At 43.7% G+C, this 558,406-nt stretch overlaps 1 protein-coding gene and 1 pseudogene across 4 annotated transcripts; both read left to right on the top strand.

Moving 5' to 3' along the window:
* Positions 1-144,025: 144,025 nt before the first annotated feature.
* On the top strand, positions 144,026-441,685 carry LOC146009024 (solute carrier family 22 member 15-like). Of its 4 annotated transcripts, none has more exons than XM_083148995.1 (12): positions 144,026-144,126; positions 172,052-172,195; positions 173,202-173,334; positions 176,962-177,126; positions 180,223-180,352; positions 182,625-182,846; positions 192,276-192,416; positions 207,375-207,460; positions 237,731-237,839; positions 294,169-294,241; positions 376,404-376,556; positions 441,606-441,685. In XM_083148995.1, exons 1-12 carry the CDS (start codon positions 144,037-144,039, stop codon positions 441,636-441,638), a joined length of 1,479 nt encoding a protein of 492 aa, XP_083005121.1. In that variant the 5' UTR covers positions 144,026-144,036; the 3' UTR covers positions 441,639-441,685. The 4 variants fall into 4 exon arrangements, with proteins under 4 accessions (XP_083005121.1, XP_083005123.1, XP_083005122.1 ...); XM_083148997.1 differs by lacking the exon at positions 441,606-441,685 and adding an exon at positions 381,382-382,521; XM_083148996.1 differs by lacking the exon at positions 144,026-144,126 and adding an exon at positions 144,160-144,404.
* Positions 414,949-415,068, top strand: LOC146011616 (5S ribosomal RNA; annotated as a pseudogene).
* Positions 441,686-558,406: the final 116,721 nt, after the last annotated feature.

Below are 558,406 nucleotides of genomic sequence, written 5' to 3'. Positions count from 1 at the left end.
TTGAATAGCAGTAACACATCAGTGGTATTTGCCAGGGACACGCTAGGTCAGGCATTCCCAACCACGGTCCTCAAGGCACACCAACAATGCAGGTTTTGTAGATATCCAGGCTTGAGCACAGGTGACTTAATTAGTATCTGAGGGATTCTGATTAAACCATCTGTGCTAAAGCCTGGATATCACTAAAACCTGCAGTGTTGGTGTGCCTTGAGGACCGTGGTTGGGAATGCCGGGTCCAGGGAAATTTGGGATGATACTAGGGTGACCAATTCATCCCTTTAATCCGGGACACATATTAATTACACAGGTTCTGTGGCAGTTTAAAACCAGGTGAAATGGAGTCTTGAGGTGTGGCAGTTTAAAACCAGGTGAAATTAATATGTGTCCTGGATTAAAGGGATGAGTTGGTCACCCTAGATCAGTGGTTCCCAACCCTGGTCCTCAAGTACCCCCAAAAGGTGCACGTTTTCCAGGTCACCCAGCAGGTGCACTCATTATTCAGACACATTTGAAAAGATCCACAGGTGGAGCTAATTATAGCACTTGTGATTCTGTGTGGAGACCTGTAAAACATGCACTGTTGGGGGTACTTGAGGAGCAGGGTTGGGAACCACTGCCCTAGATGATACGTACCCAGTGTGCAGGCAGTGGCGTAGCTATGTTTTGGGCGCCCCCCCGCCGCCGCCCCGCCAAGCACCCCTACCCCCCCTGCCCTGCCGCCCATGCAAACCCCCCCCCCCCCAATCCCCCACAGCCTTACCTATCACGCTGGTCCCGGCGGCTCCATTCTTCTGCTGAGGACCACCACAAAATGGCCACCCCCATACAGCAGACAGTTTCAGGGAACTGTGTGCTATATGGGGCGGCCATTTTGTGGTGGTCCTCAGCAGAAGAACGGAGCCGCCGGGACCAGCGAGATAGGTAAGTCTGCGGGGAATTGGGGGGGGTTTAACTATAGCACCGCAGCCCCCGGCGCCCCCACATGCACATCGCCCCCCCGCAGTGGCGGGGGCTGCGGTGCTATAGTTACGCCGCTGTGTGCAGGTCAATTTCACTTGTGCTGGTTTCTGGCATGGTAATTAACTTGCAGGTCACCTAAATTTATTGTCCAATTTGGCTAGTTACAACTAAAATCTGGTAACATATGGGAGCAAGAGACAATGTACCTTTTGCTACAAAATGCAGGAAACTGCATTTAACTAATTCGGCTGATTGACCACTGTTGTTTGTTTTTCTGTATGTGGGAGCAAATTATCAGGTACTTATGTAGTATCTGGGATTTTAAAATTGGGTCGGAAAAATCGCATCGAATCGCATCCGATATCGCATGCGATCTGATGCGATTTTCCGTAGGATTCAATGTTAACATAGTCCTGTTCATTTCCCTACTATCCAAGTGGGCATAGAGTTGATTTTATAAAGCGCGGCGAGCCACCGAGCCCGAAGTGTGGCGAGCGGCCGCGGATCACGTAAAATGTTTTTCGCGTCCGCTCGCCACGCTTTATAAAATCAACTCTATGCCCACTTGGATAGTGGGGAAATGAACAGGACCTTGTTAACATTGACTCCTATGCAAAATCGCATCGCATGCGATTTTGCCGAAAATCGTGTCGAATCGCATCTGATTGTATGCCTTAAGGTAAGGCATACAATCAGAAAATCGTCAGCCCAGATACTACATAAGTACCAATTATCAATTGTCATTTGCACCTTAATTTTACCAGATTTTTGTTCTAGCCAGCCAGATTGGACAACAAAGCCCGGATTTGGTCTAATCAGGTTAAGAATAAAGCAGCCCATAAGCAGCCCATACACGCTGCTATGAGGGCGTGCTTTCCATGCTGTACTAGCACGGATCACATTGCATTGCATTGCCTGTGCATGCGTTGCATGCATAGCAGCCCATACACGTCCCGATGCGGGCGTTGTGGGCTGCAAAAGCAGGGATCACATTGCATTGCATTGCATGTGCATGCGTTGTGCATGCAATGCGATGCAATTTGATGAAACCTAAGTACAAAAAGTATGTGCAAGCACATACTTTTTGTACTGTGCGATGAGGTTCGCGGGAGCGTGCACCTCAAAGCACACATCGGCTCAGCACGCTTAGCAGTGTGTATGGGCAGCTTATGAGCTGCTTACTACCATAGTACATTAAACCAGGACACATGAATTACAAAGGTTCTGTGGCTGACTGGCTGAATTCAAGCCTGCATTTCATCTAGTTTTAATTAGCCACATATGTTTTACACAGAACCTGTGTAACTCATGTGTATCCTGAGTTAAAGGGGCAGGGTGGTAAGCCTAAAAGTATAAATCACTCAGATTAGGCCAATGGTTGTTGAATTGCAGCACCCTACAGCATACTTGCCAGTTCCTGACTTCCCTGGTAATGTATGATTGCCATCACCTGTGGTGAAACACCTTTGCCTAGCTCCCCACAGGTAATGGCAATCATGGTGGGGGTGTATTCAATTTATGCCAATTTTTCAGAATCGGCATGGTCCAAAAAACATGTGGACTGACGACCTACTTGCTGATCTACGCGTTTTAGTAAAAACGTGGCTGTTTTTACTATTTTTCACAGATGCAGATTCAACTTTAAACAAAGTTGAATCTGTATTTACGGAAAAGACGTCTGAAAACAGCCACATCGAATAATGATGTCCGGATTTTTCAGCAAGTCGAATGACCCCCTAAAGCCCCATATGACCCGATCCCCGCTGATGCTGATATTGGCAACAGTGGGGACCTGGCGTGCATGGGGGGGGGGGGGGGGCAACAGCAAGTGCACACATATTTGGCACAAGGGGGGTGATGAGGGGTGGAGAGACATGCTGTCCTTAAAGAGAAGCCTCCATTGTCTGAACATTTTCAGATGAGGGAGGGGGTCATTAATGACACACTGGAGCATGCATCGTTAACGTCATTAAGTGCACACACAATATCATTTAGTCAGCCCTTTGATTGACATTGTCTAGGTCTGGGGTAGCCAACCCTAGTCCTCGAGAGCTACCAACAGTGCATGTTTTGCAGGTCTCCTCACAGAATCACAAGTGAGCTAATTAGCTCCACCTGTGGATCTTTTAAAATGTGTCAGTGATTAATGAGTGCAGCTGTGCAGCAGCTAGGTTGTCTGGAAAATGTGAACTGTTGGTAGCTCTCGAGGGCTAGGGTTGGCTACCACTGGTCTAGGTTGACAAGCAAAACATGGATCACTATTGGTCAACAGGGAAAAGGTCGACACACGAAAAGGGATGACATGCATTAGGTCAACATGGTCAATAGGTTAAAAAAAGTTGACATTGATATTGTGTTCCATGTCCCCTCGCATGGCTTGCCATGCTTTAGGTATGGTTAGGGCCAGATTAACAATGGGACAAACGGAGCTGTAGCTCCAGGCCACCACATTACAATAGGCCCATGATCATGCCCACATGATGATCACCAGCTGGCCACATGGTTGGCCATAGATATTAAATGTGCTTTTCTATCTTCCACACAAAATGAGGCTTGTTGTACTTTTATATACTGTTTTATATACTTTTATATACTTTATATACTTTTATATGTTTTATATGTTTTTTATATGTTTTATATACTTGTTGTACTTTTATATACTGTATTTAGGGAGATACTGGAGCTTATAATGTATGGGCTCTACTCTATATGCCTACGGGTTGGGATCATTTGGTCTATTGCATTATGGTCGAAAGTCATTAGGTCGAATCCATTAGGTCGACATGCTAAAAGGTCGACATGACTCTAGGTCGACATGGGAAAAGGTCGACATGATTCTAGGTCGAAAGGTCATTAGTTCGACAGGTCATTAGTTCGACAAGGTCATTAGTTCGACATTGTCTATGTCGACATTCACAAGGTCGACATGGGGTTTTTCACTGTTTTTTTACCTGAATGTCAACACAGTCGACATGGACACAGTTTAAAGTGCACTGCATCCCCTCGCATCACTCGCTGCGCTCGCTATGCGTCGGGCACGGTGCCTCGCTACGCTCGGCACACTATTTTATTCTCCCACCACGCCCTAGTGGATGGTAGGGCATGAAATACCGCCTGTCGGCACATGTTGGCTCAAAAAACAGTGAAAAACCCCATGTCGACCCTGTGAATGTCGACATAGACAATGTCGAACTAATGACCTTGTCGAACTAATGACCTGTCGAACTAATGACCTTTCGAACTAGAATCATGTCGACCTTTTCCCATGTCGACCTAGAGTCATGTCGACCTTTTAGCATGTCGACCTAATGGATTCGACCTAATGACTGTCGACCATAATGCAGTAGACCAAATGACCGCATCCCATGCCTACATGGCATCGGCCTCACCTCCTCAACCCCTCATAATGGGCCCTTGAATATTTTCAGCTCCAGGCCAATGGGGCCCTTAGCCCTTTGAGTGCCAATGTTGCTGTGAGCGATCCTCCAGCATCACTCACCGTAGTATAAATCAATATAAATACAGGCAAGTCAATTATTTGAAGTTTAGTGTAATATTGCACCCAACAAATAAACAGTCGCTGTGAGCGGCGCTGGCATTTTCTAACAGATATTTTGAGGATCACTCACAACAACATTGGCACTCGATGGGTTAATCTTGCCTTGGGCACAGTGCCTCACTGCGCAGGGCACTCTATTATATTCTCCCTCTATGCCTACTGGGATGGTAAAGTATGAAAAAGTTGGGTTAAAAAAAAAAACATTAAAAAACGCATGTCGACCTTTTTCACATAAACCCTTTTGCTTGTGTCGACCTTTTGGCCATGTTGAACTAAGGCATGTGGATTTTTTGCATGTGTCGACCTTTTTGCAGTTGACCAGTAATGGTTGTTCTTTTGATTTGCGACCTAGACACTGTCCCTCATACCGTCCTTAGTGCCTCGTGAGGTTCTCTGGTAAACACTTTTGCCACATTAAATTCCACATCTTTGCAGTGGGTAATGCCTGAATCATACTGATATCATAGTATGATAGTCATATTTAGGGTGGCCAACCTGGGATTTTAGGATAAAATCATTTCGGGATTGGCTGGCACATGCGCAGTCTTAATGCCTGCAGTATCGTGCACTTGTCTCAACCTCAGACGCTGCCCGGCTGTGTGGCTGTGCGTGGTGCAGTGTGACGGCAAAGGTCACGCTGCGCCGACTGACAGCGGATGTCATGCATAGTTGCCAGATCATCCCTTTAATAAGCCCAACATATAAATTACGCAGCTTCTTGACTACTTTTCAAACTTTTCAATGATCTGGCAACTGGGATGCCAGATCTGGGATGATCTGGCAACTATGATGTCATGCTGTGCAGCGCATAGCCACATACCACCCTCCCTTCCACCTGCTGAGACAGACCGCCTGCCCTAACTCCCTTCCACCAGCCAGCCACCCCTCTCTTCAGCCTGCTAGCCAGCCCGTCCCCTTCAGCCAGTCAGCAAGCTACCCAGCCCTTCCCCTTCAGCCAGTCAGCAAGCTACCCAGCCCGTCCCCTTCAGCCAGTCAGCATACTAGCCAGCCCGTCCCCTTCAGCCAGTCAGCAAGCTAGCCAGCCCGTCCCCTTCAGCCAGTCAGCAAGCTAGCCAGCCCGTCCCATTCAGCCAGTCAGCAAGCTAGCCAGCCCGTCCCATTCAGCCAGTCAGCAAGCTAGCCAGCCCGCCCCCTTCAGCCTGTCAGCAAGCTAGCCAGCCCGCCCCCTTCAGCCTGTCAGCAAGCTAGCCAGCCTGGCCCCTTCAGCCAGTCAGCATGCTAGCCAGCCAACATGTCAGCCCTTCAGTCATTCAGCATGCTAGCCAGCATGCAGTTATCCAGCCAGCATGCCAGTCCTTTAGCCAGCACACCAGCCCTTCAGTGTTCTATTGAGAAGGGTAAGTGAAAATAAATAAATCTATATCAATATAAAAACACACATTATATAATTTTTTATTTTTTTTATTTTCATTGGTCAACTCAATCCCGGAAAATTCGGGATTGAGAGTTTTCCAAAAATAGGACCCGGGATTGGCATCCCTAGTCATACTATTAACAGTTCTTTTTTTTTATTTAATTTTTTTTTATTTTGCATTAGAAAAGAAACATACATACAGTTAAAAAATTTAAGACCGACATACATACTGTGTACATTACAACATCTCAAAAAGCGGATCTATTATGGCGACCACCACATTGTTCTACAATCTTTGCTACAATGTCCTTGTCCTTTTCGTTGTGGCAGAGGCCCACGGATACTCTAGTTTGTGGCGGCACACTCCTCTGGCTACCAGCCCGATACATACTTATACACATTGCTCAGTTATAACTACCAGCAAATTATAAGGTAATGTGTTATTATGCTCACCATTTTGTCTACCATTTTGTCTAGCATAGTGGGGAACGGGGGAGGAAGGGAAAGAGAGGGGTGTGGATTACAGAACCTACTCTTTTATCTGCCTAAAGAAAAAGTGCAATAGTGTTATGCTGTGTACACACGGGGAAATATGATTGCTGGGGATATATTGCTAGCAATATATCCCCAGCAATCATATTGCTCAGTGTCTCCTTTTCATCAGCGATGAAAAGGTGACACTGCTACGGGGCGGAGGGGGAGCGCAGCAGCAGCAGACGCTGCTGCTGTCACTTTGATGGGAGGAGGGAGGGAGCAGCCGCACGGGGCTGGGGAGATCAATGCTGATCTCCCCGGCGCTGACCTCCAGGCACAGCGATCACGGGGAAAGCCGCTGGTTGCAGGAGCATGCTCCTGCGACCAGCGACCATTAGGCAGTGCACACGGGAGCGCGCAGCTGGCGATTTATCGCCAGCTGCGCTCCAAATCACTGGCAATATGGTCGCTCAGCGACCATATTTCCAGCGATTTCACACAATATTGCTCCCGTGTGTACACACCTTTAGAGGTAGATAGTTCTCCTCAGTGTTTAGTCAAAGGATAAGACTTAGCTATCAACTCATTATCCTCATTTTATAATATTATGTAACCTTAATTATCATTTTATCTTGCATAAAAGGGAAGAGGAAGGAATGGGGTGGGGTGGTGGGGACATAGCTTGCTTTCCTTTTTTTTTTTTTTTTTTGCTACCTATGAAGAAAAAAGTGCAATAGTGATTGAGGTAGATAGTTCTCCTCAGTGTTTGATCAAAAATAAAAAATAAGTGTTATGTTATTATCCTATATACTGGTGTTTACTTATTTTAGACCAGGTGCATGTTCTTTTATCTATGTGTATCGTTTTAGTTATTGTGCATAGGCGTGTCATTTCTCCAGTGTATGGAAGTGATCCAATGATGCCATATTTTTTCATACTTCTCCATAGTGTTACGATTTAGGTGCACTGCTTTCTCACATTTAATTGTGTAATTTACAAGCGCCTTCCAACTCTCAATTTCTGGACCCTTGCTAGACAACCACACTCTGGCCAATATGACCTTTGCTAGTGAGCACATGTTTATTACATACTGTTAACAGTTCTTACTTCCCTTACGGTTTCTATACCGAATTTGCTTTTTATAATTTATGTAGTCTTCTCATCGGTTTTATGTGTTGTTATTCTGTTTTAGTTGTTTTCGTTTTTCACAGGCTTGTGACCTGTGTGGGTTGCATTTTTTCTCTTATAAAAGAAATTGCCGTAACTTTCTTTTAATGACGCATTTGCTGTACATTGCCTCACAGAGCTGCCAAGACCATCTGGTTCCTATGGAGCTCTTATATTTATAGCAAGACTATTAATATACTGATAGTAGTGTCACCGACTTTTATTATTACATTTATTTTCCACTTCACTCAACATTATAGAGGAAATTTACTAACGTGGTTTAACTAAAATCAAAATAGCATATCAAACTGCATTCATCCAAAGAGCCAGTTCTGAAAACGCTACGTATATGAAAAAATAAAATTAAAAAATTGTGCAATGTATCAACAGTTTACAAAATCACATATTATAGAAATACATTTAGAAATTGTAGGTGTGATTTTGATAGGTGAGAGCTCAGTCTGCATATGTATCTGGACTGACTTATTAATGACGTGGACAAAAATAATTAATGAATTAAGGATCAAATAATATATTATTTTATTAAGAAGTATACATTAATATTTAATTTGTTTTGGATGCAATATTAATATATAATTTTTATCAAGCAGACAGTTAAGGAGGCTGCTCCACTAGAGGCTCTGCTCCATTACTGAACCTGTAACAGTGAGTACGGCTATGGACACAGGTTGAACCCTTTTATACCGCCGCTGACCCGGGTCCGTATACGCTCACTTCGGTAAATAAACCACAAAGCCTGGTTAAGCTACCTGACTGGTTATTGCTTACACAATAACTGCTAGTGTGTACAGTAATTTGCTGTCTAATCACACTGCCAGTGCAACAAAGGTATCCAATAGTCATTAATTAAAACAATTAAAATCAAATGTAATATTTATTAGCACCAATTGATAAAAGCAGTTTATAAGTGGTGGTGTTGTTGTTGTTGTTGTTATAATTATGCTGGCCACTATAACTTTACATTCATTTTACATTTAAAATGTATCTATTTTACATTTCCTTATAGTATTAATTTATTAGAAGTGTTAAATAAACACAATATTTTTCTCCACATAAACCTTCTTCCTTTCCTGCGGTCACAAGTGATAAAAATGATCAGCCCTATGAAGCTAAATCTTTTGAGTTATTGATGCCTAGAGAATATGGAAATACGACAAGCCTGTGGCACAAATTTACTAACGTAGAGTAAATATACCCCTGTGTGTTGTGCTGGTGCCCAATCAGACAGTTGTTACACCTGTGGCCTGCCCACAGTCATTATGTCAACATACTGCAAGGTCGACAGCGGTCTAGGTCGACATGGGTCAAGGTCGACAGATCATTAGGTCGATACAAGCATAGGTCGAGAGTCAAAAGGTCGACATGGATTTTTCACAGTTTTTTTTAGCTGACATGTGCCGACAGGCGGTATTTCATGCCCTACCATCCACTAGGCATGGTGGGAGAATAAAATAGTGTGGCGAGCGCAGCGAAGCACCGTGCCCAAAGCATGGCAAGCGCAGCGAGTCATGCTAGGGGACGCGGTGCACTTAATCCTGTGTCAATGTCGACTGTATCAATATTTGTGTCAAAAAAGTGAAAAACCCCATGCAGACCCTTTGACTGTCGACCTAGACCCCTGTCGACCTTGCAGTATGTTGACCTAATGACTGTCGACCATATTTAGGTCGACACAATGATCCATAAATATAAATGTATGTATAGTGTCCGTGTGTAACCGAAACACCGCCATCTGCATCCAGCGAGTGAAACTACATTTCTTTCACACATACAGAAACACAGAGGCAATCACAATATAGCAGACTAGCTTTCGAAGCTTTTGCTTCGAGCGGACTTAGCTAGTTTACTGTAAAAGGCAAGAGTTTTTTTGCTATTCTTTAGTTATTGTAAAATCATAGTTCACCCATCCCGTTTAATAGTACTATGTGGACTAACAATGTAATGAATACTATCTAAATAAGGTCAAATGCTAATACAGTACCATTTTTATTTCTGGCCCTAGAAGAGACTACATAAACCAGAACTGAGCCAGGAGCATATTACTTTTATATATTAATGTATAATTGCAGTCCCCATAAAATTAGCATGACGTACGTGATTCAATTAAATAATAAAAACAAGAATTTAATGTTAAAAAACTTTTGTAAAATATAGTTTGGAAGAAGTAAGTCTATAAAGGTACGAGCAATCTCCCAGTGACTTTGTTCCTCGTAGACTCGGGGAATGTTCCTAAGTTTTTAGAATGTTATTTTTCCACCTCTTGCTGAAAGCTGAAGTAGCAGAACACTCAAGGTGGCTGTTTTACACCCCGATTCAGGCTGTCCAGGAAAATGGAAGCAGTCATGAGAAACAATGAGTCAATTCATAAGTGCAGCTCACAAACTGTGCATTGTGTGTTGCCGCCAGCCATTATCTGCTGGAAGAAAGATCTCTCACTACATGATGTGAGCAACGGAACACTGCAAACCTTCCATATTTTCCATGGAAAATACTCTAATGAAGATTCAGCCTTACATTGCAATACTTTACTCTGATTTTATATCAAATAAAAAGTATGGGAAAATGAGAAAACCAGACCAATAAAATACAACTTCCAGTACACTTAGTCAAATAAATATTTAACGCTTCTCAAAAGTACCAGGAATGATCTGATACAGATGTCATCTTTTTTAATATTCTAACCAAATCCACTATTTGGCTGCTTTATTTATGTTTTTATGTTTAAGATGATATCTACAGTATGTTACCTTTTTTTTTTTTTGTATTCATTTTACGGTAAGGAAACAGTATCAAGGCCAGGGTGTGGGCGGTAATTTTCCACCAGTCACGTTCATGCTATACCCAAAAATCCTATATAATAAATAACTAATGTTGGTCCTCACCCCTATAAAGGGAATTCAAGGGTTGTGCATGCCAACAGCCACTCAATGGCGTCCGACGGGGCAAATCAAGTGTTACTCTGTTCAGGTGTGTACAGCCGCCAAATGCTGACATTATGTTGTTTAGTCATTTTGACAGGCTGGTAATTAGTATAGGTATATAGAAAAAAATATAAAATTAAAATAAACTTACAATTTAGGGATATGACTTTAAGCTTTTTCTACATATCTTGGTCAGTGCAGCAGAAATTCACTGGCAGACACTTTGCATGCTGTGCAGTAGATTGGCAGACACTTTACATGCTGTATGGAAGTCAGAGGAGGATTTTCCACAAGTCAGCCTAAGTGACTGCCTAGGGCCCAGGAGTTTCCAAGGGCACCCAAAAAGATATCCTTGCCATATAAAATATTCCCAGTGGAGCATTGCGCGTCTACCGCATGACATCATGACACAGTCCTGCCCACACTTGATATTCTTTGGTAGGTTTTAATATAATTGGACACAAAAAATGGTCTCATCCACTGTATGTGGGCAGTCAGTTTACTTTAAATGTCAAGGTATTAAGCCTACTTCCAAAAGACCTAGAGCCTGATTCAGATTTGTACCCAATGCCGATGTTAACGCAGCGAAGCATTTATCGGTTGACTGTACACGCACCAAGGTACTCTATCAATGCTGGCTGCAATTAGCAGAAAAAAATATAGTGCTATGGTTAGTTTTAAGCAAGAAGGGCCCCAAACCTGTATCTTGGTTAGGGCCCCCTGAGGTCTAAATCTGCCTCTGATGGAAGTACACTGTCAGACACCTATCATGCTGTACAGAAGTACATTGTTAGACACCTTACATACCTCCCAAATGTTGTGTTCAAGACTGAGGGATAAATGTGATATGAGTTGATTCAGAGGTGAACACTAATTGCACCTAATTGCACCTTTGCATCGGATCAACTGCATGACCATCAGGCATCAGGTTAATGTCCAGTGTAATGATGCTGCAGAGGCCAGTATATCTGTGTGGGAAAACACAGTTAGGTGCGTACACACGTACAGATTTTTCTGTCTGATCTATCTGGTGGGAACAAAAACCTGGAAATGTATGGGAGCATATGACAATCAAAAATTTCCAACTAAATGCAGGAAAACAGAAAAAATATATGCTTTGATAAATTTGTTAGATCAGAACTATTTAAATATTTTGGCCTTTATTCTATTTGACTCGGACGGCTCCGTGTGCGGTCGGACGGCCAATGTTTGGTAATTGCACATGTGCAGAGGCGTATCTGCGCATGTGTGAACGCGTTACACGTCTGAACAGGAAGTGAGTTCAGAAAATGATCGGTCAGACCCGTCCAAGCAGCGGGTGGAAAGGGTCGTGAAGGGCTGATTTTGCACTTTACCATATGCGTACGGCCAGCGTTTCATGGGCGTTCCCATGAAAACGCTGGGTGTACGTATGGTAATCCGGCTGTGACGCACGTGTGTGTGTGTGTGGGGGGGGGGGGGTGGACATATGACATAGCCGGATGCCAGCTGCCTGCCCATATCCCTGCTTTTGCACAGAGAAATGCCCGAGTGGTCTGGAGCACTTGGTGCTGCCTGACCACTCGGTCCAGCATTCGATGGTCGACAACCATGGAATAATGGGGGAGGTTCCCACACATTTCCAGGTGTTTGTTCCCACCAGATAGATCAGACAGAAAAATCTGTACATGTGCACGCACCTTAACTCTCTCTATACATGAGCTTTACCTTTCCTCTCTATACATGTTACTGTACATCTGCCCCACCTGCAGTGCACATGGTTTTGCCCATTTTGAGAACAAATTTGTACTGCAATCAGATCTGAATAAAGGCCATAGTGCACTTGCAGAATGGTTTGCATAAAAGTTCCCGATTGTGTAGTGTAATTTTTCCTTGTTGTGGAGTTTGTAGTGTGCATGTCATTCATGCTACAAAACAATTTGGAAATTCTCCAAATGTACTATGCAAAAGTGTAAACACCAAAGTCCAATCTCCTCCAACTTCACAAGCACCCACACCCATTACACACTTGGATGAACTTTGTAGCCAGTGAAGAAAATGTAATCTGTCTGAACATTCTTTCTGCTGTGCCAATATATATATATATATATATATATATATATATATATATATATATATATATATATATATATATATATACATACAGTTGTGCTCATAAGTTTACATACCCTAGCACAATTTGTGATTTTACTGGCTTTTCTTTCACTCACGGTTAGTGGTTGGGTGAAGCCATTTATTGTCAAACTACTGTGTTTACTCTCTTTTAAATCATAATGACAACAGAAACTACCCAAATGACCCTGGCGATTTAGACCTGATAACATGCACACAAGTTGACACAAACTGGTTTGAAAGGCTACTAAAGGTAACCATCCTCACCTGTGATATGTTTTTTGTAATAAGTGTGTGTGTGTATAAAAGCCCAGTGAGTTTTTGGTCTCCTAAAAGACCCTTGCATCTTTCATCCAGTGCTGCACTGACGTGTTTGGATTCTGAGTCATGGGGAAAGCAAAAGAATTGTCAAAGGATCTGCGGGAAAAGGTAATTGAACTGTATAAAACAGGAAAGGGATATAAAAAGATATCCAAGCAATTGAGAATGCCAATCAGCGGTGTTCAAACTCTAATTAAGAAGTAGAAAATGAGGAATTCTGTGGAAACCAAATCACGTTCAGGTCAACCAACAAAATTTTCAGAAACAACTGCCAGGAAAATTGTTCGAGGTGCAAAGAAAAATCCACAAATAACCAGCTGAAATACAGGACTCTCTGAAAAAAGTGGTGTGGTTGTTTCAAGATGCACAATAAGGAGGCATTTGAAGAAAAATGGTCTGCATGGTCGAGTCACCAGAAGAAAGCCATTGCTATTTAAATGCCACAAAGCATCCCGCTTACAATACTCCAAACAACAAGCCTCAAAACTTCTGGAACAAAGTTGAGTGATGAGACCAAAATTGAACGTTTTATAAATATAAATAGTTCCTGGGGTTTTGTATTACCAAAACTGTAGCTAATGTCCAACTCCGGGAGAAAGGAAAAAATGAGCTGGTGCCCTCCGTGTAAAGACGGCTGACTGTATGTAGCGTGTGGGGGGACGGCGGCACTTAGAAATGATTCACTCAGCAGGCAGTAGTACCAACAGTTCTAGGCCCAGTGGCCTCTTTATCAAGGTGCTTGAGAACAAATACGAGTAAAACACTCACCTAAATACCCGCAGGTCCCGTCATCATCCAGACGTCTTTTCGTGCGGATGCCGGGAGTTACGAACGGGACCTGTTATAACGGCTTCTTCTCTTAAACACTATTGTTTTTAACACTGTATATTTGTGATAATGTTTTGCAGCTGCATTTGCACGTGGTTTTGGTTTTGTTTATCTGTTACCATGGCACCATGGTTACCATGGCTCTGCTGTGAGCGTTACTAGGGAGACGCTCCCAGAGACCTGCTACACCATTTCTGCTGGATGTGGGGGCCCTGATCGGAAGTGTTCTCTCTGGATCCAGGGATGTGTGCATCCATCCACAGGAGGAGGGGACGGCTGATTAGCGTCTGTATTTATTCACCATGTTTGCACACTGTAAGTTATCCTGATAAAGGAGACTAGTTCCCTGAAACATTGATTAAAGATGCATGCTTTGCTATTCCACTATCCAGCCTCTGAGTGCCATATACTGTATATATATATTTTTCATACTTCTCTTTTTTCTGACATTGTTGAAGTGCTAGATATAGTTCTCATTTAACAATCAAAAATTTTTTTGCTCTTCTTATTCATTGCATACATTATGTCCTTATTAGCATAGTGATATAATGGATTTATTGTGATCCTTTTGATGTCATATATATATGTAAATGTCTGCTTTAATTGTCAGTCTTTTTATGTTGCACATAAAGTTATTCACTAAGTTCTTATTTCCATACAGACCCGCGTGCAGTGCAGTGCAGTGCATAATCCACCCCGATGACTACTCTAACTCCGGTGATGGCTATACAGATCTGTTTGCGGAATGAGCGGCTCCAGGTGGAGCGCACACTTCTGCACTCCTGCGTTCCAGTGAGTCACACTGTAGAGACGGCGATGATGTCATCAGGAGGGGACTACACGCTGACGGCGGCGGGCACAATGGAGAGCTTCACTGTCTGTACTTGGTATAAAGGTAAGCACTTTTGTATGTACATGTGTCCCTGACGAAAAATCTTTCAATAAGATTTGGCTAAACCAAAGCCTGGTGTATTTATTACATTTGAAAGTCCTTGTGAGTTCATAGTGGATGAAATGGGCACTCACCAAGGTTTTAATTCAGCAGAAAAGTTTATTGTAGATACAAAGGTACATCCGACGTGACGTAATGTTTTGATCTAGTATAGACCGTCATCAGGAATTTGTACAACAAGTGTAACTGGTATCATGTCCAAACATTCAACCTGGTATCCATCCTCAGAAGAGATACAACTGTATAGCCTCACCGGGCCAGTTTATACACCCATATCCCGGAAGTGATGTCATCACTTCCTGGTTCAACAATATCATCAACCAAATTGAACAGCCAAACTAAAATAAAGTATAACACTCCCCATAAGCTGCCATATGCATCGCAGTCTATATCAGATTAATGAGTTTAACAAATCACAAAGTCGCGCTCTGTAGCGCTGGAAACGTGTGCAGCCTCTGGACTGGAACTTGCATATGCGTTCCACCGGTCAGGTGTATGCGTTCTATTCGCGGCACGGAGTTCACTGGACACGCAAGGAACCTAGGTACAGAGACCAGAAGTTCCACTTGCGTTCCAGCGTCTCCGGCGGCAGGTGGTACATGCGTATCATCTGTTGCTAAGCAGCTGGGGTCATCTGCCCTGAGTATCCGGCTGCAGAGATCGTGCGGCATTCTAGTGTTGTCATAGTAACCCCTAAGTATTGTGGCGATTATACTACAAATCAACTCACATTGGATGCACTAGAAAATGGCATGGGTAAACATAGGTTAGCACTAGTTAGGATAGTGTATGGGTATTATAAACCAGCCCGGGTGGCATCACTAATACTGACAAGCTACATCACATACAATTATATATACATAGTCACATACTATTTACAGACACTATTTACATATAGCGAAGAAAAAGAAAAAAAGGACAAATTTTTTATATATTTTAGGACATTTACACATATATTGGATGAAGCGTTATATCTTCAGGTTGAAAACAATGTGGTGTCTTTAACTGACGACGCCGCCGAAAAAGTATTATTTAATGCTGTGGAGTTTTCCAAACTACCCGAGGACACCCCTAATGATTTATACTTCAGGCTACATATATTAAAAAAAAACGAGAGGTTGAATTAACCCTCCACGGGCAATACTTTAGGAATAAAAAAATACCAAGAGGTTTCAGGGTGGCCAACACCCCCACCATCGGGCATAACAACTTGACGTTTTGCGCTAGATGGTGTGGGGTGCTGAATAAATGTGCCCTGGACCTCATGGTCCTGGTAATTGAAGAAGTCGGAGTGGAATTGAATAAAATAAGGGCAGAGATTGAGGAGTTTAACTCCAAACATCTTGCAGTTCTATTGTCAGATAAAAAAAATAAGTGGACTGATAAGTTAAAGGAACAGATAGGTACTTTTGAGCAGGAATTGGTAGCGTTTAAACGACGCAAATTGGCCACAGTTAATAGTGATTACAGCTCACACCAAGTATAAAGGTGGTTGAAGGGTGAGCCAGGCCCAAATAGAAACCGCTTTAGACAAAACCGTTTTAAACAACAATATTCCTCTTCCTCTGCGTCTAACTCTGAATCTGAGAGAGGAGAGAACTACCAGAGATTTCAGAAACCCCCCCACTGGGTCTTTTTCTCGGGATACCCGGGCAAAAAACAGAGGGAGACCAGGGGACGAACCCGATACCCCTCAAGAAGGGGCGGGCACAACCAGAAGATGGCAAGGCAGGAATCTCAAATGATGGATTCTGTAATCAATCTTTGAAGCCACCATTTAACTACTAGTGAAACCAAAGTTTTGTCCTTTGGTTTTTCTTTTGTACCTACCTGTGACCAACAACCTTTTCACTCCACTGTAGATCATTATAAATTTGGGCGGAAGCTCAGATTAAGAGAATTCTTTAACAATAGTGAGAGTAACACCGAGATACCCTTGTTTAAGCAACCAAGTATGTTTGATCCCCCCCAATGCCAACCCCAATGTGAAAACATTTCTAAGATTAACTGATTGTTCTAAAGATTTGTCATCTTCACATCCGCATTTCCACAATCTACAAATAGCTGAGCATGAAGCCCTTAAGTCTTTGATGGCCAACGACTCCCTGGTCTATAGACAGGCCGACAAAGGGGGTGCGTTGGTCATCCAAGACTGGGCCGATTATGATAGAGAGATCCTACGCCAATTGAATGATGAAATGGTATATCAGTGTCTCCCAGGTGACCCTGGAGTGAAGATCAAAAAAGAGGTTGACAGCACACTGGATTTGGCATTTTCTGCAGGGTGGATAGATGAAAATATTTGTGGCTTTTTGAAAGTGGACTATCCAATTTGTCCAATTATATACACCATGCCGAAAATCCACAAAAGCATGATGGATCCGCCTGGCCGACCGATTATCTTGGCCAGGGGATCCGTCCTGCAACCATTGGCACGGTTTGTGGATCATCATCTACAGCCTTACGTGGTAAAAACATTGAGTTATTTGAAAGATACAGGTGATCTGTTAGAAAGCCTAAAGAAAATTCCGGATATACCCTCTGATGCAATACTAGTGACGATGGACGTCGCATCACTTTATACTGTGATCTCCCATGGGGCTGGCCTTGAAGTGATTAGACACACGCTACAGGATAATATACGCAGTGGTCCATCTACTGAATTTCTGGTGGATCTCGCGACCCTGGTTCTTACCAGGAATTATTTCCTGTATAAAGACAAATACTTTATACAAAAGACTGGCACGGCTATGGGGTCCAATTTGGCCCCTGCCTATGCCAACCTGTATATGGCATGCTATGAGCAACAACATATTTTTCCACGATATGGTGCAAACATATTCGGTACTTATGTAATATCTGGGCTCCCGTTTTTCTTATGAGACCGCGTCCCCTTGCGGGGCTCGCTGCGCTCGCCATGCTTCGGGCACGGTGGCTCGCTGCGCTCGCCACACTATATAAAATCAACTCCATGCGTAGTTGGATAGTAGGGTTATGAAAAAATGGGGTGCATTTAACATGGGAGCCCAGATAATACATAAGTACCACATATTCTACTATCGTCGATATATAGACGATGTCTTTTTGATTTGGCTAGGCAGTGAGCGGGACCTGAGTGACATGCTTTTTTGTTTCAACAGCCTGGAGACACCGATTCGCTTCACTATTTCTTTCAGTTGTTTTGAGATTAATTTTCTTGATGTTACACTCTTTAGAAATGGCCATGGCCTGGGAACAAGACTATACCGTAAGGAAACGGATAGAAATTCGTTATTACATGCAACTAGCCATCATCCGCCACATCTCAAAGAGAATCTTCCAGTGTCTCAATTTTTGAGAGTCCTGAGGAATAATACTGATGTAGCTACAACGGAGGAACAGATTGGAGAAATGTATTCCAGGTTTAAAGAACGTGGGTATTCTGACATCACCCTCTCTCGATGCCTCACCAAAGCAAGGTCTAAGAAATCAGCAGACCAGACGACATCTACTCCTATCTGATAAGAGACCAAGGATGATCTACGTATGATACAGGTGCGCACAGAAGGAAGCAGAAACTGTCAAAATTCTAGCCGATAATTGCTACTGACCCAGCATTCACTGGGGTGAGCCAGGTTCCTCCTATGTGTGCGTACAGACGGGGGCGGAATCTTAAAGACCTCCTTATGAGACCTCTCAGTCAACCGTCCAGAGATACAGGCACCTGGATTCCATGACCTAGGAACGGCTGTTTCAGATGCAGCGACTGCACCACTTGCAGATCACTGATGACAGGTTCTTCGTTTGCCCACCCACATAGTGGGAAGAAGATCCCTATTAAACATCATCTCCACTGTAGGATGGACTATGTAATATACATCCTGATTTGCCCTTGCGGCCTTTTTTATGTGGGCCTTACTAAAAGAGACTTTCGAGAGAGGATGGCGAACCATCGGACCACCATCAGAGCAGCGGTTGAGACAAAGGTGTCTGACAAACCAGTTGCGAAACATTTCGCCAAATTGGGCCACAGTGTGGCTAGTCTCCGCTGTATGCTTATTAACCACATCCCTAGGCCAGTGAGAGGAGGCGATAGGGACACTATGCTCAAAAAAAGAGAGTCCAAGTGGATCTTCGAGCTGGGTACCCTTTCTCCTAAGGGACTTAATGAAGCAAACCCGTTATCTATCTTCTTGAGATGATATCAACCCAATACCTTTTTTTTGTTTTTTCATTTTTATGATTGAGTTGTCCATTTTTCTTAGTTCGGGTTTTTCTTGCGTTTTGAAGCTAGATTTGGTGTCTCCAGGCTGTTCCATCCGTTTATCTATCTGTTTGTTTACGTGTATATGTATGTATATATGTATGTATGTATATATGTGTTTATATATGTACATATATATTTTTTAGTTATTATTTACTTATGTTATTTGTGATAAGCTAAGCCCAATCTAAGTTTAAGTATATTTGTGCCATTTAACAAATTAACAAGTGACTATGCGCTATTACCAATCTTTAAATGTCCTAAAATATATTTAAAAAAAAAATTGTCCTTTTTTTTCTTTTTCTTCGCTATATGTAAATAGTGTCTGTAAATAGCATGTGACTATGTATATATAATTGTATGTGATGTAGCTTGCCAGTATTAGTGAGGCCACCCGGGCTGGTTTATAATACCCATACACTATCCTAACTAGTGCTAACAGATTACCTATGTTTACCCATGCCATTTTCTAGTGCACCCAATGTGAGTTGATTTGTAGTATAATTGCCACAATACTTAGGGGTTACTATGACACCACTAGAATGCCACATGATCTCTGCAGCCGGATACTCAGGGCAAATGACCCCAGCTGCTTAGCAACAGACGATATGCATGTACCACCTGCCGCCGGAGACGCTGGAACGCAAGTGGAACTTCTGGTCTCTGTACCTAGGTTCCTTGCGTGTCCAGTGAACTCCGTGCCGCGAATGGAACGCATACACCTGACCAGTGGAACGCATATGCAAGTTCCGTTCCAGCGGCTGCACACGTTTCCAACGCTACAGAGCGCGACTTTGTATCTACAATAAACTTTTCTGCTGAATTAAGTCCTTGGTGAGTGCCCATTTCATCCACTATATATATATATATATATATATATATATATATACAGCAATCAGACGCGGCACTTGGAGAATTGGTGCATAAAATTGTATTCAAAATACAATAACCCCGTTATCAAGGTGTGATATAGAGAGACCTTTACTAAGATTAAAACCCTTGTAGGTTGCAGCCTGCCCACCGCTGTGTGCCTGGGACTCTGCTAGCCTACATCCCAGTTAAGGGCACCATGCTGAGTGTAGCTGCTCCGGTCCCTGTCCCATACAGAGGATGCGGACCCTGCCCTGCCAGTGGCGCTTTCCTGCTGTGCTCCCCTCTGTCCAACGGAGCTTGCAGGACTGCTCAGCGGTGTGCGGATGGCTGGAGATCCTCATGGTGGCTCTAGGTGGCAGCCATTTTGTTGGAGGTGGGGAGTCTGCTGCTCCTAGCCGCTGGACACTGTGGGATTCTGTCTGCGTGCCTGTTTGATCTTCACCTCCTAGTGAGTACCCTGGCTGCTGGAGGGTGCTGGTCCCCGCTAACTGAGGCCTGCGGTTTTGTCTTGATAGGGGACTCTAACCTCTATTAGGGGAGACACTTGTCAACACCTAGTTTACCTTTTTGCTATGTCACAACTAATATATATTGATCACAACGAGGTCATGCTCAGGGGTTCTATGTCCCATCACTGACCTTTCTCTACCCATATCCATGATTTTGACTTCTCATTTTCTTAACCTTAACCAATTTATTATGCCAAACCATGTAAATCTATACTCCTAGGTAAATCTTTCTACATTTATCTTTAAAATCCACTCCACTTGTCAAAGCTGGGTGGGAGCTGGGTGCAGTGCACCCTGGTGCTGGGTGTGGTGGGTCCTGGTGCTAGGTGCTGTAGATTCTGTAGATCCAGTATCAAACTCGATTAGTAAAGTATTAGTTTGTCGCAGGACCACCATTGCACCATGTGTATGCCCATCTGTGACCCCGTGCATATGCCCCTCTGTCCCTCAATGTGTGTGTGCTATTGTCCCTCTCTGACCATGTGCATGTTCTTCTGTCACTACATCTGTATGTCCCTTTGTCACCCATATATATATATGCACCACTGTACCCTATGTATGCCTCACTACTATCATCTCGTTTATATGTGCAACTGTCACTCTTTGTGACACAAAAGGAGGTGTGGCTCACAGGGACAGCATATCTGTGAGAGCGCATTTTCTTTAAAGGCACTTGCTACTGCTTCTAACCTGACCCCCGATCGAATAAATATTGGGTGCTTTTAAATGAAAGAGGTGTATTTTTTAGGTGTGACAGATGTGTATGTATTTTTTTATGTGACAGATCTGTATTTTTGTGCATTTTAAATGAGAGGAGTTTATTGTCACAAGGCACCAAAATGTCTAAATACAGCTTTGTGAATCAGGACTGCTATAGGTGAGGCATCGGCAGGTTTAGCTAGCTGCTGCTGTGATCTTTACCACTGGATGAAGGATCAAAGGCGGAACTAGCACCTGTGCTAGGGCATATAATTCATTAGGGAAGCCTCTGTAGATGCCCATAGGCTACTCCAACATTTCAGTTTATTAAAGCCTTGACCAGGGTATATACTGTATACAAAAAATGGGGGGGGGGGGGGGGGGGGGGCACCAACATTTTCATGCCTCCGGGCGCCTATGACGAACTTACTCCACTGCTCCAGTGAACAGCCCGTGGTGAGACACTTGGCCATGAAAGTACTGTACATCCTTTGTGTTCAATAAAATATTGAATTATTGACCACATTCCCGAGTCTGTACGGGGTGGTAATAGGGCTTTAAAACTATTAAGTGTGAATCCAGTTGGATTGACTGTCTGGGCACATTAACTCCTAGGACTAAGGACTAAATGAACATATTAAAGGGTGTTGAATCATTGGCCCTTATTCAGATCTGAGCTCAGTACAAATTTGTTCTCAAAATGGGCAAAACCATGTGCACTGCATGTGGGGCAGTTGTAACATGTATAGAGAGAGTTAGATTTGTGTGTGTTATTTTGTTTCTGTGCAGGGTAAATGCTGGCTGCATTATTTTTACATTGCAATTTAGATTTCAGTTTCAACACACCCCACCCAAATTTAACTCTCTCTGCACATGTTACATCTGCCCCACCTGCAGTGCACATGGTTTTGTACTGCGATCAGATCTGAATAAGGGCCATTGTGTATAATGCTGGGATAGTGTAAGTATTTTTGGAGTGCCGCATTCTGAGGAGTTTATATATTGTATGCAGTATATATCAGTTTAAATCTATTAATGGGGCAGATGTATTAAGCTTGAAAAAGAGATAAATGCAAGGGTGATAAAGAGAGATAAATGTCCAGCCAATCGCCTCCTAACTGCTATGTTACAGGCTGTGTTTGAAAAAAGTCAGTAGGGAGCTGATTGGCTGGACATTTATCTCTCTTTATCACCCTTGCATGTATCTCTTGTTAAGGCTTAGTACATCTGCCCCAATGATACAAAAGTAACAGTTAATCAATGTATAGGCATACTAAACATATGTTTTATTCAGTAAGTGTCATATATGTACTGCACCAAGAAAAATTCTAGATTCCAAGCACGTTATTTTTTGCATGAAGATGGCTATTTGCCCTGCGTGTACATAGACGTCTCTTGTCTGTTTTATTTTTACTGCACCTGCCCTATTTGTGACCATATGCAAGATTGCAGGCTGTTAAGAAAACATAAGAATTAAAAGTTATAATTGTATGCGAAATCACTTCTCATTAATATGCCTCTGATAATGTGCTGAAATGGGGTCAATAGGAAACTGGAAGTGTATAATGAAAATGCTTAATACAGAACATAATGTGAATAAAAGCAGTTATGAAGTAAAGTATTAAAATTAAATGCCAATTTGCCATTGCTCTGCAGCAGTACTCTCATGGCTGAGATCATTGTAAAGCTAAGAGTTCTATTGCCTGTTGTATTCACTCCAAGACTGGTCTAGAAGATTTCAGAAGTTTCTATGAAGGCAGATAGAGTGCATTAAATAAGAATTCTTATAGTAGATCTGTTAATGTGTAGTTAGCAAAATATCACCTGTATGTCCCAATTATTGTGCCAAGAGCAGGGTCTTGAGGATGTTGGAAAATATAGTTATCACCTGTGGTTCCCATGCTGTATGCCTAGGCACCATGGTGTACTGTGAAGTTCTTTGTAGGAGAGCTTCGGATTGTTGTTCCAAGACCAAATCAAATTACTGTATTGATGGTGATAGGTGAAACCATAATCATGTGGACAATCGTTAACACAACTGACCACCGCATCATTAATCCTAAAACTGACAAGTAGGCACACTTTACTTTACTACATTTTTTTATAAATAAAAAACTTACCCTAGTGGTGCCATGAAAAAATACTGACACTCTAGGGCACTTCAAAAAAGTCTGGGAGCAACTGGGTTATGACAAATAGCTGTAGTGATATCTTAATGCATACAATCCATAAATGTATTATATTAAATATTTAACACCTAACACTGCTCTTAGGAACTGGCCACTTCACGATATAATTCTTCCCTTATTTGCTCTTGATTTTGTTGCTCCACTAATCACCCTTGAAAACGAACACCTCAACCCTGGCACTAGATATCTGCGAGGTGGGAGCTGGGTGCAGTGCACCCTGGTGCTGGGTGTGGTGGGTCCTGGTGCTAGGTGCTGTAGATTCTGTAGATCCAGTATCAAACTCGATTAGTAAAGTATTAGTTTGTCGCAGGACCACCATTGCACCATGTGTATGCCCACCTTCTCTCCCTCACAATCCCTCCTCCTCCCCCTTACCAACCCTGACATCCTACTCCCATGTATCTTGTGAGGAAGTAATGGCCCTCATCCATTCCTCTCTGCTCCCCATTTGACCCTATCCCCTTCCATCTCCTCCCCTTACTCTATCCCTCTCATCAGGCACTGTCTCCTTTAGATTCAAGCATGCTTATGTCTCTCCTATCCTTAAAAAACCTAACTGTGATCCTAACTCTCTGTCTAACTACTGACCCATTTCTCTCCTCCCCCTTGCCTCTAAACTCCTTGAGTGTATTGTCTATAACCCCCTTACTGCCTTTCTTTCCTCCCACTCCCTGTTTCATCCATTCCAGTCTGGCTTCCAATCAATGGCTGCCTATTCATTTGTATGGCCCCGCCCCCCCCCCGCTCCCTCTGCCCAGCTCTCTGGTAGATAGCATCCCCCGCCCACTGCCATCCCCAGTCCTTCTCAGGGCTGCACATAAGATTTACCAAATCTTATGTGCAGCCCGTCCGACCTCCCGACTCCGATCCAGTGCTGTCCAGTGTGCATCGGGTCGGAGGGGATGTCTACATGTGCAATTTGGGCCATTTTTACAGCCCGGTTCATCCGAATTGGGTGAAATCCTGCCCAAATCGCATAGTTTATGGGGGCCTTAAGGTCCACTGGTACCTGGAAGGAGATGCACAACACGAGCATACTGATCACTGGTAAGGATATCAATATGCATATCCCAAGCATGTTTAAATTGTTCTACTGTATTTACCTCTACCATCTTACCACCTCTGATGGGAGGTTATTCCATTTATCACCTACTCTTTCTGTAAAGTAATTCTTCCTCAAATTTCCCCTGAATCTTCCTCCCTCTAGTTTCAGTGCGTGTCCTAATGTTCCGTTGCTCCTCTTCCTGTGAATAATGTCTACTGGGGGGGAGCGCTGGAAAAAATTTTGGCACGGGGGCGCATAATTAATAGTTACGCCACTGCCTCTCTTCCTCAGTAGTTTCCATTATAGTGTCATTTATACTACAGGTTGAGTATCCCGTTTCCGAACATCCGTTATCCGAATTATTCCGAAAACCATACATTCCAGAAAGTGAAAAACTTTTTTTCGCTAAAAACTTACTGGGGACATCTGTAACATCACTACTGAGGACATGATATGTAACTGGCACTACTGAGGACATGATATGTAACATCACTACTGAGGACATGATATGTAACTGGTACTATATATACAGTATGTGCAAGGACATGATTGCTTGGCATTCAAATTCAGCACCTGAGATTGTACACAAACTTTGGGTGACATTCTATGGGATGAGATCTGGTTTTTTTGGCGTTAATTAGACCACAAAATGGCGATATCGCATTTTTCCCTGAAATCGCCAATTTAATGGGATGCGCTAAGGGGCTGAAATCGCATAATATGTGCGTTAAGGTATGCGGAACAAAAGTGCGAGATTATTTCGCATTTATATCGCATCCAGATGTTTTCGTATAGGAAAGTATACAAATCGCTTATTTAATGCAATGCGTTTTCGCAAATCGCACTTTTTAGGTGTCTAATTATCGCACTTATTTCAGACCAGGTTCTGTTTGGCGAATTTGCACAGAACTCATTTTGGTCAAGTGCACACATGGTTAATTTCAACACAGGTGCTCTCATTTTCACTCACAAACACCCCTACATAAACCCCAACAGCATTTAGGACACCTGTGAGGGTTTGAAACATGGAGATTTTGCAGAGTGGTTTGGAGTTGATGATTTGTGATGTGGCCCATTTGGAGGAGCTGCGCAGGAGGGAGGAAGCTGCGCGCCAGATCCAGGTAGCCCCCCGACTACTGCGTACCCCACGTATGTATCGTGCTCGGCTCTACCTGGACTCCCTCTCGGATCAGCAGGTTGTGGGGATGTTTAGGCTGAACCGCATTAACCTGTTGGACTTATATGAGCAGGTGAGAGAGGATTTGGACCCTTTTGGGGAAGGCAACTATGCAGTGTCTGGGCTGCACAAATTAATGTGTGCCCTCTACTATTTGGCCACAGGCTCCACTCAGTCTGTGACCTCATGGGCCTTGGGGGTATCACAGGCCACTTTCTCTAAGCATTTCACTCAAGTGTTACTTGCTTTAAAGAAGTTGTGGCGGACATACATCAGATTCCCCAGTTCTGAGCAGGAGTGGCAGGACCACAAGTTGGCTTTCTATAGACTCTCAGCATTCCCTCGCGTGCTGGGAGCTATAGACTGCACACACATTGGGATTAGGGCACCGCACGTGCGGGGACACGTCTACGTCAATAGGCGTGGGCGGCACTCCCTGAACGTGCAGGTTGTATCCAATGCAAATTTGAAAATCCTGAGTGTTGTTGCAGGCTTTCCGGGAAACTGCCATGACGCCTATATTCTGAGACACTCAGCCCTCTGGAACAGATTTACCAACCACCAAATGCCAGAGGGCTGGCTACTAGGTAAGTACCTTTTAACATAATACCCTGTCTGTCCCTAATTGTACCTGCTGCAATGTGTGTGTTTCCTCTTTCACAAGCATATTGCTCTTCTACCATTGTGTCCTGTTTGAAATCAACACATACATTACCATATAAGGCAATCACTTCCTATCTGTGTTTTAGGTGACTCAGGATATGGTTGTGTTTCCTGGCTCATGACACCTTTGCGCACCCCAGAGGGCCCTGCACAGCACCGGTATAATGAAGCCCACATTGCAACCCGCAATGTGGTTGAGCGCACATTTGGCGTCTTGAAGAGTCGCTTCCGGTGTTTGGACAGGTCGTCGGGTACACTGCTTTACCACCCTGGCAAAGTAGTCATGATTATCCAGGCTTGCTGCATGCTGCACAACATAGCCCTGTCTCAACCTGCCTATGTGGAGGAGGAGCATGCAGCAGTCGTTGAGGAAGCCCAACCTACCACACCTCCGGTAGTGAGGGGTACGCAGAGGGGGAATCTGGTGCGCACACACATCATCAGCCGATACTTTTCTGGTAAGCACATGTGCCCTGTACTGCAAAATGTACCTGTGCTGTAAGTGTACTCTTTAACTAATGTGTGACCAATACCATCTGCTTCCACCCACATTTAGCCTAATACACAGAGCCCAACGGATGCAGCTGGTGTGGGGTATGATCAAGGTCTTGGCTGTAGGATGGGGATGCCAGCGGATCCTCCACCTCCTCCTGCTGGGGCTGGACGCCCAGGGCCTGGTGTGAGGCTGCCCTTGCTGTGGCCATGCTGCCTGCCACACTGCTGCCTCTCACACTTGTCTGGCTGCTGCCACTGGTCCCTCTGCCACTGGTCCCTCTGCCACTGCTCCCTCTGCCACTGCTCCCTCTGCCACTGCTCCCTCTGCCACTCCTCACTCTGCCACTGCTCCCTCTGCCACTCCTCACTCTGCCACCAACACCTGTTCCTGAACGTACACTGCCACTGCTCCTCTCCATGCTCCTTACTTCCTATCAAAGAGTGAAATGGCGCCAATGACCCTTTATATAGGGGGTGTGATGCATAATGGAGGGGACACAGGTGGGCCAATAGGTTGGGGGGTTCTTACTCATGCGGAGACAGTTTTGTATATCGCACTCCGGTTGGTCCAAAAATCGCACATGACCGGCGGAAGAATTCGCACTATTTTGTTACTTAAAAGCGCACCACTTCGCCGCAAATCGCACCTATTCGCACTTTTCAGCCTCCAAAACGCATCACATTAAATATGCGAATTATGACTGAAAAGTGCGATTTGTAAAAGTGCGATTTGCGGCGATGTGGTGCGCTAAAAAAACATGCGCATTTATGTGCAAGCATAGAATGTCACCCTTTGTTTCATGTTTTGAAACCTTGATTTTTGAACAAATAAAATATATTTGTGTGTATTTCATGTGGTTGATGTGTTTATACAGCATAAATGCAAGATACTTCAAAATACATTATTGAAATATTCAAATATTCCGAAATACGGAATAATCCCTTATCCAAAATTCTCCTGGTCCCAAACATTTTGGATAAGGGATACTCAACCTGTATATAGAAACTTGTTAGCTATCACCTGTTGTGATGTACTGTGTTGGTCAAAGTTCTTAAGGTGACTGCCAGCAGGCTGTCCCAGTATGTGTGGATCATAAGGTCGACATGAGTCTAGGTCGACATGCAGGAAGGTTGACATGAGTCTAGGTTGACATGGGTTAGGTCGACAGGGTCATAAGGTCAAAAGTAAAAGGTTGACATGGGGTTTTTCAAATTTTTGGGTCCCGAATGTCGAAATGGACACTGAAACATAGCACCACGTCCCCTCGCATGGCTTGCTGCACTCGCCATGCTTCGGGCACGGTGCTTCGCTATGCTCGGTACGCTATTTTATTCTCTCACCATGCCCTAGTGGATGGCAGGGCATGAAATACCGCCGGCTCAAGAAAAAAAAAAAACACCCATGTCGACCTTTTGACTGTCGACCTAACCCCCATGTCGTCCTAATGACCATGTTGACCTAGACTTATTTCGACCTAAATGCATGTTGACCAACATGCTGGTGACTCAATGACCGTATCCCGTTCCAGTGTAAGTTACTGATGGAACCATTACTTTATGTACATTGTGCTACAACACCTGCCGGACTGTCTAAAGCCAAAGCCTCGTTCACATACCACAAGCATTAACTCACACATGCCAGTTGTATAACCTTCATTACAAACACATGGGCAGTGTCAATGGCTCATTCCCGAGCACCCATAAGCTTGTGTTTAGTGCATTACAAGAGGAGCTACATTTTTCTTAGCCTAGGGAACCTGGAACCGTTAAGTAAGCCCTGGTTGAGGGTGATCCCATTCTCTCAGCAGGATACTGCTCCTCTCTCAAGGGTGCATAAGTGGTAAGTGGTCCTGATAAATGTATAGAGGTAATTACAAGTGATGTCACATTCTAATGTCAAGTTCAAGTATTAATCCTCAGCTTACAATATTTAAGGGTCATCTGAGAGTTAGGTCATATCAGCCAGCCTACAGCATATTGGGGCAGATGTATTAAGCTTTAACAAGAGATAAATCCAAGGGTGATAAGGAGAGATAAACGCCCAGCCAATCACCTGCTAACTGCCATGTTACAGCCTGTGTTTGAAAAAAAGTCAGTAAGGAGCTGATTGGCTGGACGTTTATCTCTCTTTATCACCCTTGCATTTATCTCTTGTTCAGGCTTAATACATCTGCCCTATTGTTTCTAATTGATTCCTATGTGAATCAGTTCGTTGTCTGTCACCTGGATTTCAATTTTTGTCCACTGTTCTGCACCTCAGCCTTTGTCCTCAATTCCTCCATAGGTGTGAGCACATTTTATTAGGGGGTGCACCAACAAAGAGGTAATGGGCATGTCTAACAGCGCCCATTGGGTGTGTCTAACACCTCCAATCAGGCGTGTCTACCATCATCTTTTGGCACTCGCTACAATACAATATGTCTCTCAGCCACTCTATAATCTCCTGCCTATTTCAGTTTTAATCTTCTAATTATTCTGTGTAACAGTGCATGCAAATACAGTCATAAACATATATGGATGACGCAGTTATGTAGTGATACGACAATGGTCTAATACAGTTACCAATGCAAATAAAGTCAAAATATATGGATGACTCAGGTATATAGTGATATGACAATGCTCTAGTACAATTAACAATGCAAAAATAATATACCATTTGGAAAATTAAGGGACATTAATGTTGGGTGGGATACGGTCACCAACAAGTTGTTAGACAGTCATTAGGTCGACATGCATTTAAGTGGACATGTGTCTAGGTCGACATGCAGGAAGGTCAACATGGGTTAGGTCAACAGGGTCAATAGGTCGACATGGGTTACGTCGACCGTCAAAATGTCGACATGGGGTTTTCCGCTGTTTTTTTCAGCCGACAGGCAGTATTTCATGCCCTACCATCCACCAGGGTGTTGTAATGGAAGAATAAAATACTGTTCCACCGAGCATAGCGAGGCAATGTGCCCAAAGCATGGCAAGTGCAGCCCGCCATGCGAGGGGAAGCGGCGCACTTTAACCTGTGCCCATGTCGACTATGTAGACATTCAGGTAAAAAAGTGAAAAACACCATGTCGACCTTTTGCCTGTCGACCTAACCCATGTCTACCTAGACTCATGTCGACCTAGACGCATGTCGACCTCAATGCTTGTCGACCTTATGACTGTCTTGCTGGTGACCAACTGATCTACACCCCTTTGGGTAAAGACAAATGGGATTATGTTAGGGGGTATGCTGGTATAGGTGAGGTACATCTGTTATATATTGACTGACAAGAGCACTTCTTTCAGCACAGAACAATAACTTACTTCCTTTCCATACTGAATAAGCAGTTCTAGGAAACTTTTAGTCCAAAGAAGTTTCTGCAATTAACACATGCATTTGAAGAGCACATGAAGCGTTGAGTTTCTGTACAGCACCAATATCCCACTGGGGTGAGATTTCTCACCCTTATACAGAGATTGAGCAACTAGCAAATAAAGAAACGTTATATAAATCCTCCAGTCTCTCTTAAACAAGGCCTGATTAAAGGTTGCAGGCACTCTAGGCTATAGCACATGTAGCTCCCTTTGTAATACTGATAAACACACACGTATGGGTGCTCTGGGACTCGTCTTCATATTGCTCATGTGCATGTAACAAAGGTTATACAACTGGTATCTAATGCTTTTGGCATGTGAAGGAGACTTTGTAGGCTTCCCAGCTAGCATTGTACATACAATGTACATAAGTAAAGGTGCCCATACACTGTCTGCGATGTCTCGCAGCAGTGTACGGACACCCGCTGGGACCTTCCTGGCGGCAGGGACGAATGCGATCCGTTGTGATGGATCGCATGCATCCTTGCTTCCCGTCTGCCCCAGAATGGGTGGGTCGGGTCCGATGCACACGGGACTGCGCATTGGAACCGATTGCATGTCAGGGAGAGGCGATTTGGTCCAATTTAATGGACCGATTGGTCACAATCGGACGAAATCGCCTCAGTGTATGGGCACCTTAAGGGTTTCATCAGTAAGTTACATTGGCACAGCCATCTGACAGTCACCTTAAGAACTTCAAACCCCCCCCCCCCACACACACACATACATACACACACACACACACACACAGTATATATCAGGATGGGTGATGGCTAACAAGCATGGCTGTCACCTGCAAGCCCCCCCCCCCACCACCACCGTACTCTACTTGGGGTGCTACTTAATCAGGCACTGCTCTTAAACTATATATTTTCCATGTACTTAAATTTACCATATACTAGATACTTTTTAAGTCAAGTTGATACTTTGGTTGATTCCAACAGGAACTGTCTTTGAAACTGTTGTAAAAATCATCATGCAATTTGCCACAGCTTCTAAGGTGACAACTTGTCTCAAGACGTAACACTTTGGGAATCATTGGAAACACAAACAAGCTAACGCCTTTACTTCTTATAACCTTATTCAGATTATATGGCTAAATTGAGAAATAGCAATTGCTGCAATCACATAGTTGCCCCAGGGCTTAAAGTGGTCATGTAGAGGTGGGGGAACTCCTTTCTCTATGCCACCTAATAACTCCACTCCCCCCATTAGTCAGACACAGGGCCAGTGGTAAGGTTTTTGGACTGCTTTTCAGTGAGAATTACTGTGCAGGGCCAATGTGGAGGTTAAAATGTTCCACCTCACCATTAGAGGTGGTGGATCTCAGTTCCACCCCGTTCCCCCTCACTTTAACCCCTGGTTGCCCCTCAGAAAAAAATAAGATACACCCATTGCAGAAATTGCATTGCAAAAGGAGATGGATATGCAGATCCATTCGCAAATACAGGAACATCGAAGAGTACTCTTCATCTGCTACAGTCAAAGGCTTCCACAATTCTGCTAAGGCAACAGGCCAGAAGTGGTCATCGCTGACCCTAGAGACCCACCAGAAAAACGCCTTGTTACACCTGTATTTTGACAAATGCACCCACAAAAATCTATGGCCAACATCACTGCAATTCCCTGAGTACCGGGGGAGAGTCGTCCGTGAGTATACACACAGCGGCTTCTCCAGTTTGGATTTTTGCATCTTCTTTTAACCCCTTGGGGCCCTACAAGAAAAAAGGACATGCGGGGGAGCGTGTGTGGGGGGTTGAGTATGTATGTTTATGTGAGTGAATGGGTGTGTGCATGTATGATAATAAAGCTCAGTGTGTATTATTGTAACATTTGGTTATGCAGTGGGACTACAAGTTCCTGCTGGCCATTTACTGCACTGAATGCTGGGAATTGTGGTTCTCAAAGTCCATGCATGAAGGGGAGTCTTGTCAGGACTTTTTGTTCCACAGCACAACCCAATGTTAAATGAAAGTTCTATTTTTAACCACAAAATAATCAGTCTGGCATCCACTGCCCTGGATGAGTATCTACACTCTCCTCATCCTTCTACTCTACTACCTCTCTCCTTGATCCCATACCCATTCAATTCATTAGCTCTGTCTCCTGTGCTCATCCTATCCTTAACTTGATTTTTTTTCTACTGGCAGCGTATAAGCATGCAGTGATTATTCACATCCTGAAACAATTCTGACCATAACTCAAATTACCACCCCCCACTAGGCTACTTGAAAGACTTGCGACACACAACTTATTGGACCCACTGCAGTCAGGCTTTCATTCCTAAAACTCCATAGAGACAGCATTGACTAAGGTAGAGAATGATCTGGTCACTGCCATTTCTCACTGTTTTTGATCCCTCTAGTGCTTCTCCTCATTCAAACACTATAATCCCTAAGTCTTCAGGGCACAGCTCATTCTTGGTGCTCATCCTACCTATCACATACCTCCCAACTTCTGACGAGCACGATGCGGGACGCAGCTGCTGCGCCCTGGAGGCGTGCCGGAAATGGGGGGCGTGACCTAATTTCGGAGGCGTGGCCTATACTAGTGGCTCTCCCGCGAGGCCACGCCCCCATTTTGCCGCTATGGGGGCATGACCCAGAGGCTCTGTGAGCCTCTAGCCATGCCCCCAGCCCCCTGGCTGCGGGTATAGACGCTGTGCAAATGCGCACAGCGTTTATTCCCTGCTGTTTAGCAGCCGACAGGGGGGACTCCCAACAGCCCCCCCTCACCGCGGGACACTGCCGCCCGCGGGTGGGACAGCGGGACAGGCCCTGATAATCCCGCTGTACCACATTCTTGGCAAACTAATCAGCTCTTTCCTATTTCAATATCATTTGTACCTGGATGATACTCAAATATAGCAATCCTCTGATGGACTGATCAGCCATCAGTCCATGTCACTGAATACCTTTTGTCATGGATGATGTGGCACTTACCCATCCAGGAGATCTAGCACTGTTTTCCACTCAGTCCTCCATGTGGTGTACATCCGGCGGGTGAAAGCACGTGTCTGTTCCGTGCAAGTTCTGGCATAGTTAGTGTTCGGCGACACCTTCCACCTCTGGTGTGGACAAAGGCATTTGTACTGAGATTATGTGACAGCCCTACTACCAATCAAATTGCACCAAGATTATTCCTGATAACCAATCACATTACACCAAGGGGTTTATAAGGGTTGTACCCAGAAACCCCATTACGGCCAGCCTCCCTCCTACACTGAGGTAGGAGCTACCACTGGTACCTATCCTTTTATATCAAAGCCTGTTTCCCTTCTATGAATGTCTGTTATTACCCAGATCAGTAAGAGTCTGTTAATAAATAAATACATTATAGTAAAGATGATGTAAAACGTGGTGTGTTCCACATTGTGGAAGCTATATTTAATATATCCCGCCCACAGAACTTTGCCAGACCAAGCCTACCTGGATCAAGCAACAGTAACAATAATGCATTTAATAATCAATCCATTAATTCGGAACATTCCCCAAAATGTGGTAGGGCATGATAGTAACTTCATTTAAAAAATGTAAGGGAACATGGAATGGAGTGTAACTTAATTTTCGTAGCATTATTTTAAGGGGTATGGGTCATTAGATTGACAGTGTCTCGGTGGACACTTTTATGTTTTCCCTCCATGTCCATTGGAATGGTGAAGTATGAACAAGTTGGTTTAAAAACGACTAAAGGTAACTATCCTCACCTGTGATCTGTTTGCTTGTAATCAGTGTGTGTGTATAAAAGGTCAGTGAGTTTCTGGTCTCCTGAAAGACCCTTGCATCTTTCATCCAGTGCTGCACTGACGTGTCTGGAATCTGAGTCATGTGGAAAGCAAAATAATTGTCAAAGGATCTGTGGTAAAAGGTAATTGAACCTGTAAAACACAGGAAAGGGATATAAAAAAGATATCTAACCAATTGAAAATGCCAATCAGCAGTGTTCAAACTCTAAATAAAAAGTGGAAAATTAAGGATACTGTGGAAACCAAATCATGGTCAGGTAGACCAACAAAATATTCAGCCACAACTGCCAGGAAAATTGTTTGGGATGCAAGGAAACCTCCAAAAATAACTTCAGCTAAAATACAGGACTCTCTGAAAAAAAGTGGTGTGCTTGTTTCAAGATGCACAATAAGGAGACATTTGAAGAAAAATGGGTGGCATGGTCAATTCGCCAGAAGAAAGCCATTACTACGCAAATGCCTCAAAGCATCTTGCTTACAATACTCCAAATAGCACAGAGACAAGCCTCAAAACTTCTGGAACCAAGTCATTTGGAGTGATGAGACCAAAATTTAACTTTTTAGCCACAATCATAAACGTTACATTTGGAGAGGAGTCAACAAGGCCTATAATGAAAGGTACACCATTCCTACTGTGAAACACGGAGGTGGATCGCTGATGTTTTGGGGATGTGTGAGCTATAAAGGCACTGGAAACTTGGTCAAAATTGATGGCAAGATGAATGCAGCATGTTATCAGAAAATACTGGAAGAAAATTTGCATTTAGCCCGGAAGCTGGACATGGGAGATACTTGGACGTTCCCACATGACAATGTTCCAAAACACAAGGCCAAGTTGACCTGTCATTGGCTACAGCAGAATAAAGTGAAGGTTCTGGAGTGGCCATCTCCGTCTCCTGACCTCAATATCACTGAGCCACTCTGGGGAGATCTCAAATGTGCAGTTCATGCAAGACAGCCCAAGAATTTACAGGAACTGGAGGCTTTTTGCCAAGAAGAATGGGCAGCTTTACCTTCTGAGAAAATAAAGAGCCTCATCCACAACTACCACAAAAGACTTTAAGCTGTCATTGATGGTAAATGGGGCAATACACAATATTAAGAACTGGGGTATGTAAACTTTTGATCAGGCTCATTTGGGTAGTTTCTGTTGTCTTTATGATTTAAAAAGAGTAAACACAGTTGTTTGACAATAAACGGCTTCACCCAACCACTAACCATGAGTGAAAGAAAAGTGTGTGAGTAATCATTCACATTCTCTGACAAATGGCCAGAAAATCACAACTTCTGCTAGGGTATGTAAACTTATGAGCACAACTGTATACCTATGTGCAGATGTAACATGGGCAGATAGATTAGATTTGGATCAGGTTTGTTCAAACCTTAATATAAATAGCAGTAAAAAATACAGTTGCTGTCTAACATTTGTGTAAAAGCAGACAGTATGTATTACTTTCTGACTCTCTTGCAACCCACGAATTTCCAGTTGGGATTCCGAAAGTCATTCCTCCTACGTCGGAATCCCGAATTCTCCCTTGTGGGGGTCCACGACCCCCATAGAGGGAGAATAAAATAGCCCCGCAAGGGGCTTCATTGCACTCCCCCCGCAGTGATTCCGACGGTGGAGAAATGACTGTCGGAATCCCGACTGAGCATTTATACCACACCCTTTCCAGACAGTCCCCACACCCACGGATTAGTGGCTGAATCCCCTGCTTCCCACCAAATTATTAGTGAAGGGGTCAGGATAAGACCCTACTTAGGGTCAGGGCTAAATAATAATAATTTGAGGCATTTAGCACTGCCTGCTTCCAGAGGACCCGTGAATCGCGGTATTTTGCAACAACAGAGTGAAGCTGAACAGAGGCAGTATGGCCCGACCCTCTTTAAATCTCCTGCAGTGTCTTCTCTCCAGGCTTCTCCCAGGTAGCAGAACATAAAGGTACTGAAGGCAAGTATGCAGTATTTACCCTACACAAAGAAAATATAAACACATTTGCTCCCTTTGCATGGCAACATGGTTTCATCCAGACAAAACGTTAGTTATAAACATGAATCAGGCCTGCGTTCCTTATAGGTATGGACTGTGAAAGTGTTATGAGCTTGTAGTTGGATTTGCTACAAGCCATATAAAAATGTTTCCATGAATTCAGTTCAATCCAGATTGTTGGAAGGGTTCTTTATTGATTCTAGTTGCATCTTTTCTGCAAAACCCATTATCTCATTTACTGTACATTGTTTTGAAAGCCTCCCAGAAGCTACTGGGATAATACATGTAGGCCTGGTTCCAAGCCTTATTGTTTTTATGGTGCCCTGAATAGTTGAGTAGGTGCTATTGAACATGGGAACACATCGCCTTGCAGTTATAGTCGGTTTTCCAGGTCTGTTGCCAGTTAATTAAATGGCAAGAAATGTTTCACAAAATCTGCAGTGGATGTCAAAATTCATAGCACTATGGTATTAAACCAATCATCCCAGCTCACAGAGAATCCAATGTAACTGTTTAAAATGACATTACATTTATAAGAACAAGTGTTACTTGGTGTAAAGAACATTTAAAAACAGAAAACACTAAGCTATAAATTTAGCAAAAGTGTATGTATGTATGTATGTATGTATGTATGTATGTATGTATGTATGTATAAATAATAAATTATGGAGGCAGTTAATGTGAATGACCCAAACATTAAATTCACTTTTGAAATTGACAGCATCACCGGACATTTTTTAGATGTATTAATCAAAAAAGCAGACAAAAAATTGCTCACAGCCTTATATACAAACCGACGGATTGCATTATGCTGTTGGCAGCAAATAGTTTCCATCCAGCCCCCCTCAAAAAAGGCTTGCCGTTCTCTCAATTCTTGAGAGTACACAGAATATGTAATGACCCCGCAAATGAATTGGAACAAATGTGCAAAATGAAGCGGAAGTTCCTACAGAGAGGGTACACAAATAAATTACTCACACAAGCCATGGAGAAAGAGCTTTGCTACTCCTAAAATAATACTTGAGGCTGACAAAGTGAAATGTCAACAACCAGTAGTATGGGTTAACTCCTATTCCACGGCGAGTTCTGACCTTAACAGGACAGCCAAAAAATGCTGGCCTATCATTCAAAGAGACCCTGGTCTTTCCCCATTCAAAGACAAACCCTGGCTTTCTTGCCACAAAAGGAAATTGGTGCGGGCCCCACCACCACCACACTAAAAATAGGAGAGTGCGCACCGAAGGCACGCGGCAAAATGTAGGAGAGATACTTCATGGGGAAGAGGCGTACAATAGTAGCGCTGCTTATACGGAACACCCACACCAGTTGCCGACAAAAGTAGTGTTGCCTATACATAACGGATGCCTTCAGAGGGGAACCCCTTTATTTGGGGGGTCCCCACCTCCTCAAGAACTTCAGACCTGTCCCCTGTATTTTGGGAACCAGGGCTAGCTCAAGTGACCGGTGCTGGTTTCTAAAATACGGGGGACCCCTACTCATTTTGTCCCACATTTTAGGAACTATGACCAGCTCAAGAGCCCAAAGCTGGTTCCTAAAATACAGGGGACCCCCCAATCACTTTGTTCCCCATATTTTGGGAACCAAGGCCGGCTCCAAAAGTGTGGGGTGGTGGTGGATGCAGGCTCACCAGCCACTGACCTCACCGCACATCACTGGAGTGTTTGTTAGGTATTTGGTGGATTATACCAATTCCCTTCAATCCAAACCAACACTGGACTTTCACCTACAGCACATCCAGTACAGAGGCTTCCTGGCCTTTTACTGCTGATTGATTTCATTGTTGGTCTATTTTGCACTCCAACACAAAATAGTACTGTATATGTCCATAGTAATTACTACATATAAGGAGCTTACTGATTTTATTTAATTGATTAATTGTATTATCTGTGACATCACAATATATATATTTTCATATGCTCTAATAACCAAATCCAAGTGCTACAAGAGACAAGTAATTTGTTTTTATTCTAATTATTTCACGCTTTGGTGCCATTGGTTATTGCATACAATTTCTTTCCCTATCATTTCCCATTGCCTACCCGACCCTCTCCTTCAGTTAGAAAATGCTCTGTTCCTGGGCTTCCCTGGTAATGTATGATTGCCATCACCTGTGGTGAAATGCCTTTCTTATCCATTACCTAGCTCACCACAGCTAATGGCAAACATACATTACCAGGGAAGGCCAGGAGCAGAGCATTTTCTCCCTGAAGGAGAGGGTCAAGTAGGTTTAAGGTTACTCACACGCATGTATGTGGCTGCCTACCTGGTGGTGCTAAGTGTGTGTGTTCTTGCATTTTACTTTAGGTCTGTCGCTATAGGTCTGATATTGTATATAAGGCTGATTCAAATCATGTCAGCATTTACATTTTATTGTGCTTAAACTACAGATGTGCACCGGCCACTTTTTGCGTATTAGGTTCTGATTACCTTTAGATTTTGGGTTCTAATGGGTTTTGCCAAAACACCCCTTAAACATTTTGGGTTCTGATTTTTTTTTAAAAAGCCTAAAAACTGCTAAAATCAGCACTGCAGCAGTGGCACTGCAGCAGCAGACAGGATGGCAGTTTGAAAAACTAGGCCCCAATAAGACCCCTATCTGGCTTGATCATGTTAACGATGTGCAGCCGAGGAGCAGTGGGCATTTCGTGCAACACTGACTTGGTCTGCAAGTGTGTAACTGTTTTTACCAGTTTAATATCTAATAAGACCCCTATCTGGCTTGATTGTGTTATTATTAATCAATTTATTCTGATTGCTAAACTCTAGGATTATTACCAGTCATCTCTCCAAACATTGCCTAATGGATGGAGGGGAGGGGGGTAATTAATTTTTACCACTGTCAAGAATGCAAACAGTTATATGCGTTGAAAGACAAGTGCAGTTAGTAACAGTTACCCCATGAATGACTCTAGGCAGTGGGATTAATGAATGGTGATGGCTTGATCGTGTTTACCACCAGCCGAGGATCAGTAGGCGATTGGTTCAGCACTGAGTTGGTCTGCGATTGTGCTGTGCTGTGTATCTGTTTTTATCAGTTTAATATCTAATAAGACGGTATCTGGTTTTGTGATGAGGGTGAGAGATGCAGTGGCAGACTCCCAGATTAATGCGGGGTGAGAGCGGGTATCGCCTGCCTAGTGAAGTGGAATCTAGATGTGATTTGGTACCGGGGACACAATACCTCCATCACCCGTCTAAATACCACTCCATTGATTGTGGACACTGGAAACACATCTAACACCAACATAGCTGTCAAGGCCCAAAATAATGCAGGGTGAGAGCTGCAGTGGCAGACTCCCAGATTAATGCAGGGTGAGAGCTGCAGTGGCAGACTCCCAGATTAATGCAGGGTGAGAGCTGCAGTGGTAGACTCCCAGATTAATGCAGGGTTAGAGCGGGTAGAAGTGGAATCTAGCCAAGATTTGGTACTGGGGACACAATACCTCCATCAACGGTCAAAATCCCACTCCACTGATGGCGGACACCGGACGCACGTCTAACACCAACATAGCTGTCAAGGCCGCAGTTATCCGCTTTGCCATAGGATGACTGCTGTCGTACTGTATTTCGTCTTCATAGCAAGCGACTGTTGGACAGTCAATTGCTTAGTGAAAGACGACTTCCCCTCTGGGATGATGACTGACTCCAAGCAGCAGCGGCAGTAGTAGGCGTAGTGCTGCAGGATCCTCTGGAGGAATCTCGGATAGAAGAGGAGTCAGTCATGCTGATGCCATGGCCTGCAGGACTCCCCCCGATCCGGATCAAGGAGGAGTTTGATGAGGAGGGAGTTGGTGGTGTGCTTTTCAGCCGCTTGGCTCCAATAGGAGGACCAAGGGATTTAGGTGTCCCTGCACTGCTAGCCACAGTTCCTGAACTAAACACTGATTTATGAAGGGTCTTCAGGTGATGTATAAGGGAGGATGTCCCTAGTTGGGCAATGTCCTTACCCCTGCTTATTGGAGCTTTACATAAGCTACATATGGCAATACATATGTTGTCCGGATTCGGATAAAAAAAATTCCAGACCATAGAGGTGGATTTATTGGTCCCCTGCCCAGGTATGACGATGGGCTTTTTCATCCCATGGACAACAACTCATTCCCCCCTGGTGCGTCATTTAAGCAACCCACCTCTGCATGCTCCTCATCAACTTACTCCTCAGCGCCAGCTACATCAATATCCTGTAACTAGACTGTGGGTGATCCTTCCAGCATATGCAGAGGGCATACTGCAAAAGGTGGAAGGAGCCACCTCTTCACATACAACCACCGACACCCTTGGACTCTCCTTGGGGATTTGGGATATGTCTTTAGAAGGCAGAGTGGTTTTCTGAGTTTTTTTAGTCAGTGTCAGCCTAACTCTCTTAAATTTACTATAGGGTGGGGGGAGAGGAGGATGACTTTTATCGTCATGTGAAGCTGAACCACTAGTCATGCACTTAGGCCATGGCCTTAGGCGTTCCTTGCCACTCCTTGTCCTAAATGGCATATTGGCAAGTTTACGTTTCTCTTCCAACGATTTACATTTACTATTTCGAATCCTTTTACCGAACTTTGGTTTCGATTTTACATGCCCTCTGCTTTCATACTGGGCATCGGCTTTGGCAGACGATGTTGGTGGCATTTCATCGTCTATTTTATGACAAGTGGCAGCAGCTTCAGAACTATGAGGAAATGGATCTTCATGTTTCCCTATTTTTGGATCTCCATTATTTGTTGTCACACTCCACAAGTATAGGACAGCACCACTGAAGTGCAATTATATATGTCAGTAGGTATGCACCAGCAGGCAGGTATTACAGATACGGCAGTACTAGGCACCAGATAGGTAGATACGGCAGTACTAGGCACTAGACAGGTAGATAATGGCAGTACTAGGCACCAGACTGGTAGATACGGCAGTACTAGGCACCAGACATGTAGATATGGCAGTACTAGGCACCAGACAGGTAGTTACGGCAGTACTAGGCACCAGACAGGTAGATACGGCAGTACTAGGTACCAGACTGTAGTTACGGCAGTACTAGGCACTAGACAGGAAGATATGGCAGTACTAGGCACCAGACAGGTAGATAACGGCAGTACTAGACACCAGTCAGGTAGATAGTAAGATACGGCAGTACTAGGCACCAGACAGGTAGATACGGCAGTACTAGGCACCAGACAGGTATATACGGCAGTACTAGGCCCCAGACAGGTAGATACGGCAGTACTAGGCACCAGACAGGTAGATAGTTAGATATGGCAGTACTAGGCACCAGACAGGTAGATACGGCAGTACTAGGCACCAGACAGGTAGATAGTTAGATACGGCAGTACTAGGCACCAGACAGGTAGATACGGCAGTACTAGGCACCAGACAGGTAGATACGGCAGTACTAGGCACCAGACAGGTAGATACGGCAGTACTAGGCACCAGACAGGTATATACGGCAGTACTAGGCACCAGGCAGGTAGATACGGCAGTACTAGGCACCAGACAGGTAGATAGTTAGATACGGCAGTACTAGGCACTAGACAGGTAGATGCGGCAGTACTAGGCACCAGACAGGTAGATGCGGCAGTACTAGGCACTAGACAGGTAGACACGGCAGTACTAGGCACCAGACAGGTAGATACGGCAGTACTAGGTACCAGACTGTAGTTACGGCAGTACTAGGCACTAGACAGGAAGATATGGCAGTACTAGGCACCAGACAGGTAGATAACGGCAGTACTAGACACCAGTCAGGTAGATAGTAAGATACGGCAGTACTAGGCACCAGACAGGTAGATACGGCAGTACTAGGCACCAGACAGGTAGATAGTTAGATATGGCAGTACTAGGCACCAGACAGGTATATACGGCAGTACTAGGCCCCAGACAGGTAGATACGGCAGTACTAGGCACCAGACAGGTAGATAGTTAGATATGGCAGTACTAGGCACCAGACAGGTAGATACGGCAGTACTAGGCACCAGACAGGTAGATAGTTAGATACGGCAGTACTAGGCACCAGACAGGTAGATACGGCAGTACTAGGCACCAGACAGGTAGATACGGCAGTACTAGGCACCAGACAGGTAGATACGGCAGTACTAGGCACCAGACAGGTATATACGGCAGTACTAGGCACCAGACAGGTAGATACGGCAGTACTAGGCACCAGACAGGTAGATAGTTAGATACGGCAGTACTAGGCACTAGACAGGTAGATGCGGCAGTACTAGGCACCAGACAGGTAGATGCGGCAGTACTAGGCACTAGACAGGTAGACACGGCAGTACTAGGCACCAGACAGATAGATAGTTAGATACAGCAGTACTAGGCACCAGACAGATAGATACGGCAACCAGCAGAATGATATTATAATAATTATATTGCAGTAGGTAGGTACTGGTTGGCAGGGCACCAGCTGCCTGGAATTTATTACAGCACTGCAGGACAGGTATTATGTATTAATTAAATATAAAAGCCTAGGTAGTAGGTACTACTAGGTAGGTAGGCAGTAGCACTGTCATTGGCACCAGTGGACTGAGTAGGTACTGGCAGCCTCTGTTCAGTGCAGGCACTAGCAGCACCAGTGGACTATACTGTATATATAATATTACATTATACACAGCACAGCATCAGATGTAGGCCCCAGCACAGAGGAGACAGTAGTACTACAAGTACACAGTTAGTTACACACAGCAGAATCAGTTCACTAGTTTACTTTACACTGCAGTAGTTACACAGCTGACTGTCCTCCTTGCTAGGGTGATCCCACCCTAAGCAGAGAGGACAGAGTACACAGCAGCAGCACTGAGGGAGCCCCAGCAGACAGCCCCAGCGACAACTCCATTTAAAGTTCAAGCCCCAGCAGCAGTGCCACCAACACACCAGTGACGTGCGATGAGGTTAGTGGTTGGTGAGGCACTAGCTTGGTGGAGCCAGCACCGACGAGCTCTGTGGGGAGCCCTGGGTCCACAATGCTTCTGCACTGACAGGCAAGTGCAAGAGCTGCCGCCTACATAAGCTGCAGAGACCAGCAGAGCAGCTCCTACCCAGACCCAGCGCTCCCTGCAGACCCTGTCGGTGCTGGCTCTACCAAGCCGCCATGGGGTCTGCCCACTGTTCCACCCCCCCTGCTGATGTTTTTGTGAGGGATGTTTAGATGGGTGGCTCTGGGCTGGGGACAGGGATTGCTGGTTAGATAGGGGGGCACTGGGCTAGGGGATGGCTGATAAGATAGGGTGGTACTGGGCTGAGGATAGGGATAGCTGTTAGGTGGGCACTGGTATAGGGGATAGCTGGTTAGATATGGGGGCACTGGTCTAGGAACAGGAATGGCTGGATAGATAGGGGACACTGGGCTAGGGGATGGCTGATTAGATAGGGTGGTACTGGGCTGGGGATAGGGATAGCTGGTTAGATAGGGGGGCACTGGTCTGGGAACAAGAATGGCTGGATAGATATGGGGGCACTGTGCTGGGGACAGTGATGGCTGGATAGATAGGGGGGGGGGGCACTAGGTTGGGGACAAGGATGGTTGGATAGATGTGGGGGCACTAGGCTGGGGACAGGGATGGATGGCTGGATAGATAGGGTGGGCACAGGGCTGGGGATGGCTGGTTAGATAGGGTTGGCTGGTTAGATAGGGCAGGCACTGGGCTAGGGAAGGGCTGGTTAGATATGGCAGGCACTAGGCTGGGGATGGCTGATTTGATAGTGGTGACACTGGGCTAGGGAAGGGGAATGGCTGCTTAGATAGGGGAGGACACTGGGCTAGGGAATGGTGTGGCTGGTTAGACATGAGGGCACTGGGCTAGGGAAGGGGGATGGCTGGTTAGATACAGGGGATCTGTGCTGGGGGTTGGGGGATTGCAGCACTGACCTGAAGGACTGCAGTTCATCAGATCTGGCATCAGGCGTGGGGGGAGCTGTCAAGTCCCGCTGATGAAACTTCCTCGCTGGTCTCACCTGGAGCCACTGGAGCTGGGGCCAGCGCCAGGGGAGAGGGGGAGCCACTGGTGTCTCCTGGAGCCGCTGGAGATGCGGCCAGCGCTGGGGGAGCTGGTCGCTGGGCCGCTGCCCGCTGGTGTCACATTCTAAAATGGAGCATCCGGAGCCGAGGTCAGCGCTGGGGGAGAGGGGGAGCTGCTGTCACTCGGGCTGGCGCTGGGCGGCAGTTAACAATTTATTCCCCTTCTGTTATTACGTTCAGCGCAGTGCAGCGCAGGAGCTGGGTAGAGGGGAATCCACCAAGTCACATACTGGAGCGTCCGGAGCTGGGGTCAGCGCTGGGGGAGAGGGGGAGCTGCTGTCACATTAGACGCTCGGGCTGGCGCCTAATGTGACTAACAATTTATTCCCCCTGCTGTTATGTTCAGCGCTGGAGCTGGGGCCAGCGCTGAGGTAGAGGGGGATCCACCAAGTAATTCCCCCGCTGGATTCTTGATTAGCGCCGGGGCTGGGGCTGGCTTACGGCACCTGTGGAAGCTTCCAGGGACTTGGTCAGGGACGTGCTTTCTGCTTCTGACTATATGAAAGCACGCCCCTGTCACTGAGGCAGCGCCACTGTGCCCAATCACATTTGCCTCAGTGACAGGGGCGTGCTTTCATATAGCCAGAAGCAGATAGCATGTCCCTGACTGTCACTGAGGCACCACTATAAGTGCCGCCTGTAATGCTTTTTGTAATGGGCATTCACTGCCTGCTACTTGGCCCCGCCCCCTACCCACCCCCTATTTCGGAAACGCTAACATTGACACACGGAGGCACCGCTCTTGGTGCCTCCGTAACCAATTATATAAAAAAAATGGGGTAAAAGTGATTATTATAATATAAAGCATATACTTATGACACATATGTGTCATAAGTATTTTCTTTGTATTATTTCATTAATCATAAATGACAGGGGAGGCACTGCCTCCCCTGCCTCCCCTGACTGCACGTCCCTGCAACACACCCTCTCCTCTCCCAACCCTCTCCTAGACTGGTGTGAAGATGGCGGGTGCGGGAGCCGCTATTTAAAGCATCACGAGAATCGCGATGACGTTTTGCCCGTATCCGAGTCAGGCGGGAAGCTCAGAGCGCCGCTCGGATTTGTGACATTCGTGCGGGCTCGGATCTCGGAAATCCGAGCCCGCACATCCCTAGCTTAAACATAAATTCATGGAGAGTTGGCTCCTTTTAAATGAAAAAACAAAATACAAACATTAGATGTGCAGATTCGCATCTCCTAATTAGTAGATGTTTTGTATTTCTGTTTACACAATCTGGTATTTAAGTAATCACAGGCACCAATTAGTCTCTTCTAGCAGTATGATCTATGGAGTGGATTCAATTCATGTTAGCATTTGCCATTATTTGTGTCTAAAACACAAGCTGATGCAGAGTTGGTCCATTTTATATAAAAAAAAAACCAAACACAGATTGAACATATGTCTATAGGAAAACAAACATTTCTGAGCATATGCAGAGCCGGTACTGCGGTAAGTCAGCACACAACATTATCCTTGCTGCCCTTATACATACAGCCTCTAGCAGCTACAGCATTCCCATTGTCTTCTAATATTAGCGAGAGCTACCCCACTCTCTGCCGTGTGTCAGCTCCATCTATGGTCGGGTAGCATGAACACAGCTGGTCGCTACTGTATGCGGCTACTCTCGATCATTTGCCACTAGTGGGAGTGGCCGTACAATGGCTCCGCGCTATTGTGTGACTTATAGTGATGTTAAATGAGTGTACTGCTGGGATACTGTGGTTCTGTGGGGTAAATTTACTAACATAGTTCTACTGATGATGTGATGTATCCCATAGCAACCAATTAGATTCTACTTATTTATTTAGCACCTTCTAGAAGATAATTGATATAATCTGATTGGTTGCTATGGGCAGCATTCCATCCTCAATAGAACTCCTATCTTAGTAAATTTACCTCTGTATGTTTAATGGTATCATACACTTCAGACGTATCATCCTGTGGTAGGAATAGTAGTCATCTTAAATTTAATTATGACAAAATGTTTTAAAGACTAAAAACAAACAATAAAAACAAAAACAGCATCCAACCCAAAATGCTACCAGTGTCAGCACTCAAGCACCTGCAACCATCATGCACCATCATCGATTGGTCTGGCCAATCCAGCTTTCTGCGATTAACATCGGGGTCTGCTTGTTACTGGGGACAGCAATAACATTGGTCACAACCAGGGCCCTGCTAATATACAGTAGTTTATCATTTGATCCATCTTGGTCTTTCCACATTGATTATCTGGGTGAGCCAGTGGAGAGTGCAGGGAACCCGGAAACACGGTGGTTTAGCCGCACCAGAATACCACTTCTCTGTACCACTTCATATTCCTGTTCTCACTGAATTCCAGCTTCCCAGATTTCAGTCACTCCTACTCCTGTGCTAATTCAAGGGACTAGCAGAGGACTGCAGCTGGTTGTCGGGTGTCGCAAAGTCCAAATCCCATTGGGGGCTTCCCTGGTTAGTACCCCTGGTGGTTTAGACTCCGTGCCACTGCTTAAGGTCCAACAACTTCTTGGGTTAGTTTTAGTATCCATCACTCCAACCAATTCCTGCTTTAATGCAGTATTGCTTAGAGGGTTTTCTTCTCCTGCATGGGGAAGAACAACATTAACCTGGCTAGTGGCGCCACACAGCGAGTCTCCATCGCTTATGGCATATTAGATCTACAATGTCAAGGTCTACAGTCATGTGGTCAACCACTAATGGTTGACAGTCAACAGATCGACAGGGTCAAAAGGTCGACAGGGTCCAATGGTCGACATTGAAAAGGTTGACAGGGTCCAAAGGACGACAGTCAAAAGGTCAACATGGTCAAAAGGGCGACAGGGTCAAAAGGTCGACAGTGAGGTTGAAATGTCAAAAGGTGGACATGGAAAAGGTCGACATGAGTTTTTCATGTTTATGTCAACATAGGCCGACATGGACACTCGCCATGCTTCTGGCTCAGCACACTATTATATTCTTCCTCTACGCCGTAGTGGCTGATATGGCATGAAATACCGTCTGTCGGCACATGTCGAGTCAAAATTTTGTTAAAAAATGCATATTGAACATTTTCATGTCAACCGTTTGGCTGTCGACCTATTGACTATGTTGACCTTTGGACCCTGTGGACCTTTTGGTTGTCGACCTTTGGACCCTGTCGACCTTTGGACTGTCGACCAATAGTGGTCGATCTTAAGACTGTCGAGCTAGAGTCAATCTATCATGAGTCCGGATACCGTCTCCAGCACAGAAACATCAAACACTTAGATTCTGTATTTGTTGTTCTGAATCAGTTAGTTATTCAAACCCAGTGGATCTATGGTTTGAACTTAGGGGTTATTCAGATCTAATCAAACAGCTGCAAATTCACCTGCCAGCAATAATCGATAGACTGCGCTCATAGTATGCAAGTCCATCCTGCGATAAAATCCAGCTAGTTTTTTATTGCTGGCAGTACACAATTAGACTGACGGTGGCTGGGAGTGTCAGGGAAAATGCAGGTCTGCCCAGGCATTTTTTAGGGAAAGCGTTGTCTCCGGCCCCGAACAGCCTGTTTCTATCGCAGCCATCGAGTAGGTCCTGGGCTATGCACAGACTGTACACAGTGGAAAAATCAATTGATGGTGAGTGATTGCGAATGGATTTGGAGCTAATCGCAGGGCTGCAAAGTTTTTGGAAGCTTATCCTAGGCTTGCACAGGGTGAGATTTGGATCATCAGACAATAAACATCTAGCGAGGAAGATTAGCCTTGCTGCTGAATTCAGAATGGATTGTAGTGAAGAAATTCTGTTTTTGGTAAGACCAGTAAGAAGATTATTGCAATAATCAATGCAGGAGATGAGAAGAGCATGGATTACGGTCTTTTCAGTGCCTTGTATAAGGTATAGTCATATTTTGGCTATGTATTTAGATGCACGTAACAGGATTTCGACACAGATTGAATGTGGGGAACAAAGGACAACTCAGAGACAAGAATGACACTTAAGGGGTTATTTTGGTTCATTCGAAGCCTTGCGAGTCTACCAGACGCCTCCCGCCGAATGCCGGTATGCTGCCCCCCTCCTCGCACAGGCTGCGAATGGATGTGTAATGTAAACATCCAACACCGACCATCGAATGATGTGGAAGTTCCACGCACATCTAAGGTTACTCTCAGGTAAACTTAGATATGTGTGGACATTCGGCAGGAAGTGGGCTTGGCAGCTGACATCCGGTGATGTCAGATGTCCGCCCCTGGCACCCACGTCACCGAGTGATTTCTATGGGAATGCCTAGTGTTTTCATGAAACGCTGGGTGTTCCCATGGGAACGACTATCTGCTGCCGACCCAGGCCCCCCCATCCACTGTCTTGGGTGCGTGCACGCGCCGAACAGTCTGTTCACTGTGGCCGCATGCACCCCGGCATATGCACAGGTGTAGAAATGCACCTGTGCATACGCCCAACATCGATCTCCCGCCCAAACACACAGGGGATGCGAAGTGATAAGAATAAGGGCCTTCATCCACAAGCTTGTGGGGTAGGATTGTTTGTCGAGCGTTGAATAGTGAGAGACATATCAGGTTGGTAGTAACTATTGGTCAGTGGAAATGTGTTCGCAAAAAGTGGAGTCCTTTACAGGATCAATAGAATAAGTTTATAGGTACGGACAATGTCAAGAACTCCAAGGTCTATTCTTGAACCCAGGGCAACACCGGGTATACCAACTAGCTTAATGAAGATTGAACAGAGCACTTTCCGTAGTCTTTTATAGCTGAAAAAATAACTTTCGTATAACAATACTTTATTTCTTTCCACTGACACTGGAAGGTTATAGGGGACAATACTCATAAACAATATTACAGAAAAGTATAATCATTAATAAAGCCTGCAGAGCGCCCTGGGCTACTTTGCAGAAAACAAAAGAGGAGGCATAAATTACTGATTGTTCCCAGTATAACACGAGCCAGGCTCGCTGAAGGCTGATGTATGTATCAATATGCAGAAATTCTGCGTGTGTTTCCAACTTACTACAACAACAAAACGCTTTTCTGATGTATTTGTAGGTGTTTTTGTACTCTACAGACTGATTCCATGTACTCTTCTTCTGTGTTTCATTATGCTATCCTTGAAGCTCCAAGGTTATTGCACAGTCAAATGATGTTCTGTATGAAAACTGGTATCTGGAGGTTTCCTCCCCTGCATTCTCATAATTCTGTTTTGTTTCTAGTTATATTCTGCCAAATCTCCGAAGGTTTGCTTTCCTGTAACTGTACGTATTCGCTGCATACATGCCACATATTAGATGTGAAAAATGACCCCTAGGTCCTGAAATTCACCTTTAAGGGCAGTATTCAATGAGAAAATTCTCCGTGTTTTATGGAGAATTTTTGCTTTTTTCGCGTTGGACGGAGCATTTTGCTCTCCAAAAGCGAGCAACCCTATTCAATGTGAAATATTCTCCGTCTTTCTAAGTGATTTTCTCCGTGTCTCTCCGTGTAGCAATTCTCCATCTTTTGATGGGGAGCTGGAATGTGAACTTTTAAACTAAAAGTTTTTTTTTTTTAATTTTGGTGTCAAAAAATCTGTTTTTTTTTTTCTGTGAAGGGGCATGTTATTTGTATTCATGTGCTTATAGCACATGAATATATATTTAATTTAAAAAATATATATATTTTAAAATTTTTTTTTTTTTTTTACACAGTGCAGCCAGCAGGGGGCCGGAGCGCTCGAGCCGCTCATTAGATATTCATATATTCACTGCACCCGATCGTTAATACGCACGATCGGGTGCAGTGAATACTGGGTCCCCCGCTGGCTATAGGGGGGGGCAGCCTGTGCTGCCTGGGTCCTGGGGAGCCCCCCTCCCCACCACATTCCTCTGGAGCAGCCAGGGAGACATTAATCTCTCTGGCTGCTTCCGTCCCCCGGCTCCCTGAAAGATCCCTGCCGCGGACGCTCGTCCGCTGCAGGGGTTAAGACTCGCCGCGAGTGGCGGCGAGTATCAGCCACATTGAAAAGTGGGTAAAGTGCCGTGACGGAGAATCTCCAAACATGGAGAATCTCCGCTAAAACACGGAGAGTGCATGGAGAGCGAAATAAACTGCTCTCCATGCACGGAGAACTTTCTCATTGAATACTGCCCAGAGTGCCGAAATGTGCCCACTTGCCCCCGCTTAGTGTATTTGAAAGTGTGTGGTCACTTCTCACAGCCTTCAGCACAGTCAAGAAAAAACGCTCCGTGTCTACTGATGTGTTCTTATAAGCTATTGGTCAGTGGCTTCTTAGGAGAAGTCTTATTCAGATCTGATCGCAGTACAAATTTGTTCTTAAAATGGCCAAAACCATGTGCACTGCAGGTGGGGCAGATGTAACATGTGCAGAGAGATTTAAATTTGGGTGGGGTGTGTTGACACTGAATCTAAATTGCAGTGTAAAAATAATGCAGCCAGTATTTACCCTGCACAGAAACAAAATAACTCACACAAATCTCTCTCTCTATATACATGTTACATCTGCCCCACCTGCAGTGCACATGGTTTTGCCCATTTTGAGAACAAATTTGTACTGCGATCAGATCTGAATAAGGGCCATAATCCAAACAGTAGTAATGCCAATTACACATATCTGTCTCTGTCCCTCCAGCAGCTTCATCTCTTTTCTTCACTTCAGCAGTGGGGATGGCATGACATTACATATGACATGAGAGAAAAGGGAGCCACTGGGATGGGATTTTCTGTTGGAATTATTGTGCATGACTGTGGTGCAGGAAGAACTGAGTTCCCCCTGCCATTAGAGGTGGTGGAACTCAGGTCCACCCCGTTCCCCTCCACTTTAACCTCTGATCTTAGTCACAATGTGATGCAACAAAAACACTTCAGAGATTCAGAAAACTTTAGTGACCACTGTACAGTACAATATTTATTGGGATAATTCCCTGATTCTATGTGTGTTCCTGGTGGCTGCTGATCGAGAATTATGCTTTGCGTTCCTGAGCATAATACCCGCTAATAGTGGGTACCAGGACTAAGGGACGCTGGCATCAGGGCAGAAAGGACAGCCCCCAAGAATTGGTGCAGCATCCAGGTCCGCATTCACTCTTTTACCCCAAAGATAGACCTTCTTTGTGTCTCCAGATCCAGTGGCATATTTTATAATGGGTACTATGTGCACATGGGCCCCTGAGTCCCAGGGGGCCCACACCGCGTACACTGCACCCATTTTTTAATACTTACCCTTGGGAGTCCCGCGATGAAGGTAGCGACGCTTCCGGATTCACTGAAAAAATTCTAGGGTTCTATGCATGCAAAGTACAGTAGAGTCTGAGTCCTCTAGTACTCAGATTCTACTAAGCTGTGCACTAGTGCGGCACTGCGGCAGTGGTCAGGAGATAGGAAGGGGCCCAAATGGAGGAGGCTACACACAGGCCTCCTCCTCTCATAAAGTGCCTCCAGATCACAAGGGAAGGTGCTGTTAAAGGCTAGACTGCCCAATGACCCTTCGAGACGCACTTTAACAAAGGGGCAGGGGCGCCCCGAAACGCTGTCATACTTTTGTAATTGCGTACTCTCAATACTGATGTCTGTACAATTAACTAACTGAGATTTCAAAGTGATGACATGGCAGTGAAGTATGGCTTATAGCAGTCATTACTGGGTTTAGAGAAGTGACAGAGAAAGGGGCATTATTTACTAAGAGCAACAGCTATCTATAAAATTCACACAATGATTAGCTTTGGTTGGTTTGGTGCAAATTAGAAAATAAATGTCCAATTTGTTACTATGGATACAGACACGTTTGCAAGTTTGCTAATAATCTCCAGATGCTAAATATATGTACTGCATGCTCAGATCCTTGTTTGCTATAAGGCGAAGCTCGTGTCTAACCGCTGGTGTTGGAATACATGGAGAGGCAGGTAGGGGAGACAACAGGGCCATCAATGGAAATAGACTGAAAATGTATAAAGACATGTCTTACCTTTAAAAAAAATACATACACATTTTCCATTATTTAAACCTTATCAGAGCAGGTTATTTTAGTCTTTAGTTCCAGCCTGTCTGTCATCATATCTCCCAACATTAGATGAATGGGATGCAGGACATTGCGCAGGCGGAATTTTGGGGGCATGGCATAGCGGCAAGGGGATGTGATCTATACACGCAATGCTCCTGCAAGACCACACCCCCATTTTGCCACTGTGGGGGTATGGCCAGTGGCTCTGTGAGCTACTGGCCATGTCCCCAGCCCCTCTGCCTGTGGTTATAGACGCTATGCGCATGTGCACACAGCATCTATTTATAGGTGACAGGGGGACTCCCAACTGCCACTCCCCGAAACTTCCAGCTTCCACGTTCCAAAAAAAACAAAAATCAGGACAGTCCCACGAAAAGCGGGACAGTTGGGAGGTGTGGGTTATGTCCTGAACTTTAAAGTACTTAACATAGAACAACCTGTTGTAAATTAGACCATCCATATTTGGAGGGAACACAGCATTTCAGGAGAGAAGCGTGCTGGTTCTGTTCTGCTCCCTATGGACCTAAGTAATGCGGTGTGAGTCTGGCGCCTGTGCTGGATTCCAGTTGAATGCAGAGGTTTTTTCAAAAGGACAGTTATTTAAAAGACAGTAAAACAGTAAAGGGCTGTTCCTTTAAAAAAGCCTTAGAGTTTGGCTGGCATCCCACCTGGCCAACGCACTCGCAACACATTATGCACCTGATTCAGACTTGACCACTAATGTGAGTGCACTGCGAGGAGAATGCCACCGCCCAGACTGATAGAGTTACCACCCTTTGCAAAATGAATACGCAATTCAGGGACCATCGAAAGGATTTTACCGTCTGTGCAAATTTGAGTAGGTCTGAGGCTTCCACTAATCTGAGACTGAGACAGATCATTGCTCACGTCACAGACCCTACTCAAAACGCCTGTGCACACCCAGAAAACATGCAGGGGCTGACATGGCAGAGATAGAGAGAAAGGCATGGGTGGAGAGGGCATGGAAATTGAAAGAGAGGGGGAATTGTAAGGGAGAGGCATTGGGGAAGAGATATGCATGGGGAGACACTAATGAGAGAGAGCAGCAGAATGAGACTACCCAGGGCCATCTTAACAGCAGTGTGGGCCCCTTGGCAAAGCAATGCACTGGGGCCCTTACCCATTTTGTAGCTGAGGGTCAGGGCTTTCCAACGAGCCCAGCCCTGCGTCTCTAGCCCCCCGGGAACAGGAGATACTGCCAGGCAAAGCTGGAACGTTTTCCCCATAGGATAACATGAGACCCACAAATTCCGACTCCCACCTGGTTCCAACGGCATCACAGAAGCTCAAGGTTGATCCCAGTCTAACCCAAATTGCTGGGCCTTCAATCTGATACCAGGCTGGTCCATATGGGTTCATTGGTTCTAGAGATATTTCGTGTAAACTGATTTTTTTTTTTTTTCATTTTTGAAATGTAATTTCATGGTTGTTCATGTTGTTTGAGGACAGATTTCTCTGGAACCAAATGGCCCAGTTTCACAGGACCAAATTAATTTGAAAATAATTGGAATCCCTCGTGTAAATGGGTCAGTTGGTTCCAAAGATATAGCTGGTTGTTTAAAGGGGGGAGGGTAGTCCTCACGCCAGAAAATGCAGGAACTAGGCTGGTGTAAAAGGGGCCAATCCGGGAATGTCCCTGCATGATCCTGGGTCAATATTCCTGGGTAAATCCCTGCATTTTCTGGTGTGAAAGGGCAGTGCCAGATTAAATTTCTGTATTTATTCAGTGCCAGATTAAGCCTTCGGGGGGCCCGGGGCACTTTAGACAGGGGGGTCCCCTTGCACTTGTCATTACTGTCCGCAAACTGCATGGGGGAATATTACACTGTCAAAACACAGAGTAAAGGCAGTATAAACTTGGTCAATGGGTAACTTCAGGGGATATTTTTACCCCTGCGCAGTTTTCCATGTTAGCCTTGTTGGTCTCCGGCGACTTCAAATTAGAACTGCGCATGCGCCGGGTAGTGTTCGCAGGGGATGCTGGGATGCTGTGTACCCGGCGCATGTGCAGTTTTAGTTTGAAGCCGCCGGAGACCAACAAGCGGAACCTAACTTACACAGGAGACCCACAGCGCCAGAAAATTCTGGCGATGTGCACAGGACCACAAAGAAGGAGCGCGTGGACAGTGACCAGCTTCATAAATAAGGTATGAGGCCTGGAGCTCTGTAACAAATAACGCATGGACGTTAGCCCTCCACCCCCATACCGCCACACGATAATCACCCGCATCGCGGGTTTCATACATCGGGGGAAGTGCTATCCCCTGCTTTAGCGCAGGTGGATAGCGCATATGCCCCACTTCATCATATGATAACTCTACCCCTGAGTTACTGAGCCTCTGCAACTCCCTGAGTGTGTTGTGAGCCCAGCACTGTCTCCCTGTGCCTGCAATTCCAAATAAGTTGTGAGCCAAGCCACTCTTACTTCCTGTCTGCCCTGCACACTGATTGACTGAGCCTCTGCAACTCCCTGAGTGTGCTGTGAGCCATGCACTGTCTCTCTGTGATTGTAATTCCATATGAGTAGTGACTTGAGAGCCCAGTCACTGATTCAACACACTTCACAGAGCTGAGCCTAGTGTCTCAACTCATTTCAATGAATTGCTTTGTTCATGACTGGTGGGCAAGAGGGGCATTGAAGCACTCTCCCGTCCCCTGCCGGCACCACCCAGCAGGCAGGGACACACTAGCTATCAGTGCTCCATGATTGGAAGAACTGCCTATGAGAGGAGATGCGTGTTGCAGCTCCCCCTACCTTAAGGATGACACAGCCTGCCTGAGCTCTGTTCCTGCTAGCTGCATCAATATATCAATGTGTAGGGGGTGCTCGGAACCACCTGCATGCTTGTGTGTATATGGCACTACCTCCCAGCTCACGTCCGGCTCCTCAGTGAGCTGCGGCTCCTGGCAGGGCAGCAGCTTCTGTGCACTGCCTCTCGGTTTCCCGCTCAGCTGTGTCTCCCGGCAGAGACCTGGCTCCTCGCTCAGATGTGGCTCCCACACAAACTTAAACTGGTTTTGCAGTGTAATTGATTGTATCTTTAAAAAACTGTAGATTTCTTACCAAATCTCTCACTTTCTGTATCGCTCATCCTATTACATTTCATCCATAGTTTTTGATTGGTTAGTGGCTTATCACCAGTGGCGTAACTATAGCTCCGCAGCCCCCGCGGTGGCGGGGAGGCGCAGAGCAAGTTTGGGCGCCGGGGGTCTGCGGGGCTATAGTTACCCGCTGCTGTCTGCGGTACCTGCCTGCCTGCCTGCCGTGCTGTGACTGCTCTGTCACAGTCCCGTCTCTCCTAGCGCTGGCTCCTGCTTCTATAATGAAAACGGACACATAGAAAATGGCTGCCCCCATACTGCAGACAGTTTTCTGTCTGCAGTATGGGGGCAGCCATTTTCTAAGAGTCACGTTTCATTATTAGCAGCAGGAGCCAGCGCTACGGGACCGGACAGGCAGGTACCGCAGACAGCAGCGGGTGGTCAGGTATAGGCATGGGGGGGGGGGGCTGCCGAGGGGAGGGGGAGTGGGGGCGAATTTTTTTTAGCGGCGGGGGGGCGCATAAAAAGTAGCTACGCCACTGCTTATCACTCTCTATTTTATCACTTTTCGTGGCTTATTACATCTCGCCCCATATGTTTATTCCCAATTGCCCAGTGCAACCAGTGTTTAGGGTGTAATTCAGACTTGACAGCTAATTAGAGAACTCTCAAATCAAGCAATTATCGAATTAGCAACAGAAAATGCATCTTAATCCTCTCGCAGTTTGACAGGAGGGCGGAGTTAAGGGGTGGTGACCTGCCATTTTCTGAGTGTGAGAAAAGAAAGCTGGCGTTAAGGGGTGGTAACCTGTCATTTTCTGGGTGTGTCTGAAAAAAATAAAGGCGTACCCAGGTGTTTTTAAGAGGGTCTGTAACGTCCAAGTCTGTGTCAGTTGTGTACCTATATGCAATTTGATCATTCTGTCCCTGTCGGAAACTGTTTGTATGTTATTTTCTTCTGTAAAATGTAAAACTCTTAATAAAAATGACTGAATTAAAAAAAAAAAGTCTGTGTCAGTTGTTGATAAGTGGAAGCCTCAGACCTACTCACATTTGCACATACAGTAAAATCCTTTTGATGGTTAGTGAATTGCGGATGGATTTGCGAGTGGATGCTGATTAGTGGTGCATTTAAAATTCTCTCGCAATTTTGCAAGGGGCAGTTCCGCTTTCTGTCTGGATGGTGGTGGCTTACTCCTTGCAGTCCACTGCAAATATTCACGTTAGTGGTCAAGTCTTAATTAAGCCCTTAGGGGCAGATTTATTAAGCTTGGAGAAGAGATAGACTGGAGATAAAGCGGAGAAAAGGTAAAAGGAGATAAAGCACAGCCAATCAACTCCCAACTGCCTTTTTCAAACACAGCTGATTGGTTGTGCTTTATCTCCTTTTACCTTTTCTCCGCTTTATCTCCAGTTTATCTCTTCTCCAAGCTTAATAAATCTGCCCCTTAGTTCCATAAGCTATCACTTGTAGTTGGGGTAAATGATTCCTCAGCACAATTAACGCAGTGTGCAAAACAGTTAGGTGTCGCCAATAACTTCGGTTAACAATAAAACAAAATGAACCTACTGTCAATGACTTTGCTGAGGGCAGAATGTTGGTCAGAGACATCAACCAGATACAGATATTTGTCTTCTCCTCAACATAGCAATGCTTTTCTGTTTCAATTAACCTGAGCTCATTTAAGTATTTGATATGAAACAAGACAATTAATTAGTTGAGTTTGGGTTATTTCAGTGCTATGTTCTGGTGGAGACAGATATCTCCCGGATGAAATTAATCAGGTTGGCGTCTCTTAGGCACACTTTACAGAGCTGCATAAGTCAGGGTAGATCAGCTTGTTAATGTTCTGAGGAGGTGACGGTACGAGACCTTTCTGAAGATAGTGGGAGGAATCACATCATCCAGGATTGTGATATATATGAATTAATTTACAGTACAGTAAGGCTGATTTCCCCATGAGGTCTTGGGAAAGCACTGTTCTCAGAGTAATACCGGTTTCTCTTTTTATCATTCACTCCACATTTATCAGAAGTGCGGAGGAGTGGGCGGTTTTGGACAAAACAGCGGGAGCATGTGCAGGACATAATCAGCAAGTAATATATAATGTTCATGGTAAAGCAACTATCTTAATAATGCCTTCCATCTACTGTAGATCATTGAAGATCTGCAAACATTATAGAATGAAATACAAAAATACTATTTATATTATATAAATAAAATATAATACCAAAACATAACAGAATGTACAAACTGCACCAAGGTATTTATGTCATTATTTATGTATTTATTTATTTACAGTTTCTGATATAACGCACTTTGCGCTTTACAATAATAGACAGTGATAAAACAAACTGGGTAACAACAGACAGACTTGGAGGTTTGAGGGCCCTGCTGCAAGCTTACAATCTACAGGGATACAGGAGGGAAACACAAGGACTGGCACCAGTAATAGCTTAGCTTGTAGGTCCAGAAGGGAAGCTATATAATACATAAGTGCCTCAGAGGGTTATGCATGTAGAACTTAAATATGATAGGCTTGCCTGAAGAGGTGAGTTTTCAGGGAACGCTTGAAAGTTTGGAGGCTAGTGGAGAGTCTTATTGTGCATGGAAGGACATTCCATAGGGTGGGAGCAGCCCGATGGAAGTCCTGTAATAGTGAATGGGAGCTAGTGATCCGTGCAGATGAGAGACGCAGATCATGTGCAGAGCGGAGTGGTCGAGATGGGAGATATTCTGTGATAATAGATATATGCTGGTGCAGTATGGTTAATAGCTTTATATGCGAGTAGAAGGGTTTTATATGGAATACGGTAAAACACAGGTAACCAATGGAGGGACTTGCAGAGCGGCTTGCAAGGAAGATCAGCCTAGCAGTAGCATTTACAATGGATTGTAGTGGTGAGAGTCTGTTCTTGGGAAGACCAGTTAGGAGACTATTGCAATAATATAATAAGTGCATGGATAAGAGATTTAGTAGTGTCTTGTGTGAGATAGGGTCGTATTACATTTAAGTTGTAGAAACCACCAGCTTCTCATACAGAGGGGGTGATGTAGCGTTGGACACATTTTGTGCGATAAATGCTGGCGCAAAATGTATCAGAATAAAACCACAAATGGCTCCGTTAGAAGAGCTAGATGTATCAAGATGCATCCAACTCTTCAAGGGTGATGCATATGCTCTGGGTGAAGTTGATGTTAGAAGAGAACAGCAGCACAACCACCTGGTTCTGGGCCCAGTCGAAGTTCTATGCTGGCCCCTTCCCTTGTGCCGCCCATGCGCAGGTCTCTGGGACCTGTTCTACTTTAAATGTGCAAGTCTCCAGGTAAATGTACAGTGCGCCATATTCCTTTTCTCTGCTGCAGACCTGACTTGGGACCCCGGAGAGGTGAGTATAATTATATGTGTGCTGGGTGTCCGGTATGGACCACCCTGGACCCACAGGACCAGCGTGTGTACCATATACCCTTCACCCACACCAATGGCATTGATAGTATGGTACTTTCACGGCAGCAGGCTACGCTACATTTTCAGTGTAGGCTAAGCTACATTGTCAGCGTAGCCCAACGGCTGCCTAGCGTAGTCAGCGTAGTGTCCCCGCTGCACCCCTGTGTAGTCAGCGTAGTGTCCCCGTCAGGCAGCGTAGTCACTGTACTGTCCCCGCAAGCTGCAGCTCTGTCCCCGGCATCCCTGGCAAGCCCAATGAGCGCCTCTCACACAGTGCCGGTAACCGCCAGATCCCCTGTGCTGGCAGACACTGGCGGAGAGGCGATCATGCGGGCGCCGGCGAAGAGGTGCTCCATCTGCCGTCTCAGACGCTTGTGCGTCTCAGTAATTCTTGTGGCAGGATATGGCAACTTCAGGGAGACGGACAGGATTAGGGTTCGTAGAACAAATCTTGGGATGAAGGTTAACGTGGCGCTCAGTGATTTGCAGTTCGCCCTTCTGAATTACCCTGGGGTCTTACCCTAAGGCACCCCCAATAAGAACACAATATATACAAATGGGATTCAGATCTTAGGCGCTCTTCATATGGGCATAAATCAGATCTGAAGAAGATGGGAAAAAATTAAATATGTGGAGAAATACTTCCCTTAATAGTAGGGATGATGAACTCTTCTGTTGGTATTTCTCTTTTCCTAGATCTTCCTTGTCCTCTCAGGTATGTTTTGGAATATCCAGCGCCACCAGAATTTGTTTTTCCCAGATCAACGCATCACCACATCAGGGTGTGTGTGTGTGTGTGTGTGTGTGGGGGGGTTACGCAAGTGCGTCTCATGCACAATGCACAATAAAGGACGCATTTGCCAGTGCTCCATGTTACATACTGGCAAATGCCTCCATTTCAAACCCCCACTATCCTCACCAGTGTGGCGAGCGTAGACATGTATTCCGCGTCCCCTTGTGGGACGCCACGCTTCGGACTTTATAAAATCAACTCCACGTCGACGTGGATAGTGGAGGTATGAACAGGTTGGGAGGAGGCGTACCGCGTCCGTTCGCCACGCTTCGGGCAGACATGGATAGTGGGGGTGTTTCAGGAACACATTCACACCTGTCATGTCAGGCAGGTTAAAATGGTCAATGATTCCCACACAATGTAATAAGCGCTGACTGACTACGCTAACTGCGTAACGCTGACTGACTACCATAACTACGTAAGCTCTGGCTAGCCGCAAACGGTCAGGAACATGACTCTAATACTGACAGGGACGCCTGACTGACTACGCTAACTATGTAAACTCCAGCTAGCCGCGAATGGGAGGGTACACTATGCTGATACTGACAGGGACGCTGACTATGCTGGCTGCGGGAACACTACGCTGATTCTGACAGGGACGCTACGCTAACTACGTAACTGCCGACCGTGAAACTACACAAGTACCGATAGTATTAATAGTAGATGATACAGTCCACAATTTTTATACAGTGTAACACTTTATTCAATGTGTCATAGACCTACACAGTCTTTCTGTGTACGGGAAGTGTTATTAATAAATACTATGTTACAGAATTCAGTTAAATCCACAACAGGGTGCACTGCAAGCATAGGTTATGCCCCTGGTCACTAGGCCACACCCCCTAATTTCAGTTGGGAGATATGTGGTTAGCCTACACCCCCATGACGCTGCCATCAGTTCCATGTGATTTCCATCCATTTACCACCCAGAAATGCCCATTTCACAGTAAGGGTAATCCCTTTCAGTCTCTGTTCCTCTGCGTATGTGTGGTTCAGTACTTGCACAGTCTACGCTTGCTTTCTATAGTCAGGTGCAGTTTGCAGATATCCACAAGATCCATCAAAATCCGCCCCATAGTGTATTTTCTACTTTTGTTTTCTTTTATTTTGCTGCTTGATTATTTCCTTCTGTGAAATCCGTGAGCAACGGATTTTACCTAGGGGCTGTAAGCCTGTAGCTTTCCCAGGAAAAATCCATCACTGTGCAGCATCCCCAGTGAGCTCCTGTCTGTCACTCAGTAATTGGCCCTGACACTTGTCTCTGCCCCCATGAGTATGATCAAGCAGAAAGAGATTGTTCTGGAGTAAGTTCTGATTGGAAGGTCTTTCTGCTCATCATCTCACACAGGTCTGACAGTCTCATAAGGAGGAAACTTCTCCCCTTGTGGTACTGCTATTCCAGAATGTGATTAGCAGAGTAAGAGCTTCCAACAGGAACCCGCACTGTGCTATAATGTGCTTCTAGGGGGCGGGTTACTTATAGACCCCTAGTAATAGCATTTCTGTCTAATGGTATAGGATTAAAAATTAGTAAGGAAAATGTTGGTTATGATTGCTAAAGCTGCCCCTTGTATCTCTGAACAGCTTGGGAATAATATCTGTCCTGTTTAGAGTTAAAATTGGTATTCAGGATCGTTGCACTCTGTGGTATAGAGTGACAAGAACTGTATTTACTATACTGCCATCTAGTGTCTAGCTGTGATACAGCATATACTGTTACAGAAGAGTAACTACTCCTCCTCTGTTGAAAGCCTAAAGCTAGGTATACACTGTACCTAAAACACACCTATCAAATCCATGGTTTAATCACCCGATATGTGAATGGGTCGACAATTGTATAGGTGTTTGTGCATGTCCCCTGCAATAAAAATCCTAAAATGCTCCTGCAATGGTCTGTTTAATATCTTGTGTTCTGTTTAATATTTGGGTACTTGTTTCCTAGCACGGCCACCCCGATTTACATCGGGGTGGTTGTGTCGGAAAAATCGGGTCGATCGCATTGCATGCGATTTGGTCGCATGCGATGCGATCGACGCGACCGACCGATTTTGGACCCGATTTTTTTTTTTTAATGAAATGTAAATCGGGTCCCTGGGACCCGATTTTACATTGGATTCAATGTAAAATATTCCCAACCCCCCCAAATGTCACGGCGTACACCCCACCCCACGATAGACGCCAACCCGAAGCGTGGCGAGCGCAGCGAGCCCACGAGGGGCGGCGGTGCGCGTCCTCCGACCTTTTCATTCCCCTACTATCCACGTCGGCGTGGAGTTGAGAATAGAATAGTGTGGCGAGCGCAGCGAGCCACCGAGCCCGAAGCGTGGCGAGCGGACGCGGATACCTTCACAGGTAAACGCGTCCCTTTGCGGACTTCACAGGTGTCCGCGTCGCCACGGACACCTGTGAAGCCCGCGAGGGGACGCGTTTACCTGTGAAGGTATCCGCGTCCCCTCGCGGGGCTCGCTGCGCTCGCCACGCTTCGGGCTTGGTGGCGCGCTGCGCTCGCCACACTATTCTATTCTCAACTCCACGCCGACGTGGATAGTAGGGGAATGAAAAGGTCGGAGGACGCGCACCGCCGCCCCTCGCGGGCTCGCTGCGCTCGCCACGCTTCGGGTTGGCGTCTATCGTGGGGTGACGACGGGGACATCTAAAATGTGAAATGGGTCATATTGGCCCATTTCACATTTTTCACATTTTTTCAGGATTTCAATGTTAAAAAATCTTTTAACATTGAAGCCTATGTAAAAATCGGGGGCATCGCGTCGGGACCTATGTTAATGGTCCCGACCGACGCGATGCCCCCGATATTTTACCTTTCCCGACACGATTTCAATGTTAAAATATTTTTTAACATTGAAGCCTATGGGGAAATCGCGGGCATCGCGTCGGTCGCGTCGGGAACATTGTTAACGGTCCCGACCGACGCGATGCCCCCGATATTTTGTCCTAGCCGGCCAAATGGACCTGATTTCAAAGGAAATCGGGTCCATCGTATGGATCGTGTACCTTAACTAAAGGTACACGATCCATAAGATTTGTGGCCGTGCTAGGAAACAAGTACCAATATTTGTTTGACAGTCATCCTGATTCTATAGTAGTCCGTACGCACACCTGTTGTCAGTGCAGTATGGGCCAAATAGATGTTGCATGCAACTGTATTCCATACCTATCTGTCCCGATTTTCACGGGACAGTCCAGTTTTGTGGGACAGCCCCGCATCCCACCTGGGGCCAGCAGTGTCCCATGATGGGGGCAGTTGGGAGCATACTTGCCTACTTTTGAAACCTAGTTTCAGGGAGATTATAGTTGGCAGCAGAATTTTGAACAGCGCCCATTGAGGGGGTGTGCCATGCTCCAATTGAAGGGCGTGTCTAGTTCCATATATGGAGAGATTATGAAAAGAGTTTGTAGGTGTGTACTACTACATCTGAGAGGAATATTTTAAAATGACTTATATCCAAATTTAGATCAGCCCCAAAGCAGTTGGTAAGAGCTACTATACTTGGTAAAGTGCTGGGAAATGGTGCTGATGATTCAGCGTAAATGTATCTATCTCTCATTCCTTTTTTTCCCCAAAAATGTAACTGTATTATGTGGGTTAGGTGAAATGAGGGAGATTGCTAGACTAATGAGGGAGAGAGGGAGATTGCTGCTATTTCAGGGAGTCTCCTGCAGAATGCAGGAGGGTAGGCAACTATGGTTGGGAGTCCATCCTATCAGTGCATGGAATAGATGTTGTGTGCATATCATCTATTCAGGGAGCTGGAGGGGACAGACGGCATGGTCAGCAGCTCTCACAGTGCTGTCCATGCCCCCACAGCAGTGAAACAATAGCGTGGCCTCGTGATCCCGGGCATCCCTGCAAGGCCATGTCCCTTTTCCCCAAGGCCATGCCCATTTCCGAGAGTGCGCAGCAGTGCACAGTTGTCCCGGCCCTCCGGGATTTGGGAGGTAATGGCATTCACAATTGCGGTTTGTAAGGCTTCGGAACTGCTAATCTTAGCAAGGGAAGCTGCTGCCCAGAAAAAAAACCTGACATGTCTCCCAGAGCTACCACAGTCATTTGCAACCAGGGCCGGCAACAGAAAACTTGGGGCCCATACACTGATATCACGGAGGGCCCCCACCCTCTTAAATGCTACAAACTCCCTCCCATGCCTGAACGTAAACTGGACGCGCTCCTTTACCCCGCGGCCTCTCTCTATCACACGGACGCCCACCCTCACACTTCGAAGTCAACTCTAACACAGGACACGGCATGACCCATTTACACCGCTGCTGACCCGCTGATGACCCGGTTTTTTGTGGCGGTGTAAAAGGAGTATTATTCTCACCCACACAGCACTGCTGACACTTGACAGTGAGTCTCCTCGGGAGCAGCAGCAGCAGGGTATGTCTCTCGACCCAGCCCGCCACAGATGGGGGGCCTGTTCTGGGCCCCTCAGTTCGGCGGGCCCGGGTCAGCTGTACCCCTTGACTCCCCCTGTTGCCGGGCCTGTTTGCAACTATATACATATTCACAGCCTATATGTAATAAAAAGAAACTTTGACTGCTATGCAGACAGGCCACGGCATTAGCGATGCAGGAACCGCGTTTCTCCACATATACGATAACGGCTGACGGCCTGGATATGGTCATGACAAGCGGGTGCTTTTATTGCCAATCATTGTTTACTCCCTAATATGGTCCCTTCCTGTCACTCACTCTGATTTAAAGTTCTCACTTCGAGCAGATTGCAAAGGCACCGCGGTGTGTACACAGTCCGATCGGGATGTGGTCCTTAGGTCAGCAGTGTCTAGGCCGACAGTTAAAAGGTGGACCACTACTAGTTAAAAGGTCGACACATGAAAAAGGTCGACATGCATTAGGTCAACATGGTCAAAAAGTCAACACAAGCAATAGGTCAACAAGGAAAAGGTCAACATGAGTTTTTCATCATTTATTCTAAAAAAAGGACTTTACTGTCCTTTACACTTTACTATCCCAGTGGACATGGAACGAGAATAGAATAGTGTGCCGAAGCATGGTGAGCGCTGCGAGCCATGTGAGGGGACGCAGTGCACTTGTATGGAGTCCATGTCGACATATGTCGACATAGGCACAAAAAGACGTGAAATACTCGTCAACTTTTTACTTGTCAACCTTTTCCATGTTGACCTTTTTGCTTGTGTCAAACAATAGTAGTCGACCTGTTGACTGTCAACCTCAATTGAGTCGACCCTACACCATCTTGGCAAATTTACAGTCTGCCAATGTGATACATAAAAGGACCATCATGTGTGTGTATGCAAAGTGCTGCCCTGGTTTTGTGACGCTTCAGGGACTTCTGGGTTGGGCTGCGGGGGCCTAGTCCCATAATCCCCATTCTCGTAATTCCCATTCTCCCGCCGACACTGAAGAGATGCCGTGTGCTTGCTCACGGCATCTCTTCAGCGATCACCGGCACAGCGATCTTGGGCTCCCCCCAACTGCCCCTGCCCATACGACATTGCCACCCGCAGGAGGGACAGCGGGACAGTCTCCAAATAGCAGGCCTGTCCCACTGTAATTGGGACATTTGGGAGGTATGGAGAAGAGACTGATGCATGCTGAAAGTCACCTTGCTGTGTGGTAAAATAGCAGCAGGTGCAGAGACCCTGTGCAGCCAGCATTATAGACCTGCAGCTCTGAGCAGCACCCAACTGCTTTATACATGGAGGGACCTGAACTTTACTGAGAGAGAGATTGTGCAGAGAATGTTTCTATCCTCAGAGCCTGAGCCCGAGAAGTGGGAGACCACCTGCAACAGGCAAAGACGGTCCCTAGGGAGAGAGACAGCCAGCTCCAGCAAGTATCGGGGCTTGGCAAAGCAGTGACATCCGTGGTGGGTCTTGAACTGTAATACCTCCAACAACTCAGAGACAGACTTCCTATCAAGCTACCACTCTCCTCATCTACCTTCTTAAAGTCCTGCCAATTTAGCACGTGCCATTGATTATACTTTATTTGTGCACAGCGAATACTGGAAACATTACTTATGGAAGCACAAAAAGGGACATTGGGCCTTATTCTGGTTCACTCTTAGAGGCAAATTCCTTCTTAGATGGACAAAACCATGTGCACTGCAGGTGGGGCAGATGTAACTTGTGCAGAGAGAGTTAGATTTGGGTGGGGTTTTACTTCAAAGTGAGATCTATATTGCAGTGAAAAAATAAAGCAGTCAGTATTTTCCCTGCACAGAAACAAAATAACTCACCCAAATCTAATTCTCTCTGCACATTTTACATCTGCCCCCCTGCAGTGCACATGGTTTTGTCCATCTAAGAAGGAATTTGCCAGAAGGAGTGAACTAGAATAACCCCCATTGTGTACCTGATAGTTATTTGAAGTGTTTCACGGAAAGTGATAATTGCTTAGAAATAGTAATATAAAGAACTAATCTGTAATATTGACGTGATATAGTTATCTTGATTGATGGTGACACACAAGGTAGTTAGTACCTGTTTAAATTAATTATTGAGAAACATATATATTGAAGTGTAATTGATACACACTATTGATTCTATGATTTATTGCCCTACATATGTATGTTCTAATTTTGGTTTTATACAGCATTAATGTGACAAGGTAATTTTGCACAATAAGCCTTGACATCACCTACAAATTGCCTGATCACTGTACTGGGTTCTGGGGAGGGAGGGGGGGGGGTTGTCTCCTGTCCCTTTGCCGTGGTACAAAGGGCCTAGAACATGAGCAGCCCAAATCCATCTGATGACACAGCCGCAAGCAGGTTCCAGGCCTAAGCCAAGTACAATCCTCTCACTGACATCCACATCAATAATTGATCCATTGTGTGAAGTTCAGCATTGTGTCCAAACATGAATTAGGCCCTATGTACGGAGATCATATGGGACAAGCAGAGGCATAGAACTCGGTTGATTGGGAGGATTTATACGATTTGCTAAGCAGGGGCATCACCCCGCCCCCTCCAGCATTAGGCTCCGACCCTTTAAAGCCCACAAATTATGGAATGTACAATCATGTGCACTGTCCTTCCATGTAAGTAAAAGCAGTTCCTGCTTTAAATGCTATATGTGTGTGTTTGTGTGTGTCATACCTCCCACCTGTCCCGCTTTTTGCGGGACGTCTCAAGTTTTGGGTTGGTCCCGCATCCCGCCCAGTGTTCCAGGGTGGGGGTGGGGCAGTTGGGAGTTCCCCTAGTCTGAAGGGAATAGACGCCTATTCAGAGACGTAAAGGGGCAAAAAACAGGTCTTTCCACAGTCCACGCCCCTTTTTGGGACTTGGACACTGACAAATGTTGGGAGGTATTGTGTGTGATACACACACACACACACAGCATACATACATACATACATACTTACATATGTATGATTTTCGCAAGTCCAATTTTTGGGGGGACTGTCCTGCTATCCCGACCGCAGCAGTGAATAGTTGCTGTGTGCATGCTCACAGCATCTTCCCACAGCAAGACAGAGGGACAGGGGGCATGCCAGCAGCTCAAAGAGCCAGGGCCGGCGCCACCACTAGGCAGTGTTAGGCATTTGCCTAGGGCGCCGGCCACTGGGGGGGCGGTAGTTGGGAGCAGGGCAGGAGGGAGAGCTGGAGGTCTGGCTTAGCGGGGAGGAGGGAGGGCTCGCTGCGCTGTAGTTCAGTCCCAGTGCATGTTAACTGACATCTTCCTCCACCCGCACCGTGTACAACCGCTCAGCCGAGCAGCATCTGAGGGTTAGCCAAGTGCTCAGCGCTGCCCGGCTGAGCGGCTGTACACGGTGCGGGTGGAGGAAGATGTCAGTCACACTGCGCCGGGACTGAACTGCGAGGCCTCCCTCCTGCCCGCTAAGCCAGACCTCCAGCTCTCTCTCCCTCCCGATGAGCTAGACCCGGGTGAGTCATTATATATGCACTGGAGGGAACAGCACGGCAACCTTATCCCTCCCCCCCAGATCAGTGCGCCTGCCGTATTCCTCCCCACCCCCCCACCCGTGGAGCGGGTGAGCGCCGGGGCGCTTCGGCGCTTTGCACCGGCACTGCAAAGAGCACTTGCCAGAAAGCCAACCCCCCTTTTGCTAAGATCAGCAGCGAGTGACAGGGACTCCCAACTGCCCCTCCCCCCTAACACTGCTGCACGCAGTTGGGACAGTCCTGAAAAAATGGGACTATCCTGTGAAAATTGGAACAGTTGGGAGTTATGAGTACTACAATGAAACATTATGTCACGTTATTAAATCTGCTTCAAATCATTTGTTAAAGAAGGTCAACAGAAGCGAGTTTTATTGCTATGTTTTACCTATGTCTAGAAGCTAGGGATGAAATCGTTGACATTGCCATCGATGGTAATAGTGCATCTGGCCATTGATAGTGGCATACTATGCAATGAATGGCCATCAATGTTTTTACCTTTATTGACTAATTGGCCTTTGGGCCAATAAAAACACTGCGGCGGGGCTTCACGGGTGTCAAAGGGTGGACCTACCCTTTTTATAATTTTATAATATTATTATTATTATTATTTGTATTATAGACAGAACATTGTGCTTATTAGATTAAATTCTGCTTTCAAAAATGAAAATTCCACTTTTGGTCGAGTCCTTGGGGTAAATGTACTAAGATGGGAGTTCTATTGATGATGGGATGTTGCCCAAAGCAACCATTCAGATTCTATCTATGATTTTCTAGAATGTAATAAATAAGAAGTATAATCGGTACTCTTTACCTAGAAGGGCGCCCGCGATTGGAATCGCGGGCGTCGGGGGTAAAAAATCGCGGCCATCGCGGGCATCGCGGGTAAATCGCGGGTACATTAAAAACGGGTGCCCGCGATGACCGCGATTTTCCCATAGGGATCAATGTTAAAAACGGTGATTGACCGCGATTTTAATGTTAAATGCCTCAATGGCCGCGATTTGGCCATAGGAATCAATGTTAAATGGGCCACAGAGCCCTAATAGTCACCGTGAACTCTGAAATGGCCCCCACAATTGTTAAAGCCACCCCACGATCACGGTACGCGTCCTCCGACCTTTTCATGCCCTACTATCCACGTCGGCGTGGAGATGAGAATAGAATAGTGTGGCGAGCGCAGCGAGCCACCGAGCCCGAAGCGTGGCGAGCGCAGCGAGCCCCGCGAGGGGACGCGGATACCTTCACAGGTAAACGCGTCCCCTCGCGGGCTTCACAGGTGTCCGCTTTTCGCCACGGACACCTGTGAAGCCCGCGAGGGGACGCGTATAACTGTGAAGGTATCCGCGTCCCCTCGCGGGGCTCGCTGCGCTCGCCACTATTCTATTCTCAACTCCACGCCGACGTGGATAGTAGGGCATGAAAAGGTCGGAGGACGCGTACCGCCGCCCCTCGCGGGCTCGCTGCGCTCGCCACGCTTCGGGTTCACGTTGATCGTGGGGTGGCGTTAACAATTGTGGCGGCCATTTCAGAGTTCACGGTGACTATTAGGGCTCTGTGGCCCATTTAACATTGTTTCCTATGTAAAAATCGCGGGCATTGAGGCATTGAACACTAAAATCGGGTCCAATCTCATTTTTAACATTGGTCCCTATGGGAAATCGCGGCCATCGCGGGCATCGCGTCGCACCCGATTTTTAGTGCATTCGATGGTCGCGATGGTCGCGATGGGCGCCCTTCTAGGTAAAGAGTACCGTATAATCTGATTGGTTAATATAGGCAACATCCCATCTTCAATAGAACTCCCATCTAAGTAAATGTATCCCTCTGTTAGAGAAACATCCCCCATATCATGTATAGCTAGGGTTGCCACCTCTCCCGGATTTCCGGTTCTCCCGTTTTTGGTGGCAACCCTGCTGGATGCTTTTCCAGTCTCCCGGATTCCAGGATTCTCCCGCAATCCGCGTGTCTTAAAAAGCCTCTGGTGCAGCCCCCCCCATATAATTCCCAGCCGCCGCGGCTGCGAAACTGCCCAAACGTGCTCGCGAGTGTCTGCAGGCCCGCTGCCTGCTGGTGCGTCCGAGGTTACCTGCATCATGATCATCTGGCTCATCTCCTCCTCTCATTCTCCTGCCCAGCCCAGCTAGCCCAGTCCAGCCAGCCAGCCTTTGGTATATTTGTTAAACAGCCAGCGTGTTATATATATATATATATATATATATATATATATATATATGTGTGTGTGTGTATATTTATTTATGTATTTATTTACAGTTTCTTATATAGTTTCTTATATAGCGCAGCATATGCAATTAGATATGACTGCTTCTGGAGGTTGTGTGGGGGGTCCTGATAAGCTTGCCTGAAGAGGTGAGTTTTCAGGGAACGCTTGAAAGTTTGGAGGCTAGAGGAGAGTCTTAATGTGTATGGAAGGGCATTCCATAAGGTGGGTGCTGCCTGACAAAAATCCTGCAAGTGTAAGTGGGAGCGAGTAATGAGTGTGGATGAGAGACCCCGATCTTATGCAGAGCGGAGAGGTCAGGTGGGGATATATTTTGAGTTAAGTTAAGAGATATAAGTCGGTGTAGTCAGAGTGATGGCTTTTTTTGTAAGTAGAAGTATTTTATATTGAATGCAGTAATATGCAGGCAACCAATGGAGGGACTGACAGAGTGGATCAGCAGACGATTCAAAATGGATTGTAGTGGTGAGAGTCTTTTCTTAGGAAGACCGGTAAGGAGGCAATAATCAATGCGTGATATAATGAGTGCAAGGATTAGAGTTTTTGTAGTGTCTTGTGTAAGGTACGGACGAATTTTGGATATGTTTTTCAGATGCATGTAACACGATTTAGAGACATATGGAATGTGAGGAATGAAGGACCGTTCAGAGTCGAGGATGACCCCTAGGCAGCGAGCTTGTGGAGTAGGATTAATTGTTGTGTTCTCAACAGTGATAGAGATATCAGGTTGGTAACTACTCTTGGCTGGTGGGAATATAATTATTTCTGTTTTGGAAATGTTGAGTTTCAGGTGGCGAGATGACATCCAAAATGAAATGGCAGAAAGACATTCAGAGACACGGATCAATACTGATGGTGACAATTCCGGGGAGGATAGATAGATTTGAGTATCATCAGCGTACAGGAGATATAGATTGAGAAAAGCAGGGGACCTAAGACTATGCCTTGTGGTACTCCAACGGACAGAGGTAGTGAGGAGGAGGCAGAATCAGAGAAGCGAACACTGAAAGAGCGATTAGATAAGTAGGAAAACCAAGAAAGGGCTGTGTTCTGAAGACCTAGAGATTGTAGTGTTGTATGAGAAGAGAGTGGTTGACATTATCAAAGGCAGCTGAGAGATCTAGAAGAATAAGAAGTGAGAAATGGCCTTTAGATTTAGCAGTGGCCAGATCATTTACTACTTTAGTCAGTGCTGTCTCTGTGGAGTGTTGAGAGCAAAAGCCTGACTGAAGTGGGTCCAATAAGTTGTAGGAGTTAAGAAAGTGTGTGAGGAGAGTGTAGGCAATTCTCTCAAGTAGCTTGGAGAGGCATGGGAGCTGTGAGATAGGATGGTAGTTAGAGAGACAGTTTGGATCAGAATTGTGTTTTTTTTATAATGGGAGTAATAAATGTCTCCTAACAGAAATGACTGGATGCTTATAATGGGGATTCACTCCAAGAAATATCTGTTAGCAGCACACTTAGGACTTTGTAAAGTTTATATTGGTGACCTAAACCCGCCTTCACTACAATAGGTGCTGTAATTTAGGTTGAGGATACCTGCGATTGAGCGGGGCACCCATTGGACAGTTTTACCGAAAGAAAGACATTACTACTAACATCATGGCTTTATAATGCTTCAATGATCATCCACACCGACTGCCTATTATAAAAATCCTGGACGTAGTCCTTGAATCACTTAGATTTTATACCATTGTGTGACGACACTTATCCGCACTTAATTTTGTTGCGAGGTTAACTACTGTTTTGCCATAGCCCTGACGAAGTCCCTTGTGACCAAAACGCGTTGGGTTTTTATGAATAAAGGACCATTTTGTCTGACTTGGAGTCATCTTCTTGTTTGAAAAAGTGGACGGAAGAGCCATGTGTTTTTAAAATTACTGATAAGCACATCAGTGTAATGGACTAATTGTGAAATCTGGCTAGGTGGTGCCCCAATTAGCGCACTCCGATAACCCCCATTTTTGCTTCTTGTACACCCCTGGCTCTCACTAACAGGAGAACCATATCGGAGGAGCAGCTGTTAAACTAGGATAAGCGCACGTCAGAGGTTAACCTTTGTATTGTCCATATATATATATATATATATATATATATATATATATATATATATAATGTGTGTGTATATATGTGTAGAGAGAGAGGCGGCATGGGGTCCCGGCACTCCCGGAGTGCCAGGTCTCGGCACTCTGGGAACACAATATTGTTCTTAATCAATAAATGCATCAAGTGTTGAAACGTTGAACTATAAAATGTCTCCTGTTTCTCTTACTTGTAGTCCTGAGTGCCGCCGCATCGGCTCTATATACATACTGTGTATGTCTGTGTATGTAAAAGAAGTAATGGACAAAAAAGCTTACTTAGATTTTAGGTATTACAGCGGCCACACCCATTTCTGAATAGGCCACGCCCATTTACAAGACCACGCTCACTTTTCTGGGAGCTCGCATGCCTTCGGTGCTTGCATTAGGGTTGGGGGGGGGGGAGATCTCCAGGAATCGATAATGAGTGAGGTGGCAACCCTATGTATAGCTGAGAGACACCTATTAACTGAAGCTGAGAGACTGCTTGTGCTGCAGCTCTCCGCTGGTCCATCTGTAGCTCTACAGAAGCTCTCTGACAGCTGTTCCATATCGTTCTATTAAAGGTACAGATGGCTTTGCAATATGCTCGTTCTTATATGATGTAAATTACTCTATAAAGCCATTTAACATCAATATACATTTTAAACACCTATGAAGGCATTACTTCCCGAAAGGTGTAAAAACCTTCAAGTTCTACACAGATGGAACAATGTGTAATATACTGTACACAACTACATTAGTACTAAGGTGACCATTAAATGTATAGTAGAATATAAAGGTCTCTGACAACCAAGAAGACAAAGTGAGCACTGCATGCAGGGTTGCCATCAGAAAATGTGGGACTCGGGACTAACAATATATGGAGCAGGTCACCCACCCCACTCAGTCATCAAGGCCGAAGAGACAATGAAAAGGTCTGGAGTGGAGTGGGCCCCAGGTCAGAGAGAGAAAAACAGAGAGACCAGGGGCAGAGTACAGAGAGAGAGAGAGAAACATGGGGCAGAGACAAAGGGTCACATGGGGGACAGAGAGAGGATACAAGTGGGGGGGGGAGGACATGGATGAGGGAGAGAGACATGGGGCAGAGAGAGGAATACATGGGGGGAAGAGTGCACCATGGGGGATAGAGAGAGAGAAGGAGACAAGGCAGAGGGTGTGAGAGATGGAGACATTGTGGATAGAGAATGATATATGGTGAGAGAGGGAGACATGTTCCAAGTGAACTTTTTTTCTTATGGTGGTCATACAACGTGTAGAATACAGTGCCCCTACTGGTCTCCAGCTGTTCAGCAAATTGTGGTGCTATTACAGGTGCCTCACCACTTCCCCACTGCATACCTCATTCAAGTGTCAGGGCCAGATGCACTAAGCTTCAAAAGTGATAAAATGGAGAGTGATAAACAACCAGCCAATCAGCTCCTGTCTGACATTTTTTAAACACAGTCTGTGACATGCAGTAATGATCTGATTGGCTGGCTTTTTATCACTCTTCAAGTTATCACTTTTGAAGCTTAGTGCATCTGGTCCTAATAGTCTGAACACACACTTTCCACACATACAGGCAGTAGGACTCATGGGGGAAGAAAAGCAGTGTGGTGACATAAGAGGAGGAGCCAGAGGGTACATGAAGTGAAGCCTGATAGCTAATTGGTGGCTGGTCCTTGGGATGGGGCCACCTATGGAAACCTGGAAGTTCATGGGAAAAAAGTGAGCAATGTACGGCTGCCTGCAGTGCCGCACTACGAGGAGGCTGTATCGGGTTGGGAGACAGTGCCGGGGAGGAGGGGTTATAAGCATGCTCATAGCCTTTGTTTCAGCAGCAGCAGACCTTTGTTGTGTCCAGGCTCAGGTCTGGAATCCAACTGTCCACCCTTGATGGATGCCCTGCATGCATGTGTGCTTACAGTATGAAGACATACGTCATTCTGTCCTTGTCCAGGAGTATGCTGTATGCTGGTGACCATATCGCTGCCTGATTGACAGGCAGGGGGCACCAGTAGGCATTTCATGGGTGTGCCCATAGAAAAGCTGGGTGGGCCACAGGGAACACAGGTGTTCCCCTGCCTGCTCGGACAGATAAAGTCACATGACAACAGTGCCGGCCCCCAATTCGGACAACAAAGTGCAACAGAAGAGTAAGTGCTGAGCTAAATTTCTGCTGTGAACAGAGGAAAAATAATTTGACAGTGATTTTCTGCGGGTGCACCTACGCTGGCAGAGTAGCAAGGGAATACAGGCAGTGTGTGTGTGTCTGGTGGTGGGGCGTTCATTTGCTGGGGCATTGTTAACCTCCTCGCTAGGCTCCGAATATACACAGCTTAGTGAGCAGGGCTGAATAAACCCCATAGTGCATTCATACCATACAATGTGATTGATTTATTGTTAAGATTCACGTCAAAACGATAAATTGTCCATTAATTGCATCGTGTGTAACCAGTATTAATAAACCAGGAGTAATCCTGCTACAAACCACCATGTAATAAAACATTCCCCAGAAAGGCTGCGAGTCATTTCTGCAGAGAGGAACCGGTTGTCCGTTAGGTGATAGCTCTACATTGTTTCAAACCCACAGCCCTTATTATAATGCATATCTCGAACCTAATGAAGGGGGCTTCCAATCCTGACCAATTTAGGCAAAATTTGTAAATTGAATTTAACAAGAATATGAACATGGGAAGGAAATGTGTTTCATTACATAGAAAAGCAGATGATTTGAAATACACTTCTGTGTCATTCTAACACGGAACATAAATATATACTGCTTCCAACACGAGGATCAACAAAAGATTTATGCTGCTGGTAAATAAAAAATGTGGCCCTCAAGGCAAATGGAATACTGTATGTGAGAGAGCAGGTACCTTAAGTAACCTTCCTCCCCTCTACTGAGTTATGAGGAAAGAATGTGTAATGTAGATATACATGGAGATCAATGATCTGCGGACTTCAAACTCATATCATTGCTCCTGCTCTGTCTATTCTATAAGGAGCTGACAGAACGCAAACTCTATTTAACATTTGACACATAAATATTTATATATTTTGCAGAGCATTATAATCAAGAAATACATTTTACATTACCATTGATTTTTAGCCATGACTTCCTAATCGCTTGCAGTTGATATAAGGAGTTAAGGGAACAAATACTGTACAGCCTGTTGACAGCAAATATATTGACAGACTGTATGTGCACATGACAATGGCGACATCAGTATGCCGACATAACCTGTATATGCCTGTATATGAAAGGGTATCAAATGTAGTTATTCCACTTTGCAAGGCATTGGTTGGAGCTCATCTAGAGCATACTTGCCTATTTTTGAAAACTAATTTCAGGGAGATTATAGTTGGTAGTAGAATTTTGCACAGCACCCCATTGAGGGGGTGTGTCATGCTCCACCCAAAGGGCGTTTCTAGTTCCATATATGGAGATATTGTGAAAAGGGATTGTGAACGTGGCACCTAGAAGCGTGGGTGTGTACTGCTACATCTGAGAGGAATCTTGTAAAATTACTTATATCCAAATGTAGATGAGCCCCAAAGCAGTTAGTAAGACCAACTATACTTGGTAATGTGCTGGGAAATGGTGCTGATGATTTAATGTAAATGTATCTATCTCTCGTTCCTTTTCCCTCCAAACATTTAACAGTGTAATGTGGGTTAGGTGAAATGAGGGAGATTGCTAGAATAATGAGGGAGAGAGGGAGATTGCTGTTATTTCAGGGAGTCTCCTACAGAATGCAGGAGGGTGGGCAGCTATGATCAGGGCAGCCTAGAGGTATGCCAGGCCCCGGTAAAATTTTGGAGGCGTGGCATAATTGCGGGAGGTGACTGCCTCCCACAATTAGGCCACACCCCCAAAAAGGTCTAAGGTGGGTGAAAAAAACGGTACTCTTTACCTAGCACGGCGCCCACGATCTTGATCGTGGGCATCGTGAGGTAAAAAATCGTGTCGGTCGCGTCGTGTGCGGGCTAAAGGTGCCCGGACGCGACGCGATGCTCACGATTTCCCATTGAAAACCATGTTAAACATGGAAATCGTGTCGGTCGCGTCGCGGCCGGCCATAAATGTGCACACGATGGCCACGACGCGATGCCCACGATTTGCCATAGGAATCAATGTTAAAAGGCCCGATGGACACGATTTTCATGTTAAATGGCTCAATGGACCCGATTTTACCATAGGAAACAATGTTAAATGGGCCTTAGAGCCCAAATAGGCACAATTAACCCTTAAATGTCCCCCCAAATTTTTTAACGCCACCCCACGATCCACGCCAACCCGAAGCGTGGTGAGCGCAGCGAGCCCGCGAGGGGCGGCGGTACGCGTCCTCCGACCTTTTCATGCCCTACTATCCACGTCGGCGTGGAGTTGAGAATAGAATAGTGTGGCGAGCGCAGCGAGCCACCGAGCCCGAAGCGTGGCGAGCGCAGCGAGCCCCGCGAGGGGACGCGGATACCTTCACAGGTAAACGCGTCCCCTCGCGGACTTCACAGGTGTCCGCGTCGCCACGGACACCTGTGAAGCCCGCGAGGGGACGCGTATAACTGTGAAGGTATCCGCGTCCCCTCGCGGGGCTCGCTGCGCTCGCCACGCTTCGGGCGCGGTGGCTCGCTGCGCTCGCCACACTATTCTATTCTCAACTCCACGCCGACGTGGATAGTAGGGCATGAAAAGGTCGGAGGACGCGTACCGCCGCCCCTCGCGGGCTCGCTGCGCTCGCCACGCTTTGGGTTGGCGTGGATCGTGGGGTGGCGTTAAAAAATTGGGGGGGACATTTAAGGGTTAATTGTGCCTATTTGGGCTCTAAGGCCCATTTAACATTGATTCCTATGTGGAAATCGCGGGCATTGAGGCATTTGACATAAAAATCGTGTCCATCGGCCCTTTTAACATAGATTCCTATGGCAAATCGGGGGCATCGCGTCGCGGCCATCGTGTGCACATTTATGGCCGGCCGCGACGCGACCGACGCGATTTCCATGTTTAACATGGGTTTCAATGGGAAATCGTGGGCATCGCGTCGGTCGCGTCGCGGCCAGCCATAAATGTACCCGCGATGCCCGCGATGGGCGCCGTGCTAGGTAAAGAGTACCAAAAAAACTTTAAAGTCGAAGGGGGGAGTGTAATTGCCCACCCCATCTCTGCAGCAGCACACACCTACAGCATGTGCTATGCGGACAGCAGGCTCAGCATGAGCTCTCACGCTGTTAGTGAGATGCTCGTGCTGAGCCTGCTGTCAGCACAGCACATGCGGCTGTAGGTGTGTGCTGCTGCTGCCCGTGAGGGACGGACGGGGAAGGTATGGTAGGGTCGGACCAGGGCCCCCACCGGGCCCCTCCAGCAATCCTGGGCCCGGGTAATTAGTACCCTCCAGCCCTCCCTCTAGGCTGCCCTGGCTATGATCTAGAGCAGTGGTTCCCAACCTGGGGTACTAGTAGCCCTGGGGGTACTCTGCAGACCAGCTTGGGGTACTTCAAAATAATATTGGTAATGGCGGACGATGAAAAGGTATTTTGATGGCTGAAGAAGACCCATTGCCATGGAGACAAACCATGTTGTGTCATATGCCTGACCAGCAATTCACTGGGAGCTTCCCGCGCTTCCCTCAGACATCAGCAGTCATCTGCCCAGCACTGACAAAGGTGGAGGAAGCAGCGGCATTAATCCTACCGGTGTTAGCGGGAATCCTGGAGATAATACACAACCAGTGTCTAGACACAGAAGGGCCTGATTCCTTGCTGTATACTACTCCTCCGCTCCTCCTTAATATAAGGACATGCATAAGAATCCGCATACCGCTAAGTACTGTCCATATTTCAAAATGAGAGGAGGGGGTACTTATCAATGAAAAGCCTAATCATGGGGTACGGGAGAGAAAAAAGGTTGGGAACCACTGATCTAGAGTATGGAGTGCAATTTTGGGGATGCACTACTAACAGGACATCATAGAACTGGAAAAAGTCCAAAGAAGAGCAACATAGCCAATAAAACGGTTGGAAAAATTAAGCAATTGTTTACTCTGGAAAAGAGATGTTTAAGGGGAGACATGCTTAACATGTACAAATATATCATGGGCCAATATAAGGAAATGTCAGGCCCCTTTTTGCTTTGAGGAAGGCGTCTAGGACACATGGGCATGGATTTAGACTAGAGCAGCGGTTCTCAAACTGTGGGTCCTGACCACAAAGTGCGTCCCGACCTTCTGTTGGATTGTCTGTTATTTTAGACTCCTCCCTTCATTTTGTGCCTCCACAATGCTGCCATGTATGTGCTGTCTACTGAATACACATGTGATGTGATGACATAGGTGTGCGCACATTGAGTGTTAAGGGTGCACAGGCACCCCCTAATGCTGTGTTCCCACTCCACACTTATTGCTGCTAGTAATACCAGCAATACCTTTTACCAAAGACTTTTGCTTTTTAGACCTGTATTCCATTAAAATAAGCGCCCATCAATCAATTATGTGTGTTTTGCATTATTAATTGTATTACACTATTGTCATATCACTACATACCTGCGTCATCCAGATATGATTTTGACTTTATTTGCACATACTGTTACACAGAGTAATTAGAAGATTAAAACTGAAATAGGCAGAATATAATGGTGTGGCTGAGAGACGTTTTATGGCGTAGTGAGTGCACGCCTGATGGTGTCTGGCGGTGTTAAGGTGCCCATAGACGGTCCGTTCCCGGACTGTTCGTTTTGTACTATGCGATGCGCGCTCCAGCGCATCACATAATACGGTACAAAAAGTATGTGCTGCACATACTTTTTGTACTAGCTAAACTTCGCATCGGATCGCATTGCATGCACACTGCATGCACTAGGCATGCGATCCGATGAGAAGCGTGCTAATTAAGAACCAAACGGATCCGTTTAACGGACCGTGTATGGGCCCCTTTAGACAGACCCAATGGCGGTGCTGGACATGCCCAATAGGTGGTGCTAGGCACACCATTTTGACAGTGCACCCCCTAATAAAATGTGCTGCGCACGCCTATGTGTGATGACCTTCTGCAGTAACTTGCTGGGGTCCCGTAATTATTTTTATTGTCTGATGGGGTCCCAGAGCAAAATAGTTTGAGGACCCCTTGACTAGAAGAAAGAAGATTTGTACCCTTAGAAGGAAAATCTTTTTTCGGGTCAGGGCAGTTGTATTGTGGAACTCTCTTCCTGGTGAGGTGGTGTCGGCAGGCACAATAAATACATTTAAAATAAGGTTGGACAAACATCTTTTTGATAAAAACATCCAGGGTTACAAACAACAATCATAATCTGTATATAATTATATCAGATTACACCATTTATATAGAGAGTTGTAGCATATAGATCATACATTTTATCCAAAGGTTAAACTTGGTGTACACACGTATTTATTCAGCCTTAACTACTATGTTACGACATAACTATGAAATGGTTCTGATTTTTTCTTATTGTTAAATCATTTTAACCGTAATGGCCATACGTATTACTTTAAACATCATCTTTATACGGTATAATGTTTAATGTGATTCTGCCAAAATGGATCAAATGCTTCAACTTACATTAGAACCACGTCGGCATGTCCACATACTGTTTGTCGAGAGCGAGTTTACTGTATTTTGTCAATCATTGCATAACTGACAGAAAAGCTGGGAACGCACTGTGCGATATCATTAGTGAACTATATTGCTAATGATATCGCCTGAACAATCTAGCACCGAAACACTGAATGATATCGTTAATGTTATTGTTCAGTGGATCCACCTGGGCCCCACAGAACATGCAGCCGTTGAAGATGTAGTCAGATTTATTGGGCGCACAGATGACGAGGGGGGGGGGGTCATGGGTGGGTGTCGTTAACCACCTGTGGGAGCGTGCATCATTAATGATATAGTGGGTACACACTAGACAATATGCATGCTAATATCATTAAGGACATTGTTATCATGCATATCATTTGCAAACATTGCATGGTGTGTACCCATGTAAGAGTGAATAGACAATATAAACGTGATGTGCTTTGTACTCATTAGCTTTATTGTAGAAAGGTGCCAGAATTTAACCAGCACACTCTGTGTCAGCTGAATCTAAATGGTTTATGTCTTCACTCAAATTCAGCTGTAATATACAAGCACAACCTGTAGATGTCTACAGTATACTACAGTATTTAACAGAATAGAAAATAGAATGGATAGACATGTATAAAATCAAGGAGAGGAAATGCAGGGTAAATTCTACAAAAACTCAATTTTAGACAGTAATATGGCTAGCAAAAGAAAAACGTTCTCCCCCAACACTTGAAATTTAGTGCGGGAGATATACGGCACTTAGCCTTGGAGACTGAAAAATAGTTGAGAGATATACTGTAGGAATCTATTATCTAAGCCTTGAGCTGCCATGCTACTGGCTGTATTTGAAAAATGACAGGTAGGAGCTGATTGGTAATTTATCTCTTTCACTTTATCACTCTCCAGGGATGATACTTTTTTGTAATGGGTGCTACACACGCAGCGAATCCGATGTTTATTAATCGGTGGGGCGATAGCGTCGCGTGGGACCGCAGATAGTTATCGCTATGCCTCTACAGAAAGGGAGGTAGGGGCATTTTCTGAGCACAGGGTATGGTTGATAACGAGTTATCTACAGATTATGGGAGCGCAGAGAAATACGAGGGGCTTTGTCAAGCTGCAGTGTGAGTAAGGGGTAGTCAGACCCTTATGAAAATACAGAAAGAAAAAGAAGGTACACTGCGCTGTGCTTTTGATAAATAAATGTATGGTAATTAAAATAAATTCTGTGGTGCCAATTAAGTCTGAAATACAATAACATTTATTAAAAACATAAAGACACTAAGACATGACATAACATGATTAAGAAATCCGCAATACGACAGAGGGAACTACTAATTAAACCAGTCAATACGGTACCGTCCTGTATGGGGTAGGTCCGTACATGCAGAAGACAGAGCCACATACCCAGGGCCGGTGCTAGGCACCGGAGCTCCCCAGGCGGGAGGGGTGCCCCGGCGCTCAACTGCTGGGGGGTGCACGCTGTCTCTGCCCGGCCGCGGGGGGGTTGTGGTGTATCTGCCCGGCCGTCGGGGTGGGTTTGCGGTGTCTCTGCCCGGCCGCTGGGGGGGGGGGGGGGTGCGCGGTGTGTCTGCCCGGCTGCGGGTGTGTGTGTGTGGTGCGCGGTGTGTCTTCCCGGCCGCCAGGGAAAAGGGGTGGTGGATGGGTGCTCGCGATATGGCCGCCGTGCTGCTGGGGGGGGGGGGAGTGTTCACTCACCGAACACCTGCTCCTTCCTCCGGCTCTCCTGCTCCGCTGCTTCTGCGGTGGTAGAGCTTTCCAGCTCACTAACGCCCTCCAGTGGTCCAAATGCCTAGACCTGCCTAGTGGTGGCGCCGGCCCTGCACATACCCAGAGCATACAAGAGTCGGAGGGCATGCTACACCTCTGAAAGGAAAGAAGGAGGATGAAATGTACATTTCTGAGTAGTCAATTCCGGCAGTTTATATTATTATTTGACAGAATCTTATATGCCATTTGTTATTACTGTTTTTATAACCATTGTAGATATGTTTCCATATTGAATCACAAAACTTCAATAATGTAAGTTTGGATTTGATGCTCTAACTTATTTTTAGTTTAATTTAATGCAGCATAGCTGTTAGCTGATGAGGGGGGGAATTGTTTGGGCAACATTATCTCTGACTAAAGCAAGGGTATTTTTTTTTTCACATAAAAAACCTTTGAAATTAGAAGGCCACAAAAACGTATCTTCTTTCTACATCAAATTATTTTAATATATTTATGTCAGCTTATGTCCACAGTGCCCCCAGCCGGGATTGGTATGAAATTCTTTCGGTCAAAATCCGATGCCGGAATCCCGACCCCCGAAATCCCCCCAGCTTAGTGCCTTATGCTCTAAAATATCTGATAGCACTACCATGCCTACCGGTCTCGCTCTGGGCCAACTAGAGGTGTGCAACCTGTGGACTCCCAGCAGCTAGGCTCACCCTGCCTTGCAGCAGTTCTTGGCAAAAAAAAACTTTATCCCATTAGCCCCCCATACCTGGCTGGCTTTGGGAAGTTGGCAGCGGTAAATGTTGGAATCTCTTAAGGTGCCCATACAAATTACAATTATTGTATACAATATTGCATACAATATCGCATTTCATTGCATCTCGGTTTTGCAATGCGATGAGATCTAGTACAAAAAGTATGTGCTGCACATACTTTTTGTACAAGATCTCATCTCATCGCAAAACTGAGATGCGATGAGATGTGATATTTTATACAATATTGCATACAATAATTGTAACGTGTATGGGCACCTTTAGAACTGTTAATATATGACAAAAGCTATATGAATAAACCCCTCTATTTGCTTCTTTAAATGTTCTTTTAATATTGAACAATATCTACTTTGTGTAAGTAATTCTATAAGTGCATGAGATATTTATAATGTAAATATATCATTTACATTTTTTAGCATAATTTATGTTTATAACTATAATGTATTCATAATCTACAATCTGTGTTTTACAATACATCGAAACTGCCTGTTTTTATAGTATGAATGAAATGTTCTTCTTTGACCCTTGAAAATATTAGGAAAAATGGTTAATTAAAAAGAACAGATCAACTAAGACACACAAACTGGGAAATTAACATGTCACCCTGAGCAGAACAGTCGGCGTTACCTAGGAAACAAACTGGAGTGACAGCAAGTGAGAGAGGAAAAGGAGACATGTACTGTACGTGTCACAACTCAAAAAACAATTGTCATATATAATGACTTTAGTCGCTAATTAGAATAAGAGGCACTGGAAGAAACCATTAACAAAGCTAAATAGATAAGTAACATTAAGTATATGGCAACTGTCAGTAATAATATGAAAAATAGATTTTGCGTTAACTTTGTAGTAAATTGGCTGTCATTTATTAAAACTGGGGCACATCAGAACTAGGGCTCATAAATATATACTTCTGAAAGTTTTCCCCTCCTCTTTAATTGAGGGGAAAAATGATCATTTAAATTTAAAAATGATAAAAATGTTAAATGGCTTCTATGGTTTTTATTCCTGTTTGAACAACTTATTGGATTTCCTTTGACATTTTTTAGGGTGCAGCAAATGGTGCGATTTAAAAATAAATAAAAAAAACCACCTCTGAACAGGGGCGTAACTAGACATTTGTTGGCCCTATAGCAAAAGTTAGTAAGGGCCCCCTATTTAGCAACTGAAGTAATAAATGTATATAGCACAGGTGCTAAATAAATAAGAAGTAGCTTCTGATTGGTTGCTATTTAGTGCCTGTCACGAAAACCATGTCTGCCACCCATGCCTCCCACACTGAGGCGCCATGATGCTGTGAACTCTGCCTGGCTCTTGCTGGACACACTGCCTGGAGTGTACTGCACACACTTCCTGGTTCTGAAACCTGTCGCCTTCCCTGGCGGCGGCCATCTTGTTGGTTTCTCCAACCAGGCTGCACTTCCAATTACCTTCAGCCAATTACAGTGCAGCTCTCCTTTTAAATACTGACCAGCTGGGCCAAACAGGCAGTCAGTACAATGATGTCCTTTCCCTAGGCATCTGACTCCCACTCCTGCTGAAAGCGCTGCTGCCTGTCAGCTATCTCCAGACTGAATCCACTCCTGCTCGCCTGCTGTGAAGACCATACACATGCAGAACCCTGCTGTCGCCTCTACGATCCGGACAAGGTTAGCCCCCCAAAGGGGATCACCCTTTCCTCTCCTGACGGTTACTTCCACTGCAACTCTCCCTGGTCACAGCTACTCAGGCCTGCTGCAATACTTCCCGGATTCGTCCTATCAACCATCCAATCGTCCAATCATCCAACCATTCAATCATCCAATCTTTCATTCAATCATTCAATCTTCAATTCAATCATCTCTTCAAGTAAATCCTTCAAATCAACTATTCAAGTTTACGTTTATTCTTCAAATCTACACTTCAAGTCATCTTCAGTTTTCAACCTCGTTATCCATCCACTACGAACTTTACAATAAGTTTTATATATCATTGACTCTGGTTATTTCATATCTTCAGTATTACCTTTGTGCCACAGTTAATCTTCTGTATCGCAGTATCTTTATTAAAACTGGTTTTCTTTTATCCAATTTCATCCCTCCCTTCTGTCGTCTATGCAACAACCTTACATCAAGGCACCTAGCCTCCGTTACACTCCAGCTGGTGCTACTGCTAGTGTGACAGTGCCTTCTTGAAGATAAGAGATAGAATGTGATTAGTTGCTATGGGCAACTAAATATCTCTGCATTTGTTACGCCAGCCCTACTTGCAGTGCAACATGGGTTTGCCCTGTTATGTGCTTTGCTAACAAAGCCAAATCAGGCCCTACAGTATATTCTTAATTATACTGAAATTCCTAGGGAAAAAGGTTTGACACATATACCAGTTGGGGGCTGGTTATAATGATGGTAAGCAGTACTACTGTATTTTTCTGGAAAAATAGGTTCAGGAACTGCAGGTCTGGGGGTGAATCAATTAATTAAAAAAAAAACCATATAATAGAGAGAGGGAGGGAGAGATAGATGTATATATTGTATTTAGAAACAAAGGCACTCACAGGTGACTTTAAAATAAAACTTATCTTATGAAAAGTACATTTTCAATTCCTGATGATGTCATATATAATTAGAGGTTCAGGAACTGAGTTCCTGCTGGTTCCTGCTGAAAAATAGCACTGATGGTAAGGGAACCCTGTGATGTGTATGTCTCCATGCCATTGCATTAGCCCCCAGCTGGTTGAGACCAGTGCTAGTTACTGGAATATGGGAAAACCTCCCTGATTTTCCAGTACTTCTATAGGAACAAAGGCCCAGGGCTGTTTACATTCCTCGCTGTTCACAGTGAGTTCATAGTTTGAACACCACGTTCCACTGAGGAGTTAGTTGCTGAAAGTGAGAATAGCCATTTATCTTTTAAGGATAGAAGTCCAAGGGGGGTATACAAATCCGGGTCACGTCTGTCGATCCATCTGACTCAGCCGTAACCCTGGCCCGTTTTTGTTTTGCTCGACCGCATATTGCCAGATGGGATTCAATGTCCTGTCTGCTGATCGGCAAAAAGGGGGCGTGCCCACGTAAACAGCCGTGGATTGTCGAGATTCGGACGTGATCACAACAATTCACGACCATTATCTGCAGCTTTTAAAGTCAGGCCCATTCTGTCAATCTAACTCTTCAGTGCTGTTGGGCAAGACAGCATTGAATAGGCGCCCACCCCTATTTCCCCTGTGGGATAAAGCGGTGAATACCCCCTATGTCTCCCAAATTAATATGATACACTGTTCAACTATTTTAGTCTGTTAAAAAATATTGTTCTTCATCAATAGTAATGAAAGAAATTTGCTAACCGCTTAGGGGTTAGCAAAAGCCATGAAATATTAACTAATTCCTCTGAAGGATTATGAGCTACCCACTTTTATATAGGTCGCCATACTGACCATTAAAACATTGCTCTGTCAGAAGACTGATAGCGGCATCCCAAAAAATTGAATCCCGACAGAGGCTGAGCAAATATACTTACCCTCTCCCCCTACTCTCCTACCCCTGCCTACCTGTCCTGATGCATATCACTAACCTCCGTGCAGCCTATCCCTAACCTTCCCCATTAATGTGAAAAGGGAAAAACAAGGAGCATTTTGGCTTATTATGCGATGCGCTCTCCCGAGGACATTACATCGTAAAGTCCAAAAAGTATGTGCAGCCCATACTTTTTGAAGATCACTTCGTATCTATTTTAAAACATACGCTGATTTAGCATATCGGAGGGGTTTTGAAGTAGATATGATGTGATTAAGTTAAAAACACACGGTGAGCATCTCCCAAAACACTAACCCTCCCTCCCCACAGCCTAACCCTCCTCTAGTGAATACACCTACTCCGCCCCTTCCCTTATGGTCTAACGCTAAGCGACCCCAGAATGCTTACGCTGTGGATGCTGGTTGTTAGGATGCTGATTGTCAGGAATCCTGAGTCGACATCTCCAGTGATGACGGGATTCTGGTGCTGGGATTTTGACCATTGGCAGCCCTTGCGCACATTCCACCTGTACTCCAACATGGCCCCTGATCGGAGTCTTTGCCCCTGGTGACAGAAAGCCCAGTACCACCACTGCATTAATAACTGGTAGCATCTGGGTGAATCAGAATTTAATTGGAAGGGAATTTGTAAACAAGGTATTTAGGGACTGTAAGTAAGGGTTTCATAACCCTACAAAACCTCTATCATGTGACACTTCGGAGGATTATTGCAGCCTTAGGATAGAAAACATTTGATGATCACAACTTTCTCCTTTCTGACAGGCAAAAATGTAGCTTTTTTTATTGACTGATCCTAAACTGTTGTCAGAATTGCAGTTTTCTTCTACTCTTTGCAGCTCAGCAATGTAACCTGCAATGGTTTATCTGGAAATTGGTTCCTTTCTGTTGAAATTGAAGTTCCCTGTAGCTTCTGATGGTCAGGTGTAAAACAAATTTTAATACTGTAATGATTTCATCAATTGAGAGGTCACTTAGTTTAGCAGTCGATACCAGAGCGCAGGTAATATGAACCTATGATAGCACAGCATGTGTCTGGAAAGTATAAAATATTTTATTAGCTTTCAAGAAAAACATGAGTCTTTCAGTAAGTGATTCTCAGGAGAGAGGACTGGCACAGAGATAAGCAATATTTTCAAACATGTTACATTAAATATTTGCTTGAGTCCACCTACAGGTATATTTTCCAAATTTAGCAGCTGATTCACCTTACGGTCAGAGCCGGCTCTACCACTAGGCAGTTTTAGGCAGGTGCCTAGGGCACCAGGATCTTGGGGGGCGCCATCAAGTCTACAAATAAAAAAATCAAGGATGTCTATGAGGATCCTTGTTGTCCTTAATGCAGGTGGTGACTGTGGAACTTCTAAGACCTCTATACTTTCCCTTGAGTCATACTCCCCTACATTGCTGCCCCCCTCCTTGTACTCTGTTGTGGGTAGCAAAGGGGAGGGTGCAGAGGACCTCCAGGGAAAGCAGGGGACTTGGCCACTTTCCCCCCAAAAAATGGGGGGAGGTAGGGGGGAGTAAGTTGAAGTTTTGTCTAGGGTGCTGAGAAGCCTTACACCGGCCCTGTGTATATCATTGGATTCAATTGAGGGTGACACTACACATTTCTAACTACAAAACTGTATACTGCATAGATCTAGGATCTGAGCCTGTAATAACTATGATTACTTACAATATATGCAAACTTTTATATGACAAGTAAATCCAAAAACCAGCCATTCCCTGAATTCCTGGAGGATCTGTGAAATGTCACAGCATCTAATCTTATTCAGAAGGCCCTGCTAGCCAGGCTAATATGAACAAATAGGAAAATATTATTTTGAAAACAACGTTGTAATGTTTGTATTGAAACGAGAGATATGAAAAGTTTGAAATGTCCTTAGGTCAAGTTATTTTGTACGAAAGGGCCTTAAAAAAGCATTTATGTACACAAGTACACCCTTCCAGCTACAAATAAGTCACAATTGGGGAAATCCGAAAGCCCTAAATAGGCATAAATTGCCATGATAAATGTGCATAAGTGTTCCGTTTTGTGGAAGCCAATCTTATACTGGAGAATGCCTGAATTTGTGCGACTCCCAGCAAACACTTATGATCATGTAAATAAAGCATTCTATTAATTAGAAACTATCCTATATAATAAAAGTCTATCACTGCTCCTCACCTCTGTGGGGTGAATTCAAGTGCTCAGCATGCCAGCGGCCACTAGATGGAGCTTGACAGAGCAGTTCAAGCTTTGCTCTGATTGATCGCGTACAGCCACTGGTGCTGTCATTACTGTCATGTTTTTCTATCATTTTGATGGGCTGGTAACTAACAGCTGATAATAACTTTGATTGTTTTTTATTATTATTTCTGATTATCTTTTAAGCAATGTAATTTATTACATTATTACATTGTATTTAATAAGCTTGCGATTCCGGCTAAGCAGCACTACATACTGTATCTGTAGTGCAGATTATTTGGGTAAGAATAACTGGGAAAAGATCTAATTCTGGTATTGTAAGCAAGCTTAATGCTGGGTACACACCAGAACAATTTCGAAGCATCTAACGACCGGTTGTATGTAAAAAATAGCAGAATTGTGCATGTTTTCAATGCGATGCCGATCCGATGCGCGTCCCCGCAGGTCGAAGGGTCGCTCTGGAGATTCCATGTGTTGCCCTAAAGATCCCTCAATATGACTCCGAGTGGGTGTTGATCGGATGTACATCGTGTTTGTTTTTGGATGTACAACCGTTGTGCGACCATCGTACGACCCTGCCTATTTGAGTGTACACTCACCCACTGCCATGTTTTTCAGCATCGTGCACAGTGTTGCCGCAGCAGTGGGACTCTCTTCACTATTTCTGTACCCCATCCCAGTCCAATTGGGACCTGGCATGTTTTATTTGTCCAACAATGCTATTTTTATGGGGCCCTAGGCCCACATAACCCCCCCCCCCCTGCCCGCATCCCCTCGCTAGCATGCAAAGGGATGTGTACAAGAACACATCCCCTTGCATGTGGCTAAAGGGGAGAGTATTCATTCTATGGTCACTGATCATCGAATAATTTCTCTACCCTTCAGTAATAAAAGTCAGCCAAAACTGTTTTCTATTACTTCTGTAGAAAAAGTGGGGTAAAACTTTCCTGTGCAATAAAGCTGCCTGTATTCAAATGAGATGAAGGGCGCCACCTGCACACCCTTAGAGTTAAAGAAATGTGGGAAAAAATGATCTCTGTTTAAGAATATGGACACTTTAAAATAAGATGCTAATACTCCCCTGGTTATATGGTGAGTCCTGATGGGCAAATCCCCTCCTGTAATACTGTTTATATAAACAATCTCAAGGATAATACAACTTATTTTTGAGGATAAAATAATATACATTCTTTGGGGTATAGTCCCCCTTCAAGAAACACTCCCAAGATTTTATATCATAATATTTCAATATGTTGAGTGGGCTATGATCCAATGACAGTTTTCCATTTGGAGTCAGTACTGTACCTTCTTAAACAATCTTAGGGGTACATTTACTAAAGCTTCTAGAAATGAAAAGAGCTGATTCTGTATAGTATTTCTCTATGGCATCCTAGAAAATGGTAGACTATAACTGGTTGCCATGGGCAACATCACCTCTTTTCATTTTTAGAAGCTTTAGTAAAGTTACCATTAATAATTAATAGTGCATGTGACGTAATAGGGTTGGCATATGATATTTTTAGACCATGTTTTTGTGTTTTTCATTATCCTTTGTTACACTGATATCAGACTCAAGTTATTCACAGCAGTGAGAGACCAAAATGTTTTAGAAGTGGGACTTGTGACAGAAGATAACAGGCCTTCTTGAAATACTCCAAAGTTTATAAGGCACTACTGGGGACATGATATATAACTGGCACTATTGGGGACATGATACGTAAATGACACTACTGGGGACATGATATGTAACTGGCACTATTGAGGACATAATACGTAAATGGCACTAAATATGCAAGAAATAGTTTTAAAACCTTGTTTCATGCACAAATAAAATATATTTGTGTGTATTTCATGTGTTTGATGTGTTAATACAACATAAATGCAAGATACCTCATTTATAAAAAAAAAAAAAAAACTATATATATATATAATATATATACTGTATATATACAAATATTCTAAAATACGTAATAATCCATTATCCAAAATGCTTCTGGTCTCAAGCATTTTGCATAAGGGATACTATCTGTACATATCTCCCAACTTTGAAGTGAATGAATGAGGGACGTCCGCATGCTCCTAAAATCAGGGAGCGTGGCCTAGTGGCAATCGGGCATGGCCTACAAATTGCATCATTCCGGCGTCTTTGCCGCTGTGGGGGCATGGCTAGCGGCTCTGTAAGCTGCTGGCCAGAACCTCTGCTTGCGGGAGCATGTCCCCAAAAAAGGGACATTCCTGCTGAAGGCGGGACAGTTGGGAGATGTACCAGTGGGTAACCCTGCACCCTGTTTTTTTAAAATAGTTTGGGAAGGAAGGACAGTGTCAGTGGTGCCGTCCCATGCCCCGCCCCCCCACCAGCAGCAATGTTCACCAATCAGGAAGGCGGTCCAGCTGATCATGCCTCCTTTCCCCACTCACCTATATGATGCTGCCGGGGCTTGACATCACTATCTAGTGACTAGCCCCAGCATGAAAATTGCAATTCCTGTGCTACTGCTGGAGCTGTCACTGTGTGGGAGACCGAGCTGCGTGCAAAAGACCATCTACAGGAGACGGGCTGCCGCTGCAGTGGCTCAGAAGAGCAGTCGGAGAGGAGCCCGTCTCCTGTAGATGGTCTTTTGCACGCAGCTTGGTCTCCCACACAGTGACAGCTCCAGCAGTAGCACAGGAATTGCAATTTTCATGCCGGGGCTAGTCACTAGATAGTGATGTCAAGCCCCGGCAGCATCATATAGGTGAGTGGGGAAAGGAGGCATGATCAGCTGGACCGCCTTCCTGATTGGTGAACATTACTGCAGGTGGGGGGCAGGGCACGGGACGGCACCACTGACATAGACCCTCTCTCATTCCTCCCTCCACCTCCTCTCTTTTACTCCCCCCACCCCACCATGTCTCTTGTTTCTTTCTCTCTCTATCTCTCTCTCTCTCTTGTTCCCTTCCCACCTGCCTTGCCTCCTCCTCCATCTAACCTCTCTCTCACCTCTTTTTCTGTCTCTATCCCTCTTTCTCTCCTGCTCTCTCTCCCCCTCCCCCTCATACACACACACTCACTCTCACCCCCCTCCCCTCCATCTAATAACTGTCTCTCTCCTCTTTGAGGGGCATTGTAGTGGTGATTGAGGGGGGGGGGGGAGAAAATTTTGTTATGAGGCCCAGAAGGTGCTAGTTACGCCCCTGGTCTGTACCACAAAGCAGCATTTCTGAAGCCCCTCCTCTTTTAGCCCCCCAGTCCAAAAGGAAAGTTTCAGGCAAATGTCATCAATCACCCTTCTGTATGTTTGAAGGTGTGTGTGTGTGTGGTTCTAGATTGAGTCAGGGGGGTCACACCGACATCATATCCCAGAGAAGTAAGACAATTTAGTATTCTATATCTTCAGAAGGATATAAATACATTAGAGTATACAAAGAAGGGCAACTAAAATGGTGCATGGCCTACATCACAAAACGTACCAGGAAAGACTAAAAGATCTTAATATGTATACTTTAGAGCAGAGAAGGGAAAGGTGGGACATGATAGAAACTTTCAAATATATCAAGGGTTTTAACATAGTACAGGAGGGAAATTTTCTTCAAAGGAAAAGAAGTAATAGAACATGAGGACATGCACCGAAACTGGAGGGAGGTAGGTTCAGGGGAAATGTTAGAAAGAATTACTTCACAGAAAGGGTAGTGGATAAGTGGAATAGCCTCCCATCAGAGGTGGTAGAGGCTAAGACAGTAGAACAATTTAAACATGCTTGGGATAGGCATATGAATATCCTTACAAATAAATAAGGATCAAAAGGGTTGAGATTACTTGAAGGATAAAAAAGGGGCAGACTAGATGGGACAAATGGTTCTTATCTGCCGTCAAATTCTATGTTTCTATGTTACATATTAAACTCCACTTAAAAGTACACTTTAAACTTTGGAGTTAAGACTTGGCCATTACACACATTCCACTTAAGCGAAAATGAAATAATTGTGTCAGACGCAGACAGCAGTTATCCTTCCCATTTTGACATTAATAATAACTGTGTACTGTATGTACTTAAAGAATTGTATTTCTATGTAACAGGTCCCTTAATTAAGCATCTGTCGCATTACTGAAGTTTTACATAAGTAATGCTACAGTGGCTTCTGGTTACTTTGCTATATAGCGATTACAAGTCCACCTGTTTTTCTATTAGGTTTAATTTTCTTTTTCCCCTATCTTATTCAATGCATTTCTTTTTCCTATTCTAACAGGTTATCCATATTTATTTTTAATTTTTCGACTCATATTTCATGCCTGGGTTCCCAGTATGTCGGCTTTCAACACCAATCCCATTTGCTGCACTGATGACATTTACAGATTGAATAGTTATTTCAGCCGCATTACATTTGTTACATTACAGCATTTAATGTTGCCTTTTTAAACTAGTTTTAATAGGAACTATCATGTTGCTTTACTAATCAATACCGCTTCTACAATCTCGGCACGTTTCAAGAGACATAAATCTCTGGCGGGTTCCTTAACTCATCCTCGCTGCCAGGACAGACACGCAGGTTGACATGCACACATTGCCTCGTCATCTGATCATTTGGGCTGTCAGGGAGGGTAAGCAATAACTCCCAGCAGAATTATTTGCTTTTGCACAAGAAAAGTCATTTTGTATTTTACAAAGCATTCATTGTTCCTTTTTTTATAGCAAACTAATAACACGTAGACCAGGCTTAGGTAACTTGTGTCCGTTGTGGAACTACAAATCTCAGCTTCTCCTGCCCAATGCTTACTGTGACAACGACAACTGAAGAACTACATCTTGTATATTGCTGATACAGGCTGATAGCTGTGAAATTAGAGTCAAGCAGGCATGCAGGACTGTGTTTTCAGTATGTTCTCCCCTAGGCCATGAAGAATTAGCATTCTCTAAATTAGTAATGTGCTCTATCTGTATCTTGGGGTACAGCTAGATTAAAAGGAGCAGCTCCGTTCAGTCATGTGTTGGTTTTTTATCTCCCAGCTCACGGAGTCCTGCCAGATTGCTAGAACAGCATGTCTCACTCATGTTATTGATGTTAGTGGAAACGGCAGGGAGAAATGTGCGAGTCTTCAGGCTATATGTGCCTTCATAGTATATGCATGGGATGCCATGGCTGTGGTAACACATGTATGTGATGTCCTGTTGGTAGAGGAGCTGTACTGAATATTTTCGAACATTACTGCCTATTTAAAAAAGACAAAATGTTTTGAACATTACAAAACACTTCTGGATAATGCACAAGATGCATTATGTCACCATGGCTTCTGTTAGTAGCTTAGAGACATCCATGGACACTAACATGCCCCAACAAGCCCAGTTTTGGGAAGATAGTCATGATCAAAAGGAGTGACTACCAGTGGAAAACACCAGCATCGCTCTCTCTCTCTCTCTCTCTCTCTCAATTATAGTCAACATCAAAAGTTAGACCTGCATTAGTCTACAGCGACAGAAGTAATGACACAAGTAAAATGTTGATATGGAAAATCAATATGTGTACATGGATACCGTATAAGTGTACTTCGCCCCCTAGCATGGCTCGCTGCACTAACCATGGTTCCGGCACGGAGCCTCACTGTGCTTGGCACACTATTCTATTCTCCCTATTCTTCCTATATGCCCACTCCGATGGTAAAGTATGACAAAGTCAGTTTAAAAAAGTCAGTTGTCTGGATTTTGAGTGCTTTGGCATGTCTAACTAATGGGCCCCATACATCAGCAATCACAATTTATGGATTTCCAGATACACAGATTTTTGGGCCAGATAAATGGATTTTACAATCTATCTGACTTTGCCCACACATTACAGATTTATTTCAGTGATCGGCAGATTTTTCCATCTAAAGATTGCATCTTCATATCTGGAAATTGCCTAATCGATTGCTGTTCATAATGTAAATAGATGAGGAAGACGAATTGGTAATGCCCACACATATAAAAAAGATCTGCAGATAATACCAGATTATTAAACATGTTTAAAAACCTGATTAAGCAATAGATTAGCGATTTTGATTGGGATTGCCAAAAGGGGGAGCCCACACATCTAAAATTAATTGTGGCAATCATCTCCATATCTGAAAATTGTCACAATTACTTGCTGATGTATGGGGCCCTTAACTGTTGTCAATGTCTAACTAATGCATGTCTAACTTTTGTTAATGTCTAATTAATGCATGTCTAACTTTTGTTCATTTCTAACTAATGCATGTCTAATTTTTGACAATGTCTTACTACTGTAATGCATGTCTAACTATTTTCACTGTCTAACACGTCTAACTTTTGTTAATGTCTAATGCTTGTCTAACTTTTGTCAATGTCTAATTAATGCATGTCTAACTTTTGACAATGTCTTACTACTGTAATGCAAGTCTAACTTTTGTCAATGTCTAATTAATGCATGTCTAACTTTTGTCAATGTCTAACTAATGCATGTCTAACTTTTGACAATGTCTAACTAAAGAAACTGTTAAATACATAAAACGAATGCATGTCTTATTTTTGGTATCGAACTACTGACATCTGGAACCGCAGCAGGATTCCCTATTAATGACTGTATAATGTTTGGCTTACTAAAAAAAAAAAAGTAAAACAACTAATGTAGCATATTATAGGCTAATAACGTACACATTAAATATTTACTAATTGATCAATAGTACGGGTTGTCAAACACCGCAAACTTCGTTTCTAGTACTAGAAAGCCCACTCTAAGCAAATGCTTTGAAAGCTAGTCTGCTACCTTGTGATTGCCTCTGTGTTTGTGCATGTGTGAGAGAGAAAGAGATGTGGTTTCACTCGCTGCCAACAGATGGCAGTGTTTCGGAGACACACAAATGGACACTAGACATATATATGATATGAGGAATGGATATACAGTACTGTTAACAGAACCCCTTGCGGCTGAGCATATTAATCCTAAAACAACAGGCTAAAGAAAATGAAAGTAAAGGAAAGCATAAAAAGACAAAAACTAATAATATGATGTAATATGGCTGATAATACAACAGCAATGTTTTTGATGCAATCTAGATAATATAGGCCCTTATTCTGGTTGGTGCGGCCGGAGCCGCACACGGTGCTCCGGCCGCACAAACCAATCCCCGCCCACGAGACGGATCGCCACGGCCGTCCGTACACGGACGGCTGGCGATCCGCATAAAAATGGTGGAGGCGTACGCCTCCACCATGGTGGGAGCTGCCCCCTGCATTCGATGGTCGTCGACCATCGAAGGCAGGTCCGCACGCCCCAGCAGCTCCCGCAAGCTGAGACCACACGGACAATCGTCCGTGTGCTAGCTTGTATGGGGGCTGAGAGCTGACATCCGGCGACGTCAGCTTTCCGCCCCCATGAGTTGCGTCATACCCTCATTACCATGCATACGCCCCGCGTTTGCATGGGAACGCCCATGAAACGCGGGGCGTACACATAGGGAAATGAGGGTATGAAGCCCCTCACGCCCCTATACGCCCCCTTTGCGGCGGACGAAATACGTCTGCGGCGAAGAGGGCTGCACATGCGCAGATTGACCTCTGCGCATGTGCAGAATAAAAACATCGGCGGTACGGCCGCACGCGGGCCGTACCGTCCGAACCAGAATAAGGGCCTCAGACGGAAGTTGATCACTGAAGGTGCCCATACACTGAACAATTGTGCTGTGCGATGCAATCTAGTTCAAAATGCACAGGAAAAATTGTACCGTGTATGGGCACCTTAAGACATCTGTCATCTTCTGCCCACCCACACTAATATGCCCCATTGACACAGGAATTGGTGCTGCACCTCATCATAATTTAGGTCCTGATATGTGTGACATTGACCACATTGATTAATAATTCTGCTCAATGGTGAAGTCAGACTTATTTTTTATGTGGGAACATTAGAGTCTTGTGGACCATTTATTAAATTGGAATATGTTGTTTTCTCCGCTACCTGTCAGTCTCGCAAAAACAAAACACAAAACCCGCCCTCGTTCTGGTGATCATCATTTCTTTTGATGACAAGGAAGCATAGGACAGATCTCATTTACATGCAGAAGTATTCACTGTTCACACTTAGTTACATCTCCATCTGGAAGTCTAATGGAAATGTTGCATTGTGCTTTGCCAGGACAGGGTTAAACAGTAACCTCTGTCTCTGCAGTATGCATATCATTAATATATTTTTAAACTTCCAAAATATATATATTTTTAAATGTATTTAGGAACCTATCCTAGGGTAGAGAGGATGAGCATGTTGTGCTCATCTCCAATGCAGCACATGTCCAGCTGCAGTTACATTCACCTCATCGGCAGCTTATGCTTGACTTCTTGGATGATGGCAACTGACGATGCATTTCCATCAATCAGGACAGCAAGAGCTGCACGCTCGCCTCTCACATCCTAGGATGTTGTTTATGCAGGAATCAATTAAAATTAGCAAATAAGCACTGTTTTCTCTGTTACTATTCAAACAGTTTATAAATGCCTGTGCACCAAAAAGCTATATGCAATAAATACAAATAATAAATAAATACAAAATATATATATATATATTGTTTTCTACAATACAAAACTTTTTTTTTATTATCATCAAAAGGAAACTAATTCTGTATGTAAAGATGGCTACACATGGGCGGACTCTCCCGTCTACAAGATCAGTTTGGCCACACGTTCAGCATTTTTATGTTTAGCATTGGACTGGATTTATTCAATGCTGTGCTCATAGGCGTGCGCAGCACATTTTATTAGCTGGTGCACCATCAAAGGGGTGTGTCTAGCAGCACCTATTCAGTGTGTCTAACACCGCACATTGGGTGAGCCTAACATTGCCAATCAGGTGTGTCTACTACCATCATATATTGGCACTCGCTACAAAACAAAATGTATCTCAGCCACACCATAATCTTCTCGGATACGGTCGTATTGTCGACCCGACTCAGTTCGACAGTCATTAGGTCGACACTGTTGGGTCGACAGGCAACTAGGTCGACAGGGTTCTAGGTCGACATGGATGAAGGTCGACAGGTGTCTAGGTCGACATGGGACAAGGTCGACATGGTTTTAGGTCGACAAATGTGTTAGGTCGACATGGGTTAGGTTGACAGGTCACGAGGTCAACATGGGTTTTTTCACTGTCCCATGTTGAACTAAACACCTTTCGACCTAATGACTGTCGACCTAAGTCGACAATACGATCCACACCCAATCTTTTGCCTATTTCACTTTTGATCTTCTAATTACTCTGTGTAACAGTACATGTAAATAAAGCCAAACACATATACGGCTGATGCAGGTACAGATGTAGCGTCTCTCAGCCAGCGCTAGGGAACGCCTCTCAGCCCCCGCTGGTGAGATGGTTCTCCATCTGACTGGGACTTGCGTCCCAGTTTCCAGGCAGCAGAACACGTGAACCCTGCCCGTCTCCACTTCAGGGAGACGGGCAGGGTAAGGGGGAGGGGAGCAGGGTTAGGGGGGAGCGGAGTTAGTGGGGGAGAAAGCAGGTGGGATCGGGTGTCGGGACCGGCGGCGAGGCATCGGGGAGCTCCGTTGCACGTACATCCCCTTCCGGCGGCTGGTGGGGGCTGGCTGGCGATCTAACCGCCAACCCCTGCAAGAATGCCAGGCTTCATCTGTATGTAGTGATCTGACAATGGCCTAGTACAATTAACAATGCAAAGCACACATAATTGATTGATTGGCGATTATTTTAATGGAATACAATTCTAAAAAGCAAAAGTATTGGTAAAAGGTATTGCTGGTATTGCTAGCATGGAGGTGTTCATAAGGGTGTGCACAGCATTAGGAGGTGCCTGTGCACCTCTAACACTCAATTTGTGCATGCCTATGGTTGTGCTTATTTTGGGATGGGAAGGTACAGGTTGAGTCACTTTATATGTTGCCTTCAATAGTTGACAGCTGTTCCTTTAGCATCCTGTTTACAGTCATTTGGTAATCACCCAATTAGAATTTAGATAAGTGGGCAAGGCAAGGACCAACAAGCAGTTTGAGGTTAGGGTGGGCAATGTGCAAGACAAAGCCTAGTAAACAATCTGAGGTACAGGGGCAGAAATGGAAGCAGAATGAAAGACAGTACATGTGAAATAAAGGCAAACTCACAGGAATACAGATAAACTAAAAGCAGAGCACATATACTTGATGTCAGTAACATTTTTTAATTACTTATTTTTCTTAATGGCAGTTATCCGATTCAAGGGAATACTGGGCCCGATTCAACTTTGTTAGGAAAGCAAATAAATGGGAAAAACCATGTTGCACTGCAGGTGGGGCAGATGTAACATGTGCAGGGAGATTTAGTTTCGGCTGGGGTGTAGCGGCAGCTCTTACTGTAATGTAGGAGGAGGGCTGGCAATAGCAGCATTGCCGGTTCCACTCCCTGCCCCTGCCTGCTGCTCCTTAAGGTGCCCATACAATGCCTGCAACGTCTCGCAGCAGTGTACGGACACCGGACGGATTGCGAACCGCCGGCAGGTACACATGCGATCCATTGTGATGGATCGCATGTGTCCCTGCTTCCCGCCCGCCCCAGATCGGCTGGGGTCCGACCACCTCGTCGGGTCCGATGCGCACAGGACCGCGCATCGGACCCGACTGCATGTCAGGGAGAGGCGATTTGGTCCTAGGAGAGGCGTGGTCGCAATCGGATGAAAATCAGACCAAATCGATGTATGGGGGCCTTTACTGCAGTGCAGGGACCTGGCATCTGTAGAATGCAGTGACAGGAGCTGGGCCCGATGCATGCAAGCAGGCAGTATTTACCTTGAAGAAAGACAATAAAAATGTATTTGCTCCCCCTGCATAGCAACATGGTTTGTTCCAGACAAAGGGCCTTATTTTGGTTCATTCTTTCTGACAAAATCCTTCTTAGATGGACAAAACCATGTGCACTGCAGGGGGGGCAGATGTAACATGTGCAGAGAGAATTAGATTTGGGTGAGTAATTTTGTTTCTGTGCAGGGAAAATACTGACTGCTTTATTTTTACACTGCAATATAGATCTCACTTTGAAGTAAAACCCCACCCAAATCTAATTCTCTCTGCACATGTTACATCTGCCCCCCCCTGCAGTGCACATGGTTTTGCCCATCTAAGAAGGATTTTGTCGGAAAGAATGAACCAAAATAAGGCCCAAAGTTACTTGTTTTTTTTTTTTGCTTTCTTAAATCTGGCACCAAAATCTCTAAGAATAGGATCTTGTTTTAAAATTTGTATAGTTTTGTTTGATAATGTCTAAGCTTTCCTGAGTAACTGTTGAAGGTGGAGATGAAAGCTATCTCCCCCATCTCTGGTGCCGTTTTGGGGTGTCTTATCTGCTAAATTAGAGATCTTCAATCTATCAATTTTCTTCCATTGCGGCTCTAGATATCAACAAAACTGTCTTGCATTGGATTCCTTTACTGTTTGCACCATGGGTAATTGGACAACAATTGCATAACTGGGTAATTTTCATTACCTTAATAGCTGGTCTGCATTATCATTACAGGGCTGCTTGCCTACCCTTTAATTGTCCCTTGCCCACAATATGAACTATGACTAATTTATTCAAAGACTAAACCTCTATATCAGCTATTTGTTCATTTATTATGAGACGGATTTGCTGCACACTATTAAGTGACCATAAGTGATTTTATTATTAATTTCTTCATATCTTCTTCAATTCCAGTTTTAAGTGATGTCTTTTGAATATGTTTCTAGCTTATGTGCGCTGTTTTTAGTTTACATGTATTCTTATCTGTGGTGACTGACCTACTCCAGAGCTGCCTTTACAAGCAGTTCTGGTAGCACCTGACTATATACCTGGTATACAAAATTCAGCAAAATCTATTTTTTTTCCAAATGCAAGTTAATCATCTTGGGTAAGACTAAACTATTACCAAAGCAATTTATTTTTATTATCTGTACAAGTGTTCACATTCTGCAGTCTGAATCTATGTAAATTATGTAGATTTCAAGAACTGTTCTATGCTGGCAAGTTAATGAACTATGTTAATTTCATTACCCTCCAGGACATCTTTGTGTATAAGGTGGTCACCTCTACATTAAGGGTTATAAACTGACATGACAGATCACAAATAGAGTGCACATTTTATTCAAATGAGATCTTTGGCAATTCTGTGACTGTAAAGCTGGCCATACATCAGAAAGACCTGCTCACAAACGTGTCTGGATTTCCCTTTAATTCTCCTGCAAAATTGGTGGTTTTTGGACACACAATGTGCACATAATCCATCATAAAATCCAGCTGCTGCATGCAACCATGGGGTCGGTGCTCATTGTCAAGGGTTAGTGCTCATTGCAAGGGGTTAATAGTCACGGATGTGACCAGGGTGAGTTGGATACCAGATTTGACTGAAATGGACTGGATATGACTAAACCGGACTGGATACAGGTTGTGGGTGAATTAGACTGGATATGACTGGACCGGATAGGATACTGGATTTGAGTGGGCCAGACTGGATAATGCTGGATATGACTGGACTGGATACTAGATGTGAGTGGACCAGACTGAATATTGGATATGACTGGAGGCACACTGTGAACTGGGCTGTGTACCGGTATAACTGGAGACACTGTGAACCGGACTGTGTACTGGTATAATTGGAGACACTGTGAACAGGACTGTGTACCGGTATAACTGGAAGCCAGCCGAGTAGCAAGAGCAGATATATACAGGAACCAGGGTAATAAGTATTACAGTACCTCCCACTGTTAGTTTCTGTATATTAGGTCTCTCTACGTATACCTCTTGGTAATTGGTGACTAGAGTCAGATGATTCAGAAAGTCTCAGGAAGCCACAGGATTGGAGATCTCATAGTCAGGTGATCAGACCCTGTCATGTCTGTACTCTAGGTTAGGCTCAGATGTGGTATGAGGCCTAGTAGGCCAAATAAACACTGAAGCCAAAATACCGAAGCATGCACAGCGAATGCTGCACACGGGTTCATGCTAATTACTCACAGAGGATCTCAGCTCATGTGGCTGATGAGAACCAGGCAACACAGATTGCAGTTTGCATGCTGAGCTGAAGCAATGCAGATCACAGGATATGCTGAGGTACTGTAAGCCATAGCACATGAGAAACATAGACAGGACCATGACAGCGGGGAGTGGGGTGCAGGGTGGCACTCATGTAGTTTGTGGCATAGGGGGTGCAGGTTAGCGGCGGTAGTGTAGTGTGTGTGTGAGGAGGAGATGCAGGGTAGCACCAATGTAGTGTGCAGTATTTGTAGGAGGGCGCAAAATGTATTGTTCACAGAAGGGTGCCAAGCACTGGCCCTGTGCAGGAACATGCATTGCATGATTATGTGCACAGGATGTGCGCACAATCTGTATGCAATCAGTCTTTCAACCCCTCTAGATTGTATGCTTGGGTACAATCACGTTCTGGTTTATGGGTACCTTTAGTTTTTCAATTAGAACTTAAATATATATGGGACTATTGTTCCTGTTTGCTGTTTCTTTGGATGTAGTATTAATTGCAATTGTGCACTACATTTATTTTATATTGCTTAAGGAATTCAATGTCACATGAATACAAACCTAATGTGCTAAGATCATTGAAGGAAAGCTTGGTACACACCTACAGATTTGCCTGTCCAATCTGTCAGGGGAAAAAATCTAGTAATGTCTGTCTGGGAGCAAATGACAATCAATAATTTATTCCCAAACACTTGAAAACAGACAAGGGTCATTCAGACATTCAGACAAATTGGTTTGTTTGATTTAATACATTTATCAGAACAATACATTTTTGTTCCCACCAGACAGATTGGACAGATAAAGCTTTAGGTGTGTACCCAGCTTAACCCCTTCCCGACATTTGACGTACATTTACGTCATGGCCGGGATGTACTTCCCGACACATGGCATAAATGTACGTCATGCCATTTAACTGTCACCGCGTCTATAGACGCGGTGACAGTTTGGAGATGTCTGCTGTCCCTGACAGCAGACATGTCCCTGCATGCCCAGGGGGGGCTGCGATGCCGCCCCCCCATCGGCGATCGCTGTGATTGGCTGTTCAAATGTGAACAGCCAATTACAGCGTTTTCTGTGTACCGGCGAATAACGTTCGCCGGTGACACAGGGATCGGTGGTGATTGGTGCTGTAAAGTACAGCACCAATCACCACGGGGTGTAAGGGTGACACTGGTGTCACCCCACCTCACCCCACCCGCCCCCAAAGGCCGTGATTGGTCCGTCGGACCGACGAACCAATCACAGCCATGGAGGGTGATTTAAACTAACGGTGACTGCACTGCAGACGCCATTCCGGTCTGGATTTGCGTGCAGTGCGGTCACCGTGCCTATCTGCCGTGATATACTGACCTGATCCTTGCAAATACTTACCTGATCACTGCTTGTAGCGTGCTGGATGCTTCCTGGATTCTAGTGACTTCTTGTGACTTCCTGTGTTGTGCTCCTGCAGTGTGATAGAGTTATAGATAGAGAGATAGAGAGAGATAGAGAGAGATAGTGACAGAGAGTGCTATATTTTGTGCTGCTGCAGTGTGATAGAGTTATAGATAGAGAGATAGAGAGAGATAGAGAGAGATAGTGACAGATTGTGCTATATATTTTTTATATATATACAGCTGTGCTGCGTGTGCAACTGACTGCTGCCCCCCCTTTTGTGCTGATCAGTATAAATTAACTGATCAGCAACTTTTTGGGGGTGTAGGTTTTTTTTTTATATATATATATACCTGTCAGTGCTGCTGCTGCAGTGTCATAGAGTGATAGATAGTGAGAGATAGAGAGATAGAGAGAGATAGTGACAGAGAGTGATAGAGAGTGCTATATTTTGTGTCTGCTGCCCCCCCTTTTGTGCTGATCAGTATATCTGTGCTGATCAGCAACTTTTTGGGGGTGCAGGTTTTTTTTTTATATATATAACTGTCAGTGCTGCTGCTGCAGTGTCATAGAGTGATAGATAGTGAGAGAAAGAGAGATAGAGAGAGATAGTGACAGAGAGTGATAGAGAATGCTATATTTTGTGTCTGCTGCCCCCCCTTTTGTGCTGATCAGTATATCTGTGCTGATCAGCAACTTTTTGGGGGTGCAGGTTTTTTTTTTTATATATACCTGTCAGTTGCTGCCAGTTGCACTGTCAGTTGCACCAAAGGTTGTGCACCTGCTGCCCCTCACTGGTAATCAGTGTCACATCAGTGATCACCTTTTTTTTTTTTTGAGGGGGCTGTGGGGTCTTTTTTTTTATTTTTTTTTTACACACACTGTGATTTTGTGGGTGTCCTGTGGCCACTGTGCGCTGATCAGTGACGTACATCACTGATCAGCTTTTTCGGCACAGGGTTGATCTTTTTTTTTTTTTTTATCAAATTCCTGTTGCCTTTGAGCGCTGTTCAGTGACGGACGTTACTGACCAACATCTGTGCTCAATTTTTGGCGCAGGACCTTTTTTTTTTTTTTTTTCTGCACTACATACACACTACACACTACATACCCCCCCGGGTTGAAACAAAGTTTGTACCCCCCCTACACTATACACGTGTTGAAACATTTCACTACCAGAAACACAAAAATAAAAATGGCATCCCAAATATCATCCCAGTCATCCAGAAGAATGTATTCAGCGGAGGAGGCATATGCCATGCTTGCCTCTGACTCTGACACAGCCAGTGATGCAAGCGGGGAATTTGAAGGATTCATCTTAAGCTCCTCTTCCTCCTCTAGTGATGAGGGACCCCCTCAAAGACGCCCCCGTAGAGCAGCTGAGACCCCCCCCCCCAATAATTGATCTCGTATGGACCCCACCACCAGACAATTTTGAGCCCCAGGTTCCTGAGTTTTTGGCCATCCCAGGATTCCAATTTGATTCCACAGGTCTCAGAGAAATTGACTTTTTCAAATTATTTTTCTCTGATGATTTTATAAATTTAATGGTGGACCAAACTAATTTATATGCCCAGCAGTTTATTGCTCAAAACCCCACGTCATCATTTGCTAGGTGGACCCCTGTAGATTCAGTAGAGATGATGACGTTTTGGGGTCTGGTGTTTCATATGGGCATAGTAAAAAAGCCAGAAATTAGGCAATATTGGAGTACAGATGTTCTGTACAGCACCCCACTTTACCGTATGGCCATGACCCGGACTCGTTTTGAGTTAATCCTTACATTTTTGCATTACAACGATAATGCACAGTGCCCACCCAGAGATGATCCCACCTTTGACCGGCTATTCAAAGTCAGGCCGGTCATTGATCATTTCAGTGCCAAATTTGCAGAGATGTACATCCCAGATAAATTCATTTGCATAGACGAGTCCCTTATACATTTTAAAGGAAGGGTTAAATTCCGCCAGTACCTTCCCAGTAAGAGGGCAAGGTATGGCATAAAAATGTATAAGCTGTGTGAAAGCACCTCAGGGTACACCCACAGGTTTAGGGTATATGAAGGGAAGGATTCAAGAATTGAACCGCCAGAATGCCCCCCCTCCCTCGTAGGTGTTAGTGGAAAAATTGTCTGGGATTTAGTGCACCCCTTCCTGGATAAAGGTTATCACCTCTATGTGGATAACTTTTACACTAGCATCCCCCTGTTTAAGGCCCTTGGTTCAAGAGGTACAGCAGCTTGCGGTACTGTGCGCAAGAACCAAAGAGGCCTCCCAAAAACGCACATTGCCCAAGTAATGAGAAGGGGTGAAAGCAGGGCACAATCCACCGAAAATATGTTGTTGGTCAAATATAAGGACAAGAGGGATGTCCTTATACTGACAACAATTCACGGAGACAGTACCACCTCCGTCCCTGTACGAGGTACCAGTACCCACACCTCAAAACCTAATTGTATCCTGGATTACAATAAGTACATGGGCGGAGTGGATCTTTCAGATCAGGTACTGAAGCCGTACAGTGCCCTGCGGAAAACAAAAATCTGGTACAAGAAGCTGGCCGTGTATATCATCCAGATGGCACTGTATAACGCTTACGTGCTATTCCGTTCTACCAGCCAGAGGGGGACATTTACTGTATGCACTTTCAAGAGGAAGTCATAAAGGGCCTAATATTTGGGAACCAGCAGGCAGAGGGCCCCAGTACTTCTAGTACTGGCCCCCGTATTGTACCAGGGCAGCATTTTCCTGATGAAATCCCCACCACTGGAAAAAAGGGCAGGACACAAAAAAGGTGCAAAGTTTGCTATAAAAAGGGAATAAGAAAGCAAACTATTTTCCAGTGTGACACTTGCCCCGACAAACCCGGCCTATGTATAAAGGAGTGTTTTAAAATATACCACACATCTATGGATTATTAGGTTCATCATTTCACCGTGCTTCGGGGGTCTTGCTAATGCCACATAGCACCCACCATTCATTCCACCAGAATCTGAGCCGCAAAATCCAAAAATCACTCCTTCCCTTCTGAGTCCTGCCATGCACCCAACTGGTATTTTTTGGTCACATGTGAGGCATTGCCATACTCGGGAGAAATTGGGGCACAGATTTTGGGGTGCTTTTTCTCCTTCATACCTTCTGAAAATAAAAAATTTTGAGCCAGAACTGCATTTTTGTGTAAAAAATGTAATTTTTCATTTGCACAGCCCAGTTGTATAGAAATTGGTGAAACCCCTGGGGGTTTGAAATGTACACTATACCCCTAGATGAATTCCCTGAGGGGTGTAGTTTGCAAAATGGGGTCACTTGTGGGGGGGTTCCACTGTATTGGTGCTTTGGGGGTCTTGCTAATGCGACATAGCACCCACCAACATTCCACCAGAATCTGAGCCGCAAAATCCAAAAATCACTCCTTCCCTTCTGAGTCCTGCCATGCACCCAACTGGTATTTTTTGGTCACATGTGAGGCATTGCCATACTCGGGAGAAATTGGGGCACAGATTTTGGGGTGCTTTTTCTCCTTCATACCTTCTGAAAATGAAAAATTTTGAGCCAGAACTGCATTTTTGTGTAAAAAATGTAATTTTTCATTTGCACAGCCCAGTTGTATAGAAATTGGTGAAACCCCTGGGGGTTTGAAATGTACACTATACCCCTAGATGAATTCCCTGAGGGGTGTAGTTTGCAAAATGGGGTCACTTGTGGGGGGGTTCCACTGTATTGGTGCTTTGGGGGTCTTGCTAATGCGACATAGCACCCACCAACATTCCACCAGAATCTGAGCTGCAAAATCCAAAAATCACTCCTTCCCTTCTGAGTCCTGCCATGCACCCAAATGGTATTTTTTGGTCACATGTGAGGCATTGCCGTACTCGGGAGAAATTGGGGCACAGATTTTAGGGTGCTTTGTCTCCTTCATTCCTTGTGAAAATGAAAAATTTTGAGCCAGAACTGCATTTTTGTGTAAAAAATGTAATTTTTCATTTGCACAGCCCAGTTGTATAGAAATTGATGAAACCCCTGGGGGTTTGAAATGTACACTATACCCCTAGATGAATTCCCTGAGGGGTGTAGTTTGCAAAATGGGGTCACTTGTGGGGGGGTTCCACTGTATTGGTGCTTGGGGGGTCTTGCTAATGCGACATAGCACCCACCAACATTCCACCAGAATCTGAGCTGCAAAATCCAAAAATCACTCCTTCCCTTCTGAGTCCTGCCATGCACCCAAATGGTATTTTTTGGTCACATGTGAGGCATTGCCGTACTCGGGAGAAATTGGGGCACAGATTTTGGGGTGCTTTGTCTCCTTCATTCCTTGTGAAAATGAAAAATTTTGAGCCAGAACTGCATTTTTGTGTAAAAAATGTAATTTTTCATTTGCACAGCCCAGTTGTATCAAAATTGGTGAAACCCCTGGGGGTTTGAAATGTACACTATACCCCTAGATGAATTCCCTGAGGGGTGTAGTTTGCAAAATGGGGTCACCTGTGGGGGGGTTCCACTGTATTGGTGCTTGGGGGGTCTTGCTAATGCGACATAGCACCCACCAACATTCCACCAGAATCTGAGCTGCAAAATCCAAAAATCACTCCTTCCCTTCTGAGTCCTGCCATGCACCCAAATGGTATTTTTTGGTCACATGTGAGGCATTGCCGTACTCGGGAGAAATTGGGGCACAGATTTTGGGGTGCTTTGTCTCCTTCATTCCTTGTGAAAATGAAAAATTTTGAGCCAGAACTGCATTTTTGTGTAAAAAATTTAATTTTTCATTTTCACTGCCCAGTTGTACCACAATTGGTGAAACCCCTGGGGGTTTGAAATGTACACTATACCCCTAGATGAATTCCCTGAGGGGTGTAGTTTGCAAAATGGGGTCACTTGTGGGGGGGTTCCTAAATTTTAGCATCTTATGGTGCCTAGAAACCTACATGGTGCCTAAAAAATAATCTCATAAAAAGGAGGCTCCAAAATCAAGTAGGTGCTCCTTCTATTATGAAGCCTGTGGTTTGGTCAACGTGCACACTAGGGCCACATATAGGATATTTATGAAAACAAAAGAATTGGGGGAATCAATTTTTAGTCACATTTCTCAAGTAAAATCTACTGTGTTCCTTAGAAAAATGTATTAAAATTGCAAATCTGCAAAAAAAATGAAATTTTGAAATTTCACCTACACTTTGTTTTAATTCCTGTGAAACACCTAAAGCGTTAACAAACTTCCAAAATGCTGTTTTGAATACTGTGAGGGGTGCAGTTTTTGAAATGGCATCATTTATGGGGGTGTCTCACATACAAGTCCCTCAAAGTCACATCAGAACTGAACTGGTCCCTAAAAAAATCAGTGTTTGAAATTTTCTTGAAAATTTGAGAATTTGCTATTCATATTGTAAGCCTCCTAGTGTCCAAAAAAATTAAAAGGAAGTTGAAATAATGATGGAAACATAAAGTAGACATATGGTCTATGTTAGTTATTAACTATTTTGAGTGGTATGATTATTTGTCTCACAAGCAGAAAATTTAACATTTTGCAAATTGCTAAATTTTTCATTTTTTTACGACATTTTGGTATTTTTCACAAAAAAACACAGACTGTATCGACCCAAATTTACCACTAATTTGAAGTACAATGTGTCACGAGAAAACAATCTCAAAATCACTGGGATAAGTAAAAGCAAAAAAAAGTTATCCCCACTTAAGTGAGACATGTCAGATTTGAAAAAAAGGGCTCTGTCAGGAAGGCAAAAACTGGCTGTGTCAGGAAGGGGTTAAGGCATGCATGCCCTAAAGTTATTTATTTTATTGTTTATCTGTAACATGCATTATACAAGGATGTATATATTTTTACATATGTAAGATTTAATATTCTGCCATTGTATCTTATAGTTGTAGGGGCCAATCTAATTAAGTGCAAAGGATGCGACGTGCCGCTTTGGAGCAGCAAACACTTTTGCGCAAGTTTGAGCCACTTTAAAGTGCAGAGGATGCGAATTAGGTGCGATGTGCCATTGCTGTGGCATTTTAACACTGGTAATGTCTCCAAAACTCACACCCTTTGCAGGCTGAAATCAGACCAACTTTGCCCATAAGTGTTCAGAGTCTTATGCAATTTTGGGCTGTCATAAAGTGCGCCTGCTTCCTTGATGACTCACACCCTTTAGATCATTGCTTGTAATTGGATATTCCATATGCAGTAGTGTGAGCTTATTTCATATATCTTACATCTTTGGGAGGTGAAAGGCGCAGGGCGCAAGGTCGGGTTGTACGATGGGTGTGGCAGAACCTCCCTGAACAGCAATTGCTGCTTCCCAAAGATAAAAGAGCACCTTAAGGGTCAATACTTCAACTCTGACGACGAGGAGAAAGCTGCTGCTCGGTCCTAGTGTCGACAACAACCACCAGCTTTCTTCTCCATAGGGTTTGCCCGACTTGTCAAGCTTTGGCGCACATGCGTGCAAAGGGATCAGGACAATGTTGAAAAGTGAAAAGTGCATTACATAGAGGTCAAACTGAGTTATCATGTACAATAAAAAAGTGTTCAAATGCGTTCACAAATAAAAAACGTATAGCCACGGCGGCATTACTTTTCAATCTAGCCTTGTGTGTGGTGCATGTGTGTGTATGTGTGTATATATATATATATATATATATATATATATATATATATATATATATATATATATATATATATATATATATATATATATATATATATATATATATATATATATATATATATATATATATATATATATATATATATATATATATATATACAGGTTGAGTATCCCGTATCCGAGTATCCGTTATCCGAATTATTCCGAAAACCATACATTCCAGAAAGTGACATTTTTTTTTTTTTTTGCTAAAAACTCACTGGGGACATTTGTAACATCACTACTGGTGACATGATATGTAACTGGCAATATATATGTGCAAGAAAATGATTGCTTGGCATTCAAATTCAATACCTGAGATAGTACACAAATTTTGTTTCCTGTTTTGAAACCTTGTTTTTTGAACAAATAAAATATATTTGTGTGTATTTTATGTGGTAATAAAATATATTTGTGTGTATTTTATGTGTTTAAATGCAAGATACTTCAAAATACATCATTGAAATATTAAAATATTCCAAAATACGGAATAATCCGTTATCCAAAATTCTCCTGGTCCCGAGCATTTTGGATACGGGATACTCAACCTGTATATATATATATATATATATATATATATATATATATATATATATATATACACACACACACACACACACACACGTGTCTGGTTCTGTTTTGAAGTTTACAAACTCACTCCCCCCAAAAAAGTTTGGTTTTACTAATATTTTTTTTAAAGTAGCTTCTAATTTTACTATTTTTTTAAGTTGATTAGTTTAAATATTTTTTGCATGTGATAAACTGTCACCAATTCAGGAGTCTGGAAGTTTAGCACCTGAATCACAAAGAACTAAAGGAGACAAAAATGGGATGCATTTATATAAAATAATTCATGGGAGCTGGCCATAAATACAATAAATATTTATTATTGGTACGTATGTCACACTACATAAAAACCTTGAAATACAAAAATTATATTTTTTTCAATTGCTTAGTTTCATCACTAAATATTTAGTCAGTTTACAACTAAAAATTATATTTCATATTAAACTTACTTTTTAGTAAATAAAAGTATATTTATTTCCTTTTATTGTAATACATTGCATAGTTGAAGCAAACAAGACCTGATGAAATGGCAACTGTGTGCAGTGAAACACTTAGGGGACTACTACTGCTCCTACGCTGTCATGTTCTGTCACTGTAGAAGGTCATTGTCACACAGCTTTGGTCAACCCAGCTTTGGACCGTGAAGGTGGCTGATCTTAAGTAAGCCTTCCTCAAATGCTGGTGAGGATGCTATCTGACACCAGGTGGTTGGAGAAAATCCCGAACAGAAGTCTAACACCCTAGTGGTCTTTGCCAGGGAACCCCACAGGTCCTTGCTCTCTGCCTGGGTCACCTGATATCCACTAATGTATGGAACTGAGCTGAACTGGATCAGAAAGAACTCAACCAGACAGACTAAACTAGACTGTAGTAAACTGACAGAACTGGACTGCTCACAGAGATAAATCCAAAGCAGATTGCAGGGAGCACAGGCACAAGCATACCTCACAATCTGAGAGCCACGTACCACACTGGCGATTCGAGCAAATCAGGAAGTGGAATTTATAGAGTTGTATATAAGCTGATTGGTTGCTACAGTCAGGTTATCCGGAAAAAGTACTCTGGATTGGTAGAGGGGATTCAGGTGACTGTGTCCAACATGTCTGTGTTTTGGAGGGAAATCTGTCGTACAATCTGCTTAGAATCAGTGGCGGCCCTTACCTTTTTGGGGGAGGGGGGCTGCCTCTGGCCGCAGGCACCCCTGTCGCCGCTGCTGCTGCTCTCCTCCCCTCCAATCCCCGGCACCTGTCCTTTGATTGCAGGCACCGGGACTGGCTCATGCGAAGTACAAACATATGTACTGCACATGCAGCCAGCTTCTATGGGCTGCTTTGGCAACAGCCCATAGAGGAATCTTGGTCCCGATGCCTGTATAATATAAATTACAGGTACTGGGACCAGCGCGTGCGCAGTACCGATATATATACTGCGCATGCGCAATTGACGATTTTGCCCGGCAGCCCGCACAAACGCATCCTGGATGGAGGGATCACCTCCCAATGGGACTGCCTGGGGTGACTGGCAGGTCAGACTTCCAATGAGAAGTCACTGCCAGTCACAGTGAAGCCTTTGCTGTCTCACAGACTGCATCTGGCTTCACTACAGTGGTGGATTTTACCTGGGGGGCTGCAGCCCTGCATAGCCATAGGTAAAATCCGCCATTGCGTAGAATCATCCAAAATATGCTGGAGTCGCTGTGCAGGAACAACATGGAGCGACTTGACATTACGACGAGCAGACCTTTCCAATAGTGAACTCAGCAGACAGGAAAGCATGGTACTGGTGAACTGGGCTATACCCAGCAAAGAGAAAAATCCTGAGTTACAGGACAGATGGCAGTGGTAAGTCTCAAAATAATATGGATGTAGTCATGATCGTGAAAATCGGCATTCTGAGAGCATAGATTCAATGCCTTTTCTCTCTCCCAGTGCTACCCAGAGTGTACTCTGTACTCACCATATTATTGACAAATGTCCTGTTTATACCTATGTATTCTCACCTCCTCAAAAGTATTACCACCGAAGAACAAGCAAATATCAATATCAAGGGTTTTAACAAGGTACAGGTGGGAGACATTCTTCACAGGAAGAGGAGCAGCAGAACACGAGGACATGCACTGAAACTAGAGGTAGGAAGATTCATGGGAAATGTGAGGAAGAATTACTTCACAGAAAGGGTAGTAGATAAGTGGAATAGCCTACCATCAGAGTTGGTAGACGCAAATACAGTAGTACAATTTAAACATGCTTGGGATAGGCACATTGATATCCTTACAAAAAAATAAGATCAAATATGGTTTGAGGTAACATGTTTAAAAAAGGGGCAGACTAGATGGGCCAAGTGGTTCCTATCTGCCGTCAAATTCTATGTTTCTATGACCTGATGCTTGCAACAACGTTTTCCAGAGCCCTAAGCTGTAAGTTTTTTAAAGAGTTTTCAATAGCCAGTGATAAGTTTTGCACACTTTGGATTATACAAGCAGGTGAGATCGATGATATAATGAGACAGACTAAAGTGGTGCTTCAAGCAGTATGATTTGGAAAGAGGTAGCAAATTTTAATAGCTCTTTGGAAATCTGCCGTTACTGCTGAAACTAGTGTTTTCTCTAATAATGCTGAACATAAATTGAAAAGAGTTTGATTAAGCCAGGCAGTTGTGAAACTCAAGTAAATCTTATACAGTAAATGTTCTATTACTTTTAGTACTGAGATGGTAGCCCATTGACTCTACTTTAAGTAGAATGACTGTATACTATTAAAATAAAGTAATAAAAAATATATATACAATCGGGCGCAACAACATCCAAATGACCACTTAATAAGCTAAATTATATAAGGCAGCTCCCACTAAGGATCCGACAGATCCTTCTTAAATCAAAACATAAATATATTTATTCAGAATAATTCTTAGAGCGCACTTTTTAAATTTCAATTTTATTTAAAAAAAAAACAATTAATTGCACATAAAAATATTTATAAAACCAATATAGGTATTAAAGCTCAATTTGATCACACATGATTTTTTATCAAATACTTTATCAAATCATTTATGTTCATTAATAACTGATTATCCGATGGTGCTCTTACCCAATTTCATTGGTTGATGGTAGGTCCATGAAACGAACGGGGAGCTGTTTTATTGTATAATGAAGCAATAAAGGCTTAAATTGATATTGTATGATGAGTGAGTCCAGATGGTATTGGATTCCAGATAAACAGAATAATGATAGGTCCAGATCAAATAATTGCAGTTGTAGTGAAGAATGATGAGGTGGAATGTTGTTATAATTTCATCGGCGTGGAGTAGATGGACAGTCCCACAGCCAGGAGTACAACAAGGAGAGGAGACAAAGAGGCAGATAATATGAGGGACGGTCTCTTCTACCGGCGTAGCGCTGATGTACAAGCGCCGGGAGTGACTTCTACCCAGCTGCAAACTTACTTGTTATTGTCACGTTCTTAGAAGCACCAGCTGTAGTGTAACGGAGGCTGGGTGCTTTAATGTAAGGATGTTGCATCCACGACAGAAGGGAGTGAAACAATAGGATACAATTAAACGGGTTTAATAAAGATACTGTAATACAAGTTGATACTGATGGCACAATTAATATACTGTAGGTTATGCAATAGAGAAAGTCAATAGTCCAATACTTTATTGTAGAATGTGACGATGCGTGGTACTTGAGAAGATTATTGGAATGTTGATTGAAGAATTGAAGGATAACAGAAGAATTGGAGGTTTGATTGGATAGTTGAATAATTGGTTGAAGAATTGAAGATTGGGGTGAAGGTTGAAGGATAACTGGAAGATTGGATGGTTGGTTGGAGGATTGGATGATTGATTGGAAGATTGGATGATTGGTTGGAAGATTGGATGATTGGTTGGATGATTGGAGGATTGGTTGGATGATTGGAGGATTGGTTGATTGATTGGAGGATGGGTTGGAGGATTGGATGAATAAAGAAATGATTTAGAAGTCTGTCCTTGCTGGATTGGATCGTGACTGCAATCAAAGGTGACCGTGGAATAATTACCGTCAGGAAAGAGAAGTAAGATAGTACCCCTTTGGGGGGCTAACCTTACTTGGTCCGCATTGGCGGCATTGGAGTCCGTGGTACACAAAAAGAGCAGTGAGACGATCAGCAGGAGAATACTTTACTTGAAGACACGAGGATTGTAGCAGGAAAACTACAGAGCCAGACCGGAGCAATGATGCTTAGGCAGAGACATCATTGTACTGACTGCCAGTCTAACCCGGTCAGTCAGTACTTAACAGGTGAACTGTGCGGCTATTGGTTTGCCTATTGACAGGGGAGGCGGAGCCGCACAGGACAGGCTGAGGTAACCGAAAAGAGGGGCGACAGGTTTCAGCTGGCAGTGAGTGAGCGCAGCTGCGCAATTGCCGGCATTCAGACAGAGACCTAACCAGGCACAAACACACATGGCGGTTCAGGTCTCATGCCGCTCATGCCCAGCATGGCACCGGAGCAAACATCACCACTCTCACCACGCGGCGACAGACATGTACCCCCCCAGGACCAGGGACACAAGCGGAGGTGAGCGCCATAGCATTAGACATGCGGTTAGACAGCCTAGGGCTGGGCACAGCACAGGGGATTTGGGTGAGAGCCATGGTGGATGTGACAGTACCCCCCCTTTTACGAGTGGCCCCAGGACACTCTTTAGGCTTGTTTGGGAATTTCCTGTGGAAGTTAATTACCATTCAGGGAGCATGTACCTCAGAGGCATTAGTCCAAGACCTCTCCTCCAGCCCGTAGCCTTTCCAGTCGATTAGATACTGTAATCTCTTGTACCAGATGCGAGAGTCCAGGATATGAGCTACTTCATACTCGATGCCCCTATGGGTAAAAACTTTAGGAGATTTAGGCAAAGCAAGATGAAATCTGTTCAATATTAGAGGTTTTAACAATGATACATGAAAGGAATTAGGGATCCTTAAATAATTTGGTAATTTTAATTTGCAGGCAACTGGGTTGATGATTTGTACTATCAGGAATGGTTTGATGAAACGAGGTGCAAACTTCATTGAGGGAACACGAAGACGAAGATTTCGAGTGGACAGCCATACCTTGTCGCCTACTTTCCAAGTAGGAGCAGCTCTTCTTCGGTCTGCAAACCTTTTATACCTTTGTGAGGCTTTGGTTAGAGATTTCCTGACTTTCCTCCAGTGTTGTCGGAGTTGCTGGAGGGACAAAGTTACCGCTGGTACAGATGTTACAGGTACTTGCTGGAAATCAGGAACCCTAGGATGGAAGCCACAGTTAACAAAGAAAGACGTAGAAGAAGAAGACGAATGGTACTGATTATTATGCCCAAATTTGGCCCATGGTAACACCTCAACCCAGTCATCTTGAGAGGAGGAGACATGTAAACGAAGAAAAGTCTCTACATCTTGGTTGACTCTCTCATTCTGAACATTAGATTGCGGATGATATGCTGTACTGAAATTAAACTGAATTTTGAGAACTTTACACAAAGCTCGGCAAAACTTTGCAACAAATTGTACACCTCGATCAGACACATTTTCCTCAGGTAACCCATGGATTCTAAAAATTTCCTTAATGAACAGTTCTGCTAATTTAGGAGCTGAAGGTAGACCTCGTAGAGGTATGAAATGAGCCATCTTAGAGAATCTGTCTATGATGACCCAAATGGTGGTATAACCATCTGATGGTGGAAGGTCAGTGATAAAGTCCATCGATAGATGAGTCCAAGGCCTCTTGGGAATATACAACGGCCTTAATGGACCTACTGGAGCTAGATTGGAGGATTTATGTTGGGCACAATGAGGACAGGAAGCAATATAGTCCTGAACATCCTTTTTCAGAGTAGGCCACCAATACCAACGTGACAGGAATTCATAGGTTTTCTGAACCCCCGGATAACCAGAGAACTTGAAATCATGGGCCCAGCGTAGAATCTGTTTTCTTGAACTAGGCTTGACAAAAGTTTTACCTGGCGGTACTGGAACTTGAACAGTTGTTACGGCAAAAGCAAGTGGGTCGACAATTGGACTTCCTTTGTAAGATCTCGCTTTCCGCCTTCCGATTCTTTGCTCCAGGAGAAAAAGACAATTTAACATTAAATCTTGAAAAGAATAATGCTCATCTGGCTTGACGGGATTAAGACATTGAGCATTTTTTAAATACAGCAAATTCTTATGATCAGTAATGATGCTAATAACATGAACTGCCCCCTCTAATAGATACCGCCACTCCTCCAAAGCCATCTTAATAGCTAATAATTCTTGATCCCCTATAGCAGCGGTGGCCAACCCGCGGCTCCCGAGCCGCATGCGGCTCTCCTCTGCCTCATGTGCGGCTCGGGAGCTATCATCCCTTCAGCGGCTCCCCCCCTTTGATCTGCGGCTCTGCGGCGCCGGGCTTTCAGGCTTGACGACGAGCCGCGGGTGCCGTGAGACAACGCATGCGCAGTCACACTAGGAACAGTGTGCGCGGCGCCATTTCATACTGCGCAGCAGTGAGTCATTTCTCCGTGGAACCTCCGCGCCGTGCTCCAGCTGTTTGCTTCCAGCCTCCTCCCATCCTGAGTCCTTCAGTGTACAGTGGAGTGAGTGTATCTAAAAAATATGCACACAAATATATAAGTTGAGGTGGTCGTGTGTGTGGGGAGGGGGGGGGGGTTATGTATATAAAACACACACATATATATATATATATATATATATATATGCGGGCTAGCCTGTGGTACCCTGTTATTATACAGGCGGAGAGCATTCTGCAGTGTCCTGTTATCATACAGGAGGAGCAGCCTGCGTGTCCTATTATTATACAGGAGGAGCAGCATGTGGTGTCCTGTTAGAATACAAGGGGAGCAGCCAGAGGTGTCTTTTTATTATACAGGGGGAGAAGCCTGTGGTGTCCTGTTATCATACAGGGGGAGCAGTCTGCGGTGTCCTGTTATCATATATGAGGGCAGCCTCCGGTGTCCTGTTATCATACAGGGGGAGCAGTCTGCGGTGTCCTGTTATCATACAGAAGAAGCAGCCTGCGTGTCCTTTTATTATACAGCAGGAGCAGCATGTGGTGTCCTGTTAGTATACAAGGGGAGCAGCCAGCGGTGTCTTTTATTATACAGGGGGAGAAGCCTGTGGTGTCCTGTTATCATACATGGGGGCAGCCTGCGGTGTCCTGTTATCATACAGGGGGAGCAGCCTGCGTGTCCTTTTTTATACAGCAGGAGCAGCATGTGGTGCCCTGTTAGAATACAAGGGGAGCAGCCAGCGGTGTCTTTTTATTATACGGGGGAGAAGCCTGTGGTGTCCTGTTATCATACAGGGGGAGCAGCCTGCGTGTCCTTTTTTATACAGCAGGAGCAGCATGTGGTGTCCTGTTAGTATACAAGGGGAGCAGCCAGTGGTGTCTTTTTATTATACAGGGGGAGAAGCCTGTGGTGTCCTGTTATCATACATGGGGGCAGCCTGCGGTGTCCTGTTATCATACAGGGGGAGCAGTCTGTGGTGTCCTGTTATCATGCAGGAGGAGCAGCCTGTGTGTCCTTTTATTATACAGCAGGAGCAGCATGTGGTGTCCTGTTAGTATACAAGGGGAGCAGCCAGCGGTGTCTTTTTATTATACAGGGGGAGAAGCCTGTGGTGTCCTGTTATCACAGCCACCTACGCCCAGCTGCTGACCACAGCCACCTTCGCCCAGCTGCTGACCACAGCCACCTTCGCCCAGCTGCTGACCACAGCACCTACGCCCAGCCGCTACTGCTGACCACAGCCTCCTGTGAATTGCACCTGAACCCAGCCTAAGGTATGCAAATCTTAACCTGCTGCCTTTCTTTCTCCCACTGTATATCACTGCTGTCCCTCTCCTTATCTCTGCTGTCACTATCTCTCTCCCACAGTGTCTTCTGCACCACCACTACCAGTCACAGACTCCTCCTCCCAGCTGCTGACCACAGCCACCTTCGCCCAGCTGCTGACCACAGCCACCTTCGCCCAGCTGCTGACCACAGCCAACTACGCCCAGCCGCTTCTGCTGACCACAGCCTCCTGTGAATTGCACCTGAACCCAGCCTAAGGTATGTAAATCTTAACCTGCTGCCTTTCTTTCTCCTACTGTATATCACTGCTGTCCCTCTCCTTATCCCTGCTGTCACTATCTCTCTCCCACAGTGTCTTCTGCACCACCACTACCAGTCACAGACTCCTCCTCCCAGCTGCTGACCACAGCCACCTACGCCCAGCTGCTGACCACAGCCACCTTCGCCCAGCTACTGACCACAGCCAACTACGCCCAGCCGCTACTGCTGACCACAGCCTCCTGTGAATTGCACCTGAACCCAGCCTAAGGTATGTAAATCTTAACCTGCTGCCTTTCTTTCTCCCACTGTATATCACTGCTGTCCCTCTCCTTATCCCTGCTGTCACTATCTCTCTCCCACAGTGTCTTCTGCACCACCACTACCAGTCACAGACTCCTCCTCCCAGCTGCTGACCACAGCCACCTACGCCCAGCTGCTGACCACAGCCACCTTCGCCCAGCTGCTGACCACAGCCAACTACGCCCAGCCGCTACTGCTGACCACAGCCTCCTGTGAATTGCACCTGAACCCAGCCTAAGGTATGTAAATCTTAACCTGCTGCCTTTCTTTCTCCCACTGTATATAACTGCTGTCCCTCTCCTTATCCCTGCTGTCACTATCTCTCTCCCACAGTGTCTTCTGCACCACCACTACCAGTCACAGACTCCTCCTCCCAGCTGCTGACCACAGCCACCTACGCCCAGCTGCTGACCACAGCCACCTTCGCCCAGCTGCTGACCACAGCCAACTACGCCCAGCTGCTACTGCTGACCACAGCCTCCTGTGAATTGCACCTGAACCCAGCCTAAGGTATGTAAATCTTAACCTTCTGCCTTTCTTTCTCCCACTGTATATCACTGCTGTCCCTCTCCTTATCCCTGCTGTCACTATCTCTCTCCCACAGTGTCTTCTGCACCACCACTACCAGTCACAGACTCCTCCTCCCAGCTGCTGACCACAGCCACCTACGCCCAGCTGCTGACCACAGTCAACTACGCCCAGCCGCTACTGCTGACCACAGCCTTCTGTGAATTGCACCTGAACCCAGCCTAAGGTATGTAAATCTTAACCTGCTGCCTTTCTTTCTCCCACTGTATATCACTGCTGTCCCTCTCCTTATCCCTGCTGTCACTATCTCTCTCCCACAGTGTCTTCTGCACCACCACTACCAGTCACAGACTCCTCCTCCCAGCTGCTGACCACAGCCACCTACGCCCAGCTGCTGACCACAGCCACCTTCTCCCAGCTGCTGACCACAGCCAACTACGCCCAGCCGCTACTGCTGACCACAGCCTCCTGTGAATTGCACCTGAACCCAGCCTAAGGTATGTAAATCTTAACCTGCTGCCTTTCTATTCTCTCTCTTTCTCTCTCTCTGATTTTTGGCTAATTCCGTGGAAATTTTGGCTATTCTGTGTGGTATAATGTGAATTCATCCCTGGTGTCATAATGTGAATTTTGTCTCATACCTTGTGGCGTAGTGTGATTTTTGTAACATACTGTTTGGTGTAATGTGAATTTTGTCTCATTCTGTGACAATTTTGGTTAATTCTGTGGGAATTTTGGCTTATTCTGTGTGGTATAATGTGAATTTTGTGTCATACCTGGTGTCGTAATGTGAATTTTGTCTCATACCGTGTGGCATAGTGTGAAATTTGTCTCATATCGTGTGGCATAGTGTGAATTTTGTTACTATTTGGCGTAATGTGAACTTTGTCTCTTTCTGTATCAATTTTGGGTAATTCTGTGGTGATTAATTCGAATTCAGGCTCATACTATGTGTAGCATAATGTGAATTTTGTCTCATTCAATGTGGTATGATGATAATTTTGGCTCAATCCATGTGGCATAATTTGTAAGGGGCACTAATGTTAAACAGAATGTAAAACAGATTTCATGTTTGCAGAAAAATCGTCAGCATGTAAAAACTCTCTCTTTCTCTCTCTCTATATATATATATTTATAATAAAATCTGCTCTACATTCAGTTTACCATATACTAATTATTATTTTTGACACAATTAGAAAATATATAAATTAAACTATGTGCCTCACATGTTAAACATAATTTACTAGGTGTTGCATGTATAATTTTGTTTTTAACGGAATATGTAATGTATACGGTTACCATTTCTGACCTACAGCCTATTTTTTATTAATTGCATTTTGAAATTGTAATCATAGTATGCTTATGCATTTTGCACTGTGAAAATGAACTATGTGACAGTATAGCTTGGCAATGTTAACTATAAACAAATTATGAAAAGATCGTGATGTCAGTGGTGGAGCCACCGTTGCTTGTTGTCGCTGTGTAGCCCAAGGCATAAAGGACATTTGCCCAGGTTACTGTAAGGGCCTGCCATTGTGGCACAGTGCCCTTACTGGCATTTGGCCCTTATACCCCACCAGTTTACCTGCCTCTTAAACCTGATGTACAGCTTTATACATGCTAAGATTCTTTGGTAGGCTGCTGTGCTTGTATGTGGATTGTTTTTTGTGTGCAATAGTGAACTTGTGCCATATACATGATAGATTGATAATAGTCTGCAGACCTAATTTAAACATTTTTGATAGCGTATGAATGTATTTTATTTTCTATGTAATTGCAGAATATTCCGAGCCTCTTTAAACATGGCAAAAAACAACCAAAATAAACGTAAATACGAGGATGAACACAGAACATTCTTACCGGAATGGGAAAATTTGTATTTTTTCATAGATCACAAAGGCAAACCCCTCTGTCTTATATGCCAGACTGCACTAACACACTTCAAGTGTTCATATCTTCACCGTCATTTTAGCATACATCATGCTAAAATGGATGAGGAATTCCCTAAAGGTACTGAACTACGATCTCACAAGGTAAAAACTCTGAAGGGTCAAATTGCAAAACAAACACAAGTGTTCCAGAAATTTTCCAAACATTCTCAGATAGTTACACATGCCTCGTATAAAGTTGCTTTGAATATTGCCCGTGCCAAAAAACCTTATAATGAAGGTTAATTTGTTAAAAAATGTCTCACAGATGTAGTGTCCATCCTGTGCCCAGAAAATATATCTCTGAAAAAAATGGTTTCAGACCTTCAACTCTCACGACATACAGTTAAGCATAGAATATGAGACATAAATGTTTCTGTTGAATCTCAATTAACTTCTGATCTTCAAAAATGTGAATACCTCAGCATTGCACTAGACGAGTCTTGTGATGTCCAGGACAAATCTCAATTGGCAATATTTGTACGGACTTTTTCAAAGGATTGTGTAATCAAGGAAGAACTCCTTGATATAATGCCTTTAAAAGACAGAACCCGGGGCATTGATGTGAAAGAAACACTGATGGATGTTATTGCTAAATCAAAGTTGCCTATATCAAAGCTTACAGCAATAGCAACTGATGGGGCACCATCCATGGTTGGATCTGTGAATGGCCTTGTGGGACTGTGCCAGGCTGATGAACAGTTCCCTGACTTCTGGACGTTTCACTGCATCATCCATCGGGAGCAACTGGTATCTAAAAAGTTACGTTTGGATCACGTAATGGATCCTGTCCTAAAAATAGTCAATTTTATTCGCACACATGCTCTCAATCACAGACAATTCAAGAATCTCATTGCTGAGCTTGACCAAGGTCTTCCAGGCGACCTGCCGCTTTACTGTACCGTAAGGTGGCTTTCAAAAGGTAAAGTCTTATCTCGTTTTTTGGAACTTTTGAACCCTGTGAAGATTTTTATGGAAACGAAAGGAAAGGAATACCCTGAGCTGTCAGATCCACAATGGGTTTTAGACCTGGCATTTCTTGTGGACATGCTGCGGCATCTCGACAGACTCAACCTGGGTCTTCAAGGGAAATTCAAGATACTGCCTGACATGGTGCAAAGTATATTTTCTTTTATCAGCACACTCAATTTGTTCAATACTCAACTTCAAAAGGGAGATCTAACACATTTTCCTTTACTGTTAAAGGAAAGTGAACAAGTACCTGATATATTAAAAAGTAGCACAGCACGGTATGCAATATTTACTGAAGAACTTAAAGACAGCTTTCTGGAAAGATTCCATGATCTACAGCTGAAAAGACCTCAGATTAGATTCCTAGTTGACCCTTTCAATACGGATGCCAACACTTTGAAAGCCCCTTTAGTCACAGATGAAGCAAGTACACAGATTGAGATGCTTGAATTTTCTGAGAATGACAGACTTAAATCTGTCCTGAAAGATGGAACAATTGAGTTCTGGAGAACTGTACCAATGGAGAAATACCCCAATGTCAAATGTGCAGCAATCAGAACTTGTGCCATATACATGATAGATTGATAATAGTCTGCAGACCTAATTTAAACATTTTTGATAGCGTATGAATGTATTTTATTTTCTATGTAATTGCAGAATATTCCGAGCCTCTTTTAACATGGCAAAAAACAACCAAAATAAACGAAAATACGAGGATGAACACAGAACATTCTTACCGGAATGGGAAAATTTGTATTTTTTCATAGATCACAAAGGCAAACCCCTCTGTCTTATATGCCAGACTGCACTAACACACTTCAAGTGTTCATATCTTCACCGTCATTTTAGCACACATCATGCTAAAATGGATGAGGAATTCCCTAAAGGTACTGAACTACGATCTCACAAGGTAAAAACTCTGAAGGGTCAAATTGCAAAACAAACACAAGTGTTCCAGAAATTTTCCAAACATTCTCAGACAGTTACACATGCCTCGTATAAAGTTGCTTGGAATATTGCCCGTGCCAAAAAACCTTATAATGAAGGTGAATTTGTTAAAAAATGTCTCACAGATGTAGTGTCCATCCTGTGCCCAGAAAATATATCTCTGAAAAAAATGGTTTCAGACCTTCAACTCTCACGACATACAGTTGAGCATAGAATATGAGACATAAATGTTTCTGTTGAATCTCAATTAACTTCTGATCTTCAAAAATGTGAATACCTCAGCATTGCACTAGACGAGTCTTGTGATGTCCAGGACAAATCTCAATTGGCAATATTTGTACGGACTTTTTCAAAGGATTGTGTAATCAAGGAAGAACTCCTTGATATAATGCCTTTAAAAGACAGAACCCGGGGCATTGATGTGAAAGAAACACTGATGGATGTTATTGCTAAATCAAAGTTGCCTATATCAAAGCTTACAGCAATAGCAACTGATGGGGCACCATCCATGGTTGGATCTGTGAATGGCCTTGTGGGACTGTGCCGGGCTGACGAACAGTTCCCTGACTTCTGGACGTTTCACTGCATCATCCATCGGGAGCAACTGGTATCTAAAAAGTTACGTTTGGATCACGTAATGGATCCTGTCCTAAAAATAGTCAATTTTATTCGCACACATGCTCTCAATCACAGACAATTCAGGAATCTCATTGCTGAGCTTGACCAAGGTCTTCCAGGCGACCTGCCGCTTTACTGTACCGTAAGGTGGCTTTCAAAAGGTAAAGTCTTATCTCGTTTTTTGGAACTTTTGAACCCTGTGAAGATTTTTATGGAAACAAAAGCAAAGGAATACCCTGAGCTGTCAGATCCACAATGGGTTTTAGACCTGGCATTTCTTGTGGACATGCTGCGGCATCTCGACAGACTCAACCTGGATCTTCAAGGGAAATTCAAGATACTGCCTGACATGGTGCAAAGTATATTTTCTTTTATCAGCACACTCAATTTGTTCAATACTCAACTTCAAAAGGGAGATCTAACACATTTTCCTTTACTGTTAAAGGAAAGTGAACAAGTACCTGATATATTAAAAAGTAGCACAGCACGGTATGCAATATTTACTGAAGAACTTAAAGACAGCTTTCTGGAAAGATTCCATGATCTACAGCTGAAAAGACCTCAGATTAGATTCCTAGTTGACCCTTTCAATACGGATGCCAACACTTTGAAAGCCCCTTTAGTCACAGATTGAGATGCTTGAATTTTCTGAGGATGACAGACTTAAATCTGTCCTGAAAGATGGAACAATTGAGTTCTGGAGAACTGTACCAATGGAGAAATACCCCAATGTCAAATGTGCAGCAATCAGACTTTTATCAATGTTTGGTTCTACTTACCTTTGTGACTCTTTTTTTTCTACACTAAAACAAGTTAAATCAAAGCATAGATCTGTTCTAACAGATACACATGTAAGAGAATTACTGCGAGTAGCGACAACCGCATATGACCCAGAATTTAAAAAAATGATTGATAACAAGGACTGTCAGAAGTCTCACTAAGATAAAGGACAGCAGGGGACGTGGCATGACCGAGCTTCTGTGCGGACGCAGGGTAAGTGAGCTTCACCGAAAATTTTAAAAATTATCCTGCCTGGGAGACCATAGGCACCCCACACCTACTCACCGGTGCTCCTAAAGCTCCCCTGCACTTTACAGGTTGTTCACTTGGTAACTGCCTGGCTGTGCCCTCGTTGTCTTTTTGTACTGGCATCCTGTGCGTGCTACTATTTAGCTACTCTGATCCTAATGCACAATAGGCATCTATGCCTTTCTGTGTCTGGTGCTCGTAGCCCTGATTACTGCCTGTTCTTTGTTGGAAATGTTATTGGGACTTTTTGCTCTTTATATAAATCTGGTGGTTGATATTTCACTGGCGGTGTTCTGGCCACCACCCTACTGCTGGACTATTCTGCAATTTACCAACGTTGTCATGGCTGATCTTCTGAACCTGTTGCTCATGTATGTAAAGATTTTTCCTGCTAATTGTGCCACCGTTTTAGCTCCTGCTAAAGAGGATTTAACACAAATCTGTCTCACAGACCCAGGAGGAAAATCGATTGTTGTTCCAAAGTTAAAAGTTAATAAAAATTTTTTTTTTTAAATACACATTTTATGTACTCTTTCCATGTTGTTGTCTTTTCATGTGCTTGTCTGCTTGTTTACACAAAGGCCCTTATTCAGATCTGAGTGCAGCACAAATTTGTTTTCAAAATGGGAAAAACCATGTACACTGCAGATGGGGCAGATGTAACGTGCAGAGAGAGTTAGATTTGGGTGGGGTGTGTTGAAACTGAAATCTAATTTGCAGTGTAAAAATAAAACCGCCAATATTTTCCATGCACAGAAACAAAATAACTCAACCAAATGTAACTCTCCCTGCACATGTTACATTTGCCCCTCCTGCAGTGTACATGGTGTTGCACATTTTGAGAACAAATTTGTACTGCGATCATATCTGAATAAGGGCCAAATTCGTGTTATTCTAAGCCACACCCTATTTAAAATGGGGCGTGGCCTTCTGGGAGCTAGGCCACGCCCATTTTTATGGTTGCGGCTCTTTGTCTTAACAGAATTTTTTTGGGGGCTCTTCAGCTCAGATGGGTTGGCCACCCCTGCCCTATAGCATAGTTCTGTTCTGCCGGGGAGAATTTTTGGGAGAAAAAGCCACATGGATGTACTTGTCCGTCAGCTTTCACTTGGGAAAGGACTGCTTCTATGCCGATGGCAGAGGCATCTACCTCTAGCGTGAAAGGTATACTGACATCTGGTTGAGTCAACACTGGTGCAGAGATTAATTTCTTTTTGAGTAACAAAAAGGCATCAGCAGCTTTGGTATCCCATTTAGAAGGTTTGGCATTTTTGCGAGTAAGAGCAGTTATTGGAGCAACAACGGTAGAAAAGTCTTTAATGAATTTCCTGTAATAATTCGCAAATCCGAGGAATCTTTGGACCCCTCGAAGAGTATGAGGACGAGGCCAAGACTGAATGGCTTCCACCTTTGCTGGATCTATCTCCAGACCGGACCCTGATACAATGTAACCTAGAAAAGGTATGGATGGAACATCAAAAGTACATTTTTCCAATTTACAAAAGAGAAAGTTTTTTCTGAGGGAGAGAGCACCTCCCTGACAATCTCTCGATGTTTTTGGACACTGTTGGCAAATATTAAGATATCGTCAATATAGACCACCACATGTTTGTACAGGAGATCACGAAACAGTTAATTCATATAAGACTGAAAAACTGCTGGAGCATTACTTAGACCAAAGGGCATGACAAGATATCCATAGTGTCCATCTCTTGTGTTAAAAGCGGTTTTCCACTCATCTCCCTCATGAATGCGGATTAGATTATAGGCTCAGCGAAGATCTAATTTAGTAAAGATAGTAGCTCCTTTAATTCTGTTGAAGGGTTCTGTGATGAGTGGCAGTGGATAACGATTTTTTATCGTAATTTCATTTAACCCTCGATAGTCAATACAGGGACGCAATCCTCCATCCTTTTTCTTTAAAAAAAGAAGCCTGCACCTGCAGGTGATGATGAAGGGCATATGAAACCTTTGGCCAAGCTTTCTTCAATATATTCTGACATGGCTTGTGTTTCAGGCAATGACAAAGGGTAAGTACGGCCTCGAGGAGGCTTTTTTCCTGGTATTAGTTCAATAGAACCGTCCCATGGACGATGGGGAGGCAATTTATCAGTGGTTTGTTTTGAAAAGACATCAGAGAAGTCTCGATACTGAGTAGGTAACCCTTCTGGCATCTGAAGGGAAACTTGACGAGTAGGTGCCAAAGAGTTAAAACATGATTTGGTACAATTAGTACTCCAAGTTTGAACCTGGGACGTTACCCAATTGATACTGGGATTATGGGTACATAACCAGGGAAGGCCAGGGAAGGCCCAGGACGATTGGGTAGGAGGATTTTGGGATGACAAAGCACTGTATTTTTTCTGTATGTAGACCAATTTGCAGGGTTAGTGGTTGAGGTTTCAATGTGACAGCCTCTCCCAAAATACGACTCCCATCTACCGCAGTGAGGTATACAGGGCAGTGAAGCGGAATAGTGGGTAGGTTCCAACGATTAACAACATCAGTGGTGATGAAGCTTTCTGCTGCGCCTGAATTGAGAAGAGCTGGCAAGTGTCTTAGCTGATGTTTAACCTGCAGGGAAACTTGAAGAATACAGTCTTTGTTATTTAGAGAGGAATTAACAACCCCTAACCTGCCCTCTCTTATACAGGTTAGGTTCTGGCGTTTCCCGGCTTCTTGGGACAGGAATCAACGGCATGCTGGGGATCAGCACAATAAAGACAAAAGTGTTCATCTAGACGACGTTTACGCTCAGCTGGTGTTAGTTTGGAACGGTTGACCTGCATAGGTTCTTCCGTTGGCAATGAAGAGGGTTTGGAAGCAAAAAAAATGAGTTTAGGGTCAGTTCGATCTCTCTCTTGATTCCTCTCTCTGAGTCTCAGATCAATTTTGGTGCATAATGAGATTAAATCTTCTAGCCTGGGGGGCAGGTCTCTAGCAGCAAGCTCATATTTGATTTTGAGAGTCCATTCATAAATGCTGCTAGAAATGCCTCCTCATTCCACGCCAATTCAGCCGCTAGGATTTTGAATTGGATCAGGTATTGACCTACCGACCTGGATCCTTGGCGCAGCCATAGAATTTCTGTAGCAGCGGAGCTGAGACGCCCTGGTTCGTCAAAGATGATTCTAAAAGTTGAGATGAACCGGGCATAGTCTGCTAGTAGAGGATCTGACTTTTCCCACAAGGGAGATGCCCAATTGAGAGCTGAACCTGTGAGGAGAGATATCACATAAGCCACCTTTCGGTAGGGAAATATGATGATTGAAGCTCAAGATGAATTTCACATTGATTGATGAAGCCCTTACAGTTTTTGGGGTTCCCATCGAATTTAGTTGGAGTAGGAAGTTGAAGATGAGCAGTTACTCCTGTCGCTGTGGACATGGGTCTAGGCGATGGTGCCGATGTAACTACAGACCCCTGGCCTTTTTGCAACGTAGTTTGAAGAGTGTCCAGTCTTTTGTCAGGCTCTGGAGGGCATGAATAACTTGCTCCTGAGCGGCCTCCTGTTGATCCAGGCGAGCCGCAAGTTGTTGTACAGGAACAGTGCCTCTCTCCTGACCTGATGCTGGATCCATGGATTCAGTACAAACTGTCACGTTCTTAGAAGCACCAGCTGTAGTGTAACGGAGGCTGGGTGCTTTAATGTAAGGATGATGCATCCACGACAGAAGGGAGTGAAACAATAGGATAAAATTAAACGGGTTTAATAAAGATACTGTAATACAAGTTGATACTGATGGCACAATTAATATACTGTAGGTTATGCAATAGAGAAAGTCAATAGTCCAATACTTTATTGTAGAATGTGACGATGCGTGGTACTTGAGAAGATTATTGGAATGTTGATTGAAGAATTGAAGGATAACAGAAGAATTGGAGGTTTGATTGGATAATTGAATAATTGGTTGAAGAATTGAAGATTGGGGTGAAGGTTGAAGGATAACTGGAAGATTGGATGGTTGGTTGGAGGATTGGATGATTGGTTGGAAGATTGGTTGGATGATTGGAGGATTGGTTAGATGATTGGAGGATTGGTTGGATGATTGGAGGATGGGTTGGAGGATTGGATGAATAAAGAAATGATGAAGAAGTCTGTCCTTGCTGGATTGGATCGTGGCTGCAATCAAAGGTGACCGTGGAATAATTACCATCGGGAAAGAGAAGTAAGATAGTACCCCTTTGGGGGGCTAACCTTACTCGGTCCGCATTGGCGGCAGTGGAGTCCGTGGTACACAAAAAGAGCAGTGAGACGATCAGCAGGAGAGTACTTCACTTGAAGACATGAGGATTGTAGCAGGAAAACTACAGAGCCAGACCGGAGCAATGATGCTTAGGCAGAGACATCATTGTACTGACTGCCAGTCTAACCCGGTCAGTCAGTACTTAACAGGTGAACTGTGCGGCTATTGGTTAGCCTATTGACAGGGGAGGCGGAGCCGCACAGGACAGGCTGAGGTAACCGAAAAGATGGCAGCCGCCAGAGGGGCGACAGGTTTCAGCCGGCAGTGAGTGCACGCAGCTGCAAATTGCCGGCATTCAGACAGAGGCCTAACCAGGCACAAACACACATGGCGGTTCAGGTCTCATGCCGCTCATGCCCAGCATGGCACCGGTGCACACAGTACCACTGTCACCACGCGGCGACAGCACGGACACATGTACCCCACCAGGACCAGGGACACAAGCGGTGTCTCTCTCTATATATAGATCAAAGTAGTGTCCGTCACTCCTCGCACTCAAGGAGATATTGCCTGGGTGCCTTCCAAGGTAGAAAGACTCCACCAAATACAAGTGAGACAGATGAGGCGTCACTCCAGGGCTTACGTGTATCAAGTTTAATGTGAGGCGGTCAACACTGTTTTGGGTGTTACCCCGTCGTCAGGACCAAAAATCTCAAACAATTTGTATATATATATATATATATATATATATATATATATATATATATATATATATATATATATATATATAGCAAAATGGGGGTACCCTTTCTGCGCTCGAGAAGGTGGGAGCAGCACCTCTGGGGGGTCCTCTGTTAGACAAGACCCAAAATAGAGATGGGAAAAGGGGGGTTTTCCAGAGGGCGCTAGCCAATAACAATCATGTACAGATCGGTTTTTACCGTTTAATATAAAAGTGGAAAAAAAACCTTATTGGGGTATCACAAATACATCTAATATACACATACACATAAAACTGCTTAATACAGGATGAGGCACATATGCTTGTACAGGTTCACATGAATATTGTTCGATTCAGTAGAAAATTTTCTACGGAATCGAACAATATTCATGTGAACCTGTACAAGCATATGTGCCTCATCCTGTATTAAGCAGTTTTATGTGTATATTAGATGTATTTGTGATACCCCAATAAGGGTTTTGTACCTGATTGTTATTGGCTAGCGCCCTCTGGAAAAACCCCCTTTTCCCATACATATATATATATATATATATATATATATATATATATATATAAAATCTTCCCTTGGACAACCACCTTTGATTCGAATAGCCCGGTACTACCAGTGGCCAATAGAGCCCTATGGCCTATAATAGCCACAGATTAAGACCTGAAGTGCTTCCAGGCAACACAAGCAATGGTATGTTACCGTAGAGGAAGGAACCTCCGCGATAAACTGGTCCACACCGACATCACAGGTTTTGACAGGAGTCTCAGTAAGCCCGGTACTACCAGTGGCCAATAGAGCCCTATGGCCTATAATAGCCACAGATCAAGACCTGAAGTGCTTCCAGGCAACACGAGCAATGGTACCGTATGTTACCATAGAGGAAGGAACCTTTGCGATAAACTGGTCCACACCGACATCACAGGGTTTGACAGGAGTCTCAGTATCCATGTCCAAGTAAAACACCCCGGATGTTACAGATGTATAAAATGTGTAACCTGCCAGTATTTGATCATGGGGAACTCTTTTAAAGATCCACACAGCCAGAAGGAATACAAAATTAGACATTCCGTGACCTGCAGCACTAAATACATAGTGTATATCATCATTTGTCCGTGCGGACTTTATTATGTCGGCATGTCGACCAGACAGTTTAAAGAACGCATGGCCATGCACAGATCGGCAATTAAGGCTGCTTTAAGTGATAAACCAATGGATCAACCGGTAGCAGTCCATTTCAAGAACTGTGGACATGCCCTCTCCTCACTGAAATACATGATCATAGATCATGTGCCACCTTTGACCAGAGGAGGAGATCGCCAAAAGATCCTTTTGAAGTTGGAAGCCAACTGGATATTCTGTCTGGGAACAGTCTCACCCAACGGATTGAATGAACGCATCACATGGAATGCGTTGCTATAACCCAGTCTATTGATGCTTTTCCTTGCTCCCCTCCCTAATTTTTCCTACTGCTGTGTGCCTCTTTCTATTTTTCATCAATCTTTTTTCTTATCTTTACCCTCTTGTGATTTGATGTTTAAAGTATTGTATGATTATTATGTATGTTTATGTGAGGAGAAGGCGTTGTGCATTGCGCCCTGTTGATACACAGGTCGTCATCATGCAGCAATGTACCTCACATCATCATGGCTAATAACGTTTAAACGGTGCTTTCACTCACAGTACCCAGCGTAACACATGTATCATTCATGTTTTTATATACAGCTGCATGCATAGCAGCCTAGGCAGAATCGGGCATCAGCGTTGCTTGGTAACACCAAGCCGGAAGCACGGCTGAAGCCGGCGACGCTAGGAGGTAGCCTAGCAACCGTAGAGCGGAAGTGCGTCATCTGACGACTTCCGCCGGGATGCACGGAGGACGCCGCGGGCCCGGGGATGCAGCAGCCACGGTTTTAAAAGGTGAGGTGGTGGGGTTGTATTCTGTTGTTTGTTACCTGAAGATGGGCGCCAGGCACCCCCGAAACGTTGTAAGAAATAAATAACTTGTTGCATAAGACCCACAAATGCCACGCAGTGGTTTCCTTCATCGAAACCACCTGTACCCTGCATGACTTATGTGACGGCACCATGGCACCTGACAACTTTAACTAGAGTGCCAGCTCGCAGCACCCGTATCTACCAGCATCCCAACAAGGATCTCCAGGAGCGGGGCACCTACTCTTTATTGTCCACATTCCTTGTACACCTTTTGACAAGCGAATACCTTTAGCCATGGATCTACAGAACACAGCATCAGCAGCTGTCATTACCCCAGTAGGGGAGCTCCTATATTTCTCTGAGGAGGAAGCATCACATATTCTATTTGCAGAGGAACCAGCTGGTAACCCAGAGAGTGAGGATCTTTATTTCTCTCTGCTTAAACTACAAAAACGTGAAATAGACTATCTGCTGCACGGACAGTCACTGTCTGATTATTGGAGACAACGACTCATCCCTCGGAAGTTTAGAGTCAGAAACGTGCCCACCATAGGCAGATCAAGTCCAGAGTTCTGCAGGCGTTGGATTGCAGTCCTAAACAAATGCAGCATGGACTTGAGGCTGCTTGTGGTGGAAGAGGCTGGCAAAGAGCTCAAGATAACTAGAGCCAAATTGGACACCTTGAAACGTGAATGTGAGCAGACCCTACAGGCACCAGACTTTTCGACATGGTCTGCCAAGCTAAAAACACAATGTGATACGTACCGCCGTGAACTGGTACGCTTTAAAAAGACCAAATTGGCCACAGTGAAGTCAGACTACGAATCAAATCAGGTGTATCGCTGGCTTACTGGGACTGAACCCACGTTCAGGAGCCAGAATTTTCAATCAAGACGAAACTGGCGTGGTCGCCATCAAGGTAAAGAACGCTCACTTCGCTTGTCAGCATCTGATAGTGACTTTGCCCCTGTTGATTCCGGTGACAGTACAGTACAAAAGCCCCCTTTAGGAGTAACAACCCGAAAGGGTCGAGGCACAAAAAAACCCGCAGAGGAGGCCAGAGGGAGAGGATCTTCAAGGCCAACAAAAAAAAAGTAGACAATATTTTCAATCTTTCTGACCGACCGCTTACTGACTGCGAGCACCAGCTTTTACAGAAAGGACTTTCATTCATACCCACCAACCGCCACAATGCGTTTGAGTGGCAAATCGATTTACATCGAATGAATAGGAAACTACGTTTGAAAGAGCACTTTCAGGATTAACCTGAAAATACTGCAGTCAGCCCGGTCTCTAAGTTTTTGCAAACACACAGCAAGTCTACTTTCGACCCACCCTCAAATAACGCCTCAATTAAAACATACACCAGGCTCATGGATAAATCCATGAATAGGTTTCAAGCTGCCACAACTCCATATCATTCCAATCTGTCCACAGCAGAGAATCAAGCTTTGAAAAGCCTCAGCGAGGACAAGAGCATAGTCATCCGCCCCGCCGACAAGGGCGGGGCTATCGTGATTATGATCCTCAGTGACTATAGATCCGAACAACTCAACCAATTATCCAACCCCAATGTGTATAAAAAATTATTTAAGGATCCCACAGATGAATACAGCAAGGAACTGGCTGGGATTCTAAACTCAGCAGTTAAGGAGAAGAAAATTAATGAGAAATTGGCTGTGGCCCTTACTACCAAGTTTCCAGTTACACCAGTATTGTATATCGTTCCTAAATTACACAAAAATGCAAAATCACCTCCAAGATGTCCGATAATATCGGCGAGAAACAGCCTTTATCAACCGGTGTCACAATTACTTGATACATTGATACAACCGTTCGTGGTATCTCAGGATATACACTTGAAAGACACAACAAGCTTTCTCAACAGACTGGAGGCAGTAACTGAAATTACTCCAAATACCATCATGTGTAGCATGGATGTAACTGCGCTTTACACGTCCATCCCGCACCAACAGGGTCTTCTAGCTATGCAGAGGTTGCTGGAGGAGCTGGGGGACTCTTTTACATTCGATAAGAGTTTGTTTTTACACGTACTGGAGCTGGTACTAACCCGAAACTACTTTCTCTTCGATGGCCAACTGTACTTACAGAAGGAGGGGTGTGCCATGGGATCAGCCGTGGCACCCTCCTATGCCAACACATTTATGGTGGCACAAGAAAATTTTTCATTCTCCAACAACATTTTTAGTCGACACATCATTATGCTATGTCGATTTATCGACGACTTATTCATGCTGTGGGAGGGACCGCCCGATCAACTGGAATGCCTTATAAATACCATCAATGACCAACCGGGCCCTATAAAATTGACACACACGTGGAGTTACGATAAAGTCAACTTCTTGGATGTGGAGGTGTCAATAAAGAACTGCAAAATCTCTACAAATATCTACTACAAAAGCACCGACTGTAATACCCTTTTACTGGCAGGTAGTCATCATCCACCAACCCTTTAAAAAAGGACTGGCGTATTCGCAGATGTTGAGAGCAGCACGGATCTGCAGCAATCCAACAGATCTGCCTATCCAACTTGATTACATTATCACCAAGTTCCGTGAACGGGGATACCCTCTGAAACAACTGGAATCGTCCAAAACCAGAGTCCTTAAACTGGACAGACGAAAATTGCTGTCACCTGCAAAACATAAGGATGAAAAAATCTTCCTTCGGACAACCACCTTTGATTCGAATAGCCCGGTACTACCAGTGGCCAATAGAGCCCTATGGCCTATAATAGCCACAGATCAAGACCTGAAGTGCTTCCAGGCAACACGAGCAATGGTACCGTATGTTACCATAGAGGAAGGAACCTCCGCGATAAACTGGTCCACACCGACATCACAGGGTTTGACAGGAGTCTCAGTATCCATGTCCAAGTGAAACGCCACGGATGTTACAGATGTATAAAATGTGTAACCTGCCAGTATTTGATCATGGGGAACTCATTTAAAGATCCACACAGCCAGAAGGAATACAAAATTAGACATTCCGTGACCTGCAGCACTAAATACATAGTGTATATCATCATTTGTCCATGCGGACTTTATTATGTCGGCATGTCGACCAGACAGTTTAAAGAACGCATGGCTGCTTTAAGTGATAAACCAATGGATCACCCGGTAGCGGTCCATTTCAAGAACTGTGGACATGCCCTCTCCTCACTGAAATACATGATCATAGATCATGTGCCACCTTTGACCAGAGGAGGAGATCGCCAAAAGATCCTTTTGAAGTTGGAAGCCAACTGGATATTCCGTCTGGGAACAGTCTCACCCAACGGATTGAATGAACGCATCACATGGAATGCGTTGCTATAACCCAGTCTATTGATGCTTTTCCTTGCTCCCCTCCCTAATTTTTCCTACTGCTGTGTGCCTCTTTCTATTTTTCATCAATCTTTTTTCTTATCTTTAACCTCTTGTGATTTGATGTTTAAAGTCTTGTATGATTATTATGTATGGTTATGTGAGGAGAAGGCGTTGTGCATTGCGCCCTGTTGATACACAGGTCGTCATCATGCAGCAATGTACCTCACATCATCATGGCTAATAACGTTTGAACTGTGCTTTCACTGACAGTACCCAGCGTAACACATGTATCATTCATGTTTTTATATACAGCTGCATGCATAGGAACCTAGGCAGAATCGGGCATCAGCGTTGCTTGGTAACACCAAGCCGGAAGCACGGCTGAAGCCGGCGACGCTAGGAGGTAGCCTAGCAACCGTAGAGCGGAAGTGCGTCATCTGACGACTTCCGCCGGGATGCACCGAGGACGCCGCGGGCCCGGGGACGCAGCAGCCACGGTTTTAAAAGGTGAGGTGGTGGGGTTGTATTCTGTTGTTTGTTACCTGAAGACGGGGGCCAGGCACCCCCGAAACGTTGTAAGAAATAAATAACTTGTTGCATAAGACCCACGAGTGCCACGCAGTGGATTCCTTCATCGAAACCACCTGTACCCCCTATATATATATATATATATATATATATATATATATATAATGGTACGGATTTGCCGGCACTCGACTCCTGGTAATGTCTTAGCTGCCCGGTGCCCTCGTTGCTGGAAACGCCGCAGCGAGTCCAGATTACATAGTGTGTGGGGAGACGCGGCACTCGGGACTAGGAAAAATAACTCCACTTAGCCGAAATCCTCGGTTAACGTTTCAGCCTTTTAGCAGGCTTTTGTCAAAACAGCTTACATAAAAAATATATGAACACTCACCTCTTACTTATAGAGGTGAGTGTTCACTGATTTTTTATGTAAGCTGTTTTGACAAAAGCCTATTAAAAGGCTGAAACGTTAACCGAGGATTTTGGCTACGTGAAGTTATTTATCCTAGTCCCGAGTCTCCCCACACACACTATATATATATATATATATATATATATATATATATATATATATATATCACCACAATAGTGCCAAATAGCGCCCAGTAGTTACACTAGTCTTTCCTGTCTAAACCATCCAAAGACACATTTTTACACATAAAAATACATTTATTATAAAACGCTTTAAAACAATTTGTTCACAGTTGTTTCTCAACAGAGGATTTTCTTTTAAACAATGGATGTATGCAAAAGCCCGACGCGTTTCGTCTCACTACGAGACTTCATCAGGGGTACTTTACATATATCTATAAATAAAACATATTGATCAGACAAGGAAAGACATACAATTTTACTTATTTACATTTTTACAGATTGTCCAATATAGATGAAGAACAGATGGATTTTATACATTTATTTTGATACTAGATGTAGTATTTACTTTCGCTACATATGTATATAAGAGATAGGAGGTTTTTCTATTATTATTAATAATTATTTTCATTTTTAAATATTATTTTTGAACTCTCCATAATTCAATGGAAAGATTTAAAGTCAAACTTCGGAAAAAAGTTCAAGCGGGAGGAAGGAAAAAAGGAAAAAAGAATAAAAGAAAGAAAAAGGCGTGGAAAATTTCAGCCTGATCTTCTTTTGCTAGATTTTTACTATCCCATAATTTTATGAAGTAAAAACATATCATACCTTATTTGATCTGTATAGAGATTTCTCAATAATGAATAAGTTTCAGTATTGGTATTACTGTCAATGGTTCAGAAATGATTCCTCACTGAATGTACTACAACCATTAATAAAAAGATATAGGTTTAAACTGATGGTATCAATTTAATCTTGATTAATTGTATGTATTTATTAAGTTCAGGTTTTACCTTCAATTTATAATCTGTTTAACTGGTCCATAGTCATTCTTCTTTTTTAGAAATGAAGGACATCTAATAAATTTAATAAATATAATAAGTTTGTAGGAAACATGTTCATCCCATTTAAGTTTTTTTACCAAAAAAATGTATATGTAAAAAAATGTATTTATGAGCATATACATACCGATTAAATGTTTGATTTTTGATAAAACAGGTATTTGCGCAATCAATGCGCCTCCACGAATATAAAAGTCCGTGATTTGGACCCCAATTCAGAATTTTTCTATAAAAGGGGGGAGGGTGTATTAGAGTTTATTTTAGGCAAATTATAAATATCCCCTATATAATTCTATACATATAGGATTTTTACATACCTCCTATGGATAGATAATCCTATAGTCCTTTAGAGACAGAATTTTCAAATGGACAAGGAAAATTCCTAATAAACATCACATGAAAATATTGTATTACAATCAAAGTTTAAAGTAGCAAACACTATTTCCAACCACATTCCCTTAGAATCTAATAGCATTTATATACCTGGTATCTCCAGTAGTTGTGTTCTCCTCTGTGTCCAATGTGCAAGTGATCTCTGTGTGTCCAGATCTCCTTTTTATAGGGAGTATCTGTGACCTCACTTCCTGTGTTTCAATTAATTGTGTATTTTAGTGTTTTTTGTATATATATATATGAGATTATTTATATTAGTTTATATAATTAATTGTGCCTTCTTTATTTATTTGTTTTTAAGTGAATAATAATTCTTTTTTACAATAGTGTTGAAGTGAGTTTAATACTCCTATCATTGTGCTCTTAATTATTAAATTTAAAATCCCCTATTAAGGTGATCTAAATGTGCTTCATTACATATTCCCTTTATAATCCTGAAATTTTTAATATAAATAGTGAAAATGCCTTAATAGGCTTGTTTGCGTTCCACCCACGGACTGGTGGAACGCACCGCCATCTTAGTTCTATAACTATGAATCTGTAGTGCATTGCGCTCCGTAATATGCCTTAATAGGCTTGTTTGCGTTCCACCCACGAACTGGTGGAACGCACCGCCATCTTGGTTCTATAACTATGAACCTGTAGTGTATTGTGTTCCACCATGTATCAGGTGGAACACTTTGTCACATTGCCGGAAGTTCTTTCGCCGGCACTTCTTATAGGTATCATGCGTTCCACCCTTTTACCAGGTGGAACGCACCGCCATTATATGTGTTATTTAGCGCCGGAGGTGTTTCTCTCGGCTATTAGCTTAACTGCGCTGGCGTCGTGCGTTCCATTAGATTATTCCTTGGAGCGCAATGTACTGACATCATGCGTTCCATTAGACTACTCTTTGGAGCGCAATTTTACTTGTCTACTTCTATATAGAAGAGAGTTTTATAATTACAACATATAGAAAGGATCTGGAAGTCTTTTGTGTTAATAGTCCATCATAATTATTAAAATACAGATTTGATTAAAGCCTTAAACCTCCGGGATAGTTATTTGGAAAACAGTGTTTGCTTTACAAAAGGATTTTTACGTTTACCCTCTTCAATCCATATAGACCTTGACTCGGTTTTTATTCTGAGTCTTGGTGGAATACTATTTAAGACATAGCACAGAATACAGGATGACAATTGAAGATAATATATTCATACCTTTTGTTATACATATACAGAGTTGTAGACATTTAAAGTGTACTTATTGATATATCGCAAAAAGGGGGAGGAGCTAATAGGTAGCAGATTGTTACAATTTCATATTTGTACATTATATCGTAAAAGTATTACAAAGAAGTAACTGACATAAATACCGACATAAAGTTGTAAGCACATAGCATACAAGTATAATTTACACAATAAATAGCACAAGATGAAATCCACTTTGATCCGGGTAAAGTTTGTACACGAATAACTTTTACAAGAACATTTCCACATACAAGTGAAACATTAATGCGGCTGGAATATACCCATACAAGGTTTAACCTAAAGAAAAGGGGTGATTTCTATGCATTCATTAAGTCCCTTTGGAGTCATAGTATCAATGGAATAAATCCAAAAGGATTCTCTCATAGTTAGTAATTTATCTTTATCTCCTCCTCTTGGATCATCCTTAATTTGTTCTAGGACGGAAAATTTAAAGGAGCTTACTTCAGAGTTGTGCTTACGTTCAAAATGTCTAGGTAAGCTATGTGTCTGCACTTTTCTCTTTATGTTACGTAAATGCTCCTGGATGCGTAATTTCAGATTTCTCTTAGTTTTACCTATATACGATAAATTACAACCGCATTTCACAATATACACCACGTATGTGGAGTTACATGTTACCACATTATGCATCCTGTACTCTCTTTTTAGATTCTCTGGAATACTAGGGCCCTTCCTATCTACATGTTGGCAACAGATACATCTGTTACAAGGATATAATCCCTTCCTATCAAACATACTCCCTATTTGTGATGGGGGATCTGGATTTTTAACTTGTTTAAGTTTACTAGGAGCCAGTATACTTTTAAGATTTTTTGCCTTCCTAAAGACAATATCTGGTCGGTCAGGAAGGTGTGGGCCTAGAACGGGGTCCATTTTTAAAAGGTACCAATGTTTCTGGAGACATTTAGTAATTTGTTTATTTTCTTGGCTAAATTGTGTGATGAATGTTCTCAATTTTTTAGGAATAGGTTTTTCCTTTATCTGAAGGAGATCCTGTCTATTTAATATGGATGCTCTTTCCTGATCTTTTCGGATACTCGAATTTTGATATCCTCTTTCCAGAAAGTTTTTAGCAAGTAAATCAGACTGTTCCCAGTATGTTTCTAAACTGCTACAATTCTTTCGAATTCTGACGAATTGGGCATAGGGAACATTGTTCTTCCACCTATCCAAATGGCAGTTATATCCCGGCTAATAGCTGCCATTTGGATAGGTGGAAGAACTTTCTTGTCTTAAATAGTATTCCACCAAGACTCAGAATAAAAACCGAGTCAAGGTCTATATGGATTGAAGAGGGTAAAGCAAACACTGTTTTCCAAATAACTATCCCGGAGGTTTAAGGCTTTAATCAAATCTGTATTTTAATAATTATGATGGACTATTAACACAAAAGACTTCCAGATCCTTTCTATATGTTGTAATTATAAAACTCTCTTCTATATAGAAGTAGACAAGTAAAATTGCGCTCCAAAGAGTAGTCTAATGGAACGCATGATGTCAATACATTGCGCTCCAAGGAATAATCTAATGGAATGCACGACGCCAGCGCAGTTAAGCTAATAGCCGAGAGAAACACCTCCGGCGCTAAATAACACATATAATGGCGGTGCGTTCCACCTGGTAAAAGGGTGGAACGCAGGATACCTATAAGAAGTGCCGGCGAAAGAACTTCCGGCAATGTGACAAAGTGTTCCACCTGATACATGGTGGAACACAATACACTACAGGTTCATAGTTATAGAACCAAGATGGCGGTGCGTTCCACCAGTTCGTGGGTGGAACGCAAACAAGCCTATTAAGGCATATTACGGAGCGCAATGCACTACAGATTCATAGTTATAGAACTAAGATGGCGGTGCGTTCCACCAGTCCGTGGGTGGAACGCAAACAAGCCTATTAAGGCATTTTCACTATTTATATTAAAAATTTCAGGATTATAAAGGGAATATGTAATGAAGCACATTTAGATCACCTTAATAGGGGATTTTAAATTTAATAATTAAGAGCACAGTGATAGGAGTATTAAACTCACTTTAACACTATTGTAAAAAAGAATTATTATTCACTTAAAAACAAATAAATAAAGAAGGCACAATTAATTATATAAACTAATATAAATAATCTCATATATATATATATATATACAAAAAACACTAAAATACACAATTAATTGAAACACAGGAAGTGAGGTCACAGATACTCCCTATAAAAAGGAGATCTGGACACACAGAGATCACTTGCACATTGGACACAGAGGAGAACACAACTACTGGAGATACCAGGTATATAAATGCTATTAGATTCTAAGGGAATGTGGTTGGAAATAGTGTTTGCTACTTTAAACTTTGATTGTAATACAATATTTTCATGTGATGTTTATTAGGAATTTTCCTTGTCCATTTGAAAATTCTGTCTCTAAAGGACTATAGGATTATCTATCCATAGGAGGTATGTAAAAATCCTATATGTATAGAATTATATAGGGGATATTTATAATTTGCCTAAAATAAACTCTAATACACCCTCCCCCCTTTTATAGAAAAATTCTGAATTGGGGTCCAAATCACGGACTTTTATATTCGTGGAGGCGCATTGATTGCGCAAATACCTGTTTTATCAAAAATCAAACATTTAATCGGTATGTATATGCTCATAAATACATTTTTTTACATATTCATTTTTTTGGTAAAAAAACTTAAATGGGATGAACATGTTTCCTACAAACTTATTATATTTATTAAATTTATTAGATGTCCTTCATTTCTAAAAAAGAAGAATGACTATGGACCAGTTAAACAGATTATAAATTGAAGGTAAAACCTGAACTTAATAAATACATACAATTAATCAAGATTAAATTGATACCATCAGTTTAAACCTATATCTTTTTATTAATGGTTGTAGTACATCCAGTGAGGAATCATTTCTGAACCATTGACAGTAATACCAATACTGAAACTTATTCATTATTGAGAAATCTCTATACAGATCAAATAAGGTATGATATGTTTTTACTTCATGAAATTATGGGATAGTAAAAATCTAGCAAAAGAAGATCAGGCTGAAATTTTCCACGCCTTTTTCTTTCTTTTATTCTTTTTTCCTTCCTCCCGCTTGAACTTTTTTCCGAAGTTTGACTTTAAATCTTTCCATTGAATTATGGAGAGTTCAAAAATAATATTTAAAAATGAAAATAATTATTAATAATAATAGAAAAACCTCCTATCTCTTATATACATATGTAGCGAAAGTAAATACTACATCTAGTATCAAAATAAATGTATAAAATCCATCTGTTCTTCATCTATATTGGACAATCTGTAAAAATGTAAATAAGTAAAATTGTATGTCTTTCCTTGTCTGATCAATATGTTTTATTTATAGATATATGTAAAGTACCCCTGATGAAGTCTCGTAGTGAGACGAAATGCGTCGGGCTTTTAAATACATCCATTGTTTAAAAGAAAATCCTCTGTTGAGAAACAACTGTGAACAAATTGTTTTAAAGCGATTTTATAATAAATGTATTTTTATGTGTAAAAATGTGTCTTTGGATGGTTTAGACAGGAAAGACTAGTGTAACTACTGGGCGCTATTTGGCACTATTGTGGTGGTATTTGTTTGGTGTAGCCTCACTAGTAGGGGGCTAAGTGCCATTAGCGACCTTTTGTTGTATAGGATTAGCGCAAATCTAGGAATTTTGTGTGTTGTATATATATATATATATATTTATATATATATATATATATATAATTATAGATTTGAGAGAGAAAAACCGCACACTGTTCAACTTGACTTATGGGTGCTGATCGCATAAAGAAATTTCATATGCTAACCTTCACTAGGAAGGAGAGAAATCTGCACACCAACATTACAACATGTATTCAAAAACTTTTTATGTAGGAAAAAAAGAAGAATTCAAAAGCACATGGCAGCATATTGGATGCTAGAACATAGTTGGATACAGGTGAACTTATCTGTAAGGCATCCACTCATTCATGGTAGGATCCAGAACCTGTCTTCTGTGAGTGTTCTGTTCATCTGTGCAGTCACCACCACCAGAGAATGAGAGAGCCTCTGCCCCCTGAAGTCCCGTCTTGCAGGGAAATAGTGCAGGGAAATTCGGAGGTGGTGCTTAAATTTGGAGGTGGGGCTTGATCACAGTGCACAGATGTGATGAGTAAAGGTCCCTACACACACAACAATGTGTCACATCGTTAACTACCAGCGTTCGTTATCACCCTTGAAGTGAAAATGAACTACCTCAGCATTGTAGGTATTCGTTGGTGCACGACGGATGACAAATGAACATAAAAGATGCAGGACCTTTTTCTCTTGAAAAAACAAACAATGTTAAGGACCATAGCCAAACTGACCTACATGCATGGACGATGGCTATGGTCTTTAACTACCGGTACGCGCATCGTTGGTAGTCGTCCGTCATTTACAGCATAAACACTAGATGATGTTAAAAGAATCAACTCTTAAATTACCCTGAACGAAGTTGTTCTGGGTTGTTCAGGAGGTGATTTATAATGGGGTCGTTCATCATCATAAAGACATCGTAGTGTGTGTATGGGCCTTTAGGAATCGGCCTGTCCCTCAGTGAACATAGATTAACACAGCCCAGCAGTGAAAGTGGATACATATACTAGAGCGTGGTGCAGGCAAGTGCCTGGTGCTCCCGCTGTCCACAGTCCTCCTGTCCTCCATTCTCCTGTGCATTGTAAAACACAGAGAGATTTCTGCAGAGCAGAAATTTCTGCAGAGACAGAGGCAGCTCAGTCGCCAATAGGGTTGCCACTTCAGTCATTGGTGATTTGTGGAGATACCCCCCCACCCCTGTTAATAATGTGCTCCCGGCATCGGATGCACTATTTCCCTGTCACACCCACATGTGACATCATCATCTCGCGAGTCTCTCTGTCTACAGGCTGTGGGGGAATAGTGCATACAATTCCGGAAGCAGGCAGCCAGCAGCGTCGGCACACGGGCACGGGTAGAGAGAGAGTGGAGGGCTGGACAGGAGGCTTTTTCAGGAATCCGGGAAACTGAAAAAGCCTCCTTGAGGGTTGCCACCGATTTCTCGAGATTCCCGGAAATCCTAGTCGCCGACCATCAAATCATCAGCCGGCATCTGGGGGACTCGCAAGTTGCGAGTCAACCAAAATAAGGTCCTTTAATCAGCCACAGAACCTGTGTAATTCACGAGTGTCTGCCTTGAAAGGGAAAGCATCGTCGCTATTAAAATATCCTAGATGTATTGATTTGCTGCCTCCATACCTCCCAACATGACCCTCAGGCTGTCACTTCACCCCCGGTAAACTGTCATCACCAACAGCGGTGTTCTCAATAACCCAAGCCAGGGCATAGCTCTACTATCCCTATCGCCTCCACCCTGTCCTTTACAACAAATCAGGTGAGGAGAGAACTAAGTAGGTGTAATGTAAGGAAGGCTGAGGGTCCAGATGGTATTAGTTCACGAGCACTTAAGTCCTGTGCTGGGCAGCTGTGTGGGATAGTGGCAACCCTCTTTAATCTAAGTCTGGAGCAAAAGAGGGTACCAAAGCTGTGGAAAACCTCATGTGTGGTACCTGTGCCAAAGTCATCACGTCCCAAGGACTTCAATGACTATAGGCCTGTTCTGCTGACATCTCAGCTGATGAAGTCCCTGGAGAGGTTGGTCCTAGGCTATCTTTGACCCCTGATGAGAACTTCTATGGACCCATTGCAGTTTGCTTATCAGCCGGGAATTGGTGTGGATGACGCTGTCATATATTTAATGCAGAGATCCCTACCTCATCTGGAGAGGGCTGGGGCCACCGTGAGAATAATGTTCTTTGACTTCTCCAGTGCTTTTAACACCATCCAGCCCATGCTTCTGGGGGAAAAACTGGTCAACTCTGGGGTGGATCATCATCTAATCACCTGGATCCTGGATTACCTTACTAACCGCCCACAGTATGTGAGGACCAGTGAGTGCCATTCTGATACTATTATTTGTAGTACAGGGGCACCTCAGGGAACGGTTTTGGCACCATTTCTCTTTACCCTCTATACTGCAGATTTCACATATAATTCATCAACCTGTCATCTACAAAAGTTCTCTGATGACTCTGCTATTGTGGGCCTTATTGTAGATGACGAAGATAGGGAGTGAAGCGTCATATATAGTGCAGCAGATTCCGTTACAGCGTCTTATATAGCGCAGCAGCTTCCGTTACAGGGGCAGATGTATTAAGCCTGGAGAAGAGATAAACTGGAGATAAAGTGGAGATAACTTGGAAGAGTTAACGCACCAGCCAATCAGCTGTGTTTGAAATATGACAGTTGGGATCTGATTGGCTGGTGCGTTATCTCCTTCCACTTTATCTCCAGTTTATCTCTTCACCAGGCTTAATACATCTGCCCCACAGTGTCTTATATAGCGCCGCAGATTCCGTTACAGGGTCTTATATAGCGCAGCAGCTTCCGTTACAGCGTCTTATATAGCGCAGCAGATTCCGTTACAGTGTCTTATATAGCGCAGCAGATTCCGTTACAGGTTGTTATATAGCGCAGCAGAGTCCGGTACAGCGTCTTATATAGCACCGCAGATTCCGTTACAGTGTCTTATATAGCGCCGCAGATTCCGTTACAGGTTGATATATAGCGCAGCAGATTCGGTTACAGTGTCTTATATAGCGCAGAAGATTCCGTTACAGGTTGTTATATAGCGCAGCAGATTCCATTACAGGTTGTTATATAGCGCAGCAGATTCCATTACAGGTTGTTATATAGCGCAGCAGATTCCATTACAGGTTGTTATATAGCGCAGCAGATTCCGTTACAGCGTCTTATATAGCGCAGCAGATTTAGTTACAGTGTCTTATATAGCGCAGCAGATTCCACTACAGGTTCTTATATAGCGCAGCAGATTCCGTTAGCCACGCACCCAATTCATTACCGGGGGGGCGCGAAATATGCCCTTGCTCCGGGCACCATGACACCTAGCTACACCGCTGCTTCTATCTATCTCTCCAGGAGGGACACATTTCTCTGTTTCTGGACTTCTCCCTTAATTAATGATTGCCATCACCTGTGTTGCAGCACCTTTCTTATCCATTTACCTGTGTGAAACAGGTGATGGCAATTGGCAATCATACATTATGAGGGAAGTCCAGGAACATCGCAACGTGTCCCTCCTGGGTCATGTTGGGAGGTATGTGCCTCTGTTTTATCTAAAAAGGGATTTATTGCAACTCATAATAATGGCCAGAAGTGTAGTAGCAACAGCTAGGCCATGGCCTGTAGTGTACCTCTCGCCCACAGCATGTACAGCAACAGCACTGAGCAGAGCACTATGTGTGACAGAGCACACACAGCAGTGAGCAGCACGGCCGCGGCGGCTGACGCAATACAGGTATACGTGACGTCTGCGACACAGCGCGTCCCCGATCCCGAGCGCGCCTGGCTAGAGCGAGGCTGCTTGGGCCGAGCGGCTGTGTGATGTGTACGGAAACTGCCGAGTCCCTCGTCAGCAGCGTGACGTCAGAATGCTCGCTTTCACACGTGTAGCCATGTCAGCAGCTGCAACAGTGCGTTAGGGGACGGCAGATGGACCTAGATGAGGCATTTCTATCGGTCGGGGAGTTCGGCCGGTGTCAGAAGCGGCTGACCGCGTTCCTAGTGCTGCTACAGGTCGGTCCTCTCTCATTGAGGGTATTTGGGCCAATCAGAGTGTGCCCTGTAAACTCTGTGATCACTGGTGTCATCAGTACTCAGGGGGACCGCGCAGTGGTAACTCTTATCCACTGACCCCACTCGTCAGGGTTCTAGAAGGTGTTACTGCTAGGAATGAGTGTCCCATCATCATGGATACACTGAAGCCTCACTTCTAGGTATAGGCAGCCTGACCAGTATCCCTATTAGCCATATGGCAGGCTGTGGAACCCTGCTGCTGCAGAACCTCCTAGGACACAAGGGGATGCGGTCATTCGTCAGACTGCATTTAGGTCTACAGTCATTAGGTTGACCCCACTAGGTCGACTGGCAGGAAGCTCGACCTGACTTAAGGTCGACATGGGCCAAGGTCGACATGACTTAAGGTCTAATTTGCATAAAGGTCGACATGAGAGGTCGACTGGTCATAAGGTCGACATGGGTTTTTCACTGTTTTTTGAGCCGACATGTGCCGACAGGCGGTATTTCATGCCCTACCATCCACTAGGGCGTGGTGGGAGAATAAAATAGTGTGCCAAGCGCAGCGAGGCACCGTGCCCGAAGCATTGCGAGCGAAGCGAGCGATGCGAGGGTCCGATTCTCATTGCCAACTGTGTCCATGTCGACTGTGTCGACATTCGGATAAAAAAACAGTGAAAAACCCATGTCGACCTTATGACCAGTCGACCTTCCTCATGTCGACCTTTATGCAAATTCGACCTTAAGTCATGTCGACCTTGGCCCATGTCGACCTTAAGTCAGGTCGACCTTCCTGCCAGTCGACCTAGTGGGGTCGACCTAATGACTGTAGACCTAAATGCAGTCTGACGAATGATCCCATTCCGACACAAGTCCCATTTATGAGCTCATACAGATTCCAGCTGTAACTGACCTGCAATAACCTTAGCTGCCTGTGCAAAGTTAAGCATCTGCAGGTGTTGTATGTGCTGTACAAGAGGCACTGAGCCATGCATTGTATGTACTGTATGGAATTGCAGGCTGTGAACCATTTATGTAAAAGGCGTCTGCAGCACCAGCAGAAATAATAAATATCTATTGATTGAACTAGTGGGGAATGTAATTTCTGTACTATGACTGAAATGTAAATAATGTTCACAGGCAAAAGAATAAGGCCTAGAAAGGGCGATTTAAAATATTTAAATAGTTTTGTATATAATAAATGTTCCGACCTTGGTTTTGTAGAAGAAAAAAATAGAAAGCTGCAAAAAAAACAAAAACAAACTACGTTTATTAAAATCTGCAGAGCGCAAGTGTTCTGTAGTTTAAGCACTGCTATAAATGCCAAGCTGTAGCTGAAAAGCTCCACCCCTTTCCTGCTAAGCCACACATGGGGCAGGGGTATGATCCTCCAGTATGTGGGAGACATGGGGGTAAATTTCCTAAGATGGGAGTTCTATTTCAGATGGGATGTTGCTATGGGCAACCAATCAGATCTATTATCTTTTAGAAGGTGCTAAATAAGAAGTAGATTCTGATTGGGTGCCCATAGCAACACCTCATCTTAAATAGAACTCCCATCTTAGTAAATAAACCCTGTGTGGTACCAGTACACATAAGTGTGCACTGATGCCGCTTCTCCACCATGTTTGGCTGACAATGGGGTAATGACACCTGCAGTTGTTAATCAGTAGCTGCAGGTATCAGAACAGTCGGTGCCCCTGACTGTTCTTACATTGCCGTACACATTGTCATGTTATCCTAAAGTTGTTATAGGAGCATAGTGCTTCGGTAATGCACCACATGCCGGCAAATGCATACATTGGCGAGAAGCGGTATCAGTGTGGAGAGTCATACTTACATCAACCCCAATGATTCCTGTGCATCCTTCATTATATATGGGCAACTCTGTTGAGCGAAAATTATTGTCAAAAGATATGTTTTACTTTATTTTAATAAATGTAGTATTTACATTGGGCCTGATTCAGACCTACTTGCTGGGCTGCCCCACGGAGCCCCTCCCCAGCCCCTGTACATGTCAATGCACACAGGGGGGAAATCACTACCATCAAATGGCTTTTCCCCTGCATGAAGTGCTGAGTGCTGCAAAGGCCTGGCAACTGCTGTGTTTTCTGGGGAACTCAGAGAAAACTCTGACGTTCTGCCCCCAAATGCCCGGAACCTGTCAATCACCATGCGTGATTAGCAGACACCTGCTGGGGAGCCTCCTGGCTCATCGGTGCCTGGACTGCATACAATACATCGTATTCCCCAGCAAGTGCTGCTAGATCCGATAAATCTTATGTGCAGCACTTGCAATCTCTGAATCCCATTTTCATGGGACTGCTGATTGGAATCGGATGTTAGGCACATACGATGTGGCCACTTTTCACCCGATTTCTCAGCCTTGTCCATCGGAATGTGGTGAAAAGGTCCCAAATTGTATAAGTGTATGGACAGCTTAAGGGTATATTGCAGAAAGCCTATTTTATTACAAAATATCTGTACTGTGTTCTTCTTTAAGATTTGGGTTACTTAAATGTCCCACATATTACAAACAATTAATGGCCTTACTCCACTGAGGAATATTCCAGACCAAGGTCTGTGCATCGATAAGCTCTGAGGAGCAGGGCCCCCCACCATCATGGTTCCCACTCAGTGACTTGCTTCAGTTTGCCATTCCCAGGATTATTTCACATATTTGCGGTTGTATACCTTCTATACTGTATTGTTTGTTTTGCCTATTGTAATTCTTCATGTGTGGTGCTATGGATACTTGGTGGCTCCATATAAATTGGTGATAATTTAAAAAAAAATATGTTTAATTGTATCTGTAGAAGACATTTTCTGCCTCTATTTATCATGAAAAATGTGTCGAGGGCAGTTGAGCGATGCTGGCATGCCATAGTTAAGCATAGACCTTTTTGGCAGCCTTTTGGGGTACTTCTGTGCACTTGTGACCCAGAACACACTGGGATTTCACATAAGCTTCATCTCTTACTTCCAGTGGAAATTCTCCACCCAAAAAAAGAATGGGAGGACAGCTTGCATTATAAGTACCACTTCAGTTGCTTATGGGGAAGTTAATGCGGGATGGACTTGCAAAGGGCTTTCTTGCGCTCCCCCCGCTGCCTGAGTCTCCGCAGTCAGGATTCTGACGTTGGGTAAATGACTGTCAGAATCCCGACTGTGTGTTATACCACACCCTAGAAAACCATAGGGGCGAGCCAGGTTGTTCTGTGTCCGTTTGGCTAGTTAAGGACAGCCTATATATTTTACTGTGTGTGTGTGCATCTATTTGCGCTATATATATATATATATATATATATATATATATATATATATATATATATATATATAATGGTACTTATGTATTATCTGGGCTCTCATGTTAATGCACCCCATTTTTTCATACCCCTACTATCCAACTACGCATGGAGTTGATTTTATATAGTGTGGCGAGCGCAGCGAGCCACCGTGCCCGAAGCGTGGCGAGCACAGCGGTCTCATAAGAAAAACGGGAGCCCAGATATTACATAAGTACCATATATATATATATAATTTTGTTTGTGTTGTGAAATAAGTTGTTTCATCTATTTGTGACTTCTGGTTTAACATTTCTATCACTTTCATATTTAATTACTACATGTTATTGTAACAATGGCAGTGCATAATTTTGATGCAAGTGTTGACACCGTATTCTTCCCTATAGTAAACCTACAAAATGATGCCCATACACTTATGTCCCATCGCATCCAATCGGATCTTATGGTACAAAAAGTGCCCTCTTCCAGCACTCGATATCACATTCCATCTGTGTTGGCACATCGGGAAGAGGGTCGGCTGCGGAGTAGCGTAGCGATGGTGGGGGTCAACACAGCGGTAGAATTTGAATTTTTTTTAAATACTGGGCGGCCTTTTGATTGGCTGAGAGAGCTCAGCCAATCAGAGGGCCGTCCAGCGTTTTTCAAGTTCTGCCGTAGCCGCTGACCTTTCTGCTGCCTTTGACACTGTTGACTGCCCTCTCCTTCTCCAAATCCTTCACTCCCTTGGTCTGCGTGATACTGCTCTCTCATGTCTAAGACTGAGCTGATCATCTTCCTGCCCTCCCACATAACCTCACCTTCCACAATTTCACTATCTATTGATGGATCAACGATCTCCTCTAGCCACCAAGTACTTGGCGTTACTCTTGATTCCTCATTCTCCTTAAAACCACATATTCAGCATCTCTCACTGTCCTGTAGTTTCCACCTCAAAAATATGTAGACCCTATCTCACCCAGGATGCTACAAAGACCCTCATCCACTCACTAGTCATATCCAAATTGGACTACTGCAGGGCTGACCAAAAGGTCGATCATGATCTACTGGTCGATCGTGTAGCTCCTGCGAATAGATCGTGATCAAGTAGTGCCCCATGTAAGCTGAAGCCTCTGAGAGGTTCTCAAAGGCTTCATTGTTCCCAGTGATGCAGTGCGCGGGTGGCGTCATGATGTTACCCGTGCACCGCAAGTGAGGAGCCAGTGCAGCAGGAAGATCAGAGGCGGTGGCGGAGAGATTAGCATCTGCAACAGGGAGGTCATCAGTGGCGGTGGCTGGGAGATCAGCAGCGGTGGGACTCGGGAGCGCTCAGTGACAGTGAGGAGGCTCAGCGGCAGCTAGAGTACAGTAAGATTTTTAAAGTGGGGACATGCACTGCATGTCTGTGGATGGGTTTCTCCTATCCACAGAGTTTTTTTTCTATATACTTCTACATGGTGGGAAGGGGAGGGGGAAGTGGGTATCTTCACAAGTGTAAGGTTGTCCCAGTTGCTGCCTGTGATAAAGTTTTGTGCCCACCTTAAAAGTATATATATATATATATATATATATATACATTTTTAATGGGGCACAAAACTCCCATCACAGGCAGCATCTGGGACAACCTTACACTTGTGTAAAGACCCCCTCCGCCTCTCACTGCATAACAGATGTCAATTTTGGCGCATTCCGTATGACTGATTGTGAGTTTCAGCGCATTCCGTGTGGCAGCATGTGAGTTTCGGCATTTTCCATATGGCAGAATGTGAATTTAGGCACTTTCCGTGTGGAAGAATGTGAATTTTGCCACATTTCGTGTGGTAGAATGTGAATTTTTGCTTATTCTGTCTGGCATAATGTGTAAGGGATGTAATGCACTGGGAGGGGGATATTTTTCATAGGGGGAGATGCCGGTAGATCCCCGGTAAGTGTAAAAAAAAGTAGATCCCAGGTTCCAAACGTCCGACCACCCCTGGACTACTGTTATCTACTACTTTCTGGCCTCCAGCGAAAATGAGCGTCTGAGATGGAGCCCACAGCCGCCGCACTTAACATGCAAAAAAAATGCAAACAGCAGCGGGCGGTATTAACTCTTTGTGCCACAGTTCGGTGCACCAGCTGCTGCACTTTTAGTATTTCCGCCCCCCTTGGTGGAGCCTCTTCCACGGATCATCCTGAGATATGGGGGCAGTAAGGGACTTGGTGATGAGGCTGGAGACTGCCATGTGCTGCTGCCTGCTGCTCTTCTGGCTGTTTGTCGGGAGTCCAGGTGAGCAGGAGCCTGGGGGAAGGGAGGGGGCCACTGGGCGGATAGGTGGCTACAGTCGCTATAGGCCAGAACTGTCAATCTGTATTCCTTGTGTGTATAACAGTTCCTGGCCAGAATGTGCATCTAATGTCTGTTCGCAGTACGACGTCCCACGGATCACTCCATCCATGTGGGAGCCGCATGCGTCTTTTGTTGTCAGATGCATCACTTCCGCTCAGATGATGCCGCTCCAATGGAAACGAACGTCCGGCTGTCTCACTTCTGGCTAGGTGGTGAGCTCTACTCCTATGGAAATGATTGTCCGTCTATTCTACCCGGCTGTGACTTTTTTGTTTGTAGGTTGCCATGGAAACAGCTAAAGTTCAGGAAGGGATTGTCCACTTATTCAATTTTGTTTATAGGTTGCCTTGGAAACAGGATGTATTCACTAAATCCAATCTGTTTGTATGGTTCTATTATTATATTTTATTGTGTCCGCTGAAATAACAAAAATATTCTGTAGTGTCCATTCTTTTAAAAAAGATGGATAGAAAAAATGGTACTTATGTATTATCTGGGCTCCCGATTTTTTCATTGCATGCCACTACTTAAGGCATGCAATGCGATGCGATGCGATGCGATTTTTCATTGTAAAGCATGCAATGCAATGTGATTTTTCATTGTAAAGACCTGATTTTTAATTGTATAGTCAACCATGGGTGATTTCATACCCCCACTATCCAACTACGCATGGAGTTGATTTTATATAGTGTGGCGAGCGCAGCGAGGGGACGTGGATAACTTTACATGTATTCTGCGTCCCCTCTCGGGGCTCGCTGCGCTCGCCACTCTTCGGGCTCGGTGGCTCACTGCGCTCCCCACACTATATAAAATCAACTCCATGCATAGTTGGATAGTGGGGGTATGAAATCACCCATGGTTTACTATACAATTAAAAATTGGGTCTTTACAATGAAAAATCGCATTGCATTGCATTGTATGCCATTATATTGCATGCGATGCAATGAAAAAATCTGACGCCCAGATAATACATAAGTACCGAAAAAATTAGAACCCATTCAATTGATATTGAATACTAGATATATTAATATTTAGATAAAATGAAACAGTATAAACATATATACAATGACTGAAAGTTATATCATTTTTGGGAAAGAAAAATGGAGAAGATATATGATTCAATAAATGGTATGTTTTGAATTGGACTTGGTTCACATTAATCAATGGCTGTTGATTTTTTTTTTTATATATTTCTAAAACCAATGCAGCTACTGCAACGATGGAATCCTTTAGTGTGTATTAATACTCTGTTTATCCTCAGGTAGAGCACTTTGACCAGATAATTCTTCAATTAGAAGATTCCAATATATAAACTTCGGTTTATAATGTATTATATTTTTTATTACTGGATCTTGTTGTACTAAATACCAATGTTTTTTTTTTTTTATTCTTTCTTATTTGCTGTAATTCTGGTCAAATTGAGTAAAGAAAGCAAATTGGAATTTTTAGCTTTCTTCAGTTTTTTTTTGTGAAGTTTTATTCTCAATCAGGGTTCATCTATCTCTTTGATCGATCTCCTCTCTGACGGTATCGATAGCTTCTTCTTACCCTTTACTCAAAAAATCTTTCTTCATTTTATTGGTTTGTGTTTGAAGGATATTATAGTCGCTGCAATTCTTCTTTAAGAGCAAAAACTGGCTTTTTGGGACTCCCTTTAACCAAGGACGATGGTGCTGGCTGTCTATTGAAATATAGGTGTTTTCATCCATAGTATATATGATGTCCCTTTCAATATAAATTGTCATGTCTAAAAAATGTACCTCCTGACGGCTGAAATCGAATGTTAAATGTATGTGGTGATCATTTAAATTTTATGATTCTGCAAATAGTTTTTATTCAGATTCTTCACCCTCCCATATTAAAAGCACGTAATCTATATAACGTTTCCATTTCAGCAATTTTGTACCGCAAGCTATGCTACTGTAGATTGATTCTTCTTCCCACCGGGACATGAAAAGATTAGCATAGCTAGTGGCAAATTAAGTCCCCATTGCTATTCCTCTTAATTGCAGAAAGTACTTCCCCTCAAAATAAAAAAAGTTCTTATGTAAGATAAATGCAATTGATTCCAAAATAAATTCCTTCTTCGATATGGTGTACTCAGATTTCTCTAGATAAAAACTTGTGGCTTGAAAGCCATCTTCATGGGAAATACACGTATAGAGGGAAGATACATTTCCTGTTCCCAATATATTTTGTCCATTCCATGGCTCAACTTGTAGCAGTCTTAAAATGTCCCCTGTGCCTTTTTTGTATAGGAGAGTTTCTCAACGACCAAAGGTTGTAAAAGCTGACAGATTGGAAGTTAAGGAGCTGGTGCCAGGTATGATGCCCAGGGGGATTAACAAAGTTTTAGTGCAACTTGGGTAATTTATAGATAGTGGGAGTAACCTTTTCCTCTACATTAATAAAGTCATACTCCTTTTTATGTATCCCTTGATTTTGTAGAATGCTCACTTAATTCTAGTAGTGGGATCTTGATTTCATTTCCTACATCTCTTTATCCTCCAACTGCCTGTTGATTTCATTAATGTATTGTTCCAGTTATTTCTTCTTTGGTCATACTGTTCATATCTATATCTAGGGTGGTTCCTCCAATTATCGCTTCTCCATCAAGGTTGCTATCTTGGATTCCTATAGGTGTTAGGTTGATCTTCTTGTCTCCCTCTATAATTAGAGTAGTTTCTATTCCATTGATTGACTCTATGGTAATTTTCCCACTGATGTGGTACTTCTCTTGGATGGTAGATCTCATTTGCATATCCTTGAAAAGATAGACATCTTTATGGTTATTAACGTTCCAGTCGCGATGATACATGCTGGTTTCTACTAAATTCTTCAATTTCCTCTCAAGATTTTATTCTTTGTACCTTTTTTGGATTTTTTCTCCATTTTTCTTTTTTAGGAATTTGTATTCTTATTGGATCCAAACTTGTAGTAATTATAATTTCAAAGAAGAAACTTGGTGTTTTTATGGAGTTTTTAAATTATTCTTTGTTCTAGATCTGGGAATTTATCACATGTGAGACTTCAAATATAATCTATCTAGTATAGTGTAGGTGTGGATTATATTATATTGGTAGAACTACACGTCCTTTGAAATAGGAAAATCAGAACGCTTTCAGAATATTAAAGATTTGACAACCCACCATTTATCGAATCCCTTTCAAGAAAAAGATTATTTGATAAATTTGATAAAAATATTTGTAGGGATTCAGAAGATTGTAGAAAGGACAGAAATATAGAAAGAAATTTAGTCAACACAGAGCTGAAACTCATCTACACATTAAAGACCCTGACCCCTTGGGCTTGAACCACGATTTTGATTTAAAATGGTTCCTATGATGGTCTATCCCTGCTCCTTGTCATATCTTTTCCATTTTTATTTTCCCCAAATTATATAACTTTCAATCATTTTATATATTTTTATACTGTTTTTTTATTTTTTCTAAATATTAATTAATGTCTAGTATTCCATTTCATTGAATGGATTCTATTTTTTTCTATCCATCTATTTTAGAAAAATAGACACTACAAAATACTATTTCAGTGGACATAAGGAAATATAATTAGAACCATAAAAAACAGATTGGTTTTAGAGAATACCTCCTGTTTCCTATAAACCTATAAAAAAGAGTGAATAAGCGGACAATTACTACCTGAAAATTAGCTGTTTCCATGGCAACCTACAAACAAAAGTCCCAGTCGGGTAGAATAGACAGACAATCACTTCCGGTTGGAGTGGCGCTCAACGCTGACCGAAAGTGACACGGCCGGACAGTCGTTCACGCTGGAGCGGCATCATCTGACCGGAAGTGCCGCATCTGATGACCAAAGACGTGACCGGAAGTGGACGTGGCCGGCGACCACATCGGTGGAGTAATCCGTGGGACGTCCTATTGAGAACAGACATTAGATAGTGCACATTCTTGCCAGGAACTATCTTATAAGAGCAATATTTGCTCAAGAACTCTGCCGTATATGCTTTATTTAGTAAAAAAGGGTATTTTATACCTGCGCACTAAATCTATCTATTTTGTTTTTCTTAACTAGCAGCTGCACCTAAACGGATCACTGTAGTGTACACATTTATAGACTGTGTATACACATTTATTTTCCTTTAGGAATCTCGGATCCAGTGTGTACACAATCAATCGGTGTACACACCCCACAATTAATTGGACAGACAATTAACGACATATGTATATATTTTTTGTCATTTAAAAAAAAAAATTCTGCCGTGTATTGAATACTTGCATTGGAGCCGTACATATATCTCCTATCACACAAGTGTGACCTTGAAGGAATGCACTATTCCAGCCCACAGTGACAGGACAGTGTATTGAAAAGGCCAACTGATATATATACAAATTATTATTTGCAAATAAAGATCGACATTCTTTTTTAAAAACAAACTGTAGAATTTTCAATAACGGAGCGCCGCACTACTACCTACCCCTATATCATGCTGTATTTGGTGTTCATTCTAGCACCCGCCAACTTTGAAAACACATGCAGTTCCTCTTCCCTGCCTGGGGTGTCGCTGTCTGCTGTAGTGCTTCTAGCACAGTGTGGTCTGTATATCAGCACTGATATGCAAACCAGACTTGTGCTAGAAACACCACAGCAGACAGCGACACCCCAGGCAGGGAAGAGGAACTGCATGGGTTTTCAAAGTTGGCGGGTGCTAGAATGAACACTAGTATTGTTGTTGCATATTTAGGAAATTACCACTTCCTGTTCCCAGAGACAGGAACCGGAAGTAAGGTATGAATAAGGATATGTATAAAAGGCCATCTTAAAAACCACTAGTCTGAGTCCTGAGGAAGAGACAGCACCCGAAAACCTGTTGACTCAAACCTAGGCCCTTATTCTGATCAGTGCGGCCGGATCTGAATATGCGGCCAGCACCGTGCGTGCGAAACCCCGCCTTCCATACGGATCGCCAACTCCGTCCGTACGCGGTAAGAAGCTGGCCGAACGGACCGCACGTGTATTTTTCATGGAATACGCCTTCTCCATCTCAGGGAACCTCCCCCATCATTCGATGGTCGTAGAACATCGAATGCAGGACCGAGTGGTCCACCAGCTCCCGCAACTTCAGACCACACGGACATTTTTCCGTGCAAAAGCAGGGATCTGGGCGGGCAGCTGACATCCGGCGATGTCATATGTCCGCCCCCTACACGTGCGTCACGGCCGCATTACCATACGTACGCCCAGCGTTTGCATCGGAACGCCCATGAAACGCGGGGCGTACGCATATGGTAATGAGCCCAAATAGCCCTTCACGCCCCTCTCCACCCCCTGTTCGGAGTGTTCACATTTCATGCGGGATTTGGCCGTACGCCCCGCTCGCACATGCGCAGAGACGCCTCTGCACATGCGCAGACACAAAACATCGGCGGCACGAACGCACGCGGATATTACCGCACCGATCAGAATAAGGGCCCTAGTGTTCCTCTGCAGGAGAATACTTAAGTGGATAATTGCATCTGCTGTTTGTCTACCTGTGCTTGGATCTAGATCTATGACCACGTGTTTTGACCCCGCATTTAACACCACCCACCCTTGAGGTCCCAGCAGTTTTATTGTTTTATAACTTGAGTTCTGTTCTTAGTGTGTACATTTACCTGTATCATTAAAATACTTTTATGAAGACAAAGATACCTTTTATAGACGTCACACACCATTACACATCGTGATTAAGGGTACTCCACCCAGATGATTTAAAGAAACCGCTATGCATCTGTTGTAGCACCCCTATTGTGAGTTGGGTACGCCATTTATGTACCCACCACGTTTGATGGTTATTATTTGAGGAATTGTACCACACATTGCCCCCGTATTCTGGTTCATTCGCAAAGGCAAATTCCTTCTCAAGTGGACAAAACCATGTGCGCTGCAGGGGGGGGGGCAAATGTAACCAGAGTATAATAAGGGACATAGTTTCTCTTTTTATCCCTACATGTTTATAAATGGAGGATTACATGAAGAACTCTTGGAGAAAAAGAAAAATTTGAAAGATTGAAGCCCAGAAATCAGCACTATTTAAGTACCCCCCCCCCCCCATAGTGTAGCTGAATGCTATAAAAGTTCCAAATGGGAGCTGACTTTTTTTTTTTAAATGTTGTTTACAAAATGTCATGTGACACATGACAGGCAAACGGTAAACTCCTTCCACTGCACAAGCCTTATATATACTTTCTCGCAAAATGTCACTCAGGCATATTTTGGATTTCAGCTGCTTCCAGCTTACTTGAAATGTTGGTGGTAACAGAAATAACTTAAATAAAAAATATATATGGCATGCTGAAGCAAAGCAAAATATTGCATTAAATGGTATTGTCAATCTTTTACCTAATAACTTCTAATCATAGTGATAAATGCGGCAGCAGTGCGGTTACCAGTGCCCAACTGTACTTACTTTTATGTCACAGATTCCCTATTTCTAGTAATGAACGTCGGCTAAGGCCTGATGACTAAAAGCCAGATGCTGCAGTTGTGTTGGCAATCTAGAAGGGTGATTATAGGTGTCCTGGCAGCCTGATCCTGTTACTTGAAGTAAATGAGAGAAAACGACAAAGTGCACAATGGGAACCCAAAGTGGTGACTCCACACCACTGAAAATACACAGAAAAAAACATATAGGTGGGTGTTCCCTCCACTGGCCCAGTGGAGGGAACACCCATCTATCAGTTTTTTTTCAGTGGTCCTGTATCTTGGTCTAAGCAGGAAGTGCCATAATTATGACTCATTTATAACGCTTTCACACCGCAAATGCAGAGTCAGACCGGGACTTTGAAACAGTTCAGTCCCGGTTCTACCCTGCATTTTGGTCAGTTCAGATTGCTTCAGCGAACCGGCAATATTGCCGGTTCCCTGACGTCGTCTGGGGCGCGGCAGAACGGTGGAGCTTAATTGGGGGCAGGGGATGAGGCAGCACTTAGCGCTTCCTCCATTGGTGTGAACGGGAAATGGGTCGCTCGACCCGATTAACACGTTCAAACAGCAAAGCAGCACGGCAAAATCTGGTAAGAACCCTTCGTTTTTACCGGTTCTTATTGCCCCGGTAACCCCTTTCACATCACACCAATTACCGGATTGAACTGGCAAATAGGTGCCATGTGAAAGGGGCATGACGGAATGTTAACAAAAGGTGCAGTATACTGGGGAAATTATTTTTATCAGGGTATCATGTGCTAGACAATGGTTTTAATGGGTATTTGAACCTTTCAGCAATGAAGAAATAAATATCCTTCATCCACATTATCGGGTTAAGCATTCATTTTGTGCAAACCACTCAATGGAAGATAACGGATTTGTACCCTAGGGCTTAATTCTTGAGAACACAGGTTCTCAAAGTCAATCCTCAATAGTACCCCACACAGTGCATGCTTTGCAGGTCTTCTCACAGAATCAGGTGAAATGATTTGCTCCACTTGCGAATCTTTTAACCTGAAAAACGTGAACTGTGTGGGGTCCTGAGGACCGAGTTTGAGAACTACTGCCTTAGAATTATGCTTTTAAAACATCCTTTACCACCCTCTAAAAGCTAATGGAGTACTTTTGGTCTCCCAAATGAGAAGGCCACCTTCCTCATCCCACCAACACTTGTCTGTTGAAGGTGATGGGACTGCTCAGTATCGTGAATCAATGGGTCCCTGCTGACATGAATTGCATCAGCACACACCCTCCTATTCCCAGATTTCTCAAAGAGGAGGTATATAATTGCAGGAGGCATGAAGGGAAAGGACCTAGGTGCTCGCACCCTGGATGAGGACAGCTACTGTGGCATCTTGGTTGAACTCTATGTACCATGATTGAGAGCATACATACAAAATGTATTTTAGATTATATCCCAGACCGACTAGCTAATATATTTGCCTCCGCTTCGCCTATGTGTTGGAGTGAGTGTGGGTCGGTCGGCACATTTGTGCGTACTGTATATGGTGGAAGTCACAAGTTATATTTCTTATGGAATCATGTATTTTCTCAACTTGCATCTCTCCATAGCCATCCTGTGCAGAAAGACCGATGGGCATGGGCATTTCTCCTGTGGTGTCCCATGTTAGTACTTGCCATAGCTAATGCCTGGTACACATCAGGACGATTAGGGCCCGATCCCCTCAATCTAGATCCAATTCCGACCAATTGGATGTAGATTGTGTGGTGATTGGGCCCTTTTCTGTCCTGGTGTGGACCGATACTGATCCGATGCGCGGTCTCGCGGGTCGGTCGTTATTCAGATCCTACCTGCTGCAGGTAGGATCTGAATAACGACCATACTGCCGGGTGCGGGTCGCCATTGGATCGGACCCGCTCACGGTGCACATCGTGAGCGGGACGTGCCCCCCCGCATCATCGTGAGCGGGTCTGAAGAAACACTGACGACCCGCTCACAATGTGCATCGTGAGCGGGTCGTCGTGGTGTGTACCCTACATAAGTCCTGGAGACAACCAAGCACTCCAATCATAGCTATTCCTGGAGGAGAGAACCGAATCCTCTTTCTGTATCTGCACCTTAGTCTCTCACTTCTGTATGTGCCATGATTTGTCGGCAAGTCTGACTGTATTGAGAAATAATATATGAATGGTTTTAAAAGTGAATAGAATATTTTTATGTTCTTTTGGTCATAATCAGAACTTTCCGTATAAGGCTCTTCCTTCATATCTTGGAAGTACACTCTGCTCTCAAAGGCTGGGGGAGAACAAAAGCTGCTGCTGGGTTTGAACAAGGTCCTTTCATAAAATCGTGTCATTTAGCACCATTCACAATGCGTCTCTGGCTTCCAATGTGTTGCATTATGTAAAATGACAAATTGTCATTTTACAAGCTTATTTTGAGTTCCTGATGGGAAAACAAAATGCGTAATTGTATCCATATAATAACTCTGTAATGGTTTCGCAGAAAGAGACATAAGGAATATTGTTGCAGTGTATTAAAAGAACTCACTTTAAAATAACATATTTACTATGATGTACTGGGAATCGCCGGGCCTGTGATATTGAAAAGCTTTGTGTTATGAGTGAGTTATTCTATATAAATCTTGTTACGTAACATTAGCGTTTAGATATAAAATCGCTATAAAGGATAATATGTTGCATTACTGATCCTCCAGGTCTATGGCCACATATCGGGATGATTTTCTGGAAAACATACCGTACAGGATTATAGTTGATCTTTTATTGTGTATTATGTTCTGTCTTCTGCAGCTACAGTGATTGGAATTGTTCTCCTATAAATTTAGGGCTTTATGTGTATCAAATCCTGATGGCCGTGTGTACACCTCACTGACCAATGCAGCCACAGGGATTACTGGCTCCAATTTGACTTTGGTTTTTCATTGTATACATATTGAGCACATATTGATCATTGCTTTCAAGTGGATTAGCAAAGAATACTTCCGTCACACTGCTAGATTGTTGTGGAGCCTGTTGGGGACCAAGCGGGTTATTCTAGTTTACTCGCAAAGGCACAATCACTCTCTAATGGACAAAACCATGTGCACTGCAGGGTATGGGGTGGGGGGTGGGGGGGGGTGGGGTGATGTAACTTGCAGAGAGAGTTAGATTTGGGTGGGGTTTGTACTTCAAACTGATATCTATATTGCAGTGTAAAAAATAAATCAGCCAGTATTTACCCTGCACAAAAACAATAAAAAACCCAAATCTAACTCTCTGCACGTTATTTCAGCTCCACCTGCAGTGCATATGGTTTTGTCCATTAGAGAGAGATTGTGCCTTTGCGAGTGATCCAGAATAACCCCCCAATGTAGATGTTTGAGCAGTAGCAAGGAATATAGCAGGTCTAATGTAGTTCTTATGCATACTCTGGAGGATGTTTAATCCAGGTGGTTGAGGAAGACCCAGAAAATACACCTGTGGTCCCCACAAGGGAGCCCTGTAAGCCCTTTGGCTGGGTCACCTAGAAAGAGTAGAGAAGGACTAAATAATGAAGAATGAACTGGACTGGATACACTTTAATAATAATAATAATAATTATTATTATTATATTTTTATTTATAAGGCGCCATAAGTGGTACGCAGCGCTGTACATATAGAACACATTATAACAGTACAGGGTATACAGAACTAGACATAACAGTGACAGAAAAACAAAAAACAAGCACAATTAACAGCACAAATCTTGGTACACAATACAGCTGAGATATAGGGAAGTGAATGAGAATAGGTGCAGGTATAGATTGTAGGTAAGTAAGAGAGCTGCAATTGAAAGGCAACAAGAGGGAGGAGGGCCCTGCTCTAAGGAGCTTACAATCTAGAGGGAGGGGGAGACAGACAGGTGACACGAGGTGCAGGTAAGGAGACCTGTCCCCCCCTCTACCTGCACCCTTGACCCCTAACAGCTTTGCACAGTGGTCCATGCCACAACACACCCTGCTAGGGGGCAGAAAGCATGCAGAGTGAATAGGTATAGCACAGGATTGTGTAACCATGGCTCTGGTACAACAGTGTAGTTCAGGAAGATAAGTATAGAGTTAGGGTAAGTAGTGTGAGAAGCAGGTCTAGAGGGACATATACAGTGCACAGAGAACTGATGTGGAATCTGGCACACAGAAATGGATACAGAGAAAATATGACCGATCTTAGGGTAAACAGAAAGTACTGGCTATGAGCATAGGTCTTAGAGACCTGCAGACAGGGAGCTTGTTGAGGGCTGTACATTCAGTATGTGTTGTAGGTGGAGAAGTCCTTAGCTCACTGTTGTATGTTGATAGCAGTATGTTTGGGTGATATTAGAAGGTAGATGGGTGTCCTCCTGCCCGCTCCTGTTTATCTCCGGGATATCTCCAATATTCTTATTAATATTTCCTCACACTGTACACTACACACTTAACAGCTGCACACAACACAGCCGCACATGGCAAACAGCTGTCCAGATTCAGATAAAATAGAAATGTCTCAGACCTGTGTCTGGCCCTTAATTGATAGCCCCACCCACAGCAAAAGGTTTGCTTCAAAGTGTGAATAGGTAAGTTCCAATACACCCCCCCACTAATACAATATCCTTTCCTGCCCAAATACAGACTAAACAAATACAAATGTAACTTAGTCACTATGCAGGGATGTTAGGAGTAGGAATCCAATTACCAGCAGGGTTTGTTACAGCAGAAAAACAAACGTCATTATGCAGGCATGTTAGGAGTATGAATCCAATTACCTCTCGGGGATGCTGTTCTTCTTCACCATGGTGACTGGCCAACTGGGGGCTTCCACCTCCCTGTGAACGGATATCAGATGCAAAATTCAGTGACGGGTGTAAAGACCTGGGAAAAATGGCCGGGCCCTGGGGCTGTGGAGAACGGCTACGTAGGTGCTGGATGCCGAAAGAGAAATGGCAGCCTGAGCTTCAAAGGGCAAGTAACAGACTCGGGTGACGGAGAGTGGGCTAAGGGAAACCTGACCGGGACTGCCTAGAGACGACGAACAACCACCGGAGCCGAATACACGAAGACATAAGCTGACTGGATAGACTTGGACTGTGACTTAACCGGACTGGACTTACTGGACTTGTACTAAGACTAAAACTGAAGAGTCTCAAAAGACGAGAGCAACGTTGTGCTGGCCCCCTCCAAGAGTCCCGCTATATACCCTGTAGTTGAATGTGATTGGATCCTAAGGTCACATGAGTGAGGATCTGATTCTGGTTGGATGAAAGATGATCCAACTTCCGGTTTATAAGAGCAGGAGCAAGATAATGCGTTTTTATTACGTTGAGGATGCTAACAGTTGGAATTTCGATGTCGACATTGTTAGCAGTTGGACCTATGGCACAGGTCTTTTGAACAGCATGGAATTCCGGTACTGGATGATTGCACCCATTCATGTCATGCATTAATTCAGTTTAGTGCAGGATCTTTCAGCACAACAATACACAACCGCACTAATCCATAGACACCAGATTATAGTTGGGGGAGCATTCCTCTGTGTGCATCTTAAGTTGTCACCTCATTCACCAAAATTAAATCCAATATAACACATATGGGATCAGTGGAAATTTTAGGTATTTGTGAGCAATTATTCAGTGGACATGCTCTAATCAAATATTCACAGTATTCATGCTGCTGTAAATCATTTAGTAGGAAGACCTATGTCTCATAGTGTTCCTTATATAATTGGATTTGTGCAGGGATTGTGAGGGCATTAATTTGTGGTGCTGGGCAGGGAGGGGGCATGGCTCCACCTACATCACCATTGGGACGGTCTGGCATTCCTCGATGTCCCTGATGGAGTTGTGCCCAAGACGTGTTGTTACTGATGGGGGCACGCCCATCAGTTAATTAAGAGGATTTTATACTGGATCATAGATATACATTATTTATTTATTTATTTACATTTTCTTGTAGATCACAGAATTTTCCATTGCTCTTTACAATTGGAAACAACAGTGATTAAACAAACTGTAGAAACAACCGACATAGAGGTAGAAGGGCTCGGCTTGCAAGCTTACAATCTATAGGGATAATAGGAGGGATAAGTAAGGATAGAATACCATAGCATGATAGTCCTTATGGAATGCAATTAGATATGAATGCTACTGGAGCTAATGTGGGTGTTCCGGAATATGATAAGCTTGCCTATAGAGATCAGTTTTTAAGGAAGGCTTGAAAGTTCGGAGGTTAGAGGAGAGTCTTAATGTGCATGGAAGGGCATTCCATAGGGTGGGTGCTGCCCAACAAAAATCCTGCAAGTGTAAATTGGAGCGAGTAATGAGTGTGGATGAGAGACGCAGATCTTGTGCAGAGCGGAGAGATCGGGTTGGGATATATTTTGAGATATGCGAAGAGATATAAGTCGATTGTAGTCAAAGTAATGGCTATGTATGTAAGTAGAAGTATTTTATATTGAATGCGGTAACAGGCAACCAATGGAGGGACTGACGGAGCGGATCAGCCGATGTTGAAAATCTAGCCAGGAAGATCAGCCTCGCAGCTGCATTCAAAATTGATTGCAGCGGGGAGAGTCTTTTCTTAGGAAAACCGGTAGGGAGGTCTATTTGCCGTATTTATTGCGTGATATAATGAGTGCACAGATATGCTTTTTTGCAATGTCTTGTGTAAGGTATGGACGAATTTTGGTTATGTTTTTTAAGATGCATGTAACACGATTTAGGCCCTTATTCTGATCGGTGCGGCCGGATCCGATTATGCGGCCAGGACCGTGCGTGCGAAACCCCGCCTTCCATACGGATCGCCAACTCCGTCCGTACGTGGTAAGAAGCTGGCCGAACGGACCGCACATGTATTTTTCACGGAATACGCCTCCTCCATCTAAGGGAACCTCCCCCATCATTCGATGGTCGCAGACCATCGAATGCAGGACCGAGTGCTCCACCAGCTCCCACAACCTCAGACCACACGGACATTTTTCCGTGCAAAAGCAGGGATCTGGGCGGGCAGCTGACATCCGGCGATGTCATATGTCCGCCCCCTACACGTGCGTCACGGCCGCATTACCATACGTACGCCCAGCGTTTGCATGGGAACACCCATGAAACGCGGGGCGTATGCATATGGTAATAAGCCCAAATAGACCTTCACGCCCCTCTCCACCCCCTGTTCGGAGTGTTCACATATCATGCAGGATTTGGCCGTACGCCCTGCTCGCACATGTGCAGAGATGCCTCTGCACATGCGCAGACACAAAACATCGGCGGCCCGAACGCACCCGGATATATCCGCACCGACCAGAATAAGGGCCACAGAGACAGATTGAATGTGAGGAATGAAGGACAGCTCAGATTTGAGGATGACCCTTAGGCAACGAGTTTGTGTAGTAGGATTGATTGTTGTGTTCTCAACACTGATAGAGATATCAGGTTGGTAACTACTTTTGGCTGGTGGGAATATAATTAATTCTGTTTTGGAAATGTTGAATTTGAGGTGGCGAGATGACATCCAAGATGAAATGGCAGAAAGGCATTCAGAGATGCGGATCAATACTGATGGTGACAATTCCAGGGAGGATAGATAGATTTGAGTATCATCAGCGTATAGATGATAATGAAATATAAAAGAGTTGATTGGTTTAATGAAATTAAATAATTATGATAAAATTGTAGTTGAGAGGGGGGATATTTAGTAGAACTATCTATTATTATAGAAACCAAGGGATAAGTTCAGTTTTTAAGGAGCATGGAGTAAATAACTAGTAGTATAAGTAAGGGAAGGAAAAGCTCAAGAGGGGAGAGGGCCCTGCTTGTGATTGTGCATTCTTTTGTGGAGCAAAAAAGGGTGGGCAGGAGTTTGAAGGTTAGAGGTGTAAATAGGTAAGAAATGGGCAAGGGCTTTGTAAGGAAGTGCGAGATGCTTGAATTGGGTTTTGAAGGAGGGGGGGGGGGGGGGGTGGGCAGATGGCTGAGCAGGTGCACTGATTACAAATTGGAGTGGAGAGAGTCATGGAGGCCAGATAAAGAGAAGTTACAGTAGTGTTATGTGTCAATGAAGGTCTTCATACCATCCTAAAAAGAAGGATCTGATCCTAGAAATGTTTTTGAGATGGCAGGACTGCGAAAGGTACTGTAGCAGAGGGAGCTGTTGTCACGGTGTCGGATTCAGAATAGTGAATACCAGGCTGGGGATTGACTGGATTGACAGGGGTGCGGAATCTTACCATTCTGATGTTTTTTGCCAGTGACCCCTCCGAGTGGAATATGGGATTTGCAGCACCAGACACGCCAGTCGTGGTCCCCTGATCAGGTTCCCTATTTAGGACTGGTAGACGGGTGGAGTGGAGACAGGATTACTCATGATCTTCAAAGCCAGGTCAGAAACCAGCGGGCAAGGCAGGTACCGAAGGATTAGGCAGGAGAAGTCTGAAATCAGGCCAGGTCATATACTGGGAGTCACAGGCAGCAGTACACAGGGAGTAGGCAGGAGACTGGTCAAGGTGAAGCCGAGTCATAAGGTGCGTACACACATACAGATTTTTCTGTCTGATCTATCTGGTGGGAACAAAAACCTGGAAATGTATGGGAGCATATGACAAATGTCAATCAAAAATTTCCACCCAAATGCAGGAAAACATAAAAAATATGCTTTGATAAATTTGTTATCAGAATGATTTAAACAATTTGTCTGAATGACTGTCTGTTTTCAAGCATTTGGGAACAATTTTTTGATTGTCATTTGCTCCCATACATCTCCAGGTTTTTGTTCCCGCCAGATAGATCAGACAGAAAAATCTGTACATGTGTACGCACCTGTACAATGTTAACACTAGCAATGGTACAGGATGGTAAAGCCAGAGAATAGTCACGAGGAAGCCGAGGTCAATCACTGGTAATCTGGAGAGTAAAAACGCAAGGAACGCAGGAGCAGGTTGTGAGCCTATACTCTGACAGGGAATACCTGCCAGGAAGTGCCTTTTATAAGGAGATAATAAGCTCCGCTGTCAGCACTGAGCTAGAACTTCACAGGTGAACTGTGCATGGACTAACCCAGGTGCTGCAATCAGCCTGCAGTGTTCAAACTAACACTGCGCTGGTCAGCATGAAGCAGAGGAAGACAGAGCAAAACCAGCAGGATTTCACAAAGCTGGTAAAGCCAGCCATACATCTACAGATCGATTGTCAGATGGGGCTGGTTGGAACAAAATCCTGGTAATGGATGAGAGCAAATGACAATTGACCATTTGCTTTGAAATTCTGAAAAACTGCCAAACTGCCCTTCAGATACTACCAGATTTTTGTTCCAACCAGCCCAATATGACAATCGATCTGTAGATATATGGCCAGCTTAACACTAAAATACTGAATATTGTCACAGCTGTCAAGGATAAATCTAAAGGGGTCCATGCACGGTGTGTTTTTTGCCTTTTGCACACATCCCATTTCAAAATACAAAATGTACAGATGGAGCCTTCTTCAACTAGCTTTCTCTGGATAGCCATGGTGACCTATGGTTTACCAAGGCCTATTGTTCTCAGCTGCAAACAATACATAGAACAGTACAGTAGGTGATTTAGCATAGGATTAAGTCAGACCGCTCTGGCTCACTTAATCCTATTAAAGGGCTAGATGAGGATGACTCTATCTGTATGTGCAGCCCTTTCTTTTTGTACTAGATCGCACCTTGTTCAAAACACACTCTGTTGTAGCGTATTGCATGCGATTTGAACTAGATGCAATGTGATCTAGTACAAGCGCACAAAGCACATCGCACCGTGTATTGGCATATTCAGGCTGCATAATTGATTGCTGGATGGTAGAAGAAATGGTTGTGCTGTCCATAGATAATGGTATAGTAGGGAGTGAGCATAGGTGTGCGCACATTGAGTGTTAGGGGTGCACAGGCACCCCCAAATGCTGTGCCCACCCTTATGAACAACTCCCTGCCGCTAGCAATACCTTTTACGAAAGTCTATTACTTTTTAGACCTGTATTCCATTAAATATATTGCCCATCAATTGTGTGTTTTGCATTGTTAATTGTACTAGACCATTGTCATATCACTACATACCTGCATAATCCATATAGTTTTTTACTTTATATGCATGTACTGTTATACAGAATAATAAGAATATTAAAACTAAAATAGGCCGGAGATTATGTTCTGGCTGAGAGACATTTTAATATTTTAGCGAGTACCAATAGATGATGGTAAACATGCATAATTGGCAGTTAGACACACCCAATGGGCAATGCTAGACACGCCCAATAAGTGGTGCTAGACACACCCCCTTGATGGTGCACCCCCTAATAAAATGTGCTGCGCACCCTTATGGGAGTGAGGTTATGCAAGAGGATCGGAACATCAACAACATTGTTGTCAACCTCTTTGAATTTTGTTGCTGTCCATGATGTTGCTTATATATCACTCTGGTATATTCTTTTTTGTTGAGACATCTTAGGCAAAAAACAAGCTTACCTTTTTATTTTTTACAAATTAAAATGCAATGTTAAATGTCTTTAAACCTGTGTATTCATTGGTAGTACATCATGGTGCCTCTTATTTGTTATATACTGTAGCATTGCACAGGCATCAAGCTTTTAGAGATGAGCAGAAGGAATTTTTCTCATTATCTATCTTCTGTCCTTATGTCTTGTATCCCAAATTGCTTTTGTAGAATAACGTGACATATTTTCTTGCTCTGTTGTAGTCCCGTTACATGGTGGTAGTGACATTACAGAGTATAGATATGGAGTATTGCAAAAAAAGATGTGAACTTATCAGCTAGTTGATATGTGCTCACTTCCTCTGCTTTTGTTTTAAGCCCAATGAGAATTTCCAGCTGTGAGCACTGGCAGTGATGCCTTGTGAGACACAAGTTATTGAAACCTCAAGAGTGCTAGAGCCTCAACATGAAGACCTGCTCTGTTATCCTGATACAATGTGGAAAAAATAAAATCCTGCCGAGACTCAAAATGCTTTCTGTTGTTTTAAATCTTTTATGGGAAGTTTTATTGTAAAGTTGCCAATATACAAAAATACGTTTTCTAGCTTATGGGGGGGTATTCAATGTTCCCTTGATATTTTCGACGGGGGAAATAGCGGCGGGTCCCTATTCAATGCTGTCTTTACCGACAGCATTGAAGAGGGATCACGCCAGAACGAGACGACTTCATAAGCTGTCGGGCCCGTTCTCCCGTTAATAGCCGTGGATTGTCACGATCCCGGCTGCAGATCGACAATCCACTGCCGTTTACACGGACACGCACACTTTTCTCTGATCGGCAGGCGGGACATTGAATCCTGCCTGCCGATTTGCGTTTAGACCTATTTTTCTTTTACTATTTTCCCTCTTCTTTTTTTAAAGTTTCTTCTTGCATCTTGAGAAAAGTACACAAGGACAGCATACAGGTTTAATCTAATGCTCAACAGTGAGGAAGATGGCAGATCACAATTATGGGGCAAATAAAAAAGGTAGACCAAGCATAGGGCGTAACATAAATAGTGCGCTATATAAAATATTGGGTTGGACAGCAGCAAAAAGTAAAATGTTTTAAAGGGTATATGTGCTGCTCAAAGAAAGCAGCATGACCAGGAGGAATAGACACAGACATCGACCTCATGCAGAATTGGGAGTAAATGCATAGAGTGCTACTTGGAAGTTTGTGAACCCTCAGAAGTTTTTATATTTCTGGTGAAACTTGGCCTAAAACTACCCCAGTTTCAAACACAAGTCCCAAAATTAGATAAAGAGAACCATATGAGACCAAAAAAAAATAGTACACTCTTTTTTTTTTTTATTGAGGAAAATTATTCAATATGACATGTCTGTAAGTGGCAAAAGTATCTGTTATGACCCCCTTCTGCAGCAATAACTGTACCTAAACAATTCCTGTAATTCTTAAATAGTCTTTCGCATTAGCTTGGAGGAAGTTTACCCCATTCCTCAGTACAAAAACAGGTTCAACTGTTATGTTATGATAGGTTTTCTCCCATGAACTGCTCGCTTGAGGTCCTTCCATAACATTTTGATTGTATTAAGGGCAAGACTTTGTTTTGGCCATTCCAAAACTGTAAATTTATTCTCCTTTAACTATTGTTTGGTTGGATGACTTTTGTGTTTTGGGTTGTTGTTTTGCTACATGACCCACGTTCTCTTCAGTTGCAGCTCATGGACAGACCTTTTCCTTTAGAATATTCTTGTGTAATTGAGAATTGATTGACCCATCAATGATGGCAAGTCGTTCCTGTGCCAGATGCAGCAAAATAGGCCCAAACCATAATAGCACCACCATATTGTTTCACAGATGGTATGAAGTATTTATGCTGGAATGCAGTGTTCTTTCTCCAAGCTTAAACACTTCTTATTTAAAGCAAAAATATGTATTTTGTTCTCATCTGTCCACAAAACACTGTTCCAAAAGCTTTCTGGTTGCACTTGCATAACCAGCAGACAGGCAGCAATGTTCTTTTTTGGAGAGCATACGATTCTCCTTGCAATGCACACAATTGTTGTTCAGTGTCCTCCTGACAGTGGACCCATGAATTGTAACTTTAGCTATTGTGAGAGGCCTTCAGTTGCTAGGTTACCTTGGGTTCATTTTGTGGCCTACCTTTTAGACACCTTGTTTCTGGCTTGATCTTTGTTTGTCGACCACTTCTGGGGAGAGTAATAATGGTCTGGCATTTCCTCTATTTTACACAATTTGTCTGACTGTTGATTGGTGGAGTCCAAATGGTTTAGAGGTAGTTTTGTAACTTTTTCCAGCCTTATGAGCATCAACATCTCTTTTAAGGTCCTCATAAGTCTCCACAAACATGTGTTGTGAACATAAGACTTGATAGGGCTATGTTGTTTTAAAAAGACAGGTTGTCCACTTACTGTACTCCTGATTGTCATCCCATAGATTGAAAATTCCTGACTTTAATTTCATCTTCAGTATATCTGCAAAGCCTAAAGGTTCACATACTTTTGACACTCACAGATATGTGATAGGGGGCGGGATGTACTAAAGAAAAAATGTGGTAAAAACCTAGATGTCTATGGCTGCACCCCGCATCGCTGCTGTGTGATCTTCCAGCATGCACACGGGGCTGCCAGCATCTCTGCGCATGCGCAGATGGACCCCCGGGTCCCAGGCAGCCGCGGGGATTTCAAAGGACAGCTTTTATTGGGAGAGCTTCCCTTTGCATTTTACATATGCAATGAGCATCGGGGCGATGGGTGACAGGATCTACCGCAACTGTTTGGTACAACCAGCCCAGGGTGAGATATGTACCAAATAGCAGAGGAGAATAACTGTTGTGCAAAGCTCTTGTGGGGACATAGCAAAATCACCAAAATGCAATTCTAAAATATCTCAACTTACTGATATATATTGTTATATAAGGTTTTTCAAGACAGGGAGGTGGGAGAGTTGTAATGCATGTATCTCCATAATGACGAGGTTTGAAATAAATGATTCAGAAATATTATTTATGGAGCTTGTGTCCATTTGATCTCTTAGACTGTTACTGTAAACTTAAGGATTTTCTTTAGTTTACACCTCCAACCTTCCTGTGAAATCTCATTATGTAAATTAGTCTACTGTTAATTGATTGTCTAAAGATCAGAGGTGACACATTAATTTCTGCTGTATATTTCCAAAGTCTCGTAAATGTCACACATTAAATTGTTCTGAAAGGGTTATTAATGTTCTTGCTGATGTGGGCCATCCCTCTCCATATAGGTTAAGGTATATATCGCTGCACCACTTATTGCCACATTAATATTTATGTAAAATAACCATCCCATTGTAGCTGCACTGTATTGCATGTCACCATCTATTCTGCAGATTAATGACCCACCATTTCTGTATGTTTGTGGAGTTCTTTTTTTTAACTTCAATAAAAATTCACATTATGCAAAATAAAACAGGGAGGGGGAGGGGCAGGGACAGAAATAAAGAAGGGGGGAGGGGGACGTTCGAACAATCGAACAAACGGTCACCAATACAGGCACATAATTACATTACAACATATATCAGTTTGAAACAATACAAAGGCAAATGGATTATGACAGCGGAAAGACATACAGAGACTATATTATGGGTATCCAAGCTGGGTAGAGAAATCAAAACTAATTTTCTATGGAGCCGGGGGTGTCTGGGGGAGGGGGATCCCGCATACTTTGTTTTATGAGGTCAGCACCTTCTCCCGTAGTAATAAACACTCTCCAGGGATTCCAATGGGCCGAAGAGGCTGGTGAGAGGGGGAGGCCAAGGGGACAATCAGTCTCCATTAGGAAGTGCATATGGGTTTTATGTACAACCCTGAGATGAGAGGGAGGAGCTGCTTGCTTCCAACACTGTGCTAACGCAGCGCGGGCTGCAATGCATATGTGGCCTAATACGTAATGCAGTTGGGGGGGGGGGGGGGGGGCTGATTTAGGGAAATAATTTAGGAGGGATAGGGATAGAACCCTATTTCCCTATTTATTAGGTCGAAATTGCTTTCCAATAGGGGGTAATACTGGGATAAGACCAAAACACATGGAACTGATGGCCCACTTCACCACAAAGACGCCAGCAACATTTTGAGCATGAGGGCCATATTGAGTGTAATCTGTCTGGTGTGAGATATAGTCTATGTAACCGTTTAATATGCATCTCAGAATGGTTTAAACATCTGGACATTGTATAAGAAAAGATAAAAAATTTCTTCCACTGAGGTTTTTTTGTAAGTCCCAACCTTTCTGCTACCATACTTAATGACGGTCAGTGTTCAAAACATTGCGCACTTTGTCCACATTTTGCTCATTTTGGCTTGTTGAAGGTCCTCCAGAGCGTAGTTTGTCCTTAGTCTTCCCTTCCCTTCTTGAAAGTAAACTTGCACCATAGACAAGGATTCCTCCCAGAAGGCCTTTTGAAATGTGGCAAGCATCTCGCTACCAGATTTCCAGAGTTTTACACAAAACCTGATGGCATATCATTGCTCGATGGTACACTCCATCTTCAACTTTATTTACATCTCGATACGTGCACTGTAAAGGCTCACAGGCAATTGATGCCAACAGAAATGTGTAGTTGATACACCCCTCCACCCATCCATTCTGTGCATATTCTGAGTTTTAAAGTTTGCAAACTAACTTAAAGTATGTATTTTTGGGTATATGGTAATTGTTATCATTAATGAAATACAGCAAAGTGTGATCCTGTAGTAAATGCTTATACTATGGTTATTATCTGTAAAATGGGCAGTTACACAAACAAAAGTATGTTGTGATCAATTTGGTGGAAATGCAGTAACGCTGACTTAGATTGAATGTACTCATTACAAGATCAATAAATAATGCAGCATTTGCAGTAAGTGTTCTTTGTGGTATTATTGCTTTGGGACATATCTCTATTACTAGATAAACCGCAATGTCAAAGTGGTTTCTCATCTATTGCAGTCAACCATGTGGTCCTGCATCAAAATAATATATTTTTGGCAGTTTTCTATAAGGAAAAGTTTATGAATGTACTAATACCATGGCATGTTGGGATGACTTATCTACATATTACAATAGATGGCTGTTACAGTGTGAGCGTTTCACCGACTTCTGAGGTCAGGTCTGATCGTTGTTGTTATTGTTGCTTTAAGGTTTATGTGGCATGTCAGTCCATGCTGATTGTCATTGTGGGGGCTGTGCCAGAATACCATATTGATAAGGAAGAAGGACATGATGACAAAGACTTTATTAAACAAGTTCGATTTTCTGACAACTTCACATCCATAGTATCGGAGGCAAGTATATTTTATGTATTACTTGTATTAACATGAGAAAAGCAGATGGTAACATGTCCGTTATATATTGACTGCAATGTTTACTAAATATGTAGTCTGTGGCTTATAAGTGAATAATCACATGTTCCTGCAGAGTAGCTATGTGCCTAATTAAGAGATGACATTTCTAGTGTTTTTAAATCTGCAAATGCACAAAAGCAGCACAGCGCATGCATAGATTTGGGGCCGCAATGTCAATCGCAATGCCCTAAATGCTGCATCATAATTGACATTCTGTTGGCATTTGGGGGCGGCAACATGCAGTATTCCAGACTACTGAAGTGTGTCTGCCCCATTTCATTGATGTGCTGCATCTTTGGACATCAGCATGACTTAATCGGTCAGTAACCTGAGGGCTCCTCAGATATCTGATATTCATGCAGGTGACCCAATGCTGTGACCTATTAAATGAAGACATGTGCTAACGGCATCAGACACTTTATATAAACTATGGTCCATTGTTGGTGTTACATAGGGCCTGTATTCAAGTTGCATGGCAGTGGTTCTAAAACTCTGTCTGCTGGACCCTTCACAATTAATGTTTTTCAGGTCACTTGCCAGGAGCACTGTGTATATCGCCATTTAAAAAAATAACACCGATATCGGGAGGACCGAGTTTGCAAACCTGGTAGTATGGTGTTTCACATCTGCAGATTAGCTGCTGTGCAGTGGCCGCTAGTAAGGAGTCCGGCGTCGTTATTCTGACTGCCATCATCCCGACAGCTGGGATATTAACTGCACCCCGTGTAACCATACCTACAATGAAGCGGTACCATGTAGGGGACTTTACTTCCCTCGTGAAAGCCATTCAACTATTTAATTTGTGTTCAGTTTGCCTATCCTTTCATATGAGGTTCCTGGTGAAACTCATGCAGGATTTATGGCTTTAAAGACATTTACAGTATATACCAAGTTTGTTCTATCTAAATTGCCTACATTAACGTTGTTTTTTTTTTTTAATCCACAGTGGCACTTAATAAAGAATGAAGCTTATAAGGTCAGTCTGGCATCTTCATTATTGTTTGCGGGTCTCCTGATTGGGAACATTTTATTTGGGCCTCTGTCTGATAAACTAGGAAGGAGAAAAGTATATTTAACAGGTAGGTGTCATTGTCCAAATACTGATAGAAATGTTTAATGTTGTAACAGTAAGGGATAAGTGTAAATTTCTCAGAATGTATATGATAACCACCTCCCCAATTTCCAAAATTAGAGACAATTCGTAGATGATCAGTGTCAGATTTTTGTCCAGAGAATTTAAAGAACCACTTGAATCCAACATTGAACTATTTGTAAATTGGTTATTCTGTTAACTGTTCTCTAAATGGTGCGCACTCATTCTGTAGCACCCTACAGAGAATATTTCAGGCATTAGCCTCTTTAAAGGTGGGTTTTATTGGGGCAGGACAAACCTACCAGGGCAGCTTTGTTCTGCCCAGCAAAACCCACCACAGAACATACAGCTACCAGCATAAACATGACTTACGTAGTAGAAAACCTAGAATTAGACCATACATGGCCATGTATATCTGCACGCTAATTAAGTCATATGATAATATGCGTTGAAGATCCCTGAACAATCTTTTGTTTCTATGATGGGGGTGCTACCCTAAACAGATAGAAACCTATCATTTAATAATATCCCTATTTGAAATGAATATCGTATGAAATCTAGGTTTTATGTGGCCCTCACTAAGAGCTTTAAAGCTTTTATTACCATGATATAACCTATAGGTAATAATTAATTAATCATACCGTACCAACCAAACAAAGCAAGCGGACACCCAACCAGCTTTTAATAATTATTTCCTATTTTTTAGCACTATGTACGTGTATTTATTTTCTGCTTTTTTAATTTAAACTCTTATATTTCACTGCTCTTTGAATTAAAATTCCCACATTCTAATTAGGGAATTACTAATTATAGCTATTAAAAGTTAAGTTTTATAATTAATGCACACAGTGCGCCCTTGCGAGATAGTCTTTTTTTCCCTTTTGCTGCATAGTAAAAAAGCTCCAGGATTTTAACATGACATCTTGCTGCAGAGCAGTAAAAGACAACATGGTGGGCATATTTGATGAAATATTAATACTACAGATCTCATTTAGAAGTGAAAGACATCCTAAGATGTTGAATTGTAGCCATCCTTGGATGTAAATGGTTCAAATGAGCTCTATTCAGTCACTGCGTGTTAACCCTAAAAGCTGAAGTGGCATTAATCTAATTGTACACAACCAAATTATGCAGTAAGACACGTTAGTACACTATTAGAGCAGTTACACAAGAGAGAACAATAACTATTATTACTGAAAGTGGAAGTCAATATGCTTGATTCTGCTGTATTCTGCGCCTAGTGTTAGGATATCTGTCAATGGGTTTATCTCCTCATTTGCTCTGTGTAGGGGTTGTAGCTGGTCCTCATCGCTATTCACATTATCTATTGAGCTGCTGGTCTGTCTGCTGCGAGGTCACCCTGGTATTGTGGAACGTCAGTTGAATGGTAGAATTGATAAAGGTAGCATTATATGTTAATCACCTCCTGTACTGTTTGTCTGACTGTTCAGTATCCATAAGTCCATCGGTTGTTGTCTGATTTCAGTACCTTTTCTGGCCTTCCCATCAAGATGGACAAATCTCACATTCTTCCTCTTAGGGTTCCTGTCTGGTCCCTCCGTTGATAGCTCTCCCCCTTCGTTGGGTAGATCAAATCCAATTTGTACGGATTTGGAATTCCCTACCAAACTATGTTATCCTATCAGCAAGTGTGCACATGGAAATAATAATACAAGGTTTTTAAGGACTATATTTATATTGCTGTATATGCCCTTTAGTTGTTTAATATCTACAAATAGCACAAAATATGAAAACACTGTAGCATAAACATATCAATTGTTTCGGGATTACCTTCAAACCAATAAATCTGGATCTAGTTAAAACAACATATGAAAGTGAACTACTTTCATCTCAGTCTTCTTTCTGTGCAATGGACTTTTTTGTAGTTACTATTAGAAAAACCAAATTAACAAAGGAAATAAAAAAACCTCATAGTTGTGGGTGCCAATATATTTATTCTATGACCAGTAAATAAGGACTAAGGGGCAGATGTATTAAGCCTGGAGAAGAGATAAACTGGAGATAAAGTGGAGATAACTTGGAAGAGTTAACGCACCAGCCAATCAGCTGTGTTTGAAATATGACAGTTGGGATCTGATTGGCTGGTGCGTTATCTCCTTCCACTTTATCTCCAGTTTATCTCTTCACCAGGCTTAATACATCTGCCCCTAACTGTGCATTATCTTGGATAGCACAAGTGCTCATCCCAACCCTAACTAAAATCTGAAACCTCTCTTTCTCTACTGGTATCTTTCCTTCATTGTTCAACCATGTATGGAGAAAAAGAAAAAAAGGGGGTGGAGCGCTAAAAAATTGAGTTAAATCAATAGATCAATTGGGTATTACAAAGTTGTATACATTTATTATAGCATATTGTCTCATTTGTATAGATATTCAGTTTCTATTAAAAAGATACAAATCAAATCTAATAAAATACAATATAACAGTGCACTTTATAAAAGCTAGAGAAAAAAAAAATACGGTTGGCCAAAGCAATTCTACTTATGGTGGAGTCCCGCTTGTATTCGATGTACTCTCCTAAAGTGGTAAAGGTGATCCACCTGGTTTGCACAATAGAGATGGAAGTTAAAGTTGGTGGGTATCCATAAACCTGACTGGGTCTTGAAGCAGTGTTTGGAGTGTATCTTCCCAGTTTTTTTCGGACAGTATCACATACCATGTGAAGCAACCTAAGAGTTAAGCAGGTGGTGGTGTCTCAAATACTGTCTACCAAAATAAATTTTTCTCAGGCAAAGTAGGGATCTGCAGAGGTTGTTCAAAACGGGCTTTCCATACGATAATGCTTGAAGTCCAAAATTAGTCCGAAAATTGCATATATAGTCTGTAGTGTTTCGTCATCTGGTGACAACTTTATCAAATAAAGTCACCAGATAACAAAACGTGTCAGTTATGCAATTTTCTTGGGCACCTCCCTGACTAGGGCCCTTCTTCCCAGATTGCGGTTTAGATGTTAGGACAGTTCTAGGAAAAGTCCTGGTGGTTCTAAACTTCTTCCATTAATGGATGATGGAGGCCACTGTGCTCATTGGGACCTTCACAGCAGAAATTTTTCTGTACCCTTCCCTAGATTCGTGCCTTGAGACCATTTTGTCTCTAAGGTTTACAGACAATTCCATTGACTTCACCTTGTAGACAAGTGTGTGCCTTTCCAAATCGTGTCCAATCAACTGAATTTACAACAGGTCGACTCCAATTAAGCTGTAGGAAGGTCTCAAGGATCATCAGTGGAAACAGGATGCATTTGAGCTCAATTTTGAGCTTCATGGCAAAGGCTGTGAATACTCATGTATAGTTTTTTATTTTGAATACATTTGCAAAAATCTCCCAAAAACTTTTTTCACATTGTCATTATTTGGTAATGTGTGTAGAATTTTGAGGGAAAACATTTATTTATTCCACTTTGGAATAAGGATGTAACATAACAAAATGTGGAAAAAGGTGAAGTGCTGTGTATAATTTCTAGATTCACTGTATAATTCACTTATTTATTATCTTTTATTAGGTTCTACAATGTTGTACAGGGGCATGTAATTGAAAAAAAAAACATTTTATATTGTCATGTCTTAACAAGAATTATGTTCTCCTTTCCCAGGTTTATTATTTAATGTCCTTTTTGGTTATGTAACAGCTTTGGCTCCAAGCTATGAAGTTTTTGCCCTTTCACGCCTATTTGTTGGCATAATGAATGGCGGTATGGCGCTTGTGTCTTTTGTATTAACACAAGAATACGTTGGAAAATCATACTGGGCATTGACAGGTAGGTTTGCTCATATTATTATATAGTGTTCTATACTTCGTCGGCATCGTTCGCATTATTTGTGATGATAAAGAAAGTTATTAAATACCATGTAACAAAATGTTTAATCTCTTATTGTCTTCATTTCCATGTGAAAATGAAACTATTTCCTTTTTTAGACACGAGAGAAAATGCATCCTCATACATTGAGCACCAATACACCGTGCACGGTGGAAGCCTGTTGTGAGTGTGCTGCTAGGTTTTGTGCAAGTCTGCTAGCTATGCTGTATGCAACTAAGATGCATTTTCAGCAAAAGCAATGCAGTCACACAGGACCTGACATGTTAAGAGGGGCTATTTGGCACAGTGATCATCCAGTAGGTCAGGATGTTGGCATTCAGTATACCGATGCTGGCATCCCGACCACTGCCCGGAACCTAACTTTAATTACCATGCCAGTGCTGGATTCCCGACTGCCGGGCCACAGCTAGCATGCACCATGAAGAGAGTGTGTGTGTGTGTGGGGGGGGGGTTAGGTTTAGGCACTAATGAGGGGACTACAAGGTTAGGGTTTGGCTACGGGGAGGGAGGGTTAGGCTCTAAGGGGTAAATTTGCTAATGCTTCTAAAAAAAAACAAAAAGTTGCAGTTTTTCATTTTCCAGGATGCAATAGCCAAATTATAGACATAATCTGATTGGTTGTTATGGGCACCAAAACCTCTTTACATTTTTAGAAACTTTAGTGAATTTACCCTTTAGTAGGGAGGGTTAGGCTGCAGAGTGGGTGCGGTGTGTATGGGCTAGGTTTATGCTGCTGGGTACAAGGGTTCTAGGCTACTGAAAGCGAGGGTTCAAGTTCAGTAGAGGGGGCTGGGGAAGGTATAAGTATATTTACCCTGACCATTGTCGGGATTCACTCCTTTAGGATGCGGGCACCTGCATTCTGATAGATCCGTTATCAAATGCCAGGAGCTGCATCACATCATTTATGACCCTGATTCAATTGCCCATGACAGACTGTGTAAGTCAGGCATGTCCAAACTATGGCCCTCCAGCTGTCCCATCATGCCTTGCCACAGTTTTTCTGTTGGGGAATGCTAAAACTATGGCAAGCCATGCTGGGATGCGTAATTTCACAACAGCTGATGGGCCACAGTTTCGACATCCTGGTGTAAGTAAATGTGGCTGCTGATTACGCAGTGGCCCTGACCATACACTAGTGCTGCATTCATTCCCTCGTTCTGTCATTGCAGCTTGAACATATACAGTAAAATGGATCCTCATCTAATTATTAGAGCAGAACATGGAGAAAGTGACAACTCATTTAATACTGTTGGTTAGAGCTTTCTGAATGGGATGTTCCCAGTTTATGCTGAGTGTCTCCTTAGTAACAACTTCCCTCCCTTCATTACTAAAAACACACCAATATTACCTTTGATTCAATGCTTTTCTAACGCTGCACCATTTTTCTTTCCAATACTAAAAAACAGGTGTGTACCCTGCATTTCTACATTTAGCAGCGTCACTACAAAAGATTAAATACAGTATTTAACCAACTATGGGTAGTTTTATACCAACCTTTCTATTGTTTAATACAATTTACGTCAAGGAATAAAATATGTATTGCTTACTTTACTTATAGCATCACCCAGGGCAAAAGCTTGAAGTTGCCATAGACAAAACAGGGGGAGAGGTATGAATCCATTGTTGTAAAATGGCCATTTTGCCCATTCCTGCAAGCAACACGATAAGTTTTCTATCAATCTTGGGAATAGCTGGGTTGGTCGGCTAAGTGTCCAAAGAGAGCCCGGTTGCCGGTCGGGATCCCGACAGTCATTAACCCGACGTCGGGATCCCGACTGTTAAAACACAGACGACCGGGTTCCCGACGGCCGTCTGCTATTCTCCCTCGTGGGGGTCCACGAACCCCATAAAGGGAGAATAGAATAGGTGGCGAGCTCAGCGAGCCACCTTGCCCGCAAGGGGCTTTGTTGCGCCCACCACGCTGTCTTACCCCCTACACACAGTTATTGATAATTTCTTTAAACCAATTCTGGGCCTCCTATGGTTCCGAATGAATTTAAAAAGAAGGGTGTTAGGCAAGGAGAGGTATTTACTAAGAAGAAGGGGTGTCATCTGCATAACACATGGCAGTTTAGGGAAACTTGCCATTTTAAATTGATTACATTGGCGTAACAAAGTTAAGTGGGAGATTCTGCCAAAGGCCAAGCTCGGTTTGTTATTGTTAAACACATAAAAACAGGATCCACCCCACCATGGCGTAAAACATTTGCACTGAGTGTGTTTGCGTGCAGTCTTTTCCATTACAATTCATTTTAAAGGAGTATCAGCATAAGGACACACAACGTAGCATTTTGTATGCAAATACAGTGGCAGTCCGACAGAATATAGACATGATGCATATCACTTTAATCAGCAGAAGCTGCTTGTGTGTCCTATTTGCACTGTTGGGTAGTACGGATGGTGTAATGGTTAGCATTACTGCATCACAGTGTTGAGGTCATGCGTTCGATTCCCACCATGGCTCTAACTCTGCAGAGTTTGTATATTCTCTCCGTATATGCGTGGGTTTCCTCCAGGTACTCCAGTTTCCTCCCACATTCCAAAAATATACTGGTAGGTTATTTGGCTCCTAACTAGAATGTCTGTGTGTGCATGTACATGTGGTAGGGAATATAGATTGTAAGCTCCACTGGGGCAGGGACTGATGTGAATGTTCAATTATACTCTGTAAAGTGCTGCAGAATATGTGTGCGCTATATAAGAAACTGTTAATAAATAATAAATAAGATGCATTATACTTGAAGAAGTCGCATGCAAATATGCTTGGGGCTACTGAGTCAAACACAGAGCTAATGTGTTATGTAGAACACAACTTGTAGTGCACGGAAGATCGATATATCTGTGTTTATATGAAGCAAAAAAAGACACTTTTTTAATTTTAAAAATTCCAGGAAATGCTAGCAAGTTTTTCACCTGTGTGAATGAATTCATGGCACATGAAATCATAAAATTATATTTGTTTTTGTAACACTTTGATGTATACACACGTTTGCAATGTATATGAGTGTTTTATACGTTGTTATTCCTTTTTAGGTTCATTAACTAACCTGACTTTTGCTGTTGGCATAGCAATCTACGCTTTGTTGGGTTATTACATCAGAGACTGGAGGACACTTGCATTCATAGCCAACTCACCAGGAGTTTTCTTTTTGCTCCTTTCTTTGTAAGTCTCTTTATAAAGTGCTGCCATGTTATTGATAATGCCCAATGTGGCTCTAAGCGTGAATATTTTGAGATCCATGGTATTTTTTTTTCTGACAACTGAAATGATCCAAAGAACATGTTGTTTCCTGTCTGCACACTACACAATGATTGTCATATATAAGCAATACATTTCCCTTACAATTGTTGTTGCCTTTACATGCTGTCTTTAGACCATTTGTGTGTACACTGCATTTGCGGCATAATATTTGCTCATCAGGATTGACAAATGTAATGCAGCACTCCTGATGTCGTGAGTCAACCCAATTGGTTTTTAATCGACAGTCTGTTCCTGGGAAGTGTATACTTACTGTGCAATATCAGACAATTAACAAAGAATTTCGCAATGTGTAATTACCTTAACCACTTAACGGCTAATAGTTTTTCCAAAAACCACTCTGAAATTGTACGTTTATTTGTAAATCATTGAATTAGGTTAAAAACCATTTATTTAAAATATATACAAGAGTTCTATTAAAAAAAGAAAAATTTTCTTTAATAAGCATATTTACAATCATCAATTGGCGATTATATAGGACCGTCGATAATTGGACCATCGTGACTTATTCATTGTAAAAAACAAGCTGTAATGTTGCTAATATTCCTTTGCACCCCATAGACTTGCGAGGGAATATAATCGATTGTTACACAGTATTCTACTGGGGATCATTGTGGCAGCACATCACAGAGAACGGATCTCTGTAACAATTTACAATAGCAGAAAGCATTACAGCTATAAACAAAAAAGTGAATGTTTTCCATTCCCATTTCTACCTTGGTAACAGTGGGATCCATGTCGTTTCCCTGATCCTGAAGATACTGAATGATAAGCACACATAAGGCGTGATTAACTATATGATCCCTGTAACTTCCTTCTGCTGTTTTATACCATCGCATTGAACAATAATTGTAGCACATTTGCAGGTTGCCCAATGCCAACAGTCACAAAGCAGAAACTTTCCCAAAGCTTCATAATAGTAAATGGGTACAGCTATAATATTGAGGTGATGGCTTCCCATGGATTGTTGCCATTACATTACACTAGTCATGGCTTGTTATTTTGTTCATTATATGGGTTGCTCCAGACTATATCCAACATGCCTCCAGCTAAATAGAACAGTTATGATTGGGAGATATACACAGTTCTGATTGCCCGGTTCTACGTTATGGGACCAGTGGTTTGAGCACTCATTCAGATAGCATACACATGATACAGATGTAGCCTCTCTCATTGTTCGGAGATCTGGCCACTCAAGCTTGTTTGTTGTACCAAAATATCGCAGCTTAACGCATTTCTGTGAGCTGCTCGAGTGAATTCAATGCACACGGACAGAAACAAGAACACTGCAATTGCCACGGCAGTTTCGGCAACGATGAGCGTGGCTATATCTGTAATATACCGTTTTCTTTGTGGAAAATTAACCATTCATTTTTGTAAATTTTCTTAGAAATCCATGAATATATTCGATCCAGATTTGATCTCGATATGCGGCATCGCTATCAAAAGCAGAAATAGACTGTGCATGCAATTCAATTTCTGCTTCGATCTTCTAGATCAGGCATTCCCAACCACGGTCCTCAAGGCACACCAACAGTGCAGGTTTTGTAGATATCCATGCTTGAGTTTAGGTGAATTAATTAGTATCTGAGGGATTCTGATTAAACCATCTCTGCTGAAGCCTGGATATCACTAAAACCTGCACTGTTGGTGTGCCTTGAGGACCGTGGTTGGGAATGCCTGTTCTAGATCGAAAGATGGGCCTTGCTGCTCAATGCAGCATGGACCCAGCCCCCCCCCCCCCCCCCGTGACCCATGCCGCCACTCTCTCCATGCCGGGTACCGGCAGAAGCCAGTATCGAATCACTATCGATGGCCGTCACATCGCACCATGTGTACACACCTTAAGTTTGACAGGATCCTAACTTAACTGTTAATGTATCTTTTCCTTGAACATAGAGCATTGTGCTTTACCTTCTCCTATGTTAAAAATAAAACTTGTTTGCACTCACTGTATGTATCTCCATTGGGATCATCAATCCATGTGTGTGTGCATTTATCAACTTGTTGTTCCTCCTCCTTCTGGCACTAAAATAACTAAAAGGGTTACCTGAGCGAGTTGTGCACATTTATCCTTATGTTTATGCATGGTAGCGGTTTGATTTAAATGTATTGTTCATCATTGGGTTTTAGCCACCCATTTAACATAATATTGTATACTACTTCTTGTTGTTAGTTTACTCCCCGAATCCCCGAGATGGCTTTACTCCAATGGCTACACAGCACAAGCAGAGGAAGTGCTGCTCCATATAGCTCGAGGCAATGGAAAAGAAAATCCTACGCTAAAATTAAAAGAATGTAATCGAGCATTAGGAGCCAATGACTCTGTACATAGTGTCTTTGATTTGGTGAAGTATGCAGTGCTGTGCAGGAGGACAATCATCTTGATGTATATCTGGTACGTCTACAAAATTTATAAAATGGTTAACTTGTCTCTTGCACATTGCTCGTTAGCCCTGTTTTCTGATTAATGAAGTTCAATAAGTTTTGTCTCATCGTGTGGGATTTACAGTAAGTTCATTTCTGAGCTGGCATGTCTAATGGGCATAAAAGCTTCATGTCCAACAAAAGTGTCGGTACTTGGATTACCGAGTCTTCTGTTCCTTTCCTTCTCTGTAATTTTCTGCCTTCTGATTTAACTCACAAATTACTTTTTTTTCTTTTTCTGTAAAAGCATTTAATTGTGCTGGCAAGAAAAATGAGCTGATTTACTATTACAGGAGGCTGAGACGTGTGTCTTCGGTGATGCACATCATGTTACTTTACAGAAAACCATTTACTGGCTTATGCTATCAAAGTAATTTTATTTTTCTTGTTTAATTTGAAGGCGAAAAAAAATAAAATCTTAATTTGAAGAATTTTTTTGTTCCAGTGCTTTGAAAATAGAAAGAAGCCGCAGAGTCCCATATCTTTTCATTTGTATCCTATTATCCCGGTACATTATGATATTGGCATTGGTCTGTCTGTCCGTGAGATATAGACACCGCGCCAATGATCTATTGAAGCTATTTTGCTTCTTGCTGTTCATTGTGGTTAATTATTACTGTGACAATACTGAATCATTTGGTGGGATAGGTTCAGGTTAATTGGATTTTTAACTCCTTCAATGCAGCAGAATCAGTAGATGGCATATAAGATGTATACCTGCAGGACAATGACTGCATTTAAGGGTCAATAAAATGAAAAGCATGTATTTAATTTTGAGACGGCTATTACCACTGTACTTGTTTTTCTCAGCCTGCATTAAGTAGAGCATTTTATTAATAGCTCTTATCGCTGGTTGTTGACAATATGTAATGAGACCACTAGAAACTCCCTTTTTCTTTTTTATTTCTTAAGCTAGATTAAAGCTGTGAATTATGTTGCGTTGTTTAAGTGATATTGCAGCCTTTTGAGAGAGCGGCTATGAGATCATGTTAAGAAAGGGCCCATAAACTTTAAATGATTACATCTCAGGGAAGATAAAATTCAGTACATAACAGGGTAACAGACTTGTATCTCAGCAGTTCTGTCCATGAGGTCGTAGGAACCAGCCAGTTCTCTAGGTTTATCGCATCTTGAACATATGGCTATGTGACAGGGACACTCCCCGTCTGTCCTCAAGAAGAGGAAATTACAGTTCCATTTAAAATAATAGTTGAATCTAAAAGACGATACAATGGGCCGCATTCAATGTGGCCAGCGAGGGGGTTTAACGGTGGGGATCAACGAAAACAAGTGACCCTTGCCGTTTAACCCCCGCACCGGCTGCTCACTCTATTCTACGTTCCGGGGGAATCCTCACTGTCAGTGGATGGCGAGGATTCTCCCAAACAGCGAGGCTCCCAGCTAATGCAGGGAGCCCGCTACATTTAGCCGCGAGCCTTGATGTTTTTGCGGTCGCACACACCGTTTCCCCTCCGCTACAAAAACGGCGAGTACAGGGGGTCAGTTGAATACTGACCCTGCGAGCTGTGACAGCGAGCAGTCAGCACTGCTCACTGTCACAGCTTGCAAAATTTATTGAACACTCCCCATTGTCTGAGTTACCTACTGTATGTGGCACTTGTGTACAGTCTATATGGGTTCACTATTCATTAAATATGATCTAAGACCTTAAAGCTGTTATTTCACCAGTGTTTGAGGGTTATTTTGGTTCACTCGCAAAGGCACAATCACTCTCTAATGGACAAAACCACTTGCACTGCAGGTGGGGCAGATGTAACCTGTGCAGAGAGAGTTTGATTTGAGTCTTTTATTGTTTCTGTGTAGGGTAAATACTGGTTGCTTTATTTTTTACACTGCAATATAGATATGAGTTTGAAGTACACCCCCCATCCAAATCTAACTCTCTCTGCACATGTTACATCAGCCCCACCTGCAGTGCATATGGTTTTGTCCATTAAAGAGTGATTGTGCCTTTGCGAGTGAACCGGAATAACCTCCTTTGTTTGTTAATGGTTAATCTTTATCATTAATAAAGTACTAACACAAGAATGGGCACTGTTTAAATGAAAAATAAGATATCCGAGTTGTACATTAGAGCTGAGGGTTTATTAAGTTAAATGTGGTTCCCTTGTGCTACAGATATTTCTTTTCTATGTAACAGTTGTCAACACACCCGACCCCTTTCGTTAGTCCTTTGGGATGAACTGTCTCAGCTGGTTGTCAGCGAGAAATGGAAAAAGGTTAAAATAATCAAATTTGACTGAATACTTCTCAGCATGGACAGTATGCAGATTTTGTAAAAGAGTTGTAGACGAACAAAGTCTTTCAACAACTCTGGTCTTTTAGCAAACTCATTTTTAAGTCCCCCCTGTAGCATAAATCACCAGCTGACAACTAAATTTTAAGATATTAGTATCTAATTAAATAGTTATTAGTTTAAAAAAGAGATTTTTTTTCAAAGAAAGCTAAAAAATCCAGATAGACTGTTTTAAAATAAATTTTGTTTAAAGCTTCTACTGTGGATCTTTGGGAATTCTAAGCAAATCTGGTTTCCAATGGAAGATGAGAAACGACATTGGCATGTTGACATATTGCAACGAGGACAATTACACCAAGGACTGCCGAGTGGAGGCCTGCACCTCAGCTATCACCAACAGCTTCTTTCAGATGGCTCTTCATCAAAGCACTCATTATGATGGCAATTACGTTGCAAAAGAAAAGTACACGGAGTATATGCAGTGTCTTGTGAACTGCTAAGTCGTGTAATTTATAACGACAAGATAGATCTCTGAAGAGTTGTCTTTCTATTTAAGATGCGTTTTACATCTTTGCATTTTGCCGGGAGATTGTAATACTTTAATCATAATAACTTGTGAACAATTCGTACTGGGTATAATGTGAGCTCTGGAGAAGTATGTTCAAATAACAAAAGCAATCTGAATGCATTTTAATATTTTTTTATCAGTGCCGAAAATTGCTATACAGACGCGGTAATAAGGTTGTCTGCTGTAAAGAGGTAGATGAAAAAATGTTCCTCAGCCTCGGGGAACATGCCAGAAGGAAAAGCTACATGTATTTATAACCAATTAAAAGGGCTGAGGAGGTAATAACCCCAGAAACACTGCGTGAATAACTCGTAAAAAGGTTTTTGTAATATTACTGTTCTTGGATGCACTTTGGATTATGGCAAACCATGTTTGTGGCTGTAGGGCTCCAATAGGGCAGGGTCGAACATCCGTAAATGGCATCCTCCACTGTTATCATGTGACCGATGCATTTAAAGTCTTGTGCCAGCAATATATTTATTGTGTGCGTAGGTTTCCAGTAGCAGTGTTGAGACTGGGGAAGTTGTTTAAATCCTTGTGACAGGTGGAGAAGTAACAAATAACAACTAATGAGCATCTTTTCCTCTATAGAATGTACTGCAGTACTTGGTAGAATGTTTCCATAATCACTAATATGTCAATGAGGGAGACACTATAGAATTGCGTAATAATTCTTGGTTTTTCTGTATATGTTTATGGTGTACATAAAAATTACACTATTATTGCGCCTATGCGCATTCACCATCCATGATTCTCTGGATGATCAGCATTAGACTATGATATGTATTATGGAGGCAGATGTTGTAGTAGTATTATTGCCACCATAATTCTCTGGACGATTTGCATCAGACAATGATATGTATTATAGAGGCAGATGTTGTACTATTATTGCCCCTATGGTTCTCTGGAAGATCTGCATTAGACTGATATGTATTATACTTTCAGATATTGTAGTATTATTGCCCCCATTCTTACTCAGTCATCCATGATTCTCTGGAAGATCCGCTTTAGACTATAATGTGTATTATAGAGGCAGATGTTGTAGTAGTATTGCCCGCACGATTCTCGGGAAGATCCGCATTAGACTATAATGTGTATTATAGAGGTAGATGGTGTACTATTATTGCTCCTGTGGTTCTCTGGAAGACCAACATAGACAATGATATGTATTATAGAGGCATATGTAGTATTATTGCCCCCATTCTTACTCAGCCATCCACGATTCTCGGGAAGATCCGCATTAGACTATAATGTGTATTATAGAGGTAGATGTTGTACTATTATTGCTCCTGTGGTTCTCTGGAAGACCAGCATAGACAATGATATGTATTATAGAGGCATATGTAGTATTATTGCCCCCATTCTTACTCAGCCATCCACGATTCTCTGGAAGATCCGCTTTAGACTATAATGTGTATTATAGAGGCAGATGTTGTAGTATTATTGCCCGCATGATTCTCCGGAAGATCCGCAATAGACTATAATGTGTATTATAGAGGTAGATGGTGTACTATTATTGCTCCTGTGGTTCTCTGGAAGACCAACATAGACATTGATATGTATTATAGAGGCATATGTAGTATTATTGCTATCATGGCTCTGGGGACCCTGCTTCTCCCACTATATAACTTCTCTATTTCTCTATATAACATCATGTCACTGCCCCTGTCATGTGCAGCCCTGTGCTCACTGACACATCCCTCCTCTCCTGATACACTTTTTGCACCTGGGGACCCTGCTCCTCCCACTATACAACTCTGTGGCTTCTTGCTGCCTCTATTCCCCTTCGCACATCATGTCACTGCCCCTGTTAAATTATGTTTTGGTTTACAGTTTCTTATATAGTGCAGCACCTTATGCATCTTCTTATATACACTGTGCTGCTAGGGGATGGTGCTCCTCCCACTATATAACGCTCAGTGTGTGGCTTCTTGCTACCTCCATTCTCTTCCTCACATCATGCCACTGTCACATGCAGCCCTGTCCCCTGACATACGCAACTCCTAAAAAAAACACTTTGTCTTTCTGGGGACCTTGCTTCTATCACTATATACCTCTCAGTCTTTGGCTTCCTGTTGTCTCCATTCTTCTCAGCATGGCTCGGGTCTTTTCAGGAAGGGAATTTTCACAATGAATTCTGCAGTTCCTGACTTTATTTTGTGTCATCACCAATGAGCTTAGCGACCACAAAAACTATGAGTTTGACACTAATGTCGATGATTGTGGACATCTGATTTTTCACCCATTCTCACCCATCATGCTGATGGGGGCATAACTTGTACTTAACTGGCATTGGGAGTGTCACTATTCACCCCAGCTACCTCGAAAACTGTGGATTCAACACTAATAACGGTTGTTTTTCTATTTTTACATGTCCCCACCTCCCTTCCCTAGGGGTGCTTGGGGTGTGTTACCAACACAGTCTTTTTTTATGTGTACAAAGTTTGGTGTCAATTGCTCCATGCATTCCAGAGCTGGAACATACATACACACCTATACACATAGATTCATCGTCTATATATCTATATATATCTTGGAATTGCTCTTTATTTGCAATGCTGATGTTGATGTAACTCCTGAAGACGGTCCCTTATGGAATGGAAACGTATAGACTCTTGACACTTTTTTGTACTATGATGCATTTTTTTATTAAATTCACAGCAATGTTTTATCTGCAAAATGTGGATCAGCGTCTTCTGGAAGTGGGACCGCACGCCCGGCCGGTTGGCGCTGAAGTGTGACGTCACTGGCGTGTACGTCATAGCTGTGCTCCCATCACCATAACAACCTATCAACAAGAGGACGCAGCGTACTGTATGCTGCTATGGCAACAGTTACATTCCTTCGGTGACAGCGCAAAGCTGTCTGCTGTTATGACATGCACTGGGAGGCACAAAACATAGAAAATATACAATACAATGCCTGCACACGCTATATATGTGCAGCAATATCGTGACAATAATAAAGAAGGATATATTTAGCAGGGAAGATGTTAGTAAGAAACAACACTCAACCAGAACACATCAATTCAAAGAGTATTTAGCAGAGAAGAATAGGAGGAAACCATTTATATCATAGTTCAGAGATTCTAGTTTGGAAACTTTAGCAGAGAAGCACAGACATTAAGAAATATGATAAATTGGGGATAAATTAACCCTGTAAAGTTAAGACAGGGGGAGCAGCGGTCATATATATTTTAAATCTTTTCTGATCTTTATTTCTTTCTAATATATTTTAATATTTTACCAATTTTACTGAACATTAATAAAAGTTAAATTTTATGAGTTATATTTGGACTTTCAGTGCACCTACACCATACTTACCTTTTCTTGTCAAAAAATTAAGAAATATGAGGCATGGGTCATTGAATATACATATACAATAAATAAGCAATAAATATATAGAGTGCCCACGCAAACTCAATGTGTGTGGGTTTCAATAGCATAACATATCATTATTAAGTAGGATATATTTAGCAGAGAAGATATAAGCTGGGAAATAACATACACACAGATCTCATTCATTCAAAAGTCAAGAGTATATAGCAGAGAAGAATAGTAGGAAACCATACATACCGTCATATTAAGATCTAGGTCAGAATTTTTTTTAGCAGAGAAGCAAAGTTAGAAAAGATCATAGGAAATGAGTACATCATGACTAATAACCTGGGGCTCTAGCGCTATAGCGCATATGTATATGAACATGTGTAAATGCCATGAGGTGAACTAGGTATACACAATACATGGCTAAAAGGGAGGGAAAAAATTTAGCAGAGAAGATATTTAGTGGGTAAACAATTCATACAGATCACAATCACACGATAGATGAGAATATTTAGCAGAGAAGAACAATTGGAAAACATTCATACCACAAGGAAGAAACTTTAGCAGAGAAGAATAGTTCGAAAAGAGCCAGTATACGTGCCTTCATGTTGAACATGCAGGGACCTGCTTCAAGCAGTGTACTAGGAAGATATCAATAATAGTGCCAATGGCTCTAAGCCAAGTGTACTTATGGCGGCATAGGCCACGGGGAGTATCCCTAAGTGGCATGTGTATGGAGCCTAGAGAATGCGGTGCTAGTGGTAATGAAGGAAAGGGGAGAAGAAAAGGAAAAAACTGGTAAGGAAGAAGATATATATGGCAGGGAAGAACGAAAGGAACAAGAAAAGTAAGGGAAACAAAAACCCTACCAAGAGCAATTAAGAGGGTCATACATGAAGTTAAATTACATGATACATTGTGAGAAGATGGGGAACTGCTCAATTGTTAAAGGAAGTAATTAAGACTCATATGGTCATTGAGTCCTCTGGGTGTCAAAGTACCCAACTTAAAAATCCAGCGGGCCTCTTGCTGCATTAACTTGGTCGATGTGTCACCACCTCTTATGTTAGGGGGGACATGATCCACCATTCGGTAGCGGAGAGAGGTTAAGCTATGGCCATTGGTGCAGAAATGTCTTGCAACTGGTTGTCCACTATCACCTTTTTGGATGGCAGCCCTTATGGCGGATCGGTGGGCTGCCATTCGCTATATATATGTGTCTAGTGCCAGCTTGTGTCTCCAAAACACTGCCATCTTTTGGCAGCAAGTGAAACTACATATTTCTCTCTCTCTCACATGCACAAGCAGAGAGGCAATCACAAGTTAGCAGACTAGCTTTCGAAGCATTACCTTCGAGCGGGCTTACTATATCTATCTATCTATCTATCTATCTATCTATCTATCTATATTATCTATCTATCTATATCTATATTATCTATCTATCTATCTATCTATCTATCTATATATATATATATATATATATATATATATATATATATATATATATATATATATATGGATGTCTACAGGAAGGGCACCATGACTTCTCAAAAAACCGCCTTATACTGTATACTAAAAAAAATATTGTTTTTATTCAAAATGTTTAATGCCATTTGCATGCAGTGTGGTAATGCTTAACTCCAACTTTTGTGTGTGTTTCTTTGAAAAGTTTTTATGCATTTTACATTTTGTAATACTTCAGATTTATTCAATTGTAAGTAATAGGAAGGACAATGCGTAACATTCATTTGTTATTCTTTCTTTTTCATTTATCTATTAGTGTTCTTTGAATGTTTCATAGGTATATCTGCATATATTCAAATGTAATAGGAATAATAAGCAGTATAAAGTTGGTTTTATTGAAAGATGTAAAAAAAATCATATGAAAGGATCAAGGTTTCTTATACACAGTAGTGCTTCACAGTATTAATAAGCAGGATTCAGTTTTTTTTCATAAAAAAATAAATGCAATAAAACTGGTTTTAACTAAATATATATATATTAAATGGATTTATTCGGACACTGCTACTGTATGTGATAAAGTTGTGGTTCATTAACTATCCAACGCACATGATTACATTAGTTGTTGAATAACAAGTTAGTATCTTGTCAGTTAGTATAACGATTGATATCGAATTGATATACATACACTGTAACTATGTTAGGTGTTCATGAAGAGGTGGTGATTATAGCAGTCAGCGGCATAATGCTTGGTTATTATAGAGTTGTGCTAGGTGTTCTATTACAATTTATAATTCAATAGGACCCAGAAATTAAAACATTTTACAATGTATAATACTTAAAATGTAAAATATTCAAAACACATTTTACACATGTAAGGTGCTGCAGACTATACTACACATGGGTCCTCTTTCATTTATACTTTCTTGGATCAAACTGCATACTGTATACAGATGGAGCCGCCGTCAGCCAGCCTGCCGGATCAACAGCCAAACAACGTGACCCTACTTGGCGACCTATCCACCATAGTCGTAGCTAGAAATGGAATGCATGCAATGTCTTAATGTAATGTATGTAATCTCCCCCCCCCCACCCCTGTTTGATGCTGCACTGTAATCCACAAAAAATTCCTAGTGTGCGCAAATTTTATTCTATTCTATTTTAAATATGTGCAGTGAGTACTACTACTGTGGGCATTATTATCCTTATTCTGGTTGACTCGCAAGGCAGCCATGTTGGGCGCATTATGAAAGAGGTGAGCCATATGCAGTGTGTATATATTTTTTTTATTCTGGTTGGATTAGTGTAATCTATATTTGTGGAAAAGGGCTCTTAAAAGAACATTTTTATTTGAAATTGATCTTCATTTAAGATAGTGTGAGGTAAGGAAATTGGACTGTGAGTGGGGGTGAGGGCAAAAAGTCAACTGCTCAGACCCCTATAATACAGCCCTGACCTTTAAGACACTTTAGCACTGAATTAACTGCAGTATAACAAAGGACATTACAATGTATATGTGTAATATATGTTTTTATGGTTCCACTGCTCTGTGTAAATGTATTTATAAAATCACTGTGAAATGTGTGCGGATTGTAAATCTTTTTTCCTATGTAGTGTTTGGGGAAAGTATTGCTAATAGATCAGGGAGTCTCTGCCTAGCAGTGGTGAAAGGACTGTTATTTTCATCCAAATCATTCTTCTTTGAGTGCATTCTTGATAAATTGACTTTCAGAAAAACAGCTCTTGAAATCTGTAAACATTTCAGTAGCAATGATGATGTGTTTCTTCCAGGTACGTCTGCAGTCTGGTCTACTATGGCATGACATTAAACGCAGGGGAACTAAAAGGCAATCTGTATTTGAATGTGGCGTTGTATGGCCTTATTGAAGTCCCAGCCTTCCCACTCTGCCTGTTTTTTATTGAGAAGTCCTGGTGAGTATGAAGGAATTTTGTTCACTGTAATCATTGTTATTACACTTATTGGATGATCTATATTCCCTACCACATGTACACACATATACAGATATTCTAGCATGCTCCTTAGCAAGTCGAAAAAAAGAAATGGCACGATGTGTTCTTCACGCAGTGCGCTTTGAACTGAAAAGTTCCCAATGCATGTGATCATTGCACCGTGTGTGGTCACTCTTTGATCTGCTTACAGACCTTTAATGGACGGTACCAAATTAAAAGGTCACAGTGAGAAATGTTAGAATGCAGCGCCCAGCGTCTGTCTCCATACACTGTTTAGTGTGCAGCCTACAGACTGCCTTGTCCCCTTTCAGCCACTGTAGCTAGACGTCACCCTGAGTGACAGCTCGCATAGCGAATAGCAGGGCAGAGACCCCTGACCCTGCTGGCAGCGTTTCCTTTCCTGTAGGGAAGTGATAGTGCGTGATCGTGTGCCTCAGAGAGAGCGTGTGACATCCTCCATGCCTGTTTGCAGCTCCACGTGCACCGGAGCGCGTAAGACAAAAGCCCCGCTGTACTCCCGTTAGAAGCGTGACCTTTATACAGGGAGATTCATCATCATTGGCAACAGCGTTGACTGGGAGAGACACCGCAGCGTAAACCAGTTAATTGCCATTAACCCTGCACAAGCTGAACGCTACAGATAAGTAACACCCGTAACTGTCATTCCTTGCATCAGTTGTATTGCACCTGAAGTTAACTACCGAAGTACTGTTGTATTCTACAAGCTTGTCACTTGAATAAACCTCAAGTTGGTTATATCTTCTAAGTGTGTCGTCTAACAACCACACAGCACGTATTTATAGACACTCTGCCAATAGGTTATGGGCCCAGCACGTCACGTGCGCGAAGATTAACCCCCTAAAGACCAAGTGCTAGCGCAGTACATAAAAGAACACAAAGGAATTATTTCTGAATTGTCATTTGTGGAAGAGTTAACGAGAATGCACAGTACAGGGCATAGCATGAACTTTCCAAAACTCAAAGGCTCAGAGAATTACACTACATGGAAGTTCGCTATGGAAATGCAGCTTAAAAGGGAGAAGCTATGGAAAGTCACAATAGCCCCAGGAGATAGTCCAAACCCAGAAGAGGTAGACAAGACCATTGGCACAATAGGCCTGGCTGTGGAGCAGCATGTTTATTCTACAATCTGTGGGAAAGAGTCCGCTAAGGACATGTGGACAACTCTACAAGGTGCTTATGAGAATAAAGGCCTAATGAGGAGGATAAGTTTGAGACGCACATTGTATGGAACAAAGTTGAATGCATGCAAGGACATGAACGATTACATTGATAAGATACTATCAATAGCTCAGCAATTGGCATGTGTAGGAGCAAAAGTGGATGAGGAAGAAGTGGCGATGGTAATGCTGCAGAACTTGACAGAAGAATTTGACTTCCTAGTTGTCGCACTAGAGTCAAATGAAACCAAGCTTACAACAGAAGTTGTGAGGGCCAAGCTACTACAGTTCCAAGAGAAAATCCACAAGGATGCCATAGCTGAGGGTTCTGCCTTAGTAGCAAAGGGTGCAAAACCCAAGAAATGCACATTCAAATGTTATGTGTGCCACAAAGTAGGGCACAAGGCTTCAGAATGCAGGATGAAGAACACTAGTGGCATGCACAAGCGGCATGACAAGAAAAACGAGTCAGCACTGAATGTAGCAGACAAGCCAAGGAGGGATCTCTGGTACATGGACTCGGGAGCCTCTAGACACTTCAGCTGCAACAAGGAGTGGTTCAATTCTTTAACATAGTGTACACCCACAACAGTTACCGGGATTGGTGAAAAGGTCCTTACTGCATCAAATGTTGGGACAATCACAGTGAGACTAAGAATTGAGGGACAGACAGTAGTCACAGATATCCAAGACGTCCTGTATGTACCAGAATTGGGAAGTAACCTCATCGCTATCAGCGTACTCGAGGCAAAAGGCTACAGAGTCCAGTTTGCAAAGGGCAGGTGTATGGTGCATAATGAAAGAGGGACTGTAATTGCTTCAGCAACCCGATGCAACCAACTATACGTCCTAGACACAGATGAATGTGTAGCTTTGGCAGCCTCTGCTGAAAATGAGTCGATGGAACTCTGGCACAGACGTTTGGGACACTTAGGATATGATAATGTCCAGAAATTAGCTGATGGGATGGCAACAGGGATCACAGTGAAAGACACCGGAAGACCTGTGTGCGAGAGTTGCATAAAAGGCAAGCAGACCCGCAACCCATTTCCCAAGTCAGCAAGCAGAGCAGAAATACAGTTAGCTCTGGTGCACACAGATGTGTGCGGACCAATGGAAGAGGAGTCAACCAGTGGTTACAAGTACTTCATGACTCTCATCGATGACGCCACAAGAATGACACACGTATACTTCATAAGGAAGAAAAGTGAGGTGGTCAAGAAAATTGTGGAGTACAAGAACCTAGTGGAAACTCAGACGGGCCTAAAGCTAAAAGTCCTGAGATCCGACAATGGGGGAGAGTACGAAAATGAAGCACTAACCGACTTTCTCAAAAGGCATGGCATAAAGCATCAGCTGACGATGGCCTACACGCCTGAACAGAATGGCGTAAGTGAAAGGGCGAACCGAACAATCGTTGAAAGAGCACGAGCGATGGTGAACGATGCTGGCCTGGAGAAGAGTTTTTGGGCAGAAGCTGTATCTACTGCAGTATACCTGAAAAACAGAACACCCACAGTGGCCGTGAAGGGAAAAACCCCCTTAGAGGCCTGGTCTGGGAAGAAGCCAGACATCAGTCATCTCTGTGTCTTTGGGAGCAGAGCTTATGCGCATATACAGATGGCGCCGGGCTCATCTTTCCAGGGGATGGCGATGGCGACGCCATTCGCCATTCCCTGCTCCGGCGCCATCTGTGTGTCGGAAGGGGACGCGCGCGCACGAGGTGTGCGCGCGTCCCCTTCCGACGGTGCTGCCGTCCTCGTCCGACGGGCGCCCGGTGCCCACACCGGGCGCCCGCACCCCCCCACAGCCGCTTCGGGTCCCCCCAGCCCCCCTCGAGCGGGAGGCGGACAGTATTGCGTCCGCCTCGCCCGCCGGCCGCCCGGATACTGAGACGCACGTGCGTGGGGGACGCACGCGCGTCTCAGTCAGATGGGGCGCCGTGCTGCTGGCGGATCGCCAGCGGCATGCTGCTGGCGATTCGCCAGCAAGCATAAGGCCTGCCCCATCTGTACCAAAGGAGAAGAGAAAGAAACTTGACCCGAAATCGAGACAGTGCATATTGCTAGGCTATTGTGAGGAGAGCAAAGGGTACAGGCTCTGGGATGCAGAGAACAGACGTCTTTTGAAATCAAGAGATGTAATATTTCAAGAAACAGCATCACCCACAAAAGCAAAAGAGCAAGAAAAGCAAGCACTAGTAGAGGTGTGTGAAATAGAAAGCATACCTGAAACAGAAAATACTGAAGAGGGAAGCGAACCAACAAACAGGGCTTCCATAAGAAGTAACAAGGGCATACCAGCCAGAAGATATGAGGAAGAATATGCGAACATTGCTTTCAGTGAACCTCAGAGTATTAGAGAAGCGAAAGCATGCAGTGATTGGGCGAAATGGAAATCTGCAATAGACACAGAGCTATCAGCACTGAAAGAGAACGATACTTGGACCATAGTAGATAGGCCAAGCAACCGCAAGACAGTCAAGAACAAGTGGGTCTTCTGCAAGAAGTTAAATTCAGACGGAGAAGTTGCCCGTTACAAAGCCCGTCTTGTTGCTAAAGGATACACACAGAGATCCGGAATTGACTATGGGGAGATATACTCACCAGTTGCGAGGTATAACACTCTTAGATTAGTAATTGCAGTCGCCACCTTACAAGACTTACTGCTATACCAACTAGACTTCGACTCAGCGTTCCTAAATGGAGAGCTACTTGAAGAAATCTATATGGAATCACCAGATCATTATAATGAGGATGAGCTTCAGACAGAGAAGGTGTGTCTTCTGAAGAAATCCATATACGGCCTAAAACAGAGTGGTCGTTGCTGGTACATAAAATTGGACACAGTACTACTTGAAATGAATTTTATTAGATCAGAGACTGACCACTGCCTTTATCACAAAACTCTGGGTGAAAAGTTGTTCATCATAGCAGTCTATGTTTGTTTATATTGGAGTTTTATTGCCTGCCTTGTAATTGGGGAGGGGTGGATTGTTCAGGCTTTGATTAGCTGTATTGACTTCACATGGACAGAATCCATCATTTATAAGGAAGCCTCACTAGGCTGTTGTAGCCTGGGCTGTTGGGTTATTTTATAAGGGTTTATTTAAAAGGGTTCTGTAATGATACAACAAATTCAGGACTTATTCAGGATTTAAACAGGATGAAAACAGATGAACTCATCACCAAGACATCTTTAAGCCTAAGAAAGTTTAACAACCCTTTGCATTACCCTCTACAACTGAACGTATGTACTAACCTGCACTCCTATATACTCACACTGTCACTATGCTGCCTGTTTGTGTATGTGATTCATCCATTCGAATAACATAATCTGCTTCTATATTGCAATACTTGTGTTTGAACATTTAGACATTGCAAATTTGCTAATTGGAGCCATATTAGGCTGGTGTCTGCTTCATAAAATACAGGGTAACTCTACAACTGAAAACATTTACTTCACTGCATGCCATAGCATTGTATGCAATCTATGGTCAGCTGTGCTAATCAGCGTGCACTCACATATATGTAGGGTTTATAAATGACTATCTGAGCAACACCAGTAAGCTGGTATTAACTATTGCAAGTCTAATATAACTCTTGGCCTATAGAACTGTTCAAATACACCATGTACTATAAACTATTGCTCTGCTTCGCTCTCCATGGTTTTCTCTCAAAATCAGTCTCTTCTCTCTCTCTCCCTGAAGCTCAGCCCTCTATACACATTTCTGCCTCCATTATCCACACCCCTCTTATTAACACTCATGAGATTTTTACATATCTCTCTACATTGACAATAACATCCACAAACTGTCGCCAGAAACAACATTCACAAACCACCTGCAGCTACACCTATCTCTCTCTACTGCTTCTATTAGCTGGTGACATTTCACTTAATCCAGGCCCCAGCTGCTTGCCCCACTCGCAGGCACCTAACTCTCAGGAACATAGTAATCCAGCTAACCTCATAAACATCAAATGCCTCCCTTCATCTTCCAAATCACTAAAATGTGCATTATGGAATGCACGCTCTGTTGGCAACAAATTAACATCCATCAACGACCTCTTCATTTCAAACAATTTCAACCTGCTGGCTATAACAGAAACATGGCTCTCACAATCAGACACAGCCTCCCCTGCAGCCCTGTCACACGGTGCTCTCCACTTCACACACACACCCAGGCCTGGTGACAGCAGAGGAGGTGGGGTTTGAATATTACTATCCCAATCCTTCACATACAAAGTTATACCACAGGTTCCATCACTCACATTCACATCATTTGAAGTACATTCCATCAGAACTTACACTCCTTTCTCGCTGCGTGTTGCAGCTATCTATCGCCCACCTGGGCAGCCAACACGATTTCTGGAAGATTTTTCTGCCTGGCTCCCTCACTTCCTTTCTGCTGACATCTCAACCATCATCATGGGTGACTTCAACATTGCTATTGATAGCCCAAAATCTGCTGCTCATGCCTCCAAACTACTCTCTCTAACCTCCTCTCTCGGCCTCTCCCAATGGACTGACTCCTCTACTCATCGGGATGGCCACTGTCTTGATCTGATATTCACTAAGCTGTGCTCAGTGTCGGAATTCACCAATTCTCCTTTCCCTCTCTCAGATCACAACCTTATCACCTGCATGCTGTCCTCTAGTACTTCTAACTCAAAAACACAGAAATCCTTTAATCCACCTCAAGCCCGCAGAAATATTAATGATATTAATTTTCAAGTACTCTCCTCCTCACTGCAACAACAACTTGCTCCTATTTCTGCATTCACTACTCCTGAGATGGCGGTATCACACCTAAACCTAACCCTCAAAACAGCCCTGGATGAAGTGGCTCCAGTTACCCACCACACTCCACGTAGGCCTAGACGCCAACCGTGGCACTCTAAATTAACGAGACACCTACAAAATATCTCACGCAAAGCTGAGCGTAAATGGCGTAAATCTCACAGTCCAATGGATTTCTTTACATATAAAAATATCTACCAGTACTATAGTTATGCCCTGGAAACTGCCAAACAAAAATATTTCCAAACTCTCATTTCTGCTCAAGCTTCTAACCCAAAACGACTTTTTAATACATTTAAATCCCTTCTCAACCCTCCCTCACCCAAGCCACCAACCACTATCCATGCACAAGATCTTGCTTCCTACTTCAGGGATAAGATTGACAAGATCAGAGATGAATTGGTATGCTCCAACTCGGTTGGTGATATGCTCAATTCCATACCTGAGCCCTCTAAAGCATTTGCTTCATTTGATCCCACAAATGAAGATGAAGTATCTGCACTTTTCTCTGCCTCCCACTCTACTACCTCTCCTCTTGACCCTATACCCTCGCAAATAAGTAAATCTCTGTCTCCTGTGCTCATTCCAATCTTAACTAAAATCTGTAACCTCTCTTTCTCTACTGGTGTCTTTCCTTCATTGTTCAAACAAGCAGTTATTACTCCGATTCTGAAAAAACAGAATTCTGATCCAAGCTCTCTCTCAAACTACCGTCCCATTTCTCAACTTCCATGCACCTCCAAACTACTTGAAAGACTTGCTTATACTCGCCTCACACACTTTCTTAACTCGCACAACTTAATGGACCCGCATCAGTCAGGCTTTCGTGCCCAACACTCCACAGAGACAGCACTGACTAAAGTTGTGAATGATCTGGTCACTGCTAAGTCTAAAGGCCACTACTCACTACTAATTCTTCTAGATCTCTCTGCTGCTTTTGACACTGTTGACCACACACTTCTCATACAAACACTACAATCCATAGGTCTTAAAGACACAGCCCTCTCTTGGTTCTCATCCTACCTCTCTAACCGCTCCTTTAGTGTTCGTTTCTCTGATTCTACCTCCTCTTCGCTACCTCTTTCAGTTGGAGTACCTCAGGGTTCAGTTTTAGGTCCCTTGCTTTTCTCAATCTATACCTCATCTCTTGGCAAACTAATCAGCTCCTTTGGATTTCAGTATCATCTGTATGCGGATGATACTCAGCTCTACCTATCCTCCCCGGACCTGTCCCCATCTGTATTGAGCCGTGTCTCTGAATGCCTTTCTGCTGTTTCATCCTGGATGTCATCTCGGCACCTCAAACTTAATATCTCAAAAACAGAATTAATTATATTTCCGCCAATAAATAGTAGTTACCAACCTGATATCTCTATCGCTGTTGAGAAGATGACAATCACTCCTACCTCTCAAGCTCGCTGCCTAGGTGTTATCCTTGACTCAGAACTTTCCTTTGTACCCCACATTCAATCTGTCTCAAAATCATGCCACATGCACCTAAAAAACATATTTAAAATTCGCCCTTACCTTACACAAGACACTGCAAAAACTCTAATCCATGCTCTCATCATCTCACGCATTGATTATTGCAATAGTCTCCTTATTGGCCTTCCCCAATACAGACTCTCACCACTACAGTCCATAATGAATGCAGCTGCAAGGCTAATCTTCCTAGCCAGACGTTCATCGTCTGCAAAGCTACTCTGTCAGTCACTTCATTGGTTACCTGTATTCTACCGTATTCAATACAAAATTCTTTTACTTACACACAAAGCCATAAACCAAACTACACCAACATACATATCCTCTCTTATCTCAAAATATCATCCAACACGACCTCTACGCTCCTCCCAAGATCTGCGTCTCTCATCCACACTCATTACCCGCTCCCATTCCCGACTGCAGGACTTTCTTCGGGCTGCACCCACTCTGTGGAATGCCCTCCCAAGCACAATAAGACTCTCCTCCAGTCTCCAAACCTATAAGCGTTCCCTGAAGACTCATCTCTTCAGGCAAGCTTATCAAATTCCAGAACCAGTCATAGAACCTTGCGTTCTGGTGGAATCGATGCAATAAAGAATACAGTATCTATCCTTATGTATCAATGCCTATTTCCCTATAGATTGTAAGCTTGCGAGCAGGGCCCTCCTACATTTTGACTGTCTGTAAATACCCTGTTTTGTTTCACTGTCTGCTATTGTAAAGCGCAACGGAATATGCTGCGCTATATAAGAAACTGTTAATAAATAAATAAATAAATGTGGATGATATACTTATAGCAGGTCATGAAGATCACATCATAAGTGTGAGAGATCAACTAAAACAGAAATTCAAGTTGGAAGACTTAGGTCCAGCCAATCATTTGTTGGGAATGAGAATTGTTCAAGACTTGCAAAAGGGAACAGTCACAGTCGATCAACAAATGTACATCGAGGCAACAATCTTGAAGTATGGGATGGCAGACTCCAAGTCAGTAAATACACCAATTGACAAAAGCATCAAGATTACAAAAGGTATGTCACCAACCACACAAGAAGAAGTAGAGGAAATGCAAGATGTTCCTTACAAGAACGTGGTTGGAAGTCTTATGTATGCAAGTATTGGAACCCGCCCAGACATCACTCATGCAGTCAGTCGGGTGAGCCAGTTTGCAATAAATCCTGGAAGGCAACACTGGATCGCAGTGAAGAGGATTCTGAGATACCTAAAATGTACAAGTTCCTTGAAATTAAAGTTCGCCAAGACAAGCAATTCAAATTTGAAAGTCTTCTGCGATGCCGACTGGGGAGCAGATGAAGATGATCGTCGTTCCCACACCGGTTACCTGTTCACACTGGCCGGGGCAGCAGTTAGTTGGGCGAGTAGAAAACAACCAACCGTTGCTCTCTCAACAACTGAGGCCGAATACATGGCTCTTACAGAGACATCAAAGGAAGCACTCTGGATTAAAGAGACTTTGTGTGAGTTAGGTCTACTTTATGAAGAAGAGACTATCAGCATCGCATGTGATAACAGGGGAGCAATAGATCTTTCCTGTACTACCAAGCACCATGGAAGGTCGAAACACATCGCGATTAGACACCACTTCATCAGAGAACTAGTGGAGAACAAGTCCATCGATGTTGAATACATTGCAAGTGAACAGAATGTCGCTGACATGCTTACAAAAGGACTGTCGACAAACTTGCTTATTAAGTTCGTGAAGGACTGTGGACTTGTTCAAGTTCAAAATGTTGATTTGAAGTTTTTGATGTTCTGAATGTCTTTTCTCTCTAACCATATTTTCGGTTACAGGTATAACAAAAGGACAAAGTATTGTATTAAGTTCTTTTATGTAGCCGAAGACAGCCTTGAGCGAGGGGGAGTGTTAGAATGCAGCGCCCAGCGTCTGTCTCCATACACTGTTTAGTGTGCAGCCTACAGACTGCCTTGTCCCCTTGCAGCCACTGTAGCTAGACGTCACCCTGAGTGACAGCTCGCATAGCGAATAGCAGGGCAGAGACCCCTGACCCTGCTGGCAGCGTTTCCTTTCCTGTAGGGAAGTGATAGTGCGTGATCGTGTGCCTCAGAGAGAGCGTGTGACATCCTCCATGCCTGTTTGCAGCTCCACGTGCACCGGAGCGCGTAAGACAAAAGCCCCGCTGTACTCCCGTTAGAAGCGTGACCTTTATACAGGGAGATTCATCATCATTGGCAACAGCGTTGACTGGGAGAGATACCGCAGCGTAAACCAGTTAATTGCCATTAACTCTGCACAAGCTAAACGCTACAGATAAGTAACACCCGTAACTGTCATTCCTTGCATCAGTTGTATTGCACCTGAAGTTAACTACCGAAGTACTGTTGTATTCTACAAGCTTGTCACTTGAATAAACCTCAAGTTGGTTATATCTTCTAAGTGTGTCGTCTAACAACCACACAGCATGTATTTATAGACACTCTGCCAATAAGAAAACCTGCTCTATATTCAGAAGCACAAAATAAATAATCGTTGTTATATCAGAGGTGAAGTGCACCACCAAATCAAGAATCAGAATAGTCCCTAGTGACGGTCAGGGCAGGCAGATAACAAGCAATGTAATCTCAGCAACAGCTCACTTAGGACCAGATGTACTTAGCTTCAAAGAGTGATAAAATGGAGAGTGATAAACTGCCTGTGTTTGAAAAATGACAGCAGCTGGTTGTCTGGTAGTTTATCACCTCTCCACTTAATCACTTTTGTACATCTGGCCCTTAGAAACTTTACTGAACTTCAAAACCATTGCTCTAGAGCAGTGGTTCCCAACCCTGCTCCTCACACATCATGTTTTCCAGGTCACTCTACAGGTGCACTCATTATTCACTGACACATTTTGAAAGATCCACAGGTGGAGCTAATTATTTCAGTTGTGATTCTATGTGGAGACCTGGAAAACCAGTTGGGAACCACTGCCCTAGACCGATAGAATGATCGCTAACATGACAAGTCATGCTGACAATATATATAGTTTTATTAATAGTGGATTGCACTTTATTTTCACTTATCACGTTTTCGCATTATTGTTAATATTTTGCTCATTTTAAAACCTCATGTCCAACCTTTCACCTTCCCTTGGCCACATTAGAAGTTGAAAATTTGGTTTGGGCCCCACATAAAATAAAATAACAGTAACGATACCTGATCATCCAAAAAAACATAGAAAACATAGTTAACGTATTAAACTTACTTGGAAATGAAGTTAGTGAGATGTTTGACATTTGTTTCTCAGCCACCAATGCATCCAGATTTGCTTCGATGGAACTTGTTGCAATTCTCAGCGAGTGCTCAAGGTGCTCATCAGATATTTTGGTTCTAGTTTTATTCTTTGTGTGCTTCATCCTTGAAAATAGCTGCTCACAAATGTAGGTGCTTCCAAATAGCGATGACATGAATAAGGCATGGTTGTGAAGTGCAGGATATTTTTCTATATATTCTTTGTGAATTGCTGCACTCATCCCCTGTGTCAACAGCTGTGGTGAGTGATCACTACAGGGGGCATTATGAATATAAGTGGCATTACTAGGGGGCATTATATTCATAATGCAGCCTGGTAATGCCACTTATATTCATAATGCCCCCTGGTAATGCCACTTATATTCATAATGCCCCCTGGTAATGCCACTTATATTCATAATGCCCCCTGGTAATGCCACTTATGAATATGATCACTCACCACAGCTGTTGACACAGGGGATGAGTGCAGCAATTCACAAAGACACTGATGGTAGTGAGGGTATGAGAAGGCACCGCTGGCCTGGCTGCCTGCTCCTGCCGCCGCCACCCATCAGATCATCATCCAGCCATGCGTGCTGCTGGGATGGATCACGTGGGGGAAGCGCCGGCTCAGACGTCCTTCGGACCGCGGGAGCAGCTGATTGCACCTGCGCATTCGCACCAGCGCTCCCGCGGCCATTTTAGGTTTGGAAGAACTCGATGCTGGCCACGGACATCTTTCCTTTGGGCACAGTGCCGCGGCCAGCACGGAGACGCTGCTGTGGGCGGACCAGGTAGTTGCCCTAAATATATTATACTTAGAATTTCTTAAAATGCACTGGGCCGCATTACTACCCGACCTGGGCCGCATGCGGCCCGCAGGCTGGACAAGCCTGTGTTAGACCTTTTTGCTGTTTTACTTGGGATTCTTTATCAATGCAATAATACCATCAAGAAACATATATTGTCAAAAATTGAATAAGAGTGTCCCTTGTAGGAATACTTTTTCTTTGTTTTCTCACATTGTTAACTTGATAGATGTAAGAAAAACATAGACTAAGCAGTACTGCTGTGCCACATGGTAACTGTAACATATATATCAGCGGTTCCAAACCGGAGGTACACTTACCCCTGGGGGTACACGGCAGCCCACCTTGTAATGGCGGTGCAACGCTCCCCGCATTTTCCACGTTAGCCTGCATGGGTATACGCAGCGGCCTGTCCTGTAATGGCTGCAGAAGTTAGGCGGGTTGCCTTGGTGCTGAAGATGCAGCCAGGTTGGAGGTGGAGATGGCATCCTGGCTCAACACACACACACACACACACACACACAGAGATACATGGGGGAAAGGCACTCTTCTTACTAATTACAGTGGGGTGGCCAGTCTGTACATATATATATATATATATATATATATATATATATATATATATATATATATTTATATATATTTCCTCATGAAATATGGGCAATCCAAAGATCTTCCACTCTGAATCAGGGACCAGCACTCCCAGTATGGAGATTTAGTTCTTGAATTGATCATCGCATTTAAGCCTGCAGCCCCCTTCACGGGACCCCACTTTTCTGCAGGTCCTAACACTATTGCTCAAAATGATTACAATATACAGATGGAGCTGGCTCCATCTGTTCCTGGCGCCCGCCAGATCCCTTTCACTGGGACGCGCATGCATCTCACGCGCACGCGCGTCCCAGTATCACGGCGGCTGGGCAGCATTTCCCTGCCCGTCTCTGCTTCAGGGAGATGCTGCCCAGTTCGGGTGGGGGTCGGGGCAGCGAGGGGGACCAGCGGCGACCGGTGACAGGCTCCGTTGCCATGGGGTGCGCAAGCGTCTCGTGCACGCACACCCCTGGTGATAGCTGACCGCTGACGGTGGCTGGAGATAGAATCTCCAGCCCCTGCAAAGATGTAGCCTGCTACATCTGTACATAGCTAACACATTTATGTTTGATTCCATAGCTTATGTTAACCACTTCCCTAGACGATTAGTGACAGGTGTGTTGGTAACTGCTCACCTTTAAAAGCATAGTCTGCTGTGAGCTTTAGACCAGATAGCATGCATGGAATCAAACAATAATGAGAAAGCTATGTATATTGTAATCATTTTGAGCATGGGTCCTCAAACTGCGGCCCTCCAGATGTTGTGAAACTACAAATCCCAGCATGCCTTGACACAGTTTTAACACTCCCTATAGCAAAACTGTGGCAAGGCATGCTGGGATTTGTAGTTTCTCAACATCTGGAGGGCCGCAGTTTGAGGACCCATGATTTTGAGCGATAGTGTTAGGACGTGCAGAAAAGTGGGGTCCCGTGAAGGGGGCTGCAGGCTTAAATGCATTGATCAATTCATGAACTAAATCTCCACTATTTATTAATATCAGTTAATTTAGTGAGTGCAGAGCCCCCTACAATTTCTGTTTAAACAATGTGGTCACAAGCCATAGAGCACCCCAAAACTAGCAAAGGTGAGTGTCACCTATAGAAACAGCAGAAACATTGTGGCTCTGGTACAACCCTGACAGGATGGGTGGGGGAGATTTGACACAAGGGGTTACTGAAAATTGAAAAGCCTAATCAAGGGGTACGGGAAAAACGGTTGTGAACCATTGATGTAGATAATGATATTTGTTTAACGATAAATTGGAAGCAGATGGCTGGTGTGTTCAAAATTTTTTTTTTTTTTTACATTTTTTTTGGGCTAAAATAGTACATGAAGGGAATTTGAGCAGCACCGCTGCTAATAGGAGATACCCCCCCCCCCCCCCCCTAAATCACACACATGTATGATTCTGTGAATTGGTTGCTTTCCTTTTTCTATATAACCATTAAAAATTGTCATTTCCTTTTTAGTCATTTTTTTTAATTCACAAAAATACCATATAAACTATAACACCCTTCACTGTCCCATATTACAGCAATCTGTCCATATTACCTGCTAAATTCCATACTCCTTTGTGCAGTCTAATCCCAAAATCCCGGGATTGGAAACTCTAATCGCTGGCTGCACTCCCACAGGCGTCTGCTGCTCGCCCCACTGCTCTCTGCCAGCCTGCTCAGTGCGGCACCCCCGCACTGCCTGCCGCTCGCCCCACTGCTGTCTGCCTGCCCGCTCAGTGCTGCACCCCCACACCGCCTGCCGCTTGCCCACTACCGTCCACCTGCCCACTCAGTGGCTGCACCCCCGCACCAGCTGCACCGCCTGCCGGACAGGTCAACCATGTAATTATTTGTGCACGGCGGTGGGTTGAGGGGTTGTGGGCGGTTTTTTAAATTAGGGATGCCAATCTCGGGACCTCGGAAATCCCGGGATTGAATATTTTTCAATCCCAGGCTTGAAAAAAATGCCCTGGGATTGGCATCCCAAATTGCAACTTGCCAGCAGTTCTTTCCTTATTACTGTTTCTTTCCCCAGTGTAAGAGTAATGAAGTACTGTAATTGGTCATTCCTATCCTCAATAAACATACTTAATCACCAATAAATCATATTCTAAAATCTACACACTTTATTATTGGGAAAACAGTAGAAAATGCTCAGCCTTCAGTCATAATCAAAGTATGCTTAATTTACCATATGGTATCACAACAAGCTTATTAAAGGATAAGCTGCTCTCCTTGGTTGGACTTATATAAAATAAACCCATAATAAAGTACGATAGCCATCCCTACATATTCTGGCCCTTATTCTGGTTCACTCGCAAATGCAAATTCCTTCTCAAATGGACAAAACTATGTGCACTTCATGTGGGGCAAATGTAGATTTGGGTTGGGGTTTTACTTCAAAGTGAGATCTATATTGCAGTGTAAAAATAAAGCAGCCAGTATTTACCCTGCACAGAAACAAAATAACTCACCCAAATCTAATTCTCTCTGCACATGTTACATCTGCCCCACCTGCAGTGTACATGGTTTTGTCCATTTGAGAAGGAATTTGCCGTTGTGAGTGAACCAGAATAACCTCCTATTTGCCTTTATCATTGCAGCACGTAACCTGCTGACCTTTTAAAAACTGACTTGGGGTTATGTGGTATCTTCCTTTCTTACAATTGTTTTCTCCTATGAAGCTTTATAGCTGTGTGATAAAAAATGTAGGTTATGGGAGTTGCAACTCATTTTAAATAAAATGTGATTAATGAACCCATACATAAATGTATATTATCTTACTTAATGTGTTCTTTTTTTTTTTTAGGTGTGGAAGAGGAAAATCAACAGCCGGTTTTCTAATGTTTGCTGGACTTGCTTGTATTTTCACAATGTTTTTACCAGACAATACCGGTAAGTAAACATGGAGAGACAAAACTTTTTTTCTCTTTGTATGCAGTGAATTTAAATGTAACAGAACTCATGTAATGCTGCTGTGATACCTGGCAGATTTGTATAATCAGTGGCGGTTATAGGAGCGGGCAAGCAGGGCTATTGCTCTGAGCACTGCAGCTTGGGGGAGGTAGCACGTCACCCTGCTGCCAGCCCGCTCTTGCCTACCGCTGTAATTACAAACTGCCTGCAGACACTGTTCCCAGTCTCCCCAAAACCAGTGCGTGCACGACATTGTTGTGCATGACACACACGCACACACACTCACACTCTGTGGACAGATCAAGCAGGTGCAAGGAGGAGGGACCTGCCTTCCTTCTCATGGTAAGAATTAGACACTGATTGCCCGATTACACACTCCCCCTCTACCCCATTGAATTTCATTTATGGCCATGACCACACACACAATTCGGCCACGGTTGGGGAGACGCTAAAGGAAACTTTTGGTCATCACTCTGGAAGGTCTAGAACCCTGCCCTGTCTAATGTATAATGTACAGTACATGGCCTAAGGTTTTTAAGGAAAAGCCAGTTGTTCTTGTTCAGACCTTATGATGTTTCTCCGTGAAATTTATGTTTCTTAATTTTGTTTTTCTGTTTTTTTTTTTCCCTGTTTTTCTGATAATTTTTCAAACATAGCATATATGGTTGTAAGTCTTAGGAGGAGAGTTACTAAAATATGCTTTTGCAAAACTGCAGTTTTTCATTCGATTTCATGCACAACTTGTAAATATGGCACCTCTTCAAATTGCCATGTCTGAGACTGTAGTCCTGGTTCTTAGGTGGGAAAGGTGTGTATATATATACCATTCCATGTGGTAAGTAGTGCTTTCCCTAACTGTGTCCACTGGTACTTATTAGTAAAGCTGCGTACACAGTAGACGATATTGTATACGATATGGACGGCCAATCGTAACAACGATGCCTTTTGCTGCATTACAGTATAGCATTATCCCTACAGTATAGCATATCAACTGCACCTAAATGACCCCCTCAGTGCATGGTTCCACTTGTAGAACAGCAGGTGACTGCATGCCCATGGCTGGAATTGATTACTTGTACTTGTAGGACCATTTTTTGTAATACAAATATTTCCTCTGTAAGAAAAAAAAAGATACTGAAATAATTGTAAATAAATATATAACGAATCTTCTGATAGCATTGTAAGTAAATATTGTCCATTAGTAATTTATTATTGTGTGATTTTATTATTAATATCACGAGTACTCCTCAAAATATTTTCATACTATCAGTACTGTATTTACGTACTATATGGGATCATTATTATCTAAGTATTCCCTATGGGCACAGTAACTTTTTACTTCTTCCAGAGCCCATGCTTATATCACAAAATTGTGGCTCTAAAAGTGCATGCTGGCACTTGTAGTGCTACTTGTGCCAGCAAGCAGTAACCGTAATTGACTTTTAATGTATATTTGCAATTGTAATGCCTTCCCATAGAGTTCAATAACGTTGGCTCACTAGACTATTGAACAGATTAATTTTTCTACACTTATTACCAGATACTGATTTAATAAAAGATCACTCTATTTGTTTGACTATGAGGTACGTTCTAGAACAAGCAATGAACGTTCCATAAACATTATGCAGAAATCACGCAACTTATTAAATAGGCCCCTGATGATCAGCATTGTGTGACTTCTGCTACTGAACATCGATTTATCAATAAACCCTCACCAAAGTGTTACTGTATTTCCAGTTTAGATGCTTTTTAGTTCTGTAAAATTCTGCAACATTAAAATATCTTAATATTCATGTAATGACTGATGGTAAAGCTGTGATATTGAGATGAATAACCTTGGGTAGCTACTTTAAATCATTTTTAATTTAATTTAGAGTAAATTAAAGAGGAATTTTCGGTAAAGATAAAGCATGTTCCTGAAAGAGGACCAGACTTCCTTTATATGCTTAACCACAAGCTGGAACTTTGTGCAGATTTTATTTACATCACAGAATCCATCTCATTTCTATTACTGAAATAAAAATCTGTCTCAGAAATGATTTGGTTAGTAGGGGAAACAGGCTGGAGATTTTCTTAACAGGGGATACAAAGCTCTTAAGGCCACCATGCACTAGGGCAGCAGTTCTCAAACTGTGGGTCCTGACCCCAAAGTGGGTCCTGAACTTCTAAGTATGGGGTCGCGACTCCATGTTGCTGACCATGAGGCTGATGACTTTTGTAATCTCAGTCAGTGATTCAAGGAGACTGAAAAATATGTTGAATTGTCTGGTATTTTAGACTTTTCCCATCATTTTGTGCCTCCACAATGCTGCTATGTATGTGCTGTCTGCTGACTACACATGTGATGAGATGACGTTATGCAGTAACTCGCTGGGGTCCTGTCATTATTTCTATTGTCTGATGGGGACCCTGAGCAAATAGTTTGAGGACCCCTGCACTAGGGTGACTTCTCCGAGCAGAGAAGCCACCCGCAATCCCCCACTTGACACGCCCAGAACTTTCCCGGCCAGCAGGATCGCATTGGATATATCATGTGCAGTCCTTTTGTATACAATATATTGCATGTGATCCAACAGATTGCTTCTGCAGTTGGTGTGACCCGCAGGCTCCGGGGTGATGCTCTCCGAACCGCACACCTGCTGTCATTCACATGTGATTTGGATGCTTTTTATGTGATTGGTCACCGCAATCGCAGGAAAAGAGCCCAAATGCCATGTTAATCGCCTGGTGCAGGCATGTCCAAACTGTGGCCCTCCAGCTGTGGTGAGACTACACATCCCAGCATGCCTTGCCATAGTTTCAGCATTCCCTAATAGCAAAACTGTGGCAAAGCATGATGGGACTTGTAGTTTCACCACAGCTGGAGGGCCATAGTTTGGACATGCCTGGCCTAGTGTATTGGCCAGCTATAGGGTGCGCGTAGTGATGATGTCTCTGACACAGTGGAGCAATTTTTTGACACTGCACTTGCTCCAAAGCTGCGCTGTGCATACGCAGCAATTGCATTTGATAACTCATGCACAGAGGGTTTATTTTCATAGTGAGTGACAAGTAATCAGCAATTTGGGGGACATAGCAGTGGGTGGCTAGAAAATTGCCGGCCTTGGCACTGTTTTGTGGGCATTCCCTAGTCAACTGCAGACAATTAGTTTGTCACTGGAGAGGCACCAGTGTCTAAGGAGAGCTGCTCAGTATGAGGCATTATAGGGTTCCCAGAGGTCCTTTGTGCATCTTAAGTTCGTGACATTTCCGCTTACATAAGTGAGCTCTGGATGTTAGATGCCGCACGTGGGCACCTCTACAAGGCGGCAGCTAAGTAATTTCATATTTTTACAAGTAGACTTGTGACTCCTTAGGGTTCTCTTTTCCCATACAGTATAACCTAGTAATCTGTGGCCATATCACTTTTCTCTTCTCTGGTATAAAATGACTATCCATAGAGGAGTATTGCATACAGTCCATCATTCAGGATAATGGTAAATTGCCTTATGGCTGCCATATAAGCAAGCAGCATAAAAATATCAAATATATGTTTTATTTTATTATATAGTAAATGGTAATCCACAGTTAACTAGGATAATCCTTAAATGTAGCAATATCTTAACTTGGACTAATAGCAGACTTATAAATACACAACATAGTAATTAAATTATAGTATTTTGACCCCTCATTTTGCACAGACTAAAAAAATCATTCGATGGTGAGCGAATTGCATATGGATTTGCAGATCATAGCAAATAGCGATTCATTAGCAATTCTCTTGCAGATTTGCACAGGGCGGGTTTTCTTTCTGTCTGGGTCGTGGCTATCAACGCACATTTGCAGATGAGCGATCAACACTAAATCAGGCCCATTTTCTGCTTCTACCAGTCTTACTTACCCTGCAGCACTGCACCTTACCTCCTTTTTGCTCCCTCTACTACTGCTTTTCCTGCAGCACTGCACCATTCATTTCTCTGCTCCCTATACTGCTGCACCTTAACTCCTCTCTGCTCTCTCTGATCCTGCTTACCCAGCAGCACTGCACCTTATTTCCTCTCTGCTCTCTCCAGTCCTGCTTTCCCTGCAGCACTGTATCTTACCTCTTCTGTGCTCTCTCTACTACTGCTTTCCCTGTAGCACTGCACCTTAACTTTCTCTGCTTCATATAATGCTGCTTACTTACCCTGCAACACTGCACCTTACCTCCTCTGCTGTCTCTAATCCTGCTACCCCTGCCGAACTGCACTTTTCCTGCTCTCTGTTCCCACTACTACTACTGCACCATATCTCCTCCCTCTAGTACTGCACATTGACCCCTCTTCAGCCCTTGGTCCTTCACACCCAACTTTGCTTTCTGGATTGACAAATTTTCAATCTCGGATTCCGGGATTCTTGCAAGAATAATTATCAGGTTCTTGTTCACATGCCCATTACCTGGGCAAAGGGCACCATTTATCTGTAACATGCATGAATGAATGAATAATGCATTTTACTTCAGACCTTTTAAACTAAAAACAGAATAAGGGCCCTATTTATCATTAAATATTTGTTGCCTAGTCATCCAAAAATACCAGTTTTGACACAAATAGCATCATATCATCTGTGAAGAGGCTTAGTGTACCTTCTTTGATCCCTACATGAATACCTGTAAAAGTGGGTGTAGTCTGTACTTTAATCGCTAGTGGTTCTAAAGCGAGGGCCAATAGGAGGGGATAGAGCAGGCATCCTGACTGGTGCCTCTAAGTATTTGGAATGGAGGGGACAGGTAGTTATTAGTTAGTATCTGGGAGGAGGCATTGGCATATAGGTTATGAATGTCATGGCCTTATGCCTCTGGGACCCCAAACACCAGCAGCTTAGTAAAGAGATGGTCCCAGGTGACCAATGACAATATTGCATGAGGGTCTGAGGTCCTTGAAAGCTGCAGTTACGGCAAAACAGATAATAATTTGCTTACGTTACATTTGCTTACGTTAAGTACCGAAGGCCTGCCCCATATAAAACCGGTTTGGTCTTTCTCTATGATAGAAGGTAGTAAGTCTATCTGCTAAAGTTTTTGTGTAAATCTTATAATCAGTGTTGAGGAGTGAAATTGAACGATATGAGGAGCGGATCTGACATTAGTGTAGTAAGTTAAGTGAGGACCAGAAATCATGTTTGTTTGATCCCTAAGGGGAGAGAAATATAGGGTGGAGTAACATGGTTGTATCACTGGCATGACTCTGGAGACAGGCTGCCACCACGACTGCTAGGAATAAAGTAATATAGAATGATAAACCTTAAACAACCGGGGAGTAGGAGTCTGTTACCGGGAATGGTAGGCGGGTGCATTGAGGTCTTAACGGCTCTCTAGACCGTTAATTGTCTAAGTGTAGTTGTGGATAACAGTTCAGCCAGCAGCTTGTTTAGGTATCCAGAGAGGGGCAATTATGTGTGAAGAAGGGAGGGTGGGGATAAATAGGAGTCAGATGTGGTATTGGAGAAACATCGGTTGTAAGCAATAATAGATCCAGTTATTAGCAAGAGACGTCTGAGCCTGCTGGAGAAAAGGTGGATTGAGCTAAATCAACCAGGTAATTTTCTGCATCTTGGATTGTGCTGAAATCCTTGAAAGAGGTTCCAGTGAAGAGGAGCAGCTGCACCAGAAAGAGACGGGCAAACATAGTATGATTTTTCACTAGGCGAGAGCAGAGTGGGGAGAATTCCTTTCTAGCTCTTGCTGCCATTTCATTGTAGGTTTCTATTCTGCCGAAATGCTGACCATATGGCTTCTTTGTGTAAAAAATTCAGGCATAAATTGCTCTAGGTCTGCTGTTGTGGTCATCTCGGAGAGGGCCTAGCCTGTGGGCTCCTCCTATGATCATGCTGAGCATTCTTCCTGGACGTGAAGTAATTCAGGGAGTGTAGTAGTTAGGAAGGAGAGCAGGGTGGGACCCTTGAGAGAGTCTCAGGGATACCAAGTAGGTGTAAGTTGTTCCTTCGTGATCGATTTTCTAAATAGTTCATTTTATTTTGTAGTGTATCAGATGTGGATTTTAATGATTGTATATCTTGGAAGGCTTCTCCTAAACTAAGCTTGTTGGAGTTAACCCTTTTTTTATTAATCTACTTACAGTAATTTGGGATTGGATGTCTTGTACAGCTTGTTGCATTTTAGCTGTATGCGCATCCAGTATGGGGTTAACTGTGTCTTGAATAGTTCTGTCCAAGTCTGTGTAGGTCAGCTGGGGTCTGATGGGGGAGAGGGGAGTAGAGCTCTGGTTGTATAACGGCTGTGTGGGGTGTTTCAGTGTCACTCACATGTCCCTGGAGTGGCTCCTGCATGCTGGCGGTTGTGTTGGGCATTCCCCTCTGGTACTGCGAGGCCTGGCATTGCAGTTTCCCCGCTGGCTGGACAGCCAGGAGCTTGTCAATTTGTGACCCTGGACCTTCCCTGGCAATCTTCGGGTGTCTGCAGCGGGTGAGCGGCGTGCTGAGGTGAGCTGGCTGGGGCTGTAGCGGAGCTCAGCGCTATGCTGCCATCTCCATCAACGCCAAAACCGGAAGTACAGATAACTCCCTTTTTACCACTACTGTGTGTCCTGGCCATTTCAGCTGAGCCCCGGGTGTATAAAGATGGCTAACTACATCCAGTCATCCCCGTGAACCGTGGCCAAATACACAGTCTAGCAAGAATATTCTTGCCAGCACTGTCTATTTGGCCTGGCGATAGCAATGCTGCGGAGCTGTGCATTGCTATCGCCCACTGTGTACACTCTGGGCGATTCAGGCAAACCGTCTAAGCGATTTTGAAGATGTAGTCGAAATCTCTAAGAAGAATCGCTGTGTGTTCACCCCTTAATTGAAGCAGGAGGGGTTTGGGACAGTGGAAACCATTTGGGGGACTCTGGGTATGGAAAGATATCTTTGTACAATTCAAGCCTGCGGACCCTTGGATTGAGATTTTTTCAGTCTTAGATCCAACGCTTACTTAAAAATGGGGTGGGATTGGCTTCCCAAATTCTATGGTAATAGAATTGTTCTGCTTTGTATTGTGTTTACTGTGGCATAGGAGGTGATAAAAAGCATATTTTAACATTTATAGTGTATGACTAAGCATACGGGACTACTGTAACATGTTTATATGTTGCTTCTCCGTAGCTTACTGGGTAAAATAATCTTACCATTAAAGTACAGTATTGCAAAGACAGTAAAAATAAACCCCTCTTCTTACCACAAATCAAAACCTTTTGGGGTTTTGTTCCATGTTCATGCAAAAATTATACTGAAACCTTAGTACGACAATGTGCATGACCGCCTGTATTTTAAGAAACCTATTTCTTGATAGTCCAACTTTGTATTAACTTTGCCAATGAGAATCTATAGCCTTTCCCATTCAGAATAATAATACATTTAATAAAAGTATGCAGAGAAAGTGGAATCTTTCTCTTACTGAACAATTGCAGGAGACGTCTGGAGCACACTTCTAAATATTGTGCATTTACCATAAAACTCTCTAAACAGCCGTGTTTTTAACTTTGCCTGATATGGATGTGATTGAATGACCTTGGTATGTCCTTTAAAAGCTACTTCCATCCTCCAGTGGTCTACACTTAACATGTCGCTTACGGAATGCCTCAGTGAGTATCACTGCAGATGATAAAATGACATGGTATACCTTAAGTAAATGCCTTTTTCTTCCAGTTGAACAAAAATAGGAGAACTTGCCAGTCACCTAGAACTATGTGCTGGGGGGGGAAACAAATAATCATTATTTGATCTGCTGCAGTTCCTTGGCTTGGAAAGTGTGTAACATGCATTATATTTATTTATTTGTTACAGTTTCTTTATGCAGTGCTTGATGTTTATACAGTGTTTTAACGTTTTGAGTGCAAGTAAATTTGTTAGGTGTGAACATTTCCAAGCAGACATTTTTATTCATCATAATGACCTGTAATTTTACCTTATATAGGAAATATAATCTTTTTTACACAACAATTTTTATTTGAATTTATATTACAAATGTGAACAGCGCTGGCATTTTTAGCAGATATTTTGCACATCTATTGCAGAGATGTTGGCCCTCAAAGGGTTAAGGAGAAAATGTACACATCAGACTTATCTATTTAATGTTATCAGTAGGTTTTGACTACAGAAACTACAAATTAAGTGGTTAACCCGATCTGTTGACACTGAGGTTGATACAGATGGAGCCAGTTTCATTCATCCCAACAGCACGCTTTATCTTACCGTCTCAGCGCGCTATTCGCCGAGATGGGGGCTCGCGAGCATCTCACACGCACGTATGTACCATTCTCGGCAAACAGCATGCTGGAAGATTTTTTTCAAATTAACTTGATAGATGCTTTCTCTATGCTGATTTGACTGCTATAGGCAACTACACTACTGATCCATTTCTCCACTTTTTGCCGCTTCATGCATTAACCCCTTCCCGACATATGACGTACATTTACGTCATATGTCGGTTGCGGGGGAATCAAGCCAGCTCACGGAGTGAGCTGGCTTGAAAGAGAGCAGGTAATGGCTGTATATTACAGCCAGGCACCTGCTCTCACGGCCACGAACGGCGAGTTCGCCGATCGTGGCCGTTTAACCCTTTAAGCACCGCGGGCAAAGCGCCCGCAGTGCTTAAATAGCTGATCGGAGGGGGGGCGCCCCCCTCCGGCGCCGATCGCGGCCCCCCGCGGCGAGATCGGAGGGTGCCGATCGGTTGCCATGGTAGCCAGGGGTCTAATGTAGACCCCTGTGCTGGCCGTGTCAGCATTCCTATTACATCCTGCCTGAGGCAGGATGTAATAGAAAGTGCTGAAAATCACTATGTTCAGCCATAGAGCTCTATGGCTTAACCTAGTACAGGCGATCGCGCCCCCTAGTGGTCAAGTACACTAGGGGGCCTTGTAGTAAAAGTAAAAAAAAAAAAAAAAAAAAGTTTAAAAATAAAAAAAAAATAAAAAAATATTAAAAGTTCAAATCACCCCCCTTTCCCCATTTCACAAATAAAAATAAATAAAAAATAAAAAAATAAACATATTTGGTATCGCCGCGTTCCTAAAAGTCCGATCTATTAAAATATAACATTAGTTATCCCGCACGGTTAAAGGCGTAAACGGAAAATAATTCCCAACGCCAAAACTACGTTTTTTGGTCGCATCGCCTACCCAAAAAAAAATAACTAAAAGAGATCAGAAAGTCGCCCATATCCCATAATGGTATTAATTAAAAAGTACACTTCAGCCCGCAAAAATTGAGCCCTCACCCAGGTCCGTAGGTGGAAAAATAAAAAAGTTATAAGCCGCAGAACATGGCGACGCGACGCAAATTAGAAAAACCGTAAAAGTTGCTATTTTTTTTTTTTAGTGGTAAAACATAACGAAAACTATATAAGTTTGGTATCACCAGAATCGTAACGACCCATAGAATAAAGATAACCCATCATTTTAAACGAACTATGAACTCCAAAAAAAGCGTAACCAGCGCAAAATTGTGGAATGGCGTTTTTTTTTTTTTTTACCCCACATTGAATTATTTCCTGATTCCCCAGAATATTATACGGTATAGTAAATGGTACCATTACAAAGTACAACTTGTCCCGCAAAAAAAAGCCCTCATGTGTCTATATAGCCGGAAAATTAAAAAAGTTACGCTTATTTGAACGCAAGGAGGAAAAAAAAAAAATTAACAAAAAAGGCAATGTCGGGAAGGGGTTAACAACCCATATTAAATGCAGATGGGTAACTGCAGCTATTTCTTTTCTGCATGAGTTGTAGTGCAGTACAGTTTTATTAATATTTTGAATAGACAGGGATACAAAATGGAAACGCCGGTAAGGGACACATTTAGGGAAAGGTCGATATGGTTACTGGATACATTGATAAAGACTTTACTACAATTGGACAGAGTAAACAATCCAAAAAGAAATGTCAGAACCATAGGTACTTGTTTTCTAGCACGGCGCCCATCCTAAATTAAGGTATGCAATGGGATTGCATACAATTAAAATCGGTGGCGCCGTGCTAGGAAACAAGTACCACTCTGAGTGCATAGAGAGTTAGATTTGGGTGAGTTATTTTGTTTCTGGGCAGGGTAAATAATATCTGCTTTGTTTTTACACTGCAAATTAGATTTCAGTTTCACCCAAATCTAACTCTTTCTGCACATGTTACATTTGACCCGCCTGCAGTGCACATTATTTTGCCCATTTTTTAAAATAGATTTGTGTAATAAGAGCCCATCATCACCATAGCTATGCCATTAGAATTTGGAAGTACTCGGCCACAATTTATAGATCTAGCTGGGTGTCATATAGTCTTTGAATAACTCAACATAGCTGTTGATAGCTGCATGTGGTTGATTTATTTAGACATTGCTAAGAGTTTGAAATATTGGGGGTTATTCTGGTTTATTCGCAAATGCCACCATTGGTACCCGTGCGAATGCATTCTGATTGCGAAGCAACCAGAATAAGGGCCATAGTTTATGGTCCTCCATAGAAAAAGGAAGAAAATCTACCAAAGGTTCCTCCTCCCATGTGTGACTTTGGGGCATCAATTAACATGCAGATAGATTTATTATGGGTTTGTATCCAGTAGAGTACTTGTAAGAATAAAATTTCTGCGACGGGTATTGTTTGATAATAACAAAATGATTAGTTAGAGCTGAAACATGTCCTATCATTTTTAGAAGTGTGGTTAAGTGAGTTAATAACCATGAATAAATACTAGGTATAATGCAATCTACTGTATATATAATGGAATAGGAATTCCAAGGTAATCTAAAGCTTTTGCTTGCCAATTATGTGTAAGTGGTTGAAGTAGGTCTTAAGGTGTTTCGATGGTGAGAGCTCCTAATTTAGTCTACAAAAGTCTTTCAAGAGTTTTTGTAATGAGGTCTTGGGGCTTGTAACAAAGAAGGAATAAATCTGTAGACAGGCATACAGTAACTTGTGTGTATTTCCAGTCTGTGGAACACTCATTATTATTCTTTCTGCTATTGGTGCTATTGAGAGGACAGTAATAAAGGGGATAAGCCACAGCCCTTCCTACTGCATCCACATTAAATGTACCTGGTCACCTGCATCCACTATAATGGTGTGTACACGAGGGGCAAGCAGACGCTGCTGCTGTCACTTTGAAGGCAGGAGGGAGCAGCGTCACGGGGCAGGGGGGAGCAGCAGCAGCAGATGCTGTTGCTGTCACTTGGAAGGGAGGAAGGGCGGAGCAGCATCACAGGGCGGCGGGAAGGATCAGTGTCTGGAAGGGGGGAGCAGCAAGGGAATTCTTCTGCCGCTGTCCTCCCTGGCGCTGACCACCTGGTCAGCGCCGGGGGAAGCCGCTGGTCGCCCATTGGGGAGTACACACGGGAGTGCGCAGCTGGCGATTTATCAGCGACCATATTCCCAGCAATTTCAGCCAATATTGCCCCCGTGTGTACACACCTTAAGGAACTATTTTGTGCTTGAGGCCAATATTGATAAAATAATATATATTGTACACTATGAGCAACTGTTTCATGTACCTCATGCCTCAGCTGTTTACTTTATTGATATATATGATAAATGTTTCCACTTTTAAATGGCCTCCTCTCCTTTTGTATTTGTCTTGAAAACTATGTTTGTTGACATTTTTTATTATAAAAAATGAATGTGGAGAGGGAACAAAGAGGGAAATAAGGGAAATGGCTAAGTAGAAAACCATGTGATCATGAAAACTCAAAGTTATACAATAATTGGAAAGTGAGGGTGGGGCTGAACTATGAACATCTGACACTACTCACAAACCATGGGGAAATGGAGATGCTCCGGGCAAGGGTTCCTAGCAGTGGCCAATTTATGATATGTGGGTGCAATGAGAATGTGCCAAATTACTGTTGTGTTTGCTTAGAAATACAGTATGGATAGATTAAAGTAGGAGAGAAATAGATGCACTGTGGTGGATGTTAGTCTATTACGTATGAAATTACTGTATGTGGTGGACATTCTTTCAAAGAGGTGTTTTGAACCAGCTCAAAATATGTAGAGCATTGTACCCTCCTATCCACAATCCCGGCAGCATACAGGTGAGCGTTCTGGGTAGTTTTTGTGAAGTTGACTAAGGATTAGAAAAAGAGGATGTAGCCATCTAATATGGCTCCAGGTCTCAGGGTCAAAAGTCTCGCCCATGTCCATTTCCAAGGCTAGCTCATGAAGATGTTTATATGCTGATTTATATAGAAGGAGGACTACAGTATATAAGCCAGCAAAAAGACTCCAAGGCAGTACAGTATGTTAAGGGGTTCTCGGACAAAAGTTGCTAAATTGCTGACTAATCTGAAGGTACTGAAAGGCTTCTACCATAGAGATCTGGAATTCCTCTTGTATTTCTGCAAAGGAGATGACTCGGAGAGGGGCAATATCCAAAGTCCGCTAAAAATCCACAGGGGGAACTGACTAAGCAAAAACTTGCCAAAATGCATGGTTTGTCCCATATATGTAATAGTGCCAGAGTGTAGATTCAATTTATGAGTCGGTCTGTCCATCCTTCAGTATATTCTGAGAAAGAAGGGGACTGTGGGACTAGATGTAATTCTAAACATATGCTATGTGGGAAAATGTATAGCACAGTGGAAACAAAGACTGAATTTATTCAAGTGGTTTCTATAGAGATCCAAGATCTGGCCTCTTTGATTAGGGAATGTTGGTGCCCCATTTGCCATTTGGCTAAACCCCCCCCCCCCTTTATAATCAATATATATATATATATATATGAGAGTTATGACTTTAAAAATAAAATAGGTTATTTATAGCTTAATGGGATGCTGCATTTTATCAGGGACATTAATTGTTATATAAATATTCAGATTCTAGATTTTAGATGCTACAGAAGAAAGAAACTACAGTATGAATTCCCAGTGATCCAGATTTTTTTTTCTGAGCAGCTAATTTATTTGAAAATTATTGCTTTGCCCACTCAATATTTTAAGAAGCTGTAACTGATCTGTATCTGCATCTTTCCTTGGATTCTGACAGATTTTTTCTGGCGCTTATCTTGTTTGTTATTTAAAGTTGTGCTTGTACTTTCAGATTACATTAATTAAATAAGGTTTTGTTTTTTCACATAAAGTCCTGATCTATGTAATTGCCTTCGGAACCTTGTATCTCTCCTGCATACAATTACTTTTGTATGCAGTGTGACCTTATGAGACACGGGTTGAATTAGTCAATATAAAATGTTTCCAAGAAATCAATTAAATGTAAATGACATTTAGAGACTGTACATAAAACATATTTTATGTACGTAGCTAGTAATGTGTGCTATAGGAGTTCTTAAAATGGTGTTTGGCAAGCCTTTCCTATGTTGTTTACTAACACACTGTGAGTTCTCAGAACTACTAAAAATGTTATATATATATATATATATATATATATATATATATAGTTGTGCTCAGAAGTTTACATAACCTAGCAGAATTTGTGACTTTCTGGCCATTTGTCAGAGAATATGAATGATCACTCACAAACTTTTCTTTCAATCATGGTTAGTGGTTGGGTGAAGCCATTTATTGTCAAACAACTGTGTTTACTTTTTTTAAAATCATAATGACAACAGAAACTACCCAAATGACCCTCATCAAAAGTTAACATACCCTGGAGATTTTGGCCTGATAACATGCACACAAGTTGACACAAACGGGTTTGAATGGCTACTAAAGGTAACCATCCTCACCTGTGATCTGTTTGCTTGTAATCAGTGTGTGTTTTTAAAAGGTCAGTGAGTTTCTGGTCTCCTGAAAGACTGTTGCATCTTTCATCCAGTGCTGCACTGATGTGTCTGGATTCTGAGTTATGGGGAAAGCAAAAGGATCTGTTGGAAAAGGTAACTGAACTTGTATAAAACAGGAAAGGGATATAAAAAGATATCCAAGCAATTGAGAATGGTAATCAGCAGTGTTCAAACTCTAATTAAGAAGTGGAAAATGAGGGATTCTCTGGAAACCAAATCACTGTCAGGTAGACCAACAAAAATTTCAGAACATGCAGTCGCTAACGTTATTTTCTCAATTTAACAATATGTTTATGGTCTGCAGGGGTTCAGGTGATGTCACTGAATGATATTGTTAACAATATTTTTCAGTGTTTGCTCTTTAGTTCGTTTGCCTTGCAGCATTGCTGATACCGATGACAGTGGTTGGGCCGTTTACTACCGGCGGTAGGGGGCATCATTCGTTGTTTTGACCATACTCACTGGACGACACTTTTGAGGTTATTCTGGTTGACTTGCAAGACCCACTTGATTTTGCAGCCTTGCAAGTCCACCGGATGCCGCCCCTATGGCCAACCCCCCCCCCCCCTCCACACACGCCGCAAGGCTGAAAATGGATGTCATCCATTCTCAGCCTTGAGTGCAGGCGAGAAATAATTTGATCAGATCTACGGGCGCTCTGTGCGTGAAGACGGCAAGAAGCTGACGTCTGCTTCCTGCTCCCGCATCATCTGGGAATCACCATAGTAACACCCAGCGTTTTCCAGCAAGTAATTATCTGCCATGGCCGCTTGCACACATCGGCTGTAGATGTTCATAAATTACTATGTGCAAGCGCAGTCACTAAAAATCGGTCCCCCATGCGGCCCTGTTAGCCAGTTTTACCTTTTGAACTCCTTTGTAGAATTGCCAGTACTTTGTCCACAGTAAGACCTGGTTGCATCGGAGTTGGGGCTGACTAAATTCGCCCCTCCAAATGTGGTGATTTTATGTGAAGCCTTAGCATCCGCAGGTTCTGGTCATTCTTTGGGGCGGACCAACAGAGATAGTGTAAGACTTGCTGTGGCCGTCCTAAACAGCAGTCACAGTTGCTGGGTTCACACCAGAAACAATAACAGTATCACTGGCCAAACAGATATATTTGTAAAATATATAAATTTTTGTTTCTTGTTTTTGGGTGTCAATCTTCTGGTGTTCTTATGAATCCCTCCGCCCAAACTTTTGCTAACCAGATTCAGAGTCTGACCCAGATGGTTCAAGACCTATCTTGGCGGGTTATAAGTTAGGAGCGTTTTCGGTCCGTTGGGTTGGTGGTTCCAAAGATGAATCTTCCTGATCATTTTGCTTGTAACCGCAAAGATTTTTACAACTTTCGGGAGAGTTGCAAACTTTATTTTCGCCTCAGGCCTAGGTCTTCTGGTTCTGACTCACAGTGTGTAGGTCTGGTTATCTCTCTCCTGCAAGCAGATCCCCAGACCTGGTCGTTTGGCCTCAAGTCTGATCATGACCCAGACAGAGAGGCCTCCTCTGAAAGTCATTTGTGTGCCTTGAAGCAAGGTAACTGCCCAGTCGAGGCTTATTGTACTGAATTTCACGGCTGGTCAAATGACTGTGGTTGGATTTACCCAGCATTAAGAAGTCAGTTCTGGTTTGGGCTGGCAGATGATATCCAGTTCCTGGAACACGGGACAAACTAATGAAGCTGTCCATTTAGATTGACCGCCTCCTCTAAGAGCGAAGGATGGAAAGGGGGTCTGAGTTACGGCCCATGCCTTATGTCCTTGCTTCCGAGGCTGAGGAACCCATGCAATTGGGTGTGTTCCGATTCTCCTCTGAGGAGAGGGCTCGCCAGATTACATCTGGCCTGTGTCTTTACTGTAGTGGTAAGAGTCATGTCCTCCTCAACTGTCCCCACAAGCAGAGAAAAGCTCAGGCCAAGTGAACTGTGAGAGGGTTCACTTAGGCCTACAGCTGTTTTCTTTTCACAAATCTTTGTTAGTTCCGGCAAGTATTTATTTTGAGTAGAGTATTTTTGAGGCATTTATTGATAGTGGTGCAGCTTGGAATTTTCTGGACGTCCCCTTTGTGAATAAGCTGGGCATAACTCAGTGCGAACTTGAGAGGTGTATTATTATGTGGGGCTTGGATGGCAGTTCCGTACCTAATGGGTTCATTTCTCACTGGTCCTGCCAGGTTCAGTTGAAGGTGGGCTTATTTCATACGAAATCTATCTCTTTTTATTTGACCACGTGTCCCACTGTTCAATTAGTTCTAGGCCATCCATCCTTGTTTGGAAAACTGGAGAAATTGCCAGGTGGAGTTCCAATTTCATTGCCCATTGTGTCAAGCCTGTGTTACATTTGGCCGCAGTTGTGACGGTAGAAATTCTGCTCTGCTATGTTGATTTTGCTGACATTTTTTCTAAGAGGAAAGCTGACAGTCTTCCTCCCCATCGTCCTTATGATTGCGCAATTAAATTGGTTCCCGGTGCTCAATTATCTAAAAGCAGGCTTTATGCCCTTTCTGCTCCTGAAACTAAGGCCATAAATGAGTATGTGCAAGGGCTTTATTCGGCTTTCTAATTCACTGTTGAGTGCAAGTTTTTCTTTGTGGCCAAGTGAGACGGCTCTCCTCCTCTGAGAGAGATGTTGTACTAGAAATATGCTGATAGGAACCTGGGTGAAACATGCATCCAGAGTTGCTGGCAGCGGATTAGACAGCATGGCCATGGACCATGTGATACAGTTTAAGATGGCGGGCCCATGATGCAGAACAGCAAGACCACTGGGCGAGGGAACAGCAGACACATTTACAAATACGTGACTACAGAATATGAATGTACTGTGGGGGACATTGGCGGCAGTTATACTGCTGGTACCTGTAGCGGGGGCCCAAACTGTTCTGTGGCACTCTATAGTTTAAGCTGTCTTCATCTATTACAAACTTTACATGATCAAAAAAAGATACTTCACAACCAGTAATTTCCCTTGCATCCCATAGAGGTGTGCAATAAAGTTACAGTATTGAAATAGACCGCATTGTATGCAGTTGAGCATCTCACTGAATTGCCCCCTAAATAATGAATAGTTTTATTTCTATTTATTGATTTATGTATTTAATGATATACAAATATCAGTGCTTAAATCAGTACTAAGCCCTATTTTCATACCTTTGAATGTTTCTACAGACGGTCATCTTTTTAAAAAGTAACCATCATATTTAACACCAAATGTTGATCAGGATAGCATAGCTTAGGCGTAAACCAAAAATTAGTGAGGTTTCTTTTCATAATTACCTGCTGTGTGCACAGCTGCACGTGCTTATAGGGCATACACATGGTTCAGTTTTGTCTAGTTTTTTATTCTATTTTGCTTATATAAGTGAAATCGAACGGAAATCAAATACATTTGATTTGATCGCGATGCATGTCCCCGCGCCATTGAAATTGACTAGAAATATAGACTTTGCAAGCAAGACTATATATAGTACAGATCCCTATTTATTTATTTACAGTTTCTTATATAGCGCAGCAGATTTTGTTGCGCTTTGCAATAGTTGACCGTGTTAAAACCAACTGGGTAACAACAGCCAGACTTGGAGGTTAGAGGGCCCTGCTGCAAGCTTACAATCTATATACTATATAGTCTAAATTGATTGTGTACACAGCTGTCACAGGTGTAGGATTGGAAGGATTTGTGTGATGCTTAGGAACTACACTCGGACTAGAAATTGCTGGGTTAAAATTACTAGGTTTAATGATGGTCTTTTTCATCAATGGAAAAAAACAGACTGATCCCAAATAACATCTTTGAGAAAAGTCAGTGGTTTAACTAAATAAGAAAGCAATACGTTCTTGCATAGGGTTTCATGAAGATGTGAAGAATTTTGTCCAGTCAGAAGATTGGAGATGACATGAGGATATTGAATCCGTTGAAGAACGGAGAAGACGTGAAGAATTGCGGGAAACTGGAAGGTACCGTGGTGGAGTCTGCCGACAGACCCTGGACAGAACGAAACCGGATGGAACGGACTGGGATAGTCAGAAGATGCTACAATGCAGTACGGTCCCTGGAACCGTGATGATGGACAGACTGAGCTGAGGGCACGCAGCGGACCACAATGAAGCCAGGAGCCTCCACAAGCAAATGGCTCAGACGACTTTCGCACTGACACTGAATCAGCTTAGGCTAGGCAGATCCCCTATATAGCTAGAGGGCGGCTGCGATTGGCCGTCAGTGCAGAAGGGCAGGAAAGCACGCCGGCTGGCCCAATAGCCCATACCTAAGATGACCTGTTCCTTACAGTGTACAGTGCGCTGGGATGTGCCCCCCCATGCAGCACCCCCCCTCCCCCGGTCTGCTCCCCTTGTGCAACCAGCAAGCTGCTGGGACCCTGCCGGACATGTGAACACCTGGTGGCGGACACGGACAGGTAAGTAGCGGCCTGCCGTGCACCAGCATGGCTGTCTGTGACAATGGTGCCGTGTGAATCGGGATCGAATAGAAAGCACATTGCATTATATGTACATCACTATAGCGTAGTCTGCCCCAAAGACGCAGTAATATGTGGACATTGCTTTATGTAGGGTTCTTTTTACTTTGGTGATGACAATGAGCAGGGAGTTTGAGATCTTTTCCCAGTTTATCGATGTGCGTTAGGTCAGGGCTGGGCTGTTCATGAATATCATTTGTAGTTGTTTAGTGATGGGGCATTGATGTCGCAAAATAGCTTTTGCTCAAAGTAATAAACATAGACATATATGACTCAGTGTTGGAGTGCAAACCAGTCCAACAGTTAAATACATCAACAGTAAGAGGTAAGTAGTTAGTGTCTAGAAATCCTAATAACAGAGGCAGGTGAATGTCCAGTATTGGTTTGCAATGAGGGAAATCTGTCTAACAAACACTAATAGTGTCCAGTAAATACTTCTTCACAGCTGCTACGCGTGCTTCAGCAACTTGACTGACAATCATTCAGCCTGCTTCAGTAGCCTTGACACATGTTGAGCTCTTCCTCAGAAGGCATTGCCTTCTGAGGAAGAGCTGAATGCTCGAAACGCGTCAAGTAGCCAAAGAAAATGTAATAACAGTAAAGCAGTATTTACTGGATGCTGTTATTGTTTGTCAAACAGATTTCCTTTATTGTAAACCAATACTGGTTACCTACTTCTGTTACAGATGTTTTTTTCTAGCTAGTGACTGCTGATTTTATTTAACTGTTGGACTAGTTTGCACTGCATGAAGTCACACTTTATGTCTGTTTAGTATTTTGTATCAGAAGTTAACTGATTTTATTTATTCCGTGTTTTTTTTATTATTAAATTTTTGCAGCATAAAAAAGACACAATTAAACATACAATACAATACATTACATGACTTATTAATAAGGATACAATTCAATGAAATAGTAGACCTGGGCGGCATTCATCCAATGTTAGCATTTCATATCACTTGCCCAGATCAACAATTCATAAAGAAAGGAAGAGAGAAAAAAAAGAAGAGAAAGACATACAAACACCATACAATACATTACAATACAATCGTCCAGTGCTGTTTACCTTTGCCCCTTATTGACTAGCTAATATTTATCACTCCCCAGTCTCCAATAACTGCAATGCAGAGGTGTCTAATAACAGTGCTTAAGATTCCTATTTCGTTTTAGTCTTCCACAGGTATTAAGATACCTGGACAATAAACCAGACATAATTACACATCACCATCATAGATCATCCGCTAACCGCCGAGTTACTGCCTTGGAGAGCATTGGATTGCACAGCTATACCTCTTTTTTAACGTGATTGCTATAAGTGTAAATATTTTATCAAAAATATAATCAATCTACAACTCTAGTGATAACGTAATTTGGCATATATATCAAAACCATGCAGGAGAAAAAAAAAATAACAATAAAGATGCAATATCTTTTCAGCAGTGTAGTGAAAAAGTGAAACATATCATATTGTGTTATTTCATTAGCCATCTATGCCATATTTTATAAAATGTCTTAATAGTGTTCCGATTATTATAAACGTGCTTCTCATGTGATACCGTGTAATCCACCAATGCCCTCCAGTTCTCAAAATATGGAGCTTCATTAGCCATCTATGCTCTGGCTATAATAACTTTGGCTAGTGCACAAGAATTCATAACAAAGACTTTATCCTCTCTGTTCATTATACCGACTGTCACGATATTCAATAGACAGCATCTAGGTGTAAGGCTGTTCCCATTTATCCCCAAATTCACCAAGGTCAATTTAATCTTTTCCCAGAATCCTTGTATAATACAACACTCCCATAACAAATGATAAAATGTGCCAGGTGCGTTATTACATTTTGGGCACCTATCCGATGTTCTCCCCCCAAATTTCACCAACTTTTCCATTGTTTGGTAGGCTCTGTGTAATATATACAGTTGAACTTGTTGCACCTTGATTGAGTTTGTACTCTGAAAAACTGACGATACTGCACTGTCCCATTCCGCACTATCTAGAGGTCCTAGGTCTATTTCCCATTTTTCCCTTACTTTTTGTAATCCATCCTCATTTTTCGCCTGGAGCAGCTGTTTGTACATTTTTGAACATTTTTTTTACCGGTGAGATCCCAATTACCGGAGGATTTATTTCATGTTTAATACATTTTTCAACTGTGATATTACTATGTTCTGTTTTATCTTTCTCCCCATATGCATGAAACACCAATTTACAGAAAAAGAGTGATACAATAGAGAAGCTATTTGTTTTGTTTTTCTATTTATTTTACAGCTGTTGCCATTGGCTATTGTACACTCTCTCTTTCTTTAGCATTTCTCCTTGGGTTCAAGGTTGCCCATGTGTATCTACTATTGTCCTACCTGGCTGCGCTTGGTTTGTGTATTCTTACATCTTTCTTTGTGTGCATTAGTATTTCATTGTACTAAATTTGCTGATTTTCATGTTTCCGGAGCCCTTCGCCCACTTCCATCCAGTATAAATAATCCTGCATTTGGCGATATAACCATTAAGAGCAGTTCTCAAACGATGGAGATCACAAGGTGCATGCAATGAGGTACCCACTAACTTCTCTGGCAACATTATTCTAAATTAGAATGGTGTGATGCAAGTTAATGGGGAACATCTACTGTAGTGAGCAAAGGCGAATGGGCAGTAAGATGCATGACAGAAAGATGGGCAATGCATAGAAAAAAAATCTAGTGTTCCCGCTAGGCTTATTTCACAGGGCGCTGCGCCCTGCCCCTTTTAAAGCCGCCGAGTTCCGCCCTGCCCGTTTCAGGCCGCCCTGCACCCTGCAGTTAATAAGGTAATAGCCGCCCTGTGCCCTGCATAGTTAATAGCCGCCGCTGACATTACTATCCCTCCCCGGCCAATCCGAGAGCGGCATCAGGCGCAGCTCCGTGTGTCCAGGCTGCCCGTACGCTCAGATGATTGCTGCCATATATAAGGCAGATGTGTAATGCTACTGTATGTGCCGCCTCCTCTCGCTCTCACGCACACACACAGGCACAGGGACGCAGCTTGTCACAGATCACCAGCTAATCCCCGCTACTATTGTAGATATGTGACTCAAGGGCAAGTTGCGCGTCCATTTCCCCGAGCCCGGGACCAGAAGCACAGCAGCCGCGGCTCACACTGTGATGAGTCACTGTACATTTGTGCGGTTTCAGCTGTGATCTGGTGGTGGCTGATGGAGGAGGTGATATACAGCCCTGTGTATAATAGCTTTCCCTGGTGATAGCCAACACCAGGCTACTCTGCAAATGGATGCAACTCCTCCAGTGTAGTGTCAGGAGGGGAGGGGGCCAGGACAATAACACCTTCTCCCCTGTGCTCTATCCCAGCTCCGCTTCACCACCACTAATACCCCTTGTCACTGCACCGTGCACCTACTGCCCTCTACACAATCGAGTCACTTATGTATTACATCACCTTGCACTTTCTATTCACTATCATCCCAAATGGGGCATATTCACGTAGATACTGACTGATCGTTCTCGTAACCTGTAAAATCAGTGGTTTTCCCTGCACATTAAAATGCAGTTTTCTTTGCAAGCCTCCAAAAAATGATGTCCCTGGTACCTGGAGCGCTGTGTACGCTGCTGAGATGGCAGAAACCCCCTAAGCCCTCAGTGTCCACCTCGTTTCTAGTCTCCGTCGACTGCTGCACTTATAGTGTATGCTGCTGAGTGTGTCAGAAACCCCCTCAGCCCTGCAGTCTCCATAGCCGCGGTGACAGTCCCCGCCTCAGCTCTGGCGCAGTGACTGAAAGCGTCTATCAATTCCAACTTCCTCCTGCATACAGACCATAGGTCTGTTCAGTGGCGGGCTGGGCAGGGGGTCATGTGCCCCCACAAAAAATGTGCTGCCTAGGGGCGGTATGACATTTAAATCCGGCCCTGTGTAACCCCTGGCAAGGAGCATGTACTTTAGCAAAGTGGCACTTACGTGGAATATGCGATAAGCATTATGGTGTGCGGTATAATATGTAATGGGCATTATGGTGTGTGGTATAGTGTGAAATGGGCATTATGGTGTGTGGTATAATGTGAATGCCAGCGTTCAGGATACTTACCTTTTTAAATAAAAATGTGCCTTCCTGACTGAAAAATGTGCCCTCACGATTGAATAAATGTGCCCTCACCGTGGTCAGCACCCTGCCCTAAAAAAATTCTAGAGTGAACCCTAAAAATGGGGATTGTGGGTCAAAAATCTGTATAATTCTCCCTCTTCGATGGAAAAAATGTTTGTGAACATGTAGATAAAGCTGTGTTTAACAGATCATCCATTTAAGTGCGCGTTGCCTTGTTTGACCTGCTAGTTACCATTTTTTTAAACAGAAAATTTGCTGGTTTTTGTTTGCTACTCCTGAGGGTGTGAAAAGGTTGGGAAAATGTCTATTGTAAGATATCTGGACTTTCTTCAGGACACCATCTCCCCATTGACTGATTAGAAATTTGGAAATTTTTAATAAATGGACTCAAATTACCCCAATAGCATCGTCTCTTACATTATGCACCCCAAATCTAATGAATTTATATCGGTCAGAAATAATTGTTTTTGATAATTTATTTACGTATTCTTTACTTTAAAATGGCCGCAAATTTTCCCATAAAGCACTTTTTGTCAAATTTTGTAATTTAACTAAATTCATGGGCTTTTGGAAGTTTGATAATTGTTGTATAGAAACCAAATCATCCATTTTACACATTTTAAAGCATCTTGTATTCTCCTATTTCCCATTAATATCCTTCTCTATGATTCTGCTGATGCAATTGTCACTTTTCTGGTGTCTAGGAAAGTCTTCCCACTTTTCACACAATTTCCCACATCTCATAGTGTAGAAAATTTGTACTTCTCCCTACAAACACATCCTGTTTTGGATTTGCCGCATATTCACAGTGTTCCGGAGGGCTGGAGCATTCGCTGCCAGCCCTCCCTGTCGCCCTATTCAGCGCAGCAGGGGCTTGCTGCCCCTGAGGGCGAATTTTAACCCCTGCAGGTGAATACCGCAGGGAGCCGGGGGGACTGCGGCAGGCAGGAAGATGGAAGTCTCCCTGCCTGCACCGGAATGTGTGTGGGGGAAGAGGGGTCCCGGGGACATGGGCAGCAGCAGCTCCCCCCCCCCCCCCGGAGAGCTGGCAGGGGATGCGGGTAGGGAGCTGCTGCCCATCTCACACTCGTGCATATGTAATGAGCTGGAGCAGTGTGAAGTGAATATATGAATATGTAATGAGCGGCTCCCGTCCCCCTGCTGGCTGTTATGTGTAAAAAATATGTAAAATTTAAAATTAAATATATATTCATGTGCAGCATGCACATGAATAAAAATAGAATGGCCCTTCACAGGAAAAAAAATTACTGATTTTTTTTTTTACACCAAATAAAAAAAAAAAAAAAAAATATGTTTTAAAAGATAACATTCCAGTTCACCTTAAAAAGATGGCGATTGCTACATGGTAAATCACAGTGAAAATCATGCTGAAAGTAACTCACCATCCTAGCATTGAATACACTCACGCCAAATCACAGTGAAAAACCCATTGGAAAACAGCAGCGAATTGCGGCGACTAACAGATGGCGAATTGGCCGTCATTCACTGTTCGCCGTCGGTGAATTTTGAGCATTGAATAGGGCAAATTACTTTTTCAGTCAAAAGATACGCCGTGGTGCATGCAGATAGACATTTGCCGAAAAAAGCGGCGAATCAGTGGCATTGAATACTGCCCATAGGGTTAAAGTTAACAACCTTTGCTCCAGAGAATTTCCTTTTTTTATTATCTGATACAGGTTGAGTATCCGGTATCCGGATATCCGTTTTCCGAATTATTCCAAAAACCGTGTTTTTCTTTTTATTTTTTTTTAGAATAGTTGAATTTTTTTTACTTTTTTTTTTACCCCCATACCCTTTTTTATACTTACCACCGCATCCACGGCAGGCCTTCAGCTTCATCTCTGGCATCTCCAGCGGTCCCAGGAGTGCATTGCGCGAGTTCCCAGTCGCACCGGTGATGTCACCGCCGCACTCCTGGGACCGCTGGAGACGCCGGAGATGAAGCTGAAGGCCTGCCATGGATGCCGGATGACTCTATGGATGCCGAGGGACCATCGGGGCACCACCAGGGGACAGGTGAGTATGTAAAAAAAAAATATATATATTCCAAAAACTGTAAAAATCCCTTATTCGGAATGCTCGTGGTCCCGAGCATTTCGGATAAGGGATACTCAACCTGTAGTAGTTTCTGCTATTATAATAAATTGATTTGCCTATTTTGTGAAAAGTGGATCAAATGGGAACCCTAAACAGAATTTGTGCAACGATGGCATAAGATGAAAATCGTGGGCGCCGTGCTAGGAAACAAGTACCAGCGCATTATATCACAGCAGGTTTCATCATTCATAGTCCTGGGAGTATCTACAGTAGTATGCTAGTCTTTTTTTAAAAATTTGATGTAACGGTGGAACAACTAACGTGGGAATACATTTGTTTCTGTTGTCGTTTCCATGCTTCTACCCTTTTACATCTTTAAACTCCTTAAACTCCTTTTCCTCCCCTCTCGCTGAAATCCTGCTCCTGTCTCTGCTTGTATAGTTTACCTGACACAGCTAATGTGGTGATTGAGATGAATGGTGGCTTTTATTAGTTGTTCTTGTGCGAGACCTTTGCAGCAATTAAATACAAGTGGTTTTGAAGCATTAGTTTGATATCCTCATGATTATTGTGCTGTTTTGGAGCATCAGACATTGACTGCATTTGATCAGATAAGACCCCTCTGAGGTATACCCGATAAAAGAGGGAGAAATCATTAAATAAGACAGGAGTCTTGTACTCCCACAAGTGTACAGAAAGCTGTATCAAAAGCAAACCATTACTCACAATGCCAAAGTTAAAAGAAGATTATTTTTTTTAACTAAAAGATCATTGAACCTGAGCTTAAGTTCTCTCCTGAATGGAAGTAGGATATATCGTTCTAGGCTGCTGTCTCCTATCTCCCTTTTTTAAGGTTTAAGAATTTTTGACTTGATATTTATGATTCCGCACATTAAGGTTTGGTCAAAAATAGCTTCAAGCTGTTTTAGAATTACATCCACATAAATAATTCCTAACCAGTATTGACTTCTTGGTTTCCAATAGTTACTGTTGCTATGGAAAAGCAAAGGAAACAACATAATATCTCAACATTAATGTGCTAACCCTAATCATTCAGTCTTCTTTTCCTGACATTTTCATATTAAGATTATTAATATAATATTTGACTTCTGTAATGCTGGACAAGTAGGAGCCCTGTATCTGTGCACTCTAGAGAAGTGAAGTTTGTAGTGAAATGTTGCACAAATCAGATTTCACAGCAATGTTAACTTCCAGCAGAACAATCTTTGACACTAGCTTGGCTGTTACACACCATATTTCTAAATTACATCACTCTAAATTTGTAGGCTATATAATTGGCATGACAATAGTCAATTGTGTTCTGTTGTATTGTTAGGGCAGTACTGGAAAAGTATAGAAGAAGAACAGGATAATTGAGCCACGGAAATTCACCTTAATTCTGTGTGCCAGAATAAATATAACTAGTACTGTACATAGGTTAATTGTTTTAGTTTCAATTTTCTTTTGCTAAGGCCCATTCACACTGGGTGACTTTGAGCTGAAAGCAGCTCCGTTTTGTCTTTTGAGCTGCCGACCAGTGTGTACGGGCCAGCGGTGAGCGTTGATGCATTATGTATTACCAGCAGATGAGAGAAGGGATGGACAGCTTTCCATAGCATCCTGATATGGAAAGCCGTCCTTCCCCGTGAAAATTGCTAAAACAGACGAAAATAGTTCAGTGTGTATGCACTGAGTGGTTTTCAGCCCAGCAGTTTTCCCCATCATCAGTCTGCATACACGCAGGGTAGAAACACCCACTGTGTATGCACCTTTACTGTTTAGTGAGTGAATTTTTTTTCTGATGCAGAAGTAATATTCAAATCATTGTTCTTTTATGTTCTCCTGCGTTATGAATGAAATACAGATGTGTCTCCTATTTCACTATCCTTTTGGCACAATATAATTACATCGTGTTGAGTGATGTGTTCAAAAGATGAAAAACATCCTATTTTAAGGTTTCAGAAGCTAGCAGTAAAAGGGTTCTGTGTATTGTGCAACATAATGAATAATAATGATTACCTAAATCAAAATCATTGCTAATACGTATGTATCAAAGAACGTACCAATCTCATGGAACAGATGGTTCCTTGTCGGAATTTAAGGACATTTAAGAGGGCACACGTGTACTGCACTTCTAAATCATGTTGAAACACATCTGCTTTACAGCAGTATGAATTCCTGATGTCCTTTACCAAGGATTTACTTTGAAGGTGTGCAGACTTTTACAGTGACCCTTTCTGGCAATTCCTCATGGCTTTAACGTACTTGTTTGTATCAAAAACTACTTCTTTCTATAAATGAAACAATTGTAGGTACTTGTGGATTATCACGGCTCCCACGATGGCCATCGTATGCGAAAAAAATCGCATTGCATGCGATCGCATACGATTTTTCACTGAAAAGCATCCAAATGCATTGGAATTAGTATGAAACATGTTCAATGGCCCCCAAATGGCATTTTTGAGGCTGTACCACCCCCACTATCAACGCGCACCCGAAGTATGGTGAGCGCAGCGAGCCCGCGAGGGGCAGCGGTACGCGTCGTACGACCTTTTCATACCCCCACTATCCACGTCGGTGTGGAGTTGAAAATAGACAGTGTGGCGAGCGCAGCGAGCCACCGATCCCGAAGCGTGGCGAGCGCAGCGGATACCCTCACGGGCTTCACAGGTGACGCGGACACCTGTGAAGCCCGTGAGGGGACACGTATACCTGTGAAGGTATCCGCTGCGCTCGCCACGCTTCGGGCTCGGTGGCTCGCTGCGCTCGCCACACTTTCTATTCTCAACTCCACGCCGACGTGGATAGTGGGGGTATGAAAAGGTCGTAGGACGCGTACCACCGCCCCTGGAGGGCTCGCTGCAAACACCCTGTTTTTTAAAGGAATACTCCATAGATATATAGAAGCCCAATTCCAGCAACCATCACTCCAGTGTTCTAATGGTACATTGTGTTTGCTAATCCTGTTAGAAGACTAATGGATGATTAGAAAACCATTGAAACCCTTGTGCAATTTTTTCAGCACAGCTGAAAATGGGTTTGCACGTTAGACAAGCTAAAAACTGGCATTCCATTAAGCTAGTGTCTGGAGTAGGACAATTGTGGGTTTGGCTTCACTCTCAAAATGCCCAGAAAGAAACAGTCTATTCTTGTTTTTCAAAATGAATGCTATTCCATGTGAGAAATTGCTAATAAACGGAACATTTCCTACAACGTTGTGTACTACTCCCTTCAGAGAACAGCACAAACAGGCTCTAACCAGTATAAAGAGTATAAAGAGAAGTGGGAGGCCCCAGTGCACAACTGAACAAGAAGACAAGTATATAGTCTATAGTTTGAGAAATAGATGCCTCACAGGTCCTCAGCTGGCAGCTTCATTAAATGGTACACACAAAACACCATAGTCAATGTCTACAGTGAAGCGGCAACTCAGGGATGCTTGCCTTCTAGGCAGATTGACAAAGAATAATCCATATCAAAGCTTAATATGGGCAAAAGAACACAGACATTGGACAGAGGAAGAATGGAAAAAAAGTGTTATGGACAGACAAATCTAAGTTTGAGGTGTTTGGATTACACAGAAGAACATTTGTGAGACGCATAACAAGTGAAATGATGTGAGAGGAGTGCCTGATGCCATTTCTCAAGCATGGTGGAGGTAATGTGATGGTTCGTTGCTGGTAAAGTGGGATATGTATACAAGGTAAAATGGATTTTGTATAAGGAAGGATATCACTCCATTTGGCAAAGCCGTGCCATACCCAGTGGACAGCGCTTGATTGTAGCAATTTTATACTCCAACAGGACAATGAGCCAAAGGGGGTGATTATGGCTAATGTGCAAAATAAAACTCATTCTTTAATAGATATAGGGGGCAGGGTGTTGTGTGTTCAAACTGAAATCTAAATTGCAGTCTAAGAATAAAGCATTCAGTATTTACTTTGCACAGAAAAAAAATAACTCAACAAAATAACTCTCTGCAAATGATACAACCGCCCTACCTGGTTTTGTCCATTTAAAAAAGGAGTTTTCTTTTGCAAACCAACCAGAATCACCCACTAAGTACACCTCCAAATTATGCAAGAAATATTTATGGAAGAAACAGGCAGCTGGTATTCTATCTGTAATGGAGTGGCCAACACAGTCACCGGATCTCAACCCCATCGAGATGTTGTGGGAGCACATTGACCATACAGTACGCAAGAAGTGCACATCAAGCCAATCCAACTTGTGGGAGCTGCTTCAGGTAGAGTGGGTGACATTTCTTCAGATTCCTTCCACAAATTAACAGCTATAATGTCAAAGGTCTGCAATGCTGTAATTGCTGCAAAAGGAGCATTCTTAGACGAAAGGAAAGTATAAAGGACAAAATTATTATTTCAAATAAAAGTCATTATTTCTAACATTGCCAATGTCTTGACTATACTGTATGTTCTATTTATTGTGCAACTCATTTGTCTGGATGACCCCAAACTTTTGAAATGTAGTGTAGATATAATATATTGTGATCTACTGTTATTAAATAGACAGTGAGAAGGTCCACCGGGTCAAAAGGTCAACAGGTAAAAAAATACAGTACAAAAGGTTGACATGGTCATAAGATCAATATAGAAATGGGCACCAAAAAATGTTGACACGTTTGTTTTATTTGGTGTAATTTCCATCACCTGTTACCCCCACTTAGTGGTAACATAGACCTTTGCAGGCTTTCTTCACTTGCCACATTTTATTCAAGGTGCCTTGTTGTGCACTTGGCACAGGTTACTACTCCCAATTGTAGTACATGTAAATGGTAAACTAATCAAAGAAATGGGAAAAACACATAAAAGTGTGTATGTCGACCATTTCCAAGTTGACCTTTTGACCTGTGGACCTTTTTTCTTTTGACCTTGGTGATCATATGTTGTTGACCTATTTACTGTGTATATAGACCGTGTATAAATAATCCCAAACACAAAAAAAAGAGTTTGAGTGACCTGCTCCATGCAATGGTTAAACGTTATCTGCGACTTTATACTAATTCCTGTACAACAAAGTAACTAATCCTAAATACCTAGTACACTATATTCAAACTGAAGGCCCATACATACTGGGCAATTTTGATGTGAAAGTTCACTTTTACTGTTTCAGCTCCAAAGCCGCCCAGTATCTATGGCCCGGCGGTGATCGCTGATGTGAGCTCCTGCATTATTGCCGGATGCCGTCTTTCATCTGCTGGTATTACCAGCAGGTGAGCTATGGGGTGGACAGCGTTATATATCATTCTGCTATGGAAAGCAACCAACCCCATGGAAATCGTTTGAACGGCCAAAACTCCCTCAGTGTGTATGCATTGAGTGACTTTTCCCATCATTGCTGGGTAAAAACGTGCAGTGTGTATGGTGCAAACTTTAGTAACTAAAGTTTTTTCTGAATGACCGTTTTCTAGCATTTTGAAGCAAATGATCAACTGTCATTTGCTCCCATAAATTACCAGATTTTTAGGTGTATGGTCAGGTTAACATGCAAAGTGGAGGAACAAATGCACAGCATGGGAATCCGGCATGGCGTATTGTGACATATGGCACATATAAGATAGATGTATGAGGACACATCTGTACTTTAAAATATCTTAATTGTTCATTCTGACACAGGCACATACAGAAACAAGCAATATCAAGTACAATTTAAAAATCAAGTTATTCTCCATTGTAATCCCTTTGCCTTTTTTTTATAGTTTAAGAAGTATTGAACAAAGCGATTAATTACACGATTATAAAGGCACATTTAATTTATTTCTCATTGAATACAATAGCAATCATTTCATGAACTTCTCATCAGGCCATACTCTGTTAGAACCACTGATACAGTAATTCTAAATGCTTTTCATTTATTTCTTCCTTTCTTCAGGTTTTTACCTTAATCCAGCAGTCCTTGCCTTACTTGGAAAATTGTCTGTCAGCGCTGCCTTTAATGTTGTTTACATCTACACTTCGGAACTTTATCCTACGGTAGTAAGGTAACTCTCTTATTTCTTATCCAATCATTTACATATAATAATGATAGTTGTTGGCATCAGGGCCATAGGCAAACACAGGGGGGTCCAGTTGCCCAGAAACTCCCCTCTCCTCTTGCCAAGTGGCTCATGTTATGAGTTAGTATAACCTATAACAATAACCTATAATACCATTACTAGAGCTGCCGCCACATGTTGCTGTTTAAGGAATAGAGCAGAGCTACTGCCCATGTCCAGTTGTCCAAATGTAGAGGTTCTTCTACCAAGTTTACTGTGTGGGTGGATCTGAGTCCTCATTGCACTGGAGCCTTTCCATAAGTTGGGAGAATGTGAGCTTAGTAAAGGCAGTGCTGGTTCTATTATGTTTGTGTATTTATTTATTATGGTATGTTTATCCTTTTCCTGACCACTTATTTCAATTATTAAACGATTGGTACAGTTTATACTATAGATTATCTATAGTGATTGATATTAATACTATATTCCATACAGTACAGATGGAGCCCCTTTCATTCAGCTCCAGCGCTCGCCAGAATGTCCCCGCTGGCTGAGAGGTACTCTATCTGACTGGGACGCATAAGCGTCTCAGTCATTCGGCAGCGGGAATCGGAAACCCTACCTGTCTCCGCTTCAGGAAGGTGGGCACAGTTAGGGGGGGGGGAGGCGACGGGGAGTGCGAGTGTCTCCCCTACTGTGGCAGATGACGGAGGCTGGCGATTCAACCGCCAGCCCCAGCCTGAATGAGCCGGGCTCCATCTGTATCCAGTGTATAATAAGCCAATGATTATATTATGGCCAGTGTACTGGTTTCTTTTTCCGCTCTCCCAGACTCCCATGCCTGCTCCAATATTCTGCAGAGTGGGAGGCTGTGAGCTGCATTTGGAAACCCTGCTCTAGAAGTCCTGCATTTGCTACTGAAGGTCAGATTTCCAAAGGAGAGGATGGAGCTACAACTCTAGGGGTCACCTGAAATAGGCCCATCAGATCATATTTCTAGTGTTCACTCATAATGATGTATGTTTTCTATGTTTGTTTTTAGGGAGGCAATGGGAATGACAGTGTTGGAAAGTGTACACAATGACTTGGCTCTGGCCACACCCACATAACACTGGTTATAGCTCCTCCCATTCTCAGTATAGGCTCTATAACATTTCCAGCACAAGGCCCATGTGGTCGTGGTTGATACAGTATTTAAGATGTCCACGGTTTGTTACTACAGGTTGAGTATCCCGTATCCAAAATGCTCGGGACCAGGAGAATTTTGGATAACGGATTATTCCGTATTTCGGAATATTTTAATATTTCAATGATGTATTTTGAAGTATCTTGCATTTATGCTGTATAAACACATAATATACACACAAATATATTTTATTACCACATAAAATACACACAAATATATTTTAATTGTTCAAAAAACAAGGTTTCAAAACGTGAAACAAAATGTGTGTACTATCTCAGTACTGATTTTGAATGCCAAGCAATCATTGTCTTGCACATATATAGTGCCAGTTACATATCATGTCCCCAGTGATGCTGTTACAAATTTCCCCAGTGAGTTTTTAGCAAAAAAAAAAATTTTGTACACTTTCTGGAATGTCCGTATTTCGGAATAATTCCGATAACGGATATTCGGATACGGGATACTCGACCTGTATTCACTCCCAAATTATTGCAGATTTACCCCTTAAGTGGTTTGCCCGGAAATTTTCTGGGCTCAGTTGCGCTGCCGCAAGGGGCTGTCCTGGAAAATTTCCCGGTATACCTCCAATATGAAGGTGTGCGCCAGTGGTGTCTGCAGCTGTGCACCACTGGCGCATCACCTCTCTGGGCACACCCCCCCCATGGTGGTAGCTCCTCCCTCCCCTCCTGTCGCTCCCCCTCGCCCCTCCGCTCCGGCAATCAGATGCCGAAGCTCCCCTGCCTCCATTAGTTGCAGTGAGTATGCGGCATGCTCAGGGATGTTCGGCGCGTTTTGGGGGGTCTCGGGAGTGCTCGAGAGTACGGGCGCCCAAGTCATTCCAAGCCGCCCCGAACATCCCCAAACCTGCCACCTCACTGTCTGCTGTGAATGACGGCTGGGGCAGCAGCAAGGGTAGCTCCTGCGGAGTGGAGATGAGAGGAGGGGGGGGGGGGGTTTGCTCTTACGTTCTGTGGTGGGTTTCGTTTTGCTGGGGCAGGACAAACCTGCCTTGGTAGGTTTGTCCTGCAACAGCAAAATTCACCACTGAAGGGGTTACATTTGTTTTCCTACCAAGCCATATAGATGTTTTGCTATTCAAAGTGACATAAAATAATATCTGCATTGTCCACAGTTCTCCTATACAGCAAGCCACCACATGGGACGCTTCTCCTAAGCATCGTACAGTTTTGATTGTTTTAAAATATTGAATCCATGACAACCAGTATCCATCATATATTCTCCGAGTGCAGTGTACCATAGTCAGCAGCACATTGCAATGTTGCCGCTGGTATTTCAATTGAAGTTCATTGAATCAATCCAATTACTAAAAGTAAAGCTAAGAGGATTAAATCTGAAAATATTTTCAAGTACTGGAAGTTTGAATATATAATTTGTTTGGTTTGTTTCAAGTTGAAAATATGCAGACCAGACAGATTGCAAGAGACAGTACAACTCCTGCGCATTTTAGATTAGGGCATAGTTTATGGTGGGAAGAAATCATTGGACAGTTACCAAGACTGGTCTTGTCTGTATAAATGTACGCAATGTACTTTGCTTTTTCCAAATGCCAAGATTTGTGCAGAGGGCAAAGGGTTTGGAGTATAGTCCAGGTTAACAAATAATAAATCAAAGCATCTGCAGTATGAGTCCGGGGCAAGAAGTAATAATTTCTGCTTTTTTTTTGAATACAGGTTGAGTATCCCGTATCCAAAATGCTCGGGACCAGGAGAATTTTGGATAACGGATTATTCCGGAATATTTTAATATTTCAATTATGTATTTTGAAGTATCTTGCATGTATGCTGTATAAACACATAAAATACACACAAATATATTTTATTACCACATAAAATACACGCAAATATATTTTATTTGTTCAAAAAACAAGGTTTCAAAACATGAAACAAAATTTGTGTACTATCTCAGATATTGAATTTGAATGCCAAGCAATCATTTTCTTGCACATATATAGTGGCATTTACATATCATGTCACCAGTAGTGCTGTTACAAATGTCCCCAGTGAGTTTTTAGCAAAAAAAAAAAAAAATTTTCACTTTCTGGAATGTATGGTTTTCGGAATAATTCGGATAACGGATACTCGGATACGGGATACTCAACCTGTACATAAAAGTTTCCTGAGTGCTTCTCCCTCTTCTATTCCCATTATTATTTATACTTGGTTTAGTACAATGTGATCTTAGCCAGTAAAGATTTTAACGCAAGTTTATCTAATGCTGTGTAAACACGCTGTGATTTGAACTATCGATTTTGACTTATGGCCTGATTCTGGTTCACTCACAAAAGCAAATCCTCTCTCTAATGCAGGGATGGGGAGCCTTCGGCCCTTCAGCTGTTGTTGAACTACACATCCCAGCATGCCCTGCAACAGATTTAGCATGACCAAATAGCAAAACTGTAGCAAGGCATGCTGGGATGTGTAGTTCAACAACAGCTGGAGGGCCGAAGGTTCCCTATTCCTGCTCTAGAGGACAAAAACATGTACACTGCAAGGGGGCGGCAGCTGTAACGTGCAGAGAGAGTTAGATTTGGTTGGGGTTTTACTTTAAACTAATATCTATATTGCAGTGTTAAAATAAAGCAGCCAGTATTTACCCTGCACATAAACAAAATAATTCACCCAAATGTAACTCTCTCTGCACATGTTACATCTGCCCCACCTACAGTGCACATGGTTTTGTCCATTAGAGAGAGAATTTGCTTTTGTGGGTGAACCAGAATCATGCCTTTAGTTCTAATCACACCATGCTACACAGCACCCGATACCGATTTGATCCATATGCGTGGCCCTTCTGCATAGGAATCAAATGTACAAATCGTGCACCGCAGTCTATTTCTACTATCTCAGAACGAGGGCCTGCTGCTCAATGCAGCATGGCTCCGGCTCCTCTCCCTGGCGCCGTCCATCCCTCCATGCCAGCATTTTCCGTGTGTACACACCATTACTGGCTACTTTTAATCTCTCCTTCGTTCTAACAATCCTGTAAATGATTTCTTTTCTGCTTGTGTCTTCTATTCTTTTTTTCGCTGTTAAACAGCCATCAAGTTAATTCCTGACTCATTCTTCACTGGCATAAAAAGCATGTTGTAAGAGTAAATAAATAATGAAGTAAAGTATCTTTGATGTGCAGCACCATTATATACGTAATAGCGCTTTGGGTACAGACCGCGTGCCAGTTGTCTGCTCTTTGGCTATTGCGTAAATTGTTATTGACTTGAATCACAATTAACATTAGAATGTAAGTTATCTGCCGCAGAAACTCGGAGCAAACTCACTAGAGAAGAGTCAGCAACTTTAAAATTCATTGCTCCAACAACATGCTACTTAGTGAAAGCCCTTATGTCTTCTTAATTTATGTTGGAGCAATTAGGAAGTCGTATAAATGTTAATTTGAAACCATATTTCTCTTAATCAGGCATTCTACTCAGGCCGTCTTGTATCATAGATATTTTCACGTAGACTAATCATTCTTTAGTGTTTGGATATTCCGTTATGAGGGGTTGAACAAGTTGTTCAATGGCAGTGAATAGGAGTGATCTGCAGACCTGATTACATCCGCCATGACCTTTATTGCTCTCATATTTTAATTGCCAATTAATTTTCTGGAGTAAAAAGTGAAATAAGAGTAAGGCAAACTCCGATTAGTTTAAATATGTGCAAATCTACAGATGCGTCCTCCTTCAGCCTAAATGACTTTGATAGAACAGCGTGGTTACAAAAGAAATAGAATCAAATAAAAAGCTGTATAGTCATGGTTAGTACAATTTCCCGCTGACTGTTGGAGAAGGCCTTAAGGTGCAGGAGTAATCGATTACCACTTTTCCTATGGCCAAATTGACAGAAATGTCCCTTTAATACTTTTTAGCATTATTATAGGTCTCCTTTCAGGGGGATTTCATGTTGGAATATTGGAGGATTCTAACTGTCCTAAATGTAACCAAACGTCAGTAGATTTCTTCCACTGTCTCTGGTCTTGCCCTCAGGAGAGTGTGGAGATTTACTAGGGATCAGCTAACTAACTATGTACGACATTTTGGGTTTGTTACCCTCAGAACTCAGAGTCCCCAGAGTTACTCACATTACTTCTAGCAGTTCATCAGTTGCCTGCAGATGTTTTTTTGCAATGACGGATACACAATACCTCCCCACCTTAACTCCTTCCCTGGTACTCCCGAAAACTTTCCAAGCTGTGCTCCAGTGCGCAGACTGACAAACCCAGAACATTCTCAGGAGTGCCGCTGCCTGTGCTCCCTCTTGCCGGGCAGCGTTGCTGAGCTGAGCGCTGACATCAGATGTATTGAACCTTTATTTACAGTTTTGTCACTTGGTGAAGCATCAATAAAATAAATTGTTAAATAAAAAAGGCAGTGTAGCTATTGTGGGGCGAGGTCTTGGCTATGGATGGTATGACCAGGCCCTGGTAATGGAGGCGTGTCCTAATGGTAGGGGGTGTGGCCATGCCTCCTTCCTAAGAAATATAATTAAAAATAGTATTCATGGTGTTGCACACTTTATGTGGTTCTTAATGTATGTGGGACTGCAAGCATTGTTCTGTATATCATCCAGTATCAGCTCATATCATTATAATTATTTATACAGAGCCAACAATTTATACAGAACTGTATAGATAATATTTTCACTATTTATATCAATCCCTGCACCATTAAAGTTTACAGACTAAATCCCCTAGCAAAAAGAAATACAAAGATAAATAAAGATGTGTCCTTATGCATATAGCCTCAATACGCCATGCACAGTCAGGTGCATGGTAGTAGTGAACTTGTAGTTCTCGGGCAGCTCTACGAACGCTGGGCATATTTTTGATGAAAATGTATCTTATTCGCATTGCTTTGTGAATAGGACACACAAGCCACTTCTGCTGGTTGAAATATATGCTGCATGTCTATATTCTGTGACTGTTACTTTATTTGCATACAAAATACATCTGAATGACAGATTCAGCTGTTTTCCAGCATTTTGTTGGGTGGGGGGGGGGGGGGGGGGTCTTTTGGTTCTTATAAAGGTGCATTTGGCTGTTACAATGACAGGTGTGGAATTAGAATGGTTCCAAGGCAATGTTCTGTCCACATCAAAAAAGGCCACTAGTCCGTTGAAATCCCAAAATGGTGAAGACAAATTGACATGGCTGAAGGAATACACCCTTTGTAATATTCACGGTGAGGGATCCCCTTTGTATAATGCCCTTATGTGTCTGTAGATCTTTTAAGACATATCAAATATCTAATTTCCTCTCACATAGAGATCATTCTTTCAAACTTCCATCCTATACATTTGGTGCTTAGTAATATCTGAGGACTACATTATAAACAAGAAAAGGTAAGTATAATGTAGGTTTTTGTTATTTTTTTTTTGCATTACTATATTTTCAGTGCACCTACATTATACGTACCTTTTCTCGTTTATAATATGTGTCTATAATTGAGTAGTAGGTAGCACCTCCACTAACAAATAGCGGGACACTATACCCTGAAAACACTTGTAGACTGTTAAATAAACTTGAAAGCTTGGGATTGGATTCTAAGATAGTTGAATGGATAAGAGCGTGGTTGCAGGACAGAAAACAGAGAGTTGTAATAAACGGAGTACAGTCAAAGGAGGGAAAGGTTACAAGTGGAGTACCCCAGGGATCTGTACTTGGACCGGTGCTTTTTAATATCTTTATTGGTGATATTGCAAATGGAATTGAGGGTAAAATGTGCCTTTTTGCAGATGACACAAAGGTATGCAACAGGGTAGACACGCCAGGAGGGGTAAAACAAATGATTGAGGATCTAGGTAGATTAGAGAAATGGTCAAGAGAATGGCAACTACAGTTTAATGCCAATAAATGCAAAATCATGCACTTGGGTCTCAGAAATCCAAAGACTCAATATAGTATAAATGGCACTATAATAGAAACTACTGAGGAAGAGAGGGATCTAGGTGTCACTATTTCAGGGGACTTAAAAGCAGGTAGGCAATGTAACAAAGCAATGAAGAAGGCAAGTCAGATGCTTGGTTGCATAGGGAGAGGTATCAGCAGTAGAAAGAAGTAATAATGCCACTGTATAGGTCATTGGTACGACCTCACCTAGAGTATTGTGTTCAGTTCTGGAGGCCATATCTCCAGAAGGAAATAAATACATTGTACAAAGAAGAGCAACTAAAATGATGCATGGCCTACATCACAAAACGTACCAGGAAAGACTAAAATATCTTAATATGTTTACTTTAGAGCAGAGAAGGGAAAGGGGGGACATGATAGAAACTTTCAAATATATCAAGGGTTTTAACAAGGTACAGGTGGGAGACATTCTTCACATGAAGAGGAGCAACAGAACACAAGGACATGCACTGAAACTAGAGGGAGGAAGATTCAGGGGAAATGTGAGGAAGAATTACTTCACAGAACGAGTAGTGGATAAGTGGAATAGCCTCCCATCAGAGGTGGTAGAGGCAAATACAGTAGTACAATTTAAACATGCTTGGGATAAGCATATTGATATCCTTACAAAAAAATAAGGATCAAATATGGTTTGAGGTAACATGTTTAAAAAAAGGGGGCAGACTAGATGGGCCAAGTGGTTCTTATCTCACATCAAATTCTATGTTTCTATGAGATAAGAGAGTCTTGTCAGTAACATTAAATTAGAAGACTGGTGTAGGAATCATTTTTGTTTGTCAATATCTGAGGTCTATAGTTAAAAGAAGTCAGGAACTTACATCTTGTGTTGCATTAGCTACCTTACCAGCAGTTGTCATGTGTTCCACTGCATCAACGTCCCAGAAGCTGTAATGATTTCCAAATCATAGTTGAATATTGAACAATGTTAATGTTCTTATTTTAAAGTGGCTCACCATTGAATCTGTTACTAGCGCTAGGAATGTTGAGCCTGACTAGATGTTGGACCTTAAAGGGTAAACTGTCTGAGATTTACTTGTATCTCCAAAATAGGCAGCTATTGAGCACCATTGTTCTAGTAGCTGCATTAGATGTTTAATGTATTCCAATATCATCATCAAACTGATATCTTTCTAGCAGTCAATGGTGCAATCCTTCCAGCTGTTCAATGTTGCTTTCAGCTCAGTATCATACTTTAGCCTTGCTATGCCCACTTGCATAACATCTGCTAAGCCTTCTGGAAGTTTTCACCTCAGATTCTGCTTCCAGTAACAACACTCACCACCCTCATTCATTCATAGTTGTTTCAGGGTCTCCAATATTCCCCACATCCTCATTTGTTGCCCCTGACAGTACTTGCATTAGATTTCCATAACTTCTAGAATAAGGTATACATTTTCCCCCATTTCTCACTCTTCTCTTCCAATGATATTAAAGTGTGTTCATTGCTCATCTCTTTCCATGTAGAAGAGATCTGCAAGATTCATCTTGTGGAGGTCTCTATCATCCATTGTGTACGGTATAACCACTGTGGTCTTAATCAGATACTATGGCATGCTACAGGAACACTAGTGCCAACACCTTCATTAATTAAATATTTGACATTGTCTTTTCTTCTTTCTATAACAGTTTTTGAATCAGGGATTATGAGCGTATTTTTATGGCACCCCTGAGCCAAAGTTTCCTATTGAGAAATAAATATATTAAGTAAATTGTGTTTATATGTCATCCTTCGGTTGAGTTATGTGGTGGCGGACAGGTTTGCGATTCCCTTTGTCACATATTATGTGATTGGTAGCTGCCAGCACTAATTTTGCCTGCTGCATTGACCATAAATAATTTGATTTGGTCCTTTGCCCACCAATCCACCAACATGAGCATGTGGCACCCAGTTATGGAAATACTGTTCTAAAACTCTGCTTGAACTAGCCTCCTTTATTATTTAAACTACAGTACTTGTAAGATTAAGGTGACATTGGATACAAGGAAAACTACTAAAAATGTAGATACTGTATCCCATTCATGGAATTTCGATTATCTTGCTTTGCAAAAGGATTTTTTTCCCCCATTTGGCTGGGAACACTCTAACTGCGTTCTAGCTATGCCTGTGACTACAAACTTAGGAACTTTCTAGAGAATCCATGGGCACTTGCGGAAACAAGATGACTGGCAGGACTAAAGATGGTTCTGCGCTGCACAGCTATGCAGTCAGAATGTCTCCAGTCAACATTTACAATATTGACAGTTGAAGGTCCAAATTGATGATGCTGTGATGGTTAAAAGGGCAACATCATTAATGATGGCACAGAAAACTTTGACATTTACAGAATGTTCACATTGGAAATGTGCACATTATCATAATGATTCAATTCCCATTAGGGTTAGTGTTAAGGCCCCCATACACTTTTCCAATTTGGGCCGATTTCGCCCAATTCCGGGCGGACAGTCATTTAACATATATATGTTTTTAAATATACACCCGCCGCTGCCCGACACGCCGTCCTGCTGATTAAACCCAGCGCCCTCCCCAATGAAGCTGCCCAGTTACATGTGATAAATCGCATACCATTTATAACATGAAAAAAATGGCACATCAAGTGCCAGATCTTATGTGAGCCTAATCTATGGGGGCCTTTAGAGGGGATGCAGTCATTTGGTCTACAGCATGATGGTCGACAGTCATTAGCTTGACACCATAAGGTTGACATAGGAAAAGGTCATTAGTTCGACAGTGTCTAGGTCAACAGTCAAAAGGTCGACATGAGGTTTTTCACTGTTTTGTGAGCCGACATGTTCATGTGCTGACAAGCGGTATTTCATGCCCTACCATCCACTAGGGCATGGTGGGAGAAGATAATAATGTGCCGAGCGTAGCGAGCACTTTAAACTGTGTCCATGTCGACTGTGTTTTATTACATTCCAGGTAAAAAAAACAATGAAAAATCCCATGTCGACCTTTTGACTGTTGAACTAATGACCTTTCGACCTAGAACCATGTCGACCTAATGACTATCGACCATCATGCTGTAGACCAAATGATCCCAACCCCTTTGGAGATAGCAATTGAATTAGACCTGGAGTAGCCAACCCTAGTCCTCGAGAGCTACCAACAGTGCAATTAGCTCCATCTGTGGATCTTTGAAAATGTGTCAGTGATTAATGAGTGCTGCTGTGCAGCAGCTAGGTTGTCTGGAAAATGTGAACTGTTGGTAGCTCTCGAGGGCTAGGGTAGGCTACCACTGAATTAGACTGTATTCACTTGTGGGCTGCTGCTATACTTGATCCTGGATCGGAATTGCAGCCACATCTGAATCATGCCCATTGTGTGTAGGTATTGTACAGTATATACAGCATGCTATAATTGCACATTGCAATGGGACAGGATCTCCCAAATTACAGGTATATTCTATTCTTCAAAGTTAATATTATGCCCATGCAACTGTTAGTGTCTAATATGACTGGAATATAACATTGTAAGAATTCAAGTTCTGATATAGGTGTTCTATATTTCAACATGCTAGCCCTTTTGAGACATACTTATACGTAATTATCTAATTTATTGAACAAGCTAGACTTCAAGCCACTGTAAGTCACCCTCTTACATCTTCACCTAATTTATTGATGAAGTTGGATTGCTTTGATGCTGTCTGATTCCAGAATTAATGAGGGTAAATGGCCTTCTAGCTAAAGGTTTGAAGCTACTGAAGTTGAATTTTAATTTCCACTGGAACAGAGCTAAGGTGCAGTGCCTATGAGCATTTAAGGAAAAGTTATCACTTATGTATATGAATAAATATTCCTCCCATTTTAACGAAGACCTTAGAAAGTGACCTTCACTGCACTTGACCCATTGTGAAGCACTTCCCTCTAGCAACCATATATCCTTTGAATACCCCACTCGGGATGCATTATTCCTGGTTTTTATCTACAGTACATCAGGTTGCCATTTCTGTTTTATCTCTGTGCACTCACCTGTCGTGTATCGGTATTATTCATTTACTAACTTCTTATAATGTTCTCACTAGTTTTATTCTGGCAAGTGCTTGTTCTTAACATCTGCGTATAAATTATTTGATGCCCAGACAGAGCTGCAGAGCTGCTTGTGTAGTAATGGTAGAAGTACCAGGCGCCTCGTTAGGATGCTCCTAGCTTTTCATTCGCGAACTCCTCTTCTGTAATGTCATGATGTCACTAAGGTGGCATTGGTCAGTCCAGGATGCAGAAGTATCGTAATACATAACTGTACTAACATTCATGGGCTCTTTACACAATGGAAGGCCTGCTGATGAAAGAGTATTTAGGTAATGCTCGATACCGGTCAGTATATAATTACTATTATGGTATACATTCTTAGGACCGGATTCAGAGATGTACTGTATGCAAACCTGTTTTTTTTTGTAATTGAGCAACATTCATCTAAGTCGGTGTGCACGTACGTGCCTCAATGGTCTTTCGACGGCAATCATGGGGGGCTAATTCAGACTTCGTTTCTGGGCTTTTAATCTTCATCGATCAATTAGCTGCCTCCCCGCTAGAGTGAAATCTCGCCCCTGTGCACAGCTGCAAATGTGATTGCAGCTGTGCAAATATGGTGAAACCCATTCACAATCAATCACCATCGAATGGATCTCCCCAGCCTAAGAAGCCGACTGTCAGTCATGTTTCTGGCTTTCATCGCAGGATGCCATGCACGGTCGTTCAATAATCAGGGCTCCAAATTTGCATCCCTGCAAACCAGTCTGAATTAGGCCAATAGAGAGGATGCGCCCAGTGTCTATTCCCTGCTGCTTTGGTTGAGTAAAGCAGCGACAGACTAGCGGTACTCATAACTGCCATTCCCCCACCGTGGGATGGGTGGGACACGGGACCATCCCAAAAAATAGGGACTGTCCCATGAACCTCAGGACAGTTAGGAGTTATGTGGTATACCCGACAATTGGTCGCAACATCACAAAGTGCATCATCTTTGCCTGACCATGGCCACCTGTGCTTGTGTCTGTGATTGAAACCTCTTGGCACTCCCATAACCATGGAATGGACACATTTTGTGCTCGATACTGTACTAGCCAGCTCCCAGTCACCAGCCGGAAATGCCCATCACTTTCCTACAACAGCTCCTTTGGGAACACACTCTGTGTAATGCATGCACCATAGGGGTTTTCAGACATTTTTGTGTATGTGAAGTTGCAAAAATCTCTGAAGTGCTTGAACATAATCATTGCGGCCTGATTCAGATCCAGTTGCAGTGGCAATGTAGCAACAATTTTAGTGATGGAACTGAGACATCACAAGCATAGTAAGTGCCCATAAATGAACAGATGCCCAGCAAAGTTCTGACCAGCGTGCCAAGAAACTGTGCATTCTGGGCCTCGTTCAGCAATGATCACTTGTGCGATGAAGTGTGCAATTTCTAGATTATTGGGAATCTGTGCATACTCAGGACCCATTCTGCGTGAGCCTCTGCATGATTTTCAGGGGGCAGGTTAGTGATGGCCAACATGGCCATAACCCCGTGGCATCTCGTTACCTTATTTTCTGGGAGTGACGGGGCTAAGATTTGTATCTAAAGATGCAGATTTCTTGGCTTAGCAAGCATCCTTGCCATGTTTGCGGGGAACATCTCAACTATCGGTCACAATGTTGAACCCAGGCTGTGTTGCCGATCGTGGCACTGGAATTGCAAGTACAACAAGGAGGTGTTTAACACCTCTTAATGCATTTGCATTTTTTGTGATCATATTTGCAAAGCTGCCTGCTTGCACCTTTGCAAATGTGATCACTGCTGTACATGTGTTTTAGCCACGATACGGATGGCCACTTCCTGACAATCATACTGCAACTGATTCCTTACTGCAAGTAGTATCACAAAGTTTCTTTGTCTCATGTGCATCAGCATGCGCAGTCTACTGAAAATCAGTGCGACATCCTTAAAATTGGGAACACATTTGAATCAGGGCCTGCATGCGGATTGTGACTTTTGTCAGTGGCATATCTACAATAGATCCCCTGAGTCCAGCCCACACACCCTGCACCCATTTCTGGAAACGTACCCCTCTGTAGTCCCGCTGTACAAATCACATGCTTGCGCAGTACAGAAAACCATGGGAAATAGCTGCTGCACCATTTACCAGACATGTTGACCTTGATGCATGTCAACCTTCCTCTTGTCGACCCTATGACCCATACCTGACTGTACTATGGTACAGTGCTAGGGTTTCCTAGTGCTCAGAGTCCAACTGTATGCCGCTGTCGGAGCGGGCCCAGAAGGAGACTGCACACAGGCCCCTACCTCTTATTACGCCTGCGATTATTGTACTCTCTAGTGAAATGAAGCTGTTTTTATACTGCAGATGTTTGGGCTATAACCCTCATGTACTCATTTAGTACATGTATAAAGACTTGTCTGATTGTTAATCAAATGTCAACATTTTCTGCCAAATAGAAACTGGGTACAATTCTAGTGCATCCATGGAGATAATGGCATGAGCAGTTATACTCTGCAGTTTCTTTGCTGTAGTGCATTCGAAGGCTGGCAGTGGTTCAGTCTCTGGGCAGATCGCTCAGCACAATTGTGACACTCTTTTAGAAGGATATTTCCATATTTGATTTTGTGCATCATTGCAAAACAATTCTTTCCCCTTTTTTGTGTATATTTATTTATTTATTTATTTATAGTTTCTTATATAGCGCAGCATATTCCGTTGCGATTTACAGTTGGGAACAACAGTGATTAAACAAACAGGGTGGAAACAAACCGACATAGAGGTAGGAGGGCCCTGCTCGCAAGCTTACAATCTATAGGACTGTATCTAAATGTCAGTTATAGCAACCCCGATCAAAATTGTTATGGAGGAAATAATCTAATGTATCCATAATAATAATATTTTTTGAAGGAATACATTATTGCAATATCGCCTATGAATAAAGGGTACTTGTTTCCTAGCACGGCGCCCACGATTTTAATCTTATTACATTGTTTTGATTGCATCGCATGCGATGCGATCAAAACAATGATTTCATTGAACAATCACCCTGATGGGTGATTAGTATGTTATATACACCCCATTAACGCCACCGCCACTATTAACGCCAATCCGAAGCCTGGCGAGCCCGCGAGGGGCGGAGGTACGCGTCCTCCGATCTTTTCATACCCCCACTATCCATGTTGGCGTGGAGTTGATTTTATATAGTGTGGCGAGCGCAGCGAGCCCCGCGATGGGACGTGGATAACTTCACCTGTATTGCGCGGGGCTCGCTCGCCACGCTTCGGGCTCGGTGGCTCGCTGCGCTCGCCACACTATATAAAATCAACTACATGCCGACGTGGATAGTGGGGGTATGAAAAGGTCGGAGGATGCGTACCGCCGCCCCTCGTGGGCTCGCTGCGGTCGCCACACTTCGGGTTGGCGTTAATAGTGGCGGTGGCGTTAACGATGGGGGTGCATATAACATACTAATCACCCATCAGGGTGCATGTACAATTAAATCATCGTTTTGATCTCATCGATCGCATCGCATGCCATTTTAATGGCATGCAAAGCGATTTTAAAATTGTACAGTGCAGCTCTTAGGACCCGAAAATCGGGTCCCATTGCATACTATCGCATACACTAATTAAGGCATGCGATGGGCGCCGTGCTAGGAAACCAGTACCGAAATGAGTGTAGAATGTTCCCTAGTATTTCCATTTCCTGTATACTGCACAGCCAACCTGGGTGCTAGAAACAGCCTAATACAGCATTAGCAAACCGCATTAGGGAAACCCATACTCTTAACATTAGTGAATCTGGATTTGGGACATGGTGACGTGACTGTGGCATGCTGGGAGTGTGATCATGTGAATTGGGTTGTCACCCCCACCCAGTGATCATGGCTACATAGCTACAGTATTCAGTGATTTTAGCACGAGGGAATATCCACGTATGTAGGAACACCATTGTGGTCCCTCTATCCATTGTAAAGTGCTGAGCTATGTGGACCGGATCTGGGAGGCTGCTATATCTTCCCAGGAGCGTGTGAGCCTACTGAACAGTCCAGGGTAGCACACAAGTGGTTCCTATAGGCTCTTCAGATGATTTATATTTGTGGGTACTCCTTATTATAGCTGCAGTCAAAATGAAAAACTTAAGCTTGATATAAGGTAAATGTTTATTATAGGCACGGCCATTGATCAGTTAACCATGAATGAGTTTTTTTTAACAGTCGGGAACTAAACATCGAAGGCCTCTGCTGTATTGTGCGGTCTGACATCATCATTTCAACTGGAGACTGTCCTGGAAAATTGGGGCTTCTGGTAATACTATTAAAGGGCATAGTTGCCATGAATCTAATTAGGATCTACTACTGGTTGCTAGCATGCCTTGCCATGGCATTAGCTAATACCAAAACTTTGGCAAGGCATGATGGGACTTGTAGTTTCACAACAGCTGGAGGGCCATATTTTGGACATGCCTGAACTGTGTGATATAGGCTCTTACGTAAGTCTATTCTATTCTAATCTGCAATATTAATTGCTGTTCTCTGTTGTTTTTCATCATTCTCAATATTTTAATATGACTGCAGGGAAATAAGTCAGAGAGTAGGAAATCAGAATGGTGAGCTCAGTAAGGTTGTAAGGTGAGATTTTAAAATGGCTTTTTTTCTGTCTCCGTGGAAAGCAAATCAAGGCACAGAACAGGAAAATAAATACATATAAAGGCATAAAACAAGCTAAAATAACTTTCCATTACAAATTACAGTACTTACATGTACTGTATTTGTATAGATGAAGCAGGGCTTAAGTATAATGTTTATTGCAGTAAACACATCAGTTTTAGGTTTCTAGCTTACTCCTTAGCTTTAAGTGAATTATTGACATCAGGGTCGATGCTAGGGTGTCCGACACACCCCTGCAAACTATAAATTTGCAAACATACCTCCCATATTCCAAAAAGTTACAGCGGACACAAAGGGTTTGGGATCATAAGGAAGGGGGCATGGCTGCACAATAGTTGCACCATACAGTAGCACAATCTTATTTTCATTACACAGATCATATTGCCCCTGATTCACATTACACCACCTAGTACTGTTCTATATGCACAAAGCCCATAGTAGTGCCCCTTATTCAATAAGCCCAATGTAGTGCTTCTTATATGGAGTACCGACAGTAGTGCCCCTTATACATATAATGCCCACAGAAGTAGTCCCCCATAAATATAATGCCCATATGGGCGCCACTTAAACATGCAACACCTACTGTAGTGTTGCCCATAGTAGTGCCACTTAAGCACATAATACCCACTATAGTAGTGACCCTTATACATAACACCCAGAGTAGTGGCACGGTAGTGGGGTTTGTCAGCCAGATGCTGGGCAGTATGAGCTAGCCTTAGCGCTGAGTGACAGGATCTGTAAGGTACAGATGTTGCTCCTTTCAGCCAGCTTAGGGATTTGCCAGATTTCCTGCATCTGACAGACATGTGCGAGCGTCTCACACGCATGCTCGTCCCCTTCACACTGCGGCAGGAAACGGAATCCCTGCCTGTCTCCGCTTCAGGGCTCCGTCAGAATGGGGCATGCGAGCATCTCATGCGCTCGCCCCCTTCTGGCAGATGGCAAGCAGCGGCGATTTGGCGATAGAATCACCAGCAGCAGCTCTAATAAATGCTCAAGTGACACTTAAAAGCTATCACGTGTAAGTTGAAGATGATTTACACAGAATTCATCTCCCGATTTTATTATCCGACATGCTAAGTTATAGCGAAATCCATGCAATAATTAATTTTCCGAGCCAAATGCAGCAAAACAGAGACTGGAAAGAATCTTGCCAATGTCTATTCAGACTATTCAGTACGTATTTCATATAAAAAGGCTTTAATATCCAGTGTATTTTTGCTGGATTGTTGGCTGCAGAAATAGTTTTTTCTTCTTTATACATATTTTATATAGGCTTAGTTGTGTACTGATGTAATGGTTACAAGGGTTAAATATGTATTGTGTGAGATATGGATGTTTACACTTTGTTCTGTCACATTAGCGTGCACCCTGGGGAAGAATGCCTACACTGGTTTGTTTCTTTCTTCTGCCGCCTACGTGCGCAAAAGAATTTACTTTGTGTGTTTGAGTCAGTCCTTCTGCTTGTATTTCACAGGAAAGACAAACTGAAAGATTTGTAATGATGGATCGGCATAAAGCCACTATTGTGTCTGAAGGACTCAAACTCTTCTATTTACAAACAAATGCTGCATTTTCTTATTCATTGGTCATTTTCTTATTCATTGGTATGCATAGTAATCACTTTGCCATGACATGCAATTAGTAGTATCTGTAACTACAGAATGCGAATATGGGGGGGAAATACAAAATACCAACCCATCTGCATCTGTTTGTGTTTGAAAAGTGACAGAAGCCGTGGGCCTGATTCAGAGTTCATTACTGATGTGTAAAATCACAATCTATTAGATTATAGAATGACTGGGCATGCGTACTAATCGTAGCATGCTTGCATGAGCCAGAATAGCGACAAAACATAGGGATAGGATCCCCTCACAATTCAACTGACGGGAAGCCATCATTTGGGGGAGGTACAGTAACCTGCAGTTTTCTTGGAGTGTCAGCAAAAATGCAGGTATCCTCAGGCTTTTAACCCCTTGAGTGGTGGGTTTTTCTGGGGAAGGACAAACCTACCAGGGCTGGTTTGCCCTGCCCCAGAAAAACCCACCACAGATCGTAGGAGCCCTCCATAACCTTCGCTCCGGTGTTTGCACGCCGGTGGCTGAGCTCCCCTGCCGCCGCCATTGCCAGACACAGTAGTGACCTCAGGTGGCAGCTCAGGAGGACTTGGGCACCTGAACTCCTGAGCGCTCCCAAGTCCCCCCCCCCCCGAGCCACCCTGAACATCCGTGAGCCTGCCGCCTATTTCACCGCTGTAAAATGAATGGCGACTGGCTGCTGGGGAAGCGGCAGGGGTCAGGGGAGCTCCGGCGTACGATCGCCAGAGCAGAGGTGATGGGGGGGGCTCTAGAGGTTGTGCGCCAGTGGTGCACACCTATTCCATATTAGTGGTGTGCCCGGAAATTTTCAGGGACAACCCTCTGCGGCAGCACAGGTGAGCGCGGAAAAATTCCAAGCATACCACCCAAGGGGTTAAGGGGGGCTGTGTGACGTCCGCTCTGGCCTTGATAAGCCTGTGTCTGTTGCAGAGCTGTGGAATGGTGAGACTTACTCAAATTTGCACAGACAGGAGAATCATTATATGGTAATTGATGGGTGACTGGATCTCGGATAGTGATATTGTCACAATTCCCTCGTACATTTGCACAGGGCAGGTTTTCTTTGTGTATGGGCGGTGGCTATCTACTCGCCGTCATCTGTAACTTTGCAAAGCAGCGATCATGTCTGAATCTGATCCGCTGGTACTTTATCTCTTGACACTTTTTGCCTATCCAAGGTTTGATACCACTCCCCTATTTGTTTTAAGGTAAAGAACAGGGCCGGCACTACCATTAGGCAGCTGCCTCGAGAGCTTGCCTGTGGTGGGGCGCCCCTTGCTCAGCCCAACATTGTAATAAATTTCCACCAAAATAGGTGGTAGCAGCGGATCCCAATGTCAGCCGCCTGCTTGTCATACGCAGCACGGATACAGAGTCGGCAGCAATAGGCAGCACTGCCTCCCTGCCAGCAGCAGCAAATCAATTTATTCCATTAGCTTGTTTACATCTAACACACACAAACTGTGCATACTTACTTCTACTTTCTGTGGTGTTTTGTAGCTTAGCTTGTTTTTTCTGGTGCTCTATGTCATGGAGGCTTCTTAAGGGGTCAGACAAACAAGTAAACTAAGCAATAATGGCAGAGATGTCCATAGACGCAATAGCCCAACATTCTACTTGGGACTTTGTTCCATCCTGACTGCTGCCAGAATTCCAGCTCAGTGGCATAGTGACCTAAGCAACGTATCCTTGGAGTATGTGGTAATGATGTATTATTGTCATCAATATTGAAGTGTTTGTGTAAGGCGCCATGGTGATGCACAGTGATAAATTCAGCACAAAAGCGTAAGATAAATAGGAACTGAAAAGAAAGTCAGCAACAAGGTGAGTGCAATTGGGAAATAAGGCTACAGAGATCTGTTATTGATGTTATTGTAAAGTTACAAATATGCCTGAGGTTAGTGTTTGGGAGATCAGTCTGTATGTGCCTTGCATATTTGCCCATTTTCCCAAGATTTGGGGTATTCTTCCGGCCCCTATTTTGATTCACCCGAATTTTGGTTGAAAAACTGCTTGGATTGGTCCGAATCTGTGATGATGCAATGCATAGCATCATGTCCCTCCTACTTGCATCTCTCCTTCAACATATCCTTTGAATGTCTCCTAGCAAAAGTAGTCTAGTATGATATGTATGGGCGGGGCCAGTGCTTGTTGCTTAATAATTAGAATAGTTGTATGTTGTAAGCTGGTATATAGTTATGGCAATGTGGTGATATATTTTGCTGTCGTTACATACCTTGCGATGGTATGTAGCCATCGTTCATTAAGCATACAATTGTATGCTAGTGCTCATTACCAATGGACAGTTATTGCATGCCCAAAAGAACTCCTCCTTTGTGGGATAGTGGGCGGGCAAGGTCAGACTTGAAAACCGCATTTAGGATGGATTGAACCAGGAATATATTGCAAAGGAGCATGTTTTAGTTACAGGTGCACTAACATTTACTATTGTTGGAGACCAACATGGGCTTCTTCACCTGGTCAACCTGGAGAGACAATTATATTTGCCTGTCTGTAGCAGTTGAGTGCTCCATGTAGGTGCTAGTTGTGTTTGGTGGACAGGATTACAGGGTCTATAAATTATAAATAGTGCAAAGCAGAATTAAGATGGTTTTAGATACAGTGGAGCTGAGATGCCAGATGTAGTAGCTACAAATGCCTAAATATTGCATATTTATAGATTATGTTGAATATCTATCTGTCGCTGAAATTGCACCAGGTCCTGGGAAAATTTGACCGTGTGGATCATCTTTCTCACTCATAATGTGTATCTTTTCTGCATATTTTACCCCTTTCACTCCACACGTCGGACCGGGTATTTGCTGGGTTGATGACATGTGGACCTGGGTTGAAGTGCGGTTTGAAAGCACCAAAGCTTATAACCCGGGTCGACCAACCTGGGAATTTGAGTTGAGGTAGGGTTAAACCTACCCTCTGTATAATGGGTGACCTACGTCGGTGTTCATTCGGACCCATGATCAAGATCCTTGGTGTAACCTGGCATTGCGAGGTGAAAGGGGACTTTGTGAGCAGCAAAACACATGAAGATTGTTTTTTGAAAGTTGGAAAATGAGAAAGCAATAGGTATAATGTAATTATCAGTTATTACTCCACCCTCTAGCGGGGAGGCACTCAGTGTTATTAGTACTGGTCTGGTTTTAATAGTAAAGGGGGATTGTGGGGTTTTTTTGTGGACGAATACGTTGGCCGAAAATGTTGTTGTTGAGCCGTAGTGTTTACATGTTGTTTTGATTTTCGGATTGGCTGCATTTTGCTTATACGCTATATACAATAATGCACCATGTTATTATCTTTATGATGTCCTATGTATATGTAGCCCATTTGTGAATCCCTTGCTGTATTTTTATAGATCATACAATTTCCTGCCAGATTATGCTGTCATCCTGAGTATTTATTGATCACTGTTCTGTGCACACAGTTCTCCTGCTCAGCTTCCTAACTTTATCTGTATAAATTACACAGGAATCTCACCAACATTGATGTGCAGTTTGTCACATACTGTACTGTAATATTATTTGTAGGAAAAGTTAAATTGGGGAAAGAACAAGGATAAATCACCAAAAAGGAGTCAGAATAGTTGAGAAAACATCATATCTTATCCTTTACCCCCGGAGTCCTAATCAGTCATAAAATATCTGGGGTCACATAAAAAAACAAAGCACAAACATTACTCTAAAATGTAAAGTAAGTTTTAAGTCTATGCTAACATTATAAATCCTAAACAAACCTGAAACAACCGCAAATGTTAACCTTAAACCCAGTGTTGAGCTGTGACCTTGGAGGTGGCTGTCCAGGAGCGAATATGACTTTGTCTTCGTAACCAATCAAGGTTTTATATACTGTAGTATACTGAAACATTTTATTTTTCTTTAATTGGAGGAAGAGGAGTGGGTTTTTTTGGTGGTGGCAATTTGTTCATTTTAAATCATGACAAGTCCTATACAAATGCAAGACCTAATTCAAGCGCAAGTCCTAACCATAAAATTATTTCAAGTTCTAAAGGTGCCCATACACTGCTGCGATGTCACGCCGCAGTGTACGGACACCCGATACCCTGCGAGTTGTGATGGATTGCATGCGTCCCTGCTTCCCGCCTGTCTTGCCGCCAGGAGGGAGATTCATGGTCGGGTGGCCAGCAGGTCCGACCACCCGACACAGGTCCGATGCGCATGGGACTGTGCTTCGGACCCGACGGCATGTCAGGGATCAACCGATTTGGTCCGATTTAACAGCTCGATTGGTCACAATCGGCCGAAATCGGACCAAATCGGCTCAATGTATGGGGGCCTTAAGAGAACTGTGATGACTGGGGGTAAAATCCAAATTAACAGGGCATGAATCTGTCAAGCCACTAAAAAGGTTCTATCTGGTGACCTCATGGGACTATTTGAATGGGATTTATATGTACTTCATATATTGGATATTGGACTGTAATTCATGGACAGCAAGGTCTTAAATAGATTTTAATGTATCAGAATTTATTAAAACCTTTGGCGCAAATTAATATAGAGAGTGGAAGACTGGTCAAGCAAGTTGGACAATTACAAGTACCACTGAATTTCCTTTTAGAAGTTTTGGTCCTTATTCTGGTTGAATCGCAAGGCTGCAAATTTCGCATCCTTGCGAGTCCACCAAACGCCACCTCCATGGACACCCACCCACCCCCTTGGATGCCGCGATCCCCTGCAGGCATGTGAATGGATATTTTGCATACACATCCCCGCAGCCTTGCGTGCGGGGACAAAATTATTTGATGGTCACTGACAACGGAATGATTTTGCAAGCACTCACAGATCTTGTTGACCATGTGTAAAAGGCAATCATTTTAATGTTGTCCTTTTGACCCTGGCGACCTATTGCGTTTTGACTGAGTAAATTTCCAGCATAGTGTCTAGATACAAAGATGCAGTGTTCTATTTCACATGGGCGGCCAATCAGAATCTACTTATTTTGCACCTTCTAGAACATGGGTCTTCAACCTATGGCCCTCCAGATGTTGTGAAACTACATGTTCCAACATGCATTGCCACATTTTTTCCTATAAGAGCATGCCAAAACTGTCAGGGCATGCTGGGAAATGTAGTTCCACAACATCTGGAGGGCCACAGGTTGAAGACCTGTGTTCTAGAAGATAATAGTATCTAATTGGATGCCCATAGCAGCATCCCATGTGAAATAGAACAAACATCTTTGTAAATTTCCATCTATCTATCTATCTATCTATCTATCTATCTATATATTGGAACCCACATTAAGGGGCAGATTTATTAAGCTTGGAGAAGAGATAAACTGGAGATAAAGTGGAGAAAAGGTAAAAGGAGATAAAGCACCAGCCAATCAGCTCCCAACTGTCTTTTTCAAACACAGCTGATTGGCTGGTGCTTTATCTCCTTTTACCTTTTCTCCGCTTTATCTCCAGTTTATCTCTTCTCCAAGCTTAATAAATCTGCCCCTAAACCTTTATTGTACTGTTAATAAGAAAAGGCTACTATACTATACTATACTATACTATACTATTTTAATTACATTTGACCACGGTGTACGTAACTTTTCTGTTTTAGTTTTTACATAAAGAATAGAAAATGGTTTTACTCTGGGTTGATGACGAGCTAATTAGTAATTAGTGCAGCTTTAAGAAAAAAGTGTTAATATGACTTGCTTCTAATAAGCCATAAATTAAACAAAATGTAATTTAACACTGCCTAGTTGTCTAAAATAAAATAAAACAATATGAATGCCCTGGGTATCCCTATAATATACTTATGATATGGTTATATGCCACTGGTACAGAAACACCAGCTCATGCGTTTTATTAGGAAATCACTTACGAAGCTACTTGGAGTTTGTACATTCTCCCTGTATATTCTGTGGTGGAGTCTCTCCCTAAGCTGTCCCAAAGAAGGAACTGATGTGAATGATTAAAATATATCTTTACAACGCTGAATAATTTGGCACTATATTAATTATTAATAAACTAGTTAAAAGCCCGCCATAATGGCGGCTTCTGCAATGCACTTTCACTTTCGAACTGTGACAGGTTTTAGCCGACAAACTCTGGACCCTGACCCCCAGTCCCTATCTGCTCAGTGATCAGTGTCCATGCAAAAATTGCTTTCACATTTGTTTTGCTGTTTTGAGTGGGTGGGTGGTACATACTCTGAAATTAGAATTTGGCTTTATAAACTCAAGTGGCTGCTCTCACTTGAGATCCCAAATTGTAAGAAATTAGATAATACTACATGATTGTTGGTATCCGGTGTATAGGAACAAAGAAAAAAAAAGCTGAATGATTTATAGGACAAATCTTCCTTAGTAGATACAAATGGAAAGCTGTTAGTGCTACTGATTGTAAGCTAGGGAAATCTTATTCCTGCTATTCGTCAATATGGAGTTGGCGGTCATTTTTTTGAGATGAGAGTTTCATTAGCATAGGAAAAAATAGTAAGCCCGCTTGAAGCACTTGCTGCCAACAGATGGCAGGGTTTTCATTGACATACAGTACAGACGCTAGACATATACGAGGGTGCATCAATAAGTATTTGTGTTTGAAGACAGGTGGCATTGCTGAGGAAAGTTGGTATTACTGTCGTGTACTACCATCTTTCAATCCACTCCATACCAAATTTCAGATTGATTCTTAGATTATTATTTTTTCCACCATGACAATGCACCAGCTCCCTCATCCGTAATTGTTGCGGCCAAATTGCATGAATTGTGCTATGAATTGTTGCCGCATTCACCGTACTCGCCCGACTTGGCTCCCTGCGACTTCTTTCTGTTCCCTAACCTGAAAACGTGGCTCGCGGGAAAAAAATTCAGCTCAAACGAGGAGGTCATCTTCGAGACAGAAGCCTACGTGAGGTTGACAAATCATATTTTTTAGAGGGTTTAAAGAAATGGCAGGGATGTTGGGAAAAGTGTTTTGCCGTGAAAGGAGATTATGTTGAAAAATAAATATTAAAAAAAAAGTGAAAAATTTTCATCTTCAGGTACTTATTAATCCACCCTTAGTTGATCTGGACTCCACGTATGTGATACTGTGGGGGTCACTGTCACCAGTGGAAGAGTAACCGGATCTGCGAAAAAACAGGGGCCCATTCAGACATGTTCACACAGGTCTGAATTCGACCCCTCTGGCAATGGTGGGGGGTCTGTGTGTGCGCATTGTTGTCAATGTATATGTGTATTCCCTGGCTGTGAGCTCTCTCGGCAGCTTTATCCAATCGCAGAGAAGGTCATAGAAAGTCAAATGTGCAAATGGGTGTGTATGCTTACACATCAGTTTGCAGCCCTGCACTTGGGCTTGGCCGCTGAGGTGTGTCTGTGCAAAGACAACTGTAAGATGTGTATTACTGTAGCTGTGTGCAGTATCTTTAGCGCTTTCAACATGAAATCTTTCTCATTGGTTTTCATAGAAAAATAAATAACAGGTTCTTAATTTGAATTTCTATGATCAAATAGAAGTTTTATTTACAAAACAGCGGCGGACATGGCTTGTCACTTGCGTGATAAAAAAATGTAGTGATATTGTGCTGGTATAGCAGTTTTCTTTGAAAAAAAAATTTTTTAGCAAAAATTGATATGTTAAAATTGGGACAAATGTCCGGTATGTGACTGCAAAATGGCCCAATAGTGAAATAAGGGTTACTTATAGGTTTTAGGAGTAGATTCAGTCACATATGAAGTGATGATGTATATCAGTGGTATCAAACTCCTGGCCATCCAGCTGTTGTGGAACTATGCATCCTAGCACGCCCTGCCACAGCGTTAGCCAATACATTATATAAAATCTGTGGCAGGGTATGCTGGGATGTGTAGTTCCACAACAGTTGGAGGGCCATGAGTTTGACACCACTGATTTATATCATCAATTAGATTAGATTTAGATTAGATATGTCTTTATTATCACCCCAATTAGGGCGTCAAAATTCAGTTTAGCATCCATCCAAGTACATACATATAATAAAATACAAAATGATCAATTTACACTAAAACTTAAATCCCATTAACCCTCCCCCCATGACCCAAATTAGCATTTAATTCTAAAATAGCCCTAGGAAAAAAACTATTCCTCATCCTACTGGTCCTATTCCTTAGGCAACTAAACCATCTACCCGAAGGCAGTAATACAAACAACCAATTAGCCGGGTGGGTTCCATCTTTTAAGACATTATGCGCCCTGCTCAGACAACGCTTCCTCTGAATGTCTGAAGGTAGAGTAGTACCCATTATCCGTTGGGCCAGTTTAATTACCCTCTGGATTAACTTCCGTTCTGCAACAGTACAATTCCCATACCAGACAGAGATACAACTAGTCAGAATGCTTTCCACTGCACAACGATAGAAGTTTACCAAAATGCACAGTGGCAATTGTTGTTTTTTCAGCATCCTGAGGAAAAAAAGGCGTTGATGGGCCTTTTTTTACCAAACATTTTATGTTAGATCCTCAGAAATATGAGTGCCCAAAAATTTAAAACTAGAGACATGGTCAACATTCGTCCCACTAATCTGTACCGGCATAACCGGGCTAGATTTTTTCCTACGAAAATCTACCACGATCTCTTTTGTTTTACTTGCGTTGAGAAAGAGATTATTGGCACTACACCACTCAGCCAAATGCTAAATCTCCTTTCTGTATGCCGTTTCATCGTTGTTATCAATGAGGCCTATTAGTGTTGTATCATCGGCAAATTTAATAATGATATTGGAATTGTAAACCGGTTAAAGAAATGGGCTTAATACACAACCTTGCGGTACCCCAGTATTCAGCGTCACTGAATCTGAGCTATCTGCCCCTGCTCTGACCACCTGAGGCCTATTACTTACAAAATCCCCTATCCAATTACATAAAGAACTATCAATCCCTAATTACAGTAGCCTACATGAAGCTGTCAGTAAATTGCTCCACAACCCTCATTTTTAATTCAACCTATACTTTTTATTGCCTCTCCACAGTGGGTTCAGAGCTTCCAGGAGATCTTACAACCATCAGATACTTGGGGTTCACCAAAGGCATGGGCAGTGTGACCACTTTACCGTGATGATGGGGTATGGCTTTGCAGTCTATGCCTCCTTGAAGGTCCTGTCTCTCAGGGTATCTGGACTGATCATAGACTGACTCCTGACAGTCACATGGTTGACCACTAATGGTCGACCGTGTCTAAAGGTCGACATGAAAAAGGTAGACATGCATGTTTTTTACTAAATTTTCAGCCGACATGTGCCAGCAGGTGGTAATTCATGCCCTACCATCCACTAGGGCGTGGAGGGAGAATAAAATAGTGCCCGAAGCATGGCGAGCGCACGCGGTACACTTAGACAGTGTCTGTCAACCTATGTCGACATAGACAACCTAAAAACATTGAAAACTCACTTCGACCTTTTGATCATGTTGACCTTTTGACCATGTTGACCTTTTACTTGTCAACCTCAACCTTTAGACCCTGTTGACCCTTTGACCCTGTCGACCTTGTGACTGTTGACCATTAGTGGTTGACCATATGACTGTCTATCATGAGTCAGTCTATGTTTTATACCATAACCATCCGTCAGACTGGTCAGAGTACTTTGTAATCATCCTCTTTGTGCCCGAAAAGGGTTTAATTAGTGACACATGACCTGATCCAACATATTTCTATTTTGAACCCTGACCACTAGGGCTTATCCCAACCCTTATGCAAATTCACTTTTGAGATCTATGCGATAAAAGATGACCTCAGGCCTGCAACATTTACAAAGGCCATTATTCTGGTTCACTTGCAAAGGCAAATTCCTTCTCACATGGACAAAACCATGTGCACTGCAGGTGGGGCAGATGTAACATGTGCAGAGAGAATTAGATTTGGGTGGGGTTTTACTTCAAAGTGAGATCTATATTGCAGTGTAAAAATAAAGCAGCCAGTATTTACCCTGCACAGAAACAAAATAACTCACCCAAATCTAGTTCTCTCTGCACAAGTTACATCTCCCCCACCTGCAGTGCGCATGGTTTTGTCCATTTGAGAATTAATTTGCCTTTGCCAGTGAACCAGGATAAGGGCCAAAGTGTATTCCTTATCCTTTCATACTTCTTGTTTATACAGTAGGAGTTGGTTTTTGGTTGCCCTGGGATATTGCACATAGACTGTCTCTAGTCAAGAATACCCAACCCCGGAGGACTCTTCTGTAGGTTAACAAGATAAGCCACTTCTCCTTGATCTGCGATCACAGTAGTTTCCAGGACTTTACAGCCACCGATGACTTGTCATCTTTCCCCGTGCAGATAACATCACTGTACCGTGGATTTATATTGTCACAGACGCAATGTGAAGATGTCTAAAATGGGTTCTAAAACAATATGAGCATAATTGTTCTGTGGCTCATTAAATTTCTCTATTTCCAACTTGTCTTCTGCTGTTCTGAGCTATTGCTGGAGATGTATCTTTATTCATTTTGCTGAAATATCTTGACAGCCCCAAAGTTTAATTATAATGATCAGCTTTTCCGCTAGGTTCTGTATCCAAGGAGTCTTCTCCCGTTGTTAGATTATTGCCACTTATGGGCTGCTGTATGTTACAATTTATACTATTATGACCTTTTATTTTAGCAATCATTAGTATAATGAGACAATCTTTTCTTTTTCACTACACTTAATTTGATACTATTCTGTAATTTATTGCCGTATGTGCTTCAGGTGGAGAAAGCCTTTTTGCTAATGTCTTGTGTTGTTTGAAAGTCTCTGGATGATCTGCGTTCTACTACTGATTGTTAAATACAGTATGAGTGTTTTCTGATACCGAGGGAGCATGTTGCATAGTTTAGCTACAAAAATGATAATTTCCTTAACTGTAATCTCATTTAAATGATTTGTAATAGTGGTGATCCAGAGAAAGGCACACAAATACCTCACTGTGACAGTAGCCAATTTATCCTTAAATCGAATGAAAACAATCCTGTCTAACCCCAAGAATTACACAGTTGGTAAATTATCTGGATAAATAATATCCCCCTCCTTTACTAATTATATCGGCACTAGTTTAAAAGCCCATCAAAATGACGGTTTCTGCAATGCACTTTTACTTTTAGCTGTGACCGTTTTTACTTTCACTATTAGCTGTGACCATTTTTTACTTTCATTTTGAGCTGTGACAGTTTTTCCCCACAAACTCTCCACCCCACCCTCAGTCCCTATCTGCTTCTGCCTCTGATATCTGTCTTCACTGCTCCCCCTCTCAATATACAGCAAGTTGAAACAGGTCAGTGCCCCTGCAAAAATTGATTTCACTTTCTTTTATGACATCTTTTAGCATACACAGGAGTCATTTGGTGTCTGTCCAGTGGCCTCTAGTGGCAGCTTAGACTTTAAACACCTGACATTTGCATTAAGTTCAACAAGAATGCCTCCCCCTGGTTCTGGAGACCCTGGGCAGCTGCCTAAAACCCTGTAAATAAATCCACCCCTTTAGAGTAAACAACCCTTCCTACATTGATAATAAAACTGTTGATTTAACACTTGCTATTGATGTTTTCTTTGTAGGAATTCAATTGCCCACATTAATCTACCATGGTCTGAATGATCCATGGAGGATATTCAGTTGTCCCCCATGCTTGCAGTCATTGAGGGGGGGGTGTGTGTGTGTGTGTGTGTGTGTGTGTGTGTGTGTGTGTGTGTGTGTGTGTGATCCCTAATAACCAGCTCTGTCAGCTCGGTTGTTTTTTTTCACGACACGTACAGTAGGTTTGGGAAGAAGATTTTTCCGGGTGAAAAAAAACAGGATAGTTGGTTTGGTCAGAAAAAAAATTGTCTAATAACTTTTTTTGTGTTTGAAAATTTTCTGTGGATAATTGAATTCCCCCATTGTCTTCCATATGGTCTTTCTTCTGACATGTTTTAAAGACAAATCTATCTAGTGGCCTATTTACATTTTAGTAGTAACTGACACAGTGGCAGTACTATATTTACATAACATGTACTGTATTTATCCCACTATTTTGCATTTATTTGAATTTATTCATATTTGAGTGCATTTGACTGCCACCCAGCTCTCTTCCAACTCGTGTGTCTAAATCCTCATTCATCTCTATTCTCCCAAACTGTATTCAATTTAATGTGCATGTAGTGTGTCATTTCAAAGAAAATAAATCCTTTTGCAGGAAAGTAATAGGAATGGTTGCTAAATTTACGTCATAACATTTCCAATTACAAAAGCATACAGCCTAACTGTCCAAATTCCAGTAGGACTGTCCCTTCTTTCACACACGGTCTTGCTGTCCCATCTCCTTTCTGCCGTGTCCTGTAAGCAGGGAGGAGTTTGGGGAAGCCCTTGATCAGTACTGTTCTGCGTTGCAAAGGATTATCCTTTAACACAGGGCTGGGCAACACCGGCCCTCCAGATGTTAATGAACTACACATCCCAGGATGCTTCGCATTAGTTTTGCTATGTGGCCATGCTGAAACTGATGCAAGGCATGCTGGGATGTGTAGTTCATCAACATCTGGGGGGCCGGTGTTGCCCAGCCCTGCTTTAACAGATGCCGTGCAAGTGAGCCCTTATTAGAGTTCCTGCAAGTGAGACCTTGTTATTCAATTTCTGTTTCTGTCTGTAATTAATTATCTGAACTGTTTTCACTCACAGGTCAGATACCTGTTTCTGTACAAAGCTGCTCAGGTGCAGCAAAGAGCATTAATTTTAATGGGTTACTGTGCCTCACCACTTTCTTACTGTTGCACTCACACAGACCTTAGGCTTTCTGCATTTACCCAAGATGGGTAGACCACGTGATGCCCTGTGCTGGAAAGAGAATGTTTGCCACCCCTCCAATATGTTTACACATTATGCCACATAAAGTCTTTATATACATTACGCCATTACAACACATAAACATGTTAGGCCAGGTAGAGCCCCTTATACACATTACACCAGGTAGAGTCAAGAGAGAGTGAGTGTGTTTTTTCCCCCTGCATCCCCTCCCCGGATCAGCTATATTTGCTTACATGACATGCATCTTTATCAGATAAGTAGCAGCCGACTCCTGTACCCGGAAGTCCCACAGGAGAGAATGAGGGGTAGCAGAGCACCTGAAGGACAGATGAGGTCACTCTCACTACCCAGCGCCTCCTGTGGTAATGTTTACAGTGGCCAGCGCAGCGACTGTCATTTGAAAACAATTGGGGTGGATGCGAATGGTGCGAACACAAGGCAGATGCGCAGTGTGCAACACACCATCTGCACCACCCTAGATACAGCCTCTCATGGCCCCTAACCATATCTGCTGCTGCTTTACCTCAAGCACTCCAGTGTTTTAATTCCAGTGGGTATTCATTATCTGTATTAGCAGAGAACTCTGAGCTCTTATGTCCTGCTCATCATCCATGTCTCAGTAAGGACGAATAGAGAGTGCCCCATTGCAAGGTGCCAGTGGCGGATTCAGGGGGGGGGCACCCGGGCACGTGCTCCCTTGTCATTTATTTTGTAGCTGAGGACCAGGGCTTTCCAACGAGCCCAGCCCCGTGTCTCTAGCCCCCAGGGAACCAGAGATATCACATGGCAAACCTGTAACGTTTTTTCCCCATAGGATAATATGGGACCCGTCAATTCCGACCCCCACCCGGTTCCGACGGCTGCCAGTTCCCGCCCTGGCATCACAGAAGCTTGTGGTTGATTTCATTCAATTCCAAATCGCTGGGCCTTCAATATGATATCAGGCTGGTCCAAATCGGTCAATCGGTTCCAGAGATATTGCGTGTAAACTGATTTTTTTTTATTTTTGAAATGTAATTTCATGGCTGTTTATGTTCTTTGAGGGCAGATTACTCTGGAACCAAACGTTCCAGTTTCACTGGACCAAAATCATTCAAAGCCCACTCAAAAGTTCTTCAATATGATACTTGTCTCATGTAAATGGGTCAGTTAGTTCCGAAGATATAGCCGGTTAAATGAGATAACTGGTTAAAGGGGAGAGGGGTGGTTTTCTCTACCCCTCACACCAGAAAATGCAGGGACTAGGCTGGTGTAAAAGGGGCCAACCTGGGAATGCATTTTCTGGTGTGAAAGGGGTATTATTTCAAATAGCCGGGACCTGCAGTGCTCTGAATACAGCCAGGCTCTGCCACTGTCAGTGGCTATCACTTCTGCCTGGCGGCGGCTGTCCCCCATTTACCACGAGCATGTATTCCCCCTTGGCAATGAGCATGTAATCCCACATGGCAACGAGCATGTAACCTCTGGCAATGAGCATGGAACCCTTGGCAATGAGCATGTAGAGAAGCAGCACTTACTGTATGTAGCATAATTTTTAATAGGCATTATGGTGTTTGGCATAACACATAATGGACATAATGGCGTGTAACTTAACGTGTAATGGACATTATGGTGTAAATGTTTAATGCGAGCCTTTGGTGGACAATGTCCCTGTTTATGAAGTGTATTGTGAATTTTGGCTTAATCTGTGTGGCATTATGTGAATTCTGGCTCAATCCATGTGGCATTATGTGAATTTTGGCTCAATCCATGTGGCATTATGGGAATTTTGGATCAATCCGTGTGGCATTATGTGAATTTTTTCCCAATCCGTGTGGCATTATGTGAATTTTTTCCCAATCCGTGTGGCATTATGTGAATTTTGGCTCAATCCGTGTATGTTACTATGTAAATTTTGACTCAATCCATGTAGCATTATGTGAATTTTGGCTCAATCCATGTGGCATTATGTGAATTTTGGCTCAATCCATTTGGCATCATGTGTAAGGGGCAAGTATAATGGGGTCTAGTATTTTGTTGCATAATGTGTAGAAGTTGTATATGGTGTTGACACGCCCCCTGTTGAGTGGCCACACATCCTTTTCCGAAGCGCGCCTTTGGCGCACGCACAACTACATCTTTCACTTGTCGCTATGGTGGGCCTGCGTACTTTAAATGCCAGGGCCTATTTTTAATTCCATTCCCACCCTCTCCTGCCGCTCTCTTAGCATGTACACTGGCACCACTAATGCTGCGTTCTCATTGCCGCCCCTGCAAAATCCTGGGTTTTTGTTGCCGGGTTTTTGGCGGGGCACAGAGAATGGATACTTTTCTACCCCGTTCATACAGCACCTTAAACCCGGGAAATTCCCGTGTATGACTCGTTCACACTGCTTCCCCTGGTCTGCCCTGCCAACAAGTGTGTGAATATAAAAGCAGCTTTGATTGGCTGTTGAAAAAGTTGCTGTGATTGGCTGTTTTAGAAAGCAGCTGTTATTGGCTGGCTGAGGATGATGTCATATAAAGTATCCTGTTTTTTCCAAGCACACTGCTTTGCTGGAATCATGGCTGATGAGATGCTTTTGTTTTGCACCATTTTGCTGTTTAATGCAGCAAATGAGAGCTTGCTGCAGCTGCTTACATTGTGCTATCTTGCACAATGTACCTTGAAGAGCAGGAGAGCGCAATTTCTTGCTGAGAGAGACAGTGCTCGCCTTCATTATGTGCGAAGGAGAAGAGCTTTCATCACCTCCAGCGTTAACTCCATATTGAGGTTCAGCACATCCAGTACCCTCCAGTGCGACATCTCTGCTCTCCTCGACGCAGCATTAAATGGACGTCACATGTCACCTGATCACATCCCCCAATGAGCTTGTTTTTTTCCATCATGTTTGAAAAACCCGTGTCTGCGCTGTTCAGACTGAAGTACACCCGTGTTTTACCCAGGAAAAACCCTGCAAAAAACCTGTGTGTAATTCCCGGGGCATAACACCCGGGAATTTCACAAGGACGCGTTCACACTGAGACGCGACACGGGAAATTACCGCTCGCCCTGCCAAATACCCGGGTTTTTTAGGCAATGAGAACAGGGTATAACACCGCACCTCCCCCACCCAAACCCTTTTTTATCATGGTGCCCCCCCTGTCATTTTATCCTGGATCCGCCCCTGCAAGGTGCCCCTGGGGCAATTACTGGTGTATCCATGAATCCCCAGCTGATTAATAGCCACATGTTGTCTTCACACTATCATCTGAGGAATCCTTTTGTGACCCCAACAGGAGCATAATTACAGAGCCAGTTAATATCATGCAAACTGACAATTATAGCTCTTTCCTTTAGAAAAGGGTTCATTGATCTTCCGGCTTTATTTTAAACTAGGGACACAAAGCTCTGTGCAATTAAAATCTTGCCATCACTTTACAGTTTACATGGTGAATTTCCATATTTACTTGCTGTATATGGTGCTTACTTTTCTTATTACCGCTATTATTGCTGTGAATATTTGTCCTTTAGGTTCCAGCTTATTATACATTCCTAATTATTAGAGACAGGATTATATGCATTTGCATATACATTTGCATATTTTGCCCATTCTCACTGGTTATTGCATATTTTACCTAAAATCTAGTGATGGTGCATATTTTAGGCTCCGCCCTCATCCCACCCGCGAGTTACAGCACTGCTTTGCCCTGCTGCTGCTGGCCAGGTAGTGGTAGAGTGTGCAGGCTGGGGCAATATGTGCGCAGAGTGGGGAACCTTGGATGTACGCTATGTCTGACAGTGCTCTAGGCTGCCAATCCATGTTGATAATAGTCAGTCAGGGCAGATACCATTACGAAGCTCCTGAACCTTTGCCTGCCCCTGGCCTGGGACTTTACACCAAGAGACAGACTTCAGCAGCAGAGGAGGTGGGTAGAAGGGTTGTGACATCATGTGGCACAGAGAAAATGCTGTGTCAGTGAGTATGTGGTGCAGGGAGGAAGCCTTCCACTGCGCCGCCCTCACATGCTATGCTGACATTTGATCCATCTGCACTGGAGATGAGGGTCTGTGTAGTTGATGCAAGAAGAGCTTTGGATGCTGCAGTCTGCTGTAGCAGCCAGAATCCTGTCATCTGCAGATGCTGTGGGCCTTTTTTTAAGGTTTATTTGCAACTAATTGTATGCTGATTATTAAATAAATAAGTTAAAAATTACTTTTTTTATTATTTAATGTAGCATATTTTAACACTTTTCATGCATATTTGCATGCATATTTCAAGCTTTTTTTGTTGCATATAATCCTGTCTCTACTAATTATACTATATATTAGGCATTCCCAAACACGGTCCTCAAGGCACACCAACAGTGTAGGTTTTCTAGATATCCAGGCTTGAGCACAGGTGAATTAATAAGTATCTGAGGGATTCTGATTAAACCATCTGTGCTGAAGCCTGGATATCACTAAAACCTGCACTGTTGGTGTGCCTTGAGGACCGTGGTTGGGAATGCCTGCTATATATTTATACTAAATCAGGCATGTCCAAACTGTGGCCCTCCAGCTGTTGTGAAACTACACATCCCAGCATGCCTTGCCAGTTTTAACATTCCCTAAAACTGTGGCAAGACATCATGGAACTTGTAGTTCCACAACAGCTGGAGGGCCACAGTTTGGACATGCCTGTACTAAATTGACACTTTTGTCATCTGTCATTTTTCAATTTACATAATTACATAGTATTTAAGGCTGAATAAAGACTTCCATCCAGTTCAACCTTGGTATATTAGCTTCATCCCTTATATGTATTGTATACTGATATGTTTAAGGACAGATTGTGATTATTGTTTGTACCCCTGAATGTTTTTAACCAATAGATGTTTGTCCAACCTTATTTTAAACCTATTTATTGTGTCTGCCGACACCACCTCTCCAGGAAGAGAGTTCCATAGTTTTGCTGCCCTTACTGCATACCTCCCAACTGTCCCGATTTCCGCGGGAAAGTCCCGATATTCGGGGAGGTTCCCGCGTCCCGCCCGGGGCCGCCATTGTCCCGCGGTGGGGGGGGACAGTTGGGAGCCCCCCCAGCCTGCCAAGAATAGACGCTGTGCGCATGCGCACAGCGTCTATTCAGCGCCGACGAGCGGCGAAAATGGGGGCGTGGCCTCGCGGCAGTGCCGCGATTATAGACCACGCCCCCTTCCCAGAAGGCCACGCCCCCCGAAAAATCGACGCGCGCCTCCGGCGCGCACCCTGTCCCGACCAGGCACCTCCAAAAGTTGGGAGGTATGTTACTGTTAAAAAATGTTGTCTTCGAAGGGAAAAAAATATTTTTCCCTCCGAATGTAATCTCATTAAACCGTGTCCTTGTGTCCTTCCTTACAATAAAAAGGGGCCTGACAGTTCCTTATATTGGCCCCTGATATATTTGTACATGTTTAGCATGTCCCTTCTTAATCCTCTCTTTTCTAGCATAAACAATCCTAATCGGCTCAATCTATCTTAATAGCTTAAATTCACCAATCCCTTTATTAGTTTTGTCGCTTTTCTTTGGACTTTTTCTAGTTCTATGATGTCCTTTTCATAGTGCGGGGCCCAGAATTGTACTCCGTATTCCAGATGTGGTCTAACCAATGCTTTGTACAGTGGCATAATTACAGTACATTTGAGTTCCTAGTTTCCATGCCCCTTTTTATGCATGGTAGTATCCTGTTGGCCTTATTTGTTGCTATATGACATTGGGCACTACACCCCAGCGTGTTGTCTATTTGGACTCCTAGATCCTTTTCAGTTTCTGAAATACCCAGTGCCTCCCTGCTAATGTTATAGCTAGCACGTTGTTTATGTTTCCCTATCTGCATAACCTTGCATTTATCCACATTGAACCACATTTTCCACTCTTTTGCCCACTCGTCTAATTTAATAAGATCGCTCTGAAGCGTGGAGACATCCTCGGTTGATTTAATTACTCTGCTCAGTTTTGTGTCATCAGCAAAGATAGAAAAATTGCTGAGTATATCCACCCCAACATCATTAATAAATATATTAAACTAGGTGAGTGGGTGAGGGTCCAGCGTGGCAGCACAGGAGTACCGGACGGTGGCCCTGAGTCAGTGTCTCCTCCTACTGGGTGGGCGTTAGGGTGCATGAGAGCAGGAGGCTGGGATATGAGGCATGATAGGGGTATGTGGGCAACACAGCGTCAGCGATTACCCAGTGGTGGAAGTTACGGTTCAGGAGAGCAGGAAGCTGGGTAGTGATAGGGGTGTGTGGGCATACGGGGGACTAAAGAGGGTGGTGGACACTGTGCAGCTTCTGCCAGTGGGTGAGGGTCCAGCGTGGCAGCACAGAAATACAGGAGTCAGTGTCTCCTCCGACTGGGTGGGAGTTAGGGTGCATGAGAGCAGAAGGCTGGGCGGTAAAGCATTATAGGGGAATGTGGGCAACACAGGGTGAGCGGGTCTCCACTGGCGGAAGTTACGGGGCAGGAGAACAGGAGGCAGGGCAGTGTCCTCCCACATTGATAGCAAAAGTATTCAACATCGGCCATAAACCATTGATTATTTGAAAATCATTGATGGTCGATGGGCATCCCTAGAACTGGAGGAGGGTGGGGGACAGTATGCAGTTCCCGGCAGTGGGTGAGCGTCTCCTCCCACTGGGAGGGAGTGAGCGTGCATGAGAGCAGGAGGCTGTATAATAGTGGTATGTGGGCAAGACATTGATAAAAGTTGTGGCGCTGGTGCAGAGGGCAGTGGGGAAACCTGCAGTGCGGCAGCCAGGGCCGGATTTCCCACCTAGGGGCGGTACCTGCTTGTGGTGGTACAGGATCCCCCATTGTCACGGTGGTACGTGAAATGCGGGAGCGGGGGCCGCGGTGGTCCGCTGGGGGGTGGAATTGCCGGAAGGGGGTCTGGGGGGTCTGCAAATTGCGGGAGGGGGGGTGGTGTGTGGGGATCCGCGGTTAGCGGGAGGGGGCGGGGGTCCGCAAATCGTGGGCGGGGGCGTTTGAATCGTGGGAAGGGGGGTCCGCAAATTGCGGGAGGGGGGTTGTCGGGGTTAGTGAATTGCGGGAGGGGGGGTTGCGGAGGTCCGTGAATTGCGGGAGGGGCGCGTGGGGTGCCGTGAGTCAAGGGGGGGTGGTGCGGGGGTCCGTGAATCACGGGAGGGGTCATGAATCGCAGGAGGTGGGGGGCGTGGGGGGGCTGCGAATCACAGGAGGGGGGGTTGCCGTGAATTGCATGAGGGGGGCGTGAATCAAGGGAGGGTGGGCACAGGGGGGTGGTGCGGGGGTCCGTGAATCGCGGGAGGGGGCATGAATCGCGGGAGGGGGGGTCGTGGGGGGTTCTGAATCGCAGGAAGGGGGGTGTGGGGGGTGCCGTGAATTGCGTGAGGGGGGCATGAATCGCGGGAGGTGGGGTCCCCGAATGTGTGAATTAGGGGGCGGTCGCAAATCGCGAGAAGTGCCGAGGGGGCCCGCAAATTGCGGGAGGGGGCGCTACGGGGGGGTTCCGTGAATCGCGGGAGGGGGCGGCGCGAATTGCGGGAGGGGGGTCGCAAATCACAGTAGGGGGGGGGGGGTGGTGCCGTGAATCGCGGGAGGGGGGGTCGCGGTAGGCCCTTTTAATGCCGGGAGGGGGGGTCGCAGGGGTCCCGCGAATCGCGGAAGGGAAGGATGCAGGGGTCCTGCGAATCGCGGGAGGGGGCTCGCGGGAGGGAGGCGTCGCTGGGGTCCCGCGATTTGCGGGAGGGTCGCGGGGGTCCCGCGTTTCACGGGAGGGGGTGGTCGGGTCTTGGACGGATATTAGACAGCACTTACATCGACAGCCATTACATCGACACCATTAGTTCGACAGCTCAATAGGTCGACATGGTTTTAGGTCGACATACCATTAGGTCGACATGTCAGTATGTCGACAGCTCATTAGGTCGACATGTTTTTAGGTTGACACTGCCATTAGGTCGACAGAGTCTGTCGACAGCCAAAAGGTCGACATGGGTTTTTCCACTGTTTTTTGGACGAAATGTCGACACAGTCGACATGGACACAGTTTGAAGTGTACCGCAGCCGCTCGCTATGCTTCGGGCACGGTGCCTCGCTGCGCTCGGCACACTATTTTATTCTCCCACCACGCCCTAGTTGATAGTAGGGCATAAAATACCGCCTGTCGGCACATGTCGGCTCAATAAACAGTAAAAAAACCCATGTCGACCTTTTGACTGTCGACATAGACACTGTCGACCTAATGGCAGTGTCGACCTAAAAACATGTCGACCTAATGACATGTCGACCTAATGACGTGTCGACCTAATGACGTGTCGACCTAATGACGTGTCGACCTAATGACGTGTCGACCTAATGACGTGTCGACCTAATGACGTGTCGACCTAATGACGTGTCGACCTAATGACGTGTCGACCTAATGACGTGTCGACCTAATGACGTGTCGACCTAATGACGTGTCGACCTAATGACGTGTCGACCTAATGACGTGTCGACCTAATGACGTGTCGACCTAATGACGTGTCGACCTAATGACGTGTCGACCTAATGACGTGTCGACCTAATGACGTGTCGACCTAATGACGTGTCGACCTAATGACGTGTCGACCTAATGACGTGTCGACCTAATGACGTGTCGATGTAAGTGCTGTCTAACAATAGTCCGGATACCGGGGTGGTCGCGGGGGTCCCGCGAATCGCGGGAGGGGGGTCGCGGGGGTCCCGCGAATCGCGGGAGGGGGGGTTCGCGGGGGTCCCGCGAATCACGGGAGGGGGGGTCCCGCGACTCGCGGGAGGGTGGAAAGCGGGGGTCCCGCGAATTGCGGGAGGGGGGGTGCGGGGTCCTGCGAATGGCGGGAGGGGGGGTCATGGGGGTACCGCGAATCGCCGGAGGGGGGGTCGCGGGGGTCCCGCGAATAGCGGGAGGGGGGGGTCGCGAGGGGGGGGGGTCGCACGAATCGCGGGAGGGGGGGGGTCGCGGGGGTCCCGCGAATCGCGGGAGGGGGGGTCGCGGGGGTCCCGCGAATCGCGGGAGGGGGGGGTCGCGCGAATCGCGGGAGGGGTCCCGCGAATCGCGGGAGGGGGGGTCGCGGGGGTCCTGGCAGAGGGTAGGGATGTGCAGGAGTAATGGTGGATGGTGGCTGTGGAGTAATGGTGGATGGTGGGCGTGTACTGTAGCCCTGGCTGGGCGGGGTGAGGTGATGTCAAGGGGGTGGAACGTCATACACATGAAAGTGAAACTGTTCTCCACAGGAACGTTCTCCACAGGGGTTGAGTGACAGATCTGGCTAAATATATAAGAGATAAAAGGGGCCCTAGCACTGACCCACTATCATTGTAACTACAGTATGATTGTATGTAGCACATGACATATTATATCTATCTAGATAGATAGATATACTGTAAGTAAATAATATAGGTGTATTGACACCTGCAAGCACAGTTCAGCAACAGTAATAATTTACACTGATCCACAGTGTTAGATGAAGCACTTGTCCATGTATCAATCTTGGACCGCTGTTCCCCTCAGTCTTTCCTGAATCCCGCGGGCACCATCTAAAACATAATAGATGGGGCACCCAATAGTGCAATACATTAAAAGCATCAAAGTAATAAAATAAAATATTTTTTTTTTTACGGCACCCGTACCAAATTATACATCAGGTGTGGGCTGGATACCACAAGGTTTAACACAGATACCACTGGCAAGTCAACAAACGGGAGTCCTTAAGCATATCACTCACGGAACCTCTCTCCTTTCTGGCGGCCAACCTCCTGAGCACAAACCGCTTGGCGTCAGCACAAGTCCTGGCTCCTTTCTAGTGTTTGAATTGCATCACACAGGCCATGCCCCTACATTTTTTGTCATTCGACTTAGTCAGTGGCGGGGCCTGTATGACGCTTGGCCTCTCCTTTTAACTGGATGGAATCACCGTAACTGCCATTTCTATACAGGTTGAGTATCCCGTATCCGAATATCCGTTATCCGAATTATTCCGAAAACCATACTTTCCAGAAAGTGGAAAAAAAAATTTTGTTTAGCTAAAAACTCACTGGGGACATATGTAACAGCACTACTGAGGACATGATATGTAACTGGCACTATATATGTACAAGAAAATGATTGCTTGACATTCAAATTCAATATCTGAGATAGTACACAAATTTTGTTTCATGTTTTGAAACCTTGTTTTTTGAACAAATAAAATATATTTGTGTGTATTTTATGTGGTAATACAATATATTTGTGTTTATTTTATGTGTTTATACAGCATAAATGCAAGATACTTCAAAATACATCATTGAAATATTAAAATATTCCAAAATACGGAATAATCCGTTATCCAAAATTCTCCTGGTCCCGAGCATTTTGGATACGGGATACTCAACCTGTACTAGGAAACGCCCTCCGGTGCTTTCTCAAACCACACGGTCCATAAAAGCATACTGTATAAACAGTTTTAACTTTCTTGTGGCGCTACCTATGGTTTCCAGCTATAATGATACAATAGAAAACCTTCACCAAGTTTAAATCACAGTATTGTATATAGAAATTGGTCACACCAAGCGATACCACAATACAAATGTAGGGATATAGATCCCTTCTTAAATGGGTATTCTTTTTCTCTATATGATATTCATGAGTCTAGAAGTTTGTCCTAAAATTTCAGACAGAAAACAAACATAGTGCAGATGGTTTAAACCATGGGAATTTAATAGCCAATGTATGCACTCAAAAATATTTCAACGTTTCAATGAATGAGAGGACGGACCATCCACTTGCGGCTGATGTTCCTCCAGTCCGGACTGGACACAATCAGGCGTTCAATTAACTAATTAGTTGTTATTTAAAGAGCCCTGAAAAAGGAACCACATCTCACTGGATCCATAAATGCATCAGGAAACAAAGCGGCACCCTGGCACTGGAGACTTAGTAATGCAGAGAAACTATAGAAGTGTAATCCAAGATAACACTGTCGTATACAAGCTGCACAGTGCATTATACATATGGTAGATGTTTTAAATCGCAATATCATTGTTTTATTGTTTCTCAATTTTTGTTAATTGTGTATTGTTACCTTTTACTCCCAGGGAGTTTATATAATATTATTTTATGGGGGGTTTTTATTACTATTTTTATATTGTGTCTTTATATGTGCCTAGTGCCGCAATGTTTTTCCCTTGTATATCTGTATATTACTGTATATATATTTATTAGCCTTGAATATATTTACATTTCAGTAGTAACTTGTCACTCGTACAATTGCAACACTATGTTGGTATTACATGTATTATGCCCTATTTGGCATTCCCAGGACTTTATTCATATTTTACTGCTGCATTCTGGCACTTTGTGCTGCCACACGGCTTACTGCCAACTCATGTGTCTAAGTCCTCATTCATCTCTGTTCTCCCAAACCGTATTCCATTTAATGTGCATGTAATGTGTAATTTCAAAGCAAATAAAATCTTTGCAGGAAAGTAATAGTGATGGTTGCTAAATTCACCTTGCAAAATTTACAATTACAGACGGTTATTTGAATTTTTATAATAAACAGAAATTAAACCTCGGTTCGACAAGTGAGACTTTATTCTATATATTTACTCTTTCTGTCTTGAATTGGATTAAACTATCTGAATTATTTTCCAATGTTCTCTCCAAGGTCAGTTTTATTTATACCCGGGTTAACAAAATTCTAAGAAATTCACAGTGAATTGTTGTTTATGCCGTAGAATTCCTGTAGTATTATTATTATCTTTTATTTATATGGTGCAAGAAGGGATCCACAGCGCCCAATTACAGAGTACAAATAAGCAAGCCTTGTAATTGAATACAATAGAGGACAATTACAGGGTACATAAAATACAGATGGAGCCCCTGTCATCTTTTCTCGGCGCCCGCCAGTAGCCCCCTCTGGCAAGCACTGGCGGACAGGGACTCCATTAAACTGCAACGTGTGTGTGTCTCACCTGCACGCGTGTTCCAGTCTCTCGGCAGCGGGTCCCTGTCTGTTTCCGCTTCAAGGAGGTCGGCAGAGTTGGGGGGGCGGTGATGGGGACCAGCGGTGGGGAGCTCCTTTGCCATGGGGTGCGCGAGCGTCTCGTGCGCGCGTTCCCCATGGCGGGAGCTGGTGATAGTTTTGCCAACCCCTGCAAAGATGAGGCTGGCTACATCTGTAGCTACTTTAGCAGATGACACTGAAAGAAGTATCAATTTGGCAGAAAACTGCAGGATTTGGAGCTATCAAAGATGTAGTAAATAAGAGAAGGGAAACATGAGCGAAGAAGGCCTTGCTTCTGAAGAGGAGGAGCAGACATATTGGGTTGACACGTGGGGTAGACCATGAGCATGGAACAGAGGGTTAGGGTGAGATTTGGCTGGGTTTGGTGAAGTAGATCTAGATCTCGTTTGAAGCTTTTATTTTTTTATTTTTAGAGAGGTGGATAATCTGAGGGAGAGTGGTAGAGAATTCCAGAGAAAGGGAGCAGCACATGTTAAGTCTTGGAAGTCGGAGTGGGAGGAAGTAATCAGTAGGCAGCAGAGGCAGCTTGCATTAGCTGAGCAGAGGCGTAGCTAGGGTGGCGCCGGCGGAGCTTGTGCTCCGGGCGGTAAATGTTTGCAGGGCGCCACAGGTGCCAGCGGGGGTTTCCGAGTACCTGGAAACCCCCCTTGGTCGATGAACTATCAGTGCTGCAGGGACTTCCTACAGGTGATCCACAGCGTGGTCCTCGTCCTGCCCGCGATCCCCGGCGCAGCCCTCTCCTGCCCACGATCCCCGGAGCAGCCCTCTCCTGCCCACGATCCCCGGCGCAGCCCTCTCCTGCCCGCTATCCCCAGCACAGCCCTCTCCTGCCTGCAATCCCCGGCAGGGTCTTCATTTAGAAGGAAGCTGCAGCGTGCAGCTCACAGCTCCCCTCCAACGCAGATTTTTAAACAGAGCCGGATGCAGAGAAGTGGTACTTTTTTTTTTTTTGTGAGAGAGCGATGGGCAATGATGTGCTAGTGCTGCTGCTGATGAATGGATACAGCAAGGTACTGTAGAAGGAAAGAACGCAGCAACACAGAATCAGCAGTAGGTGGGAAAGCTGGTACATACACTGGGATGGTAATCACCTTCCTACAGCCAGGAGCATGTCACCGAGCTTTGCCTGTCCGGTGCCTGCTCATTGCTGCTAGGGGAGCACGCTCCCCAGACTGACAAGCACAACACACACATGTGCCAACATGACCACATTATAGCCAGCTCTGTCTCCCAGGTACTATTATGTATGGGTCATATATGTCTGGGGGGAAGGGGGCGGGAGGAGAGGTGGGGCGCCGTCACATGAGCTTGCTCCGGGTGCCCTGGCTGTACCCTACACCACTGTAGCTGAGTGAAGAGGATGGTCAGGGGTATAAAGGGATGAGGTCAGAGATATAAATGAGAGAGGATAAGTGGGTAAGTGCTTTTTAAGTGAGTTTGAGAAGCTAGAATTGGATTTGTAAAGGGAAGCCATTAAATGGCTTGTAGGAGGGGCAGTATGCAGTGTGCATGGTGAGGAAGTTCAGCTGGGCTGCAGCATTGAGGACAGATTGTCAGGTATGCCACATAAGAGGAGATTACAGTACTACAGTCTGGAGATGGCCAGAGAATGGATATGCCGACTAGCAATGATGCGCGCTCCCGCATCATCGCTAGTTAAGTGGTTCATCTGGTTTTACCAGCAGATCTGGTGATGATCCATCATCACCTCGTGTGTACGCTGCCTCGGGCTGAAAGATTTAGCCACTTTCAGTCCGACGGCCCGCCACACTGCCTCCCCTCGCCTGTCATATTCTCACCCTGCTGTGGTCTGCGCCGTCCCGCTCATCAGCTCTGGCTGCTGCTGTTGAGCCCTGCTCCCCCGCTGATCACCCGGCTCTCCCATCCCCACAACACAAAGTGCTGCTGGCCCCGCCCCCTGCCCTGCTCAAAACGAAGCACACTGCTGGCCACCAATGTTAAGTCAGTAATTTATACATTGCTGGCACAGCTCACCAATGTATATATTATTGGCATCACTGCCCACCACTGTTACTTATATGCCAGTAATATATGCATTGCTGCCACGGGCCAACAATGTATATATTATTGGCACCACTGCCCACCAGGGGTTAAAGTGAGCTGGAATAGGGTTGATCTGCGTTCCGTCGGCTCACTTTGCCCCCCTGTCTGTCCCTGCCTACATCGCTAAAGTTGACAGCCGGGCAGAACGGTGGGAAAACAGGCTATCTCAGATCGGGTCCATCCGTCCGTGGCGTTGCTATTTCAAATTCTGCGCCGGCTTGCGACTCATGAGGGAGCTTGGGGCCCGGCAGCCAATCAAGTGCCACTGATGCCTGATCAGCTGCTGGGTCGCGAGTCGTGAACTGGCGCATCATTGAAATAGCCATGCCATGGGCGGATAGACCTGCTCTTAGACAGTCCGGTTTCCCGCCTCTCTGCCTGGCTGTGTCCTTAACCGCACAGTGCAGGGCACACAGTAACTTCCCCCTGGCACTGTGCATGTTACCCATGGCACGGAGCATGTTACCCATGGCACGGAGCCTGTTTGGTGTGTGGCATATTGTGTAATGGGCATTACGGTGTGTGGCATATTATGTAATGGGCATTACGGTATGTGGTAAAATGTGTAATGGGCATTACAGAGTGCATGTCCCGGTCCCACAAAGCCATGCCTTAAATTGTTTGCAGGCCAGCAATGTATATGTTACAGCCACCACTATCCCCCAATGTATATTTTGTTATGGCGTAACATATACATTGCATAACGCATGCATTGCAATGCATCCCACAATGGGTGTGATCATCGCACCGTGTATGGGCACCTTTAGACATGTTACAGTAAGTTTAAAAAAATGCTGGGACACCCAAGAAGATATACCAAAGATACAGTTGGAGACCCAAGTGGGTAGAGGACAGGAGAGAAAACTTAAGGCCCCCATACACTATGCGATTTGGGCACAATTTCACCCGATTCGGATGAATCAGGCCATGAAATCAGCCCAAAACGCACTTGTAGACATCCCGTCCAACCTGATGTGCGGTCCCGTGCGCATCAGATCGGAGTTGGATGGGCTGTACATAGGATTTGCTAAATCTTTTGTGCAGCCCAGAGCCGTGCGGGGGACGGCAGCAGGCTGGGGATGCTGGCTAATAGACAGCCGGGCGGAGGGATCAGGGGGAGGCGGCATAGGGAGCCAGGCAAGTGAGGAAGCTGTTGCCCTCAGACTCACAGTACCAGCGGGAGCAGGACGCCCGGTGTCGGGAGGAACAGAGCACTTGAAAAAAAAAAAAGCCCATGCAGATGAATGGGCTTCTCCTGCCCTGCTCCCGCTGGCACTGTGAGTCGGAGGGCAACATCTTCCTCACCTGCCCGGCTCCCTACGCCGCCTCTCCCTGTTCCCCCCACACGGCTTCCTCCCCTGCCCAGCTCTCCACAACAGCTCCCCCGCCCAGCCAGTCTCAAGGCTCCCTCCTCCTGCAGCTCCCCCGTGACTGCATATGATAAATCCATGCGATTTATCATATGCAAAACTTGGCACATGAAGTGCCTAATTGTGTGTACTCCTCCCAGGGAGCTGCAGGAGAAATCAGGTCTGACTTGTCCCTAGGATGGGGGCCTTTAGATTTGAGCATCATCAGCATAGATATGATACAGAAAGTCAAAAGAGATAATGGGGGAAATTTACTAAGATATGTATTCCACTTCACATGTGATGTTGCTATGGGCAACCAATCAGAATCTACTTCTTATTTATTTAGCACCCTCTAGAAGATAGTAGACAAGATCTCATTGGTTGTCCATAGCAACATCACATGTGAAGTAGAATACACATCTTAGTAAATTTTCCCCAATGAGTTTACCTAAAAAACACTTAAAAAAGGAGAGGACCAAAAACAGAACTTAGTGGAAGTGGGGGGAGGAGAGGAGACTGTAAATGGAATGGTTAAAGAGGTAGGAGGACAGGCAAGAGAGAGCATTATCACACAGACGATGGGAGTTAAGTAATTGCTGAAAGAGAGAGTGGCCCACAGTGTCAAAAGCAGCAGAGAGATCAAGGAGAAAAAGCTATTTGTTTTGGCCCTTATATTTGGCAGTATCGAGATGTCTGTAGACTGTTTCAGTGGAGTGGAGAGGAGGTAAGCAAGACTGGAATGGGTCAAGTAGGGAGTGGGTGGAGAGAAAGGCAGTAAGGTGTTTGTAGACAATACAAGCACAAGGTCAACATGACAATGGTTGAAGTGAAAACGTTTTTGGTGATTTTGTTTATCTTCTTCATAATTTGTTGGACTCTGATAGGAAGTGGTAAAGTGTGCCGAGAGTGGCAGTAGTGAAGCATGGAGCGGGAGGCAAGTTATACAGTTTTATGTGGTAAACTAATTGAGTCCACATGCCCAGGTGTCTACATGAACACCAAAAAACCTGAAAAACTCATGTCTACCTTTTCTATGTTGATCGTTTGCTTTTGTAGCCCTTTTGTCAATATTGACTTTGTGCATGTCATTTAATCAATGTAGACCTTGGGCATGTTGTTCTTTTGGTGTCCACCTATTGACTGTTGACCTAGGCCATGTCGTTCCTACGATCCATTCCTGATCATGGGACAAAGCATGTTTTTATCGAGGGGTGATACAGTACTAGTCATACAGGTTTTATACAGGGCATTCAATATCAGGGCGGCCCAACAGCCGTGCCCCTGTCCTGTTCGCGGTCTGCTCAACTGAGATTTTGCAGGCGGGATTCAATGTCCTGCCTCCCGCTGGTCGAGAAGGGGGTGGAAATCGGCAAGCTGCGCCCGGGAGCTTGTCAATTCCTGGCCGTTCTCGACAGAACGAGCCCAACTGCTTGTGAAGTCGGGCTTGCTCTGCCGAAATCCCCTGTTCAATGCTGTCGAGGAACACCTTATTGAATAGGGCCCCGCCGCCATATTCCCCCGTCAGGAATGGCTGCGGGAGATTGAATACCCCCCCTATGAAGGTATCATTTAAAAGGGAAGCATTATAAACAAAAGAGCATTGTCATGTTATTTTGACTCTGTATTACCCTCGGTTACCCTGCATCTCATGCCTTGATGAACAGTAATTTGTTTTTCTCGCTTTCGGAGGTAGCAGAGGGTTATCTTTCATGGCTATAAACAGAAGAATGACCTTCTGTCTATTATACAGCTCTGCTGCAGAAGGTCCTAGATTGCTGTTTCTTTTTCTGTAATCCATTGTTGCCAACATTCCTTTCTTTGGATATCTTTAGGATTTAAAAATATGTTCTGAAGATCTCCTCTTTGTCAGTTCAAGTGTCAGATATTTTACTCTACACTTTTTTAAATTGTTTTTTCCAACTCATTGCTGTCTTTCTTCACCTGAACTAGACATTAGTAATGTGTACACTTTTTTTTTTTAGACTGTTTAAACTTTGTAGGGGCCAATGATCAGAGACTGAGTCTGGTTGCATTGACATCGGGGGTAATTCAGACCAGATTGCACAGCCGCAAATTCTCAGCGGCCAGCATTCAAGTAGACGCCGCCCTGCTAGAGTGAAATCCTGTCTTGCAAATGAATGTGATCGCCCTGTGAATGTATGTGTACAGATGCCACATTTATCCATGCAAATATCTTCAAAACCACCCACAGCTTCCAAAAAAGTTTTTTGGAAACGGTAAAAAAGCAGGGTCCTACCCGTTTCAGACCAGTTTTTTTTACTGTCTGAAACGGTACCCAGGCAGGAGTGAACACTATTGGTCCCCAGAGCAGTGCATATTTAATGAGCCGGACACTCATTACATATGCGCATATGTAATAAGAGACAGGTTCATTAAATATGCACTGCGCTGGCTCAGAGCGGACCAGCTACTGCTCAGTGTCAGACCCCCTACCCTTACCCTTTCAGCATCCTGCAGCTTCTCCAGCGTTATTTTGGTGTGGTGTGGTGTGGTGTGTGTGTGTGTGCTTGTGTGTTTGTGTGTGTGTGTGTTGGATGGAAGAATATAGTTTGTACAAATGTGCACCTTAAATGTTACTCATCTGCGTCTGATGTCCTGCCATCTTGTCTGCCAACTCTGCTCCTCTCTCCCAGGTAAGGTTATCTTTTGGGTATTAGGTTTGTAAATTCAGTTATCCTTTACATCAGGCATGTCCAAACTATGGCCCTCCAGCTGTTGTGAAACTACAAGTCCCATCATGCCTTGCCCCAGTTTTGCTATCAGGGAATGCTGTGGCTAGGCATGCTGGGATGTGTAGTTTCACAACAGCTGGAGGGCCACAGTTTGGACATGTCTGGTTTACATTAAGCTTTGTGCTTGCTGCACTGCAGCATGATGTGGAAGGCATGTATGCACATACAACAGCTTCCATGAGATTTATCAGTCTGAGGACATGAGACAACACTTGTCCCATCTAGAAGGTTAAATAAACACCAAATAGCATTTTAAGCCCTGTTAATAAAAAAAATAAAACGATTCCGTCTGCATTTCTGAGCACAATAGCAATTGTTATCTCACAGAAAGTTTCCTAGTACTGAATGTGAACTATAATTGTCTTCAGTTCCTGTTATTCCCCTCCCCTGAGCTGTCATTTCTCAGGTTGGTTCGACTGGTGTGCGTGATGGTATTAGTGTAGATTCGGTGCTGTGAATATTGATGCCGTGTCTTGTGAAGATCAGATAGGATTTAGAGCTACTCAACTTCGTCTCAGGTGCCCTGGATTTTACATTGAATGGTATTACAGAATCCACTGAGGAATGAAAATGATGCATAAGTACATTCTTAATAACGCTCATTTATATAGAGCAAGCATTCACCGCAGCCCATTAAAAAAGTGGCAGCCACAAATTTTATTTTGATGTTATTTCCATACATTATTGTGATTCAATTAGAATGAGAAGTGTTAACCTTCTAGAGCCCATTATTTGTGTGTCAGAGTGTAAATCCATCAGATCTGTAAATGTTTGTATAACAATCCGTGGTTTCTCCTAGCTCACTGAATGGTATTAGTAACCAGTCTAGAACACTACGTTATCGTAGAATTCAGAGATATTGGTTACATATAGTTGCCCAAATTAGGTATATGCACCCAAGCCACCGTCAAGGCTTCTCTGTATATTGAGTGTCCAGTAGCGTTATATGTATGTGCAGGGTGCGACACCCCAAAAAAATAGCATAAGCTGGAAAGCCCAGAGTAGCACACCAATGAAAATACTATAGTGTTAACAGAGATTAGTGGGAGGTAGCCGAAGCTAATTATATATATATAGATATAGATATAGATATATAGAGAAAAAAGCCGGCACTCTCCTGCTTGTAAACGATATTTGCACTCCGTGACTTCTTCTGCTGCAGACTGTTGACCAGGCTGGCACATATGTAGAGTACATCAGGCGGCACTTGGGCGACTTAGAAGAAATGGAGACCACACCAGGATCTCGTCATCCTGAGATATATATATATATATATATATATCAATTTGAAGACTGGCACTCGTCCCAGCTGTCCAGGGGTTACTTGGCCCAGGTGCCTTCCTGGCTCTCTCAGCTGAAAGAACTGTGTATATGCAATGGCAATGGCGGCACTCGCAGGACGTCAAAAGATAAAGGTAAATAATTCCACACAGGGACCCGCTGACGTAGTTCAACGTTTCAGACTTTTATCAAGAACAGAGGCATACGTATGTCTCTGTTCTTGATAAAAGTCTGAACAAGACTGAAACGTTGAACTACGTCAGCGGGTCCCTGTGTGGAATTATTTACCTTTATCTTTTGACGTCCTGCGAGTGCTGCCATTGCATATATATATATATATATATATAGAGAGAGAGAGAGAGTAAAAAATTAAGAAAGAAAAAAATAATGTACCGAATGAAAAGGTGTGCCACACTAAAGCCAACCAGTCAAGTAGCACCGCACCCCACACCACCGTTACCCTTAATTGGGTCTACAATTAGCCAGCAAGGATCCACATGATAATGGCTCTAAACTTAGAGCTGCCTACTTTGGAGCAACCCCATAATACTGTGTGTGGCATATCAGGACCTGCATCTCCTCCTAATTCAGGCTCCTTTCTACCTCTCACAACAGACATATAGACAGTGGCAGGTGCTCAATTAGTTTAGTAATAACATTCAGGTGCATGGACCAGTGGTCATGATGGTGATCCGAGGCTGCTCCCATAAATGCAGAACTGTAATCTCATAATTGCATTCATGAGGCGTCTATCTCCTGCAGACACCTCCTACTGCACTTTGAATTACGCAGAATTGCACAGCTAATTCCTTGCGGCAGTGCAATTCCAATTCAAACACAAATTAGGCCTACAGTTAAGCCGAGTCACAGTTGCCCAGTTACCTTTGACATTGCATCCTTGACCCAAGTTATTCCCAGGTTGGCTCCTTTCACACTGAATGAATGTCTTCCCAGTTTTCCAATCTCTAACCCTTCCCTGATATTACCTTCATGTCTTTCCAATTAGCCATGTTGTCTGGTCTGCCACTTTTAGGTGACATTGTCAGCAAGCACCTCAGATCAGCTTTCTTTAGCATTAATTGGGTCGGATATTCCGGGTCACACCTTTCAAACTGCAGCCTACCCGATTGGTCCCAGGTTTGACCTTAGTTGAGACCAGAGTTGAGGACCCACAACGCACAACCTGGGTTGACCCTTTAACATTGATACAGGTCCTGGTTTGCCCTGGCAATATTCTGGGTCATAATTTAAATCCCAAGTCTGTGGTTTGCTAAATAGGGTTTTTAGGCGTGACTTGAGGATAGGTGTAAAGGTGGCCATACACACGCAGATTTATCTGCAGATCTGTCTGGTTGCAACAAAAACATGGTTATGGATGAGCGCAAATGACAGTTGACCATTTGCTTGGAAATGCTGGAAAACTGACAAACTCTCACTCATCCATAACCATGTTTTTGTTCCAACCAGCCAGATCTTACTAGTGTATGGGCACCTAACGTGGATACATCTTTACATAGTTATATTGAGAAAGCTAAAATTTTCTGTAGAATATTTTGCAGCTGGTATAAAAATTTACGTAAAAATTAGTAAGGTTTGTTTATTACTTTTTCTTTAAAAAAAAAAAGGGTCTACAGCACATTTTATTTTGTGCAGTTGCTATTGTTGTTTTTCCCTGATGCGCATACATTAGAGCATGACCCTGTTCCGCCTTTGATGTTCTCCTGCTTAGAAGCTTTGTGTGATATTTCACGAATGGTTGATCTTAGACTGAAAAGCTTACATCTGCCAAGTTAAAAACATTACCTAGAACTAATGGCACATTTGGACCATCCCCTTTAATTATTTTAAACCTTTTATTTATTTATTTTCTTAAAAGAATGTATTCCATTAAAGAAATAAAGATACTGCTTTTTCATCTTCACTTTTGGGACGTTGCCTTTATTTTTAATAGCCAAACTTTAACTTTTCTAAATTGCTTGTTTCAATTACCACCAGCTGACATTGCGTTCATTTTAGGGACAGCCACGTTGCGTTATCGCAGCAGGAGTGGCCAGCTTGTCTTCCAATTTAATGTCTGGAATATATTGTTGAATCCTAATAATTAATGTGTAGGAAACTAATCAAAGCTCTGGTAAAATTGTCCTCAACAACCGGACCGCAATGGCATCTAGAGTGCAATCTAAAGGGCTGTGTGCAATAGATTACAGTTTGATGCCTCTGCTGCATGAGAGCACAAATGCATGCACAAATTTCACTTGATACTGTGCGGGATCCTGAGGACCGACTTTGAGAACCTGTGTACTGGATGTTATTGGTGACATTAGCAGCCGTTCTATAATATTTATGCAGTGGAAGTCAGCATTATCCAACAGGAAAGAGACAGCTGCTGGCTTATTATGGTTTGCTAAATATTTATTCCTTCCCTTTACTAGCGAATTGCTGATTTGCCATAATGGATTTGTGCTATCCAACCCAAAAGGTACTAGCCACATTCTGGTTTGATGGTTTGCTTTACATTTTATCCAAATTATGAAAGAATTTATATCTGTGTATGTAAATGTTTTTTTTTTTTTAATAATACTGTACTCTAATACATTGTTTGCATCTCCTGGCTGAGCCTTTTTGGCTATTATCAGCTTTTACACAGGACTTTGTCCCAGGGGGGAAATTATTTCATAATTAAAAATTTGTTGCGATGGGTGCAAGGTTTTATTTCCACTGAAACAAATTTGAGATTATCGTATGTACGCTCCCGGTACCAGCGGTAGCCAATTTTTTTTAAAATATACATTGGGTTTTCAGCTCTGAAAACTCTGCAATGTGAAAAGAGAGATTCTCACCAGTCTGGTGGTCTTCCCTTCATCTTTCCACTGAGGCATAGGCGTGCGCAGCCCATTTTATTAGGGGGTGCACCATTGGAGGGGCGTGTCCATCACTACCTACTGGGTGTGTCCATTACTGCCTACTGGGTGTGTCTATCACCTATTGGGCATCAATGCAAACTAAATAGGTGACTTATTTATATGCACTTCAGAATTAATCATTTCCCCCACACATACACCATAAACAGGGACAGTGTGTGACGAAGGTGCGCTTCAAAAATTTACACTGTAATGCCCATTACACATAATGCCACCCAACGTAATGCCCATTACACATAATGCAACACACCATAATGCCCATTATACATCATGCCACCCAACGTAATGCCTACTACTAATTCTACAACACACCGTAATGCCTACTACGCATTACACTACACACCGTAATGCCTATTACATATTAGGCCACATACAGTAAGTGAAGCTTACCTACATGCTTCTTGCCAGGGGTTTCATTCTCATTCCTATTAGGGATTACATGCTTGTTGCTAGAGGGAGCTACGTGCTCATTGCTAGGGGGAATTACATGCTCATTTCTAGGGAGTTACATGCTCATTGCCAAGGGGGGTGGTCACATGCTAGTTGCCTGGGGGGAGTTATATGCTTGTTGTCAGGGGAGGGGGGTTGCATGCTCATTGCCAAGGGGATTATATGTTCATTGCTTCTTGTGCCTTCTCCCTGGCACCAATGCGTGGTGTCCATTACACTACACACAGCCCTGCTATGGGATCGGGGTATTTTTAGGGAGCTGCAGCCAGGGCCCCAGTGTAATTTCCCAGGACCCCCCCTAGAAGCATTGAAACCTTCTCTATTATATATATATATCTATCTAAAGGCAGTGGTACTCCTCTGAGTTTTTAGTACATTTTAGTAGCAAAGTTGTGAATTGCACCTGGAAACGAGAGAGAGAGAGAGAGAGTATACATACATACTACATACACACACACACACACACACACACACACACACACACACACACACACCATAGTATCTTATGTATTAAGCCAGGCAAATTGTACTTACAACTTTTTGTACAGTGTCAGCTTGAGCACAGTCTCCCTGCCTGAGCTCCTGCATGTCCCGCATCATCATTACAGTCCCAGCCAGGCTACCAGCGGCTGCTGCAGACAGACACTCGCAAGATGATGAAATCATCATCATCATCTCGCGAGAGTGTCTGCAGAGCTCCGCAGCAGCGGTGGACTACTGCTGCCGCTGTCATTGCAGACACTGACCCCGCTCTCCTGACCTCTACTCCCCTGTTCATACTCGGCGCCCGGCCGCCCACGCTCCCGATATATATATACAGCTGACGGCCGCGGTGCCGTGCAAATAAAAAAAAAAAGGTTGTCTTGACCCAGACCCCCTGACAGGCTGCGGCTGCTGGTCATTAGGAGGTGCCTGTGTACCCCCGGCACCCCCCGTGCGCACGCCTATGCACTGAGGAGAGGCAAGGGAGCTGCTGGAAGATGTACTGTAGTTCTGCTGCTTCCGATGGAAGCTTCCACCTGCTTGACTAGTCCTCAGGGGAGTTGCCACAAGGGTGCAAGAGCAAGTCCATTAGGAAAATCAGACTTGCTATGGAGGTGCAATAAATCAGCAAAACCTGGCAGCTGTGGGAAAAGCCCCATGCCGCAGGGTTTTTTACATTTCCCACCCTCCCAATACTCCTGTATGTACACTGTGCATGTAATGCAGTTCAGTCTGCAGCTATTCCATTGTCTGTGAACTAATGACTTTAATTAATTTGCACTGATTGTTTGTCCCGTTTTGCTGGCTGCACTGAGTTACTGCTTTGGAATTGATACTGGACGGGTGCATGTTAGTTTGTCACAGATGGTGCCGTCCAGGTCTACTTGCTTGCACTGCAATACACCTTATGGCATTTTCACCAGATGAATAGTATATGGGAGATGGCTATATGAAAGTCTGCGCAAATGCAGCAGCTGGGATGGGTTATCAACAGGGAGTGTTCTTTGGTACTCCTAAATACAGATAAGGTGCTCAAACCCTTCACCAGTGCATACCTTATAAATAATTACCTCCCTATTAGTAAAGTTGGGAGGTCTTTAGAATATTTCATTGTAGAGATGTCAAATATGTATTCACATTATTGGTCCATATGCAAAAGAAATGGATATCATAGTGTATTACAGTTTTTAATACACAGAAATCCTAATACATATAAAATCTATCACATGACCAAATGCAGATATAAAATGGGCACACAACACAAAAAGTCTCCCCTGTATGGGTAACGGCTGTAAGGCTCTTTACCAGAAGTGTTGGAACTGTCTAGTGAACATACAGTTCAAAAGCGTCTGAGTGAAACAAAGCAGCAGCCCGGGCAGCCAGCGATCTGATTCACAGTCAGCGGGTAAAGCAGCATGCAGATGTCACTACCAGCAGGGGAACGCCGACGCGTTTCATCCTAGGACTGGTCTTTTTCAAGGCTCCTTCAGTGTGTGTGCTAGTTCAACCTGAGCGTCCTTATATACCCATTGGAAAAAAGCCCCTTTCTCCACCTGTTCTGCAGGTGGGAGGTTTCAGACAGAGATCTTGTAATGGAGTCTCCGCCAGAAGTTTGCAGTAACCATAGTGATGGGTCCAAGCTGGAGCTAAGGTGTAACCATGGAGAGGCATCTGAGGTCCATCGATCATCTGGAAGTTTGATCTCACATATCCCGAACTCCAAGTGTCTCAGTGCAATGGCACATTGTGTGGCAAAATCCCCCATCATTCTATTTGTATAAGCTGGTTCAACCTAGTCCCATGGTTAATATTCCTTGAGACACAAAGTTTAGAGTTCCAGCTGGACCACCGGTTACTCACATGCCTTTGTGCCCTTACTTATGAGGATTTATACAAACTTCCAGATGATCGATGGACGTCTGACGCCTCTCCATGGTTATACCTAAGCTCTGGCTTGGACCCATCACTATGGGTTACCGCAAACTTCCGGCGGAGACGCCATTACAAGCTCTCTGTCTGAAAATGCCCACCCACAGAACAGGTGGAGAAAGGGGCATTTTTTCCATGGGTTATATAAGGATGCTCAGGATGAACTAGCACACACACTGAAGGAGCCTTGAAAAACGCTTTTGAACTGTATGTTCACTAGACAGTTCCAACACTTCTCGTAAAGAGCCTCACAGCCGTTACCCATACAGGGGAGACTTTTTGTGTTGTTTGCCCATTTTATATCTGTATTTGCTTTCATGTGATAGATTTTATATGTATTAGGATTTCTGTGTATTAAAAACTGTAATATACTATGATATTCATTTCTTATGGACCAATAATGTGGATACAGATTTGACATCTCTACAGTGAAATATTTTAAAGACCTCCCAACTTTACTAACAGGGAGGTAATTATTTATAAGGTATGCATTGGTGAAGGGTTTCAGCACCTTTTCTTTGTCATTTTCACCAGAGGCATACCTGGGCTGTCCCAAAGGTCACCGGCCTCCCAATCAGGTCTGTATTGTCCTAATTAGCCGGGTAGTTGGGAAAGTGAGTCCTATTAACTGTTTAACTTTCTAGTAATGACACTTTAAAAGGGACACACACCCCATCATCATGTGCACCCTCACCCACTTGTGGCAGTGCTAGCGCTGTTGTCTCGCTTCAGCTGCTACAAATTGTATGAGGTTGTCTTCATGTGGTTATACAGTATCTGTATTTTTTTGTATGTTAAATAGCTAACCTTAACAAATATCAAAGTATAAAGCTCACAAAACAACAAAATGCATTAACACATAAAAACCAACAGTATTTTCATTGCATGCAACCCCCCCCCCCTGAATTTGCAAAGCTTAATGTAAATGAATAGAGCATGTTGTCTTGCCATTTGTTGCACCAGTGATCTTGATGCATCTGCTTGAACTGTTTTGCAGGAATGCAGGATTGGGTGTATGTGCCATGGCATGTCGATTTGGTGGTATCCTTGCTCCTTTCGTTCCATCAATGGTAAGATCTACTATATTCCATTTGTTATGGCTATACAGGTATTGCTTAGATTATATCATAACAATGTGATGTTTTCTAAAAATATAATTGGCACATAATGCAGATTATGTTATTTGACAGATTTGTAAAAATGTGGCTGTACATGGAAGGACAACTGATATATAGATGTGATCTCATACATCAAGCCTCAGTACACAATGCAGTGCGAGTGGGCCGTAGGTCCCGTGCAACTCTGCTAACATTGGTCATTGTCTTGTGGCAAAAATGCATCTTCGGGTATGTACCGGCAGAGAGGAATGGATGGCGGTAGGGGAGGAGGCAGCATGGCAGATCGAAGCAGAAATAGACTTACCTGCACATTTCTGCTTTCAATCCCGGGGCCGCGCATTGGGGTGGAATGCGGCTTTAACTGTGCGATTCTGACTAACTTTCTATTCAAATTTGACTATATAGTAATACAAAGAAAGTTAGTCAGAATCGCACCATGTGTACACAGCATTAGATGCAACTAGAATATCTTAGTCACAAATCAATGTGATGAGACTAATGCTGTTTAATTTGATATAAGACACGTGTATTCTGTCTGAGTATACAGAGCACAATGTATTGTATTGTGGAAAAAAGCTGCAACTTTGTATAAAGAGTCAGAGACTCGGCTGCACACAGATAAACAAGTGTCCTATCGAAATACAGCAAAAAGAGGCGCCCAACACCGGCAGAGTCTCATTAGGCCTGGCGCACCCAGAAGAGCTTTTTTGTGTGACGGCAGCACACAAAAAAGGACACGTGTTGCATGCTTTAATGGATAATGCCTTCCATCTAGTCAAAATCTACTGCCAAAATCTCACCGTGTGTACACCCCTTAAGACATATGTCAAACTACATGATGGGCTGCAGTTCTTGTGTCTAAAGCTTCCGAACTCCATTTATTATTTGCATTTATTCATCCAAAGTTTTCCAAGTATCTTTGTTACTTTAGATAAGGAACCACAGTGTTTGCAAGTCAGACACCATGCCTTTGTGTCCCAGCGTGAAGCTGTGTTCCAATTTGTTTGTTATTTATATGTAGTGATAATCCAGATTTAGTGCAGTCCCTTCCAAGAGTGTACCTAGATACTTTCTATTGGCTGAAGGTCACCCAGAAAGATTTGGTCATCAAAGGAAATTATTTTGGCTTGATAAAGATGAGATAGGGGAATTAAACAAAAGAGCTCTTGTAGGAACCATTCTTTCTGAACCACCAATAGTTGTTTACCACCATATTTTTATTTTATGCCACAGATGTGTTCACATGCAACATGCATACAAGTCACGTTATACACAGTGGTTAAGCTCTGTGTGAATCAATTGCACTGAGCATCTTTCTTGCAACTTTTTCCATTAAACAGAATCTTATTTGCAAATATAATGCACACCTAGCATCTGATGATCAAATGATATGCAGCATGCCTATGTGTGTGACTTCTGCAGTATCTGCATAACAAATTAAAGGTACTTGTGTAGTTTCACTGCACCAGCATACCCCTAGCTTTTATGGGCTGCGTCGGCTGCAGCCCATAGCAGCCAAATTGGGCTGCAAAGCAGGGAGTGGCTACCTACAGGAAGCCAGCTCTCTGCCTATAGCAGCTTAGACTTGCAGTCCCAGAGGTAGGGAACAGCTCCCAATGGGACTGCATTACTGCGTGTTACTTGCAGGTCACACTTCCAATAGGGAGTCACTGCCAGTCATAGTGAAGCAAGTGCAGTGTAGAGGACTGCAACAAGCTACATTAAGGCTGAGCACATTGGCTGGTTTTACCTGGGGGGGCTGCAGTCCTGCAGTCCATTGGTAAAAACCACCACTAGGGTCCATCATTATCAGAGCAAGCAGTTAGATCAGGGCTGGGCAACACCAGCCCTCCAGATGTTGATGAACTACACATCCCAGCATGCCTTGCATCAGTTTCAGCATGGCCACATAGCAAAACTAACGCAAAGCATCCTGGGATGTGTAGTTCATTAACATCTGGAGGGCCGGTGTTGCCCAGCCCTGCGTTAGATACTGTATGGCTAAAGTGAAACCAGGTTGGAGACTTACAGTAGGGTAGAATTTGAAGCAATTTTGACAGTGGAGTAGCTAGCAAAGAGGGGTAGTAAAGGTAGAGCAGAGCATGGAGGGAAAAAATTGTTGGGTAGAAGAGTTGAGTAAAGACTGGAGAGCTTCGAGATGGGAGTTAGGAAGGCATGTGAAGAGCAGATTACAGTCCTATAGGTAAAGTAGTTATAATAATGTCCAGGGGAGGGTGGGCCGGATTCTGGAAATATTACGGCAGTACATTCAGCAGGATTTGGAAATGGACTGTGTGCTAGAGGAAAGACAGTTCAGTTTTTGAGGTACTGTGATTCATAAAGCGTTCTCCATGTACAGTATTACTACAGCACGCCGTGTAAGGGATGTTGTGGTTAAATGTTGTGGTTAAATCAATAAAACACTTTCCTGCCTTATACCTTGCATCAATGTATAGTTTGAAATATCTGTGTCATTAATGTAGATAATTATATTCATCAGTAAACATTACCAGATGTGCAGTACATATATCTTTTGACGAGATCATTGCGGAGGTTGATATAGTGATCTCATGACTGATACATAAGCTATTTAATAAGTGATTTATACATCATTTACCACCAGTAGTTTGTATACATGATATAGAAGGCCACATATTTTATTTTAAGAGCTTGGTGTTTACAAGAGTTACAATCAAACAGGTGTAGTTCTCAGTCATGTTGCAAAAGAGAAAGTAGTGTGGTGTCAGCTGCGGTAATAGTGCCCACACACGGTGAGATGTGTGCTAGGTGAGACTTGAGCTATGCAATGCGTGCTATGCAATTTTATCTTTATACACTGTGCTATTTGCACTACATAAGATTTGGACTAGGCTACAATATTTAATTTAAATATGTAAAGTAAATATCGCATGTGATTCCCTACACAGGGTGCGATTTGAAGTAGACATGATGCGATGTACAGATGGGGCCGCGACTTCCGCCAGTATGCGCAGTCCACCAGAATGGGGCGCGCACACATCCCATCCCCGTCCGTTAGATCGCCATCTGACAAAAACCTGCTGATGGCGATCTGGTGGCAAGGATGAAAGCGGCCTCCATCTGTAGTACAAAAATGTACATACTACTGTATATACTCGAATATAAGCCGAGGCACCTAATTTTACAACAAAAAAACTGGGGAAAACTTATTGACTCAAGTGGGACCCTCACTCGAGTATAAGCCGATGGGGGCTTTTTCAGCATAAAAAATGTTCTGAAAAAGTAGGCTTATACTTGAGTATATATGGTATTTTGCCTTGCGATATGGACTGCACTAGAGCATGCATCGTACAGCAGAATAAACGATTTGAACTAGCCCGATGCAATTTAAATGAATTATTCAAAATGCATGTGAGAATCGCACCGTGTGTGGGCACCTTTAGGCTGAGATGCTCTGGCAGCCTTGTATATGCTGTAGGCCTTGGGACATACTGTGTGTAGGTGCAGACTCTAGAGAATGGGAAAATACTGAGCGGCCCCAGAAAGCTATAAAAGGAGTGAAACATGTGTGTGATGGTGGTGTGTTGTTCGTGAGCAGCAAGTGGCAGTGGGGCAAACTTGCCTACTTTTGAAAAAGCATAACCATCCCTGGGCTCATTGAGCTGGTCCTGGTTCCAAAAATACAGGGGACAAAAAATGCCAGCAGTGTCATGCCACAGCCGGGGGACATTTTTACACCAGGTCCCCCGGCCATCACATGAGCACTGTGGCTGGTCAGCACTGGATGGGATACCTGGGGGAGTGGGGACCCCCCCCCCCCATCCCAATAAAGGCTCCGCAGGTCTTTCCTGATGTGTGTGCAAAATAAATAAAATTGCATTGCTTTTTACAGGAGAAATACAAGACCCAGCAATGGGGGGCATTAATGTGCCTGTCTCATAGTTCACCTGTAAAATGAATGTACAAATAAGGAGACAAGACACCCAGAGCTGTACAACTTTAATAAAACCCCTTTTACACTTAAATTACATTCACACATACTCACCTTCTCCGGCATTGTCCTCTCTCTGGCGCTGCTCTATGCTGTACTATGACGGAGAGGGGAGACCCTGTGACTGCGTTGGGAAGTGGGATGGTGCCAGGTGAGCTGCTCTCACCTAGCCTGGGGGCGGGACCTGGTAAGGACTGAGGAGGGAGTGGGAGACTGACGGGAGGACGGCGCTAGGTGTGCTGCTGCTGCTCATCCGGTGCTGTCCTCCCTCCCTCAATCCAATATTTTTTTGAAGTTGGATTAAGATTGCCAGAATCAGGGCCAAAACTTCTTGGATTTGGCCACGTTTCCATCAAAAGCATGTGGATCAGCCTATATTGAATAGGTCGGTACCCCTTACGACCTAAATCAGTCAGAAACTGCTGTCTTTCCGACAAGATGGCAGTTTCGACTCTAATTAAATATATACCATATTGATCATTGTGCCTAAAAACCAATACAGGTATATGGCACGGATGATCTCTCAAAACCCCCCACCAGAATATAACTGCTTCATAAATGGGTGCAATCAGGGAGATTGCTAAACTCTCCAGGGAGTCAGGGAGATTGCTGCTATTTCTGGGAGTCTCCCTGAGAATCAGGGAGAGTTGGCAAGTACACTGGGATACATCTAAGAGCTTTCAGATACATCCCTGAATTGAAAGATTTTATTATTTGAGCCTAATATTGGTATTACATTGGTATTGTGTTCCACTATAGATGCACAAATATAGCCATGTTGTAAGTGCTGGAAGTAGTTTTTCGACTCTGTAAGATCATTTAAATAATAATGTCTTTTGATGTACTATGTTATTAGAACACTATAAGGAAGAGTCAACCAAAAATCTATTTTTGTGCAAAAATGCACGAATGCAGAGGATACGCGCTCACTGCCTTGTTATTCATTTTATTGCGTTCATTAATGGAACTGTGAGATGACAGAATAAATTTTCATCCTTTTCAACTTATCATTTTATAAGCGTGTCTCGTGATTCTGTCAAATTGTGCACTTGGTGGTGATACTAATTTGTAGTCCAGCCCTATATTAAAGTAAAAAACCTCCTCTGTGGGCAGCTGGCGCTGCTTCTGTAGAGCCAAGAAATACATTTGATTACATTTTCAATTTGTAGGAGTACCAATTGCTATTTAAACATTGAAACAAGTGATTCATTTTTTTTAAGTAAATGTTACTGTACATTCCCAATTGTGTGCCATGTTATTCAGGAGCAGAGAATGGGGCAGTGTTAGGCGCCGCTGTGCGCCTGCAAGCTCCAGGGGTACTCACAGTACTGGAGCCACAGGACGCAGCAGCCGGCGCCATCTTCCCCGGCGTCCTCTGGATGCTCAGGGTGGAAGCGTCAGGCATTGCTAGGCAACGGCCCGAACTTCCGCCCTCTGCACAACAGCTGACGTAATCAGCCAGGAGGCGAGGATTTTTAATTATTAGCCGGCGTCTGCTGCACACAGACGCCGGTTATAGCGTCTTGTCCTGGATGAGTCCTGGTCACCCGTGTCTGGCTCCTTGTATCAGTTCCTGGTCCCTGGATATCTGGTCAATTGTTTCCTCATGTCAGCGCTGCTGCAGTCCACCTTCCATCTGTGATCCTTAACATCTCTCAGATAAGTCAGGGTTCGCCCTGCATTCCTTTTACTCCCTGCATACCTGCAATTCCACTTGCATTGTGTTATATTGTGCACGGCCTGGGTGGTACGGCCACAGATGGTTGTTCACCCCCATGCCACGGGTTAGGAGTAACTTATTTGTATTCCATCCCTGCGCATTGTTGCGCCCACACCGTGTATTGTGCTACCATTATTACCGGCGCTGTCCATTGTGTTATTGTGTGTCATCTCCTGAGCATTGTTGCTCCTCTGTGGCTTCTGGGGATACCCCTGGTGGCATCAGGGTTGGAGCCGGCCTAACCAGCTCCTTCGAACGCGGATATTATAGGCGAAGCTTAGCACTGCACGCAACTGTCAACCGCAGTCAAGCGCAACGGAGTCAGGGCCTTGGTTCGAGGTTATTCTCAGAGTCTGGAAACCAAGTCTCCAGCAGTCCTAACAGGCAGATGTATGAACTAGCGTTAAGTGCATTTATGCACTTAACTCTAGCTAACTGGGGGGATTATGGGAGTACTAAAAGCGCACCTAACGTGTTCTAGGGACAGCCCGCTAAGTAACGTTTGTCGGGGCTGTCCCCTGCAATCCCCCCCAGTAATTTTTGGCCGGGCGGTGTAAAACAGCCTTCAAGGCGTTAAATTCCCCCGGCCTCTTCGCCAGCTCAGGGCTAGCATTGTCCTATTCCCACTGCAGGCACAACACTATCCCTGCTGCTGGCTCCGGGCTGCGCACGAGATCTCGTGCATGCCCAGAGAGCTGGCAAGGGGAGAAAGGGAGTTTTTTTTTTTAAATGTGCATGCGCAGGTCTAAAGGGGGCGCCAATAAGGAGAGCCGTTAACGCAGGTAATGACAGCTCTCCTTATCGGTGGGTGGGTTTAATACATTTGTCCGTAACGGGTGCCCGCTTCTCCTCCTCATGCAGGAAAAGCGGGACCCGTTATTTCTAAACGTTATGGGCAGCTTAATACATCTGCCACCTTGTATGGGGTGCATTTACGAAGGAGCAGCTGTGGAGCCTCTGCAATCAGAAAGAAATCCTAAAGTAGGACTAGTTTATTGTACAGTATATTGCTAATGCCATTTTATTACCTGCTCCTTAGTAAATCTACCCTCAGTGGTCCTTATGACTGTTGACCTAGAGTCAATCTAGCATGAGTCCGGATACCGCCCAGCTCCCCCTTGCCCATTCGGCTTTGATATTTCCCAGGCTAGGCTCAGTTGCGCTTTGGGGGTGTGTGTTGGGTATCTAGAAACAACCATCCCTCTCATTTATCTGGAGCTCAATTTACCTCCTCCTGATGCAGACACCCCACCATTGCTACCCTTTTAGGCCTGTTTCCTCTTTGTATGATTCTCATCTCTGTCTCCTCCTATATCAGTTGACAACCTCTACTGTTTATTTCTGTACCTTTCTTATTACCCCTATTTGTGTTTTTATATATATATATATATATATATATATATATATATATATATATATATATATACAGTATTTCATATATATTGTTATCCCATATGTACTATATATCAGGAGTACACAATGTAGCTTCCAGTTCCTCAAAACCTCCACCTCAAGCCACCATGGGTATGCCCTCCAGACACCAAGCAATTCAGCAGCCACCAGTCCAGCAGCTGTGGCACAACTCTGCAAAATATTGCTACCTGACGCACTGGTGAGAAGGGCCAGAATGGGAGTAAGCAGGTGGCGAGGCTGCAGCTGAGGCGGGTGAGTGACTAGGTTGCTGCCAGTGGCGTATTTTATACTGGGTGCAAATGCACCCATTTTTTAGTACTTAACACTGCAAAGCCCCACAGTGAAGGTAGCAGCACTGCCGGAATTGCTGAAACAATGGCCGCTGCACCATTTTTTGGAGTTAGTAGTAGTAGTAGTATGTTTATTTATAAGGCGCCACAAGGTGTCCGCAGCGCCGTGCATAGCAAACTTACGCACATGAGCAGTAGAGTCTGAGCCCTCTAGTACTCAGACTCTACTGCGCCTGGCTTTAGTGTGGCAGTGGCTGTGAGAAAGCCAGAATGGGGGAGACCCTTAGCACCAGACTCTGGCATCAGCAGCCTGCTCATGACCGCTGTCTGCTCCTGTCACTTCTGCTGTGCGCAGAGTACTGAGATATGGACTTAGAGGGCAGCAGCCTGGGCACAACAAGGTGCTCCATGCCATCCACTGCTTCCATGTCATCCACTGTCTCCCTTTCAACCTCTCCTACTCTATCACCCACATGCATCACCCTCTTGCCTTTCCCGAGTCACTATCTCTTCATCACTATCTCTCTCCTGTAACCCTCTGCCAGAGTTTGTACTTTTGACCCGTGCTTGCGTGGGTTTCCTTGGGGTTCTCTGGTTTCCTCCCACCTCCAAAAATATATGGTAGGTTAATTGGTGTGTGTGTGTGTGCGCGCGTGTGCATGTGGTAGGAAATATAGATGTAAAATCCACTGGGGCAGGGACAGATGTTAATGTTCAAATATTCTCTGTAAAGCAGTGGAATATGTGTATATGTAAATAACTATTAATAAATAATTGATAAACAATGATAAAACTGGGTAGTTTGTCATAGAGGTAGGAAGAATGCTTGCAAGCTTACAATGTATAGGGAAATAAGCATTGATACACGAGGATCGGTGTTCTCTATTGCATGTTACATGCATCTTAAAAGCATATCCAACCCTATCTCACACAAGACACTACTAAATCACTTATCCATGCACTCATTGAGGGCCAGATGTACGAAGCTTGAAAAGTGATAAAAAGGAGAGTGATAAACCACCAGCCAATCAGCTTGCAACTGCCATGTCACATGCTGTGTTTGAAAAATAACAGGTAGGAGCTGATTGGTTGGTTGTTTATCACTCTCCTTTCTGGGCTTATATCCCGCATTGATTATTGCAATAGTCTCCTAACTGGTCTTCCCAAGAACAGACTCTCACCACTGCAATCCATTCTAAATTCTGCTGCTATGCTGATCTTCCTAGCAAGATGCTCATTGTCTGCTGATCCGCTCTGCCAGTCCCTTCATTGGTTACCTGTGTTTTACCATATTCAATATAAAACCCTTCTACTAGCATATAAAGCTATTAACCATACTGATCCAGCTTATATCTTTTTACTTATTACAAAATATCTCGACCACTCCGCTCTGCACATGATCTGTGTCTCTCTTCTGCACGGATCACCAGCTCCCATTCACTATTACAGGACTGTCATCGGGCTGCTCCCAACCTATGGAATGCCCTTCCACGCATAATAAGACTTTCCACTAGCCTCCAAACTTTCAAGCGTTCTCTGAAAACTCACCTCTTCAGGCAAGCCTATCAAATTTAAGTTCCATACGCATAACCCTCTGAGGCACTTATGTATTATATAGCTTCCCTTCTGGACCTACAAGCTATGCTATTACTGGTGCCTGTCCTTGTCCTTCTCCTATGTCCCTATAAATTGAAAGCCTGCAGCAGGGCCCTCTTACCTTCAAGTCTGTCTTGTTATCCAGTTTGTTTTATTATTCATTTTATTATTATTATGATTTTATTTATAAGGCACCACAAGTGTTTCGCAGCGCCGTACAAAGGAACAGTACAGGGAGACAAAACTTGGCATAACATTGAATAAATAACAAAAATAGAGTACAAATAAAGAGCGCCACAGTTCAATACACATTACAGCCTAAATATAAGTAGTGAGGACTTAATTAACATACAACTAGAGGCTTGAGGCCAATGATGGAGATGAGTATGCAGACGAAGATGGTCACTAAGTATTTGAGTATGGGAAAGCTGTGAGTGAAATGTGAAGAGAAGAGGGCTTGTTTACAATTGTAAAGCACAACAGAATCTGCTGCGCTATATAAGAAACTGTAAATAAATAAATGATGGTCACCAGATTGCAGAAGTTCTTGGTGGTTTGATATGGTCACACGGCAATGCTGACTTTGGGTCTGAAGGTTGGGAAAGTGAAGATAGAGAAAATACTGTACAGTGGAGATGCCATTGTATAGGAAAGGTTTATGAAGGTTATGTGGGTGGATCTGGAATTTGATAAGCTTGCCTGAAGAGGTGAGTTTTGAGAGCATGCTCTAAGATTTGTACACTAGGACAGTCTTATTGTGAGTTGGAGGGCACAGAGTGGGTGCAGGTCAAAGAATGTCCTGTAGTCATGAATGGAGGTGAAATACTGATTGTGGATGAGAGACCTAGATCTTGAGATGATCGAAGAGGTCGGGTTGGGAGATATTTTGAGATAAGCAAGGAGATGTAGATTGGTGTAGTTTGGATTATGGCCTTGTGTGTAAGTAAAAGTATTTTATATATAATACTGTAAAATACAAATAACCAGCGGATCTGCAGACGATGAGCGTCTCACAAGGAAGATTAGGCTCACTGGTGCATTCAGGATGGATTACAGTGGTGGGTGTTTCTTTGGTAAGACTTGTAAGAAGACTATTGCAATAATCAATGTGGGAGATGATTCGAGCATTGATTCGAGTTTTGCAGTGTCTTGTGTAAGGTATGGTTGTATTTTGGATATGGATTTTAGATCATGTACGTAACATGATTTTGAGACAGACTAAATGTAGGGAACAAAGGACAGTTCAGAGTCGAGGATGACATCTAGGCAGTGAGCTTGTGGGGTAGGATTTATTGTCCTGTTCTCAACAGTGTTAGTGATATCGAGTTGGTAACTACTATTGTACACAAAAAAGAGGTTGTACACCCACTGGCGGGTTCACAATTAAACTTACAAAATATATTTGATGTAAACAAATAATATCCCTAGAGTGGTGTTTCTTTTGATCTAAAAGAAACTCAAAAAGAACAGACCCTAGTGCAACACTGTCTGAATTGTGAGAGGAATTTGTTATCCATTTCACTCACATTTAAATGGAGTTAGTGCGCATATCAAAATTTACTCTTTCTGTCCCCTTCACACTGATTTTCTGTAGAAGTTTCCTAGGGAACCTCATCCTCTAGTAGCCGACCAGTGGTGCATGCAGGAAACATGCTTCAATCGTTCAGCCCCAGTCAGTGGCGTAACTATAGCCCCGCAGCCCGATCTGCGGGGTTATAGTTACAACTTACTACCTAGCCCTCCAATCCACCCAAGTAAACTTACACACCCCCCTTACCCCTCCGCATGCCGCCGCCACCTCATTCAGGGTCCCGGCCGCAGCGCAGATCTTGTCCTGGCTCAGTCTCCTCCTGCAGTTCTAATGAAAAATAACTATCAGAAAATGGTTGCTCTCATACAGCAGACAGTTTTTTGGGATGCTCGAGGAGGTGCGGGCCTCCTCTAGCATCCTTAAAAACTGTCTGCTGTTAGTTGGCAGCCATTTTGTGATGGTCATTATAGAACTGCAGGAGGAGACAGAGCCGGGAGAAGATCCGCACTGCGGGACCCTGAATGCGGCGGCATGCGGAGGGGTAAGGGGGGTGTTTAACTTCACTTGGGATCTAGGGGGAGGGGGGGCGGCGCTGCTGATATCGGCGGGGGGGGGGGGCGCAAAAAATCTAGTTACGCCTCTGGCCCCAGTACAGGATCCGTTCGGTGGTGATCACTTTGCTTTCCTGCCCTTCTTCAGAAGCATGGTTTTTACTGTTGAACAGGGACTTAATATACCCCGCATAACTAATAAGAATGAAACACAGCTGTCTGAAGGTCATCTACGTCACTTCCGGCATGGAGATGCTGTTCACACCATGCTCCCTTGAGCCACCCGGCAGGATCGCATGTGATGTATCCTTCCAAGGGGCAGTGAGAAGAATTGCCAGAAGCAATTGGTGGGTGAGAGTCTATGAATATCCAAGTGATAAAACACCATTGTTTTCATATTGAAGTGTACCAATATAAGGATCAATTCTTGGCAAGTCGCATTGAGAGATATTTACAGAAAATAAACATCTGGATCCTTTCTACAGAGGGACCTTTGGCGATCATAGGGGAATATTCTGATTCACTCGGAAAGGCACAATCACTCTCTAATGGACAAAACCATATCCATTGCCGGTGGGGCTGATGTAACATGTGCAGAGAGAGTTAGATTTCGATGGGGGGTGTACTTCCATCTGATATCTATATTGCAGTAGCGCACGCAGGGGGGGTTTCTGAGTACCCAGAAACCCCCCCAGGAGTCTAAGGACCCTAGGCTGAAAGCTGAGTGTCCCCTCTTTCCATGGGTACAAGAATTTTTAAAATCGGCCCTTGGGAACCGGAGATATCTGACTTTAAAGCAGTGGTCCCCATCCAAGCCTGTTAATTGCTCTTCCCAGTCAGATATTTCAGGTTCTGTCTGACTGAGAGTTTTTCTGAGGGTATATTCCAAAAGCTGGAACTCTTCCCCTTTGATGGACACTAGTAGATTGTCTCTACTGTTCCAAGAACCAGAGATATCAGCCTTCCAGCAGCTGGTTACTGCTCCAGCTCCACACACCTGGTGTGTAGTTTTATATACTCGTTGGCAAATTGCTCTGCCTCCTGAACTCCCCTAGTCCCCAATACCATTTGGTAGGTGGGATTCTCTAGTTTTTAATTCCATTAAAATCTAAGAAATCTATTTCCGGGAACTGGAGATATCTGCAGTCAAGCAAGCTGTTCTCCCACCAGAAAATTATGGATAATAAGCCCACTCCACTATACACCCCTCCTCTGCATATTAAACATCCTCTACCACCCTAGAAGTTATGTATCAGGGCCCCTTCATTCAGCCCAATGCCCCCTTCTCCCACCCCATCTCCCAACATCTGTGCAGTAAAGGGGTAATTTGTGGAAATTTCTGATCCAGGCCCTACATGCTTAGCGGTTGATATAATACCCCCTACCACCCGCGGGACATCAAAGCTTCCCCCACCCCTACCACTGGAGGATCAGTGGGGGCCCCAATACATTGCTATGCCCAGGGGTCTACACTGCTGTTGACGCCCTTGTATGTATATACAGGATATGTATGTATGTATATGTGTGTGTGTATATATATGTATACACACATCTATATATATATATATATATATATATATATTTTTTTTTTAATTATTATTATTATTATTTATATACATTTGGTCTATCCAGTGCCAGATTAAGGTCTACATGGGCCTGGAGCTTAAAATTACCAAGGGCCTATTATGTGCAAAAATAGGCGTTGTGGCCAGCACCTAATAATGTGGGGGGCATGACCAGGGCGCTAAGAATGCTGCCTTAGGAGTTGAACTGTGCACACCTTCCTCACTGGACCACTATATTATTGCTAATTTCTGACGAACCTCTTAGCGCCCAGCTTCACCAATCTGAACGATATAATGATATAATCCCCTTTAAACTTTGACGATCTATTGAAGGTGGACATCTCTCAAATTGTTACCATACCCACTTACCAATATTATCCAAAGGACTATTGTATCCTTCTGTGAAATCCCATTCCATATAAGAAAATTGATGCACCCTTTTGCCCCTGATGAAGTCAACAACATGGCGAAACGCGTTGGGACACTACATTGCTTGACTGATCATTTTGTTCACTCGATAAGAGGATCTTTTATTTTGTTTATCAGAATCATTGATCTGTACTAAAAAACCTATATGCACATTGTTAAGCCCTGAAGGCATTTTTTTTTATTAAATACTATTTTGAACGTATTTTGTTTTTAAGGTTTAGCGCACTATGAACCCATTCTTGGGTATGAGATATATTGCCGGGTGCCCTCCAATGGTGCACCCACAGGACACCGATGTCCTAAGATGTGCAGGGTGAGGCGGCACTCCAGTCATAAAACAAATACAGAGAGCCGAAACTTGGTAGACAACATTTTAGCACCTTTTATTTGGTCACCTCAGTTTACCACACCATATACCCCTTATACAAATCATGCAACACAATAGTAACCCCCTTATATGTTACTTGCCTCTTACACATAATGCCACATGGAAGGAGCCAAAATTCACACTATGCCAAACGGATTGAGTCAAAATTCATGTTATGCCACACAGATTCACATTTTGCCACCTGGATTGAGCCAAAATACACACTATACCAAACGGATTGAGCAAAAATTCAAAATATGCTTCACAAACAGTGACATTACATGCCAAAGGCGCGCATTAAAAATTTACACCATAATGCCCATTGCATGTTAAGCCACACACCATAATATCCATTATGTATTATGCCAAACACCATAATGCCTATTAAAAATTATGCTACATAAGTGCTGCTTACCTACATGCTCATTGCCAGGGGTTCCATGCTCATTGCCATGAGTTCCATGCTCATTGCCATGTGGGATTACATGCTCATTGCCAAGGGGAATACATGCTCCCGGTAACTGCAGGACAGCCGCCGCTGGGCAGAATTGACACCCATGGACAGCCGAGCAGAGAGCGGGGGCTGCCCGGCTGAATTCAGAGCACTGCAGGTCCCGGCTATTTGAAATAATACCCCTTTCACACCAGAAAATGCAGGGACTTACCCAGTAATATGGTCCCAGGATCATGCAGGGACACCCCCGGGCTGGCCCCTTTTACACCAGCCTAGAACCTGCATTTTCTGGTGTGAAGGGGAGAGAACCCCCCCCCCACCCCCTTTAACCAGCTATATAGTTTAACCAGCTATTTCTTCGGAACCAACTGACCCATTTACATGAGACCAGTATCATATTGAAGAGCTTTTAAGTGGGCTTCAAACGATTTTGGTCCCATGAAACTGGGCCATTTGGGTCTAAAGAAATCTGCCCACAAAGAACATGAACAGCCATGTGTTTACCTTTGCAGAAATAAAAAAAATCGGTTTACCCGCAATATCTCTGGAACCAATTGATCCATATGAACCAGCCTGGTATCAGACTAAAGGCCAAGAGATTTGGGTTTGAATGAGATCACAGCTTCTGTGATGCCAGGGGGGGAACTGGCAGCTGTCGGAACCGGGTGGGGGTCGGAATTAGCGGGTCCCATGTTATCCTATGGGGAAAACGTTCCAGATTTGCCCAGCGGTATCTCTGGTTCTTGGGGTGCTAGCGACACGGGGCTGGGCTCGTTGCAAAGCCCCAGTCCTCATCTACAAAATGGGCCTATTTGGAGAGTGGGCCTGGAGCTGTAGCTCCATCAGGCCCATTGTTAATCCGGCCCTGGGTCTATCTATAATACGTTAACTGACCCGGCATATACTGGGTCACCTAAGTGTCCATCTCCGTGCTTTGCTCCGCCCCTCTGGAAACCCCCTTCTGAAAATCCTGCGTTTGCCCCTGCATTGCAGTGTAAAAATAAAGAAGCCAGTATTTACCCTGCACAGAAACAATAAAACACCCAAATCTAACTCTCTCTGCACATGTTACATCAGCCCCACCTGCAGTGCACATGGTGTTGTCCATTAGAGAGTGATTGTGCCTTTCTGAGTAAATCAGAATAACCCCCATTGTGTCACAGCTAGTAGGACACTTTACTGAGCATGAGCAGAGGATGAAGGTAATGAGTGAGAGGAATACGAGTGCATTTACTGTTGGAGAGGATGAAAAAATTCAACTTTGCTTTCAGACGCTGCTTTTGAAGTACAAACTTTATTCAGCTGCTCCTGAAGATCAGTTTGTGAAATATGAGTACCTTGTGATCCTATCATTCACACATGGCACATGAGAAAGCTTTCTGCAAACTGAAACTCAAAGATGACAGAACTGACTACAGTGGCACAAGACCTATTGAAGTACTGATGATCATGTCGCTAGGGCGAGATAAATTGAGACAAGTTCAGATTCAAGGTGTGTGGAAATCATTCATGAGAGTTCACCTTTGATAAGGTCTTTGCTTATATGAAAAGGTCTTTGTGGGTTTTTTTTCTTATTTGTCATGATAGAACTACATTTTTTTCAAATATTATATTTAGTTAATACCAAAGGACTTTATTTAATAACTTTTTGTATGGTAGCATTATCATTTGTTTTTTTTTATATTATTAAATCGTAATAAAATAAAGCCTCAACTTTACTCTGTTGTTCAAGTTTACAAGTTAACAAGGGTTAATGTTTTGTTGCTAAGTGATTCTGCTCCTGAACCTCAAATGGGACGGGTCCAGAGTACCCAAGCCTGTGTGAGGGTGTAGCATTTTTAAATGTCCCCAGTATTGAAAATGTGGTGTGACCTGGATCCTCCCTTAGCCAGAGTCTCTAATACCAGCACTCTTCTAATATCAAGCATGCAATTGGTCCACCAATGCTAAAATGATTGGTGGACCAAAACACTAGCTGGCCACAGTACACAAACAATAACATTTCCGATGTTAGGCTTCCGTAAGTATTGGTGATGTGATCCTCCGCAGTGTTGGACTGGCAAACAAAGGGCAGTGATAAGGGCCCTTGTTTAGGGGTGTTCTAATCTCCAGAAGGATAGTGGCCAGCTAAATCACAGGTTTGGCTAACCATCAGGCAGTGCATGGTCAAATAATTGGTGGACATTTTAATGGTCGACATGAAAAGATCTATATACGTTTTTCATGATTTTTTTTAATCAAAGTGACAATTGGGAATGGTAAAGTGCGCCAAGCAAAGTGAGGCTCCATGGTGAGTGAAGCAAAGCTCATATCAACGTTTTTCCTGTGTCGACCATTTGCATGTTGACCTTATTGCTTGTGTCGAACCTTTGCGACGATCGGCTTAGTGCATGTCAATCTTTTTCATGTCTCAACTTTTTTGCAGTCGACCAAATGAACGTTGATATAATACCAGTCTTGATATAAGGATACATTTTGAAGGGATGGTTCATATTTTATAATGATGCATATTCTCAAGTGTACCTACTGTCTTGCGCAACTATACATAAACTTACATACTACTTATAGTCTCACGGTCACAACCTGGATGTGCACCTTGGGATGCTGTAGAAGATTATGCCTTGCCATAATTTTGATATTAGGGAATGCTAAAACTATAGCAAGGCATGCTGGGATGTGTAGTTTCACAACAGCTGGAGGGCCACAGTTTGGAAATGCCTGCTGTAGATGGACAAATAGACACATACACCGTTGGTCTGGACTACTTGCAATGTGTAAAAGTGCGTACACACGGTACAATTTATGTTCCGTATAATATTGTATACTTTCCCAGAAATGTCCCAGTGGTCAAAAGCAAAAGATTTTTGCTTAAAATAACGTACAATGTGCATAAGATATCATATACGATATGACGTCCCAGCTATACTACACTATACTATCTTATGTGTTTTAGACAGAATTGAGTTGCATGCTCATCCAAGCAGCTCCCTCCCATACGACCAGCGGGAGCGTGCATTGTACGTCGGATAGTGCATACACACGGTAAGATATAGTGCACTATCTAGCATGCTATTCAAAACTAGCTAGTTTTCACTAGATAGTGTTCTAGATTGTACACAAGCAAAAAAGGAAAAAAGATTTGGGCTGCGCTACTAAGATGGTATTATGTGCAAAATTTATGCATAAAAATGAGGTGGAGATTGGTTAGATCTATCACAATTTATTAACACTTCTAAAATGATGAAGCCAGAAAGTAAACAGGCTATAAAAACAATAATGTTGGAAGAATAAAAGCAACTTCTCACCAGACCATAACCATATGGATGGGTTCGACCCAGGAAGTCCCAAACGTCCAAATTGAGTGTAAAATGATGTCCCACACCTGGCAATGGGGAAAGTGACCAACGTCCAATTGGAGCTGTGATGGTATCCCCAAACGTGCAATATGGAGGGAGGACAAGATGTTAGTCTTAGGAGTGGCCCAAGATGGCACGAATCACCAACTCCTGCCGCTTGATGGATTGAGCGGGGTGTTGTCCTCGACCTCTACTGTAGTTGCAGGGTTTGTAATCCAATTGGAGAGGTGGAAAGGTGGGTGATGGGGGGGGCGGCAAGTGTGGGTAGATGGTGGATGATGGTTTTCCAAAGGGTGTTGGGTGGGTCTGTAATCCCAAAATAGTCCTTCTGTGGATGCTGGTTAGGCAAGGTGAGACAGATTCCTGACCGGTTTCGCTGCTCCAGGCAGCTTTATCAAAGGATGTGTTCTAGATTGTGCACTATATCTTACCATGTGGACGTACCTTTAAGATCTTGAATGTGTCTAATTTAGTCATTGCTGCATGGAACACTGAATAGTTAATCTTTGCTGATTCATATATCAAACATAATCAGTCTGACATCTGTAATGATAATGTGGGTTTGTTGAAATCTACAGTGATGAGTGACAAGGAAATGATAAATTGTATTTTGTTTTGTTTTTTAATTATACCTGTTCTCTTGTATAAGTCAGCAAAGGCTTCTTTATTATATTAGTGATGTATAACAGCTGCCTAGGTTTCTGTGATGAGATTAATGTAAGAAATCCCGCTTTCATTCTCTTGTTTATATCAAAGTCCTATCTTGTCATAAACTATTTAAGCTCCTCCAACAAACTTTTCTCATCTTCTGAAACATATTTCTTCCTAGTAGCACAAAAAGGCACAGTTGGTTGCCATTCTTCTTTATCATCTACAAAGAGACATCTCTCCTTTGTCTTTATAGTTTTCATCTGTTGGCATGCTTTTCTATACCCTAGGTGTAGCCCTTAGGGCTCCCTGCAAGGCTTGCTTCATGTGAGAGCTGTGGTGGGAGAAGATTTTTAAATCAGGATCTCACTTGGAGTTCTCTGCATCAGCTGAGGAGTGTTGTTAGTTGTCCTAAGAGATGGAATACCGAATTCAGTATTGAATCCCGGCGGTCGGGATCCCGGCGTTCGGAATCCCGACAGCCGAAATGCCGACAAGGGGGGGACGTGGCTCGCCACGCAGCGGGCCCGGTGCCTCGCTACGCTCGGCACACTAATTTATTCTCCCTCCAGGGGTGTCGTGGACACCCACGGAGGGAGAATGTGTCGGCATTTCGGCGGTCGGGATTCCGGCGTCGGGATTCTGAACGCCGGGATCCCGACCGCCGGGATTGTAACTGCATCCCGGAATACCTGGTGTTCCGTACACAGCAGTGACAGTTGGTGTTCTAAACAATTTTGGTTGCTACTCCATTTAGGTTTCAGGTTTCAACCCGGCAAAGGTTTTCTGGGAAGACCATTTTACCCCTTTTCACCTGATTAGGAGTTGAGATTTGAAAAATCCCTGCTTAGAGGACGGCTGCAAATAACTGTCACAGTTTCCAGACCAATCAGCAGGTGCACAGGGGAGAGTTCAGCAACTGTCACATATTGCAGAGTACAAAGGTGATGCCTTGTAAATCTATGGTCTGAGACCTTTCATTTGGTATATAATATTCCCCTGCTCAGACAACAGCATCCTAGAAATATTACGCGCCGTAAATTTGTACTTCTGCTATTATAATATATAGATGTATAAGAAGGCACAAAGTCATGAAAGAAATGACTTTAAACATATAAACAGAAATCTTGGTACCCTGTACACTGATGTTTCTGCCCCCCCCCCCCCCCCCCTGCCCCTCCAATCCCAAACCTTTAATTCTTCATCACTCCTGGTCACTAAACAGGACATCCTTAAAATAGTTTATGCAAATTGCCCTTTCTCTATTTTTCTGCTTACCTATAATCTGCCACCAGTTTTTTTTGCCAACAACCATCCTCACAGCCACCACGCCACCTCACCACCCGTCCAGATAAATGAGCCGGCCCTAAGCATAGGCAAGCTAAGCTATTGCCTAGGGCAGTGGTAGCCAACCCTAGCCCTCGAGAGCTACCAACAGTTCACAATTTCCAGACAACCTAGCTGCTGCACAGCTGCACTCATTAATCACTGACACATTTTAAAAGATACACAGATGGAGCTAATTAGCTCACTTGTGATTCAGTGAGGAGACCTGCAAAACATGCACTGTTGGTAGCTCTAGAGGACTAGGGTTGGCTACCCCAGGCCTAGGGCATTGAAATGCCATGGGGCATTCAAGACAGCCTAGCCTAAGGCCAGTGGAGATTTGAGGTTGGGGCTCTTGGCTCTGCTGTTTTCCGCTAGCTACTAACGTTAGCACCTGCTATTGCAATGATCATACAGTCAGAAGCATGCAGCAGCTGAAGGAGACAGTGGGCAGCACAATAACAGCAGCAGAACCTGCTCAGCAGAGGATGCAAAGCCAATTGGTACGATGGCTGTTGGGTGATTTGTGCTGCTGATGGATGTTGTGGTAGGAAAGGAAAAACAGGTTCTGTTTGTCTGTTTGAGGAGTAAGGGATGCTCGAAGATGAATGCTGTGCATGAGGAGTGATGGGTGTTACTGGCTGCTGCTCTGAGCAGCAGCATCCTTCTTTGAAATGAAAGGGATATATAGAAATGACCTGCTGTCAGAATACAGATGATGGCAGCCCGAATGAGAGAATCCCAACAGGGGCCCTGCCCCGCAGCCTTACCATAATGCTCCCCATTGGTGGCTTAAACTAACTGTCACACCTTGCTGCCTTAACCTACCTCCCCCCCTTGGAGCCTAAACCTAACCCCTCTTTTTAGGTGCCTAACCCTAAGTCGCTCCACTAGTGCCTAAACCTAACCCCATCCTTCCCCAGCCTGACCTTAACCCGCCCCACTTAATCACCAATCGGGATGCCGACTGTCAGTATTTCGGCATCGGCATTGGCATTGGTTTTCGATGTTCTGGCACCAGTCTTCTGAAGACAGTTGGGACACTGGCATCAGTATACTGAATGCCGGCATTGTGACCGCCATGACTGCATCCCCAAATGAAGGCTGATGAGATAAATCATCACCCTTCAAGTCAACGCCACTATGGCTCTCTTGCTAGCTAGCCTCTGCTGGCTGCTCACAGCATGCTGGGCAAGGGATCAACAATGTAGAGTATAGATTCAATAGAGGGCTGGTGTCAGTTTCTGACATAAAGAGCTTTACTGCCCCAGAGCCAGGCAAAGCCAAGCTGCTATGCAAAGTCTGTTCTAAAAAAAAAGAGGTCTATACGGAGTGCTACTACTGTATGGTGCAACATTTATAAAGGGGAACTATAGTGTTGTGAAATGTGTTTAAGGAGCAGTACAGTGTGGTGTATTGTGAATAAGGAGCAATATGGTGCTGTATAATGAGGATAAGAAGTGATATGGTGTGGTGTAATGTGAATAAGGAGCGATACTATGCGGTCTAATGTGAATAACACATTGCTGAGTTGCATAACATGAATAAGGGGCATTAGCATGTGAAATAATGTGCATAAGGTTGCAATACTTTGTGATGTACTGTACTTTGAATTTGGGGTACTATGGTGTAGCCACACCCCCTTCCCAGAAAGAACAAACTTTGGTCATGACCCTTTGGGGCCCACTGTCCCAATTTAGAGTATGAGGAGTGGAAGCACCAGTGATCTTGCTGACACATGGCACCAAATAGAGGATTGCAATGGGTATTGGGTCATCGGTGTTGTTGGCTGCTGCTGTGATCTGTGGTGATAAGTTCTGTGCTGGGAGCGGTGTGGTGTGTCAGGTGGAATTTTTGGCAGGACTAGGGGGCACCAGACAAAATCTTGCCTAGGGCATCAAATTGATTAGAGACGGCTCTGCAGCTCTATTTTTATTTTTTTATTTTTACCAAAAATGCTCCTTGAGTCACAATGCAATGCAATTAGAATGCACATGCAATGCAATGTGCTGATTAATGTTTGATAACCTCTGCCCCATATTGATTCAGATGAAATCCACATGTAGACTGCAAAGCCTCCTACTAAGCAACTGCAATTTTATGTTCTCTTATTTTTGTCTTTCTATTTTGTTATATAGCACTTTTACACATAGTTGTTTGCCAGTAAATCACTCTCTTGCATTGTAGAACGTATTGTCCATTTATGTTTATAGCTCTTTAGGGGTTTACTACTTTTCCAATCTCTATCTATAACTCATAAGTGGCTCTTGCTCTGACGCTGTTACTGTCTATATCTCTTTGGTTAATGTTTCTAGTCGGGTGTGTTCACAAGCTCTTTATTTAGTCCCGTAGTATTGTTGGGCTATTTGTCTGCAAGTTTGGGATGGGCAGCTTAGAGATTGTCAGCAGCACTAATGCTGGTGGATCAATTCTGTTACATGGTGAATGCTGGATAGCAGTGAGAGCGTGTCAGGTGTATAAATCAGTTCTGTACTGAATGTACAATGTGGAGAAGGCTGCACCTGCTTGTTAGGATTGCTGTAATGCATGTGCGTCACTAATTGCAAGTATAGTGAGTGTGTGGGTAGTAAAGTACTGGTGTGGAGGATGCAATAAGCGATTTCTCTGTGAGGTGCTGCAGAAGTCTTACAAGAGCAGTCTTTGGAATACCAGAATTTTCTCCCCAGACGAGGCACTATATAACTTCCTTCCTTTCAGGATCTGTTCTAGTAGCTTAGCTGTTTACCAAGCATTTTTTTTTACCAAAACGTGGGGCACACCCTGGTTGTTGGACCCTTTTACACAGCGTCCCCACCTGGCATATTGTCGGGTGGGAGACGTCAGCAGAGGAGAATCTTGGCCCGCGCTTGCAGATGACATCATCATCTCCAAGTGCTGGGAAATCCGCTAGCTGGGACCCTCGCAGCACACTGGGGAAAATCCCAGCACCTAGGAAAGCTGCTGAGCTACCCCCAGCCTCCGTCCGTGAGTTGAATAGATGCCGCAAACTGGTTATTTTTAAGGGGTCCTTTTACACCAAGCACCGACCCGGGTCGGCCTGGCAGTAAACGGGGAAATGTTCATGGTGTTAAAGGGGTATTATTAGTGCTACAGATAACTATCCCAAATATTAACCCTTTGTCATAAACGGATTTCTCAACCGTTTGGTAGAGGCCTATATCTCAAAAACTGTGGGGTCTCATTTTAAAAAAACTACAGTTTTGATTGTTGTCAGTTGTTAATATTATCCTCAGTGAATAAAAAATGCAAAGAATTTTTTTTTCCTTTGCTTTTTTTGTGGTGCGGACCTGAAAGGGTTAATAATGAGGTCTGACCCTACATATAATATCTCCAAAAAGCAAAGTTTTTCAGTTTGGCCCCATTAATGCATGAGATCCTCAGATGGCATACACTTGAAAGCCATGGAGACATTCCTACAGGAGAGGGATCTTAGAATCCCTCTCCCACATTCTCTGTCCAGCTTCTCGCATGCACAGGCAATACGGCCAGCGAGGGGGTTAAATGACAGGGATCGCCGAAGATGGGTGCCGGACGGGGTCCCGACAGGCATTACCCAACGTCGGGATCCCGACTGTCAAAACACAGACAGCCGGGTTCCTGACGGCCGTCGGCTATTTTCCCTCGTGGGGGTCAACGACCCCATAGAGGGAGAATAGATTAGGTGGCTCGCATAGCGAGCCCGCAAGGGGCTTTGTTGCGCTCGCCATGCTGTCTGGGTCCGGCCAGTCGGGATCCTGACGTCGGGCTAATGATTGTCGTGATCCAGACTGTCGGAGCCCTGCACCACATCCGCCGAAAACAAGTGACCCTCGTGGGTTTAACCCCTGCGCCGGCCACTCGCCCTATTCTATGTTCCGGGGGAACCAGGATTCTCCCAAACAGCCAGGCTCACATGCAGGGAGCCCGCTGCATTTAGCCGTGAGCCTCGCTGTTTTTCTTGGAAACGGTGTGTGCAGGGGGTCAATTAAATACTGACCATGTGAGCCGTGACAGCGAGCAGGCAGCAGTGCTCACTGATACAGCTCGCAAAAACCATTGACTGTATCCCACAGTGTCACATTCCAAAGAAAATACTTTCACATCTGTGAAAAGACTAACATGGATGATTGTTATCTCTACCTCTGCGAGTTATCTTTTAGTAGTTTCCTTGATTATTTGTAATACATAGGCTGTCTAGTGAGATATTGGGGTATCCAGCTATTTTTTTTAGCCTCATAGAAGCTGCAATATATTGTTAATATCACTTCTCCCCTGTAATAGAGTGAACAGAAGCCAGCAATACAAAAGCTAAATGGGGGAATTCAGTTGTCAGCGAAGGGGTTGAATTGACATTGACACAGCGTTTAAATGTCAACAGCGTCTACCTGATTCGCATGTTTTGCCCAATTTGCGCACCCTATGCTGAAAGTGCTCACTGCCCTATAGGATAGCCCTATAGATCCTGCTTGAAGTGCAGCAGGTGTGTGAATTTGGACTGTCAATATAATTCCTCTCTTAGCCTCAATAAAGTTATGTATACACAGTTCTTCCTTTCCCTGACATTTATTGATATACAGCTAATTATTTGAAGACCTAGCACTTTGAAATAAATTGGTGTTTAGTCTGTCTAAATCTTTAAAATAGAGGTGTGGACCTTAGAGTCTAATTAGAATGTATGAGGAAAATGTTACTGCAGTGTTTTTATCTTTGCTGTTTGTATTAATTAGCTCTAGATTTAAATGCGTGGTTTGGGTATATTAGTCCAAATTAAAACCTTCAAAATAGAGATACCATAATATTGACAGGTACACCACAATATTCTTCCCATGCGTACAAGGATTTCTTCTGGGTGCTATAGTGTTCTCCCAGAATACGAAAATACTTGCAACAATTAATTAACCCTAGTGTGTAAAGGTATATAGTAACTCATTTTGGCCCTTCTGAACAATATTGTTTTTAATATTGTCTACTGTGTATGCTGAATGATGGGTGACGTCACTGAACGATATCGTTCAGTGTGTATGCGCTAGGTTGTTTAAAAGAAAAAGATGATACTTAAATAAGTATAATCAGGCGCACCCACTAATTATTCAAAAAAGGGATTAAAAATAATAATATTTAAATAGACACAGCTGTGATGCTGCTCCCAGAACAGAATAAATCTGGACCCAAGAAAAAGAAAAAGTACTTAGAGAGCGCACTGTATTGATCTATTATGATCTATTTATTCAAAATAAAAATAACATATATATAAAACAATTACATACACATAAAATTAATACATTTAGTAGTTAAAAAGTTGCAATTATTTCATTAACCCCTTCCTGACAGAGCTAGTTTTTGCGTTCCTGACAGAGCCATTTTTTTCAAATCTGACATGTCTCACTTAAGTGGGGATAACTTTTTTTTGCTTTTACTTATCCCAGTGATTTTGAGATTGTTTTTTCGTGACACATTGTACTTCAAATTAGTGGTAAATTTGGGTCGATACAGTCTGTGTTTTTTTGTGAAAAATACCAAAATGTCGTGAAAAAATGGAAAATTTAGCGATTTGCAAAATGTTAAATTTTCTGCTTGTGAGACAAATAATCATACCACTCAAAATAGTTAATAACTAACATAGACCATATGTCTACTTTATGTTTCCATCATTATTTCAACTTCCTTTTAATTTTTTTGGACACTAGGAGGCTTACAATATGAATAGCAAATTCTCAAATTTTCAAGAAAATTTCAAACACTGATTTTTTTAGGGACCAGTTCAGTTCTGATATGACTTTGAGGGACTTGTATGTGAGACACCCCCATAAATGATGCCATTTCAAAAACTGCACCCCTCACAGTATTCAAAACAGCATTTTGGAAGTTTGTTAACCCTTTAGGTGTTTCACAGGAATTAAAACAAAGTGTAGGTGAAATTTCAAAATTTCATTTTTTTTGCAGATTTGCAATTTTAATACATTTTTCTAAGGAACACAGTACATTTTACTAGAGAAATGTGACTAAAAATTGATTCCCCCAATTCTTTTGTTTTCAAAAATATCCTATATGTGGCCCTAGTGTGCACGTTGACCAAACCACAGGCTTCATAATAGAAGGAGCACCTACTTGATTTTGGAGCCTCCTTTTTATGAGATTATTTTTTAGGCACCATGTAGGTTTCTAGGCACCATAAGATGCTAAAATTTAGGAACCCCCCCACAAGTTACCCCATTTTGCAAACTACACCCCTCAGGGAATTCATCTAGGGGTATAGTGTACATTTCAAACCCCCAGGGGTTTCACCAATTGTGGTACAACTGGGCAGTGAAAATGAAAAATTACATTTTTTACACAAAAATGCAGTTCTGGCTCAAAATTTTTCATTTTCACAAGGAATGAAGGAGACAAAGCACCCCAAAATCTGTGCCCCAATTTCTCCCGAGTACCGCAATGCCTCACATGTGACCAAAAAATACCAGTTGGGTGCATGGCAGGACTCAGAAGGGAAGGAGTGATTTTTGGATTTTGCAGCTCAGATTCTGGTGGAATTTTGGTGGGTGCTATGTCGCATTAGCAAGACCCCCCAAGCACCAATACAGTGGAACCCCCCCACAAGTGACCCCATTTTGCAAACTACACCCCTCAGGGAATTCATCTAGGGGTATAGTGTACATTTCAAACCCCCAGGGGTTTCACCAATTTTGATACAAGTGGGCAGTGAAAATTAAAAATTACATTTTTTTACACAAAAATGCAGTTCTGGCTCAAAATTTTTCATTTTCAGAAGGTATGAAGGAGAAAAAGCACCCCAAAATCTGTGCCCCAATTTCTCCCGAGTACGGCAATGCCTCACATGTGAACAAAAAATACCAGTTGGGTGCATGGCAGGACTCAGAAGGGAAGGAGTGATTTTTGGATTTTGCAGCACAGATTTTGGTGGAATGAATGGTGGGTGCTATGTTGCACCAATACAGTGGAACCCCCCCACAAGTCACCCCATTTTGCAAAGTACACCCCTCAGGGAATTCATCTAGGGGTATAGTGTACATTTCAAACCCCCAGGGGTTTCACCAATTTTGATACAAGTGGGCAGTGAAAATGAAAAATTACATTTTTTTACACAAAAATGCAGTTCTGGCTCAAAATTTTTCATTTTCAGAAGGTATGAAGGAGAAAAAGCACCCCAAAATCTGTGCCCCAATTTCTCCCGAGTACGGCAATGCCTCACATGTGAACAAAAAATACCAGTTGGGTGCATGGCAGGACTCAGAAGGGAAGGAGTGATTTTTGGATTTTGCAGCTCAGATTCTGGTGGAAATTTGGTGGGTGCTATGTCGCATTAGCAAGACCCCCCAAGCACCAATACAGTGGAACCCCCCCACAAGTGACCCCATTTTGCAAACTACACCCCTCAGGGAATTCATCTAGGGGTATAGTGAACATTTCAAACCCCCAGGGGTTTCACCAATTTTGATACAAGTGGGCAGTGAAAATGAAAAATTACATTTTTTTACACAAAAATTCAGTTCTGGCTCAAAATTTTTCATTTTCAGAAGGTATGAAGGAGAAAAAGCACCCCAAAATCTGTGCCCAAATTTCTCCCGAGTATGGCAATGCCTCACATGTGAACAAAAAATACCAGTTGGGTGCATGGCAGGACTCAGAAGGGAAGGAGTGATTTTTGGATTTTGCAGCACAGATTTTGGTGGAATGAATGGTGGGTGCTATGTTGCACCAATACAGTGGAACCCCCCCACAAGTCACCCCATTTTGCAAAGAACACCCCTCAGGGAATTCATCTAGGGGTATAGTGTACATTTCAAACCCCCAGGGGTTTCACCAATTTTGATACAAGTGGGCAGTGAAAATGAAAAATTACATTTTTTTACACAAAAATGCAGTTCTGGCTCAAAATTTTTCATTTTCAGAAGGTATGAAGGAGAAAAAGCACCCCAAAATCTGTGCCCCAATTTCTCCCGAGTACGGCAATGCCTCACATGTGAACAAAAAATACCAGTTGGGTGCATGGCAGGACTCAGAAGGGAAGGAGTGATTTTTGGATTTTGCAGCTCAGATTCTGGTGGAAATTTGGTGGGTGCTATGTCGCATTAGCAAGACCCCCCAAGCACCAATACAGTGGAACCCCCCCACAAGTGACCCCATTTTGCAAACTACACCCCTCAGGGAATTCATCTAGGGGTATAGTGTACATTTCAAACCCCCAGGGGTTTCACCAATTTTGATACAAGTGGGCAGTGAAAATGAAAAATTACATTTTTTTACACAAAAATTCAGTTCTGGCTCAAAATTTTTCATTTTCAGAAGGTATGAAGGAGAAAAAGCACCCCAAAATCTGTGCCCAAATTTCTCCCGAGTATGGCAATGCCTCACATGTGAACAAAAAATACCAGTTGGGTGCATGGCAGGACTCAGAAGGGAAGGAGTGATTTTTGGATTTTGCAGCACAGATTTTGGTGGAATGAATGGTGGGTGCTATGTTGCACCAATACAGTGGAACCCCCCCACAAGTCACCCCATTTTGCAAAGTACACCCCTTAGGGAATTCATCTAGGGGTATAGTGTACATTTCAAACCCCCAGGGGTTTCACCAATTTTGATACAAGTGGGCAGTGAAAATGAAAAATTACATTTTTTTACACAAAAATGCAGTTCTGGCTCAAAATGTTTCATTTTCAGAAGGTATGAAGGAGAAAAAGCACCCCAAAATCTGTGCCCCAATTTCTCCCGAGTACGGCAATGCCTCACATGTGACCAAAAAATACCAGTTGGGTGCATGGCAGGACTCAGAAGGGAAGGAGTGATTTTTGGATTTTGCAGCTCAGATTCTGGTGGAATTTTGGTGGGTGCTATGTCGCATTAGCAAGACCCCCCAAGCACCAAGACAGTGGAACCCCCCCACAAGTGACCCCATTTTGCAAACTACACCCCTCAGGGAATTCATCTAGGGGTATAGTGTACATTTCAAACCCCCAGGGGTTTCACCAATTTTGATACAAGTGGGCAGTGAACATGAAAAATTACATTTTTTTACACAAAAATGCAGTTCTGGCTCAAAATTTTTCATTTTCAGAAGGTATGAAGGAGAAAAAGCACCCCAAAATCTGTGCCCCAATTTCTCCCGAGTACGGCAATGCCTCACATGTGACCAAAAAATACCAGTTGGGTGCATGGCAGGTCTCCGAAGGGAAGGAGTGATTTTTGGATTTTGCAGCTCAGATTCTGGTGGAATTTTGGTGGGTGCTATGTCGCATTAGCAAGACCCCCAAAGCACCAATACAGTGGAACCCCCCCACAAGTGACCCCATTTTGCAAACTACACCCCTCAGGGAATTCATCTAGGGGTATAGTGTACATTTCAAACCCCCAGGGGTTTCACCAATTTTGATACAAGTGGGCAGTGAACATGAAAAATTACATTTTTTTACACAAAAATGCAGTTCTGGCTCAAAATTTTTCATTTTCAGAAGGTATGAAGGAGAAAAAGCACCCCAAAATCTGTGCCCCAATTTCTCCCGAGTACGGCAATGCCTCACATGTGACCAAAAAATACCAGTTGGGTGCATGGCAGGTCTCCGAAGGGAAGGAGTGATTTTTGGATTTTGCAGCTCAGATTCTGGTGGAATTTTGGTGGGTGCTATGTCGCATTAGCAAGACCCCCAAAGCACCAATACAGTGGAACCCCCCCACAAGTGACCCCATTTTGCAAACTACACCCCTCAGGGAATTCATCTAGGGGTATAGTGTACATTTCAAACCCCCAGGGGTTTCACCAATTTTGATACAAGTGGGCAGTGAACATGAAAAATTACATTTTTTTACACAAAAATGCAGTTCTGGCTCAAAATTTTTCATTTTCAGAAGGTATGAAGGAGAAAAGGCACCACAAAATCTGTGCCCCAATTTCTCCAGAGTACGGCAATGCCTCACATGTGAACAAAAAATACCAGTTGGGTGCATGGCAGGACTCAGAAGGGAAGGAGTGATTTTTGGATTTTGCAGCACAGATTTTGGTGGAATGAATGGTGGGTGCTATGTTGCACCAATACAGTGGAACCCCCCCACAAGTCACCCCATTTTGCGAAGTACACCCCTCAGGGAATTCATCTAGGGGTATAGTGTACATTTCAAACCCCCAGGGGTTTCACCAATTTTGATACAAGTGGGCAGTGAAAATGAAAAATTACATTTTTTTACACAAAAATGCAGTTCTGGCTCAAAATTTTTCATTTTCAGAAGGAATGAAGGAGACAAAGCACCCCAAAATCTGTGCCCCAATTTCTCCCGAGTACGGCAATGCCTCATGTGTGACCAAAAAGTGGCAGGACTCAGAAGGGAAGGAGTGATATTTGGAGTTTGCAGCACAAATTCTGGTGGAATGATGGTGGGTGCTATGTCGCATTAGCAAGACCCCCAAAGCACCAATACAGTGGAACCCCCCCACAAGTGACCCCATTTTGCAAACTACACCCCTCAGGGAATTCATCTAGGGGTATAGTGTACATTTCAAACCCCCAGGGGTTTCACCAATTTTGATAAAACTGGGCAGTGAACATGAAAAATTACATTTTTTTACACAAAAATGCAGTTCTGGCTCAAAATTTTTCATTTTCACAAGGAATGAAGGAGAAAAAGCACCCCAAAATCTGTGCCCCAATATCTCCCAAGTACGGCAATGCCTCACATGTGACCAAAAAATACCAGTTGGGTGCATGGCAGGACTCAGAAGGGAAGGAGTGATTTTTGGATTTTGCGGCTCAGATTCTGGTGGAATGAATGGTGGGTGCTATGTGGCATTAGCAAGACCCCCGAAGCACGGTGAAATTATGAACCTAATATTCCATAGATGTGTGGTATATTTTAACCCCTTCCTGACAGAGCTAGTTTTTGCGTTCCTGACAGAGCCATTTTTTTCAAATCTGACATGTCTCACTTAAGTGGGGATAACTTTTTTTTGCTTTTACTTATCCCAGTGATTTTGAGATTGTTTTTTCGTGACACATTGTACTTCAAATTAGTGGTAAATTTGGGTCGATACAGTCTGTGTTTTTTTGTGAAAAATACCAAAATGTCGTGAAAAAATGGAAAATTTAGCGATTTGCAAAATGTTAAATTTTCTGCTTGTGAGACAAATAATCATACCACTCAAAATAGTTAATAACTAACATAGACCATATGTCTACTTTATATTTCCATCATTATTTCAACTTCCTTTTAATTTTTTTGGACACTAGGAGGCTTACAATATGAATAGCAAATTCTCAAATTTTCAAGAAAATTTCAAACACTGATTTTTTTAGGGACCAGTTCAGTTCTGATGTGACTTTGAGGGACTTGTATGTGAGACACCCCCATAAATGATGCCATTTCAAAAACTGCACCCCTCACAGTATTCAAAACAGCATTTTGGAAGTTTGTTAACCCTTTAGGTGTTTCACAGGAATTAAAACAAAGTGTAGGTGAAATTTCAAAATTTCATTTTTTTTGCAGATTTGCAATTTTAATACATTTTTCTAAGGAACACAGTACATTTTACTAGAGAAATGTGACTAAAAATTGATTCCACCAATTCTTTTGTTTTCATAAATATCCTATATGTGGCCCTAGTGTGCACGTTGACCAAACCACAGGCTTCATAATAGAAGGAGCACCTACTTGATTTTGGAGACTCCTTTTTATGAGATTATTTTTTAGGCACCATGTAGGTTTCTAGGCACCATAAGATGCTAAAATTTAGGAACCCCCCCACAAGTGACCCCATTTTGCAAACTACACCCCTCAGGGAATTCATCTAGGGGTATAGTGTACATTTCAAACCCCCAGGGGTTTCACCAATTGTGGTACAACTGGGCAGTGAAAATGAAAAATTAAATTTTTTACACAAAAATGCAGTTCTGGCTCAAAATATTTCATTTTCAGAAGGAATGAAGGAGACAAAGCACCCCAAAATCTGTGCCCCAATTTCTCCCGAGTACGGCAATGCCTCACATGTGACCAAAAAATACCAGTTGGGTGCATGGCAGGACTCAGAAGGGAAGGAGTGATTTTTGGATTTTGCAGCTCAGATTCTGGTGGAATTTTGGTGGGTGCTATGTCGCATTAGCAAGACCCCCCAAGCACCAATACAGTGGAACCCCCCCACAAGTCACCCCATTTTGCAAACTACACCCCTCAGGGAATTCATCTAGGGGTATAGTGTACATTTCAAACCCCCAGGGGTTTCACCAATTTTGATACAAGTGGGCAGTGAAAATGAAAAATTACATTTTTTTACACAAAAATGCAGTTCTGGCTCAAAATTTTTCATTTTCAGAAGGTATGAAGGAGAAAAAGCACCCCAAAATCTGTGCCCCAATTTCTCCCGAGTACGGCAATGCCTCACATGTGACCAAAAAATACCAGTTGGGTGCATGGCAGGACTCAGAAGGGAAGGAGTGATTTTTGGATTTTGCAGCACAGATTTTGGTGGAATGAATGGTGGGTGCTATGTTGCACCAATACAGTGGAACCCCCCCCACAAGTCACCCCATTTTGCAAAGTACACCCCTCAGGGAATTCATCTAGGGGTATAGTGTACATTTCAAACCCCCAGGGGTTTCACCAATTTTGATACAAGTGGGCAGTGAACATGAAAAATTACATTTTTTTACACAAAAATGCAGTTCTGGCTCAAAATTTTTCATTTTCAGAAGGTATGAAGGAGAAAAAGCACCCCAAAATCTGTGCCCCAATTTCTCCCGAGTACGGCAATGCCTCACATGTGACCAAAAAATACCAGTTGGGTGCATGGCAGGACTCAGAACGGAAGGAGTGATTTTTTGGATTTTGCAGCTCAGATTCTGGTGGAATTTTGGTGGGTGCTATGTCGCATTAGCAAGACCCCCCAAGCACCAATACAGTGGAACCCCCCCACAAGTCACCCCATTTTGCAAACTACACCCCTCAGGGAATTCATCTAGGGGTATAGTGTACATTTCAAACCCCCAGGGGTTTCACCAATTTTGATACAAGTGGGCAGTGAACATGAAAAATTACATTTTTTTACACAAAAATGCAGTTCTGGCTCAAAATTTTTCATTTTCAGAAGGTATGAAGGAGAAAAAGCACCCCAAAATCTGTGCCCCAATTTCTCCCGAGTACGGCAATGCCTCACATGTGACCAAAAAATACCAGTTGGGTGCATGGCAGGACTCAGAAGGGAAGGAGTGATTTTTTGGATTTTGCAGCTCAGATTCTGGTGGAATTTTGGTGGGTGCTATGTCGCATTAGCAAGACCCCCCAAGCACCAATACAGTGGAACCCCCCCACAAGTCACCCCATTTTGCAAACTACACCCCTCAGGGAATTCATCTAGGGGTATAGTGTACATTTCAAACCCCCAGGGGTTTCACCAATTTTGATACAAGTGGGCAGTGAACATGAAAAATTACATTTTTTTACACAAAAATGCAGTTCTGGCTCAAAATTTTTCATTTTCAGAAGGTATGAAGGAGAAAAAGCACCCCAAAATCTGTGCCCCAATTTCTCCCGAGTACGGCAATGCCTGACATGTGACCAAAAAATACCAGTTGGGTGCATGGCAGGACTCAGAACGGAAGGAGTGATTTTTTGGATTTTGCAGCTCAGATTCTGGTGGAATTTTGGTGGGTGCTATGTCGCATTAGCAAGACCCCCCAAGCACCAATACAGTGGAACCCCCCCACAAGTCACCCCATTTTGCAAACTACACCCCTCAGGGAATTCATCTAGGGGTATAGTGTACATTTCAAACCCCCAGGGGTTTCACCAATTTTGATACAAGTGGGCAGTGAACATGAAAAATTACATTTTTTTACACAAAAATGCAGTTCTGGCTCAAAATTTTTCATTTTCAGAAGGTATGAAGGAGAAAAAGCACCCAAAAATCTGTGCCCCAATTTCTCCCGAGTACGGCAATGCCTGACATGTGACCAAAAAATACCAGTTGGGTGCATGGCAGGACTCAGAACGGAAGGAGTGATTTTTTGGATTTTGCAGCTCAGATTCTGGTGGAATTTTGGTGGGTGCTATGTCGCATTAGCAAGACCCCCCAAGCACCAATACAGTGGAACCCCCCCACAAGTCACCCCATTTTGCAAACTACACCCCTCAGGGAATTCATCTAGGGGTATAGTGTACATTTCAAACCCCCAGGGGTTTCACCAATTTTGATACAAGTGGGCAGTGAACATGAAAAATTACATTTTTTTACACAAAAATGCAGTTCTGGCTCAAAATTTTTCATTTTCAGAAGGTATGAAGGAGAAAAAGCACCCAAAAATCTGTGCCCCAATTTCTCCCGAGTACGGCAATGCCTGACATGTGACCAAAAAATACCAGTTGGGTGCATGGCAGGACTCAGAACGGAAGGAGTGATTTTTTGGATTTTGCAGCTCAGATTCTGGTGGAATGAATGGTGGGTGCTATGTTGCACCAATACAGTGGAACCCCCCCACAAGTCACCCCATTTTGCGAAGTACACCCCTCAGGGAATTCATCTAGGGGTATAGTGTACATTTCAAACCCCCAGGGGTTTCACCAATTTTGATACAAGTGGGCAGTGAAAATGAAAAATTACATTTTTTTACACAAAAATGCAGTTCTGGCTCAAAATTTTTCATTTTCAGAAGGAATGAAGGAGACAAAGCACCCCAAAATCTGTGCCCCAATTTCTCCCGAGTACGGCAATGCCTCATGTGTGACCAAAAAGTGGCAGGACTCAGAAGGGAAGGAGTGATATTTGGAGTTTGCAGCACAAATTCTGGTGGAATGATGGTGGGTGCTATGTCGCATTAGCAAGACCCCCAAAGCACCAATACAGTGGAACCCCCCCACAAGTGACCCCATTTTGCAAACTACACCCCTCAGGGAATTCATCTAGGGGTATAGTGTACATTTCAAACCCCCAGGGGTTTCACCAATTTTGATAAAACTGGGCAGTGAACATGAAAAATTACATTTTTTTACACAAAAATGCAGTTCTGGCTCAAAATTTTTTATTTTCACAAGGAATGAAGGAGAAAAAGCACCCCAAAATCTGTGCCCCAATATCTCCCAAGTACGGCAATGCCTCACATGTGACCAAAAAATACCAGTTGGGTGCATGGCAGGACTCAGAAGGGAAGGAGTGATTTTTGGATTTTGCGGCTCAGATTCTGGTGGAATGAATGGTGGGTGCTATGTGGCATTAGCAAGACCCCCGAAGCACGGTGAAATTATGAACCTAATATTCCATAGATGTGTGGTATATTTTAACCCCTTCCTGACAGAGCTAGTTTTTGCGTTCCTGACAGAGCCATTTTTTTCAAATCTGACATGTCTCACTTAAGTGGGGATAACTTTTTTTTGCTTTTACTTATCCCAGTGATTTTGAGATTGTTTTTTCGTGACACATTGTACTTCAAATTAGTGGTAAATTTGGGTCGATACAGTCTGTGTTTTTTTGTGAAAAATACCAAAATGTCGTGAAAAAATGGAAAATTTAGCGATTTGCAAAATGTTAAATTTTCTGCTTGTGAGACAAATAATCATACCACTCAAAATAGTTAATAACTAACATAGACCATATGTCTACTTTATATTTCCATCATTATTTCAACTTCCTTTTAATTTTTTTGGACACTAGGAGGCTTACAATATGAATAGCAAATTCTCAAATTTTCAAGAAAATTTCAAACACTGATTTTTTTAGGGACCAGTTCAGTTCTGATGTGACTTTGAGGGACTTGTATGTGAGACACCCCCATAAATGATGCCATTTCAAAAACTGCACCCCTCACAGTATTCAAAACAGCATTTTGGAAGTTTGTTAACCCTTTAGGTGTTTCACAGGAATTAAAACAATGTGTAGGTGAAATTTCAAAATTTCATTTTTTTTGCAGATTTGCAATTTTAATACATTTTTCTAAGGAACACAGTACATTTTACTAGAGAAATGTGACTAAAAATTGATTCCACCAATTCTTTTGTTTTCATAAATATCCTATATGTGGCCCTAGTGTGCACGTTGACCAAACCACAGGCTTCATAATAGAAGGAGCACCTACTTGATTTTGGAGACTCCTTTTTATGAGATTATTTTTTAGGCACCATGTAGGTTTCTAGGCACCATAAGATGCTAAAATTTAGGAACCCCCCCACAAGTGACCCCATTTTGCAAACTACACCCCTCAGGGAATTCATCTAGGGGTATAGTGTACATTTCAAACCCCCAGGGGTTTCACCAATTGTGGTACAACTGGGCAGTGAAAATGAAAAATTAAATTTTTTACACAAAAATGCAGTTCTGGCTCAAAATTTTTCATTTTCAGAAGGAATGAAGGAGACAAAGCACCCCAAAATCTGTGCCCCAATTTCTCCCGAGTACGGCAATGCCTCACATGTGACCAAAAAATACCAGTTGGGTGCATGGCAGGACTCAGAAGGGAAGGAGTGATTTTTGGATTTTGCAGCTCAGATTCTGGTGGAATTTTGGTGGGTGCTATGTCGCATTAGCAAGACCCCCCAAGCACCAATACAGTGGAACCCCCCCACAAGTCACCCCATTTTGCAAACTACACCCCTCAGGGAATTCATCTAGGGGTATAGTGTACATTTCAAACCCCCAGGGGTTTCACCAATTTTGATACAAGTGGGCAGTGAAAATGAAAAATTACATTTTTTTACACAAAAATGCAGTTCTGGCTCAAAATTTTTCATTTTCAGAAGGTATGAAGGAGAAAAAGCACCCCAAAATCTGTGCCCCAATTTCTCCCGAGTACGGCAATGCCTCACATGTGACCAAAAAATACCAGTTGGGTGCATGGCAGGACTCAGAAGGGAAGGAGTGATTTTTGGATTTTGCAGCACAGATTTTGGTGGAATGAATGGTGGGTGCTATGTTGCACCAATACAGTGGAACCCCCCCACAAGTCACCCCATTTTGCAAAGTACACCCCTCAGGGAATTCATCTAGGGGTATAGTGTACATTTCAAACCCCCAGGGGTTTCACCAATTTTGATACAAGTGGGCAGTGAACATGAAAAATTACATTTTTTTACACAAAAATGCAGTTCTGGCTCAAAATTTTTCATTTTCAGAAGGTATGAAGGAGAAAAAGCACCCAAAAATCTGTGCCCCAATTTCTCCCGAGTACGGCAATGCCTGACATGTGACCAAAAAATACCAGTTGGGTGCATGGCAGGACTCAGAACGGAAGGAGTGATTTTTTGGATTTTGCAGCTCAGATTCTGGTGGAATTTTGGTGGGTGCTATGTCGCATTAGCAAGACCCCCCAAGCACCAATACAGTGGAACCCCCCCACAAGTCACCCCATTTTGCAAACTACACCCCTCAGGGAATTCATCTAGGGGTATAGTGTACATTTCAAACCCCCAGGGGTTTCACCAATTTTGATACAAGTGGGCAGTGAACATGAAAAATTACATTTTTTTACACAAAAATGCAGTTCTGGCTCAAAATTTTTCATTTTCAGAAGGTATGAAGGAGAAAAAGCACCCAAAAATCTGTGCCCCAATTTCTCCCGAGTACGGCAATGCCTGACATGTGACCAAAAAATACCAGTTGGGTGCATGGCAGGACTCAGAACGGAAGGAGTGATTTTTTGGATTTTGCAGCTCAGATTCTGGTGGAATGAATGGTGGGTGCTATGTTGCACCAATACAGTGGAACCCCCCCACAAGTCACCCCATTTTGCGAAGTACACCCCTCAGGGAATTCATCTAGGGGTATAGTGTACATTTCAAACCCCCAGGGGTTTCACCAATTTTGATACAAGTGGGCAGTGAAAATGAAAAATTACATTTTTTTACACAAAAATGCAGTTCTGGCTCAAAATTTTTCATTTTCAGAAGGAATGAAGGAGACAAAGCACCCCAAAATCTGTGCCCCAATTTCTCCCGAGTACGCCAATGCCTCATGTGTGACCAAAAAGTGGCAGGACTCAGAAGGGAAGGAGTGATATTTGGATTTTGCAGCACAAATTCTGGTGGAATGATGGTGGGTGCTATGTCGCATTAGCAAGACCCCCAAAGCACCAATACAGTGGAACCCCCCCACAAGTGACCCCATTTTGCAAACTACACCCCTCAGGGAATTCATCTAGGGGTATAGTGTACATTTCAAACCCCCAGGGGTTTCACCAATTTTGATACAAGTGGGCAGTGAACATGAAAAATTACATTTTTTTACACAAAAATGCAGTTCTGGCTCAAAATTTTTCATTTTCAGAAGGTATGAAGGAGAAAAGGCACCACAAAATCTGTGCCCCAATTTCTCCAGAGTACGGCAATGCCTCACATGTGAACAAAAAATACCAGTTGGGTGCATGGCAGGACTCAGAAGGGAAGGAGTGATTTTTGGATTTTGCAGCACAGATTTTGGTGGAATGAATGGTGGGTGCTATGTTGCACCAATACAGTGGAACCCCCCCACAAGTCACCCCATTTTGCGAAGTACACCCCTCAGGGAATTCATCTAGGGGTATAGTGTACATTTCAAACCCCCAGGGGTTTCACCAATTTTGATACAAGTGGGCAGTGAAAATGAAAAATTACATTTTTTTACACAAAAATGCAGTTCTGGCTCAAAATTTTTCATTTTCAGAAGGAATGAAGGAGACAAAGCACCCCAAAATCTGTGCCCCAATTTCTCCCGAGTACGGCAATGCCTCATGTGTGACCAAAAAGTGGCAGGACTCAGAAGGGAAGGAGTGATATTTGGAGTTTGCAGCACAAATTCTGGTGGAATGATGGTGGGTGCTATGTCGCATTAGCAAGACCCCCAAAGCACCAATACAGTGGAACCCCCCCACAAGTGACCCCATTTTGCAAACTACACCCCTCAGGGAATTCATCTAGGGGTATAGTGTACATTTCAAACCCCCAGGGGTTTCACCAATTTTGATAAAACTGGGCAGTGAACATGAAAAATTACATTTTTTTACACAAAAATGCAGTTCTGGCTCAAAATTTTTCATTTTCACAAGGAATGAAGGAGAAAAAGCACCCCAAAATCTGTGCCCCAATATCTCCCAAGTACGGCAATGCCTCACATGTGACCAAAAAATACCAGTTGGGTGCATGGCAGGACTCAGAAGGGAAGGAGTGATTTTTGGATTTTGCGGCTCAGATTCTGGTGGAATGAATGGTGGGTGCTATGTGGCATTAGCAAGACCCCCGAAGCACGGTGAAATTATGAACCTAATATTCCATAGATGTGTGGTATATTTTAACCCCTTCCTGACAGAGCTAGTTTTTGCGTTCCTGACAGAGCCATTTTTTTCAAATCTGACATGTCTCACTTAAGTGGGGATAACTTTTTTTTGCTTTTACTTATCCCAGTGATTTTGAGATTGTTTTTTCGTGACACATTGTACTTCAAATTAGTGGTAAATTTGGGTCGATACAGTCTGTGTTTTTTTGTGAAAAATACCAAAATGTCGTGAAAAAATGGAAAATTTTGCGATTTGCAAAATGTTAAATTTTCTGCTTGTGAGACAAATAATCATACCACTCAAAATAGTTAATAACTAACATAGACCATATGTCTACTTTATATTTCCATCATTATTTCAACTTCCTTTTAATTTTTTTGGACACTAGGAGGCTTACAATATGAATAGCAAATTCTCAAATTTTCAAGAAAATTTCAAACACTGATTTTTTTAGGGACCAGTTCAGTTCTGATGTGACTTTGAGGGACTTGTATGTGAGACACCCCCATAAATGATGCCATTTCAAAAACTGCACCCCTCACAGTATTCAAAACAGCATTTTGGAAGTTTGTTAACCCTTTAGGTGTTTCACAGGAATTAAAACAAAGTGTAGGTGAAATTTCAAAATTTCATTTTTTTTGCAGATTTGCAATTTTAATACATTTTTCTAAGGAACACAGTACATTTTACTAGAGAAATGTGACTAAAAATTGATTCCACCAATTCTTTTGTTTTCATAAATATCCTATATGTGGCCCTAGTGTGCACGTTGACCAAACCACAGGCTTCATAATAGAAGGAGCACCTACTTGATTTTGGAGACTCCTTTTTATGAGATTATTTTTTAGGCACCATGTAGGTTTCTAGGCACCATAAGATGCTAAAATTTAGGAACCCCCCCACAAGTGACCCCATTTTGCAAACTACACCCCTCAGGGAATTCATCTAGGGGTATAGTGTACATTTCAAACCCCCAGGGGTTTCACCAATTGTGGTACAACTGGGCAGTGAAAATGAAAAATTAAATTTTTTACACAAAAATGCAGTTCTGGCTCAAAATATTTCATTTTCAGAAGGAATGAAGGAGACAAAGCACCCCAAAATCTGTGCCCCAATTTCTCCCGAGTACGGCAATGCCTCACATGTGACCAAAAAATACCAGTTGGGTGCATGGCAGGACTCAGAAGGGAAGGAGTGATTTTTGGATTTTGCAGCTCAGATTCTGGTGGAATTTTGGTGGGTGCTATGTCGCATTAGCAAGACCCCCCAAGCACCAATACAGTGGAACCCCCCCACAAGTCACCCCATTTTGCAAACTACACCCCTCAGGGAATTCATCTAGGGGTATAGTGTACATTTCAAACCCCCAGGGGTTTCACCAATTTTGATACAAGTGGGCAGTGAAAATGAAAAATTACATTTTTTTACACAAAAATGCAGTTCTGGCTCAAAATTTTTCATTTTCAGAAGGTATGAAGGAGAAAAAGCACCCCAAAATCTGTGCCCCAATTTCTCCCGAGTACGCCAATGCCTCATGTGTGACCAAAAAGTGGCAGGACTCAGAAGGGAAGGAGTGATATTTGGATTTTGCAGCACAAATTCTGGTGGAATGATGGTGGGTGCTATGTCGCATTAGCAAGACCCCCAAAGCACCAATACAGTGGAACCCCCCCACAAGTGACCCCATTTTGCAAACTACACCCCTCAGGGAATTCATCTAGGGGTATAGTGTACATTTCAAACCCCCAGGGGTTTCACCAATTTTGATACAAGTGGGCAGTGAACATGAAAAATTACATTTTTTTACACAAAAATGCAGTTCTGGCTCAAAATTTTTCAATTTCACAAGGAATGAAGGAGAAAAAGCACCCCAAAATCTGTGCCCCAATTTCTCCCGAGTACGGCAATGCCTCACATGTGACCAAAAAATACCAGTTGGGTGCATGGCAGGACTCAGAACGGAAGGAGTGATTTTTTGGATTTTGCAGCTCAGATTCTGGTGGAATTTTGGTGGGTGCTATGTCGCATTAGCAAGACCCCCCAAGCACCAATACAGTGGAACCCCCCCACAAGTCACCCCATTTTGCAAACTACACCCCTCAGGGAATTCATCTAGGGGTATAGTGTACATTTCAAACCCCCAGGGGTTTCACCAATTTTGATACAAGTGGGCAGTGAACATGAAAAATTACATTTTTTTACACAAAAATGCAGTTCTGGCTCAAAATTTTTCATTTTCAGAAGGTATGAAGGAGAAAAAGCACCCCAAAATCTGTGCCCCAATTTCTCCCGAGTACGGCAATGCCTCACATGTGACCAAAAAATACCAGTTGGGTGCATGGCAGGACTCAGAACGGAAGGAGTGATTTTTTGGATTTTGCAGCTCAGATTCTGGTGGAATTTTGGTGGGTGCTATGTCGCATTAGCAAGACCCCCCAAGCACCAATACAGTGGAACCCCCCCACAAGTCACCCCATTTTGCAAACTACACCCCTCAGGGAATTCATCTAGGGGTATAGTGTACATTTCAAACCCCCAGGGGTTTCACCAATTTTGATACAAGTGGGCAGTGAACATGAAAAATTACATTTTTTTACACAAAAATGCAGTTCTGGCTCAAAATTTTTCATTTTCAGAAGGTATGAAGGAGAAAAAGCACCCCAAAATCTGTGCCCCAATTTCTCCTGAGTACGGCAATGCCTCACATGTGACCAAAAAATACCAGTTGGGTGCATGGCAGGACTCAGAAGGGAAGGAGTGATTTTTTGGATTTTGCAGCTCAGATTCTGGTGGAATTTTGGTGGGTGCTATGTCGCATTAGCAAGACCCCCCAAGCACCAATACAGTGGAACCCCCCCACAAGTCACCCCATTTTGCAAACTACACCCCTCAGGGAATTCATCTAGGGGTATAGTGTACATTTCAAACCCCCAGGGGTTTCACCAATTTTGATACAAGTGGGCAGTGAACATGAAAAATTACATTTTTTTACACAAAAATGCAGTTCTGGCTCAAAATTTTTCATTTTCAGAAGGTATGAAGGAGAAAAAGCACCCCAAAATCTGTGCCCCAATTTCTCCCGAGTACGGCAATGCCTGACATGTGACCAAAAAATACCAGTTGGGTGCATGGCAGGACTCAGAACGGAAGGAGTGATTTTTTGGATTTTGCAGCTCAGATTCTGGTGGAATTTTGGTGGGTGCTATGTCGCATTAGCAAGACCCCCCAAGCACCAATACAGTGGAACCCCCCCACAAGTCACCCCATTTTGCAAACTACACCCCTCAGGGAATTCATCTAGGGGTATAGTGTACATTTCAAACCCCCAGGGGTTTCACCAATTTTGATACAAGTGGGCAGTGAACATGAAAAATTACATTTTTTTACACAAAAATGCAGTTCTGGCTCAAAATTTTTCATTTTCAGAAGGTATGAAGGAGAAAAAGCACCCAAAAATCTGTGCCCCAATTTCTCCCGAGTACGGCAATGCCTGACATGTGACCAAAAAATACCAGTTGGGTGCATGGCAGGACTCAGAACGGAAGGAGTGATTTTTTGGATTTTGCAGCTCAGATTCTGGTGGAATTTTGGTGGGTGCTATGTCGCATTAGCAAGACCCCCCAAGCACCAATACAGTGGAACCCCCCCACAAGTCACCCCATTTTGCAAACTACACCCCTCAGGGAATTCATCTAGGGGTATAGTGTACATTTCAAACCCCCAGGGGTTTCACCAATTTTGATACAAGTGGGCAGTGAACATGAAAAATTACATTTTTTTACACAAAAATGCAGTTCTGGCTCAAAATTTTTCATTTTCAGAAGGTATGAAGGAGAAAAAGCACCCAAAAATCTGTGCCCCAATTTCTCCCGAGTACGGCAATGCCTGACATGTGACCAAAAAATACCAGTTGGGTGCATGGCAGGACTCAGAACGGAAGGAGTGATTTTTTGGATTTTGCAGCTCAGATTCTGGTGGAATGAATGGTGGGTGCTATGTTGCACCAATACAGTGGAACCCCCCCACAAGTCACCCCATTTTGCGAAGTACACCCCTCAGGGAATTCATCTAGGGGTATAGTGTACATTTCAAACCCCCAGGGGTTTCACCAATTTTGATACAAGTGGGCAGTGAAAATGAAAAATTACATTTTTTTACACAAAAATGCAGTTCTGGCTCAAAATTTTTCATTTTCAGAAGGAATGAAGGAGACAAAGCACCCCAAAATCTGTGCCCCAATTTCTCCCGAGTACGCCAATGCCTCATGTGTGACCAAAAAGTGGCAGGACTCAGAAGGGAAGGAGTGATATTTGGATTTTGCAGCACAAATTCTGGTGGAATGATGGTGGGTGCTATGTCGCATTAGCAAGACCCCCAAAGCACCAATACAGTGGAACCCCCCCACAAGTGACCCCATTTTGCAAACTACACCCCTCAGGGAATTCATCTAGGGGTATAGTGTACATTTCAAACCCCCAGGGGTTTCACCAATTTTGATACAAGTGGGCAGTGAACATGAAAAATTACATTTTTTTACACAAAAATGCAGTTCTGGCTCAAAATTTTTCAATTTCACAAGGAATGAAGGAGAAAAAGCACCCCAAAATCTGTGCCCCAATTTCTCCCAAGTACGGCAATGCCTCACATGTGACCAAAAAATACCAGTTGGGTGCATGGCAGGACTCAGAAGGGAAGGAGTGATTTTTGGATTTTGCGGCTCAGATTCTGGTGGAATGAATGGTGGGTGCTATGTGGCATTAGCAAGACCCCCGAAGCACGGTGAAATTATGAACCTAATATTCCATAGATGTGTGGTATAATTTAAAACACTCCTTTATACATAGGCCGGGTTTGTCGGGGCAAGTGTCACACTGGAAAATAGTTTGCTTTCTTATTCCCTTTTTATAGCAAACTTTGCACCTTTTTTGTGTCCTGCCCTTTTTTCCAGTGGAGGGGATTTCATCAGGAAAATGCTGCCCTGGTACAATACGGGGGCCAGTACTAGAAGTACTGGGGCCCTCTGCCTGCTGGTTCCCAAATATTAGGCCCTTTATGACTTCCTCTTGAAAGTGCATAAATGTCCCCCTCTGGCCGGTAGAACGGAATAGCACGTAAGCGTTATACAGTGCCATCTGGATGATATACACGGCCACCTTCTTGTACCAGATTTTTGTTTTCCGCAGGGCACTGTACGGCTTCAGTACCTGATCTGAAAGATCCACTCCGCCCATGTACCTATTGTAATCCAGGATACAATTAGGTTTGGAGGTGTGGGTACTGGTACCTCGTACAGGGACGGAGGTGGTACTGTCTCCGTGAATTGTTGTCAGTATAAGGACATCCCTCTTGTCCTTATATTTGACCAACAACATATTTTCGTTGCATATTCCCCTGCTTTCACCCCTTCTCATTACTTGGGCAATGTGCGTTTTTGGGAGGCCTCTTTGGTTCTTGCGCACAGTACCGCAAGCTGCTGTACCTCTTGAACCAAGGGCTTTAAACAGGGGGATGCTAGTGTAAAAGTTATCCACATAGAGGTGATAACCTTTATCCAGGAAGGGGTGCACTAAATCCCAGACAATTTTCCCACTAACACCTACGAGGGAGGGGGGGCATTCTGGCGGTTGAATTCTTGAATCCTTCCCTTCATAAACCCTAAACCTGTGGGTGTACCCTGAGGTGCTTTCACACAGTTTATACATTTTTATGCCATACCTTGCCCTCTTACTGGGAAGGTACTGGCGGAATTTAACCCTTCCTTTAAAATGTATAAGGGACTCGTCGATACAAATAAATTTTTCAGGGATGTACACCTCTTCAAATTTGGCACTGAAATGATCAATGACCGGCCTGACTTTGAATAGCCGGTCAAAGGTGGGATCATCTCTGGGTGGGCACTGTGCATTATCGGTGTAATGTATAAATTTAAGAATTGTCTCAAATCGAGTCCGGGGCATGGCCATACGGTAAAATGGAGTACTGTACAGAACATCTGTACTCCAATATTGCCTAATTTCTGGCTTTTTTACTATGCCCATATGAAACACCAGACCCCAAAACGCCATCATCTCTACTGCATCTACAGGGGTCCACCTAGCAAATGATGACGTGGGGTTTTGAGCAATAAACTGCTGGGCATATAAATTAGTTTGGTCCACCATTAAATTTATAAAATCATCAGAGAAAAATAATTTGAAAAAGTCAATTTCTCTGAGACCTGTGGAATCAAATTGGATTCCTGGCATGGCCAAAAACTCAGGAACCTGGGGCTCAAAATTGTCTGGTGGTGGGGTCCATACTAGATCAATTATTGGGGTGGGAATCTCAGCTGATCTACGGGGGCGTCTTTGAGGGGGTCCCTCATCACCAGAGGAGGAAGAGGAGCTTAAGACGAATCCTTCAAATTCCCCGCTTGCATCACTGGCTGTGTCAGAGTCAGAGGCTAGCATGGCATATGCCTCCTCCACTGAATACATTCTCCTGGATGACTGGGAGGACATTTGGGAGGACATTTGGGATGCCATTTTTATTTTTGTGTTACTGGTAGTGAAATGTTTCAACACGTGTATAGTGTAGGGGGGGGTACAAACTTTATTTCAACCCGGGGGGTATGTAGTGTGTAGTGTGTATGTAGTGCAGAAAAAAAAAATACTTTATACCAATAAAAAAAAAAAAAAAAATGAAGGGGTTAAAAATAAAAACTTGAAAGGGTTAAAAAAAAAAAAAAAGGTCCTGCGCCAAAAATTGAGCACAGATGTTGGTCAGTAACGTCTGTCACTGAACAGCGCTCAAAGGCAACAGGAATCTGATCAAAAAAAAAAAAAAAAATAGATCAACCCTGTGCCGAAAAAGCTGATCAGTGATGTACGTCACTGATCGGCGCACAGTGGCCACAGGACACCCACAAAATCAGTGTGTGTAAAAAAAAAATTAAAAAAAGACCCCACAGCACTCACAAAAAAAAAAAAAGGTGATCAGTGATGCGACACTGATTACCAGTGAGGGACAGCAGGTGCACAACCTTTGGTGCAACTGACAGTGCAACTGGCAGCAACTGACAGGTATATATATAAAAAAAAAACCTCTGCGCCCCCAAAAAGTTGCTGATCAGCACAGATATACTGATCAGCACAAAAGGGGGGGTAGCAGACACAAAATATACACTCTCTATCACTCTCTGTCACTATCTCTCTCTCTCTCTCTATCTCTCACTATCTCTCACTATCTATCACTCTAGGACACTGCAGCAGCAGCACTGACAGTTATATGTATAAAAAAAAACTGCACCCCCAAAAAGGGGGGGTAGCAGACACAAAATATACACTCTCTATCACTCTCTGTCACTATCTCTCTCTATCTCTCTATCTCTCACTATCTATCACTATCTATCACTATCTATCACTCTATGACACTGCAGCAGCAGCAAAATAAAACCCCTGCACCCCCAAAAAGGGGGGGTAGCAGACACAAATCTCTCTATCTCTCTACCTCTCACTATCTATCACTATCTATCACTATCTATCACTGTATGACACTGCAGCAGCAGCACTGACAGTTATTTATATATAGAAAACCCCTGCACCCCCAAAAAGGGGGGGTAGCAGACACAAAATATAGCTCTCTCTGTCACTATCTCTCTCTATCTCTCTCTATCTCTCTCTATCTCTCTCTCTATCTCTCTATCTCTCTATCACACTGCAGCAGCAGCAGGAAGTCACAAGAAGTCAGATCCAGGAAGCATCCAGCACGCTACAAGCAGTGAGTAGGTGATCAGGTAAGGTATTTGCAAGGATCAGGTAAGTATTAGCAAGGATCAGGTCGGTATTCACGGCAGGCAGGCACGGTGACCGTTCTGCACGCTATTCCAGACCGGAATGGCGTCTGCAGCGCAGTCACCGTCAGTTTAAATGTCGCGCCTTGGCTGTGATTGGTCCGTGGGTCCCACGGACCAATCACAGCCTTGGGGGCAGGTGGGGTGAGGGTGGGGTGAGGTGTCATCGTCACCGATGACCCCCTCATGCCCCCTGACGCCCGGCGGTGATTGACACCTGTGTTACCGAGCGTCTGATTCGCTGGTAACACAGGAAAACGCTGTGAATGGCTGTTCACACTGAACAGCCAATCACAGCGATCGCCGACGGGGGGGCGGCATTGCAGCCCCCCCTGGGCATGCAGGGACATGTCTGCTGTCAGGGACAGCAGACATCGTCCCACTGTCACTGCGTCTCGAGACGCAGTGACAGTTTAAACTCATGACGTACATTTATGCCATGTGTCGGGAAGTACCTCCCGGCCATGACGTAAATGTACGTCAAATGTCGGGAAGGGGTTAAAACACTCCTTTATACATAGGCCGGGTTTGTCGGGGCAAGTGTCACACTGGAAAATAGTTTGCTTTCTTATTCCCTTTTTATAGCAAACTTTGCACCTTTTTTGTGTCCTGCCCTTTTTTCCAGTGGAGGGGATTTCATCAGGAAAATGCTGCCCTGGTACAATACGGGGGCCAGTACTAGAAGTACTGGGGCCCTCTGCCTGCTGGTTCCCAAATATTAGGCCCTTTATAACTTCCTCTTGAAAGTGCATAAATGTCCCCCTCTGGCCGGTAGAACGGAATAGCACGTAAGCGTTATACAGTGCCATCTGGATGATATACACGGCCACCTTCTTGTACCAGATTTTTGTTTTCCGCAGGGCACTGTACGGCTTCAGTACCTGATCTGAAAGATCCACTCCGCCCATGTACCTATTGTAATCCAGGATACAATTAGGTTTGGAGGTGTGGGTACTGGTACCTCGTACAGGGACGGAGGTGGTACTGTCTCCGTGAATTGTTGTCAGTATAAGGACATCCCTCTTGTCCTTATATTTGACCAACAACATATTTTCGTTGCATATTCCCCTGCTTTCACCCCTTCTCATTACTTGGGCAATGTGCGTTTTTGGGAGGCCTCTTTGGTTCTTGCGCACAGTACCGCAAGCTGCTGTACCTCTTGAACCAAGGGCCTTAAACAGGGGGATGCTAGTGTAAAAGTTATCCACATAGAGGTGATAACCTTTATCCAGGAAGGGGTGCACTAAATCCCAGACAATTTTCCCACTAACACCTACGAGGGAGGGGGGGCATTCTGGCGGTTCAATTCTTGAATCCTTCCCTTCATAAACCCTAAACCTGTGGGTGTACCCTGAGGTGCTTTCACACAGTTTATACATTTTTATGCCATACCTTGCCCTCTTACTGGGAAGGTACTGGCGGAATTTAACCCTTCCTTTAAAATGTATAAGGGACTCGTCGATACAAATAAATTTTTCAGGGATGTACACCTCTTTAAATTTGGCACTGAAATGATCAATGACCGGCCTGACTTTGAATAGCCGGTCAAAGGTGGGATCATCTCTGGGTGGGCACTGTGCATTATCGGTGTAATGTATAAATTTAAGAATTGTCTCAAATCGAGTCCGGGTCATGGCCATACGGTAAAATGGAGTACTGTACAGAACATCTGTACTCCAATATTGCCTAATTTCTGGCTTTTTTACTATGCCCATATGAAACACCAGACCCCAAAACGTCATCATCTCTACTGCATCTACAGGGGTCCACCTAGCAAATGATGACGTGGGGTTTTGAGCAATAAACTGCTGGGCATATAAATTAGTTTGGTCCACCATTAAATTTATAAAATCATCAGAGAAAAATAATTTGAAAAAGTCAATTTCTCTGAGACCTGTGGAATCAAATTGGATTCCTGGCATGGCCAAAAACTCAGGAACCTGGGGCTCAAAATTGTCTGGTGGTGGGGTCCATACGAGATCAATTGTTGGGGGGGGGGGTCTCAGCTGCTCTACGGGGGCGTCTTTGAGGGGGTCCCTCATCACCAGAGGAGGAAGAGGAGCTTAAGACGAATCCTTCAAATTCCCCGCTTGCATCACTGGCTGTGTCTGAGTCAGAGGCAAGCATGGCATATGCCTCCTCCACTGAATACATTCTCCTGGATGACTGGGAGGACATTTGGGAGGACATTTGGGATGCCATTTTTATTTTTGTGTTACTGGTAGTGAAATGTTTCAACACGTGTATAGTGTAGGGGGGGGTACAAACTTTATTTCAACCCGGGGGGTATGTAGTGTGTAGTGTGTATGTAGTGCAGAAAAAAAAAAATACTTTATACCAATAAAAAAAAAAAAAAATGAAGGGGTTAAAAATAAAAAATTGAAGGGGTTAAAAAAAAAAAAAAAAAAAAGGTCCTGCGCCAAAAATTGAGCACAGATGTTGGTCAGTAACGTCTGTCACTGAACAGCGCTCAAAGGCAACAGGAATTTGATTAAAAAAAAAAAAAAAATAGATCAACCCTGTGCCGAAAAAGATGATCAGTGATGTACGTCACTGATCAGCGCACAGCGGCCACAGGACACCCACAAAATCACAGTGTGTGTAAAAAAAAAATTAAAAAAAGACCCCACAGCACACACACAAAAAAAAAAGGTGATCAGTGATGCGACACTGATTACCAGTGAGGTGCAGCAGGTGCACAACCTTTGGTGCAACTGACAGTGCAACTGACAGGTATATATAAAAAAAAAAAAACCTCTGTACCCCCAAAAAAGTTGCTGATCACCTCAGATATAGTGATCAGCACAAAAGGCGGGGGCAGCAGACACAAAATTTAGCACTCTCTATCACTCTCTGTCACTATCTCTCTCTATCTCTCTATCTCTCACTATCTATCACTCTATGACACTGCAGCAGCAGCACTGACAGGTATATCTATATATAAAAAAAAACCTGCGCCCCCAAAAAGTTGCTGATCAGTTAATTTATACTGATCAGCACAAAAGGAGGGGGCAGCAGTCAGTTATATAAAAAATATATAGCACAATCTGTCACTATCTCTCTCTATCTCTCTCTATCTCTCTCTATCTCTCTATAACTATCACACTGCAGCAGCACAAAATATAGCACTCTGTCACTAGGCCTCTCTATCTATCTCTCTCTCTCTATCTCTCTCTATCTCTCTCTCTCTATCTATAACTATATCACACTGCAGCAGCACAAAATATAGCACTCTCTGACACTATCTCTCTCTCTATCTCTCTCTATCTCTCTCTATCTCTCTCTATCTCTCTATCTCTCTCTATCTATCTCTCTATCTAGCTATTACACTGCAGCAGCACAATTTCACAGCACAGGAAGGCACAAGTAGCAACAGGATCCAGGAAGCAGTGATGAAGCAGCGATCAGGTAAGTATGGAGCAAGGTTCTGGTCAGTATATGGCGGCAGGTGGGGCACGGTGACCGCACTGCACGCTATTCCAGACCGGAATGGCGTCTGCAGTGCAGTCACCGTTAGTTTAAATCCCCCTCCTTGGCTGTGATTGGTCCGTCGGTCCGACGGACCAATCACGGCCTTTGGGGGCGGGCGGGGTGAGGTGGGGTGACACCAGTGTCACCCTTACACCCCGCGGTGATTGGTGCTGTACTTTACAGCACCAATCACCTCTGATCCCGTGTCACCGGCGAACGTTATTCGCCGGTGACACAGGAAAACGCTGTGAATGGCTGTTCACACTGAACAGCCAATCACAGCGATCGCCGACGGGGGGGCGGCATCGCAGCCCCCCCTGGGCATGCACGGACATGTCTGCTGTCAGGGACAGCAGACATGTTGAAACTGTCACCGCGTCTATAGACGCGGTGACAGTTTAAATCCATGACGTACATTTACGCCATGTGTCGGGAAGTGCTTCCCGACCATGACGTAAATGTACGTCAAATGTCGGGAAGGGGTTAATATAGGTCAATTATATCCACTCTAAATATTAAACTTTTAGGCACCCAAAAGTTTAATATTTAGAGTGGATATAATTGACCTATATTAATGAAATAATTGCAACTTTTTAACTACTAAATGTATTAATTTTATGTGCATGTAATTGTACAATATAAATAAAACAGCACTGAATACATTACATAGGAAAATCGGATCGCATCGGCACTTACAATGGCCCATGCGATGCCTACTAAGCAAATAGCTTAGTGAGTGCCGTGATAATACACAAGTACCGAAAGTTTTTATATGTAGACAGTCATAATGTCGGCATAGACATAAATGGTGATGGCTTTCCTGAGTAGCAATGAGTTTACCCCTGGGCCTGAACACTTTGAGAGACATTGAACTGGCCCAGGGGAAAAGTCATTGATGATATGGGAAGCTGACAGTGTGGAGGTCAACAGTCAAAAGGTCAACTACTATTGGTCGACACTCAAAAGATTGACACATAAAAAAAGTTTGACATGCATTAGGCTAACATGGTCAAATGGTCGACTTGGGTAAAGGTTGACATTAATTTTTGACTTTTTTGTGTGAAAGGTCGACATGGACACTGTAGAAGTGTACCGCGTTCCCTCGCATGGATCGCTGCGCTGATTATGCTTTGGGCACTATTGTATTCTCCCTCTATAACCACTGGCATGGTAAAGTATGAACAAGTCGGTTTAAAAAAATAAATCATGAAAAACTCTCCCATGTTGATCTTTGGACCAGGCAGACCTAATGTATGTCAACATTTTCACCATGTCCACCTAATGCATGTGGACCTTTTTATCATGTAGACCTTTTAACTGTTGGCCAATACTAGTCAATCTTTTGAATTTCGACCTAACGACCACATACTGTCAGGAAGTATGATCCTTGAGGGACTTGCCGTTTACCTTAGCAAGGCCGATGTGACTCCAGTCCACCCTGCCATACTTTTTTTTTTTTATGAAATAAAAACTTGCTGCCTACTTACGATGTTTAGCAATGTGCCAAGTCTATCTGTCCACCCAACCCAATCTCCCACACCACTAACTGTGCCCGATGAGTGCGACAAACTGGCCTTATCTCCCAACTGTGGACAACTTCAAGATGAAAGGTAAGTGAAAGGTGTTGATATCTCAATTTTAATACATTTATAGAGGGGGCTCAAGTTAATTATATAAATGGACAGGATGCACAAGTTAAATATATAAAGGGGGCAGACAGCACAAGGTATATATAAAGTGTAGCAGGTGGTATAAAAAATATATAAGGGAAGGGTAGATGGCACAACTTTAACATGTAAGAGGGCATGTGTCATAAAATAATTAACCTTTCAGGCCCAACATCTTGTCAGACTCAACCAGGGGTGGATCCAGGGGCGGATTGGGAATTAAAACCAGCTCGGGAAATATCCTGAGGCAGCCCTGGGGGGACCTGCTGCGCGCCGCAGGCGCGCCCGTTTTTTGGGGGGGGGTGTGGCCTAGGACTATGGGGGTGTGGTCTATTTCAATGAGGCCACTGCCCATTTTTTGACGCTGTGGGGGCATGGCTAGTGGCTCTCTGAGCTGCTGGCTATGTCCCCAGCCCCTCCGGCTGCAAATGAGGTGCATGGGAGGGGAGACGCAGGGTGGCGTAGTATGCTGGGAGGGGAGATGCAAAGTGGCTGAGGACAAAGGGAGGGAGGACGTACGCAGGGTGGCATAGGATGCAGATTGTGAGGGGGACATGGTGGCACAGGATGCAGGGTAAGAGGGGGAATGCAGAGTGACAGAGGATGCAGGGAGCGGAGTCGCAAAGTGGTGGAGGATGCAGGGAGGGGAGATGCAGAGTGGCTTTAGTTGCATGGTGGCAGAGGATACAGGGAGGGGGGACGCAGGGTGGCATAGGATGTAGGGTGACAGAGGGGAGATGCAGAGTGGCATAGGATGTGGGGTGGTGAAGGATTCAGGTAGGGAGGGGGGAAGCAGGGTGGCATATATATATATATATATATATATACATATAAATATATATATATGTACATATATATATATATATATATATATTTATATATATATATATATATATATATACAAATGTAGGGTCCGGCACTCCAAACAATGGCAGCAGTTAGCGGTCGGTGCCTCCACAGCTCAGCAGGAGCAAATATAGGCAGTGGTGGTGTGGCACTCACGACACTCGCTCAGGTACACAAAAGGTATGCCAGTCAGAAATGAATCAAAGCCGACGTTTCGGGGTCTGCAAACCCCTTTATCAAGGTGCAAAAAGTGTAGTGAATAAAACATACCTTATATAGCTGTGCGGTGGTGTGCGCAGGGAGTCCCGGTCTCGCCAGACGGGGGTTGGCGCTGGTTGCGTCTTGTATGTGATGTTTGCCAGCGCAGGCTCGCTGCTCTCCAGGACAGGGATCCCTGGTGAAAGAGGGTGTTATAGGTTACAATCTGTGCACTTGCAGTAGTAAAAGTGACATTGATAAAAAAAGACTTTAGTGAGGGTAGGAAGCTGCGTAAAAAAAGGCAGCTAAGTTGAGTGTAATCGGTGACTGAGTGACAACGTGATCTAGGCGGACGGGCAATATAGGAATGCATGGATCCAGCACTCATAGAAATAAAGTACACATAATTGACAATACTGTAAATGAAATTGTAAATAAGGCTGGATGAGGAGGTGTTGGACTCAGAGCCGGCCTTAGGCATAGGCAAACTAGGCAATTGCCTAGGGCATTTGGAATGCCTAGGGGCATCAACAGCTTCTGCTGATTAAAATGATATGCAGCATGCCTATATTATGTGTGTGAGTGAGGCTGTATCTGCATATAAAATAGTGTATTCATGGAAATCACTGTAAAATAGCATTCCGTATGCAGGTACAGCCACAGTCGCACACAGAATATATTTATGCCGCATATCATTTTAATCATTGGAAGCTCCTTGTGTGTTCTGGTCATAACAATGCAAATAAGATGAATTTTCAGCAAAAAAGGCACCCAACATTAGCAGAACTGGTCAGGTGCTGCATGGCCTATTGAGGCAAGATGTATGAGGAAACATCTGTATCCAAGCAGAGGCAGAGGTCACAGCGTTAGCGGCTGTGCGAGTGCTGTCTGCGGGTGGGTTGGCTTTGCAATAGTGTTCGGCATATGTGTAAGGGGCATTATGTGTGTCATGTATAAATGCATTAATAATGTGCGACATATGTGTAACATGCATTATGTGTGTCATGTGTATAAGGGCATTAATAATGTGCAACATATGTGTAAGGGGCATTATGTGTGTCAATATGTGTATGAAGGGCATTAATAAAGGTTGGCATAATGTGTAAGGGGCATTATGGTTATAAGGACATTAATAATGTGTGTCATGTGTAAGGGGCATTACTGTGTGGTATTATCAGGGGTGCAGAGAGAAAGGGGTAGGGGGTACAAATTACCCAGGCCAAAGTCTGATGGAAGGGCCCAGTGGGGGCCCCGGCCCCCTCCCCTTAAGTGACAGAAGCAGCTGCAGCTCTTCTCCTCTGCCCAGCACACACTGCTTTGTGCTGGGTTGCAGTGTGACCATGGAGGTGGCTTAAAATACAATATTTTCTCAGGATTTTTTTCTAAGGGTATAATGTGAATAATGTGAGGAGTAATGTACATAAGGTAAAGTGGTACTACTGTGTGATGTATTGTGAATAAGGGACACCATCACATGATATAATGTGAATAAAGTTGCACTACTGTGTGGCATAATTTGAATTGGGGGTACTATTGTGTGGCCATGCCCCTTCCCAGCAAGAACACACCCCTGTTTGGGCTGCGCACCAAATGTGTGCGCTGTTTCTATTTAAAATATTGCTGGTAGGAGCATCTAAATGATGACTGCTATGATGTGGGTTGGTGCTGGGAAAGTGGAGCAGGGTCAGAGGCGGAACTAGTGGCGGTGCTAGGGGGCACCAGCCAAAATCTTGCCTAGGGCATCATTTAGGCTAGGGCCGGCTCTGGTTGGACTCAAGGGTGGCTCAACAATTATATATATATATATATATATATACACACACACACACACACACACACACACACACACACACATACAGGGGCGTAACTAGAACTTTGTGGACCCCATAGCAAAAATTTATAATGCCCCCCCCCCCCCAACTACCAGTGCGCACCAGTAGTGCAAACAGTAAAAATGTGCACCTCTGATAGATATTTTAAAAATAAAGAACGCACACATTCTAAAAAAAAGGTGTGTCCCTCACACATTATACGACACACAGAAAAGCCCATCACACATTATGCGACACACCGCAAAGCCCATCACACGTTATGCAACACACCGCAAAGCCCATTACACATTATGCGACACACAGCAAAACCCATCACACGTTATGCAACACACCGCAAAGCCCATTACCCATTATGCGATACACCGCAAAGCCCATTACCCGTTATGCGACACACCGCAAAGCCTATTACCCGTTATGCGACACACCGCAAAGCCCATTACACGTTATGCGACACACCGCAAAGCCCATTACACGTTATGGCAGGGGTATCTGCAGCAGTCAGCAGGGGGAGAGGTATGGAGGGGTATCTGCGGCAGCCGACGGGGCATCAGCGGCAGCTGGTGGGAGGCTGTGCCTCTCTGGACACTGTCACCTCCACGCACGTCACTGACAGGAGTCTTCTCTTGGCGCACACTGCCGTGCCAAAGGTCAGACTCCCTCCTCCCTCGTAGCAGGCAGCATGGGGGCATCTGGTCCCGATGTATGCGGCTGCCTCTCTTTGACTCGGGGGCCTGTCTGGCACCCCAGCTCTCCTCTGTCTACGTCTCTCCCGCAAGCAGCTCAGCCTTCCTACAGGCTCCCGTGGCACTCTGAATAAAAATAGTAAGCATGGTGCAGGGGTGTGCCTGCTGTCCATCGGGCCCCCCAGCCGCCGGGCCCCATAGCAGCTGCACCCCCTGCACCCATGGTAGTTCCGCCACTGAATATATATATATATATATATATATATATACATATATATATATACACATACAGTATACACACACACATATATATATATATATATATACATACATATATATATATATATATATATACACACACATATATATATATATACACACATATATATATATATATATATATATATATATATACACATATATATATATATTTATTATACATATATATATATATATATATATATATATATATAGTCTTAGTGTATAAATTATACCTGGATCCGTTAAGTGCCTCAGCCGCAGCCAGCGTGCCATCAGCACGTCATCTGATCCCCTGTGTGCTGCTGCTTGCTGGGGGTCAGATTGAGAGCTCACAGGGGGCAGGGGGCGGCCGCCAGCCATTCTCAGGACCGCGGGAGCAGCTGCGTGCTGCCGCGCATGCGCACCAGCCCTCCCGCGGCCATTTTTACTTTGGTGTGAGCTGAGGCTGGCGGCGGCCATCTTTGAATTGGGAAAAATGCTGCGGCCGCTGACCGCGGAGGTGACAGTCTGTGCGGTCCGCGGCCCAGCAAGGTGTTCTGCGGCCCCTTTATACTTGTAATGGGCGCGGCCCACCGGGATATGGCCCGATTTCCCGGTGGGCTAATCCGCCCCTGGGTGGATCCAGGATAAAATGACAGGGGGGGCACCATGATAAAAGAGGGTTTAGGTGGGGGAGGGCCAGTGTTAGTGGTGCCAGTGTACATGCTAAGAGAGCGGCAGAGAGAGGGTGGCAATGGGATTAAAAATAGGCCCTGGCATTTAAAGTACGCAGGCCCACCATGGTGACAAAAGTGAAGGATGTAGTTGTGCGCGCGCCGAAGGCGCGCTCTGGAAAAGGGGGTGTGGCCACTCAACAGGGGGCATGTCCTTGAGTGTAGTGTACAACACCATATACAACTTCTACACATTATGCAACAAAATACTAGACCCCATTATACTTGCCCCTTACACATGATGCCAAATGGAATGAGCCAAAATTCAAACAATGCCACATGGATTGTGTCAAAATTCACATAATGCCACACGGATTGAGCCCAAATTTACATAATAACACACGGATTAAGACAAAATTCACATAATGCCAAATGGATTGTGTCAAAATTCACATAATGCCACACAGATTGAGCCAAAATTCACATAATGCCACACGGATTGAGACAAAATTCACATAATGCCACACGGATTGAGACAAAATTCACATAATGCCACACGGATTGAGACAAAATTCACAATACGCTTCATAAACAGGGACATTGTCCACCAAAGGAGCGCATTAAACATTTACACCATAATGTCCATTGCACGTTAAGTTACACGGCATGATGTCCATTATGTATTATGCCAAACACCATAATGCCTATTAAAAATTATGCTACATACAGTAAGTGCTGCTTATCTACATGCTCATTGCCAAGGGTTCCATGCTCATTGCCAGAGGTTCCATGCTCGTTGCCATGTGGGATTACATGCTCATTGCCAATGGGGAATACATGCTCGTGGTAAATGGGGGACAGCCACCGCCAGGCAGAAGTGATAGCCACTGACAGTGGCAGAGCCTGGCTGTATTCCGAGCACTGCAGGTCCCAGCTATTTGAAATAATACCCATTTCACACCAGAAAATGCATTCCCAGGTTGGCCCCTTTTACACCAGCCTAGTCCCTGCATTTTCTGGTGTGAGGGGGAGAGAAAACCACCCCTCCCCCCCCTTTAACCAGTTATCTCATTTAACCGGCTATATCTTCGGAACTAACTGACCCATTTACATGAGACAAGTATCATATTGAAGAACTTTTGAGTGGGCTTTGAATGATTTTGGTCCAGTGAAACTGGAACGTTTGGTTCCAGAGTAATCTGCCCTCAAAGAACATGAACAGCCATGAAATTACATTTCAAAAAAAAAAAATTGATTTACACGCTATATCTCTGGAACCGATTGACCGATATGGACCATCCTGGCATCATATTGAAGGCCCAGCGATTTGGAATTGAATGACATCAACCACAAGCTCCTCTGATGCCAGGGGGGGAACTGGCAGCCGTCGGAACTGGGTGGGGGTCGGAATTGACGGGTCCCATATTATCCTATGGGGAAAAAATGTTACAGCTTTGACAGGCGATATCTCCGGTTCCCGGGGGGCTAGAGACATGGGGCTGGGCTCGTTGGAAAGCTCTGGTCCTCATCTACAAAATGAATGACAGGGGGGGCATGTGCCCGGGTGCCCCCCCCCCCCTCCACCACTGGACTCAACAGCCCTAGTAACAGATCCAGTGGTGAGCGACTTTAAAATAGGAACATTAACATCGTTCAACATTCAATGTAGACCATTTTTAAATAATAATAATAAAAAATTACAATTCATTTAAAAATTTAAACCAGATTGTTTGAATTGCGGAAAAAAAATTGGACTGCAAAAGGTTAAAGCTTACATTGATTACAACTAAAAGTAGACAAGTGACACAACTTAAACAACTTGCCTCTCCCTGTCGCCTTACTGCTGCTCCCTGTCACCTAAATGCTTCCTCATAACCAACTGCCTCCCCCTGTCACCCCCGCCTCTTCCTATCATCCCTTTGCCTCCCGCTGCCACCTACTTCCAATCCCTGTCACCCTCTGCCATGCATTGTGACCCAACCACTGTTTATACCCCCATGAAGTGTCCCACCCTTAAAGCCTTTATGGGGCTACAGTATAAACAACATTTACATGAATGTATAAAGAGCTCATGTAGGGACACTGGGCTCCAAAAAGAACTAATCCCTGTGGTGTGTAAAATATGAAGCAGTCACATTAGCAGTCACTTCTCTGTGTGGGTCTGCAGCGCTACTGCACATGTGTGGTGTGCTGACTTTACATCTGTGCTGACAATTCTGGGATAACTAATCATTTTTATTTTCATATGGGGTCTCATATCAAAATAGTTTGAGAAAACCTGTATTATAAAATCCTATTGGTGCGTCACTATCTTGGTACAATAGAAATAAGACTACAAACATATTACAAATGTGTATATTAGATTTGTTTTGATGTATTGCCTAAAAGTTCATTGTTGTTTGCAACATGTTTTTATTGGTTATTTTCCTCTCCTATTTTCCGTAAAATCGATGTCTGAATTGCAGAGAAACGTAGCTTGTCTGATTTTCCTGATGCTGCTCGTGTGCTTTAGTCCCTGTAGGGAAAACCACTATAAATAGCATCTGTTATTATTACTATCATTATTGTTTGTGATTTGTAAGATCATGCAGTACGTGGTAGATAAAGTAAAAGCAGACATGAAAACAAGAGTTGTCCGGCTCCAAAAATTGCCTACATTCTAATTGGAAGAGCTCAAACAAGGGAGCCCAGAATGGCTCTGAGTGGTGATTGTGATCTTGCGGGACTGATCATATTGTATACAGCAGTGGTAGCCAACCACGGTCCTCAAGAGCTACAGGTGCACTCATTACTAGCTGAAACATTTTCAAAGATCCACAGGTGGAGCTAATTACTTCACTTGTGATTCTGTGAGGAGACCTGGAAAACATTAACTGTTGGTAGCTCTCGAGGACTGGAGTTGGCTACCCCAGGTATACAGTATATAAAGTATTTGTCAAATAGGTTCTGCTCACATTTGACTTCAGGCATGTTGAATGATGTTGGTCATTGGGGGTGAGAAAGTTGTGAGATTCTAGATATTTAGAGGCAAATTCTTATTTGTTTAACACGTTCTAGAAGACAATAGATAGAATCTGGTTGGTTGCTATGGGCAAAATCCCATCTTCAGTAGAACTCCCATCTTAGTAAATGTATTGTGAAGAGATTGGAGGGAAGCGTGCATTTGGCAAGTTTCTATTTTCTCTGGAAAAATTTGTTAAGCTTTTAAAGCTACGAACAATTGAGCCATGCATTATATATATTACAGGTACACCACCGATTGTCCAGCACCTCTTTTAATCAGGACACATCGAGGGGAGTAATGCTGGACACACATCAGACCAACTTTCCTCCAACCATCCAACTAGTTGCTTGGATGGTATAAAAATATGCTAATGGATGGCAGCAAAGGACAATCAGAAATGTGCTCACAAACCCAGGAAAATGGACAAAAACATTCAGTCAATTTGTTTAAATCAAACAGGTTCAACTACAGTACCGTGTCTGAGCGAAAGTTTTTGTCCTTTTCATCTGGGAGCAAATTTCTGAAATAAATATTACATTTGCTCCCATCCAGTACCATATTTTAATCCATCCAAGCAACTAGTTGGATGGTTGGAGGGAAGTTGGTCTGATGTGTGGCCAGCATTAGGCTGCAGGGGAAATCAAGCACTGGGAGGGCTCAGATAGGATGTGGAGGCCTCAGTCTGTTGGGTAGAGTTAGGCTGTGGGGAGTAGTCAGGTTGTGGGGCATTTAGGTGCTGCAGGGGGAGTTAGGCTGTTGGAGGGCTCAGCTAGGCTGCAGAAGGGCTTAAGGTGCCCATACACGCACCGATCCCGGCAGTGCGATACGTGCTTTGAGGTGCGCGCTCCCGTAGCACCTCATCGCACAGTACAAAAAGTATGTGCTGCACATACTTTTTGTACTTGCTTTTCATTGCATCGCATTGCATGCACAAGGCATGCAATGCGATGCAATTTTAGCCCAGAACGCACGCCGAGATCGGAGCGTGTATGGGCACCTTAAGGCTTTGTGAGTGAGTCAGACTGTGGGAGATTAAGGTTTAGGTAGTGTGGGGTGAGAGGGAAAGCTGTTGGGATGTAAGTACCTTACTAGTGGAGCCTTGGGACCGGCACCAGCTCAAAGAGCCTGGGGCTGGTTATGCTTAGGAGGGGGGACCCCACACTGTTTTTTTTTTCTTCAATTGTTTATACACTCACGCACTGCACAGATCTTACTGATCTGTGCAGTGCTCCTTAGCAAAGTATTTGAAACTTGAGTTTTCTCCTGAGGAATGTGGTTTGTTTTACACCCGTAAGTAAAATCATGATTCTTGGTAAAAATCTTGGTGTTTTTTTGTAATTTAAAAAAAAAAAAAAAAAACTTGCGCATCTGGCCGATGGTATATTTGGTCGAGAGTGAATTCTCCACCATGATTTTTATTAGTAATCATGATTTTACATATGTGTTTGCCTTGAGTAAAGTTCAGCGTTTGGTAAATCAGGACAACACACCAGAGAATTCACTCTCGACCAAACACAGGACTTAGTAAATCTACCTGGTTACTGTATGTCTATTTCTTAGTGGGAGAAAGTACCAGCATGTGGCAGAGCAAATTCCGAACATGGTAGACCAAATAGACCCTTGCGGCTCATTTCAGGCACAGTGGCTCGCTTCGCTTGCCACCTGATTATTAAAGGCAATAGCTGGTGGCATTTATAGTGACAGTGCGGAGCCACCGGCCTTTGTCCTGCCCCTGGGCGCGAAGGGCTCTACCCCATAGACCAGGGATGTCCAAATTATGGCCCTTCAGCTGTTGTGAAAACTACAAGTCCCACCATGCCTTGCCACAGTTTTGCTATTACAGAATGCTAAAACTATGGCAAGGCATGCTGGGATGTGTAGTTTTACAACAGCTGGAGGGCCACAGTTTGGACATGCCTGCCTTAGACCCTAGAAGCAAACAGCCTGTGGCCAAAACTGGAGACATTTAGGAAATATTGCACATTATTAATTGGTCAATAAATCTGTTTGTGAGATATAAAAAAAGAATAGTTTAGGAATGAGGATACTTTTTTATGTCATTTTGAAGAACCTTGTAGTGCAGACTAGTCCATAAATACATTCATTAGTATCCGTACCTTTTCCTGTAATAGTGGCCAGGGTTCTTTTTTCTAAGTTTAATCAATGAGGCATTCTGCAGCTGCCAACTTTTAGACATAAGTGGCATTAGGAAATTCAGTTTTTGAAGCTCTGTTCTATCTGAGTTGCCAGCCACGGGGTACTTCTGACTTAAGGTACTACTTGACAGCACAAAAGTTATGTCAGATAATAGAATTTGCTACTTTTATGTTTAGTATAAAGTGAAGGGATGTGCCTTGAGTGAAGCTGTACATTTTGTAGAAAGTAAACCCTTGGTAACTGTATAACATGGAGTCAGAGGTTGGTTTTTTAAGGATTTAAAAATTAATCATAATAAATCAGCAGCTGTCTATGTAAAAGTGCTGTTCTTATATCCTCAAGTGTTCTAAATCCACATTTCTGGTTGTTTTGTCCATTGGTTTAGTCTTTAGTAAATTATCAGTCTGTAAAACCTATGTCAAATCACAAAAAAAAACAAATTGGTGCATAATAAATCTAGATATAGAAATCAATACAAAAACAAATGGGAAGGAGCGCTTCATGGTGCATTAAGGGATCATTTAATGATAAAAAAGCACAATGCCACGATACTGCTCGTACCACATGGAAAAAACTGTGTGGGCCGGTTTACTACATGGCGTGAGATCTATCCCCAAGCTTCTTCCTCAACCGGTCATACCTTCCAAGGCTACCACAGTGCGTCCCCCCACTGGATTGTGATTGGGCGCCTGGGTGATCACGGAGAGGGGAGAGCCGTCGGGTGAAGCGGTACTTCTATAGTTTCACGGTGGCAGGCTAGCTACATTTTCAGCGTAGGCTAAACTACGTTGTCAGCGCAGCCCAACGGCTGCCTAGCGTAGTCAGCATAGTGTCCAAGCGACAGCCCTGCATAGTCAGCGAGTGTCCTCGTCAGGCAGCGTAGTCACTGTACTGTCCCCGCGAGTTGCAGCTCAGTCTCCGGCATCCCTGGCAAGCCTAGTGAGTGCCTCTCACACAGCGCTGGTAACCGCCAGATGCCCTGCACTGGTGGACGACAGTGGAGAGGCGCTCCATCTGCCTGAGATGCACAAGAGTCTCAGACACTTTTGCTTCTCATTAATTCTTGCGGCAGGGTATGGCAACCCTGCCCATGTAGGGCAACCCTGCATGTATTCTGCGTCCCCTCGCAGGTCTTGCTGCGCTCGCCACGCTTCGGGCTTGCCACACTTTATAAAATCAACTCCACGTCGACATGGATAGTGGGGGGTATGAACAGGTCGTATGGGGTTATGAACAGGTCAGGAGGACACTACCGCATCCCCTCGCATGGCTCGCTATGCTTGCTACGCTTCCGGCAAATGTGGATAGTGGTGGTGTTTCAGGAACACATTCACACCTGTCATGTCAGGCAGGCTAAAATGGTCAATGGTTCCAACACAATGTAATAAGTGCTGATTAACTACGTAAGCTCCGGCTAGCCGTGAATGGGTGGGAAAACAACGCTGATACTGACAGGAAAGCCTGACTGACTATGCTAACTAGGTAACCTCTGGCTAGCCACGAAAGGGTGGGAACACTAAGCTGATGCTGACAGAGACGCTGACTATGCTAGCCTCGGTAACACCACGCTGATTCTGACAGGGACGCTACGCTGACTACATAACTGCCGCCGTGAAACTACACAAGTACCGATGAAGCACAGTGGTGAGTGTAGCAGGACACGACTGAGGCGTTTCATCAATTAGACTTCATCAGAGGGCGTGGCTACTGCACACTCACAAGATTTAAATAGCTCACTGTCAATCAAGAGCAGCCGCCGGGGGAGATTTTTGTATATACTAAAGGCATACTTAATACACCACTGGTAATTTCTATGATATAATAGACTGAACATACTCAAAATATAACAAATGTGCACAATAGTTGATATTTATCCCAGTATCAAACCGCACAATGCCGTAGTAGTAAATTTATCTTGATGAACTTGAGATTCTTTAAAAAAAAGTTCTCAATGATAAACTCATTAATAAGGATGACTTTAGATACCTTTATAACACAGCGCCCAATTTAGCTACCTCTTATGACCTACCCAAGGTGCACAAGAGTCATACCGCACCGCCCGGTCGTCGTGGCTGGTGTCGATTCTCTTACATCGCACATATCAGAATATGTGGACTCTTTAATAAAGAAATATGTAACTTATGTTAGGGATTCCACATATTTGTTACAGATAAGAACCTTGAATGGGATAATGCTTTTTGCTTTGCCGTGATTGACGTTGCATAACCCACGAGAAGGGGATTGTCTGTGCCGACTCAAAAGATTCAACGTAAAGAACAATTGGAGTGCGGCACTCAGAGTCCAATCTGGTCAGCATTTCATTCACTGGGGCAGATGTATGAACGTTCGATATGGGGGAGAAGGGGTATTAGCGCACGTTATGTGCGCTGATACCGCTTCTCCCCCATGTATGAAGGAGCCAGCGTGCGGTACAGGACAGAGGCGCTATGCGCCCCTGTCCATATCGGCGCTGCTATCAAAATGATAGCAGGCCGAATGTATGAACGGTCAGCATCGCTGACCGTTCCGCACGAAGCCGGCTTTGGCTTCGCCAGCATCAGGCTGGCGAAGCCCTATGTAAACAGCAGGGACAGCGCTGTCCCTGCTTTTAGTTCTGGGCTGCGCTGGGGATCTCGCGTGAACAGCGAGATCCCGCGTATGCCCAGTGCGGCCGGCCGGGGGACAGGAGATAGCGCATCAGTATTAACTGATGCGCTATCTCCAGAAAGGGACATCGCTGAAGGGGGGAGTTAACGCTCCCCCGCTTCGGCAGACAAGATGTTAATACATCTTGTCGATGTCCCTTCCTGCTTCGCCTCGCTATTGAGGCGAAGCAGGAAGTATCATAGCGGCGCGATAAGCGCTGCTATGATACATCTGCCCCAATAGCTGAAAATAAAAATGTTCTCACCTTACTGTATATCCCCACCTCAGATGTGTAGAGTTCCATCGGTTCCGGTTCCCGGAGGAGGGTGCAGCAGCATGACTCCCATCTGACTGTTTCCATGGCAACTCAATGCCATGGTATATCCTGAGGACATTCAGCTATTGAATGAAACGTTGACCAGATTGGACTTTGACTGATTCTTTTTATTGCCATGAGTGCCACACTTCACTTGTTCTCTCTCTCTCTAATCATCCTGCCCATACATATTTTCCAATAATATCTTGCTGGGATGCTAATTCTCAGGGACATCTCATCTCCGACAGTCTCTGCATATATCCATAAATATTAAAAGACAACAAGGCTTCATGAATATTGAACCTTGAACATTCAATCAATTGTCATCATAGAATAGCCGATGTTTCGGTACATGCAGACCACCACACATGTATCTGGTGTTTCCATTTGACGGGTTTGGAATGCATACCAGGAGCAATTGTACATTATGCTTGTGCGACTGAGTCTCTGAATCCGTACATGAAGGGCTACAATGTAGCACAGCAGATTTTTTCCCAATATACTGTAAGTGCTTTTCTGCTCCGTACAAAGTGTCATTCACACACAATATACAAGTGTCATATATTAAATAAGCACAGAGTTCTCATGTGTCCTTGTCGCATTCCGTTGCGACTCCTGCTAGGCATTTCACACTGTGCGAGGCTAGATGTAGGAGGATACATCTGTACATTGGCTTTAATATGCATATATATTTAGACCTGATCAGACGACCGCCAACTATCAATAGACTGCGTATGCGTCCGTTCTGTAATACACATGCATGAGGCCGTCCTGTGATGGAAGCTTTCAAATTTTTTTGATCACTGACTTGTATGCAAGGTGATTGACTGGAAGTAGGCGTCTGGGGGTGGTAACCGTCTGTTTTATGGGCGTGCCAAGAAAATTCTGGTAGTGACAGGGAAAGTGCAGGCGTGTCCAAGTGTTTGTATGACATCAGAAACAGACTGGATATGCCTGTATTCATCGCAACTGCCAAGTATGTCTCTGGCTACTCTGAGCCTGTGATGACTGGTGCCCAGTGTAAAAATCATTTAATGGTGAGAAGACATATACATCTATCCGCACAGCGAACATATTAATGCACAAGGTGGTATTTCACTCTGGTGGGAATTCGCTGGCTGCTGCAAATTCCCAGCCAGGAATTACCCCCATAGTACCTTGATTACCTCTAAGCATATTTATTCATTTATTTCAGACAAAATATTGTTGTCATTTGGAAGGACAGCGACTTAAAAAAATTTAAAAATGAAAAAATAACTTTTTACTATAGGTTTTTTCTAGATACACTAAACTATGTAAATGTAATTTTCCACGTAGGAGTACAGAGGCAACCAGTCACACCATCCAAGGATACCAGAAAAAAAGGCTTATTTATCATACAGTAGTGCATTATACAACACCATTCTGGAAATTTTCCACAGTTTCAGTAATACACAGCCCACCAAAAATGGATGCAATCTCGCCACCTCAAACTCAACATTTCCTAAAACAGAATTCATTTTATTCCCACCAGCCAAGAGTAGTTACCAACCTGATATCTCTATCACTGTTGAGAAAACAACAACCAATCCTACTCCACAAGCTCGTTGCCTAGGGGTCATCCTCGACTTTGAACTGTCCTTCATTCCTCACATTCAATCTGTCTCTAAATCGTGTTACATGCATCTAGCAAACATACTGTATCAAAAATTCATCCATATCTTACACAAGACACTGCAAAAACTCTAATACGTGCACTTATTATATCAGGCATTGACTATTGCAATAGCCTCCTTACCGGCCTTCCTAAGAAGACTCTCACCACTACAATCCATTTTGAATGCAGCTACAAGGCTGATCTTCCTGGCTAAACGTTCATCGTCTGCTGATCCGCTCTGTCAGTCCCTCCATTGGTTGCCTGTGTTTTACCGCATTCAATATAAAATACTTCGACTCACATACAAGACCATTAACCTGACTACACCAATATATATTTCTTCGCTTATCTCAAAATATGTCCCCACCGAACCTCACCACTCTGCACAAGATCTGCGTCTCTCATCCACACTCATATCTAGCTCCCGTTCACAATTGCAGGACTTTCTTCAGGCAGCACCCACCCTATAGAATGCCCTTCCATGCACATTAAGACTCTCCTGTAGCCTCCAAACTTATAGGGGAAAAGATAAAGTATACAAACTCAACCAGACAGAAACACAAGGGAACAGGTACAAAAAGACAAGGTGTCTGCCTCAGATTTGTGACACATATATCAATAGAGCATAGGGGGGGGGGGGGGGGGTGTTCTACCAGGTTCCTTCATGAGTGTGAATTGATATAAACACTGGTTTATTATTCTGGCTCATCTGAATAGGATATAATTGACACAGCTTGTGCTTACTGTTTGAATTCTTAGTTAGATAAAAAACATTTGTTAAAAAATGGAAGAATATACAATAAAGTAACATATGCTTTATTTAAATAATGAAACAATTTCTTCAGTAGCGACACACCGTGCTATCACCATGATAGGAGAAGGGAAATGCAGCAGTGGGTGTATTGCAGCGTCCCTTGTCGAGTACTGTAGGTACCACCATCTTTTTTTCCTAGAGCCCCTGCAAAAGTCATTACCCGCAGAGAGTGATGGCAAATTGGGAGCCCAACTCCGGCCATCACATCCGTTCTGTGCAATAGAAATGGATTTTCTTCCTGTAATAAATAGACATGTAAATGTTACATACATTTAGTCTCTATACATTCTTCTCTCATCGGAAATTGATTTGAATCTCTTTTGATGTTTTATGCTAATCACTGTGCAGGTGCATAAATGGAAACGTCTGTAAAATAAGCTCTGCTATAAATATTACATCGGAAATGAATGTCATGTTCTTAGTATAAATTGCGACTATAGTTTTCTCATGCAGTGGAAACTTCTTTCCTCTTGGGTCATTAATAATTTACACATCACACTCCTTGGAAACAAGCTAGGTATGTCTACAGTGATTAAAAACATCTATATACAGATAATTGGGGGGACAAAACGCAGACTGCATGCTGTAAAGTTTTATATATACATTCCCTACTGTGATTAGTAGATGTTGTAGTTTGCATTATGTATAAGTCACAGCAACGTGACAATCTTTTCCATTATTAAGAGAATAAAAGGTTGCAATGCTCATTATTTACCCTCATTTAAAAATAAAAAACTAGGGTAAATTTACTTAAGCATCTAAAATGAAAAGTGGTGATGTTGCTCATGGCAACCAATCGGTTTCTGTCTATCATTTTCTAGAATGCAATAAAAAAATTATAGACATAATCTTATTGGTTGCAATGGGCAACGACACTTTTTATTTATAGAAGCTTTGTAGCTTCTAAGTGTTCCAATGAGTCAATCAGTTAATCAGTGGGTAGTGTGCTACAGGTTTGTGTTGGTCATTGGTATGTGAAGTGGAAGAAGGTAAAGGCAGGAACTTGTACGTCATTCATTTCAGTGATACCCCTTTTATACCAAAACGCCGGGGCACCCGTGTTTTTGGACCCAGCTTCAAGCCGGGTTCGACCCGGCGTTTGGTCTGTTTTACAGTGGTCCCCCCCCCCTCCCGGCGCAGGCGGTTCCTGAGCCGCTGCTTGGAAATTACATCATCTCCAATTGCCGATCTCCGCCCCCGGGACCCGGACTGCTGCGCTGGGGGCAAGCCCAGCACTAAGGTAATCTGCTGGGCTGCCCCCATGCACCCCCCAGCCCTTGTCCGGGAGGTGAATGGATGCCTTTCCATTCACCTCCTCTGCTGCCGCCGCTGCTGTCTCCAGAGTGCAGCAGACAGCAGCGCAGGCTGTCTGTGCCCCCCCGTCCAACCTGCGGACGATGTGGTCCGCAGGTTGCATGTCCCTCATTGATGGAGATGGTTGGTTACGGCGCTAATAATCACTATGTCTGTGGGAGCAGCTATGACTGAGTGGTCAAATCTCACAATTAGTGCAGTAGGAAAAAGGGGAATTGTCATGCGCTCACCTTATGTGTATGCACTACGGAAAGATGATGTGGAATGCAGTCTGTTTATGTAAAATACGTTTATTTGGTAGTACAATAATATATCAAATGAAATAAAATAAGAGGTATAAAGGTGCTCGGTCCGGTAGGTCAGTCTGTGACCTGGCGGTGGGTGATGGGTGGGTGATGGGTGGGGGTGGGTGAAAACTGGGAGCCCTGGTAGGGAATGGGGGTCTCAGCAGAGCCCTTTTACCATAAACCTCCTTTGGTTTATGTCTCACAGCAGCAGTGGTGGTGGGGGGGGGGGGGATAAAGTGATAATGCTCTGAGCCCTTGCGGGGATGGGGGTATCAACGGAACCCCTTTTACCATAAACCTCCTATGGTTTATGTCTCATGCATCAGGCACCGGTGGGAGAGAGTAATAAAGTCCAAAGGGTGTACTGATATGAGCCCTGGCGGGGATGAGGGTGTCAGCAGAACCCTTTTTACCATAAACCTCCTTGGTTTATGTCTCATACAGTTGCTCAGCGTTAATGTCTGTGGGAGAAAAGTCAGGTAGTGAGCGGTGTTCCGCTCACTAATCGCTTACCCTGTGTTGGCAGATTAGCGCAGCAGGAAGTCTGTGCTGTGTCTGGCTTGTGGAGGGGTGAGAAGCTGAAGCAGCCGCTAGCAGCCTTCCGATATCCCGGCTCCACAGGCACTGTGGACGGGACGTGATTTCCGGGTTGCCGATCTCTCGAGAACGCGGCCAAACGTGGTGACGTCACTGGGATCGCCGCAATGCACGTGCGCTCAACTCTGTGTGAGAGGAGACTGCGCCTGGTGAAAAAGAATGTCCTGTCTGTAGTACAATGTTGTAGTTTCAATGCCCCTAGAGGCAGTGAAACGCGTTGGAAGCTGCTTGCTCTCAAGGCCCCTCACTGTCATCGCCACACCGTGTCAGTTTTGGATCCAACCAGCCGTCCTCTCATCTCCCCACTTTTGGAGAAAGTTGCATACCAAGATCATCTACTTGTGATTCCGAAGCGGAGAAGATTCCACCCACCCCCTTCACGGAGATCACAGCTTGTTCAGCAATCCTACATGGATACAAGACTCCTAAGGGACAGCCAATGGTAATTATACCCATCTTCTATCACGCTCATTTGAATCCAGTGGAAAGCTTAATTGTATCTTTGTTCAAAAGAACTGCATCGGTCCAATTGGGACTTTTACAAAAAACGGCACAAATAGGACGGATCCTATCAATATCTCCTGCACAGTGGCACATAGAGAGGGCCAATGAGAGTTTTTATATTATATATATTTTTATTCATATTGTCTATTACGTATATGTTATTATTTTCTTATATGTGCAATAAATGTTTTTTACATTGATAATTCCTCATTGGTAAGCGCTACTTTTCTCTTTTCCTTTTATTCACATATTTTAGGGACCCACTCAGTACCTCTAAGTAGCAGCTTCACTTGACTCACATCCTATTAACAGCGCCCTCTGACCGCCCTAGGGCAGTCTCTTTCTCGGATGCCCGGCGTACCCATTTACACCGCCCTCTACCCAGGTCCTAGCCGTGTTCTACCCAGGTCAGGACCTGGGTAGAAGTCCCGTGTCAAGGGACACGGCGTGACCCATTTACACCTCCTCTGACTCGCCGAAGACCCAGGGTTTTGCAGTGGTGTAAAAGGGGTATGAATGACTTCTGCACACTGCAGATTAGTTAATGCACATGTTGCTCATACTTTTAGAATGCCAGTGTTCGATATATTGATGCCAACACCATTAAATCATTGATACAGTATGTTCTTATTTAACTTGCTGTGTCAAAGGATAGTTTCTAGCATGTCCCCGGCTGCAAAAGGAGGAGCCTAGCGCTTAGCACCACACATTATTTACTGCACTGTACACTTTATTTTGGGTTTTAAAATGTTTGAACTGTCGCACTCACCCATCACATTCGGCCGTGAAGACAACTTCACCCGTAACTGAATTCCCCCTATAGCAGTGGTTCCCTGGGGTGCCTTTGGCGACTTTTGGTGGTCCAGGACCAAATCAAGTTTTTTATGTCCATTCTAATAGTTAAATTGTGGACAAACAGAAGGGAATCCTGTCTATTACCACATAAATGACCCTAAGGATAAGATATAAACACAATTTATTTAACTTAATATTTGTTTCTGACTTTCTCAATGAGAAACCTTCAGCCTAGGGGTGCCGCAAAAACATTTTTTATGCTTCAGGGTGCCGTGATTCAAAAACTTTGGGAACCCCTGCCCTATAGTGTTAATACAGAAAAATCTTATAATGTATTTAAAAAAAAATACATTTGGATTTCAGAACAAATGTAATTACATTTGTTCCAGACAAAACATGCTGCAGTGCTACAGGCGCACAGGCATGAAGATGGAAAAATAGTGTCGGTTTCAGCCTGTAGTACACAAATACACAAATAAACATTAGCACCAATAAAGGGCAGCATAATATTTGCACTGTGCCTTACTGCTAAGCCCACCACTGCCAACTCTGAATCTGTGCACACATTTTACATTTCCTCTCTAGAAGCTCAACCTGTTGGAAAACTCACAGATGTAACCGTGTATTTAAATACTTCATTGTCTTGCAAAAGCCTTTGTTTTCTAATTAACTTTTACGGGCTATGGTTTTCCTTAGGCATACTGTACCTCCCAACATTCATAAGAAGAGGATTGGGGCACTCGCGTGGCTATGCCACGCAACCCTGAAAAAAGCAGTGTGGCCTATGTCAGAGCAGCGGCAGGCATGGGGGGGACTCACAACTGCTCCCCAGCGTTGGATACTGCCGGCCCCGGGCGGGATCCCAGACTATCTAAAAATAAAATGGGACTGTCCCACGAAAAGTGGGACAGTTGGGGAGGTATGCCTTTAGGAAGAACTGCACACTTATTTATTCCTGCTGTAATTACCAGCCACTCAAAATGACGGAACAACATAATACAGGTTGAATATCCCTTATCCAAAATGCTCGGGTCCAGGAGAATTTTGGATAAGGGATTATTCCGTATTTCAGAATATTTTTATATTTCAATGATGTATCTTGAAACACATCAGACACATTAAATACACACAAATATATTTTATTTGTGCATAAAACAAGGTTTCAAAACATGAAACAAAGTTTGTGCACAATCTCAGGCACTGAATTTTAATGCCAAGCAATAATTTTCTTGCGCATAATTACTGCCAGGTACATATCATGTCCCCAGTACTGCCAGTTACATATCATGTCCCCAGTAGTGCCAGTTACATATCATGTCCCCAGTAGTGCTCTTACTGATGTCCCTAGTAGTGCCAGTTACATACTGTATCATGTCCCCAATAGTGCCAGTTACATATCATGTCCCCAGTAGTGCCAGTTACATATCATGTCCCCAGTAGTGCCAGTTACATATCATGTCCCCAGTAGTGCCAGTTACATATCCTGTCCCCAGTAGTGCCAGTTACATATCTTGTCCCCAGTAGTGCTCTTACTGATGTCCCTAGTAGTGCCAGTTACATACTGTATCATGTCCCCAGTAGTGCCAGTTACATATCATGTCCCCAGTAGTGCCAGTTACATATCATGTCCCCAGTAGTGCCAGTTACATATCATGTCCCCAGTAGTGCCAGTTACATATCATGTCCCCAGTAGTGCTCTTACTGATGTCCCTAGTAGTGCCAGTTACATACTGTATCATGTCCCCAGTAGTGCCAGTTACATATCATGTCCCCAGTAGTGCCAGTTACATATCATGTCCCCAGTAGTGCCAGTTACATATCATGTCCTCAGTAGTGCTCTTACAGATGTCCCCAGTAGTGCCAGTTACATATCATGTCCCCAGTAGTGCTCTTACTGATGTCCCCAGTAGTGCCAGTTACATACTGTATCATGTCCTCAGTAGTGCTGGTACAGATGTCCCTAGTATTGGAATGTTTGGTTTTTGGGATAATTTGGTTAAGGGATACTCAACCTGTAATAAAAGTGCAGACGGCTGTCCATCAGGCACCATCTAGTGTCACCATCACTGGCACTCAAAACACATGTTTTCCCCCATAGAGAGGAGCAGCGTGAACCTTTTATTACTGTATATAGGATTCCTAAGGGATAAATTGAAGTACCATGTTTTAGATGCTAAATAAATCCTTTCACCCTTCCCAGCCTGCCACTGATCCAGAGTGGGGAGGGGTGGTTGGATTTGCTCTCATCCCAAACACTGTTTTAACGTCTGTAATTAATAATAATAATACATTTCAGTTTAATTTCCTTGAATAAAAAAAAAACCCACAGTGCTCAGCATGCCATGCAGTGGACTTGAACACATGAGTTATTTTCATAAATCTTAACTACTGTATGTAAGTTAGTTGAAACTGTTGCAGCCAGGAAGACCTATGTAGTCAGTAGGCTAGTATGGAGTATTAATTACTGAGTCAATCCCTGCCCCCCCCCCCCCCCCTCAATCCACACATATTATCCTGCACCTGACACTGTATAGAATTGCTTAGCTATTGTAATTTAAATGAACAAATACAACTAGATTACACATAGTTAAAATGACTATAATTACAAAGAAGGAGCAAATTTCTTAATTGTTACGTATTTGTGGTATATGAGGTAGGGTGTTCAAGTATCCTGCATGGTAAGCCTTTTGGGCAGATGTATTAAGCCTGGTGAAGTGATAAAGTGAAAGGTGATAATGATCCAGCCAGTTAGCCCCTAACTGTCATTGTTAAAACCACGAGTGTAACTGGACAGCAGCTGATTGGCTGGTGCATCCACACCTTACACTTTATAACCACTTTACCAGTCTTAGTACATCGGCCCCTCTGTGTGTTAAGTATATGGCGATTTCACGGAAAGTTATCAATCACTTACTGTAGCAAATTAGCTATTTTATTCTATAAAGCAGGCATGTCCAATCTGTGGCCCTCCAGCTGTTGTGAAACTACACACCCCAGCATTTCTTGCCCGGTAGGCCCTTCTGATTCTTAGCCACACCCTCTTTTGCATGTGGGCGTGGCTTGCTGCCATGGCGTCAGTTACTATATCGACTGTATTAGCTGACCCGGGCCCGGCCGGCTGTAGGCTGCGTGAAAGCAGGCTCGCTCAACCTGCGCTGTATCTGGAATCTAGGATGACGTCGGCGGGGGAGGAGTATAGCTGCAGCCACTCATCAGTGACGTACCTGCGCACATAAGTGGCGGGCTCCATCAGGGACAGTCACAGTACAGCATCACTGATTTCACTTCCTGGAATCAGTGTGCTGCTGACGCCAGCAGGAGTCTAACTAGACTAGCAGCTGCGCATGGAGCTGCACAGAGATGCCGGCAACACGTTGTCATAGCACAGCTCAGCATTTATGTGTGTAAGTCACAGGGAGGGGGGATTGTGAGTACCTAGAACCCCTCCTGATGGACCACATGTTTTTTCCTAATGCTGACACCTTCTGGTGGTGGGCAGTGGAAACCGGGCAGTGGGTGCACTTAAATAGAAAAAAAAATTCAAATGAATGGGCAGCCAGTGATTTGTTGAGAGCTATCGGCCAATCAGTAGCTTCCCATTCATTTGTATGGGCTTTTTTTTTTTTCTTACAGCATGAGTCCCTGCCCAGCTCTCTGTTCACCTCACAGGCATCCCCTGCAGCTCCCCGGAAGTTGCATGTGATAAATCACATGCAAAACTTGCCACATCAAGTGCCTAATCATGTGTATACCCTCCCGGAGTGTTGCTGGGACAATCATGTCCGACTTCTCCTTAGGAAGTTGGAGGAGACAGAAGCAGGAATCCAGTAGCCTGGACTAGTTAAGCTTAAAGATAGAAAGACACCCACAATATACCACCCTGCTGTGACATCACTCACCTTCTCACTCACACACGACATACTGTGTGGACAACTTCTCCCCATTTCCTGCCCCCCATATGGATATGTGGGGCAGCAATTAGAGAGGAACATGGGGGGTGATGAGCAGACAGAAATGCATGGGGAGGAAGAAGTGAGACATGAGAATATATAGTGACTGGCTAAGAATGGGGATCAGAGATGAGAGCACTGAGGTCAACAAAAAAACTTGCAATCTCTGTACCAGAGCCATGGTTCCTAAATCCTGTGCATTCCCTATTCACTCTGCATGCTTCCTGCCCCTAGCAGGGTGTGTTGTGGCATGGCCCACGGTGCAAAGCCGTTAGGGGTCAAGGGTGCAGTTGGAGGGGGAAGAGGAGAATAGGAGGAGAGAGAGGACTACTTTGTCCATTCTTTTTACCTGCTGCCTCATGTACTGACCATCCCTGCCATGCTTACTTCTTGCCTCAGGTCTCCTTACCTGCACCTCATGTCACCTGTCTGTCTCCCCCTCCCTCTAGATTGTAAGCTCCTTAGAGCAGGGCCCTCCTCCTTCCTGTTCTCACAGCACTCTTGTATTTCAACTACAGCTCTCTTAAGGTGCCCACACACTAGAAAGAGCTGCGATCGTAAGGTGTGCGCATAAATTAGCCTTAAAATCTTTTTTTTCCGTCCTGGACAAAAGATTTCAGGCAAGCACACCTCTTTACCAAAGATTTTTCTTAAGATCCCGTGTGCGTTCCTATGCATCTTTTGTTAAATCTTCTGATCTTTTGTGCAGCACGTAAGATCAGACGATTCAGCTAAAGATCCAAGGGAGCGCGCATCGGACCAAAATCGGCCGATTTTTGACCGATTATCGGTAAACATTGGATGCTATATCGGCCGATTAATCGAAAATCGGCCCAAAAATCGTTCTAGTGTGTGGGCACCTTTACTCATCTACAATCTATACCTGCATCTATTCTCATTCACTACCTTATATCTCAGCTGTATTGTGTACTAAGAATTGTGCTTTAATTATGTTATGTCTAGTTCTGTGTACCCTGTACTGTTCTTTTGTGTTCTATATGTACAGTACTGGCTGGTGCAATCACCATGTGGCGCCGCTGATTGGCTGCCTGGGTGCTGCACAGATCAGTAATTATATGTTCCCCATGTTATTTGTCCCTCATTAGAGTACATCTAGTATATATATCAGTACTGTTACTTGCTGTGTAATCACCATGTGGCGCCGCTGAATGGCTGCCTGGGTACTGCACAGCTTGGTAAATATGTTCCCAATGTTCGTGTCCCTTACTAGACTGCGTCTTGTGCATATCTGTATGTGTGATGTACATCTGTACTGCCATTGTTGCCTGTTATTTGTACTGATAACCCTTTGTATTGCAGTATGTGCATTATTATTTTTAATGTCTGTAAAGCGCCTTGAGTCCTGTTGGAGAAAGAAACTATAAAATAAAACTTACTTACTTAATTACACTGTTGGGCACAATAGCTGGCGACCTGGCAAAGGACATGACTGTTGGTTTGATAGTTATGAGAGAAACAGATAGATGGGGACAGATGAGCATGAGTTAAGGACCCCATACACTAGGCACTTCACCTGCAATTTGGGCTCTTTTCCTGCAATTGCGGCAATCAAAAACAGAAAAAGAGCCAAAATTGATTGTGACAGGCAGCAGATGCGATGCTCGGTCCTGTACGCATCACATCGGAGCCTGCGTGCCACAGGATTGGATTGTTAGACTGCTGCTGGGCTGGCTTGGCTGGGATCGCATGCAAAAGGCTCAAGGGGGATTGTGGGCGACTTTTCCGAGGGGCAAAGTGGCCCTAATGTATGCCCAGCATTAGATAAGAACAGAGATTGGAGATAGGGGGAAGCAGGAGATAAAATAAGAGAGACAGAAGTGGGAGGGGCAGTGGTAAGAGAGAAACAGATGGCGGGGTTAAAGATGGGAAAATGGAAGTAGATAGAGGAACAAAATATCCTTAGCCGGTCACCTATATATTTTAAAACCCACTAGAGTCTAGAACTCGATAAATGCAGCAAAAACGGCCAATGCCCAGTCCAAACTCAGATTAACCCTGTAAAATAAATCCACAGGTAACGTAACGGCACGCCGGCTCTTTCAACATCATGTCAGCATTTTCCATGTTGACGTTCTGTGTGTGTTAACACCATTTTCTCGACAGTAAAAGCACACACAGAACCTCCAGTACAACAAAACCGGAGTCACTTCACTTACTTTAAGTAGAAGCGAGAGAATAGCACTAATGAAATAACATCTGCGGCACGAGGCTCAGGCAGCTCTCCTGAAGAAACCTCCACTTTGATGTGTCTATAAAGTGATGTTTTACTACGCACACAGACCACACACTTACGCTAGTTGTGCACCTGGGGACTTGAGGAAAGGTTTTGCAGGGAACATATATAAAAGCTAAGTTACCTTTTTAATTATCTTCTGACACATTCTTTTTACGGTTGTCTAACATATGTTAGGGATATAGAACTCTGTATAACAAATGTTTTAATTATGCAGCATGCAAGCGTCTTAATTGCATGTGTGCTCAGTGATTGCTTCCCTAATCCTTATATTTTCTGCTAACACTTATGTTGCTGTATGAATAGCATTAGATTGTGCTTTGAGCAGGTTAATGAAACGGCTAATAGTCTATCACCACCATAATGTGCTTTATAGCAAGGATTCCCAACAGCGGTCGTCAAGGCACACGAATAGTCAGAGTATTAGGGCCAGATGTATCAAACTTCAAAAAGTGATAAAATGGAGAGTGATAGACAGCCAATCAGCTCCTTCCGGCCATGTTACAGGCTGCGTTTGAAAAATGACAGGTAGGAGCTGATTGGCTGGCTGTTTATCACTCTCCATTTTATTTATTGGCCGGTGATAAAGTACCAGGCACTCAATCACTTCTCCTTAACACAGCGTCATACAGTACATCTACCCCTGTGTAAGCTGTGTACCGTTATCCTTTAAACTTGGGCTGTGCCTTGAGGACAGTGGATGGGTATCCCTGCTATATACTGTAGCATGCTCACTCTTAATGAAATGTTCACCAATACTCAGATTTAAAGTTGTTATGAGTTATTGTCACAAAATGCATATCATATGCTAACACATATTGGCAGGCTCAGACTGGGCCACCGGGGAGCCAAGGAAATCCCCGGTAGGCCCTACTGATTCTTAGCCACACCCTCTTTTGCATGTGGGCGTGGCTTGCCGCCATGGCGTCAGTTACTATATCGGCTGTATTAGCTGACCTGTGAAAGCAGGCTCGCTCAGCCTGCACTGTATTTGGAATCTAGGATGACGTCGGCAGGGGAGGAGTATAGCTGCAGCCACTCATCAGTGACGTACCTGCGCACATAAGTGGCGGGCTCCATCAGGGACAGTCACAGTACAGCATCACTGATTTCCCTTCCTGGAATCAGTGTGCTGCTGACGCCAGCAGGAGTCTAACTAGACTAGCAGCTGCGCATGGAGCGTTGTCATAGCACAGCACAACATTTATGTCGCAGGGAGGGGGGTTGTTAGTACCTAGAACCCCTCCTGATGGACCATGTTTTTTCCTAATGCTGACACCTTCTGCCGCGACCGTAGGTCCGCCCCCCCCCCCCCCTGAGTGGGAGAGTCAGTGCATGTATGCATGAGTGGGAGAGTCAGTGCATGTATGCATGAGTGGGAGAGTCAGTGCATGTATGCATGAGTGGGAGAGTCAGTGCATGTATGCATGAGTGGGAGAGTCAGTACATGTATGCATGAGTGGGAGAGTCAGTGCATGTATGCATGAGTGGGAGAGTCAGTGCATGTATGCATGAGTGGGGAGAGTCAGTGCATGTATGCATGAGTGGGGAGAGTCAGTGCATGTATGCATGAGTGGGGAGAGTCAGTGCATGTATGCATGAGTGGGGAGAGTCAGTGCATGTATGCATGAGTGGGGAGAGTCAGTGCATGTATGCATGAGTGGGGAGAGTCAGTGCATGTATGCATGAGTGGGGAGAGTCAGTGCATGTATGCATGAGTGGGGAGAGTCAGTGCATGTATGCATGAGTGGGGAGAGTCAGTGCATGTATGCATGAGTGGGGAGAGTCAGTGCATGTATGCATGAGTGGGAGTGGGAGTGTCAGTGTATGTATGAATGGGAGAGTCTGCATGTATGTATTAATGGGAGCGTCTGTGCATGTATGTATGAATGGGAGTGTCAGTGCATGTATGTATGAATGGGAGCAGCAGTGCATGTATATATGAATGGGAACAGCAGCGTATGTATTGTACTTAAATCGGAGAATGCATAATACAGTATGTGTCCTTTGTGGTTATGCCCTTCACATTGATGACCACACCTACCAGTGGTTGACCACACCCCTTCAGTGGGCCCCTGCAGCTACATTTCCCTGGTGGGCCCTTAATGCCCCAGTCAGTAGCGTAGCTACGTTTTGGGCGCCCCCCTGCCGTTAGGGCCCCCCCCCGTCGCTGCCCCGCCGAGCACCCCTACCCCGCCGCCCATGCAAACCCCCCCTCAATCCCCCACAGCCTTACCTATCGCGCTGGTCCCGGAGGCTCCGTTCTTCTGCTGAGGACCACCAGAAAATGGCCGCTATATTGGGGCGGCCATTTTGTGGTGGTCCTCAGCAGAAGAACGGAGCCGCCGAGACCAGCGCGATAGGTAAGTCTGCGGGGGTTTGAGGTAGGGTTTAACTATAGCACCGCAGCCCCCGGCGCCCCCACATGCACAGCGCCCCCCCGCAGTGGCGGGGGCTGCGGTGCTATAGTTACGCCCCTGGCCCCAGTCCTACACTACATATTGGCTTTTGTGTATGGCATTTCTGGTGGCAATTATATTTTAAAAAACTTTGACAAGCAAAATAATGCATCATACAGCTCGCCTCAATATGCCATACAGAGCGAGATGCCTTGTGTGAGTGAGTTGCCAGGTTCTATGCAACTCTCTTTTTTGCTGGAAATGCATCTAAGTTGCAGTAAGATATGCAGCACTTGTATATTTTGGTGCGACTGCATCTGTATATCAAAGACAATGGAGCTTGGCATGGAAAAAACCCCAGCCACTACATGTTAGCACTTACTTTGTCACACATAGATTTACAATTGTTGAATATCAAATGAATCATAATAATCAGGTGCACCCTAGTCCCGTAACATTGTGACTAAGATGCAAAAGATGCCCAGCGTTCGCAGAGTCTCACGTGTCCACCCAAACACTGAAAAGGGCTGTTTGGCCGGAATGCAAAAATGACTCTAATTCTTTGTGCTAGTAAATTCACCATAGACAGCAGATGGGTAGGTAATGCCCTATTCTACTGATTTTTTTTATTTTAAAACTTGTTATTGGCACCACAACGAGTGCTTCCCAGTGCTATTAAGGAGCGCAGAAGGCTCAATATAAAATCTACACTATATTTATTTATTTACAGTTTCTTATATATAGCGCAGCAGATTCCGTTGCACTTTACAATTGTAAACAGAGATAAAAACAAACTGGGTAACAACAGACAGACTTGGAGGTACAGTAGGAGGGCCCTGCTGCAAGCTTACAATCTATAGGGATATAGGAGGGAAACACAAGGAAGTGCCTCAGAGGGTTATGTGTGTGGTACTTAAATATGATAGGCTTGCCTGAAGAGGTGAGTTTTCAGGGAATGCTTGAAAGTTTGGAGGCTAGTAGAGAGTCTTATTGTGCGTGGAAGGGCATTCCATAGGGTGGGTTCAGCCCGATGAAAGTCCTGTAATAATGAATGGGAGCTGGTGATCCGTGCAGAAGAGAGACGCAGATCTTGTGCAGAGCGGAGTGGTCGAGAGGGGAGATACTTTGTGATAAGTAAGAGATATAAGCTGGTGCAGTATGTTTAATAGCTTTATATGCGAGTAGAAGTATTTTATATTGTATACAGTAAAATACAGGCAACCAATGGAGTGACTGGCAGAGCGGATCAGCAGACGATGAGCGTCTTGCTAGGAAGATCAGACTAACAGCAGCAGCATTTAAAATGGATTGCAGTGGCGAGAGTATGTTCTTGGGAAAACCAGTTAGGAGACTATTACAAAAATCAATGCAGGATATAATATATGAAGAAAAGTATTCAGACGCCTGACCATTACACCACCAGGGACTGTAATATAAGTATATTCAAATGCATATACTTTAATATGGTATTGGTCCCCCTTTTGCAGCTACAACACCTTCCACTCTTCTTGGAAGGCTTTATGCAAGATTTTGGAGTGGTGTAAAGGTGGAAATGCAGTTTTATGCAAATAAATGTAAAGTAATTCATTATGGAAACCTAAATGAACACACTACTTATAGGCTAAATGGAGTTATTATAGGAAATTCTGCTGTAGAGAAGTACTTGGGGGTCATCATAGATGAAAAATTTTGTAATAGTGCCCACTGCTCAAGTGCAGCAGCAAAAGCAAACCAGACTCTGGCATGCATTAAAAGGGGTATGGATTCAAGGAACGCCAATGTGATAGTGCCTCTTTACAAGGCACTGGTGAGACCACACTTGGAATATTGTGTTCAGTTTTGGGAACCGCACCTTAAAAAGGACATAGATGAATTGAAACAGGTACAGAGAAGGGCGACTAAGCTAGTTAAAGGTTTCGAATCACTAGAATACAAAGATAGGTTAACCAGGCTGACTATGTTTTCACTGGAGAAACGGAGGTTGAGAGGTGATCTGATTGGTTTGTTCAAATACAGGATTGGGAATCATATGGAACTGGGAGATGATTTGTTCACTGACAAGCCTATACTTAGGACACGCGGGCATGTACTGAGGCTTGAGGAAAATAAATTCCGTACTGAATTGAGAAGAGGATTCTTCACCATTAGAGCAGTAAAATTCTGGAACTCCTTGCCAGAGGGGGTGGTTACAGCAACTACTGTTAATGAATTTAAATTAAAACTGGATACATTTTTGGCCACTAAGGTAATCCTGTAGATACTATATGACTTACTCAAGTCAGTAGTTACAAGTTAGATAGGTTGAACTCAATGGACTAACGTCTTTTGTCAGCCTTGATTACTATGTTACTTACAGTTGACCGTGGAATGTCCAGCAGGAATGAAATTCCACAAACTGTCTAATTGCAAAGGTGGCATCTTATCACTGTACCACGGATGTGATTGAAACTCCTGAATTAAGTAATCTACAAGTGTAGCCCAGTATTTTTGTCCCTATTGTGTAGTACCAAGGCAGATTAAGCCGGGGACCATTCCTCTACCCCTGATATCTGACAACCTCTCCTTTGTTGAGGGTAGGTTACCAATGGAAAAAACTGGGCCGTGGCTTTTCTAAGATCGGAATAGTTTGACTGTGGCCAATTTGTAAAACAACAGATATGATGATTGGGTAGAACATGAATCTCACAAGGGACCCATGTGATGTTTATTGATGGTGAATGTTGAAGTTAGAAAGCCCTGGCTAAAAAAAAAGTTTCCTTTTGATCATGTTAATAGTGGTGCTGTCACCATAATGGGTAATAAACAACCTTAACAATTTTTCCGCACTGTTTACAGCGAATACTGCAAAACTCCATTACAAAGAAATTGTTCAATCCACGTCTAGAAAACTCTTCTCAGCATGCCAATCATTGTGGGCAGCTGTGGCATTTATTCCCATCAGCATTTGTTACACATGATTTGGCTCTTCAAAAGGCCAGTGATAATGAGCAAGGGACATACTTAATTAGATCCCTCTACAGAGTTTAACACCCACACTTATCAACAAATGCAACATGTCTATGGTCTACATTAGTTTGACAGCCAATATAAAGATAGCATTGCTTAATCAGCCATTGTTTGATATCCAGCATGGAATGTGAGAAGCTTGGGTTAACTCTTTCATCTGGTTACCCTGGTAACCAAGATGTATAAAAAAAATGTTTCTGATATAATATAGTAAGATTTTAGAAAGTGATGTCCAAAAGTGGACAATTTCAAAAGTGAGAAAACAGTTGCATAAGGACTCAAACTGTGCAGATATTGGCTAGTAATATAAAACTCCAGAGAAGAAGTACGCGCAGGATTTGCAAGTCAAGTGCTAAACAATTATGTGCATAAATACTGCAGTGGTATTGTGTGAGCCGTCTACTGTTTCTGTCATTACCTTGGTTCTGAGTCTCTGGCATTTTTGGGTCTCTGTGGGTGTCTTGCTTGGTTAATAAAAGCCTACCTCAGTACCGGTACGCATGATATCATTTGAGTTCCATTTCTTTCTGTAATTTCTATTCCAGAAATCTCTTAATCCATCAATGCCATTCATGGCATTTGGAATCAGCGGCATATCAGCGGGGTTCCTGAGTCTGTTACTGCCAGAAACACTTAATAAGCCAATTGCAGAGTGCATTGAAGATTTACAGTCTCCTGCATACCAATTGTTAAACAAGGTAAGACATCAGCGGATATAAAGAAAGGTACATTATCATGGAGACTGCTTGATATGTAGCCGATGTCAATTTACTAGTTCTCCAATACAACCTGCTGTGTCTACGTCGCTGACAAAAGCAGCGCTGTATTGTAAAATCACACCTAAATAGTTGGTTTAATGTACTTTTGATAACACTACAGCAAATTATGCTTAGATGATTAAATGAAGAGATTCCTTTTAAGGGTGCCCTATGTAATCAATATATTGTGCTTAATTGCCTTTGGAATCAAATATATACTTGACATTGATGTATACTTAAAATACTTTAATATCACAATCATTAAGGTACATAGCTTATACTTAACACACATTTACTGTATAGCTTTTTGTTTAAAACTTTATTTAATGACACAGTAGAAAAAACATTATTTTACAAGCCCTTATTGATGTATACTTAATTAAATACTTAACAAATAGGATATGTCTGGAATTGGAGTAAATTCTTTAAAAATAGTCCGATTATCTAAAATCTATTACCAAACATTCATCTTCAGAGCGAAGTGATTTTCTACCTTCCAGAAATATCTCAACTATTATAATGAAAAAAAAAAAGGGTACTTATGTAGTATCTGGGCTGCCGATTTCAAAATCGGGTCGGATCGGGAGATCGCATCGCATCGCATGCGACCATGCGATTCGATGCGATGCGATGCGATGCGATGACCCGATTTTTCCATAGGAATCAATGTTAAAATGGACTGAGTCCATTTTAACATGGAATTCAATGGGAAAAATGGGTCCTTTTCATACCCCTACTATCCAAGTGGGCATGGAGTTGGATATAAACCTGTGGCGAGCGTAGCGAGCCACCGAGCCCGAAGCGTGGCGAGCGAAGCGAGCCCCGCGAGGGGACGAATACCGTCCCCTCGCGGGGCTCGCTTCGCTCGCCACGCTTCGGGCTCGGTGGCTCGCTACGCTCGCCACAGGTTTATATCCAACTCCATGCCCACTTGGATAGTAGGGGTATGAAAAGGACCCATTTTTCCATAGGAATCATTTTAACATTGATTCCTATGGAAAAATCGGGTCATCGCATCCGATATCGGATGCGATGCGATGCGATGCGATATCGCATCGCATCGCATCTGATTGTATGCCTTAACTTAAGGCATACAATCAAAAAATCGGCAGCCCAGATACTACATAAGTACCAAAAAAAGAAATGTATTCAGTGTATTTCAAAATGGTGCATTTCCTTCTGATAATGCCATATTGTACCAGGTTGCCATAGCGAAGCTACCTTTAAGAGGCAGTTTCATGCCAGGGGGATAATGTCTGAAGTACAGTATATAAATTGTATATCATCAAGTGGTGTGGCGGTGTCATACAGCAGGTCATACCGTAGTTCACAGTAGTAATAATAGTGATCACTTTACCACTTAGCAGTCAAGCGTGGATCGTACATATAGAAGGTCACCTTTTTCACCTTTACGTTATTTGCTAAAGATTGTCAGTGTTAAAGTCTTTATCTTCAGACATGACCCACTAAACAGCCATGGTCTTAAAACTGGTCTGCGAGTGCAGAGCTAACTAGCAATAATGAAGTGAAATGCATAATAGAATTTAAACTTTGAGAATTGCCCTTATTGAGTTCTGCTCCCTGCAGGGTCATTTTAATGACTTTAATAAACACAGTTTTTTAAGATACCAGCAATGTTGTTAAAAACAGTTTACAAATCACACAAAAAGGGAACACTGCCCACGTTTTTTTATTTATTTTGATTACTTAAAGCTGTAGAACTGCCGTTTGTGCCAATCCGTGTTATGCCTACATTTTATTTTAACCAGAGTAGTCCTGCTGTAAACTGCAGGTGTCGGTGTTAGGTTTTATGATTAATAACCTGTTAAGCCCCGGTACTCACGGGGCGAGCCGTCCTCAGTGCTGAGCGATGGACTTATGAACGATCACTCAGCACAGACGTGATGCACCCAGCAGTGCTGTGGGCTGAGCGGGGCTTTGCCTATTGTTTATATGCCATGCCCCGCGATCTAGCTGGAAAGCCAGTGCAAACACTGGCTTTCCCTGCGACCAATAGCGACGCTTGGGACGTCACATCGCTATCACTATGGGGCGTACACGGGAAACGGTCATCTGTCAGACCACACTTAGGTCAACAGTCATTAGGTCGACTGGCTCCAAGGTCGACAGGGTTAAATGTCGACATGACTTAACGTCGACATGTGCCAAGGTCGACATGGGTTTGGGTCGACAGTCATTAGGTCGACATGAGTTTTTCACTGTTTTTTTAGCCGACATGTGCCGACAGGCGGTATTTCATGCCCTACCATCCACTAGGGCATGGTGGGAGAATAAAATCGTGTGCCGAGCGCAGCAAGGCACTGTGCCCGAAGCATTGCGAGCGAAGCGAGGGGCTGCGGTTCAACTCCAACTGTGTCCATGTGAACTGTGTCGACATTCGGGTCGAAAAACAGTGAAAACTCATGTCGACCTAATGACTGTCGACCTAAACCCATGTCGACCTTAAATCATGTCGACCTTGACCCATGTCGACCTTGGGGCCAGTCGACCTTCCGGGGTCGACCTAATGACTGTAGACCTAAGTCTGGTCTGACAGATGTACCGATTCCGCATACACACACGGAGATTAGTGCTCCATTTCTCAGCGATCTATTCAGATGTGTATGCCCCTGTCAACTATTTAAGTGGCAGGTTGTACCCTCTAAGCGCTTTATTAATCTGCAGTTATATAAATGTACATAAATGTTAGCTTTCAGTGTCATGTTTATACCGTATCAGCAATCTCCATGTTTACTGGTTAACTGTTTACCATTGTCATCAAAATGCATAGCAAATGCTCTTCACCACTGCTGCAAAACACTTTTATGTAGGTTTTTATACAGGGTTTTAGACGTGTTATGCTTTTTACTCAATTGCCATCGAGCAAGAAAGGCACAGGAGAACAACACAATGATTGACAATGCTTTTATTTCAGCAGGCTGAATTAGACAGATACTGCAGCTACATAGATGAATTATAGTGTAGCAATAGAGCGAATCTATCCATTTTATGCTATGCATTCTCATTACTACCAGTATCCTCTTCCAAAACACACTGACGTTCTTTAAAAATCATTTTTTGACCCATATGGAAAGTGCACATGAATGTTTTTTTTTTTTTTAAAGATAACTAATAGTGCTATTATATTTCATCTCAACATTTTTTTTTTCCATAATTGAAACATGCAAAAAGCAGTTCTCTCTCCCATTTATATTCTTCGTTAATTGCTTTCTCTTTTTACAAGATACAATTGTTTAGGATTTCTCTTTTGGCACTCGGGAGCCAATTCTGTGAGCTGCAATGGTTATGTAACTACAGCTATATTTAATCTGTCATATGCAGTACATAAAATGATTTAGTAATTGCAGCCAGGGCAATTATAGAAGCTGATTTTAATACGTTCTTCATTTTCGCGGCAAATCTGTACATATATAACTTGATTAACTCCCTTGAGAGACCGGTGTCGCCTCACTCATCAATATAGCACAGGACAGAAGCACTCAGGTTAGGCTTGGTACTTGTAGCTATGTTTAGTTGGAAAGTACAGAGATAGTAATTACTGTCATAAGCTTTTATATAGCAGAACCTCCCAAAGTACTTTATTCCTAATCATTGTGTTCCTCAAGCTATATATCATTGTGTTTCCGTAGGTTTTATTTCTTCTTTCTATATCCATGTCATATTAAATTGAAAACCTAAATATATGTATATATATATATTTTGTAATATTGAAACAGAAGAGGATTTTCGGATAAGTGCATGATTTTTCAATAAAGACAAAATGCACTTATGAATTCCATTAATACAAACCTGTTCAATTTAATTTGTTGCAAAGTTGCAGTAAATTAACTTTCGTTATGCAAGATTTGCTGAAAAATCCATATTTTTATAAATATTTTCCAGAAATTGGTTTAGATTTAAAGCTTTTATACATATTGCAGGTTTACCAAGGTCTACACGAGCAGTTATTTAAAAAAAAAAAAAAACCCACTGTACCCAAATAAGTTAACAGTTTGGGGGAAGTGTCATCCTATTGAGCAGTTTACAACATCCAGCGCAGATCCAGTGACCTTGTACGCAGTAACAAAGTAACCAACACATTTGCCAGCATCCAATTCTTCAGCTTGTATGTCAGCTACATACAGTTATTGGCAGTGTTACTATTTTTTCATTGAACCCACCCATCTAGATGTACTACCCATTCATCAAGTTGCACCACCTACTTAGCCAATTGCACTACCTGCTTAGCCATTTTTATTATCCAGTTGCACTACCCACCCATCCAGTTGCACTACCCATCCAGTTGCACTGCCCCCCCTCAGCCAGTTTCACTGCCCCCCCTCAGCCAGTTTCACTGCCCCCCTCAGCCAGTTTCACTGCCCCACCCTCGGCCAGTTGCACTGCCCCACCTTCGGCCAGTTGCACTGCCCCACCTTCGGCCAGTTGCACTGCCCCATCCTCGGCCAGTTGCACTGCCCCACCCTCGGCCAGTTGCACTGCCCCACCCTCAGCCAGTTACACTGCCCCACCCTCAGCCAGTTGCACTGCCCCACCCTCAGCCAGTTGCACTGCCCCACCCTTAGCCAGTTGCACTGCCCCACCCTCAGCCAGTTGCACTGCCCCACCCTCAGCCAGTTGCACTGCCCCACCCTCAGCCAGTTGTACTGCCCCCCTCAGCCAGTTATGTTGGGCAAGAGACCGTATTTGTTTTCTAAGGATGCATTGGGAGTCATTGTTTTCTAAGGTTCTCTCATTTATTTTTCAGGCAAAACAAAGGGAAGCAAATAACTGATGAAAATAAATATAAAATTGCATCCTTCTATTGTATCTGTCCTCCTCGCATCAAGCTGCGGACATTACATCAGAGAGTGCTGGTGCAAAATAAAAATTTCTAAGGATACAGGACACTAAGGAATGTTACAGGAAGGGTACATACGTACAATGCACATTGATGTTTACCCCTCAATTGTCCATTATGCTGCATTCAAACTCTTAAAACACTGCCAGAGTGCAGCAAAGTCCAATATAAGTACCCTACCAATGTAGGAAAACCAGTATTATAAATCCACTGTTAATACTGTATATCTTTTTTTTTCTTTTGCACATGATGAGGGAATGCAATAAAAAGATCTTCAATGGAATTCTGGAAGTGTGTTGCAATCTATCTATATATTATGTCCTTGTATAGTCATTTTCTGCAGCTCTTGGGGGGCGATTCTCTATCACAGAAATGTGGTAAAAACCCCGTTGTCTGGGTTTTTACCGCATTTCTGTATGCTGTACTGTGCCTCCGCAGTGGCAGTGCTGCGGAGGGAATCGCCAGCAAAAGCTTCTTACCACAGCGTTGTTTGAGGGATTCATCACGGATCCCTCCCAGCATGCCCTGCGGCCGGCGCGTCACTCTGCGCATGCGCAGATGGACTCCCGGGTCACAGACCCGGAAGTCCAGTGCCGGCACCGCATCGCAAGGGACAGCTCTTATCGCAAGAGCTGTCCCTTGCGTTAATAACAGCATATGTTACAGCATATGCCGTTATTAATAATGCGATGCCCGGCGAAGGGGGGCTGCGGATGTTACAACATCCCGCCCCAAATGATGTAAAAAAAACATATATGTTTGTTTATTATGTTTTTATTGAAATGAAGAATTATGTTCAGATGAAGACCCTTTACTCTGTTTGGAGTGCTGTGGTCATTTGTAGGGTCAAAATGTATATTTTAAAGTATGTTTAATAATCGGGTCTTTTACTGTGGCTTGTGGGATAATATTTTCATGATGTTTTCAGTATCTCTTTTTATAAATCAAGATTCTTCTCTCTGTTCTCTGAAGTTTTACATTATGATCATGTAATTGATTTTTATAAATCCCTCAATAAAATTATAAAACGTCTTTGATTTTTACTCACCTGATTGTGTGTTTTATTTTAAAGCCTTTATATAGTTTTATATTATAAATGTTATCCGATCACAGTGTAGGCAAGAAAACTGCCGAACCTGCAAAATGTTCTTTTTTTCAATATTGAAATTTGAGTTGAATTCTATTCCAATCAAGTAGCCAATCTTGCATTCTTGCTGTGATTAACATTATGCTATCAAACTAATTGTTTTATATATATATATATATATATCATTATTGTGAATGTGGAAATACAGTAGCTTAATCCTAATCTGTATTTCTGTGGAGTAATAAGTAATATTCTTGCTTTGTTCATTTTATCTTAGATTGTTGCTTATAAAAATTAAATGAAAATGTGAGAAAAAAAAGCTAGAGGATGACTCAAAAGTAGAACTAAACTTAAAAAATAAATACACTTCTGATTATTTGGGTAAGTCAAGGTGGTCTAATACGTATCAAATCACACAGATTCCTCCGAAATCACAGTGTAATCACTTGGGCAGTGGGTTGTACGCTTCACCCTGCCATGTCTCCTGATTGTCTTAAGTGAATCTAATGCTATAGACAAGCAAAGAATCCTAATTTGCCGGTGGCGGTTTGGTTTCTTTATTCATATGTTTTTGTCTTATGCTTTGGTAGATTCTGCAGGTTTGCTGTAATTGTATAGTTTTTTTTTGTATTTTTCTATATACTGTACAATATTTCATTTTATGTGTCATTCACCTAGGGTTTTTGCTGCATATGGAACGAGACACTTTGCACAATTACCAATGTGTACCAGGGACACTAGTTTAGTACTTATGATGAAAAGGAAATAGGGATGAGCAAGTTCGGATTTCAAGATCTAAACGGTACCAGACTTTACGATCCAAGTAAGACACTGCTTTTTCCACCAAACTCTGATCTCGGAACGAGGCAAAACGTCATCATCCCGCTGTCAGATTCACGTGAGATCTGTATCCTATATAAGTCTTGCATCTCAATGCCATTTTACTCTGGTCCTGGAGAGGGGTAGTTAGTGGACGTTTAATATAGCTAGTGTCTGTGCTGTTGGGCGTGGCATGGGGTGGCAAGGTGACCTGCCCTGCTCAGTGCTCTGCTGTATTAGTCTGGGAGGGTGGCTCTGCTGTATTAGTCCAGTCCAGTGATACTGTCCTGTGCTGTAGTGCATTTATCACTGCAGTCACATAAATATTTTTTTACAGGGGCTGCCCGTTGTGTATTGGGTACACTCTCTGTGACACGTAATTACAGGGGGAGGTCAATGTGTATTGGGTACATGCTCTGTGACACATAATTACAGGGGGTGCCCGTTTGCATTGGGTACACTCTGTGTGACACATAATAATTACAGGGGCTGCCTGCTGTGTATTGGGGGTACGCTCTCTGTGACATCATGTTTTTATATCACTACAGAAAAATAATGGAGAACAAAAACTTGGAGGATAAAATAGGGAAAGATCAAGGCTGAATATACTGATACTCCTACTTATTTGCAAACTTCCAACAGTCCCAAGGAAGTGGCAAATGGTCATACATATATTTTTTTACGTGAATACACAATAGTGCACATTGTACATTATGTGATGTAAGATATGGCCTTTTATGTTTAAACAGCTAACCTGGTCTACATAACAAAAGTAGGACATTTCAGTAGAGAGGTATTGACATGTACCCTTCACCATCTGTGTACTCCATAAGTGTGCAAGGTGATTAAGATGCAGGTGTCCCCAGCTTCTGAGAGGTCACCTGGCCGCTGAGTTTCTTATGGAGCTAGTGTCTAGGTCATGAGAGGGGAAGATGGGAGTCCGCAGTAGTAGAGGTTTGTTTAAGTTGCTCCCATTAGGGTATAGTCAATGCTCCCACGAGCATGGCACAGCTTTCTCCGTTTTTCGTTTGCTGTGCATTCTCCATTTTTTCTACCCCTCGCCATGCCTCCTGCTCACCCAATTCAACATGTCAGCTGCTCGACGCCCCTGATGGTGAGCATTGACCAATTTGGCATACAAGGAGTTAATGGCTCCATTTGTAGGCAGTGTTCTAATATTGCAGAGATATACAGAAAAACGCCAATTAGCCTAAACATTGGATTCCAAAGCAGCTCAGTGGCAAACGCAGGATTTTCAGAAGGGGGTTTCCAGAGGGGCGGAGCAAAGCACGGAAATGGACACTTAGGTGACCCAGTATATGCCGGGTCAGTTAAAGTATTATAGATAGACCAAATGTATCTAAATAATAAAAACAAATATATATATATATATATATATACACATACAGGGGCATCAACAGCAGTGTAGGCCCCTGGGCATAGCAATGTATTGGGGCCCCTACCGATCCTCCAGCGGTAGGGGTGGGGGAAGCTTTGATGTCCCACAGGTGGTAGGGGGTATTATATCAACCGCTCAGCATGTAGGGCCTGGATCAGTAATTTCCACCAATTACCCCTTTACTGCACAGATGGTGGGAGATGAGGGCATTGGGCTGAATGAAGGGGCCCTGATAAATAACTTCAAGGGTGGTAGAGGATGTTTAATATGCAGAGGAGGGTGTATAGTGGAGTGGGCTTATTATTCATAATTTCTGGTGGGAGGACAGCTTGCTTGATATCTCCAGTTCTCGGAAATAGATTTCTTCGATTTTAATGGAATTAAAAACTAGAGAATCCCACCTACCAAATGGTACTGGGGTCTAGGGGATCAGTGTTCAGGAGGCAGAGCAATCTGCCAACAAGTATATAAAACTACATACCAGGTGTGTGGAGCTGGAGCAGTAACCAGCTGCTGGAAGGCTGATATCTCTGGTTCTGTAAACAGTAGAGACAAGCTTCTAGTGCCCATCAAAGGGGGAGAGCCCCAGCTTTTGGAATATACCCTCAGAAAAACTCTAAGTCAGACAGAACCTGAAAGATCTGACTGGGAAGAGCAATTAACAGGCTTGGATGGGGACCACTGCTTTGAAGTCAGATATCTCCGGTTCCCAAGGGCCGATTTTTAAAATTCTTGTACCCATGGAAAGAGGGGACCCTCAGCTTTCAGACGAGGGCCCTTAGACTTCTGTGGGGGTTTCTGGGTACTCGGAAACCCCCCCTGCGTGCGCTACTGCAGCTGATGTGTGAAAAGCTGTGTATCTCCTCAAAGTCCAAATGAAGGAGTGAGGAAGAAGAGTTAATCATGGGTAATAACTGAGGTGAATCATGGTTAGAATAATTAGTGAGAAAAAAATACTGTATGTAAGTTCAGTTGACCTAAAAAAGATGCAGAGAGCAAAACGGAGAGGCAAGAAAAAAAGTGACCAGCGGTCTTTTTGCATTGACTACACAAACAGTGAGGTACACAAAATTTCAATTAAGAAAACAACGGCAATGACCAAGCGGCAAACCTTGCAAAGCTCTCTTTTTTTTTGGGGGGGGGGGGGGGGGGGGGTGGCGAACCGGGAGTGTTGAATAGGCCAAGGTATATTTTTGGAGAGAGGACTGCCCTTCTTGCCATAAAAAAGTGAACCTCGCTGGGAAAAAAAGCAAAATGGGAACATTGAATTCTGCCCATTGTGTACAGGTAGAGGCTTAGAAGCCCAGTGGATCAGAGGTCGGCAGCCTTTTGCTAATTAGTGATTTCACCTGCAGGAGGGTGTTAAAAGGCTGTTAGCCTGATCATTCAGGCTCTCGCTGCCTGGGGGGACTGCAGAGTCTGTGAGAGAAACCTGTTAGTTCTACTGGAAATCAACTTAGCTCTGCTTGGTGTCACTTGTTTATTTTTTTTTTTTTTTTTGGTATAGAGTTAGAATTTTTTTTATTTTTTTATATAGAGTTAGAAATTATATGTTTAGTTAGTGCTAGATGGCAAGGTATTTGTTTGGATGACTTATTTTGTTTTGCTGCTAAATATTTGCACCAGAAAACCTTGGACTTGTGTGATTCCTTGGGTGCTTTGTATTACCAGTTATTTATATAGCGAACACATATTCTGCAGCGCTTTATAGAGAATATTTGAACATTCACATCAGTCCCCAGTGGAGCTTACAATCTATGTTTCCTACCACATGTACCTACACGCACACACATTAATTCCAGGGTTCATTTTGTTGGGAGCCAATTAACCTACCTGTATATTTTTGGGATTGTGGTGGAAACCAGTATACCTGGAGGAAACCCACTCAAGTATGGGGAGAATATACAAACTCCACCTAGTTAGGGCTATGTTGGGAATCGAACATCAGTGCTGTGAGGCAGTAATGCTAATCATTACACTGTCCGTGCTGCCAAATTGTTCCCCTTACCCTGTTACAATGTATATAGATTATTGGTTATACAATATGTTGTTATTCGTTGTAGTATTGTTTACATTAATCAGGTTGCACTATTGATCTAAGCTTTCTCCAACCATAGCATGATGTAGAAAAAGGTTACATTGTAAAGAAAAGTCAGATTTTCTCTTCTCACTAAATACAGTAATATAATTGATCCTTCCAAATGGAAACCTTTGGTGTCATATAAGAAAACTGTGAACATGTCAATTTCTAATCTGTAAATAGAAGAGAAAGCACCACTCGCTGGGACGGCAGCACTAGCTCCTGCCTAGTGACTTCCATTGCGGACCCCTGCAGCATCAGCCACAGAACACTGAACTCGGCTACCCGGAGGGTCACGTGAAGGGGATGACTATACCCGGATTACACATTATGCCACACACTGTGATGCCCATTACACATTATGCCACACACCGTGATGCCCATTACACATTTTGCCTCATGTTTCAGACCTTAGTGCTCCTTGATGGCACTCCCCCTTTTTAGTATTCCACCTGGATAGAGCGGTGCTCCGCACTAGGGTGGGGTTTCTGCCTAAGGTTGGCTCATTCCTATTCCGTCGGGAGTTACTGCTCATTCCACTAGATCCGTGGGTACTTTGTGGGCAGCTTCCGCAGAAGCTTCAGCTGATCAATTGTGTAATGTGGCTACTTGGTCTTCCCCACAGACCTATATCTGTTTCTATACATTTAATACCTTTTGATGTGTCTTTTGGGCTCAGTGTCATTACCGCAGCCCAGGATCATACCCGCCACTGATAAGGACAGCTTTAGGACATCAAACTGTAAGTATTCTGTCTGTGCCCCCTAGTGGATGAAAAATAAAATAGGATTAATGGTCTTACCTTGGTACATCCTTTGCTTTGAGCCCATAGGGGGCAAAGGACCTTCTCCCTGTCTCTCCTGACTTAGGGGGGAATTGCCTACAGTATATTGGTGGTGTGGGCTGTTTTGATTCCCATAGGGATGGTAGTGAGTGTGTGTGTGTTTCATGTGTCTTCCTTTTCCCTAGCCCGCTCCTGCCTTCGGCTTGCTACTTAATTGACAGGCCTGGGTGCGGGGTATAGGGGACTCGTGTCCAGGCACTGTGGGAGTTTTGACTTAACTCTTTTGATGCCTGCCAGCAAAGCCTATACCCACAGAATGGATTCTTCCAATCCCCCCCCCTATGGACTCAAGAAAAGGATTTACCAAGGTAAAACCATCAATCATATTTTTTATATGTAGAAACACAGAATGTGACCGCAGATAAGAACCACTTGGCCCATCTAGTCTGCCCCTTTTTTAAACATGTTACCTCAAACCTTATTTGATCCTTATTTTTTTGTAAGGATATCAATATGCCTATCCCAAGCATGTTTAAATCGTACTACTGTATTTGCCTCTACCACCTCTGATGGGAGGCTATATGTGTTGAAGTTTTCTTCATAATCAGTATTTTTGTTTGTTACATTTTAGACAAATTGTATTGGTTATTTCACAATATTATGTGTCTCTAATTCAGTTATCAAAATGATTTTAGGTGGACCGTGTTTGGTTCAGTTACTGGATGGGTATGTGGCGAGTGAATAAATACATTTGCACTACACAGCAGGCATGAATGTAAAGCTCTCACTATTATTACTGAGGCGTACAGCTTGCAGGAGTATTTTATTTGTACTCTACATGTTTTGCCATGCAAAGGTCTACATATAAAAAAGAATGATGTTCATATAATCCTGCATATAGGCATATATTGATGCTTCGGCGTAATAAAATTGTAACGCTAATCCAATGTTCTGTGATCAGCTGTTTTGTAAGAAGTTGAAGTGTTATTTTCATATTTATGAGAGCACATATATCTGGCAGAGAACTGCTGCCTGCGTTTTATGTCTTCTCTTTGCTTGTCATGACTCTTATACTATCCCATTGTCTTCTCATTCAGAATTGAACATAGTTGTTTTATAACCGCAGTAAAGCATGGCTTTTTTTCAGTCTATGACATCTAAACAAAATCGCTCTGTAAGGTAATATTTGGTTTCTGCTTGTTCCCTGTAAAGTGTAACCTGTTCTTTGTCTAAACCGGTCAGCCAGCAAGCTCCTTGGTGGTCATGTGATGAAAAAAGAGGGAGACACTGTCAGCCTGGGGCATTATGGACCCATTGGTGGAATGCAGATGATTTGCATAATGGTTCTTATCGTACATATCATTTACAATATTGTCTAAGGTGTATGCACCTTTAGAGAGGACATAGCATGCAGGCAATATGGCTAATTCAGTGAATGGTCTGGACCCCTTTTTAAATAAATATATATATATATATATAACCAGGATAGGTAGATGGCACTCTGGAGATTTGAATAGAAACTGCACGGCGGCAGATCAAACAATCAAAGAGACAAAAGTCAGTCTGTGTGTCAACGTTTCGGGAATGAAACCCTTTATCAAGACATAACAAGTAAAAGGGTACATACTCACATTTATAGGGAAGTGTGGGGGCAGGAGCACCTCGTGCAGCCATCACCTGCACGGCACCCGGCGAGTAGTGGATGACGTCATCCCAACCCCGCAGTCGGGGAATCGGGGTCACCGGGGGGCGTGGTTGTGGAAGTCAAGGCTGGTGTCCATGGAAACCAAGGACGCTGTGTACGGTGTCTCCGTCAAAGCAGAGAACACCGTCGCGTGTAGTGAGGAGGGAAGGAACGGAGCGAGCCGGGGGACCGCTGGGGTGCTCACAGATGACAGCTGCAGTAGGAGCTGTGGGGACAACAGAATAAACAGCATGAGTAAAAACGTTAGCACAGTGTGACAGCGGCATGGACTGAAACTGCATGGCAACAGTAACATACAATATACAGCGCGTGCGGGTGACAAAATCAATAGGTATGCACAGTGTACAAGCGGCATGGACTGAAACAGCGTAGCAATGTTAGCATACAAAGTATAGCGCGTGCGGGTGACAATCGGTGTGAGGCAAAGGGAGCTGGTGTCTGTCACGGAGTGTGTGTATGTGAAAAAAGGATATATAAACGTGCGGCATGCTCAAAAACCAAAAAACAAAGGTGTTCAAAACTATGTGCTCATGAAGTGTGTAAGAAGGGAGGACACTGACCACGGTGCTGAAGGATCAGCAACACGCTGCAGCCGACCTCCACCCTGCGTGTGCTGGAGTGTGAGCAAGATGTGGTAGTGGGAGAAGCGCAACCACACAGATAGACTGTGTGATAGGGCTGAGAAACGGACCACAGTGCGGTCACTGGTGTGGACGTGATGATGAGTCTGGGCAGGGGTGGTGGAGTACCCAACACCTAGTGAGAAAAAGCCTCAGAGTGCACCCGAAAGCTGGGAAAAATAAAGATGAATACATACAATATGATACAAACAATGTACTGTAAAGCGCTGGGGCAATGTCAATGGAATGTGGGGAATGAGCCCACGCAATAAGTGGGACAACAGTCTTAGCAGGGAAAAAAGTCCATCTGGGGCTGGGGCCAAGAACTATGTAAGCAGTCCAGGTTTATAGAAAGCAGGACAGGGGAAGAATTTCGTTGAGTCCACAGGGTTGCACAGTGTTCAGTTTGTGAATCCATTTAGCTTCACATCTTAGGAGGGCTCTGCCCCTGTCACCACCACGGATGTTCTCAGGGATGTGGTCGATCATCTTGTATTTCAGGCTGGGAAGGCTGTGTTGGAAGGTTCGCCAATGTCTGGCCACCGGTTGGTCAGAGCCCTTAGGTCCGAGAGCGGCTCTAATGCTGGATTTGTGGAGGGCCATCCTCTCTTTAAATTGTCTAATGGTTTTACCCACATACATGGAGCCACAGGGGCATTTGATATAATACACCACGTAGCGGCTTGAGCAGGTTAAAGGGTGTTTGATGGGAATCTTCTTCCCCGTGTGGGGGTGGAAGAAGTGGTCCCCAATCTCCAGACCACCGCAGGTCACACACTTCAGGCAGCGGAAATTGCCATCTTTCCTTTTGAGAAAGGTCGGCTGGCAATCTACTTTCAGTTTAGAAATGTCGTTATGCACAACCAGGTCTTTTATGTTCCTGCTGCGCTTGTAGGCAGGCATGAGTGTGCTATTTTTCAAGGCCGGTGCCTCAGGGTTACAAGCGATGAGGGGCCAGATTCTTCTGGCTGCCTTAACCAGTTCGGTACTGGATGTCGAAAAGCATTGTGTCCACACGATGCGATTATCAAGCGTGGGGGTGGTCTTGGGGATGAGCAGCGAGTCTCTGTTCATCTTTAGGACTTTGTCCATGGTGCGTCTAAGTAGCTTGATAGGATATCCTCTGGCCGCATACTTCATGGCCATATCTTTAATCTCTGTAGCTGCGTCGCTGGTTTTGGAACAGATCCTGCGAGCCCTGAGGAACTGTGAATAGGGCAGTGACCATTTGGTAGCAGAGGGGTGAAAGCTGCTTCCCAGAAGCGCTGTGTTCCTGTCTGTGACCTTATGGTGTACAGAGGTGATGAGTTGTGAGTTATCCGTTTGCTCAATGTGGACATCCAAAAAGTCAATGCTGTTGAAGCTGCAATTGTAGGTGAATTTGATGTCACTGTCAGCTGTATTGATGCGGTCCATCATGGAAACGAAACTAGTTTCTGTGTCATCCCACAGCAGGATGATGTCATCAATGTACCGGTAATAGAATTTAATTCTAGCTGAGTCAGCAGGTTCCGTGAAGAATAGATCGTTTTCTGTCTCGAACATGAAGATATTTGCCAGGCTGGGGGCCACACAAGACCCCATTGCCACCCCCGAGTGCTGCAAATAGAATTTATTGTCAAAAATGAAATAATTGTTCATCAGGGCCAAATCAAGAAGAGCTGTAAAGAAGGTGCAGTCAGGGCCTGAGTAGATGCCACTGTTCTGTACCGCACGTCTCACAGCTTCCAAACCCCTGGCATGGGGAATGCTGGTGTACAAAGACACCACATCAATGGTGCATAACAAATGTTTTTTGTTGGTGGAGGAGAAGTCCCGCAGGTGTAGCAGAAGGGCAGTGGTGTCTTTGAGATATGTCCGTTGGTTCTGTACAATGGGCTGCAGAAACAGATCCAGAAACTGTGCCACAGTGTAGTACAAGGAGTCACGGGCAGCAATGATGGGTCTGCCCGGAGGGTTAACTGGATCTTTGTGGATTTTAGGCAGTGAATATAGGATGGGGGTTTTAGGAAAGTCCGTGGTTAAGACAGATCTTATGGATTCTGGGATGAAGTTAGATAGCACTGCATCATTGAGGAAGCTGTCCAAAGCCTTTTTGAACGAGCTGGTGGGATCCCCAGGAAGCCTGCGATACGTTCTCTCGTCAGCCAGTTGTCTGTATAAGTCATCCTTGTAGGCTTTCAGGTCCTGTACCACTATGGCACCCCCTTTGTCCGCAGATCTGATGATCACATCAGTGCGGGTACTGAGGGATTTCAGTGCGAGTTTTTCATCCATGCTAAGGTTGGAAGGTGTGGTCGATTTGTTCGAGTGCACTGTGGCAATTTGTTGGTCCATGTGCTGTAGAAAGCTTTTAATGCCCAAATTGGCCGATGTAGGGTCGAAGGTGCTGGGTTTGTGCAGGGAAGGCAAAGTCGTCTGGGGAGAGGGTTGACAGCCAAAGTGTTCCTTCAGGCGGAGTCTGCGTCCCAGTTTGTACATGTCCACTCTGTCCTCGAATAAGTCTGGGGAGTGTGTCGGGACAAATGAAAGACCTTTGTTAAGGACTGAGATTTCAGAGTCAGTTAAGGAACATTTAGATAGGTTAAACACTATGTTCTCTTGCCCGCCTTCCTTTTTGTTTTGCCTGAAGCATTGGCCTCCTCTGCGGGTAGGTCTTCTTCTGGGGGTGGTCCTCTTGCTCGGGTAGAAACTCCCGAGGGGGGTTTTCGGCCCTTGTTGCCCCTGTAGTTTTTTGACGTTTCAGCGTCACTGGATGAGGGCTCACTGGAGCGGTCTGTATCAAACTTAGGTTTGTATTGGCGTCTGAATCTGGGGCGCCGATCTTGTTGTTGATTGCCACCATAAGCCCAGCTGTAGACCTTGTATTCCGCGTAGTCCCGGTTGACCGTTTCCAATTTAGCCTTTTTGAAGGTGTACAGTTCTTGTCTGTATTTGTCAATGTTGGAGGTGAGGTTTTTCAGCCAATCTTGAGATTTGTCCGATCTGATGGTTGGAAGGTGTGTAGCCTCAAAAGTTGAAATTTTGTCTTTGACAATATCAAGTTCTCTCCTGGATTCCTCGATCACAAGTAGGATGAGGTCCAGGGAACATTTGTTCAGGACTGCAGTCCATCTGCGGCAGAACTCTGGGTTATGTCTCCCAATAGTCGGGATATTCTTTACCCTAAAACCGCGGGGAATTTTTTTCTCTCTGAAATACTCAGAGAGAGTGACCCCATGCAAGTAGAAATCAATCTCGCGTTTTTTTAGGCGAGTGAGGAGGGTGATGAGATTGTCAATGGAGGTAGAGTCCTCTTTTTCAGCAAATCGGTCCTTAAACAGGATGGATTCCGCGTCAGAGTCTGTGAGGACCAGGGTATCGCCCGGGGTGAGAGTAATGTCCTTGAGGCCCGGGGGGTTAACACCTGTTGCCATGATGATGTGTCGTCCGTTCCAGTGAAGTGTGGGGGGGCACCAGTGAAGTGTTCAGGTGGTGATGTCTTAGGTGCAGAGGTCCAAGCTGCGGTGGAAGAGAGGAGGTGCTCTAGGTCGCTGTCCACTGTGAAACCAGTGGGCAGGAGAATGTAACACAGAAGGAAATCCAGGCACTCTCGAACAGAACACAACAACTCCGGTGCCTTTCTGTCCCCACGGCAGGGGAAAGATATAACCAGGATAGGTAGATGGCACTCTGGAGATTTGAATAGAAACTGCACGGCGGCAGATCAAACAATCAAAGAGACAAAAGTCAGTCTGTGTGTCAACGTTTCGGGAATGAAACCCTTTATCAAGACCTAACAAGTAAAAGGATACATACTCACATTTATAGGGAAGTGTGGGGGCAGGAGCACCTCGTGCAGCCATCACCTGCACGGCACCCGGCGAGTAGTGGATGACGTCATCCCAACCCCGCAGTCGGGGAATCGGGGTCACCGGGGGGCGTGGTTGTGGAAGTCAAGGCTGGTGTCCATGGAAACCAAGGACGCTGTGTACGGTGTCTCCGTCAAAGCAGAGAACACCGTCGCGTGTAGTGAGGAGGGAAGGAACGGAGCGAGCCGGGGGACCGCTGGGGTGCTCACAGATGACAGCTGCAGTAGGAGCTGTGGGGACAACAGAATAAACAGCATGAGTAAAAACGTTAGCACAGTGTGACAGCGGCATGGACTGAAACTGCATGGCAACAGTAACATACAATATACAGCGCGTGCGGGTGACAAAATCAATAGGTATGCACAGTGTACAAGCGGCATGGACTGAAACAGCGTAGCAATGTTAACATACAAAGTATAGCGCGTGCGGGTGACAAGCGGTGTGAGGCAAAGGGAGCGGGTGTCTGTCACGGAGTGTGTGTATGTGAAAAAAAGATATATAAACGTGCGGCATGCTCAAAAACCAAAAAACAAAGGTGTTCAAAACTATGTGCTCATGAAGTGTGTAAGAAGGGAGGACACTGACCACGGTGCTGAAGGATCAGCAACACGCTGCAGCCGACCTCCACCCTGCGTGTGCTGGAGTGTGAGCAAGATGTGGTAGTGGGAGAAGCGCAACCACACAGATAGACTGTGTGATAGGGCTGAGAAACGGACCACAGTGCGGTCACTGGTGTGGACGTGATGATGAGTCTGGGCAGGGGTGGTGGAGTACCCAACACCTAGTGAGAAAAAGCCTCAGAGTGCACCCGAAAGCTGGGAAAAATAAAGATGAATACATACAATATGATACAAACAATGTACTGTAAAGCGCTGGGGCAATGTCAATGGAATGTGGGGAATGAGCCCACGCAATAAGTGGGACAACAGTCTTAGCAGGGAAAAAAGTCCATCTGGGGCTGGGGCCAAGAACTATGTAAGCAGTCCAGGTTTATAGAAAGCAGGACAGGGGAAGAATTTCGTTGAGTCCACAGGGTTGCACAGTGTTCAGTTTGTGAATCCATTTAGCTTCACATCTTAGGAGGGCTCTGCCCCTGTCACCACCACGGATGTTCTCAGGGATGTGGTCGATCATCTTGTATTTCAGGCTGGGAAGGCTGTGTTGGAAGGTTCGCCAATGTCTGGCCACCGGTTGGTCAGAGCCCTTAGGTCCGAGAGCGGCTCTAATGCTGGATTTGTGGAGGGCCATCCTCTCTTTAAATGTCTAATGGTTTTACCCACATACATGGAGCCACAGGGGCATTTGATATAATACACCACGTAGCGGCTTGAGCAGGTTAAAGGGTGTTTGATGGGAATCTTCTTCCCCGTGTGGGGGTGGAAGAAGTGGTCCCCAATCTCCAGACCACCGCAGGTCACACACTTCAGGCAGCGGAAATTGCCATCTTTCCTTTTGAGAAAGGTCGGCTGGCAATCTACTTTCAGTTTAGAAATGTCGTTATGCACAACCAGGTCTTTTATGTTCCTGCTGCGCTTGTAGGCAGGCATGAGTGTGCTATTTTTCAAGGCCGGTGCCTCAGGGTTACAAGCGATGAGGGGCCAGATTCTTCTGGCTGCCTTAACCAGTTCGGTACTGGATGTCGAAAAGCATTGTGTCCACACGATGCGATTATCAAGCGTGGGGGTGGTCTTGGGGATGAGCAGCGAGTCTCTGTTCATCTTTAGGACTTTGTCCATGGTGCGTCTAAGTAGCTTGATAGGATATCCTCTGGCCGCATACTTCATGGCCATATCTTTAATCTCTGTAGCTGCGTCGCTGGTTTTGGAACAGATCCTGCGAGCCCTGAGGAACTGTGAATAGGGCAGTGACCATTTGGTAGCAGAGGGGTGAAAGCTGCTTCCCAGAAGCGCTGTGTTCCTGTCTGTGACCTTATGGTGTACAGAGGTGATGAGTTGTGAGTTATCCGTTTGCTCAATGTGGACATCCAAAAAGTCAATGCTGTTGAAGCTGCAATTGTAGGTGAATTTGATGTCACTGTCAGCTGTATTGATGCGGTCCATCATGGAAACAAAACTAGTTTCTGTGTCATCCCACAGCAGGATGATGTCATCAATGTACCGGTAATAGAATTTAATTCTAGCTGAGTCAGCAGGTTCCGTGAAGAATAGATCGTTTTCTGTCTCGAACATGAAGATATTTGCCAGGCTGGGGGCCACACAAGACCCCATTGCCACCCCCGAGTGCTGCAAATAGAATTTATTGTCAAAAATGAAATAATTGTTCATCAGGGCCAAATCAAGAAGAGCTGTAAAGAAGGTGCAGTCAGGGCCTGAGTAGATGCCACTGTTCTGTACCGCACGTCTCACAGCTTCCAAACCCCTGGCATGGGGAATGCTGGTGTACAAAGACACCACATCAATGGTGCATAACAAATGTTTTTTGTTGGTGGAGGAGAAGTCCCGCAGGTGTAGCAGAAGGGCAGTGGTGTCTTTGAGATATGTCCTTTTACTTGTTATGTCTTGATAAAGGGTTTCATTCCCGAAACGTTGACACACAGACTGACTTTTGTCTCTTTGATTGTTTGATCTGCCGCCGTGCAGTTTCTATTCAAATCTCCAGAGTGCCATCTACCTATCCTGGTTATATCTTTCCCCTGCCGTGGGGACAGAAAGGCACCGGAGTTGTTGTGTTCTGTTCGAGAGTGCCTGGATTTCCTTCTGTGTTACATTCTCCTGCCCACTGGTTTCACAGTGGACAGCGACCTAGAGCACCTCCTCTCTTCCACCGCAGCTTGGACCTCTGCACCTAAGACATCACCACCTGAACACTTCACTGGTGCCCCCCCACACTTCACTGGAACGGACGACACATCATCATGGCAACAGGTGTTAACCCCCCGGGCCTCAAGGACATTACTCTCACCCCGGGCGATACCCTGGTCCTCACAGACTCTGACGCGGAATCCATCCTGTTTAAGGACCGATTTGCTGAAAAAGAGGACTCTACCTCCATTGACAATCTCATCACCCTCCTCACTCGCCTAAAAAAACGCGAGATTGATTTCTACTTGCATGGGGTCACTCTCTCTGAGTATTTCAGAGAGAAAAAAATTCCCCGCGGTTTTAGGGTAAAGAATATCCCGACTATTGGGAGACATAACCCAGAGTTCTGCCGCAGATGGACTGCAGTCCTGAACAAATGTTCCCTGGACCTCATCCTACTTGTGATCGAGGAATCCAGGAGAGAACTTGATATTGTCAAAGACAAAATTTCAACTTTTGAGGCTACACACCTTCCAACCATCAGATCGGACAAATCTCAAGATTGGCTGAAAAACCTCACCTCCAACATTGACAAATACAGACAAGAACTGTACACCTTCAAAAAGGCTAAATTGGAAACGGTCAACCGGGACTACGCGGAATACAAGGTCTACAGCTGGGCTTATGGTGGCAATCAACAACAAGATCGGCGCCCCAGATTCAGACGCCAATACAAACCTAAGTTTGATACAGACCGCTCCAGTGAGCCCTCATCCAGTGACGCTGAAACGTCAAAAAACTACAGGGGCAACAAGGGCCGAAAAACCCCCTCGGGAGTTTCTACCCGAGCAAGAGGACCACCCCCAGAAGAAGACCTACCCGCAGAGGAGGCCAATGCTTCAGGCAAAACAAAAAGGAAGGCGGGCAAGAGAACATAGTGTTCAACCTATCTAAATGTTCCTTAACTGACTCTGAAATCTCAGTCCTTAACAAAGGTCTTTCATTTGTCCCGACACACTCCCCAGACTTATTCGAGGACAGAGTGGACATGTACAAACTGGGACGCAGACTCCGCCTGAAGGAACACTTTGGCTGTCAACCCTCTCCCCAGACGACTTTGCCTTCCCTGCACAAACCCAGCACCTTCGACCCTACATCGGCCAATTTGGGCATTAAAAGCTTTCTACAGCACATGGACCAACAAATTGCCACAGTGCACTCGAACAAATCGACCACACCTTCCAACCTTAGCATGGATGAAAAACTCGCACTGAAATCCCTCAGTACCCGCACTGATGTGATCATCAGATCTGCGGACAAAGGGGGTGCCATAGTGGTACAGGACCTGAAAGCCTACAAGGATGACTTATACAGACAACTGGCTGACGAGAGAACGTATCGCAGGCTTCCTGGGGATCCCACCAGCTCGTTCAAAAAGGCTTTGGACAGCTTCCTCAATGATGCAGTGCTATCTAACTTCATCCCAGAATCCATAAGATCTGTCTTAACCACGGACTTTCCTAAAACCCCCATCCTATATTCACTGCCTAAAATCCACAAAGATCCAGTTAACCCTCCGGGCAGACCCATCATTGCTGCCCGTGACTCCTTGTACTACACTGTGGCACAGTTTCTGGATCTGTTTCTGCAGCCCATTGTACAGAACCAACGGACATATCTCAAAGACACCACTGCCCTTCTGCTACACCTGCGGGACTTCTCCTCCACCAACAAAAAACATTTGTTATGCACCATTGATGTGGTGTCTTTGTACACCAGCATTCCCCATGCCAGGGGTTTGGAAGCTGTGAGACGTGCGGTACAGAACAGTGGGATCTACTCAGGCCCTGACTGCACCTTCTTTACAGCTCTTCTTGATTTGGCCCTGATGAACAATTATTTCATTTTTGACAATAAATTCTATTTGCAGCACTCGGGGGTGGCAATGGGGTCTTGTGTGGCCCCCAGCCTGGCAAATATCTTCATGTTCGAGACAGAAAACGATCTATTCTTCACGGAACCTGCTGACTCAGCTAGAATTAAATTCTATTACCGGTACATTGATGACATCATCCTGCTGTGGGATGACACAGAAACTAGTTTTGTTTCCATGATGGACCGCATCAATACAGCTGACAGTGACATCAAATTCACCTACAATTGCAGCTTCAACAGCATTGACTTTTTGGATGTCCACATTGAGCAAACGGATAACTCACAACTCATCACCTCTGTACACCATAAGGTCACAGACAGGAACACAGCGCTTCTGGGAAGCAGCTTTCACCCCTCTGCTACCAAATGGTCACTGCCCTATTCACAGTTCCTCAGGGCTCGCAGGATCTGTTCCAAAACCAGCGACGCAGCTACAGAGATTAAAGATATGGCCATGAAGTATGCGGCCAGAGGATATCCTATCAAGCTACTTAGACGCACCATGGACAAAGTCCTAAAGATGAACAGAGACTCGCTGCTCATCCCCAAGACCACCCCCACGCTTGATAATCGCATCGTGTGGACACAATGCTTTTCGACATCCAGTACCGAACTGGTTAAGGCAGCCAGAAGAATCTGGCCCCTCATCGCTTGTAACCCTGAGGCACCGGCCTTGAAAAATAGCACACTCATGCCTGCCTACAAGCGCAGCAGGAACATAAAAGACCTGGTTGTGCATAACGACATTTCTAAACTGAAAGTAGATTGCCAGCCGACCTTTCTCAAAAGGAAAGATGGCAATTTCCGCTGCCTGAAGTGTGTGACCTGCGGTGGTCTGGAGATTGGGGACCACTTCTTCCACCCCCACACGGGGAAGAAGATTCCCATCAAACACCCTTTAACCTGCTCAAGCCGCTACGTGGTGTATTATATCAAATGCCCCTGTGGCTCCATGTATGTGGGTAAAACCATTAGACAATTTAAAGAGAGGATGGCCCTCCACAAATCCAGCATTAGAGCCGCTCTCGGACCTAAGGGCTCTGACCAACCGGTGGCCAGACATTGGCGAACCTTCCAACACAGCCTTCCCAGCCTGAAATACAAGATGATCGACCACATCCCTGAGAACATCCGTGGTGGTGACAGGGGCAGAGCCCTCCTAAGATGTGAAGCTAAATGGATTTACAGACTGAACACTGTGCAACCCTGTGGACTCAACGAAATTCTTCCCCTGTCCTGCTTTCTATAAACCTGGACTGCTTACATAGTTCTTGGCCCCAGCCCCAGATGGACTTTTTTCCCTGCTAAGACTGTTGTCCCACTTATTGCGTGGGCTCATTCCCCACATTCCATTGACATTGCCCCAGCGCTTTACAGTACATTGTTTGTATCATATTGTATGTATTCATCTTTATTTTTCCCAGCTTTCGGGTGCACTCTGAGGCTTTTTCTCACTAGGTGTTGGGTACTCCACCACCCCTGCCCAGACTCATCATCACGTCCACACCAGTGACCGCACTGTGGTCCGTTTCTTAGCCCTATCACACAGTCTATCTGTGTGGTTGCGCTTCTCCCACTACCACATCTTGCTCACACTCCAGCACACGCAGGGTGGAGGTCGGCTGCAGCGTGTTGCTGATCCTTCAGCACCGTGGTCAGTGTCCTCCCTTCTTACACACTTCATGAGCACATAGTTTTGAACACCTTTGTTTTTTGGTTTTTGAGCATGCCGCACGTTTATATATCTTTTTTTCACATACACACACTCCGTGACAGACACCCGCTCCCTTTGCCTCACACCGCTTGTCACCCGCACGCGCTATACTTTGTATGTTAACATTGCTACGCTGTTTCAGTCCATGCCGCTTGTACACTGTGCATACCTATTGATTTTGTCACCCGCACGCGCTGTATATTGTATGTTACTGTTGCCATGCAGTTTCAGTCCATGCCGCTGTCACACTGTGCTAACGTTTTTACTCATGCTGTTTATTCTGTTGTCCCCACAGCTCCTACTGCAGCTGTCATCTGTGAGCACCCCAGCGGTCCCCCGGCTCGCTCCGTTCCTTCCCTCCTCACTACACGCGACGGTGTTCTCTGCTTTGACGGAGACACCGTACACAGCGTCCTTGGTTTCCATGGACACCAGCCTTGACTTCCACAACCACGCCCCCCGGTGACCCCGATTCCCCGACTGCGGGGTTGGGATGACGTCATCCACTACTCGCCGGGTGCCGTGCAGGTGATGGCTGCACGAGGTGCTCCTGCCCCCACACTTCCCTATAAATGTGAGTATGTATCCTTTTACTTGTTATGTCTTGATAAAGGGTTTCATTCCCGAAACGTTGACACACAGACTGACTTTTGTCTCTTTGATTGTTTGATCTGCCGCCGTGCAGTTTCTATTCAAATCTCCAGAGTGCCATCTACCTATCCTGGTTATATCTTTCCCCTGCCGTGGGGACAGAAAGGCACCGGAGTTGTTGTGTTCTGTTCGAGAGTGCCTGGATTTCCTTCTGTGTTATATATATATATATATATATATATATATATATATAATTAATACTTCCTTCAATATATTCTACCAGATTATGGCCCTTATTCTGGTTGGTGCGGTAATGTCCGCGTGCGTTCGTGCCGCCGATGTTTTGTGTCTGCGCATGTGCAGAGGCGTCTCTGCTCATGTGCGAACGGGACGCACGGCCAAATTCCGCATGAAATGTGTACACTACGAAGAGGGGGTGGAGAGGGGCGTAAAGGGCTGTTTGGGCTCATTACCATATGTTTACACCCCGCGTTTCATGGGCGTTCCCATGCAAACGCTGGGCGTACGTATGGTAATGCGGCCGTGACGCACGTGTTGGGGGCGAACATATGACATTGCCGGATGTCAGCTGCCCGCCCAGATCCCTGCTTTTGCACGGAGAAATGCCCGTGTGGTCTGAGGTTGCAGGAGCTGGCGGACCACTCGGTCCTGCATTCGATGTTCTGCGGCCATCGAATGATGGGGGAGGTTCCAAGAGATGGAGGAGGTGTATCCGTAAGAAATTCACTCGTGCTCCGTGCGGTCAGCGGATTACCGCATTCGGACGGAGTGAGCGATCCGTACGAAAGGCGGGGTTTAGGACGCACGGTCCTGCCCGCATATTCGGCTCCGGCCGCACCGACCAGAATAAGGCCCTATGTGCTGCCTTGATATATAGCAGCATTTGGTTCAGCACTCACATCTTCAGTTGGCAGCAGCGGAGTGCACTATAATGGACATCAACATCCATAATTCCATATGTATAGCAGAAGAGAAATAGGAACTCAACAAGGTTCAGTATGCAAGTAATTTTAATCCTCAAATAGATCATAAGAAGCAAAGAATAACAGTGACATTTTGGTCAAACAAGACCATTATCAAGCTCCAACTTCATACCAGTCAAGGTCCATCAGCCATCTAGTATGCACCTAGATATGCACCTGTATATGCAGACCATGTTAATGTAATCTGCATATGATAGGGGACCCCAGATACACCAGCCAGTGCCTAAAATCTAGGGGCTGATTTATATATTTTTTTTTTATTATATGCAACTGTTTTTAAAACTCAATAAATCTGATTAAAGGTGCTCCAGCCAATCAGGTCCCAACTGTCGTTTTCCAAATACATGACAGTTTTCTGATTGGCCGTAGCAAGTTTCCCATGACAATTGAGGCGTACCACATTGCGCCACTTCAGGTTTCGTCTCTCCTCATGCTATTGCCTGTCTAGCAATCCACTGCGAACTACCCGCGGTATCCTCAGACATCAGCGTTCATTTTTCCTCCCTCTGACACAGGTGAAGGAAGCAGCGGCATTAGTCCTACAGGTGTTAGCGGGAACCCTGGATACAGTACACGGCCAGCAGCCAGACACAGAGGAACCCAATTCCTGGTTGCACACATCCTTAATATAAGTACTATATTCACTTAAGGATACGCATACCGCTCACTTCCACTTCACTCGTACTGTGAGTATTTGAAATTGGGAGGAGGGGGTACTCCTAAATGAAAAGCCTACTCAAGAAATATGGGAGAGAAAAAAGGTTGGGAACCGCTGAGCTAAATTATTACCACTGAGATTACTTAAGTGTTTATTGTTTTTACAGCTACATACTTATTTAGTTTGGAAAGAGATTTTAGTTGCCACCTGCGCTCACTTGGAAATGCAGCTAGAAGATACACCAAGTAGGGCTACCAACCCCCAATACAGATACACGTAACAATTTACAGAGGTGGATCTCCACAGCGCTTTTCTCAGGGTAGACTGTTCTAATCCAGGTGTTCACCAACACATGTTCACCAACACATGGGACAGAAGAGAAAAGGGATTTTTCGGTTAGCACACAGACTGAAATTCTGATTCAGTAGGGTGAAGCGACCACCGCCACTTACCTAGATTGACTAGGAGAAGTTCACATCAAGGTATCTTTAAACGTCTATACACCAAACTTATGGAAAGACACTCACCGAGGGAACAGTCCCTATGTTCATCCAAAGGTTTCTTTATTCAGCAGAATTCACACGACTGGTCCACAGGTAAAAATCAAATTTATTTAAAAAATCAGCAAAACACAGGACCCCACACTTCCACGGCTGTATATCTGTCTTCTCACCCGGAATAAGAGGTGGCAGCAACACAGACAAAACCCAAAGATGGCACAAGGGTTGGATGAAAGTTGGAGAGTCCACATAAAAGTCCTTTTAAAACACCAACGCGTTTCGAACAGCAATGTTCTTCCTCAGGGTGTAGTACCTGTATTTAATATTTAGTTGCAATATAAATGTTATTTTCACACAACAAAACAGTAATAGCATCTTGGGTCAGAGTGCTGTATGTTACTAAAATCCACTTATTTTTAAAGGGGATATTAATGTACATTTTGGAGGAAAAATTTATTATTATTTTTTTTTAACGATGATTTGCAGATGGGGCAGGTCCCATCTTGGCAGGCGATGGCGATGCCAGCCGCCATCCCCCGCCAGTGCCATCTGCATAACGAGAAGGGGACGCGCGCGCGCGCGTCTGTCAGATGGTGAGGCAGGCCAGCGCTGACGTTCTGGCGATTCGCCAGCAAGGAAGAGACCTGCCCCATCTGTACCTTGTTTGATTAGGTTAATGGACAGGCTAGAGCAGTGGTAGCCAACTCCAGTCCTCGAGAGCTACCAACAGGTCACATTTTCCAGACAACCTAGCTGCTGCACAGGTGCACTCATTACTAGCTGAAACATTTTCAAAGATCCACAAGTGGAGCTAATTACTTCACTTGTGATTCTGTGAGGAGACCTGGAAAACATTAACTGTTGGTAGCTCTCGAGGACTGGAGTTGGCTACCCCTGGGCTAGAGTATGTATTTTGTATTTATTCACAAAGAAACAAGAAGAATGGATGTATCCCTATTAGTGTTCCCCCTAGGAATTTTTGGGAGCAGGGCGCCGCTGTATGGGAAGGGGGGCGGCCCGGGCCCGCCAACGTTATCGTTGTAGGCAGTCCCGGGCCGCCGCGTCACCAAAGGAGGCCTGCCCGGGCCGCCGCGTCACCAAAGGAGGCCTGCCCGGGCCGCCGCGTCAACAAAAATAATGCGTGCCCGGGTCACCAAAGGAGGCGTGCCCGGGCCGCCACGTCACCAAAGCGGGCGTGCCCGGGCTTCCTCCGCCTGGCCCCGCCGATGTCCGTGAGCTGCCGGGGAAGCCTAGCGCTGCCGAGATTGCGGTGCCTGGAGCTTCCCCGGGCACAACATTAGTCAGGCAGCAGGCTCTTTTAGCGGGGCGCTGCTGGAGGGGCAGGGCGCATTTTGCCCTTTAGAAATCGGGCAGGGCGCAGCGCCCCGCTAAAACAGCCTAGCGGGAACACTACCTATCTCTAAATTCTAAACAGTTTCTGTCATTATCATTTATCATTATGAATGTTTGCTTACAAATTAGATCTCCTACAACTTGTTACTAGAGTAGAGTTGTGTACACACAGTGCAATTTTGACTTAGAAATCCCACTGTTTCTCCTGCTTTTGCGATACCGATGTGCGGACCTCTAAGGTCGGTATCGCGTGGATAAAAGGACTGTGCAAGGTCATTTTGACTATGTTGCTTGTAATGTATTTGGCCATAGGCCAAATAGCACATAGTCAAGATCTCAAGTTAAGACTATCAAGATTGTATGGTTCTGGGCTCTGGGGAGTTCAAGACAAATTTCATAGTCAAAATCACCATGTGTACAAAGCTTTACAAAGAATTGAAGTATATAACTAAAATAAGATGATATTCTTAGGGCCAGATTTAAATGATTTACCCACTGGCAGCCACTAGAGGGTGCCCATGGAGCTATTCAAATGTATCTAAATTCGGGCATGTATGGCTGATGGCGCCACTCCCAGGGCGAAATGTGTGAAAAGTCAACCGTTTGAGTGCACAAACAGGACTTTTCATGTATTGCCCATTATTTTGGGTGGGTTTAGATCCTATGCATGACTAAACCTGACCTTAAGGGGCGCCATATATGCAATAAAATCAACCTTTTTAATAACATCCCACACTCTCCCGTTACTTTGGATGGGAGATTGAGCATGATGAAACATTTGAATCTGGCTCTTAAAGTCTTAAGGTACATACACACTGGGCTTTTGCCCAGTGTGTATGCCAAACAATGATTTGAACATCGCTAGCCAATAATTCGCTCATAAAACAGGCCAGAAGACAGCGGCGGCCGCTGATGATGTCCAACCCATACACACTAGGCAATTTTTTTTTTTTTTTATCACAACGTAGCTCAAAACACCCAAAGTGAGCTACTTGGAGCTCAAAATCACCTAGTGTCTATGGGCCTTTACTCATACTGTATTTGCTTGGGTAACTAAGTAGAAGGCCAATATCTGTAAGTGTAAAAGTGGATACTCTAAGATACCACACTATAATGCAGAGCTTTCTACAAACAAAATGCCACAGCTAACGCTAAGATAGCATCATTGATAGTTTACATTCAACATGTAAAAATGATTGTACTGTATTGTTTTCAGTCACACTGTGTCTGCAAGGAATTCTGTTCAGGCAACATAAGACTCAAAGGAGTCAAATATACTTTTAGTAAAGTGTCAAAAAATATGAAACTATTGTTATTTTGAATAGAATTGATAGAACAACTCAGGTTCGACTTGGTACTTGTATTGTTGGATTGAATTCTGTTTGTTTTTCTTTTTCTACATTTTTCTTTTCATACATAAATGAAGCAATCGGTTTGTTGTGACACTGATGTTGGTGCTGTCAATTACCAGGTTGAACCTGTGACTAAAGCAGACCAGTTTGTCAAATGAAAATAAATGTTTATTGTGATTGGCACAACTCAGTGATATGCACATCCAGCACACACAATTGATAGCACCACCGTTGGACTTCTGTATTAGCCTGTGAGATGTAGGCACAGGTGCGATATCAGCAAGTGTGCATGTATTTGTACAGCAGCAATCATTTAAAAGGCAAAGCTAACCTGGTTTTGCCTTTTACAAGATTGCCACTGTAAAATTACGAGCAGTCTCGCACCTGTGCCTGCACTTCTCAGCGTATTACATAAGTCTCTGTCTTTTTCTATCAAATTGTACATGTACAAATATTGCTGTAATTGTATTCCTGAAATAAATAAACTTGTTTTTTTGTTTTTATATATTTTTATAATATATATATATATATATATATATATATATATATATATATCAGCAAATTTTTCCAATAAATGAAAAAACAAGAGGCGGCACTCTCAGGATACGTGGAAAAAGAGTGTATTCAAATCATATCAAATGAGTGCAAAAAAACACAGCCTTAAGTCGACAGTTTCGGAGCTGGCGCTCCTTCCTCAGGACAGCTGGTTACATTACTTGAGCAAACAAAGTGCAGTGCAGAAACTAACAAGACAAGCATAAAAACACACATTTAAATAGCCAAAAGCAAGCTTACGTGTTCAATGAGCCGTGCTGGACCCGGGGACAGGCTTCCAGCGGTGAGCGTTACCACGTGACTTCCGACAGCTTGTGGTTGACAGGGTAACACGCTGGCATCCTCTCCGGCTCCCAGACGGCAAGTGTGTAGGTTCACAAAGGTGTGCGCGTTGCTGTACAGCATACGGGCAGAGCCGAATTTCCTATTAGGCACGTGAGGCACCGGCCTAGGGGCGGCACATGTTTGGGGGCGGCACTTGGATGCCTTTGATAGTACTGTCAGCCCAAAATGTACCAATAACTGCAAAATATCCACTGTACTGTACTATATTCCATCTTAAATAGAGTGTAAATGGATAGGACATGCAGATACTGCCCCTATAAACTGTCCTACTTAGTAAACATTATTGTTGTGCCTAGGGGCGCCCTCATCCCTAAATCCGCCCCTGCATACGGGCGCATACAGGGACAGTGCTAGTGAAATAAAGCATAAAGGTGACATTTAAAAATGTTAAAAAGCACGGAACTGCGGGCTACGGAGGATGGATAAAGCATCATATTATTACCATTGATGTGGGGCACTATATACATGAAAAAAATCACAATGATCACTGTAAGCGTGCTTTCTGCACACAATATGATAGAACAGTTATATAATACATATATACATTATTGCATAGTGTTCTAGTCAAACTTCAATATATGTTGTTGCCTCATCTGGTAATTTTAATTCAAGACTTTATACTAATCATAATAATAGAATCTTTATATCATGTTTGGATTATTTAATGATGTTAACCACTGCATCTAATTAGTGTACAGCAACGCGCACACCTTTGTGAACCTACACACTTGCCGTCTGGGAGCCGGAGAGGACGCCAGCGGATTACCCTGACAACCACAAGCTGCCACAGCCGTTGGGCTACGCTTACAGCGTTGCTTAAGCTGCCGCCATGAAACTACACAAGTAGTCAGTCAGGCATCCCTGTTAGTATCAGCGCCATGTTCCCGCTCGTTCATGGCCAGCCGGAGCTTACGTAGTTAGCGTAGTCAGTCAGTTTTACGCAGTTAGCGTAGTCAGTCTGCGCATATTACATTGTGTGGAAACCATTGACCATTTTAACCTGCCTGACAGGTGTGAATGTGTTCCTGAAACACCCCCACTATCCAGCCCGTGTGTGGCGAGTGGACGCATTATGCATCCTCCCAAACTTTTCATACCCCCATTATCCACGTCTGGGTGGAGTTGATTATTTAAAGTGTGGCGAGCGCAGTGAGCCACCTAGCCCGAAGCGTGGCGAGCGGACGCAGAATACATCTGAAATCTGCGTCCCCTCACGGGGCTCGCTGCGCTCACCACGCTTCCGGCTGGCGCTGGCACTGTTTGAGAGGCGCTCGGTAGGCTTGCCGGGGACAGAGCTGCAACTCCCATGGACAGTACGGTGACTACGCTAACTACGCATGGCTGCTGCGAGGCACAACGCTAGGCAGCCGTTGGGCTACGCAGACAACGTAGCTTAGGCTGCCGCCTTGAACCTACACAAGTAAGGCAGCCGTTGGGCTATTCTAATAACATAGCTTCAAACATAGCGTAAACAGCCGTCGTGAAACTACGCAAGTACCAAGAAAACATTTAAATAGCTAAAGTAGGCAGCTCTGGTGCATTTGCTACTATCATCGTGTAATAGATTTGAAGGCTTGTATAGTAAGCTAAAGGCTCCCATACCTAGTTGACAGATTGCGGATCGGGAATGTTGAAACTGTTAAAGAATCTGATTTTCCGATCCTGTTCAAAAAGGCTTGGGATTGGCAAGTTGATTTGATTGGAAATGCCGGTCAGATGGGGGGAAACTGCTTTCTGGTGTATGAGGGTCCTTGAGAATATGCATTTTTGCCTAAACTATATTTTATTTGCATTGCGGAAAGTGTTACATAACCATTAATTTCTCCACCATTTAGTTGTCTGTACATAGTCCTTACGGGATACGGTGGTTAGGTCGGCCCAAGAGAGAGGTCGACACTCCTTAGGTCGACACGGACTGAAGGTTGACAGTGTCCTTAAGTCGACAATGCACCACAATGTTCCAGAACAGGCAGTATTTCATGCCCTACCATCCACTAGTACATGGAGGGACAATGAAATAGTGTGCGAGGCACTGTGCCCGAAGCATCACTAGCGGCTGCCGTACACCTAGTCAGTGTCCAGAACTAGACGTCTAGATGTAGACACCTAAAAAAAATGTAATAAAAAATTCACGTCGACCTTCTGCATTGTCAAACCTCTGCCGGTCGACCTAAGAACATTGTCAACCTTCAGTCCCTGTTGACCTTCTGCATGTCGACCTTTCTTGGGTCGACCTAACAATCCATACCCAGTCCTACAGCCCCCATAGGTTGAATGGGGGTTGCACACAAGTAATATGAATATATATTGTATTGTACTTTCCTAGGTTTATTAGTGAAACTACAGCTGTGGGGAAGCTGCCCCACATGATCATATTAGAAAGAGGCTTCAGATGCATGCCAGCCCACCCAAACTACGTGAGGATCATGTGACCAGAGATTAGAGCTAAACGATTGGATGCCTATGGGTCACCATGGTTACCTGTATCATACTTGCCTACCTGACCCTCTCCATGCGGGAGAAAATGCTCTGCTCCTGGATTTCCTCGTAATGTATGATTGCTAGCTCCCCACAGGTGATGGCAATCATATATTACCAGGGAAGTCCAGAAACAGAGCATTTTCTCCCGCATGGAGAGGGTCAGGTAGGCAAGTATGACCTGTATGTAGATTCTACCTCCTTCCTCTATTCCTATATAAATGGGTTATTCTAGTTCACTCGCAAAGGCCCAATTACTCTCTAATGGACAAAACCATATGCACTGCAGGTGGGGCTGATGTAACATGTGCAGAGAGAGTTACCTTTGGGTGTTTAATTGTTTCTGTGCAGCGTAAATACTGACTGCTTTATTTTTACACTGCAACATAAATATCAGTTTGAAGTACAAACCCCACCCAAATGTAACTCTCACTGCACATGTTACATCAGCCCCACCTGCAGTGCATATGGTTTTGTCCATTATACCCCGTTCTCACTGCAGGCAAATTCCCGGGTCTAGCATGTCGACTCGAGAATATGCCTTTTAACACGGGTTTTTTGGCAGTGTGAACGGGTAACATACCCGGATCTCAGACACGGGTAAAACCCTTCTTTTTACCCATGATTCGGGTATGCAGACACGGGTTGACCCCTTCACACTGCAGAAAATCCTGTGTTGAAAGGCAAATTCCCGGGTAGAACTTCTTCACCTGGGAATTTGCCTTGAAGTGAGAACGGGGGTCCAGCGCAGCAGTCCCTGGCATTTCAATGCCTGGAAAAAGCTGTGTATTTCTCACTCGCAGTGAGAACATGGCATTAGAGAGTGATTGGGTACTTGTTTCCTAGCACGGCGCTCGTCGTAGGTGATCGCATACCTTAACTTAAGGTATGTGATGAACACGTCCATCGCATGCCTTAAGTTAAGGCATGCGATGCGACCGATGCGATGGACGAGATTTTACATAGGGAACAATGTTAAATGGGCCAATGGACCCGATTTTTCATTGTATACCCACCCTTATGGGTATTTTACATGACAAATGCCCCCCATTGTTAACGCCACCCCACGATGAACGCCAACCCGAAGCGTGGCGAGCGGCGGCGGTACACGTCCTCCGACCTTTTCATACCCCCACTATCCACGTCGGCGTGGATTCGATTTTATATAGTGTGGCGAGCGCTACGCTTCGGGCTCTAGAATCAACTCTATGCCGACGTTGATAGTGGGGGTATGAAAAGGTCAGAGGACGCGTACTGCCGCCCCTCGCGGGCTCACCACGCTTCGGGTTCGCGTTCATCGTATGGTGGCGTTAACAATGGGGGGGCATTTGACCCATCAGGGTTGGGAAACAATAAAAATTGGGGTCTGGTGGGCATTTAACATTGGGGCCAATTTAAAATCGGGTCTCCGGGACCATTTTACATTGATTCCAATGTAAAAATCGCGTCAATCACATCGCATTCGATTTGGTTGCATGTGATGCGATTTTTGGGGTCCCGATGGATACAATTTTTATTGCTGGCGCCGTGCTAGGAAACAAGTACCAGTGATTGTGCCTTTGCGAGTGAACTACAATAACCCCCTTAGTTTGTCTGTCAGTTCGACGCTCACTTTAAATGTTGTGGTGGCCTTGGGTGCCCTCCAGGTAAGCATAGACAGTTTGCGTGTACGTACAGACGTACATACAAACAGCAGCACACCACAGACTATGTAAAACAATTTTAGTGATTATATATGTATATATAAAATATATGCATAGTCTCATGTACAATTACTGTGTAATGTGCTGCATACTGTACATGTATTTTACTACGTGATATTTAGACTGCTTTTTTATGCCAGCAGAAAATCAGAATTCTCTCTATACCTGAGCGCTTTAATAGTCATTTATTGTGTTAATAAAAGAGGCAAGGACAGCTGAGACTGTCAGGTTCCTAATAAGACCCTCAATGTGCTAAGGCATTTGCCAGATGGCTTCAGAATATTCGCTTTTTATTGCATCTTACTTAACTAATACTGTGCAATGGTGGAAATGAAATTAAGTATGACGGGCTGCTGGCTACGCACATATCGTCCGTTATGGTGACCCGGCATTGTAAGTATTCCTGTGCACCTTTATGGTGTGCAATTTCTATTAAGGCAATTTGCTGTCCCTGAGCAGCAATTAAAATCCATCGCATAGATTTGAATTCCTGGCCCTTATTCAGATCTGATCGCAATATAAATTTATTCTCAAAATTGCTCTGCAGTTGGGGCAGATGTAACATGTGCAGAGAGAGTTAAATTTGGGTGAGGTGTGTTGAAACTGAAAACTAAATTACGGTGTAAAAATAATGCAGCCAGTATTTACCCTGCACAGAAACACTTATACAAATCTAACACTCTATATACATGTGACATCTGCCCCACCTGCAAGGCACATGGTTTTGCCCATTTTGAGAACAAATTTGTACTGCGATCAGATCTGAATAAGGGCATTTGTCTCTTCCTCTGTCTGAATGGTATACCCTCTAGAGCAGAGATCTTTGTTTTTGCTTTCTCTCTTAAAATCTGTGACAATATAAAAAATTAAATCACCTTTCAGATCCCTGTTCATACCAGTGTGGGACAACTCGGCATATCTATCTCAACGTAATTAGGCTTGTTATTTTCCCTGGCTTAAATAGTGTCTGCTAAACAGCTGGAACTGTCCATCCCTGCCGCTGCTGTCCGGCATTCTTAGGGAATGCCATGCCCCTACGTAGGTGCCAGACACGCCACCAGTAGAGACCACAGTGGGTGACCCACATAAGTGACGTCAGTAGGCCCACCCACATTAGCGATATCAGCAGACCACCCACATTAGTGACATCAGCGGGCCCACCCACATAATTTATGTCCGTGGGCCCACCCATATTAGTGACATCAGCATGCCCGAGCCGCTGCATTCAAAGTGCCCCCTTTATTTCGGCGCCCTGCCGTGATCGTGGAGGGATCACTACAGTACATATTGGGGGAAATTTACTAAGATGTGAATTCTAGTTCACATGTGATGCATACCCTTCATCATCTGAAAGGCAGAAACCGGTACCCATTTTTAAAAAAGTGGGCGTGGCCACATGCTAAATGGGTGTGGTCACGCCCCTTTTCTGAATGTGTACTGGGCAATCGACTCGTGCTCCTTGCAGTTCCTCCATGTGCTGTGCTGCGGCCGGCCACTACAAATCCCAGCACTGCATTGCACAGCCTCTAGCCGGGGGGGATGCATGCCATACATCACAGGTGCTAAAAAGCACCCGTGATGTGCTCCTGACCACTGCACATATTTGAAAAAAATATTTTGTCACAAGGGTGACAAAGGGAGAACAAAAAGGTTTTTGGGGCACACTTAAATAATAAAATGGATTGGATATCTTAAAATTTAACTTTTATTAAAGAACTTTTGCAAAAATATCAGTACGCGTGACACTTAATGATAACAATAACAATATACATCATGACCATGATATATACAGGATAATAGTCACAAATGAACTCTTGGTGGCGAGAATGATTCAATTGAGTACACTGTGTGAGATAATACTTGAATATCGTTGAGATGAGTTAAATGGTACGGACAAATTTCTTTACAAAGTTTCTCACTGAGGTGTACTTGACGCGTGACACTAAACCCCTGTGTCGGTGGACTTTGCGGTATAATTTTACTATAATTTATTGCTTGTGGTATTATAGATGTAGGAGGAGGGCAGACAAGGTATAAAGAGATGATTTGCTCCTTGACCAAGTGGGTTCTGCAATCCGGTGTATAACAGCTCCTGGTATTCCCCGTCGGTCACCCTTACGAGTACTAACCCGGCCAATCACTGCTTAGCTTCCGAGTTCGGAATGGGAATCAGGCGTACCAGTGATGTTTGGCAGTAAATGCACCAAAGGATGAGATCCTACTCAGGTCGTGAGAAGGCTTATATGTGCTTCTGCTTTTTGCTGCAAAGTAACACCTAATCTTCTGTTGCCAGTGGCATTGCAGAAAGATCGGGGATACCTGCAACAAATGAGAGAGCAGTGTAGACAGATGAGATAAGATCAGGATGTGAGTGTCGTGGAATCCTTCTTCTGCTATTCACCATCTGTCGTTAGGCATCGAATGGCGATTGACAGTGATAGGGATGTCATGGTAGCCCCATCAGAATGAGAGGAAAAAGGAATTTTTAGGAATGTACCCAAGTCTCCAAAATGGAGTGATGTATCTGATCTGAGTACTGGTGTCACTGAGTGCCAGGTTACACCCAAGGGAATATATTTTTCAAGCAAGAATGCATGGAAATTAAAACATGCATGTGGGTGAGTATCTATTGGTAAAGTGCTTCAGATTTGCAAGTGCGGTACGTGAGTTAATTAAGCACTACCTCATTTGATAGGGTCTGCTACTTATTCAAGTAGACATAGGTATAAGGTCACTGTGAACAAGCCAATAGGCCATTAGGCGAAACACGTGTCAAAATAGATGCCTCTGACACGCCCCCAACCCGAGCTTGAACGCGGTAACGGTCGGAGAAGGAAAATCCCGGTCCACGCAGCCCGCCCTTTCACGCCAGGTACCTGCAGCATACACCGGGTTGACAAAGCACCGATGTGTGAAACGCGTTGGATGAACCAGGAAGCCCCCCAGACGGAGACAGAGACATAGAGCAAGCCGCCCGCCAGTGCCGCTACAAGCGCAAGGCAGAAGCCGGCAGGTGACGTCACTTGTAAAAGAAACTCCGGAACTCCGGCAGAACTGTACTTAGCCTGCGTCTTGCGGCAGTACACAATTTAGTGCAGGGTAAGCCAGCCTCATACTCTCTACTATTACTGGACTGCTTCTATAAACTCCAAGAAGGAGTGTAAACATTTAATTTGGTCGCGTTTATTGTTTTATTTATTTTTATTATTATTTTATTTTTATTTTATATTTATTTTATTTTTATTTTATTTTGTATTTATTATTTTTATTCTTATACATTTATTTTAGTTTGATTGATTTTATTTTATTTCGATATTTTTATATTATATATTTTTATTTTTATTTTTATTTTATTATTTATTTTTATTTTTATTTATTTTTTATTTTGTATTTTATTTTATTTTATTTCATTTTTTTCTGGCTTTATTTACCTTTATTTCTACCTACTCCTCTTACTGCTCCTATCAGTATACCTGCCTTTGTACTCCTACTACGGTACCCGCCCACCCTCATCCCTCCAGCGCTTGTAAAAAAACCTATTATTTTTATACACCGGGTGGAGACAGATTTCACCCTGGCCTTCCGCTACACCAGTGGTTGTGTATAGCAGGCATGATCCAATGATCGTGGCTAGCTTAGACACACCACAGAGCGGGCGCAGTGAAACTCTCCCCAGCTGTCCACTTTTCTGCCCGACTAACCCCAAGTGGCTACACATTCATTTCCCGCTTACCCCAATCCATTACGTGGTACATATTTATGTTCTATTTCTGCAGCACCACATGCTTGTTATCATCTTTATATCTGTGCATATACCTGCACTGCTGGATAGCTAATTCTTTATTTGCTGCTGAGCAATCTATTGGTTTGTTTGCCATTTAATCTTTCACTTGATGCTGAGCAATTTATTTGCTTATTTGCCACTGAACTACTAAGAATTCCTTTTTCCCCTCATTCTGATGGGGCTACCATGACATCCCTATCACTCTCAATCGCCATTCGATGCCTAACGACAGATGGTGAATAGCAGAAGAGGGATTCCACGACACTCACATCCTGATCTTATCTCATCTGTCTACGCTGCTCTCTCATTTGTTGCAGGTATCCCCGATCTTTCTGCAATGCCACTGGCAACAGAAGATTAGGTTTTACTTTGCAGCAAAAAGCATCCTTTGGTGCATTTACTGCCATACATCACTGGTACGCCTGATTCCCATTCCGAACTCAGAAGCTAAGCAGTGATTGGCCGGGTTAGTACTCGTAAGGGTGACCGACTGGGAATACCAGGAGCGGTAATACACCAGATTACAGAACCCACTTGGTCAAGGAGCAAATCATCTCTTTATACCTTGTCTGCCCTCCTCTTACATCTATAATACCACAAGCAATAAATTATAGTAAAATCATACCGCCAAGTCCACCGATACAGGGGTTTAGTGTCACGCGTCAAGTTCACCTCAGTGAGAAACTTGGTCAAGAAATTTGTCCGTACCATTTAACTCATCTCAACGATATTCAAGTATTACCTCGCACAGTGTACTCAATAGAATCATTCTCGCCACCAAGAGTTCATTTGTGACTATTATCCTGTATATATCATGGTCATGATGTATATTGTTATTGTTATCATTAAGTGTCACGCGTACTGATATTTTAGCAAAAGTTCTTTAATAAAAGTAAAATTTTAAGATATCCAATCCATTTAATTGTTTAAGTGTGCCCCAAAAACCTTTTTGTTCTCCCTTTGTCACCCTTGTGACAAAATATTTTTTCAGTTTTGTTGCTGAACTTTCTTTGGGAGCACCACCAACCGGACACCGCCTTTCATTTTACCTCTGTGCGGTAAGAACGTTGGTACAATATATATATATGTACGTACTTAATTGTTAATGAAAAAAATTTCATTTGCCAGTGCCGACCCACAGCCATATTGTCACTGCACATATTTGTCTTCACACTTTGGGGGAAATTTACTAAAGGAAATAAAAAAAAAAAAATAGGTGTATTTGTATCCAGAAATACACTTATTTTTGACATTTACTATCCCGAAAATATGGCAATTCGTTTTCGTATTGATGTGCTATCAATACGAATATGAATTGCCGTATTTTCGGGACAGTAAATGTCAAAAATAAGTGTATTTCTGGATACAAATACACCTATTTTTTACAAATTTCCTTTAGTAAATTTCCCCCTTTGTCTGCATTCTAGCACCATGCTCCTTGCAGGTCCTTCGTGTGCTGTGCTGCGACCGCTCCGAATCCTAGCACTGCATTGTACAGCCTCTAGCCACGTCTGGATATATCAACGGCGCATGCGCTGGGCATCCTTTACCGTGTCATGGACAGCGGCAGCCTTATGCTGATGTCATGACGCGGCTGCTGTGACCAAGGCACCACTGGGAACGGGTGCTGCACTGTTGAAGCGGCTGCCACCTGAACCCCGAGCTTGTCGAAAATCGGTACAACTGGTACAGTTATTTTTTGCTGGTACAGACCATTAAAAAAATGGTACTGTACCTGCTAAATCGGTACAATTGGAGGGTATGGTGATGTTGCTATGGGCAACCAATCACATCCTGTCTACTATCTTCTAGAGCAGCGGTTCTCAAACTGTGGGTCCTGACCCTCTCAGCATCGGGTCACGACTCCATGTTGCTGACCATCAGGCTGATGTCTTTTCTAATCTCAGTCAATGATTCAAGGATTCTGAAAGATCTGTTGAATTGTCTGTTACTTCAGACTCCTCACATCATGTTGTGCCTCCACAATGCTGCCATGTATGTGCTGCCTGCTGCCTACACATGTGATGTGATGACCTTCTGCAGTAACTTGCTGGGGTCCCGTAATTATTTTTATTGTCTGATGGGGTCCCAGAGCAAAATAGTTTGAGGACCCCTGTTCTAGAGGGTACTAAATAAATAAGGAGTAGATTCTGATTGGTTGCCGATAGCAACATCACGTGAAGTAGAATACACATCTTAGTAAATTTCCCCCATTGTATCATACACTATTGTATACTTCTTGACCTTGTGGGTTTACAGTGTGCCATAGTTTTGCTGTTTGCATATCTTCTCTTATTCATATTTATCAACTGAATTGTTCATGTCTGACAGCGCTACGGAGATTCTGTCATTGGAATGGAGTTTTCTGCTGGCTGCTCCCTGTTTCATGCAGCCGATGAATTGCACTCTGCTATATTACTCCACATATATGGTTGCCCGCATTTGTCCATCTGTCTATAAATACAAATATTTAGTAGGAAGAATTGTAAAGACTGAAGTTAGAGGGTGGAGAGGGCACGAAGCTCTGCTCCAGAACATACACGTATCAAAGAAATGCTGCAGCAACAAATCTCATTTATAAGTAAATTTCCTGCTTCTGCTTACTATGTCCATATTTATTCTCTCTAAACCCTTTACATCTACTTCTCCCACAGCACAGAACAACATAATGCCTGCTGCCTCAATCACCTTCTCCATCACAGACGTACTCCCAGCACACTTGTATCTGATTTTTCCCACTCCCCATCTGATTGAAAGCTCTCATTCAGCCTGTCCCTAAGAATGTTATTTCATGCTGCTGCCTGTAGGGATTTTATTTTCTGTAATTGTGGTAAAACAAGTCTGCCTTGCGGGATAGCATCCACCTGTCCTGCCAAGCTGGGAAGACTACATCTCATATTGTACCCCACATAGGCAATCCACATCTGATTTAGCATTTTGCCTACAATGTTTGCAGTTAGGATGTGGATTGGGTTCTGAATCACCAGACTACGGTTTATCTCAGAAAACAACATCCGATATTGACAGTTTGCAAACTGCATACAAAACTGCTCTTTGCTAAGTTCGCCCTGAATCTTTAATTTCATGTTCATGGTTGACAGCCAAACCAAATGGTAATCAGAGATATTTGTCTGCCAGACACCTTTTATAGCAAGCCCGAGCTTCCTGGAGTGTTGCATGAAGCCACTCTGGGATCTTTTGTACGTCTTTCTGTGACAGCTGGCAGAGAAAAAGGCAATAGAAAGAAACAGGGAAGAAAGCTGATGTGTGTAATTTGTGAGAATGGCATCAGAACTACGTTCAGCATTATTCTAAGCAAACTCTGCTGTAGTTAATGTTTTATAAATTAAATACCCGCTATCTTTCTAAGGCATCAGTGTTATGTTAAATACACCACAAAGACAGGTTTCTGTTGCAAAATAGCTTTTTTTTTCACCAATGCATAACCCATACTTGCTCATTATCCCGCAAGTTGCGGGAGACTCCTGATTTTTCATGCAGTCCGCCTGAAGCCACGGAAGTGTCCTAGTGAAGTGGGCAAGGTGAGGAGATTCTACATGGAATTATGGCGCCATATAGATTGGCTGAACTAAGTTATGCAAATGTGTGTCAATTAGCCCTATTCCCTCCCTTAGGACCTCCTAATCACAACATTTTGGGGGTGGGGCCTTGAGATTGACAGCTTGGCCCCACCCCCCAAATTGGCTAGCAGCATCTCCTCTCCAGACTTCTGCTAGAGGGGCGACTTCAATGGCCTGCAACTATGGGACAATCAGTACTTTAGCTAGAAGTCTGGTCACCCCAGGAAATGTGAATTACCCCCCCCTTTTTTTTTTCTTTTTGTAAACAAAAAGCTGTAATTGGGGCACAGTCTCTGGTTATGTCCTCCAAATCCATATTTTTCACCACCTTTAGCTTATTTGAACATATCAAATCCTGTATCCTGTGACCTCTTCCTTTCTAACACACTGTCAGCTGGTGCTGTTGCTCATCACCTACAATTACGAAGACCTAGACAAAGGGGTCAATTTTCTAAAGATCAATCTTTGTTCCAACTAAGATCAGCCAACATTGAGAGGTGTTCTAGAGACAAAACTTTTAATCTGATGTAGATGTTGGACTGGTGGTATGCCTGGTTTGTGTACATTTCTGATAGCGTTATGCCTGTGCAGTGCCTCCTGAGCTGTTTTATTTATTGACGGACACTACGGCAATTGTACATGCTGAGGACGTGTGAAGTTATACAAAAAGAAAAAAAACACCCTGAAAAGTACAGAGATGCCCAGCGGAGCCATGCAAATGCAAAGCATCTGCCCTTTTGAAGTGCACTTGCGTATACTGTACTCTGATAATTGTCAGCTCCAGTAATTCTATGGCCAAGCAGCATGGCAGCCTAAACAGAGATGCCAGATCAGGGCTGTGACAGAAATGGTGCCTGACTGTCCATCACTACATAAAGGTAATTGCTGTGAGTAGCATCGCTACCCATAATCCCTCAATTAAGAAAAAATCTGCCACCCTGATGATTGCTTCAGTGTCCTGTCCCCTGATGCAACAATCCTTATTTACCATGTACTTGTCCTAAATTGTCTTGTACTGTAATTCATTATGTGTTTTTGCTCACTTCTGTATTGTTAGGAGCTGCAGAACTATTAAAAAGTTTAGGCAGTAGAATGTGATTTAGAAGTGAAAAATGCTTACCATTTGATCAATTGTTTGATCTTTGGTTGATTTTCAATAATTTTTACAAATCGACTGTTCATTAATCTCTGATTTGTAATGAGCCCTTTGGAGAAATCAATGTTTTTCAAATGATCAATTTTTATTGCAAGATTTTCCAGCCCCTTTTTTTTGGGAAAATGTCTCTTATGATTTTCAAAATTATCCAAAATTTGTTTGGAGAAACCAAGTTGCCAAGTCATATTATATTCCACACAATTTATGCTGCCAATATACATTATTTGCCACACTGTGCATGCTACCAATCCACATTATGGCCCTTATTCAGATCTGATTGCAGTACAAATTTGTTTGGAAAATGGGCAAAACCATGTGCACTGCAGGTGGGGCAGATGTAACGTGTGCAGAGAGAGTTAAATTTGGGTGGGGTGTGTTGAAACTGAAATCTAAATTGCAGTGTAAAAATAAAGCAGCCAGTATTTACGCTGCACACAAACAAAATAACTCACACAAATCTAACTCTCCCTGCACATGTTACATCTGCCCCACCTGCAGTGCACATGGTTTTGCCCATTTTCCAAACAAATTTGTACTGCGATCAGATCTGAATAAAGGCCTATATGCCACACTCTGGATGTCGCCAATTCTCATTATATGCCACACTCTGCATGCCGCCAATTCACATGATATGCCACACTAAGCATACCCCAATTTATATTATGTGCCATACTGTGCATACCACCAATCTACATTTTATGCCATACTCTGCATGCCGCCAATTCACATTATATGCCACACTATGCATGCCCCAATGTACATTATGTGCCACACTGTGCATGCCACCAATCCACATTATATGCCACACTATGCATGCCGCCCATTCACATTATATGCCATACTATGCATGCCCCAATTTACATAATATGCCACACTGTGCATGCTGCTAATTCACATTATATGCCACCATGTGTATGACCGCCAGTTTATATTATATAAATGCCTAGATTCAGTATACGATTGCGCCTGTCTCTGCATACACATTTATGTAGCATATACAGTATATACAGATACAGCCGCTGGCACACAGAATATAGGCATGCTGTGTATCATTTGAATTTGTATAAGCTGTGTGCATTGTATTGACACCATTTTATGAATGAGATACATTTAATGTAAAAAGGTTGCATGAAAAGACACTTGGTGTTATTGAGTGGCTACACAGTATGGTGTGACTGAAAGAGCCGTTTAACATGCCAGGAGGCTAGATGTATGTGGACACACCTTTATGCCACATTGTGTGTGTGTGTCCCTGATCACATTATGACACCTTCAAATGACCTCCGTAGGAGTGGCATGAGCTAAGGGTTGCTTCCTGTAGTATTGCGGGAATGACTGATGTCCTAGTAGCTATATTCTGCATTGGACTAACAATACCTAGACCTGGTATGGGGAACCTTTGGCTCCCAGCTAATGTTGAATTACACATCCCAGCATGCCCTGCAACAGTTTAGGCATGGCCAAATAGCAAAATGTAGCATGGCATGTTGGGATGTATAGTTCAACAACAGCTGGGAGCCACAGGTTCCCCATCCCTGACCTAGACAGAGGGAGGAGGTTTTCACTAATCCACCTTGTGTCTAATCATATAATGTACAGATTGTCTTTTATGGCAAAACGAAAGTAATGAATGCTGTACAGTAACTGGTTATGTTCTGCTCATTGTCGCCATGGAACCGTGGAATTTCAGGAGTGTCTACCTTCCCGAAATGCCCCCCCCCGAAGAGCTACTCCCAGAGGGGAGACTTTAAAAGTAGGCAACCCTGTGTAGTTTGCATAATAAACCTACCAGAGCTTGTGTATTTTAGTCATAAAATATGAGGACAAACAGAAGTGAATCTTGCCCTTCACAACATAACTGAACCTGTTTGACATATTAAAAAAACTTGGTAGTTGTTTCCTAGCACGGAGCCAGCGATTTTAATTGCATTGATCGGGACCTAAAAAATCGCTTAGATCGCATGCAACCAAATCGCATGCGATGCGATCGACGCGATTGACGCGATTTTTACATTGGAATCAATGTAAAATGGTCCCTGAGACCCATTTTTACATTGGGACCAATGTAAAATACACCGTACACCCCAATTTTTATTGCATACCCCCCCGTATGGGACAAATCCCCCTCATTGTTAACGCCACCCCAGTATTGACGCCAACCCGAAGCGTGGCGAGCGCAGCGGTACGCGTCCTCTAACCTTTTCATACCCCCACTATCCACGTTGGCGTGGAGTTGATTTTATAAAGTGTGGCGAGCGCAGCGAGCCACCGAGCCCGAAGCGTGGCGAGCGCAGCGAGCCCCACAAGGGGACGCGCATTACTTCACAGGTATTACGCGTCCCCTCCCTGATCAGCAGCCATCTGCAAATCCATTCGCATCTCACTCACCATCGAAAGATTTCTCCAGTCTTTGCGTAACTCTGACCTTCCACAACTCTGCGACAGAGACAGGCTGATCGACGCCGGATCTGATATATCACACCCTCCCTAAGAAACACCTGAGCACACCTGTGTTTTTTTTAATGACACTCCCTGAAACTGCCAGTTACCACACACAAACGGCAAACTGGTTTCAAATAAATGAAAAAAATCACTGATATTTGTTGTGTTTTGGCTTTGCGCATGTGTGCTGCGATCTGTATGCATGTGCAGTCTTTCGATAATCAGTCGCCATGTGAATTCGCACAGCAGTGATCATGCCTGAATACCACCTAGGATTGAAGTAAATAAGACAGCACACTAAAATTGCATATAAACTGGGCCTTTTTTCCCATGAATGATGTCAAGATAATTGCTGGCAAATAAAGCTTTCAGTGCATACACACTGAGCGATTTTCACCCAGCCCAGCAATTTTCATGGGGGGTGAACCACTTTCCAGAGCATGGAAATTGGTCCACTCATCTTATAATACCGGATGATGGGCAACAATTTTGTGGGAGCGCGCATCAGCACTTTAGGCGATTTTGAGCTCAAAGTAGCTCATAACGGAAAAAATAATTTGAGCTAAAAATCATCAAGTGTGTATGGACAGTATGATTATTTCTGGATATTTATTTCCAGCAGATTACATTTCTGACCATTAGCGACCCTTAATTGAATAACTTGGGGCTAACAATTAGCAGCACAACTAATTGAATCTGTCTCTTAAGGTGCCCATACACGGTTGGATGATCGCACCCGTTATGGGCTGGATCGCATCGCAACGCATGCATTTTGCATGCGATTTGCATGCAATGCGATCAGAAGGCAGTACAAAAAGTATGTGCAGTACATACTTTTTTGTACTGTGCGATGAGATGCCCGTGGGAGCGCGCATCGCACGGTACAACTGCACCATGTATAGGCACCCTAAGTCTTCCATACAGACCTATGTGTATACTGTACTGTCCCTGCATAACTGATAACATCATCTCAAAGGTTTAGATAAACCTTACTTATGCTGTGATAAAAAAAAAAACAGTCAGCTGTAATCAGAAATACCGTAATATAATTCATTTGAAAATATTCTTTTTAAGTCTCTCTTAAACAAATCATCGAAAAGACTAAGGTGCTGCGAAGTGTAGTCAATACTTGTTCTTATGTTTGCAATTTCTTGCCGTAGGCCAACGACATAAGCTCCGCGTCTGTGTCTTCTGATGTCTGGCAGAAAATCATCCATAACCTCTGTAGAAGATGTAGTTATTTTTTTCAATAGACATTTATATAGAGAAAAGTATTATTTCCATCTCTACAGACATCATTGTGCTAAATTTGTGTTGGTTGGTGAACTTGTTCTTGTTTTTCTATATATTTTCTTCAGAATGCTATAAGGGACCACATTGCAGCACATGAACATGTCTCACACACAGGGCCGGTGCAAGGCACCGGAGCGCCCCAGGCGAGTCGGGGTGGGGGCGCCCCGGTGCCGGGGGGGGGGGAAGGGAAGGTAAGGTTGGTACCTGTTTAAAGAATCTTGCGTCCGCGGCGTCCCTGCTGAGTGCTGGTGCGTGCAGGGGTGTCCGTGCCGCCGGGGGAGCCTGCGGCGCTGTTATTGTGTATAAGCTTGTCGCGCCCGGCGGGGTCCCTACAGTGAATAGAAAATAACTAGCGCTTCCGGCGCCGCCACGCGCATAGCGCTAGTTATTTTCTATTCACTGTAGGGACCCCGCCGGGTGCGACAAGCTTATACACAATAACAGCGCCGCAGGCTCCCCCGGCAGCACGGACACCCCTGCACGCACCAGCACTCAGCAGGGACGCCAGGGACTGAAGTTTTTTTTTACACAGGTACCACAGTTTTACACAGGTACCACAGTGCTGGGGGTGAGGGGCGAACTGCCACCCTCCAGGTGCCGGCGCCCTAGGCAAATGCCTAGAGCTGCCTAGTGGTGGCGCCGGCCCTGCTCACACACTTTATTCTATAAGCAGCAGGGGTTGTTTGAGCTAAAAATATAGGGTGTGGAGTGGATTAGCTCAAAGACAATAATAGGACCAAGGAATGAGTAAAGTCTATATAAAATCGCAGACTTTTTTTTCTCCTACGCTATTATTAACTTCAATAACATTAATTTCCACTAATTTCCATTTTATCCTGAATACCTCACAATGTTGTTTTAATGCCAAAAGGTTGCATCAAGGTAGCTGGATAAGTATGCTAAGCGACACAAGTGGGTGGCACAAGCACGTGGCCCAAAAAGAAGTGGCACTGCAGCGGCAGTCAGGATGGCAGTTTGAAAATGTAGGCCTAAGAGCACATAATACACACAAAAACCTGTAAGATGGAATTGTCCTTGGGCACTCCCACCCACCCTTATGTTGTATAAATAGGACATGCACACTGTCTTTAACAAACCAATCTTTTCAGCGCCAGGGTCTGCCACAGGACTGTGGCTGAAATGATTGGTTTATGGAAAAAATTTGTTGAAGACAATGACTGCGCCTGGAGCTCTGCAGCCCAAGATCAACCTGAGATTCCTGGAATCTCTACTATTACATGAAACACAAAAATGGTGATCCTTATGGCGCTGAGTTCCCCTCTCTGTATATACTGCTAGGTACGTTATCCTAGGTGGTCTCACCTCTGATGACACTCCTTCAGTCTGGTTGTTAGACTTTGACCCACAGACTGACCTTGGGGGTGTGCCCTATGTGCACGTAAAGGTTTCTTTATGAAATCCCTCACACACGGATATTTCTTTCTTTCACACTGGAACCATCAATACAAGAAATAGTATGGAGTAGACTCACCAAAAGTAGGTGCCCTATGTGCACAAAAAGGTTTCTTTCGCTTTTCTCCCCTTCTGACACTGGGATAACGTACCTAGCAGTATATACAGAGAGGGGAACTCAGCGCCATAAGGATCACCATTTTTGTGTTTCATGAAATGATTGGTTTGTTTGGGCCCCCACAAAAAAAGAATCAAATGATCTCTCCCTGTCCAAACTGGCTACACAGAGGCAAGATGTCGTCCTCATCCTCTGATTTCTCACCCCCTTCAGTAAGTACATCCTCATCCTCACAGATTATCAATTTATCCCGCTGGAATTGATCATTCATTTTGATAAACATCAACTTCTCCACATTTTGTGGAAGCAACCTCCTACGCCACTCGCTGACCAGGTTCCCAGCTGCACTAAAACTCTTTCAGAGTACACACTGGAGGGGGGACAACTCAGGTAAAATAGAGTCAGTTTGTATAGGGGCCTCTAAACTGCCTTTTTTTCCTGTCAGTACAGGTACGGACTGCCTGACATGTCTACTTGGATGCTGTCACCAAAGTAATCCTCCACTATTTTTTCAATGGTTACAGCATCGTATGCAGACAGTGGACATATCAGCAATTGTTGGCAGGTCCTTCAGTACAGACCAAATGTCCAAACTCGCTCCTACTGCCCTGCATCACCACCAGTGGGTTGGGTAGGAAATTTGAGCTGTTTCTTTGCAGCCACAGATGTGGGAGAAAATGAAGGAGGAGTTGTTGCCGTGTCACGGTCTGCTTTAGATGACAATCTCCTGACCAGCAGGTCTTTGCACCACTGTAGGCTTGTGTCCGCCGGAAACAGACACAACATATACGCTTTAAACCAAGGATCGAGCACAGTGGCCACAATGTATTCCTCTGACTTTAATATACTGACCACCCTCATATCCTGGCAAAATGTATGAAGGGCTTCATCCACAAGAGCTACAGTACATGCTTTGTGGAATCGCAACGCTTTAGTGCCTCCTTCACTTTCTCCAGCTGCTTCTGCAACAGCCTGATGAGAGGAATGACCTGATTTAAGAGCTGGCAGTGTCGGAACTGACTTCACGTGTGGCAAGTTCAAATTCCTGGAGAACCTTGCAAAACAGGGAAGTTATTCTCCACTGTACTTGAGTCAGGTGCATCCCCGCTCCTTTGCCTATGTAGTAGGTGGCTATGTAGGCATGAATGGCCTTTTACTGCTCCTCCATCCTCTGCAGTGTCACATCCACCATGGCTCTCACTCAAATCCACTGTTCTGTGCCCAGCCCTAGGCTCTCTAATCGCATATGTAACACCATGGCACTCACCTCTGCTTGTGTCCCTGGCCTTGGTGGGGTACATGTGTCCACGCTGTCTCCGCATGGGGACGCCGGTGCTGTGTGCCCTGGTGCCGTGCGGGGCATGAGTGATGTGGGCCCTGAGTTGCCATGTGTGTTTGTGCCTGGTTAGGCCAGGGTCTGAATGCCGGCGTTTGCGCAGCTGCGCACAATCACAGCCGGCTCTAACCTGTCGCCCTCTCTGGCGGCCACCATCTTTTTGGTTCCCTCAGCCTCTCCTGTGCGGCTCCGCCCCCTGGTAATGGGCTGACCAATCGTCGGGTTAGACCGGCAGTCAGTACAATGATGTCTAACCCTATGCATCATTGCTCCGCTCTGACTGTAGTTCCCACTACAAAGCCTGCGTGTCTTCAAGGGAAGTCTCTCCGGTACTTGTGTAGTTTGGCGGCGCCCATCGCATCGCATACCATAAGGTATGCGATGCGACGCGATATCGCGCAATATTGTACAATGCCATACAATTTTAAAATTGTATGACATTGTATATGGCATACAATGCCATACAATGCGATGCGATGCGATAAAACATTGTATAAGCACCCTAATGGGTGCTTACAATGTTAAATGCACCCCCACGCCACCCCCCCACTATAAACGTGAACCCGAAGCGTGGCGAGCGCAGCGGTACGCGTCCTCCGACCTTTTCATACCCCCACTATCCACGTCGGTGTGGAGTTGAGAATAGAAAGTGCAGCGAGCCACCGAGCCCGAAGCGTGGCGAGCGGACGCGGATACCTTCACAGGTATCGGAGTCCCCTCGCGGGCTTCACAGGTATCCGCGTCCCCTCGCGGGGCTCGCTGCGCTTGCCACGCTTCGGGCTCGGTGGCTCGCTGCGCTCGCCACACTTTCTATTCTCAACTCCACGCCGACGTGGATAGTGGGGGTATGAAAAGGTCGGAGGACGTGTACCGCCGCACCTCGCGGGCTCGCTGCGCTCGCCACGCTTCGGGTTCACGTTTATAGTGGGGGGGTGGCGTGGGGGTGCATTTAACATTGTAAGCACCCATTAGGGTGCTTAAAAGCACCCTTTAGGGTGCTTATACAATCTTTCATCGAATAGGGGGCAAAAATCGCGTTGCATCGCATGCCATCGGGTGCATGGCATGGCATGCGATGCGATTAAAACATTGCGCGATGGAGATGGGGGGCGCCGCCAAAATACACAAGTACCGTCTCTCCTGCTGATCGTCCACTGCTCTATTCAAGTACCATGGACTCCTCTGCCGCCAAAGTGGATTAAGCAAGGTTAACCCCCCCAAAGGGGTATTATCTTGCTCATCATTCCTGACGGTCATATCCAAGGTTACCTCTGATTGCAGCCACGATCCAATCCAGCAAGGACAGTCTTTATTCATATTCTTCATTTATATTCTTCATCCAACCAATCATCCTATCATCCAACCAACCATCCAATCTTTCAACCACTCATTCAATCCTTCAATCCTCCAATCAATCTTCCAATCCTTCAACCAATCATCCAATCTTTCAACCATCCTATCCTCCAACCAATCATTCAATCTTCCAATCCTCCAACCAATCATCCAATCTTCCAACCAGTCATCCAATCGTTCAACCAATCTTCCGAACTTCCAATCAACCATCCAATCTTCCAATTGTTTCTTCAATCTTCATTCCAACATACAATCCTTCAAGTATCCGATCAACTCCCTTCTTCTTCATTTATTCTTCAATTCTTCAAGCAATATTACAATACCTTTTCAAGTATCAAGCATCATCATATTCTACAATAACTTATTGAACAATTGACTTTTACATTTTCATATCTACAGTATATCATTTGTGTCATCAGTATCACTTGTTTGCAATATCTTTATTAAATCAATTCCATTTTATTCTATTGTTTCACTCCCTTCTGTCATGGATGCAACATCCTTACATTAAAGCACCCAGCCTCCGTTACACTACAGCTGGTGCTTCTAAGAACGTGACATGCAGCATAAAGAGGGTGGAGTTACAGCATGTCACAACCTCTTGTTTGAGGTGATGGCAGGGCAGGATCAGGAGTTTTTAATGACACTCCCGTGTACAGCAGGCAGTGGCAGAATGGAGAAAGTGTCCCGCAATTTTGGGGGCACCAGAAGCAGCCCCTGTCACTTTTAAGAAAATGCTGCATAGCCAAATTTATTATGTGTGCAAAACATGGCACAGGTTGGAAATTGCCCATATGTAATACCTGCACAATATTACTGCCATTGTCCGATACCACAAATCCCCAGGAGAGTATAAGTGGGGTAAGCCACTGTGCAATGATTTCCATCAATTTCTCTAAGAGGTTGTCGGCGTTGGAACTCTTAGTGAAACCAGTGATACACAGCGTAGCCTGCCTTGGAAGGAGCTGGCATTTTAAAACAAACGCTGACCCAAAACCAAATGCACCGAGAAGCCGCAAGGGTGTTTATTCTTGCGGCTCCTCCACAAGAATGCCCCAAGAATCCCAGTGAATGCCCCAAGAATCCCAGTGAACTCAATCAGAAGCAAGCTTCAAGGGAACATTGTTCCTGATAGGCTTTGCCTGGCTTCATAGACATGCATGTTAGATTTACATGTGCGTCTATGGCCGATTCCCAACAAAATGTCTAGTTAAGGCTCTGGGCCTTCTATGCGACACCTACACCTCCTTATGGCTCTCCTCTGCCTCTTGTGCCTGTTGCTGTGCTATCATTAATTTGAGTTTGATTTTATTTAAGCCTTACAAGAATCATATAGATGATTTATTAGACAGACCCACATGAATATCTGAATGCCTGTTCTAACAGTCTCCTCACTAAGGGTATGCTCTTAGCGTCTACATTTCCATAATATTTTAACTTAAAGCTATTTGTGTTTTCCCCAACAACAATTTTGAATCCTAATATTGATATTACATACTGGGGGTTACTCTTGTTAATTTGGTCCTCCATGAGCATGCACCTTTGTGCGCATGTGCAGAGTGTTTCCCGGTACACGCACCCAAGACTGTGGGCGGGGCCAGCAAGAAAATGCTGGGCATTTCCATGCACATCGCCTGGTGATGCAGTTGTGGGGAGCGGGCATCCCGGATGTCAGCTGCCCGCCCAGTTCCTGTTGAGTGTGCTCACTATGCTTGGCACAATATTATAAACTATCTGTATGCTCACTTGGATGGTAAAATATGAACCAAGCCTGTCTAAAGCAAAACAATGTGAAACACTCGTGTACACCTTGTGTCTGTAGATCACGTTCTCGTCAAATGCTTGTGTCTAACTTTCATTACTGTTGACTATCTTTAGGTGTCTAACTATACACGCTCAACTAGGCGTGGTTGACCATAACATGGTCGATCTAGATACCGTCAACCCATCTACCAGTTATGGATTGAGGATTAAATGGCTCTCAGCTTTGTTTTTCTCCATTCCATGTTGATTCTTTTGTCCACATTTTGTCCTGCTGAGCTACCCGGTTGTCCAGATATTGCTGAATAAGATGATTGAGACTGAACTTAGGGGGGTGATTCAGACTTGATCGCAAGGCCATGAATTTGCAGGGCCCTGCGTTCAGTTAAGCCACCTTGCTAGAGTGAATTTCCACCTTGTGTATCAATGTCATCGCTGTGCGAACAGATGCGTATGGCTACAATTATTTGCAGCCATGTGAATATGTCCAAAACTAGGGTGGTCAATCCTGGAAATGGGATTGTCGGGATCCTGGTATTTCGCCCTAAAAACACCGGGTTTGAATCCCGGGATTGGACCTTCCAGGTCTTGATTCCAGGATCAGCAAATCTAATGCTGGACAGTGTCTGAGCCCAGCTGCTCCCGACCCCTTGCCTGATGATCACCGTACTGCCTCCTGCCCACCGCATGGCCCAGTTCCTCTGCACAACATCTCACTGCGGGTGTGGTATAATACTCCGACAGTCGGGATACCGAAAGTCAATAGTCAGACATCGGAATCCCGACTGCACAGCATGGGGAGCGCAATGAAGCCCCTTGCGCTCGCCACCTATTTTATTCTCCCTCTATGGGGGTCGTGGACCCCCACGAGGGAGCAGTTGGGATTCCTACGTCGGAGTACTGACTGTCGGAATCCCGACTGTTGGGGAGCCGTCCGGCACCCCTCACTGCTTCTGGCCTGGGTTATCTCCTTTGTGCTGCACAGCTCGGGTCCTCTCCTATGTGCTGCACAGCCCAGGTCCTCCTCTGCAGCGCACCACCTCCTGCCCGACTCCTGACAGCTGCACACCGGGTTCTCCTCGGCAGTGCACCGCCTCCTGCCCTGCTCCTGACACCTGGGTCCTCCTCAGCAGTGCACTAACTCCTGCCCAGCTGACAGCTGCATGCCCGGGTCCTCTCCTCTGCGCCGCACCAACTCCTACATGCCTGTCTGCCTGCTGGTAAGTACACTGTGGGGCAACTGGTTTGGGGTGAGAGGGGGGTTAAAGTTCATCACTACTTTGATTAAAAATCCAGGGATTGAAAAGATGCACAGGGATTGGCATCCCTATCCAAAATCTATTGTAACAGGCTCACCATCAACTGATTGTTACATTGGACACCAGTCATCGCAGGCTCAGAGTAGCCAGAGACTTATTAGGCAATGCGATGAAAAAATGTATATCCTGTCTGGCGCTGATGTCACACACGCTCACCTAAAAGGCTTGGGCATGCCTAGTGTTTTCCAGTAATACCCCCAGTGTTTTTTTCTTGCACATCCACCGGTTTACTTGGCACTCTCATGAAACATCCGGTTACCACCCATCTAGCGTTTTACTTGGCACTCTCATGAAACATCCGGTTACCACCCATCTAGCGTTTTACTTGGCACTCCCATGAAATGTCCGGTTACCACCCACAGACGCCTACTTCCTGTCAATGACCTTGACACTTTTACTTAAAAAGTAGCAGGCTGTCATCGCAGGACTGCCTTGCACATGTGTTCTATGTGCCGTATGCATGCGTAGTGTATATGTAATCGTCCACTGTGCGAATTTGCAGCCATGCGATCATGACTGAATTGGGCCTTTGATCTTGATATCTGGCCTGAGAATCTGATTTCAATGTCCACCTCCCATTTAAAACAAAGCAGCTTGATTACCACTTGATTCAGTGGTCCCCAAAGTGAGTGTCACAGGGGAACTTGCAGGTGTGCAACAGGTTGGGATTCTGGGACCAACCGGTTGGGATTCTGGGACCAAATCAAATTATTGATGGACCGTATGATAGGCAAAATATGTGGACAAAGACCAGCACAACCATGCCCACCACCAAATAACTAAGGGTAACATAAGTTACTTCATTTAATATTTTTATCTGAATTTTTCAATACGGAAACATTTAGCCTAGAGGTGATGTTAAAAATGCTGATACTCTTTCTTCCTCTTCTTACTTGAGCCTCTTCCATGGATGGAATGCCCTGTGGATGGATCGGCGGCCTTGGGAACCGGGTGGGCACCAAAGGTTTGTTTTATTAATGTTGTCTATATTATTTTGTCCTCTGTTTTGGACAAAAATAAGTTTTGCTATACACACACACACACACACACACACATCTTTCTAGACAAAACACAGGTTATAACATTTTGTTGTTGTATGAAACCCTGTGTTATATGTGTATAGATTAGTCTGTTGTGGACCACACAACCTGCTTTATAAAGGATAAACTAGTATCCTAGATGTGCGTGTGCTGTTCTTGTGACTAGGTTAGTTATATAAAATTAAAAAATATCTTGAAGCCTCTTAATGCCTCAGACGATTACAAGATATGCGAGTACAATCTATTGTTTGACCACTCTTGTGCATTGTATAAATGTACACTTTCATGCATGTATACTGTCTCGTCATTCAAGCTTCAATAAAATATATTTGGGGAAAAAAAAAATGCTGATACTAATAAAGTTTTGGTACCACTGACATATTTTGGTTTATTAGCCATTGTGTTTGGTATTAGTGTTCACAGGAGTACCCATTGTGGATTGAGGAGCATCTTGTATGGGATCTAAGAGAAATGTGGATACTGAGAGGTGAGTAACAAGCGAAGAGGCATTTTACGGCAAGTGGGATGAATAATAGGCTTCTAGAGGTAAACAGGTTTCTAAAGCACATGGAGGAATCTGTAAATATATGGAATGAGAGGGAGCATTAAGAATTACTTTCAGCATAGAGGACTAGAAATAGAAGAATTGGTCCTGAGATTTCTACCCAGTGTGTAAACAGTAATACTACTGTATATCCATGAGTGCAGATCACAATAATTGATATAGAATGACACTACAGGGCATTTTAGAGATTAAGGGGCTTAAGGCACAATAGCCTGCAAGAAACAGGCTCTGGTTACTCTGCCTTTATTTTTCAATAATCATTTAAAAGATAAAACCAGGCTGCCAGACACTTAACCCCTTCCTGACGCAGCATGTTTTTGCCTTCCTGACAGAGCCCTTTTTTTCAAATCTGACATGTATCACTTAAGTGGGGATAACTTTTTTTTGCTTTTACTTATCCCAGTGATTTTGAGACTGTTTTCTCGTGACACATTGTACTTCAAGTTAGTGGTAAATTTGGGTCGATACAGTCTGTGTTTTTTTGTGAAAAATACCAAAATGTCGTAAAAAAATGGAAAATTTAGCAATTTTCAAAATGTTAAATTTTCTGCTTGTGAGACAAATAATCATACCACTCAAAATAGTTAATAACTAACATAGACCATATGTCTACTTTATGTTGCCATCATTATTTCAGCCTCCTTTTAATTTTTTTGGACACTAGGAGGCTTAAAATATGAATAGCAAATTCTCAAATTTTCAAGAAAATTTCAAACACTGATTTTTTTAGGGACCAGTTCAGTTCTGATGTGACTTTGAGGGACTTGTATGTGAGCCACCCCCATAAATGATGCCATTTCAAAAACTGCACCCCTCACAGTATTCAAAACAGCATTTTGGAAGTTTGTTAACCCTTTAGGTGTTTCACAGGAATTAAAACAAAGTGTAGGTGAAATTTCAAAATTTCATTTTTTTTGCAGATTTGCAATTTTAATAAATTTTTCTAAGGAACACAGTAGATTTTACTAGAGAAATGTGACTAAAAATTTATTCCCCCAATTCTTTTGTTTTCATAAATATCCTATATGTGGCCCTAGTGTGCACGTTGACCAAACCACAGGCTTCATAATAGAAGGAGCACCTACTTGATTTTGGAGCCTCCTTTTTATGAGATTATTTTTTAGGCACCATGTAGGTTTCTAGGCACCATAAGATGCTAAAAGTTAGGAACCCCCCCCCCCCACAAGTGACCCCATTTTGCAAACTACACCCCTCAGGGAATTCATCTAGGGGTATAGTGTACATTTCAAACCCCCAGGGGTTTCACCAATTGTGGTACAACTGGGCAGTGAAAATGAAAAATTATTTTTTTTACACAAAAATGCAGTTCTGGCTCAAAATTTTTCATTTTCACAAGGAATGAAGGAGACAAAGCACCCCAAAATCTGTGCCCCAATTTCTCCCGAGTACGGCAATGCCTCACAAGTGACCAAAAAATACCATTTGGGTGCATGGCAGGACTCAGAAGGGAAGGAGTGATTTTTGGATTTTGCAGCTCAGATTCTGGTGGAATGTTGGTGGGTGCTATGTTGCATTAGCAAGACCCCCGAAGCACCAATACAGTGGAACCCCCCCCACAAGTGACCCCATTTTGCAAACTACACCCCTCAGGGAATTCATCTAGGGGTATAGTGTACATTTCAAACCCCCAGGGGTTTCACCAATTTTGATACAACTGGGCTGTGCAAATGAAAAATTACATTTTTTACACAAAAATGCAGTTCTGGCTCAAAATTTTTCATTTTCACAAGGAATGAAGAAGACAAAGCACCCCAAAATCTGTGCCCCAATTTCTCCCGAGTACGGCAATGCCTCACATGTGACAAAAAAATACCATTTGGGTGCATGGCAGGACTCAGAAGGGAAGGAGTGATTTTTGGATTTTGCAGCTCAGATTCTGGTGGAATGTTGGTGGGTGCTATGTCGCATTAGCAAGACCCCCGAAGCACCAATACAGTGGAACCCCCCCACAAGTGACCCCATTTTGCAAACTACACCCCTCAGGGAATTCATCTAGGGGTATAGTGTACATTTCAAACCCCCAGGGGTTTCACCAATTTTGATACAACTGGGCTGTGCAAATGAAAAATTACATTTTTTACACAAAAATGCAGTTCTGGCTCAAAATTTTTCATTTTCACAAGGAATGAAGGAGACAAAGCACCCCAAAATCTGTGCCCCAATTTCTCCCGAGTACGGCAATGCCTCACATGTGACCAAAAAATACCATTTGGGTGCATGGCAGGACTCAGAAGGAAAGGAGTGATTTTTGGATTTTGCAGCTCAGATTCTGGTGGAATGTTGGTGGGTGCTATGTCGCATTAGCAAGACCCCCGAAGCACCAATACAGTGGAACCCCCCCACAAATGACCCCATTTTGCAAACTACACCCCTCAGGGAATTCATCTAGGGGTATAGTGTACATTTCAAACCCCCAGGGGTTTCACCAATTTTGATACAACTGGGCTGTGCAAATGAAAAATTACATTTTTTACACAAAAATGCAGTTCTGGCTCAAAATTTTTCATTTTCACAAGGAATGAAGGAGACAAAGCACCCCAAAATCTGTGCCCCAATTTCTCCCGAGTACGGCAATGCCTCACATGTGACCAAAAAATACCATTTGGGTGCATGGCAGGACTCAGAAGGGAAGGAGTGATTTTTGGATTTTGCAGCTCAGATTCTGGTGGAATGTTGGTGGGTGCTATGTCGCATTAGCAAGACCCCCGAAGCACCAATACAGTGGAACCCCCCCACAAATGACCCCATTTTGCAAACTACACCCCTCAGGGAATTCATCTAGGGGTATAGTGTACATTTCAAACCCCCAGGGGTTTCACCAATTTTGATACAACTGGGCTGTGCAAATGAAAAATTACATTTTTTACACAAAAATGCAGTTCTGGCTAAAAAATTTTCATTTTCACAAGGAATGAAGGAGACAAAGCACCCCAAAATCTGTGCCCCAATTTCTCCCGAGTACGGCAATGCCTCACATGTGACCAAAAAATACCATTTGGGTGCATGGCAGGACTCAGAAGGGAAGGAGTGATTTTTGGATTTTGCAGCTCAGATTCTGGTGGAATGTTGGTGGGTGCTATGTCGCATTAGCAAGACCCCCGAAGCACCAATACAGTGGAACCCCCCCACAAATGACCCCATTTTGCAAACTACACCCCTCAGGGAATTCATCTAGGGGTATAGTGTACATTTCAAACCCCCAGGGGTTTCACCAATTTTGATACAACTGGGCTGTGCAAATGAAAAATTACATTTTTTACACAAAAATGCAGTTCTGGCTCAAAATTTTTCATTTTCACAAGGAATGAAGGAGACAAAGCACCCCAAAATCTGTGCCCCAATTTCTCCCGAGTACGGCAATGCCTCACATGTGACCAAAAAATACCATTTGGGTGCATGGCAGGACTCAGAAGGGAAGGAGTGATTTTTGGATTTTGCAGCTCAGATTCTGGTGGAATGTTGGTGGGTGCTATGTCGCATTAGCAAGACCCCCGAAGCACCAATACAGTGGAACCCCCCCACAAATGACCCCATTTTGCAAACTACACCCCTCAGGGAATTCATCTAGGGGTATAGTGTACATTTCAAACCCCCAGGGGTTTCACCAATTTTGATACAACTGGGCTGTGCAAATGAAAAATTACATTTTTTACACAAAAATGCAGTTCTGGCTAAAAAATTTTCATTTTCACAAGGAATGAAGGAGACAAAGCACCCCAAAATCTGTGCCCCAATTTCTCCCGAGTACGGCAATGCCTCACATGTGACCAAAAAATACCATTTGGGTGCATGGCAGGACTCAGAAGGGAAGGAGTGATTTTTGGATTTTACAGCTCAGATTCTGGTGGAATGTTGGTGGGTGCTATGTCGCATTAGCAAGACCCCCGAAGCACCAATACAGTGGAACCCCCCCACAAGTGACCCCATTTTGCAAACTACACCCCTCAGGGAATTCATCTAGGGGTATAGTGTACATTTCAAACCCCCAGGGGTTTCACCAATTTTGATACAACTGGGCTGTGCAAATGAAAAATTACATTTTTTACACAAAAATGCAGTTCTGGCTCAAAATTTTTCATTTTCACAAGGAATGAAGGAGACAAAGCACCCCAAAATCTGTGCCCCAATTTCTCCCGAGTATGGCAATGCCTCATATGTGACCAAAAAATACCAGTTGGGTGCATGGCAGGACTCAGAAGGGAAGGAGTGATTTTTGGATTTTGCAGCTCAGATTCTGGTGGAATGAATGGTGGGTGCTATGTGGCATTAGCAAGACCCCCGAAGCATGGTGAAATGATGAACCTAATAATCCATAGATGTGTGGTATATTTTAAAACACTCCTTTATACATAGGCCGGGTTTGTCGGGGCAAGTTTCACAGTGGAAAATAGTATCCTTTCTTATTCCCTTTTTATAGCAAACTTTGCACCTTTTTTGTGTCCTGCCCTTTCTTGCAGTGGAGGGGATTTCGTTCGGAAAATGCTGCCCTGGTACAATACGGGGGCCAGTACTAGAAGTACTGGGGCCCTCTGCCTGCTGGTTCCCAAATATTAGGCCCTTTATGACTTCCTCTTGAAAGTGCATAAATGTCCCCCTCTGGCTGGTAGAACGGAATAGCACGTAAGCGTTATACAGTGCCATCTGGATGATATACACGGCCAGCTTCTTGTACCAGATTTTTGTTTTCCGCAGGGGACTGTACGGCTTCAGTACCTGATCTGAAAGATCCACTTCGCCCATGTACTTATTGTAATCTAGGATACAATTAGGTTTTGAGGTGTGGGTACTGGTACCTCGTACAGGGATGGAGGTGGTACTGTCTCCATGAATTGTTGTCAGTATAAGGACACTAAATCCCAGACAATTTTTCCACTAACACCTACGAGGGAGGGAGGGCATTCTGGCGGTTCAATTCTTGAATCCTTCCCTTCATATACCCTAAACCTGTGGGTGTACCCTGAGGTGCTTTCACACAGTTTATACATTTTTATGCCATACCTTGCCCTCTTACTGGGAAGGTACTGGCGGAATTTAACCCTTCCTTTAAAATGTATAAGGGACTCGTCGATACAAATAAATTTTTCAGGGATGTACATCTCTGCAAATTTGGCACTGAAATGATCAATGACCGGCCTGACTTTGAATAGCCGGTCAAAGGTGGGATCATCTCTGGGTGGGCACTGTGCATTATCGGTGTAATGTAAAAATTTAAGGATTGTCTCAAAACGAGTCCGAGTCATGGCCATACGGTAAAATGGGGTGCTGTACAGAACATCTGTACTCCAATATTGCCTAATTTCTGGCTTTTTTACTATGCCCATATGTAACACCAGACCCCAAAACGTCATCATCTCTACTGCATCTACAGGGGTCCACCTAGCAAATGATGACGTGGGGTTTTGAGCAATAAACTGCTGGGCATATAAATTACTTTGGTCCACCATTAAATTTATAAAATCATCAGAGCAAAATAATTTGAAAAAGTCAATTTCTCTGAGACCTGTTGAATCAAATTGGATTCCTGGGATGGCCAAAAACTCAGGAACCTGGGGCTCAAAATTGTCTGGTGGTGGGGTCCATACGGGATCAATCATTTGGGGGGGGGGGTCTCAGCTGCTCTACGGGGGCGTCTTTGAGGGGGTCCCTCATCACTAGAGGAGTAAGAGGAGCTTAAGACGAATCCTTCAAATTCCCCGCTTGCATCACTGGCTGTGTCAGAGTCAGAGGCAAGCATGGCATATGCCTCCTCCGCTGAATACATTCTTCTGGATGACTGGGATGACATTTGGGATGACATTTGGGATGACATTTGGGATGCCATTTTTATTTTTGTGTTTCTGTAAGTGTAATGTTTCAACACGTGTATAGTGTAGGGGGGTACAAACTTTATTTCAACACGGGGGGTATGTAGTGTGTAGTGTGTATGTAGTGCAGAAAAAAAATACTTTATACAGGAATTTGATCCCAATGAAAAAATAAAATAATTGAAGGGGTTTAAAAAAAAAAAAAAAGGTCCTGCGCCAAAAATTGAGCACAGATGTTGGTCAGTAACGTCCGTCACTGAACAGCGCTCAAAGCCAACAGGACACCCACAAAAGCAACGTGGGTGTAAAAACAATTTAAAAAAAAAAAATACCACAGCACTCTCCAAAAAAAAAAACAATTTAAAAAAACTGCAGCAAAAAAATTATATCAACCCTGTGCCAAAAATGCTGTTCAGTGATGTACGTCACTGATCAGCGGCCACAGGACACCCACAAAAGCAACGTGGGTGTAATAAACCACAGCACTCTCCAAAAAAAAAAAATTTTTTAAAAAAACTGCAGCAAAAAAATTATATCAACCCTGTGCCAAAAATGCTGTTCAGTGATGTACGTCACTGATCAGCGGCCACAGGACACCCACAAAAGCAACGTGGGTGTAATAAACCACAGCACTCTCCAAAAAATAAAACAATTTAAAAAAACTGCAGAAAAAAAATTATATCAACCCTGTGCCAAAAATGCTGTTCAGTGATGTACGTCACTGATCAGCGGCCACAGGACACCCACAAAAGCAACGTGGGTGTAAAAACAAAACCCCACTGCACTCTCCAAAAAAAAAAAAAACTGCAGATCAGTGATGCAGTGATGCAACACTGATTAGCAGTGAGGGGCAGCAGGCACACAAATGTGACAGGGTATATATATAAAAAAAAAACATGGACCCCCAAAAAGTTGCTGATCAGTTAATTAATTTAAACTGATCAGCACAAAAGGGGGGCAGCAGGGGGGGCAGCAGTCAGTTGCACAGGCAGCACAACCTTTGGTGCAACTGACAGGTATATATATAAAAAAAAAAACCCAAAAAGTTGCTGATCAGCACAGATATACTGATCAGCACAAAAGGGGTGCAGCAGACACAAAATATAGCACTCTCTATCACTCTCTGTCACTCTCTGTCACTATCTGTCACTATCTCTCACGATCTGTGACTCTATGACACTGCAGCAGCAGCACACAGGAAGTCACAAGATCCAGGAAGCATCCAGCTGCTGGCAGCACGCTACCAGCGGTGATCAGCGGTGATCAGGTAAGTATCAGGCAAGGTTCAGGTATGTATAGCACGACAGAGTGGCCGGTGACCGCTCTGCACGCAATTCCAGACCGGAATGGCGTCTGCAGCGCAGTCACCGTTAGTTTAAATGACGCACCTTGGCTGTGATTGGTCCGTCGGTCCGACGGACCAATCACAGCCTTGGGGGCAGGTGGGGTGAGGTGGGGTGAGGTGTGGTCATCACCGGTGACCCCCTCATGCCCCCTCACACCCGGCGGTGATTGACACCTGTGTTACCGAGCGTCTGATTCGCCGGTAACACAGGAAAACGCTGCGACTGGCTGTTCACATTGAACAGCCAATCACAGCGATCGCCGACGGGGGGGAGGCATCGCCACCCCCCCTGGGCATGCAGGGACATGTCTGCTGTCAGGGACCGCAGACATGTTTAAACTGTCACCGCGTCTATAGACGCGGGGACAGTTTAAAGTCATGACGTATATATACGTCATGTGTCGGGAAGTACATCCCGGCCATGACGTATATATACACGTCAATAGTCGGGAAGGGGTTAAAACAAAACTTCATGTCCCAGCAGCCCCTGCTGTCAGAGACCAGAGCAGAGTCTGGCTGCAGCAGAACCGATGGAAACACCTGACCATGGGGACAGAAATCAGGGGCATATAGATAGCTGGTAAGGAGCTATTTAATATTTATAGTTGTAGGACCAGGTCTGGGCCCCCTTCTTTGTCAGGGCCCGGGACTCCGGACTCCAGACTCCACAGACCCCCCCTGTCGGCGGGCCTGTCCTTGCCTATATTTGAAGGAATGGGAATTGGGTCCTAACAAAAAATCTATTATCCCAGCTTTGACTGTCATGCTGACATTGGCTAAAAAATTGATTTTAAAATACTGGATAATCAAGAAATCTCCTTCCATTATAGAATACCGACGGATGTTATTAGAAATCATCCTATACGAAAGGCAAGCCACTTTACAAAATATAGAACAAGGTTTTTAAAAAAATGGGAGATAGTAATACTGAGCTTCAATGGCGACTCAATCTTATATTCAGAAATTGTTTGAGAACACTACATGGTATCTTTATCTCCAAATTACATCTTGACAAGAATCCACAAGGGATACACTTGTCAATGAGAATACTGACGACGTGCAGCGAATCCTGTTTAGGATTCGCTGCACATTCGCCACTGCTCGCTGCATTCTGGAGCCTCGCCGGCTCCAGTATTCAACGAGTCAGGGGCTCGCTGCCCCTGACTGGCGAATTTTAACACCTGCGGCGATGCCGCAGGGAGCCCGAGGACGGCGGCAGGCAGGGAGATGGAAGTCTCCCTGCCTGCCCCAGAACGTTTGTGGGGGGGAGGTGGGATCCCCGGGTGCCAGGCAGCACAGGCTGCCCCCCGGGGGTGCCAGCAGGGGACCTGGTATATTCACTACACCCGATCATGCATATGTAATGATCGGGTGCAGTGAATATATGAATATCTAATGAGCGGCTCGGCTCCGGCCCCCTGCTGGCTGGTCTGTGTAAAAAAAAAAATTATATATATTTTTTAAAATTAAATATATATTCATGTGCTTACAGCACATGAATAAAAATAGCATGCCCCTCCTCAGAATAAAATTCCTGATTTTTTTTACACCAAATGTAAAAAAACAAAACACTTTATTTTAAAAGTTCACATTCCACTTCACTATAAAAAGATAGCGATTGCTACTCGGTGAATCATGGCGAAAAAAACCTTGAAATGTATTCGCCATCTGGTCATTGAATAGGGTGATTCACCGTTTTAGTCAAAAATTCGCCTTGCAGCACAAAATCGCCATAAAAACATGGCGAATCAGCCTCATTGAATACCGCCCTATTTATGGTATTACATTTTTTTGTGTATGGTTGCTATGTTGGAATGTTCTATAGGAATGTGTTAAAGTAAATAACTGTACGGACCCTTAGCTTTCCTCTCGTCTATATTATACCTATCAAGATAGATGAATTCAACAGAGTTCATGTCTCAGCCTTGTCCTCCCCCTTGTATGTCTCCTTTTGTGCTTCCCCTATCCATCCTTCCCTTAATCTCAACTTTTGTGTTATATTGTACATTCTATCTATTTGCATAGTGCAAGATGTATATAAGGACTATGTTATTCCGCCACACTGAATTTTGGTCTATATGATAACATCATATCTAGAACAAAAATATTCATAATATTACAACATAACAGACCACACTTTTCTGATATGATTCAAATGTGATAAAAGATTTTTATTATAGTCTCAATAACTTGATAGTCAAAGATGTTTCAATGTTACATGTCGTTTCCATATCTTTGAAATCGCAGTGTAGCTGCTGCTTGATACTGTGCAATGTCTTTATTCATTGTTTTTTTTTCAACCTGTAAGGCAAAAATTCAACTAAAAAGTATTTAAAAAAAAAAACATTCTCTAATATAATGACATGACGACTGTAGAACTATCACAAAGTCTATTGAGGATGTACATTATTTTTGTATTTTTAACATTTTTTTTAACAAGTCATTTTTATTGTATTCTCTTTCAGTGAAACAGATACATTTATAGTCCTCATGTGTTCTCTGCAGGCAGGATACATTTCCTACTTTTCTAACACATAGTGCTGAATCAGTTAGAAAAAAAAACACAAAAAAAGTAAGTACATTACATATTTTTTACAGTACTAGCAATGATTTCTGTTCATGTTATCTGACCCATGACCATGTCCACTTTACACTCTGCAATAGTGGCTGAATATCTGGTTATATAGCGTTACAGAATATTACAGTATGTACAGATGGAAAATTCTGATGACAAGTACAATCTCCATTCCCCATAATATGCTGAATATTTCTATGTCCTACTTTTACAAGATTTCATTATACACAGTCGAATAACATTATTATGACCACCATATAATTGACAGAGTACAGTACCTGAATAATTGGGGGTTTGTTTGCAAGAGGCAAGCGTTAAGACAAATGTGCCTTTTTGGGCGCACTCTTTATTCTATGAACTTGTATGATTTGATTATTTAGTTAAGACATAACTTTTAATAGACTTCTTAATATAAAATACAGGGAGCATTAAATAGGTTATTGATCAGTCGTTAAGCACATTATAATTAGACTGTCAATCAAACAACACACAACATAAAACAAAAACAAGGACATACATACATAGATACAAATTATTTCTGTGTCTTTTTGTGTGATAACCTTATTGTAACTTTTTCACACTTTTATTTGTACACTCATGTGTCCTGTTTCAATTGCCTTAGCAAATAGCATTACTTAACATTACTTGGCTTCGCCAGCTTGCCCAGGTAATCTCACACAATTGTTCATATATAGTATCTGTTTTCAGTATTAGTTTTTGGTATTCTATATAGGGGATAGTTGTGTCCCAATCCGATAGATGCTTGTCGTCAGCAAGATCCCACGTGAAAGGTGTTCCCATGCTGACGACGAGCATCTATCGGATTGGGACACAACTATCCCCTATATAGAATACCAAAAACTAATACTGAAAACAGATACTATATATGAACAATTGTGTGGGATTACCTGGGCAAGCTGGCGAAGCCGAGTAATGTTAAGTAATGCTATTTGCTAAGGCAATTGAAACAGGACACATGAGTGTACAAATAAAAGTGTGAAAAAGTTACAATAAGGTTATCACACAAAAAGACACAGAAATCATTTGTATCTATGTATGTATGTCCTTGTTTTTGTTTTATGTTGTGTGTTGTTTGATTGACAGTCTAATTATAATGTGCTAAACGACTGATCAATAACCTATTTAATGCTCCCTGTATTTTATATTAAGAAGTCTATTAAAAGTTATGTCTTAACTAAATAATCAAATCATACAAGTTTATAGAATAAAGAGTGCGCCCAAAAAGGCACATTTGTCTTAACGTTTGCCTCTTGCAAACAAACCCCCAATTATTCAGTTACAAATACTGAATGTGTTGGGCGCACCACCAATTTAAGACTACAAGAATTCACAAAAGTAGTCCAACATATTGGTCCAATAGATGTTTCACTAGAATGTTCTAACTTATGAGTAAAGTCTGTGCGGATCCAAAACCCCCCTTCTCGAGAGTACAGTACCTGCAATGTGCAGCACTGACGGCAGCTAGATGGGCTCGTAGTGACTCAATAATGTGCTGGTATGCTGGCACAGGTATCTGGTGCCATCGAGACTGCAGTGCATGCCACAGCTGCTAAAGGGTGCAGGGCAGAGGAACCATACAGCAAACATACCTGGCTTACTATATCCTGCCGACCCTGGTTGGAGGACACCAGTGCACAATGAAAGTGAATCAATTGATAAATTGAAAATAAATATATTTAGAAGATTCCACAGCTTGGTAGTGGGATTTTTAAAGGAGCTTCATCATGAAGAACCTGGGGAAGGTTTTCTTTGAGAACTATTACTAAATAAGCACACCAAGACAATGTAATACAAAGAAAGATGGGTACTTGTTTCCTAGCACGGCGCCCACGATTTGAATCTTATTACATAGTTTTGATCGCATCGATTGCATTGCATCGCATGCGATGTGATCGATGCGATCAAAACGATGATTTAATTGTACAATCACCCTGATGGGCGATTGGTATGTTATACAATATAGTATGTTATCCCCCATTGTTAACGCCACCGCCACTATTAACTCCAAACCAAAGCGCGGTGAGCGCAGTGAGCTTACGTGGGGTGGCGGTACGCGTCCTCCGACCTTTTCATTCCCCACTATCCACGTCGGCGTGGAGTTGATTTTATATGGTGTGGCGAGCGCAGCAAGCCACCGAGCCCGAAGCATGCCGAGCGCAGCAGATAACTTCACATGTCTTCCGCGTCCCCTCGCCATGGTTCGGGCTCGGTGGCTCGCTGTGCTCGCCACACTATATAAAATCAGCTCCACGCCGACATGGATAGTGGGGGTATGAAAAGTTTGGAGGACGCATACTGCCGCCCCTCGCGGGTTCGCTGCGCTCGCCACTCTTCGGGTTGGCGTTAATAGTGGCGGTGGCGTTAACGATGGGGGTGCATATAACATACTAATCACCCATCAGGGTGCATGTACAATTAAATCATCGTTTTGATCGAATCGATCGCAATGCATGCCATTTTAAAATTGTACAGTGCGGCTCTTAGGACCCGAAAATCGGGTCCCATCGCATACCACTAATTAAGGCATGCGATGGTATGCGATGGGCGCTGTGCTAGGAAACAAGTACCGAAAGATGATATTCATCATCCTGAAGCAACAAAATAGAACGATAAAGAAGAGGGACTGATGAAGAAATTGAGCTGAACCCTAACAGCAGACGAGGATTGTAGACAAGGGCCCCCATAATTCAGGTAAGGAAAATAGGGGGGGGGGGGGGGTGGATTGAAATGAAATGAAATAAAGTTATGTCCACAAAGAAATTACCATTGAAAGTACAATTCCATTTTCAAATAATCAGCTAAAATTCAATTTAAAAATATTTTTTTTTGCCAGTACAGTATATTGTGTTATATAGAGCAAAATGTTTTGTTTGGTATCTGTGGATAACAGGGAATGATGTGCAACCTTGGGACTTTCTAACCAGCCCTCTCCCGATTCCCCCATCATTTTGTCTTACCTTCTCTGCACGTGTTAGCTCTGTGTATTTAATTATATACATATTATTATTTTCAAATAGTTATTTATATTCAGGTAGCACACATATTGTCCAATGCTTTACAGAGAATATGTAATACTTCAAATCAGTCCCTGTCCCAGTGGAGTTTACAATCGCCTATAACACAAATACACACTGGATAAATACACACTATGATTACTGCGATCTGTAGATGAAAGACTTTTTTAGCAGTACTGTACCTAGAATTTCCCATAATTCATCTGGCAGGTGAGCTTTTAATTATGTATAGAACTCGCTCCCACGCACAGGTTGAGAGGACCTCTCTCTAGGACCCTTCAAAAACAAGACTCAAGACTCTCCTTGTTTATTCGAACATTTCCTTAATTGTACATTTACTATCTCCATGCTCTCTGTATGTTATGAATAGCTTTTCTGTACTTCTTTGTTTCTGTCTGTATTATGTTCATTCTGTTAAGCACCTTGAGTCCTATTGGAGAAGAAAGGCTATATGAATAAAAATTGTTTTCTTTTTATTATTATGATTATTATTATTTTTTTAGTCCAATTAACCTGACAGTATGTTTTAAGATTGTGAGAGGAATCTTGAGCACATGCAGACACAAAGACAAATTCCAACTATGCACAGACAAAGCATTGCATTGGATTCGGGGCGTGATTTAGAGTTGATCACAAATGCTAAATCTTTCTCAAATGGGAAAAACCATGCTGCACCGCAGGTGGGGCAGATGTAACACGTGCAGAGAGTGTTAGATTTGGCTCAGTTATTTTTTTTTGTCTTAGAAGAGTAAATACTGGCTGCTTTGTTTTTACTGCAATTAAGATTTCAGTTTGAACACACCACGCCGAAATCTAACTCTCTCTCTGCACATGTTACATCTGCCCCACCTGCAGTGCACATGATTTTGCCCATTTGACAAAGATTTTGCTTTACGATTAACTCTGAATGTTAGTTGTGCGTTAGTATTACAATTTGTACACATACATTTGTCCAGTGCAATTGTAATTGTAAAACATGCAAAGCTACAAAACTACTACTGGGATTTACGGAAGTGTCCACAAAAGATATTTTTTTAAACATATTAGTATAATTTGAAAACTAAGGGCCATATACAATTCCTTTTAATGTGTGGGTAAAGTTATTTTAGAACCTGGGGCTTTTGATGTTTTAATCAATTTCCCCATGCGGCAAAGCTGCAGGTAACTCACGGTAACCCATAGCTTCCAAGTTCAGTGCAGGTCCCTATGGGTTTTCCCATACGTTACACCCCAGAGGAGTCAGTTTATCACAGATTATCATCCCGACTCCTGAGCCTGCAAGAAAAAAATCCACGTTAAATGCACTCTTTGGTGTTTAGCTAAAATGGTAACGACCCTTGATTGAATTGCTCAGCGTTGACAATTAGTCATGGGGAAAACCTGCGGCTAATTGTATCTGTCTCTAAATCCTACAATATAAAATTGCTAACATCAATTAAAAGCATGTTATCAATACTTTTATTTAAGCAAGTGTGAATTTGACTTGTATCACTATACTGTAACTTCCATTTTTAAATAGAGAGCTTTGGTTTTACTCCCTGCAATGTGTTGTTATTATTCACTGCTTGACATCTCCAGCTTGATGTTATTATTACTGCATTTTATCCATAATTTTGCATTTTTACATATTTTATGTCTCTTCACACCACTGATATTTATACTGAGTGGATTTATCCTTCGGATTACGCTATTGACTGACATATTGCTGGAATGTAGACCAGCATCAATGTATTACCAGTTGTACAATGAATGCATTGAAATATATTTGCATTGACTTTTCAAGTTATTTAGGCGTTAAACAATATTTGTAATTACCGAGCATATTGCTAGTTTTGTCATATTATCTGGTATAGTAAGAACAGCTTATACATTTCTATCAACACCAAACTTACCAAGCACTCTGTGTGGGCACATTATACCCAAAGAACAAGTCTTCTGAATGAAAGGGTTTTGTATATATTTTGGGGGATAAACAGTTAGCCTCTGTATTTTACCATACCGCCAGCCCATTTCAGCGGTTTTGTTCCGCTTGCTTCAAGCAGGTGAAATCTAATCCCCTATAAGAGTCCTTCAAATCTGTATTCAGTGCTATAGAAACACAAAGTTCAGAGTCTATGTGTTTCTGTGCAGTATAGAGTAATTTAATTTATTGCACGGCTCCCTCCCTGTGCGCATGCACATGGCATCTGTTCAGCAACCACTGTCTGCTCTGAGCGGCGATCTTCATCTCTCCCCAACTGCCCCCCCCCCCCCACAGGGAACACCAACACCTGCAGGAGAGACACCAGGACAGTCTCAAAATAGCGGGTGTGCCCTGCTGTAATTGGGATCGTTGGGAGTTATACTGTAGCTACACCCACTTCTGACATCATTGTCGTAAAGTAGGTAAAAGTACAGAAATGCTGCTACAAATCATGATTTTTGTATTCTAAACAAGCTGTGTTTGATAAATACTATATTTATCTATGAGATTTGAACAGTTTGACGGTCTTCAGGGGTTAAAACATCTTGCTATATTATTGGTTTAAATGCCATTGCTTAGACTATGATAGAGAACAGTACTGCATATGTGCCTATGTCCAATTCCTCTGTGTGGTTATCTAAAATATTAGCATTTTAGCCTCCAGCCAATGTCTGTAGTACAAGTCCCTAGGGTGTGTATAAACTGTAGATGCAATGATAATTACCATATGTATGTAGAACACAAGCAGTTATTCCACATAAATGGAAATACTGAAAGTGATATATCTTCAAATTATACAAAGGTGGAAACCAATTCCCTTTCATAGAAGCAGCAGCAGAGCCAGGCAACAAAGAAATACTGCGTACAGAACTGAGACAGCCTCCCTGTACAGTTGTGTATAATTGGATGTGTATATTTATGCTTGGATGTGGGGATAGAATCCTGCTGGCTACACTCTTAGTTAAGCTGAGACGTCTTGCTTGAGACTTGAAAAACGATCTCATTTCTGCAAACCAATGACCTTCTTTCAAACCGTCTTCTTTCTTTCCTGGACCATCGTCCTTTTCTATAAAACTTCATAGACAGGTTTCAAGTTTATAACCCAGATTTATATCAATGTGTATACACACTTTGCATCATTGCAATGTAGACGTGTCAATATTTATATAAGACAGAAGCTAACAAGGACTTGTATGTGGCTATTATGTCTAATGGGGTGTACCCACAGGGCGATTTCAGGGTGTTTTCTAAGCGATCTCTCTAGATCACTTAGAAAATGCCCCTATATCACGCGTGTAGGGACCATAGCGCTAGCTATGCCCGTCGCTATCACCTGGCGATTAAGATCCAGCATGCTGGATAAAACTAGTAATATCGCCGGGCAGGGCCAATGTTCTCTCCGGAGAACACTGGCCCTGACAGATCCCTCACCACACATCGCTGGCACATCACTGTGCAGCACTGTGTGCTGAGCGATCTTACTGAGCGATCTGAGCGATCTAGACTGCTCAGATCACTCTGCAACATCTCTCAGTGTGTAGGCCCCTTTGTCTAGAATAGCCGTTATCTGCCCTTTAAAGCTTTGCATATCCCTCAGTAAAGACATTCATCACTACATGAGTAAAGGTACTAACAGACAAATAACTTTTTAAAGAAGACCAGCAGAGATGTTGCCCCTATCAACCAATCAGATTCAAGCTATCATTTTATCGAATGTATTAGATAAATACTAGGTATATCTGTTTGTTTGGTATGGGCAACAGTTTAATTTGCCATATTTGGATAGTTTGCTGTAATACGGATGTGTTTATCCTTATATGCCACCATTGGTTTCATGATCAAAACTTTTATTAGCCCTATGGCATAATAAGCATTTTCGCCATCTGATCATCGCCTCCTATGCTGGCGGCTGTGCATCTGTGAATGTAGATTCTTGCATTGAAGACACTTACACTCCTATGGCCAGGTCATAATGCTGAAAGAAATGCTTAATACAGTACTTATTTTATTTTATTATTATTTATTATTATTGTTATTATTATATGTATAATGGTGCAAGGTTGACTCAGTACAAATGAACGAAACAAGTAAACAAATGAACGAAACAAGGAACTGTGACTTACAGTACAAGACAATGAAGTACAGGCACATGGCATATGAACATGGCACATCAGTAGTCGTGACATCAAAATAAGCGTCAGGGAGGCAGAAACCAAGGGTTGCCATTGTAGGAAGCATGGAGTAGATGATAGACTAAGGGGGATATTCAATCCCGGGTCACGACTGTCGGGCTGGCCCGACAGCCGTTACCCTGTCCCGTTCTCGGCTGGCTCGACGGTGATTCCGCAGGCGGGATTCAATGTTTCGCCTGCTGAGTGACGAAAAGGGGGCGTGCCCGTGAGAAACGACCGAAAATCATTGAGCTGCGGCCAGGAGCTCGACTATTCCCAGCTTTTCTTGGTAGATCGAGTCCAACTGTTTGTGAAGTCGGGCCCATTCTGTTGAGATTCCTGTTCAATGCTGTCAAGGGAGACAGCATTGAATAGGGCCCCGCCGATATTTCCCCTTTTGGGAATAGCGGCATGAAATTGAATACCCCCCTAAGTAAGAGAATGAAAAGCACATAAGTGGAAGGGCCCCTGCTTGTGAGAGCTTACATTAATTGCAAATGTTGAAGCCAACAAAATATATTTCTATAGTAGTACAACATATGGAAGTATTATTGCTGTCAACATTTTGTATTCCAATTATAAATCTCTATTCAGGAATATACATGTCTATGGTGCTTGTTCTTTTGATTAAGATTTAAGAATTTCCAATGAATCCAGTGTAACAGTGCCCCTAGTGGTTACATTCCTAATATTAAAGGGGTAATATCTACAATGCTCTGATTTAGTTTTTCCAAGTTTTATTAAATATTTTAGCCTGTTTCTATTGCTATAAACTGGTCTTTTTGTTTTACACATTTCTTTCTTTTCACCAGGAATATACATTACGGTGGGGACGGACTTATAAAACTCATTTCTAAGGGTGTATAACGTTGCCTTTGTCCAAAACTGACACCTCTTCAGCCCCGGAGAAAAGGTTACAATAGAATTATTATTTTATTTCCTGCAAAATTTCAATTTACTCTGACGGGAAAAAGGATTTTTCTGTGGCAAAAGGGAGGACGGGAAAAGGGATTTAACACTGCCTTTAACCTGTTTTATAAATGGCCTGTGAATGTTAAGTACTTCTCCTGGCTAAGTCAAACAGAAATGCCATACTGATTATCTCAGAGCGTTAAAATGCTCAAGAAAATGTGGAATACTTTAATTTTATAACGCAATACCTTTTGAACAAAGCAAATGCGAGACATGAGACACAGCTTATTTCATTCAGCTGTGAAAAAGTAATATTTCGGAAATAAGCAGCCTACTAACTCAATGTGTACACCAGTTTCCCTGGCAGATTCAAAATGCAGCAGCATGACGTTACTGCTGGCAACGATGAGGGACAGCTACAGTATATGATTTCCCATCTGTTTAATGAGAAATAAAAGTGAAGGCAAACAATGGTTGTTTGGTCAGATAAGGAGCCCATCCACCTTTGTGGGCCATGTCAGCATTGGATGGGAGGGCAAGCTTGTAATCCCTTATACAGTCACATATAAACACCCTTGAAGATGGCCATATGCCTGACTCCAGTTTCAATGGTTCGGTAGCCAGACAAATTTTGCAAGAGTGGTAGCTAAAAAACAGGCCATACTGTATACCAGGTTTTGTGCACCAATGTACAGTGTGTGTTAATTGTTTAAATAAAGCTGTGCTCATTTCTTCTGCAATGCCGGTCGGTGAGTCATTTATTTGATTATTACCCTAACATGCTAAAGATTCAGGAGCTTATTAAACTATCTATCTATCTATTTATCTATCTATCCATCCATCCATCCATCCATCTATCTACGCACACCGTGGATGTGTGGCAAATAAATGGATCTGTTATGTAGAAACATCTGCTATGATTTACCTTTAACGCACAATTAGTATCTGTAATAGCATCTCTTTTTTTAATTAATCACCATAAATGTTTTCTGCTTTCACTTGAGCATTTTCCTTTTATCAATCTATTTTCTATGCTAGGATCAAAGAACCCTTTTAATTTAGTACATTATTGGAATAATGTAATTAGATGGCACAGTAAGCACTCACAATTCTCCTATGAATTCTTCATGAAGATGCCTTTAGAATGCAGAGTTTACAGGTCGCTAAACAATTACGTATATCTCTATGTTGGGGAAGAATAGCTGGTAAAAGAGCAGTATACTGCCGGCAGATCTTTGGCCCTTATTCAGATCTGATCGCAGTTCAAATTTGTTCTCAAAATGGGCAAAACCATGTGCACTGCAGGTGGGGCAGATGTAACATGTGCAGAGAGAGTTAGATCTGGGTGGGGTGTGTTCAAACTGAAATCTAAATTGCAGTGTAAAAATAATGCAGCCAGTATTTACCCTGCAATGAAACAAAATAACTCACCCAAATCTAACTCTCTCTCTCTACATCTTACATCTGCCCCACCTGCAGTGCACATGGCTTTGCCCATTTTGAGAACACATTTCTAATGCGATCAGATCTGAATAAGGGCCTTTGTCCCAAAGCTACAACATGTTCCAGTGTTCCAGCCCATCGACACAACAATAATCTCGTAGGTAATTTTTGGTTGAGGTTACTGCGCTTTTGCCTTTGTATGTGGGGGCTGCTTAACTGAGTAGTCCGTACTCAATTCTTAGGGTGAATAAATAGTAATTGTTAAGCGCTCACCTTGGTTATGAACTGCTATGAAATGAATGACAAGATGCTGGTGTTCTGAACAATTTGTTTATTTGTCATCAATCAAAATATACAGTGTACATGAAAAATGGGGCAGTGATTGTGCAAGTGTGTGGATGGTGGGGATGTCTGAGATGAGTCCCAGGGGGGAGATGGGGGTGCCAGCAGGCCCCTTTACCATAAGGTTGTAAGGATTATGTCTCATTCAACGGTGGGTGCTGCAGCAGTGGCCTGTATTGAGCCCTTACGGGTATGAGGGGTCAGCAGAACCCTTTTTACCATAAGCCCTAGGGCTTATGTCTCAAGGAGGCCGCTGTGTGGGTTGGGGGGGGGGGGTGGGGGGTGTGACGCCCCGTGGGCGGGTGGGTAATGGCGGGGCGGTCAGTCCAGGTGCACTCCGTGCTTCAAGGCAGAGTTGAATAGTCTGTTACTGGGTGGCGGCGTCCCGCTCCCAGAGTTCTTACCAACTCCTTGACAAAGGCCCACAGTGGCTGAAACGCGTTGGACCGACACGCACAGCATATACAGCAACAAGAGCATCCAAGTCTCCTCCGTGCGGAGTCGAGCGCACAGCTTCCCCCCGGTGACGTCATCGCGCTAACGGCCACTGCTGCAGCACCCACCGCTGAATGAGACATAATCCTTACAGGCTTATGGTAAAGGGGCCTGCTGGCACCCCCATCTCCCCCCTGGGACTCATCTCAGACATCCCCACCATCCACACACTTGCACAATCACTGCCCCATTTTTCATGTACACTGTATATTTTGATTAATGACAAATAAACATTGTTCAGAACACCAGCATCTTGTCATTCATTTCATAGCCGTTCATAACCAAGGTGAGCGCTTAACAATTACTATTTATTACAATAATCTCAATACGGGGCTGGCTGTTTCCTGATGTTCATGTATACAAATGATGCCTTCAATAAGGTACAGTACAGTATAGGTACAATTAAATAAATTGTAGTAGAGAGCAGTCTATGATAAAATATATGTATTAACTGTTTAATTGGCGGGTCATCAAAATGATCAAAGTTGGCTCAGTCACTTGTCTGGATGATCTATTGATAAGAACATGTCCTTTTAGATGTTACATATACGATTAATGTCTGAGCAAAGCTCCTTTACAATGGCCGAGCAAAGGCACTTTGTAGCCAGTAACAGTTATTTATCCATAGACACGCACATAAACATCAGTGATGTTACTATACCTTATGTTTTTATGATGTGCACAAACAAAGATCGTTAATGCAAATTACGGAGAATTTAGGGTTATATTCAATGTATGATGATATTTCCGACAGTAGAAATATTGGCAGTTAAGCAGCAATTACTTATTACAACAAGATACAGATTAAAAGACACAGTAGCAATCTCTGTTCACCTGTTCACCAGTGAATATGATCAGTACAGATGCTGGCGTTTCCACTACTGTTGAAAGGTGATTCTGAGAATGGTGTCTTAATTGGTAGAGCAGGATCAAGAGAAGCTCTCAGGGATATACGGTAGAACACCTGGTGAAATGCAAATTGCTTAGGTACTTGTGGGCACTCAGTATATAGCACAGTAGAGTGAATGGCTTAATTGAAGGTGACCAGGATTTGGCACTGTGCCAGAAGACTGGTGAGTATTCCAGGATGTAGTACAAACGACCAGCTGTCCCAGTAGGAAGGATTCATAAATGGGGACTGGATATTAGCCCATTTCTAAGCGGTTAGGTCTTATGCTCAGATGATACTGTGTATACCTTTCAACTAGAAGGCAGTATGTAGTGCCACATCTGCCCAACTTGTCCTCAATGGTGGACTGGATCCCTTGCTTGGAACAGCTTGTACACCAAATATAGGAGGCAAATAGGAGCGCAGAACTACACATCTACCTATGGTGGACATAATTAATTATTCCTCCAGTTTCCACTAGTCAGCATATGCATTACTGGGGGCTTACTAGGAACAGACAGCCCTTTCATATTCCTCTCCAAGAACCGTGCAGGGCAATTTATCAATTTTAAATCATGTTTTAATATGTGTTCTGAATCTGTTTATTTTGATTGGTCATACTAATTAAAGTGTATTATATTATGAGAAAACGGTCCTATTGGTTTTTATAAGACTTGACTTTTTAATGAATAAAGCGCTGCTACCATTTTTCCCATTTTCTGAGTATATCTTTGGATTGAATGTCCTAGATTACAGCAACTGCTGTTTAAAGCAGATCTTGTCACAGCACTAGAGATGGGCAAAGTGACTCACTAAAGAGAGCGATGATCGATTGATCGCTCAGTGAAAAGCGTTCTTTTGAGCGGCTCACTAACTCACTTTAAATAAAAAGAATAGTTTTTACGGTTTGAGTGTAGTATCTGTTCGTTTTATTTATATTTCAACTGATTTTTAGTAATCTAAAGCAACTTTCGTACATTAATCTCACAGGTGGTTATTTTCACTTATTTTTCTATTTATCCTGACACTTTTTTTTAAAGCTCTCCGGAGTTAGTACATCTCAGCTGCCACAGGTGGCAGTGCTGAGCTCAGACATGGTGGTTCACTGATTCATACAGATCACTGACTCCTACAGCCCTAATGAGTCAGTCAATACAGTTCCTCTAAGCTACCATGTGTGGCACCGCTGTGCTCAGGCAAATGCATTGTATGAAAACGAAAGTGAACATATTAACAATAAGCCTCCAAGAAGAACTGAAAAATTACCATTCACCTTATTGAGCAACAGCTCACTCACTCTTTTAAAAGAACCATTCAAGAGAACTGGTCCCTCACTAACGACTCATCTGTACGTGACAGCACCACTATTCACCCTCTAGGGGGTTCTATATACAGTAGTATGTAGTGCACTGTTACAATAGGAACAGACTAGATTTTGTAGTGTACCATTACAACAGGAACTGACAGGGACTTCTAGTGTGCTTCCATAGATATAAGGGTGAATGCAGAACGAAGCATTCTACAAACCTGCTAGAACTGGAAAACATGCCCTACAGCTTCAAGTGAATGATGTACCAAAATGAAGTGGCATTGCTTCATAGACACATGTTGTTTTCCTAGACTGACTTATAGCACTTCCACCACTACTGCAAAACCTACAGGTATACAGTATTATTTGATCATACTGACTGCTGCAAGTGTACCAATGTGTTATAGTGTTATCCCGTAAGAAACCAACCTGTCGTTTGAAGATATTGACTCTGGATACTCATTCACTGTAGAGCTATGGGTCCACTTTTGTCGCTGTCCAATAAGAACTGTGCTGAAGCAAAGGATACAAGGCAAACTGCTTGAATGCATAGGAAGACTAGATGGACCTACTGTATATGCTTTTTTATGCCTTCAAATTCTATGTGTCTTTTACAACTTACAGCAATATCCTTAGATCCCTGCTGTCAATGTTCCTTTTACAGTGAACACTAAAGCTAGGAACCATTTACTTTATTTCATTTCTCTTTGCAGTCGTGTCCTTACATTATAAAAGCTCAAGCTTCAGGGAAATAACTACACATCTGTAAGTGTCAACTTCAGCTTTTGACATTAACATTTTTATAATAATGGAAAAGGTAAGTGCTTATATATGAAAATCCGAAATGGCAGAGTAATGTTTTACGGGTATATAGTTTGATACATTAAACACTTATAAATGTATATGAAAACAGTCCCATGCTATTACAGCTTAATATATTTATGGTGCACTTCCTGAATGTTTGTAGCTGTTTTTATGTCCATACATTTTAAAAGTAATTTCTATTTCACAAGTTGCCAGGTGTCTTGTTTTGACCAGCCCCAGGTTATCAAAGGGTGCTGGACCTGTCAATGTAATCCATCCTTGGGAATGTCCCCTTCTCAGGAACAAACCACCGTCTTATTTTCTTTTAACTGTAAGCTTACAGTACATCTCTGAAACCTTCATTTTGGAGAAATATGCCCATTCAATGACTATGAATACATTTGAGACCTTCATAAGTACAGTAGGAAACAAATAAAAAAAAAAGAATTAGAAGAAGAGGCGATCCCAATAGAGACAGTTGCCAGTGCCCTGTTAGGCTTAAAGTCCCATACACACTGGGCGATTTTGAGCTGAAAGCAGCTCACTTTCGTCGTTTCAGCTGCGTTCAGCTCAAAAGCCGCTTAGTGTGTACGGGCCAGAGATGGACGCTGATGCGCGCTCCAGCATCATCGCTCACAGCTGCCACTCATCTGCTGATATTACCGGCAGATGAGCGGCGGGGTGGACGGCTTTCCATAGAAAAGTCATCCATCCCCGGGAAAATTGCTCTCAATGGTCAAAATCACTCAGTGTGTATGCATCGAGCGATTTTCAGCCCATCAAATTTCTCCTTCCTTGTTGTCCATACACACTGGGCAACATCGCCCCGTGTGTATGGACCTTAAGTCTTTTTTTCTATATAATTTAAAAGAAAACATTTTGGATACTTTTTACTCTTTGGTGCAGGATGATATCCAGAAGATGGAATGCAGAGAAAGCAAGTTTAATTTGACATATAAAGAAAGGTCAGTCCTTAATAATTTAAACTTTATGAGTGATTTAGTAGCAGAGGGGAGGTCGTGAAGGATATAATTATGTATTAAGCCAAAATGCTAAAACAGTTGAAGGACAGAGATGCATATCATAGACTAATGTCTGATACCACTGGGGCATCTCTTAGTAAATTGCTGTATTTCATTAACAAACATAACAGGCATTGCACACTGAAATGCACCGCACAGAAGAGCGAGAACAAAAAATCAAAGTAAACTGAGAGCCTATTATTCCAGTGATATACGTTTCCAAAAGTCCATAAGGAGCCCCTAGAAGTCCTATTGTCTACAGGGTGAACTCTGTCACAAATAATTTCTATGTACAGCAACTATTGTTCATTAATCGATCGGGAGGAGGATTAACTGATGGTAACAGCTGTGATTGTGATTGTGTACCATCATCGAACATCAAGCCTGCATCAGAGCAGTCACCAAATATTTGGATAAAACTGACATGAATAGGAAATTACAATTTGTTTTGGCTTAAGGTGTTTAGTTTATTCTTTCCAACCATTTCTTTATTTAAAATGGATTAGAAAGTTGGAACGGCAATGGGCACCCGCTTCACTTCAAGTTATGCTAACATTTTCATTGGACAATGGGAATTTCACTATATCTGGGAAAACAATACCTTCTGAGTGAACGTGGTGTCCTGTTCAAGATGCATTTACAATATTCAGTGGGTTGTTTTTTTTTGAGAGGTGGCCACCCCCTTCTGAATTGTGTGTTTTCAAAATAATAATCCCTGAATATATAATTAACTTTTAACATTAGTGAATCCACCATAGCTCTTTTGAAGGAGGGGAACTATATAACAAAATGAATGTGAAACCTGCAGGTTCCCAAACTTATGTTGAGGCCAGCAGTTGCCATCACACATGGTGGTCAATTAATTGAATAGAAAATAATACATAACAACAAGATTAGAAAAATGCAGACACATTTTGTGTCGTGGTTATGAACCCACCTCATTAGAGAAAGCAGCTAAGGCATTGAAGTATGTCAAATCTTGGCTGTCTTGCACTGGTAAATGTGGGCAAGCCAGTGGTGAATTGAAGCTGAGCCACGAGGCCCAGGAATCTTTTGGGGTTTTGAGAACCTTTATTATTTATTTATTTACAGGTTCTTATATATAACGCAGCAGATTCTGTTGCGCTTTACAATTGTAGACAGTGATAAACTGGGTAACTGTTATGGCAGCATTGCCATTTTGGTCTGTGTGCGGTGCCTCTGGTTACTCAGAGGTGCTGCTGCTGGTTTTTGCATCCTGCGGTACCTCTGTGTGGCCAGAGGTGCTGCTGTTTGGCCCTGCATGCAGGGTTGTGCTTTCTGAGGACAGTCCCAGCTGGTGTAATCAGCTGGGCTGTTCTCGGAGTGCTATACCCAGCTGCAGCACATGTGAGTAATTGTGGGCCTGTATCCTGAGTCCTTGTATCCTGAGTCCTTGTATCCTGAGTCCTTGTATCCTGAGTTCCTGAGTTCTGTTATCATGTTTTTGAATCTGTTCCTGTACCGTGTACCTGTTCATGAGTTACGATAAAGCAGTGAGTTCCATCCATCCTGCCTCTGTCTGTCTGTGCCTCCAGCAGTTATTTCTGTCGTGCTGTCCTAAGCAACTCCTAACATTATCAAAGGCCATACCGAATTGCTGGAGGGGGAACAGTGTACTGTATCTTGCTATGGAGCCTAAACAACATCAAAGCCTTGAAGATCAGATCAGAGACCTGGCCCGTATTCTGGCAGGCTTGTGTCGGAGGGTGCAGGCCTCCGGAGCGGTGTCCAATGTGCACCTCCCCAAAGCTGCATCCGATGCCTCAGCCGATGGTGTGCCCCCAGGAGAGGTGGCCGATCCCGTAGCTGATGGGGTGTTCCAAGGAGAGGTGGCCGATGTCATAGCCGATGTCCAGGTCTCCGCCAGTGAGTCCGATGTCCAGGTCTCCACCAGTGAGTCCGATGTCCAGGTCCCCGCCAGTGAGTCCGATGTCCAGGTCCCCGCCAGTGAGTCCGATGTCCAGGTCCCCGCCAGTGAGTCCGATGTCCAGGTCTCCGCCAGTGAGTCCGATGTCCAGGTCTCCGCCAGTGAGTCCGATGTCCAGGTCTCCGCCAGTGAGTCCGATGTCCAGGTCTCCACCAGTGAGTCCGATGTCCAGGTCTCCACCAGTGAGTCCGATGTCCAGGTCTCCGTCAGTGAGTCCGATGTCCAGGTCTCCGCCAGTAGGTCCGATGTTCCGGTCTCCGCCAGTGAGTCCGATGTTCCGGTCTCCGCCAGAGGGTCCGATGTTCCGGTCTCCGCCAGAGGGTCCGATGTTCCGGTCTCCGCCAGAGGGTCCGATGTTCCGGTCTCCGCCAGAGGGTCCGATGTTCCGGTCTCCGCCAGAGGGTCCGATGTTCCGGTCTCCGCCAGAGGGTCCGATGTTCCGGTCTCCGCCAGAGGGTCCGATGTTCCGGTCTCCGCCAGAGGGTCCGATGTTCCGGTCTCCGCCAGAGGGTCCGATGTTCCGGTCTCCGCCAGAGGGTCCGATGTTCCGGTCTCCGCCAAGGAGCCCGATGTTCCGGTCTCCGCCAAGGAGCCCGATGATCCGGTCCCCGCCAAGGAGCCCGATGATCCGGTCCCCGCCAAGGAGCCCGATGATCCGGTCCCCGCCAAGGAGCCCGATGATCCGGTCCCCGCCAAGGAGCCCGATGATCCGGTCCCCGCCAAGGAGCCCGATGATCCGGTCCCCGCCAAGGAGCCCGATGATCCGGTCCCCGCCAAGGAGCCCGATGATCCGGTCCCCGCCAAGGAGCCCGATGTTCTAGGGGGTTCCGTCTGTCTAGCCCCAGGAGGGGGTTCCGTCTGTCTAGCCCCAGGAGGGGGTTCCGTCTGTCTAGCCCCAGGAGGGGGTTCCGTCTGTCTAGCCCCAGGAGGGGGTTCCGTCTGTCTAGCCCCAGGAGGGGGTTCCGTCTGTCTAGCCCCAGGAGGGGGTTCCGTCTGTCTAGCCCCAGGAGGGGGTTCCGTCTGTCTAGCCCCAGGAGGGGGTTCCGTCTGTCCAGCCCCAGGAGGGGGTTCCGTCTGTCCAGCCCCAGGAGGAGGACGCTGTTGCCTCCGTGGCCTCCGGGCCTGAGTCTGTGGCCTCCGGGCCTGAGTCTGTTGCCTCCGGGCCTGAGTCTGTTGCCTCCGTGGCCTCCGGGCCTGAGTCTGTTGCCTCCGTGGCCTCCGGGCCTGAGTCTGTTGCCTCCGTGGCCTCCGGGCCCGAGTCTGTTGCCTCCGTGGCCTCCGGGCCCGAGTCTGTTGCCTCCGTGGCCTCCGGGCCCGAGTCCGTTAATGCCCATGTTATGGAGCATAAATTGAGAGCCGCCGTGTCGGCTGTCAGTCGCAATGTCCTTTCTTTTAGTACACTATCACTTGCCATGCCAGAGGTCCGTGAGGGTCCTTCCGAAGTGCCAGAGGTCCGTGAGGGTCCTTCCGAAGTGCCAGAGGTCCGTGAGGGTCCATCCGAAGTGCCAGAGGTCCGTGAGGGTCCATCCGAAGTGCCAGAGGTCTGTGATGATCCAGCCCCAGAAGGGGGTCCTTGCATCGTTGACCCAGGAGGGGTTCTTTCTGCTCTTGCCTACGGGCATGAGATCCCGTCTCTCTGGAGAGCCGTCACGGTGGCCGTCATTCCGGAAAAAAAATTTTGGGAACTGAACAAAATCATTAAAAGAGGCATCGTCATGAACTTTCCTAAGGCGTCTGGAATCCGCCTTCTCAAGGGGGGCATTATGTTATGGCAGCATTGCCATTTTGGTCTGTGTGCGGTGCCTCTGGTTACTCAGAGGTGCTGCTGCTGGTTTTTGCATCCTGCGGTACCTCTGTGTGGCCAGAGGTGCTGCTGTTTGGCCCTGCATGCAGGGTTGTGCTTTCTGAGGACAGTCCCAGCTGGTGTAATCAGCTGGGCTGTTCTTGGAGTGCTATACCCAGCTGCAGCACATGTGAGTAATTGTGGGCCTGTCTCCATGTGCTGCAGCTATTGGTCTGAGCTGCTTTAAAAGAGGCATTGGCCCTGAGCTCAGGGCCTTTGATAGTTCTCGGTTTGTGAGCTTCATGTGAGTTTGCTGAGAGCTTCTTATGCCAAGTCCTTGTATCCTGAGTCCTTGTATCCTGAGTCCTTGTATCCTGAGTCCTTGTATCCTGAGTTCCTGAGTTCTGTTATCATGTTTTTGAATCTGTTCCTGTACCGTGTACCTGTTCCTGAGTTACGATAAAGCAGTGAGTTCCATCCATCCTGCCTCTGTCTGTCTGTGCCTCCAGCAGTTATTTCTGTCGTGCTGTCCTAAGCAACTCCTAACAGTAACAACAGACAGACTTGGAGGTAGGAGGGCCCTGCTTCAAGCTTACAATCTATAGGGACAAAGGAGGGAAATACAAGGACAGGCATCAGTAATAGCATAGCAGTCCCACCAAGTTACATGTCCAGAATGGAAGCTATATAATACATAAGAGGGTTATGCGAGTAGAACTTAAATATGATAGGCTTGCCTCAAGAGGTGAGTTTTCAGGGAACGGTTGAAAGTTTGGAGGCTAGTAGAGAGTCTTATTGTGTGTGGAGCATTCCATAGGGTGGGAGCAGGGCCGCCTCTACCATTAGGCAGCTGCTTAGGGGCCAGGATCTGGGGGGGCGCCATCAAGTCTGCCTATCAAAAAATCAAGAATGTCTATGAGGATCTTTGTTGTACTTAATGTAGGTGGCGGCTGTGGAAATTCTAAAACCTCACTTCCATACTTTCCCTTGGGGCATATTTCCTTACATTGCTGCCTCCTCCTCCTTGCATTTTGTTGTGGGTGGCAAAGGTAGGCCTCCAGGGAAAGGATGGGACCAACTGATTTTTGGGAGCCTCCCTGCCATTCCAGAATGTTAGGCAAGTATGCCTTAAGAGGTTGGAAATTTGGTATTGATGACAGTATGGGTGTGTGGGGGGGGGAAGGGGGATGTTGTTCCAAGGGTGCTGAGAAGCCTTACACTGGCCCTGGGTGGGAGCAGCCCAATGAAAGTCCTGTAATAGTGAATGGGAGCTGGTGATCCGTGCAGAAGAGAGACACAGATTTTGCGCAGAGCGGAGTGGTCGAGTTGGGAGATATTTTGTGATAAGTAAAGAGATATATGCTGGTGCAGTATGGTTAATAGCTTTATTTGTGAGTAGAAGTATTTTATATTGAATACAGTAAAATACAGGCAACCAATGAAGGGACTGGCAGAGAAGATCAGCAGACGGTGAGCATCTTGCCTTTACTTGCCTTTTTATGTATGTGAAGCCACTTATATGCATGATTGAGCATCTAATCAGATTTGCAGGACCAAAAGGAGAGAGGGAGACACGTTATTATTATTATTAAGAAGCTTTTACTTTTGTGTTGAGAGACATTTTTGAAGTTCAGAAGAAGGAGCTTGTCTGTTACATTGCATTAACATGTATTATTATTATTTTTATTATTATTATTACTCCACTTTATATGGCTTCATAAGTGGTCCACAATGCCTTTCATAAAGCAGACAGTAAGGCAGAACAGGGAAAAACAGATAACAGTAGCCAAAATATAAATAGAACAAAAGCAGCATTTACTGTAGATCTCAGTACACATTCCAATTGTCATTAATAATGACGGCAACACTAGCAGATTTAGCTACTGGAAGAGATGAGCAGTAACAAAAGGAAAGATTTCTGGAAAATAGCCAGTACGTAGGTGAGGGCTGTAATAAAACTTCAAAAAAGGATTGAAAGAATAGGAAAGAAGAGGACCCAAATCTAAGAGAAAAAGGGAGAAAGATGACATGTGGCATGAACAAGTCACTGGGGACTTGAGGACAGGAATGTACTGTGATTCAGATTGCCTAGGCATGAGGGTGAGGCAAGCCACCTAGTGAGTAGATTATATAGTGAATGGGTAGACTGAGATTAACAGGTAGTATTATAGTGCATGTTTGAAGCTATGCAAGGTTGGGGAGAGTCTGATGGAGCGGAGGAGCGTGTTCCAGTGAAGGGGCCGACAGGAAAAAAATCTTGAATTTGTGCTGCAGATGCTGTAACCAGGGTAGGAAAAAAATCTTGAATTTGTGCTGCAGATGCTGTAACCAGGGTAGAGGAAAGGCAGCAGTCATTAGCTGACCAGGGAGGGAGGGAGTAGGTAGTTAGGTGAGTTTGAGGGTGTGTGAGGGTGTGGAGTTTGAAGAGGATTCTGTAGGGGAATTAGAGTCAATGCAGGTTTTGGTAGAGAAGAGGGGCAAGACAGGAATATAAATCTAGCTGAAGTATTGAGAACAGATTAAGAGGGAGGGAGATGGGAATGTGGAGGCTAGGTAGGAGAAGGTTGCAGTAGTCAAGCTGAGTAATGGTCAGTGTCAAGGAGAATGTTGAAAGTATCAAATACGTGGAGGGGATTACTTAGCAAGTGAGATGGCAAAGCTGTGGAAAGAGAGAATTAATTTGAAGTGAAGGTAATCTACCAAAGACCAAGATTTTTTTATGGAGGCGGCACACAAGCAGGAACTGGGTCTGTTTAGAGTGCCATGGTTTGGGTTTGGAACAGTGGAGGGGGAAAACAGAAGTTAGAGTGAAGGTGAGATGTTTGTATACAGGGGTTTAAGTGGGGGTGGGGTGGAACTGAGTTTCCACGCCTCTAATGGTGAGATGGTACTTGTTCAGTTAGGCCTTGCATTGGCCCTGGCACAGTAATTCAAGCTGAAAAGCATTTTAGTTTGCATGAGGGTTCCGAAAAACCTGCCACTGGCCCTGACTCTGCCAACTGAGGGGAGGGGGGTTATTAGGTGGCAGATGGAAAGGAGTTCCCCCACCTCTCCAGGACCACATTTAGCCCTGTTGTATGAATAAACATAGATAAATGATTGTGCGGATGAAATGAAGAATCTAATGAATTATGTCAAATACACTTTTTAATAGGACAAAAATAAAAATACACATATAATAGATAAAAAGCACCTGGTGTGCAATAATTCAAATGGACAATAAATGATAAATAATGTAGTGATTGAGACTGATAATTATATTGTATTGATAATAACATGCAAGTGTTTGTCCATAAAACTGTATTATTCATGTTGTCTGAGGTATCCATGTATTGCAAGAGTTGTATTGTAAATGTTGTTACCTGACAAAGTGGGAGGTTAATGGATGGAGTAGTATCTCATTCTAACCTCAGAGCTTTAAAGGAAGTTAAATTACCTAATGTCTGCTAGGGGACCCTTATCAGAGCTGGGATCGGAAAAAAAACAAAGCATGATCCTTATAAACCTGAACCCATGGCTTCAAACAGAATGAAATCAGTAAATAAATAATCCCTGCTCATGTGACCAGGAGACCCTGTATTACAGTCAGCTAAACAATCCACCCGGGGTTTGAGAGGGTCAGAACTATCCCAGAATGGTGAGTGACCAAGAGCAGTCTGGGGGATAAAAATGTATGTTTGGATGAAAACATTGTTCATCATCTTTGAAGAGAGGCAAGCCATGGACATTCTTGGACTCTGCTGACACCCAATATCTATCGCCACTCAAATACATATTTGGATCAATGAGTTTTATTTCCCTATTATTAATTTCTTGAAATTGCAATTACTTCTGTGACTTTTTAAACTATTACAGTCTTGTAGCTTTCTTTTTATTTCTGTAACCATAAACTTGGAAGTTTTGACTTGGATTAAAAAATCTTAATCTTAGTTCTGGTTCTGTCTTTTCCAACCCTGAACCTCGAGAGGTACGTTACCAATTTGGTGGGTGGGTAAAAGTCAGAGCTTGCCCTGGTCAATGCACTAAACTCAGTACTCTGGCCGGTGGCAGTAACCGTGTTGTTTTACCATGGGTAGCGATTCATATCTGGGGAATCGGGACAATTAGTATTCAATTTAATTATCGGCCACCACAATTATTAATGGATAAGCCAAAACTTTTACGCATTTTGTACTTTGAAAGGAAGGGGGAAATTTACTAAAGGAAATTTGTAAAAAATAGGTGTATTTGTATCCAGAAATACACTTATTTTTGACATTTACTATCCCGAAAATAAGGCAATTCGTTTTCGTATTGATAGCACATCAATACGACTACGAATTGCCGTATTTTCGGGATGGTAAATGTCAAAAATAAGTGTATTTCTGGATACAAATACACCTATTTTTTTTTTACAAATTTCCTTTAGTAAATTCCCCCCGAAATATCCGAGACTTGACTTAAATATGGGAGCACGTAAATTTGTTCAGAACTTGGATTTATTTATCACTAACCTTGATGGTCCTACTAAAACACATATCCTGTCTGCATTTGAAAGCTCCTAACCATTATCTTCACCTCATGAGTGCTGTAAAATTCAATTAAGTCTGCTAATAGTGATGATACCTATTTTTTTTATTTTTTATTAGATGATTGCCACAGTCACTATATATTATGGGGGGTGTCATTATACATACGCCATGGTATTGAAATGTTAACCCTTTGAATGCTGAGAAAATTTGTCAAAATTGGTGTGAAAATTGGCAAGCAAATGTTTGTATTCATCATAATGACCTGTAATGTAATAAGGTAATTATTTAGGAAATATAATCTTTTTTTACACAACATGTTTTATTTGAATTCATATAACAAATGTGAGCGACGCTGGTATTTTAAGATGATGTTTTGCGCATATCTCACTGAGATGTTGGCACTCAAAGGATTAAACTACTATATTCCACTTACCCTCCTACACTCCTCCCCCCTTTTTCCCCCTCTCTACCATCTGTCTGATGTTGATAAATGTTCTTTACTATTTTATGTAAATTTTATTTTCATGTTTCCTACTTGCTTGATTTTATAGTGTACAAAATATCTCAACAAGTCTTTTTTATTGTTGACATACAGTTATGGCATGAACACATTTCTTGTGTCTACATAGTTTCCACATATTGTGAACTATTTATTGTATTATTTCTTTATACTTTTTGAAATAGTTCAATAAAAAGTATTAAACAATAAAGATTGATTAACGCACACCAGGTGCTTTTATGTATGATATGTGTAGTTTTATTTTTGTTTTATAAGAACGTTATTTGGCATAATCTATCAGACTTAATTTCATCTGCACAATTTTTGTCTCTGTTTTCTCATGCTTCACCCTTATAAACACTTACAGGGGTTTATGCATATTGCAGTGGTGCTCTGAATAATTATACATGAGGAAGGATTAAAACTTATATTAGGATTTAGAATATAAGGCTCAGTTAGCACATTGGGGTTTATTCAATGCCAAACAGGAAAGCTATGATGGCGAGCAGTGCCTATTGCTCCTTATCATAGGCCACCCTCAGTATTCAACCCACCCCCTGTACTCACCGTTTCCTCCTCGCTGTTTCTATAAAGTGAGGTGGAAACGTCAAGTGCAGCAGCCAAAATGGCAAGGATCACAGCTATATGCAGATGACTGCAACACAGATATAAATTAATAGTCTAGAGACAGGGTGGACCTCAAAGGTGAATATAGAAAATCCCCACATAACCACCTTAACAGTCATCAGGTCTGATGGAGTGAGTGAAGGAGAGGCCCAGATAGGAGAGGGCAGCATGAGACATGGGGTCAGAGGAAGTGAGACAGATTTCAATGATAGCAAGAAAATTAAGTGAGAGGGGGAATGAAGATGTTATTTGTTGCAGATGGACCTGGCATTTTAGGGGGTACAGGAGAATGTACAGGAGGGAGGGACAGGGGAAATGTGGATGAGATTTACTGGGTTACATGTTTTGGTTGTGGGCTGGATCTGTGGTGGGGTGATGAGTGCAGGTGGAGAGGATTGGTATAGAACAGGAGCAAGGAGTCATGGTGGCAGCAGAGAATGGGGGAAAGAGGGATAGTGTGTTTGGTGGGGGGTTTGACAAGTGTACGAATAGGTGGTGGCATGACAGAGAATACAGGTATTAGTAGGAAAGTAGTAGGTAGAAAGCAAATCCTATGATACAATACACGGGTGCCATAAAGCGATTAGGTAGTGGAATACAGTGGGTATATAATCATCAATGGTAAGTCGTAAAGTCAGAGGAGAATATAATAAAAATGGTGTTTCGTAATTAATGTAATACTTCTTTAGTCTTTGTATAAGAGGAGAGGTTCTCATTATTGTTGTTACATATGTTGGAAAGTTTGGGGAAATCACATTCCATTCCTCTATAATGATCTCACTTACCCCTCCCTTACTACTACTTTATGTCTCTCCTCTCGTCTTCTTTTCCTCTCTCCCACTTCCTTGTGTGAACAGACAGTACACCGCATGCAGGGGTTGTTCTGTATAAATACACATCTGCATATAGGCACAGTTAGATACTAAATATATGGGTTAGACTTTATATAATAATCACGCATATTTTATGCTGCTATCCCCACAGAGATACCCCTCACCTCTCACTACAAGGACAGCGCTATATTGATTATTAATGGCGCTGTAATAATTGGAGTAAAATGTGACATTTGAATATGATATACTGTTTAATAATACTGGAATAAAAATAGGCAAAAGCACACAGAGAGATCAATTTTGATTCAATCATGAAAGTAGATGTAAATAAATCTGGAATATAAAGTGCCACTCTTTTATCTGAATTCACTCACTTATTGGAGAAACAAATCCAATTTTTACAAATTCATAAAGTTAATAGCCGCAGATTCGATTCAGATGCAAATGTCGGGTCTGCCTGGAGGCTTTGGATGTGTGCCAGCAGTATGAAACACTGGGTGATACTGTATGTATCAAACAATCTTACCGAAGAGTGTACAAGTGTAGTAGTTATCATATGAAATCTGCTTCTAACTAGCATTTATTAAGAACATTCTATAAAATGATAAGAAGTTTGTTGGTGCTATGGGAAACTTTTCCACTCTTTAGAAAGTTTGATTTATCTCTCCCACTGACTCCTCTTTTAAAACATCACAACTCCAACTCAGGAAAAGTATGAGCTCGTCGGTCACACTCAACAGTTTCAGAAGTTTATCTAATTGGATCTTCCTGCTGCAAACTCTGTGCATCATTGAGTCCTGACTTTTGAAAAGAGTTGGACTGTCGCTACGCTTGTACCTTGCTCAGCAGGAAGAGTCCAGGACGACTGTAATCCATTCCTCACTACCTCCCACATCTACTGCACACATTTCATTTTGGGGACCTTTTCTCTTCTGTTCCTCCATCCAGGCCTATTTTATTTTAAGTTGCATGTGTATTACAATTAGAATGATTACACTGTATTTTTTATTAATTATCTTATTAATAATCAACACATCACTGCCATTGTTATTTTTTCGATAGGCCCTTATTCAGATCTGATTGCAGTACGCATTTGTTCTCAAAATGGGCAAAACCATGTGCACTGCAGGTGGGGCAGATGTAACATGTGCAGAAAGTTAAATTTGGGTGGGGTGTGTTGAAACTGAAATCTAAATTGCAGTGTAAAAATAATACAGCCAGTATTTACCCTGCACAGAAACAAAATAACTCACCCAAATCTAACTCTCTGCACATTTTACATCTGCTCCACCTTCACTGTACATGGTTTTGCCCATTTTGAAAACAAATTTGTACTGCCACCAGATCTGAATAAGGGCCTAAGGGGAAGATTCTCTAAGCTTCAAAAGTGATAAAATGCAGAGTGATAAACAGCCAGCCAATCAGCTCCTGCCTGACATTTTTCAAACACAGTCTGTGATATGGCAGGTGGGAGCTGATTGGCTGGCTGTTTATCACTCTCCATTTTATCAATTTTGAAGCTTAGAGAATCTGGCCCTAAGTGTGGTATTCAATTGTTTTTCCCCGTCCCTGCATCTGTGAGCATCCACCAGCTGCAATTAAGTAGTTTAAGTTGGCTACCCTCAGGGGTGGTGCACTAAGCTTCTCAAGCTTAGTACATCTGTTCTAAAGACTCGTCTACGGGGAGACCTTTTTATTGAATGTGTTATGCATTTGACAGGGGCCTTGGTGGGGGAAGGGAGCAAGGGTGGGGCGTCAGAGTGGGAGGGTAAAGGGGCAGCTCCCCCATCCCCCAAATATAAGAGAGGCGCCGATGTAGTGGAGCAGAAGCATAGAGGGCCCTGCCACTATTAAGGGACTTGCAAGAGGCAGTATGCTGTGTGGCCTCTCTGTGGCCCAGGAATAGAAGACACATTCTGGATGGTGCTCAGCTGTAGGAGGAGCTCCTTCCAGGGACTGGATTATTTCCACTAAGGGAGAGGTGGTGACGCAGAGGAAGTGTTTGCAACAGGGTCTCAGCAGGATGGTGAAGTCTGCCAAGTGGAGCAGCAGCAAATGTCATCCCTCCATGGCTGCTGCCAGCTCTGTGTTCTACTGTAACTGCATAGCCTGTGCCACGGCACTGCTGCCTTCTTTCTGAAAGGACGGAGGGCCAGATGCACTAAACTTCAGAAGTGGTAAAACAAAACAGAGAGTGATAAAACAGCTAGCCAATGAGTTCCTACCTGCCATGTCACAGATTGTGTTTGAAAAATGTCAGACAGGAGCTGATTGGCTGGCTGTTTATCACTCTCCATTTTATCACTTTTGAAGCTTAGTGCATCTGGCCTTTAGTCACTAATTGTTATGTGACAATAGGAGGGAATGTGGGAGTCACACAGCAGTGTATCTATAAGACAGGGGTGGGAAACCTCGTGCCCAGGGGCCGCGTGCGGCCCCCCGTAGCTGGTCTGAGTGGCCCGCCGGCTTTGCCAGTAGTCAAGTACAGGGGAATTCTTGCGAGAGGTCAGTAGTTCTCGCGAGATTCCTTTTGATCAACAGCTGCCGGAGACTGTCAGTCCTATTCAGCGGCAGCTGCCGGAGAGTGGGACAGCTGCAGCAGGGGAATTTGTAAGATAAATTTTTACATATGGCCCCCAAATGATTTTTTCCCCCATACAAACAGCCCTTGGCACAAAAAAGGTTCCTCACCCCTGCTATAAGAGATGCAGGGTGTGCAGTGCACATGACCCCTGATTCCAGGAGGTCCCACACGTACTGCCCGATCCCATATACAGAATTATACTCACATACCTGCCAACTTTAAAATAAAGAGCTGTGGGACTCATGTTCCCTGGACCTGCAAGGGGTGTGGCCTATTCATAAGGGGGTTGGCTTTGTGCAGATTTTGCTTTTATGACCCACGCCTAGGGTGGCCAATCCCGGGATCGGGATCGGCGGGATCCCGGGATTTAAGGCCAAAATGTGCAGGATTTGAATCCCGGGATTGTAGTCCCCAATCCCGGGATTTCGGGATTTGCTGTACCTTTAATTATGTATGTTACCTGCGCCGCCATCAGAGGCTCCGTTCTGCAGAGAGATGCTGCTGCCGCGCTACGCGGCTGAGCGGGGCGGGCTGAGGGCTGCGTGCTCTGCGTGACGTCAGAGGTCACGCGGCGCAGCCTCAGAACGTGTCATGACAGTCCGCCCCTTCAGCTGCTCCCCCGCCCGCCATCTTAAGCGCGGAGGAGGACGCCGGAGCCGCGTGAGTGTGACAGGCAGCAGCAGGCTGCAAGAGTCTGGGGGGGATCGTCGTGCAGCACTCCTGATCCCCAGACTGCAGTCTGGAGCGGGTATGGGCAGTCCGACCTGCGCAGCGTGACCTCTGACCATCACGCTGCGCAGGTCGGACTGCCCATACCCGCTCCAGAATCATCTTTGACCTGGACCAAACCTGGCAGCGTCGGCCACCCGCCCTCCGGGCGGCTCTGCTGCTGCTGCTACCGCCGCTGATGCCTCCTGCTCCCGGCCGCCTACCGCCGCTGACGCCTCCTGCTCCTGCCCTGCTCCCGGCCGCCTACCGCCGCTAACGCCTCCTGCTCCTGCCCTGCTCCCGGCCGCCTACCGCCGCTGACGCCTCCTGCTCCTGCCCTGCTCCCGGCCGCCTACCGCCGCTGACGCCTCCTGCCCTGTCTGCCCTGCTCCCGGCCGCCGTTGTGACTTGTGAGTAAATGAATGTGCGCGGCGGCTGTAGCGGGGGGGACAGGGCTTCTCTGTAGCATTTTTTTTTGCCTGAACTGATTAAAGATGCCAATCCCGGGATCCCGGGAATCCCGGGATTGAGCATTTTTCAATCCCGATTCCCGGGATTGAAAAAATGCCCCGGGATTGGCATCCCTACCCACGCCTCATACTGACATCATTATGGGTGCATGCCCCTGTCCCTCTTCCTCCGTGAATAGACGCTGTCTGCATGATAAAAAGTGATGGTCAGAGGGACTTTCAGCTGCCTATGCACCGTGGGATGCTGCTACTTGTGGGTGGGACATGGGACAATCTAATTTTATGGTGACTATCCCATACCTCCCGACATTATGGAACACACACATGGGACTCTCTGCATGGCTCTGCCGCATGCATCCCAAAAAGGGGTATGTGTTGGGTAAAATGGGGTGTGGCTTTGCAGACTGTCTGCGATTGGGAAGCTATACCAGTGTGGGGGCATGCCCAGCACTCTAAGGCCTGAATAAATGCTATGCACATGCACAGAGCAGTGGCGGGCATGGGGACTCCCAACTGCCCCCCAGGACACTACGGGCCCTGGTTGAGACGTGGGACTGTCCTGCGAAAATCAGGACAGTTGGGAGGTATAACTATACTGCATTTTTTGGTGACTGTCAGCAAAAATCGGGACAGTTGAGGGGTACAGTATGAACTCAAATTTATTGTGCACAAGGTGTGGATGCCATATTCCTAGAGAACTGCACATGAGCAATAGACTCTGGCACAGTTCCAGAGTATACTTCCAAGTGTGCTCGCGGGGGTTGGGGGGTGGGGGTGTTGGGCGAACTTAGCTCTCTTAAGTCACCCCTGTTTTGATGAGAGGAGCGTATATGTTGTGTACTGTTCCATGCCATTTTAGACATGTTTAGCTATTTATACCAAATCTATACAATTCTGAGTTTTAGTTTGTGGAAGTGATGTATTTCACTGACAAAAAGCAGCTCTATAAATATGAGTAAATCTGTCTGGGAGCCCTGAGCTGTGACACATGCTTGGAAATGACAGGCATGATGGCAGTATTACTCTACAGATTAGCAGCCAGTTCCCATTTATAGCCGTGCATCTGGTCTGATTGCTGTTTCCAAAAGTTCGCCCTGATGTCACCCAAAATGGTGGAGGTAAGTTCTTAGCTGTATATTGTAAGCAGTGGTGAAGGATACAGGTAGGTTCCTCACAAAATGTCACCATTTCAAAAAGAGAAAAACACGGATTACTGATACGAGCATAAAATTCCATTGATACATTTTTTTCTGTAGAGGGAAACTGCTATATTATATTTTGGTTCAAATGTTTATAACTATTGTTTTGCTATGCTGATTTCACAAAGCTGCTCACATGTAATTATGCTTCTATAAAATATGGTTTTCTTATTTTAAATAGCAGGATTCTTCCTCATTCCTTACTACCTGCTGAGATTGAGCATCTAGAGCAGGGCTGGCCAAACCTGTCGTCTAGATCTACCAATGGTCCAGGTTTTTCACGTTTTCCAAATCCCCTAGCTGGTGCACAGCTGTAATCATTACGAACTGTCACATTTTCAAATCTGCTGCATTCATTCCTACCATAGATCCACAGGTTGCCTGAAAAAAGGGTATTCACTGTTGCACTCTCTCAAATACACATATTATTAGTCTTCTTCTCAGTCAATGGCAAGATCCCTTGGATTTGTGGAACACATGAATATGGAATAAGACAAGGGGAAACCGGTCACTTATGGATTTCCAGATTATGTTAAAACAAGGATACCCAATCTCAGTGACTGATCTGTCCACCTTGCCCTATTTGCACGTAAAGGTATCTATGTATCCCAATCAGGTGAAACGTCCATAGGTATTAAAGTCTCACCATCTTTAAGTGCCATATGTTCACAATGAGATTTATTTGCTGTTGGCTGTGAATCCTCCCAATAGTAATAGAGAGGTCCTGCACTCCAGTAAAATTCACAAGAAGGTTTTTATTCTTCACAAAAGTGAAAAAGTTCCACAAAATTCACAATAAAAAATGGTAGCATCCAGAAAGTACAGATAAAAAACAATACAAGTGATCCAATGGCGACTGGGTCAAAAAAATGTCTCCACCTTTATGTTAGGAACCATTGGTATGGTTCAGTTCTTTTTTGTGTTCTGTTCTGTTTGTGTTTGGCATTTGACTCTTTAGTGGCCTCTGGTGGTCAGTCTGTGCCATTGCAGCTCTTATCTTCTGGAGACTTGATTTATTCACTAGGCTGATTGATATGAGCTCATTATTCCTGCTGGCAGGTTGGCTGGAGATGTCACAGGTGTGCTAATCACCTGAGTCCTTCTTAGGGCATTCTCCCCAGCAATGCAGAGCCGGTGATAGCTTCCTGTTTTCTGGTTTGCAATTTGCTGGTCTGGATTGTCTTGTTCCGTCAAGTACCTGTCCTGCTGCAGTCTGGGTCCAGTCATCCTGTGCCTTATGCAGGATTCTTTCTGGTACTTGCTGCTGCTACCTTTCCTGTGTGAGCCTGCTGACTCCCAAGCATCTGGGAACCACTACCTTCCATCTTATGCCCGGTGTCATGAGTAGTCTTAGGCTACGGTTAGGATGTACTGTGGTGCATGTCAGTTGCCCAAGAGAAGGTTGGGCATTATTCCTCCAGTTTATTTATGTGGGGTTGTTCCCCTTTAAGTTGTGCTAGGAACAACTTGTCTGTGTGCGACGAGGTCGTCTGGTGTTTGGTTGCGACAGGGTCGCTTGACTGTTGTTTTGGTTGTGACGGAGTCGCAGTATTTTCATTATTATTTTCCATACTTGTGCCACTTCAGGGACTTGTACTTCTGCATTATCCTCTTTAGCCGGGGTTATTAGTTTAGTCAGATTGTCCTCTTGGACCTATCCTTGGCGGTCATCGTGGGCTTGTCACCACCTAACACTTGGCTGCACCGGAGCTTGGGCAGGCCTAACTCGCCCTTTCAGCCGTGGCGGCTACAGGCGAAGCCTAGCATCCCACAGTCCACGACCACCTGTCAGGGAGGGCCAATAGAGTGAGGTTAGAGGCAGCACCACCATACAGTCTGGGAGACGTTCTGTTACCTCAGTTACTCCCCAGATCGTAACACTTTACCTCTCACTGGATCACTTTTATTGCTTTTTATCTGTACTTTCTGTATGCTGCTATTTTTTATTGTGAAGTTTTTGGAACTTTTTCACTTTTGTGGAGAATAAAAACCTAACCTAAGACTAAACCTACCTCCACTTTCTAAATGCCAAACCTCCCCTCCCCACAGAATAATCCTAAACTTCCCCTCCTGCAGCATAACCCTAAATCCCCCCACTAGTGCCTAAACCTACCCCTCCTATTCTCGGCCGCCCGCTACCAGCATACATACCAATTTTCGCTAATCCGGCATCTGCATCTTAATCCATTCCTTGTTACCGTGACCGTGTTCTTATGGCAGTCGGAATGCCGTCATCGTCTAGTAAATGCAGGCATCCTAACTTATGAGATACTGATTGAATCTCATTTCAGCCCTTAGCAGATTGATCCAAAGTTCATTGTCGTCTCACTTTAGAGAAAATCACTCAGTTTGTATTTTGCCGGGGTTGGTTAAGGAATTTTGGGAGTAGGGAGATCATGCTTATTTTTTATTTTATTTACACCAAAGACTTTCAATGTCCGGGTAGAGCGGTATCTGCCTGGCCATTTAAACTGGACAAATACCGTTTTACTATAGGTTTCTCCACGCAGGTTGGCTTTAAAAATTGCAGTTTGCTCCAGACTGCATGAGTTTAATATATAATATGTTTTCTATTGATTTAATTTTTTCTTTGTTAATGCTACATCCGCTGTCAGTAAGATATAAAACTGAATCCAGTTTAATACATCCCAGCTATTGAGCGTGATTAATAACTTCGGTGAGACAGAGGAAATCCTTCTCATATACACAGAGATTCAGTTCTGCTTTAGAACAATCTGCTGAAAGACTCAGGATTATATAAGGTGAAGGCTGGTTCTCTCCTGGTGCCTTTAGGTTTAAACCATTTGTTAATGTGCTGTAACAAATACTTTATGTGAATTGACTTTTAGATCTGTGTTAAGGCACGCTACTTGACACTGTTCTATAAAAGAAAATAATAAAGCCCCATCACCACAAAAATTCTAAAAACACTGTTATGGAATACAGTAAGGAATATTTGGGATGTTTTCGCACTGCACAAGCCCTGCAACTTGGTGTCTACAAAATCAGATCATACATATCTATAGCTGAAGAGGTCTAACTGGGTTACAACAGGGCATTGTTATGTTGTTTAGTGAGGTTGTGATAACACAAATGCGGACTATGCAGGGCTAGATTAAGGGAGGAAAGATAAGGCTGTCGTCCCAGGGCCCGCTTACACATATGGCAATGACACGCGGTAATCGTACTCTGGAACTGGGATGGGCTGCCACTGCTCAGGCTTAAAACAGCACAGAGTAGGGATGGCCATCGACCATCAATGATTAGAAATCATTGATGTTTATGGACGATGTCGAATAGTTTTGCCATCGATGGGGGAAACCAGATGGTTTCCCACCATCGATGTCAAGCTTAAATGCATAGTTTCCTTTTTGCTTTTTTCCCCAAGGGGTCAGGACACAGAGCATAGCTCCTCCCCTGACACCTATGAAGCTCTGCCCCCATATTTTGATTGGCCACAGGCCATTGATGGTCATCCATTGAATTGTAAAACACTATTGATGGCCAGTTGCACTTTTGCCATCGATGGCAACCATTGATGGCAAAGGCACCGATGGCCATCCCTAGCACAGAGCAGCTCCACTGATACATGGCACATGATACATCATGTCCGTGGTGCTGATGAAGGGACTCCAGGATTGCTTTTTCCTGTGCTATATGTAGTCTGAGCATCGACAGCCCATCCCAACAGTAGTTGGTAGAAAGCAATGGCGGAAGTGATTACCAGGGTGGTGAGTGGGTGGGGGCGGCAGCTTGCAGTGTCAGGGCCATACAGGAGGGGGCTCCAACAATTTCATTTTTCCGGGGCCACACAAACATTAATCAAGTCCTGAGGCTATGTACGACATAGGCAAAATATGTCTTGTTCAGGTGCGTGGTTTGCATATTTTGTACTACAGGGTTAAATATAAGCAGTGTGTCACTATGGGGCTGCAGGCTGCTCCCAGGTGTCTCCTGCTGTGGGGTGACACCAAAATGCCAGCTCCTCCTCAGTGGCAGATGTAGGGTGCTGACTGTCCTGTAGCATTACATACAGCTCTTGGCTCTTGTCACAGTGTTGGAGCCTGGACTGCAGACTGACAGTCTCTGGGGGCAGCTCATCATCTCTGGGACCCCCGCAGTGAAAAAAATGGGCAGAGAGGCCACAGCTACTTCCTGTGAAAGCCCCACCCACTTTATTTTAGCACCATCTATTGCAGGCACACGCATTGAGTCTTCCACCTGCACTAGGTGTCACCAATGCTACTGACGCTTTTGGATGCAAGTGTGTACTGATGATGCCAATGCTACAGAGACTCCATGAAATAGCATCACTCTCCCTGACTCCCTGTTAAGTCTAGCAATCTCCCTGATTGCATGTTACATTCATTATGTAGTTGTTATTTACTGGGGAGAAAAAACAAATCAGACAGGTAACCATTCAAATAGGATTATTTCCCTGCATTGGATATAATACTCCATGGGCCAAATGTATTAAGCCTTAACAAGTGATAGTGAGAAAGGACCAGCCAATCAGCTTCTAGCTGCCATGTTACAGGCTGTGTTTGAGAAATAACAGTGAGGATCTGATTGGCTGGGCGTTTATCACTCTTTATCACTCTACACTTTATCACTTGCTAAGGCTTAATACATTTGGGCCACTGACCCTTATGGCTACATAAATAATAATGTTTTCCATTACATCTGAAGTAAATTTGATGTCATGCTTCTCAGGCAGTGTGCTTTCACTTTAACACTGCGCTTATAGGTGTTTTCCCAACCTTCCTGAACTGCATATGTCATTAGTACAAAAGGGATGCAGTTTAAATCCCGGCGGTCGGGATCCCGGCGTTCAAAATCCCGACGCCGGAATCCCGAACGCCGAAATCCAGACACTTTCTCCCCCCGTGGGTGTCCACGACACCCTCGGAGGGAGAATAAATTAGTGTGCCGAGTGTAGCCCGCAAGGGGGGGGGGGGGCGATCCACGTCCCCCCCTTGTCGGGATTTCAGCGTTCCGGATTCCGGCGTCGGGATTTTGAATGCCGGGATCCCGACCGCCGGCTTTTCATGCCGAATCCGTACAAAACCTATGAGTATATTTTCTATCCCTCAGTTTGTCCATGCCGCTGATCTTTAGTGACTTTGACCAATGGTTTTAAAACAGAATGGGAACTCTAAACCAAGAATGATTTAGCCGTAATCTCTTCTGCTTTTTAAAAGTGTTGATCGTGGGCCTTGACAAACTGATGGACAGTAATTGAGTACACACGGGAAGCGGGCGCCTCACAAGATGCTCACTGCTCTGCATGTAGACGAGCGTATGCAGTTTTGCATGCGCACCTTTTAGAGGCACAATTTGCCTAATTTCATTCATTCTCTGCTAATTGATTTTTTTCATATTTATTCTCTTTTGTTATTATTTGAATCAAATGAATTATATTTCAAATGAAATATAATCCGTTATGCTAAGAAACGAAATCACTATATTTTCTAAAACACACACACAACATTTAATAGGATATATTATGTCATTAAATGGTTATTTCTGCTGCTGATGACAAAGTTCCTCTGCAAATGTCAAATGTAATCCTTGCACCTGAGGGCTGAGAAATCTACTCCGACCCTTGGCATAGAAAGGGTTAACCAAGCGTGCACTATCACATAATGCCGCTGCACCCCTACCACCCCACCCACCCACCCCCCCCCCCCCCCACCACCACCACCCTCCTTCGCTCTACCACCACCTTCCCCATTACTCTACTTCAGGCAGCAACGGACAAAAATAATTTTCACAGATTATATGATTCCCAGAAATTCAATAACTACCAAGTGCAGGAGCTGCGTGGCTTAGGTCAGGTTAATATAATAGAATAATCGGATCATCACATTCTCAAGCCTCAAACAAAACATATTAGCCAGGCTTAGTCATGTTTTGTTTTTTATTAATCCCCCCTCTCCCCACCAGCGCTATTACATGTGATGTTGTTTCTTATGGAAGAGGAGACTTCTGTTCACCTTATTGTTGCTGCAACACTGGTTCCGTTGCAGACTTTTCCTTCACTGAACCCAAACCGTCCTTGTAACCCTGATCCTATTTTCTGGTTGTAGCTTCAGGTCATGGAAGTGCTTTTATTAATTTGAAAGGAAACCAGTGTGTTGAAAATAGTCAGAGATGGGGATATCACTGAAGTGTGAAAGGGGCTTTCAGCTTAAATTGCCTTTTACTTACTGCGTATGTTAGGATTTCATCAAGAGGTACAGGGATGAATACAGAACATGTTTGCTAGAACAAGCATTGAGTTTGTGGAGTAAACGTCAGACTTGCAGTCAGTTCTCTCTCCTCGTCATTGATGTGTAACCAGCGTGACATAAAGAGCAATGGGACATGGCGGGATAGCCGGCATCAGCAACTGCATACGTACTAACCGAAGCCGGGCGCAACAAGAGATAAGGGGGGGTGATCAGGGACCATGTTACATTCCACAGCATGACTCTTGCTAGCAATAATCTCTGTTGGCCTGCATATGCAGGGGATGGAGGACTTTACTAACGACCCGCGGGAGCGAGCATCATTAACAATATTGTGCGTACACACTAGAAGAAGCTGTGCAATACAACTACTGTAATATGGTACTGCTGCAGGACATGTTTGTAGGAAACAGACTGCTTTTCATAGTGGCCTACCCTTCCAGAATGGCCGGGAGGCTCTGAAATTTGGGCCCTCCTTCCAGTCCACCGGAAGGGTGGGCAATCCTCCCGCATTTCCCTGGATCCCCCACATTCTTTCTGCATGTTCTTACTTTGATGTTCGAATACTGGCATTTGTGGGTGTGTGTGAAGGGCGGCTCTAAAATTATGCAAATTATGTAATTTTTGCCCCTCCCCCTCTATCCTTAGCTTTCCCTGCAATTGGGTGGTGGTTTGATGATGCAAAGCTCCATCCCCGCCCCCTGAGCACAGCTGAAAGTCTACTCTCCAGGTTTCCCGGGGAAAGAAGACATAAAAATGTTGGAAAGTATGCAGCTTCTGAGTCCAAAGCTTTCTGACATTGACCACCGGAACTCTCATGCTGGATAAAGGAAGTCTGCATCCAACGATGCACACCCTGGGCTTGTCTTGTTTATAAAGATGGGGTTACATGTCCCTGTTTTGCAGAAAGGCGCTAGTCACCGCCACAGAATGTCAATCATACGTCTGCTAGTGGATGACTGTGAGCGATCATGTGCTGTTCTCCCACCATCAGATTTTTACATAAACTATCAGGTTTGTAAACCTATCCAAATCAGGCTCTTTGCTTAAAAGAAGTGGGGTGTATTTACTGGGCCTGATTGGTGTAAATGCAGCTGCGTTTTTGGACACAGCGAACGTATGCTAGTGGCTTAATTTTTCTTTTTTTTTGGCCCACGTACTGGAAGGCCACATGAGCATTCCAGAAGGGATTTTCCACCCTCTGTCTCACAGGATATTTGTTGCCAGACAGAGGGTGGAATATACCTTCTGGAATGCCCATGTGGCCTCCAGTACGTGATCCAAAAAAAAAGAAAAATACGAATTAGAATATCAGACCACATCTACAACATAAAGAAAGGCATCACGACGTACAGCGTTGCTCATCATTTCTTAACCACACACAACAAAGATCCCACGGAACTAAAGTTCGTAGCCATTGAACACATATCAACTCATTGGCGTGGAGGCGACATAGGGGGTTATTCTAGTTCACTCTTTCTGAGAATTCCTTCTTAGATGGACAAAACCATGTGCACTGCAGGTGCAGAGAGAATTAGATTTGGGTGGGGTTTTACTTCAAAGTGAGATCTATATTGCAGTGTAAAAATAAAGCAGCCAGTATTTACCCTGCACAGAAAAAAAATAACTCGCCCAAATCTAATTCTCCCTGCACATTTTACATCTGCCCCACCTGCAGTGCACATGGTTTTGCCCATCTAAGAAGGATTTTGTCAGAAATAGTGAACTAGAATAAGGCCCATAGTTACAGAACTAAAGAAAAAAGAAACAAAATAGATCTACGATCTAAAAACCCTCGCCCCAAGTGGATTAAATATAGACATAGAATTAAATGCATTTCTGGAAACATAAAACTAACATTTAAACATTGGAACATCAAACCTATATATCCATCACATTTGAACTGCTGAAACACATGGTTACCGCCAAAAATCAGATAACTTCCTGTTTTTAACTTCTGCCTTTTAAATAAAGTTTTTTGTAAAAAAAAGAAGAAAAAAACAAATAAATAGAGGGAAGCTCACCCAGAGAGTATGTAGACATGTAGAGATAGAGAAGAGGACCAAAAAGAAAGTTTTGGGGGACACCTACTATCAATGGAAGAGCAGGACAGGTGGAGGCATTAGAGGTACAGCTGTGCATTTTAAAAACTGCAACCCTCACTGCCATTGATAATCAACTGCAGTGTGTGCTCAGTTCAGCTGTGAGCCATGCACAGTGACCAGAAATCACCCCACTGCATCCGACATTGACATTGTGCCCACCTATGAATCAGGCCTCACAGTAGGTGCAAATTTGCAATAATTCATATCATTTAATGACATATGTACATCATATGCTAACAGGGCTGATCAAAGGTAATTGCTGATTGGTTGCTATTGTTAACTCTACACTTCTACTTTTCTAAATCCCAATTAAAAAATATATATGATTGGTTGCTATGGGTTTAAGAATGAGCCTTAGAAGTACATGCATGGTTGTTGAGGATAAACAAGGATGCTGGATGCAATGACAATATTGGCTGTACCTTACCTGAGGCTCTTGCTGGCAAGGATCATATAGCAGGGTGAGCTACATTTGTAAATGACATTCACTCATTTATTAGTCCCAGACCCTATCAATGCTCCTCTAGCCAACATCTTAAACTCTTCTGGGCAAAGAAGAATGAGGACACACACCATAAATCACGGGATAGTCACCTGAAAAACAAGTCTTCAGTGATTAATATAGTAATTAGCTACCAAGTTGTCCTGATGGAAATGAGGTCACTTTAATATAACCCACAGATGTAATGCTAGGTTAAATAAAGAAATGAGGCTAATCTTTATACAACTGAAAAAGAGGGAATGTCGAATGTCTTAATAGAAATAATTCTATTAATGTATCTAATCCAGAGCAGAGCCTTGGGGTTGTCCCTTACCATTTGGAAGGCATGGTCATTCCCACGCTAAACAGGGAGTTTGATTCAGACCTGATTGCTTCAAGTCAGCCACATGGCAGCTGCGCAGCAACAAAATTCCTGACCACCATGTAGTGGCTGTTTAACTGACAGGAAGACAGCATTTGGGGGGGGCGGAGACCTGCTGTTTTCTGGTGTGTTTGAAAAAAACACAGGTGTGCCCAAGAGTTTTTGAAGAGGGACTGTGAATGTTCTGGGATTTGCGAAGGGAAAGCGACATTTCTAAGTGACCCCAAACTTTTGACCGGTAGCCGTACGCTGTCTGTGTTTACATTGTGTGACTCCGCCCCCCGAATAGTGCTATTGGCCGGAAGACGGGGTGTGGAGCCGCACGATGTAAACAAAGACAGCATGCCGCTCCTGCTCAGTTCGTCATGGTTCGTGTTCTTGGTTTGTTTTTTTGCCAAGTACCCCTGGATGCCTACATGGAACGAAGAGGACCAGATCTACGCCGGAGGATCTCCATGAGTATAATTTGCTTCCACAGGTACCCCACGGGATTTCTTCAGGAACAACCGGATGGATGGATGGACGGAGGGCTACCTATCTACGGGATCAACATAAGCAAGTATCTGTATGTGTATGAAAGGGCTTTGGATGCAATAAAGTTTTATTTTTCTAGTGTCTGTGTGTATTTTTTTAAGTATTGGTTTTGCTGTGGAACTAAGAGTCCCAATGGTTTATTTGAATTTTACACCTTTAATCAGCTCGATGCCCACCACCCAGGGGCATCGAGGACAGCCCCAGGCTCCAGCATGGGCAGGTAAGTTCTGGAGGGGGGGACCCCTTCTTTGGGGGGTCCCCACTTCCCCAGGACACCTGCCCATGTTGACCGGTCAGGGGGTTAATACTTTGGCCAAGGGGACTTGTATATAAAGTCTCCCCCCCCCCCCGGCTGTTGCATTACCCTGCTGGCTGGGGGGGACGCATACTCGTTTTGTCCCCCGTATTTTGTGAACCAGGACCTGCCCTTGGGCCTGGTGCTGGGTGTAAAAAATAAGAGGAACCCCTACTCAAAGGTTTCCTTGATTTTTTACAACCAGGACCGGCTCTGTGAGCCTGGGGCTGGTTATAGCCGAGGGGGGACCCCACGCTGTTTTTTAAAATGATTTATTTATTGATTGATTTTACACTGAAGTCGATACGAATTCATATTTTAAAATATGATTTTGTATTTTAAATATGAATTCATATCAGCTACAATATGAATGGATACGACATTGGAAAATACGAATCAGTCAAATACGACTGATTAGTAAATTTTCCTCTGGAATACGAATTTGCATACGGCTAAAACAGCCATATGCAGTCGTATCTATTCATATTAAGAATCCGAATAGGATTGTTCGTATTCGTATTCTTAGTAAATTTTCCCCTATACATTTGTGCCTTTGTAGAAGGCTGTAGTATGGATAAAGCTTTTCCGTATTACCATAAGCCTTTGAATTGTTTTATCTTTTTGCATTGACACCTCCATGCAATTCATTCTAAAACATGGTTTGACTTCTTTTTGAATAGAATAATATACAGTAGGAACTGAAATAATGAATCCACATTTGAAGATGGCTTGTGTTGATTTCCACATAAATGACAAAAAGTTTTTTGGAGGGTCACATATTGGCCCTGATTCAGGTTGGCTCGTAAAGAGACTAATTCACAGCGGGAACCGATGTTGCAGGTCTGCGCATGTGTATCGGTGAAAATACCCATGTGCAGACCCACAGGGCAAACGCCTTTGGTGAGTACTACACCCCCCTCGAGGCCGCCGATGAGTACTACACCCACTGAGACCACCGATGGTTGCCAACCATCAAATGATCACATGTAATTGGATGTGTGAGCGTACACATCCATTTGCATCCAAATGCAGCAGTACGTTCGGCAGAGGGGGGCTGCCATCCACAAGACTGTGGGTGGCGTTTACCCTGGTGTGGTATGCGACTCCGACAGTCGGGATCCCGACTGCCTGGAGTCAGACAGCATGGCGAGCGCAAAAAAGCCCCATGCAGGCACGGTGGTTCGCAATGCGAGCCACCTATTCTATTCTCCCTCTATGGGGGTCATGGACCCCCATGAGGGAAAATAGCGGGTGGCCATCAGGCACCCGGCTGTCGGCGTTTTGACAGTCGGGATCCCGACCTCGGGTAAATGACTGTCGGGATCCCGACTGTCGGGACCCCGTCCGGCACCCATTTAACCCACCACTAAGCAATCAATTGATGCTGCTTAGCAATCCAACGTGAATCACCCCCATTCAGCACAGTGAAAGGTTCCTGCAGCTTGTTAAAGGTCTGCCTTTGGAGCATTTCATTTTGAACAATTATGTATGCTCAGTAAATGAATAATAAATCTTCTATGGGGGAACAGATATGCTCTATGATGTATAAACATATCAAATAAATTCTGTAAGTACCTGCTGTCAAGAGGCTAGAGTACAAATTGTCCCAATTTAGCTTTCCCATTATAGAAAGGGTCATGCAAAATGTTTTAATGCAGTGCAATGTCCTTGTGGTTTGGGAGTTTTATTAAGGGGCTGTTTGCCAGTTTCATATAATACCCTCTTCACCTTATTAATATAATATTGGGCTGGAAATAGAGCCAAGTAAAATTCTTGCTCTGAAATTAAGCTGTAGCCTAAATAAAAGTATAGGGAATCTTTGACTGCTTTGGCTATGGAGTATTGGTGAAAGCAATGTCTGTGGAACCTTCTAGTTGTGGTTAGTTATAATCATCTTGACACCATGTTTTAAGTGTTAGATCTAAAAATAAACATTGTGCTTCTTTTTTACAATTATTTTCTTTACTGTTATATGAGCCGAGTAAAGGTTCAATTTTATATGTTATACAAATTTTTATATCTTTCACTTTATTCCTTACCTCTTCCTCCACTAATATATATATGCAATTGTGGGGTGGCACCCTGAGTATTAGAAAGTCCTTTAGACAATTCTGTTATTGTCACAAACAATTGACCAAGAAGTCCATATCAATGGTTTTCTCTTTATTAAAAGTCTTTTTTAATTGGATAAAAGTGTTTGAGATGTTTTTGTTTGTACATTCATAAAAACGTGTTGCATTAACCAATGCGTTTCGTCCCCTAAGGGACTTATTCAGGGGTTAACTAAAAACATTTGGAAGATCTTGACTGAGTAGAATTGATCAGGATAGCCTAGTCTTATATAAAGGCACACAGACATCTGGATCAATTGTTTGTGACAATAACAGAATTTTCTAAAGGACTTTATAATACTCAGGGCACCACCCCACAATTGCAAATATTTTCTATATTCCTTCCCTTACCAACAGGGAAGTTTATGGAGAAGGCTGCCTTGTATTGTGTGCAATAACCTATATACTTGGCTAGATTAAGCGCGAACGAGGTCTCTGGATAGTATATATATATATATATATATATATATATATATATATATATATATATATATATATAGAAAGAAATTGGAGAAAAAGCGCAGATATGAGCAAAGTGTAAAACAAATTTTACTAAAAGTGCAGGCTCACATACATCATAGATAACAGCAAACAGCTTGCCACAGTGATATCCAACACGGTGCACCAACGACTTGAATAGCCGGGACCAGCCTTTTCACCGCCGCCAGGGCCTCCGTGGTCAGGAACTCCAAAAGCACAATGTTGTCAGTTTAGGCCACGCCCAACCGGTTTCGTCATCTGGGGACTTTTCTCCAAGAAATTGGAGAAAAAGCGCAGATATGAGCAAAGTGTAAAACAAATTTAGTAAAATTTGTTTTACACTTTGCTCATATCTGCGCTTTTTCTCCAATTTCTTTCTACATGTGATTGGGACAATTAAAGCTAAGGTCTGGCTTTATTTGGAGAGAGCTGCACTACATCCTGACCCAAGGACGCACTCCTATTTTCTGAAGCTTGTGGCTGTGCACAGTCTGGATCTACATTTTGTATATCTCCTATATATTTGGCTACATCTGTCACTCAAAGTGGGTGTCTGTGTCTATAACGCTCTGTTCCTGGACTTTCTTCTTAATGTGTGATTGCCTTCATCTGTGCTGAACACCTTTCTGAGAAATTAACCTGTTTAAAACAGGTGATGGCAATCATACATTAAGGGGAAGTCTAGAAACAGAGCATTGTGTCCCTCCTGGAGAGGGTCATGTTGGGAGGTATGTGACAGAGAACCAGCCCAGTGAGCCCACAGACAGTGCCAGACACCCACTGCCTTCCGATGTTGCCCAGCACTGCTACTCCAAAGCCACCAGGTGAGCGCCCCCCTCCCGCGATTTGCGGCAAAACCTCCCCCCCCCGCGCGCCCCCCCCCTCCCGCGATTCGCGGCAAAAACACCCGCGACCCCCCCTACCGCGATTCGCAGCAAAAACACCCCCGCGACCCCCCCTCCCGCGATTCGCCTCAAAAAGAACCCCCCCCACGACCCCTCCCGCAATTCGCGGCATAACCACCACCCCGCGAACCCCCCCTCCCGCGAATCGCGGCAAACCCTCCCCCGTGACCCCCCCCCCGATTCGCGAAAAAAACACCCCCCCCCCCGCGACCTCCCTCCCGCGATTCGCGGCAAAAAGAACCCCCCCGCGACCCCCCCTTGCACGATTGGCGGCACCCCCCCTGCGACCCCCCTCCCGCGATTCGCGGCACCCCCCCCCCCCCCGCAATTCGCAGCAGCCCCAGGATTAAATGGCACATGCAAAACACTGACATGGCTATGGTCGACAATGAAAAAGGTTGACATGAGTTTTTGAAGATTTATTTTTAATTTTTTAAATTTTTTTCATATTCATTGTCATGTGTCGACATGGACACCAATGAAGTGGCACACTTATGTCAACATTTACATGTGTTGACCTTTCTGTGTTGATTTTTTCTTGTGGCGATTCGCGTCACACCCCCCCGCAACCCCCCTCCCGTGATTCGCGGCACCCCCCGTGACCCCCCACCTCCCGCAATTCGCGGCAACCCCCCACCGGAACCCCTGTGAACCCCGCCCTCCCGCGATTCGCGGCACCCACCCCCGCGACCCCCCCTCCCGCAATTCGCGGCACCCCCCCGTGATTCGCAGCAGCTCCAGAATTAAATTGCACATGGAAAACACTGACATGGCTATGGTCGACAATGAAAAAGGTTGACATGAGTTTTTGAAGTTTTTTTGTCATTTTTTGAATATTTTCATATTCATTCTCATGTGTCGACATGGACACCAATGAAGTGCCACACTTATGTCAACATTTACATGTGTTGACCTTTCTGTGTTGATTTTTTTCTTGTGGCGATTCGCGGCACCCCGGCACCCCCCCGCGACCCCCCCCCCTCCCGCAATTCGCGACAACTCCCCACCGGAACCCTCATGAACCCCGCTCTCCCGCTATTCACGGCACCCACCCCCCGCAACCCCCCCTCCCGCAAATCGCGGCACCCCCCGCGATTCACGGCAGCCCCAGGATTAAATGGCACATGCAAAACACTGGCACGGCTATGGTCGACAATGAAAAAGGTTGACATGAGTTTTTGAAGATTTATTTCATTTTTTGAATGTTTTCATATTCATTGTCATGTGTCAACATGGACACCAATGAAGTGGCACACTTATGTCAACATTTACATGTGTTGACCTTTCTGTGTTGATTTTTTCTTGTGGCGATTCGCGTCACACCCCCCCGCAACCCCCCCTCCCGCGATTCGCGGCACCCCCCGTGACCCCCCACCTCCCGCAATTCGCGGCAACCCCCCACCGGAACCCCTGTGAACCCCGCCCTCCCGCGATTCGCGGCACCCAACCCCGCGACCCCCCCTCCCGCAATTCGCGGCACCCCCCGTGATTCGCGGCAGCTCCAGAATTAAATTGCACATGGAAAACACTGACATGGCTATGGTCGACAATGAAAAAGGTTGACATGAGTTTTTGAAGTTTTTTTTTCTTCATTTTTTGAATATTTTCATATTCATTCTCATGTGTCGACATGGACACCAATGAAGTGGCACACTTATGTCAACATTTACATGTGTTGACCTTTCTGTGTTGATTTTTTCTTGTGGCGATTTGCGTCCCACCACCCCCCCCCCCCCACAACCCCCACTCCCGCGATTCACGGCACACACACACACACCTCCCCCGCGATTCTCGGCACCCCACCCCGTGACCCCCCCTCCCGTGATTCACGGCACACCCCCGCGACCCCCCCTCCCATGATTCGCCGCAACCCCCGCCCCGTAACCCCCCCTCCCGCGATTCGCGGCACCCACCCCCGCGACCCCCCCTCCCGCAATTCGCGGCACCCCCCCGCGATTCGCGGCAGCTCCAGAATTAAATTGCACATGGAAAACACTGACATGGCTATGGTCGACAATGAAAAAGGTTGACATGAGTTTTTGAAGTTTTTTTTTTCATTTTTTTAATGTTTTCATATTCATTCTCATGTGTCGACATGAACACCAATGAAGTGCCACACTTATGTCAACATTTACATGTGTTGACCTTTCTGTGTTGATTTTTTCTTGTGGCGATTCGCGTCACACCCCCCACCCCCCCCCGCAACCCCCACTCCCGCGATTCACGGCACACACACACCCCCCCGCGATTCTCGGCACCCCACCCCGTGACCCCCCCTCCCGTGATTCACGGCACACCCCCCGCGACCCCCCCTACCATGATTCGCCGCAACCCCCGCCCCCGTAACCCCCCTCCCGCGATTTGCGGCAACCCACCCCGCGACCCCCCTCCCGCGATTCTCTGCAATCCCTCCCCTCCCGCGATTCGCAGCATCCACCCCCCCACAACCCCCCCTCCTGCAATTCGCGGCACCCCCCGCGACCCCCCCTCCTGCAATTCGCGGCACCCTCCGCGACCCCCCCTCCCGCGATTCGCGGACACCTAAGTTGCAATACAGGCATCTTTCATACAATTCTAACCATATTTCTCATATACAAACGTTCACAAATTAAGGGGGCGCAGCCCCTTACGACGGTGTGAAGAGCGCCCGTAGGGCGCGATGAATCACCTAGTATATATATATATATATATATATATATATATATATATATATATATATATATATATATATATATATATATATATAAGGAACAACGATGCAGCACTCCAGCTTGGTACAAAGACGTGGTTTAATAATTAGCTCTTCAGCTACGTTTCAACATTTACATGTTGTCTTCAGGCTAATATAAAAGCAAGTGATACAAGTTTAAATAGCAATGTGTGCTGCGTGAGGCGGGAGTCAAGCCCACGCCCAGCCCCACGATCTCCACAAAGTGATGTCATCACCCCGCAACGCCGTGTCGCAGGCCGTTGTTAGGGGATACCAGTAAACAAAACAGCAAAGATGGCGCGCCCCATAGCGCTAAGCGTGATCGGTGATATCAAATGAAAAATATAATGTGCAAAATACATCAAGTAAAACACAACAAACATACAGTGCAAAAAAACGAACAACACTTACATCAAGGAAAAGGCACTATGTCAATGCAAGCTTAGTAAACTGACCATGGCAATAGCCGTACGAGATAAACAGTTAAAATATTCATCAAATGGATTTACTGACGCTGAGACAAACACTACCGGCATAATGCGGCTACATGCGGCTAAACCACCAATGAGGGTCTGGTATCTATAATAATACATTAAGACCTATGGATTCATTTAAGCCCCTAGGGCTAACTGTATTCAATTTCATAATCCAAAAAGCCTCCCGCTGTAACAGACGTTTGCCCCGGTCCCCGCCCCTCAAGGACTCCGGTACATGGTCTATCATCCTATATCGCAAGGATGACACCCCATGACGGGCGTCCAAGAAGTGGCGGGCCACGGGCTGGTCACTTTTCTTGGAGGCCAATGCATTCTTAATTGCCGACCTGTGGGCTGCCATACGTTCCTTGAACGCACGCTCGGTCTTACCTATGTATGACAGCCCACAGGGACAAACAATCTGATACACAGTGAAGAAAAGTGACCAGCCCGTGGCCCGCCACTTCTTGGACGCCCGTCATGGGGTGTCATCCTTGCGATATAGGATGATAGACCATGTACCGGAGTCCTTGAGGGGCGGGGACCGGGGCAAACGTCTGTTACAGCGGGAGGCTTTTTGGATTATGAAATTGAATACAGTTAGCCCTAGGGGCTTAAATGAATCCATAGGTCTTAATGTATTATTATAGATACCAGACCCTCATTGGTGGTTTAGCCGCATGTAGCCGCATTATGCCGGTAGTGTTTGTCTCAGCGTCAGTAAATCCATTTGATGAATATTTTAACTGTTTATCTCGTACGGCTATTGCCATGGTCAGTTTACTAAGCTTGCATTGACATAGTGCCTTTTCCTTGATGTAAGTGTTGTTCGTTTTTTTGCACTGTATGTTTGTTGTGTTTTACTTGATGTATTTTGCACATTATATTTTCCATTTGATATCACCGATCACGCTTAGCGCTATGGGGCGCGCCATCTTTGCTGTTTTGTTTACTGGTATCCCCTAACAACGGCCTGCGACACGGCGTTGCGGGGTGATGACATCACTTTGTGGAGATCGTGGGGCTGGGCGTGGGCTTGACTCCCGCCTCACGCAGCACACATTGCTATTTAAACTTGTATCACTTGCTTTTATATTAGCCTGAAGACAACATGTAAATGTTGAAACGTAGCTGAAGAGCTAATTATTAAACCACGTTTTTGTACCAAGCTGGAGTGCTGCATCGTTGTTCCTTATATACGCTGTTTCAGTATTGGATGCGGGCACCCGCTGAAGGAGGACTTTAAACTTTGTTGGAGTGCCGGACACAAGTGTTTGCTATATATATATATATATATATATATATATATATATATATATATATCGGAGGTAGAATGGGCACTCACCAAGGTCAAGGTTATCATAGTTTCATTTTATTTGCATCATACAGACATACCATCAGACGTAACGACACGTTTCGGTCTACACAAGACCATCATCAGGAATTGTACAGCAATAGGCACATATCCAACAGATAAGCAGCCTGACATCCATCCCTGAAGAGGGATATAACTGTACTGCCTCACCGGGTCAGCCTATATACCCACAGACAGGAAGTGACATCATTGCCTGTCCGCAACCCACTTTTCACCAAATTCAATGTTAGAACAATTCTGTGATAACTACAATCATATAACCACATAGCGCTGGCGTTGGAGTGTAGTGTAAATACAAGCGCAATCTGGCAACTGCCAAAATTCAGTTTAAATATATAAATAGTGTCAATTGCCCGGCCAGAAATGCATCATGCGTTCCACTGGCCGGAGCGGAAGTGACGTGTGCGTTCCATCCGTCCGGAAGGAGACGGCAGGCATATTGCTGCATCTAGGGATTTCTAGCTGGAAATAGACTTAGCGGAAGCGTATCATGCGTTCCACGGATAGCCACAGGCTGGCTCATGCGTTCCATTGTTTATGACTGATGGTTATGTGGAATATATTAACTCCAGCCTCTCTATGCGATAATAGGAATCATGGAATATGAGAGGGTGTCACCTAATATATATATAACCTATGTAACCTATTTATATATAATATGTGTGTGTGTGTGTATAATATTGACTTGGTCAGCATGAACATACCTAGAAGGGATTAATTGCATGCAGATTGGCAAAGTCCTTATAAGATCATAGAGGCAGTAGGGTCTATTAATTACAAAGTACTCCAGGAGGGTAGAAGGAAAAAGCTACAAATGTATCACATTAATTTATTAAAGCCCTGGAAGTACCCGCCAACCCTCTCTATTCGTCATAAAAACAAACGATTGTCAGGTGCCTATCGAAGTCTCATTATGTTTCAGCCAAAATCAAGAGGTTGTAAACTGGAAAATATGGAACCAGGACATTTTCTCTGCCATCCCTGGTAACACCCAGATAATACAGCATGATATGATTGTGATATGATTGTGCCACCTGAGATAGTAATAAAACAGAGGCCTTTTAACATTCCCAAGGCTTAGTAGGCTGTGGTAAAATAATGCAATTGTGCTGGTACCCAAGCCTTCGGTAGCTATAAGGTTTTGCAATAACTTTAGGAAATTAAGTTCTCACAGTTTGAAGCCTACCCTATGCCCAGGTTGATGAGCTAGTAGAGAACCTAGTGAAAAGCCAATACTTAACCATTCTTGACTTGACAAAAGGGTACTGGCAAATATTCTTAATTGAGGCTGCCAATGCAAAAACAGTCTTTCCAATCTTGTCAGCCTCGACCCCAAAGGGAATGTTCCAATATAAAGTGTTACCCTTTGGTTAACATGGAGCCCGTGTAGCCTTCGACAGGGCAATGAACAAACTGCATTGGCCTCATCGGGAGTATGCAGCGGCTTACCTTGATTACATTGTCATCTTTAGCTTAGACTGGAAGACTCATCTTCTGATGGTAGAGGCAGTTTTGCTGTTTCTACAAGAACATGGTTTTACAGCTAACCTGAAGAAGTGCGCCATATATATATATATACAGTATATATACAAAGCCAGGATGGCGGCCGACAGGATAGATGAGTGTGGCTACATCTGCATATAAATAATATTGCAAGGTGACTTTATGTATTTTCGATAGAATTTATTTTAAGTTTAGAGGACCTTTAAGCAGCTATTTCAGTAACAACAAGAAATGAAATGCTGACAGCACACTCTATAATTCTTCTGTACACCCAAGGGAGTGAGTGTCACTAACCAGGTGCAATTCATTATTGTAATAAAGTAGTAACAAATGAGATGGTTCAGTTATCATGCATTTAATTAAGTGCAATTTAATTGTTTTGTATTATCAATGTGCAAACAATTATACTTAATTGGACTCTGTGAGGTTTCAAATTTACACCAAATAGGAACAACATTGCAGGCATAGAGCCTCTAAATGGATGTAGAGCTGTAAATACTTTTACATGACTCAGTAAAATGTTATCACGTCCAGCTTAAAATATTTTACAAAATGTTTGAGAATGTCTTTAAATATTCATATTTTTACAAATTAAGTAATTTATTAATTTAATAACGCTTGCCAAATTCTTTCATTTGTAGTTTATTTTGAAGTCATAGGTAACATAAATCAGAATAATTTACTTACCACCACTACAGGTCCACCATGGACTGCTATGTGGCTGCTTTGCGGTATTGCTTTATTTGCAATACCGCACTTCGGTATCGCAAGCCCCTTAACTCTATTTTGGCTAACTTTCCTTACAATTTTGATTATATAGTCTTTTTAAAAAAAGTAACATTTTCTTTTTCTATTTATTGCCTATTTTTTTTTTTTTTAAATAGAGCAATATGAAGAATATCTATGCAGATTTGAAATATCCTTTATGTAATGGAAACATACAGTAAGCTAAGTACTATAAAATCATTACAACTGAAAGGGGTTAGTGTGAAAGGTATGGAATTCTGTAAAATTTAACACTAAATTGAAGAACAAGTTTTAACAAGTTTTAAGCTGCCCATACACGGCCCGATGCGGGCGTGCGTTGTGGGCTTAAATAGCACGGATCACATCACATTGCATTGCGTGTGCATGCAGTGGCGTAACTAGATACATGTGGGCCCCATAGCAAAAGTTTGTAAGGGCCCTTATTCATCAACTAATGCTGAAAAATGTATATAGCACATGATACTTTGACAAGCAAAGTGGACCCCTCTCAGCTCTGGGCCCCATAGCAGCTGCACCCCCTGCACCTATGGTAGTTACGCCCTTGTGTGCATGCGTTGTGCATGCAATGCAATGCGATGTGATGAGAACAAAGTACAAAAAGTATGTGCAAGCACATAATTTTTGTACTGTGCGATGAGGTGCTGCGGGAGCGCGCACCTCAAAGCACAGAACGCACAGGCCGGCATCGCAGCGTGTATGGGCTGCTTTAAACTTTTCACAAACATAAAAGAAGTAAACCATTGACAATTAGGTGGGTATTGAGTTCCCATGGCCCAACTACCCTAGGGGTTGCTCAGCTCTAAAGGTGCCCATACACGGTACAATTATTGTATACAATATTGCATCTCATCGCATTGCATAGGTTTTGCAATGCAATGAGATGAGATCTAGTGCAGCACATACTTTTTGAGCTGCGCGATGAGATGTGAGGGGAGCACGCATTTCATAGCACCCTACAATTGTACCATGTATGGGCACCTTCACATCCCTTATCTGTCAGTTTTTATGTTGACAGAATCTGGTCTTCTGGATTGGCAGTAGCTGGTGGGTGGCAGCTGGATTCTATGCTTGTCTCACATTTGAAAGGCTAATGTAGGCATACCTCCCAACATGACCCATTCAAGGAGGGACAAAATGCTCTGTTCATGGACTATTACCTTAATGTATGATTGTGTTGAACTAGTTCATTGGTAAGAAAGGTGTTTCTCCAAAGTGTTGGCGATTCTAAATATAGAGAGAACCAGGTACAGAGCATTTTCGTCCTTCCTGGAATGGGTCATCTTGAGATGTATGAGTTAAGCCCCCCATACACTACTGTGACTTCTCCCATCGGGCTATCGCACCCAAACCCCCTTGAACCCAGAATCGCATTCAATCCCATTCCCCACTGCTGGAAGGCTGCGCAAGTTGGAGGTCGGATTTGTAAGCAGTTCCAATCTCCGGCTTCAATCCAATGCTCACGGGCTCGCGCATTAAATCAGATCAGATGTCAAACACCTTCAATTTGGCCACATTTCAGAATCGGGTGAAAAATGGCCAAATCTGACAAATGCATGGCCAGCTTTAGGTGTAAAAAAAAATGGTACTTGTGTATTAGCCGGGCCCCCAATTAGCATACATACACAGGCGTAGGATAAGCTACGCTGTCTGCGTAGTCCAACGGCTGCCTAGTGTAGTTAGCATAGTGTCTCCGCGGCAGCCCATTGGCTGCCTAGCGTAGTTAGCGTAGTGACTCTGCGGCAGCCCGGCTCTGTCCCCGGAGTCCATGCCAAGCCTTGTGATCGCCTCTCACACATCGCTGGTAACCGCCAGATCCCCTGCGCTGGCGGACGCTGGCAGAGAGGGGATCATGCGGGCGCCCGCGGAGAGGCGCTCCAGCTGTCAGATGCAGGTGCGTCTCAGTAATTATTAGCATGTGCGCCTCATGAATAAACGGGGTATGCTGGCGCAAGTGCGTCCTATGCACAATAAAGGGGGCATTTTCAAACCCCCACTATCCATGCCAGACCGAAGCGTGGCGAGCAGGCGCGTTACGCGTCCTCCCAACCTGTTCATACCCCCACTATCCACGTCGGCGTGGAGTTGATTTTATAAAGTGTGGTGAGCGCAGCGAGCCACCGAGCCTGAAGTTATGTGAAGTTATCCGCGTCCCCTCGCGGGGTTCGCTCCGCTCGCCACGCTTCGGGTTCGCCACACTTTTTAAGATCAAATCCACGCCGACGTGGATAGTGGGGGCATGAACAGGTCGGGAGGACGCATAACGCATCCCCTCATGGGGCCCGCTTCGGGCTGGAGTGGATAGGGGGGGTGTTTCAGGAACACATTCACACCTGCCATATCATACATCTGAGACAGTAATGACAACAAATGTTAACTGTTAACTGGATTTTAGTTAATAATAAAGGAGGTTCTGCAGCCATTACTCTGTCACTTCACCTTCATCTATGACAGGGACACTGACTGTCTGGCAGCGGTGGCAGCGGGAACACTACGCTGATTCTGACAGAGACGCTCGCGGGAACACTACGCTCCTTCTGACTAACTACGCTGGCTCTGACTGACTACGCTAACTACGCTGGCCGCAGGAACACTACGCTGATTCTGATGGCGCCGCTACGCTAACTCTGTACCGGGTGCCCGGCTAATACACAAATACCAAAAAACTTACCTTAGAGAAAGTGATTGGCTGTTATTGTTCTAACAATTTCTCAAGCCACACTCAATGTATATTTTAGTTATTAATACATATATACATTGTGCATAAGCGTTTTCAATTAAATATGACTTATTGTTATGACAGATTATTTCAGTCTTATTTGTTTTTAGTATAATTATTTTGTCAAATAAATTTGCCAACATTCTGATGAAGGTGGAAAGAAATTTCTAAGTAACAAACTAGAAAATGTATACTAAGTACCTTTCTATAGACTGGTGGACAGCATTAATTCAATGGAATAACATATTATGTTTTATTTTTTTTCTTTACATAAGTGACATTAAATCAAGTTAGGATGTGTAGCACTCGAGTAACTGAAACTGGTGATAATAGCATGCAAATGATATTCTAATGAGACATTAGTATGCTGTCTCACAGTCACCCTGTCTATACTAAAGTCTGCCTTAACCTTAATTATTTGCTAATACATTACGTTCAAAGAAGTCAGCGTTAAGCTTGCTGTTAGATCTGACCTACAGCTACTAGAAGTGCAAGAAACTTAGAAGACTTTCCATTTAAACATTTTGTAGAATGTCAAGAAATAAGTAACTTGAAGTGAGCTAAAATGTATATTAGGTTGGTGACAAAGATAAATCTTCATTTGGAGCTTGCATATGGAGAAGCTGGTAATCATAGCTGTTAGGCTGGAGGTGAGATAAAACAATGGTCTCATTAATGGCGTTAGCCTCCAGGTGCACCGTGCATTTTCCAAACCCCTTAAAACTTTTCTTACATCCCAATGACCTAGGCTACTCTTTGCTTAAAGTCTCATTCTCTGTGGTACTCTTTGTTACCCACAGGCTTTTGTACCGGATGCTGTAATTGCCGCTCATTAGGGTTCAGTAGGTGGTCAGACAATCAGAGAGTTTAAAAGTGTAGTTAAGACAAACTAGAATGAAATTCCGAATAATGATAGACAGCAGTGTATAGATAAGGTCAAAGGGCTAAAGGCCCTTATTCTGATTGAGACATACGGCTGCGTGTGCGGACGGCCAGCCAATGTTTTGTTTTTGCGCATGTGCAGAGGCGTTTCTGCGCATGTGTGAACGCCTCGCACGTCCGAACACGGCATGAATTCCGTGCAAAAAACGATAGTACAGAACCATCTGAGCAGGGGGTGGAGAGGGGAGTGAAGGGCTGTTTGGGCTCATTACCATATGCCCCACGTTTCATGGGCGTTCCCATGAAAATGCTGGGCGTACGTATGGTAATCCGGCCGTGATGCACTTGTGGGGGGGCGGACATATGACATAGCAGGATGTCAGCTGCCCGCTCATATCCCTGATTTCACATGGAAAAATGTCCGAGTGGTCTGGAGCACTCGGGGCTGCCTGACCTCTCGGTCCATCATTCGATGGTCGGCGACCATCGGAGAATGGGGGAGGTTCCCACAGATGAGAAGGTGTTCACATGAAACATCCACTGGCGGTCCATTCGCTTGGCATCTTGCCGCATTCGGATGGCTTGAGCGATCCGTACGATAGGCGGGGCTAAGAACACTCATCTGTCTGATTCAACCAGAATAAGACCCAAAGTGATGAATACATTACAATAACAGAACCAAGCAAGAAGGCCTATAGCAGAAATGCATTCTTTTCAGGCCTGAATTTACTGAATATGGAAATGTTGCACTAATCAATTTTCACATACAGTATGTAATGTTGGTGTGGCATGCAATCGGTATATGCACGTACAGTAGCTACCAGTGTGCAACTACATAAATACAAGGCAAACTTAAATTAGAAAATGTCTGCATATTATACATAATTATATGTAAATATATATGTATATGTAATTTAACATAGGCTTCTATGGTGGGAACTGGCCATAGACACCCATGATAAATTCATAACATGCGTGTCTATGGAGCCACACAAAGCCTATTAGGTGCAGCGCTGCCCCGGAGCCCGCTCCTGATAGGCGGACTAATGTCACTGGGGCTTACCTCCTTCTCGGGGAGGAGCTGCAAGTGTAAATACTCTTGTGGCTCCTCAATCTTACTTTCTTTTGTAATTTGCTTTTCATTTTATAATGTAGCCAATCTGCTTCCTTTATGCATGCTTTATTACATTCTTTGTAGATACAACAGAACTCCTCATCCCCATGAGAATTAATCATTTCTAATGAACGATTCCTTCTTCTTTCTATTTCTTCGCTTCCCTTTTTTTTAGCCACATTGGTTCAGATTGAATTCTTTCAGTTTTGGTACCCATAGGAATGAAGTTATGTGTGTATATTTCCCACATTTTAAATGCATCCCACTTTTCCCTTCAAAAACTGCATCCCAGTCTATGTACTTTAAGGTCTGCTTAAGCAGGATGCAGTCAAAATCCCGACGGTCAAAATCCCGACGGTGTCGAAATCCCGAATGGGTCATAATACCGACAAGGACAAAATCCTGACAAGGACAAAATCCCGACAGGGTCAAAATACAAACATATAGAATGTACAGGTGAAACAGTCACATGACTTTCCGTCGACAGGTCGCAAGGTCGACATGGGTTTTTTCACTGTTTTTTGACCCATGTGCCTACAGTCAGTATTTCATGCCCTACCATCCACTAGGGCGTGGAGGGAGAATAAAATAGTGTGCCGAGCGCAGTGAGGCACCGTGCACAAAGCATTGCGAGCGGCTGCGGTTCACCTCCAACTGTGTCCATGTCGACTTTGTCGACATTTGGGTAAAAAAACAGTGAAAAAACCCATGTCGACCTCGCGACCTATCAATGGAAAGTCATGTTGACTGTTTAACCTGTACATTCTATATGTCGGGATTTTGTCCCTGTCGGGATTTTGTCCTTGTCGGGATTTTAAATGTCGGGATTTTGTCCTTGTCAGGATTTTGTCCTTGTCGGTATTATGACCCATTCGGGATTTCGACCCTGTCGGGATTTTAACCGTCAGGATTTCATACCAAATCCGCTTAAGCATATTAAAAAAACTAAAGGCCTAGTTGATTCCTTATACTGTCGCTTTTAGAAACTAATTTTAAATGAGACCATATTATAATCAGGTGTTGGAGTATTTACCGACAGTTGAGGTTCCAACGGTCTTTTCTCCGACATCGGAATCCCAACTGTCAGGAGCACGATAGTCGGAATCTCGGCTTACATTGGCTATTTTTCCTCATGGAGGTCCACGACCCCCATAGAGTGAGAAATTAATAAGTGTTGAGAATGCATTTGCCCCTCTCTCAGGCTCCTGACAGTCAGGATTTCGAAAAGACCATCATAATCCCGGCTGTCGGATAGTTGTACCATACCCATTATGATCACTGTTTCCCAGGTTTTTTTTAAATCCATTCTTTATTTTGATTTTTATCCACAAACATAAAATTAAAATAAATTTAACATAAAAAGATATAATAAACCCAGTGGACTGACCAGGGAGCATTTTGATTCGGTCACTTCCAACAGCACCTAGACAATTATTTTCCTCCTTCTAATATTCTTTTTACTATTAACACATTTACACATTTTGTCCAGTTGCCTTCTTTGGAGAGACATGGGGTCAGTTTTTTTTCTAACCCCATTATTTCCTATTTATTTCTCCTTTCACACCCCCCCTCCCTCCCTTTTTATTACCTACTACCCTTTCTTTATACCCTCCCTTCCAATTTGGTGTATTTTGAAATGTGTAGTTACTATGTGACCCTTTAGTGCATCTAATATATGTATATGTGTTTAGTGTTTGTTATGTGTTTCTTGTGTGTTTATATTCCCTACTTCTATATATGTATATTGTGTTCTTGTGATTCGTGAAGTGAACTTTAATTTAATTTGTCTCACTTCCCCCCTCCCTCCCCCCTCCTATTTCTGACCCCATCTCCCTCCAACCATGTCTATGAGCGAATCAACCCTGCACATTTCCATCTAGCAACACCAAAGAAGCAAAAAGAAAACAAAAAAGCAGAGAACAAAAAAGACCCCCCCCCCCCAAAAAAAGGAGACAAATATATATCATCTTCCTTTGTACTTAGACTGTACATATTATATTCAATACTTTTAATCGTCTTTATCTTATCCTTTAAATTACTTCTGTCCTTATTTCAACACTTACAAGGAGAAAGAAAAAAGGGATTCATCATAACTTTTTATATTCTTAAGGAAGAGAGCAACAAACAATTCATCACTTGATGTATACTTTTTGGCCATACATCTCTCCATTTGATCCCCCTTCATTTATTAAGTCCAGGCTTTATATTATACCATCCCCTCTACCCTATCCAGCTATACACCATCTCTCCCACTTCTCATCGAATTTGTGGGTGGCCCCTCGAACTTTGAACATATGTCGTTCATGACGTACCACTTCATTGACTAATGCTCGCCATTTATTAATATTTGGGATTTCTGTTATGAACCAGTTTCTGGCTATTATCACCTTAGCCATTGTACTAAGACACAGCACGTATTTATACATATTCTTTAGATACGTTTCCTCAATCCCAATTCCAAAGAGGCAAACTAATGGGTCTATCTCTGGTAACATTGGAGCTGTGGTCCACACATCTCTCCAAACATCCCTCCAAAAATCATATATATTAGGACATTCCCACACCATATGCCAGAATCCAGCATCTCCCCTTTGGCACCTAGGACATTCAGAATCTTCTCTGAGACCTGCCTTCAGAAGAGATGCCGGTGTCCAGTATACCCTATGCAGTATAAAGAAGGAGATCTGCCTAAATCTAATACACGGGGTTGTGTGTTCCAAAGATTCCAAAATCCGGTTCCACACCTCCTCCGTAACCGGTCCTAGATTCATTTCCCATTTCATCCTGTACACCACCCGCAGCGCCTGTCTGACAGCAAGCAGCAGTATAGACAGGCTTAGCAGCTCCCTGCATCGCGCACACACTGTCCTCCTCCTGCAAACTGCCCCCCTCTTCCTCACGGACACTTGCGCTGAGGCATGTATCGCTGTCTGTAAATGCCTGGATGACATGTCATGTCCGGATCCGCCCCCCTACCCATTGCTCCCTGCTGTCAATCAAATGATGAACAGGCAGCGGTGCTGCCTCCCCTTCCTTCCCTCTTCTCAGTGTGCTGTGCCAGTGCCACTGCCAGTCCTCAACACTCCGCCCCACTCTATCTCCTCCCCTCTTCTTCCATCTCCTCCTTCTTTCCCCTCCTTTCCCCCTCAGTCACAAGTGCTGCACATACTTTTTGTACTGCTTTCCGATCGCATCGCTCACACATTGCATGCATGCCGGTGTTATTCAACAAAATCATGCAGGGGGAGAGGTTCCACACTGTCTCAATGAAATCCGCAATCATAGTACTGCCAAAACCAGGCAAGGATCCAACTGGTTGCACAAGCTATAGGCCAATATCACTCATCAATGCCGACATAAAGCTTTTCGCAAAAGTTTTGGCCACAAGACTAAACTCCTATCTTACCTCATTGATAGACGCAGATCAAGTGGGCTTTGTACCCACAAGACAAGCTCTAGACAACACAAGACGAGCTATTGACTTGATCTCGTACATCAACAAGACTAAATCCCCAGCGATCATGCTTTCCTTAGATGCAGAAAAGGCCTTTGATCGTCTTTCCTGGCCTTTTATGTTCCATGCGCTGAGGACATACGGCTTCGGGGGAAGCTTTCTTTCTGCCATACAAGCTCTGTATCACGGACCGAGAGCAGTGGTCTCTACTAACGGCATCACCTCCCAACCCTTCAATCTGGGAAACGGCACCAGACAAGGTTGCCCTTTATCCCCCCTGCTATATGCCCTCAGTATCGAACCACTAGCAGCCCACATCAGAAAAAAACAAGACATTCAGGGGATAAATGTACGGGGCTCCCAATACAAAATATCCCTATTTGCAGACGACGTCCTGTTATCTATATCTTCCCCACTGACTTCACTCCCAAACTTACAGGCCGCACTAACACTATACAGTAATCTATCAGGTCACAAAGTGAATAATTCAAAGTCAGATGCACTGGCTCTTCATTTATCTAGCTCCACTATGGCAACACTAGAATCAAACTTCAATTACATTTGGCGCCCCCAATCGATTAAATACCTGGGAATACAGATAACAAAACATTTTGGTCAACTTTTTAAAGCTAACTATATTCCCCTTCTAAACTCCATAAAAAAGACCTTACAAATTGGACCCCCTTATGCATATCCTGGACGGGCCGGATAAATACGATCAAAATGAACATACTACCCCGGTTGTTATACCTATTCCAAACTATCCCAGTGATGGTCCCCACTTCCTTCCTCCGAACCATTCAGTCTCTATGCGGCAAATTTATATGGTCAAACAAATCTCCCAGACTAAATAGAACCTGCCTTGCGAAGTCCTCGTCCAATGGAGGTCTAGGCCTCCCTATGTTTGAACGCTATTTCCAGGCTACGCAACTGAGCCACGTGGTAGCATGGCACACGCGGGCGGGTGGCAAGAAATGGGTGGCCTTGGAAAGTGAAATGGTGGATTATCATTCGGTTTGCTTCCTCCCCTGGCTACCGCCGAAACTTAGACCAGCCTCGGTACTAGACACTCCCGGTGTCCACTCTGTGTTAAAGACATGGGACCACCTAAATAAGAAACTTCAGTTGGCACCTTACCCATCCCCTCTCACCCCCATATGGCGACACCCAGACTTCCCCCTAGGATGCATGTCACCATACTCACAACCCTGGATCTCGGCAGGTATCACCCGACTCTCACATATAACAGGGGAATTTGCCCCCCAAAACTTTGCAGCACTTTGTGAAAAATATGACAACCAGCACCTTAGGCATTTCGACTACCTCCAGATATCAAGCTTTGTCAACTCCCTCCTCAAAACTACCAAACCTAGATCACCGCTTCCCTTCGAACGGTTTTGTATGTACAACCCAGAAAGAAGAGGAGCTATTTCATTACTATACTCCCTTCTGGCAGACAAACCCCCAGCTAAAGAACCTTTTGAAATCGCATGGGAAAAAGATCTAGGTGTAACTCTGGAGGAAGAAGAATGGTCAGAAATAAAAACACAAGTAGCTAAATCCTCAATTAACTCAAACATCAAGGAAAACGCCTACAAAGTGTATTCTAGATGGTACATGGTTCCCACAGTAATACACCGTAAATTTCCTTCCAGTTCAAATGTGTTTTGTCGGAACTGTGGTTCACAAGGTACATTTATACACACGTGGTGCAAATGCCCCCAAATTAGCTCCTACTGGGACGAAATTTTCTCTCTCATGGGTACGATATTCGATTCCTCGATCCCTAAATGCTTTGCAGACCAGTGGAGGGGTCTGTAAACCATAAAAGCAACTCCGCCAGATTGTTGATTGCAACAAACTGGAAACAAACCGCTGCTCCTTCCATTCAGTCTGTAATTAACAAAGTTTGGTTTGCAGCCTCCATGGAGTATATCACTGCGCTGCTACATGATTCGGTAGGGAAATTCGTGTCAACCTGGACCCCTTGGTACGCACACTTTCAGAGGCAGATCCCAGGTGGGGTGTGATCGCTGGATCTAGTCCGCCGCTCTGCCATTTACCCTCGACAAAAGGAATCTGTTACATACGCATGTTAGTGAAACACCCCCCCTCCCCTTCCCCATCTTGCTACCTCTCCTTGCTTTCCCCCCTCTGTTCTTTATCCCTCTTACACGCTCCATTAATATTGATTCACCAATTGTTTGTAAACATATTATAAAAACAAAAAATGACAGTGGTTGACACATCAGTTTGACCTAGTTTAGTGCAAAATATATCAGTATCTGATCTCACTAGAAAGTCGGGTTTAGCACTGTACTGTTGTTTGATTTTTCTTGCTGTGTCGTTTGCCACTGTAAAAATAAAGAGTTAAAAAAAAAAAAAACAACAACTCCTAAATGTTTTATACACCTCTGCTGGAAGCCCATCGCATCCAGGGGCTTTTGATGTTGGTAGTGCCAATATAGCTTGTTCTATTTCCTCTATTTTAAATGGGGCCTCCAGAGCCTCTGCCTCCGTATTTGTCAGATTGGGTAACCTCACCCTCTCCAAATAATCCCTGAGTTGTTTGTCAGAGTATGAGGCTCTAGATGTATACAGAGATGAATAAAAATCGCGGAACACTGCTGCTACCTCAGCCCCAGAATAACACATATGTCCTTCCGAGTTTCTTATTCCCTGGATTATATTGCTACCAGCTAAATCGGCTCGTGACAAATATGCCAACTAGCTGCCGTTCATCTCGGCATGTAGGTATTTTTCGTGCCCAGAAAAGAGGAGTTGGCGCCTGGATTTTTCATACAGATAATCTACCCATTTTTTTTGCGCGTCTTGCCATAATATTCTATGCTCCTCCGATTGAGAATTTGTATATCGAGACTCGAGCTGCCTACTATTAGTCTCCAGTCTCTCTTCCTCTTTTCTGCTATTTATCTTAATTTTGGATATCCTTTTAATAAAAAGGCCCCGTAGATATGCTTTAAAGGCATCATGCCTATTCATATGATCTGTTCCTATTTTATTTTTTATCTGGAATTCTTTGCATAGTAGTCCCACCTCTTGATCCTCCCACATAAGGGTTAACCAAAAAGGATTACGTTTCCACATTTTCATACCTTGATCCATATTTACCCCTATTTTAAGTGAAATAGGTGAATGATCCGAAATTCCCCTTGAGAGATATCCTACTGTATCTCTATTACATCCGGCATTAGTTCAGGAGAGAGTAAAACCAGATCTATTCGAGAGAGAGTATGGAAAGTTGCTGAATAGCAAGAAAATTCTCTTACATCCCCGTTTCGTTTTCTCCATATATCCACTAATCCCATTTCTGTCACAAATCGTGAAAATGTAATTGGAGAAGGGGTCAGGGTATTTTTTGATGTTATTTCACGCCATCTATCCAATGCCCCATCCATAACATTATTAAAATCCCCTATACATATTGTTGGTTTCATTGGTGACATAGAAATAAATTTAACCACCTGCCGCATGACTTCATTTGTATATGGCGGAGGAACATACACAGCCAATATGTGCAGCAGTTTACGATTAATATAAGCGCGAATAAAAACATATCTCCCCGATACATCGATCTCACTCTGTTCTATCTGAAACTGAACCGTTTTTTTAATAATTACGGACACACCCCTTGCATTGCTAGAGAAGGTGGAATTATACAGATGGCCTACCCATGGTTTTTTTAATGCTAATACCTTGCTACCTACGATATGGGTTTCAAATAAGCAGATTATATCTGATTTATATTTCTTTATTTGTGACACAACCAATGACCTCTTGATTCTATCCCCCATCCCTCTCACATTCCATCCTAATACATGAATTTCACCTCTCGCCATCTTCCTTGTATTTAATCATGGGACCAGGAATGGGAAAGGAGAAAAGAGGACAAAAAATAACAATTGACATAGGGGAAAGGGAGAAAACAGAGAAAAAAAAGAATAAAAAAAACAAAACTGAGCAGACCAGAAATCTCCACTATCCACTCTATAGCTTCATAATCCTCTTTCTGCTTACTATACCCTTTATGGGCCCACTTTTGTACTTTTTGCAACCTTTTCCAATCTGTTTTTTGTGCATACTTCTTTCTCTCCACAAACTTTAACAGCCTTTTCATCATATAATAAAAAATAAAAAAACAAACATAAAAAAAAATCAGAAAAATTTACCCTTCCTTTACCCTCCCTGTATAGCCTTTAAATCCTAAGGTATACTTATACCCTCCCTCTAACAAAGCCTTTAATATACCAAAAACCACAAAAAAAGCTAAAGAAGCTAGAAAAAACAAATATAAAAGACAAAAAAATTGACACATAAATCAGATTAACTTTCCCTTAGGGGATAGGGGCATACGAATATAACCCCTATGCTATCTACAGTAGGGTCTCCTCCATTTATACTTTATAGTGGGCCCTGATTCGTACAATAATCCAATGGTGGATAAGGGAGCAAAGGGAGGTGAGGGGGACAAAGCGAACTATCCCCATCTCCTCCCCCACCTCCCCCCACCACCGGACACAAACAAAGCAGATAATGAGATTAATTCTGCAGCTTAATATTCCTATATCATTCTGCTTGCGCTACATTATAATAGACATTTCAGTGCTTGCTACTTGGCTGTCTCTCCAGCCAGTCCTCCGCTTCTTTTGAAGATGAAAATAAATGTGTGGCATTATCGTATACCACCCTTAATCTGTCTGGAAATAACATTGCATACTGAATGCCTCTGTCCCGTAGCTTTTTCTTTATTTGTATAAATTGCGAGCGGCTCTTCTGTACTTCTTGGGCAAAGTCTGGAAACACCATGATATTTTGTCCATCTATTTGTAAGGGGCCCTTCGCACGGGCCAACTGAAGGACTGCATCCTGATCTTTATAGTGTAAGCACCTTGCTATGGTTGTTCTAGGGGGCGCACCAGGTGGTAGTGGGTGGGCTGGCAGCCTATGTGCCCTTTCTATCGAGAACTGGGGAGTAAATGCTGCTTTTCCAAACTGATTAATAAGCCAGTTCTCAATAAAGCTTTCTGGTGAGGCACCTTCTGCTTTTTCGAGTACACCGATAAATCGGATATTGTTGCGTCTCAAACGACCTTTGATATCGGCCATTTTGGCTTGCATATTATTTATCTGCGTGGACATTTCAGTCACTTTCGTTTGTAAAGGGGTTGTTATATCCTCTAATGAGGAGATGCAGTGCTCTGTTTTGGTCACTCTATCTCTTATTTTCTGCATGTCCTGTCGTACCAGTGATACATCCACCTGCTCTTGCCCAATCTTTTCCATAACTCTCTGTTCTGAGATTGCTATGGCCTGTAGGATTTGTTGGGTAGAGTGCTGTGGATCAGGGGGTTTAGGGGTTTCACTTTCAGCAACTGAGGTTGACAGGCTAGTATCTCCTTGTTTAGTTTGTGCAGACCTTGTTTACTTCTCCAATTTTGCTGCAGCTGCCGCTCCTCCTTTCACCATTTTGAATTCCCACTATATTGCACAGGTACGACCTGGCTTACAACCGTGGCACCAAATATATAGTATGAGGGCCAATAAGGTAAATAGAGTTCTATGGCAAAACAGATTCAGCTTTATTGCTGCAGCTCAATCTAGCATGTCCTTGTACCTTCTTTCTTGCCTCAACAGAGATAGTATAACAGGCTCCCATACAACCAGCCAGCAATCACCAGCACTTTTCCTCTTGTACTTTGAGGACTACAACCTCCAGTTCTCCCTACTCACCACTCTGGTGCCTTCCCCTCTGCCACTCTCCAGCAGATATTTCAAACAGTACAGTACCTTCTCAATGATGGCACCGATATAGTCCAGCCGCCGGGACTCACACAGACTAGGCCTCCTCCTTTCCTCCTCCTGTCTCCATCTGTAGAGCGACGTTTTACTTGCAGTACAGCCGCACAGTCAGCCCAGCCGCCGGGTCCCACAGGAAACAGACACAGACGGAAATGATTCGGAGCGACTCAGCGGCTCAGCGGCTCGGCAATCCACGCGTCTCTCTATCCCGGCACCTCTCTCCGTCTCTCCGTCCTCAGGGCACAAGCACCCAGCCAGCCTGCGTGCCTTCACACCTTCCTCTGACCCCACGTTTCACAGGTATTTCCCCGACAGTTAGCCACCCCAACGGGTCTATCAGGGCTCAGGATTTAGGTTTAGGATTCCTGCTGGAGAAGACGCAGCTCGTGCTGCTACTCCATACTGCTCCTAGTTACTCCCCCTATATAATTTGTTATTACTATATCCAGTATAGTCCAGCTTCTAGTTCGTTCCACTACTATTTGGGACAAGTAGTGGTCTTTTAGCATTCTCAGTAACCTGTTGCACCTAACTGTAGTCTCATTACTCCAATCAATGTCTGGATATGTAAAATTCCCCATAATTAAAAGTTGACATAGTTGTGCAGACTTTTCAATATATAGTAAAAGTTGGGCTATCCCAATCATGCTAAAATCTGGGGGTTTACAGCAACTCTTTAGAACTTTTACCTCCTCTGCAGATTTCCACCAATAATCACCAGTACTCTCATAAATAACTTCCTGTATGTCACACCAGGGGGCTTAGTCGACAAGACTGAGACCTCTGGTGGGGACCTGGACCGGTACCTGAACCGGGGAGGTTGGAGAGGACCCTTGCGCATGGACTGCGCGACAGTGCACCCAGAGCCAATAAGCAGTCAAAGGAAAAATACAACCAGATTTATTATGCAGAAGGTTGTAACGGTACAGGCAGTAAAGTATGCAGGAATAATGACAGTTCATGCAGACTGCAATACTTTACAGATGTGATGAATGGTATCGATGGTGGAACATCGGATCCGGATATCGGATATGGAAGCTGTGGGTCCGGAATGACGGACGGAAAGCTGGAGCTTGACTGTGGGTCCGGAATGACGGACGGAAGCTTGACTTGGGAATCCGAAATATCGGACTATCGATGAAACATCAGAGGCGGATGATGCTGGAGCATCGGAGGACCAGAGTCCCGGAGCTAGGCTTGGTCGCTGGGCTGAGAGGCAGGATCACAGGCGGTGGAATAACCTGGACTTCACAGGAGATGGAGTAACCTGGAATACACTGCAGCATGGAAGACAACACCAGCAGAGAAATACACTTGCACGGAGACAAGGACAGCTGACCATACACTGGAGACAACTGAAGCACTAGCAATGGTTCTGAGAGCTCCCTGCATACTTATACCCACTGGGTGGCCAGGATTGGCCGGGCAGGTATGACAGGGAGATCAGAACCAACGGGATTGGACAGTACAGACATGTGACTGGGAAGAGCATGGCAGCCCTCATGTCTGCTATGGCGGGAAAGTGTGTTTGTGCACGCCATGCTGGATACTGGGAGCAATGGCGGCGGACAGGTGGATTGCCGTGCACTGGGTACTGTCACTGGGAGACAGGAGGCCGGCAGAGATGACGTCTGGACCGCAAGCTGAACCTGCGGAGGCACTTAGCCGGTAAGAAAGTCTGTCTGACAGCTCGGATCGTGACAGCACCCCCCCTTTAAGGGTGGCCCCAGGACACCTTTTAGGCTTGCGGGGAAACTTGGAGTGGAACGCCCGGATGAGTCTGGGAGCATGGACATCGATGGCATTGGTCCATGATCGTTCTTCGGGGCCGTAGCCCTTCCAATCGATCAGATATTGCAGACGACCATATCGGATGCGAGAGTCCAAGATTTTACTGACCTCATATTCTGTTCCACGCTGGGTGCAAACATTAGGAGCCTTGGGGAGCTTGGAATGAAAGCGATTCAGAACCAGCGGCTTGAGCAGCGAAATGTGGAATGTAGCTGGCACTTTCAAATAGGGCGGCAACTTGAGCTTGTAAGCTACTGGATTGACGACTCGCTCAACTGGGAAAGGACCAATATATCGGGGAGCGAACTTCATCGATGGCACTCTCAATCGAAGATTCTTTGTTGACAACCAGACCCGATCTCCTGGACGGAGGGCTGGCACAGCTCTGCGTTTCCTGTCGGCAAATTTTTTGTACCTGCTTGAAGCTTTCAGGAGTGAAGAACGAATGAGCTTCCAGGATTTGACGAATTGCCGGATGGTCGTGTCGACCGCTGGAACAGAGGACACAGGTTGCAGAGTGAAGTCAGGAACTCGAGGATGAAACCCATAGTTGGCAAGGAATGGAGTGACATTTGATGAAGAATGATATTGGTTATTATGGCAGAACTCTGCCCATGGAAGGAGTTGAGCCCAGTCATCTTGGGAAGAAGAGACATATGTGCAGAGAAATGCTTCAAGGTCCTGATTCACCCTCTCCGTTTGGCCATTGGTTTGAGGGTGGTAGGCTGTGGAAAACTTTAACTTGATTTGAAGCAGGGAGCACAGGCTTCGCCAGAATTTGGCTACGAATTGGACTCCTCTATCGGAGATGATTTCAAGAGGCAGTCCATGAAGCTTGAATATCTCTTTGATGAAGAGCTGGGACAGCTTGGAAGCTGACGGAAGACCGGTGAGGGGAACGAAGTGAGCCATCTTGGTGAACCGGTCAACAATAACCCAGATGGTCGTGAATTTGTCAGACTCTGGAAGATCAGTTACAAAGTCCATAGAAATATGCGTCCAAGGACGATGTGACACTGACAGTGGCATCAATTGCCCAGGAGGAGACTGACGACTGGTCTTGTGCTGAGCACATTTAGCACAAGAGGAAACAAAGTCCTGTACATCCTGTTTGAGGGACGGCCACCAGTAGGACCTGGTGATAAACTCGTAAGTTTTCTGAATGCCTGCATGGCCAGCGAATTTTGAAGAATGCGCCCAACAAAGCAACTTCTTTCTTAGAGCTGGCTTTACATATCTTTTCCCTGTAGGGGGCGTGAGTTTTTAAACTCTCGTTGCGGAGAAGGCCACTGGATCAATAATAAAATGTTGATGTGTGGACTTAGACTCACTTTCTTGCTCCCATGAGCGGGAAAGGGCATCAGCTTTTCGGTTTTGTGTCCCTGGACAGAACGACAGCTTGAAACGGAACCTGGAAAAGAAAAGTGTCCATCTGGCTTGACGGGGATTTAAACATTGAGCAGACTTGAGATACAGAAGATTCTTGTGGTCTGTGATAATTGTGATCTCATGAACAGCGCCCTCTAGAAGATATCTCCATTCTTCTAATGCCAACTTGATGGCGAGAAGCTCTTGGTCACCGATGGCATAGTTACGCTCTGCAGGCAGGAACTTACGGGAGTAGAACCCACAGGGATGAAGACGTCCATCGGGCGCTTTCTGCGAGAGGACTGCCCCAACACCCACGGAGGAGGCATCAACCTCGAGAATAAAGGGCAAGGTGGTATCAGGTTGTCTTAACACAGGAGCTGAAGTGAACCTCTGTTTCAACAGATGGAAGGCTTCGATGGCTTCCGCTGGCCACTTCGCTGGATTAGACCCCTTTTTCGTTAAGGCAGTGATGGGAGCCACAATAGAAGAGAAGTTACGAATGAATTTTCTGTAATAATTGGCAAAACCCAGGAAACGTTGAATACCTTTCAGCAAAGAGGGAATTGGCCAATCTTGGATGGCCTGCAGTTTTCCTGGATCCATTTGAAGACCGGAACCGGAGACAATGTACCCTAGGAAGGGTATAGACTTCACCTCGAAGACACACTTCTCCAGTTTACAGTAGAGATGATTAGCTCGCAGCCGGGACAGAACCTCTTTGACCCAATAACGATGTTCTGTGATGTTATTGGCGTAGATTAAAATGTCATCGAGATATACAACTACATGACGATACAGAATGTCCCGAAAAATCTCATTGACATAGTGCTGGAACACGGCTGGGGCATTGCTGAGCCCGAAGGGCATGACGAGGTACTCATAGTGGCCGTCTCTGGTATTAAACGCCGTCTTCCACTCGTCGCCCTCTCGTATGCGGATGAGATTATATGCACCCCTCAGGTCGAGTTTCGTGAAGATGGTTGCACCGCTGACACGGTCAAACAGCTCGGTGATGAGGGGCAACGGATATCGGTTCTTTACTGTAATGTCATTGAGGCCGCGATAATCAATGCAGGGATGTAGGCCTCCATCCTTCTTCTTTACGAAGAAGAATCCTGCGCCAGCAGGAGAAGTTGAAGGACGGATGAATCCCTTTGCCAGATTTTCCTTGATGTAATCGGTCATGGCTTGAGTCTCTGGAAGAGAGAGCGGATAGGTTCTACCTCTGGGTGGTTCTTTGCCTGGGATAAGGTCGATAGGGCAATCCCACGGTCTGTGAGGAGGTAGGACATCAGCGCCAGACTTGCTGAATACATCTGAGTACTCTTGGTAGGGAAGAGGCGGAAGGTCTGCTGCATCGGCTGAAGAATGACGAGCTGGGAGTACCTTTTGGAGACAGGTACCGGAGCAGGAAGGATCCCAGGAAAGGATTTCAGATGTCTTCCAATCAAGACGAGGATTGTGAAGACGGAGCCAGGGTAAACCCAGAACCAGAGCATGAGTGGCTCGGGGTAAAACCAGGAAGGACAAAAGTTCAGTGTGCAGGACTCCCACTTTCACTGTAAGTGGCAAAGTTCTGCGGGAGACTGTCGCATCAGGAATCCTACTGCCATCCACAGCAGTAAGGAAGACAGTCTTGGAAAGACTTTTAGTGGGCAACCCCCACTTGCGGACCAGTTCTGCAGTAACGAAGTTGCCAGCGGCACCGGAATCAAGAAGTGCGGAGACAGTCTTGAAATGCTGACCAACTTGTAGGGAAACTGGAAGGACGCAATCAGTTGCTGATGGAGAGGACTTAATTACTCCTAGCCTACCCTCTCCTTGACGGGCTAGGAGGAGGAGTTTTCCTGACGCTTTGGGCATGCAGAAATTTGATGTGCAGGATCGGCACAATACAGGCAGAGCTGTGCCAACCGACGATGTCGACGTTCTCCTGGAGACAAACGGAAACGGTTTATCTCCATTGGTTCTTCTTTGGAATGGACCGCAGAAGCAGTGGGTAAAGAAGACGGAGGAGTTGGCACTTTAACTGGAGCGCTCTTGTGACGTTCTACAGCCCTTTCTCGGAAGCGTAGGTCTACTTTGATACACAATGATATAAGGTCACTTAGACCTGAGGGTATGTCTCTGGTAGCGAGTTCATCCTTAATACGGTCGGATAGACCATGCCAGAAAGCTGCGTATAAGGCCCCATCACACCAGGAGAGTTCAGACGCTAGAATCTGGAACTGGACCAGATATTGCCCGACGGAGCGGGATCCCTGTCTGAGACGGAGGAGATCAGTGGAGGCAGATGCTGATCGCCCAGGCTCATCGAAGATACGCCGGAATGTTGACGCGAAGTCCTTGTAGTTGGACAGGATGGCATCAGATCTTTCCCATAAGGGAGACGCCCATTCTAACGCTGCTCCACACAGGAGGGAGATGATGTAGGCGATCTTGACCCTTTCAGTAGGGAAGTTGCTGGGTTGCAGCTCAAAGTGAATCTCACACTGATTGAGAAAACCTCGGCAGGTCTTGGGGTTCCCATCATACTTGGTGGGGACAGACAGATGAAGGCGAGGTGCAGCAGCCATTGCAGGAGGATGAACGGGACTTGGAAGTTCTCTGACAGGCTCAGGGCCACTGAGAGTGGTCTGTAGCTTATCCACCCGGGAAGACAGATCTTGCAGACAATGAATCACTTGGCTCTGCGCAGCCTCTTGCTGATCCAAGCGAACAGCCAGTTGCTGTACAGGGCTGGGTGGAGATGCTTGGTTTGCGGCTGGATCCATTTGGCTAGTGCTTACTGTCACACCAGGGGGCTTAGTCGACAAGACTGAGACCTCTGGTGGGGACCTGGACCGGTACCTGAACCGGGGAGGTTGGAGAGGACCCTTGCGCATGGACTGCGCGACAGTGCACCCAGAGCCAATAAGCAGTCAAAGGAAAAATACAACCAGATTTATTATGCAGAAGGTTGTAACGGTACAGGCAGTAAAGTATGCAGGAATAATGACAGTTCATGCAGATTGCAATACTTTACAGATGTGATGAATGGTATCGATGGTGGAACATCGGATCCGGATATCGGATATGGAAGCTGTGGGTCCGGAATGACGGACGGAAAGCTGGAGCTTGACTGTGGGTCCGGAATGACGGACGGAAGCTTGACTTGGGAATCCGGAATATCGGACTATCGATGAAACATTGGAGGCGGATGATGCTGGAGCATCGGAGGACCAGAGTCCCGGAGCTAGGCTTGGTCGCTGGGCTGAGAGGCAGGATCACAGGCGGTGGAATAACCTGGACTTCACAGGAGATGGAGTAACCTGGAATACACTGCAGCATGGAAGACAACACCAGCAGAGAAATACACTTGCACGGAGACAAGGACAGCTGACCATACACTGGAGACAACTGAAGCACTAGCAATGGTTCTGAGAGCTCCCTGCATACTTATACCCACTGGGTGGCCAGGATTGGCCGGGCAGGTATGGCAGGGAGATCAGAACCAACGGGATTGGACAGTACAGACATGTGACTGGGAAGAACATGGCAGCCCCCATGTCTGCTATGGCGGGAAAGTGTGTTTGTGCACGCCATGCTGGATACTGGGAGCAATGGCGGCGGACAGGTGGATTGCCGTGCACTGGGTACTGTCACTGGGAGACAGGAGGCCGGCAGAGATGATGTCTGGACCGCAAGCTGAACCTGCGGAGGCACTTAGCCGGTAAGAAAGTCTGTCTGACAGCTCGGATCGTGACACTGTATACTTGGTTTTAACACTGGCTTAACATAAAGACATACTCCTCCCCCTACAAGTTGACTGCCCAGTCATTAGTATCATCCCAACATGTTTCAGTAATACCTATAATATAATTTTGCTTGTTAATTGCTGCTAGTTCTTACTCACCCCCCCCCCCCCATTTGACAGGCTTCTTGTATTAACAAGCATACACTTTAGTCTATTGCCTCCCTTCAGTATTCATTTTTGCTTTGATGTAAATGTTTTTCTTATTGGCATTATCAATGGACTCTCCTTTTTGGCAATGCTTCACCTCTCCCCCCCCCCCCTTGACACTGGCAACATTCCCCTTTACTGCTCCCAATGTCTATCCCATAAATACTTGCTTTTCCCCCACAAAGCCTAGTTTAAAATGTTCTCTGACCTTCTACCCACCCTACAAAAAGGGGTTTTTAGTGTGGCGCCCCTCAAGTGGGAATGGTAGTTGTATTAATTCAAAAAGAGACCATACCGTCTCCTCGTGGTGAGTTCGTGTCCATCAGAGGCGGTGAAAAAAATGATAAGGAAAATTCACAATGTTCAGTGGAAACCGGACCATGAAAAGAGAAGATACACAACAAACAGTGGTCTCAGTTTCTGGGATATCACACGTTTTCAAGATGATATTGGGAGATATAAGGGGTCCTTTTATGCACCCGGGTGTCTTCTTTAATCGTTTTTTAAGGAACACCTCATGTGGTCAAATGGAGGACACGCTCACATGTATGCTTACATATGCATATCGGGTGGTAAACCTATCAAGGTATCTTTTTGAAACACCATAAATTTTCCTGTAGGTTTTGAACGATTTGGCTCCCAATTTTCAGTCAAGGGTGTAGTTTATCACAATCATGAAAAAGAAATAATTTTTCAAGATGGTTTTAGTAAGGTGTTCATACCCACATATATATTCCAGTTAAAAACCGGGGAAGTAAATAGAGTCTTTTCTAGAGCCCGGAGTGTTGTCTTTACTCAATTTAAGGGTCACCTCGTGCAGACAATACGTCTCTGTGCTTACATGTATGCTTACATAGGCAAACAGGGGAAACACTTATCACGGTATCTTTTTATGATATCACATTCATGCCCGCACGGTCACCGGCTGCAGGATGACACTCTGGGGCTGCGGCGGGGGTAGATGTCCCGGGAGGTCTATGAAGAGGGAGCTGCTTTTGGACCCCATCTGGAAACTGGTAGGTAAATAACCATGTGCTGCAGTAACTTTTTTATATTCTTGCTATATGTGCTGTATTGTGTGTGGGAGGGGTGACCTATGTGTCATATTATCTGGGTAGGGATGAACTATTTTATGTATTACATGTGGGGATACATATGTGCATTATTGTGAGTGGGGGACCTATGTAATGTATTATATGGGGGGCTATGTGCTGTACTATTTGAGTGGGGGGACCTATGTGCTGTATTATATGTGGGGGGACCTACGTGCTGTACTATTATCTGTGTGTACTTTATCACTGGGAGTAAGATGGAAAAAAACCCGGGGTGACTAACCAGTTCAAAGTTAGGGTATCCAGGAAGGCAAAAAAGTTGTACAGCAAGTGGCCAGGAGGTACCGCACCAACGCGTTTCGACCCGTTGGTCTTTTTCAAGGTGGTACCTCTAACCTCCATTAGGCCTTTTTATGCACATCTAGAAAAGAACCCTCCCCTTCCTCTCCCTCGCAATTGGTCGATTGTCAATTCCATCAAGAACATCATAATACAATTCATACACATATGCAATACATGCTACACGGTTTGTATACAAAACATCCATAGGTTCAATCCAATAAAAACAGTAAAAAACGTATTGTGAACCTTTAATTGCTGCTGGTGGTTGGATTGCACACAGGAAGTCCTGGAGACCGCCCCGGGAGCTGTATGAGTTAATAGAATACCCCCGCCATGGCTACATAGATTCTATAGTGCACAGGTTCCTGGTTTATCACTGTGACCCGCATATGGAACGCAAGTTGCTTCCTGAAAAAGAGAAAGAAACAATAGAAATACAGGCCACCAGTTTCAGACCAAAATCAGTTTTCAACCCCACTTTTGCTAGAGGCCACCTAGTCGAGACATCTTACGTTTGCAGCCTGCATTAGAAGACATTGGTTACCGCAGGAATTGTCATTGTACTCCCACACTTTAGTTGGCGGGCTGAAGGCCACACAGTGACATAAAAATATAAAGGCCCACACAGTGACCTAGTACGCCTCACGGATCAAGGCCAAACAATGACAGGCTACTTGAATCATTATACACTATTTATCCGTGATGACAATTACACATGTCGCCACACACCGTGATGACAATTACACATTGTCGCATACCGTGATGACAATTTCACATTATATCGCACACCGTGATGACAATTACACATTATATTGCACACCGTGATGACAATTACACATTATATCGCACACCGTGATGACAATTACACATTGTCGCACACCGTGATGACAATTACACATTGGGCGGTATTCAATGTGAATACCTGCGAGGTGCAGCGAATCCTTTTTAGGATTCGCTGCACATTCGCCACGTTCCGGAGCCAGCCGGCTCCGGTATTCAACGTGTCAGGGGCTCGCTGCCCCTGACAGGCGAATATGAGCTCCTGCGGCGAATGCCGCAGGGAGCCTGAGAAGGGTGCCAGGCAGAGAGATGGAAGTCTCTCTGCCTGCCCCTGAACGTTTGTGGGGGGCAGGTGGGCTCCCCGGGTGCCAGGCAGCACAGGCTCTATATTCACTATACCCGATCGTAACAATCGGGTGCAGTGAATATATGAATATATAATGAGCGGCTCGGCTCCGGCGCCCCCTGCTGGCTGCTGTGTAAAAAAAAAAAAAAAAAAAAATATTTTTTTAAAATTAAATATATATTCATGTGCTTACAGCACATGAATAAAAGTAGTATGCCCCTCCTCAGAATAAAATTCCTGATTTTTAGACACCAAATGTAAAAAACAAAACACTTTATTTTAAAAGTTCACATTCCACTTCTCCATAAAAAGATAGCGATTGCTACTCGGTGAATCATGGCGAAAAAAACCTTCAAATGTATTCGCCATGTGGTCATTGAATAGGGTGATTCACCGTTTTTGTCAAAAATTCGCCAAACAGCACAAATTCGCCATAAAAACATGGCGAATCAGGCTCATTGAATACTGCCCATTGTCACACACTGTGATGACAATTACACATTATATCGCACACCGTGATGACAATTACACATTGTCGCATACCGTGATGACAATTACACATTGTCACACACTGTGATGACAATTACACATTATATCGCACACCGTGATGACAATTACACATTGTCGCATACCGTGATGACAATTTCACATTATATCGAACACCGTGATGACAATTACACATTGTCGTACACCGTGATGACAATTACACATTATATCGCACACCGTGATGACAATTACACATTATATCGCACACCGTGATGACAATTACACATTGTCGCACACCGTGATGACAACTACACATTATATCGCACACCGTGATGACAATTACACATTATATCGCACACCGTGATGACAATTACACATTATATCGCACACCGTGATGACAATTACACATTGTCGCACACCGTGATGACAATTACACATTGTTGCACACCGCCCCCCACTCATAATACCACATATATGTACCCCCACATATAATACTTTGCATAGGTCACTTACACACAGATAATAGTACAGCACGTAGGTCCCCCCACATATAATACAGCACATAGGTCCCCCCACTCAAATAGTACAGCACATAGCCCCCCATATAATACATTACATAGGTCCCCCACTCACAATAACGCACATATGTATCCCCACATGTAATACATAAAATAGTTCATCCCTACCCAGATAATATGACACATAGGTCACCCCTCCCACACACAATACAGCACATATAGCAAGAATATAAAAAAGTTACTGCAGCACATGGTTATTTACCTACCAGTTTCCAGATGGGGTCCAAAAGCAGCTCCCTCTTCATAGACCTCCGGGACATCTACCCCCGCCGCAGCCCCAGAGTGTCATCCTGCAGCCGGTCACCGTGCGGGCAGGTTTTCCATTACAGTGGGTTTGCTACCCGGCCGATGACTCCTCTGTCACCTGGCTGAGCAGCTCCCTGTCACTGTGTGCTGACTCGGCCGGACCGGAATCCCGCCTCCTTCCCTGCGCGCTCAGCCTCAGCCAATCCCTGAGCCGCAGGACAGGCAGGCATCTTGTAAAACCACTGGACAGCTGAGCCGTCGCTCAGCTGTCCTGTACTTGTACTAGGAGACCAGGGCACCAGCGGCAGATGTAGGTGCCAGGTGGAGGGGACGGGGGCTCCCGCTGCCGGGCGAAGGGGGGATGGGGGGCAGATGCGGGCGGAGATGGAATTAAAGGTAATGCTGCTAGGTAGCCGCAGATGGCCAGACCCCCGTGCACACACCTCTGAAAGGCCCCGCCCCCCTAAACAAGTGGGCGGGGTCAGAAGTCATCGGGGCCCACCGGGGGATTCCCCGGTTCCCCGCCAGGCCAGTCCGAGCCTGGAGGCGGAAGAGGGATGCACTGCCGGAAGTCGTCTGCGTTCCACCGTCCTAGCGGGGACGCGACTTCCGGAAGGAGTCTGGATACGGCAGACTGTGATGTGACGAACCGCCGGAAGGAACCTGTGTTCCACGTGCGGGTCACAGGGGACCAACCAGGAACCCACCTTTAGGTATCCGCTGAGAGGTGACGGACCGCAGGAAGCAACTTGCGTTCCATATGCGGGTCACAGTGATAAACCAGGAACCTGTGCACTATAGAATCTATGTAGCCATGGCGGGGGTATTCTATTAAATCATACAGCTCCCGGGGCGGTCTCCAGGACTTCCTGTGTGCAATCCAACCACCAGCAGCAATTAAAGGTTCACAATACGTTTTTTACTGTTTTTATTGGATTGAACCTATGGATGTTTTGTATACAAACCGTGTAGCATGTATTGCATATGTGTATGAATTGTATTATGATGTTCTTGATGGAATTGACAATCGACCAATTGCGAGGGAGAGGAAGGGGAGGGTTCTTTTCTAGATGTGTATAAAAGGCCTAATGGAGGTTAGAGGTACCACCTTGAAAAAGACCAACGGGTCGAAACGCGTTGGTGCGGTACCTCCTGGCCACTTGCTGTACAACTTTTTTGCCTTCCTGGACTTTGAACTGGTTAGTCACCCAGGTTTTTTTTCCATCTTACTCCCAGTGATAAAGTGAGGAGAAAAGGAGGCATTTTAATGATCAGCTTTTACAAACTTTTATATATTTTTCTGTCGTGTATTGCTTTGAGAATAAAAGGATTTGTTTTGTTGAATAACACATTGGATGGACATCTACTCTGTTTGAGATATGAAAGATACCTTGATGAGAGGATCCACAATTATATTAAAGTGAGCATACACGTAAGCACACTTCTTGGAGGTTGATGAGAATGAATGTGATATCATAAAAAGATACCGTGATAAGTGTTTCCCCTGTTTGCCTATGTAAGCATACATGTAAGCACAGAGACGTAGGGGGAAAATTTACCAATATGAAAAACCTAGTTTTTCGTATTGGTATTTTCCCTACGACTGCATACGACTGTTTAAGTCGTATGCAAAGTCGTGTTCCGGAGGATCAGTTACAAAGCAGTCATATACGACTGCTTTGTAACCCTCCGATGTCGTAGGAATTCGTATTAGCAGCCGTATATACGGCTGCTAATACGAATTATTTGTAGGCAGTCTGCACGGATCAGTCAGATCCGTGCAGGCTGCAAGGTGTAAAAAAAAAAAAAAAAAAAAAAAAATAAAAAAAAAAAACGGCGTGGGGTCCCCCCCACAGCCGAAACCAGCACCAGGCTGACAGAGGCTGGAGCCGGTAATTAAAAATCAGGGAACCCGACAAATAGGGGTTCCCTGATTTTTAACAACCAGCCCCAGGCTCCTGCTCTGGGGCTGGTTCCCAAAATACGGGGGACAAAATGACTAGGGGTCCCCCGTATTTTAAGAACCAGCCCCAGGCAAAACCAGCCAGCAGGGTAATGCCACAGCCGGGGGGAGACTTTTTATGCAAGTCAAAGGCCAAAGCATTAACCCTACCGACCAGTCAGCCTGGTCAGGGGCCCTGGGGGAGTGGGGACCCCCCCAATAAAGGGGTCCCCCCCCTCCAGGACTTACCTGACCAGGCTGAAGCCTGGTGCTGTCCTCGATGCCCCTGGGCGGTGGGCATCGAGCTGATTATCGTGTAAAAAAAAAAGATGAACCTATTGTTTTTTACTGTGGCACTACAAGTGCCAGCAAGCCTCCCCAGCAAGCTGGGACTTGGAGAACCACAAGTCCCAGCCTGCTGGGCATTAAAGGGCCCGCTGGCACTTGTAGTTCCACAGTTAAAAAAATAGTGCACAAAACACACTGACACACTTTTAAAATAAAATTTTATTACATACAAAGCCCACACATACTAATACTAACCTATCTTCTTTCCGTAGGTATCCCTGGTCCTGTGTCGTCGACTTCTGGTCCTGTGTCGTCTTCTTCCTCCATGTCGACCGTCGCTGTCGCCGTCCGGATCCGACGAAATCCATTTGGGAAGCTGTGGAAGGAAACCATACTCACCTGTCCCAGCGCGACGTAGTCCAGGTAAGTGTCTTGGCAAAAAAACAAACCGACAGCCCGAAACCAAGCGGACACGGAGACGCACGGTACTGTGTGTACATCGTGCGGCTCCGCCTCCCGAATGCCGCTATTGGCCGCCTTGCGGCCTAGCGGCTCCTGATTGGCCGCTAGGCCGCAAGGCGGCCAATAGCGGCATTCGGGAGGCGGAGCCGCACGATGTAAACAAACACCGTGCGTCTCCGTGTCCGCTTGGTTTCGGGCTGTCGGTTTGTTTTTTTGCCAAGACCCTTACCTGGACTACGTCGCGCTGGGACAGGTGAGTATGGTTTCCTTCCACAGCTTCCCAAATGGATTTCGTCGGATCCGGACGGCGACAGCGACGGTCGACATGGAGGAAGAAGACGACACAGGACCAGAAGACGACGACACAGGACCAGGGATACCTACGGAAAGAAGATAGGTAAGTATTAGTATGTGTGGGCTTTGTATGTAATAAAATTTTATTTTAAAAGTGTGTTTTGTGCACTATTTTTTTAACTGTGGAACTACAAGTGCCAGCGGGCCCTTTAATGCCCAGCAGGCTGGGACTTGTGGTTCTCCAAGTCCCAGCTTGCTGGCACTTGTAGTGCCACAGTAAAAAACAATAGTTTATCCTTATTTTTACAACATTTATCAGCTCGATGCCCACCGCCCAGGGGCATCGAGGACAGCACCAGGCTTCAGCCTGGTCAGGTAAGTCCTGGAGGGGGGGGACCCCTTTATTGGGGGGGTCCCCACTCTCCCAGGGCCCCTGGCCAGGCTGACTGGTCGGTAGGGTTAATGCTTTGGCCGGGGGGACTTGCATAAAAAGTCTCCCCCCGGCTGTGGCATTACCCTGCTGGCTGGTTTTGCCTGGGGCTGGTTCTTGAAATACGGGGGACCCCTAGTCATTTTGTCCCCCGTATTTTGGGAACCAGCCCCGGACCTGGAGCCTGGGGCTGGTTGTTAAAAATCGGGGATCCCCTATTTGTCGGGTTCCCTGATTTTTAATTACCGGCCCCGGCTCCTTCAGCCTGGTGCTGGTTTCCGCCGTTTTTTTTTTAAAATTTATTTAATTTTTCTATTTTTTTTACACTGCAGCCTGCACGGATCTGACTGATCCGTGCAGGCTAAAACGCAAATAGAACAGGAAAATGGTGTTCTATTTTCCTGTCGTATTTGCGTGGGTGTTTTACACCACTAAGCAGCCGTATTATCAGTACGGCTGCTTAGTAAATCAGAAACCACCATTCTTTTGAATGGTGATTTCTGTCGTATCCTATCGATGGTGTAGACATTCGTATTTGTAAATACAAATACGAATGTTCCATCTTTAGGACTACGAATTGTTGTATTTTTGGGATTGTAAATCCCGAAAATACAAATTCGTAAAAAAAAGGTGTATTTCTCCCTACGAATACACCTTTTTTCTACGAATCCATTTTGGTAAATGTCCCCCGTATTGTCTGCACGAGGTGACCCTTAAATTGAGTAAAGACAACACTCCGGGCTCTAGAAAAGACTCTATTTACTTCCCCGGTTTTTAACTGGAATATATATGTGGGTATGAACACCTTACTAAAACCATCTTGAAAAATTATTTCTTTTTCATGATTGTGATAAACTACACCCTTGACTGAAAATTGGGAGCCAAATCGTTCAAAACCTACAGGAAAATTTATGGTGTTTCAAAAAGATACCTTGATAGGTTTACCACCCGATATGCAAATGTTAGCATACATGTGAGCGTGTCCTCCATTTGACCACACGAGGTGTTCCTTAAAAAACGATTAAAGAAGACACCCGGGTGCATAAAAGGACCCCTTATATCTCCCAATATCATCTTGAAAACGTGTGATATCCCAGAAACTGAGACCACTGTTTGTTGTGTATCTTCTCTTTTCATGGTCCGGTTTCCACTGAACATTGTGAATTTTCCTTATCATTTTTTTCACCGCCTCTGATGGACACGAACTCACCACGAGGAGACGGTATGGTCTCTTTTTGAATTAATACAACTACCATTCCCACTTGAGGGGCGCCACACTAAAAACCCCTTTTTGTATTGTATATCATATGTTACCAGGCTGATAATACCTGGCTTTAGTGTATTGGCTGACCCTATTCAGCGCCTTAACAGTATATTGTTTGCCTTTTGTGTTCTACCCACCCTGTCCCCTAATACAGCTGCCCCCTCCTCGTTCAGGTGTAAATCCATTGTGACAATATTGATGCCATCTGACCGAGAAATCATCCCAGCGCTTTCAAAATCCCAAACCCTCCTTCTTGCACCAATCTCTTAGCTACACATTAACCACCCTAATCTCCCTGTGCCTCCCTGAGCTAGCATGTGTGTGGCACAGGTAATACTTCTGTAAATATTACCTTTGATGTGCTTGCCTTAAGTTTGTGACCTAGGTCCCTGAAATCATTCTTTAGGACACATCATCTTCCTCTTACTCGGTCCTTGGTTAGAACTACTCCCTTTTTTGTATATTTACTAAGATGGGAGTTCTATTGAAGATGGGATAACAGAGAGCTCAGCACTCACCATAGTAAATGCAATAACCTTAATATATAAATAATGAAATGATTCATGGGGCTTTAGTTCCTGGATTGATTGATCAATGTATTTAACTTTGCAGCCCAATGTCAAGGGACCTCACCTCACTGCAAATCCTACTCTATCACCCAGACTCTTAAAAATCTGGCAACTGCTGTCACATCATAGTCAAACTGAATAAACGTTTGCTCTTTGGGTTAGAGCACACCTGCCAACTCACACATAGGTTTAAAAGGTGAGACAGTAACCAACACAGCTCCTGAGTTACCACTAAGAAAGCAGCTGTCACATTTATCTCAGACCTGCTCTATACCCTTAAAGCTAAATGTGTCCAACGAGGCGTTCTGGAATTCTTGAAAGTTACCCTATTTTTTTATACTTCTCATATGCTCCAGTATACAAATCTGTACTTGTCTCTCTGTGTTACCTTTATACTTTTTAGTAGTAGTTTGACAGATAATAAAATCTTCCCTTTTCCTTTTTTTGTTATTTTCTGAATTTTAAATATCTTTTCTTATCCATACGAGCATATTTACACATGAGCAGAGAAAAATTCTTTATTTCCAAATTTCTCAGCTTTTCTATATATATATAGAAGACAAGGTTCCACTTCTCCATAGATCACTGGAACAAACACGTCACTGCAGCTTTTCAATAAGTTCAGTAGCTTTATTAGACTTCGACGGGCCGTTTTGGTGTAACACACTTTTTTCAAGAGGATACACATGAAACAAACACTCACCATTTAAATAGGACATCTTAGCGCCATTCTCTGCAACTCGCCGCCCCGACGCTCCCCCGTCACACCCCGTGCAGACAGGTGCACTGTTCAGACGTCAGCGGCTCACACCCGCTGTTGTCATCACTATGACAACCTGAACGCACGTTGGGCAGTCAGGAGACAGCGTCATCACTCCCCGTCCTCGTCTACCAATCGGCACCAGTCGCACAAGGAACGTGTCAGCGGCTCTCACCTGCTTACATACGTTCCCATAGAAACCGGGCTGTCAGGCTGACGGAACAGAGAGTGGCAGCTAGAGCAGAGATTACACCCAGATTACCTGTACATTACAACATTATATACATTTAAAACAATACATATAAAAGGACAAGACACATACTAAAAATTGGTATCAAGAATAGCTGTTACCTTAGACCAAATCATTAAAGACATTAATGCATATTGAAAATACTGAAACACAGATAAGACGTGTCGATTGATATACTACAAATGGAAACCTTCATAAATTTTGTAACATTTAGTAACCATATAGTCTACATAAACATGCTCCACACGATCCTTTCATTTAATCCATGTGGGGAGACCGTGTTTAATCTATAGATCCAATTAGCCTCTAGACGTAATAATTTCTTGACCCTGTCGCCGCCTCTATTGGATTCAGGGACATGGTCAATAATCTGGTATCTCAAAGAATCGAGAGGATGTCCCTTTTCCTTGAAATGGATGGCTACAGGCTGATCTGCCTTTTTGCCAGCCAGAGCTCCCTTAATAGACGACCTATGTAAGGCCATGCGTTCCTTAAATTTACGCGACGTCATCCCAATATAGCATAAATTGCATGGACATGTGATCATGTACACAACAAATCTTGTGTCACAGGTCAACACATGTCTGATTTTGAACAATTTTTGCGAATGGGGATCTTGGAATTTGTCGCCTGAACGCATGAAACTACATGTGACACATCGGGGGCATCTGTAACATCCAGGTTTTTTCACCTATGTGTTGCCAGATGTTGCTGTCTGAAACCCAGTGACATCTGCATGAACAAGAATGTCTCTTAAGTTATGTCCCCTGGTGTAACACGCTAGGGGTCTTACTTTCTTAAACACAGGTAGCTCTGAGTCAGTCGCTACAATCGGCCACAAGGCCTTAGTGGCAATCGGTATCACAGTACTGGAGGAATCAAATTGCGATACAAATGGGGACACATTATCACTTTTTTTCTTAGTAGACTTGAGTAAATCATTTCTATTGAGTTTAAGGGCCTTCCTCTTAGCACCTTCCAGTTCTCGCAGGGTATATCCCCTCTGATGGAATCTGGAAATCACCCTATTGAGCTCTTCATCAACAGTTGACCTATCACTACATATCCGGACCACTCTCACCATCTGTGAAAATGGCAAACCTTTTTTGAGTGGGGGAGGGTGGTGGCTACTCGCCAATAACAATGTATTTCTATCAGTAGGCTTACTGAATAACGTAGTATTGATTTTGCCCGCAGTTAAAGATATAGACACATCCAAAAAGTTGATAACATTGTTACTAGAGATGTATGTGAACTTAATTGGTGTATCAGCTGCGTTAATTTCAGCCATCATTGTTTCAAATAGTTCCACCCCACCATTCCAGAACATGAACAGGTCATCTATGTATCTACAGAACGTCCAGATGTGCTGGCCAAAGCGATGTTGAAAAAAATATTTTCTCTCAAATTCAAACATAAACACATTAGCATAGGCCGGAGCGACCGCTGCTCCCATCGCACACCCGGACGTCTGTAGATACATAGTGCCATTAAATATGAAGTAATTTCTAGACAGTACCAATTCAAGTAATGTCATATACAGGTCAACATTAAATTCAAAGCCATCAAGACTGCTTAGAAAATTCCTCATAGCTGATAATCCCTGGAATGGAAGTATATAAACTTGACACATCCATCGTGCACATAATTGTGTGCTCCTGGATGTCATCACATTGAGAAACAAAATTCAAAAATGCTGTGGGGTCTTTCAAAAAAGTGGGTTGAAGTGAGATAAATGGTTGGATTAACATGTCAAGCAATTGCGACACGGGCTGTAATAAACTCCCCCTGGCAGAGATGATGGGTCTGCCAGGGGGGTTTTCCCGGTCTTTGTGAATTTTCGGCAGTGTATACAATACCGGTATAACCGGTGACAAAGTTTTTAAAGTCGTAGCACATTTCTGATTAATGTATTCATTCAATACTGCTTGATCAATAATCCTAAATAACTCTTGCTGGTATCTGTTGGTTGGATCCGCTCTTAATTTACAATATACAGTTTCATCAGATAACTGCCGATATATTTCTGAACAGTATTTATCTAAATCCTGTATAACTATACCGCCCCCCTTATCGGCAGGGCGGATAGTTATACTCCTGTCCCTACTGAGACTCTGTAATGCCTCTTGTTCTACCCTAGATAAATTGCGGTGAACCGTGTGACTAGCAGCATTAAATCTAGACATAGAGTCATCAAGTAATCTGCAATAAATTTTAATGGAAGAATTCACACTAGGAGGGTCAAATTTAGACAAATGCTGACGGCGAACAAACGAGTCCATAATACCTGATTCCTGTACAGGTGCAGAGTACTGGAAATGTTCTCTCAATCTCATATTTCTCCCCAATTTATGGAGGCTGCATTGCCACTCAAAGTCATCATGCATTGTGGTCGGGATAAATGACAGACCCTTGCTCAAAACACGTCTCTCGGTCTCAGTAATTTCTCTAGAAGAGAGATTGAAGATTAGTTCATCGGGGTTTTTTTTGCTCTTGTAGATCCTTTCATTTTGGCCGCTTCTGCGGCTCCTTTTGTTACTGAAGGACCTCTTCTCCTTGGATTTACCCCTAAAGGGGGGCGCGCTGCTGAGGGGTCATCTGATTCCGGCCAGGCAAAGTCGCTATCACTTTGTGAAGGAGATCTCTGTTGGTCACGTCTCTCTCTTCTGCCACGCCAGGAAGAATTGCGCTGGTTCTGGTATTTGCGTTTAGTGGGATTTTGACCAGAAATCCACCTGTATACAACAACACTGTCTTCATAGTCCTGCTGCACCGTGTGTAGTTTTGATTTTTTGAATTTAATCAATTCATTTTTTTTGGACTAGCATTGTTGTTGAAGTTTGTTCCATAGAGCAGTGTGAGCTGGTTCATTCAATAGGGTTACATGTTCAGCTGTTAGGGTGTCTAATTTCTCACGAGTCACCTTGAGCTCTTTGCCGGCTTGTTCTATCACCAACAGCATAAGATCTAATCCGCACTTGTATCCTCTTGAAAACGGTGTGTTACACCGAAACGGCCCGTCGAGGTCTAATAAAGCTACTGAACTTATTGAAAAGCTGCAGTGACGTGTTTGTTCCAGTGATCTATGGAGAAGTGGAACCTTGTCTTCTATGATTTTTAACAAGGGCACGCAGCGACAGTGAATCTGTGAAGGGGAGTGCCGGTCCATGTGTGGATATATATATATATATATATATACATATACATATACATTCCAGTCGGGTCCGGCACTCAAAAATAGCAACCAAAAATGGTGCTTGCCCAGGTGCTTGCTCTTTGTGGGGTAGCCACAATTATTAAGATGCCCCAGAATCAGCGTCACTCTGGGACTGTTTATATTTGTTAAAGCAAAGTGAAGTTTATTTGTCTATGGCATTTCAAGCATTCCTGATGACAAGCTAAATGCTCGAAATGCCATAGACAAATAAACTTCACTTGCTTTAACAAATATAAACGGAGTCCCGGAGTGACGCTTATTCTGGAGTATATATATATATATATATATCAGGGTTGCCGACTCTCCCGGAATGGCCGGGAGTCTCCCGAAAATCGGGACCCCCTCCCGGCCCCCTGGAAGGGTTGGCAACCCTCCCGGATTTAGGGGGGGACCCCCCCTGCTCTCCGGATTGCGACATTAAAATGCTGCATTCCTCGGGTCTCAGAGGAGGGGGCAGAGTTAAAATGACACAACCGTGTAATTTTGGCCCCGCCCCCTCCAGGAAGATCCGTGAATTTGGCAGTTTGCCATCATAGGGGTGGGGCTTAGTGACGTCACACTTAAGCCCCGCCCCTGAGCGGCTGCTGGAACTCTCCCGGAGAGGAGAATTATAAAGTCGGCAACCCTGATATATATATATAGATATATATATAATGTCAGGTTGAAGACCGCACTCTCACTGTAGAAGAGATATGTCAGCGGTGGGGTGTCCTGTGATGGGGTGCAGAGATTACTCCGAACTCCGATAAATAGAAAGTGGTTTCTCCAAGGTAGAGACACAGGCACTCGCCACTTTACCCAAAAATCACTCGAATTTTTGGTAAAAATAAATAAAGTTTATTACTCAAAAGAGCCAGCAAGACAAAGTGGTAAGACACATCACCAAACTCCGATGTTTCGGTCCGTCAATAATGGACCTTTATCAAGGAGCGTTTCAGGTGAGGTATAAGGTGCAGAAAAGCCATCAAGGGGCTGCATGCAAACCAGCATGGAGCAGCGTTGGTGAACGCTGCTCCATGCTGGTTTGCATGCAGCCCCTTGATGGCTTTTCTGCACCTTATACCTCACCTGAAACGCTCCTTGATAAAGGTCCATTATTGACGGACCGAAACGTCGGAGTTTGGTGATGTGTCTTACCACTTTGTCTTGCTGGCTCTTTTGAGTAATAAACTTTATTTATTTTTACCAAAAATTCGAGTGATTTTTGGGTAAAGTGGCGAGTGCCTGTGTCTCTACCTTGGAGAAACCACTTTCTAGATATATATATATATATATATTATATATATATATATAAAAATATATATATATATATATATATATTTTGTCGTGCCTTTCAGCATCAGTTTCTGTTGTGTTCAATTGTTTCTGTGATTTACATAATCCACTCCTTCCTGTGGTCAGCACAGATCTATACCAGAAGTAGTTTGTCCACCTTAGCTTTCTGTAGCTAGCTAGCAATGCATTCTGGGACAAATATGCTGCAAGTAATCATTTGCATTCTCCACATGGACTCAGGCAGACATACTTCACATGTTCCAGCCTGATACAGCGTTCGATGGTGAGTTTATCACTCAAAACTGTGTCACCATGAACCTAAATAGACAGTTAGGCATGCCAGCTGTATTAGTTACAGTAGACTGAAGCATCTTCTTTACCCATAATGTCAGGTTGTATGAACAATGTTATGTGTACTGCATGTTTACCTTGCATTTTCCTATGTACAAACTGTAATTGCATGTTTATGTTTTGTTTACAGTTTTACCACACTTCACTTGTATATGCAACTCCATTTCACTTCAAGTATATGCCACTTCACATCAGTACAACAATTTAATGTCTATGCAACGTTATGCTTATTAGATCAATCATCACATATATACGTGATCCCTTTACTGAAAAATAAATACCGTTCTTCAGACATCGTATCAAGATCGATTATTGGAAAGTAGAGGAGGGTTATGCTGTAAGCTTTGAATTTGCCAAGCGGCAGCGGGCGAGATGTACTAAGCTTGAAAAGTGATAAAATTGACAGTGATTAACAACCAGCCAATCAGCTCATAATAGCCATGTCACAGGCTGCATTTGAAAAATGACAGGTAGGAGCTGATTGGTTGGAGGTTTATCACTCTCCATTTTATCACTTTTTAAGGCTCAGTACATCTCACCCTTAGTGAGAGACTGAACAGTAAATCATTGATGCTATCAGCATTTGGACACATGCACACTGACTTCGTCAGTAAACCATCGATGCTGCCATCGAGTTGGACACATGCACACTGACTTTGTCAGTAAACCATCGATGCTACCATCGAATTGGACACATGCACACTTACTTTGTCAGTAAAGTATCAGGCTGTCAGCAAGCTAAACATACAGCCAACATTTTGAATTTGTCAGCAGCATTGTCTGTCAGCAAGTCGATCACATGTACTGACTTACAGATCTGTTACACTGCCAGCAACAGCTATCTGCATATGACAGCACAAGTTTTCTATACAGTCTACTAACAGTGGCAACTCAGCAATAGGAGTACCGCCATTTGACTACACAGAAGCCTCACACTGTCAGCACAGCTATCTGCACATGGCAATACAACAGTCTCCTGCACAGTCAAACATCTTATCAGTTCCAGGAACATGACTTCACAGAGCTCTGCTACACTGTCAGCACAGCACCGGCACACGGCAATACAGCAGTCTCTACACAGTCAAGCATTTACACCTCATCATTATGTCTCATAAAACAACATCTTCATACAAAACAAGGTCCCACATCTCTGGTTCCTCCAAATGAACATCAGTCAGCAATGTTACGGGCCAACTTTGATGAGCAAGAAATGCAGTTGAAAGTAGAGAAAGCATGTATGGAGGCAGAGAAAGCACATATGGAGGCAGAAAAGGCACGTCTAGGCGCAAAAAATAATATGGAGAAAAAATGCTTAGAAGCAATTAGTGAGAAGCTTGCTGCTGAGAAAGAAGCTGCAGCCGCCATGGCAGAAGCAGAATTCTTAGAGTCTGCAGAACTTGTCAACATAAAGGAAACCATTACTATATGTGCATCAAGTATCCACAAATGGCAGCAACGCTCCACCAGTACAAGGTATACAATCATATTTCATGAATGAAACAAGCCAAGCACACTATCCAGTGCCACCACAAGTCAGTAACAAACTGCAAACCTGCAAGCAAGAGGCCTCTAATCACAGTGGATCCACGAGAGACAACTCTTCCTCACGCCAAGCACCTGTATCCGCAAACTACAACCATGGCACTACCTCCTACACACAAAGATGGGAAAATACAAGCCAGCGGGAACCAGTCAATCCTACCAGGTATGATAACACACCACTTACCCATCATGCTAATGCATCTAGAGCCAATCAAGATACATTAGACTTTGCCAGGTTTCTTGCTCGCAGTGACCTGGTCACAAAAGGACTCTGAAAGTTCAATGATCACCCTGAGAGTTTCAGAGCATGGCGATCCTCTTTCCAAAACGCAATCAAAGATCTATGCCTTTCATATAGTGAAGAGATAGACCTCTTAATTAAATGGCTTGGGAATGAATCCAGTGAACATGCTAGACGGATAAGAGTGATTAATATTAACCATCCTGAGAATGGCCTTAAAATGATCTGGGACAGACTAATTGAGTGCTACGGTTCACCATAGGTAATTGAAAACACACTGTTCAAAAGAATTTATGAATTTCCTAGGTTACCTAACAAAGGCTATCAGAGACTTAGAGAATTAAGTGATTTACAGTACTTATGGAACTCTAAGTAGCCAAATGTGAGGGAGATTTACCAGGACTTACCTTCCTAGAAACCGCCAGAGGCATCAACCCTATAGTGCAAAAACTACCCTACAGATGGAGCCCCTGCCATCCTTGGCCGGGGCTCGCCAGACCCTCTCTGCTGGTGAGCGCCGGCGGCAGGGGCTTCACTGAACTGGGACGTGCGTGCGTCTCACACGCACGCGTGTCTCACATGCACGTGCGTCCCAGTCTCTCGGCGCCTGCCCGTCTCTGCTTCAGGGGGGCGCTCGGGGCGGGGGAGGCGGCAGGGACCTGAGAAAGGCTCCATTTCCCAGGGATCCTGCCTAGCAGTGCCCTCTGCATCGCAAACCACATCCTCTCCTGAAATTCAGAGCCTTCAGAGAAAAGTCCCTGGAGAACCATAAGACCTTCATAAGAGAAAATGGTATCTGCTACAAATGCTGCTCTTCTCACCTCGCCAAGGATTGCAAGGTTAGTCCTAACTGCACAGAATGTCACAGCACAGGTCATAACACAGCTTTACACCCTGGGCCTCCCCCATGGACTTTACAAAACAGCCACAGTGACACAGAGCATGGCGGGGAGCACAATGCTGAGCAAAAATACACTAATGCAGCAACACCAGAGATGACTGCACAATGTACTGAAGTCTGCAAAGATGCCATTAGCAACAGATCTTGCTCCAAAATCTGTCTAGTCAGAGTCTACCTCAAAGGTCAACCAGATAAAGCTGTCAAACTTTATGAATGCTAGATGACCAAAGTAATGGGTCTCTAGCCAGATCAAACTTCTTTGAGACCTTTAACATCAGAGGCCCCAGCATCCCTTACTCCTTAAGAACCCGTGGAGGGTGTTTTGAGGCAGCAGGAAGGAAAGCCACTGTATATATAGTGGAATCCATAGATGGTAAGGTACGTCTTCTCTTACCACCGATCACCGAGTGCGACGATATCCCAGAGAAAAGGACTGAAATTTCCACACCAGACGCAGCTTTTCATCATTCACATTTAAAACGTATTGCACATCTGATACCAGAACTGGACTCACAAGCCCAGGTAACTGTACTCATTGGGAAAGATCCCCTACGAGTCCACAAAGTCTGAAGTCAGATTAATGGTCAACACAATGCACCTTATACTCAGCGCCTAGACCTAGGATGGGTCATAATAGGAGAGGTATGCCTTGTGAGTGTACACATACCAGCTTCTATCAATACCATGCTTACTTGCACCTTAGAAAATGGACGCCCTTCTCATTTTCAACCATGTCACAACCACTTCCTCATTAAGTAACTACCACACTGTACTCCCATAGATTCTCTTAGTGACAACCAGATCTGTGACCAACTACCAAGATCATCTGGGGTACACAGTCTTCCAAAGAACAAAAAGGGATGACCAAGTAGCAATGCCCATAGAAGAGAAACTATTCTTTGAAATAATGGAGGAAGGGCTAGTTAAAGACAATATCAACAGCTGGGTTGCACCTCTACCGTTTAGAACTCCTAGACAATGCCTACCTAACAACAGAGAACAAGCTCTCAAACGTTTCTCCTCTCAATCGTAACCTTCACAGGAAACCAGAGATGAAAGATCATTTATTTTCGTTCATGGGCAAAATATTTGAAAATGGTCATGCTGAGATAGCTCCCATTATTAAAGAAACAGATGAGTGCTGGTACCTGCCAAAGTTTGGAGTATACCATCCAAAGTGCGCCAGCCAAAAAGACAATCCTTTTCCCTGCTCTTTTCTTGTACCATCCAAAGAAACCAGGTCAGATCAGGGTTGTATTTGATTCCAGTGCTAAGTTTGAAAGTATCTCCTTAAATGATGTGCTCCTGACAGGACCAGACCTCAACAACAAACTCCTTGCAGTAATTATACAATTCTGAAAAGACTCTATTGCCTTTACAGCTGACATTCAACAAATGTTTCATTGTTTCCTTGTGAGAAAATAATAGGAATTTCCTAAGATTCCTTTGGTTCAGGGACAATGACCACTCTAAAGACTTTGTAGAGTACCGGATGAGAGTACACATCTTTGGTAACAGACCTTCACCCACAGTTGCCATCTATGGACTCAGACGTTCAGCTCAAGAGGGTGAACTAGAGTATGGTTCTGATTAAAAAGATTACTATGTGGATGACTGTTTTAAATCTATGCCAACAGATGAATCTGCAATCAGCATTCTCAGGAGAGCTCAGGAAATGCTTGCTTGCTTGTTCCAATCTCAGGCTTCACAAAATAGCCTTCAACAGCAAAGAAGTCATAGAAGCCTTCCCTACACAAGATCATACCACTGACTTAAAAGATTTGGACTTGGAAACTGATTCTCCACCAGCCCAATGTAGCCTTGGATGGACCACAGATGGACGTCACTGTGTCTGGATAAAGGTGGGTGTGAGGGGTCAGTGGAGGGGTGAGAGAGCAAAGGCAAGGGGGAGCAGGTGTTTAAAAGGGGTTGACAGGCATCACCCCCCTCTTTCTCAGTACAAATAGCGCTTTGGAAGCCTCATTCTCATCTTCGTCGGCAATGTCGAGTGTCCTGTGCCTCAGCTCACAGAGTGGCTGGTGTCCAGTGCCCCTGATTCAGCATGGCTCGCTAAGCAGCGTACATCAGCTGTCTAGCGAGCCCATAAACACCACCCGTTGCCTGGATAAACACCACCACCGCCGAATCCCCTTGGTGTCCTGTGCCTCAGCTCACAGAGTGGCTGGTGTCCTGTGCCCTGGCTCCCACAATGGCTGGTGTTCTGTGCCTCGGCTCCCGCAGTGGCTGGTGTTCTGTGCCTCGGCTCCCACTGTGGCTGGTGTCCTGTGCCCTGGCTCCCGCAGTGGCTGGTGTTCTGTGCCTCGGCTTCCGCAGTGGCTTGTGTCCTGTGCCCTGGCTCATGCATCTCCTAGTGTCCTGTGCCCTGGTGCCTTCCCATTAGTGCTTGTAGCTGCTTAAGGTGGTTAACAGGATGGAGCCTCAGATATTAATCAAGCAGCAATATTTAAAAAAATAAAAATAAAAAAATAGTGCAGGGAATTGCCTGAAGTGCTTTGGGGCCCCCCAAGCCCCATAGTAGTTGCATCCCCGGTACCCTCTCTAGATCCGCCACTGCTCCTATGCACATGCCTCATGTGCCTAGTGGGAAACCCACCACTGCTCTCAGCCACTGCCCAGGAACACCAGTACTTTTCCAGGTCTTCTCTGATACCATGCAACTCTATAGGAAATGTTGCATTGCTGGTGCACACTATGTAGTGCAGGCGAGTGTTGATAGATTTTAATGAAAGCACAGTAACAAAAATGTCACTCAGCGCCACCAACGCCATCGTTCTATGCAACTCTGCAGCAGACTTGGGGCCTGATTCAGCATGGCTCGCTAAGCAGCGTACACTCGCTGCCTAGCAAACCCATAAGCACTGCCGTTGCCCAGATAACCCCCACCGCCGCCAAATCCCCTTGGTACCATGTGGGTGGATATACGCGAACACATCCCCTCGCATATGACCAAAGGGGAGAGAAATCATTCGATAGTCGCCAACCATTGAATAATTTCTCTCCCCTTCAGTAAAAAAAGTCAGTTTAAACTGACTTTTATTTCCTTCGTAGTCTGCCGAAGACAGGGCGAGCGCCCGCACCGAGCAGGGAATGCCACGCCTGCGTTCCCAGGAGAATGCCCAGAGTTTTCATGGAGATACCCATAAAATGTTGGGCGTTCTCCTGATGCCACCCCCTGCACGGCCCGGCCCTCCCCTTCCTTCACCCAGCGAACGGCCCAGTGAGTTGCTGGAACAATTGAGCCGCAGCTTCTCTAGAATGTTTTGGGCTTTCCTGGGAAGTTATTGGGAGGTGGCGATACAGATGTGCGGAGGTCTTATGGCTGTGTGCTATAGGAGCATTGCAGCCGTAACGCAAGAGTAGTTACAGATTCAGACCCTTAATCACTCTGACAGAGATTTTGCACCTACTGTAGCATGCGGCTGGAGCAAGTCTGTCTTCCATGCACATTTGCGACTGTTGTTACTCTATTTGAATAAATCTATATAATCACCTAAGAGTATTGTGTTATATTAGGAGTATTATTTGTGGAATCATTGTACATATACGGGGTAATGGGAGCTTTGTGCTGAGTGATCTAGCATCTGGCACTGTCTGTGTTCTCAATAGAAAGAACACTGGTGATGACTAGATTTTGACAGTATGTAGTCAAAATCTAGTCAGGCAATAGCAACAGGATCGCACATCACCTTAGCCAGGGGCATACACAATTCGTGCTTGATTTCTAAGTAATCTAGTCAGGTCGCTTAGAAATGGGGCTGACATTGCCCAGTATGCATGCGACGTTACAGTCCTTTATCTTTTTTTCTTATTCCTATAAAGATAAGCAGTACAGTATGTCAGGCATTCCCAACCACTTTTAATGCTGGTAAAAAGTGCAAATCTACCAGTACTGTATTTAGGAATACTCACTACCGGCCCAATTTGTGTGCACCATTAATTTCAGACGCAGGCTTTTCATTCCTTCCCAAATCCTCTAAAAATGGTCCCCATAGTTGGGGACCTGCATTTAAGAAAGCAGTCACTGACACACGCATAATGAGATGGCCCTTTTTTTTTGTTCACGTCAGGCCATCACCCAAGAATACCTATCATTCCTTGATGCCACTCTGTATGAAACAGCAGCTTAATCAGGGGAAAGCATGCACCATAGGGGTTTCCAGGACTTTCATGCTCGCACAGAAGCAAATAATCACTTATTTGTGTAAATATTGGCATTGCGTCCACCCCTGACTCAGTATAGGAATCATCAGACATGCACTGCCGTTCTCTGTTTGTGAGAGTGTTTAAATAAAGTTTCTTCAGTGCTGATCTGGTTACATAAAACATTTGTGTATTTAACTTTAAGTTGTTGTTATTCCCCTGAAGTTAATCTCAGGTGAGTATAATTTAATGTTCCCGTAAGTGTTTTTTGACATCTGTATTTAATTATATTTGCAAACCCTGTTTCAGAAGATTGGTATGCTGAATTCCAATTACTCATACATCTTGTTTTTCTCATGCAAATTAGTGTTGTAACGTTTTTCATACTTGGATGTGTTCTATACGTCTATTATTTGCATCTAACAAGGGCAACTGTCTAGCTTGAGGGACACCTAAATTGTAATCGGTTTTAAATCACCCTTTCCTTCTCTTCGGATTTTCACTTCTACCATTATTAATTAGAAATGTACAAACGGCTACATCTTTCGCGCTTGTGTGTTTAATTGATGTTTTTTTTTTCAGATCTATCATATTCATTTGATCACGGAATTCACCCCGGTATGTTTAAATTGCCATATCATTTCAGTAGTGACCTTTCAAAATTTAAACTTTTTGCCACTGAACTTGCAGTATGAGGCCCACACATCAGGCAGCTATAGTGGCAGTTCCCCGTTCTCACAAAACATGATCAGGGAAATCCAACTTATTGAAAATCCTCTATTTGCCGATTGCGACCAATAAATGACCAAGATCGGGAAGTCTAAGATTTTTTAAATGCTGTACGTTGCTGATTCCTTACTGCTGGCCAAATGGTGGCTCAGAGTCAACAGAATGGTGAATTGATCAGTAGAAGTAGAAGTATTGGCCCAAGAGATGTATTGCTTCTCCAATTGTGTCTGATTTTACTTGGGCAAGGTACAGGTTCACTGTAGCCATTTACAGGGGTACTGATTAAGGTGAGGGGCATGTACAATGGCCCCGGACACTTGGAGGACCGTCGATGTGAAAGCACTTTCCTGTGAGCCATAGTAACAGGTTGCAACCAATATCTTGACAACCCTGAACATTTATTTATATAAAAAAAGAAGAAAATTGTGCGCCAGAGCTGGATGAAGAATACACAAGATGATAAAATTTAACAAGTTTTAATTAAATAAAATATATATTGGCAATCAATAATTAAAATAACTTTTTCATTAAAAGAGAAATAATTAAGGTATACATGACATAATCTCTCATCTAGATTGAACTGAACATTTATTTATATGTTGTCTTAGTAATGCCAAAAAAAGCCTTTTACGCTTTGCTATATTTTATATCATTTTAGAGTAAATATTGTTTGCTCTCTGGGAAACAAATCAGACTTCCAGGAAAGTGAACAGTGTGAGCTTCATTGCAAGAAATTTTATTCAGATTGACTAAGCAGCAGAAAGTGTTTACTGTACCATAGGCTGTGCCTACAGATGTGTCCTACAGAGTCCTGTGCCTAGGGTATTGAACGACTGAGCATGTTTACTGTTCCCGTTGCGCATGTGCGAGGGGAATTATGGACTGAAAATGTGTATGAATCAATTCAATGCAATGGATATGTGGTGGGTTAAGATAAGTAGGTCGGGGTTTGCTCTAGGGGGAATGTTAGCGGTTAGGTTTAGGGGGTTTAGGATACTCGGACCTGCTGCCAGATGAGCCGGGCATCATCTTGACATCACCCTCTAGCACTGAAGACACCAATGGAGCCACCGAACTTGCTGTAGCAGTTAAGTTACCCATAATATTTTGTCAACATTCTGATCATATAAGCATGTAAGCAATAAGAACATCATGACTGTGTTGACTTATCAGTGCTAAGAATTATCCAACAATATATTTCACCCTAATATATACAGTACTGTAAATGAACATCTTTAAAAAAAAATTGTGACCCGGTCCCGTTCTCGGCCCACTTTACGGCATCTCGGCAGTTGGGATTCAATGTCCTGCCTGCTGAGTGCCAAAAAGGGGGCATGGCCACGAGAAATGACCATGGATCGTCGAGATCCGGACATGAGCTTGACAGTTCACGGCCATTCTCTGAAAAATTAGCCTGATTGCTTTTAAAGTGCTGCCTCCCATGAATGAAACGGTGCTGCCTCCCATGAATGAAAGGAGATGCCCACAACTCATTCAAAATACAGTAGTGTGCACATTAGTGGCCTACATGCAGCAAAGAAGAACATTGACTGTTCCAGTATGTCTATGGCTACACCAACTGGCAGCGGCAGTAGCGATGAAGGTGCCGTTTTCCATGTACCTGAATGCAGCTGCTGTCAGATACATGCCACAAAAACAGCCATGATACATCTACCTTCTGACACTCCCAATTGACTCCCATGAATGGCCACTTCCTGTCAGTCCCTCTGTGATTAATATCCGCACTGCGAGTGCAACTGCCAAGAAAACTTGGCACATACACAGGGTTGTCTACCCTCCCAGAATTGCCGGAGGGCTCCTGAAAATCAGATCCCCCTCCCAGCCCACTGGAAAAGTGGGCAAGCCTCCCGCACATTCCACTAGACCCCCCCCCCCAGACCCCCGCATCTCCGAAGCATCAGCATTTAAATACAGCGATTTGTGAATTTTCAGGGAAGGGGCATAATTTCAGCCTCCCCCCTCCCCCGACGTAGACACACAGATCGAGGTATTTGCAGGGCTTGATGATGTCGCTATCAGACCCCGCCCCCAAAGTGCTGCTGATAGAGGAGACTCTAAAAATAGGTAACCCTGATACACAGTCTGCTGAAAAATCGCTCTTTTGCGAAAATATTTGTATAGCGTAGGCCCAATGTGTATTATTATTATTATTATTATTATACAATTATTATTGTTACATCACGTTTTTGTATGCTGAAATATACATATGGCATCTGAATCTGTAGGACTTATTCATTCTTTTTTATAACCTTCCAGGTTATGTTTTGTAAAATGTGCTGAACTGATTCATTTATTTTTTACACCTTCATGCCTTATCCTATGAACTGTCCCATTTTATGGACTTTTATGATTGCATGAAATTGAATTATAAGATGAATGCTTTATTAATACAGACATCATATTTATATTGGGATCTTTTCAGATTTATACTTAACATAATCTTTGCTCAGCAATATAAGCTGACATCATTTCTAATGGTTTGCCTTACCGGCGGGTTTACTACTATTCTGGAATGATCCGTTTATGTCTACCACTGATGGGAAAATGGGCACGTCTATGGGCAGGCTATGAATAGACTGAGGCGCTATAGTTCTCTTTTTATATTCTTTTATGTAATAATCAGGGAACACCATCTGTTAGAGAGGAGAATTCCGGCAAATGGCGACTGTAATGGCTGCTGTGGTCTTTGCCTTGTAATTTGTTAACTTTTATTTAAAACCCGCTGTGTGTCAGCTTAAGCCTGCAGTACTTGCTGCTGTAAAGCTGTCTGTATATTGGATATTTGTAAAGAAGGGCTGATGGGTTGTAAAAGGAGTCTTACATGTGTCTACATAGCGCAATTTTACGTGAAAATACTTTCATGATTCTGCTCCTGATTAAGAGATTGGCGCTAATTCAAAGCCACTTATAAACAGCTGTTAATTTACGCTCTGATTTGAAGGAGGGAACATGCAGAAGACATCTCAGTAGATAATTTCAGCACTGTGACCTCTATAGCAAGCTTCAATTAAAAATCGCAACCATTGATGTTCATGCATACAAGAGAAAGATATAGGGCGGTATTCAATGTCGGGTGCTATTCCAACAAGGGAAATAGTGCCTGCTACCTATTCAATCCTGCCATTTCCGACAGCATTGAAGCCAGATTTCAAAAAAAACATCCAACTTTAAAACAAGTTGGATCTGTTTTGTTGGAAATGACCATGGATTGTCAAATTCACGGCTGTTTCTCAACAATCCACGGCTGTTTTCGCCGTTGCGCCCACTTTTCATCACTCGACAGGCAGAACATTGAATTACGCCTTTCGAGTTGCAGGCGAGCTGACTGAGAACGGCCCAGGATTCCGACCATTGGGATGTTCTGACAGTTGGAATCCTACATTGAATACTCCCAATAGGCTAGAACAGCAGTCAGTTTCTCTGAATCAACAATAAAAAGCTGTTTAGATATCTGATGCAATTTATTCCAAACAATTAAAAAAAAATCAACAACAAGGGTGCTTAACCCTGTGATTAAGAGCAATGCATGTACATGTATACCTCATTAAAATAGGTAGTGCGGATCAGCGCTCCTTGGTGGTGGTTGTGTTGGTATTATTATTATCATTTATTATATGGTGAAACAAGGGCTCTGCAGTGCCTGACAATATAAAAAGATCAAAAGAACAAAACAAGATATATATATATATATATGTGAGAAGGAAAGATATAGAGTGCGCTCAGTGATATCCACCACCTTAGGATTATAATTATCCAGTAGACAACAACAAATAAAATTTAGTTAAAATAAATTAGTTTATTCTTCAGACACAGGTTTTGAATTGCAGGTCTTCAAAAAAAAAAAAACAGATACCCGACGCGTTTCGTCTTATATGACTTCATCAGGGGACAGCTGTATCCAGACATTGGTGTTACTAGATCCGGTCTATTTGATCCAGGTCACTGTTTGCCATTGGAGAAAAATTCTTTTCAATTTATCATTTATTGGAAAATTTGTCCTGGCTGGATTTAAGTCTCTTCTGGCACGCAGTCTATCCACAAAGTAGGATTCATTCTTTAAACGTATGTTTTAAAGAATTTGAAACTGTCCCCTGATGAAGTCGTATAAGACGAAACGCGTCGGGTATCTGTTTTTTGAAGACCTGCAATTCAAAACCTGTGTCTGAAGAATAAACTAATTTCTTTTAACTAAATTTTATTTGTTGTTGTCTACTGGATAATTATAATCCTAAGGTGGTGGACATATCTTTCCTTCTCACATCTACATTCTTGCCCTCCACTAACAGGGAGGAGTTATAGAGAGCTGCCATTAAACATAGCGCAAACAAAAGTCTATTTTTCTTGTTTTATATATATATATATTTATATATATATATATATACATATATACAGAATATATATAACAAACAAGTAGCTGATGGCACTCCCAAGATTAGACAATGACAAGTGAACAAAAGAATCAACACAGGCTTGTGTGTCAATGTTTTGGGCAAAGCCCTTTATCAAGACATGAAAAGCAAGAGAAGTGTACTTACATTTATAGGAGACAGTGGGGTCAGGGACACCTCGAGCAGAAATCACCAGCATGGCCCGGGCGGGTGTAGAGTGACATCATCTGGCGCACTCAGGTGGGAAAACAGGGTCAACGGGGGCGTGTCAAATTAACCCAGAATGTGGTTGCTAAGGATACTGAGGACGCTGGATAGCGCTCTCTGAAGTGGAGTAACCCGTCGGCTAACAGCCGAGTGAGGGAGCACGGGAGAACAAGGAAGCGGCAGCGGTGCTGAAAGCCGGCTGCTGATTTCTGCAGCGAAGTTCTGTGGGAACAATGTAATAAAGTTGAATACATGAGTAATGTAACAGTTAATATAAAGTACACATGATGAAGGCATATGCTACATAGTGGTATTTAACTGAAGTGACAACGGCATGGCTGTGATGAACAAGGGAAGGAGCAAAATGAAAATACATAGCGGGGGACAGACGGAGGCAAGACACTGAAGTCTAGAAAGCTGAGTGGTGGATCGGGACTGCGGAGGTGGCTGGTGCGTATATATGCCAAACATGTAGTAATGGATCAAAGAATCAGTTCCAATAATTATTGTGGAAACCACAGATTGGTTGGAGTGTGATTGTTAAGATAATGTCTAAATATATTATAGTTCCAGTATAATCCCCAGCAGCAGGTGGATATTACTCGATACATTAGTCAGTCCATCTGTGGATGTCCGTTAATTAGCAAGTAGTCCTCTCACAAGATGTTGGTCAATGGAAACAGTGTACGAAAATCCACCTGAAAGATGGTGCTGATCTGAAACTACTTATATTTAGTGGTGAATAATACTACTGTAATTTCCCACAGCATGCTACACTTCTATGGTTGCTCATCATGCCCAGTGTAACCTATGCAGTGTGCCCTACATGGCTGCCTCACCTAGATCTTTTAAGGGCAGTATGTATAACACATTCCACTGTTTATGCAGTGGATATACTGTCAGCTCACTGCTCATTTTATCCTTGTAGGCCTTATTTCCATGTATTGCTTATCCCCCAATATAGTACATTCAATATGGCTGCCTCAATCTGGTGCCCTATAGCAGGGGACCTCAAACTATTTTGTTCTGGGACCCCATCAGACAACAAAAATAATGATAGGACCCCAGTAAGTTACTGCAGAAGGTCATCACATCACATGTGTAGTCAGCAGACAGCACATACATGGCAGCATTGTGGAGGCACATAATGATGGTAGGAGTCTAACATAACAGACAATTTAACAGATGTTTCAGACTCCTTGAATCACTGACTGAGATTAGAAAAGTCATCAGCCTGATGGTCAGCAACATGGAGTCGCGACCCCATGCTGAAAAGGTCAGGACCCACTTTGGGGTCAGGACCCACAGTTTGAGAACCGCTGCCCTATAGTATAGCATGCACAATGCATACAGTAGATCTGATAATTTTGCAAGGATCTCACCTAATATTGTTATCTGCCTATTCTGCCCAATATAATCCCCTGTAGTGCGCCTAAAATGGCTACTTCACCTGGATCTGTTGGATGAATAATCCTTGAAGTGATCACTCAAAATGTTTTCTGTATTTTATACAAATCTAAACCTTTTTATTATGTACATACTATATTTAAAGCACCTTGAGTACAACTGGTAAAAAGATTGTTATTATTATTATTAATATTAGTTGCCTATAATTGTTGATAGCTCCCATTCACCCTGTATAATGTAAAGGCTGGTATAGAAACTTTGTTGACACAGCAATCCATGTGAAGCAGTACAGCTGTAGTCTCACATCATTACTTTATTATTTGAGAACTCTGCTACTTTCACTATAAGAATCTGTGCTACTTGCCTATTTTCCTCTCTTCTTGTAATGAGATGGCATCTGTCACCTTCAGCCCCATTCATCCTGAAACAACCACATAAGTTGAAAGGTCACTTCCTCCTACAATATCTGAACACTCTTCTGACACACTCATTATTTGCATTGGCTGACAGGAGGAGTGATCATTTATCTGGCTAAGTGCAGAGTCCCTATCTCTTAAATTCTCTACCCCTCCTCATCAAAGCCTCCATCTCTCTACAAAACATCAAATGGGCTAACGGGAGTCAGGATCCACTTCTTATCAAACCTAGCCATCTGTCATCTTAACCCTCTGTTCCACATTCGCTGTCTACCCCATCCATGTCACCCGTCAGTCTGCCCCTCCCCTTTAAAATGTCAGCTCTCCCAAGCAGGGCTCTCTCTCCTCCTGTGCTTTCCTTCTCTTACACAGACCTTCTAGTCCATACTCCCTACAACAGCACCTAACCCTCAGTTTCTGCTGCCCTGATTCTTATTTCAGAGTTCTGTACATTGATGCAGCAATGTTTATATGCATACATATACTATAACATATTTATATGTAGCCAAGCTCATTGCTGCAGTGCCAATTGCCATGTGTGACTCCTGTGGTTATTGGGACCATCCCGTTGCCAGGCGTGTGCTTCTAATTCACTCCCGCAGCTCATAGAAACACATTGAGTAGCGATACCGCAGTGTGGCAATGACATGCCATGGGTGTGAGCACGGTGATATGGCATCAATAAGCATGGCTTCATCTGTATATGTAAATCTAGTTTTATAAAAAAAAATCTTATTAGTGCACCACATGCTCTACCTTTTTATTTTCTGCACTGAAGGATTAGCCAAAATGCATTGTAGTGACAGAATGCGGTGAGACATTTTTCTACAAGCTCAGTAGGGATGCCAGTCCCGAGATCGGGATCAGCGTGATCCCAGGATTTTGGGCATTGTTTGCCAGGATTTAAATGCCAGGATTGGACACTTGCCACTCTATATAAATGGAACATCAGATGGGGAAAAGGCATTGCAGCTCAGGTACATCTAGGCCCTTATTCTGGTTCACTGGCAAAGGCAAATTCCTTCTCAAATGGACAAAACCATGTGCACTGCAGGTGGGGCAGATGTAACATGTGCAGAGAGAGAGAGTTAGATGTGGGTGAGTTTCTGTGCAGGGAAAATACTGACTTTATTTCTACACTGCCATATAGATCTCACTTTAAAGTAAAACCCCACCCAAATCTAATGCACAAGTTACATCTGCCCCACCTGCAGTGCACTGGTTTTGTCCATTTGAGAAGGAATTTGCCTTTGCCAGTGAACCAGAATAAGGGCCCCAATCTCAGATACTGAGGGCCCAATACTGGTTTGATCAGTATGGGCCAAATTCAGCCTAGTGACCGATGGTGTGGGTCCGCGCATGCGTATGGTGAAAATCCATATGTGCAGTCCCGCTGTGCAAATACCTTCAGCAAGTATCACACCCGCCGAGGCATCCGCCCTCTAAAGGGAGGGCCAGGGACGGCTGGAGCGGAACTCACAGTGTTTTAAGGGGCATCCCCATGAAATCGATGCCTGTGTGGGAACCACATGACATCAGCGACTGCTCCCTTTTCCTCAGATAGTGCTTGTGATTACACTGAGTTTTATAACCGAAGGCAGGAGAAATCATTTGAGGGTGAGCGAATGGTTTCTCCTGCTAGCGGCCGCATGTGAGGGATGTGGTCGCTAACACATTTGCTGGTCAGCGAATATACGCTGCCTAGTGAGCAGTGTTCCCTCTAAGCTGTGCGAGCACACACAACTCGATGAGCGTGCGCACAGACATTACAACAGAGCGCACAAAGCAGCAGTGGTCCCTTTTTGCAATTGTGAACTCAATTATTGTGTGTTTCACCCATTAACTACATTGTGTGCTGTGTTTTGAATGTTTAAATGTTTAATATCATTTTTAAAAAAAGTTAACACAAATGCTGAATGTCATTTTCCAGTTGTATATAAGTGACGCACAAAAATTAGAATTTCCTTCCAAAGTTGCATAGCCAAAATCTTTTGTCGCACACAGCCTTCGTAAAATTAGAGGGAACATTGCTAGTGAGCCAACCTGAACCAGGCCCTGAATGCCTAGTAGAACATGTATATGTTGTCAGGGCCGGCTCTACCATTAGGCAGCTTTAGACAGGTGCCTAGGTGCCAGGCTCTGGTGGGCGCCACCAAGCCTGCCAATCAAAAATTAAGGATGTCTATGAGGATCCTTGTACTTAATGCCACCTGCATCTGTTGTGGGTGGCAAAGGGGGCCTCCAGGGAAAGCAGGGAATTGCCCACCTTCCCAAGGTGGGGCTGGGAGGACCACCTGATTTTTTTGGGAGCCTCCATGCCATTCCAGAAAGTTTGTCAAATATGCCTTAAGGTGTTGGAAAGTGGGTATTGTTGGTGGCAATATGGGTGAGAGGGGGGGGGGGGTGCAGTAAGTTGAGGTTTTGCCTAGGGTGCTGTGAAGCCTTACACCGGCCCTGTATGTTGTTGATGGTACACAATTATAGTGATGATCAGAAACTCTAGTTAAGTTCTCTTGATTGGCTAATTGCATCTAGAACCCTTCAACTGATAATACTTAAGTCATTAGCATTTCAGCTATAGTATATGAAGCTGTAAATGTCTATTAATTAGTTAATTGACATTTCTACTTGGAATGTGGCAGGAAAGATTTTCACTTATTTTTTCTTTATTATAATGTAATTGTTCAATTTACTTAGCATTTTGTGTTTGCAATTAACTATATTTGATATTAAAATGTGTCTTTTATATTTATTTACATTTGTGGTGACACTGTTCTCTCATGTGTATCACAATCCATTACATTGTTATTATTAGTACAGATAGCGTACTGCAGCCTTAGCATTTAAGGTGCATACACACGGCAGCGATATATCGCCGACCGATATATCGATCGGTGAAATATCGCTGAGCGATATATCGCTCAGTAACCCGTTTGCATCAGCGACCAGAGATGGTCGCTGATGAAAACGAAACTGCCGGGGAAGCCTGGCAGTGGAAATCAGCTGGTCGCAGGAGCATGTTCCTGCGACCAGCGATCACTACGGGGGAAAAAACGGGAGCGCGCACCCGGCGATACATCGCCGGTGCACACTCCCATCTCGGGCAATATGGTCGCTCAGCGACCAAATTGCCTGCGATATTAGCAAAAATCGCCCCCGCGTGTACGCACCTTAAATACTAACACTTTTAAGACTTTTCCCTAAAGGAGTCCATGTGGATGGTAAAGTATCAAAAAGTTTTTTTTAAAAATCAGAAAAACTGATATTGACCTTTTGCTTGTGTCAACCTTTTCACTATGTTGGCCTAATGGAATTGACTGTGAACCTAGGCACGTCCAAACTATTGGTGGCCACTTACCAGGGATTTTACCACTTCGCATGGGAAATTTTCTAAGTGACGTGGGCAGCAATACTGCTGCCGACACAGGAATCCAGAGGGGAAAAAATTCAAGAAGTGGGTGCAGGATATATAGTGTGGGCTCCCCTGGACCCAGGGGCCCATGTGCATTGCTCACCTTGCACCCATTATAGATATACCACTGGCTTAAACACATAATTGTATAGACCTACCATTGCACCATTTCCCTCATTTCCCAACTACTCACTGTAGACCATAAAAGTAAGTTTGCATGAATGCATCCTCTGGGCCATCTTTCTCTATATAAACTAAACAAAAGTGGACTGCATGTATGTGCAGCCCTTTCAGTTTTCAACTTTAACTCAGTGAGCAGTTCGCGGTTCAGTTGGGGCTGAGAGCAAGGGGTAAATTTAGTAAAGTTTCTAAAAATGAAAAGAGGTGATGTTGCCCGAAGCAACCAATTAGATTCTGTCTATCGTTTTCTAGGATGCAATGGAGAAATGATAGCCATGTATAGTCATTTTATTCATGTGTATTATATACATTTAATATATGAGCAGATTGGGTGGAAATAGTTCTAATTATTTTGAATTCTACTAATTTAATGAACAATATAAATTATGGGTACCATAAGATAAAATAAATGTAATAAAATAGAGTATGTAATATAGTAGTAAATTGACCTTGAGTGAAAGCATGTCTGTGCTAATGGAAATCTTTCTATTATCTGATTGTAGAGAAATTACTGTATCATGATGCCTGATAGACTTCATCCAGAATACCCTACCATTATATTTAATAATAGGCTCAAGATGCTGGCCATCAGTTCTTCTTATTTTGAGCAAAACCTAATGGGCCTCATATACTATGCGACTACCAGAGAGCCGGGCGGAGAAATGTGCAGGTAACAGGGAGCCAGTCAGTAGCGCACGCAGGGGGGGTTTCCGAGTACCCAGAAACCCCCCAGGAGTCTATGGGCCATTTTCTGAAAGCTGAGGGTCTCCTCTTTCCAAGAGTACAAGAATTTTTAAAATCGGACCTTGGGAACCAGAGATATCTGACTTCAAAGCAGTGGTCCCAATCCAAACATGTATTTCAGGTTCTGTCATGACATAGAGTTTTTCTGAGGATATATTCCAAAATCTGTGACTCTCCCCCTTTGAAGGACACTAGAAGCTTGTCTCTACTATTCCCAGAACCAGAGATATCAGCCTTCCAGCAGCTGGTTACTGCTCCAGCTCCACACACCTGGTATGTAGTTTTATATACTATTTCCGGGAACTGGAGATATCTGCAGTCAAGCAAGTTGTACTCCCACCAAAAAATTATGAATAATAAGCCCACTCCACTATACACCCCTCCTCTGCATATTAAACATGCCCTACCACCCTGGAAGTTATGTATCAGGGCCCCTTCATTCAGCCCAATGCCCCCTTCGCCCACCCCATCTCCCACCATCTGTGCAGTAAAGGGGTAATTAGTGGAAATTACTGATCCAGGCCCTACATGCTGAGCGGTTGATATAATACCCCCTACCACCCGCGGGACATCAAAACATATACTGGGTCACCTAAGTGTCCATCTCCGTACTTTACTCCGCCCCTCTGAAAACCCCCTTCTGAAAATCCTGCGTTTGCCCCTGCCAGTCAGGGGAAGCTGCTGTTGGGCAGCGCCAACAGCGGGAGCACTTAAAAGAAAAAAAGGCCATACAAATGAATGGGCAGCCACTGGTTGGTTTGATACCTCTTGGAACAATCTAAGGATAAGTCGGACTAATGTATGGGGCAGTGGCATAACTAGAAATTTTGCTCCCCCCAGCCAAAAAATATTATAGCGCCCCCTCCCATTTTTGGCAAAATAAATAAACAGGACTGTTTGTTGGAAATTCGCAGCTCCCAGTGTGAACAGTAAAAATATGCCGCCCCCCAAATTAAAGAAAAACATAACAATTTATGAAGAACCTAAAGTGTGCCCATTCCAAAAAGGGTGTGTGGCAATGCTTATTAGACAATATGCCACACACTTTAATGCACATTACAGAATATGCCACACACTGTAATGTCTATTACAGTACATATTATACCACACACCATAATGACCCTTACACATTATGCTCCATACCATAATGGCCATTACACATTTTACCACGTACTGTAATGTCCATAACCCCTTATGCCACACACACAGTTATGCCAAATACACATTATGCAACAACAGAATGCCAATTACACATTATAAAAACAAAAGTGAGTGTAACTGAAAGTTTGTGCTAAAGCAGCTGTAGGTGGTTTTTGGAACTCAATAGGACTCACGCCAGTAGTCCTCAAAGATGAACAGAAAAGTGATTATGAGTTCCAACAACAGTCCACAGTGCTGATTTTACATATTTCAAATTTTTTGTATGTAAATTCAGCGCTGTGGACTGTTGTTGGAACTAATAATCACTCTTCAATTACACACCGTAATATTCAGGGGCGGATCCAGAACAAAGTGACAGGGGGGGGGCACCATGACAGTGGGAGAGGTTATTTGGGTGAGCTCCTGGAACAATGGCCATGGCCTCACAATGGCGTTGTCTCAAAGGGAATGATGTAGAGAGGCAGTGGACAGTGAAAAGGTAACAGGGAGAGGCAAAGAGTGATGTCTGAAAGAGGCAGAGACCAACAGGAAAGTGAGAGGGAAATGGGGAAGTAGTGACAGTCACACTGGGGAGAGGTAGAGGTTGATGTAGTGGATAAAGGGGAGGGATAGTGGGAGATAGTGATTAACAGATAGAGACAAAGGGTGACAGTGAGAAGCATTGGGTGACCAAGGAGAGAGTAAAAGAGGTAGTAAGTGGGTGATGCCAAGGGAAGGCAATGTGTGACAGAGGATGGCAGGTAGAGGCATTGGATGACAGGAGAGGTGACAGAAAAAGATAGTGGGGAAGGTGGAGGGGGTTGGAGAGAAAGGAGGGGGATAGAGATAGTGAGGTAGAAGGCAATGGAGAGGGTGAGACAAAGGAAGAGAGGATTAGAGGGAGAAAGCGATAGAGGCTAAGGAGGGAGGGAGAGAGGAGGTGAGCGAGGAGGGGGAGAGAGAAAAGGGGGAGGAGTAATGGGAGAGAGAGGAAGAGAGAGATGAAGGGGAGGAGAGAAAATGGAGAGGAGGGAGAGATCAGGGGTAACGGAAGGGAGAGAAAGGAAAAGAGAGACAGAGATGTGGATAGAGAGAGAGAGGAGGAGAGACAGAGAAAGAAAGATGGAGTGATGTAACATTGGTGCAAGTGTGGCGTGAAGCAGCTTGTGAGGTAGAGGGCCATACTGCCACATCCTAAGCTGTGCTAGACCTCCCGACTTACCTCCGGCTGTCAGCTGAAGGCTGCTGCATGGCTCGCACTTATGGTTTCTAGCTCCTGGCAGCTGCAAGGGTCAGACTCCATCTCCCAGCTCCTGCTTTTAGATGTCAGCTTCCCCCTAGTACAAAGGATCATACTTTAGCTCCTGGCTCTTGCTTCTGGTGTCAGCTCCAGGCAGCTTTGAGGGTCAGGCTCCCTCCTCTACCTGTCTGCTTCTGACTCCCGCAAGGTTCAGACTCCAGCTCCCGGCTCTTGCTTCTGGTGTCAGCTCCTAACTTAAACTAGATTAAGAAAGAATAATCACCTAAATGACAGGGGGGGGGGGTCCTTGGTCCCCTTCCCATGCCTTGGTCCCTGTCCCCCCCGACTCCACCACTGGTAATACCCATTACAGAATATACCACACACCATAATGATGTCCATTTACCCCATCACTGTTATCCATTCACGCTGGGCAAAAATTTCCAGTGTGTATGGACCTTTAGGGTGAGTGGCAATCCACAAAGAAGATTATATAAAGTATTATAGAGCCTCAGAGTCCCTGAAGAAAACTGCACTGAGTAGTTGAAATGGCTGTGGGGCCGTGCTTGTGTTTTACTACATGTCCTAATAAAACTGCATTGGACCTTTCAATTTGAGTGCCGGCTCTTTGATCCTTGCTGGACACAGGAGGGTGAGTGCTACTATTGAACTATATGAGCTGTGCACCGATTTTTTTCTAAAGATGAATTATTCTCTGCAAATGAGTGCTTTCTTCACTACTGCATTATATATATATATATATATATATATATATATATATATATATATACACAAAACAAATATAGGTGCGCTGACACTATTAAGTCCGTTCAGTCCAAGGAAACAAGTTCTTTGGATGTATAATCCACACCAGTCCAAATGAATTTTACTAGGTGCAGCTCCCCTCTGAATGTCCCGATTCCCATGGGACTCCAAACGTAAACTCCACCTAAAACAAACAGAGGGGGCGCTTCATGGTGTAATATCGTTTTAATAAAACGTGGAAATCACTTTAAAAACTTTTCTCCCACGGAGAAGATAAAGCCCGTACCGAAGTAATCATCCGGTGTGGGCTGAATACCACAAGATATGTAAAACAATCCACTGGTTCAATACTGCATGCCCAGAATTTTAAACGTGTCACTCACGGTACCACTCGGCAAGACGCCGGCGCCTCAGCGTCTCAGCAGCGGGGCTTCCAAACAGCGTGAACACAGCGGACTCACAGATGCGTCACACTACGCGTTTCGTCAATGGACTTCGTCAGTGGGGTGGTCTGCGTGACGCCGCATCAAACATTTATACCAATATACCTATATTATATAGTATATTGGTATAAATGTTTGATGCGGCGTCACGCAGACCACCCCACGGACGAAGTCCATTGACGAAACGCGTAGGGGCGTGGTCTGTGTGACGCATCTGTGAGTCCGCTGTGTTCACGCTGTTTGGAAGCCCCGCTGCTGAGGCGCTGAGGCGCCGGCGTCTTGCCGAGTGGTACCGTGAGTGACACGTTTCAAATTCTGGGCATGCAGTATTGAACCAGTGGATTGTTTTACATATCTTGTGGTATTCAGCCCACACCGGATGATTACTTCGGTACGGGCTTTATCTTCTCCGTGGGAGAAAAGTTTTTAAAGTGATTTCCACGTTTTATTAAAACGATATTACACCATGAAGCGCCCCCTCTGTTTGTTTTAGGTGATATATATATATATATACAGGGCTATTTTTGTGCAGGCTCCAGCAGGAACTGTGGCCCTTATTCTAGCTCACTCTTTCTGACAAAATATTTCTTAGATGGACAAAACCATGAGCACTGCAGGTGAGGCAGGTGTTACTTGTGTAGAGATAATTAGATTTGGGTGGGGTTTTACTTCTGCCTCACCTGCAGTGCACATGGTTTTGTCCATCTAAGAAATATTTTGTCAGAAAGAGTGAGCTAGAATAAGGGCCACAGTTCCTGCTAGAGCCTGCACAAAAATAGCCCTGTATATATATAAATATATATATATATACATACATATGTATGTATACACACATCTATCTATCTATCTATCTATCTATCTATCTATCTATCAATGAAAAGGGACTAGGAACACATTGAAATTTGTAAAATATATAAAAAGGGGACCAGACTTCCCCCTTGCTTACCACCACCGCCACCCGACCCAGAGTAGCAGAGGAACGCATCCTGGATTAAATGTGCAGTTACAGTAGCAGAATTTTTACCTGTGTGCTGGGTGCATGCTAGTGCACAGCGGGGTCTCTTCAGTGTGTGTTCTATCACACTGACACACTCCCTCATCCTGCTCTATATCACACTGATGCATTCCCTCACCCTGTGCTTTATCACACTGATGCACTCCCTCACCCTGTGTTCTATCACACTGATGCACTCCCTCACCCTGAGCTATATCACACTGGCGCACTCCCTCACCCTGCATTCTATCACACTGACGCACTCCCTCACCCTGCACTATATAACAGTGACGCACTCCCTCACTCTGTGCTATATCAGACTCCCTTACCCCACGGCCTGAGCTCTATCACACTGGCGCACTCCCTCACCCTGTAGCTTTATCACTCTGCATGATATCCCACGGCACACTCAATTGCCCCGCACCTGCACTCTATAACACTGACGAACCCTGTGGCCTGTGTACTATTATGCTGATGAGCTCCCTAACCCTCCGTCTTGACCCACAACAGGATAATTCTGACCCTCCCCGCTAGTGCTTAACCCTCGTACCCTGAGGCCTAACCCTTACCCCCCCAGCCTATCACTTACCCCACCTTCCCTGAACCTAACCCTTCCCCCCCTCAGCCTAACCCACCCCCCAAATATACACACATACCATAACCCTCGCTCTTACCTTTTGGAGCATCCACAGAGTGCAGTCTAGCTGGTTCTGGGCAGGCCTGGAACTGAAGTTGCACAGCAACATCTCCTTTCCCTCTTTCCCAGGCAGTCAGCAGCAGCCACTTAACTATGTAGCTCCGTCCACCACCCAGGTCCCATTTAGCTCCGCCCCATTGGGTTCCACAAAGCCATGCCCACCCGCTGAGCTGGGGTGCTTGACAGCTGAGCACTGAGTACAGTGCGATTTAGTGGTGTGAGGGGATGTTTTGGGGACCCCCCTGTTGCTGGGCCAGGCAGCAGCTGGCTGCTGTTCTCTAATGCACGCAGAGCGGCGGCCACAGTGGAAGTCTAGCGGGTCGCCCAGCGCCGGGAAGGGAGAGCGAGCAGACTCTGGCTGTCTGTGTGAGGACGCTCAGGGTGACTGAGCGTCCTCACACAGAAAGCCAGAGGTAGAGAGAGAAGTATACTACGGGCTGCTGCTGCAGCAGAGCTTAAGCCTTGTATAGGACTCTATAGGACGCTAAGGCTGTGGTGGCATAGTTATGCCACTGGTATGGGGGCCTTAAGTTATGCCTAAAGATTTATTTTCTCTTTATTTTTAGTAACTACAATAATCTCAACCCTGGTTAGCATACAGGTTGGGCAGCACAGACGGTGTAATGGTTAGCATTTCTGCCTCACAGTGCTGAGGTCATGGGTTCCATCCCCACCATGGCTCCAACTGTGCAGAGTTTGTATATTCTCCCCGTGCTCGAATGGGTTTCCTCTGGGTACTCTGGTTTCCTTTCACAATCCAAAAATATACTGGTTGGGCAGATTGGCTCCCAACAAAATTGACCCTCGAATGACTGTGTGTCGTGTACATGTGATAAGTAACATAGTTTGTAAGCTCCACTAGGGCAGGAACTGATGCGAATGTTTAAGTATTCTCTCTGTAAAAGCACTGCGGAATATGTGCGCACTTAATAAATAACTGGTAATAATAAATAATATAATAAATACAGGTGCTGTCATTTTTATTTATTTATGATCATTCTTCCAATGCAACATTATTCTACTGTATATTCATATATAATTGTTTAGGTTAAATGGTGCGTTGTCTCTCTGCTTATCCTGTATAATTCTACATAAGTGCTTTTTATGACTCAACTTGATATAGGGCACAAGGCCAACATTTTACTTCTCTTTACAGGTCACCTAGTGCTATTATTTATGTGCTACATCATATAAGATTATTTTCCACTCGACATGATACAGTATATTTAGTTTCCACCAAGAATCCAGAAATATCTACGTTAATACAGATATGCCTTCACTAGATCATCATTTGGTATGAGGCCAATTCACTACTCTACTGCACACTATAATTCATTACATTTATTTATTTCATCATTTCTATCTTTTACAGATCTATTTTACCAAGGAAATTAGGTGTTTTAAGGATGGCTGCCACCCTCTTGTGCCTAAAGGGAGTGACATTTTATTATCCTGCTTGTCACATTATCAATGTGATTGCCACTTCTAATACACATACGGTGTTACTTTGTTCATATAAATGATAATATATTATGTTTTTTTATTACTGGAAGCACTATTTAGAGCCTTTATCCTTGCACATTGCAACTAGGAAGCGAAGCCATATTATTAATCGGCGGTGCTATTGATTTAATGTTGGGGAGGCTGGCTAATTGCTGATTTTTCCTACAGCATTTCAGATACCTTTTATTTTTCAAAAAATCATCCCTTCATTCTAGGACCCTGACAATTAGACACTAAGCTCATGGGGGTGTGATATAATACCCAGACAGACGAGATTCCGATGGTCATTAGCCCCGATGTCAGAATCCTGACTGCAGGGACTCAGACAGCGAGAAAAGCGCAAGGAAGTACTTTGCAGGCTTGCTGTGCTCTCCACGCTGCGGGCACAGTGACTTGTGGCTTGCTGTGCCCGCACGAGGGGAATAACCGCTGCCAGTGTGTTGGGCTTTTAGCAGCCGGGGTTCCATTGTCGGGGTAATGACTGTCGGAATCCCGACTGCTGGTGAGTCCTCCGGCACCCGCTCATGGAATGAGGAGAAAGATGAGACCATCTGGCTGCTGAATTTTCTGGGATGAAGCAGTCCCGATTTTGGCTTATTGTCCTGTTGGACTTTCTCTACAGGGTCTGTTGGGAGGTACTGTATGGAGATGCGTGCATCTATAGTACTAACTAGACATTTTGTTGTCCTCTGCAAGAAAGAGCATTGCTTCCCCCTCCCCCACCATATCTTAAATAACTAGAGCATGCAAAGGGTGTGGCTACACAGTAGTAAATATTAAAATTGTGCCATAAAAGAGTGCAACCATATTCACATTACACTGCATAACAGTGTCCATTATTCACATTATATCACACAGTAGTGCACCTTATTCAGTTTCTATCACACAGTAGTACCCCTTATGTACATTATACCACACAGTAGTGTACCTTATTTAGTTTCTATCACACAGTAGTACCCCTTATGTCCATTATGCCACACAGTAGAGCTCCTAATTCACATTATGGGCCTAATTCTGATTGACTCACTAAGCAGCATAAATTCTGTGCTTAGTGAGCAATGTAACACCACCCACCGGGCAAGCAAATGCTGCACCCCTCCGCCATGTGAATTTCCTCGCCACACTGCAAATGAATGTTTTGCATAAGCATCCATTCACAGGGGAGCGTACGGGGAAAAAATCATTTAATTGTCGCTGACCATCAAATGATTTTTTGCAAAAATACAGTAAGTCAGTCTTGACTGACCAATATTTCCAGGGTTCGGGTCAGAGAGCGGGGCATGTTTGCATCTTGGTCTGACCAATACACTACGTGGAATCTTCCTCTGGGGTCCTTTCAGTGGATCCTGGGGGAGGAGGCTGCTGAAAGTTCAACTTATGGAGCTGCAATTTGCAAAGTTAGATATGTATTAGCAGCAGCAGGTGATCCTGTTCCCCAGCCCCACTACACAATCTTTAGTCTGCACACCAGATATCATGTACTCACCGGCGTAACTAGATATTCATAGGCCCGATAGCAAAAGTTTGTAAGGGCCCACTATTGAGCAACTGATGGTGATCAATATATGTAAAACATATTAATCAAACAGCAAAGAAGAGCCCCCTGCAGCTCTGGGCCCCATAGCAGCTGCACCCCTTGCACCTATGGTAGTTACGCCCTTGCATGTACTTCCTGCCCTGTCTCACCCAGGTAAAAGGCTGCAGATTTGGGTACCGGGCTCTGGCTGGCACATGGCTATTGACAGCCTCCAGTGCTATTTTTTAGCATGTTTCTGGAAAGGAGGTTTCAAGGGATGGGCGCCCTGCAGTTTGCCAGTCAACTCTGGTCTCATTGTTGCTTTTACTTAAGCCTATCAGTTTATATACATGCATTTAGCACACTTTGCATTGTACATGTATACACGCACAGGGCTGTATGTACAGTACTAACACTAAAATGCAGTCAAAGCTCAAACAACTGTGCAAATAAGAAATGCGTCCAAAACTACAAAGTTCAAGAAAATTATGCCCCATAGGCAACGCCATCTATAGAAGCCTATGTGCATGTTTCTGTAGAAATCCCTGGACAGGAATCCTTTGGATCCCTCCTCTTCCCTGAATGCACTGACTGACGTATAATCCTGAAATTCATAACTTTGCATGGGACAGTGTTTGTTGTCAGATCTGTTCCATTCAAGTAACAATGCATACAACGTTAAAGAATGCAGCAGGTACTGTACATATAAATCCCATGTACACTGGCTACAGAACCATATATATCATCTTCTTATCTAGGAATGCTAGAAAAAGCATTAAGGGTTGGATGTACTACATATTACATCCGTAATGCAACCATTTTTCGGAATCAAACGTCTTTTCCTGAGTTTTGGATGCATTTTGACCTCAGTACATCCAACTCTTAAATATACATAGAAAGAAACTGAAATAATCCATGTGACTAATGAAAAAAAAAAACCTGCAAAAGGGAGGAGTTGGAACCAGAAAGGGGAGGAGTCATGATAAATTATGCACCCCCTCTTAAAAGAGAAGTCTAGATCCTCCCTGCACTGCCTGAATCGGCAAACTTGCAACTTAAGAAATATTGCATCGGATGGACTTGCAGAATGATTCGGCAGGCCTGACCCATCAATATTTTTGGAGCGGCCGCAGTAGGCCCAGCATATGTCCTGCACTGACTCATGTTTGTAATCAGAAAATATACCTGAACTTTGAAAATGGGGTGAAGAAAGTGACTGAATAGTTTTATATCAGGCCATACATACATTGAATTCATTTTACACATGCCGATGGAACAATCCTCTAAAATTACTATTAAATCATAATGTTTATAGGTTTTTTTCCCGCTGCAATTAGCTGTAAATAACGAGGAGACTTTTTGAAGTCTCTATTTTGTGAATGTTGGAGGATGCAGGTTGCACTCCAGAAACAGAATCAATCAAAAGCTTTAATGAGAAATATTTTGACAGAGCTAGTTTGTAAATAGCGAAAGTAATTTACAAATACCCCATTAAAAATCCAATCTCCCTTTTCGGCAGCAACAGGCTATAGATTGTATTTTCTTATACTTTATTAATACGAACATGTAGAACAAACTGAAACGCTAAAGCTTATGAAGCCCCTGTTATTATGTCTTTCAAAACTGCGCTTGGATATTCGAAAATGAAAAAAAAAATGAAGAGGCAGCAGCCGGTCTGACGTCACTTTTTAACCCTTCCCCTGCTGTGCGCCTTTTGAATTATTGTGCGAATAGGCGGGTGCAGAATTAACACCTATACATTTTAAATGAAATGCTCTTTTGCAATAAAACTGATGAATTGTGATTACAGACGATGATAAATAGCACCAAGGTCACAGCAGTTTCCTCAGAATAGAACCAGGTCCGTAATAACGATAAATCATTCATAATATATGGAGTCTGTGTGACCGGCTCATTAGGTACCTTTATATTTTAAGAGAGCACAAGATCAGTCAATGATGACACAGGACCGAAAGGCTGTACTTAAGGATATTACATTGCACTAGCTTCATTTGTACAGCTTTCACTATAAGAAGAATCATTTTATTAAAGATTCGCCAAATTAAAAATTCCTGCAGTAGTTTAGCTCAAGGATTTACATTGGGCTTAAATGCAGCCTGATTTCCCTAACAGGCAGACACTATTGGAAGTCAATTAACTGGAATTAGAATCTGCTAAAGTTCTTTCTACGTTAACACTAGATCATGGATTTACTGTTTCTCCTAAACTGTTTAGACAAGTACAAACTCACCTGGAATGATCCCTTCCTGATTGGAGTACTGTACAATTCTCTTACAATTACAGGCTGAGCATCCCTTATCCAAATATCCGTTATCAAATAAATACTGAAAACCATACATTCCAGAAAGTGGGAAAATGTATATTTTTTTTGCTAAAAGCATTACTGGGGACATGTGTACCAGCACTACTGCGGACATGATATGTAACTGGCACTACTGGGGACATCTGCACCAGCGCTACTGCGGACATGATATGTAACTAGCACTACTGGGGACATGTGTACCAGCACTACTGCGGACATTATATGTAACTGGCACTACTGGGGACATCTGCACCAGCGCTACTGCGGACATGATATGTAACTGGCACTACTGGGGACATGTGTACCAGCACTACTGCGGACATGATATGTAACTGGCACTACTGGGGACATCTGCACCAGCACTATTGCGGACATGATATGTAACTGGCACTACTGGGGACATCTGCACCAGCACTATTGCGGACATGATATGTAACTAGCACTACTGGGGACATGTGTACCAGCACTACTGCGGACATGATATGTAACTGGCACTACTGGGGACATCTGCACCAGCACTACTGCGGACATGATATGTAACTGGCACTACTGGGGACATCTGTACCAGCACTACTGCGGACATGATATGTAACTGGCACTACTGGGGACATGTGTACCAGCACTACTGCGGACATGATATGTAACTGGCACTACTGGGGACATCTGCACCAGCACTATTGCGGACATGATATGTAACTGGCACTACTGGGGACATCTGCACCAGCACTATTGCGGACATGATATGTAACTGGCACTACTGGGGACATATGTACCAGCACTACTGCGGACATGATGTGTAACTGCCACTACTGGGGACATCTGCACCAGCGCTACTGCGGAACATGATATGTAACTGGAACTAAATATCTGCAACAAAATGATTGCTTGGCAATTTATTTATTATTTATTTATTAACAGTTTCTTATATAGCGCATACATATTCCACAGCGCTTTACAGAGTATAGTTGCTCATTCACATCAGTCCCTGCCCCAGTGGAGCTTACAAACTATATCCCCTACCACATGTACACACACACACATACACAGACATTTTAGGGTTAATTTTTGTTGGAAGCCAATTGACCTACCTGTATATTTTTAGATTGTGGGAGGAAACCAGAGTACCCGGAGTAAACCCACGCAAACACAGGGAGAATCTACAAACTCTGCACAGTTAGTGCCATGGTGGGAATTGAACCCATGACCTCAGCGCTGTGAGGCAGCAATGCTAACCATTACACGTGCAATCAAACTTTGTTTCATGTTTTGAAACCTTGTTTTATGCACAAATAAAATATATTAGTGTGTATTTCATGTATTTGATGTGTTTGTACAACATAAATGCAACATACCTCAAGATAGATCTTTGAAATATAAAAATATTCTGAAATACGGAATAATCCATTATCCAAAACTCTTCTGGTCCCGAGGATTTTGGATAAGGGATACTAAACCTGTATATTTTACGAGTTTGTATTCTGACTGTCCAACTCTTTGATACTGTATATTGTAATTTTTTATATGCTGCTGAAATGTGTTATTAAATTGATCTGAATACTGATTCATGTTATAACTTTAAGGGGGATAGTCAATATGTGGCGATATTTCCCGACAGTGCCATTAACGGCCGCATTGAAAGGTGTCAACTTTTTTTAAAGTTGGATCTGTTTTGTCAGCAGATCTGTTTTGTTGGGAGGTTGTGAAGTTCATGGCCGTTTTTTGACAATCTGCGTCCATTTTCGCGGACACTCGACAATAGGAACATTGAATTCCTAGTGTTGAGTTACTGAGTAACTTTCATCAGGGCCGGATTAACAATGGGCCTGATGGAGCTAC

The sequence above is a fragment of the Crinia signifera genome, chromosome 6 (genome assembly GCF_055691185.1).
Source record: "Crinia signifera chromosome 6, ASM5569118v1, whole genome shotgun sequence".
Classification (NCBI taxonomy): Eukaryota; Metazoa; Chordata; class Amphibia; order Anura; family Myobatrachidae; genus Crinia; species Crinia signifera.
This window is presented reverse-complemented; position numbering and strand designations above follow the sequence as displayed.

What these genes read in the sequence shown, in the direction of transcription:
- LOC146009024 (XM_083148995.1), top strand. Translation starts at nt 144,037, where the DNA reads ATGTACAGCAACAGCACTGAGCAGAGCACTATGTGTGACAGAGCACAC. An exon ending in ATCATCTTGATGTATATCTG is followed by an intron (nt 182,847 to 192,275) that starts GTACGTCTACAA and finishes TGTTTCTTCCAG; the next exon opens with GTACGTCTGCAGTCTGGTCT. An exon ending in GTTTTTACCAGACAATACCG is followed by an intron (nt 207,461 to 237,730) that starts GTAAGTAAACAT and finishes TCCTTTCTTCAG; the next exon opens with GTTTTTACCTTAATCCAGCA.